Raw genomic sequence first — 449,447 nt, 5'->3', positions numbered from 1 at the left:
ATTTGTAACGATTAGTAAATCACCCCCTTATGAAAGGTGTAAAATCATAAAAGGTAAATTCTAATAATACTGTGATGGCAGTCAAAATTGCAACACCAGGAAGGATAGTAATCAACAAAATTTCAGTTATTGTCTTTACTGTATAATAGGAAGAATACATAATTTCATTTGTTAAAAACAAAGATTCCAAGACTTACCAAGCGGGAAAGCGCCGGCAGACAGGCACATTAACAAAACACACAAACACACACACAGAATTACTAGCTTTCGCAACCGATGGTTGCTTCTTCAGGAAGGAGAGGGAAAGACGAAAGGATGTGGGTTTTAAGGGAGAGGGTAAGGAGTCATTCCAATCCCGGGAGCGGAAAGACTTCCCTTAGGGGAAAAAAAGGACAGGTGTACACTCGCACACACATACACACACATATCCATCCGCACATACACAGACACAAGCAGACAAGCCACATAAAATATGTCTGCTTGTGTCTGTGTATGTGCGGATGGATATGTGTGTGTATGTGTGTGCGAGTGTACACCTGTCCTTTTTTTCCCCTAAGGGAAGTCTTTCCGCTCCCGGGATTGGAATGACTCCTTAACCTCTCCCTTAAAACCCACATCCTTTCGTCTTTCCCTCTCCTTCCTGAAGAAGCAACCATCGGTTGAGAAAGCTAGTAATTCTGTGTGTGTGTTTGTGTGTTTTGTTAATGTGCCTGTCTGCTGGCGCTTTCCCGCTTGGTAAGTCTTGGAATCTTTGTTTTTAATATATTTTTCCCATGTGGAAGTTTCTTTCTATTTTATTTACATAATTTCATTTGTTGGTATACAGGGTGTGAAATTCAGTACATAGTGCTGCCACTTCTGGCAGTAACAACATCCCTAACCCAGCTGGACATCAAGTTGAACTAAGATTGGATGACACACATGCGTACAATATTTCATACTGTTTCAAATGTATACCAGAGTTGGGTGAGATATCTGGATAATTTACTGGCCAGGCAACATTCAAATACCCTTTGTATCAAGGTAAGACATGAGAATATGGGCAAAATGCAGTCTTCTGTTATCTTGTTGAAAGGTAATGTCAGTGTCATGGAAGCCTAAAAGATAGGGCACAAGCACCAGCCTCCACACATAAGAAACATAATGCCTTCAGTCCAATTTACTGGCTGTGTGAATCATAGGTGATTGTGTTTTACTGGGCTCACACAATGATGAAAAATGCAGTATGGCAATGTTCAGACTCCTTGCAGCCTCCACACATGGATAACATCCATTATAATGCTCTACACAGACCCGGAACTCTTCTGAAAAGAAGACATGGTATCACAGCTGTGTAAGTGTTTTCATTGGGCACACCACTGACAGCTTGCCTCTCTTTGCTGCTGTCTCAAAGGAGGTATGTGACATGGCTGTATGGTCCTGCACTACCAGGCAAGCAATACATCTGTCATTTCAGGTATTAGTAATGTAAGACATTCCGAATGACCTGCATGAAAACGTCAGTCCCATATTAGCATGAAAGTCGTGGGAACCTGAACAATGCAAAGAACAATATCACGGAATGATAAACTGAATTTGTAATAGTAGTAATAACAAAAAGAGTCAAGGTAACCATTCACTTTGTAGTTGAGCCAATGAATAGTCAAAAGCCACATCATTAAGACTAAAAATGTTGCTAAGCTTTAGAACATGCCTATCCTGTGGGAAGGGGAGAGGGGGGGAAGGGGGAGGGGTTTAAGACCGTGAGGAAAATCACTGTGTGTACGTATTTGTAATCATCTGGCCTGAGCATGTTAAAATTAGAAATCTCTGAATTGGCACAACTGGCAGCCCCCAGAAAAGTGTTGTGTTAACATTTGTACTCAGACAATAATGTTAAGCATCAACAATCAACAAACACTGGTCTCATTTAAACTGCTGGCAACACATACTGAATGACAAATGAATTATATCCTCTGGCATATTAGCCTGATTAATGGATGTGTTATTATAATGTTTTTATCAGTATTATATCATTCTTCAAGTTTACCTGTTAAATACAGGAGAAAGAGAGAGAGAGAGAGAGAGAGAGAGAAAGTAATATGTATATCTCTGAAAGGAATATAATACAGGTAATGTGTAGTTTCTCTACTTGGATGTCACCAGCAGATACATCAGATGTTCAAATTGGTTTATGAAAGATTTAAGAAACATATTAAACCAATAAACTTGTTTTAGGAGTTGTGAAACTCTCCTTACTATTAAAGGGAATGTGGAATGATGCTAGTCATTTATCTATATAGTTCTCTCACCCAAGGAACCATGCTTATTAAACTCTGTGGAATGGAATTAATGAACACTAATTTTTGACCCAGCACTTGATCAGTGGGTGGCGTAATTACATAGTTTCCTTAATTGTACTCAGGGGTGACTAGCTGTTAAATGAAATTCAAAGTTACAATAAATTCTTGAATTTATTATCACAAACTGATTATATTAAAAATTGTCTAGTAATTCATAAAAGTCATTCCAGATGTAATGACAATAATAATAAACTCAAAAAGGTAAAATTTAAGTGAATTGTGGTTATCAAAGTTCAGGAAAAGAAGCACATGATGGTAAGTTCAACTCTTTAACATATTACATTTTAACTGATTCAGATTCATTATTCAACAACAATGATTACATTCAGGGCTGGAACATAAGTGAAGATGCTGCAGAACTGTGCCAGCCCCAGTGGCCATGTAGAAACTAGTGGTGAAATTATTGAGGGTTGTCAAATCCACCTCTGGTGGCGCCTGTGGGAGCTCCCAGTGTCTCGTGCCACTGCCACATCATCATCTGACGAGGTCAGAACTAGTGTCTGCTGGGTGAAGTCTCACCCCATGTGGAACCCACAGTGTCTCTGCTAAGTGTAGAATGCGAAGTGACTCTGCTGTAAATAGAAGCTGAAGTCTCCTCTGAGCAAGCAGAGCCTGAAGAACGCTGCTCAGCACAGAATACAAAATGAGGTGTTGTAAAAGTGTAAGTGCCTCAGTTCTGTGGATGTTTCCTGTGCCTCAGCAGTGGCTGCCAATCAGAAAGTAACATTTTTGTCCTACCAGTCAAAAATTAAGCAAACAACCCTGTACTCCCATCACTGTAGGAAAATGCGTTCCTCCCAATCAAGTGTACAGAAACCGCATTTCCAGAAACTTGCATTTACAAATTTTAAGTTGTTATACTCCAACCAATATAGATGTCGTATTACTGTTGCCTTTTGCATGATTTTTTCAAGTGTGGGAACATAAGGAGAGAAAACAAAGGGAAAAATGTTGGGCTAGTTGCTGAACAGGTGGCCAAAGCATATCATTGTCATTCCCAAGTACTACCTGTGTCTTTTAGAAAGCTTTCGAGATTGGTATTTCCCCTAGAAAGTTTTCTCGTAAGAATATTTCAAGAAAACTGGTTGTGTTATTTACAAAATCCCCTTTCCACCAGGAGAATGTCTCACAGATGCCTTCGTAGAAAAATGTTTCAGTGTGTGTCTGGCTGGTAATGTCGCTCCAGGAAGTGGGCAGAAGCACAGCATCCATTCTCCCCTACCCGAACCTGGCAAAAGAGGAAAATGCGTTTACTGCCACTTAAACAAGCAGGGGTTGGGATGGTTTCCCTGTTGAACTGCCATGGTCGTTCTGTGGCTGGCACAGCATGCAGTAATTGTCTTGGTCTATACACAGTACATGCAATGGAATACATACAAGTGTCGAGATGGAAGTAAAGGAAGTAGTAACCTATGCAATCACTGTTGTTGAATTACAATTGGAAATAAAAGTGTGTTTCTGCAGTCCCCCAATTTCAACTGGATTAATTTGAAATTTGATCAATTTGAAATGAGATTAATTTGCATGTCAGACTGACTCTAATTTGCATATACAAATGACATACCACAGAATGAAAAGAAATGAGGCCTACTGCTTTGACGCTTTTCACAGTGTCTGTAGGTCTTCTATACACACTGTGTCCCAGCTTGCTACCTGGTTTTCGTTTTACCAGGACATCAAAGAATGGGAGAACACCATCCTGTTCCACCTCCATGGTAAATTATATATCAGGGCGGAATGAATTGAGGTGATTGAGAAATTCATCAAAGCTGTCCTATCCATCTGGTCTAATGACAGATGTCGCATATGTGTCATTCACGTAATTGTGGTTTTAGTTGGGCTTATTCCGAAGCCTTCTCCTTGAAATCTTCCATGAACAAATTTACTAAAAGCAGTGATATAAGGCATACCATGGTGTCGCTGTCCGTCTGTTGGTAATAATTTCCATCAAAAAGGAAGCAAACTGAGGAGAGCACTAACTCAAAAAAAAAAAAAAGCCTCGTTGAGTCAGTCCTGAATTTCTTGCTGATCAGTTCCATTACTTGTAGTAGTAGTAGTACCCTGGTGAAGAGGGACACTACGTCAGAACTCACCAGCAGATCACTGTCACTGAGGTTAAGTTCCTGGAGATGTTGCACAAATTGTATGGAATTATGGGTGTGATGGTGGTATTTCCCCACAGATTGACTCAGAAGATGCCCCCTTTCGGGGCTTTTGGCAGCCCATACAGTCGTGACAGAGCAGCAGCTTGTGGTCAAAATTTCTTGACAGTTTTCACATCGAAGTTACTGTGAACAAGTTAGATGTTTTTCTCTGGAGACGACTTTTCAGATCTCCTATTTTCCAGTACTCTGCTTCATTGAGAAGACAATAAAAATTCTGTTTATGTTATGAGCACAGGAGCTACACTGTAGTGTTCCATTCGTCAACGGGCAGGAGACCAAATCTGGTCATGGTGCAACTCGTGGATGACGACTTTTTCTGACTTTGAAATGTTGCTCTTCAGCGGTGTGGTCTAGATGAGCGTGTGGCACATTTCACGACAATTTCTTCAGCCTTGTTGACTGATAGAACATAGGTAGCCAGTTCCATACGGAAAAAAAGGAGCACAAATCACTAACACGTATCCCGTATGTTGGCAATACCTCTACGAAAATAAGCAGAATCTTGGAGCGACACGATGTCAAATGTACTGTCTCCGTCAAAGCCTACCACACAACTGACATCTTGTTTTATTTCGAGGGTAATGTTGTTTGAATGATGGCTGGTCCATTGATCGTGGCAACTGCAGTGACTACAGTGACAGGAAATTTACGTGAACATCAATAAAATATTTGCAGAATTGTATGAAATATTGAAACGAGCTTTGAAGATGACGCTCGAGATCGATCACAGTATTACGAATGATTCTCCCGATTCAACAGTTGTCGACAATTAGCTGAAGATGACACTCGACCAGGAAGACCTACGACAGCAGCTGGAGGCGCTCATGTTCAGACAATTAAGTCTGGTGTGTGCCAATTTTTGTCTGTTAGAGAACCTCTGGAAACGTTGAAATCTCAGTTAGTTTTTATCGTCAGATTTTTGAGAAAAAGAACTGAAGAGTTCATCGACTTCAATAAAGTTTGTCCGTCTGATAAAAAACAGAAGAAACATCGAATGAACGTTTTCAAGGAGCTTCTTGAAGAGCTGAGGGTGACAAAACATCTGAAGAATCAGTACAGGAGACGATTTCAGAATTTGCATCTACGACATACTCTCATTATCATGCCTGTGTTTCGGTGAGGTTGCGGGAAAAAATTGCTTGAGATTGTCTCCCCAAATTTACCTTCGCGAAAATAAATCGTTGATGGCAGACTAAACGAAGAACGTGTAAGTGACGGGAAGCTTCCGACTCCTGGAATGTCGGTGATGAGCGTATGTATTTCCAACCTATACACGGTTTTCATGCCTCGGTATCGACGAACTTTGGTCATTTTCACTGGGTGGAGATCCATTCAGACAATTCCAGTAGCAAGTGCACACCATTTTGTATAGTTCATGACAAGGCTCAACGCTGACATTCCTGGAATAAGCTCTTTTTTATAGTTCAGATTTACTGTGTAAAAGTAAAGAAGCTTAATCAATCGATGAAGAAAGGAATAGAGCAAGTTTGAGTTTAACGTTCGTTCATTACCGCTACCATTTAGAGATGAACAACAAATTTGATTTGGGCAAGGACGGACAAGGAAATCGAAACATCCTGCATTCGCTGTAACTGGTTAGGGAAAGCCTTGCCTTTAGAGTAAAGTAACGGGCAGAATATCTTTAGCTGAGCTATGAATGAAAATGCGTGCAAGTATGTCGACAAGCCTACGCACTGTAACACGTACGTAAGCGACAGAAAGCATCATTAATACCCTCACCAGTCGAAATGCGTGTCAGTAGTGTGCCAAGTCAGGAGAATAAAGGCGGCGGTAGGTTGATACAAGTGCACTACTGGACTGGAGCAACACCACGTAAGGTGGCACACAGGGAAGTACAAATACATCCATTCACAATCCGGAAAGGCCATTTAAAAGTTTGAAGCCCATTATAAAATTAAAATAGATTTATAAAGTGGTGACTGTCGCACGCGAGTATACGCGCCTTTCTATGGAACGTCACTTAGCTACAAAATCACGCTGGCGATCGGCCCAAGATTGTTACTTCAAGCACATATTTTTCCTGCTGTTTAATGGAGATGGTGCACAGTTTTTAATAAGTAGATTATTCATCGTCGTTGTCTTCGATTCATGCATTAGGCTATTATCTGTTTCGAACTAAAAAACAAAATCACCCTAATCTTTAATGAGGTCTTTCAATATCTCTTTTCTCTGTCGGCTTGTAGTTCAGGATTTAATATTTGTTTCTGTTCTGATATCTTCATTTCTAATCACATCTCTCCTTTTGTAACCATTCTTGCTCCTCAGGAAACTCATATAGCAGAAAAATCACAGCCTACAATGAGAGATTCGAGAGACTTGTTCTAAAACTGAATTATGTACAACAATTTTTGAGCTGACTGGATGTTCTCCTCGGAATGACATTATTTTCGTTTTATTACTAGAAACTTTTAAATTTTATTCCTTGCATATTTCTTTCAGTTGGTACAGTAGTGTTTGGAGCTCATCGTCATTCTTTTGAATAAAAACGATACCATCTGCGAACATAAGCACATTCAGGCACTCATCATTCGCTAAATTGCCTATGTTTAGTATGTGTACTTGAACACTGTGTAGAGTGTTATGCCTGTCACTTGACAGTGATAAATTAGCCTAGTGAAATTGTTAAAGTTAGCACCTCGCCGGTGCCTTGTGGAAGGAACAGAGTATGTGCTGCTCTTAGCTTATACTTCCTTTTTGTTGCCACTTCACTTGGGTACAATATGCGCAACGCTACACACTAGTTCCATATATCAATACCATCTGCCTCACAGAATGATGTGCTACAGCGTAACAACATAGGTTAGAAGCTGGTTAACGTAAATCAAATTGTGATAATTCCTGATCACAAACATAAGCTATTGCATTTAATTTCCGCTTTGCTTGGTATTTTTATTTCGTTAAGATTCCATTTGGCGCACGTTTTCGACATTATGTAATGAATCTTAAACGGTACAACTCCGACGTGGAGCAAAGTGACTGGGAAGACTTTCACCTATCTGTTCACTAAGATGCCGGGATACACGGGGTTAAGCTGTATTCTCACAGCGCAGTAAGCTCGGAAAACGGGCGTGTCTGTTCTCTGTATTTATTTATTTGATTAAGAGTTCCGTTCACACCAAGAACAGTGAAGTTGTTATGATATGGAGCGAGTCAGTGTTTTTCGCAAAATTTACAGTAATGAATATTTACAAAATTTACAATAATGAATACAGATATGGAAAACATGTTAGCTTCACTCTGTAAAACATATCAACAAACAATTTAATACTGGTAACAAACATGGTATGTAATAAAACAAAACAGGAGTATATATTTACGCACACATCAATGAGACATTCATGTTACTACTCACATTGACTGAAACAAATTCTTGATACATAAAAATAAACACGGCAATTTTAACAATAAAATCTAGGGGTTTACGCTTACGCGAACACTAACGATACGTTCCAGAATAAGACTAATAAATGAAAATAAATACAGCATATTTTCATAAAAATACATAAGAATTCGTATTTAGGCATACAACCCTAATAAGGGAGCCCAGTAATAAAACTACAATGAAGCGCCAAAGAAACTGGTATAGGAATGCGTATCCAAATACAGAGATATGTAAACAGCCAGAATACGGTTCCTATATAACACAACACGTGTTTGGCGCAGTTATTAGATCGGTTACGGCTGATGCAATGGCAGATTATCAAGATTTAAGAGTTTGAACGCGGTGTTACAGTCGGCGCACGAGCGACGGGACACAGCATCTCCGAGGCAGCGATGCAGTGGTGATTTTCCAGTACGACCATTTCACGAATGTACGGTGAATATCAGGAATCCAGTGAAACAGCAAATCTCTGACATCGCTGCGGTTGGAATATGATCCTGCAAGGACGGGACCAACGACGACTGAAGAGAAGCGTTCAACGTGACAGAAGTGCAACTCTTCCGCAAATTGCTGCAGATTCCGATGCCGATGTCAGTGTGCAAACCATTCAACGAAGTATCATCGATATGTGCTTCCAGAGACGGAGGCTCACTCATGTACCATTCATGAATGCACGACACAAACCTTTATGCCTCGCCTGGGCCCGTCAACACCGACATTGGACTGTTGATGACTGGAAACATGTTGCCTGGTCGGATGTGTCTCGTTTCAAATTGTATCGAGCTGGTGCATGTGTACGATTATGGAGACGAACTCATGAATCTTTGTACCTTGCATGTCAGCAGGGGACCTTTCAAGCTGGTGGAGACTCTGTAATGGTGTGAGGCATCTGCAGTTGGAGTGATATGGAACCCCTGATACGTCTAGATAGGACTTGGACAGGTTACACGTACGTAAGCATCCTGTCTGATCACCTGCAACCATTCATGTCCATTGTGCATTCCGAAGGACTTGGGCAATTCCAACAGGACAAAGCGACACCTTATACGTTCACAATTGCTACAGAGTGGTTCCAGGAAAACTCTTCTGAGTTTGAGCACTTCCGCTGTTCTTCAGACTCCCAATACATGAACATTATTCAACATATCTTGGATGCCTTGCAACGTACTGTTCAGAAGAGATCTCCATAGCCTCGTACTCTTATGGATTTACGGTCAGCTCTGCAAGATTCATGGTGTCAGTTCCCTCCAGCACTACTTCAGACATAAGTCGAGTTCAAGACACGGTGTGTTGCGGCACTTGTGCTACACGGTATTAGGCAGGTGTACCAGATCCTCTGGCTCTTCAGTGTACATACCGGCATAGTAATTTACAGTAAAAAAATCGCCAATTGAATAACATGATTTTTACAAAGGATTTTCCTTAAATTTGCTCTTGTGTGTTGCTGTTTCACGAGCAATGGTTTTGATATTGTTTGGTAGCGCATTACAGACTTCCATGCCCGATTAATCTTATTTCTGCGTAAACGTGGAATTTGTTCGCGTGCTATGAAATTTCTGCATTCACCGTGTATTGTGATTATGATACGCACTATTGGTTTCGAAGAGAGAGCAGTTATTATTAACGAGGAAGATATACTGTGATGTTACTGTGAAAAATTTGTAGTTCCCGTATAAGATTCTTGCAAAGATGTCTTGGATAGAAACCATTCATTCAATTCTTCTCAGACGACCCAAGCATCTCGATTACGTGGTCGGATGCGTTGGAATCTACTCTGTTGGAATCAGCATGGGTTTCGAAAAAGACGATCGTGTGAAACCCAGCTCGCGCTATTCGTCCACGAGACTCAGAGGGCCATAGACACGGGTTCCCAGGTAGATGCCGTGTTTCTTGACTTCTGCAAGGCGTTTGTTACAGTTCCCCACAGTCGTTTAATGAAAAAAGTAAGAGCATATGGGCTATCAGACCAAATGTACGATTGCATTGAAGAGTTCCTAGATAACAGAACGCAGAATGTCATTCTCAATGAAGAGAAGTCTTCCAAAGTAAGGGTGATTTCAGGTGTGCCGCAGGGTAGTGTCGTAGGACCGTTGCTATTCACAATATATATAAATGACCTTGTGGATAACATCAGAAGTTTACTGATGCTTTTTGCGGATGATGCTGTAATATATCAAAAGGTTGTAACAATGGAACATTGTACTGAAATACAAGAGGATTTGCAACGAATTGACGCATGGTGCAGGGAATGGCAACTTAATCTCAGTGTAGACAAGTGTAATGTGCTGCGAATGTACAGAAAGACAGATCCTTTAAGTTTTAGCTACAATATAGCAGGTCAGCAACTGGAAGCAGTTAATTCCATAAATTATCTGGAAGTAGGCGTCAGGAGTGATTTAAAATGGAATGACCATACAAAATTAATCGTCTGTAAAGCAGATGCCAGCCTGAGATTCATTAGAAGAATCCTAAGGAAATGCAGTCCGAAAACAAAGGAAGTAGGTTACAGTACACTTGTTCGCTCACTGCTTGAATACTGCTCACCGTTGTGGGATCCGTATCAGATAGGGTCGACAGAAGAGATAGAGAAGATCCAACGGAGGGCAGCGCGCTTCGTTACAGGCTCATTTAGTAATCGCGAAAGCGTTACTGAGATGATAGATAAACTCCAACGGAAGACTCTGTAAGAGAGACGCTCAGTGGCTCGGTACGGGCTTTTGTTGAAGTTTCGACAACATATCTTCAACGAGGAGTCAAACAGTATATTGCTCCCTCCTGCGTATATCTTGCGAAGAAACTATGAGGATAAAATCAGAGAGATTAGAGCCCACACAGAGGCGTACCGACAATCTTTATTTGCACGAAAAATACGAGACTGGAATAGAAGGGAGAACCGATAGAGGTACTCAAGGTACCCTCCGCCACACACCGCCAGGTAGCTTGCGGAGTATGGACGTGGATGTAGATGTAGAATAAGTTAAGAACTGGTTGTGTGCTGTGGCCTGTATAAGAAGATTCCTACACTCGTTCCTGTTCATTTGTGGTTTCCATTCAGCCGCAGCTTTTTCTTTCAAGATAGGTAACTCGTCTGAAGACATATAAATTTATTCGATGGGAGTTGGCACCGAATACAAAAGGCATCTTCGCTGCCTCCAAAAGCAGATACTAGTTAGTCAGATTCAAGGGCAGCAGTATTGTATTTTTTCAAATTTGGCGAGTGCAAACTATACAGCGCAACAGAATCAAAGCTCACTTTTTCGAAACCCCATAATTCACACACATTGTGTCACTTAAGTCTGAAATTTGGCTCGATGGTGAGTACAACCTTCCTCTACAATGGTGCAGAAGTGTGGTGCGCTGCGATGTCACCCTAGAGCTCTATGACGCTTCAAACAACAATGTGTCGGCACATGCGAAAAGTCTACAGCTCAGAAGTTCACGTGACATGTAAAGAGGGTTAATTTCCTCACATTTGCACCAAACTTCACCACTGTGGATGTGTCACACGATGAGAAGATCGTCACAGCCCCTCTTACCTGAATTCCACCCCTTCTTTTGATAAAGGTCGGAAACGCGAGGCCCATCGTTGAAATAACGCGGTTTCCTTATAAGTGGGCGAGGAAAACATCCCAGATACACCTCCGCTCAGAATTGGCACGAAAATGCCTCGGGGACTAGCACGAGGGCGTCAATGAAACCACCCATGCTTCTGGGGGGTTGATTACCACACATTTCGTGGTAAAAACGACAGTTCGTAGTGTGATAAGAAACAGAAAGACGTTCTTCACTACTGAAGAACACTCAGTATTGTAGAACACTCAGTTTAAAGTCGTTTATTGAAACTGAACTGCTCTTCTCGAACAATCACTATATACACACAAAAACAAATGACTTGTAGACGACTATTCATCAAGAGCGTCGGTGAGGTTCGTCGAGCTGGTCCTAGCTTGGCGAGGAACTGGCTGTACTGCTGCTGCGCTGGCCTTATAAAGCCGGCGGAGGCCGGCGGGGTACTCCAACTTTCCCTGTATCTGTGAGGCAACCTGTGCAGAAAAAGGTTCGCATTAGTCTCTAGCAAGTTCTGTTTGTTTTGAAAAATTGTTTTCCTCTTGGTTGTGCCTGCAAGTGCTTGTGTATGTTATATGGAAGACAGGGGTGTCTTGAGTGTAGTCTGCCTGGCAGGGGCCGCCTGTGACAGACGTAACAACAACCTTCGGCACTGCTGACTCCCTCAGGCATTTCAACCCTTCTCTAAGGATACAGTGGGGCTGCATTTCGATTTAGCGTGATTGCATCCGTTTGGAGCGCAGCGCGAACGCATTATTTGCTCTCGTGTACACGCTGGAACCACTAGGGACCGTACAGCACCATGAAATTTGAGCGTGATCCGAAGCAGCAAAGGGTGCGAAATTGACACATTTGTGAATGAAACGGCAAACGTTTCTTCTAAGACCCCAGAGTTCGGCAAAAGCCTCAGCAGCACAACCCACCTTTGTTCGGCACCTTTAAAATGTTCATGTACAGTCAGAACCGATGATGAGAGTAGCAGGCACTTGCGGGTGGGCTACACTGCTGCTCTTTCGGTGCTACTCTGCTGCTCGTGCGGTTGATAGTAGACTATCCGGAAATGGTGAGTGTTGAAGCGGGTCTGGACTTTGAGCGGCCGCGTGTCTGGAATGTTTTCCTCGGTCATTCATAAGCAAATCGCGTGATTTTAATGCAGTGCGTCGCTGTTCTAAGCTCCATTGTGGAGTCGTCAAAAGAAAGGGTGAAAGTTAGGTAAAGGGGGGCTGTGACGACCTTCCTCTTGTATAACATGTTGTAATGTGTAATATTTCTGGTTTACTTATTCTAAGATTGAAGACAACTGTGAAGTTGAAATGACATGTTTAATGTCGCAATATTAGCACAAAATATACGCTTTTACAAAGTTTTCAATGTGACAACAAAAAGCAGTTGTCAGGATAACGCATCTTGTCAACATCAAAGAGTGAAATAATCCTAAACATAACACTATTAAACATTAACTCTCAGAAGGTTAAATTATCCTAAACACGACAATATTAAAGTTTAACTAGAAGTTTCTTTACACATTTGTTCCTACTCTTACGTTATGATGCTGGAGAGTACTATGAAAGTCGTTCGATTCCAGTTCAAAGTTCGGTACTATTTTTAGGATGACAATCAAGTCTATGGTGGATGGTTAGTTATGTGACAAATTGAGGAAAAGATTACCCAAGGTCGCTCTAGTTTACAGTGGGCGCAAGCTGGTGGAGCAACAAGTTTACGCCTCTGTATGCGGTATTTATCTTAAGCTGCAATGAGCTGTTGTCTACTAGGCCACTCTTTTCCGCTGAAATTCCTATAAAACTAATTACAACTTTGCTGAATTTTCCAGTAGAAACTTTCCTTATGCTCCTCGTTATGCGAGAGAACAAGTACTCATCCCTAGTCTTAGAATGTGGCGATGTACAAGTGCATGGTTGGAGCAGTGTGCATATTATAATGCCCTCTCAGTTCTCTCGAGAACAATTAACTAATTGGCTGGTTCGTTTCTCCACAGTTGGAGCAAAACGATGCTACAGCTAATTTCTAGCTGGATATCAGCCGCTGTGAACGCAGTGTTCACACAAATTGCTCCTCTGCGTCGTACAGAGCGTTATGCGCTCTGTTGTGCACTTGACGTCAGTTCAGAGAAGAGTCGTCGAAAATTTCCGTCTTGTCTTTCTCATAGCCGAACTGCCTCCCCACCTGGGTTGTTTTGTTCTTGACATCACGGCTCTTTTTGGCCAATAGGAGCATTCCTCTTATTTTGTGGAAACTCTGACTACCAATTTCAGGGACCCTACCATTAAATTGGGTCGAAACTTTGACTCTTTTCTCCTTCCTAGCTCGTTTCCGCCAATTGAACGTTTTGTGCCCATTACAGATCGCTAAATGCGTACATTGACTCTCTAACGTGTATAACACTCTCTGGACACATGATTGAAAATGTGTCACTGGTCTTGTTTCGCCTCCATTTGAAAATCCGAAACGCAGTTTTCTAAAAGCTTATTTTTCTGTCCTCCCTCAGACAGGCCATTATACTCGCTCTCCCCATCTGAGTCACCTGGTTGGTCGTTGACTTTCTACCTGGGATGGCTTCAAATGCCTCTGAGCACAATGGGACTTAACATCTCAGGTCATCAGTCCGCTAGAACTTAGAACTACTTAAACCTAACTAACCTAAGGACATGCCACACATCCATGCCCGAGGCAGGATTCGAACCTGCGATCGTAGCGGTTGCGTGGTTCCAGACTGAAGCGCCTAGAGCCTCTCGGCCACCAGCGGCCGGCTTCTGCCTGGGACATCCCTTTAAGTGGTTTCTGTGATACCCCCTGTAGCGTGGCCTTGCCTCTGCGTCATCCCTCTGAATTCCAAACTAAAACACCTCTCACTGCTTGTTTCACCTTCCACTCAAACATGCATTATGGGAATGGTGTGTTAATTACCGTCGATTGAATGTCATCCTTTATTGCATTACATACTGCTAGGCAAATTTGCTCATTAACGCCATTAACGCCATATTCACCTTCCTGTTGTGATGTATAAAGCTCTCATGTAAGGTGCGAATCTGACTTTCATTTATTCGGCCACCTTACAACGTCCGTGGTAGTGTTGGGCAGACTTGTGGTGAAGTTTGGAGCCAATGTGACATCATTAACGCACTTTATACGTCGCAGGAACTTCTGATCTATGGTCTCGTTTTGGCATGTGTCGACACCACGCTGTCACAAGTGTCGTCGAGTTCGAGGTGACGTCGCTGGATGCCACGTTTTCACACCATTACAGAGGAACGTTGTATGCACCTTTGAGCCAAATTTCACTATTGAGCGATCTAATTGATGGGAATACGGCGTTTCTAAAACGTGATCCTTTAGTTCTGCTGTGCAGTGTAAATGCCACTGTGGTAGAAGATCGCACTGTAATCGGATTGAGGTCGCACCGGTGATCAGTATAGGGTGAGTATTGTGGTGGGGTTTGTGGTTCAGTAAGCATAGGCCAACGCGAGGACAATATCTACCACATATTCTAGCCTCGGAAGCAAATGTCTCATGTTGGCGTACCACGTCAGTCGAAGATTATTACCTGAACATGTGCATTGAGGCTCTATTGGTATCGCATAATCTACGGGGAAAGAGGGTGCACACATTTGCGAGTGAACACCACCACTTGGGATTTATTACGTGATCTGGAATATCACATATAGGCAAATATGGTATGCACATTGAAGTAGTTTGGTAGTAAATGGTGGAGAAGTTTCAGTACATCAGTATGAAGGGCGATTCAAGGTTACTATTAACATGATTCTAAGGGTTGTTAAGGGGATCTAATAGATAAAGTTTTGATAAGGGACCAATGTCCAGATATAAAATAATATTGAAGATCGCATCATTATCAAATCTCATGCGTCACAATACATACCTAAAAGAACAGTGTGTGAGTAGGTCTATTACAACTGTATATGTGGTGCTTAAATTTTATATGTATGCGATGAAGGATATTTGATTAATACCAACTTTACATATGCCAACTTGACATGATTAATGTACTGTATGTACTCAGGTCTGAGAGTGGTTATTACAGACTCAAATTAACTACTTGATGTATAATAAAATTACGCTGAAGGGCCAAAGAAACTGGTTCACCTGGCTAGTATCGTGTAGGGTCCGCGTGAGCACGCAGAAGTGCCGCAACACGACGTGGCATGGACTCGCCTAATGTCAGGAGTAGTGCTCGAGAGAACTGACATGAATCCTGCAGGGCTGTCCATAAATCCGTAAAGATACGAGGGGGTGGAGGTCTCTTCTGAACAGCACGTTGCAAGGCATCCCAGATATGCTCAATAATGTCCATGTCTGGAGAGTTTGGTGGCCTGTGGAAGTGTTCAAACTCAGAATAGTGTCCCTGGAGCCACTCTGTAACAATTGTGGACGTGTGAGGTGTCACTTTGTCCTGCTGGAGTTGCTCAAATGGTTCAAATGGCTCTGAGCACTATGGGACTCAACTGCTGAGGTCATAAGTCCCCTAGAACTTAGAACTACTTAAACCTAACTAACCTAAGGACAACACACACATCCATGCCCGAGGCAGGATTCGAACCTGCGACCGTAGCGGTCGCGCAGTTTCAGACTGCAGCGCCAGAACCGCTCGGCCACCAGCGGCCGGCGGAGTTGCTCAAGTCCTTCGGAATCCACAATGAACATGAATGGATGCAGGTGATCAGACAAGATCCTTACGTACGTGTCGCCTGTCAGAGTCGTATCTAGACGTATCAGGGGTTCCATATCACTCCCACTGTACACTATTACAGAGCCTCCACCAGCTTGAACAATCCCCTACTGATATGCATAGTCCATGGATTCATGAGGTTGTCTCCCTACCCGTACACATCCTTAACCTTGATACAATTTGAATCGAGACTCATCCGGCCTATGTCGGCGTTGACGCCCCTAGGCGAAGCGTAAAGCTTTGTGTCATGCAGTCATCAAGGGTACACGATTGGACCTTCGGCTCCAAAAGCCCACATCAATTATGTTTCGTTGAATGGTTCGCACTTCGACACTTGATGAGGACGCAGCATTGAAATATGCAGCAGTTTGCGGAAGGGTTGCACTTCTGCCACGTTGAACGATTCTCTTCAGTCGTCGTTGGTCCCGTTCTTGTAGGATCTTTCTCCGGCCGCAGCGATGTCGAAGATTGGATGTTTTACCGGATTCCCTATATTCACGGTACACTAGTGAAATGGCCGTACGGGAAAATCTCCACTTCATCGCTACCTCGGAGCAGCTGTCCCGTCGCTCGTGCGCCGACTATAACACCACGTTCAAACTCACTTAACTCTTGATAACCTGCCATTGTATCAGCAGTAAGCGATCTAAGAACTGAGGCAGACACTTGTTGTCTTATATAGGCGTTGCCGACCGCAGCGCCGTATTCTGCCTGTTTATATATCTCTGTATTTGAATGCGTATGCCTATACCAGTTTCTTTGGCGCTTCATTGTATTTTGTTATCTATGATTGGAATAAGAAAATAACTACATATCTTTTTGGACCTTTGGGAAAAATTTGCTGTAACTATGCTGCAAGTCGCGAATCCCGTATGTACGGTACCATATATGTAACAGGAGTGGATACAACGCACCTCTTGAGACGCTTGCAGCTCTTAACATCAAACCAATCGACTTGTCAGTGCTGCGCATGTACAGCTTTCTTGCCGCCTTGACAACGCTGTGTGCGGCACGGCAGTTAGTAGTCAGTCAGTCTCGTACTGAGTAACGTGATTCTCATTCTCTCTGTAGTAGCACTATTAAAGTAAAATTGTGCTTATTTCTAGTACTCCAACACTAACATTATTGTTTAAGAAGCATGCATATAAAGAAGAGAATAGTGTGTTTAATAAGGAATGGGAAGCGGAATACATTTGTATAAAGTTGTTAAACCAATCTGTCCTTTGCGTCGAATGACACACTCACAGGTCAGACCAGTAAGCTGAAACGCATTGTGAAACAGTGGTTTCAGTAAAGACTTTTCTGTGGACCTTCAGTTAAAGGAAACTATATTCACATTGAAGAAATGCTTCAAGATCAGATTAGAGCTATGTCCAAGTTAACAATGGAAACAGATTTAACAATGGAGGTTAGTGTCGTCTTGGCTTTCAAAATGGTTCAAATGGCTCTGAGCACTATGGACTTAACATCTGAGATCATCAGTCCCCTAAAACTTAGAACTACTTAAACCTAATTAACCTAAGGACATCACACACATCTATGCCCGAGGCAGGATTCGAACCTGCGACAGTAACGGTCGCGCGGTTCCAGACTGAAGCGCCTAAAACCGCTCGTCTTGGCTTTCAGTACAGAACAAGCAAAGAGACCTCACAGAAACAGGGAGGTTATAAAGAACAGTATTGCGTAAGTTGCTCAGTTTTCGACCCCAAAAATAAGAAACTGCAAAAAATTGTTGACCAAATGCCTATCGCTAAGCATACAATAGATATGTGGGATTTGGTTTTCACTGGTGATATTGTATGTGATTTGCAAGTATGCAGCAATAAGTGTGACTTTTAACCCCTCCACAATGTTAAAAATCAATCTCAAGTACAATATTTATAGGGTACCAAATAACTTCGAGGTGGAGAAAGAATTCTTGGACTCGAGTAGGAATGCTGTGGTAACTTCGGCACGCTTTGATCTTATTTGACTTTCAAGGTCATCACGTGATTATGTCTGTCACATGACATCATCAGTGATCTTACATATGCACATATTACATCATCAGTTACCTAGACTGTTTGTCATCATCAAGATGAGAAATGGTAGGAAATTAAAAAATTAAAGATGGCAGGTGGTGGGAAATTTAAAAATTAAAGATGATGCGAATTTTAAAAATCAAGGATAACGGATGGAAGGAGATCTAAAAATACCGGGTAGTATGTTGGGAATTAAAAGAAAATTGTTAACATTCATAAAAATGAAACAACCACTTACATCACAAGACAAGATGGTGCTATTCGATTATTTATCAAAACTTTCATAAGATCGCACTCACGCACCACCGCCCCTCCCCCTCACACATACACCTCAATTTTTGTGCGATGTTCAAAATTAATCTCTCTAACAGCATTTCCAACATTATAAAATATGTGTGCAACTAAAATTCTGCCGCATCAGTGAATTCCATCTCCCTCTTTTCAATATGATATAGAGAAGGAGAACTGGGAGGGAAAAAATCACTTTATATACTTTTTATCATTAAAAGATTACGATTTTTTGCACGTTATTCAAAACTGTTTGCCAAAAAAATTAAGTAAAGGGTGTAACTTATTGTACTTTACAGTTCTGTGCAGAGTGCTAAAAGATATCTGAACGCTCTGATTTTTTGTGCTTTATTCAAAACTATTTATCTAAAAAAATACGTACAGAGTGAAACTGCAGTAATTCCAGGTACTTTACAAGGCGCCATACTCAACAAAAAAAAGTACGTAAAGGTTATGACTTGTAGAATTTCAAAGCACTTTAAAGGTGCTAAAAAGTATCCGAACGCTCTGAATAGTTTGCTCCATATTCAAAAGTATTTATGGAAAAAAATAATGTAAATTGTTCAAAATACTTTACAGAGTGCTCAAAAGCATATGAAGGCTCTAAATTGTATGCGCCACATTCAAATGTACACTCCTGGAAATTGAAATAAGAACACCGTGAATTCATTGTCCCAGGAAGGGGAAATTTTATTGTCACATTCCTGGGGTCAGATACATCACATGATCACACTGACAGAACCACAGGCACATAGACACAGGCAACAGAGCATGCACAATGTCGGCACTAGTACAGTGTATATCAACCTTTCGCAGCAATGCAGGCTGCTATTCTCCCATGGAGACAATCGTAGAGATGCTGGATGTAGTCCTGTAGAACGGCTTGCCATGCCATTTCCACCTGGCGCCTCAGTTGGACCAGCGTTCGTGCTGGACGTGCAGACCGCGTGAGACGACGCTTCATCCAGTCCCAAACATGCTCAATCGGTGACAGATCCGGAGATCTTACTGGCCAAGGTAGTTGACTTACACCTTCTAGAGCACGTTGGGTGGCACGGGATACATGCGGACGTGCATTGTCCTGTTGGAACAGCAAGTTCCCTTTCCGGTCTAGGAATGGTAGAACGATGGGTTCGATGACGGTTTGCATGTACCGTGCACTATTCAGTGTCCCCTCGACGATCACCAGAGGTGTACGGCCAGTGTATGAGATCGCTCCCCAAACCATGATGCCGGGTGTTGGCCCTGTGTGCCTCGGTCGTATGCAGTCCTGATTGTGGCGCTCACCTGCACGGCGCCAAACACGCATACGACCATCATTGGCACCAAGGCAGAGGCGACTCTCATCGCTGACGACGGCACGTCTCCATTCGTCCCTCCATTCACGCGTGTCGCAACACCACTGGAGGCGGGCTGCACGATGTTGGGGCGTGAGGGGAAGACGGCCTAACGGTGTGTGCGGGACCGTAGCCCAGCTTCATGGAGACGGTTGCGAATGGTCCTCGCCGATACCCCAGGAGCAACAGTGTCCCTAATTTGCTGGGAAGTGGCGGTGCGGTCCCCTACGGCACTGCGTAGGATCCTACGGTCTTGGCGTGCATCCGTGCGTCGCTGCGGTCCGGTCCCAGGTCGACGGGCACGTGCACCTTCCGCCGACCACTGGCGACAACATCGATGTACTGTGGAGACCTCACGCCCCACGTGTTGAGCAATTCGGCGGTACGTCCACCCGGCCTCCCGCATGCCCACTATACGCCCTCGCTCAAAGTCCGTCAACTGCACATACGGTTCGCGTCCACGCTGTCGCGGCATGCTACCAGTGTTAAAGACTGCAATGGAGCTCCGTATGCCACGGCAAACTGGCTGACACTGACGGCGGCGGTGCACAAATGCTGCACAGCTAGCGCCATTCGACGGCCAACACCGCGGTTCCTGGTGTGTCCGCTGTGCCGTGCGTGTGATCATTGCTTGTACAGCCCTCTCGCAGTGTCCGGAGCAAGTATGGTTGGTCTGACACACCGGTGTCAATGTGTTCTTTTTTCCATTTCCAGGAGTGTATTTACCCAAAAATTGTGTAAAACAGGACTTGCGTACACGCAAAGTCCCCGAAACAGGGATCTCCTACTATTATAGCAGATGCTCTATCCAGCTGAGCCACCGAGGGCACAGACGATAGCGCGACTTCAGGGACTATCCCGCGCACGCATCCCGCGAGACCCACATTCTCACCTTGTATGTCCACAAACTACATTCGTAGTGTCCCACCCCAGCACACTCATTACCCGTGGATGACATTCTTACCAAGTCCCGTAAGAGTTCGGGGAATATGTGTGCATCCGCACAGAAGAAGAAGGTCATGGCAGGTGTTGCCATAACTATATACTTATATGGATATGGTGTTTGTTCTTTCGGACATGTCAGAAATTTAAAACTTTCAGCTTCTACAATAGGAATGTCTTCATATGTTATACACACGCTGGAAGGAAATCTCTTACAGGTTCTGAACTGCATGTAGCGTGCCTTTTCAAAATTTAATGACAATGAATTAGCTTTAAATCATTCATTAATGTTAGTGAAAGTTCGACTAACAGCCATTTCTAAATCTGTACTTTAGGCGATTTGGAGAAAAAGGAGGAAAAACCAGAACTTTTCTGCAAAATATGTTGCAGTACTAAAATCAGTTTATGAGTGCACAACCATCTTATGTCTGAGCTACGAGTTTTCTACCACAATAAAATTCACTTATGCAGCGAACCAGATGCTCCTGTAAGCTGTCAGCAATTTTGTTATCACTGACATCAACAGATCCAAAAACACTTCTCACGCATTTCACCAGTGGATAACATATATCGCAAAACAGTTGGAAGTTCGGGCGCTGATGATGGAGGAGTTGAGCGCCTCACAAACCAAATATCATCATCAGTAAAAGTTGGGAATTGCTTGAAATATCTATCTCTTCATCCATCATAACTGCAACAAACGGCTTTTCTCTCAGTTCTTTCGAAATTTCTGTACGAATGACTTTAGCAATCTATGGGGTCATTCTGTACTTTACTTGAGATATATAGAAAAACATTCGAGGTCTGCATATGATTTGACAAACATTCATGTGTTTGTGCCGTTAAGTGTAACAGTTGAACATTATTGCTCGAACTAACGCTATCCTCTGTTTCATCGTCGTCTCTGAAAGGAAGTTCTTATGTAGCTAGAAAACGTGATATCAGTTAGCTCACATTGTGTCTACTTTTCCTCACTTGTTAGTTATGCTTCTGAACATTTAATATCAAGGCATTGTTCAAACAAAAATCTATGCTTGTACTGCCAAATTTAATGAGTGTCCGTACATATGAAATACGGTTCTTTGAATTTTCGTGCCTTTTCCTTAAGTTGAAATTGTTCATGTCACTCACGTCATTTTTTTATCTACAACGCATCGGAAAAGAACAAACCACATGGCCAGCAGTACACTTTTTGTGTTTCTTCCTACAGCCACGTAACTATTTGCAAGAGAAAATATCTGTCACAATTTTTAGTTACTGTATCTACATGTGAGGATTTGGTGTAGACCACCCCCCTTTCGTATCGTCACTTTCCTCCTCAAAACTAAATCCTCCAACTGGTTGTTTCCGCAAACTTCCCAGCACACATTTACAGTCTGATATGTTTGTATCTTTCGAGGAGACTGCTACTTCGTCCATATTGCTTCGGCAACACAACTTCATACTTAGGCAGTAATTAATTTAAAACCATTATAAAATACATCTGTTCACTAAAATTACACTGAACAAATATTATGTATTAAAACACTACGAATAAATAAAATATATACCTTGATTTATATATGAACACTCTCAGCACTGTAGCGCAGCGAAAGAATAGCATGCGTGTCTTTAGAAGCGCTAGAGAATCGTAGGTTCTACGCGATTATCCAGTGCATTTAACAAATCATCTGCAGAGCCCTGCTCCTCTTTCTCTAAAATGACTTATTGATTATTAGATGGTGTTAGGTACATGGGATACCGAGCATATAGAATGTCCCAGCAGATAAATGTCCTCTTCAAAAATCTGGAAATATTGTGCGGTGTCTTTTATAACAGAACAGAATACAGTCGAAAAAGTCACACTCAGTGACCGGTTTTGTTATAAATGTATATTTTACATGCCATGAAATAGACGGATAAAAGAAAATAACAGATTGTCTTGTTGAGACATGTGGTGTAGTGTAGTGAATGCAAAACAGGATCACGCTTGCAGAGATCGGGCGCCAAGTAAACGTGTCGGAGGTATAGTCCTCTCATGTCCGGGCTATGTACACGGTACGGGGCACGGGAATACACTGACAAGGGAAGATTTAGTGGTAAGATGCCTCAGTCGACAGCCCGTCGAAGACTGAAGACAGATCATGCATGAAAATAGGAAGAAGGTGTTCGAAATCGGGAAAAAAGCAAAATAGAAACAATGAACAGTTCGAGCTCTATATCTGCAACATCGAGTAGATCTGAAGAACCACAACGTCGTAGTTACGTGGTGTCGGTGTTTGACTGCGAAGGAGGAGGATATCCATGTTCGAATCCCCTTCGAGGATTCTTTTCCTCCTAAAATCATGAACTGTCCGTCCGGTCATTGACGGGTATGTTCACTGTATTCAGTTTAGTGTCCACATCGTGGTGTAACGTCTATTCGCAACAGCGAGGTGTAACGGAGGGACCTCCAGACGTACGTACCTACTATTTGTTGTACACAAGTACCACATGTTATTACTCTTGCGTTCCTTATTGGAAGTTTTGACTCTTGAAGTCCTTGGTTGTAACATAGTTCACACCCGTTTATTTGTTGTTTTCATTTCTGTGAGAGGTCTATGCAGCATATTACCTGCTCTCACTATTCATTACATTTAATAGCGACGGTAATATATTCTTCCCACATGACTTATATTCTATAAACAATGTATAGTAAGACAATTGACAAGACTACAAAAGGAGAACAAACACGTCAGCCATCAGACGGACAGTTTATAATTTTGTGATAAACGGGGTCATTAGAGAGAGTTGAACACGAATCTCCCTTTTTTCTGTCCAACACCATGACCACACATCAACACCACGTGTTTCTGCCTTTATGCTCGAGGTTGTGCAGGTTGAATTTGGACAGTTCACCGTTTCAGTTTCGCTTTTTTCTTCACAGTTCAGTGCACCTTCTTCCTGTTTTCATGCTTGATCTGTGTTCAGTTTTTGACGGGCTATCCATTGGACCATCTTACCACTAAATCTGAGGGGTTGCGATGATGAGTTTCCCTTGTGAGGCGTGCGCCAAGTATCCGCATTTCACAGCAGATGGAGTTAGTGAGCTGTGAGTTACTGAGTATTGTTTAGTTGCCAAATATAAGCAAGGGTTAAATAGCAAAATATGAGAGCTATTACAAGTCATGTATAAATCTGATGTAAGAACTAATCGCACTATTTACATATGTGGTCCAAAATAACAAAATAAAATAATGTAAAACTCCATGGTGTAGTGCTCAGACGTAAAAACGTATAAAGGATGCCCATATGGTAGTGACAGTCTGTGGCCTCTTGTGCACCCGCTGACGCCCCTACTCCCACCCCCTCCCCTGCTGCACCTTGCTCTCCCCTCCTTTTCCATCCTCTCAGGCCTCTCCCTCGTCAGGTCCCACCTGGCAGTTTTATTCTTCATCGTGTGTGCTCCAAGTGGTTTAAAAGTGTGTTGTTCTGGAGTGTTTTTAATACTGTGGCCAACTTTAACCTGCGCGTATGACTTCTGTGTCTTTTTAGTGTTCTACGAATCGCCAACTGTGTTTTTTTAACTTTATGTCGACTTTTTCAGTTGTCGCCCCATGAACGTTTCCATGTCAGTGTATTTTTACCTCCATTATCTCCCCTACTCTGTTTTATGTCCCACTTTTTTTATCGCCTTATATTAACGTTTTCTTCTTGTATTAGTTGTCATGTCACTCGGCTGAAGAGCGGCGGATCGTGCTGCTGACAGCCCTCCCCTGCACAGTGGTTGACCTTGTTGGTAAATGTAGTTTTATATTTGTGACGTAGTCTCGATTACTTGATATAGGCCCTGGGAACGTGTAACGCACTTCTTCGTTAACCCCTCTAGCGTATAGACATTTGATGGTATTACACATTGGCCTACACTGTATTGCGGTAACTTACCCACTCGCTTCATTGCTGTTTTCCCAGCAGATTGGTATTTGCTCGTTGTGCTTAGTTACATACTTCCTTTTTTTTCTCACAGATTCTCAGACAGATCTCAGCTTCTGCCCTTCTGCCTAATCATGTCGAATGACAAGTTCATTTTCTTCACATATGCAACCTCGAATGAGGACAATCCGGTGCTAGTGTGAACTTTGGAGTCGTACACACTCACTACAAAGGACAAATATGTGTCCCAGTGTGAATGATGTCTGTACACGTGATAACTAATCATTTTTCCAATTGCCAAATGAATTTGCTCCATTCTTCTGTCAGTTTGAGGATGAAGTGGACTCGTTCTTAAGGTTTTACTTCGAGACAACTCCTTCGTTAGGTCTGACACAAAGCTTGCCCCTTGGTCCACAGTTATTGTCTCCGGTACTCCAAACTTGAACAGGTCCCGCCCTGGCCTCATCTTGATGTAATACGATACGTGATCTATTGCGGTCAGTACATAAAGATTATCTCCCAGTTTCCGGTTGAACGGTCCTAACACGTCTACCCCCATAAAATAAACGGTTCTGTTGCCTCCGGCTATCTTTGTAGAACCATCTGTTTTCGATTCAAATCCTAATGCTGCGCACACTTAATACAATTCCTTACGTACTGATCGACATAATTGTTCCTTCCTTTCCACCAGTATTCTTCCACCACACTTCCCATTCGTCTCTCTATAGCCCCTATGGCCAGAAAACACATGATAGTTCATTTCATTTAACACTTCCTCCTTTAACTTTACTGGCATTATCACATGTAGCCCTAATTACGTGTCTCTACACAAGAGACCAGCATGCAAGCTGAACTGTTGCTGTTTGCCAAACTGTTTACGTTCTTCATCGGCACTCTGTGTTGTCTGCCATTCCTCAAGGTCCTGACCTAGTGTCTGTACTATTGCTACTTTTATGCTCAATCCGTCTGCATTTCAGCGTTTCTTCCCTCATTTGTGAATTACTTTGTACTTAAATTCACTGAGTTTCAATGCCAGCCTCACCAGTCTACTGGATCTGTCCTTCAAATCTAGTAAGCATTTCAAAGCAGTCCGCCCCTGGTAGTTGAGTGGTCAGCACGACTGAATGTCATGCCTAACGGCCCCAGTTCGATTCCCAGCTGGGTCGGAGATTTTCTCCACTCAGGGACTGGGTGTTGTGTTGTCCTTGTCGTCATCATTTCATCCCCATCGACACGCAAATCGCCGAAGAGGCGTCAACTCGAAAGACTTGCACCAGGCGAATGGTCTACCCGACAGGAGGCCCTAGCCACATAGCATTTCCATTTCCATTTCATAGCAGCGTGTACTCCACAAGTTGTTGGAACTCCCCTGCAGAAATATTGATCCATGCTCCCTCTATAGCCGTCTATAGTTGAGAATGTCAGACCAGTGGAGAATTTTGTGCATTAACTGACCTCTCCATTGCGTCCTATGCCAGACGATCAGGGTGGCCGAATCATTCACTTGAAGTGACAATAATGTTCTTCAAACCATTTGTGAACAACAGTAGCCCCCACCGTGGCCCACTGTCATCCATACAAATTCCATTATTGTTTGGGAACATGAAGTCCATAAATGACTCTAGATGGTCTCCAAGTAGCTGAACATAATCATTTCAGGCCAATGATCGATTCAGTTGGACAGAGGGCCAAATCCATTCCCTGTAAACACAGCCCACACCATTATGGAGCCACCACCAGCTTGCACAGTGCCTTGTTGTCAACTTGGATCATGGCTTCGTGGGGTCTGCCTCACGCTCGAACCCAACCATCAGTTCTTACCAACTGAAATCAGAACTCATCTGACGAGGCCACGGTTTTCCATTCATCTAGGGTCGAACCGATATGGTCACGCTTCCAGGACAGGCGCTGCAGGCAATGTCGTGCTGTTACCAAAGGCACTCAAGTCTGTCGTCTGCTACCATAGCCCATCAACGCCGTATTTGTATCCGTCTAGATTAGAGCTTTCCAAACTTTTCCTCACAGCGACAGCCTTCCAATGCACAAAATTTCACGAGACACCGTCTCACTAATATTTAAAAAAAAATTTCTATTATAACAAATGACATTTAAAAGAAATATTAATTTTTATGTTTAATTTCTAGATACAGCACAATTATTCATTAAAACCAAATACAAAACTTTCCAATACTATTATGAATTCAACGACTCACTTGGGCTTGATTAGCGTTACACACCTGATTCTAAGAGTCACGCAACACCTTGACACTCCATGTTGTCGGGACACTGTCTGGAATGATCTGGCTTAAATGTTTAACAGTTTACTGCTATTTGGGCATTTAAACCAGTCACAATATTCTTTATCACATTAACAGTTCTTTGGTGTAAACTCATTTTTTCATTGTTTTGATTAGGAATTGGTGGTTCACACAGTCAAATACTTAATGAAAAATCAATGAACATCAGAGCACATTTGATCCTAGTCACTGAGGTTATAGAGATTATATCCATGTGCTCAGTGATAGTTTGCTGGTTAATCAGTTTGGTAGTCAAGGTGAAAGACTCTTTTTTTATAGTTCTACATACAATGTTGCTTGGATTTCACCGATTAAAGCTCTTCTTCTGTTCTTTGCTTGTCTAAGGAAGTTGTATAAAGGCATTGTTCATTCTCTGATATTAACTTTGCTTTTGAATTGATTTCAAGGCCTTCCATTTGCTGCCTCTTACTGATGAGTGAGTTCGCTATAATTTTATTGATGTTCGGTAGCCGAATGGTGTACACTTTTGCTTGTTCGAACAGGTCTCTTAGCAATTTGTAATAAAATTCCATAGTACTCTTCAGGTGCCTGTCCTTTTGGACACTGTACCTATCAAAACTCTTTGTAAGATTGGTTTGGCATTCTTAATCTGCCAGTCTAACAATGTTGGGTGCTTATCTATCGACCACAGGTTGGTTGAGTACGCTTAAGTTATTTCGTCATTTAAGTCTTGTTCTTTTAAAAGGGAGAAATTTACATTCCATTTGTTTTTAAAAAGATGAGTCGGTTGTGCAGATTAATTGATACAATTCAGCATCCTACAGCGATCATGCAAATTCACTGGAATTATTTGTGCTTTAAGTACAGAGATTCGCGAATTTTGTTAAATATAAATTTTGTGGCGTGTGCTACAGGAACTGGCTGTACTCGTCAACGTGGGATATTTTGTTTACTATGCATCTTTGAGCCTACGGTAGATGGAAAAAGTTCAAAGAAGGGCAGCACTTTTTGTATTATCGCGAAATGGGAGAGGGAGTGTCACTGAAATGATACAGGATTTGTGATGACATCATTAAAACAAAGGCTTTTTTCGTTGCGGAGAAATCTTTTCACGCTCTCCCAATTACCAACTCTCTCCTCCGAATGAAAAAATATTTTGTTGACACCGACCTATATAGGGAGAAACGATCACAATGATAAAATAAGGGAAATCAAAGCTCGCGCGGAAAGATACAGGATGGTCGGAAATTACCGTTACAAACTTCTAGGACATGTAGAGGGTAGTGAATACATAACATTTTGAATAGGAACTCATATCCGGAAACGTATCGTTTCCGTTCTACGACAGTTGCAATGCAGATGATTATCTCATCCAACACACGTGAGGAATGTTCTTAGTCGTGACCCAGTACAATTGCTGTAATCCATTTGAAAAGAATACTGACTCGTTCCGTTATTACTTACGCATTTGCATTACAACTTACACCTTATGGTTTACATTAGTCGACAACAGCAAGAACCCATCATCTACGGCATCAACCGCAACGTACCGATGCAGCGCAACAGCGGCTCGATGTGGCGACCACCAAAGTTATTGCACACATTGTACCTCCGAAGCATGTCTGGTACACTCTCTCCATCCCACCTGGTGTCTCTTCAATGTCTTGTGCAGCGGCCAGAACTCGTGCTGGCAGATCTTCCCCTGTCTCTACAGGTGTCTCATAAATTAGGCTATTCATACGACCCTACAAGAAGTAGCCCATAGGGGTTAAAGCCGGCGATCGTGGCACGGCACAAGAGTCACGCAAAAGTTCTTTGAGAGGTGCTTATTATTTCTGATCGCATTTTATTCCTGTTTATCATTGTAATGGAGTACGCTTGCACCACGAGATTATTACTTAGGATCTGTATCATCAATAACTTTTTCACTACTGGAGGTCAAATGGAATTCGTTTTAAACTGTAATTTAGTGAAGTCTTTATCAAGTTTCCTAACAAGTTGCTAATTTGTTAAGTATTTACACTTTATTTGTTAGTGCGGCGGAGTTGCTGGTCAAGTAGCCGGAAAGCTCATCTGCCCCTCGTTCTACATAATATTGTAGACGTCTCGGACATTGGATTCGCTTGGCTGCCGGAGATGGTAAGCTTTAGTTGTGGTTTGTTCCTACGTCAGCGGAGGTCTTTCGATGCCGTATGTCCTTTCGACTTGCAAACACTCGGTGGCGGTGCTGTTGCATGGCTGGTTGTTTAACATACATTGCCTCTTGTTTTCCTTCGAAGGCAACTTGTGGTGACGCTTCTGGTAGTGATTAGATTTTAGTCAGTTGTTGAATAAACAGCTTCTCATATTTACCCTCTACTACAGCTTGCTGTGATGCACTGGGTTGGGATTGTTATGTGTCAACCACTTCCTCTAACTTCTCGTGACGAATCAGCTGGCATTCGTCGCAAACAGCTGTTCGTGTTGTCCCTTGAAGCGTGACTCCTGTCGTCTCGCTATTATCATTTATCTTTTCTAGTACCGTCAATGACCGGGATATATAATTGCACTCCACAAAATCCAATTGCATTTCATCCATTTGCATTTCATCTGCTTGGTCCAATAAGCCTTCGTCATATGGTTTTGTTTAGGAACAGCAGGCGATTTAGGGGAGGTTTCATTATCCGAATAATCATCAGTGAGTTCAATAGGTCTTTTCTTGTCTAGCACATAACTCTCACAGGAAGAAAATGACCTGATTCACTGCAAGTTGGAGTTGACTGGTACGTATAACATGTGCTTTGCAACCATAGTCCAGTGGCGGATACATATGGGGGGCGTCCGCGTCATCGCATTATATGCGTTTCTGTCTGGCACATAGATAGCTAACACATATATAAGAGAAAATTCGCTGCCATGCTAGTGATCTCGATACGTTATTCCGTCTGGCACTTGTTCGATTGTTCGAGAAAAGTCGCGAATATTTTAGAGTTTTCTTGTACAGAGAACATTCGATACGCAGCGGCGTACAAAAACGTGGCTGAGGTCGACAATGAAGGAGGAGTGACGAAGTGGCTTAGCTCTGTTGAACACTCACCCTGACATAGATTGTTCTATTGTCAATGTAATTAACCAATTTTCCGGGAAGAATAGGCGCATAGAATTCACCATTTAAGGAAGAGAACTACAACTGTAACTTTTTAATATCATAAGATGGCATTGTCTTGTACACACATCACAAAAAGTTTTGCATCACCTCGGTTCCGAGAGTTCCGAAACCTGTACGGAAAATTGGAATAGAGATTAACATAAACATCATTTACACCCTTTTTATTGCCGTGGCATACTATACCACAAGTTCATCAAGGCACTGTTGGTCCAGATTGTCCCACTCCTCAACGGCGATTAGGCGTAGACCCCTCAGAGTGGTTGGTGGGTCACGTCGTCCATAAACAGCCCTTTTCAATATAGCCCAGGCATGTTTGATCGGGCTCATGTCTGGAGAACATGCTGGCCACTCTAGTCGAGCGATGTCGTTATCTTGAAGGAAGTCATTCTCAAGATGTGCACGATGGGGGCGCAAATTGTCGTCCATGAAGACGAATGCCTCGCCAATGTACTGCCGATATGGTTGCACTGTCGGTCGGAAGATGGCAGTCACGTATCTTACAGCCGTTGCGGCGTCTTCCATGACCACCAGCGGCGTACGTCGGCCCTACATAATACCACCCCAAAACAGCAGGGAACCTCCACCTTGCTGCACTCGGTTGACAGTGTGTGTAAGGCGTTCAGCCTGACAGGGTTGCCTCCAAATACGTCTCCGACGATTGTCTGATTGAAGGCATATGCGACACTCATCGGTGAAAAGAACGTGATGCCAATCTTGAGCGGTCCATTCGGCAAGTTGTTGGGCTCATCTATACCGCGCTGCATGGTGTCGTGGTTGCAAAGATGGACCTCTCCATGGACGTCGGGAATGAAGTTGAGTAACACGAAGCCTATTGCGTACAGTTTGAGTAGTAACACGGCGTCCTGTGGCTGCATGAAAAGCATTATAGAACATGTCAGGGTTCATCTGAGCCATAATCCGCAGGTAGCGGTCATCCACTGCAGTACCGTAGGTAGCGGTCATCCACTGCAGTAGTAGCCCTTGGGCGGCATGAGCGAGGCATGTCATCGACAGTCCCTGTCTCTCTTTATCTCCTCAATGTCCGAACAACGTCTCTTTGGTGCACTCCGAGACGCCTGGACACTTCCGTTGTTGAGAACCCTTCCTGGCACAAAGTAATAATGCGAACGCGGTCGAACCGCAGTATTGACCGTACCTCGTTGCTGGTGGAATGACTGGAACTGATCGGCTGTCGGACCCCCTTCGTCTAATAGGCACTGCTCATGTATGGTTGTTCACGTCTTTGGACGAGTTTAGTGACATCTCTCAACAGTCAAAGAGACTGTGTCTGTGATACAATATCCACAGTCAACGTCTATCTTCAGGAATTCTGGGAACCAGGGTGAGGCAAAACTTTTTTTGATGTGTGTATATGTGTATAATCAGTTTAAATAAAACTGTAACTTTGCATGTGACTTGATTATTTTTTATTACGGTGAAAGTAAAGGTAGCTCAAGATATCTTTAGCGCCCCCTCCTTGAGGTTTTTCTCTATCCGCCACTGCCGTAGTCACACATATGTGATTAGATGTTGTCCTTCACTTCCATCTCAACAGAACGAACGCCATAAAAGCACTGCAGCTTGTATTACTTGGGCCTTATTTCATTAAATAATTCTTTAACACCACCGTACTTAGAAAGGGCATATTTATTTTCGCATTGTCTACCCTAGTAGGTATATTTAATACTTGAACAGATCTTGATGTAAAATCAGCACTCCTGATGGACACTTTCCCTTTTGTGCCGTCTCTATGAACAAGTTCAACGTGGTTACCAAATTTCCTGACAATTCTGTCTTCCGTTACAGAATTCAAAAAAATAACCAAAATCCAATACAAGGTTTATCAAAAAGAATAATTTGATTTGGCCCGTCTATATTTCTGAAACTGGTAAACATATACAATGAATTTTGTTTTTTGATGAACGGGAAACTCAATTTTTTTTTCATACCTTTTCATAGGTCTTCAGTATGCCCCCTTAAGATGCACGGCGTATGTCAATGCTGTATTCTAATTGTTCTACTCTGCAGCGAACATGTCTTGAGTTACAGCTTCCACAGCTGTTATGCAGTGTCTCAGTTCATTCATTGTTGTTGGTAACGATGGCACATGAACAGAGTCTTTTAGAAACCCCCACAAGGAATAATCACATACAGTCAAGTCTGGTGACCTTGGAGGTCAATAATGTAAGGCTGAATCATTCGGTCCAGGGCGACAAATTCATCGGAGATAATCGTTTGATTTAAAAATTCCCGCATTTCCAGATGACAGTGTGGCGGTGCCCCATCCTGTTGGAAAAGGAAGTCGTTCGAATCAGTCTCCAACTGTGGGAAAAGAAAATTCTCAAGCATATCGAGATATGTGCTTCCTGTAACAGTGTTCTCAGAAAAAAAAGAGCATGCAACTTTTCCTCTGAGACTGTACAAAACATACTAAGTTTTGGAGAGTCCCTTTACACAAACGACCTGTTTCTCGGAATTGTTCATGCCATCATCTAATGCTCTGTGCTGTTTTTCATATAGGATGGGGCCCCTCCACGCCCGCACCAACGTGGTGACCAAACCAAAAGTTCTACTGTCACCTCCGTATAACACGTTAGTTTTAGAATCAGGAGTCACAGGATGCAGGCTGTGATGTTATCCATGCGTCTGGGTAAGATTACTCATTTACATGGTCCATCAGGAGATAGAAGTGGTCGAAAGCGATTGAAGGGTAGCGGTTTTTAAGGGCAGAGGGAAAAAAGTGCCAAGGCAAGCGCCAAGGGAAAAAAACCTCTGCGATAGTAGGACGGGTAGTAAGGGCAGTAGCGGATTACTAGCTGCGACAGCGCATGCAAGGTGTGGTTATGTTAGTGCGAGGTATCGTGCATCGTTACCGTTGTCGTTGCTGGCGCTCGTTCCAGGATCTGCTGCTGCTGCGTCCCTGAAACATTACATTGTCATCATATATTAGTGGGCGATCGGTCATAGATCAGCTCACAGTGTGGGGTGTGTGTGTGGCTGGTTTGCGTGCTGTGTGCAGTACGGTTTCCCTGCGATTGCCGGTATTTCGGCGGGTTAAGCATCTGGGGTTGCCAGTAGTAGCTGAGTTGCAGGGGCTCGCCAGCACTGTCATGTTAGCGTGCTATGGACCATAGATGTTCAGTTTCGTGCTAATAGTGTTTTTGGTCTATTATGTTTCCATCTATGGTTGTGGTCGTAGTTACCCAGAGAAAGGATAAACGGGTTACGCGAGTGTCTCGTGTTTCTGTATAGTCGTGTGGAGAGTTTTTGGAATACCTGCAAGATGGTATCTAGCCGATATTCCCGGTGAAGGTCCGCGGTGCGCGTGTAGCGCGGAGCGTTGCTTATGATTCTGAGTGCTTTGTTCTGTATGAGCTGCAGACGGCGCACACGTGTGGGCGCAGCGTATCCCCAGACGGGAGCAGCATACGTCATCAGAGGTCTGATAAGTGTGGTGTACATGGACCTGGACACCCTCCTATTCAGTGTGCTACGCCTGTTAAGCATAGGGTAGAGTTGTTTGAGCCTCGCGTTTGCTTTGTTGGTCACGTGTTGGATGTGGTCCCCCCAGAGTAGTTTCCGGTCCAGCCAGACACCGAGGTATTTGACCTTCTCTCGGAAACGTATTGGGCGTGCGTGTAGTGTTATTTGATTGCAGTGTTGATGTTTGCGCAGTAGTTTCTGTCTTCTGGTGAACAGAACGGCATCGCACTTGTCGACGTTTACTCTAACACGCCACTTCACCAACCAGGGCTCTGCCGTTCTGAGTGCGGTCTGTAGTCGTGAGTTAATGTTAGACGGCTTCCAATCTTGCGCTAGGATGGCAGTGTCATCCGCGTAGATTGCCATCGTCGTGTTATGTGTATCTGGGAGGTCGTTAATGTAGAGGTTAAACAGTAAGGGCCCTAGGATGCTTCCTTGGGGTACCCCTGCCTGTATACCATGTCGTGTTGATTGTTTGCCCTGCACGTCAGTGTTGAAACTCCTGTCCGTGAGATATGAGTGTATGAGACGTACGAGCCCGTCGGGGAACCCTGCGTTGTTTAGTTTGCGTATGAGGCCGTTGTGCCATAGACGATCGAAAGCCTTCTCGATGTCCAGGAACACCGCACCAGTTGCTTTGTTCATGTTGTATCCGTGTGTGATGTATTCGACGACGCGGAGGAGTTGTTGTGTTGTCGAGTGGTGATTCCTGAAGCCGAATTGCTCCGGCCTCAGGGTGTCATTTGTAATGCAGTGCCTAGTGAGTCGTTTTAGTATTACCTTCTCAACAATCTTGCTGAGCGCGCTCAGCAGGCTGATGGGTCGGTAATTTTGTGGGAGGGAGTGGTCTTTCCCCGGCTTCCTGAACATCAGGACCTTGGCCGTCTTCCAAAAGGCGGGGAAGTGTTGGTGTTTGAGTATGGCATTCGTGATGTGCGTGAGATAGTCTATTGCTTTATCCGTGAACTCCTGGAGGACACGGTTTTGAATGCCATCGTGACCAGGGGCCTTCCTAGCAGTGGTATGCATGATGGCCCATTTCACTTCAGCTGTGCTAGCCTGGCGGATGTTGTTGCGCGCTGGTTGGGCCAGGATGCGAGTGACCTCCTGGTCTGTTGCAAGTGTGAACGCTAGATCTGACGGATCCATGTTCGGTGTGAATGACGCTGCAAGTGTGAGGGCCATCAGTTCAGCTTTTTCTTCCGCAGAATATGCCGGTCCGTCGGGCCCTTGTAGCGTGGGTGTGTAGTGTTTCTCCCTGGTGAAGTGTCGGGCCATCTGCCACACGCCAGGTCGCGTGGTGTCTAGCCCTGCGAGTTTTTGGTCCCACTGTTGTGTTTTAAATGTTTGTATTTTGTCCCGGATTATTCCCTGGAGCCTGTTAATGTGCCGTTTGAAGTGCTGGCGCCTGGTACGCTGCCAATACCTCCTGAGGTGGTTCCTCATTGAGATAAGGCCCAGGATCTCCTGGGGCAGGGCAGCACTGTATTGTTGTGGTGTGCGGATTGGTATGGTGCCGGCTATTGCGTCTTGGACGGCGTTAGTAAGGGTTTCAACAGCATCATCTATTTGGGCTGTCTCATTAATTGCGTGGGTAGGTGGGATGTGACTGTCGAGCGTTTCCTTGAACAATGTCCAATTCGCGCGCTTGTAGTCGAGCATCCTGCGTTGGTCAATGTGCTGCAGTGTTTCTTCAATGTATAGCATAACAGGTTGGTGATTTGAGGGCAGATCGTTTTCAACAGCAACGTTGAGTGTCGTTGTTATGCCCTTGATGAGGGCCATGTCTAATACGTCTGGCCTGTGTCCCCTCCGGTAGGGAATGTGCGTCGGTTCGGTCGGCGCTAGTGTAATGTAGTTTCGTCCTAGCGCGTGTTCGTATAGTTTTTTGCCGTTGGAGTTTCGTATACGTGAATTCCAGTCTGGGTGTTTCGCGTTAAGATCCCCAGCGGCTATTACGCGCGGTGATATGTTGAGTATAGTGCTGATGTCGCGTGTCACAATGTTCTTAGGACTGTTGTATACTGACACCAGTGTGGTATAGGCTCCGTTGAACTTGACCCTGACGGCGGTTGCCTCTAATTTTTCAAGTTCAGGGAGCACTATGTTTATGTGTTCAATGTCTTTGTGTATAATGATGGCCGTTCCACCGAAACCAGAGCCGTCCGGTCGGTCGGTACGATAGACGCAGTAGCTGATAAAGTTTAGGTGGTTGTGCGGTTTGAGTTTAGTTTCGCTCAGTAGTGCGATAAGGATGCCCTTACGCTCCATGAACGCGGCAAGTTCCGCCCTTTTGTTGTTGATCCCGTCTGCATTCCAGAACAGGATCTGTGATAGTGTCTGGTTGTTTGCGAAGGGGGCCGGGTGTGGCGTATTATCCATGTAGGGATGTGGACAGTGTGGTGAGAGCTGTTTGTATGGCAGTCAAGTACTGTCCGGGTTGGGCAGACATGAGCTGTGTGAACAGTGTGGTGATGACCGAGAAGATCCTGGCGAGGATCTGTTGGGTCGTATGCTGGGGGAATAGTGTTTCCAATATTCCACCTTGTGTTGTGTTTGTGTTGTGCGTGTCGGCCTGTGGCTCGTTTGTGGTGTTAGCGGCCGCTGGTGCGGGTGTTGGCGTTGTGTGCTGTAGAAGAATCAACAAAACACCTAGTATGAAGCGCACGCTGAACAGTTATTACTGACCTGTACTGAACAAAACGACGAACATTAGTCGAATTAACATACCACTACACAAAAAACTAGGTAGAAGGGCACAATTGTATCACGCACAGCACAACAAGGCAGAACAAAAAGCAATAAACAATGGTGTAATTACTGTGTTCTCGGAGCAACAAATACTACTCGTACTTCCGGTCGCGTCAAGAGCTAGAGCCAGAATGAGTATTTTAGATCGTGTGAATTACGAGTTAGTCTGATCTGGGAGGGATTGGTGCCATTAAATAGTTTTAAATAAATATATTTTTCTTAAATACGGATCCCCAAGTTGATGCCGTGTTTCTTGACTTCCGCAATGCGTTTGATACAGTTCCCCACAGTCGTTTAATGAACGTATGAATATATGGACTATCAGACCAACTGCGTGATTGGATTGAAGAGTTCCTAGATAACAGAACGCAGCATGTCACTCTCAATGGAGAGAAGTCTTCAGAAATACCAGTGATTTCAGGTGTGCCGCAGGGGAGTGTCGTAGGACCGTTGCTATTCACAATATATATAAATGACCTTGTGGATAACATCGGAAGTTCACTGAGGCTTTTTGCGGCTGATGCTGTAGTATATCGAGAGGTTGTAACAATGGAAAATTGTACTGAAATGCACGAAGATCTGCAACGAATTAAAGCATGTAAAACAAAGGAAGTAGGTTACAGTACACTTGTTCGTCCACTGCTTGTATGCTGCTTACCGGTGTGCGATCCGTACAAGATAGGGTTGATAGCAGAAATAGAGAAAATCCAACGGAGAGCAGAATGGGAATTGAATCTCAATGTAGACAAGTGTAATGTGCTGCGAATACATAGAGAGAAAGATCCTTTATCATTTAGCTACTATATAGCAGGCCAGCAACTGGAAGCAGTTATTTCCATAAATTATCTGGAAACAGGCATTAGGAGTGATTTAAAATGGAATGACCATATAAAATTTATTGTCGGTAAAGCAGATGCCAGACTGAAATTCATTGGAAGAATCCTAAGGAAAAGCAACCCGAAAACAAAGGAAGTAGGTTACAGTACACTTGTTCGCCCACTGCTTGACTGCTCCTCACCGGTGTGCGATCCGTACCAGATAGGGTTGATAGAAGAGATAGAGAAGATCCAACGGAGAGCAGCGCGCTTCGTTACAGGATAATTTAGTAATCGCGAAAGCGTTACGGAGATGACAGATAAACTCCAGTGGAAGACTCTGCAAGAGAGACGCTCAGTAGCCCGGTACGGTCTTTCGTTGAAGAGTCAAGCAGTATATTGCTCCCTCCTACATATACCTCACGAAGAGACTATGAGGATAAAATCGGAGAGATTAGAGCCCACACAGAAGCATACCGACAATCTTTCTTTCCACGAACAATACGAGACTGGAATAGAAGGGAGAAGCGATAGAGGTTCTCAAGGTACCCTCCGCCACACACCGTCAGGTGGCTTGCGGAGTATGGATGTAGATGTAGATGGTGTATTTCTCTGGGTTACACTTTCCTGAAAATTTTGCTGGATGTACTTACCTATGTAAATAAATTGCATGTAAATGGGGTGGACAAAACATGGAAATACCGCTAGAAATAAATGCTTGAACACAAACGCAGATGCCAGTTAAGGCTGCAGGTGGAGGTGATATATTTTACTACGAACGGCACCTGTGCTATGACCTCAATATGTCAGTTGTCATCACAACATTCTTCCGTGTAGTTGTGAGTGCATTATGTCAGAGCTATGAAGTAAGTGATTTCTAACGTGGGCAAATCGTTGCTGCTCTTATGGTGGGTGCTACCGTAATGTAGGTAGACGAAATGTTTGGAGGTTCAAGGGCACCGGTCGAAGATTTATTATACCGCGAACAGGGAAAGCAGACAAACATCATCCGCTAAGTCGCAGCGCGGACCAAAGTGAGTGTTGAGTGACTGCGACGTACGTTCATTGAAAGGGGAAGGGGAAATAAACGACAGCTACAAAAGTCACTGCAGAACTGAATGTAGCACTCGCGAATCCTGTCGACATAAAAACAACACGAAGGGCGCTCCAGACGCTTGTAAATACAGGGCCGGAAGGCATAAAACCAGGACTGTGGAGCAATGAAACAAAAAACATTTGGTCGGATGAGTTTACGTCCCAAGAATGAAACAAGGTGAGGACTAGGCGATGGTTTGGGCAGCCATATCGTGTTATTCCATGGACCCTGTCGCTACCCCGCAAAATCTCATTACTGCCAAGGATGACTTAACTGTTTTGGCTGATCAAATCTATCCCTTGGTGCAATATTTTTTCCTCGACGGTGACGCTGTATTTCAAGACGTCAGGGACGCTGTTCACACAACTCGCATCGTCCAGGACTGGTTTTGTGAGCACGAGGATGAATTGTCAGATCTTTCCTGGGCACCACAGTCATGAGATCTCAATATTACTGAGTTCTTTGGTCTACTTTGGAGAGAGGGGTGCGTTATCGGTATCCATCTCCCATCATCGTTATCTCAACTTAGCACTATTTTGTAGGAAGAATGATATAAGACTTCCTTGAAAAGCATACTGATCTGTATTTAATCATCCCGAGACGACTAGAAGCTGTTTTAAATTCCAACGAGTTTTCTACACTTTATTAGGCTTGGCAATTTGTTGTGTTCTTGATGATTTCATATTTTTGTCCACCCCATGTATATACACATTCGCCGGCCGCGGTGGCCGAGCGGTTCTAGGCGCTTCAGTCCGGAACCACGCTGCTGCGGTCGCAGGTTCAAATCCTGCCTCGGGCATGGATGTGAGAGATGTACTTAGGTTAGTTAGGCTTAAGTAGTTCTAAGTAAAGGGGACTGATGACCTGAGATGTTAAGTCCCATAGTGCTTAGAGCTATTGGAACCATTTATACACATTCGTTTTGGACCGCTTACAGAACATGTAAACAACTACCTTCCGATGTAATTTCTGTTCTTTCCAATAATGTCATTCGATGAGAGTGTTGTTGTTTCCGAGCGTCTTAGCACTTTGCTTCAGTATTCCTTTTTTTCTTTTGTTCTGGAAAGAGGAATCAAAAACTTTCTTTCGATACATATCTCTGTTCAGAATTTCATCCTCTTTAATATTCAACGCTTTCAGATCGTTTCTCATTTCTTAGAGTCACTTGCACCAGAGAGTTATTTTCGGTTGATCTGTTCAAAATTTCTCTTCCACATATCGTTTTTATTTATTCGAATCAGATGTGCGTAAAACGTCATCATATGTTATCTCATCGCTACATTTAGCTGTTCAGTTTTCTTGTACATATTTTCATTACTTGTTTCTGTATTCACCATTGTGTTTTATTGGTCTCAGTATTTCATTATTATTATTATTTAAATCATAAACGTCTGTGACACGTTAAAAGTGAGCGAGGGGACAGGAACAAATTTTATCAGACCCTCCTCCCAACCCCGCTTCCCCCTCAACCTTGAATGGAATCCTGGATCGGCATCTGCTTGCAACATTCTTAAGAACCCCAGGATAAAAATCACTGTGTCAGACCAGTGTCCTCGTAATTGCTATTAAAGGTTGGTTTTGACGTTTCCATTAATAGAACCTTCAAATGAAGCTATAATAATTATAATAGTAACAACAATAATAATACAGACAATAAGAACGAGGGACCTCCTGCACATTCGGTAAGGTTACAGTATTTGTCTGGAATACCTAGCCGAATACGGAGAATCCTACGGAAGAATGGTTTGACGACTATGTTTGTCAGTCAGCGCCAGATAAAAACATTTATTCCGACCTACAACAGATGTGCCAGGGCGCCTCCACACTACATGAAGTGACGCGCGGCTGTGACTAAGTATGTATCTGCGAAAATGGATGGACAGCATAAAAACACATTGAATACCACGAACAAAATCAGCTGTAGCGGAGCACCAACAATAATGTGGTCAGGATATGTACCGGTTGATCTAAAAGTCAGTGTAAATTATAAAACTTAATTAACCACGGAATAATGTAGATAGAGAGGTAAAAATTGACAAACATGCTTGGAATGACATGGGGTTTTATTAGAACAAAAAAAAAAGTTCACAAAATGTGCGACAGATGCGCATAGTTTGGTGATGATCGTGTGCTCAGCCTCCACTTTCGTCATGCTTGGCCTCACAGGACCCCAGACCTCAGTCCGTGCGATTTTTGGCTTTGGGGTTACCTGAAGTCGCACATATATCGCGGTCGACCGACATCTCTAGGGATGCTGAAAGACAACATCCGACACCAATGCCTCACCATAACTCTGGACATGCTTTACAGTGCTGTTCACAACATTATTCCTCGACTACAGTTCTTGGTGAGGAATGGTGGTGGACATTTGAGCATTTCCTGTAAAGAACATCATCTTTGCTTTGTCTTACCTTGTTATGCTAATTATTGCTATTCTGATCAGATGAATCGCCATCTGTCGGACATTTTGTGAACTTTTGTATTTGTTTGGTTCTAATAAAACCCCATGTCATTCCAAGCACGTGTGTCAATTTGTACCTCTCTATTTACATTATTCCCTGATTTATTCAGTTTTCAAATTTATACTGACTTTTTGATCACCCGGTATTTTAAGAACGTAAATAAATCTAAATCACGAAGTATGAGCACAATTTCAACAGAGATGGCCGCTACGGCTTCTGTCTTCGTGGCTACTTGGTGTCACGCAAGTAAACACCCACCTAGGGCGAGCTAGGAACACAAACAGATACCAGCAAACAACCAATGCGTCACGAAAACAATAATACTTTCATGAAACTTCCTGGTAGAATAAAACTGTGGGCCGGACCGAGACTCGAGCTCGGGACCTTTGCCTTTCGCGGGCAAGTGCTCTACCATCTTCTTCTATTTTTTATTTTGATCGTTAAAGTTCCTTGTATTTGGTCGTAGCGGACGTCACATGACATCCATCGAAGTTCGTTGTCGATCTCGCCACTCAGCTTTTAGCCAGCTCTCTGACCGAACACGCTGAGCTACCAAGCCGACATTATCTGAGCTTCCCAAGCACGACTCACAACCCGCCGTCACAGCTTCAATTCTGCCAGTTGGAACTCGGTCCGCCTCGTAGTTTTAATCTGCCAGGAGGTTTCATATCAGCGTACATTTCGCTGCAGAGTGAAAATCTCATTGTGAATCATACTTTCGATTCTCCCTTTCTTTCAGTACCTGCTTTCAGTATATACCCAATGACAACGAACCAGCAACAGCAGCCGAAAGGCTTTTCACCTAATAATTCCGAGAAAGCGCGGGAAAATAGCCTTTTGAAGTGAACGCGAAAATGTCCAGCCTTAAAGGGCATCAGACAAATCCTGAAGAAGATCCCAGGAGAGGGGTCGAAACATCGACCAGTAAAGAAGTTTGAAAAGGAACGTGACGTGGCCTGACGACCTAGAAGATTTTGTCATGAGTGCCAGAGTAATGGCCTGGCCGTAACTTTCAGTGCGGCGCTGCGCCTTGTAGCTTCGCTCCCGCCACTGGAACAGCGAACAGCGTCTCGCAAGCGCAGCGCAGTAAGAGCGGCTGCAGGTGGGAGGTGGAGGTCAGTGCGAGCGCGACAGCGTCACGCGCGCCGCCTGCAGGTACGTAAGCTGGCTTTCATTCTGCCGCAGTCAGTTAGCGGCTGGCTGCCTGTTGCTCTGCTAGCTGCATGCGCTCTGCCTCCCGCTCCTGTGACCCAATCGTAGAAGGGTATTGTTGTTCTGGAGGGGGGCAGCGACTCCAGCGCCAGCTGCCTTCTCTGCTTGCTGCAGACAAGTCACTGTCGTCGAGTGGTATTTTCGTTTGCTGTGGGAAGCGCCAGTGAAGTTTTGTTTATTACCCGTTTTCTCTATACAGCAAATCAAGTATTACATGCAATATACAATGCTGTAGTCAGATTGTGTGCTGTTATCCTCTACTATTGATAAGACAGAAACATCATCAGAACAACAGATAAGAGTTGTAGTGGGTGTACTAGTAGTATTAATAGCAGAGTCTTTTTATCCGTGTAGCACATAAGGCCGTGCTATGGAAACCGCACCTGTTTTTTTCGAGTGACAATAAATGGTTAATAATTTTGAACCGAAAATAGAAATAATGTTTAGGATTTTGTGCATACACATGCGGAGCATTGGAAACACATTGACATCAAATTGTGTTCGTTTTCCAGTGTTTAAAGAACACCTTGGCCGTATTTTTTTTAAAAAGACTTCATATTCGCAATTTCGACGAAAGGCCATTGTCAGGTTCTGAAAACACAGCAGAAGTAACACTATGAAATGATTAATGTTGACTACTGCTTTGATTACAGTACCTGCAAGCTATAACTTAAGGTCGAAATTGTAGTAACGGATATTATAAATAAATGGTACAGTCTGTAGCGAATATGAAGTCGTTTAAAAAATTCTACGAGATTGTGTTCCCTCAACAAATACAGTTTTGTCGTAATTCTACTTTGTTAACCTACAATTTATGTATTACAAATTAGCACAAAAGTTTTATTTGCATATTACGATCTTGCGTCACAACGTTATCAACAGCAACTGTTTGCTCTCATTGTCAACAGAGCTCGCCCAAAAATAATCTGAAGAATGGAAGTAGGAAAGTTCTAAGTGCCATTTTTTTTTTTTTTTTTTTGACGAATGGTGTTTTCAGTGCTACTTTGTTGCATGTCCCTAGACTTGATCCAGGTGCCAAATCATAAAGTATTTCAAACATGCTTTAGTAGATAGCACATGGTCTTTGTGCCAAGCTGAACTTTTACCTGGAGTTCTAAAATTTAAAAGGTATGAGAAATGGTATATGTTTACTACAGTTCTAGTTAAAAACATAATGCCGTATTTCTGTGCCTCGTATTATCACAGATAAAGCGTAGTGTCTCAGTATTAATGGCACTTAGAACAAAAACTTTGTGTTTGTTATTTTGTCGGAAACTAACATTTTTCTAGCCGTGGTATGTACAAAATACAAACTTATTCTTGCAAAGAAGAAAAAAGCATCCAACCACTGTTAATAGTGCTATTTATTTGCACAAATAACGCTGTTACCAGTTTTGAACCGACAGGTCCATCTTCAGGCGGTTGTTCAAGTTTATATAACATTTGTTCTTGTTTTCATTAGTTATTGGAAAAAACAGCCAACAACTAACGTTAACAACATAAATAACATTTGTAACAGCGGCTGTTTTCTATTTTCTACTTTGCAAGAATCAACTTGTAAGAAGATTCTTATTGGCATTTAGAAGCAGTCAGTTTCCTGATACTACACTGAGAACGTTCATAATCAAGTATTTGTTTTCTAATTTGTCCCATTTTTTTGCGTTGATGCTGTGAGCAGCATAATTCTCTTGGTACCAAAATACCTTCTCAATTTTTCGAATACAAAATCAGTTATGTGCACACATGTACATTGTTTTTTCTTTCTACTGACAAATGTCAGATTTGGCTCTTGGCATGTTTTCCATTTCCATTCTTCATTTATCAGTATACTGTCACACCAAACGACGTAGGCCGCTAAGCGAGGCAGTCAGACTATTAGAATTCGTTTCAATTAAGGTTATTTATAATCTAGTGCACTAAGTGATGCTTTTTCTGTCCTGTTTTACTTTCCTTTACAAATTTTGAGTTCAATCAGTGAACGTTTATGGCAGGTTTGTCTGTCTCGTTTCATCGCAGTTCTGTCAAGTTTACTTTCATACTTACAGTCACTCAAACATGCCCGTGTGCTCATTCTCTCTCGCCGCATGTCGCAGCGGTACGTTTCCTGCTTGCATGACTAAGCACAACGGAGATCAGACTGTCGCAAATGGTGGTTCCCGAGGTATTACAGTGTAGCACACTCCTGTTGAGTGACACGAAATTTTGCTCTGTGCAGAGTTCTAAACTTCATACGTCTACGTTTATTTTTTGAAGCTAGATGTAAGACAATCTGTACAAGTCCACTTTAAAACGGTTCACCGGTGATAAAATCTATGTTTAAAACGTGGTAGACTGTCTGCCTGACTCTCCTCTTTTTTTAAAAAACAAGAACCAAAACCCTTTGGTCACTTAGTCAATTTCAGTGAAGACACGGTCTAAGTAGACAGTGGTCTAAAACTCTTATTTATATTTTATGGTCCAGGCTCTCATTTCGTGTGTGTAAAAGGCAAACTGCTTTGTCGCAGTGGTAACACTAGTCTCCGTCAGGTCAGTGAAGTTAAGCGCTGTCGGGCTTGGGTAGCACTTGGATGAGTGTTCGTTCAGGTCTGCCGAGCGCCGTTGGCAAGCGGGATTCACTCGGCCCTTGTGAGGTGTGAGGCCTATTGAGGAGCTATATGGCTGGGAAGTAGCAACTCCGATCACGAAAAATTACAACGGCCGGGAGAGCAGTGTGCCGACCAGAATGCCCTCGTCTGAGTTTGAAACGGCGGTCGATCGGTACCGTCCTGTCTTCCGTGGCCAGTCCGGATGGAGTGTGGAAGTTTAGTACATGAACATCCATATGGAAGTAAAGTACACTAATGGCCATTAAAATTGCTACACCACGAAGATGAAATGCTACAGACGCGAAATTTAACCAACAGGAAGAGGATGCTGTGATATGCAAATGATTAGCTTTTCAGAGCATTCACACAAGATTGGCGCCGGTGGTGACACCTACAACGTGCTGACATGAGGAAAGTTTCCAAACGATTTCTCTTACACAAACAGCAGTTGACCGGCGTTGCCTGGTGAAACGTTGTTGTGATGCCTCGCGTAAGGCGGGGAAATGCGTACCATCACGCTTCCGACTTTGATAAAGATCGGATTGTAGCCTATCGCTACTGCGGTTTATCGTATCGCGACATTGCTGCTCGCGTAGGTTCAAATGCCTCTGAGCACTATGGGACTTAACTTCTGAGGTCATCAGTCCCCTAGAACTTAGAACTACTTAAACCTAACTAACCTAAGGACACCACACACATCCATGCCCGAGGCAGGATTCGAACCTGCGACAGCAGCGGTCTCGCGGTTCCAGACTGTAGCGCCTAGAACCGCACGGCCACTGCGGCCGGCTGCTCGCGTTGGTCGAGATCCAATGACTGTTAGCAGAATATGGAATCGGTGGGTTCAGGAGGGTAATACGGAACGCCGTGCTGGATCCCAATGGCCTCGTATCACTAGCAGTCGACATGACAGGCATCTCATCCGCATGGCTGTAACGGATCGTGCAGCCACGTCTCGATCCCTGAGTCAACAGATGGGGACGTTTGCAAGACAACAACCATCTGCACGAAAAGGTTGACGTCGTTTGCAGCAGCATGGTCTATCAGCTCGGCTGGCTGGGTAACCATGGCTGCGATTACCCTTGACGCGCATCACAGACAGGAGCGCCTCCGATGGTGTACTCAACGACGAACCTGGGTGCACGAATGAGGAAACGTCATTTTTTCGGATAAATCTAGGTTCTGTTTACAGCATCGTGATGGTCGCATTCGTGTTTGGCGACATCGCGGTGAACGAACATTGGAAGCGTGTATTCGTCATCGCCATACTGGCTTATCACCCGGCGTGATGGTATGGGGTGCCATTGGTTACACGTTTCGGTCACCTCTTGCTCGCATTGACGGCACTTTGATCAGTGGACGATACATCTGAGATGTGTTACGATCCGTGGCTCTATCCTTCATTCGATCCCTGCGAAACTCTACATTTCACCAGGATAATGCACGACCGCATGTTGCAGGTCCTGTACAGGCCTTTCTGGTACAGAAAGTGTTCAACTGCTGCTCTGGCCAGCACATTCTCCAGATCTCTCACTAATAGAAAACGTCTGATCAATGGTGGCCCAGCGACTGGCTCGTCACAATACTCCAGTCTGATGAACTGTGGTATGGTGTTGAAGCTGCATGGTCAGCTGTACTTGTACACGCCATCCAAGCTCTGTTTGACTCAATGCCCAGGCGTATCAAGGCCGTTATTATGGCCAGAGGTGATTGTTCTGGGTACTGATTTCTCAGGATCTATGCACCCAAATTGCGTGAAAATGTAATCACATATCAGTTCTAGTATAATATATTTGTCCAATGAAAGCCCGCTTATCGTCTGCATTTCTTCTTGGTGTAGCAATTTTAGTGGCCAGTAGTTTAATATGTTTAAATAGATGAGTAGATATGTAAGAGGCGGAGCCATGCATTTCATTAGTACTACGGGCCCCTTGCGACTTCAAACCGCAACGTGTTCCCATGCTGGCCACAAGGTTGATAAGGTGTTGTATGATAGGGCGTTCCATTCCTCCACCAGCGCAGTTAACAGCTGCTGGATGGTTGCTGGTGCATGTAGACATGCTGCATTTTTCCCCAGCGCATCCCATACGTGCGCGATGGGATTTATGTGTCTGGCAACAGGTATGCCAGTCCAGTCACCGAATATTCTCTCGTTCCAGGAGCTCGTCCACCTGCGCCATTAGATACGGTCGCCCATTGTCATCCATAAAAATGAAGTGAGGACTGAAGACACCCTTAAAAGATGCACGTGGGGAAGGAGTACAGTGTCACAATAACGTTGACTTGTGCTTGTGTACCGTGTTCAAATATTTGGACATCAGTAAGTCTATCCAACATTATGCCCCCCCCCCCCCCCCCCACACCATAGCACCTAGACAACAGAATCGATCATGCTCGACAATGTTACTGGGTCCATTACGTGTTTCCACCTCTCGCGATATGATGGAATGTAATCTGCCCAAGAACATGATAGCAGAACAAACACTGATTCAAATGGTTCAAATGGCTCTGAGCACAGCACTATGGGACTTAACATCTGTGGTCATCAGTCCCCTAGAACTTAGAACTACTTAAACCTAACTAACCTAAGGACATCACACAACACCCAGTCATCACGAACAAACACTGGTAGCAGTTACTTCTGTAAAATATATGGGGGTATGCGTACAGAACGATTTGAAGTGGAATGATCATATAAAATTACTTGTTGGTAAGGCGGGTGCCAGGTTGAGATTCATTGGGAGAGTCCTTAGAAAATGTAGTCCATCAACAAAGGAGGTGGCTTACGAAACACTCCTTTGTCCTATACTTGAGTATTTCTCATCAGTGTTGGATTCGTGCCAGGTCGGGTTGACAGAGGTGATAGAGAAGATCCAAAGAAGAGCGGCACGTTTCGTCACAGGGTTATTTGGTAAGCGTGATAGCGTTACGGAGATGTTTAGCAAACTCAAAAGAGGGAAGACAATCTGATACCATTATCCCTGCAAAATAGTGGGAAGCTCAGGTATCGATGATGAAGGTGGATAGCGATCACGCCTCCTTCTCTCCAAAGTAGACCACAAAGGCTCAATAATAGCGAGATATGGTGACTGTGCTGGACAGGGGAGACGAGACAATTCATCCTCGTGCTCACAAAACCAGTCCTGGACGATGCGAGTTGTGTGTACAGGGCCCCTGTCTTATTAGAGTACAGCATCCCCATTAGGGAGCAGGTATTGTACCATGGGAGGGACCTGATCGGCTAAAGTGGTCAGATTGTCATTAGTAGTAATGCGACCTTACAGAGGTAACGTGGGGCCCATGGAATACCACAATATGGCTGCAGAAATCATCACCGAACCCCCTTCATGTTTCAATCTTGGGACGTAAACCCGCCCGGAAGTTGGAAACAATATGAAACAAGACTCATCCGGTCAAATGACTTTTCTTCTATTGCTCCACAATTCAAGTTTTATGAGTTGGGCGCCACATTTTCCTGTTACAGGCATTTGAATCACCGATGAATTGCTTTGGAATTCCAGCTCGCCCTGCACTTCCTGAGTTATAGCACTCTCTTAGTGTTGCTTTGGTGATGAGAGGGCTCGTTTGTGAGACATTGATACCTGCAGAGGCTTTAGCACCTGCAGTCCTGTTTATGTCACAATCTTCTTCGATGACCGTCCGTCATGATCACTCGGTATACACTAAATATTCGATTCGGTACCTCCTGATTTACCAGACACTTCGACTCCCTTGGTTGCGGGAGCACTCACTATACAGGCACCAACAATTTGCCCAAGCTCGAATTCATTTAGCTCCAACATAACCCACTCATATCTTTTCAGAACATTCGCGTGTTCCCATATTTCATCAAATCCCTGTAAATGGTACTTTATTTTCTAACATTTCCATTAGTTTAGATTAGCGCGTTTCTATGCAAGGATTTGATCCCCTGCGAGAGCTATATTACTCATCATGTCTACACTGACTCCAGTCTGCCACGAGTCGTTATGGGTGGCATAGTGAATCGCATGCATGACGATGTGTTTAGTATATTGTAGAACATGAGTCCACAACTGCTTATTTAGTCAACGATTCCTTACTGTACTCTTACGCAAGCTATCGTCGCCTGTGTGCCAGCTAGTAAATAAATAAATAGACGCTACTGTTACTATAAGACACATGGCGGTGCCAAAAGCCGTTCCTAGTGAATCTTTGGGCAGTAGCTTTCGTCAAAAAGTTCGACTTCACAGCAGAGCTGTTGCTAAGACTGAGTCTTCATTATCCAGACATCAAACTGTTTATGTACAAAATTTTCTGGTTAACTAATAGCAACAAACCGGTATGATCAATTACCAACCTTTCGGCAATATCCACTGTCTTAGTTAGAAAATCAATTGACTGGCAAAGATATGACAGAAATTCATAGATGTAAATTATATAGTGGTGATCCCTACCGTCGGAGAATACATGGGCGTCAATGATGACATTACGCTTGTAGTGTGATTGTGATGCGAAGTATGATTCGTACATATAGGTGCCCGCTTCCTCGCACTAATGAGTACATAGCGTTACGTGGCAGTTTTTTCCCAAAATGTTCTGTAACATGTTTGAGAAAATCATTTCACACTCTTGTAATGTGCTGCAACCTGGGGCTTTTAGCTGGCTGGCAAAAGGCGAGAGTCACATGGTGAACTGTACGGGTCTTAAAAAATGTGTCTACTTAAAGCCTAGTCGTAGTCAGGTAAACATTGAGAAGTGTGCTCTACTGTCGAACACAGCAGAGGCAACAGGCGAAGGTGGCCCAGCCTGTTACAAAGTTTCATTGCACACTAAGGACATGGAAGGCCTTTTAGCAAAGATAAGACCTGATGAAGAGGAGAAGACAGTGACACCGGTAGTGTGTGATACAGGAGCCTGAAGGAGGCCAGCTGAAATTTTTGTTCAAAATTTGCTAAAGAGATCTTGATTGCCTCACAGTAGTTATTTTGGTAGAAGGGAAGAGAACTCATGCATGTGTACATGCACCGTTTTTCAATGGACATAAATAGAAACCTGTCAAAAGATGGGGCAGACTTTCAGCATTCATTTGTTCATCATGCCAGAATCCCTAAGAATAGGGAATTTTGTAGCATGCTTATTAAATTATCATTGGTCGGAACTCACAAGGTCTGCTGGAACTCACGAGTGAGATTCTGGTGGTGGCAGAAACAGCTAAGTATTTTAGAGGAGAGAGAGAGCACTTGCTCCTGGGCCACCATAACGAACACTTCTCCTTAGGTTGTTATAGGGAAGACTTCTCCACGGGTCTTGAGGCATTTGAAACACTTGTGCATTACTAAGAGTGGTGAGCATGGGCCATATTTGCGTTTATCAAAATGGTTCAAATGGTTCTAAGCACTATGGGACTTAAAATCTGAGGTCATCAGTCCGCTGTACTTAGAACTAATTAAATCTAACTAACCTAAGGACATCACACACATCCATGCCCGAGGCAGGATTCTAACCTGCGACCGTAGCAGCAGCGCGGTTCCGGACTGAAGCTCCTAAAACCGCTCGGCCACAGCAGCCGGCTTTGCGTTTATCAAGTCGAAGCAAGCACAAAGTCATTTATCTTGCTTCAAACTTTCATTTTGCTGATTTGATTTTCACAACTGACTAGTTGAACCAACGATGCACTTAGGCGAGGGTATTAGTGGCTGTTTATGCTTTTCCGGGATTTTTCTGTAGTTCATTAATTTATTCAGTGATCGTTGGTCATATTCGTGAACACTGTTTTTATATCGTTTCTATCACGCATCCATCCCCCTGTGCCAACGCTATTGTACATGTTTTCAATCACTTGTTCTCTCAATAATTAATTACGTTCTTGATTCAGTAGATAAAACATTTTTGGTGTCTATCACGTATCCATCCCCCTTTGCCAACGCTATTGTACATGTTTTCAATGATTTGTTCTCTCAATAATTAATTACGTTCTTGATTCAGTAGATAAAACATTTTTGGTGTCTTCTAACAATGAATCAGACTGTTATAGTGACCCATAGTTTCTTTTCCTAGTTTGTTGGGTCCCATTATCAGTATGTCTATGTGAGATGCGGAAACTACATTTCATGCTTACCTGGGCCACCCATAGTAATTTAATAAGACATACTGTTTTCCGTTGTGTAACTTCGATTTCTTTTTAATTTGCGTGGTCTTTTGGGAAGCTGTCTACCACTGTGGGCCACTGGGATACTCAAATGACACCTCACAATAGGCCATATATCTATTAAAGTTGTTGATACATGTTTCAACTTCAATGGCTTCCGGAATATGTACTATATATTGTTAAAGGCTTTGCGCTTATATGAGATGGGTGTTCAGCCAGCTCATCGATAATCACTGCGGAGATGTGGCATATTCTTTTAGTTTTCTGATAAATATAAAAGAATTACAGAATTAGGCTAATGGAAAATAAACGTATCTAAAGCCTTGGCGTAAAAACACTTTAATGTATGGGAGTTGTTAACAGAAAGCAGTATAGTAAAAGACACAATGTACTGTTTCCTGACTGGTGGGGGTACCATGTACTCAGCCGGATCAGATAACTTGATTAATACTATAGTATCCGGCTCAGCCGAGTGCGCCAGATGCGAAGAAAGACCACACACAATCGTGAGTGGAACCAAAAACCCTTAAACCGTTGTTCATCAAAAATTTGCTTATACCCTACTGATAGGAAGCCAATGCCAAAAAACTGTAATATAGAAACATGTTCAAAACAATATTGTCATTTATATAATATATAAATACATGGTCCAGTTACATTAATGTTACTACCTGTCAAAAGCATGACTAACCATCTTTTGCCTCACGGACGTGCAGGAAGAGAGTCGTTGAGGTTCTGGAAGTTACCGACAGGGATGTACAAACAAGCCAACTCCAGTTCCGAGACCAGTTGCGCTATGTTTCACTGCTGAGCATCCATGACGCGAACAGCCAGATCGAGGTGATCCTACAGATTCTCGATTTGGTTTAAATCCAGGTTGAAAGGGAGAGAGGGGGTTGGCGGACAGTGGAGTACGGTAAACTCATCCTGAAGCTGTTGAAACCACGCACGTACACTGTGAGCTGTGTGGTGCGTTGCATTGTCCTGCTGGTAGATGCCATGGTGCCGAGGAAAAATAAGCTGCATGTAGGGGTGGACATGGTCCCCAAGGATAGACGAATACTTGTGTTGACCCACTGTGTCTTCCAGAACGACGAGATCACCTATGGAATGCCAAGAAACATTCCCCAGACCATAATGCTCCCTCTTGTGGCCTGGGCGCTTCCGAGAACTGTTGCAGGGCCGTACATGCCGAAGGCCATCTGTCTGATGGAGCATTAAACACAATTAATCTGAAAAGACCACCTGCCGCCACCCAGTGAACGTCGAGTTGCGGTATAGGCGTGCAAATTCCAGCCTTCTTCGCCTATGAAAAGCAGTCAGAATGGGTACATGAACCAGGCGGCTGCTGCGGAGGCCCATACGCAATAACATTAGCTGAACGGTCGTTCAGGAGACGCTGTTGGTAGCCCCTTGATTCATCTGGGCGGTCAGTTGCTCAACAGTTACACGTCTATTTGCCCGTATACATCTTTGCAGCCGCCGTTCACACCTGTCATCCATGGCCCGTGTTGCACCACAGTTGGAAAAAAAAAAAAAAAATAGAAAAAGTTCAAATGTGTGTGAAATCTCATGGGACTTAGCTGCTAAGGGCATCAGTCCCTAAGCTTACACACACCCATGCCCGAGGGAGGACTCGAACCTCCGCCGGGACCACAGTTGCCTCGACGCCGTTTTTGGATAGCGCGATTTTGCCATGTTCGGTTTACTTTAACCAGGCGGCAAGGGAAAAATTGAGCCTTTACGGGAATGCTTCCACTCTTGGTCTGAAAGCGAATGAGCATGCCCCTTTGGACGTCAGATACATCACTCCGCTTTCTCATTACAACAGCGACTGTATTGTTATCCACATCCCCAGATTAGCTTTATATGTCCTCCACTGTTAGTGCTGCCACCTGTCGTCTGTGAGTGGTTATTGCTCGTTGAACTCGAACATAGGCAGTGGTCACATTAATGTGACTGGACCATACCTAATAAGAAGCAAAAATAAAAGAACTGAAGCGCATATGGCAGACAAACAAACAGCTTTTATTTTGTAATCGAGGGGGACCTTACATACTAAGAAGATAGTAAGGAACTTTACTTCATTTGCTGAAAGAGTATGGTAGGACAGATGTTGATTGTTGGGGTACAAATGTGTTTCCATTGTGAGTGCCTCTCAGGTCCTGTTCAGTCGACGATTTACTGTGTAACAAATTCAAATGATACTATGATGACTTGGCAGTAAGTTTGAAATCGATGACGGCCGTGGTGGTCGAGCGGTTCTAGGCGTTTCAGCCCGGAACCGCGCGACTCCTACGGTCGCAGGTTCGAATCCTGCCTCGGGCATGGATGTGTGTGATGTCCTTAGGTTAGTTAGGTTTACGCAGTTCTAAGTTCTAGGGGACTGATAACCTCAGCTGTTAAGTCCCATAGTGCTCAGAGCCATTTGAACCATTTTTGAAACCGATAACGATACAATTGGAATGGCCTGAGACCTGCCTATGTAGCAGAGTGGTCGCAGTCTGCCTTCGGCAGGGCAGCAGCTCGGACGTTCTCTGCCGCTAAGAGTGCGCGCGGTGTTGTTGTGATTTACAGTCTTTTCCGTGCAGCTTACTTCCTTCGATGCACCGTGACACACTCAAAAGAAAATTCGACATATAAATTCAGTTTTGCGATCGAGTATGCGCGACCGAAAGCATTGGAAACTGAACAGTTTTTACGAGATGACGTTCACATTGATTTCACGAACTAATAGGGATTCATGTGCCCTTTTTGAGCAGCGTGGTCTATGTGAAACTGGTGGACGACGCGGCTTTTGAACGGATTCTGAAAGGGACCAGCGACCTTTCATTCAGACATTCAAATGGAAACATTGGCCCTGTGAAACTGGTTCCAAAAAATGGCTCTGAGCACAACGGGACTTAACTTCTGACGCCATGTTTCTGGATGATGGACAGTGGATGGATTCAGTATCTGATCCTATCACAGACGTACTGCAACCTTCAGCCATCCTGTTACTGTTAATTCTGGAGGATGATCGCAGCACAAGCCTGACTGTGTGGGCCGACAATGTCGAGGACGCGACGTCTGCTGCCATAGCTAAAGCAGTTGAAGTTGCTTCACATCACGACAGTTCAGTGCCAGTGGGCATATGAGGGAACCCGTTGTTGATGGTGAGGCCTTCTTCAGGTCTCCCATCTCCACCCCTCACAACAGGTGCCAACAATACCACCTCTCCATGCCAGGCCTAATAGATAGGTTCCACCAACCACAATACCATGAGTTCTGAGGTCAATCTATAGATGTATCATGACTTGTTGTGGGCAGCACATCTCAACGTCGCACTCCTCCAGGAAGTGGGCCTAGACCAGCTGCCATCTGTTTATGGACACGACTTTTATAAGGTGTCACGCACGGATAATGTCAGTGGTGCTGCCATTGTTGTGAAGGAAGGCATCATGATCGATGGTGTGAATTACCGCCTATCAGTATGAGTACTTGCTACCACATATGAGGGCGTCAGTATTGTGGATGTGTATGCCCCTTACAATAAGGACAAGAGGACAGACTATTCGAGATTTTATGCAGAGGAGGTCGCTCTCTTATTCGAGGGATGCTGTGGCGATATCATCATCCCAGGTGTCAGCCCCCGGTAGCTGAGTGGTCATCGCGACAGAATGTCAATCCTAAGGGCCCGGGTGCGATTCCCGGCTGGGTCGGGGTTTCCCCCGCTCAGGGACTGGGTGTTGTGTTGTCCTAATCATCATTTCATCCCCATGGACGTGCAAGTCGCTGAAGTGGCGTCAGATCGAAAGACTTGCACCCGGCGAACGGTCTACCTGACGGGAGGCCCTAGTCACACGACATTTTATCATCCTAGGTGTCGACTTCAATTGTGTCTTGTCACTACAGGATCAAATACCACACTTCAGCACATGCAGGGAACTGCAACGCCTGTTGCAAGACCTTCGCCTCGTCGACACCTGGTGGAGTATCCATGGCAACAGACAGCAATGCACATATGTCACTGGGCATTCATTGAGTCGTCTTGACGAGGTCTATGTCTCCCAGGGCCTTAAGACAGCGCCGCTTGATGCTAAGATATGATCGCCAGCCTTTACGGATCATGAAGCCTACCTCTGCACCAACTCCCTCCCACGACAGATGGTGTGTCGTTGCATGAGCACATGGAAAATGAATGTTGCGCTTCTTGAGAATCCAGAGTGTCAGCAGAGGAGAGTGCAGACCTGGAGGAACTGTGTCATCAGGACGTCAGGCTGAAGCCCATTGATTGTAAGCAAGGATCACAATGCTTACACGACGTTGTCTTGAGGGCATGCTTGTGCGCGCGTGTAATCAAGACGAGATCAGGGATGAACCGCCGGCCATGCATCACATTATCCGTGAACATCGCAGATGTCGAAGTGCATTGATCCCCGTGCTGGATATGGTGGATGGATGGCGCCTGACGGTGCAAAAGGATATCACCAATGTCTTCTTGGACCATTACCAGTGGTTCTGTACCACAAATGACCAGGATGCTATGGCAATGGATAAAGTTCTCTGCTTGCTGCCTCAGATCCACGATGGAAACGCAGTGGTGACCCTCACAGACTGCATAACGGCAGAGGACGTCACCGATGCCCTCAGGAAAGGGGCGACCAACAAATCGCTGGGCCAGATGATCTCCCAATAGAGTTTTATCATATGTTTTGTGATGTTGTGATGCCTCAGTGGATTACAACGTAGCAAGAACTGATGAAACCTGCGGTGCAGATGCCACCTGCCTTTGTCGACAGCATATCGGCCCCAAGCCAGCTGCTGAAATGGGGGTTGACCATTACCAGCCTCATATGCTGCTCAACAGCAATTTCAAGGTATTTACGAGACTTCTGGCTGGCCGCATTCGGAGTGTCCTGCACCAAGTCATCTCTACAGACCAAACGTGTCTCAATGGTAACAACAACATACAGGTTACTGTGATGTCATCCTACTGGCAGAGGCGTGTCGAATACGTGAAGCCTTAGTGTCACTCGACTTCGACTATGCAGCGATTATCTTGAGAAGCTGCTGCGGCACCTGGCCTTCCTCCAGTCCTTCATAAACTCCGTCATGCACATTCTGCGTAGCGCAACTCCACAGGTTAAGATCAACATATGTTGATCTGTGAGGCAAGGTTGCCCGCTGTTGGTGGTTAGGTATGCCATCGGCATGGAGCCACAGTTACACAGGCTGCAGGAACTTATGTTGAGAGTCATACCTTTGCCTGCTGTGCATACAGGGACTACCTGGTGTTCTTACTGCATTAAACCAAGTGAAGTCCAAAGATAACTGGACTGGATTGTCCAATATGGAACCATAGCCTGCAGTCGCTTGGACGAACTGCACACCTTGCCTATAGTCATCTCCTACAAGACATATGTTCAGACGCCTGTAGAAATTTGCTGGGATCTTTGAACATGGTCCACTGTGTGGCTTATGTCAATATCCATCTGGCGTCCATGGTACCCCATCTGACCACGGTTCTCCCAATGCTGAAGATGACAGCACGCAGTTTAGAGGCAGTCTTTCGTTACTTTGCCAGGGTGGGAATGATATCAAAGTGTGATAAGACATACTCACCCCCTGTGCCACAAAGGGCGATCTTGAAATGGTCAATGTGTGGGTTAGAGCAGCTGCTTCATATGTCACCACTATAATGAAGATGTGTAACCACTTCCAGCACAGCTTCACAGGGACTCTAATTGAAGAATTGGCCAGCACCTCTCATGATCCACGCATTGCAGTGGCTCATATTTCGCCAACGCTCTCTCACCTAAAGGTGTTTTTTGTAGACTTCATTTATGTCAACATTGATCTGCCGAATGAGCGGATGCCGAAGGGCCATGATGTTTATTTCCATATGACGCAAGACCATCTCATCAATCCGATTGAAAGCCGTCTACTCTCGGTTACTTGGCCGGTGGTCTGGCATTCAGTGCATGGTGCTCTTCTCGATTCTGACGCCAAAGCGGCCTAATATTTGGTGACTGACCTCAAATATATAAATGGCCAGAGACTCCATTCCACACATATGGCCGACTCTTTGCTATGCCCCCAGTGCCCTCTACCTGATACAGGTAAACACTGTCTGCAATGTGGGTCTGCTGTGGAGGTTAACGAGACTGATGTTGGCCTTCACTCAGCTAACGACCCCTACAGCAGTGACTCTGACATCCATTCTTACCCCAGATATGACATTTTCTCAACATACTAAGATGAATGCAGTGATGTAGATCAAGGGTTTGACCATATTGTAGCTTTACCGTGATGATGAGAAACATTTTTTCGATTTTTGGACCTCACTATTGGAACGATTCACTTGTTTACGGCGCCACCCGCACTACCTCCAATGTTTTGCTAATTGTCTGGGTAGTGTCTTCTAGAGCCCTCCCCACATTTGGGGTGTGCTGGGTATAAGAAATTAACTTTATGTGCATGTTAATTTTATGGAACGAACCGGAACAAGTGACAGAATCATATGAACCCTTTCTTCATGAAAACGTGCCTGGCCCTAATGCCGGATTAGAAGGATCCGTTGACATGTTGATCGATAATAGCAGCGGGTGTAGTGTCAAATGTTGGTAAGGGCGGCTTTTAAGTTCTATTTATGCTTTAACTTTTTTGTTAGTTACTTTCTTTGCTCCTAAAAGGACACCATTGTAGAAATAAAGATGTTTGGTTAACCTGACTTCTAGCTCAACACAAAAACAAAAAAAATCGGAGGGGAGTAGTTCGGGGATACACGGGGGAGGCATTGTGGCCAGGCCTCGGGTTTCATCCCCTGTCCACCCTGCCTCCACCGGTCTGAAGATTACTGTTCTACTTCATTAAACAAAAAATAAAGAAAAAGGGAAAAAAATGGTAAGACGACCGCTAAAAAAGAATGAAAAATAAGAAATAAAGAAACGGTTAAGGCGACCGCTCGCGCAAAAAAAGTGAAAAAAGTGACCAGCGTGGTATCGCTATGTGGAGTACCCGGGTTCGATTCTCGATCCTCTCAGAGATTTTTTTTGTTGGTGCCAGAGCTGGAACTCGGTGCACTCAGCTCGTGATGTCAATTGAGAAGCTGCTTGATCGAGCAATAACGGCACTAGGTCACGAAAAGTGACAACAGCCGGGAGAACGGTGTACTGGCCCCATGCACCTCCATACCACATCCAGTTACCCCTTTGACGGAGGATGACACGGCGGTCGGTCGGTGCCGATGGGCCCAGCAGGACTTGTAGACAGAGTTCACGTCTGCGAGTTACCAGAGGATGAGATATGTAATTTAAAAAAAATCATTGCACCCATGCTGCAAGCGTTGGATCTTAGTTGTTCTTGCAAATGTAGAATATTTCTGAGCACTATGGGACTTAACTGCTGAGGTCATCAGTCCCCTAGAACTTAGAACTGCTTAAACCTAACTAACCTAAGGACATCACAAACATACAAGGCCGAGGCAGTATTCGAACTGCGAGCGTAGCGGTCGCGCGGTTCCAGACTGTGGCGGCTAGACCTGCTCGGCCACCCCAGCCGGCCAAATGTAGAAGCTTTAAGCAGTTGCATCTATGTACTATACACTTGTGAAGGTTTTCGAGTAGATAAGAACTTTACCGACCCGGTAGCTTAAACAATGTGGCGAAAAAGGACAATGTAATGATCAACTCCTCTTCACTAGAATGTTTCCACTCAGTAGCCGCTGTACACGTTTACTAGGCGTGCACGGAGGATAGTTAACCAATGGGTTTTGTGAAACGGACGTTAGTTTGTTAGGTATAACATAGGTCACTTTAACGATTTATTTTATCGAAGTGAAGTGGAACGAGTCAGTTCATATGATATGTATACATGTTTAGTTTCTGTAGATGACTTCATTCTTGCCGTTTAAGAGTTCCTAGAAGGCACACTGGCCTAAGTTTAACGTTGATGAACAGATGTTTCAGTCCTACTCATGCAACTACACTTAAATCTATGTTTTATTTTTCTTACAGGCTACCAGTTTTCAAATAAAATTACGCTGCAATTTTGCAATGTGAATATAAAATGACTCGTTTCACATCATTACGATTTATCGTGAGGATGACCCATGAAACATAAAGCTAACCGACTAAATAACTAACTAATCTATGGAATACAAGGAGTTATCCAAAAAAAATGTTTATAGGCTAGTTTAAAACTTGCTTTACTACCTGTTAGACGTTTTATGTTAGTGAACAAAAAATTAAAAAATGCTGTTCAAGGACGTTGAACTCCTTTCTTAGCCACCGACAGCTTTAATAATAAGTTTTAAAGTTCTATTTTCTTCTAGAGTTGCACGCGAAGACATTGCTAGTCTTCTGAAATTCTGATCGATTGTTTATGATAAATGTAAATAGCGAATATATTTAACTCTTGAAGAGGTACCTACAAGATGACTGCGGGTGAACACCACATGTTATCCTTACTACTCGCTTTGTACAATCAATGCCTTTGTCCTAATAACGAGTCACCCCAGAAAATTATTCCAGAAGACATTATCGAGCTGAAATACGCAAGTCACGGTGCAAAGATTATGCTCAACTGTGACTTCTCGTCTAAACTGCACTTAGACTAGATCCTCCGTGTACATCCATTGGTTTACCCCAGGGAAATGTGCAAACGGCTTAACCTAGGCTGTCACTGAAATAATGCCGAAGCGGCGGAGCGGTTCTAGGCGCTTCAGCCTGGAGCCGCGCGACCGCTGCGGTCGCAGGTTCGAATGTCTGTGATGTCCTTAGATTAGTTAGGTTTAAGTAGTTCTAAGTTCCCGGGGACTAACGACCTCAGATGTTAAGTCCCATAGTGCTCAGAGGCATTTGAACCAATGCTGGCAACACTGAGTTGTAACACTGGCCAGAATGAGTATGGAAGGTGCCTGAAGTAACATCATAAAAGGTCCTCAATATGTAGGTAAAGATGACCTTATCTGGAAGTCTCTGTTGCCAGGGAGGAGACGGGATACTAATACAATGAAACTCAAAAGATAATAATGTAATGGAATGTGCAAATTAGTCACGTAAATCATTAAGAAAAGAGATGTACATAGGATTTTAGGGTAGGTGAGCTGTGAGTCTTAGGGGATGTCTTGCGAACTTGGAAGAATGTCACTTAGGAACGGTGCAGGAGGACTGACTAATATGAAACCACAAATTGCCACAGCCTGGCCAAGGAAGAGGACTTATTTTGTTTCCAGCAGTATTGCAATGGGCGCTACATGATTAACGTGATCATTAATGTTTCTGTATAGTTTTGGTGGATTGAGTTCTCACACGTGCAGTAAGACCCAGCTTCATGACTTACAGACATTGATAACTTAGAGTGAATCAAGGGAAGATCAGGTGGGGAAACTTTTTAAACAATTGTGCTTAAGATGCAGCTATACGACAGTGGCTTGCCCCTGATGGTTAAAATTTTTGTGGAACTTACTGATGATGATTAAAAGTCTATAGTAACTAAATATCTTGGCATCAGTTCTCCCCCACCCCCCCTCTCTACACCCCCCTCCCCCTCACGTCCCACCCAGGACTGAAGTAAATCTCATGGGCAAATGTAAGAACGTTTTGAAATGTTTGCGTAGCCTGTATCTGAGGCGCGACATGGGTACCAGCACAGTATTTACGTAGTAGACTGTGGGAAATGGTCTACAGACCACATGCAGGCTGACCGGTCACCAGTCCTAGTTTTTGATTCCCTGCCGCCGTTGGATAAGCAGCTGCAGCAGCAAGTCGTATAACCCTAGCTTACTTATTTGTTAGATAGTTTAATTAATTTCTTTGCGTGTTTTTGGGTACTTGCATTGTTTAATTCGTATATTTCGGGCGTATTATAGTATTTGAGGGTTGTAGCATCGCGCCTTAGTACCTGAATAGTGCAAATTTGCGTAGTCGTCTGTCTTCTGTTTTTGTTGTGAACGGCCAGTGTCGGTTGGCCAGTCAGTGTGCTCCCTGCCGCCGTTGGATAAGCAGCTGCAGCAGCAAGTCGTATAACCCTAGCTTACTTATTTGTTAGATAGTTTAATTAATTTCTTTGCGTGTTTTTGGGTACTTGCATTGTTTAATTCATATATTTCGGGCGTATTATAGTATTTGACAGTTGTAGCATCGCGCTTTAGTGTTTACTTCGTAGATTCTTATTTAAATTGCGTGTGAGTTTCGTATAGGAGGTGCAATTTCGAGTTTTAGTTACTGTAATCGTAAATTCAGCAGATTGTAGCGCAGTCGTTAGGCATTTGTACAGGTTAGTTGATACATTCTTTGCGTGTTCCGCTTGCGTTATCTAGGCACCGACTCGTGTTTCAGTAACTGTTGTTAAACATCGATTAGAATGGACAGGGACTGCGATTGCTGTGTTCGGATGAGGGCTGACTTGGCATCCCTTCGCTCACAGCTGCAATCGGCGCTGACTTCGGTCGCACAGCTTGAGGCTGTTGCCAATGGGCACCACTGTGGGGAGCCGGACTCGGGTATCACGGGGATGTCAACCTCGTCCCGTCTGTCCCCAGATCGGTCTGCCGCTGTGGTTGCCCCGGTTGCTGCCCGCAGTGGGGCTGAGCCCTCGCCTGTGATTGATTGGGAGGTCGTTCCAAGGCGTGGCAGGCAGCGAAAGGCGTCCCCGGAAGCTGATCAGAAAGCCTCCCCGGTGCATCTGACAAACCGGTTTCAGGCACTGTCTCTGGCTGAGCCAGATGCAGCTGCCTGCCCTGTTTCAGAGGATCATTCTCAGCCTTCAAGGTCCGGGCAATCGCAGAGGTTGGGCTTACTGGTAGTTGGGAGCTCCAATGTTAGGCGCGTAATGGAGCCCCTTAGGGATATGGCGGCTAAGGAGGGGAAGAAATCCAGTGTGCACTCCGTGTGCATTCCGGGAGGAGTCATTCCTGATGTGGAAAGGATCCTTCCGGATGCCATGAAGAGCACAGGGTGCAGCCAGCTGCAGGTGGTGGCACATGTCGGCACTAATGACGTGTGTCGCTTTGGATCTGAGGAAATTCTCTCTGGATTCCAGCGGCTATCTGATTTGGTGAAGGCTGCCGGTCTTGCTTACGAGATGAAGGCAGAGCTCACCATCTGCAGCAACGTTGACAGAACCGACTGCGGACCTTTGGTGCAGAGCCGGGTGGAGGGTCTGAATCAGAGGCTCAGACGGTTTTGCGACCGTATTGGCTGCAGATTCCTTGACTTGCGCCATAGGGTGGTGGGGTTTCGGGTTCCGCTGAATAGGTCAGGAGTTCACTACACTCAGCTGGCGGCTACACGGGTAGCGGAGGCTGTGTGGCGTGGACTGGGCGGTTTTTTAGGTTAGAAGGCCTCGGGAAAGTGCGGGATGGGCTGCAATGTCAAAGGGTGCTTGGCAATTACAGGACGTGCTTGGATCAAGGAACAGTCGGAATTATAGTTATAAACTGTTGTAGTTGCGCTGGAAAAGTCCCCGAGCTTCAAGCGCTAATAGAAAGCACAGAAGCTGATATCGTTATAGGTACAGAAAGCTGGCTAAAGCCTGAAATAAGTTCTGCAGAAATTTTTACGAAGTCTCAGACGGTGTTCAGGAAAGATAGATTAGGCAGAATTGGTGGTGGAGTGTTGGTGTCAGTCAGTAGTGGTTTATCTTGTAGTGAAGTCGAAGTAGATACTCTGTGCGAATTGGTGTGGGTGGAGGTTATACTTAACAGCCGAATTAAGTTAATAATTGGCTCCTTCTACCGACCCCCAGACTCCGATGATACAGTTGCGGAACAGTTCAGAGAAAGTTTGAGTTTCGTAACAAATAAATACCCCACTCATACGGTTATAGTTGGTGGGGACTTCAACCTACCCTCAGTATGTTGGCAAAAATACTTGTTCAAAACCGGTGGTAGGCACAAAACGTCTTCCGAGATTGTCCTAAATGCATTCTCCGAAAATTATTTAGAGCAGTTAGTCCACGAACCCACGCGAATTGTAAATGGTTGCGAAAACACACTTGACCTCTTAGCCACAAACAATCCAGAGCTGATAGAGAGCATCATGACTGATACAGGGATTAGTGATCACAAGGTCATTGTAGCTAGGCTCAATACCATTTCTTCCAAATCCATCAGAAACAAACGCAAAATAATTTTATTTAAAAAAGTGGATAAAGTGCCACTAGAAGCCTTCCTAAAAGACAATTTCCATTCCTTCCGAACTGACTATGCGAATGTAGACGAGATGTGGCTCAAATTCAAAGATATAGTAGCAACAGCAATTGAGATATTCATACCTCATAAATTGGTAAGAGATGGAACGGATCCCCCGTGGTACACAAAAAAGGTCCGAACGCTGTTGCAGAGGCAACGGAAAAAGCATGCGAAGTTCAGAAGAACGCGAAATCCTGAAGATGGGCTAAAATTTACAGACGCGCGAAATTTGGCACGTACTTCGATGCGAGATGCCTTTAATAGGTTCCACAACGAAACATTGTCTCGAAATTTGGTAGAAAATCCGAAGAAATTCTGGTCGTATGTAAAGTACACAAGCGGCAAGACGCAGTCAATACCTTCGCTGCGCAGTGCCGATGGTACTGTTATCGACGACTGCGCCGCTAAAGCGGAGTTATTGAACGCAGTTTTCCGAAATTCCTTCACCAGGGAAGACGAATGGAATATTCCAGAATTTGAAACACGAACATCTGCTAGCATGAGTTTCTTAGAAGTAGATACCTTAGGGGTTGCGAAGCAACTCAAATCGCTTGATACGGGCAAGTCTTCAGGTCCAGATTGTATACCGATTAGGTTCCTTTCAGATTACGCTGATACTATAGCTCCCTACTTAGCACTCATATACAACCGCTCGCTCACCGATAGATCTGTACCTACAGATTGGAAAATTGCGCAGGTCGCACCAGTGTTCAAGAAGGGTAGTAGGAGTAATCCATTTAACTACAGACCTATATCATTGACGTCGGTTTGCAGTAGGGTTTTGGAGCATATACTGTATTCAAACATTATGAATCACCTCGAAGGGAACGATCTATTGACACGTAATCAGCATGGCTTCAGAAAACATCGCTCTTGTGCAACGCAGCTAGCTCTTTATTCGCACGAAGTAATGGCCGCTATCGACAGGGGATCTCAAGTTGATTCCGTATTTCTAGATTTCCGGAAAGCTTTTGACACCGTTCCTCACAAGCGACTTCTAATCAAGCTGCGGAGCTATGGGGTATCGTCTCAGTTGTGCGACTGGATTCGTGATTTCCTGTCAGGAAGGTCGCAGTTCGTAGTAATAGACGGCAAATCATCGAGTAAAACTGAAGTGATATCAGGTGTTCCCCAGGGAAGCGTCCTGGGACCTCTACTGTTCCTGATCTATATAAATGACCTGGGTGACAATCTGAGCAGTTCTCTTAGACTGTTCGCAGATGATGCTGTAATTTACCGTCTAGTAAGGTCATCCGAAGACCAGTATCAGCTGCAAAGCGATTTAGAAAAGATTGCTGTATGGTGTGTCAGGTGGCAGTTGACGCTAAATAACGAAAAGTGTGAGATGATCCACATGAGTTCCAAAAGAAATCCGTTGGAATTCGATTACTCGATAAATAGTACAATTCTCAAGGCTGTCAATTCAACTAAGTACCTGGGTGTTAAAATTACAAACAACTTCAGTTGGAAGGACCACATAGATAATATTGTCGGGAAGGCGAGCCAAAGGTTGCGTTTCATTGGCAGGACACTTAGAAGATGCAACAAGTCCACTAAAGAGACAGCTTACACTACACTCGTTCGTCCTCTGTTAGAATATTGCTGCGCGGTGTGGAATCCTTACCAGGTGGGATTGACGGAGGACATCGAGAGGGTGCAAAGAAGGGCAGCTCGTTTTGTATTATCGCGTTATAGGGGAGAGAGTGTGACAGATATGATACACGAGTTGGGATGGAAGTCATTACAGCATAGACGTTTTTCGTCGCGGCGAGACCTTTTTACGAAATTTCAGTCACCAACTTTCTCTTCCGAATGCGAAAATATTTTGTTGAGCCCAACCTACATAGGTAGGAATGATCATCAAAATAAAATAAGAGAAATCAGAGCTCGAACAGAAAGGTTTAGGTGTTCGTTTTTCCCGCTCGCTGTTCGGGAGTGGAATAGTAGAGAGATAGTATGATTGTGGTTCGATGAACCCTCTGCCAAGCACTTAAATGTGAATTGCAGAGTAGTCATGTAGATGTAGATCAGGGGCTGGCTACTTTAGAATTTAGCAATTATATTCAACCACTCGCTCACAGAAAGATCCGTATCTAAAGACTAGAAAATTGCTCAAGCCGCACCAATACCCAAAAAGGGAAGTAGGAGTAATCTGCTGAATTACAGGCCTATATCACCAACGTCAATTTGCAGTAAGGGTTTGGAACATATACTGTATTCGAACATTACGAAGTACCTCGAAGAAAACGTTTTATTGACACATAGTCAGCACAGATTCATAAAATATCGTTCTTGTGAAACACAACTAGCTCTTTATACTCATGAAGTAATAAGCGCTATCGACAGGGGATGTCAAATTGATTCCATATTTTTAGATTTCCAGAAGGGTTTCGACACCGTTCCTCACAAGCGTCTTCTAACCAAACTGCGTGCCTACAGAGTATCGTCTCATATGTGCGACTGGATTCGCGATTTCCTGTCAGGGAGGTCACAGTTCGTAGTAATAGACGGGAAGTCATTGAGTAAAACAGAAATAATATCCGGCGTTCCCCAAGGAAGTGTTATAGGCCCTCTATTGTTCCTGGTCTATATTAACGACATAGGGGACAATCTAAGTAGCTGTCTTATATTGTTTGCAGATGATGCTGCCATTTAACGTCTTGTAAAGTCATCAGATGATCAAAACGACTTGCAAAATGATTTAGATAAGATATCTGTATGGTGCGAAAAGTGGCAGTTGACCATGAATAAAGAAAAGTGTGAAGTTATTCACATGAGTACTAAAAGAGATCAGCTAAATTTCGATTACGCGATAAGTCACGTAAATCTGAAGGCTGTAAATTCAGCTAAGTACGTAGGGATTACAATTACAAATAACCTAAATTGGAACGATCACATAGATAATATTGTGGGTAGAGCTAACCAAAGACTGCGATTCATTGGCAGAACACTTAGAAGGTACAACAGGTCTCCTAAAGAGACTGCCTACACCACGCTTGTCCGCCCTATTCTGGAGTATTGCTGTGCGATGTAGGATCCGCATCAGGTGGGACTGACGGATGACATCGAAAAAGTACAAAGAAGGGCAGCACGTTTTGTATTATCGCGAAATAGGGGAGATAGTGTCACAGACATGATACGTGAATTGGAGTGGCAATCATTAAAACAAAGGAGTTTTTCGTCATGAAATTTCAATCACCAGTTTTCTCCTCCGATTGCGAAAACATTCTGTTGGCACCCACCTACATAGGAAGAAATGATCATCACGATAAAATAAGAGGAATCAGGGCCTGCACAGAAAAATTTAAGTGCTCGTTTTTCCCGCGTGCCGTTCGAGAGTGGAACGGAAGACAGACAGCTTGGAGGTGGTTCATTGAACCCTCTGCCAGGTAGTTTATTGTGAATAGCAGAGTAATCATGTAGATGTAGATGTACTCCCCGTGTCCCGGAAGCGGTGGATTATCGCGCTCGGCTGTCCGGGCGGGGTCAGTCTTATTAACCGGTGTAAACATAGGATTACGAATTATGATGACTATGCGAAACACCTAGGCAGTGTAGCAGATTCTTCTTCTGAGCACTTGTGATTTTGGGCTACCTGTATGTGTTGGTATAAATAGGTTGCCTTGTTTGCAGAAAATTCGTAATTTACCAATGATGCTTTTGTTAGTAGAAAATAATATTAAAATGTAAACCAGGGACATTCTGAAAGCCATTGTTACGAAACTATATATGAAACTCAGATAAGTATCTCAGGGTGAGCAGCACGTGAGCAACGGGCAGGCTTCAGACTGTTCTCTGATGTAACCGGACAGAAGGTCAAGCCTTCAGAACTGCTCGTAAGGAATAATACAAGTTACAGGAGCAACTAATTATGTTAGATCGATGGTTTGATAGTATATGCGACGGTGACGATATGAGCAACGACGAGATAGCCGTGCGTACCGTAAGACACTACGTGACTGAGCGAACAGTCGTGGTTAACTCACTAGTAGTGATAATACCTGTTAGCCAAGGTCGTCTGACATCTTTCCTCTGATGGCGAGGCCTTCAGGAAGTATGTGTTATTTGCGTTGGATTTTCGCTATCTTTACACTTGGCATTTCGAAATGACGGTGTGATAACTTCGCCGTTAGCTCTTTGTTGGCGTATTAACGCTTGCCGTGAAGTTAGCGGACGGCATACCACGTTTATTGTGAAGCTATCAAAGAATACAGCAGACTAACGATGCGTAACATGTTGACAACGGAAAGAGAGACTATAAACAGTACACATGAAATGGCACTTTACCTTATTTCGCTATCATCCGAGTTATTTGTGTTGGAAATCTAAATACGAGTGCTATTTCGCTCATTTATTGGATGGTACTGTGGTGCTGCCGTTTAGAAGTAACCTTGTGTAGTTTTGCGCGTAAAACCACGACAGCACAGTGGCTCAGTTGCGAGACCTCACACGTCTCCCGTATATTACGTATAACATGTAGGTGGTCTCTGTGTCCCAGAGTGAACAGTCACTGATGGAATCCTGGTGGTCTGCTGCAGACGTTTACGCTGTAATAAACAGGAATGTTGTGCAACTCGACCGACAAAATTTCGGAGATTGTTCAAGGATATTTTCTGAGTATTGTGGCATATGAATTCCCTAGTCTCTAGTTGCTCATTTCAGAGTAATAATGTGGCTACTATTTATTTGGTTTGTTACCCCGCTTACCTTTGTTTTATCCTGAAAATGCCTCCACACCACTAAAAAAGATTATGTAATATGCGATTGTTCTGTCATGAAAGATTCGGCTTCTCCAGGCGCCTATGGGCAGATTAAGTTTGTGATGTGGTTGCTGTCGCAGCGGCAACAGCTCAGCACAGAATCGTCGTGCCGCTCTTCTGCAACAAAGATTCGGCTTCTCCAGGCGCCTATGGGCAGATTAAGTTTGTGATGTGGTTGCTGTCGCAGCGGCAACAGCTCAGCACAGAATCGTCGTGCCGCTCTTCTGCAACATAACGTGTACCCAAAAATGAGGTGAACATCAGTCAACGCTTTGTCATTATACCTATCCGTATTGCTGTGCCTCACTGTTAATACTGCCCCGGAAATACAAAACCGGAATGGAACCGAGCAGTACTGAATGCAAGCTGACGAGCGAAGATTCAGTAGCACGTCCCGTGACTGAATGGAACAAACTTATTTCGAAACATGACACACAGCGCATACTGTCGACTTTTAAACATATGTGCAAAAATTTTCAGTGCAATACAGATGCCAAGATAAAAGGGGATAAGAAATCAAACGAAATGTGATTACTCTGTAACGAGCTACCTGAGACTACGGATCCGTTATAGCAAAGTACTCAGAAAATATCTCGGAAATCTTGTCGACGGATGTACTGTTATCATTGATATATGAAAGGCCCCATGAGGAATGTATTCAGGCAGCACTGACTGCTAAATTTGTTTTTATGAATTGCAGAGAACCAGCTGCATATAACGCGACTACGAGGTAATATTCCATATCCAGACGAGATTCTACGATTCTGAAAACAAAATCAATATATTAACCAAGAACGATGCTAATTAGTGGATACAATGTTTTGGTGGATTTTGCATATCTGAAATAACAGAAACCACTCATTCACATAGGAGTTAAAATGTCGTAGCCTTTGACAGAAAGATCAATAAGTCACAAGTGGAGTCAGTCATGTACTACAAATTTGTACCTCTAATAATGGTAGGATGTTCGCCTATGTAATTTAGTGGTTAGGGTGGCTAATTGCCATGCGGGGGACAGGGGTTGGATTCCTGGTATTGCCAAGGATTTTTCGTTGCTGCGAGGACTAGAATGGGGTGCCCTCAGCGGCGTAATGTCAACTGAAGAGCTACTTAACCGAGTTGTCCGGGATGTTACGAAGACTGACAACGGCCGGAAGTGCGGTGTGCTGATAGCACGCCCCTCCGTACTGCATCGATGATGTCATTGGCGGAGGATGACATGGTGGTCGGTCGCTACCAACGTACCCCCCCCCCCCCCCTTGGTCTTTGACCGAAATCAACGTTAAGTTAATAATGATAGGCTACATTTAATGGGAGTATTTTTATGTTTTAGCGAAAATAAAATACTTGGATACATTCTGGCTAAACTCTAGTTGTCATTAAAAAGAGCAGAGATATCAAATATTTGTTTACTTTAATGTGTGATATGTGAATCTATAACATACAAAGATATTTTAAGCAGTTACATTACAGTATGATACAACTGCTGCTTTCCAGATTGATAATGGAACGGACGGCCGCAGGCAATGTTTTGTGCTGCTTTCTATGCAGTGTTTAATTTGACAGATTTGTTGCTGCCTTCCATTGGTCATGTGCTACTGGAGTATGGTTTTCGCTATCGTCATTCAAATGATGAGAGGTGGATCTCAATCTACACACTATATCACTGGCGTTGAATAGAATGGAATTAGATCGATAAAAACAGATGAACTGAGCACATTTATTGACAAAGAAACGGAAGGGGAAAGTTGACAGACTTTGGAAATATGTTTATGATCTGGTGCTGTGATTAACGGGAATGTATATATTCAAACTACAGGCACTGATGAAAGTCTTGTATGAAACAGACAGGAAACGAAAAAGGAGGAACGTCCCCTACTGATCGATGTTTCACAGGTAACGTCTCCTCACCCGGATATAGAGCAACTCGGCGCTTTTTCTTTCTCGCTTGAATGAAAATTTGTAGCAAAAAATGTATGTTTACACGGGCTCAGCTAAGATTCGATAAATATATCGCTTTCTGACTGTCCTAAATGTCGTGTCTCTCGGTGAGCTAGCATGCGAGTTATGAAACGAATCAATCACTCTGCTATAAAATTAAAGGAACTATGGACTCAGTTAGCAAGATGAAAGTATTGTTTTCAAGCAATTCATGTCTCTCTATGAGTCATTTTGTTGCTCCGCAGCACAACTGGAAGCATATCGCACTTCATAACTTACAATAAAATTTTTAACTGCTGGCACATCATATACTCTTCTAAAAACATGTTCAAATGTGAGTGAAATCTTATGGGACTTAACCGCTAAAGTTATCAGTACCTAAGCTTTCACACTACTTAACCTAAATTATCCTAAGGACAAACACACACACCCATGCCCGAGGGAGGACTCGAACCTCCGCCGGGACCAGCCGCACAGTCCATGACTGCAGCTCCTCAGACAGCTCGGAGAATTCCCTGCTGCCATATCCTTCTAAAAAGGGGACTATGAATCAAAATTTCGTAGACAACAAAATGAGTAGATACAGTAAAATAGCTCAGTCAGCAAAATTTAGTGGAAGGAAAGCCGTCACCTTTTCGAGGAACATATGAGATCTTTATTTCAAGCGATTTTAGTGAAATCACAGTCCGTAGCAGGTGGTTTATTTATTTATTTATTGCTTATTTAGCCTAAGCAGATTAGGACTTTAAAGGCCCTCTCTTACATCTGACCAAGAACAACACATACCAAAGATATTACAAAAACATACACAGGCATATTAACAACAACAATAATAATAATAGACTAATAACGAAGGCAATGGCATACCACCTCCGCTAGGGCCTTGCCTAGTCGGCTGTGCAGGTCTCCCGCATCTTCCCCTACACTCCTGGGAGTATGGGACACATCATCATCAGCAATAAAATTAATACAAATAATAGCTGACACTAATAACAATAACGATAATAATAGTAAAGGACATTAACATTCGTATATATTAGTTTAGCGCATTTGAATACATGTTTAGCATTATAGAAGCGGAAGGGATACAGAAAAAGAAGAAGATTGAAATGACAGTGACAGTGGCATACAGGAAAGAACAGAATTCAAATGAAGAACTCTGCAACATGAGGGATGGGAAACTGACGAGAGTGAGCTGCAGTCTAGTGTATAGGAGAGATGGCTATTGTGATAGAAAGTTGGCAAGGAATCTTATTTCTCCGGTTTTTTGAGGAAGATTGTTCCAAAGTCGGGTTCCGGATACAGAAAATGATTTAGAGTACATGGCAGTGTTATGTAATGGTACAGAGAGGATTTTAATTTGTCGAGAATGAGTGTTTCTGCTGTGCTTTTCGGACTGTAGTGTAGTGGTCAGCGTCGCTGCCTGTAGATCTTTGCGTTCCGGATTCGATACCCGGCCGTCTCGGAGATTCCTTCGCTCAGGTACTGCGCGTTTGTGTTGTCCTAATCATCTCATCTTCATTTTCATCACGAAGACGCGCAAGTCTCCGAAGTGGCGTCTAACAGACTTGCACCAGGTGGACGAACGACCCCAAACAGGTTATTTGGCCAATAACGCCACACGATCATTTCAGAGAAATCAGAGATGAACGAACCTGTTCCTATCGAATAATTTTACAGTGGCTTAAGCTTTGTGCAATCCTGCTTGGTTTCACACTAATTTCGTTTCTGTTTATTTTCCTTCCTCTGGAACTGGGTAATTCTTGGATGTGTGACCATCCGGTCTGCCGAGCTCTGTTGGCAAGCGGGGTGCTCTCAGCCCTTGTGAGTTCTTTTCCTTCTTCTTCCATTCTGACCTTTCAGTACGCACATGTAAAGTTGTTAGTTGGTCTATTTAATTTTGTCTTCTTATCTTCCCAAAATATGTCCATGAATTCACATCATTGTTTCTTCTGTTGTTCTGACTGTTTCTTTTTAGGTTCGTTTTCAATTTCTTTGTGAAACTATACTCAGTTACAAGTGGTCCCAGGGGTATGTGTTTGCTCAATAACTCTCTTGTGATGCTCCCTTCCTGTAAATTATTTTTAGTTTCTCCTAGACGATTTATTTTAGCCTTTGGATTGATTATCGTAAAAAATATTTTGTCGTCGTTTCTGATAGTATGTCCATAGAATTTCAGTCATCTCTTCCGAATTGTATAAATGGAATTTTCTATGGAGTGTAGAGGTCTGCTGCACTACTCTAGATTTCAATTCAATTTTAGCGTTTGGGACCACATATTTTCCTACGTATTTCCAGTTCTGTTTACAATTTCTGATACTTTAATTTGACTGTCTGTATATATGCTTTGTGACGCATATAAAGCTTCTAGTAAAACAACTGCCTTATAATTAAGTACTTCGCATCTCTAGGTATTATTCCTTTGTTGTGGTGGTTCGTCGTTGACCTGGATGCTTTTTAAAACTTGATAGCTCTTTCTAAATTAACCCATTATTCAGTTATGGTGGTAATGAGATCTCTCGAAAGTAAGTGATGACGGATATTTGTGAAGTCACACCGCACTGCATTGCTACCTTTCCTACTACATTGATGTAGATTATTCACGTAATCGATTTTCTACATACTATCGGTGGCCTACAGTCGATGTTATTTTGTGTGTTCTAATTGCTAGATCATAATCGAAGGCTGATGGTTTAAAATTGATTGTACACGCAGATTTTCCAACGTTCATACTAGTGATGACTTTGTGCTATATCTGTAACCTTAGTTCTAGGGAAAGCTAAACGATACTGCGAGGCATTGCTTATGTACTACGTGCATATAATTACAACTTTTAATCGTGGACTGTTTCCGCTGGACAACATACAATCATTTTCCTCATAGTCACTCGTATAGGTGGTAGGAAGCGTGGAGGAAAATAGGGTGGTGTATGTAATAAATATCTCTTCACCTCTTCTTCCACTGTCCACATAAGGAACTCGTCTGGCTCCAAATTCAGGTGATGTCACTAACAGTGTAACAAATCCCGTTATGCCGATTCATTTCTCCATGAATGTGTTCCTCAGATGTGCTCGTACAATCAGTTTATAGCGCGGTGCTACAAGATTTCAAAAGAACCACACATTCCTTTTTCTTATGAGGGATAAATTATTTGTCAGTAGTGGTAGATTTTTCTAAAGATCGTCAGGAGGGGAGCGAATGTTTCATATACAGGGTGTTACAAAAAGGTACGGCCAAACTTTCAGGAGACATTCCTTACACACAAATAAAGAAAAGATGTTATGTGGACATGTGTCCGGAAACGCTTAGTTTCCATGTTAGAGCTCATTTTAGTTTCGTCAGTATGTACTGTACTTCCTCGATTCACCGCCATGATTTCATACGGGATACTCTACCTGTGCTGCTAGAACATGTGCCTTTACAAGTACGACACAACATGTGGTTCATGCACGATGGAGCTCCTGCACATTTCAGCCGAAGTGTTCGTATGCTTCTCAACAACAGATTCGGTGACCGATGGATTGGTAGAGGCTGACCAATTCCATGGAGCTCTCCTGGCCTCAACCCTCTTGACTTTCATTTATGGGGGCATTTGCAAGCTCTTGTCTACGCAACCCCGGTACCAAATGTAGCGACTCTTCGTGCTCGTATTGTGGACGGCTATGATACAATACGCCATTCTCCAGGGCTGCATCAGCGCATCAGGGATTCCATGCGACGGAGAGTGGATGCATGTATCCTCGCTAACGGAGGACATTTTGAACATTTCCTGTAACAAAGTGTTTGAAGTCACGCTGGTACGTTCTGTTGCTGCGTGTTTCCATTCCATGATTAATGTGATTTGAAGAGAAGTAATAAAATGAGCTCTAACACGGAAAATAAGCGTTTTCGGACACGTGTCCAGATAACATCTTTTCTTTCTTTGTGTGTGAGGAATGTTTCCTGAAAGTTTGGCAGTACCTTTTTGTAACACCCTGTATACGGGTGATATAAGTGCTGACAGATGATGAATCGTTTCAGTCAGGATGTCAAACATTCGTTGTTAACGTTAATGAACCACTGAATAAAGAGCGTCATTATTCAAGAAGTAAATATTGTTGCCACTGAAATACCTATCTTCCTTGAAGAAGTCAGCACAACCTCCCCCCCCGTCCCCCCCAACACACACAAGCATACCAAGAACAAAGACATCTAGTTTTCCTTCTCTATCTCTCTCTTTCCCTCTTTTGTTTTCTGCGAGTTATGAAACCGAGACTGGTTAGTGCAACTCAAAGCGCAGAGCGATCCCTTGCAAGGCTGTGGGAGGTGGGATTAAAATCGGACTTGAATTGAATTGAAACTATGTATCGTATCAACGACCGTTATTTTGGTAAATTAGCTACTAAGTGTGTGGTTATCCACGCTAGGCTACGCGCAAATTAGACCGGTTTCAGAGTTTCGTCTGAGAAACAAAATACACAAATAATTAAAATACGAATGCGCACAGAACAAATCTAGGCAGTTAGTGTGCACGTCTTTAGTAGGTTAACTATGGAAAAGTATTTAATGATATCTTTGAAATTGCGTATGGGCCCGCCCGGATAGCTGGGCGTGTTAAAGCGCCACTTCCGGGAAGCGAATCCTCCCACTGGATTAACGACGAGGGTAGCTGGACCTGTCAGCCGGAATGTGGTTTCTGGGCGGTTTCTTACGTCCCGTGTACCCACGATTCGCAAACATTTAGACAACTTTCTCTCACTTTCACAAGAATCACACTTCCCGCAGACAGTTGGGTTAACTTATTCCGTCCCGGGGAGTAGCGAGTTCGGCTGGTACCGGCGGAGGTTCGAGTCTTCCCTCGGGCTTGGGTATGTGTCTGTCCTTAGGATAATTTAGGTTAAGTAGTGTGTACGCTTATGGACTGAAGACCTTAGCAGTTAAGTCCCATTGGCGACAATAAGGGCATCCGACCACTCCTTAAATTAACCGTGCCAGATCCGTCAATAACCATGCCGACTTTGCGCCTATGCGGACAAAGGCGCGAGAAAAAGAAAAAGTTGAAGACTTTTATGGAGAAGTTGTTGCATTTTACAACGATGCGCCAAAGAAACTAGTATAGATATATCTATTCAAATGCGGATATATGTAAACAAGCAGAAAAATGGTTCAAATGGCTCTGAGCACTATGGGACTTAACTTCTGTGCTCATCAGTTCCATAGAACTTAGAACTACTTAAACCTAACTAACCTAAGGACATCACACACATCCATGCCCGAGGCAGGATTCGAACCTGCGACCGTAGCGGTCGCGTGGTTCCAGGCTGTAGCGCCTAGAACCGCTTGGCCACCCCGGCCGGCGTAAACAAGCAGAATACCGCTCTGCGATCGCCAACGTCTTTATAAGACAAAAAGTGTCTGCTGCAGCTGTTGGATCTGTTACTGCTGCTGTGATGGTAAGTTATCAAGATTTAAGTGAGTTTGGACGTGGTATTACAGTTGGCGCACAAGTGATGGGACACAGCATCTCCGATGTAGCAATGAGGTGGGGATTTTCCCGTACGACCATTTCACGAGTGTACCGTGAATATCAGGGATCCGGTAAAACATCAAATCTCCGACATCGCTGAGGCCGGACAATGATTCTGCAAGGACAGGACCAATGACGATTGAAGAGAATCGTTTAACGTAACAGAAGTGCAACCCTTCTGCAAATTGCTGCAGATTTCAATGTTCGACCATCACCAAATGTCAGCATGCAAACCATTCAACGAAACGTCATTGATATGGATTTTCGGAGCCGAAGGCCCACTCGTGTACCGTTGATAACTGCACGACACAAAGTTTTATGCCTCGCCTGGGCCCGTCATCACCGACATTGGACTGTTGATGACTGGAAACATGTTGCCTGGTCGGACGTGTCTCGTATCATATTGTATCGATCGGGTAGATGTGTACGATTATGGAGGCGAACTCATGAATCCTTGTACCTTGCATGTCAGAAAGGGGCCTTTCAAGCTGGTGGGGTCTGTAATGGTGAGGAGCGTCTGCGGCTGGAGTGATATGGAACCCCTGATACGTCTAGATACGACTCTGACAGGCGACACGAACGTAAGTATCCTGTCTGATCACCTGCATCCATTCATGTCCATTGTACATTCCGAAGGACCTGGGCAATTCCGGCAGGACAATGCGACACCTGACACGTCCAGAATGGCTACGGAGTGGCTCCATGAAATCTCTTCCGAATTTAAACACTTCCGCTGGCCACCGTCTCCCCAGACATAAACATTATTGAGCATATATGAGACGCCTTGCAACGTGCTGTTCAGAAGAGATTTCCACCCCCTCGTATCCTTACGGATATATGGAGAGTCTTGCAGGATTTATGGTGTGAATTCCCTCCAGCACTACTACAGACATAAGTCGAGTCCATGCCACGCAGTGTTGCGGCCCTTCGGCGTGTTCGTGTGGGCCTTACACGATATCAGGCAGTGTGCCAGTTTCTTTCGCTCTTCAGGGTAGATCCCATCAGCTTTTTAAATTTTCTAATTTAATTTTAGAATTTTGGAAATGCTCTTTCCACGCCTGTAACCGTAAGTAAAGTCAATTTGACAATACCAAGACGTATTTGCGGGATTTTATTTTTTGAATTTTTGTGTGTGTGTGTGGGGGGGGGGGGGGGGGGGAGGAGGGTTATTAGTGGCATTTTATGTGAGAGTTTGTGTAACTTAAATGGTCTTAGATTTTTCCAATGTGAATAAATTCTCAGAATGCAATTTGTGTCGTAAAAAAAGGGACTTTCATCTCATACGTAGTGTTTAACGGGCGTACTTGTACTGTCACAAAATTGCACCATAATGTGCAGTGTTTTCTTTCTTCCCTTCTTTCTCTTTTCACCCTTACCTCCATCCTAGTTTTTCGCAGCTCGGCTTTACTTTCATTCACCATACTTTCGCGTCTGACGTAGTAATGCGTTTAAAATGTTACGAAAGAAATCAACTGAAGCAGCTTAATGTTCTTTCTGTGATATGCGGTAGGTAGGATTTTCCAAGTCACTCGTGTTTCATTCTTGATTTATTTTTTTTGATTCTCGTATAGCTTTATCATTCAAAGGGACGGACAGGTTGTACTTGAAACACTTGGCGTGCTCTTCGAAATTGAAAAAAAATGTTTTGAAACACCGACTCGGCTGGGAAAGGTAAGCACGTGCTTGCTCATCGCACGCCTACAAAGCTGATAGTAGGGAATTATCTGCTTCGTCGTCAGAGCCACAGAGCTCTCAGTTGAAAGAGAGAAAGGACGGAGCTCTGACTCGCGAATTCCGCGCCGGCAGTCAGTACTCAGGGAACAGCCCCTCGGGCAACACCTGCGTCATCCAGCCGGGTCAGTCACCGTTTTTGAGGTAACGGCAACGCACTCACGCTACCACCGTCCGAAAGAGTCGTGGCTCGAATTCCTCCTCGGGTAGCGTGATATAAATTTGAATATTTTATATTTAAGTACTTTTAGCCAATTGTTTTAGTAGTTTATTAAGGAACGCAGGATTCTCTTCTGAATGGATCACAGTCTGGTACTGTGTCCTCCTTCCCATCCTCTACTCCCATGCCTCAAATGGAAGACGTCGTCAGCCCCACTTTTAAAGTGCCAAAGATGCCTACGATTTTAATAATAATAACAACGCTTTTTGTACCTTTTTCCGAGAATATCTGTCTGTTCTTTATGTCTTGGTCTGTTATTCCCAACTTCTGTGCATCTTTCTTCACTTTTACAACCCATGAAATTTGAGTTTTTTGATTTTTGTCAGGGAAGGTGGATATTTTTTGTCACCTTATTCTTGTCTGTTCTAATTAAATGGCCATAAAATGTAATCCTCCGCTTTGTCATTGTATCTATTTTATTATAAGTCTTTAGTACACCTCGTTGCTTCTCAATTTCCAAATCCTAATTTGATACTTTGGATGCAAAATTTTCCGAATCATTCTTCTTCTTCATTTTTCCTCCACATTATTTAACTATTTGGCTGTGTTTATTGTGAGGCATTCTGAGGTGTCAGGACATCCGGTTTTGACCACACTGGAATGCCACAATTTTTAATTGCAATAAAATAAACAAGATATTATTTATAACTTAGCATGATTTTGCAGAAAAGTTCCTGTTTGAGAAAAAACAAAATCTGAAAGACATTCGCACGAAAATTTATTTACTATTACGCAATTTATTTATGACTATAAAAATAACGAATTCTCCAGTATTTGACAGCGTCACAATTTAAACAGTGCAAAATTGTACGGTGCGCTCACCGTTATCAGTATTTCACTTTGCACTACGGCTGTGAACACAGCGTTGCAGACAATGGTTACGCGAGTGTGTAAATAAACGTAACTAATACAGTGCAATAGTGGTTTAAGTATTCAGTATTATTTCTTGTAATGTCACGAATACAAGGCATGCTTTTGTTCATTGCTAGTGACCGGGCCAAATATCTCACGAAATAAGCATCAAACGAAAAAAACTACAAAGAACGAAACTCGTCTAGCTTGAAGGGGGAAACCAGAATTGTTGCAGGTTATGGTTGGCGTTTCACATGTGGCTGAATACTTCCTGTTTCCTTAAATAACCTAACTCTCCGGCGAACGGTCCGAACACTTGGATGATGTCGTCCAGGATACCGAGCAGGATAAATAGCACACGCCCGTTGTGCATTTTGATCACAATAGTCATACATCAACACGATATTGACCTTTTCCACAATTGGTAAACGGTCCATTTTAACATGGGTAATGTATCATGAAGCAAATATCGTCCACAGTGGCGGAATATTACGTGATACCACGTACGTATGCGTTTCTGACTATTACAGCGCCATCTACCACAAAGCGAAAATAGTGGTCCAACTAAAACATTCATATTTCTTTAAGTACTATACGAATATGTAATAAAATGGGGGTTCCTATTTTAAAAAAGAACACAGTTGATATCCGTTTGACCTATGGCAACGCTATCTGGCGGGCCAACCATAGCGCCATCTGGTTTCCTCCCCCTTCAAGCTAGACAAGTTTCGTTCGTTGTTGTTTTTTCGTTTGACGCTTATTTCGTGAGACATTTGGCCGTTAACGATCAATGGAGCACGATGTGTATATATATTCTTTTATGTCGGCGCTGCCATCAACCCGAATTTGGAATCCGGAGCTGGAGCTGGAGTTTATCTACGTGATCAGCATGATTGTGTTTTCGTCTGTTTAATATGAGGCAATGTAATTAAGCCTGCTAAATATACGTTCTTCTCATTGTTTCAAGGTACCTGAAGTTATATTGCAATTAAAATCTTTTTGCATCACTTGTATAGAAAGAAAAAATGAGGAAAACGATTATAATCGCAGGGGTGCCCATTGGCTACTTAGGATTAATCCTTTGGTAATCTCGGATATCTGATTGGGCTAGTCCCTTTCCTTTGTCCATTCATCGGTCTTTGCATTTTCTTCTGAACTCACTGACGCCTTAAAAAAACGCACAACACTTAATAATAACACAATCTTGTACCTGTTGTGAGAAAACTGACTTTATAGCCTCACAACGGGGAAAAAAAAATTCGTAAGCCACATGACTGGACTACACTCCCCCGTAGACTGGATGCCTTACACGCTTCTAATAACTCTTGTGTTGACTGTCCTGGTTTTTTCACAGCACAGCAAAATTTTCACCACACCCAACCCCTGACCTACTTTTTTATTTGGCCGCTTTGACCACTCGGTAAAAGACACTCCTCAACATGAGCCTAAAGTCGCCACTAATTCAATACGAAGAAAAAACTCACTTACTGCTTCTTTTTCTTACCCTTCTGTTATCTGATTATTATTAACCATACATTTTTCACCGAATTTGTGACGTATTCATTGGTATTCAATCGTTTCTGCCTATGTTCGGAAAGCCTGTCTTTCTGTTATTTTTTTCTTAATGGAGGGTTTCTCCCTTTTTGTCTTGCTTTACTCAGCTTCCTGTGGTTTGCCGTTTCTAGCTGTACACTTACAAACCTTGCCGCATTTGTTGTTGACTGCAGGTACCGTCAGCCTGCGAACAGGAGCCTCACCCATGAGCACAGGCCCTCAAGCGAGCAACTGAGGGGTGGGTGGGGTTGTTTGGGGGAGGAGACCAGACAGCGAGGTCATCGGTCTCATCGGATTAGGGAAGGACGGGGAAGCAAGTCGGCCGCGCCCTTTCAAAGGGACAATCAAAGCACTTGCCTGGAGCGATTTAGGGAAATCACGGAAAATCTAAATCAGGATGGCCGGACACGGGATTGAACCGTCGTCCTCCCGAATGCGAGTCCAGTGACAAGCAACTGAAACACAGCTTTTGCTAGTCATAGTTGCTAACCTCTAGAATTAATTGGCAGTAATGAGACTCTTAGTAGGCTTTCTACTTTATCTTTCGATAGCTAGCCGAGAAGTTTGGAAATTTATGTACCTAAAATTGTAAGCGATTGTACTAAAAATTTGTTATGTGTGGTGGGGGCTTCATGACGCCTGTAACCGCTCCCACCCTTCCAGCTTACCACTTCTATCCGCTCCTGATAGGTACACCCATTGCATATACATTAATTGTGTAACTCAAGCAACGACTAATAATTACTGTTTATGATGGTCTGATTGAAGAGAAGTCAGTGCTGTCTATACTAACCTAAGTGACAACAGAATGCCAAACAAACAAAAGACGTAACGGTAATACCTTTTTCGTACTGCATCAGTGGTGCCTTCTTTTGAGTGGGTATTTTCAGCATACCGTCGATTTCTGGGTAACCACAGGCTGCGGTTTGCATTGTAAATGGCCAAGATCCGTAGAAGGAGACAGTCGTGCACTCTACATCAGTCCTTTGCAAAGCACTGTAAGGTTTTTAGTAGAGAAGAATACATATTGCACCAGCGATCGTTTCAGAAAGCAATCAGCTCTCATGTTTAGAGCTGAGGGGACAATATCCAGAGAGTTGCGATGGAAACTGGACTTGGACCACTGCAAATACTCTCGGTTATTGACACTACGTTCCACACTGTCCAAAGGAAAGTATAACTTTTTCGAAACTCTGTAATTGTCTCCCATTGCGAGACAACCGTTTCGATACCCCTAGGTAGGGTTGCCTGTACTCACGTGCTAGAGCTACTGTGGGGCACTGCACAGCTGAAAAAGTGTCGAACTGTGGGAGCTACATTTTTAACGTGCTGAACAAAGACACGTGGGTAGCACTGAGGGTGTTGTCGAACTCGGGGATCATAGAGGGATTCTTTGCCATGTTATTCACTCACATGTCAGTGTTGCACCCTTCTGTGATCACTCCACAGCAGGGCGCAAAACAAGAGAACTGAAAAAGCATAAACAACCTTTGCTGCTTCGGATCACATTAAAATTTTGTCGAAAGGGTTGTGAACGATCTCTAGTTCAAATGGTTCAAATGGCTCTGAGCACTATGGAACTCAACATCTTAGGTCATCAGTCCCCTAGAACTTAGAACTACTTAAACCTAACTAACCTAAGGACATCACACACACCCATGCCCGAGGCAGGATTCGAATCTGCGACCGTAGCAGCAGCGCGTTTCCCGACTGAAGCGCCTAGAACCGCTCGGTCACAACGGCCGGCTTTACCTTGCATCTCATATGAACTTCTGAGCCGCGATCTTTATTCACGTATGATTACACCTTGCTTTTTGAACTGTCGCCGAGCCCGAAGGTGGCTTTGCAGGACGACACACTTTTGCACCTTTATAGAGGAAGGCAGTAGGCACCTTTTAGCCAAATTTCAAACGTATGCGTCGCAATAGGAGACAGTTACGGGTTTTCCAAAAAGTGATAATTTTTTGTGCATTGTATGTCTACATCTACCAGCTTTCGTAACCGAGGTAGCTGACGCACGCCAGTGCGGTGGCGCTCGACTCTGAGGTAAGCTGTTTCGAATCCTGGTGATGGATGAAATTTTCGCTGCCATTATTTGGCCGCAGAGGGGAGAAGAATTTGTAGTGTGATGCTTCTGGTCACCAGTCTTTGCGTCCGCCCCCTGTAGCTGAGTGGTCAGTGCGACAGAATGTCAATCCTAAGGGCCCGGGTTCGATTACCGCCTGCGTGGAGGTTTTCTCCGCTCAGGGAGTGGGTGTTGTGTTGTCCTAATCATTATCATTTCGTCCCCATCGACGCGCAAGTCGCCAAAGTGGCGTCAAATAGAAATACTTCCAACCGGCGAACGGTCTACCGGACGGGAGACCCTAGCTACACGACATTTACATATTACCATTCTTTGCGCCAGTGTCCTGGATTGAATTCCAAATCTCTCCACAGTGTCTCACGAAGCGAGGGCATGTGACACTGTAGAAGATGATCCGTTCGTTGGGTGGTGGACGTTAAGCTCGGCGTCCCCTTGCTGCTTTTCGAGTGGCGTAGGTTATGTGCCAGCACCGAGTTTCACATTTTATCTTCAGTTCATCCGTGACAACACAAACTCATCACTACGCTGTATACTTCACACTTTACCATAAAGAAGAAGTAATTTTTGGTTGGCACACAACAGTTGAGCGAGTCGCTACGAAGTTTGTATCATTTTAATTAAGTTGGCACAAAATTTTCTTTTGTTACTAAGCCAAGCCAAGGTGCCCCAGGAAAACTAATATTGGCAAAAGCCACAACATGGGAAAATAAATAAAAACAAATTTTTCAAGAAGTGTTTCATTCATTTGGTTTTATTCTGTTTTACGGATACTGGACAGTTTGTTACGAAAAGACGATTTATCTAGTTTTTGTTTCAATTTCAGATAAAAAATAAAAGTAAAAATAAGATGTAAGCTCTGCTTTAAAAAAATGAAAGGACAATTTAAAAAAAAGCACTGTATAATCACTCACCACAGTCATCCACACGACTCAGATACACACTTGACACTCCATAACATGTTGGAAGAAGGCAACGGCAAACCACCTCTATTACGACCTTGCCACGAGCGGCGGTCCACAATTCCTGCATCTGCTCCCCGTATTTTTATTCCTTGAGTATGGCACTTACTATCTACATAAATATTCCGAAAGCCACTGTACAGGGTATGGCTGAAGAGGAAGTCGACCAATATTACACATTTCCTTTCGTATTACATTTGCGTATCGAGCAAGAGAAAGGTGACCGTCTCTATGGCTTTGTACACACACTAACTTCTCTTACATTTTTCTCATGATCCCTACGCGTGATATACGTTAGTGGCAGCACGATGGCAGCACTTCGAATACAGGTCGTCTAAATTTACTGAGCGTGATTTCGCGAGAATTACGTTGTCTTTCTCCCAATGATTTCCATTTAAGTTTTCCAAACACTTCTGTTATACTTTCGTATGGGCTACACCGACCTATTACTTTCCTAGCAGCACGTCTCTGAATTCGTTCGGTGTCTTTTGTCATACCTACTTGATAGAAACGTCAAACACTATAATAATATTCCAGAATTGATCGCACTAGCGTCTTGCAGGTGATTCCCTTACTGGAGAAATACATACTCCATACTTCTTTTTTAATATTCGTTTGTTGGAGAATAAAATCTCATGTTTAGTGACGTCATTAGAGACTGCTTACTGTACAGGGCAGAGTTTCACAACCATTCTGAGACAAAAAACTACTTACAACTTGAAGCAGGCCATTTCTACATCAACATCTACATGGATTCTCTGTAAATCACATTTAAGTGCCTGGCAGAGGGTTCATCGAACCACCTTCACAATTCTCTATTATTCCAATCTCTTATAGCGCGCGGAAAGAATGAACACCTATATCTTCCCGTACGAGCTCTGATTTTCCTTATTTTATCGTGGTGATCGTTCCTGCCTATGTACGTCGGCGTCAACAAAATATTTTCGCATTCGGACGAGAAAGTTGGTGATTGAAATTTCGTGGGAAGATTCTGTCGCAACGAAAAACGCCTTTCTTTTAATGATGTCCAGCCCAAATCCTATATCATTTCTGTGACACTCTCTACCATATTTCGCAATAATACAAAACGTGCTGCCTTTCTTTGAACTTTTTCGATGTACTCCGTCAGTCCTATCTGATAAGGATCCCACACCGCGCAGCAGTATTGCAAAAGAGGATGGACAAGTATAGTGTAGGCAGTCTCCTTAGTAGGTCTGTTACATTTTCTAAGTGTCCTGCCAATAAAACGCAGTCTCTGTTTAGCCTTCCCCACAACATTTTCCATGTGTTCCTTACAATTTAAGTTGCTCGTAATTGTAATACCTGGGTATTTAGTTGAATTTACGGCTTTTAGATTAGACTGATTTATCGTATAACCGAAGTTTAACGAAGTCCTTTTAGCACTCATGTGGATGACCTCACACTTTTCGTTATTTAGGGTCCACTGCCACTTTTCGCACTATTCAGATATCTTTTCTAAATCGTTTTGCAGTTTGTTTTGATCTTCTGATTATTTTATTAGTCGATGAAGGACAGCGTCATCTGCAAACAACCGAAAACGGCTGCTCAAATTGTCTCCCAAATCGTGTATACAGATGAGACATTGAAGCATAAGTGATATATAATCTCAGTTTTATTGGCATGGATGCATGGCACAAAGAATGTGTGTAGTGGGTGGGTTGTGTGAGGAAGACATTCATACATTCGTTTCACACGCTTTAACCTTCACTTCATTGTCTCGTGCGTTAATATTAGTATTTGAAATTAGAAAAATGTAATTGTTGATAAGTTATGTAGTTAGTATTACAGTCTTATCTTATAAAAATGGTTTAGTTTCGTGATCTAAACACAATCGAACCCTGTTCTTTTTACCAGTCGAAAAATTTCTGTCTATCCCTTGGGGGGGGGGGGGGGGGGGTAGCTTGGAACCACTGGTCTACGGAAAGCGCAACAACCTATATAAGGACGATTGGACGGAGTTTTAACTTGACCCTTAGGCATTTCATGTCTGAGCTCAATTCGTTGATAATTTCTGCTGCTGTTTCTGTGTTTCTTGGTGTTGGTGATCTGCGTCGGCTGGCGCCTCATGTTACGATAGGGACCGTCCTCCATCTGTAGCCAAAAGGCACGCTCTGGGGTGCACAGCCACATCAGTTGCTCATTCACTGATGAAGGCTCAGATTTCTCCAAGCGCCTCACCGGTGCTGTCACTTTTCTATTGAAACTTTCAGGTATCTGATTTGTGAAGTGAGTCTTCGGTTGAGAAGAGGACAGTGTGTTTGGTTGTGCACAAAAATGTTTAACATGACGTCTAAAAACAGTATTTCAATTGTACTCTCCAAAATATCGTGCATAGCGAAGTAAATGCAGTTATGTCATGTGAAACCAGATACAAATCTATCACAGCAAGGCATTCGCCTACAGCAAACAAATACAGAAAGCCAATTCACATGTGATGACTGACAATGCCCCAGCGCTGGTTATCCTATACATGCATTACTTCTCAAAATCTAAAGTAACTCGATGTTTTAACAAACAAGATTCTTTGTTTGATACATTGTTAACTGAAGTCTAGGGTACTTTCAGGCAAGTTCAGTGACCTTACATCTAAGTTACCAAAGAGAAACAAAAACTATCAAAGTTCGATGATGATGCTCTCGTAAGTTAAACGTAAATGTCGTGTGACTAGGGCCTCCCGTCGGGTTGACCGTTCGCCGGGTGAAAGTCTTTCGATTTGACGGCACTTCGGGGACTTGCGCGTCGATGGGAATGAAATGATGATGATTAGGACAACACAACACCCAGTCCCTGAGCGGAAAAAATCTCCGACCCAGGCGGGAATCGAATCCGGGCCCTTAAGTTTGACATGCTGTCACGCTGACCACTCAAATACCGTGGACGGACTTGTCGTAAGTTGGAAACCGGCCTTGGTCTATCGAAAGGAAGCGCAGAAAGACTTGTACATAATTTCCACTTCGTGCAATGAGAGGAGCTCTCTTTAAATGTAGAAAAATGCGAGATAATGTCTATAACAAAGAGAGAGGAGAAAAGTAGTAGGCTAATCGGTGTCTTCGATTTGTTGGGAGGTTCTGGGAACGTGGAGTGCATTTGTACAGAATGCAACTTACAAGACACAGTTGCGACCAAGTCTAGAATATTGCTTCAGCTTTTAGAATTCAGAGCCAACGACTTTTCCGCAGTGGTAACACCGGTTTCCTTTAGATCATCGAAGTTAAGCGCCGTCAGCCTTGGTTAGCACTCGGATTGGTGACCGTCCAGGTCTGCTGAGCGTTGTTGGCAAACGTGGTGTACTCTGCTCGTGTGGGGCCGATTGAGGAGTTACTTGATTTAGATGTAGAGGCTCCGGTCACGAAAGCTGATAATGGCTAGAAGAGCGGTCTGACAACATGGCGCACTAAATACGAATCACGCGATGCCTATCGGCTGTGGATGACACGCCGGTCTGTCGGTAGCGATGGGACTTGCGAGGCCTGTTCGAACGGAACTTGGTTTTAGTTTTCAGAATTCAGAGACGCTTTGCTAGTATCGTAACAGGCCAGTATTGTGCGTATTAAGTGTAGCAGAGATGACCATGGAAAATAAACTTGTGAGAAAGGCGACACTGTTTCTGCGAAATCCCGTTGGATAAACATAGGGGACCAGCATTTAAGGATGATTGCGAGACAGTTTTGCTAAGACCACCATACACTATCGTCATAAAAAGAGTTGCAACCAGAAGAACAAGGTGGAATGCGACCATTGTTGGTAAGTAGGTAGATGGCACCACACATGCGAAATGGTTACATTTTTGACATTGAACGAACATTTATATTGCTACACGACCTCAAAATGCACATGCTAGTTCGGCGTCGGACCAGCGTTGTTGTGAATGCAAGGGTAAAGACGTCACGGCATGTAGTTGCATAGGTTGCGTAACGAGAGAAATGAGAGAAGCTTTCAATGATTTTGAAAGTAAGACGTTGTCAACCGATCTGAGTAAAAACTCTAAGAGATTTTGGTCGTATGTGAAATTAGTAAGTGGGTCAAAGTATTTTATTTATTCTCTCTGCGACCAAATCGGCACCGAAACGGAAGATAACAGAGTTGTTGTTGTTGTGGTCTTCAGTCCTGAGACTGGTTTGATACAGCTCTCCATGCTACTCTATCCTGTGCGAGCTTCTTCATCTCTCAGTACTTACTGCAACCGTACTACTGTAGTAGGCATGGGCTTCGTGTCTATCTTGGCCACAATAATGCATTCACTATGCTGTTTGTAGTAGCTTACCCGCACTCCTATTTTTTATTCATTATTAAACCTACTCCTGCATTACCCCTATTTGATTTTGTATTTACAACCCTGTATTCACCTGACCAAAAGTCTTGTTCCTCCTGCCACCGAAATTCCCTAATTCCCACTATATCGAACTTCAATCTATCCATTTCTCTTTTTAAATTTTATAGCCTACCTACCCGATTCCACGCTCCGATCCGTAGAACGTCAGTTAAAGCTGCATGCCCTCGGGAAAAATTACGGCTGTAGTTTCCCCTTGCTTTCAGCCGTTCGCAGTACCAGCATAGCAAGGCTGTTTCGGTTATTGTTACAAGGCCAGATCAGTCAATCATCCAGACTGTTGCCCCTGCAATTACTGAAAAGGCTGCTGCCCCTCTTCAGGAACCACACGTTTGTCTGGCCTCTCAACAGATACCCCTCTGTTGTGGTTGCACCTACGGTGCGGCCATCTGTATTGCTGAGGCACGCAAGCCTCCCCAGCAACGACAAGGTCCATGGTTCATGGGGGGGACGGCCGGAATACTGAATTCGGTTATCCGAAGTTGTTTCACCGCGGTAGGTCGTAACACTGTCTCTCTTTCCAATCGTCGCACGAACATATAAATGGCAGATACTGAGAGAACCGATCTCGGAATCAAAAAGCAGCTTCAATCGATTAGTAGTGGAAAGGCTTCACGACCGGATGAGATACATATAAGATTCTACAAAGATTATGCGAAATAATTTGCTCTCCTTCTAGCAGTAATTTATCGTAGATCTCTTGAGCAACGAAAGGTACCTAACGACTGGAAAAAAACGCAGGTCACTCTCGTTTTTAAGAAAGGCCGTAAGACAGATCCACTCAATTATAGACCTATATCGTTGAAGTCAATCTGTTGTAGAATTATGGAACGTGTTTTATGCTCAAGAATTATGATGTTTTTGTAAAATGCACATCTCCTCTATAAAAATCAGCGTGGATTCCCCAAACAGAGATCCTGCGAAACTCAGCTCGATCTGTTCCTCCATGAGATCCACAGCGCAGTGGATAACAGGGCTGAGGTTGATGCAGTGTTTCTTCATTTCAGTAAGGCATTTGACACCGTCCGGCATTGCCGTTTAATGAAAAAAATAGGAGCTTACGGAGTATCAGAGCAGACTTGCGATTGGATTTAAGACTCTATTGCAGATAGAGCTCAACACGTCGCTCTTAACGGAATTAAATCGACGGATGTAAAGGTAATATCTGGAGTAACACAGGGAAGTGTGATAGGACCGTTGTTGTTAACAATATATATAAATGATCTAGTAGAAAGCGTCGGATGCTCTTTAAGGGTATTCGCAGATGGTGCAGTTGTCTATACCAAAGTAGCAACGCGAGAAGATAGTAAGAATTTGCAGAACGACCTGTAGAGAATTGATAAATGGTGCAGGCTCTGGTAGTTGACCCTGAACGTTCATAAATGTAACATATTGCGCATACATAGGAAAAGAAATCCACTACTGTATAGCTACACTATTGACAGACAGCTGGAGACAGCGTCTACCGTAAAATATCTAGGTGTAACTATCCAGAGCGACCATAAGTGGAAAGACCATATAAAACAGATAGTGGGAAAAGCAGACACCAGACCCAGATTCATCGGAAGAATCTTAAGGAAATGTAACTCATCCACACAAGAAGTGGCATCGTTTAGCTGGTGAGAGAGCGTTAATGAGATGCTAAACGAACTGCACTGGCAGACGTTACAAGAGAGGCTTCCTGCACTACGGCGGGATTTGGTACTGAAATTCCGGACAGCACTTTTCAGGAGGAGTCAGACAACATATTACTTCCCCTCACATACATCTCGCGTATTGACCACGAGGAGAAAATTCGCGACATTAGAGCCAATACAGAGGCTTACCGACAATCATTCTTCACACGCTCTATTCGCGAGTGGAACAGGTTTGGAGGGATCAGATAGTGGTACCGAAAGTACCCTCCACCACACACCATTAGGTGGTTAGCGGAGTATGATGTAGACGTAGAGCTCGAATTTAGTGCTGTGACGTTCCATCCCATGCCGCTTGCAGCTGACCGCACAGATCCCACAGATTGGTGGGTGGAGGTGGAGTCCTGATGACACACTCCATGGCACACCACACATTCGCGATCGGGTGAGATCGGCGATGCGGCTGGCCATGGCAAGGTATCCACAGATGTAAGGCTCGCTGGAGAGTAGGCACCGGTATGAAGACGAGCGTTATCCTGCGGGAATAGGTCTTGGGCGTGGTCGTTCAAGAACAGCAGAGCTACTGGTTGCAGGACGTCATCCATGTATCGTGCGGCTGTCTCGGAGTCCGTTAGGAACACTAACCGTTGTTTGAGCACCGTAGGATATCGCTGCCCACACCGCCACACCAGCTCGTGGGATGGGAGACGACAAACCGTTCTTCGTTGTGCTCTGCACTGTGCCTCCAGATCTGGTGGTCGTTGTCTCCTTCTGCCAGTCTCTTCCTCGTTGCCGACAGCAGGCGCGTCGCACTCGACGCTGCGTTGGTGAAGTTGCCCGCTGAATGGCCGCTATCGTTGCCGTTGGATCTTCTCGCACGTGGCGCGAAATCCGTCGGTACTTCCTCTTTGTGATGCGTGGCGGACGTAGGAATCCTACATATCATGCACGTGTGTCTTTCTGTCTCCATTGCCGCAAACAGTGGGCAATGGTGGTGTCCGTATGACAGGTGTGGCGCGCAATACGGCGATAGGAGCATCCAGTCTTCGCAGCCCCAAGATGCGGCACCTCTCGAACTAGTCTACGTGGGCAACCTTCTGTCGAACGTGTCGTATGGGCATAGTGCAAGTTCATGCGATGCTATAGAAACGCTCCCCACTGTAGTACGTCCGCCTTGGCCGTTTGGAGCCCTTTTATATCAACCGATACGGAAGATGTCAAGGCCCCACCCACGGCGAGTGCGCGACTGATCGTGCGAAAGTAATCACTGGCATAGTTGATGATAACCAACATACCCGCCCAGTTTGCAGTGTATCGGTCGGGTCCTTCTGCGTGGTTTTGTGACAATGAGTGTATATCTCGCGCTGGGATTACGAGAATAAGATAAGGGAGATTAGGGCTCTTGCAGCGTTACAGAGAGAGTTATTTTTCCCTCGCTTAGTGAGTAAATGGAGTAGAACAGGAAACCACGGAATCTGATACGTAGTACCCTTCGGTGCGCACGGTGCCGGCTTGCGGAGTATATACTCTGCCTGATGACAGGTATCTGGGCACTCATATGTAATGACGAATTGCCACGAGATATCATGAGACGCCGACTCGCCAATATAAAGGACGTGGCGAGTATTGTGTTATCAGTAACAGTAGCATGGGTCTATAAGGAGAGCTGAATAACTTTGAACGTGGACGAGTCACTGGATGCCACCTGAGTAACAAATCCATCATGGACATTTCAACACTTCTCAAGCTGCTCACGTCGACTGGTGGTGATGTGACTGTGAAGTTGAAACGCGAAGAAAGTATCACAGCTAAAGCAAGACCAGTGAGACCTCAAGTACTCAAAAAATGGTTCATATGGCTCTAAGCAGCGATTGCTGTGTTCGGATGAGGGCTGACTTGGCATCCCTTCGCTCACAGCTGCAATCGGCGCTGACTTCGGTCGCGCAGCTTGAGGCTGTTGCCAATGGGCACCACTGTGGGGAGCCGGACTCGGGTATCACGGGGATGTCAACCTCATCCCGTCTGTCCCCAGATCGGTCTGCCGCTGTGGTTGCCCCGGTTGCTGCCCGCAGTGGGGCTGAGCCCTCGCCTGTGGTTGATTGGGAGGTCGTTCCAAGGCGTGGCACGCAGCGAAAGGCGTCCCCGGAGGCTGATCAGAAAGCCTCCCCGGTGCGTCTGACAAACCGGTTTCAGGCACTGTCTCTGGCTGAGCCAGATGCAGCTGCCTGCCCTGTTTCAGAGGATCATTCTCAGCCTTCAAGGTCTGGGCAATCGCAGAGGGTGGGCTTATTGGTAGTTGGGAGCTCCAATGTTAGGCGCGTAATGGGGCCCCTTAGGGATATGGCGGCTAAGGAGGGGAAGAAATCCAGTGTGCACTCCGTGTGCATTCCGGGAGGAGTCATTCCTGATGTGGAAAGGGTCCTTCCGGATTCCATGAAGAGCACAGGGTGCAGCCAGCTGCAGGTGGTGGCACATGTCGGCACTAATGACGTGTGTCGCTTTGGATCTGAGGAAATTCTCTCTGGATTCCAGCGGCTATCTGATTTGGTGAAGGCTGCCGGTCTTGCTTACGAGATGAAGGCAGAGCTCACCATCTGCAGCATCGTTGACAGAACCGACTGCGGACCTTTGGTGCAGAGCCGGGTGGAGGGTCTGAATCAGAGGCTCAGACGGTTTTGCGACCGTATTGGCTGCAGATTCCTTGACTTGCGCCATAGGGTGGTGGGGTTTCGGGTTCCGCTGAATAGGTCAGGAGTTCACTACACTCAGCTGGCGGCTACACGGGTAGCGGAGGCTGTGTGGCATGGACTGGGCGGTTTTTTAGGTTAGAAGGCCTCGGGAAAGTGCGGGATGGGCTGCAATGTCAAAGGGTGCTTGGCAATTACAGGACGTCCTTGGATCAAGGAACAGTCGGAATTATAGTTGTAAACTGTTGTAGTTGCGCTGGAAAAGTCCCTGAGCTTCAAGCGCTAATAGAAAGCACAGAAGCTGATATCGTTATAGGTACAGAAAGCTGGCTAAAGCCTGAAATAAGTTCTGCAGAAATTTTTACGAAGTCTCAGACGGTGTTCAGGAAAGATAGATTAGGCAGAATTGGTGGTGGAGTGTTGGTGTCTGTCAGTAGTGGTTTATCTTGTAGTGAAGTCGAAGTAGATACTCCGTGCGAATTGGTGTGGGTGGAGGTTGTACTTAACAGCCGAATTAAGTTAATAATTGGCTCCTTCTACCGTCCCCCAGACTCCGATGATACAGTTGCGGTACAGTTCAGTGAAAGTTTGAGTCTCGTAACAAATAAATACCCCACTCATACGGTTATAGTTGGTGGGGACTTCAGCCTACCCTCGGTATGTTGGCAAAAATACTTGTTCAAAACCGGTGGTAGGCAGAAAACGTCTTCCGAGATTGTCCTAAATGCATTCTCCGAAAATTATTTAGAGCAGTTAGTCCACGAACCCACGCGAATTGTAAATGGTTGCGAAAACACACTTGACCTCTTGGCCACAAACAATCCAGAGCTGATAGAGAGCATCATGACTGATACCGGGATTAGTGATCACAAGGTCATTGTAGCTAGGCTCAATACCATTTCTTCCAAATCCATCAGAAACAAACGCAAAATAATTTTATTTAAAAAAGCGAATAAAGTGCCACTAGAAGCCTTCCTAAAAGACAATTTCCATTCCTTCCGAACTGACTATGCGAATGTAGACGAGATGTGGCTCAAATTCAAAGATATAGTAGCAACAGCAATTGAGATATTCATACCTCATAAATTGGTAAGAGATGGAACGGATCCCCCGTGGTACACAAAAAAGGTCCGAACGCTGTTGCAGAGGCAACGGAAAAAGCATGCGAAGTTCAGAAGAACGCGAAATCCCGAAGATGGGCTAAAATTTACAGACGCGCGAAATTTGGCACGTACTTCGATGCGAGATGCCTTTAATAGGTTCCACAACGAAACATTGTCTCGAAATTTGGTAGAAAATCCGAAGAAATTCTGGTCGTATGTAAAGTACACAAGCGGCAAGACGCAGTCAATACCTTCGCTGCGCAGTGCCGATGGTACTGTTATCGACGACTGTGCCGCTAAAGCGGAGTTATTGAACGCAGTTTTCCGAAATTTCTTCACCAGGGAAGATGAATGGAATATTCCAGAATTTGAAACACGAACATCTGCTAGCATGAGTTTCTTAGAAGTAGATACCTTAGGGGTTGCGAAGCAACTCAAATCGCTTGATACGGGCAAGTCTTCAGGTCCAGATTGTATACCGATTAGGTTCCTTTCAGATTACGCTGATACTATAGCTCCCTACTTAGCACTCATATACAACCGCTCGCTCACCGATAGATCTGTACCTACAGATTGGAAAATTGCGCAGGTTGCACCAGTGTTCAAGAAGGGTAGTAGGAGTAATCCATTTAACTACAGACCTATATCATTGACGTCGGTTTGCAGTAGGGTTTTGGAGCATATACTGTATTCAAACATTATGAATCACCTCGAAGGGAACGATCTATTGACACGTAATCAGCATGGCTTCAGAAAACATCGCTCTTGTGCAACGCAGCTAGCTCTTTATTCGCACGAAGTAATGGCCGCTATCGACAGGGGATCTCAAGTTGATTCCGTATTTCTAGATTTCCGGAAAGCTTTTGACACCGTTCCTCACAAGCGACTTCTAATCAAGCTGCGGAGCTATGGGGTATCGTCTCAGTTGTGCGACTGGATTCGTGATTTCCTGTCAGGAAGGTCGCAGTTCGTAGTAATAGACGGCAAATCATCGAGTAAAACTGAAGTGATATCAGGTGATCCCCAGGGAAGCGTCCTGGGACCTCTACTGTTCCTGATCTATATAAATGACCTGGGTGACAATCTGAGCAGTTCTCTTAGGTTGTTCGCAGATGATGCTGTAATTTACCGTCTAGTAAGGTCATCCGAAGACCAGTATCAGCTGCAAAGCGATTTAGAAAAGATTGCTGTATGGTGTGTCAGGTGGCAGTTGACGCTAAATAACGAAAAGTGTGAGATGATCCACATGAGTTCTAAAAGAAATCCGTTGGAATTCGATTACCCGATAAATAGTACAATTCTCAAGGCTGTCAATTCAACTAAGTACCTGGGTGTTAAAATTACGAACAACTTCAGTTGGAAGGACCACATAGATAATATTGTCGGGAAGGCGAGCCAAAGGTTGCGTTTCATTGGCAGGACACTTAGAAGATGCAACAAGTCCACTAAAGAGACAGCTTACACTACACTCGTTCGTCCTCTGTTAGAATATTGCTGCGCGGTGTGGGATCCTTACCAGGTGGGATTGACGGAGGACATCGAGAGGGTGCAAAGAAGGGCAGCTCGTTTTGTATTATCGCGTTATAGGGGAGAGAGTGTGGCAGATATGATACACGAGTTGGGATGGAAGTCATTACAGCATAGACGTTTTTCGTCGCGGCGAGACCTTTTTACGAAATTTCAGTCACCAACTTTCTCTTCCGAATGCGAAAATATTTTGTTGAGCCCAACCTACGTAGGTAGGAATGATCATCAAAATAAAATAAGAGAAATCAGAGCTCGAACAGAAAGGTTTAGGTGTTCGTTTTTCCCGCTCGCTGTTCGGGAGTGGAATAGTAGAGAGATAGTATGATTGTGGTTCGATGAACCCTCTGCCAAGCACTTAAATGTGAATTGCAGAGTAGTCATGTAGATGTAGAAGCACTATGGGACTTAACATCTGAGGTCATCAGTCCCCTAGACTTAGAACTACTTAAACCTAACTAACCGAAGGACATCACACACATCCCTGCCCCAGGCAGGATTCGAACCTGCGATCGAAGCAGCAGCGCGGTTCCGGACTGAAGCGCTTAGAACCGCTCGGCCACAGCGGTTGGCGACCTCAAATACTGACGGACAGTGACCGTCGCGCATTGTGGAAGATGATTGTAAAAATAATATGAAGTCAGCTGAAGGAATCACTCGCGAGTTCCGAAATGTTGGCAGCCGTCCACCAAGCACATTCACTACACGTAGGGAGTTAAAACGTATGGGGTACAATGGTCGAGCAGCTTCTCATAAGCCACACATTTCTGTAGTCCACCATGGTAAGCTGCGCTTGAGACAGTGTAAAGAGCGACGAAACTGGACAGTGGATGATTGGAAACGAATAATTTGAATCGTATTATGCCCTGTGGGAATCCGAAGAAGCGGTTTGGGTTTGGTGAATGTCTGGAGAACGCCACCGTGTATAGTGCCCACAATGAAATACGGAAGAGGTGGTGTTACGCTAAATGTGTATTTCTCGCAGTAGGCGAGTGGTTACCTTATTGCACATTAGGAATGAGAGGAACACATATTACATCATTGTGTACTGCGTACAGCGGAGCAACAGTTGAAAGACAACATATCCTGTCATAAGGCAAATATTTGTGACTAGTAACAGTCGTGAAATGGACGGGCCTTCCCAGAGTCCTGACCTTAACCCAATGGATCTTGTCTGGGATGAGCTGGAACGTCGACATCGCTCCAGACCCTAGCGTCCAACATCACTACCGTCTCTGTAGTAATGGGCTGTCATTGCTCCAAAGCCATTCAGTCACCCCATTCAAAATGTCCCCTGTAGAGTTCAAGCCGTGATAGAAGTGAAGGGTGGACACACCCCATATTAATTAATTAATTTATTTTATTTATTTATTTATTGTTCCGTGGGACCAAATTAAGGAGAAGTCTCCACGGTCATGGAACGAGTCAATACATGAAACTATAACACGATTGTAGAAACAGATAAAATGAAATATAAGAAACATATTCAGGCGACAAGTCGTAAGTTTAAATAAAGAGAATCAACAATGTAACACTGGAATTTGCTTAATTTGTTAGCTCTTCCAGAAGCTCCTCGACAGAATAGAAGGAGTGAGCCATGAGGAAACTCTTCAGTTTAGACTTGAAAGTGTTTGGGCTACTGCTAAGATTTTTGAGTTCTTGTGGTAGCTTATTGAAAATGGAGGCAGCAGAATACTGCACTCCTTTCTGCACAAGAGTCAAGGAAGTGCATTGCACATGCAGATTTGATTTCTGCCTAGTATTAACAGAGTGAAAGCTGCTAACTCTCGGTAATAACAATGTCCACTAATATATGTCTGGGTACTTTCAAAATGGCTCTGAACACTATGGGACGTAACATCTGAGGTCATCAGTCCCCCATGCTTAGAACTACTTAAACCTAACGACATCACACACATCCATGACCGAGGCAGGATTCGAACCTGCGACCGTAGCAGCAGCGCGGTTCCGGACTGAAGCGCCTAGAACCGCTCGGTCACAACGGCCGGCTGGGTACTTTCGATCAGATACTGTTTGCAGATGTAGAAGTGGTTGTAAGGAAAAATGACACCATAAAACATCCATAGCATCTGCTGCTCTTTTATAAATACGAAACTGTTCTTCACAACACTGATGGAAAAATCCAGTAAAATTATTTGAATGACGTTATTATTATTACTAACAGATTTAGTTGTGTTGTGCAGTCTGGTCAAATATACGGTCATCATCTGTCTAAAATTCAGGACTGTAATTTTTTCCATGTGTTAAAGCCAAGTGTCCACTTTGACGGTTTACACAGATGCTTCCATTTTTTAACATACAAAAGAGGAAGAGAAATAGAAAAGCAGTAAACAGAAGGAAAAAGGAAAGGGAAGAAAAATAATTCTTTGGCTCACCGACATTGCAAAACCTAGGAGCTAATCAGGAAGGGGAAGGAACCTGCCTGTGGCCTTTGATAAGTAACCATTCCCGTACTCTCATCAGGTGATTCGGGAAAATCACAGAAATCCGAAAATTAGTATGGTCGGACCAGGGACTGATAAAAGTCCAGCGCCTGAATCACTGCTTCATCTCGTTCCGTATAGTCGCAGAAAGCCACGAACTACGCTGAACACTACTCGTGCTAGGATAGGTTGCATTTTTCTCTTGACGGAAAAAAGTCATCTTGTTCAGGAAAGTTTGTTTCTATTTTCCCGACAGACTTTAACAAGTGTGTATTAGATGTTGCTTTCAACACGGCGGAAACTTCTTAGATCAGCAGTCATCGTAGGATGTCCACTGACGTCGGTGGACCTCAGTTTCTTTATGAGATAGACCCAAACAAGACTACAGTTTTCGAAATCCCGCAGACGTATAAAGCAGGAATATGTGGGTCTAACAGTATTTTGTATGAAATCTAAGCAGAAAACATCTTGATGATCTCTTGGTACAACTACGTCAGCTCACTAGTAGGGACAATTAACAACTGTTCCTGCGTATATTACTCTCAAGAAAGAGCGGTTTTCGAGGTCTCTTTGTGTAATAGAATCCAGTAACACATACTGAGACTGGTATACGCATAAAGTGCATTATCTCTTGAGCCGAAACATAACCATTACACTAGTGGTATAAGTGAGAAGGTAAAGTGAGGCTCAGGACCTTGTAATGGGACATCCTCCTCTAGCACTGCCTTTTTTATAAATATAGAAATGGGCGATGCCAAAAAGTATTTTAAATCTTGTATGGATTCGAGTTGTCTCAGCTGTTTAAAAAAATAAAAATGGTTCAAATGGCTCTGAGCACTATTGGACTCAATTGCTGTGGTCATTAGTCCCCTAGAACTTAGAACTACTTAAACCTAAATAACCTAAGGACATCACACACATCCATGCCCGAGGCAGGATTCGAACCTGCGACCGTAGCAGTCGCACGGTTCCGGACTGCGCGCCTAGAACCGCGAGACCACCGCGGCCGGCTCAGCTGTTTTACTGAAAGAATTTAATTTGATTTTGTATGCAATGTATTATGTTTCAGGCTGATATGTACAAAAAGAAATTAATTTGTCGCAGTTTGAATTGCTCTTCTTTTAGAAATACTTGAAACTGCGAAATATTTGCCGTGCTTGAAATTTCTATTATTAATTGGCACAATCTGACGATGTTTATTGAATTTGTTTCTGGACTCATTTATAAGATCATAATGTGACGTAGTTCGGATTCTTCTTTTGTCAAGAAAGTTTTTTTTTTTTTTGTTGCTTTGTAAACTCTTCGGAATATAGTGAGTACCGCAGAAAATTAGTAGCAGTCAGCATTCCTCTGTGGAAACAGACACAATTATAATTTTAACAATGTGCATTTGTGTTCTGCAGTGGACATTGTAAAGTCGGTGTGATATTGAAAAATGTCTCAAAAAATAAAATTCAAGAGTAAAACAGGCAACTCTTCAAACATTACTCAGACCAACAGGAACCTACAAAATTTAAATTTCAGCCTCAAGAATGTATCCCAAGACGCGAGAACTGCAGCCAACAACGAGCGAAAATGAAGATAAGTAAAAATCTTTTCTTCTGTATATCTTAAGCCTCTTAGAAGCATTAGAAACCTTTAGAGGCAGAGAAATTTAATGGTGTTGTGTAGGAGGGTAAGATTACAACCTCGATTATGATTTGTAACATCTCGAATGCATTGTTACTCAAGATTGATGTAATAAACAAGGTCCCAGTTTTAGAATTGATCATGCTCAGTAAATGAGCATATCAGAGAAGTAATTATCTGTCATGCCATTTCTGTAGTAAATTTCTTCGGTGACGGACAGAATCGGACGTGTTTTCCGGAATAACAAACCAAAGAAGATATACACAATAACTGAAAAGATAATGAGTTCGTCAGTTAATCCAAAGATAAGTAAGATCAATTGTTATCCGCTGTGTAATGCAGCACTCTGCAGTCTTGTGAAAAAAATATTGATTGATCACTATCACAATCTGTAATCCAAGACAGATTGTGGACCTGCTATCGTGCAATGTTATTCGCAGAGAAACACAGTTAATAGTAAATTCATGATAGAAGTGCTCGATGCGGTGAAATTACGCCTCAGACGCTTAATACACAGAAATAATAAAATCTCGGAAGCATGGCTACAGCTTCAACATGAAGGAAGGGAGTCTCAATACAAACGGTGCTTGGATTAGCTATAATTTAGTACGTTCGTTTGGGGTAATCGCGGCGAACATCACTGCGCTGAAAAGGTACATACAAAAATCCGGAAATGTGTTTCAACAGAGTAATATTCCCACGCATGATCTGTTTCGATCATCGCCACTTATCAGATATTTTGCTGTTTAGGGATAAGATAGAACTTGGTATTGCCGTAGTTACAGAAGACAGCTGGGAAAACGTTCGAAGTCCAGTGACATCAAGACATCGTTTTTCAGAGGGATTGTTAGGGACTCCCGTTGCCAGATTGGAAATATGTCAGACTAACACGTAATTACTCATGCGGTTAAATAGTCGTCCTCACAAAGTACATTAGACAGTGGCAAAAATCTCTAAACGCCATCTCGCGGGATTAGCCGAGCGGTCTTGGGCGATGTAGTCATGGACTGTGCGGCTGGTCCCGGCGGAGGTTCGAGTCCTCCCTCGGGCATGGGTGTGTGTTTTCGTCCTTAGGATGATTTAGGTTAAGTAGTGTGTAAGCTTAGGGACTGATAACATTTGCAGTTCAGTCCCATAGGATTTCACACACATTTGAACATTTTCTAAACGTCGCTACAGAAGATAAAGCCAAGGACGGCCAAACGATGAACGCGCCCGCGGACCGATGTTTATTGTTATTAATTCTAGAGTGAGCCCACGACCCACAGATCAGAGTCTAGCCATAGTAGAGCCATTGAGAGCGTGATACCATCGCGTGCAGTACACAAAGAAATTCAAGAAGGTCATACTTATCCGAGGCTGCCGAACTCGTGTTTACTTCACGGAAGGGGGAGTTAATAGTAAGCACGTCAAAGTGAACACTTCAGTGCAGATCGATGAAGGACATTTCTCTTCACTGATAAATTCCGGTTTAGCGGACAGCAGATGAGCTTTGGTTTGGCGACAAGCTGGAATTCGTTACAGTCTTTCAAATATTCTTGAAAGGAATGTCTTCAGACGAGGTAATTCTGTGCTCTGGATCGTTAGGAGGATATATAGACATATGTATCTTTCCATGTGGAGCCGCAACAGTGTAAGTCTTTAATGATGACAGAATTCATGCTTATGTGTGATAATGTCTGAGAGAGATAAGGAAAACTTCCTAACGAAAGTGTTATAACGGTTTCAGAACAAAGTAAACCTTAATCATTCAGAATACAATTATCCAAAAATGTTCTAAAACTGAAGACAAACTTTTAAATAAAAAATAACAAATTCGGGAAACCACCTCAATAACAAAAGAATTGCTAATGGAAGTTTGCTATATATGCTTGGCAGTAACGGGTAACTCTCTTCTTTTGATGTGATATCACAAACACATGATCATTTTACTTTTTCTGAATTCCTTCACTGTGTTTTGCTTAAGTTTCACCAAATAAATATTTCAAGCGGATTTTGACAAAGATACGTCTGTAATCTACAGCGTAATCTTAAAAATGTGCTTTGGAAAGAAATATATTTTTTCAGTGAAATGTCTTCTTGGAAACGTACCACCTGTGAGTTTTTGTAACAAATCGTCCCAGAATACACCAGTCATGATTTACGTACGGTTGTCTTGAAAATACGAATTTCTTACCAACTTTATCGGTGTTTGTAGGTGGAGAACGAATGTGATAAAAGAGATGCGGAGAACGATCTCTGCTGATTTCAAATTGGCCCCTCCAGTTCTCTGTATTCTAATATTGATACTGAATTATTCAGATTTTACGAAATACGACATTTTTTACTTCGGAATGTGCTTTACTTTTCTTATAGTAACACCGTTATGATCACAGGTTCCTTCTACAATTTTACATTTAGGAGAAAAGGGCTATTTTGATTCTCAGCAATGTAACCACTGTAACATAAAATTCTAAGCGTTTTGAACAATAAGTCACTGTACAAAATGACATTTTCGCTCTACAGCGGTGTGTGTACTAATATTAAACTTTCTGACAGATTAAAACTGTTTGCCGGACCGAGACTCGAGCTCACACTTGCCAGCGAGAGGCAAAGGTTCCGAGTTGGAGTACTCGGTCCAGTACACGTTTGTAATCTGCCAGGAAGTTTCAAGTCACTTTACAGTTTTAAACGTGTTAGGAGGTAGTGAGGTTACTGTCTATGAGAGCAACCCGTCACGTATAGCTACGAGTAGTTGCTACTTCCTCTACTACATACCTCTGACATCAGTTCTAACACAGGTGATTACTCTTACTCTCTGTCTTGTGGCGTGGTGAAGGTGTAAGTCACGACAGTGACTAATTACTGAGGAACTTTTATCTGTAAGATACTATTGCAGTGACTGGTAACACATGTGTACTCTGCTGTAGCCGTATTTCCTGGAGTCACTTGCAGCATGCAGTAAGAGATTTCTGATTACGCACTGTTTTAATGATTTCTTTCAGTTTCGGTGTAGCTTTCTAACATCACGAGTCTCATATTCCTCCTCTCATTTTCTATGGTTCATGTAATTACCTGATACAAACCAAGACAGTTTTGTTTGGAGGTCCATGTAAAAGTTTTTTTCATTTCTGGCAGCAAATTCATGGTCATGGTTGCCTGGACGAAAGACTACCGTTAACAGTGTTAATGAATGCTTGGCAGCCAAGTAAGCAGTTATACGCCAACAAAATATGGAGACAGCATCATTCAGCTTCTGTTGCTCCGTGCGAGGCACTTAAGTATCACTATAGCCTGTACAAGATAAAAATGAAAATACGGACTCCAGTGCTGCTGCGGGAATTGATCACGCGACAATTTGTTGCCTACAATCCACCTTAGTGAGCACAGCCAAGACATCCAGTTCAAGTTTCTCTTTATATGTTATTTGATACTCACTTATCACAGTTTATAGCAAATACACCCCACAATAATGATACTCAGCACACAGTTTAAGACACAGATAGAGAAACTGATATGCGCTATCTGATCAAAAGTATCCGAATACCCCTACTTAATACGGAATTGATAACTAGATGTCACGAGAGGCAAACACACAAGTATAAGAGAAAGCTAGGAGTGTTGTATTGTCAGTAGGGTAGCAGTAACAGCAGAATGGGTCGGTGAGGAAAGCTCAGCTGCGGGCTTTCTATTAAATGAGGTGGTGTGGTGTTGTGTGGCCTTCAGCTACGTACCCTCTGACTCAGAGTTGAAATATTAAAAGTTTTGGCAGGTTTCGTTGTCTATGGGCTGGGATAAGTTGTTGTCGCGTTACAGGCCAAATACTGCTGCGTCTACAGTGTGCAATATTAATATACACATGAATCGAATGGTCGAAGGTTCCTATCGCTGGGAAATCGCAAATGTAACGTAGAAATTTATAAATGAAAGACTGAAATTAAATAAAATCTGCAGGAACTATCTTACCGACTTTAAATGATGAGTACGTTAGTAGAAGTACTTTTGAGAAATATACCGCTATATTTATGCAAAACATTAATTGGTGTCGATGGTCCAGCAATTAAATAAAATATAAGTTGAATAACAGGGAAACAATATATTCCTACTGCATGTAATTAGTTATGAACGACAATATTGCTCGCGAGATATTCACTTCCATACTATGTCTTCACTGTAGAAACCACGGAAATCTCACAAGTTCACAAGTCGGCACTCCGAAGTATTTCCATCTCTCGCAGCCACCCGCAAACCGCCCCACACTCTCTAAGTCTCCCCCGCGACCGTGCGTTCGTCGCGCCATTGCACCCAGCACCTCCTGTGTCCTCTCCCACCCTGTCCAGAACTCCGCTCTCGAAACGATGCTCCTTCCCCCACTCCCATACAGTTTCTCCACGTGTCCTTTTGGAACGATCACTGTGATTGGCTAGAGCACTCCCGCCCTGTCTCCAAGCCAACGCACACAAACATGGTGAAACACATTCGAAATACTGGATTTAAATTTAAATAACTTGAAATTAAATATATATTCCTACGGCTGGACCATAAATACGCTCTAACACACATTATTAAATACATAAACAAATCAAATAAACATGTATCAAAGGAATAGCAAGCAAAAGTAGGCCAGTAGCGTAATGTCTTGTGCTTTCTAAAAAAAAAAAAAAAAAATGGTTCAAATGGCTCTGAGCACTATGGGACTCAACTGCTGTGGTCATTAGTCCCCTAGAACTTAGAACTACTTAAACCTAACTAACCTAAGGACATCACACACATCCATGCCCGAGGCAGGATTCGAACCTGCGACCGTAGCAGTCGCACGGTTCCGGACTGCGCGCCTAGAACCGCGAGACCACCGCGGCCGGCGTGCTTTCTAAAACACAGTAAATAATTGACCTTTTTCTTCATGAATAGCATAAATCGGATATAAACGAAGACATAGACGAATGTATATATTTATAAGCATGCTGCTACCGTTTTCCTGTGTAACTGTGGAGTACTTATGGCCTGACGCAATCGATAGTAATCGGCCACTTTGACCTCCAATAACTCATGTACTATTTAAGTTACATGCCTGTAATTTATACCAATTTAGGTTTGCACTAATAGCTTTCTAAAGACACATAGATCGGCAAAATCGGATGAACCTTATAGATTTTGGAAATAATAAAGACATTGAAAATCTGATTACACCATCAGAATAATCGTGCAAATAATGGTAATGTACATGTTTCTTTTTAAGGTCTCATGATTCCTATGGCTCCTATTAATTTCTATACGAAGTGTAAAATGTCTGCCATTAAGGTTTCACAAAGTCCGCCATCTTTGGCACTCCCGGCTTGTCTGCTTCATCGACACAGCGACGCCATGGAATTCCCAGTCACGCGGCTGGACCATGCGCTGGGACTACCCCTCACGCTCAGCTAACGTTCGTCACCATGTGGTTGCTGCCGGGCCGCGGCCCGCCGAGAGGCCCCCACGCGGCCACGCCAACTCCGAACTTAGAATATTTCCAGGGCGCCACAACTCGCCTGTTGCCTCACAGAACGTGAACTTGTCTTTGGTTGGCACGTTAGTGACATATCCATCAGGGTCATTTCTGCCCTTCTCAGACTGCCCAAGTCGACTGTTGGTGAGATGACTGAAGAGGAAATGCGAAGGGACAACAGCTAAACCAAGACTAGGCATACCTCATGTACGGACCGTCGAACGTGGCGAAAGATGCCTGTAAACATCGCGTGAAATCAGCAGAAGGAAACAGTTGTGAGTTTCATAGTCCTAGCCGGCCGCGGTGGTCTCGCGGTTCTAGGCGCGCAGTCCGGAACCGTGCGACTGCTACGGTCGCAGGTTCGAATCCTGCCTCGGGCATGGATGTGTGTGATGTCCTTAGGTTAGTTCGGTTTAAGTAGTTCTAAGTTCTAGGGGACTAATGACCACAGCAGTTGAGTCCCATAGTGCTCAGAGCCATTTGAACCATTTTTTTCATAGTCCGAACAGCAGTTCAGGCTGCACAATGGCCGTGTGTAGGGAGTTAAAAGGAAAGGTTGACTGTGGTTGTGCAGCTCCTCATAAGCCACACTTCTCTATAGTTAGCGCTAAGCGGCGCTTGAGGTGATGTAAGGAGTGACACTACTGGACAGTGGATGACTGGAAACATGTGACGAATCACACTATACCCTGTGGCAATCCTGTGGAAGGATTTGGGTTTGTCGACTTCATGTGTAGTGCAAGAGTGAAGTATGGAGGATGTCGTGTTAGGTACAAGGATATGGTAGTTTTAGGTACACAAAGTATACGATGGCAGCGCACTGGCGGAGCTCTCATTTGTACTGAGATGATACATGTGAAAAGGTTTTTCCACATTATTATTGCCGCTCGACTAAAATTAATAAATACTGAATACGGAATGGTAGTTGGAGCTAGACGTGTGGGAATTTCCATTCCGGAAATCATTAGGGAATTGATTATTTCGAGATCCACAGTTTCAAGAGTGTGTTGAGAATTCCACATTTCAGGTATTACCTCTCAACACAGACAATGCAGTAGCCGACGGTCTTCACTTAACGACTGAGAGTAGCGGTGTTTGCGTAGAGTTGTAAGTGCTATCAGACAAGCAACTCTACGTGAAAAAACCTCATAAATAAATGTGGAACATACTACTAACGTACCTTGTTAGCACAGTACGGTGAAATTTGACGTTAATGGGCTATGGCAGCAGACGACTAACATGAGTGCCTTGCTAACAGCACGACATCACCTGCAACGCTAGTGACCATATCGGTTGGACACTGTAAGACTGGAAAACCGTGACTTGGTCAGATGAGTCCCGATTTAAATTGGTAAGAGCTGATGGTAAGGTTGAAGTGTGGTGCAGACCCCGTGAGACCATGGCTCTAAGTTGTCAACAAAGCACTGTGCAAGCTGTTGGTGGGTCCATAATGGTGTGGGTTGTGTTTAAATTGAATAGATAGGTCGGCTGGATGTTCAACTACTTTGAGGCCATTTGTAGCCATTCATGGACGTCATGTTCCCACACCGCTTCGGAATTTTTATGGATGACAATGAGCCATTTCCCCGGGCTACAACTGTTAACAATTGGTTTGAAGAACATTCTGGACAATTCGAACGAATGCTATGGCCACCCAGATCGCCCAACATGAATTCCATCGAACATTTACGAAACATAATCGAGAAGGCAGTTTGTGCACAAAATCCTGCCCCGGCAACACTTTCGCATTTATTGGTGGACATAGAGGCAACCTGGATCACTATATCTGCTGGGGAGTCGCAACGACTTATTGAGTCCATGTCATGTCGAGTTGCTGCACTACGCGGAGCAAAAGGTCGTCTGACACGATATTACGAGGTATTCCATGACTTTTGTCATCTCATTGTATGTACAAGAAAGAATAAGCAGTTTCGGTTGCAAAATGGTTTTTTATTTATTTAATCTGTGACGCGTTTCACTCTCACAGTAGCATCATCAGACATAATTTTCTCTCTTTACAACTTTTTAAAATTATGAGCAGTTATCAATCTTCTGTTTCAAGCTTAATGCTGACGAGTCGCACAAGTCGCTTCTCGTCCCATCATATCCCACGCGTGGACTGAAGTTAATTTCGGAGATCATGATGGGCAGGAAGTTGTTGCACGTCTTGCAGAGCATGCTGAGCTTCACGGGCAGTGTGTGGGTGAGCTTTATCCTGTTGGAACAACACCATCTCCCAGTTGCAAGAATGGGTCTAACAACATTCTGCACGTGCCGAGCGCTGGTTAGCGTCCCCTCCAGAAACACCAAAGGTGAACGAGAGTCGCAGCTTATCACACTGCAGACCATAAGGCCTGGGGTGTGGCCAGTGTGTCTTGCATGGATACATTCTATGAGACAGGGCTCACCAGGTCTACATCGTATGCTCAGACGACCATCACTTGGGCAGGCGGAATCTGCTTTCGTGACTGGAGACCACGGCGCGCCATTCCATCTTCCAGGTGAGCCTCTGACGGCACCAGTCGAGCTATGCGCATCGATGCTATGGCGGGAGTGGAACGCAGGCTACAGGTGTGCGTGCCTGTAGTCCCACTAATAATAACAGGTTCGCAACAGTTCGTGTTGACACGTCTGGGATCACAAACCCTCTTATTATCTGTTCTGTGGTAGCTGTATGATCTGCCACCGCTGCCCTTATAATACGACGGTACTGGAGGGTGTCTGTGCTGCATGAACGTCCAGAACTTCGTAAGGGTGTGAGGATGTTCACGTGACGACTGATGCCAACATTGCTGCACAACTTACGCAGCACGTCCTACTTGTTTGGCAATTCTACGAAAGGAAGGCCACGTTTGACCTCTTTAAAACTCGCTCAGTTGGCTGTAGACAGCGCGAGTGCGTATCTGTGGCATAGTTACTTGCTTGCTTCACACGTTTGCACCACCCTGAGCCTTTTGGCTGTGAGCATTCAATATTAAAGAACAGACATATATGACGCTCTGGAAGCTATGCCACTGCGCTATTGGTGGACGACGTTCAAACTATTGTCAGTACTTCTACTATCCACCAGGTGGCATATGCCGTCACCCTATCAAAATCTACGTCGTTTTTCCAGCTTTACTACTTTTTTCCTGTAGTGTATGTGTACAAATATGTGTGAAATATGTTAAATGTATGTGAGATATGTGTATACGAGATCCATTTCAACCAAAGTGCTACACATGCTGCTTACCATCTGAAAAGACATGTTGTGGGAGTAAGAATCACCAACATCCTTCTAGGGTGTGGATAGTGGACAGAGAAATGTGGGGGAGGAGGAGATGGATACACAGAGAGAGAGGAGAGGAGGAGATAGATGCAGATAGGAGAAGGTAGAGAGATGGGGAAGGAGAAGGAGGAGGTGGACAGAGAGAGGGGAGAAAGAGGTGTGCAGAGAGAGGGGAGGAGGAGGTGGGCAGAGAGAGGTAAGGAGGGATTGGGCAGAGAGAGGGTGGAGGGGGAGGTGGGCAGAGATGTGGGAGGAGAGAGTTGTCAGAGAGAAGAGGGAGGAGGGAGGCAGAGAGAGAGGGGGTAGGGGGTGGTGGGGGGGAGAGGGGAAAATGAGGTGGGCAGACAAAGGGGGGAGGAGGAGGTGTACAGAGAGAGGAGAGGAGGAAGTGGGTGGAGAGAGGGGGGAGGAGGAGATGGGCAGAGAGAAGGGAGGAGAGAGTAGTCAGAGGGAGGTGGAAGGAGGAGGTGGGCAGACAGAGAGGGGAGGAGGAGGTGGGCAGAGAGAGAGAGGGTAGGAGCAGGTGGGCGGAGAGAGGGGGACAAGGAGATGGACAGAGGGAGAGAGGGCAGGAACAGATGGACAGAGAAAGGGGAAAAAAGAGATGGGCTAACAGAGGACTTAATTAAATAAATACCTAGGCAATGCTGGGTGCTAAGCCAGTATGAAGATAAATGAAGAGAGGTATAGTGGACTTACTATTCGTGAGTTTGAGCGTATTAATAATATGAAATATTGTGAATCCAAATCTGCTAAAGATATGACTACAGAATTACCCCATATTACAGAGCAAGAGAAGTGGCAAATACGAACTCCACTGGAGTCACTAGGATAGTGTCCTGTTGCTGAAGTACACCACAGTTTAACTTTTAGGAATTAGTCTAACACAAAATGGCGCATATTTTCCTTTTTCTTTGGAGGATTACATAGACTTCGGTTAAATTTGGGTTTGACGTTCCTACATATACTGAAAGCTGTCACTGGCTTGTAAGGATCCGGACTCACATTAGATTCGGTGATTCCCAAATTGTCTTTGTGTTTCCACATGTGGCCTCGTAGATAGTAGAGTCCTGTGAGTAGTTTAATTTTATTTTTCTGCCAGCTACAACCATTGTTAGACTAATTTCATCTTCATATGTTTGATCGTTATTACGCAAGTCATAACTGTTATGACGACTGATTTATCGTTCCTAACTTTTCCTAGTCTGAACTTCTCTTCCGTCTCTAACCACTTCGTGATAAACCTGACATTAAACCGTAATATCCCTCCCTTCCATCTCTGAGCTCTCCCAGAAGATACGCTAGTTCCTCTTTACGTGGAAAAGGTCATCGAAACTCCCACGAGTCACGTTTCAACAGTTAGGCAGTTTCCCGAGCTCGTAATCCACTGTCACGTTATTCTAGCCTCACCCCTGGCAACTAATCTAATTGGCGACGAACGCTAACGTTAAAGTTAAGGTGTAAAATTGTAACATAATAACACAGTGTCTAACATAAGAAATTTTCGCGGTATTAATGTTGTAATTTTGAGTAATGGAGTACTTTTTTATCTAGTGTATACTGTCGCTATTTTGTAAATATTTTATTATGAATGAAAATGATTGTGTAATTTAAATGTGATATCTAAAAAAGAAATATGTAATAGCACATAGTATACACGATGGTATAGTCAGGGCGACTTGCTATTGTGTACAATCAAAGAGTATATTCAACCTGAAGTTCCATTGATTTAAGGAAACCCGAACATGGTCGCTGGCTGCGGACGCGCGCAGTGCTGTGGAGTCTGGAGAGAACTCTTTTTATTTACATGTCAAGCTCCGTAGGGACAAATTGCGGAGCAAATCTCCAAGGTCATGGAACGTGTCAGTACATCAAATTACAACGTAAAAGTAATAACAGATAAAAATAAAATGCTTATGAACCCTGGAAAAGTCAAGCCGTAAGTGTTAGTACACGCAACCATAACGTAACGTAAGAATCAGCTTAAGTTTTCAAGGAACTCCTTAACAGAATAGAAGGTGTGACCCATTACAAAACTCTTCAGTTTCCATTTGAAAGCCCGTGGATAATTGTAAGATTTTTGAATTCTTGTGGTAGCTTATTGATAATGGATTCACAAGAGTTAAGGAAGTTCGATCCAAATGCAGGCTGGGTTCAAATGGCTCTAAGCACTATGGGACTTAACGTCTAAGGTCATCAGTCCCCTAGACTTAGGACTACTTAAGCCTAACTAACCTAATGACAACACACACATCCATGCCTGAGGCAGGATTCGAACCTGCGACCGTAGCAGCAGCGTGGTCCCGGACTGAAGTGCCTAGAACCGCTCGGCCACAATGTTCGGCTGCAAGTTGGGTTTCTGCCGTGTATTAGCTGAGTGAAAGTTGCTTATTCTTGGGAATAAGCTGACATTGTTAACAAGAAACGACAGTAAATAATATATATTTATTTAGAGGCCAATCTCAAAATACCCAGACTAGAGAACAGGGGTCCACAAGAGGTTCGCGAACTTACACCACTTATTCCCCGAACCGCGCGTTTCTGAGCCAAAAATATCATTTTAGAATGAGAAGAGTTACCCCAAAATGTAATATCATACGACATAAGTGAATGAAAATAAGCAAAGTAGACTAATTTTCTTATCGAGCAATCACTGACTTCAGATACCGTTCGAATAGTAAAAATGGCAGCATTAAATCTTTGAACAAGATCCTGAACGTGGGCTTTCCACAACAGTTTCTATCTATCTGAACACCTAGAAATTTGAACTGTTCAGTTTCACTAATTATTAGCGCATTATGTGAAATTAAAACGTCGGGTTTTGTTGAATTGTGTGTTAGACTCTGTAAAAACTGAGACTTACTGTGATTTAGCGTTTGTTTATTTTCTACAAGTCATGAACATATGTCACGAGCTGCACTATTTGAAACCGAGCCAATGTTGCACATAACATCATTTACTGCCAAGCTAGTGTCATCAGGAAACAGAAATATTTTAGAGTTACCCATCATACTAGAAGGCATATCATTTATATAAGTAAGGAACAGGAGTGGCCCCAACACTCATCCCTGCGGCACCTCCCACTTGACAGTACCCCACTCAGACCTCACATCACAGCCATTCTCAATACTGTAAATAATGACCTTTTGCTATATGTTGCTAAAGTAACAGGTGAACCAAATGTGAGCTACTCCACGTATTCTGTAATGGTCCAACTTCGGGACAAATATTTTGTGATCAACACAATCAAACGCCTTAATTAAATAAAAAAATATATGCCTAGTGTTCGAAACCTTTTGTTTAACCCATCCAGTACCTCACAGACAAAAAAGAATATAGCATTTTCAGTTGGTCTTGTGCATCAGAGTTTCACAAAAGCTCTCAGGCGAGTGGTTGCTACAAGCATGTAGTGCGCCACACTGTAAGGTACAAAATGGAAGAATTGTATGTTATGGCGACACATAATTACGGTGTTAACTGGGCACAGAGCAAAACGCATCAAGAGGTACATGAAAGAAGAGCATTGTGGGCCCAAAATTATTTCTTGGCTCTAAGCGCTATGGGACTTAATATCTGAGGCCATCAGTCCCCTAGACTTAGACCTAGTTAAACCTAACTAACCTAAGGACATCACACACATCCATGCCCGAGGCAGGATTCGAACCTGCGACCGTAGCAGCAGCGCGGTTCGGGATTGAAGCGCCCAGAACCGCTCTGCCACAACGTCCGGCAACTATTTATAGCAAAGCGACGTACCCTTTGAAAGGAACCATACCGGCATTTGCCTTAAGCGATTTAGATAAATGACGGAAAACGTAAGTCAAGATGGCCTGATGAGGAGTTGAACCGCCGAGAGTCCAAAACGAATTTACGAAAATTGAAGGTGATGTTCCGTTAATGGAGTGAAAAACGTTGCTGGACCTGCCACACAAGAGCAGCAGTTACTGTCTCACTGCTAAAAACGGAATGAATGTTAAGCTTTAACGTTCTGTCTTTGATGCGGTATTAAGAGACGGAGCACAAGCAAAGACTGGATGGGAAATCAATCAACCCCAAGTTCCCTTGATTTAAGGAAACCGTGGAATTCTAAAATGTAATGTGACGCAAAGCGGAAGACCACTCCGGCTGACAATGGAATGGTCAGACTTGCCTTGTCGAAACCTGCCGTAATTTTTTGCTGCAAGTAGTTAACCCCACCTGAAATAAACATGCTAAATTCCAGCAGTCTTGACACGTCGTAAATTTCTTAAAAATCGCGTTATCCGGCGTTTTCTGCCTTGGCACTAGCGTTAGAACGTGTAACGCGCATGATCAAGGAATTGTAGCCGGCCGGTGCAGTGGTCTATCAAGAGGAACCTCGAAACTTCCTGGCAGAAGTAAAGCTGTGAGTACCGGCCGTGAGTCGTGCTTCGGTAGCTCAGTGGTGCCGGCACGGTAGCTCAGCGTGTTCGGTCAGAGAGCTGGTTGACCTCTGTAATAAAAAAAAAAAAAAAAACTTAGTTAAAGGATCAACAAACGAACATGTGACGTCCGCAACGACCAAACACAAAAAAAAGTGGTAGAGCACTTGCTCGTGAAAGGCAAAGGTCTCGAGTTCGAGTCTCGGTCGGGCACACAGTTTTAACCTGTCAGGAAGTTTCATATCAGCGCACACTCCGCTGCAGAGTAGAAATCTTATTCTGGAAGAGGAATCTCGGTTCAATGCTTCATTAAAAACGGAAGCTGATATTCGTTTTCTTTGTAGTATTTTATGGTAAACGTGAATTTGCGTTTACGTAAATATTAGGAATCACATCGTTCTAATCATACTTTAAACTCCCAAACCTATTTTATATCATCAAACTCGCCGTGTAGGTGACAGAAACTCTCTCAATGTCTTGCAGTTTGCTATGGAAATATTCAAAGTTTTACAGCATATGCCACCTAAAGCTGTCAACAGAAAACGCTTGATGACTGTCTCATGTGCGGAATGGTAGTTAAACGCTTAGACGAATGTTTAAATAGTGTAAATATTTATTTAGGAACGACTGAAGTACTTAATATTACAGAGTGCAAATTGACCAGCGGCGAAGAACCACAAGACCGTTAGATTACTGAAGAATTTTTAAGTGCTATTGCCACATTTAATTATTAAATATCTCTGAACGAAAAGTCGGAAACTAAAATTACTGCGTTAGACTAAGTTAAAGCCGTGGTGTGCTGGATGAACTAATGTAGGTGATACATAGAATACGATCGCTGGTTTTTGTGAATCATGCGTGTACATTGCAGATAAGCCTAATTTTGAAAATGAAATGCTTTCATTCAAAGTCGAAAAACATTTAAAGACGACTGTGCAGCACATGCCTGCACCCACACATTCATACATAATAATAATCGTGATCGGTCTGGGTGGTTCATTGTTACCAATTTATTTGTTTGTATTGAAGAAGCTATGGTAAACTTTGCGCTACGTTTGAAAAGAGCAGTTTTCTGCATGTAAAGATTTATGATGGACACATCGATATCTGGAAAATTGAGATAAGAAAATTTCACATTTTTCAATCGTCGCAGTTTTCTCTCATTTCGTAACAAATTCCTTCTGCTTCTGGATTCCTGGTTAAGTGATAACAGTTCTGAATCATTATCAACCACATTTCGAACTCACATTGACAAATATGTAGAGATACTTCAGATTCCATCTGGTACGATGAATGCACTTAAACCCGTAGATCGAGAATTTTTTCGTCCGTGGAATTCACTTTAAAAAATACTGACGCAGAAAATTATTTTGGGCATATCATTGCAGTTTTCAGTCTTCCACCTAGACGATATTCTTCAGTTACAATCACTAGTACACCTTTTATTGCTCTCCTCTCTTTCGAAATCCTATTAAATACGCAGAACACTCTTCAAAATATACCGATATTAGATAGGAATCATTCCTAACTATGGACCAATTTCCTGCAAAAACATCGAAGTGTGTGTACCACTCGCAGAGCTGTCAGTTGCCCTACATAATTTATGTTCATGGAGTATAAAAAATGTATGTTTAAAGTTTGTATCAATATTTCGCATTTTCGCAATGGTTAGAAGAAATAAAATTAACGTAGACGTGTTGGAAATTTCGTAATTATGTGCTCATACTGACTACCATTTTGAATGGAAGGTATAGATAAAATATAAGTTGTGTTTCTCTACGAACTACACTACTGGCCATAAAAATTACTGCACCACGGAGATGATGTGCTAAAGACGCGAAATTTAACCGACAGGAAAAAGATGCTGTGATATGCAAATGATTAGCTTTTCAGAGCATTCACACAAGGTTGGCGCCGGTGGCGACACCTACAACGTGCTGACATGAGGAAAGTTGCCAACCGATTTCTCATACACAAACAGAAGTTGACCGGCGTTGCCTGGCGAAACGTTGTTGTGATGCCCCGTGTAAGGAGGGGAAATGCGTACCATCACGTTTCCGACTTTGATAAAGGTCGGATTGCAGCCTGTGTCGCGATTGTGGTTTATCGTATCGCGACATTGCTGCTCGCGTTGGTCGAGATCCAATGACTGTTATCAGAATATGGAATCGGTAGGCTCAGGAGGGTAATACGGAACGCCGTGCTGGATCCCAACGGCCTCGTATCACTAGCAGTCGATATGACAGGCATCTTATCCGCATGGCTGTAACGGATCGTGCAGCCACGTCTCGATCCCTGAGTCAACAGATGGGGACGTTTGCAAGACAACAACCATCTGCACGAACAGTTCGACGACGTTTGCAGCAGCATGGACTATCAGCACGGGACCATGGCTGCGGTTACCCTTCACGCTTCATCACAGACAGGAGCGCCTGCGATGGTGTACTCAACGACGAACCTGGGTGCACGAATGGCAAAATGTCCTTTTTTCGTACGAATCCATGTTCTGTTTACAGCATCATAATGGTCGCATCCGTGTTTGGCGACATCGCGGTGAACGCATATGGGAAGCGTGTATTCGTCATCGCCATACTTGCGTAACACCCGGAGGTATGGTATGGGGTGCCATTGGTTACACGTCTCGGTCACCTCTTGTTCGCATTGACGGCACTTTGAACAGTGGACGTTACATTTCAGATGTGTTACGACCCATGGCTCTACCCTTCATTCGATCCCTGCGAAACCCTACATTTCAGCAGGATAATGCACGCCCGCATGTTGCAGGTCCTGTACGGACCTTTCTGGATATAGAAAATGTTCGACTGCTGCCCTGGGCAGTACATTCACCAGGTCTCTCACCAACTGAAAACGTCTGGTCAATGGTGACCGAGCAACTGGCTCGTCACAATACGCCAGTCACTACTCTTGATTAACTGTGGTATCGTGTTGAAGCTGCATGGGCAGCTGTACCTGTACACGCCATCCAAGCTCTGACTCAATGCCCAGGCGTATCAAGGCCGTTATTACGGCCAGAGGTGTACTGATTTCTCATGATCTATGCACCCAAATTGCGCGAAAATGTAATCACAGGTCAATTCTAGTATAATATATTTGTCCAATAAATACCCGTTTATCATCTGCATTTCTTCTTGGAGTAGCAATTGTAATGACCAGTAGTGTGTATTTTGATTGCGAATTAGTGCTCGCATCGCTGTGACAAGAATATGGCTAGTAGCGCTGCCTCAGCGTAGCGAGACAATTCAGGCCTGTACAAGAAGCAGTTTCAGGCGCAGAAACCATGTGAGAAATGTAATATTTCATAATGTACCTTTGACTATCTTCCAGTTTACCTTGTCAGCAAAAATTTTTCATAACGAATTTTCTCGGAGTTGACTAACAGTGAGGAAAAAATCAACACAGATTTCGGCATGACAAGCCTGACCATTCCATTGTGAGTTTGCGTCCGGCGGCTTGTCTACTGTGCCACCTTGCTTTGTTCCCTTTCACTAGTGAGTCGTCATACCGCCGTGACTACAAGCTCTTGTGCTGCCTCACTTCGGTAAACACATTACATCGTGAACTGCAAGATTACGTCAGGCCCTGCTTCAGACACAGTTACTCATCAGCTGGGAATCACCAAACCTTGGAAGGCACGGCTCCCACTGGATGACAAATATAATTTTATAGTAACAGAAGCTTTCTAAAAACGATTGCTGTCTGTCCTTGTGACATGAAGTAGAGACTCTGTTCGATAACGAATTGTACCTAAGCGTTCCTGGGTACAATTACGAGCGCACTGCTGGCTAAAATAATTGCTCACAATAAATAGCGAAGATTTATAATGCACTTGAATATTTCAGATAAAAACGCCATTTTTTGTGATTAATTTGGCGACGTTACTACAAAAAGCTAGTGTTTTGTTACTCGAATTCAAGCCGTAACCGCTGTGGTCGCGCAATTCTAGGGACTTCTGTCCGGCGCCACGCGGCTGCTACGGTCGTAGGTTTGAATCCTGCCTCGGGCATGGATGTGTGTGATGTCCTTAGGTTAGTTAGGTTTAAGTAGTTCTAAGTCTAGAGGACTGATGACCTCAGATGTTAAGTTCCATAGTGCTTAGAGCCATTTGAACCAAGCCGCAACGAGACCGTTATATCATGACGTATCGAGACAGAGAACCGTTCAATACTTTTCAGAGGTGATTGGTGCCATGCTACTTGCATTGGAACCTGAATTTGAATGCTGTTTCGGGAGGAAACTGAAGGTCCACATGTGATTCACGTCATTTTGTATGCTTTTTTATTGACGACAGATGTGCTGTTGCCTACTGCGTATGTGATAGTGTTACCTAATTCTCCGGACTTGTATTCGGGAAGAGTAGTGTTCGAATTCCAGTCCCATGAGCCTGGTTTGCGTTTTACGCAGTTTCGCAAAAGTATTCTGGCGACTGCTGGGACATTTATTTAAACAGGTCACGGAAGCTTTCTCAGTCCGTTCGCTCCGCATCTTATAATCCCAAGGCTGACTAAAACTTAAAATTATAACTCCGTTCCTTCCGACTATGGTTCTAAAAAAGTGAAATTAATCAACAACACTACCAGTCGGCAAACTGGAAATACTACATGCCACCACATCCGACCACGCAGTACCTCTAACATTCAATAGGTACCACACAGAAATCGTGCAGTAGGACATCTTCCAAAGCTCTATGCAAATTTGTTCTTACAGTAATGACACATGCGTCGAAAGCCTAATCTTAGAATGTCATCACCACAGTGACAGCCGCCCAGAGACACAGGAGAATGCGACTTGCTGGACAATGCACCTCAGACAGGCCTCTCCAAACCATTTTATGTGGGGAAAAGACTTTTGGCGTGTTTTATCTGTCGAATTAGTGTTGATGTGCAATGGCTAAGCCTAAGGAGAAGAAGATTTAAGACTAAATAGGACATAGAGTTTGCAAAAACTGGCGAATGAAGCATTACTCGAAAATAGAATTGTTTTAGGATGACCTTCTTTGGCAAGTGTGTTTCTTTTCGTCTGAGAAAAGAGGGTGTAATGCAGGAGGAACGAAATTATTCGAGTGGGGAAACGAATATTCTGGGCTGACCAAGCACATGTTCAAATGGTCCAAATGGCTCTGAGCACTATGGGACTTAACATCTGAGGTCATCAGTTCCCTAGAACTTAGAACTACTTTAACCTAACTAACCTAAGGACATCACACACATCCATGGCCGAGGCAGGACCGTAGCGGTCGCTCGGTTCCAGACTGAAGCGCCTAGAACCGCTCGGTCACACCGGCTGGCCATGCAAATGTAAAGAAAAGATCTGGACGTATTTTTCGGTACGCTGTAGGAGAGAAGAGACCGGGCGAGATACTCGTACTGCGTAACACCTCGCTGATTGGCGTGATATAAGGCACATTCACTTCTCTTGGGATGTGACTGAATACTTTATATCTAAGCATACGGAACGGGTCTTTATCAACCTCATTGCCAGAGGGCGCCTCTTGTAACCTGACTCTGTGACTACTGTGTACTCGTCAGCCTGTGCTAGCAGAGGTTACATTTTTTCTGGGGTGCTGTATGAACATCGCACATCGGTCAACGCTACCAACAATCAGTCGTCGAGTGGTAACGACTTTCGCTAAAGCACTCCCAGTAATGTCCATCCATTCTTCTACGAAGGTCAAGTTATCGATGAAATTGGAATATCGACGTGTTCATTAAAAGTGATTCCGCCAAAGTGTATGCTGTTCTGTGAACCCTACTTCTACTGACGCGTGAAGAATTACAATCGCCCATTACAAAAGCGCCATATTCTAATCACACAGCAAACGGAAGTCACAAACAGAAACGTTGAAGTTGTTAAAATACACCCCTGGATCCGTAATCAACTGCAGGCTCCATTTTACGAGAAAATTATTTGATATTCTTGGTTTGCCGCGAAATTATCGGCAGATTGAGAGATATTTGGAATGTATACGAAGTTGCTTATCCTACCGATAATCACGTGAAAGAATATGACTGTGGCGTAGCTTTTCCCTTCGATATTCGCATGGAAGTATATGACTGTGGCATATGTGCTTTCGCACGTTGCTGGTGGTGCTTCGATTTCTTATGCTACGTTTTTATGATACATATCACCCTGCGGAGTACACTGACTCTCTTGTAGCATAAAAGTAAAAATCAAAGCAAAAACTGGTGAACTAGAATAGATACGTCTTCTGAGTTTTCAATTAGTGTTAGTCACATAAGGTTGTATAATATTTGCGACGATAAAATTTAATTTTAATAATATTTGAAATGCTTGTATATTTTTTAAGCGATTACATTGTATTTCTCGATGTCACAAAAATATTGATGTCACATATTTCCACGACAACAAAAGGAAAAAAAATAATATCCTAAGATTGGATCTGAACACAGAGGGCAAAAATTCGAACCTGTGCTGTTAGCCACCACGTAACCAACTCGCCTACTATAATGGATTGTGTGCGAATTGATGCAGCAGCGTCAAAACTTTGACTATCACTTTCTAGGAAACTATTGAGTATTTTCACCTAAAACAAAACAACTGTCAATTTATTTTCGTTCTTCTTTCACCAAGCGAATTTTCTACGGTGTCAGAGAGCGACCTATTACGATTCCTCCTTGTAAGATACAGTTTCAGGAAACAGCTGATGTAACTCCACGCCCGCACATGGAACATAGTTCGGCCAATTCCTACGGGCCCCAAATGTCGGTCTTGAGAAACTAACACACTTCAGAAATTAGTAACCACACCCTGCAACCCTCAGGATGAGTATGATGTAATTAGGCTTGTTAAAGTAGGATTAAACCATACTGAAGCCGTGGAAACTGACGTGTTTCGTTTCCTGCAATTTGTGGACTCTTTTTATTCTCTCTTTTTGAGTCTCTTCGTGAAACTAAGTAATTGCTGAGCATTCCGACGAAATTGTAGGATGCTAGATGAGATTGCGTCTGCAGCTCGTGCTCTCGCGTTAGCGTTCTCGCTTCCCGAGCACGGGGTCCCGGGTTCGATTCCCGGCGGGGTCGGGGATTTCACCTGCCTCGTGATGAGTTAGTGTTGTTGAGTTGTCTTCATCATCATCATTCATCCCCATTATGGTCGAAGGAAGGCAAAGGCAAACCACCTCCACAAGGACCTTGCCTAGTACGGCGGTGCGGGTCTCCCGCATCGTTCCCCCTACGCTCTGTCAAGGAGCATGGGGCTTCATCATCAGATGAGGATTGCATTATACTGGGATGGGATAACGACAGTATAGAGTGGCGGGCACTCGTCACTGCCACATCGAGTTACCAAATTGTTTAAAACGACTCGAAGAGATCATCAGTTACACGCTTTTCCCGTTTGTGTACTTACGGAAGAAATGATTTATGTTTCGTCTCAAATAGTTTAATTTATTTCATGAACCTTATTTCATCTAAATTAAGTCTTCATGAGAATTTTTCATTCTGGTTTTACCCTATTCATGTAATTCTTAACGTTTTAGTTAAGCAGGAGCCGATGAGCAGCTGTCTCAGGAGACAAGTTAATGTGTGCAGTGAGTATCTTGAAAGCCTTTCCAATAGACTCCAAGATGAAATAAAATTACAATTAGCGTTGTCCACTAAGTCGGATCCGGCCACAAGTGCTGTAATATTTAGAATAGCTTTCTGTTTTGACAATTACACTTCGGTAATTCACATACGAATGTCGTGATAGCCAAGAGGGGTCGTCAGGTGAAACACCCAAGAATAAGCTACGAGAAAAATGCGTTAACTGTTACTGCATAGAAATACCGTACCACGCTCATCTAGGGTAACCTCTTCTTACTACTTTGCTTTCTGTCTGTCTTAAGATGTCTGAAAAGTGAAAAGCTCATTCATCAGCAGGTTTTTGCTGTTAATGACTAAGCATCACAGCAGTTGTATTACAATCTTTACAGTTACACGATACTTTTCCCCTTTTTGGTTCTTATAGAATGAATGACAGTTTTGCTTAAGAATGACATATTTGACACATTAGTGTCGGCACTTTTGTTCCTTGTTTTTCATTCTCATAACAACTGCTCCTCATTTCATGTTATCAGAATATAGAATCGTATTTACACTGCAATGATTCACTTGTTTAATTATCTTCGTGCCTTTTGAGTCCTATTTTTCGGTCACTGCGAAACATTCCCTTGCACGAATTGCTTTTAGGATTTGAAACTACGAATAAATGTTTTTTTGCAGCAAATAAAATTTGATTAAAAAACGCGAACATCCACAGGCGGAGCTATGTTGTCTTTTCATTTGTCTTATCATGTATCAGAGGTGTTGCCAACGCAAGCATTCAAAAGGAAAACGGTATTCAAGTACGTAATATTAAAATGAAAGTTATTTTCCCATAATGTCGATAGAGTCTGGTGATGCTAACTAAGTGAACCGCTTTCAGTGATTGAGTCTTTTAGTTTGCAGTTTGTTTAAGGCAGAAAGACAAAAATACCTACGACAGCTACATCTACATCTACATCTATATGGATGCTCCGCAAATCATATTTAAGTGCCTAGCAGAGGGTTCATCGAACCACCTTCACAATTCTCTGTTATTCCAATCTCGTATACCGCGCGGAAAGAATAAACACATATATCTTTCCACACGAGCTCAGTTTTCCCTTATTTTATCCAGGTGATCGTTCCTTCCTATGTATGTCGGCGTCAACAAAATATTTTCGCATTCGGAGGAGAAAGTTCGTGATCGGAGTTTCGTGAGTAGATTCCGTCGCAACGAAAAACGCCTTTCTTTTAATGATGTCCAGCCCAAATCCTGTATCATTTCTATGACACTCCCATATTTCGCGATAATACAAAACTCGCTGCCTTTCTTTGAACTTTTTCGATGTACTCCGTCAATCCTATCTGGTAAGGAACCGACACCGCGCAGCAGTACTCTAAAAGAGGACGGACAAGCGTAGTGTAGGCAGTCTCCTTACTAGATCTGTTACTATTTCTAAGTGTCCTGCCAATAAAAGGCAGTCTTTAGTTAGTCTTCCCCACAACATTTTCTATGTGTTCCTTCCAATTTAAGTTGTTCATAATTATAATACCTAGGTATTTAGTTGAATTTACGGCTTTTATATTAGGCTGATTTATCGTGTAACCGAAGTTTAACGAAGTCCTTTTAGCACTCATGTGGATGACCTCACACTTTTCGTTATTTAGGGTCAACTGCTACTTTTCGCACCATTCAGATATATTTTCTAAATCGTTTTGCAGTTTGTTTTGATCTTCTGATGAGTTTTTTAGTCGACAAACGACAGCGTCATCTGCAAACAACCGAATACGGCTGCTCACATTGTCTCCCAAATCGTTTACATAGATAAGGAACAGCCAAGGGCCTACAGCACTACCTTGGGGAACGCCAGAAATCACTTCTGTTTTACTCTATGACTTTCCGTTAATTACTACGAACCGTGACCTCTCTGACAGGAAATCACAAATCCAGTCACATAACTGAGACGATATTCCAGAAGCATGCAATTTCACTACGAGCCGCTTGCGTGGTACCGTGTCAAAAGCCTTCCGGAAATCCAGAAATACGGAATCGATCTGAAAACTTTTGTCAATACCACTCAACATTTCATGTGAATAAAGAGCTAGTTGTGTTTCACAGGAACGATGTTTTCCAAACCCATGTTGACTGTGTGTCAATAGACCGTTTTCTTCGAGGTAATTCATAATGTTCGGACACAGTATATGTTCTAAAATCCTGCTGCATATCGACGTTAACGATATGGGCCTATAATTTAGTGGATTACTCCTACTACCTTTCTTGAATATAGGTGTGACCTGCATAACTTTACAGTCTCTGGGTACGGATCAAAAGGAGAGTCACCTAAATAGCTTCTCCTGCTGCTTAGTTATGATGTTCGAGTTGGAGACGGTGTATACGGATATTATTCGTAACTACGTTTTAGACCAAATCATAGTTACAGTCATGCAAATGAAACTCGCTCGCCAATAGCTGTCGGCGACACCGCGTCTGCGAAAGGCGAGCTCAAGATTCACATCGATGGAGCAGCCGAATTCTGTCTGTCGCTAGTTGCAGGAGAATTGGCAACATTGTAAAATACATTATATGTAAGCTAAAGTTGGGGGGGGGGGGGGGGGGGAAGAAAGGAAAGGAATTACTGATATCAGCTGCATCGAGTCATTATGCGGAATCAGCGGTGATGAGTGAAAATGTATACCAGACTGGATGCGAACCCATGCTCGCCTGCCTATTAGACAGGTGCGTTAACCACTGAGCCATCTGGGACACAGTATTATCGCCCCTGCACAGACTATCTCGGCACCCCTCCCGGCCAACCCACATACCCACCGAGCGCCACCTATCCGCAGTCCCTGTACATTTCCTCCATGCTCGCTGCTCTGTGATTCCCGCAGGAGGTTGCATGTACTCGTGCATATGCACTGAAGAAGGTGGATCCATTGCCCATCCAGGCAAATCAATCATATGAATGTGCGGTGTCTGTTCTTTTGGACGTGTTGGACTATATGCCATCGATTTACTTCCTGGTTTGGTTCAGAATTATCCTGGTAAACTCAGTCGTTATTTTCTTGTCATTTAGACTAAGTATTATGAATTATTCTCACTTAAGGACCCTCCAAACCCACCTTGACCAGTTCACCACTTGGTGTAACCAGTGGTTCCTTTGTCTCGACCCCTCCAAAACCCACGCAATCATCATAGGCTGCACCACCCGCTCGTTCCATCTCCATGATTTCTACCTCACCCTTTATGGTCGTCCCATCCGGATCACCCCCCCCCCCCCCCCAAGATAAGCCCATTCTCGCCTAGGCCTCCTGAAACTCCTGTCTGGACGGACATGCCTTCCACCATCTTCCACACTTACAAATCCCTCATCCGTCCTATCCTCTGTTATGCCAGTGTTGCCTGGATCTCCGCACCCACCTGCTTTTACAAAGCCCTTCAAATTCTCGAACTCCATGCACTCCGCCTTGCCTTCCATATCTGCCTTCTTTCCTCCACATGGCTCCTATATGAACTCATCCCCTTCCCCCACCTCCTCCTTCTCTTCCAACATCTCCGCATCCTTTACACTGCCTACAGGCTTGATCCTCCCCACCCTCTGGATTCCTCCGTGCTCTACATCCCCTGCCCATTGCCACTCCTCTATCGCTATATCCCTCCCTCTTTCCACCTCCACACCCTCCATCGCCTTCATCAGAGCAATTTCCAGCACCTCTCCCTCCTGAATGATGAACTTCGCCGTGACATGTACCCTTCGTTCCAACTGTAACCTGGCCTTGTTCCACCCCCTCCCCAGGACCCCCTTTTTCCTCTCCCCTCCTTCTCCCAGAGCGGATTTTCCTCATTCCCTCCCTGAGTCCCTGCTCTCCCTCCTTGGCTCCTTTCCTCTCCCGTCCCTTCCCTTCCGAGTCCTCCTTCAGCATGCCCCCCACCTCATCCTCCTTTCTCTCCCCTACTCTTCGCCTCCTTTCCTCTACTTCCCCATTATCTTGTCCCCCACCCCTCCTTGCAGATCCTCACAGGCTTTTATTCGTTATCAGTGTGATATGTTAGTGTTGTGTTTCGTTGCCATTATACAGTGTCATCTAGTGATGTGGGTTTTAATTGTGTGCTCGACCTGTTTATCGTCCATGACAGTTCCATGCTACGGCGTCTGTCATGTGGTTGTTTTACTCATTCTATAGACTTTTATGCTCCGGCCATACTTTGCCTGACGCCTTCTAATGCAGTGCGCGGTCTTTTTGTGTAACATACTTTCTTAGATTTTTATCTCCCATTTACAGTCAATTTACAGTCACCGCTTTGCATGTGTTCTTTACTTCTGTTCCGCCTTTTTTGTTACTATATTCCACCACGTTATCTCCTTTATATTGTTTTGAAATGTCTTCCTGTCTATTAACGTCTCTTGGCTGAATAGCAGCGCTTATGCTGCTGGCAGCCCACCACTGATGGGCAATAGAAATGAGAATAAAGGAACAAAAAATAAAACTCATTTAAGGGATGACATAGAGGTAGGAAATTTATGGTTTTGAGTCCAGGAAGCTCGTTCCAACAGAAACTGCAGTTTCCTTCGGCATTTTCGTTGCAAATTCTCTGTCTTGGCCGCCATTAGGACAATAATAGATAGCTGTGGGACGCAGTTGTATGCTACCTTAGCGGTGAAGTGCTTGCCCTTCAAGAGGAAGAGTCTGTTATTTATCAGTTCGAATCTCGCTGGAAAGAAGATTTTTATCTAATCTGTCAAAGGGCCACTATCAGGCAGACTGACAACCAGTAAATAAATCCTAAGAAAACTTATTCCTTAACAAGTCTTGTTGCTACCTTGACACTGTACCCTATAGATCTAAGGATGGTAAACTTGCTAAACTGCACACTCATTAGTGCCTGCTTATTCTGCGTCTGTCACTTTTTTTGACGTAACAATGGCATTGAATTATTTGTTAGCTGGATTTGGTTATTGTGTACCCATTCTGTTACGTTTCCATACTTTCGTAGTAGTGCTGTACCGCTACTTCAGTATGACTGTTGACTGATTGTAAAGACAGACCGTTTCGTAGCCGAAAGTGCATATTATCATGCTAATTTGTGATGATTTGGGATACACTGTTTTATTAAAAAAGACTTTTTTGTTATCATGATGTAATTGATTTGTACTAGTACAGTGGACACTAAAATATTTTTCCTGCGTATCTTTGAGCTTGACTATATTTTTACGCCTCTTTTTAATACTACATAGTGACTGGCTGAAGAGTAAGAAGGGGGTGCAAAGCACAACTGTGCTAGTTGGATCATTTTAATTTATTTTGTTTATTTGTTGAAACTACATTCTGATTGGGTACAACATTTTTAATACTTTGCTGTGATTGGCTGGAGAGAGAAAAGCACAACTGGGTGTTTCGAGTCGTATTGGATTTTAAAATTTCATTTAAAATTTCCCATGATCTTGCATTTTTTAAATTCTCCATGAACGCTGTTTTGGTTTTTTGAACTAACCCTCCCCCTAACTTGGTGATGTCATTGCTCCCGGGTGTATGCGAGCTCATTTGTGTCGGCAACCCGACGGGCAAAGGACAAAATGTACCAGAATCTGTATAGTCCATATTGCTTCCAATTTATCTACTAACAAAACAATTCTACTACGTGTATTGGAACACATCTCAGATGAGTGGACTCCATGTACGGTTAGTGTAGTGGCGGACAAAAGCACATACAAAAGGGCGGTGACTGATCACATTAATGTCAACACTCAGTAAGTGGAGGGAGGATGTAATAGAAATGATTAAAAATCAGAAATGACGCACATTCATAGAAAGACTCCTAATTTCAGAAACAGAATTCCAGGGCAGAGTCTGCGAATAGTCTACATAACACACCCAAATTTTCTGAATAGCTTAACGCACACCCTGGTCGGCAAAGGGGAAAAATGAAAGTTGCGACAGTACCTAACGGTTACTGCAAAATGAGGTTGCTCTTCTAAATAGCACTCCATATGAGCAAACTAGTTGCGACTTTGCCTGATAGTGGTCGTACCTTAGGTAGTTGGGTTATGCACGGCTCTATTTAGAAAGAATAGCGCGATCTAATATGGTTGAGCTGTGTTCATCTGCTTTTATGCCCCGTAGCTAACTCGCTGCAAATAACAATCTTAGCTGTAATCCTGCTGTCAAATAGTCTACGCAGCGGCTATAATCGGGAATTAATAAAATACACAGATATATAAAATAAAAGATAAATGAATAATTTAATAAAAGGGTTTATTTTCTAATGCCTGTAATTGATGTAGACGACAGATTATTATGTTGAATAATGTTTCTTCAAGAGAAGACATACCAAATAAATGGAAAGTGGTTCTACAATAATCAAGTATAATACAGACAGATACACTCTTCTAAAATGCAGTGAAGGTACGTTGAGACTGTTACGAGAATGGTAGCAATATCCTCAAACTAACTTGTTATCGAAGGTAACCAAGTCAATTTCGTGATCACAACACACGAAATATTCATCAGCTCGAAACAGTTCAGAGTTCTACATGATGATCTGAAAAATTATCTCACACACACAATAGAAAGCATAGTAATTAAAACTCTGACTATTTGCAGTTCCGTAATCCAAGCAAAAAAAAAATTGGAGCCCTAACCTGGAATACATTCAGACGTCTTGAAATATGAAGTCCCTTCAGAAGTTGAAGTATGGAAGCAGACATTCACCGTGCAGAATCAAACACTCCCACAACTGAATAGCACTCATTACCACAGGCTGATGTGCATCCTTGCAGATCTCAAATAAAAGTGCCCAGAATCGGTGCATTGAGCTCTTCAGTCGAAAAGTCCTAGTCTCCACTTAATTCCCATAGTGTTCTGCTGCTGTCTGCTCTTAAAATGGCTGAAGGCCGTCCAGACCAAAAATGCATCTTTCATATATTCAACAGACATGATCTGAGTTAACTTGACGGCTGCCTGGAGTAAACAAATAATTTGCAACAATGTTTAATTTAAAAAATGTTATAAATACTCAGTCACACTCAAACCAATCACAATAAATATAAATAAAGGTTTGTCTATAAATAAATAAGCCAGTGTTCTTGCACAAGTGTGCTCAAGATAAATGACAACAGATTGTCATTAATGTTGCCCTTGTGAGCAAAACTGCCGGCCAGCTGGATGTGGTTTTTAGGCGGTATTCCACATCCCGCTAGGTGAATACCGGGCTGGTCCCCATGTTCCACCTCAGTTACACGGCTCCCAGACATCTGAACACTTTCGCACTATTCCATGGATTACACTCGACGCTGACAGTTGGAGCATACTAATTACGTCCCGGGGGGTACGGGGTGGCGGCAGGAAGGGGATCCCGCCACCGACTAACGATGGCTGACCCTGCGGGAGAAGGCTCAAGCGACAAGCGATAGTTCGATGTTTCCTGCTGGATTACAGATTGCTGGTCTGATACACCAGAGAGTCTGAGCGAGAGTTTTAGGCGGTTTCCCACACTCTTATACGTAGATACAGTCTACAGGTCACGCATGCAACGCCATTTAAGCGGTGCTTTTGTCTTGCAGCACATGGGTCACCAATCGAGCGATTATAATGGGAGTCTATGGCTCCGCTGTACTGCAGGAACAAAATACCTGAGGACCTCGTCCCTATCCTTTCGAGCCATCAAGAACAGTTTCATATGAGTTTGAGCCACATGCAGGGTGATTGTTATCGACAATTGAAAACACACGAAGCGAAGTAGATGACGCAGACACAAGTAATTTAATATGACACATGGGGACACCAGATTTAGGGAAATACTCCAAAAGTGTATGACAAGTGTTGAACATGCCAAGTCACAAGATGAGGCAACTTGCCGCACGTGCAGCGGTTGGGCTTGTCGATCCTACCCTCTCCGGAGGAGGCAGTGCTGCACACCACTCCGCTAGTCTACTCTGATTTCAAACATTTTATGTAAATGTCGTCTGTTGTAAACGTAGATGTTACAAAATTATCATCCTCGCTTTAACCAAGCAAAATCTGTTCTTATTTTGTGTTTGTTTCCTTTTGTCTCTTCTTTTTTTTATTACAAAGTTTATTTAGTAAAAAAAAAAAAAAAAACACGTAAGTCATTTGCTATTAACGATACAATTCGGAAGCTTATACTTATCTGTTGTTGATGCAGACCGGTAGGTTTTTTTTGTACTGTACTTTGAAGTTAACCGGTGGAGACGGCGAGACCGGTAAATAAAATAATCAATATTACCTCAATGTAAACGCATAACTGCCCAACGCAGTGCAAAGAAACACTGTCTGACAGGCACAAGATTCGAGCCCTAGGCGGTAAAGCCGCGCACGTAGGCCTGGAGCCACACACACGTGAATACTTGGCTTGGGTTGAGATGATCAGGTGCGATAGACCGATAGGCTCTACGTTGAACTTGCTGCGAGGTACGTCATCTGGTGAGGCCACATGTTCAACTTTGTCTTCCTCTTTTGGGGTATTTCCCGACATTTGCAGCCCCGTGTGTCTTAAATTACTTGTCTCAGCATCAACTACTTCGTTTCGGGTTTTTTAAATGTTAGTTAAAATCACCCTGTACGTGCGCCGGTTGTGATTACTGCCCCAACAGAATTAGCTCACCGTAACTCTGATGCTACGTCCACAAACGAGCGAGTGTTTGACGTCGCACTCCTGTTTCAGTCGTAAATACGATGTTGTGAGACTCGTCAAGTCGAACAACGGAATACGACTTCATTACATGTCTTCCCCTCCGTTCCACGTCTTTGTCTATTACTGTCTCCTGAGAACACATATGGCCTAAGTGTATAGGGATCACCTTCACGGAGAAGACTACACACAGTTTGGGTTAATATTGGACTTCGTGTTCTGTTTGCAAGGTCTATAGAAGTTGATTCGCATTCCGATGTCTGTTTCGACGGGTTTGTGATTCCTCGAAAAACAGTCTAACGTGGAGCAGGTCAACTACTGAATGAATTCGACAGAGTAGAAAACTTTCGCCACAAACTTTTGCTGTGTGTCTGGGGAAACTGGGCCAATTTACAACAATATAAAGCAAATATTTTGCCTACAGCGAAATTTTATTAGAATGGTATGGTCATGGAATGGCACAATTCACAATTCTTATTTTATTTTGAGTAAAGGTTCTGAAGTAGCAGGAAATGGAAAAAAGAAATTGCAATACCAAGTAGGAACTGTGCGACATAAACGAAAGTTGGCAGGCGTGTTTGTGCATCTGAAAGATGATGTCTACTCAGGTTTCATGACAGTAGCTTAAGAGTGGCGCTAGTAGTGCCACTATAAGGATGCAAATCAGGTTTGCTCTAAATATACGCTCCGGGTTCGATTCCCGGCGGGGTCAGGGATTTTCTCTGCCTCGTGATGACTAGGTGTTGTGTGATGTCCTTAGGTTAGTTAGGTTTAAGTAGTTCTAAGTTCTAGGGGACTGATGACCATAGATGTTAAGTCCCATAGTGCTCAGAGCCATTTGAACCATTTTTTTAAATATACGCTGTAACGGTCGTGAGCGTTGGTTACCTTTGAGACTGGACGTGGTGAGTTGATGTTAGTCAAGAATGCCTTTAAGGTGACAAAGACACCACTATCAACACCTCAGTGAGTTTGAACGAGGTCGTGTAATACGACTACGAGAAGTCAGATGTTCCTAATGCGATATTGCAGAAAGACTAGGCAGGAATGTAACCGTAGTACCTGATTGCTGACAGTGGTCGTCGAGGTTATGTGCGGTCACAAGAAGACTAGGCTCTGGACGACCACGTGGGACTAACGAGAGGAAAGACAATTGAGTTCGGCCTATGGCTCTGGCGCATCTGCAGCAGTAATTTGAGCAGCAGTTGACGCCACAATGACACAACGGACTGTTACAAATCGGTTACTTCAAGGACAGATACGAGACAGACGCCCTGTAGCGTGCATTGCACTGACCCCAAACCACTGCCATTTGCGACTTCAGAATGGAGATTTGTTGCGTTTGCCGGCCGCGGTGGTCTCGCGGTTCTAGGCGCGCAGTCCGGAACCGTGCGACTGCTACGGTCGCAGGTTCGAAACCTGCCTCGGGCATGGATGTGTGTGATGTCCTTACGTTAGTTAGGTTTAAGTGGTTCTAAGTTCTAGGGGACTGATGACCACAGATGTTAAGTCCCATAGTGCTCAGAGCCATTTGAACCATTTGTTGCGTTTTCTGATCAAAGTTGGTTCTGCCTCGGTTCAAGTGATGGCCATTGTTGGTTAGGAGGAGGCAAGTTTAGGGCCTGCCACCAACCTGTCTCCGTGTTGGTTCTAGGCTCACAGTCCGGAACCGCACGACTGCTACGGTCGCAGGTTCGAAACCTGCCTCGGGCATGGATGTGTGTGATGTCCTTAGGTTAGTTAGGTTTAAGTAGTTCTAAGTTGTAGGGGACTGATGACCACAGTAGTTAAGTCCCATAGTGCTCAGGCCATTTTTTTTGTCTCCGTGTTAGACACACTGGACCTACAACTAGAGTTACGATTTGGGGTGTGATTTTTCATGAGAGCTGGAGCACTCTCGTGGTCATCCCACGCATCTCGATTGCAATTTTATACATCAATCTGGTGATTCCACCTAATGTATTGCCATTGATGAACAGCATTCCAGGGGGTGTTTTACAACAGGATAACGCTCACCCACACACCACTGTTGTAACCCAACATGCTCTACAGGCTGCCGACAAGTTGTCTTGACCGTATGAATCACCGGATCTGTCTCCAGTCGAGTACATGTAGGAAATCATCGGACGGTAACTCCATCGTCTTTCGCAACCGGCATTAACCGTCCCCGTATTGACCAACCAAGAGCAACAGACAAAATACTCCGTCCCACAAACTGATATCCGGCAACTGCACAACACAATGCATGCACGTTTGGATGGTGACTTTCAACATTCTGGCGGTTGCACCGGTTAGTAACGTACCAGCATCTCACATTTGCAATGGCTCATCTCTCACTTAACTTGTGATCTCACATGTTAATCACTTAAATATGTTACCCAGGCAAATGTATTCGTGAAATTTCATTACTATACATTAATTATTTTTTGTGTTGCGATTTTTTCCGTCAGTATACATTTATTAGCTCCACTAGGAAGTAATTTTCTCGGTAGGAAAAATTACTGCACCAAACCAGACCCCCTATTGTGAGGCGTTTGCTCAGTCGTTAGCCGTGACGATAGCGGTGAACGAGTTCTATTTCATTCGTTAGTCTGCTACGGCAAGAAATTTCCTTTTCGATTTCAACTCGACTGAAGGACTGCTGTTTAAGTTACCGTACCTCGGGTGCTGGTATCGGGAAGAGTACATTTCCCTGTTATTGTCGCAATTACTTCAGACACATTAGTGGGCGACACCTACTTGCGAATAACAAAGATACAATTATTAATACTGCAGTTGAAAGGTGAATAATTGTCTTATATGCATGTCTGAAGGAACAGACAATGTTGACGATCCACATCTGTACGAAATAATTGGAAAGTATTCCCTGAATGCGAATTCCTTGATATCAGTTGTATCAGGCATAGATCCACCACTCTATAATAGCATATGAGAATTTGTGCTGACCCAGAGCTCGAGCCAAGATTTCCCGCTTATTGCGAGCAGCCGCCTTGACCACTTCGGCTACCCGTGCACGCTCCCTAGACAGACCCAAGCTTCCATATGTCACACTACTTGGATTCTTGCAACAGGGAGAAAGAGACAACGAGGAATCGAGACCGATATTATTATCATGAGCCCCTCATGGGCTTCAAATACATATAGGCACGTTCGGAAGAAAAGACACTGTTGACAATCCACAGCTGTATTGGTTTTTTACCAGTTGGTTTGTGATATCTGATCAGCTGCTGAAATATTAAACGGTGATACAGGGTATCTTCTTGTACCACTTCCATCTGTGTTCGTTTCAGATATTAGTCGTAAACAATGAAGAATAAAATGTGTCTCCTGAGGGTATAATGCGAGCACTTTTTTCTCGAGTGTCAACAGGATAACCAAACAAAGGAAGTCTATGTGCGATCATGACATTATCGTCGTAGTAAAATTACAGATTTATCAAGCATGAGGTGTGGGGCAGAATAACTACTACAGCCTCCTTGACGATCAAATGGTTCAAATGGTAATGAGCACTATGGGACTTAACATCTGAGGTCATCAGACCCTTACAACTTAGAACTGCTTAAGCCTAACTAACATAAGGACATCAAACACATCCATGGCCGAGGCAGGATTCGAATCTGCGACCGTAGCGGTCGCGCGGTTCCAGACTGAAGCGCCTAGAAACGCTCGGCCACAACTGCCGGCCCTTGACGATAATTTTTTTGTGATATGCGAGGGGGGGGGGGGGGGGGTGGAGGGGGGCAGAGGAAGACTAGGGTTTAATGTCCCGTCGCCATCGAGATCATTAGGGACGGAGCAAAAGCTCGGGTTGTTTTAAGGACGCGGAAGGAAATCTGCCATACCCTTTCTGAGTAACCACCCCGGCATTTACATGGAGAAGTTGAGGGAAACCTCGAAAAGCCTAAATCCGGATGGCCGGACACTGCTGAGTGTACAGTGTGACAGTGCGCAAGCCACTGCACCACCTCACTCGGTTCCTTATTCGAGGCAGTCTCAAACTGAAGTATCTGCTCCATCTATGGATTGCAAAGGGAATCCTGGCTACCAGTCATTCCCCGATATGCCTTGCGGAAAGCCTGTTGCTGTGTAAGTGATGGATTCCGTGTTTAGATTGTAATTACTCTTTTGAAACAAAGAATGGAAGCATCACAGAAGGTCCATTGTATGAATTGTAGTACCCAGATGAAGCGAAAGAAGAGTACCATAGATCTTATGACGACATCCATGCTGTAGATGGTATTGGTACTGTGTAAAATGTCACAAACATTTCGCGAGAGCACATATCGCGAGAGAGAACGTCTGTATACAGATAATTACCTAGTGTATCAAATGAAAAATGTCTTTCTTAACGTAACTGGAGGTAATATTGCTGAACGAAACATTCTGTGACCGGCCGTTGTGGCCGAGCGGTTCTAGGCGCTTCAGACCGGAACCGCGCGACTGCTAAAATCGGAGGTTCGAATCCTGCGTCGGGCATGGATGTGTGCGATGTCCTTATGTTAGTTAGGTGTAATTAGTTCTAAGTCCAGGGGACTGATGACGTCAGATGTTAAGTCCAATAGTGCTTAGAGCCATTTGAAACACTCTGTGTAGTAAAAAGGTTTGCTGGAATGTCTGCCCGACGAGAGGCCCTAGCCATACGATTAAATAAGTGTAATTAAGGCGAGACGGCCAAAGATCTCTTCAGTGTTGATGCATGCCGGGCTCGAACTCTTGCGGGAATCGGCGAAATGCCGAAAGTAATGACGATTATTAGCAATCCGTCGGTAGTGTATGGTAAGTTGAAAATTTGAGTCTGACGGGAGGCGTGTTAGGGTAGTCCATGCAGTTGCGACGACCAATGAGTCAGCGTGGCTTAATGGTCAATACTAAATTGGTGATCCCTTGATGCCTCAGAACATGTCCTACCAACCGATCCTTTCTTCTGGTCAAATTGTGCCACAAACTTCTCTTCTCCCCAATCCTATTCAATACTTCCTCATTAGTTATGTGATCTACCCATCTAATCTTCAGCATTCTTCTGTAGCACCACATTTCGAAAGCTTCTATTCTCTTCTTGACCAAACTATTTATCGTCCATGTTTCACTTCCATACATGGATACACTCCATACTAATACTTTCAGAAATGACTTCCTGACACTTAAATGTATACTCGATGTTAACGAATTTCTCTTCTTCAGAAACGCTTTCCTTGCCATTGCCAGTCTACATTTTATATCCTCTCTACTTCGACCATCATCAGTTATTTTGCTCCCCAAATAGCAAAACTCCTTTACTACTTTAAGAGTCTCATTTCCTAATTTAATTACCTCAGCATATCCCGACTTAATTCGACTATATTCCATTATTCTCGTTTTGCTTTTGTTGATGTTCATCTTACATCCTCCTTTCAAGACACTGTCCATTCCGTTCAACTGCTCTTCCAAGTCCTTTGCTGTCTCTGACAGAATTACAATGTCATCGGCGAACCTCGAAGTTTTTATTTCTTCTCCATGGATTTTAAACCTACTCCGAGTTTTTCTTTTGTTTCCCTTACTGCTTGCTCAACATAAAGATTGAATAACATCGGGGAGAGGCTGCAACCCTGTCTTACTCCCTTCCCAACCACTGCTTCCCTTTCATGTCCCTCGACTCTTATGACTGCCATCTGGTTTCTGTACAAATTGTAAATAGCCTTTCGATCCCTGTATTTTACCCCTGCCACCTTTAGAATTTGAAAGAGAGTATTACAGTCAACATTGTCAAAAGGTTTCTCTAAGTCTACAAATGATAGAAACGTAGGTTTGCCTTTCCTTAATCTTTCTTCTAGGATAAGTCGTAAGGACAGTATTGCCTCACGTGTTCCAGTATTTCTACGGAATCCAAACTGATCTTCCCCGAGGTCGGCTTCTACTAGTTTTTCCATCCGTCTGTAAAAAATGCGAGTTAGTATTTTGCAGCTGTGGCTAATTAAACTGATTGTTCGGTAATTTTCACATCTGTCAACACCTGCTTTCTTTGGGATTGGAATTATTATATTCTTCTTGAAGTCTGAGGGTATTTCGCCTGTGTCATACATCTTGCTCACCAGATTGTACAGTTTCGTCAAGACTGGCTCTCCCAAGGCCGTCAGTAGTTCCAATGGAATGTTGTCTACTCCGGGGGCCTTGTTTCGACTCAGTTCTTTCAGTGCTCTGTCAAACTCTTCACGCAGTATCGTATCTCCCATTTCATCTTCATCTACATCCTCTTCCATTTCCATAATATTGTCCTCAAGTACATCGCCCTTGTATAGACCCTCTATATACTCCTTCCACCTTTCTGCTTTCCCTTCTTTGCTTAGAACTGGGTTTCCATCTTAGCTCTTGATATTCATACAAGTGGTCCTCTTTTCTCCAAAGGTCTCTTTAATTTTCCTGTAGGCAGTATCTATCTTAACCCTAGTGAGATAAGCCTCTACATCCTTACATTTGTCCTCTAGCCATCCCTGCTTAGCCATTTTGCACTTCCTGTCGATCTCATTTTTGAGACGTCTGTATTCCTTTTTGCCTGCTTCATTTAGTGCATTTTTATATTTTCTCCTTTCATCAATTAAATTCAATATTTCTTCCGTTACCCAAGGATTTCTACTAGCCCTCGTCTTTTTACCTACTTGTTGCTCTGCTGCCTTCACTACTTCATCCCTCAAAGCTACCCATTCTTCTTCTACTGTATTTCTTTCCCCTGTTTCTGTCAATTGTTCCCTTATGCTCTCCCTGAAACTCTGTACAACCTCTGGTTCTTTCAGTTTATCCAGGTCTCATCTCCTTAAATTCCTACCAAGTGTACAAATGACAATGGGCATGCTCTCACTTGCATCTGAGACAAGTATTACTCGTACTTTTCTCATATAAATTATTCAGTAATGCTTAAGCAAAACAGATTTTTTGTGAATCACAGATTTTGCAAGAATGTCTGGACTTCCAATGTTATGTGCTATTTCGAATTATTCTTTTGCTCTGAAAGACTTTTTAACCGCCTATTACCCGCCTATGGCTTGGGGTCTGGTTATGCATAAACTAGTTAAAGAACTAATCAGTTAGAAAAATTGCATCAGGTATTCAATGGAAACCTCAACATCAGCAGCGTATCGCTAGTAATTTCATTATATTCGTTATGGCACTTGGATCTATGTGCAAATGAAAGCTAATTTTACGCGTAGATTACAGTTTCTGTTATCCCCCTATGCGTGAACTATTTGCACCCCTCTCTGACTCAGCTCCTACTACAGTAGTGCGACAGTGCTACTTTCAGCGACATCTTGCAAGCAGTGTGCCGTGGCGCTTGTTTCCTGGAGTGATTGCCGCTATAGCCGTAGGTTCAAAGCCTGCTGAAGAGCAGGCATTTTTATGTTAGATTTTTCTCCTCGTTCTCTAATGCAACTGAACACGGCCACAACGAAACTGAGTAATGCGACCTTAAGAATGAACCTGAGATGGTGCTATATTTGTTGTATAATGATTGAGCAACATTTGATAATTACCAGTCCTCTGCTACAATGTCACAGCCACAAATATTTATTCTATTTGTATTATTAAGTGATTTTTATGAGCTTCTCTGTCGTTCATCATGGAACTGGAACAATGGAAGCATTGGCTGTTTATCACATAGAATATATGGAGAAGTATTAGCATTCAGAGGAACGCAAGATGTAGTAATTGATTTCGGTAGTATATTGGTTTCTCATGACAGACATTTTTGATTCCTTAGAGATTGGCCAAGTTGTGTATCTGGCGCGGAGATACTACGAGGGGCTTTCAATTAGTAATGCAAACAATTTTTTTTTCGCGGTCAGTTCCGGTTGAAAAGACAAAATTTTTTGTGGGTCATCGTGGAATATTCCCGCTTCAGCTCCTATAGTTTCATGGAGTTTCGATAGGCGGTGGCGCTATTCGTAGTCTTCGAAATGTCGTCTGTAACGGAGGTAAAGTTTCAAGCAGAGGGCTATCACTGAGTATCTTTGGTGGAAAACCATAGCATCTCACGTATTCATAGGCACTTGCCGAATGTCTACGGCGACCTGGCAGTGAGCAAACGCAGAGTGAGTCGTTGCGCGAGGCGTCTGTCATCATCGCTACAAGGTCCCGCAGACATGTCCTATCTCCCGCGTTCCGGGCGGCCGCATACAGCTGTGGTTCCTGCAGTGCTGGAGCGTGCGTACACCCTCATTCGAGGTGATCGATGGATCACAATCAAACACCTCGCTGCTTAACTGGACATCTCTGTTGGTAGTGCCGACACACTCCTACACCTGTTGGGGCACACAAAGGTATGTGCCTGCTTGGTTCCTCGAAGCCCAACAGAAGACCATAAAGAGCAACGAGAGATCATCTGTGTGGAATTTTTTGCGCTTTGCGAGATTTATAGTGGCATTTTTCTGTCGAAAACCGTCACAGGAGATGAAACATGGGTTCATCACTTCTAAGTGGAAATAAAATAGCAATCCATGGAATTGCGCCACACCACCTCAATCTGATTGATGTCATCCCTCATGGTGCAACGATAAACTGTGAAGAGTACTGTGCTGTTCTCAGGAAACTGAAGAAACGACTTCAGCGTGTTCTTCGCGACAAAAACGCAAACGAACTTCTCCTTCTCCATGACAACGTAAGGCCTCACACAAGTCTGAGCACCTGAGAGGAACTCACAAAACTTCATTGGACTGTTCTTCCTCATCCACACTGCAGCACGGATCTCTCAACTTGCAACTTCAATCTGTTTGGCCCAATGAAGGATGCACTCCGCGGGAAGCAATACGTGGATGATGAGGAGGTTATTGATGCAGCAAGACGTTCGCTCCGATGTCGAGCAGTAGAGTGGTACCATGCGGGCATACAGCCTCTCACAGGAAGGTGGCGTAACGCCGTCGCATTGAACGGAGATTACGTTGAAAAATGGGATTTTGTAGCCAAAAAAGTGGTGAATAATACGGTCTATTGGAATCATGAATACAACCAATCTGCTTCCAGAAAAAAATGTTGCATTACTTATTCAACGCTCCATGTACAAGAACTCCATGTTCGATTCAGAGGCGTGAAGTTTCATTAACAGTTCCCGACTTCCGAAGGCGAGTGTTGTGATAATGCCCAGATGCGTTTCACCCTTCTGTGGCGTCTACCGTTAGTAACAGCTGATAGGTTATTGCAGTTTTCATAGAAGACTGAGTGGAGACAGAAGAAGCTTGTAGAGAAACTAGCTAGTGGTGGGAGGTGTTGGTCACATAAATGGACTCTGCGATGCTCGTTAAAGTAGGATTAACCCTTTCAGACCTGAATTTTTTATGGAGGAACGATAAGTTTTCTTTATGCTCTAATGCTCTTAGATGATTTTTAATGATTTCAGATGCATGATTTATTATAATATATGTATCCGTTCTCAATACAAACGTTGAACATTTGAATTCTTTTTGTGGACTTAAATAATTAATTTTGAAATATTCACTGTTGTAATAAGTAAACTGATAATAGACAAATAGTGCATGTTTCGGCTGTTTACCTGGACGTGATTGGTAAATGTAGCTTCTTCACTAAACGAGATACATGGTACATGTGGAGTACCCTGACTTGTTGCCCATGTACAGAAGTTATCACGATTCTCACAATGGTTTCCATGCAGCTCCTGATGGAGAGAGATGCACCAGGGATGGAACCTATGTCAACGGAGAATGCGTAGGACACTTGCCTGACTCATGCCACTTCCTTGTGTAATTGCGCGGTAGCTATCATAAGGATCCACTGGTTCAAATGGCTCTGAGCACTATGGGACTTAACTTCTGAGGTCATCAGTCCCCTAGAACTTAGAACTACTTAAACCTAACTAACCTAAGGACGTCACACAACACCCAGTCATCACGAGGCAGAGAAATACTGATAGTTTTTTGTAGTCTCTTTCTAAATATTGTCACAAACGGGTGATTGGCTAACAATACGAGCCCCTGACTATCTATCCACCTTGCAAATATCGCATATCAGTAGCACTTCCCATTTCTGCAATATTTTCAGTGAAAATTTTAGGTGATTCACCATATACCAATCACAGCCAAATATTTTGCCAACCATTTAAACGAGCAGCCAATCATAGCCCATTATTTTACTGGCCATTAGAATAAAACAACAAGTCCATATGTATCCCACCTTGTTCCTGAGCCTTCCACTTGGCAAAGAGAAAATTTCGATCTTTGTACTGCAAGACGCAATGTACTCCCACCGCCCACATTAAATATTTTCACATCTAAATTATCAGTAATTTGTTTTTATCTAAGTGCATGAGCCACTACTGATTTGACTTAGAGGTTAAGCTGCATTGTTCCTGAGCATTCCACTTGGCAAAGAGAAAATTTCGATCTTTGTACTGCAAGACGCAATGTACTCCCCCCGCCCATATTAAATATTTCCACATCTAAATTATCAGTAATTTGTTTTTATTTAAGTGCATGAGCCATTACTAATTTGACTTAGAGGTTAAGCTGCATTTGTCAATGAGCAAAGTTTGATCTTTTTATCACACTGGCTGCAAGAGACAATGGGCATCCAAATAAAATACTTCCACATCCACATTGTCTCTACTACTTATCAAAATACATGAGGCACTACTGATCAACTTACAAGTCAAGCTGTGCTTGGCGGCGAGCAAAGTTCGGTCTTTGTACTACATTTGGTGTAAGGCACAATTGATCACGACATTAAATGTTTCCACTTCTAATTGTTCTATCACGCATAAAAAAATACAAATGGCTCGCTGATCTAACTTGTAGGTTAAGCTCTACTTGACAACGAGCAAAGTTTTAATTTTTGTACCACAGTTGGTTCAATTTGCAGTCCACCCAGAAATTAAATATTTCCTTATCTAAACTGTTCTACAAAAGTAAAAATTACGCAAGGCTCACTTATTGGTACTGATGATCTGACTTACAGGTTCTAAATCGTTCTTGCAGTGACTTATTGAATGTTCCACATTTGAGGGTTATGAGGATTATTGCCAAGTTTGACACTTCGTTCTCTTTCGATTTAATAAATCATTGCAGGCAGTGGAGACAGCTCCAAACGATAGTGCCATGTAAGCGGTGACTGCCTAGGAGAAATCACCTCAGAAAATAATTTTCTCGTTTAAAGTAGGACCGTTTCGATGTAAATTATTCATCACATTCAAGGAGACCAACGGGCTTTGATGAATGACGATTTTATGGCGTACCAGTACAGTCCACCCGATTACACGCAAACTGATGAATTGCGGTCTTTTAACTATCGTGAGACACTTGTACTGAATGGGAAATGTTGGGTGAAAAAGAAAGACTGCGAGATCATTAGAGGATAAACTGAAGCTACAATTGGGAAGGACGAGGAAGGAACTCGATTGTGTCTTTTAAAAGGGAAGATCTCAAAAACTGTCTTAATCGATTTAAGGAAATGACGAAATGAAAAATCGTAGATTTGTGTGACTGTAATATCAACGGCTCACAGCTGGAATCTGTTAACTAATACAAATACCTGGGTGTAACACTTTGTAGAGATATGAAATGGAATGATCCTATAGCTTCAGTTGTAGCAGGTGGCAAACTTCCGTGTATTCTGTCTACAGAGGAGATTGCTTACAAATCACTCCTACAATTCATCCTAGAATAGTGCTCAAGTATGTGGCGCCCAAACCACACAGGAACAACAGGGGATATCATACGAATACAGAGAAGGGCAGCACAAATGGCGACAGGTTTTTTCTGACCAGTGGGAGAGTTTCACAAAGATTCTGAAGGAACTGATCTGGCAGAATCTTGAAGATAGACGTAAACTATTCCGAGAAAGCCTGCTTAAAAAATTTACAAAAACTAGCTGTAAATTATGACTCAGGGAATCCATTGCAACACGCTACGTATCACTCGCGTAGAGATGGTTCCGATAAGATTAATTACAGCGCGCACGGAGGCATTTAAACAGTTATTCTTCCCGCGATCCATTCGTCAATGGAATGGGGAAAAAATCTTTGATGACTGGTGCAATGGGAAGTACCGTAATTCAGTGATTTACATAGTGTATATGTGGATATAGGGTGAACATGATTTAACAGCAAACTCAGTCAAGCAGGGGCAGTTTTACCAAGGTCGTCTGCGTCATAGCACTTGGGCGTCTGAAAATAGCAATTTCCATAAACCAAGTGGAGCTGAGACGAGCGGCTGTGCAAACAGTCTATGTGAGATGAATCGTTGGAGTTATTAGCTTACAAGGTATTCACTCACACTCAGAATTACCCCATCTTGATAGTATTTATCGTCCTTATGTTTTTACACACGCCTGTATAAGAGGCAACACAGAGCACACTGAACACTTGGAGACCGAGGAGACCTACTGAGACTGGGTGGTGGTTCACTCGTGTCGCTCGACTTGCTGAAATATGACTCACTCTTTAATCAGAGTAACTCTTTGTCACGTTATACATTTACGGGCATCTTTCTTTATTATCTCTGTCGCTGCAGTCTCTGTGCAGCACCTGCCTCACACCCCTTATTTGTCTGATATATGCGTCTTTTGTTTCCACAGATGGGGGAACAGAATTGTGGAGTAGACGCCAACGCCAGGCCAAACTTGGAGGTAGGTGAACAGCACAGATAATTATCTATGTCATGTTAGTTGCTAAATAAATTAGTCAGTATGTTGTTACTTGCTACACACCGATTAAGATCTACATGGATACTCCGCAATCCACCACAAGGCGCGTGGCGGAGGGTACCCCTTACCACTACTAGTCACTTCCTTTCCTGTTCCACTCGCAAATAGAGGGAGGAAGAAACGACTGTCTATATGCGTCCGTATGAGCCCTGATTTCTCGTGTCTTATCTTCGTGATCCTTACGTGCTTGTATGTTGACGGCAGTAGAATCGTTCGGCAGTCAGCTTCAAATGACGGTTCTCTTCATTTTCTCAATAGCGTTCCTCGAAATGAATGTCGCCTTCCCTCCAGAAATTCCCATTTGAGTTCCTGAAGCATGTCCATAACAGTTGCGTGTAGTCATATCGCTTTGCAGCGTTACGTCCAGATATTTAAACGACATGACTGCGTCAACCAGGACACTACTAATGATGTATCCGAACATTACTGGTTTGTTTTTTCTTCTCATCGGCATTAACTTACTTCTAAATTTAGAGCTAACCGCCATTTATTATACCAACTAGAAATTTTGTCTAAGTCATCTCGTATCTTCCTATAGTCACTTAATTTCGATGCCTCACGGTACATCACAGCTCGTCAGGAAACAACTGCAGATTCCTGCCTGCCCTCTCCGCCAAATCATTTATGTATATAGAGAATAATAGCTGTCCTATCACATCCCCCTGGATCACTCCTGACGATATACAACATATAGGCTACCTAAAGGGGATGTAAAAAAATACGGAAACACCAAAAAGACTACACATTATCATACCTAATAGGTGTAGAAATCCAAATCAGCTTCCAATCGTACCGGAATGGATAAATGCAGGTCTTGTGTGTGTTTTTTAAGGGAATCTTACACCATTATTTCTGCAAAATAATAGCAAGTTGGAGTACTTACGATGGAGGTGGATAGCGATCACTCGTTCTTCTCTCCAAAGTTGACCACAAAGTCTCAATAATATTGAGACCTGCTGACTGTGGTGGCCAGGGGAGACGCGACAGTTAAATGTCGTGCTGACAAAACCAGTCCTGTACGATGCAAGATGTGTGAACAAGTGCCTTGTTGTCTTGGAACACATCACCATCATTGGGGCACAGACATTGTACCACGGTGTGAACCAGCCAAAATGGTCAAATAAGTCTTAGCAGTAAGGCGAATTACAGAGTAACCATGGTACGCATGGAGTGCGACGATACAGCTGTCCAAATCATCGCCAAACACCCGTCATATTTCACTCTTGGAACGTAAATTCAGCCAGAAGTTGGAAACAACGTGAAACAAGGCTCATCCAACCAAATGACGTTCTTCCATCGGCCTTTAGTCCAGGTTTTATGGCTTGGGCACCACGTTTTCCTGTTACGGGCATTTGCATCACTGATGAGCAGTTTTGGAATTACAGCTGGTCCTGCAATTACCTGCTTAGGCAGCTCCCTTCATGTTTCTTTGATGGTGACTGGGTTCGCGAGTGTGACATTCAGTTTTCCTGTGACGCCTCTAGCTGTCGTACTCTTATTGTTCATCACAATCCTCTTCAGTGACCGTCAACACGCATACACTCGTAGGCGTTGTGACTTAGCGGTTGGTGTTTTCCCGTTTTCTCTGTATGCGATATAAATGTTCGATACGGTGCATCTTGAAACACCAGATACTTCGATTATCTTGGTTAGGAAGCACCTACCGTGGGAGAACCAACAATTTGGCCACGTTCGAACCCGCATACCTCCGACATAATGCAGTCACAGCTGCACAGACTTCTATTCTGACCACGACTGATACTTGCCGTGTATTCAGGTAATTCCAAAGGTGCCGTTCGTGATTAAATACAGCAGAGAAATTTGCTGTCTTGGCTAGCGTCCGCACATATGTTCAAGTATGCATTTTTCGTGGTTTTTCCATACTTTTGTTAAAGCTTTGCATGTCGAAACAAAAGAACGTCCCAACCTGGCAGCACATCATTAACAACATATTGTCGTTGCTCTTTAAGGAATTGCAGTGATGTTTGAAATTGAACTAAGTAAGACGATCCACATTTTGAAAATAAAACAATTGCCCAGCTTTAGTTTCATAGACGACTAAATTATGACGCTGACAATCTATTCCACTACTATGATTACAATTAACTGTCTCCATTGCCAGTGCCAATGTCTCATAGCGATTAAGAGATCTCGTTCATAGAGACTGCTAGCTAAACAGCATGGTTAATGCAATTACTGGGAAGCCTGTAAGTGGTATAGTTGCAGTGTACTATCTGAAAGTAGTCCATGAATAGTCTCACATCATTCTTACAGTGTTCCTGCAAGCTGGCTAACACATCGATTTCATAGAACTGTTCAGATATTGTTTTAGATAAGCCATCACTAAATTTACTCTCTGAAATAATTGTTTATCACATCATAAAACAAACATCTGAAACAAATTTATTAAATTCGCAAAATTGGTAGAATGGAATTTGAATCATGTATCTGATGTTCTGACTCAAATTTTCTGTTTAGCTGATTCACATATATCAAAGCATCAATGGATATCTTATTAAGCTTACATCTAACACCAATGTTAGCACATTCCAATCATATACTCCTGTTCAACAATATCAAGAATGAATGTCAAAATAACCGCATCTCGTGGTCGTGCGGTAGCGTTCTCACTTCCCACGCCCGGGTTCCCGGGTTCGATTCCCGTCGGGGTCAGGGATTTTCTCTGCCTCGTGATGGCTGGGAGTTGTGTGATGTCCTTAGGTTAGTTAGGTTTAAGTAGTTCTAAGTTCTAGGGGACTGATGACCATAGATGTTAAGTCCCACAGTGCTCAGAGCCATTTGAACCATTTTTTTGAATGTCAAAAACTGCCAGAAAATCAGACATATAAGTACTTATATCATGATAGTTCTGCATCATTGTTTTCTATTTCAGCCGTCGAGAGCACAGCAATCTCCAGATCACGGATCTTGGCAGAGATTAAATGTTTTGCAACATACCATAACAAAATCGCTTAGAGTGGAAGGCCATCTGACTTGCCTTCGTAGTGGCACTGTCATTGTTCCATAACAAGCTTCTACGTGATGAAGATATGTAAGGAGGAAGGATGCCCTTGGTATCGTGCGTGTGCGTGCGTGTGTGTGTGTGTGTGTGTGTGTGTGTGTGTGTGTGTGGTTTGGGATCTTCTGGGCGCCCAAGGGCGAGGTTGTCAGCGCCCTGACATCGATTAAAACAAACGAATGTGGATAAGAACGGAAACTGTCGTACACGCATGAACAAGAAACGACCACACAATGACTCTATCGCACAGACACTCTCACATGCACTAAAACCAATGAGGAGGCAATATAGCTAATCAAGAAATTAAAACAGAAGGAAAACAAAACACAAAAGAGCTAAAAGAACAGCACAGGGAAATGTGACTGGTTGATCACTTACGCCACCCCGTTGACACATTAAAAATATCTCCCCAAAATCTTGTTAAAAATATGGGACAATTCACAGAACTTTGAAACGCGAACCACAATCGTTTGAGCATTGCATACAATAGACCTCAGATCCGCGGGCAAATCTGTTGCAGTCTGCTGGTCAGCAAATAAAATGCAGTCCAATAAAATGTGGTGCACCGTGATCTGTACGCCACAAGCACCAAACATTGGAGGGTCCTCCCGCCTGAGTAAAAATCCATGCGTGATAGGGCTGTGGCCGCTGCGAAGACGAGTAAGGAGGACCTCGTCCCGTCGACGTGGCTGGAAGGAAGTACGCCACGGCCGAGTTGTGGCCTCGACGACACGGAGCTTGTTGTCGGTCACTTCTATCCACTCATGTTCCCAGCGACACAGGACTTTATACCTCAACAGCGTGGTGAGAACATGCAGTCGGATAGCACACTGAAAGACCTGACGATCACGACACGCCTCCTTGGCTGCTCGATCAGCCCTTTCATTCCCCAGAATTCCCGCGTGCCCTGATACCCTGCAGAAAGACACCTCCCTCCCCAGTCGCTGTAGTAGGAGGAGGGCGTCGTGGATAGTATGGGTTCCTTTATCTGCTGGGTACAAACGCTGGAGAGAGTAAAGGGCGCTCAAAGAATCTGAACAGACGAGAAATCTAACACTGGGAGAAAGTCTCATCTGCTCCAGTGCCTGCAAGATGGCATATAATTCTGCATCAAAGGTGGTAAATTCGGGAGGCAGTCTGACCTTGAGGACACGATCCGGGAAGACGACAGAGCAACCAATAGAGTCACCCTGCTTAGACCCATCGTCGTGGTGCTCCGATAAAACGTCAAAAAAGACCTCATTAAAAACGGAAGCAGGCGTGCTATCTCTCCTGTACCGCACCAAATCTAAAATCACTCTGGGCCTCTCCAGTATCCAGGGTGGCAGGCGGTTAAAACCCTGTATTTGGGGTCGTACAGACTCCACACCGAGGGACTCCAGCACACGTTACACGCATACCAAATGACATCGCAGCCTGGGGACGGTGGGGAAAAAGACGGTCCAGAGGCGGATGAGCAACAATATGGTGAGCAGGCGAGGTTGGAGCTGCAAGAAACTTACAAGCGTGGCGCACCAGTAGGAGCTGATGGGACTGGTCCGATAAGCACCCGTGGCCAGTCGAATCCCCGCATGGTGGACAACGTCAAAGATCCTCAAGTAAGACTGCTTCGCTGACCCATGCACCGTGCACCCGTAGTCCAGCCGCGAACGCACAAAGTCCCCATAAAACTGGAGGAGACGCGCCCTGTCCGCTCCCCAAGACCTGTGGCTGAGGCACTTGAGGATGTTCAGGATTCTGGCTTTCAAGTCTCGTAGGTGTGGCAAGCCATGACAACCTGGAGTCAAAAATTAGGCCCAGAAACGTCACCGTGTCCCTAAAATGTAGGATAGTGTCCCCCATATGCAAGACAGGCAAATTAAAAAGACGACGAGAACGATTAATATAAACGCAAACACACATATCGGCAGAAAACAGAAAACCCGTCTTTGCAACCCACTCCTCTAACCGCCGCACTGTTAGTTGCAACTGACGGCTCACTGTTGCAGCACTGGAGGAGGAACAGAAAACAGCAAAGTCGTCCACAAATAAGGAGCACTGTATTTGATTCCTCACTATAGACATTGTACTGTTGATTGCTATCGTCAAGAGGGTAACACTTAAAACACTGTCCAGGGGGACACCATTCTCCTGCTCAAATCGATCAGACAGTGTGTTACCAACTCGGGTCCGAAAAAACCGCTGAGACAGGAAAGACTGAATGAAAATGGGGAGGTGGCCACGAAAACCCCATTGATGCAGTTGTGCAAGAATACATTGTCTCCAAGTAGTATCATATGCCTTACTGATATCAAAGAATACGCCAATACAGTGATGCAGACGGAGGAAAGCCTGCTGAATAGCTGCCTCTAGGAGGGTCAGGTTGTTGACCATGGACCGAAATTTTCGGAATCCACACTGAGAGCGGCTAAGAAGTTGCCTGGTCTCCAAAAACCAGACCAAACGACGGTTAACCATCCGTTTCAGTGTCTTTCCTATACAGCTCGTTAGGGCGATGCTCCGATAACTACTTGGACACTTGCGGCCCTTTCCTGGTTTGAGCAGAGGGATCAGAATTGCCTCCCTCCACGATTTGGGGAAGTTACCTGTCTGCCATATTAGATTTCCTGGGACGCCGCTGGCAAATGGCGAAGCATGCAATACCGGATGTGGTCGTAACTGGGTGCAGTGTCAGCAGTATCAGCCAGTGCCGATTCGAGCTCCCACATGAGAAAGGGGAGTTGCTAGCCTCAGAACCGTTGGATCTGAAGTCCAACATTTCCCTCTCTGCAGTTGCACGGTAGCGACAAAACGCGGGATCCTGGCTTGCATTGGCAGCTGTTTGCGCAAAATGCTCGGCCAGCGTCTGAGCAATGTCTCTGGGCATTGTTTGGAGGCACCCCTGTTTCAGCACTGCTGCAATCGGTAAACGGTTGCGTGTACCGGAAATCCTCCGGATGGCTTCCCATACTTTTGCGGAACAAGTGGAACGGTTGATGGGATCCAGCAACGCTTGCCATCACCGTTTTTTGCTCTCTTTAATGACACGGTGTGTCCTGGCTCTCGCGATTCAAAAGCCGGTAAGATTGACTGCTATTGGGTGGCATTTAAATCGTGGAAGAGCTGCACGCCTGTCCCGAATGACTGCATGGCACTCTTCTGTCCACCAAGATACAGGTCGCCGCTTAAGAGGGCCGAAAGAATTTGGTATGGACAGGTCAGCAGCATGATGGATCACAAGTGTGAAATGATCCACCCATTCCTGGACGCTGTTACGGTGTTCAAAGACAGCCAACCGATTGAACAGCGGCCAGCTAGCCCTGCCAATCATCCATATTGGCGGCCTCTGTTGCAGCAACACACCAACCAGGAGATGAATGCAGACGGGTAAGTGATCGCTGGAATGAAGGTGGTCAATGACCTCCCAATGAACAGAGTCAGTGAGGGATGGAGAGCAGAAAGATAGGTCAATGGCTGAAAATGACCCAGTAGCAGCAGAGAAATGAGTCAGAGTACCAGTGTTGAGGGTGCACAACACTTGAGATGTCAGGTGGCTCTCCAAAACTCGACCTCGAGTGCAAATACAAAATTGAGCCCCACAGGACATGATGGACAATGAGGTCGCCCAGGAGGAGAAATGGTTGGGGGAGTTGTTCAAAAAGATCTGTGAGAGCCTCTAAGTCCACTGCATCCAGAGGAGGTATATAAAGAGAGCAAACTGTAAACCTCGAACGTGAATGAATATCATCTGCAACTCCTTGTAGGTCAGTATCCAGGCGGAGAGCAGGGGAGTGGTGGCCATTATTGACAAACACAGCGACCCCGCCTTTGGCCCTTTCCCCAGTCAAATCATCCTTGCGATATAACGTATAGCCCCTTAGTACAGGAGCATCACGTGTTTTTAAATGTGTTTCCTGTAAACACAAGCACAGGGGGATTTGCTGCACAAGGAGTTTCAGTTTCGCCACATGTGTCCGGAATCCATTCATGTTCGACTGTATAATGGAAGCCGTCTATCAGGATGGGAGTACCTTCATCCTGACTTTCTGCTGGGGAGAGGAGCCCACAACAGACGGAGGCTTACTTTTGGGGCGAGATGACTGCCCCAGTCTGACATCAACCTCAATCGCGTCTGAAAAGGAGTCGAGAGAGACCTCAGAGAGAATGACATCAACATCATCAGACTGTGTACCTTCAGTCTCCTCCAGCGGGCGAGTCTTTGCCTTTGCCTTTGGTTTTGATATTTTGGTCTGAGGGAGCCACAGCCTCAGAAGTGGTAGGGGATGTAGCAGCTCTGGGCAGTGCACAAGACTTGACCTGTGGAGGGGCAGGAACGTCAATGATGTTAGCCACCACAGCCTTTTTTGAAGTCTGGGGGGAGCGGGGGGTGAGCAAATGTTCAAATGTGTGTGAAATGTTATAGGACTTAACTGCTAAGGTCATCAGTCCATAAGCTTACACACTGCTTAACCTAAATTATCCTAAGGAGAAATACACACACCCATGTCCGAGGGAGGACTCGAACCTCCGCCGGGAACAGCCGCACAGTCCTTGACTGCAGCGCCCTAGACCGCTCGGCTAATCCCGCACGGCACGGGGGGGGGGGGGGGGGGGGGAATTGCAACAGCACATGTGAATTGACATACGCAGGTGCTAGTGCTGACAGTAGCAACCTCCGTTTGTGTAGCGGCAACAGCTTTCAGCACTGGCTGTTTCAGATCGGAAGAAAAGGAGGCAGCTAACGTGGGCGGCTGCATGGACTTGTATATCTTCTTCGCTTCACCATACGGGATGCGTTTTGTGGTTTTAAGTTCCTGAATCTTTCGTTCCTCAAGGAAAACTCTGCAGTCCCTGCTCCACACATGGTGATCCCCAGAGCAGTTGACACACTTTGGAGGAGAGGAGCAACCAACTCCCTCATAGGCGGCTTTACCGCATTTCCCGTAAGTGGCTTCCCCTCTACAGCCGAGAGTAGTGTGCCCAAAGTGCTGGCATTTAAAACACCGCATTGGATTGCGGTAATAAGGCCGTACAATGCGACGTAGGAAACCCGCCTTCACATGCTCCGGTAGTCTGGTGCTGTTAAAAGTAAGAATAAACGAGTCTGACTTCACGAGAGCGGCATCCACTCTTTTCATAACGTGTTGCACGTCGACAATGCCTTCCCGGGACCATTCAGCTTTCAGTTCTTCTTGGGGAATGTCAACGAGATCCCTGCAAGTCACAACACCTTTGCTGTAGTGAAATTCAGTCTCTATCACAAACTCCCCAAGGAATTGTGCCTTCTGAAGGTTCTTGACTTGTTGGAAGATAGATGTTTCAACCAACAAGGTCCCATTTCGCAAGCGCTTAACAGATTTTAAAGTGCCAGCAATGCCTTCTAAGCCTTTCTGTATATAAAATGATGTAACTTTATCAGAACTTCCCTATTTTCTTTAACTATAAGAAACACATTCTGCGAAGCAGCATGCGTTCTGTTACTACTAACTGAATTGGGAGGACTGTCTACACGAGCCCTCTTGTTGGATTGGGTGTTGGAAACTACTAGCGGCCCACCCTTTCCGCTGGTAGGAGAAGAATAAAAGTTCGAGGGTTCCATCTCGGTCCCACGAGCAGCTAGGTAAGTAGAAGCCCACCTAGACGGAGCCCTGTATGCCTAGGTAAGCCTTAAACAACTGAGGTGCGGCAGGTTCCCCAGAGGTTGTCCGCTAACAACTGTTCCACCTCAACAGCCATGCATCGCATCAGCGCGCAGCACACCTTGAGATTGAGGTTTTTTTTATAGAGGTTTATTCCACCCTTGCGATCCAGGCGGTCAGAGACACACAACGTTCCACCGCTGCGCCGCACGGTGGTCGCTGAAGCATGCCCAGAGCTTACGGTGACAGCGGACTGGCGGCGCTTACCAGTCACCAGCTCTGGAACCCCGGGGTCGTCAAGCCCGTACCCAGCAAATGAATGCCGAGCCCCTGGGGGCGCCCTTGGTATCAGTGACAAGGGTATCGTCAGGAGTGCCCCAGGATAGGGTGATAGGACCGCTATTGTTTTATATATTCATAAATGATCTGACCGACTAGGTGAACAGCAATCTGCGGCTGTTTGCTGATGTCGCTGTGGTGTACACTATGGTATTTGTGGAGTGACGGTAGTACGAAACAAAATGACTCAGACAAAATTTATAGTTGATGTAATGAATGGCACCTAGCTCTAAATATAAAAGAATGTAAGTTAATGCCGATGAATAGGAAGAAAATCCGTAATGTTCGGATACAGCATTAGTAGTGTCTTATTTGACACTATCTGGGCGTAACGTTGTAAAGCGATATGAAATGGAACGAGCATTTGAGGATTGTGGTAGGGAAGGCGAACGGTCGACTTAGGTTTATTGGGAGGACTTTGGGAAAGGGTGGTTCGTCTTAAAGGAGACTGCAAAAAATGGTTCAAATGGCTCTGAGCACTATCACTATGGGACTTAACTTCGGTGGTCATCAGTCCCCTAGAACTTAGAACTACTTAAACCTAACTAACCTAAGGACATCACACACATCCATGCCCGAGGCAGGATTCGAACCTGCGATCGTAGCGGTCGCGCGGCTCTAGACTGTAGCGCCTAGAACCGCTCGGCCACTCCGGCCGGCAAAGGAGACTGCATATAGGATACTAGTACGACCCATTCTTGAGTACTGATCTAGTGTTTGATTACAGGAAGACACCGAAGAAGTTCGGAGGCGGGCTGCTGTATTTGTCACCAGTAGGTTCGAACAACACGTAAGTCTTACAGAGGTGCTTCAGGAACTCAAACAGGAATCACTGGTGGGAAGGCGACGTTCTTTTCGAGCAAAATCGTTGAGAAAATGTAGAGAACCGGCATTTTAAGCTGACTGTAGAACAATTCTACTGCCGCCGACATACATTTCGCATAAGGACCACGAAGATAAGACAAGAGAAATTTGGGCTCGTTCGGAGGTACAGAGAGAGTCATTTTTCACTCGCTCTGTTCGCGAGTGGAACAGGAAAGGAATTGACTATTAGTGGTGCAGAACACCCTTCGCCACACACCATACGTTGGCTTGCGGAGTATGTATATAGATGTAGATGTACCATGAGTATGTATATAGATGTACACGAACCATTCTGGCTCCTTTTTCCAGGCATTTATCGAATATCTTCACGGAGTAAACACGTTAATCATCGGATTTTGCCATATTAAACGTGGAGGGTGGCCTTCTATCCTTCCTGATGCTATCCCGCTGCATGTTGTCACCTTACATTTATGCATAGATTTTTAAGACGAAATGCCATGAATGTATGACGGACATTAAATGCCTGTTTTTAGTTGACAACTGTCCGTCCCCGGTAGATGAGTGGTCAGTGCTACAGAATGTCAGTCCTAAGGGCCCGGGTTCAATTCCCTACTGGCTCGGAGATTTTCTCCATTCAGGGACTGGGTGTTGTGTAGTTATCATCATCATTTCATCCCTATCGACGCGCAAGTCGCCGAAGTGGCGTCAAATCGAAAGACTTGCACCCGGCGAACGGTCTACCCGGCGGGAGGACCTAGCCACGCGACATTTCACTTGGAAACTTTTGATTCATTATATTACATTCATGATTATGAGCACTAAATACCCAGTCAAAAAACAATGAGCTGTAAGCTTCAGTGGACATGCTAAGACCTAGAAGAGACAGAACTTGAATATCTTGACATTTTATTCTAGGAGGTGATATGAATTGCTGCGCCTTCCCCCATTCGAATCATCCATTATGACGTGTTCTAGGAGTACATCAGAAAACGTTAGTTGAAACAACAGAAGAAAGGCTTAGCGGTCATTAACTGTCATTCAGTACAATAGTGCCACTGTCAGTACGAAACTTTTGGCATATTAAAGTACATACAGAAATTACCAGCCTATTAGTAAGTGATCTGTCAATGCATTTGAGGGAACTAACGATATAACTGCAGAAAATATTGTAAATCACTTCTGACTGTGTATTATTTCGTAGCACATCATCATCTGTAGTCTGAACATGAGCTGCAGAGCCTTCAAAGAAAAAACTACCTATGAATACTAATGAGGTATCGTGGAACAGACTCCCAACATCGCTTTGAGTCAGAATTATCGTCCATAAAGAGAAGTTACGTTTATTACTAACAGTTACAAAGACATTCAGTTTCGGCGAAAAATAATTCAGCAATAAAGGTACACTTCACAGAAGGAAAAATTACTGTTTAAACACTAAGATTCTTTTCTGGTATCCGTTTAGTGTAAAGCTTAATAGCGTAGATACGTATTTTAAGAAACCGTCATTGTCTGGAGGTAAATGCGAACATGAAGGCTACATAAAACTGACATAAAACTGCAGACATTCCCTTCATTGTAGGATGGGTAAGATTAGAGTTCCGTAGAACTATAATGTGAATAATTTTCACTGACGTGTTACAGAGAACTGCAACTTATGATTCTGGCGTTTATGCTCTACTAACGTGAGTTTCGCAAACACCCTTCGTGAACATGTGAACTGGTTCTAAATGTTCAACATCGCTCTCTTTTCTACACACCAAATACACATGTACGAGATACGTCTAAAGCATTCGGTTAGTTGTATAAATCAATGAAAGCAGAAGATAAAGATACAAAAAAAATTAAAAACATTAGCTGCCAATAGACACTGATATATCTCAATAGCTCAACGTGAACATTTGTACCGGAGCGGGATTCGAACTCGGGTCTTTTACTTAATAGGCAATTGCGCTGACTATTACGCTATCCAAACATAATAGCCGCCAGAACCACATCAACCGTTCTAGCAAACCTCTTGTCAGACCCAAATTCTCAGCTTACACCACACAGTACTGATGCAGTGCCCTGTCCATTAGCCTCATTACGCGCGGCATTCGCTGATTCCCGCTAAAATTCGAGCTTGATGTGCATCTGCACTGAAAGGATCATTGGCCGTATCGCCTTAGTTGTATATGTGATGTCTGTTCTCTCGGACATGTCTGAAAGAACATCTATAATGTGCGATGCACAATTAAGTGCCTGGCAGAGGGTTCATGGAACAAAAGAAATGGCTCTAAGCACTATGGGACTTAACATCTGAGGTCATCAGCCCCTAGACTTAGAACTACTTAAAATTAACTAACCTAAGGACATCACACACATCCATGCCCGAGGCAGGATTCGAACCTGCGGCCGGAGCAGCAGCGCCGTTCCGGACTGAAGCGCCTAGAACCGCTCGGCCACGCGGTCGGCTTTCATCGAACAGCGGGCGGAAAAAAAACATTTAAATATTTCCGTGCCAGATTTGATTTCCTTATGATGATCATTCCTCCCTAGATAGGTGGACGCCAACGAAATATTTTCACACTATGAGGACGAAGTTATTGATGGAAATTTCAAGAGAACATCCTGCCATAACGAGAAACGCCTTTGTTTTAATGATTGACACCCCAATCCGTGGCACTCTCTCCCCAATTTCGCAATGATACAAAACGAGCTGCCCTTCTTTGAACTTTTTTGATGTCGTCCGTCGATTAAGCTGATGCGGATCTTGCACCGTACACCAATACTCCAGACGAGGGCGGACAAGCGTCTCTTTAGTAGACCTGTTGCATTTTCTAAGTGTTCTACAATAAATCGAAGTCTTTGGTTTGCTTTCCCCAAAACATTATCTATGTGATGGTTCCAATTTAAGTTATTCATAATTGCAATCCCTAAGTATTTAGCTGAATTTACAGCCTTTAGATTTGTGTGATTTACGTATAACTGAAATTCAGTGGATTTCTTTTAGTACTGAATGGCAACAGCCTTGCCGCAGTGGATACATCGTTTCCTGTCAGATCACCGAAGTTAAGTGCTGTCGGGCTTGGCCGGCACTTGAATGGGTGACCATCCGGGCCGCCATGTACTGCTGCGAGTTTTCGGGGTGCACTCAGCCTCGTGATGCCAACTGAAGTGCTATCGACCGAATAGCAGCGGCTCCGGTCAAAGAAAACCATCATAACGACCGGGAGAGCTGTTTGCTGACTACACGCCCCTCCTATCCGCATACTCAGCTGAGGTTGACACGGCGGTCGGATGGCCCTTATGGGCCACTTGTGGCCTGAAGACAGGGTGCTTCCTTTTTAGTACTCATGTGGATGGCTTCACATTTTTCATTATTTACAAACAATTGCCCCTTTTGGCTCTATACAAATTACGTGTCTAAATCGTTTTGCAATTTTTTATCATGTGATGACTTTGTATTCTAAATCGTTTATGCAGATTAGAAACAGGAGAGGGCCTATAAGACTTCCTTGGGGAACGACAGATATTACTTCTGTTTTACTCTGTGATTTTACGTCAGTTACTTTCGAACTGTGATCTTTCTGACAGAAAATCACGAATCTAGTTGCACAACAGAGACGATAGTCAGTAGGAAAGCAATTAGATTAGAAGTCGCTTGAGAGGAATGGTGTTAATACTCCTCCGGAAATCTAAAAATATGGTATTAATTTGACATCCCCTGTCGACAGAACACATTACTTCGTGAGAGTAAAGAGCTAGTTCAGTTTCACAAGAACGATGTTTTCTGAGTCCGTGTTTGTCAATAAATCGCTTTCCTCGCGGTAATCCGCAATGTTCAAGCACAGTATATTTTCCAAAGCCCTACTGCAAATCTACGCTAGCAGTATGGGCTTGTAATTTAGCGCCGGCCAGAGTGGCCGAGCGGTTCTGGGCGCTACAGTCTGGAACCACGCGACAGCTACGATGGCAGGTTCAAATCCTGTCTCGGGTATGGATGTGTGTGATGTCCTTAGGTTGGTTAGGTTTAAGTAGTTCTAAGTTCTAGGGGACTGATGACCTCAGCAGTTAAGTCCCATGGTGCTCAGAGCCATTTTAACCATTATGTAATTCAGCGGATTGCTCCTATGTCATTTCTTGGGTGTTAGTGTGATTCCTGCAACTTTCCAATGTTTAGATACAGATCTTTCGACAAGCAAGCGGTTGTATATGATTGCTAAGTACAGAGTTTTTGTATCAGAAAAGATTGAAAGGAACCTGACTGATATACAAACTAGACCGGAGACCTTGTCTTTATTTATTGATTTAAGGTGCATCTCTACACCGAGGATATCTAGTTCTAAGTTACTCATGTTGGCAGTTATTCTTGATTCGAATTCAGGAATATTTACTTCGTCTTCTTTCGTGAAGGAATTTTGGAAAACGGTTTTTTAACAACCCTGCTTTAGTGGAACTGTCATCACTAACATAGTCATCACGCAATGAGGGTATCGATTGTTGCCGGTGGTGTACTTTACATACGACCAGCATCTCTTTGGGCTTTCTGCCAGATTTCGAGACACAGTTTCGTTGTGGAAACTATTAAAACAGTTTCGCATTGCAAACTTTGAGCTTCTGTAATATTTCGCCAGTCTGGGGACTTTACGTTCTTTCAGATTTTGCACGCTTTTTTCTCATATGTTTTGTGTGTCTTTGAACTAACTCACGTCCTTTCTACACTTAAACAGTTAGACAGGGAGGAGTGGAGACTGTTTCTTAGGAAGACGTCAACCGAACTTTTATATGATTTTTGCGGTGTTTACTCTCGCTACAACAACCTTGTAATCACTAATCCTTGTATCCGTCATGATGCTCCCTATGATGGGCTCAGAATTATTTGTTGCAAAGAGATCAAGCATGTTTTCACAACCATTTACATATCGGATGGGTTCCTGAACTAATTATTAAAAATAATTTTCTGAGAATGCATTCAGAATGATTTCGAACGATGTTTTATGGCTACTACCAACTTTAAACAAGCATTTTCGTCAAAAATCGAGGGAAGATTGAAGTGACAACCAAGTATAATTGTATGAGTGGTGTACCTATTTGCAATGAGTCTCATGTTTTCTTTGAACTGTGCAGCAACTGTATCATCCGAGTCGGGAGGGTCGGTAAACGGAACCAATTATCAATTTATTCAGGTTGTCAAGTATAATCTCTACCCATACTAATTCACAGTGCGAGCTAACAGCTCAGAGATGTTCGGGCTCACATGCGGCTCCTCTTCGTCTAAACGTATTGGCTCACTCGTCTAAGGGTTGAACCGCACCTCTCGCATTACACGTCCTATATTAGATACTTGTGACCCTTTGGTTAAATTGTCTGGCTGATGGCGAGTTTGCGAAATACAGAGTTAATACAACATATAACAACAGTAATAATAATATCGGGAACTAAATTAACGACCCTTAAATGATGACCGGCCCGAGTGACCGAGCGGTTCTAGGCGCTACAGTCTGGAACCGCGCGACGGCTACGGTCACGGGTTCAAATCCTGCCTCGGGCATGGATGTGTGTGATGTCCTTAGGTTCGTTAGGTTTAAGTAGTTCTAAGTTCTAGGGAACTCATGACATCAGAAGTTAAGTCCCATAGTGCCCAGAGCCACTTGAACCTTAAATGATGTATGCCACACAGTTGCGAATTGATTAGAATAATGTTTATTCAGAAAGCAAACTAATAGCGAAAGTGGTCGTATTTAGAGTTACTGTTACACTCGAGCGCATATCCATTTGACACAGTTCCATCGTTCATAATCTCATCGCTAAATACAAGCTATCTACGGGAAAAGTTAGAGTTCACACCAGGCGCGCGGCTGCTCACCGCTTAGAGACTAAGTCCAGTGATACCTCACAGCGCGAAATTTTCTAAGTCGTTTCACTTCCTAGCTGCCTAAAGACCGCCCGTCAGCTTTCTCGTCTGCACCCAAAGTGAACCCTTTTGTGTCTCCAGCCGAACTAAACAGTCCACTTTCGCTTCTGCACCAGCACTTCCTCTTCCGAATATCCTCGCTCAACTGATTAGGGCAGTTCCCTTTCCTGAAGCCGTCCATCTGATTGACTACAGCTTATAGTACATTATTTTACATTTTAACATATTTAAATAATCATATCTTGACCACTTTTTAAAAATGGTTGAAATGGCTCTGAGCACTATGGGACTTAACATCTGTGGTCATCAGTCCCTTAGAACTTAGAACTACTTAAACCTAACTAACCTAAGGACATCTCACACATCCATGCCCAAGGCAGGATTAGAACCTGCGACCGTAGTGGTCGCGCGGTTCTAGACTGTAGTGCCTAGAACCGCTCGTCCATCCCGGACGGTACTTTCACATTCTAAATAAAGTAACAATAAAATCCATTACATAATAAACGTTAAATTCTTCTACATAAAACCAATACAACTTCCTTCTTAGATTCGAATGCCACGGCCAGTAGCCTTGCACCAATGTGTCTTCTGATAAATAAATAAAGAACAAAAGTAACTATTATGGACTAAACTTTACAACAAATATTCTATTACCTAATGATTCAATAAGGTGTCATATTGTCATCGTTCGATGTGATTTGTGTGGAGGTAAAGATGATCTTATGCTTAAGTGTAAATACTGATAATTTAAATTTACTATATTTTTTAAACAAATAAAGCTACAGAGTTGATATCTAAAACGTTTTTCATTTTAACTATATGCTTCTATATGAAATGTCGATGGTTAAGATCGATCAAAACTTTCAGATTTTAGCATTCTGGTCTTTGTTACAAAACTTGTTAATTTCACTTTGACAGTAAATCCTAAACTATTATAGATATGATCAATATTCAAGTTTTATTGGGATCACCATGAAAATTTATGGAGGATGACAGATTAAAATTACTGTGGCTTCATTCCGTGCATTAGTACAGAATTAAGTAGTTTCCGTAAATGTTTCCCTTTATAGCCGATCTTAGGACCGCCATATTTAACACTGCTACGTCTCCTCGGCCACAAACGACTTCTACTAGGTTTCCCTATGACGTAGGTTCTCGTCTGTCTCACTCGCACACTACAGCACTTAGGCCTCAATAGACAATAGACGCCTGTGAGTTTCCTCATCTCGTGGTGAATCTGTGCCCTTCGTAGCACGCGGTCCTGGAAGACAGGGTTCGTTTCACAATTCATGTAGTCTGACTCTTTCGGCCATATATTTAAATGAGAGCGCAATGCTCGTTAACACACAATAGCAACTATCTACTTCCATTTCATTACAAGCAAACTATTTCTGATAGCAATAACAGTCCACCACCAGCCGTATTTAACCTACCTTTTCTGAACACAGCAAGTTTCTTTGCAAAAATTTCTTCTGAATTTATTTCCGAATTATCCAGCTTTCCATACCTATGACGATTTGAACTGCAGTGCTTTCTATTAGCTCTTGGAGCTCTGGTTCTTTTGCAACATAGCAACGACAATTTACTGTAACAATACCTATTGTTGCTGGGTCTTTCTTCCTATGCCTGTGCTGTACCCTTTCAGTCTTTGTGTAGTTTCCCGACACACACTAACCTATAAGAGCGCCCAGTACGGAACCTGGTAACCCACCGCCATATGGCGCAAGTCGAGGAATCTGTGGCGTACACGGTCGCAGAACCGTCTGATCCTCTGATTCAGACCCTCTACTCGATTCTGTGCCAAAGGACCACAGTCAGTTCTGTCAACGATGCTACAGATGGTGAGCTCCCTCTTCATCTCGCAAGAAAGCCTGACAGACTTTACCATTTCAGCTAGCCACCCGAAACCAGAGACAATCACTTCCAATCTAAAGCAAAGCATCGTTATTTCCGATATGAGTCACCACCTGCAGTTGGCTGCACCCTTTGCTCTTCATGGTATCCAGAAGCAGCCTTTCCACATTTGGAATGTAAAATGTCGTGTGACTAGGGCCTCCCGTCGGGTAGACCCATTCGCTAGGTGCAAGTCTTTCGATTTGACGCCACTTCTGCGACTTGCGCGTCGATGGGGATGAAATGATGATGATTGGGACAACACAACACCCAGTCCCTGAGCGGAGAAAATCTCCGACCCAGCCGGAAATCGAACCCGGGGGCTTAAGATTGATATTCTGTCGCGCGGACCACTCAGCTACCGGGGGCGGACCATATTTGGAATGACTCCTCTCATTATGTACAAAAAGTGCACATTGGATTTCTTCCCCTTCTTCGCAGCCATATCCCTAAGGGGTCCATTACACGCCTAACGTTGGAGCTCCCAACTGTCAGTAATCACATCCTCTGTGAATGCCCAGACCGATAGGCTTCCTCTGGAACAGGGGAACGATTGCATCTGCTCAGGGACTTCGTCAGCCACAGACAGTGCCCGAAACATGTTCTTTAGACAAACCACAGAGGTCCTCCGATCGAGCTTCCACGTAGTCTTTTGTAGCCTGCCAAACTTTGGAGCGACCTCTCACTCGACCACAGGTGAGGGGACAACTTCCGTGTGGGAAGTACCCGGGACGGTCACAGCAGCGGACCGATCGGAGGGATATGTGGGACAGAAGCGTCACCACCTTAGCTCACCACAGGACCATTTTGATCCTACAGTCACTATGAATCAAGACACAAAGGAATTAAAGACATTAGCTGCCAGTGAGCATTGATTTATATCCACAGGGCACGTCCAAAGAACAGACACCACATACATAATTAAGGCGATGACGCCCAATGATCCCTTCAGTACAGATGCTCATCAAGCTTGAACTCTCACGGGAATCGGCGAGATGCCGCGAATCATGAGGCTATCAAGCAGGGGTATTACATCAGTAGTGTGCGGTGTAAGTTGACAATCTGGGACTGAGGATAAGCGTGCTAGGATTGTTCATGTGATTATGGAGATGTCTGGATGGGGTAGTGGTCAGCGAAACTGGCTGGTAAGCAGGAGACGCGGGTTCGAATTCCGATTCGGCACACATTTTAAGCTTGTCCCATTGATATAAATCAACGCCCAAGAGTAGCAAATGTCTTCAATTCCTTTGCCTATTGATCCATAGTGGCTGCAAGGTCAAAATGCCGTCTCTGAAAGAACAGACACCACATACAGTGGCAGAAAAAATTCGTAACACCAAGAAGGAGTAGTGCCACATAAACGGAAATTGGTAGGTGTGTCTCTACACCCAAAAGACCACGTCTATGCAAATTTCGTTGAATGGTTAGCACGCTGACACTTGTTGATGGCCCAGAACTGGAATCTGCAGCAGTTTGCGGAAGGGCTACACTTCTGTCACGTTGAACGATTCTCTTTTGTCGTCATTGGTCCTGTTCTTGCAGGATCATTTTCCGGCCTCAGCGATGTCGGAGGTTTGATGTTTTACCGGATTCCTGATATTCACCGTACACTCGTGAAATGGTCGTGATGGAAAATCCCCACTGCATCGCTACCTCGGAGATGCTGTGTCCCATCGCTCGTGCACCGACTATAACACCACGTTCAAACTCACTTAAATCTTGACAACGTGCCTTTGCAGTAGCTGTAACCGATGCAATCACTGCGCCAGATACTTGTCCTATATAGGCGTTGCCGACCTCGCGCCGTATTCTGCCTGTTTACATATCTCTGCGGTTGAAGACGCATGCCTATACCAGGTTCTTTGGCGCTTCTGTTTATAACCGATGGATGCTGAGAATTAGTTGCTAAAGACTAGTCGATACTAGTCGATAGAAATTGAAGGGAACTCTCCTTACTGGTAAAAACCAGAGTACGAACACGAATTTGAATCCATATCATATTATTTCGGAACACTAAGCTCTACCAACCAATATAACCAAGAAAGCCTCGTGACATACTCGAAAACAGTCTACTTTTCCAACCTCCTAGTATGTTCCACCGTGTAACTTGCTGGATTAATAACTTCGAGAGAGAGTATGCACGAATCATGTCCTATCAACTGGCTGGTTACAGAAAGGAGTGTTAATACGAAGTGGAGTGTACACTGTAATTAAACGTCTTAACATATTAAAATTTTGTGCTGGACTGTGACTCTAAGCCGCATGTGGACTCAGAGGACCCAATACAGAAGGAATTGCTGTCGCGCACTCTTCGTCCCAAAGTGTGGGCAAATGCTGGCAACATGCGGAACGGATAGGAATCGCGAAGAAACGTGTATGAGAAGACAAAGATTTTAGCACTATGCAACAGATTCAACTGCTAGAAAGAAAGGAAGACTTCTTCGACGCATTGATTGGGTACGGATTCAGAGTGAGTGCAAGGGATGGGAAGTTGAAGCATGAAAAAAATTAAAAATAAATAAGTAAATGCACACTGAACGACGATGTCTAATACATCATATTATGATCTACCTTATTATGTTATCCGAAGTAGTCTCAAACTAAGGATTCTTGCTTTTGCTGTCAGATTAATTAATGCCTGGGTCACCACCAACTACATCGCATACATCGCCAGGTCCGTCAACGCTTACACTAGTCACCCACTCCTGAGATCTGATTTCTGTAGAGTTACGACTATTTTAACTGCAGATTTTAATAACAGAAGAAAAAGGAACATCAAATCCTGTTTGATTGTTTGGTTGAACGAGAGGCAAACTAGGAAGGATATTAACAAAATTTTAATCTTGTGGACTTTCTACTTTGACTCTTTCCATAAGGGCACTAATCGACGCTGTTGAGCAAAGATACGTACAGAGCGCTTATTCGTGTCTCATGTGAGGCGTGGTCGTGCGCTGAACTGGGCTGGAGAAGCCACTGGCCGCCGCCAGGATGATTAGCGCCGTTGATGGACTGCTAGACCTACTAGGCGAGCATTGGCTGAGAGTAGAGGCACGTGATGCAAAGGGCGAGCACATCTACCTCCTGCCATCGGAGAGAGTGCGTCGCCGGGGACACAACGCCGTCGCAACGACTATTGTTAATTGTTCTAATCCGTCCAACATTAGTTCTGCTTCCACTCATTTTATCGTATTAGATTTATGACTTTGTGTAGCTTCAAAAATTTTATGAGTTCCTTCAACGAGTAACCTAACGTGAGTTTATATCTTGCATCTTTCATCATAAGTTTCTCATAACTTTACCATTCAAACAATAGATTAAAGTACCCTTGCTTTTAATGACGAATGACTAAGGATGCAACGTCGGTCTGTCGACTATCGCGTGGTCCTCAGGGCCTGATATCGATGTTCCTTTTCTTCTTTTCTCGTCCTTTGCTTACTACGCATTATTCAAAAAAATGGTTCAAATGGCTCTGAGCACTATGGGACTTAACATCTGTGGTCATCAGTCCCCTAGAACTTAGAACTACTTAAACCTAACTAACCTAAGGACATCACACACATCCATGCCCAAGGCAGGATTCGAAACTGCGACCGTAGCAGACGCGCGGTTCAGGATTGAGCGCCTTAACCGCGAGACCACCGCGGCCGGCGCAATATTCATTCTACAAATGTTCTCCACGACAGATAAACTTTGATTTGATACATTTCATTATATCGTAACATTAAGCAGTTCTTGTACGTATTTTTGGCAGATGGCGAAAGTAATCACACATTATAGGACTCGATACGTGCTGTAACTTCATGATTAATACTATAGTGCAATAGCACTTTCTACGTAGAGCGTCTAGGACAATGTCATTCTTGTACTATTGCAGGTGAATTTAAGTGAGGCAGTACAATGTATCTTCGATCGTTTCAATTTAATTTTTGTGTTGAATAAATCTTTGACACTCCGAAATGGCCTCTCAACACCTACATGCTCTACTAATATGGAGCCCACAAACGCAACCGACATTCTAAAGTTTCCTATAAGCTGACTTCCTCTTGGAAAAGAAACAATCTCACAGCAGCCTACCCGTGATACTCACAACATACATTATTTACTACAAAAATATTGGCATTGTTCCAAGTAAAATCCTCTCCTATTGTTAGTCCCATATTTTTGAACAAAGTCACTCAGTCTACTAGCGACGTAACCATGAAGGCAGAGGCTACCATGTGTTCCAAAGGCGCGCGCAAGGTAGTCCCTCCAGTCGCACTATCCTCTGTCCCCTCGGTGGCTCAGATGGATAGAGCATCTGCCATGCAAGCAGGAGATCCCGCGTTCGAGTCCTGATCGTGGCACACATTTTCATCTGTCCCCGTTGATATACACTCCTGGAAATGGAAAAAAGAACACATTGACACCGGTGTGTCAGACCCACCATACTTGCTCCGGACACTGCGAGAGGGCTGTACAAGCAATGATCACACGCACGGCACAGCGGACACACCAGGAACCGCGGTGTTGGCCGTCGAATGGCGCTAGCTGCGCAGCATTTGTGCACCGTCGCCGTCAGTGTCAGCCAGTTTGCCGTGGCATACGGAGCTCCATCGCAGTCTTTAACACTGGTAGCATGCCGCGACAGCGTGGACGTGAACCGTATGTGCAGTTGACGGACTTTGAGCGAGGGCGTATAGAGGGCATGCGGGAGGCCGGGTGGACGTACCGCCGAATTGCTCAACACGTGGGGCGTGAGGTCTCCACAGTACATCGATGTTGTCGCCAGTGGTCGGCGGAAGGTGCACGTGCCTGTCGACCTGGGACCGGACCGCAGCGACGCACGGATGCACGTCAAGACCGTAGGATCCTACGCAGTGCCGTAGGGGACCGCAACGCCACTTCCCAGCAAATTAGGGACACTATTGCTCCTGGGGTATCGGCGAGGACCATTCGCAACCGTCTCCATGAAGCTGGGCTACGGTCCCGCACACCGTTAGGCCGTCTTCCGCTCACGCCCCAACATCGTGCAGCCCGCCTCCAGTGGTGTCGCGACAGGCGTGAATGGAGGGATGAATGGAGACGTGTCGTCCTCAGCGATGAGAGTCGCTTCTGCCTTGGTGCCAATGATGGTCGTATGCGTGTTTGGCGCCGTGCAGATGAGCGCCACAATCAGGACTGCATACGACCGAGGCACACAGGGCCAACACCCGGCATCATGGTGTGGGGAGCGATCTCATACACTGGCCGTACACCTCTGGAGATCGTCGAGGGGACACTGAATGGTGCAAGGTACATCCAAACCGTCATCGAACCCATCGTTCTACCATTCCTAGACCGGCAAGGGAACTTGCTGTTCCAACAGGACAATGCACGTCCGCATGTATCCCGTGCCACCCAACGTGCTCTAGAAGGTGTAAGTCAACTACCCTGGCCAGCAAGATCTCCGTATCGGTCCCCCATTGAGAATGTTTGAGACTGGATGAAGCGTCGTCTCACGCGGTCTGCACGTCCAGCACGAACGCTGGTCCAACTGAGGCGCCAGGTGGAAATGGCATGGCAAGCCGTTCCACAGGACTACATCCAGCATCTCTACGATCGTCTCCATGGGAGAATAGCAGCCTGCATTGCTGCGAAAGGTGGATATACACTGTACTAGTGCCGACATTGTGCATGCTCTGTTGCCTGTGTCTATGTGCCTGTGGTTCTGTCAGTGTGATCATGTGATGTATCTGACCCCAGGAATGTGTCAATAAAGTTTCCCCTTCCTGGGACAATGAATTCACGGTGTTCTTATTTCAATTTCCAGGAGTGTATATCAATGCCCTTCAGCAGCTGAAGGTATTAATATATAATTCTAATTTCGTTCTAGACGGCTGCAGGTCATCAATGCCGTCTGTTCTTTCGGACATGTCTGAAAGAATAGACACCTCATCCATATAAGTATATATGTCGATACCTACGGTCTGGCTGATGTTGTTTTAGCTGTGGTTCTGCCTTCACATTCCCTCTTAACAATCACGTCACCAAAAACCAGTTTGCACGAGTTGAGAAGGGTTGAAAGGTCTTTAATGGATTTGTTACTCAGGTGACATGCAATGACTGTTCTACGTTCGAAGTCACTGAACTTTCCTGACTGATCCGTTCTACTTTTACTGTGTCTCTGTTGACAACACAATACCCCCCATCTCTTTTTATACTGGCAGATCCGTATCTCGTGACGTCTAGCAATTATATCCGCATTACATACGTGTGCCCAGATACTTTTGATCAGATAGTGTAGATTAGACCTTAACGTGTCATCAACGTGGAAGTCATTGGAGACGAACCAAGGGGAATAGTATGTAGTGTATATTTGTGTTTGTTTATCATAGCCTGTTTGAAAAGTCGAAACGTAGAACAAATATCAGCTTCTGAAAACCGGCCAAAACAGATGGAGAAATTTAATCCAGAACTTCGTCGCAATTCTCCATTGTGCTGGAAAGCAATTCCTCCGAATTTTTTATGTAAAAATTCTTAAAGTTTTTTTTAAATAAAACATACGTTATTAACATCCTACATCTTACTTTTCATGTGTACATATTTATTCCTCAACATAGTCACACTGGCGGCGGACACATTTCCCCCAATGAGCAATAAGTTTATTAATACCGTCACTGTAGAATGTTTGACTTTGTTGATGGAGCTGTAGCCTCAACTCTGCTTGCTCTGCTTCATTACCATCAACGTGAAGGCGTTGAAGTTATTCTTTATGTCCTAGAAAAGATGAAAATCGGATGGGGCCAAATCAGGACTGGGTGAAGGACGATCGATGACAGTGAACCCTCCTCTCTTTGTGATGTTGCTCATAAGTGCTTTCTCCTCTGAAAACTGCACTTCTTCTTTCCTGTTCATGTATGGGATCCTCAATTATTGATATTGGATCTGGCACACGATGCCAGTGTTTCGGGTGAAAGGTTACGATCTACTTGTCGTAGATCTTAGCAACTCTACTTTATTTAGTAGTTTGCTGGTATGTTGCTGCGAACGTTACTAAGGAAGGGCATATTTAGTTCTTCGTGTACATTTAGTGTTCTGGTCCATCGGGACACCTTCAATACTGGCCGTAAACATTCATTCTGATCTCGTGGTCGTGCGGTAGCGTTCTCGCTTCCCACGCCCGGGTTCCCGGGTTCGATTCCCGGCGGGGTTAGGGATTTTCTCTGCCTCGTGATGGCTGGGTGTTGTGTGATGTCCTTAGTTTAGTTAGGTTTAAGTAGTTCTAGGGGACTGATGACCATAGATGTTAAGTCCCATAGTGCTGTGCTCAGAGCCATTTGAACCATTCATTCTGAATTACCTGGACCATCTTTATGTTTGAGTGGCAGGCTGTGACCCATGAGAAACTCCCGTATACAATGGCTTGCAGTATGATCGTCTTGTAAGTTCTAAGTTTTGTTGTGACATTCATGTTATTGGTTGAGAGTAGGAGGTGTAAGGATAACTTTATTATCCAAGATGACACCGACGTACATGACTTGGTTCGTGCATTGAATGGCTGTACTGTTTATCATGAGGCGCTCCCTCAATTCCAGTCTCTTTCTAGTAAACATAACCGCTCTTGTTTTATCAGCACTGAGTTTTATCATGTTGACATTTGCCGACTGTTCCGTGCTGTTTACCTAACGCTGCATGCGGGCCATCACCACGTTTACGCGACTGCTGCTTGTTAGTAAGGCTGTGTCAACTGCGAACTGCGCTATTACTTGTGGCAGTGCCGGTATGTCGTTAACATGCAGAAGGACAGGGTGCTCCATTTGTGGACGAACACTTCGAATTCTAAACTTGATTACAGATCGCTGTTTCTCACGTACCGACGTTGTTACATTACACACCGCCATGTTACAGGCTACTATTCGGAGCCCTCTGGTGGCAGAGGGTTGTAACTTGCACCAGCGAAGCGGGAAAGTCACCGACTAATTTGCATGACATGCAATATCTCAACCGATATTGAGAAGAGAATAAAAAATCGGGAGCACTATTTTTCAGCACGCCCTCTTCTTTCACCTCCTCGTCGGAGCTGAATCGCTGGGACCACAATTAACCCTGAAAGGTACTGTGAGACTCTGAAGAAACTTAAACGGGAAATTCAGAACCGGAGAAGAGGAATGTTGAGCAAGGGCGTACACATTCTCCATGACAACGCTCGCCCACACACCGCTTGGCAAACCGTTGCTCTCCTGGAACAGTTTCAGTGGAACATAATCACCCACCCATCCTACAGTCCTGACTTGGTGCCCAGTAATTATCACCTGTTCCCTTGGTTAAAAGAATATTTGGCCAGAAAGCGATTCAGCTCCGACGACGAGGTGAAAGTAGAGGTTCATAACTTTCCGAACAGCATGGCGGCGAGCTGGTATGACATGGGCATACTAAAACTGCCACAGCGTCTACAAAAATGCATCGACAGAAATGGTGATTATGTCTAAAAATAGCTAAATGTTCAAGCTGTAGACTGATGTAAACCATTGTAGAAATAAACAGGTCTATGTACTTATAAAAAAAATTAGAGACCTTACTTTTGGGATTACCCTCGCACACAGCAATGCCAGTACATTTTACTGTACGGTTTGGGTCTTAACTATGGTTTCAAATACACACCTCAACAAAAGTTTTGCATCACCTCGGTTCCGAGAGTTCCGGAACCTGTACAGAAAATTGGAATAGAGATCAACACAAACAGCATTTCCGCCCTTTTTAGTGGTAATGAAAACAACACATTGCATGTTGTACCACCACGCAGCGAGACCTTCAAAGGTGGTGGTCCAGATTGCTGAACACACTGGTACCTCTAATACCCGGTAGCACGTCCTCTTGCATTGATGCATGCCTGTATTTGTTGTGCATACTATCCACAAGTTCATCAAAACACTGTTGGTCCAGATTGTCCCACTCCTCAATGGCGATTCGTCGTAGATACCTAAGAGTGGTTGGTGGGTCATGTCGTCCATAAACAGCCCTTTTCAATCTACCCCAGGCATGTTCGATAGGGTTCATGTCTGGAAAACATGCTGGTCACTCTAGTGGAGCAATGTCGTTATCCTGAAGGAAGTCATCCACAAGATATCAACGATAGTAGTGGTGTAAGGAGGGCATCACCCCAGGCTGGGCATTACCCCAGAGAGGAAGTCATCCCAGAGGCGGTGTCACCCCAAAGTACCGTTATCCGTAACGCAAGTATCGTTATCGAAAATTGCGGCTTTCGGCAGGAAGATAGGTCAAGTGGGCTGCCTCTACTACCCTAAGAAAATGGCGGGAAAAAAGGGCTACCTCCACTAACCTAATTTACCTCTTCCTAGGAACTGGACGTAAGTCTTTATTTAAACAATTAGAACCAGTACCAGCATCAAGTGTGTTCGCCATCCTCTTGGGAAACGGGTGTGCATTTTGCTCTAAGAGCTTACTCCTGTAGCTGAAGTGAGTTGGTATAGTGTCGCCCCCACTAGAGGCTGCTCATTCAATTCGAATATAATTTTTTATAAATTTGTTTAAGTTTGCTTAAATTACTTAAATTGTTTAAATTTGATTAAATTTGTTTAAATTTATTATCTACCTACAACATGAGTGTCGTGTTACCGCCACAAGAGGCTGAGATATCGGTAGTCGGTGTTTTAATAGCTGTATTACATAAACTCATTCAGCTCTGGACATAAGCCTTTATTTAAGCAGTTAGAACCACTACCACCATCAAGTGTGTTTGCCATCCTCTTGGAAAATGTACGGTAATTTTGCTCTAAGAACTTACTCCTGCAGCTGAGGAAAGTTAATATTGTGTTGACACCATTAGACGCTGCTCATTCAAATAGAATATAATGTGTTTAAATTTGTATAAATTTATTATCTATTTACAGCATTAGTTTCATGTTACCACCACAATAGGCTGAGATATCGGTTGTTGGTGTTTTAATAGCTGTATTACATTCATATAGGTAAGAAAATGGGTTCGCTATGCTTTCCACAGCCTAGTTTCAATAACTTTTTCAAGTTCATCCAACCACATTTCCTACATACATCGAGGGACGTATGTCACCTAGTTTATTTATTACGCTGATACAAAACACTCACCCTGCCAGCGGTCTGGAGAGGGAAAACTGGTGGGAAAAATGAATCAGCCTGTTCTGGGCTGCTGCAGAGAGGAACGAGTGCACTTTATTTATTTTTTGAACGATTTACTTAGCCACGGATTCCACTTAATTTATTTATTTATTACGCTGATACAAAACACACACCCTGACTTGCTTGGAGTCCCAATATACCGTTTACAGACCTGGAAACTAATGGTAAATAATGCATTACGCTGATGTGTAGAGACGCAAACAATTAGAAAAATTACTCAAATAATCCAGTATACACGATTCAGACGTGCAGAGTACTCGTAGATAACCGAAATAATGCATTCAAATAAGCTCACAACACGTAAACACCTGAAAATAATTCAATGCACAAACACTTAGTACAAGTAAAAAAACCAAACTTATCAGCCACTCGAACTCTCGAAGCTGAGGTCAATCGCATCGCCGGGTGAGGTCTAGATTTCTGTGAGAGGCCGTGGATCAGAACGTGTTAATGTCAGTTTAGAACCTGACACATACCTTCAAGTCGTGGCAGAAGAAACAAAATTTTTGGCGGTGTACAAAGCGTGTTAGAGCAGAAAAAAACCATGTTTCAAACAACAAGACAGGGTCACTGAGTGCGTCTCTTGCAACTTACAGTATATAGTCCTCAGGATACGATCATCCTCCTACATTACAGGTGATGAAACTTTAAATTGGTCTGTGCAGTTGATCAAAACCTGTGTATTTAATAGGATTGCCACATGTGCTCGATGCCTGTATGCATGCGGTGTTGTTTTCGATGTATGGGAGGAGAGAGATGCGGTAAAAATCTTATCGAGTTCTCTATCGGATGAAGTTAGTCGCGCTTTTATAGTTTGTAATTTTTCTCTGTTGGATGGTACAGAGTAACGAAGATAGATGTGAATAGACGCGGATCTGTAGTACTTGTATGTAGTTTGGGAACGCACCACAGAGCAGTAGCATAAACTCCTTGTCCATGTCACAGTTCCTGTTTCCATCGAATGGTTAAAACACAGTCCTGTCGCAGTAACACAGCTTCGCCTGTTTCTACATAGGTTGCATAATGTGGTAGATATATTTTCCCCTGTCACCTACTCAGTTCCGACTTAAATTGGTACGATCACATGCGTAAAGCTGGAGAAATGGCAGCAGTTGCAAGATGCATGGGAGCTACCTAAAATGAGGTTCGAATTTTACTGTAGCAGATAGGTTCGAGAAAGGTGACTCGTTTCGAGATGTGAGAGTGCTATAAATGTGATACACTAGTGGCTGTAAGCAATAAAGGACTTCTCCATAGGAACCTATGCAAGTATGTGCTTGAATGGGGGTGGGGGGTGGTGGGTGGGGAAGGGGGGACTTGATTCCAAATCCCAGTATTCTCCAGCGATCACCATCTATATTCAGCGTAATGATATTTGTCTGGGCAAAAAAACACTTCATTCAGAGGTAGTGTTGTACCTCGATTTATAAAGCGAATATAGCTTTTAACATTGATGCTTGTATGCACCTGTAGAAACAAGACCGCTTATGCTTGTAATATGGTTGTGTTTTTTTAACATCTGACGGTTTGTAAGACGATTAGACCTCTCTTTCTAAGAAATAGTGGTATCACTCGCAAAAAAAACTTACGACACATGTCCACCAATCATTGATTTTGGATCAGTATTATTTTGCATCGTCAGCAATCAGTTACTGATGATGTATTGTACTTAGTGGTAGGGGATGCGTGATAGGTTCGCCATGAGCATCAGGTTTCTAAAGTATAGTTTTGTGTTCGGACACGTGTAAAGGGGATGACTACGTCTAGTCATAAGGATGGTATGAATTTGACGTGGAATACTGTGATAGCAAAGGGAAGAGTATGTCAAGTCATAAGAATGGTACTGATATTTCCATTTCCAGAGCCATAGCCGTCAGCAGGGTTTATTTCCGATACTTCGCTCATTGTCTAATGTCATTCAACTAAAACCGTAATCGTAATATTTTAATTGTAAGTATAGCGATGAAATATGTATGTGGTAGATGTCGTAGGATGATTCTGTCTATGCATGGCGTGTGGTGGGAATTATTCACGTTTCCCACTAATGGCAGGGACCGTCCAAATTGAGAGGGCTGTTACAATGTGGGAATGTAGCTGACTTAACTTTGTAGTCCTCCAGACGATCGAATACTGAACCAATACTTAGTATTTGTTGGACAGCTTTGATGATCAAGTGGAAATTTGACAAGATGTAATATGGACGTGTGTTTGCACTGGGCCATTATTCCCGTATCATATAAATTGTTTGGTCAACTGCTTCTTTGCATTTGACTTCTTTATTTAGTTGAGAGGAGACCGATTGTGGTGTGTGCATCTACCAGGTGGAAGACACGTTTGCCGGTTCTCTAGATACGATGAAGACCGTATTTGACTTTGTAGATTATAGGGGGTCATTTGGAATCTGCTAAATCACTGACACCTGTATTCGTGACTGGAAATATCAGTTCCCACGTCTTTGCAGACATGACAAATTTCTCAAAAAAATGGTTCAAATGGCTTTGAGCACTATGGGACTCAACTTCTGAGGTCATCAGTCCCCTACGACTTAGAACTACTTAAATCTAAGTAACCTAGGGACAGCACACACATCCATGCTCGAGGCAGGATTCGAACCTGCGAGCGCAGCGGTGTCGGGGTTCCAGACTGTAGCGCCTAGAACCGCTGGGCCACTCCGGCCGGCGACAAATTTCTCAGTCGAACGTGAAAAAATTACACCGATTTTGCTCATAAAACTAAATAAAACAGGACAGTCTATTTTAGTGGGAAGAGGACATTTATTATGGTGGGAAACATGTTTTTTAATAGTTCCTTTATTATAGGAGTCACGTTGATGTTAAATAAATAATCGAGCGCAGAACGGTGGCTCTCGTCTGGACTGTCTATTTTAGTGGAAAGAGGACATTTATTATGGTGGGAAATGTGTTTTTTAATAGTTCCTTTATTACAGGAGTCAAGTTGATGTTAAATAAATAATCGAGAGCAGAACGGTGGCTCTCGTCTGGTCCCTGCTCGAGCGTACTACAGCGCTTCGAAGCCGTTACGGGCAGCTGCGTCAGTATACTTTTAGGTGAACAGGATGCATCTGGGGGGAAAGCGGGACTTTCGCCTTGGCGAAGCGATGCATTTAGGTGAGGTTTTAAGCTAGGCCCACACGGGCTGCGAGAATGACAGCGCAGTAGCTCCATCTCGTAGTTTGTGATTGCTTATAGATGAGAACACAGTCTTTTAGGAAGGTGATTTCCCTCCAGTGATGCTTTTCTCTTTTCCATCAACTGCGATAGCGTGTATTGGCTTTGGTTACAGCGATTTTTTTGTAGTAGGCATGTGCAGTGAACTTTGACGTCAAATATCGATAGATGCTATATGCTTGCAGATAATACATTTTTTTTTAAAATTCATCTCTGCCCAACACCAAGATCCAGTCAGCTGAAAGTTTTTCCCCCTAGCTTGTAGGTGTATGGTAGAGTTTGAGTGTTTCTGTCACTGGTTTCGAGTGGTTTATTTTTTTTCCCAGCAGTATAAGACTAGTTGTCAGTTATTGTGGAGTATTGCCGTTCTTCTGCAGTGTTATGCATATAGTTGTCTAATTAGGGCTTATCTTTGTGATTAATTACGTAAGTAGGATGGATATTTGGGTAAGTTTGGTGTGGCTTGGGAATTTTTTTTATCCCAGCAGGATAACACGAGTTGTATGGTATAGTTAGTTTTTTGCGATTTTAAGCCATTCTTGTGCAGCGCTATGCATATAGTTGTGAAATTAGGACCGATCTTTGTGATTAATTAATTAATTAGGATGGATAAATAAGTCAGTTACCGAAGCAAAATAAATAAAGTACACTGACTTAACCTTCCTCTACCGCATGTGAAATGTTTCCATGTGTTAAGGGGGTGAACTTAGGCTTTCCATCCAGTAGAATCAGTGTTCGAATGGCTTATAAGTTGGGTTTTCTCACTTGCACTGAGTGTTTGAGCATTGAATTATTATCGGGTGTTTAAGCGTTGTGTTCGTGTTTGAATGCACTATTTCGGTGATCTGTGAATAGTCTGCACGTCTGCATGGTGTGTACTGGATTATTTGGGCCATTTACGAGCTGTTTGCGTATCTGCACATCAGCAAAATGCGTTATTTAGAAGTAGTTTTCAGGTCTGTAAACTGTATATGGTGACTCCAAGCACATCAGGGTGTGTGTTTTGCATCAGCGTAATAAATAAATAAATTAGGTGAAATCCATGGTTAAGTAAATTGTTCAAAAAATATTATAAGTGCAATCCTTCCTATCTCCAGCACAGACCAGGCTGATTCATTTTTCACACCAATTTTTCCCCTCCAGACTGCTGGCAGGGGGAAGTGTTTTGTATCAGGGTAATAAATAAAACTAGGTGACATCCTTCCTTCGATGCATGTAGGAAATGTGATTGGATGACTTAAAAAAGTAGTTGAAACTAGGTAGTTGAAAGCATAGCGAACCCCTTTTTTACCTATATGAACGTAATACAGCTATTAAAACACCGACGACTAATAGCTCAGTCTATTTTGCTGGAAACATAAAACTAATGCTGCAGTTAGATAATAAATTTATATAAATTTGAACAAATTATATTCGAATTGAATGAGCAACGTCTAATGGAGTCAACACAATACTAACTCCCCTCAGCTGCAGGAGCAAGTTCTTAGAGCAAAATTAGCTCACATTTTGCAAAAAAAAAAAAAAAAAAAAAAAAAAAAAAAGAATGGGACTTAATATCTGAGGTCATATCAGTCACCTAGAACTTAGAACTACTTAAACCTAACTAATCTGAGGACATCACACACATCCATGCCCGAGGCAGGATTCGAACCTGCGACCATAGCGGTCGCGCGGTTCCAGACTGCAGCGTCTAGAACGTCTTGGCCACACTGGCCGGCCACATTTTGCAAGAGGATGGTGAACACACTTGATAGTGGTACTGGTTCTACTTGTTTAAATAAAGACTTACATCCAGTTCCTAGGAAGAGGTGACTAAGGTTAGTGGAGGTAGCCCAAGTGCCCTTCTTTCCCACCATTTTCTTAGGTTAGTTTAGGTAGCCCAGCAGACCTACCTTCCTACCAAAAGCCGCCATTTTGGATAATGGTACTTGCATCATCAGCTGACGTCATGTGATGTCACGTACTTGCGTCTCGGCGGCCATCTTGGATAACGGTACTTTGAGGTGACGCCGCCCATGGGATGACGCCCTACCTGAGGTGATGCCCTCCCTGCGCTGAAGCCCTCGTTGCCCCACTACTCACGATGGGAGCGCGAATTGTCGTACATGAAGACGAATGCCTCGCCAATACGCTGACGATATGGTCGCACTATCGGTCGGAGGATGGCAGTCACGTATCGTACAGCCGTTACGCTGCCTGCCGCGACCACCTGGAGCGAACGTTGACCTCACATAATGCCAACCCCAAATCTCCCCGGTGCTGCACTCGGTCGACAGTGCATCTGAGGCGTTCAGCCATGAAACACGTCTCCGACGATTGTCTGGTTGAAGGCATATGCGACAGTCATCGGCGAAAAGAGAGTGCTGTTAATGCTCAGCGGTCCATTCGGCACGTTGGGCCCGTCTTTACCGCGCTCCGTGGTGTTGTGGTTGCAGAGATGAACCTAGCAATGGACGTTGGGAGTGAAGTTGCGCATCATGCAGCCTATTGTGCACAATTTGAGTCGTAACCCAACGTCCTATGGCTGCACGAAAAGAATTATTCAAGATGGTAGCCTTACTTTCAGGGCTCCTCTGAGCCATAAGCCGTAGGTAGCGGTCATCCACTGCAGCAGTAGCCCTTGGGCGGCCTGAGCGAGGCATGTCATCGACAGTTCCTGTCTCTCTGTATCTCCTTCACGTCCGAAAAGCATCGCTTTGGTTCACTGATTCGCCTGGACACTTCCCTTGTTGAGAGCCCTTCCTGGCACAAAGTAACAATGTAGACCCGATCAAAGCGCGGTATTGACTGTTTAGACATGGTTGAACTACAGACAACACGAGTCGTGTACCTCCTTCCTGGTGGAATGACTGGAACTGATCGGCTGTCGGACCCCCTCCGTCTAATAGGCGCTGCTCATGCATGGTTGTTAACATCTTTGGGCAGGTTTAGTGACATTTCTGAACAGTCAAAGGGACTGTGTCTGCGATACAATATCCACAGTCAACGTCTGTCTTCAGGAGTTCTGGGAACCGGGGTGTTAAAAAAATTTATTTGATGTGTGTCTTTAGTGAAAGGTGTGTGGTCGGAGTCCACTGAGTGGTGTCCTCATGGGAAGCCCATCACGCTATGAGACGAACTGGTTGGCAAATGAGAAATAGTTTTGCTCTGTGATTAATTTTAAAATGCTTTTTGTTTCTTGTATGTGAAGTTTGGAAATGTCTTTCTGTTGTTCTAATTGGTACTTGATGATGTTGACCGTTTCTGTGGTTGGAACATTGGTGTACATGGATGTGATATTGACTGACAATTGTGTGCATACCACGGAAACCATCAGCTTCATCAAACAGCAATTAGGACAACAGAAATACATTACAAAACCCTACATGAAAGAAATAACATTCTTAAATTAGTCACATTATTTCTCATTTGACAGTCAGTTGTATGCAAATATTGGCTTCCCATGGGATCTCCAGTTAATGGACTGCTAGCCAACATCTTCTTAATCATACTGAGAACCAAATATCCGAAACCATAATAAGATCTAAACAATACAGGATAATATATTGCCAACGCTTTGTAGGCGATATCAAGCGCCTTATAGATGATACACTCAGTTGCATCCAAGAACTCCACGTTTAAATATATACAGTCCATCCGAAAATGAATTTCACTTTAGAAACGGAAAGCGCCAAAAAAATTCCCATCATCTCATAATTCACAGACAATATAACTAACACCAATTTTCAGTACTCAGAAAAATTTACCACCACCAGTACAATCACAACAGAAACTCATATTGCCCTCCTGTAGACAAATAAGCCGGTTTCCAATATATTCTGCACAGACTGAATAAAACTCCTCTCAGTAAAGACAAGTTCGAAAATGAACTAAACACAATCAAACAAATAGCCGTGGAGAATGGATGCGATACAATCATTATAGACAAACTGAATCACAAAATTAAAACCAAAATGAAAGGGGTACGTAGCACACCTAAACAAATAGATCGTCACCAAAATAAACCGCAGACACAAAGAGCAGAAACACTCATAAGACACACGCAAACAACACTACGGAAGCAGCCATGACCAGAAGCAAATGGTACACTCTCAGTTACATCAACAAAGCAGCTGACAGGATAGGCAACATACAAAACAAGGCTTACAAATAGCCTACAGAACAGATCCTCAATAAAGAGAAAATTAAGGACAACCAATATCAACACACACAAACACATCTGGCATTAATTAAAGAACATGCAAGGACAGCAATTCAGTTTACTTTGGGCACACAGGCAGAAATTACAGTGCTAAGTACACAGAAGAGCACTAAAAAGTAACAGCTGTCATTCTACGTTTGCAGAACACCGTATGGTTATGGACCAGAGACAAACAGATTCAACACCAACCAAAAAATTCCCTAGTGCAGAACAGCCACACACAAACGTAATAATTGAATGAAACCAATTACAGAAAGCCAGGTTGAAAGAAAAGAAATAATATGGAGTACACAGCTGTCCGCAACTGAACTCTGCCCTGGAGGAGCCGCGCGGCGTAGCCGGACGTCTCAGGCACTTTGCCACGGTTTGCGCGGCTGTCCCCGTCGGAGGTCCGAGTCCTCCTTCGGGCATGGGTGTGTATGGTGTCCTTAGCGTAAGTTAGTTTAAATTAGATTAAGTAGGGTGTAAGCCTAAGGACCGATTACCTCAGAAGCTTCGTCCCATAGGAACTTACCACAAATTTCCAAATTCCCTCGAAGAACTGTCAGACTACCTACGTCCACACACACACACACACACACACACACACACACACACCTAAAAGTCTAAGACCAAAACAACATTAAGAACTCCCGATCAGAACACATTCAACTGTCCATCATTTTCTTATTATATTTTGTAAACAGTGACACAGCAGATCCTCTTTTCCCTTCCGTAAGAATTGGTGACTTACAGTATTTACAAAAGAGCGCCCGACACTCCATTGGCAGATGGGTTGCCCAGGGGACCTATAGACTACAGGAGGGCTCTGTTCCAATTGATTTTCCGTAGTATTGTTAAGTGAAAATTGCATATGGTTAAATTTCAGAATCTGTCAAAGAACTGTAAAAAAATTAAGTTTTAAATGAGGCATTTCAAAACTGAAGCAATGTTTCCATTACGCGCTAATAGTAAAAATCTAGCCCTTAGGTATTAATCTATTAGGTATTTACTCTGAAAATAACAACTAACTGTAAATAATTTTGAACGTTCCTTCTTTAATAAACATGTCCGTTAATAAAATTCATATTATATCACATAACGCAAACTCAGTTATGTGCTTAATGTGCAATCACATATAGCCTCTAGAAAGGTATTTTCAATGTTCCAGTCATGTTACACCTAATAACTCACCATTACACGAATCAGAGACAGAGCTGCAGTAAATATTAGGCCTACTCTCTGCATAAAATGTTTTAGCTTGTGAATAATATAGAAACAGTGTGATTCTGGTTTTACTTTTTAAGTTTACAGTAATACTCTCTACAGATACATGAGTTATGTTGTTTGAATTCAACAACAACAAAAAGCGGCAACTTGTGAATAAATTATGTAGGTCCTATGTTAAGGGATGATGTTTCTGTGGTGTGAAATACATCCAGATTGTAAGCTTTAATATTTTAAAAAAAATGGTGCACAATATAAGCCGTAAGGTAAACACCAGAGAAAAGATTAGTCCTAGTGGCAGAGTTTCAGTGGACGCTGCAGCAAGGGAGGCGCCTCATAATTATGGCTGTAAAAGGTGAGATAGGAGAAGAAAGGGCACTCCTGGAAGAGTTTAGCTTAAACTACTCTTGCTCGACAGAAGAAGGAGTAAGCATAGTATCAGTGACACGGCAGGAGGTTAAGAAATAGACCGGGGACAGCGTCAAGTTGGGTAGACACCGATGGTAATACCCACGGTCGGCAAAACGTATAGTTGTTATTTGCCAGCTCCATCTCGTGGTCGTGCGGTAGCGTTCTCGCTTCCCGCGCCCGGGTTCCCGGGTTCGATTCTCGGCGGGGTCAGGGATTTTCTCTGCCTCGTGATGGCTGGGTGTTGTGTGTTGCCCTTAGGTTAGTTAGGTTTAAGTAGTTCTAAGTTCTAGGGGACTGATGACCGTAGATGTTAAGTCCCATAGTGCTCAGAGCCATTTGAACCTTTTTTTTTGTTCTCTCCCCCTTCAGCAATGTGAAAAAAACGTGCCACCAAAAATGTGCCCAAACACCTCCTTGTCTGTAGTAGACGCGATTCAGTCCCTAACAAAAATTTAGAGAGCAATACTGAGCATGAACTTAAATAAATTTTGAAGCAAATACACAATTAAATCGCACATCTAGATCACGGTTAATTAACATTGTAGCTTCAGCTGTAAAAATGGCATTATAAACTAGCCACATCATCTGATGAAATGTCACTGCCAAAAGTACAAAATTCATACAACGAATAAAGAATGGTGCATCATCAAAGCAAATACAATAATCGTTTCAATGATATGTTCAAAACGTGACTCAATGAGGCACCATGGATGTCCACACGCCTATGAAAATATCCGACTAAAAGCGACCACACGTGTGGTGTGGCAGAGCAATCGATAGTATGCGTGACGTCGATAAAAGAATAATCGCTGCTCCTGTATAGGCTGGAAGGGAATTGGTTTTGTTCATGGTGTTTGGTACAGCTAACTCCTGAGGGGAAAGGAGTGGAGGATTATCGCACTACCAGGCACAGGAGATGAAGGAGAGGGGTGAAGATGCAATATTACTGAGACGGGAAGCGGGAGAAGAGGGGAAGTACGTTGTCATGCTACAAGAAAGTTGAATATGAAAGGGGAACGGTGATAGAGGAAGGGTTGGAGGAGAGGGAGAAGGGTTGGAGGCGAGGGAGAAGGGTTGGGAGGGAGGGAGGGATGCAGGGAGGGAGGAAGGGGGGGAGGAGAGAGAGAGAGAGAGAGAGAGAGAGAGAGAGAGAGAGAGGGAGGGAGGGAGAGAGAAACAGAGACAGAGGGTTGGAAAGACGCAAGAGGTGGTGAGGGGAACAGCAATGCAACCAGTCACTAGAGACGATTGTGTACTCGCGAAAACGACCATGAAGAAAGCATTGTTTATTGACGGACGTGACAACGCAAGGTGATACACAATCGACAGAATGGCACTAGTTTTGTACATGAATAAAAGGATCTTAACTTTTATATGACACAACATTAAGGAACAACGTGTTTTGGCGGAGTTTGCTCCGTGTCATTTACAAACTAAATTCTTCAAAATATATGTAGTGTTTGTGTGTGCTCCATAACAACACAAGAGAATGGAGTTGAAAAAAAGATTTGCCAGAAGTAAATAGGACAAGCTACCAGTACACGAAGGTCCAACATAGCCCTATAATGTGAAATTAAGATTCATATCAGGCAAAACCACTGAGGATGTCACCAAAATGCTGAAAAGTGTTTGGTGTATATGGAAAAACAGTGTTTTACAGTAACTGCCGGGCCTTACATCCAGCAATTCTCTTGATGTTAAGCTTCATTAGCAGCTCCTTTAATTCTTTGCAGAATTTTTCAATAATCTTTTTATTGCCGTTGAAGCTCTGTAGCCAACAACATTCTCTAGAAACCTAACACACACGAAAGTGACAAAAAATTAAGGGATAGGGACAGGCACATATACAGATGGCGGTAGTATCGCGTACACAAGGTATAAAAGGACAGTGCATTGGTGGAGCTGTCATTTGTACTCAGGTGATTCATGAGAAAAGATTTCCGACGTGATTATGGCCGCACGACAGGAATAACAGACACTGGATGTGGAGTGGTAGCTAGACGCATCGGACATCCCATTTCGGGAATCATTAGAGAATTCAGTATTCCGAGATCCACAGTTTCAATACTGTGCCGAGAATAACCAGATTTCAGGTATTACCTCTCACCACGGACAACGCCGTGGCCGGCAGCCTTCACTTAACGACCAAGAGCAGCGGCATTTGTTTACAGTTTTCAGTGTTAACAGACATGAAACACTGCGTGAAAAACCGCAGAAATCAGTGTGGGACGTGTGATGAAGGTATCAGTTATGACAGTGCCGCGAAATCTGGCTTTAATGGGATATGGCAACAGGTGACCGACGCGAGTGCCTTCGTTAAAAGCACTAAATCGTCTGCAGCGCCTCTTCGGGCTCGTGAACATTATCGACTGGACCTTCGAAGACTGGAAAACCGTGGCCCCGTCAGATGTGCCCTGATTTCAGTTTGTAAGAGCTGATGGTAGGGTTCGAGTGTGGCGCTGACCCCACGAAGCCATGGACCCAAGTTGTCAACAAGACACTCTGGTAGCTGGTGGTGGCTCCATAGTGGTGTGAGCTGTCTTCGCATGGAATCGAGCTATAACGTACCACCTTCACAAACGCTAAGAAGCTAAGAATTTCAACCGAGAACATAAGCTGTAGCTTTTGTGACGTAAATAACAGTACTAATCGCGGTATATAATAAATGAACAACATTCTTGGTTAGGATAAATTGACTGATTATTTCAGATTTTTAGCAATAGTGCACACATTGCTACAACTTTGGAACTGCGAACAACGACACAGATTTTAACTTTTTATGTCTCTCCACAGAGCTTTTGCTGCTACGATAACAGATGGTTGGTTCAGATGGCTCTGAGCACTATGGGACTTAACATGTGTGGTCATCAGTCCACTAGAACTTAGAACTATTTAAACCTATCTAACCTAAGGGCACCACACACATCCATGCCTGAGGCAGGATTCGAACCTGCGACCGCAGCGGTCACGCGGCTCTAGACTGAAGCGGCCAGAACCGCACGGCCACACCGGCCGGCGCGCTAGGATAACAGTATTTTGTGCTACCAACATTGAAGTCCCAACTAACAACAGGGCGAAAGAGCGCGTTTCCCCTCCAACGGGCGTGGTGGCAGTGGCAGTGAGTTAATAAGAGAATATCACACAGCTGCCTGTATCTCGAAAATACTTCCCTTTACCATAAATTCTGCAAGAATAAACATTAGCGACTAAAATTCTATACATTCTTATTGCTTGTTGCATATTAGTATGATTAGTTAGTGTATGAGCTCCACGATCGAAATGGTGAACAGTCTTTCATTTGTTACTTATTCCTAGTTTCCACATGCTTTTCTCTTTCTGTTTAACAGACAACAAAATTTTGTGTCAAGTGTCACGAAATACAACAAAAATGTAGGACGCAACTGACAGCATAGATAATACGTGAAAACGTTGTCCCAGACATTGAATTTGTTTTGGAACTTAGACTATGTTTACAATGTACGAAACAATATGCCATTTTTCTAAATCTCATGTAATTTGCATACGAAAGGTAGCTAGCCAAAGAAAACATACATCACATATAGCGATATGACATATTGTTACTGGCAATACTTTTCAGCTGCATTGACGACAAATGGCCTAAATCGTGTAAACCAAATGTCGGAATCTTTCCTTTGAAAAGACAAAGCCTGTTTTCGTCCCGAAGCCAAGCATTCACTTCGTCTGTAAGGCTCTCGTCGCTGACGGAACGTCAAGACGTAGTCTTCCTTTTCCCTTGCATCGTAACGTTCCGCGTGCAAGGAGAAATAGCAAGCAGTGTGCGCTGAAGAGTCGTCGTCTTCACGCATGCAGCGCACATTCGTCTACGTGTCAGGCAATAGCGGTACGCAAGGCGCCACTGTGCTTCAGTAGGTTGCGACACGTCAGCTGTTCACCTTCACACGCTACGCCGCCTGGCTAGGGCCTGCTTCGTGCTGTGGCTGTCACTGTGTCGCACAGAACACCAAAATATCATAAGCGCAAGGCCCGTGTTACGACACAGAAGCAGAATGACGGCAGCGCTCCAAGTGGCGTGGAAGTGAACTTCGAATACTAGAAATATGTCGCGGATATCCGTATTGCTTTTGTAAATACGATTACTAAATGATAATATTTTCCATTTAAAGTTCATGGATGGCTCTGGTAGCCTGGCGGTAAAGTGTACTTATTCTGAAAACTCAATACTGCAATGTCGACCGTGTGGCTGTTACCAAATGGAACAAAGAACGTTATTGGCCCTTGAAGTCCGTATTAATAATACTTTCAGATGTTATTGATTGACATTTCATTTAATAATTGTTGTTGCGGTATTTCCGTCGTAGAATGAGACACTTCTTTTACAACTTTCTCAAATTAAACCACTTAATCTACCTATATATAAGACTTCTTAGAACTGAACTGATAGTTTTGTCACCCATAGACGTATGTGGAGTACCTAGCGTTCTCTGACAGAAGCTGGCTGTCAGGTCTATGTTTATTGATATCTCGACGCCACTTAACTTCGATACGGACCTTCAGCTACCTTCGTCTTATCCATTTGTGGTATAATGATTTTTTCAACGTCAAACCTTCTGTCCACAAACACTACATTTCTGATGCTGTTTTATATGCTACTAGACCAGTATTGATTCAAAAATGCTTGCACAAATTTCTTATGTATTTCACATGTGTTACTGATACTTTTTCTCCATGATATTGCTTCTCTTTCTAACCTACTAGCCACAAATCTGAGTTTTTGTTGTTCTGTCATGTTGGCCCTCACACTCTCTAATGAAGGCTATTGGGTTTATTGTTCCCTTACTACACAAATAAAAGAATTTATACGCATTAGCGTGATTTGCTACGTCGATTATATAAACAACACCTTCTTTCTTATTGACACCAAATTTCGATTTCCTGTTTAACTTCATTTTCTATTTTGTCTTAGATCTCAAGGATTTACTTTTTACTCTATTTCTCTCAATTTATCCTGAATCGGAATTGTGTTGCCTTTACAAGAGGATTCTGCATGTGAACTATTACGACTAAGTATTTCATGATCATTTTTGATACTCTCTAAATTATTCCACTGCATCATGTTTATCATTACATGCTTTGATAGCTTTGCTTTGCTCTTGTCTGACATTGCTAATTTCATTAACCGTTGTTACTGTCACCCCTTTTTGATCCTGCAAATCCTTATTTAGCTTTTTGATTTCATGGTCAACCTTTAGATTTACTTCTGACTTACATACTTCTAAGTTTTTACTTCATTCTTTTGTTTCCTAGTCCATTTACCTGCGATATCACTCAGTTTTAGCTTTAAGATTTGTAACCTTTTGTTCCAAAGCATTGAATCTAGCGTTAAGCTGAGCTATTGCTACCTTAACTTCTTTTAATTCTTGCTAACTTTCTTTTCTTGCTTTTCTTAATTCTTCTTTATTCCTTTTCTTGCTACATTTTCTTCCTGAAGAATTAATCTTAGCATATACATTATATCCTGATCATCATCCTGAGTTGGCAAAGTGTCAGCTAATGTTGTACCATGACCTGATGTACGTAACTCATCTATTGGTTCGTTAGTAATGTCGACGTAGAGTCATTTTCTCTAGCATCGTCATTCCAGTCATTCACTTCATTTTCCTGGGTTTACATTATCATATTTTGCCACTAAATATACATTTTCACTGTCTTCGTTATTGGTTAACTCTGCAATCCCAGTTAAATCTTTCTAGGCTATGTCAGAATTCTCAGTGAGATCACTGATTATTGAATTTACTATTTCGGATTCATCATCTACGATTGCATTTAAATTATTTTTGACTAAAATCTACATATCATTAAACCTGTATCTGATTTCGCTACCATTTATTCGTATCCGACTCAATGGATCGTCAGTAGTAGTGTGAGATTCAGCTCCTCTGCTTCTGAGAACGTATCTCAATTCCTTTTCCCCAGGCATTTTACTAATGGTAATGTTCCAATTACAAAACTTAGACTGCGATATACAAGGGCAACACTTACACTGCCTTTCTTTGCTAAGGCTGTGCACAGACAACGGTCGTCTGACGCCGTCTGCCAAAAGTTGCCCGATAACATCAGCCGACAGCTTGGTCATTGTGCGTCCGATCTCTTTCGTCGGTTTTTGAGGGGATCGAGGAGATTAGGTTTGGTTACAATCAGTTCTATGTATGAACTAGGTTAGATTTTAACCTGCAAGGACGGGATGGATACCACGATGCCTCTGAGCTTGGAGACGAGTGCTGCAGTGCGGCGTTTGCTATTAAAAAGGTACCGAATGAATGTAAATAGGCTATATCTGTTTCGAAAAGAACGTGGCGAATACTGTACACTCTGCCAGTGGAATAACACGACAACTTTTATGAATATGAGATAAAGGGGAAAACGGCATGCTACAAAAGTTAAAAATGCGTTAACTTCCTGGCATTTTCCTTCTCCCACCACCGATTAACTTGAGAATGAGCTGCTACCTTTGAATTCAAAATGTATAAAGGTTCTGCCAATGAGGTTATGAGCATATAATCATTAAGTTACGTGGTGAAAGTAGAGGGTGTTTCTATTTATGATACACGGATAAAATTTGTGTGAGAGTAAGCGAGAATTATTTCATTAATTAAAGATAGATTTGTAGTTTTGACAACGGCTCACCTCATTCTAAAACTGGTGAAAATTAATGCAACGATGACAGGATATTCAGATAATCAGATTCTACTACGGGAAATTGCAATGCTCTTTAATACACTTTCTCAATGCGCATTAAACATTTGCTCATTGGATTAGATAAGGGAAGTCACAAGGTTTTTTCAGATTGAGTGTAGCTTTTAATAAAGGAAATCGTTTATAACTTATCACAGTGTCTTTTTAGTGCATTTGCTCAAAGTTTAGCTTCAAAATTCCGTATAGAATAAATTTAACATTTCGTAGTATTTCGCGTGCAAGAGTGGAAATATTAACTTTTAAATTAGTCTTTATGGCATCGTAAATAGCATCAAATATATGAAACAAAAGCTTTGAAATTGTACTTTTCAGAACGTGGTTGCAAAGGTGTGCTTACCAGATGTCAAGTACCGAAGTGTCACGTCTTTTCTTGCGCGAGAACTGTATCTTCAGTATGGGTGCCGGATGTTTTAACTGAGCTCAAATCACTCCTCTGCAAGTACCCTAAATAAGCTTTCTTTGTACGTGTTTCACGTATGAGTCTTCAGCTTTACAGCCTCAGGATGATTAGTTACGTAAAAAGCAAGATTACAAACGCTTTGTTTTGCTGAATTTATTTCAAGTTGTGGAGTCATACGTTAATTAACCTTCAATGACTAATCTATCATTTAGCACACGCGTGAATGGTAAACAAAGCTTGAAGTAAACAAAGCTCAGAATAAGATACTCCGAACACGTATAGAACTGAAAAGTGGATGTACGGAACACCACTTTTGCAAACCACTTCATGTAACAGACGCACCCCCTTACTGGCGTAAAAAGTCAGTAAAACAGTAATAACAACTTGTAGACAGCTAATGTCCACCTACCACAGCACAAAAAAGATCCACTTCAGTACCTTTAAGAAAATATGCCATCCTTCCCATTTGAACAAATAATTTTTGTAGGTTATAATTCACACCTAAAATGTCCTATAGCGGTTTTGCCTACTTGTGGTTTCCAATAAACCTGCGATTTCAGTAGACAGATTCCGAACTATATACCGATAATCATATTTTTATCCTCAGTATTAAACATCAGTTTCTCACAGCCCACATGAGAGAACATCGGTCGATTAGACCGAAGAAAACAAACTGATTTGAATATCATCGATTGTCGTCCGAAGTCTATACGTGCGGGCGAAGAGATCGCCTACTGGGTGACCGAGCTCATAGTGGCGTTCTGATTCGAAAATGTCGGCCAATGGTGGGCGTCGGCTGCATTCACAAATAACGGCGCCACTATGAGCTCAGCTTAATTGTGCCGACTGCTGCTTGCTGCCGCATCATCTGTTGGAAGCGGCTGCCTCACCCTGCTCTGCACGCTACGAGGTCTCGTAGCATGAAGAATCTTTAAGTGATGATTTATAAAATAAACCAATGGACCGCGCACACAACGTTAACTTTTATTCTAGTTGCGCTTCAGCACTTCCCATTCCTGCTTTATAACGTTACTGCTTTCAAAGTAACAAAGAAATTGACTTTTCGGCTTTAATTATTACAGTTCAACTAAAGGCCAAAAATAGTTCAAAGCCTAGTTATCACAGTTCTTATACAGTTCTCACCTCATTTACAGTTCATACGAATCACAGTGATCACATAGCTCGTTGGTCGGTTTCAGTTCACAGATCTCGCTTATAAAATCCCGCCTCATAATTCCAAACCACGTCGACTTCATAGATATCCCCGCAAGGGATGCCACGTACGGCAAATTGAAAGAGAGAGAAAGAGAGTGAGAGAGAGAGAAAGAGGTGGTGGGATTTGAGTGTGTATGATAAAAATCTCTCCCTGGAAAATTTCTTCCCTTCGTACCTCCTGTGGATCACCGCAGATGACGTGGCACTGATCTCACACATACTGAGACTGCAGTACACGCGAATTGCCTAGTTGCTTCCACCGCACTGAGTGGAATGCATAAGTTCTGAATAATGTTCACTAACAAGCAGTCTTCTATAGTTTTTGTCCTTTGAGCAGAAAACCGCTCCTAGATCATGAGTCTGTTATCTTGAGGCCGTAATAACCTGTTAGCGAGGAACTGCTATTGTAAAAATAATTAAATTTTGAAGTGGTTTGTTTAAGTGGGATGTCACTCACTTTTTATTAGCAGAATACAAGAAACTGCATAGTTATCTATATATCACACATAATTTCCCTTCTTCACACTTTCACAGGAAATAAGCAAAATAATGATTTGCGTGTTTTCGTAATTACTATCACACCAGTTCTCAGTTACATGTTCAAAATATACAGAGATTGCTAATTAAGTTCTTAACTGATACCGATCGCGGCAGACAACTACTCTGTTCTCCGAGACTTCCGAACCAGCTCTGATCTTACAGACGTAGCACGTCGCCCGCCATCCAAGTTAGGCGCGATCCGATGAACTCCGAATTGTTTCATCTGTCTTTCCGTTTAGCAATTGTTTATTAATCTGTTGGTAATTAACACTTCAGGAATAATAGAATGATAGCCTACTACTAAGAGATGCTTTTATATGAAATGCAAGTAGACCCACTGTTTAGTTTTTCTAATATTAATAGCAGAAATTCATAATTTTGGTGCGCTACTTCCGAACCTAGCAGTCAATCTCGGAGAAGGACCACTATTTAGGCGGACTTCCTCACGATTCCCGTTCAGAATAAACCATCTACCACAGATACCTGACACTACATTACGTCAGCTGCCTGCTGAACTGCTCTTAGAAGAGCTTCTTGTAGCTGAATATGATGGCTGTAAAGCTAGAAATATTACACCGCCAAAGGTGGGAGCTTTGTGTAGTAAATTCCAGATCCTGTTTATCGCCAAAACATCTATAAATTTAATCGTGTATTCTACCTGCTATATTGTATACACAAAACTTCGCTTTTTTTATCTTTCTCGATGTTACAGTTTTGTGGGCAACAGTGTATAAAAAGACTTACAAAGTGAATCCAGTAAGATTGTATAAAATAATGGTACTACAAATAACTACAATTTGTAGCAATAAGTCTCTGACTGCGTTCCAGTTCACATCAAGAGGATGCTGTACATTCGAATGAAGAAAACCTTAGCGAGAGACAAAAGTTTAAACAATATTAACGGAAACTGCTGTCGTACAATAATTTCAAACTTATGAATGTACTCGGTGTCAAGACATAAGTACGGCAGAAAGAGAACCCCTTACCAGCGAAAGTAGCGGCTGTTACTGAGTTGGTTTGCTTGCACGTAGCAACCATATCGCCTCCTTACAGGACGAGATAGGTTTAGGCAGACTACGTTAAAAGTTCATCTGCACTTATCTAACTTTGAACACTGTTCTTTTCGTGCATCCTGTGAATAATGACCAATGTAACTAGAAAAATGTTCGGGTGGGCTCTTCTGAGTGGCAACTGTAGGTATAAACTGGATGCTGTCTTGAGGTACAGTGTCGATACTATCGAACTAACTGTTGATGCACACTGAGTGCTGCTAACTAATAGAACTGGAAATTCTCGACTTATAGGCGTGGGAGGTGGACAGGCTCGTTGCGCTATTCCTTCAGTCGTAACTACAGCTGTGGAACATTAGGCATAAGCGATACGGCGGCATTAATTGTTAGTCGTTGGCGTCGTCAGTTCCTGCTGGACCTGTCTGAATGTAGCCGTGCGTCTGCTTGTATCCGCTTTTGGCGGATGGATATCCGGGACTATTTGCGTGCCTCTAGGCGGAAGCAGAACATAATCAGAGAAAAACAGCATACATGAAAACTAACAAAAATAAGATACACGTCTCCAGTGTACATCTAAGTAGAAACTGATAACTCTAAAAAAGACGGGACATGGCAGCAAAGACATTACACGCAAAGTAAAAACACCTAACGATGTGTTATAACTTTTCTGACCACAGTTACAGACCATTACATTTAAACCATCACTTACTTATGTATTTCCAGAACACCTAATAATGGCAATATGCCGAAATGGGCTCATCGTGAATAATTTCTAAAGTAAAATCCATTTAAAGAGCAGTGTAGCTGGCGGCAACACATAGTAAAGTAACTGAGATAGTTCAACATTACCGTCATACTCTTGTTGCACCACGATTATCATTTAGATTTTTTCCTTACTTTATGAACACACAGCAGTGATGAACTTTCATTCTGTAGAGTAGGCTGTCTCAAGATGACGTACGGGTAAATGGCGAAACCGACTACAGATGTTGATTTTTTTGTTTACCTAAGTTCTTTTGCAAATTTTATAATTGATTTGGACTCAAAGGTCATCAGAGTTAAAATATCTGACAAAACTGTCGTCTGTACCTGTTCAGAGGTTGAAATGACAACCTGTATCTTCATTTCCCTGTGGAGTGAGACACCTCATGGGCAGTGAATAGCCTACTTTGGATTCCTTATTTGACGCTCGTATATTAAGAACGTCTAAAAATGTCATTTTTCAAATAGTTCAGGTGTTGCAGTATTGCAACGAATACCTGTACAGTCGTTATACTTCCTTCGCATCTCACAATGGAAACGCTGCCAATGTAATTAGCGGACCACTTGTTTTCCCCTGTGACTTGACATACATGTGTGTAACTATTATATAAAGTTATGAGCACAATATCTTAATATTTCCCCATAATGAACGAAGCTAGATTAATTTCAGGCAAAATGGATCTTAAACGGCAGAGAATATTTGAGAAACGGGTGTTTGGAGCCTCGATTGCAGCTTGAGAGGGAGAATTGTTTGAGGTTTTGTTCAGGGTAGACTCTGTGGAATACACTCACGTTTTAAGTGAATATATACTGCCAACCTTTTTATCTCTTTGTCCGGCAGGAGAGATGCCTAACAGCTACATCATGCACGATAACAACAGCATACATCGAACACAACCAAAAATTATCTGAAAATACACACACAAAAATCTGCGTTTCAGTGGCTTGCAATCTTCGTACTTACACCCAGTCGAGCATGTTTGGACATCGGTGGCTTGGGACTGGCAACCCAGTCTGCAACACAATCAAGAGAGGCTTCCGAATCATGTTTGTGCTACGTGGATGACATCATCAGCATATTTGTTCCTCTATCTCTCGTACATTTTAGGAGTGTTGGACAATGAGGGATGTTGAACTTCGTATTAAAATATAAGTAGAACATTTTACACTCCTGGAAATGGAAAAAAGAACACATTGACACCGGTGTGTCAGGCCCACCATACTTGCTCCGGACACTGCGAGAGGGCTGTACAAGCAATGATCACACGCACGGCACAGCGGACACACCAGGAACCGCGGTGTTGGCCGTCGAATGGCGCTAGCTGCGCAGCATTTGTGCACCGCCGCCGTCAGTGTCAGCCAGTTTGCCGTGGCATACGGAGCTCCATCGCAGTCTTTAACACTGGTAGCATGCCGCGACAGCGTGGACGTGAACCGTATGTGCAGTTGACGGACTTTGAGCGAGGGCGTATAGTGGGCATGCGGGAGGCTGGGTGAACGTACCGCCGAATTCCTCAACACGTGGGGAGTGAGGTCTCCACAGTACATCGATGTTGTCGCCAGTGGTCGGCGGAAGGTGCACGTGCCCGTCGACCTGGGACCGGACCGCAGCGACGCACGGATGCACGCCAAGACCGTAGGATCCTACGCAGTGCCGTAGGGGACCGCACCGCCACTTCCCAGCAAATTAGGGACACTGTTGCTCCTGGGGTGTCGGTGAGGACCATTCGCAACCGTCTCCATGCAGCTGAGCTACGGTCCCGCACACCGTTAGGCCGTCTTCCGCTCACGCCCCAACATGGTGCAGCCCGCCTCCAGTGGTGTCGCGACAGGCGTGAATGGAGGGACGAATGGAGACGTGTCGTCTTCAGCGATGAGATTCGCTTCTGCCTTGGTGCCAATGATGGTCGTATGCGTGTTTGGCGCCGTGCAGGTGAGCGCCACAATCAGGACTGCATACGACAGAGGCACACAGGGCCAACACCCGGCATCATGGTGTGGGGAGCGATCTCCTACACTGGCCGTACACCTCTGGTGATTGTCGAGGGGACACTGAATAGTGCACGGTACATCCAAACCGTCATCGAACCCATCGTTCTACCATTCCTAGACCGGCAAGGGAACTTGCTGTTCCAACAGGACAATGCACGTCCGCATGTATCCCGTGCCACCCAACGTGCTCTAGAAGGTGTAAGTCAACTACCCTGGCCAGCAAGATCTCCGGATCTGTCCCCCATTGAGCATGTTTGGGACTGGATGAAGCGTCGTCTCACGCGGTCTGCACATCCAGCACGAACGCTGGTCCAACTGAGGCGCCAGGTGGAAATGGCGTGGCAAGCCGTTCCACAGGACTACATCCAGCATCTCTACGATCGTCTCCATGGCAGAATAGCAACCTGCATTGCCGCGAAAGGTGGATATACACTGTACTAGTGCCGACATTGTGCATGCTCTGTTGCCTGTGTCTATGTGCATGTGGTTCTGTCAGTGTGATCATGTGATGTATCTGACCTCAGGAATGTGTCAATAAAGTTTCCCCTTCCTGGGACAATGAATTCACGGTGTTCTTATTTCAATTTCCAGGAGTGTATTTTAAATTTCGTTGTTTAAATTATTACTTTTAATTTTGGGATCATACAAAAATGCTGTAATTCCTCAATAGCGTGAGTCACGACAGTTCTGGACTATAGGTATTCGTGGTCCTGATACAGGAAAGAGGTTGTAAGTTATTTTCACTTTCTAGTTTTTATTTTTATCATTTTTATAATGAATGTTCATTAAGTCGCATTTCTCGTTGTTTTTATAACATTCTTTTGATAAATTATTTACTTGTAATCGCGTCGATGGTTGTGGGCGAGTGTTTTTCTGGAGGAGTCAGAGTGCAGAAAATGTTATGCAGCCAATGGTTGTCGAAACAATTTATTGATCCTCTAATAAACAGGGGTAGAAACTGCGTGCTCACGAATGACGGAAGTCAGGCGGTGGGCGATGAACCTCAGGCCTTGACGGGCTGGCGTAGATTCGCCAGTGTCAGCGCTTCCCGTCGGACACTGCTGCGGCCGGGCTAAAAGCTGCCTCGCAACGCTGAGTCAGGACAAGCGCCTGGAGCCAACATCGTAAGGGATCCTCAACTACCGAGTAAACAGACAGATGTCGCTGTGGTCAAGTTACCATGACCATTTCCGATTCCAGGGTGCCCATTTACTCATGCTCAGTCTACTGTGAACTTTTGTCGGCTCTAGATGCCCATCTCCCTCGCGTGCTGCAGATTGTGAATACCAGTGTGTTTACTGTTGTTTTGTTTTAGTGTTGAAAACGAGTTCAAAAGAAGACGAAAGATGTTTGGAATGCATCGAAATGTATAAGTAATTTACGGCATTATGAGATGTTAGCACAGTTAAGCGAAAAAAGTTACGATTGGATCATAAGATTTATTGCTCAAAAAATACGGTAAAGTCCCACAAAAGACTATGTTTTCTAAAAGATTAAATTGGTTAGTAGGACATATTCGAAGGCATCAAGGGATCACAAATTTAGTACTGGAGGGAACCGTGGGGAGTAAAAATTATAGAGGGAGACCAAGAGATGGATACAGTAAACAGATTCAGAGAGATGTAGGTTGCAATAGTTACTTGGAGTAGAAGAGGCTTGCACAGGATAGAGTGGCATGGAGAGCTGCATCAGACCAGTCTCTGGAATGGAAGACTGCAAATAAAACAACAACAACCACAGTCCAAAATCATGAACAAAAGTACACATAGATATTTGTGTGTGTGGGGAGGGGGGGTACATTACCTGTCCGAATATAATTGTTTAGTGCATGTATTATTTATTACACGACACGTTTCAATTAGTATGTCTCAAACGCTTTAAGGTAAAACTGCACTTGTAATATGAAAGTTTTCTGAAGGATTACCAGTGGCAAGTTGTTGTAGCATAACAGACAAACGATGACTTTCTAGTATTCTGATCATACGGATATGGGTATCCGCAGAAATTTATCCGGGGAGGGGATGCGAGACTCTGACATTGGCAGTTTCGGTATAACTGGGTTGGTCAGTTTTGAGATGTATCATACCACAAGAACTAAATTTTATAGGTGACACAAAAAGCAATGTATCCGAGAGAACTCAAAGTTATCCACTCAGTATTTGTTATACGTACTTTACTTCGATACATAAAACAAAAAACGATTATACAACTGCTGAAGGCGTAGAGTTGTCTCACAGCGTCAGCCACACAGTGCTACATTTAGCTGAACGAGAGGTTTAGCGGAATAATGAAAAATCAGTTCTAGAAGTGTATATAAATTTTGTAACGAATAAAAACACCAAACTCCGGATTCCTAGGGGAGAGGCAGGGATTTTGGGGTGGGGGCTGCCAGTGCCTATGTGTAGGGACGCCTCAGTATGTTGACAACCATATCCAATAATGTATCATATGTTGAACCATCAACACATAAAAAGTTATGATAATCTTTTTTTCGTTCTGCCTCAATTCTCTCAAGGTGTCGTGAATGAGCTTTGAACCATTTTCCATCCGCCTTTTCTTTCTTGTTGCAACCAAGTTAAACAATTACCACAGCAGCAGCGTCTTTGTCAACAACGTTCCGAATCACAGTGTTATTGCATAATATTACTAAGCAGTCTATGGAGTCGGCAATATTATTGCACAATATTATCGCACAATATTTACACACACACACACACACACACACACACACACACACACACACACACACACACACACACACAGCCGTATTATTAAGATTATGGATTACAACATTCTCATCATATTATTGTATTTGCATCTTAAATACTTACACAGATGCAATTAAGCTATGGCGTGTAGCTCACGTGCGCAAATAGGATACAAACATTTGTTTTCAGCCAGTATTATTTTCTGGGTACAGGTTTTGGCAGATATATATGTAGACTAGCCCGAAGTCTAGGTTACGCTAAGAGGTGACTGTTTGATGGTAAGTTGGTAAAGTCAACGAATATGTTTCCATAAGAATAACTATTATTGTTGTTTTAGTTACGCATGTTGCATTCGAAGAAGAATTTATGGCCACTATTATGATAACGGTGGCCGAATGCTTCAATTAGTTTCGCGAAACGATGAGCATTTAATCTGTGAAAATTACAGTGACAGACACTGATCAGCCAGAACATTATGATCACCTACCTAATAGCCGATATGTGCAACTTCGTCAAAGATAACAGCAGCGATGCGTCGTGGCATGGAAGAAATTAGGCCTTGGTAGGTCGTTGGAGGGAGTTGGAATCATGTCTACACACACAAGTCACCCAGTTCCCTTAAATTCTGGGAAGTGGGGGAGGGGGGAGGGTGATGAGCTGTGTCGCCAGTTCAATCTTATCCCAGAATCATTCGATCGGGTTCAGATCGGGCGAGTTGGGGGCCAGCACATCAACTGGAATTCGCCACTTTGTTCCTCGAACCACTCCATAACACTCCTGGCCTTGTGACATGGCACATTATCTTACTGAAAAATGTCACTGGCGTCGGAAATCACGATCGTCATGATGGCGTGACGTGGTCTGCAACCAATGGTCGATACTCCTTGGCCGCCATGATGCCTTGCACGAATTCCACTGGACCCATGGATGCAACCGTGAATGTTCGTCAGAGCGTAATGGAACCGCCGCCAGCTTGTCTCCGTCCCGCAAGACAGGTGTGAAGGAGCTTATAACACTGCTAAACGGATTTACGTAGCTTGTGCAAACAAATACCAAATTTGGTTTATTACGTACCATGCTCCAACAGAACAAATAGTCCTGTCACGGAAAAGCCACGTATAACACTACCGTCTGCTACTACTATACCATAACGTCAAAGCTGAAGGCAGTTCGTATAATAAAATTATTCTTATTCAAGTAATTATAGTATGAAGAAGCAAAGCAGTGTTACCCTCTGAGAGGAATTTTCTTATGTTGACCGTGTTGTACCCAACGGAGATGGCTTATCGGAAGTGAAAGTCAGAATTACGTAAATATTCAAGCAGTAACAAATAATATTTTACCTACCTACACTGTTTAAAGAATGAAGAAAACGATCGCCAGCTTAATTAGGCAAAAGAATGATTAACATTCTTGTTTAAGAAAGTAGGTATGAGTAACTTTAACGGACAAACACATATGTTAACGTTAAGTCTGGAGTTGACAGAATAGAACAAATTATTTGCATAAATATAACAATACACACTATTACTTTCAGAGCTTATTCAAACTGAATGGTTTTTATAACATTAATATTAATATACACTGTAGAATCAAAAATTGGACATAGGTTCAGTATTACTTTTCAAACATTTTCGTTGCTGACATAAAATGGTATATGTAGTTCATTGCAAAATTATGAAGTGGTTACAGGCTAAGTTTCTCTCAGTTAAATACTTTTTCTATTTAGAATGAAAGTTAAATGGAATTCACTAACAGGTTACTTCTCACTACCTTTTGGATAAAGAAATTATTGTTTTCATAAATAGTGGTCTTTCTATTAATCTTTATCTAGCATGAGCACAATAGACTGTTGATCCTGTTACACCATTAATATGCACTTTTAATACACAAGGGGAGTCCAATATTGTACAGAAGTTCACTTGAATAGGAAGAGTAATTGAAACTTACTACGTATAATTAAGTAACTTTGTGCAGTTGAACTACTTTCAGTGGAGGGGCTCCTTAATCTTGACCACTGTAGCAGACCATACTAAACACTAAAGAAACAAGGTATTAGTTCTCTACTCTTACTGCAGTAGAACACAACTTGACTTATCTGTAAGAAACTGACTCACCTTTTGCGATTTGCAACAAGCAGCAATGTGATCATTTACTAAGCAAAACTTTACCATCCTCAATTTTAAGAACTTTTAATTTTGAAATTGTCTACAATATATTAATAAGCAATTTTAATAGAAAAATTATTTTCAGCAAGCATCATGTACTTTAGCTCACTCTCTTGACACATTAACTTTAACTTTCTTATAATAAAGGACACTCGGTAAGCACTTTAGCGTGAGAGGGTCCCTAAGTGGATATGTGACTGAGGATAAATCACGGTATGTACAAAAGTTCAGTTAAAAATTACCTTGTATTTGAGTACTCTAAACATCCAATGAGCTGATCCTTCATTGTACATTACTATAGTGTTCCATTAACAGTGATTGCGCATTGTGGTGGCGATTGCAAATTGGTAGGTGGATTTGCAGGTAGAACTGCTAGACTCTGTCATTTCTTGGTGGCGATGATAGTCATCAATTCCCGAATAGCTCCAGTTCTTTATCCATTCATCCGAGGCATTGGAAAGTGGCACGGAAAGCCTCTCTCAGCACCAGCACAATATGCAGCTTCTACATGAGCAGCTGACAGTTTGGTAGCTTGTCCCCGACTGGCTCTTTGTTTCACCTTTTCTACCTGGGCCAACCACAATTTGCGCGCGCTACACAGTTCCGTTCCCGAGGGGAACCACAACACCTTTCACATACAAAACAACTAAGAATCCTAAGTGAGGATCAGTAATTACATAACAACAGCCAAACATATTAATTAAAACAGAACATTTGCACACATTGACATTCCTACAAAAAAATTATTTAAACAAAATTATTCAATCTCAAAGATAACCAAAGACATTAAGCGAGAAAGACTAACATATCATTTGCTCATATCGTACATACACTCCTGGAAATTGAAATAAGAACACCGTGAATTCATTGTCCCAGGAAGGGGAAACTTTATTGACACATTCCTGGGGTCAGATACATCACATGATCACACTGACAGAACCTCAGGCAGATAGACACAGGCAACAGAGCATGCACAATGTCGGCACTAGTACAGTGAATATCCACCTTTCGCAGCAATGCAGGCTGCTATTCTCGCATGGAGACGATCGTAGAGATGCTGGATGTAATCCTGTGGAACGGCTTGCCATGCCACTTCCACCTGGCGCCTCAGTTGGACCAGCGTTCGTGCTGGATGTGCAGACCGCGTGAGACGACGCTTCATCCAGTCCCAAACATGCTCAATGGGGGACAGATCCGGAGATCTTGCTGGCCAGGGTAGTTGACTTACACCTTCTAGAGCACGTTGGGTGGCACGGGATACATGCGGACGTGCATTGTCCTGTTGGAATAGCAAGTTCCCTTGCCGGTCTAGAAATGGTAGAACGATGGGTTCGATGACGGTTTGGATGTACTGTGCACTATTCAGTGTCCCCTCGACGATCACCAGAGGTGTACGGCCAGTGTAGGAGATCGCTCCCCACACCATGATGCCGGGTGTTGGCCCTGTGTGCCTCTGTCGTATGCAGTCCTGATTGTGGCGCTCACCTGCACGGCGCCAAACACGCATACGACCATCATTGGCACCAAGGCAGAAGCGACTCTCATCGCTGAAGACGACACGTCTCCATTCGTCGCTCCATTCACGCCTGTCGCGACACCACTGGAGGCGGGCTGCACCATGTTGGGGCGTGAGCGGAAGACGGCCTAACGGTGTGCGGGACCGTAGCCCAGCTTCATGGAGACGGTTGCGAATGGTCCTCGCCGATACCCCAGGAGCAACAGTGTCTCTAATTTGCTGGGAAGTGCCGGTGCGGTCCCCTACGGCACTGCGTAGGATCCTACAGTCTTGGCGTACATCCGTGCGTCGCTGCGGTTCGGTCCCAGGTCGACGGGCACGTGCACCTTCCGCCGACCACTGGCGACAACATCGATGTACTGTGGAGACCTCACGCCCCACGTGTTGAGAAATTCGGCGGTACGTCCACCCGGCCTCCCGCATGCCCACTATACGCCCTCGCTCAAAGTCCGTCAACTGCACATACGGTTCAAGTCCACGCTGCCGCGGCATGCTACCAGTGTTAAAGACTGCGATGGAGCTCCGTATGCAACGGCAAACTGGCTGACACTGACGGCGGCGGTGCACAAATGCTGCACAGCTAGCGCCATTCGACGGCCAACACCGCGGTTCCTGGTGTGTCCGCTGTGCCGTGCGTGTGATCATTGCTTGTACAGCCCTGTCGCAGTGTCCGGAGCAAGTATGGTGGGTCTGACACACCGGTGTCAATGTGCTCTTTTTTTCCATTTCCAGGAGTGTATTACACGGGTCAAACTTCCCACTTTCCAATAGACATCAGGTTTATAACAGAGAAAAGAATAAACACTCTCATGGTATGGATTCAATCCAACAACATTTACAGAAACTCAATGAACAAAAAGGCAAAATAAATCAGTAGAGCAGTAGAGCTGCCCCTGGAAGACGACGAATTCGCGCCGTCCCGTCTGCATAATGAAGAAGGTATCGGCATTCATCAGACCATGCAAAGCTCTGCTACGGCACCAACGTCCAGTGCCGATGGTCACGTACCCATTTCAGTCGTAGTTGCCGATGTTTGGTCTTAACATTGGTACATGTATGGGTCGTCGGTTGCCGACGCCGCTCGTGATGAGTGCTCGGTGCACTGTGTGTTCAGACACACTTGTACTCTGCCCAGCATTAAAGTCTGCTGTTAGTTCCGTCACAGATCACCCCCTGTCCTGTTTTAAGAGTCTGTCCAGTCTACGACGTCCGACATCAGTAATGAGAGTTCGGCCGCCCAACCCACGATGTTTGGACGTGGTTTCACCTTGGCTTCTCCACGTGTTGAAGACACTGACCATGGCACTCCTCGGAACACCCGACAAGTCATGCAGTTTCGGAAATGTTCGCGCCGAGCCTCCGCGGCATTACAGTCTGCCGTCGGTCAAATTCAGACAAAAAGTGCGCCTTCTCCATTCTACACACAGACAGCAAGCTCACTGATACTGCATGCACCGTCCGTGTATCTGACTAGCAGTCATTCCTCGTCAGGTGACGCAGCTGTCGCCTGAACGGGTTAATGTAGAGTAGGTCGGTGCTCATAATGTTCTGACTGATCGGTGTAACTATTCATCCTGCATGTGCAAGGCATCGTCACAGACTACAGCACTGCAATCGTAACAAATTTCTGAGGAGGAATTTAACATTGCAGTAGACCGCCACCAGTTACCTATGATTTTACAGTAAGTGTAGGCACAGAAAACATCGTAGAGGCGCTCGGATTAGAAATTAATCTGAATTACTTTCAGATGGAAATTCATTTACAAATCCTCACATGCACGTCTCGAAAAAAATAAAAGCTTTGTTCTCAAAACATGCCCCTTATTACAGCTGCAAAATACATGAATATTTCCATATACATTACGTTCTTGTGCTTTAACATTTCCTTTTAAGGTAAAAGCCACGTTGTAGATCCCCCGCTCCTTGCATTTCTCATAGTTTATGTAATCTGTTTCAAAATACTCAACTGAAACCTGTCCATGATCTAAAAAAGGTTCTTTGAACTTAGCTTCTCATTTTAGTTTTTACGATGAAAGGTTCGTCAAATGTGGCGAAATGCATTATATACAGAGCGAACATACACATTAGTTTACGCAACAAGTCGATCTGTTATCATAACCTTTATTTAGCATAATTGGGCGAGATTATACATCAAACTGTCATAACAACCAAAACTACAGTAAGACGTCCAATACCACACTCTAGCCCCTTTCAATTCGTCACAGTTTCGTTTAAATCGGGGGAACAGGGTTTTGTATGAATCGCATTCCAACACCTTCCTTTCACTAACGGCATTCATTTGGAGTTACGAGCTTTTCGAGTGAATTTTCAAACTGTATGTCGGCCGGGTTGGCCAATCGGTTCTAGGCGCTACAGTCTGGAACCGCGCGACCGCTCCGGTCGCAGGTTCGAATCCTGCCTCGAACATGGATGTGTGTGATGTCCTTAGGTTAGTTAGCTTTAAGTACTTCTAAGTTCTAGAGGACTGATGACCTCAGAAGTTAAGTCCCATAGCGCTCAGAGCCTTTTGAACCATTTCAAACTGTATGCATATATATTGTACAGAAAGACACATTTCCGAAATCTGAACTGCCTAAACTGTGTTTTTAAGCCGACACTTTAATTAATCAGCAAGAACGGTTCCGACCAAACTATCAAACCGTAGCGTCCCATAGTCATATCTATCGGTTCGCTCGGTAGTACAGGGTTCGGGGGGATAGCCACCACTGCAAGGATCCACGGTAGCGTCACGATAGCGACGTCTTTCGGTTGACTCGTTAGTTAGTGTCCCTTACAATGTTGGCTCCAGATGCCTGTTGAGTCAGGCGGCGGCGCCACAGCTCCGCCGATTGCGGGCGAAGTGAGCCCACATGCAGCGTGAATGATAGTCAGCGGTGTTACCCCGAGGTCAGATCAGGGACCGGTGATTGAAGAGCGACGGCTGGTGTCGAGGGACTCCAATTCCTCAGGGCTGGGAGGTCCTCAGATCGTACCCCGGACCATGAGGCTGCAGAAGGACCTCCTGCACGTGGTCATATAGAGATGGTGGCGGAGGCAGATGGACAGACGACGCAGGACATCCAGCAGCGGTCGTTTGTTCGTTACCTGCTACATGGATGATAGCTGGAGACCGACAAACAGCGACCGCCGATCCGTTATGCTGCAGTACCGATAACCTGCTTGACTGGCCCAGGGATATATATACAGCAAAAGGCGCCTGTTAATGTGGAAGGCACGTACTATTGCATACTCCAGTGCCATTGAAATTTCCTAAAGGCTAGTCATTGCCTAGAAAATTGGGCCTCTATTGTCCGTATGGCGAAATACTGCTTCAGCTGGCCGCAACTGGCACCATGAATACAGCACCGGGCTGCTGTCTCAGCTTATAGCATTACGAACTGTACAAAAAACACTGCGCATTGGACCTTTAATATTACTAGACAATTTAACAACTGATCTCAATAAAACCAAAACGCGAACTGCAGTTTCTTAATAGAATGATAATAATTTCGTCTGGCTCCACAGTCTGGTGCAATTCTTTCAATTTACTGCATGTTCCTAACCTACGCCACTAATCCTACCAGAGAAAGGAGGCCTAAAAGTGATATCCAAACTACCTTTCGTTCATAGCCAGCAAGTCTTCACATCATGGAGGTTGTAGCCATCACTTCCAAATGTAGATGTTGGAGTGTGGTGGAGGAAAGTTAGACGTGGATGGAAACTGTCAGGATGCGCCATATTAAAACTCAACCATGATCTTCAAGTGTTTTATTATTCCCAGCTACAGTGCCGTGTTCCTGTCTGTCTACGTCACAGGGTCCCGTGTTACCGAGGACGCCGCTTTGCAGTGTGCAAAACAGCTTGGCGCAGAAGGGCTACCTCAGCGACCCATGCAACAACTACGGTGTGCCGGCCATGTACAGCCGCGGAGTTTTGCCGACATCAGGATGCCCTGGCAGCCGACTCAGCGGCCACCATCCCCGTTGCTTTAGCGCCGCTTGTGGGGAACCACAGGGTGGCCCGGTGCGTGCTTCTTCAACATCATGGTTATGGTCACGGCGACCCACCGTGGACGGGAATGCTGGCACCCTATCTGCTGCTGCATGTAGCTGGTGGCGTGACACGCCCTGCCACCCAGGAGAGCTGCCATACTTGAATCTCCCTCGTTAGGAACCTGGCACCTATTTATATGCGGCTATGCGCCTCTGTTTTGATAACGCGCCACTCCAAGTCATGTACTCAAAACACCTAGAATGGGCCAGTGGGCTACTCCTGCCTGTAACTTGCGCCATGGAAACCGCTTCGTTTACCCTTTTCAGCGGTTCTACAGCCCTGTGGCCTCCATTCTACTCCGCAGCCACTGGTAAGCGTAACTTACTGTCAACAAGTCTGCGCCTGGCTGTAACTTGTGCGCTCAGAAATATTGCACCAAATCTAACTTTTTCCTATCTCAACAAGGTGAATGGTAGCTTAAAGGTAGATTCAGAATTCAGTGGTCCAGCTGAGTTGCGATCCTGTGACCTTCCTGTTTTCAGGCATGCACTTTACCACGAGATCACGAGACCCAGCCGTTTCTTAGTAAAATCTGCGTAGGTGATTATCAAATATGCCAATATTCCACAACCAATCACTTTCATGAATGACTGGTTGTACGAGAGATGTTCAATAGTTAATGCAACATATTTCTTCTAGGCCACATTTTTGTTGAAAAAATGCGGATTTTGATGCGGGTCATCGTGGAATATTCTCACTTCAGACCCTGTAGTTGCATGAAGTTCTGGTAGGAGGTGACGCTATACGTAGTTTTCAAAATGGCATCTGAGGCAGAGGTTCTTTACAAGCAGAGAGCTTTCATTGACTTTCTTTTGGCGGAAAACAACAGCATTGCAGATCTCCACAGGCACTTGCAGAATGTCTATGGAGACCTGGCAGTGAAGAAAAGCACAGTGGGTCGCAGGGCACGGCGTCTGTCACCATTTCAACAAGGTCGTTCAGACCTGTCCAATCTCACGTGTGCTTGTCGGCTGCACAGAGCTGTGACTCAGGCTTTATCGAAACGTGTAGACACTCTCCTTCGAGGCGATCGATGGATCTCGATCAAACACCTCGCTGCTCAACTGAATGTCTCTTTCGATAGTGCTGACAGAGTCTTTCACCAGTTGGGGTACTCAAAGGTGTGTGTGCGCTGGGTTCCTCGCTGCCTTACAGAAGACCATGAAGAGCAACGAAGGGTCATCTGGCGGAATCACTTGCGCGTTACGAGACTGATCGTGACAGTTTTTTGTCGTACATCAACACAGGTGATCAAACGTGGGTTCATCGCTTCGAACCGAAAAAAAGGTAATCCATGAAGTGGTGCCACACCACGTCTCCTCCTAAGAAAAAGTTCAAAGCCACACCCTCATGACGATGGTGTTCCGTTTGGTGTCCTCCCTCATGGTGCAATGATCAACTCTGAAGTGTAATGTACTATGCCCAGGAAATTGAAGAGATGACTTTAGAGTGTTTGTAAACGATGTCTTTCTCCATGACAACCGAACGCCCAACACAAGTCTGTGCGCCCGCGAGGAGCTCAGAAAACTTCATTGGACTGTTTTTCCTCATCCACCCTGCAGCCCGGATATCGCACATTTGGTCCAATGAAGGATGCGCTTCGAGGGAAGCGGTACGTGGATGAAGGGGAGGCTACTGATCCAGCAAGATGTTGGTTCCGCCGCCGACCATGCAGGCATAGAGCCTCTCACAGTACGGTGACGTAACGTCGTCGTACTGAATGGAGGCGGTTAAGACCGACGCATTCAACGGAAATTATATTGAAAAATAGGCTTTTGCAGCCAAAAGAGTGGGAAACAATATGTTGTATTGGAATCCCAAATAAAAGCAACTTGCTTTCAGAAAAAAACATGTTGCATTGCTTACTGAACGCCCTTCATTAACTGCTTTATATTCCGGGAAACCGCAGCTGTTGAAAGGCATGATGTTAGGAAGATCCGATTGCAACTGTTAAAATTGTTGTTTATTCAAAGACAACCGTTTTCGCAGCTTAAAGCTTCATCATCATGTGCAACCTACATGGTAAAAAGCAAAGTACAGTGTCACCGCATTCTGTGGATATTAAAATTAATAAAGCAATGCCTAAAATATACTCACAACGTTAAAAGATCATGGGCCTACCATCGCGTCTAGTCAAAATTTTCTATTCAGAGAACATCGTCAATAGTATGGCGAGCGCAAGGTAAAGAACACTTGTTCCATTCTTCAATATTTTCCTGTATCAGGGTGACAGCAGGCAGCTCGGTGCAAGGCAAGGCAAAAGCGGCCCATATAAACGACAGAGAGAGACTCAGGGCGGGCCGCTTTTGCCTTCCGCGAAACCAGTTGCGTTTTAATAAACAAGAGTTTTACCGGCTGTAAGCGGAGTTCTTCCTAACATCATTCCCCACATAAACCGTTATCAGTTTCTAGGTCTGATGTCCTCCCATTATCAGATGGCAATAAAACTTTAGAAACAGCTACCTTATGACTTTTCATCTAAGAAACATGTTATACGTGAATATTTCTACCTAGACGTGCCATTTTGCATGGAAGTCTACGAATGTAAAGGAATGATACGTTACAACCTCTGCATATTTTTCCCAGGCATTATAAGAATGGACAATTTGGAAAACGTGACATTTTGATTGTTAATTATTGCTTTGCCTACACCCCCAAAAAGGTCAGAGTGTACGATGTGAAAAGCACTATTAAGTGTGGATCACGCATTAATTACCTGTGCTTTGCTCCTTGCGACAAATACATTTGGAAATTTCTGTCCATGCAAGTACCGTAAAGATTTTTTTTTCATTTGCAACAGTTATGGACATGTTGGGACGTTTCCATTATTATGTGTTACAGGTGCAGGTGGTCCTTGGTATAAAAACAGTAAAAAAAAAAAACTGTTCATGAAATACGATATTACGATGCACTCTCCTTTAAGTAAATAAATTTTTTCCTGTTTTACTATTGCAGTTCAATGAAAGTATGGGTTCTCAATTGCTGTTTTTCGACTAAAGGGAGCCGGCCGCGGTGGTCTCGCGGTTCTAGGCGCGCAGTCCGGAGCCGTGCGACTGCTACCGTCGCAGGTTCGAATCCTGCCTCGGGCATAGATGTGTGTGATGTCGTTAGGTTTAAGTAGTTCTAAGTTCTAGGGGACTAATGACCACAGCAGTTGAGTCCTATAGTGCTCAGAGCCATTTGAACCATTTTTTTTTTTTACTAAAGAGATTCTTGACAACAATGATGGTAGATCATAGGCTTCGAGAAAACTTCACAAGGTTCTTAAGTTCTTTTAATAATGCTTTTGAAGTAGCAATTTTCTCTGTTATACGTGATGTGGTAGATAATCCTTCGTGACAATGCAGGAAGCAAAGACGCACTGCAGTTTATGTTGTTGATTGCGTCATCTAGACCTTAGGGCTATAGACTAAATTCTGTCGCGGTTCACGGCTAATGTATCGTAAAAACTTATTTGAACGCTGGTGTGTCTTTACAGTGAGTAATTTTCACTCATGACATTATGTTCCGACTAATAGTACTTATTTCGTCTTATTATTTGCGTGAAATACGGACAATCATCAGCTATATAATGGAATGAGGACAACTGAACTTTGCGGGGGACTGAGACTCCAATCCAGATTTTTGCATTACCTTAACCGCTCTGCTTCAGTCTGGAACCGCGCGACAGCTACGGTCGCCGGTTCGAATCCTGCCTCGAGCATGGATGTATGTGATGTCCTTAGGTTAGTTAGGTTTAATTCGTTCTGAGTTCTAGGGGACTGATGACCACATATGTTAAGCCCCATAGTGCTCAGAGCCATTTTTTTTAACCGCTTTGGCTTTTCGCACACGACCAACGCCCAGACACAAACTTGCATATGTCGTCGTCGATGCGTCACAAACTGCACTCGTACAAACTGTGTAATTCCCGTACAGGAGAAGGCGGGTAAATACGATACTGCAGTGCGCGGGCTGTTAAGAAGTACCACGCAATGTTCTTTCTGACGTGCATACATGTCCGAAACAACATATTAACTGCAATATCATATTAGCTTCATTGTTTATTTTTACAAATAACGAATGATAAATGTTATTTCTCACATATCAGGTTTAAAATTGGTTATAATATTCGTTGTTAACGACAGCTTAAAATCTGACAGTAAAAGTGCAGGTATAAAACTTCGGGAAGTGCTGTACAAAAACAGAGGCGATCGCCGTTGGAGAGGCGGTTGTGGCGAGAAACGACGCGGTAGTTCGTTGTGGATAACTTCACGACAGTACGTGTACTGCTTAGGCACAACGTTTTCACCCATTGTTGTTGTACAGTGTGTTGCCGAAACGAAGGACAACGACAGGCAATATATACCCAATATATATTACGAGTGATTAATTGTTCTCAAAAAACTGTAACGTAGAAATTTAGACAGCATGTGACGACATGTCAAAATCAGTTTTGCTGATACAGAATTACTTTTCGTGCGATACCGAGCACCTTCACCATACAGTGGACAGGAAATGTTTCGTGTTTACTTGTTAGGAGGAGATGCAGACTAGATACGAACTTCGAGCAGCTGAAACGTCAGGCATTTCAATATTGCCTAAACAAGGGTAGTCAGTAATTCGATGTTCATGGAGATTGCTTTTACACAGTTTTTTTTAAATAGCTTATTAATTACAGATATATTCATAAAGGGAGTTCAGTGTAAACAGTAAGAGTAGACGTTTAGGTTTGATCACCAAAGTTTCCCTGCCGCCTCATGCATCGATTCCTTCTTTGGAGGAACTTCAGGGCGGCAGCCTCAGTTTTTTTTATGTTATGCACGTGGTTAACCTCTTATAGAAGTTTTGCAGCAATAAAGGATGTTCTCGTAAAGGCTTCTTCATTTTGTCAAAGGTAGCTGTTGTAGGTGGTTAAAGAGAATATCAGCAAACAGTTTACTCGAGAGAAGGAGGGCAACAGGAATTCTGGGCCACAACCCTTGTTCCGCTAACTTTGTAGAATAAGAATTCCTTAATGATCTTTGACCTTCTGTTTGCCTACATGCGGGGGCAGGGGTGTGGCGGCAGCATGACGTCATCAAATGGCGAAGGGTGCTTGTTACCGATGTTGCGTAGTAGAGGGTGTTCCTGTCAATGTGTACCACCAGTTTCGCATACTGTAATGATCTGGGCCTCCAGCATCTAGGGGCAGGGCTGTCGCGGCAGAATGATGTTACCAATGGCGGGGGTGTTTCGTACAAGTCTTGTGTGGGAGATGGTGCTTCTGTCGCAGTGTCTGATGCCAGCATTGGAGATAAACAACAGTAACATTCTGGGCTGCCCACATGCACTGATAGGGCTACAGCGGCAGGATGTCATCAGTGGTGGAAGGTGCTTCTTGCCAATGTTGCAGTGTAAAGCTTGCTTTTTATCAACGTTGCATGGTAGAGGGTGATTCTTACTTGTGTTACACGGCAGAGTGTACTTCATACCAGTATTGCATGGCAGAGGGTGCTTCATATTGATGTTGCATGGCAGAGGGTCTTCGTACCAATGTTATATGGCAAAAGGTGCTTTGTACTGATGCTATGTACTGGGGCGTGCTTCATAAAGATGTTACGTTGCGAGGGTGCTTCTTACCAATTTTATATGAGCTAAGGTACTTCATACCGGTTTTGTGTGGCAGAGGATGCATACTACTGAAGGTGTATGGCACAGAGCGCTTCCTACCAATTTTGAATGGTGGTGGGTGTACAGCAATAATCCCAAAACCATTGCTGAGCTGAAAACAGTCATCCAGGATGTCACCGACAGCATCGATGTTCCGAGACTTCAGCGGATCATGCAGAATTTCGGTATTCGTCTACGTCACATCATCGCCAATGATGGCAGGCATATCGAACATGTCATAACTGAAATCCGAATATCTTAAGTGACGTTTACATGTTGAATAAAGTGTGTGCACACTCGAGTTTGTAACTAATTTACGTTTTTTACAGATAGTTCAATAATGGTCTGCATTATTGTTAACACATGTGGCTATAATAAAATGTGAACCTGGCAAGGCAGTAATAGCTGACTGTTCCTCTTAGGCCTAAGTGAGGGTATGAATTGATGGTACAAACATGAACTTCCATCATCTGACCAAGCACCATTTTATGGGGGGAAGACGAAAATGCAGTATGTTCTACGTTAGAAAAATGTAATTGACGTTACTGACCCGCTAAAACAGTTTTTCATTACTTTTGATCCTAGGTTATGTTCCACTGGTGTAACAAACCACCTTTTTTGTTTCAACATTCGCTACTAAATAATAGCAATATCTAAAGTATATTTATGCACTGACGTCATCTTTTCCGACACTTCAGCACACAAAGCATACTGAAAATGGAACGTTTCGCCGTGGTCTTTAATGCAACGTATTACTTAATTTGCATATTTTCTTAACACACAAGTATAACCAAGAAACAAATATGGTAAGTTATCTACATAAACACTTACATTAACATTAACAATTTCGTGCGCTATTTATCAAAATACGTTAAGATTTGTTCTATAACAGCACAAAAAACACGTGGGCCTCCAACTCGTACTACTGATGAAACGTACAGATTAAGATACGTTTGCTAATGACTGAATGACTTACGCCGTCGCACAATGGAAACTACATGACGCTTCTGTGACATAGAATCTCAATTTAATACATACACATATACACTCCTGGAAATGGAAAAAAGAACACTTTGACACCGGTGTGTCAGACCCACCATACTTGCTCCGGACACTGCGACAGGGCTGTACAAGCAATGATCACACGCACGGCACAGCGGACATACCAGGAACCGCGATGTTGGTCGTCGAATGGCGCTAACTGCGCAGCATTTGTGCACCGCCGCCGTCAGTGTCAGCCAGTTTGCCGTGGCATACGGAGCTCCATCGCAGTCTTTAAGACTGGTAGCATGCCGCGTCAGCGTGGACGCGAACCGTATGTGCAGTTGACGGATTTTGAGCGAGGGCGTATAGAGGGCATGCGGGAGGCTGGGTGAACGTACCGCCGAATTGCTCAACACGTGGGGCGTGAGGTCTCCACAGTACATCGATGTTGTCGCCAGTGGTCGGCGGAAGGTGCACGTGCCCGTCGACCTGGGACCGGACCGCAGCGACGCACGGATGCACGCCAAGACCGTAGGATCCTACGCAGTGCAGTAGGGGACCGCACCGCCACTTCCCAGCAAATTAGGGACACTGTTGCTCCTGGGGTATCGGCGAGGACCATTCGCAACCGTCTCCATGAAGCTGGGCTACGGTCCCGCACACCGTTAGGCCGTCTTCCGCTCACGCCCCAACATCGTGCAGCCCGCCTCCAGTGGTGTCGTGACAGGAATGAATGGAGGACGAATGGAGACGTGTCGTCTTCAGCGATGAGAGTCGCTTCTGCCTTGGTGCCAATGATGGTCGTATGCGTGTTTGGCGCCGTGCAGGTGAGCGCCACAATCAGGACTGCATACGACCGAGGCACACAGGGCCAACACCCGGCATCATGGTGTGGGGAGCGATCTCCTACACTGGCCGTACACCTCTGGTGATTGTAGAGGGGACACTGAATAGTGCACGGTACATCCAAACCGTCATCGAACCCATCTTTCTACCATTCCTAGACCGGCAAGGGAACTTGCTGTTCCAACAGGACACTGCACGTCCGCATGTATCCCGTGCCACCCAACGTGCTCTAGAAGGTGTAAGTCAACTACCCTGTCCAGCAAGATCTCCGGATCTGTTCCCCATTGAGCATGTTTGGGACTGGATGAAGCGTCGTCTCACGCGGTCTGCACGTCCAGCACGAACGCTGGTCCAACTGAGGCGCCATGTGGAAATGGCATGGCAAGCCGTTCCACAGGACTACATCCAGCATCTCTACGATCGTCTCCATGGGAGAATAGCAGCCTGCATTGCTGCGAAAGGTGGATATACACTGTACTAGTGCCGACATTGTGCATGCTCTGTTGCCTGTATCTATGTGCCTGTGGTTCTGTCAGTGTGATCATGTGATGTATCTGACCCCAGGAATGTGTCAACAAAGTTTCCCCTTCCTGGGACAATGAATTCACGGTGTTCTTATTTCAATTTCCAGGAGTGTAGGTCAGAAACAAGGGTTACTATGATTTCAACTACTCGTTCTTCCTTTGTGGCAAGTTTTTTTGCCAAGTATTCCAGTTCACACTTTTGTTTAAGAACTTCTGTTATAAGGAATGTTTTAAGTATGTTCGATACATTGCTTCTTTTCTTAAGACTTGCTGAACAAGTTTATTCGAGTGAACCAATCCTATATTTCCAGAATGAGATTTTCACTCTGCAGCGGAGTGTGCGCTGATATGAAACTTCCTTTCAGATTAAAACTGTGTGCCCGACCGAGACTCGAACTCGGGACCTTTGCCTTTCGCGGGCAAGTGCTCTACTATCTGAGCTACCGAAGCACGACTCACGCCCGGTACTCACAGCTTTACTTCTGACAGTATCCGTCTCCTACCTTCCAAACTTTACAGAAGCTCTCCTGCAAAGGTCCCGAGTTCGAGTCTCGGTCGGGCACACAGTTTTAATCTGCCAGGAAGTTTCAATCCTATATTGGCAGTGTCCTGGACTGAGAAAGCAGGGATTGACTTGCACGTGCGTTTACGTAGACTCTGCGATTGTGATACGCTTGGAAATCGAGCAGGTCTCAGCTTGTCTTAGAAACCGCACGTGCGTTTGTGCCGACTTGGTGAAATATCAGACATTGGAGATAGTGTCAATGTGGGTGAACAACACCAGAAGCTGAAGTGTTTATACAAATACTAATAGAGGATTTTAGCTACCAGGTAGTAATTTATTGTATTTTCTAGTAGCTGACACCGTGGGGAACTCAAACAGTGTTCTAACACCACACGTACACATCTTAGCAGAATTCCCCTAATGTTATATGCATGTGAGAGGATGGCTATATGTGTCTAATATATGTGCTAAAATGCGTACATAACGTGTTAGGATACTATTTCAGATCTGAACAACATCGGCCACAAGAATACTAGAGTGAGTTACTACTCTCAGCAACACAACTGTGGTAGGATGCATCCTCTCCCATGCAACATCGTTACAGACCACTTTTTGTCATGAAAAACTGGTAAGAAGCACCCTCCACCATGCAACATTGGTAGCAAGCACTCTCTGCCACGTAATTTCAGTATGATACATCCTCTATTACGCAACAGTGATACGAAGAATCTTCTGTCACACGCAATTGGTAAAATGCACTGTCTACAATTCATGTCATCTAGCTGCTGTATGAATGACTCTGCATGTAGGGAGCCCAGATCATTAGGGAATGTTTTTCTATAAAACTGACAGCACATGCTATGACACGAGCAATCTCTGACACACAAAACTAGAAAGAAGTACCCTTCACTACTGATGAAGTCATCCCACCACTGCAGTGATGCCTCTGAATGTGGGCAACCCAGAGTCAAAGGTCATTAGGGAATTTATTCTTTTATGAAGTTGCCAGAACATGGACTGTGACTCAGAATGCCTATTGTCCTCATACTCTAGAGATTATCCAGTATTTTCTCTTCTGTATGCTAATATTTGAGTACTATACAAAAGCACTATCTCTACTTACTTACCCTCCATGCGCCATCGTTATTCTGCAGATGGTGTTCCTGCACACTGCTCCTCCTTAAAGTCAGTCGAAGAGCAGGATTTCTTTTATATCGCGAAAGCTGTTGAAAATTGTTTTTCATATCCAAGTCACATCTTGATACAGCTCCCGCAATGAGGCATAGTGATAACACTACTGCTCCTGTGGTAACTACAGTTTTCTCACCACAGCTACTTCCCTTATTATGTCATTTGGAGTGCTGCCATCTCACATTACTGTACCAATACAAGGATTTGCCTGAGTATACATACGAGCTGTGAACTTTGTCTCTGCGTCTTCAATCATTGCCCTACCTACTATTCCCTTTCTCTTTCCCGTGCAAATAATGTAGTTGCTTTAAATTATGCTTCATTGATCCAAGAAAATTAGAGGCTACAAAGTCCAGTGGAAGCTATACAACTGCTGTGTTCCATCACACTGACGTAACCGGAAATTTTCGTATAATGACTAATACTGGGGGTGCCCACACGGTTAGTCGAGTGGTCTAAAGCACCGCTTTCTGGGCGGGAAAGGCGTGACGGTACCCGGCACGAATCCTCCCGTCGGATTAATGTCGAGGTCCGGTGTGCCGGCCAGTCTGTGTATGGTTTCCAAGGCGGTTTTCCATTTGCCTCGGCGAATGCGGGCTGGTTCCCCTTATTCCTCCTCAGTTACACTATGTCGACGATTGCTGCGCAAACACTTTCTCCACGTACGCGTACACCATAATTATTCTACCACGGAAACATTGAGTTACACTCGTCTGGTGTGAGACGTTCCCGGGGGGGAGGGGGGTCCACTGGGGGCCGAACAGCACAATAACCCTGGGTTCGGTGTGGGGCGGCGGTGGGGTGAGTGGACTGCTGTGGACGATTGTGGAGTTGTGAACCACTGAGGGCAACGGCGGGACGAAGCCTCTCCGTCTACATCTACATCGATACTCCGCAAGCCACCTGACGGTGTGTGGCGGAGGGCACCTTGAGTATCTCTATCGGTTCTCCCTTCTATTCCAGTCTCGTATTGTTCGTGGAAAGAAGGATTGTCGGTATGCTTCTGTGTGTGCTCTAATCTCTCTGATTTTATCCTCATGGTCTCTTCGCGAGATATACGTAGGATACAGGTCCCCAGTTCCATACAGTACAATACAATACAATACTGGAGGTTCTCAGAGGGAGTGTCTAAATGACAGATGTTTCAAACAAGGTGAGGAATATAGATATTGCCATTTGCTTTGCTACCTCATAAACAATTTTCAGAAACAATTTATATGTAAATTGAACCGCAGAGAGGCACATTTTCGAAGTGATCCATTTTGTCCAGACACAGTGGAGTTTTCATACAGACATATGGAATCGAAGAAAAACTGAGGAGTCTCAGTCACTTGAATGTAAATAGTACTAACAAAGAAAGATAAGGAAGTAAATTTAAGGCTGAAATACTACATATATGCCTCAAACTTGTTACAGGGAAGAAGACGCCGCTATAGACCGACCTTTCGATCTTCGAATGAACGCAAAACCACAGAAAGAGTGTGTATACACGGTGACGCAGCTAATACAGGCCATCCAAAATATATAAAAAACGAGTAAATTTATCAAGCTGTATGTTTTGCTATTTTGTGGAGAATAATGTGGCTAATTTACTAACATAAGTAAGTAATTCTTAACTTTATACAGGGGAAAGACAAAAAAATTGAAACAACAAAACCACAACACATTACCGTGTCCAGTACTGTTTACGAAACCTGTTAACATTCAAAACAGCTTCCAGTCGTGTCGGACTGGATAAACACAGGTCCTGTATAATTTTAAAGGGAATCTTAAACCATTCTTCCTGCAAATTAGTTTCAAGTTCTGGTGACGATGATGGAGGTGTACAGCGATCACGCACCCTTCTCTCCAAAGCAGACCACAGAGGCTCAATGATACTGAGATGTGGTGACTGTGCTGGCCAGGTGAGATGCAACAATTCATTCTCGTGCTCACAAAACCAGTCCTAGGCGATGTGAGCTGTGTGAACAGGGGCCCTCTTTTGGAACACATCATCACCATTCGGGAAAAAAAATTATACTATGGGACGGACCTGATTAGCTAAAATGATCACATGATCCTTGGCAGTAAAGCGACCTTATATAATAACCATGGGTCCCATGGAACGACGATATAGCCTTGGACCTTAAACTCGGTCAGAGGTTAGAAACAGTGCACAACAAGACTCATGCGACCAAATGAGTTTCTGCTATTTCTCCGTAGACCAGTATTAATGGCTTTGGCAACACGTTATCCTCTTACAGATATCTGCATCACTAATATGTGGTTTTGGATTTCCATCTCGCCTTGCATTCCTAGTTTATGGAGCACCCTCCATGTCATTTTTGTGCCACATTCAATTCTGTAGTGATTTTCGCAGCTGTCATCCTATTATTTTTAGTCACACCAATCTTCAATGGCCATCCGTCACGGTCACTCAACACCCATCTTCGTCCGCGTTGTGACTTAGCGGATGAAATTTCCTGCTTTTCCTATATGTATTATGAATCTTCGATAAGACACCTCTTGATACATCAAACACTTCTGCTCCCTTGGTTACGGAAGCATCCACCATACGATGACCAAAAATCTTCATTTATGCTCAGTACATACATTTCTCGTGATGTTTCCTTATTTTTGTCCAAACCCTGCAGCTGCTGATTTATGATATTGAATTTGGTTTTTTATGATACTGTGTACTTTTTGTTGCATTGGAAAGAGTTTTTGAGTGACTTCAGCAACGGAGCATGAGTGGATCGTAATCAAATAATAATAAGACAACAACACCGCAAATTACTTGTCCTACCATCAGAAGAAGAAGTCTCACAAACATTTTCCCTACTGTACCAAATATAAGCAAATATGAAACTAAGGTAAAGTGTGTGTATGTGTGTGGCACTGTGCGCATGAAACCTATCAGTCTGACCCCGTTGTTGTAGCGATCACATAAGTTGCTCATGAAGCTAGCCAGACTTCCGAAGTAGGAGGGAATACTGAAAAGTAACGTCTACGAATTTTTTATGTGAAAACTATTAAAGCTTTTTAAATCAATTTATGTTCTTCATATCTACCTATTTTTTCTCAACATAGTCAACGTGTCAACGAACACGTTTCTTCCAATGAATGACTAGTTTGTTAGTACCGTCACTGCATAAAAATTGACTTTTTGATGGAGCCACAACCTCACCTCCACTTTCATCGCATCACTAGCAAAGTGAAGTCCTCGAAGGTGTTCATTTAAGTTTTGGAAAAGGATGAAAATCGAGTAGGTCTAAGTCGGGACCTTATGGAGGGTGATCTATATATACATCAGTAGTCCGCGAGCCACCATATGGTGCGTGGTGGTGAGTACTCTGTTCAACCATGAGTCATTTACTTTCTTGTTCCACTCGCAAATAGGGCGAGGGAGAAACCACTATCTATATACATCCGTATGAGCCCTATCTTATCTTCGTTGTCCTTACGCGGGATGTATGTTGGCGGCAGTAGAGTCGTTTGGTAGTCAGCTTCAAATACCGGTTCGCTAAATTCTCTCAGTAGTGTTCTGCGAAAGGAACGTCGCCTTCCCTCCAGGGATTGCCATTTAAGTCGCTTGAGTCCCTGAAGCATCTCTGTAACACTGTTGTTCCAACCTATTGGTGACAAATCTAGCAGCCCGCCTCTGAATTGCTTCGATGTCTTCCTTCAATCCGACCTGGTACGGATCCCAAACACTGGAGCAATATTCAAGAATATGTCACACCAGCGTCGTACATGCGGTCTCCTTTATAGATCAACCACACTTTCCTAAAATCTTCCAATAAACCCAAGTCGACCACTCGTTTTCCGTGCCAAACGCCTCACATGCTCGTTCCACTTCATATCGCTTTGTAACGTTACGCCCAGATATTTAAACGGCGTGACAATGTGAAGCAGTACATTGCTTATACTATATCCGAACATTACAGGTTTGTTTTTTCTACTCATCCGCATTATCTTACATTTTACCAATTCTGGAGCTTGCTGCCATTCATCACGTTGTTGTTGTTGTTGTTGTGGTCTTCTGTCCTGAGACTGGTTTGATGCAGCTCTCCATGCTACCCTATCTTGTGCTAGCTTCTTCATCTCCCAGTACTTAATGCAACCTACATGCTTCTGAATCTGCTTGGTGTATTTATCTCTTGGTCTCCCTCTACGATTTTTACTCTCCACGCTGCCCTCCAATGCTAAATCTGTGATCCCTTGATGCCTCAGAACATGTCCTACCAACCGATCCCTTCTTCTTGTCAAGTTGTGCCACAAACTCCTCTTCTCCCCAATTCTGTTCAATACCTCCTCATTAGTTATGTGATCTACCCATCTAATCTTCAGCATTCTTCTGTGGCACTACATCACACCAACCAGAAATATTGTCTATGTCATCTTGCATCTTCCTAAAGTCACTCAACTTCGCCACCTTACCGCATACCAGATCATCATCAACAAACTACCGCAGATTGCTGCACATCCCTTCCGCCAAATCATTAATGTATATAGAGAACAATAGCGGTCCCATCACACTTCCCGGGGGCACTCCTAACGTTACCCTTGTCTCTGACAAACACTCGCCATCGAGGACAACATACTGGGTTCTATTACTTAAGAAGTCTTCGAGCACTTAGATATATGTGAACTCATTCCATATGCTCTTACCTTCGTTAACAGCGAGCAGTGGGGCACCGTATCAAATTCTTTGCGGAAATCTAGTAATACGGACTCCGCCTGTTGCCTTTCACCCATGGTTCGCAGTATGTCATGTGAGAAAAGGGCAAGCTGAGTTTCGCAGGAGCAATGCTATCTAAAAGCATGCTGATTCTCAGTATCAAGAAAATTTATTATATTCAAAGTGAGAATATGTTCAAGGATTCTGCAGCAAACCGAAGTTGGGGATATTGGTCTGTAATTTTGAGGGTTCATTCTTTTACCCTTCTTATATACAGGAGTCACCTGCGCTTTTCTCCAGTCGCTTGGGACTTTGTGCTGGGCGAGAGATTCGCGATAAATGCAAGCTAGGTAATGAGCCAATGCCATAGAAAACCGTTTGTAAAACCGATCTGGGATTCCATCCAAACCTGATGACGTTGAAGACAAGGCGTCAGATTGTTGCAGATGTCGCAGCGCTCGTGTGTGGTCTGCATTGTCATGCTGAAGTAGAGAGTGCTCCATGTGTGGAGGAACTCTTCTGTGGTTAGAAACTCAGTTACAACACTCTGTTTCTCACGCAACGGCACAGTAACGTTACACACATCCATGTTACGCACTACAATCCGGAGCCCTCTAGCGGTAAAGGGTTGCAACTTGTGTCAGCGAAGCAGGAAAGTCGATTGAGCAATATGCATGACACGTAATACCTTAAACGATTTTGAGAACAGAACCAAAAATTCAGAGGCATTACTTTTCAGCACGTCCTCGTATGCACGACATTCGAGAAAGTGTATTATGGTTAACGCCGCCAGACTTACAGCAGCAGTGTGGTTGTTTGCTGTTAAGTATCCTATTGTGTAAATCTCACACGATCTATCGTCTCAAACTTTTTTTTTTAAAGATCACGAAACTGAAAGTGGGAACCCCCTCCCCCGTATGAGTCCTCTCCCTCCGTCGTTCCCCCCCTTTTCGGTTTTCCTCTCCTCCCCCCTTTTTTCCCCCTCATCTCTCCAGGACGGCCCCCATCTGCCCTTGGCTGTGGTGTGTCATTTTATTGCCAACTTTTTAGTGCAGTGTTTCCAGTGATTGTTAAGTGTTGTGCGTCTTTTCCGAAGTGTTGCGAACGGACATCATACTGTCGCACGGTGTGATTTTTTTATATCTCTTGTGAACAGAAACCAGAGAGTCACCGTGTTTTTTAATTGTCTGTCTACTATTTTACCTGTCTGCTTCCTGTGTATTTTATCAGCATCGCCCCCTCCCCCCACCTTTGTTTATGTTTTAATTTTCCACAATTTTCCGTCTTTTTCAATTTAAATCACCGTTTTATCGCCTGCTTTTATTGTTTCTTATCTTTTTATGTTTTAAAAATTCTGTAGGCTGAAGAACATCGTACTAAGCTGCTGCTAGTCTTCCCCCTTCGGGGGAATCGAAATTCAGTAAAGGAAAAAAAGTGGGAAGTATAAAATAAACCAACGAAAATAAACAGCATCTGATGACAGAAATGCAACTAATGCTTTAGAAGTGGTAACAAACAATCCACAAGCTACTACGACGCTGTTTGAATGTGCTTATGGGATCAGGCAAAGTAGTGTTCTGCGAATACAATACGTATTCCGACACTTCGTGGTAATGACTTTCAGAATCGTTTATAGTTCTCAGAATGGTGGCTACGAAAACTGCGAAGTGATGTGGCGTTTCTATACAATATTTTGTTTGTATATGAAGCATCGTTTACAAACCATGCACATATCATCTTCGTAATATGTAGTACCGGTCGGTTGAAAATCCACATTGGCTGAGAGAAGTGGACAAACAACGACATTGGTTTATTAATGTGTAATGTGGGCTTTTCAAGAATGATATCATTTGCACTTTTCTTATTGATGGGACACTAAAAAGTTATAAGTATCTGCAGTTCCACAGAGATATGCTATCACAGTTATCGAAGACATCCTTCTGAACATAAAGCTACTAACATGACAGATCTTCTACCCATTCCGCAAAAATAATTACAGGCCTTCTTAAAGAACAATTTAAAGCAGTTGGATCAGTCGTACGCTGAAAAACAAATGGCTTCTGTGCTCACTAGACGTAGCACCTCTGAACTTTTATCTCTTGGAAAAATAGAAAGAAGAGGTCTACAAAAAAAAAAAAAAAAATACCGACGACTTCCGAAGACATGAAACGCTGTATAATACACTCCTGTGCTGCACTAAGCCGAGATGAAATTCATTGTGCAATGCTGTCTACCCAGAATCACGTTATAGTATGGATCAGTGCTCAAGGTCAACATTTTGAGTAATTCATATAACAATCACAATAATAAACGCACAAACCATGTCTGAGTGACGTGTTTGTTTACGCTTGATACAGCAGGACAGACGTTTATGGGCTCCCTCCTCCGCGAAGTGGACGGCGGTGTTTGGCTCTGTTATCTTGTTATTACAGTGCAATAAAATTTAATGGCCGTTATTTTCAAACCCCGTCATTTTATCCCAGTGTGATAAAGTAACTGCAAAATCTCTCTAATGAATCTAAAACGTTCCTCTGTAACGGTGCAAAAGCGTGGCGCACTGTAACGTCACCCTTAGGCTCGATGGCGCTTCAAAACTGCAAGGTGTCTAATACACATACAAAAAAAAGGCCAGAGCTCAGAAGTTGATTTGATTATGTCACACTGGCACTGCCCAACGCCTCCGTGGTCGTGTCACATACTCACATGATGGAAAGGCTGTTGAGCCTCCACGCCCCTTACCCAAACCACTCCCCTTCTCTTGACTCCTCCGCGATGGGGGTCAGAATCGCGACCCCCATAATTGAAATCTAGTAGTTTTCTTACGACTGGCTAACGAAAAGATTTCGAACACACTGTTGTTCAGAATCGATACGAAAAATCCTCAGTAGGTGTCATAAAGGGCATATTTCACAGTCGAAAATGAAAGTTCGCAGTGCCCTGTGCAACAAGACGACGTTCTTGACCGCTCACAGTTCGGCAACACACTTCCGCACACCTTTGATGGGCACTTTAAAGATGTCTCAGTGCAGAGACACTCATTCACTGAATCCTACCAACCAGCGGGACAGGCAACCCTCTCGACAATAGCCCCTCTGGCACATGCGAAATCTGAAGGGTGTCCAAAGCGTTGCTTATCCCGCCAGTTAGTAGGAACCAGTGGTTGGGATTTTTAAAGTACGCAACAATGATGCACATGTGGCACTGATGGTGTTGTCGAATTGGGGATCTTGGAGGGACACTTTGCTGTTTTACTTACGCAAAAAATGGGGGATGATAAGGAATAAACACAATTTTCTGCCTTGGATCACGTTCAGATTTCGACGACTGGTTTTGACGGCCCATGGTGGTTTCGCCGGATACCAGAGGAAAAAATTGTGTTCACTACACTCCAAAGGGATGAGATCATATTCAATGGGGTTACAGCTCTATAATGTCCTTAGAGAAGTGTTAAATCATATGGGGGGGGGGGGGCGTCAGCAGCGTCGAAGGTTGCCAAGAACGCAGCCCTGTTGCACATTACACGGCCAACTGTTGTTTCCGACTGTGAAATATTCTCCAGGGGAAGGACTGGTTTCAGTGACGCCATTTATGACACCTACTGCGGCTTTTTCGTGTCGATTCTGAATAGCGATGAGTCCAAATTGTTTGCCTCGGACACGCAGAAGAAAACAGTGATTTCAGCGTTGAGGGTCGCGGTTGTCTTCACCATCGCCGAGGCGTCAAGAGAAGGGGTGATATGTGTACAAGAGGAGGTGGGACGACCTTCCCATGCTGTGACACGACCTCTGTGGTGTTGGATGGAACTGTAGTGAAATTTGCTGCCATTGTGATAACGTTAACCCACTTTACATCGCACAATAATTTCTGAGATCTAACCTTATTTCTTCAAGCGTCGACACCTTACTATTTCAAGTGTTTCAGAACCCGAAGGTCGCACTGCAGGGTGCCGGCTTTTGCATCATTGCAGAGGAAGGTTGTACGCATGTTACAGCGAATTTCGAACATCTGTATTGCAGTGTCAGAAAATGACTGGGTTTCAAAAAGTGGTGCTTTAATTTTATTGCGCGGTGTAATTGATAAAGTTCCATAAAAGTTAGGTCGTGGAAGTCCTACTAGAAGGCTGTTTCCAGTGCCACAGACAAAAACATATGGTTCCATTAAAATGTGATATTTCAGTAGAAAATTCGTGACTTTGTCCACTATAGATAAATGTAAATCGCACCTCGATGTACTTATTAGTTGTGGAAATATTTTTGGTAGTCTGTTTTATCTGCATCACCACTTGTAGGGATAACCAGCACAATAACTGAAACTACCTTTCAGATTAAAACTGTGTGCCGAACGGAGATTCGAACTCGAGACCTTTGCCTATTTTGGGCAAGTGCTCTACTAACTGAGCTACCCCTAGCTCTTTCTGAAGAAAGGATATTGTGGAGACATGACTTACTCACACCGTTGTAATCTGCCAGGAAGTTTCATATCAATGCTCACTCCGCTGCAGGGTGGAAAAATTTCGTGACAGTACTATAACCAGTGTTTAAGTAAAATGAAGTGTTTTCTGGGATCGTATGATAAATTAATATTAGTGGTAGGTAAAATGATGGGCTCGTAGTATGTACGACTTGGTCACATATCCAAGTTTAGCTACCGTTTGAAAACGTCGTAGGCAAATGTCTCGCACATGCAGGAATTGCAAGCATTGAAACAGGCGTGAAAAGTAGATCCGACTTTCTTGTTTAGTCGTGGAGTCAGTATAAGTTAGTGAAAAATCCTTCATGGATAACAACTGCCGATCAGTACATTTGCGGGGGAGGTAGATCAGTCAGATGCGCCGCATCGAATCAGCTACCTGCAGATATGGGGGTCACTGACCTAGCTGCCCTGTTAACTGCACGATCAGTTCGCAGAAAAATGTTTGCATTTCGCTAAAGCAACATACGTGTAGGGCTCGTGAGTAAATCTCCAGTTCTTTTCAGTGGTGACATCGACACTTATTCTCATTCTACAAAGATCTTTAGAGAACCACGTGCACGTTGCTGTACATCTAATTTTCCTGAAAGGCTGTTCTGGAGACTGAAACGTTTGATGCGCATTTCCCGCTCGGGACTGCGACCACTCACAGGTAGGGTATGCCGTCTTAAACTAACCTACTAGAGTGACGAAGAGAAATCAGTTTTCAAGACGGCAATGCCTATTCGTACAAAGTATGTCTAGTTGACTAATTATTGTTGTAACACGAAGGAAGTATTGATTAGTTAACGAGATTTGTGACTGTAAATGGAGGAAGAAAGGCCCTATGAACGTATGTCCGGAAATACATCTTTGTCACGGTAGATAGCGTTGATGGATGAAAGTTGCTCTAGCGACGTGCCATGTGTTCCGTTTGTGTGACGCAGGCTGTGTAATTGACGCTGCGTACTGTAAGAAGCAGAATGGTCTGGTATTCATGTCGGAAACAAGCTGAGATGGTGGTTGTGTACGGCCAAACAGACGGAAACAGTCGAGAGGCAGCACGGGTATACCAAACCAAGTACCCTCACAGGTACCAACCACATCACACAACATTTCAACCCTTTCTGGACGTTCGTGTGATCATGGGTCCTTTCACACAGACGAAGGTGCAGTGAGGCGGCGGACTTTGGTACATCAGATTTGTTGGACCGGGTTCTACAAGATGCTGAGGCGAACAATAATGCAAGCTCCAGGCAAGTGGTCCACCAAAATGGTGTAAGCCAAAGTATGATTATTTGTCTCCTGCGTGACAACCGATACTGTCCCTATCACCTGCAATATCTTGGAGGCCGCTTTGGACATCTGTTGTGGTTCAAATGGGTCTGAGCACTATGAGACTGAACATCCGAGGTCATCAGTCCCCTAGAACTTAGAATTACTTAAACCTAACTAACCTAAGGACATCCATGCCCGAGACAGGATTTGAACGTGCCACCGTAGCGGTCGCGCGGTTCCAGACTGAAGCGCCTAGAACCGCTCGGCCACATCGGTCGGCTCATCTGTTGTGACGTGGATGCGATGCAGCTGTGTACTGTGTATACAACTGCTACAAAAATGGCCACCACAAGAAACATTTTATTTGATTTCATATTTTGGAGTAGTGTAGTTGTATGTTGAAATACGAGTAGTTGTATCAGGATCATGGGCACAAATATTTCTTTCGCACTTTGTACACTGCTTTCTGTTCATTAATTCACTTGTGGAAGGCTGTGTAGACGGAGATACGATTAAGAATGCAATGGAAGCCAGCTACATTTGGTAGTCTTATCCCAAAGCCAACAAACCAGTACCTGTAACAATATATGCCGCATACCGAATTGTTGTTGCAGGTGGTGGCCAACTCAGCAGTACCGTCCGAGGCTGCACTAGAGCTTGTGGTGAGTACGGTCGACACGACTACCCCATCATCTTGATCGCCTGGTAGACCTAGTGTGTGGTCCGTAGATTCATAGCACCTGACTACACCTTATGCCAGATGTACTTTTACATTGCTGGCTGCTAAAATTCCAACATAAGGAAAGAAAGTGTAAATAACAAAATTTTACTTAGCGTACGTGTAAAGTATAGTAGGAAGAATACATGATTAATTGTGAAGGTGCTTTGCGACTTATTGGATACGAAATTTGGTACACCTAGCGGCCATCGCCGGCGAAACAACAGTGAAACTAATTCGGCTGTGAATAGTGCTGAGTGGAACTTCCCGCCAGATTAAAAATGTGTGCCGGACCGAGACTCGAACTCGGGGCCTTTGCCTTTCGCGGGCTAGTGCTCTACCATCTGAGCTACCCAAGCACGACTCACGCCCCGTCCTCACAGCTTTACTTCTGCAAGTATTTCGTCTCCTACCTTTCAAACTCTCCTGCGAACCTTGCAGAACTAGCACTCCTGAAAGAAAGGATATTGCGGAGACATGGCTTAGCCACAGCCTGGTGGATGTTTCCAGAATGAGATTTTCACTCTGCAGCGGTGTGTGCTGATATGAAACTTCCTGGCAGATTAAAACTGTGCCGGACCCAGCCTCGAACTCATGACCTTTGCCTTGGTAGAGACGAGGTACTGGTGGCTATACAATTGTGACGACGGTGCTTGGGTAGCTCAGTTGGTAGAGCACTTGCCAGCGAATGGCAAAGGTTCCTAGTTCTAGTCTCGGTCCTGCACACAGTTTTAATCTGCCAAGAAATTTCATATTAGCGCACACTCCGCTGCAGAGTGAAAATCTCATTCAGTGCTGAATGGTGTTTGGACGGCAGATAAGGGTACGTCATTCCATGCAACTTCAGCTTCAAGCCAGAATTCATCAATCGTAATTTTGAAGCGACTGATGACGTGCCAGTCTCTCAACATATTTATTTTATTTGTTTACACATCAAGTTCCGTAGGACCAAATTGAGGAGCAAATGTCCAAGGTCGTGGAACGTGTCAGTACATGAAATTACAACATAAAAGTAATAACAAATAAAAATAAATGTTTATGAACCGAAAAAAAGTCAATCCATAAGTTTAAGTAAACGCAATCAACAATACAACAAATATCAGCTTAATTTTTCAAGGAACTCCTCGACAGAATAGAAGGAGTGACCCATGAGGAAACTCTTCAGTTTCGATTTGAAAGCGCGTGGATTACCGCAAAGAGTTTTGAATTCGAGTGGTAGCTTATTGAAAATGGATGCAGCAGTGTACTGCACACCTTTCTGCAAAAGAGTTAAGGAAGTCCGATCCAAACGCAGGTTTGATTTCTGCCGAGTATTAACCAAGTGAAAGCTATTCTTGAGAATAAGCTAATATTGTTAACAAGAAATCACAGCAAGGAATATGTATATTGAGAGGCCAATGTCAAAATACCCAGACTCGAGATCAGGGGTCGACAAGAGGTTCATGAACTTACACCACTTATTGCCCGAATTGCCCGTTTCTGAGCCAAAAATATCCTTTTAGAATGGGAAGAGTTACCACAGAATACAATACCATACGACATAAGCGAATGAAAATAAGCAAAGTAGACTAATTTTTGTTCCGAACGATCACTCACCTCAGATGCTGTTCGAATAGTTAAAATGGCAGTAATAAGTCTTTGAACAAGATCCTGAACGTGGGATTTCCACGACAGTTTACTATCTATCTGAACACATATAAATTCGGACTTCAGTTTCACTAATCATATGCCCGTTCTGTGTCATGTACTGCACTATTTGAAATCGAGCCAATGTTGCACACAACATGATTTACTACCAAGCTAGTGTCATCGGCAAACCGAAATATTTTAGAGTTACCCGTAATACTAGAGAGCATATCATTTATATAAATAAGGAACTGGAGTGGGCGAACCACTGATCCCTGGGGCACCCCCCCCCCCCCCCCCCCCCCCACTTGACCGTACCACACTCAGACCCCACATCACAGCCATTCTCAACATGGTGAATAATGATCTTTTGCTGTCTGTTGCTAAAGTCAGAGGTGGGCCAATTGTAAGCTGCTCTCTATATTCCGTAATGGTCCAACTTCTGGAGCAACACTTATGTGAGCAACACAATCAAATGTTTTAGTTAAATAAAAAAATGGCAAGCGTTCGAAACCTCTTGTTTCTCGGATCCAGTACCTCACAGAGAAAAGAGAATATAGCATTTTCAGTTGTTAAACGACTCCAAAGCCGATCTGTACATTTGATGGCAAATCGTGTGATATACAGGGTGTTACAAAAAGGCACGGACAAACTTTCAGGGAACGTTCCTCACACACAAATAAAGAAAAGATGATACGTGGACATGTGTCCGGAAACGCTTAATTTCCATGTTAGAGCTCATTTTAGTTTCGTTCTTCCACCTACGCTCAATGGAGCACGTTATCATGATTTCATATGGGATACTCTACCTGTGCTGTTAGAACATGTGCCCTTACAAGTACGACACAACATGTGGTTCATGCACGATGGAGCTCGTGCACATTTCAGTCGAAGTGTTCGTACGCTTCTCAACAGCAGATTCGGTGACCGATGGATTGGTAGAGATGGACCAATTCCATGGCCTCCACGCTCTCCTGATCTCAACCCTCTTGACTTTCATTTATGGGAGCATTTGAAAGCTCTTGTCTACGCAACACCGGTACCAAATGAAGAGACTCTTCGTGCTCGTATTGTGGACGGCTGTGATACAATACGCCATTCTCCAGGGCTGCATCAGCGCATCAGGGATTCCATGCGACGGAGGGTGGATGCATGTATCCTCGCTAACGGAGGACATTTTGAACATTTCCTGTAACGAATTGTTTGAAGTGACGTTGGTACGTTCTGTTGCTGTGTGTTTCCATTCCATGATTAATGTGATTTGAAGAGATGTAATAAAATGAGCTCTAACATGGAAAGTAAGCGTTTCCGGACACATGTCCACATAACATATATTCTTTCTTTGTGTGTGACGAATGTTTCCTGAAAGTTTGGCCGTACCTTTTTGTAACATCTTGTAAAATAAAAAAATTATCCTTATCTACACAGCCTTTTTAATAACTTTTGCAAACATTGATGGCATAGAAATGGGTCTAAAATTATCCACATTATCCCTTTCCCCCTTTTTATAAAGCGGCTTTACTACTGAGTACTTTCATTGTTTAGGAAACCGACCATTCCTAAAGGAAAAATTAAAAATATGGCAAAATACAGTGCAAACATGTGCGGCACAGTACGTTAATATTCTGCTGGACACTCCATCCACCATAACCATGAGAGTTCTTACTCTCCAGTGATTTAATTATTGACTCAATCTTCCTCTTGTCTGTATCACAGAGGAGTATTTCAGACATCAATCTCGGAAAGGCATTTGCCAAGAAAGTTATATGATTCCCTGTAGAAACTAAATTTTTATTTAATTCATCAGCAATGCTCAGAAAATGATTGTTAAATACTGTACATGTATCTGATTGATCAGTAACAGAAATATTTTTACTGAGAACTGACTTTACATCGTCGATCTTGTGCTGCTGCCCAGACACTTCCTTCACAACTGACCACATGATTTTAATTTTATCCTGTGAATTAGTTATTCTATTTGCATACCACATACTCTCTGCCTTCCTAATAACATATTTAAGCACCTTACAATACTGTTTGTAATGGGCTGCTGTAGCTTGATTGTGACTACTTCTGACATTTTGATATGATTCCCGCTTTGTTCTACAAGATATCCTTATCCCAATAGTCAGCCACCAGGGCTGCCTATTACTGCTAGTAACCCGTTTAGAACGCTCGAATGGAAAGCAGCTATCAGATACACTGCCGGAAAAAATAGTACACTGTTTTAGAGGTTTCCAATTCACTCAAGATTTGTTGCTGAAACAATGAGTATGTTGTACATGAAATGATAAAATTTACAGATCTATAGCACAAGCGGTTTTGAGGTACCAGGTATCGCCTTACACTGAAACACCCATATCAGTACGTGGTATAGCCTCCAGGGGCGGCAATGCAAGCGCTGACTCTGGCATCGAGTCGATCGTACAGATGGCGAATACCGGCCTGGGATACGTTATGCTACGCCTGCTCGACCTGTTCACTTAATTGTGTAATAGTTATTGGTTGACTAGTCGCACTAGTGACTTCTCGTCCCATCGTATCCCACAGGTGCTCCGTTGGAGACAAGTACAGAGATTGGTTTGGACAGGGAAGTTGCTACAGGCCTTGCAGAGCACATTGAGTTTCGTTATCCTGATGAAACAACATATCATCTTCCTGTTGCAAGAATGGGAAAAGATCGGGTCTAACAACATTCTGCACGTAACGAGTGCTGGTTAGCATCCTCTCTCGAAACTCCAAAGGTGAACGAGAGTTGTAGCTTGTCGCACCCCTGACCATAAGGCCTGGGCTGGGGCAAGTGTGTCTTGGAAAAATGCATCCTACGAGACAACACTCAACAGGCAGGTCTGCGTCGTGCGCGCAAGCGATCATCACTTGCGTGGAGGCAGAATCTATTTTCATCGCTGAAGACTACGGCGCGCAATTCCGTCTCCTAGGTGTCCTCTGACGTCACCAGTCAAGCCGTGCACGTCGATCCTGTGGTATGAGTGGAAGGCTGCCTAGAGGAGTGCGTGCTCGTAGCCCCACTGCTAATAACCGTTTTGCAACACTTCGTGTTGGGGCTTCTGGTCTCACAAGCCCTCTTATCCGTGCTGTGGTGGCTGTACGATCTGCCTGGCGGGCGTTTGTCCTACGTGGACATCCAGAACCTCGTCTATGGGTGTGAGAATGATCAAGTGACTACTGAAACCAACATCGTTGCACAACTGACGCAGCACATGCAACTTATGAGGTAATTCTCCGAAAGGACCATCCCGCCACTTGGCAGACAACAATGTGACCCCTTTCAAACTCACTCAGTTGGCTGTGGGCATCACGAGTGCATCTCCGTGGCATGGTTGCCTGTTTGCTTCAGACGTTTGCACCATACTGAGCCTTCTGGCTGTGAACATTCCCTAGTAAAGAGTAGACACAGATGGCGCTCTGGTGGCTATGCCACTGCGCTATCTGTTGGCGGACGACATTGAAACCGTTATCAGTACATGCACTATCCCCCAGGTGGCTTATGTCGTCGTCAGATCAGAATCGACCCCGTCTTTCCAGGTGTACAATTTTTTTTCCCGTAGTGTATTTTCAATGGGTGAGAGATATGTTGAACGTGATGGCCAGGACAACGGTCGAACACCCTCTGTATTGGGTTAGGTCAGGCCAGCATGGGCAATGTGCACTTTTGTGTTATCTTGTAGAAAGGTAACGTTATGGAAACCTCGAAATGGGACACAGCCACTGGCGATAACACTTCAGCAACGTGACGTTTGTTGTCGAAATGAACGGCTATGCGAATCAGAGATGGTTGTGCTGTGTACGCAATGGCACTCTATACCTGGGATGGTATGACGATGAAGAATGCAATCCGAAAACCTTCGTTCTCTTCTGAGCCACCATATATGGATACATCTATCGTGTGATACTTTACGCAGAGCTGAGTTTCGCCTCCAAACACGAACTGGTGCCACTCCTGGGTTGGGTGTTGTGTTGGTTGCACAAGTGTAGGGACGCCTGTCTCTGTCGCTACATGCAGTGAAGTCAGGGTCAGTTCGAGATTTGTCCACACAAGAGGCATATCATTTGGCGCCACTGACTTCCATTTTTTCCAAATGAGTGACATATTATTTGCTGCTCGATGGTCTCTGGTGCATGTGAACGTGCTGCAGTACATCTCTCCAACGCATCCCACATGTGCGTGCTGAGATTTGAGTTGGGGAAACGGGCAGCCCGGTCCATTCGCAGAATATCCTCTCTTTCCAAGAGCTCCTCCACCTGTTCGCTGCGGTCTTGTATTGGCATCCATAAAAATAAATTCGGGGCCGAATACATCACTGAAAAGACACACATGGGGATAGAGTCCTGTGTCAAAATACCGTTGACAGGTAATTGGCCATATTCAAAGCTTTGGAGGTCTGGACGATCATGAAAACTTTTGTTAGCCCACACCATAACACCCGGACCACCAAAATGATAAGTTCGATAATGTTCCTGGGTACCTTAGGTACCCTCTTATGGAGAGAGGTGGGAGCACGTAATGCACACAGGAACATTGTCGAACATGTGATTCTTCAGTTTCTCCTGGCGTATTTCTTGCTCGAACAGTTCACGGATGTGCTGCCGGTCTATAGTGTCCATCAGGCACAATATTTCGGCTATCAGATATGTCGACATCGTCAGGTGCGGTGACGAACTGAGCTCCTGAGCTCGCGTGGATCTGCACGGAGATAACTTTTCCTCCGATGTGTGATGGAGTTCGCAGCAGTTAGTGCTTTGCCTCCCATGCATGCCGATGTAATGCGTCTTCACATGTAGATGGTCTTCTTGGGTGTCTCCTCAGCACAGTTCTGCAGTGTTAGCTATGCAGCGAGCAGGTGTGGCGACCGGGTGGTGACGCTGCGTGGCAGTTTGCGGCCCAGCGTCCAGATTTGGGCGTTGTGTAACCGGCCAGCACGTTCATAAAAGGTGCGGGCGGTCGCCTGGAAGAGGTCACAGAGAAGAGGTACTTCCGCGATGTCGTGAAGATGAGCGGTGGGGAAACCGTAAGGCAGGTGCAAGGCCAGCCGAAGGATGCGATTCTGCAGTGTCTCCAGCTTCTTCAGGTTCGTGTCGGCGGCGTTCCCCCAGACGACGGCGGCGTATTGGAGTACAGGGCGGAGCAGCGCCTTGTAGAGAGTGATGCCCAGCCGCGGTGGTAGTCGGGAGCCGAGGTTCAGCACCGGGTAAAGGATGCGGAACCGGTTCCGCACTTTGGCCTTCACTTCGCGGATGTGCGGAACCCACGTGAGTCGGCGGTCGATGGTGACGCCGAGGTAATGCGCCGTGGGACGCCACGGGACAGGGCTGCCACCGGCGGTGAGAGGTTGCATACCTGCAGGAACGAGGCGCCTGGTGACGATCAGGAACTGCGTCTTGGCCCCTTTGAATTGTAGACGCCACATGACGGCCCAGGCTGCCAGGGTGTCAACGGCGAGCTGCACACGGCGGCGCATGACGGCGGCATTGAGGCTCCTCGTATATAGAGCTGTGTCATCCGCGTACAGGGCGAGCCGCACACGGTCGATCTTAGGCGCACCAGAAGTGTACAGCGAATACAGGAGTGGTCCCAAGACCGAGCCCTGTGGCACACCGGCGTTGATGCGGCGGACGAAGGACAAGCCATGCGCGGCCCGCACATGGAAGGTCCTATCGGCAAGGTAGGAATGGATGAGACGGACGTGCGACGTTGGGACCCCAAGTTCAAAAAGTTTGAACAAGAGGCCGCGGTGCCACACACTGTCGAAAGCACGCGACATGTCCAGGAACACCGCGCCGAAGAACTCGCGCTGCTCGAGGGCGACGAACGCATCTTCCACTAGCCGTAGGAGTTGGTGAACTGCCGAGTGGCCCCTGTGAAAGCCGAACTGCTCTTCGGGCAGGAGGCCTTCCTCGTCAACTTGGTGCTGCAGCCGCCTGATGTACACCCTTTCAAAGACCTTGGAGACGGCCGGCAGTAAACTAATAGGTCTGTAGTTCGCGGGCTGACGCAGATCCTTCCCCATCTTCGGAATCGCCACGATCTCTGCATGCTTCCAGGACTGAGGAAAACTGCAGGACCGGGGGATTACATTAAAGACGTCGGCGAGATGAGTGACAGCCACCGGCGGCAACTTCTGGAGTAGGAAACCTCGTCGGGGCCCGCAGCTTTCCTGGGGTTCAGGGCACGCAGAATGGACGACACCTCCTCCGCCGTCGTCTCTTCAATGACGTCATCGTCGTCGCGTGCCTCCAAGTAGCGTGGGAGCCGATCAGCAACCAGGACGTCGTGGACAGCGTCGGTCGGGTCTTCGATCTGCTTAAACGCAGCCTCAAAGACGCCTGCGAGGGCATCAGCCTTCACAGCTGGTTCGCAGACAGCCTGACCATTGACCAGCAGCGGAGGGATACGTTGCGTGCAGGGTAGGAAATGCTTCGTCGTCTGCCAGGCCGTGCCGTCGTCAAGACAGAGGGTGGCGACCTTGTTATTCCAGTCGCGATTGCGATGGTTGTCAATGGCGACCCGGATGTCCAGCCGCATCCTGTTGAGGAGGCGCTTGGTGTCGGCATTTCTTGTGCTCTGCCACTCCCGGTAGACCCGGTTCTTCTCAGTGATGGCCGCAAGGATGTCTGGCGGCAGCTGGCGGGAGTAGTCAGGCGGAGTGCGAGGTAGGGGCGGCGTCGCTATAGTGGCAGCGTCGATCGTGGTTGCCGCAAAGTGCAGAAGTGCTGCGTCCGCTCTAGCTTCAGCAGGAGGCGGCGCGGCGGCGAGTGAGTCCGTCTCGGCTGCTTGAAACCTGCCCCAGTCGATGCCAGCAAGTGAGAGGCCTCGCCTGGGCTGTTGGAGGGCGTCTAAGTCGATATCAAAAACCACTGGGACATGATCAGAAGACAGTGCCGTCCTCGTAGTGGCGGTGATCTGATGAGGGATGCCCTTGACGACCGCGATGTCGATTATATCCAGGAGGCCACGGGCAGGGAAGATTGTCGGGTCGTACCGCCCCACCACAAGCGCATGGTGGCGTTCCGCTACCCGGAGCAGGCAGCGGCCAGCGGCATTGGTGATCCTGGAGTTCCAGGAGACATGTTTACTATTGAAGTCCCCGGCGACGAACACCTGCCCCCTCAAGGAGAGCAGAGCATCGATGTCAGCAAGGTCCAGTGGACGAGACGGCGGTCGATAGGCAGCGACGAACGTGATGGCGCCCGCCGAGGTGTGAACGACGACACCAGTGGCCTCCAGGTTTGCCAGTGGTGGAAGTTGTATCATGTGATGACGAATGCCATTGCGGACGTAAACGGCTGTCCCACCACCCGCCGTCAGTCGATCGGTGCGATAGCTGGAGTAGTTGGCCGCCCTGACGTCGACCCCAGGTTTCAGGTGGGTTTCGTTGATAAGGCAGACGTCGACGGCTTCATTTCGAAGAAATTGGCGAAGTTCACCAGCTTGAGTGCGGACGCCGTTGGCATTCCACGCGACGACCGTGAGCCCTCTAACGCTGCCCATGGTGCAGCTGGTGAGTGTTGACAGCGGTCGGGGCTGGAGAGGCCATCGGCACTGCAGTGGTGAGTGTTGCTGTGAGAGGACTTCAATCAACTTCGTAGCACTGGTTACCAACGCAGTGAGCTGCGCGACGAGATTGGCCAGGTCAGCGGTGGAGGCAGCCTGCGCGGCCCCGTCGCTGGAAGGGGGAGGCTTGGCTGACTCGCTGTGAGAGTCCACCTGGGGCTGCTCGACTGACGGTGCTGAGCGCTGGGTACCCACGGGGCGCTGACGCCCGCGCCGGCGATTGGGGGGGGGGGGGGGGGAGAGGGCGCGGTCCGGCCTTCGTCCCAGGAGAGGCAGTACCCGGGTCCGCCACTAGCAGCTGTGGTGGAGGCGTAAGAGCCTCAGGTGTCGGCACGGCCTCGGACGCGGAAGGAGCAGGAGCAGCCGACGCAGTTCCCAGGAGAGGCAGTACCCGGGTCCGCCACTAGCAGCTGTGGTGGAGGCGTAGGAGCCTCAGGTGTCGGCACGGCCTCGGACGCGGAAGGAGCAGAAGCAGCCGACGCAGCCGGGACGGTGGAGGGCGCCCCTGACGTTGCCGCCGCGAAAGAGACGCCGGGCCGTCTCGTTGCTGGCTTCGTCGGACGCGGCGCTGGTGTTTGGCCACGTTGGCGAGCGATGGCACGCTTCCACACCTCACACCCACGATAGCTGGCCACGTGAGCACCGCCACAGAGTGCACATGTCGGCTTCTCGGTGGGCGGACGGGGGCACGCACGTCCTGCGTGTGCGCCGGCGCATTTAACACATCTGTCCGGCATAGAGCAGTGGCACGCGACGTGATTGATCCCCTGGCAGCGAAAGCACTGCACAAGGCCTCTCCTGGAGCGAAGATCTTTGGTCTGAACCGGAACGTCGGCGACCCGCGTCAATTGGTAGAGTTTGCGGTTCTCCACGGTGTCGGAGCAGAAGACCAAGAAGAGCGGCATATCATCACGCGATTTAGGCGACTTCATCTTGACCACTGCCCGAATGTAGAAGCCCAGGTCAGCGAGTTCGCGATGCAGGTGATCGGCTTCCATGTTGAATGGGAGGTCCCGGATTACAATCTTCAAGACCTTGTCAGGTGCGGAAGCGTGGGTATAGAACGGGATACCACGCTCAGACGCCTCCTGAGTGACCCGGCGATAGTCGTCAGCAGTGCGGAGTGTGACCCTGTACAGGTCTCGTCCGGCAGGTTTCACGGTATACACGGTCATTGTCCAGATGGTCAACAACTTCTGCAGTTCCCCATAGGGCGGCCGAAACTGGAGGACCACCGGCGGAAGATGGGAGTCTTTCTTCGGCGCAGGATCGCGCGGCAGCTGGTCCGGTGCGTCAGCGAGCTCGTCGAATGAGTTGGCGACGGCAGTTGGAAGCATCGTCGATGACTGCATGCGTCTTGCAGTGCGCTGGGCCGGGACACAACCATCAGCGTCAGGGGCGAAATCTTGCTTGGCCCTCTTCTCGATCGGTGAGCTGCGAACAGCGGACGTCGCGGCTGTTGCCCTCTTCTTCTGTTTCCCGCTTCGTCCGCATGGCTGAGGGTCGCTCATCTTCAGAATCTGGGAGCGGAGCAGACAGCGCTGTCTTCAAAGTTTCCGGAGCTGTGTCCATCAAATCCATACCTATAGCACTGGTCGTCATAAGTGGGGGGCCAGATGGGGCCCCCGACAGCGCAAGCGCGGCCGGACGGCGATCTGCCACACCCTTCGCGTCGCTAGCAAGCGCAGGTACGTCCTTCTCGCGGCTGCACATCTCAGCGACTGGTGGTCTAACTGAGCTCCTGGGGTCGGGCGGCCGTATTAAATCCCCTCCCCCTGCTAGGTGTTCTCACCGCGGTCCGCACCCACGCGACAGCGGTCGCTAAGACGCTGGTGTCGGCGTCTGTGGTGGCGTCGGTGTAACTGCCTCGTCCGCCCTAGTCGCCCGTTCGTTTCCTTTGCTGAGCGTCTTTTTAATTAGACTCAATGGTGGTTCCCATGCGCTGCTGAGGCTGATGAGTCCGTCTCTGGTTCGAATTTCGATATCCTCTCTAACGAAGCTGCCCCAGTATTTAGATGTCTGTGCCAAGACCCTGGTATGTTGCTAGTCCATTTCGTGATTTTCGGACAAACAGTGCTCTGCGACCGCCGACTTGTTAGGGTACCTAAGTCGAATGTGCCTCTGATGTTCTCGGCAACGATCTTCGATGGTGCGCAGTGTCTGTCGAATATAAATCTTCTCACATTGACACGGCATCTGGTATAGGCCGAACTTCCGCAAACCAAGGTCGTCTTTGACACTTCCCAATAATGCTCGTGTTTTATTTGCAGGGCAAAAGACAGTTCCTGCTCAGTGTTCCTTAATATTCGTCCTATTTTCCCCGATAGTGCGCCAGTATACGGTATATAGGCACTGGCTATCTCTTTCTCCGTAACTTCTTCCGTCTCCACACGCTGTACTGTAGAGGTGGGGCGGAGAGCGCCTCTGATCTACCATTCCGAATACCCGTTTTTCCGGAATGCAGTTTTGAGTCTAATTAAAAAGACGCTCAGCAAAGGGAACGTATGGGCTACTAGGACGGACGAGGCAATTACACTGACGCCACCACAAACGCCGACGCCAGCGTCTCAGCGCCCGCTGATGCGAGGACGCGGACCGCGGAGAGAACGCCTCGCGAGGGGTGGGGATTTAATACGGCCGCCCGCCCTCAGGTGCTCAGTTCGTCAGCGCACCTGACGATGGCGACATGTCTGATCGCCGAAATATTGTGCCCGTTGGACACTATGGATCGGCAATACACCCGTGGACTGTTCGAGCGATTGTCGAACATGATCGTTTTGGTGGTCGAGTTGTTATGATGTGGGGAAGCATAATGTATGGTCATACTGACCTCCAAATTTTGAACACGGTACACTCACCGGTCAACGTTATTATGACACTGTACTCCTCCCTCATGTGTGTCTTTTCAGGGGTGCATTCTGGCTTGACTTCATTTTAATGGACGAAAATATGTGAACACATCGAACTTGGCAGGTGGACAAGCTCTTGGAACGAGAGGATATTCGGCGGATGGACTGGCTTGGCCAGCTGGTGTGGCCGAGGCGCTTCAGTCTGGAGCCGCGCGACCACTGCGGTCGCAGGTTCGAATCCTGCCTCGGGCCACAGATGTTAAGTCTCATAGTGCTCAGAGCCATTTGAACCATTTGCCATTTGAAGAATGGAACTCCCTAATACAAGAACTCCTGGCCAAACTTGTCTTCAGAGAGGACGTTGCAGGGCATGCCTTGTCGTCTCTGGTGCTCACAGACAATATTAAAAAACTTTTCCCGCCTTTTGTAATGTCAAGGGGACCATCATAATTCACGGTGACTTCAGTGTAATTATTGTATTTGAATAATAGTGACGCTTCTGTTCGTCTCATTGTGTATTCTTTGAGTTACGTTCTGTACTATACTGTAGCATTTCTTTCATGTATGGTCGAAGTCTCAAAGAGCTATGTTGGTACGTTACTTGGCAGTGACACATCATGCTAAAGTTATTTATTATTTATTTATCGTATGGAAATACACATGCAATTTACAGTGATATTTACGCAATACAAAATGAATATTTATACATAAGAAAAGGAATGTACAAGAGTTTTGATCACTAATTATACCACAAACTGATATCCAGAGAGTGTATCCAATCCAGTGCTGTTGGCGAGGCGTTGATTATGTCGTTCCAGTCCCCACTAAAACATTTATTTCCTCTGCAGTACGTTCAACAGATTGTGCTGCTGCTCCACAGTCGCACATCGGGGACCCTGAGGGTCCCAGTTTGTGCGTGAACGACTTAGTTCTTCCATATACTTATATGGATATGGCGTCTGTTCTTTCGGACATGTCCGAAGAATTGACACCATTGATGACCTGCAGCTGTCTGGAACGAAGTTAGAATTATATTAATACCATCAGCTGCTGACGGGCGTTGACAAACATCAACGGGGACAGGTGAAAATGTGTGCCCCGACCGGGACTCGAACCCGGGATCTCCTGCTTACATGTCCACATCGGATTCTGTTGAGCACACACCAGGTTCTTCTAGGTAGCTGGAAGCCTGGTATGCATGTAGGGTCATCGAGGCCACGACAAAGTATGCTGGTGTCGTTTTTCCATGTCTCCTTCCACACATATTCAATCTTGAATGGTTCGCGTTCTCGAGCAGTCCAGAATGGTTTTCTCGATCTGCGACACGCGCGGATTGAGCAGTATTTCCTAGACGGGTAGCCTTTGGGAAAGCTTTAGGTTATTAACCTTTTCCCGTTCGCGGGACGCTGGTTCTCGTCGTCTCAAATGTGGTGGGGCGATGCTACTGAGAGCAGACAGCCGAGGTAGTGAGGTTGATCTCAAGGTGCCCGTTACAACTCTCATGGTGTCATTCGGCTGAACGTCAACCTTAATGGCATGCACACTTCTGTACCAGACAGATGCGCAATATTCAGCCACAGAATATACGAGAGATAAGGCCACTGTACGCAGATTGTCATTTTGTGCAGCCCAGGAAGTTCCAGCTGGTTTCCAGATGATGATGTTCCTGGTCTTTAACTTTTCTGCTAGTGATGTGAGGTGGGTCCTGTACGTAAGTGATCGGTCCAGTGTGATTCCAAGATACTTAGGATGAGGGTTGGTTTAAACTGATTTGTTACAGAAGGTGACGTTTAGTGGCTGGTTTGCTAATCGGATGCTGCGATGGAAAGCTGTCACTTCCGTTTTTGTGGAGTTAGGGCACAATTTCCAATTTCTGTAATAGTCACTCTAAGGTTTTGTGTGAGTACATTTTGTCCCTCCTCTAGGCACTTGCTTTGATATGCAGTGGGAGTATCATCAGAGTAGCAGAACTTAGTAGATATAGTTTGTGGCATGTCACTTATGTACAAGTTGAACAATAGTGCGGCCAGGACGGATCCTAGCCGTAGGCTCGTTTTCTCATGAAGACAGACTCGGAAATATCGGGTTTTCAGCATGTTGGACAGCAGTGTTGCTAGTCTTAAGCATGGGACAGTTCGGTTCAGCTTTAACATTACTCCCTCCAGCCACAGTGTCGTAAGCAGCAGTTAGATCTACAAGTGCTACTAAAGTTTTCAACCGTTTCTGGAAAACAGCTTCGAAATATGAAGTGAGCGCCAATACCTCCTCACAGCAGCTGCGGTTTTGCCTGAAGCCTGCTTGGTAGGAAGGCACTTTGCTGTCAACTGTTTGGCAGATTAGCCGTTCCAGTAGTTTGTAGCAGACACTGAGAAGAGCTATTGGACGGTAGCTTGAGAAATCGTCTTTCGGTTTTCTTGGTTTGAGGATTGCAAAGATTTTTTCTATCTCAAAATATGCCGGCATCTGACCCTTGCACAAGCAGTCTGTAAAGAATCTCTGTAGCCATCTCCTTACACTTTTGCCAAGGTGGATGATAAATTCTGGGAACACTCCATCTAGACCTGCTTCTTTCCTTAGCTTTAGGCATCTTATGGCTTTCTCAATTTTACTGTCAGTAAAAGGAGAGCTGAATGATGACCTTCCGTCGAGGGTGCCATCTATAGTGTTGAACTCTTCTTGCCAGTTTTTTGTGCTGCTGCTGTCCAGGGGCACGTTGTCTGCTCGTGACTTGATGTGTTGGGCAATCCGCGATGGGGTGATCTGTGGTTTCTGGCTGATTCTTGGTGTTGCTGTCCCTAGTCGTCTGAGCAGGGATCTTGCTTTGCGGCTTGAGTGGGAGAAGTCCAGTTCTTTGATAGTTGTAAACCATCTTTTTTTCCTTTGGCTGCGAGAGATTGGACTACCTTGTTGCGTGCCTCTGGGTCACCATGGGCTTCGTATTTCTAGCAGAGATCTTCCGTCTCCTTGCTCCAGCTGGGCACATATTCCTTCCTGAAACCACGTGGTATATTGCGTTTTGCTGCTCCTATAATGACACTAACAAAGCGCGTGTAGTTTTCTAATGTCGCTGGGATCCAGCGGACATGTCAATCAACTTCCTTCGCATAAGGCGTCCAGTTGGCTTTGTTGAAGTTCCACCTTAGTTTTTGGACAGATATGATTAGAGGAGTCTGAATTCCGATGGCTACGAGCACTGGTCTGTGTTGGCTGTGAGGGAAACCTGATAACAACTCCTTTGTGTGGCGTACTGAGGTGTGTTGTTGATCAATTGTTAAAATACAGAGATGTGGGTTTGCGTCAGTCTGCTATCGGACAGAGTAAAAGGTTTTCCAGTCTTTTACATCGTATGAGAGATGGTCGTGGTGGTGATATTCGATCCAAGCTGTAAGAGCTTCTCCGTTCGGATCATTTGTTCTGTAGCACCATATTTCATGGTGGCCGTAAAAGTTACTTTCGTCCTTACGTTTTGCCGGCCGCGGTGGTCTAGCGGTTCAGGCGCTCAGTCCGGAACCGCGCGACTGCTACGGTCGCAGGTTCGAATCCTGCCTCGGGCATGGATGTGTGTGATGTCCTTAGGTTAGTTAGGTTTAAGTAGTTCTAAGTTCTAGGCGACTAATGACCACAGATGTTAAGTCACATAGTGCTCAGAGCCATTTGAACCAATTTGACCCTTACGTTTTGCACACCAATGTATCTTGCTAGCTTTAATATTTGCAACGCGTTGCCTGTGCGTTTTCTTGTGAAAGCCAGAATGGTCGATGCGGGAAATTTAAATGTCACAGCACGATGGAAGTTGTACGTACTTGAGAACTGTCTTGATTTTCTACAGTGCCCTGACTTTAACGTCACGTCAAGTTTCATACGCATCCCGTACTATATCATTATTCTGCAAAGTTCACGACCATCCTTAGAAGGGGCATACAAAAGTCTTTCCAATAATTTTATGTTATCTTTCCGTAATTATCCATAATTTTCTCGGCCACCACGTGGTAGACCGATACGCATCTTATAATTTTCTTTACTTTTGTCTATGGGAAGATGTTTCAGATTGTATCTAATTACTGTGTTAACCTTTCAAACTGACAGTGATCCTGCGCTGCAACGTTTCTGCTGTGACTACATTCTTTTCTGACGTCAATGATGAACTGTACTTGTGAACTTCTGTTTCGGTGTCTCTCTTGTTTTGCAAAATTCATCGTTGTCTTTGTTCTCAGCAAATACGTAGTCGTTTCAGTATTTGCGATATTCCTCTGTTTCATCTAGGAAGCACGTTATTATGTTCTTAGAATCTTCTTTCTCCTCTTCTGAAATTTCACCTGTCGCTTCATGACGAAATTGTTGCATTGATATGTGTTGCAGAAGGGGTATCCAGTGACCGCCATATCGCCGCCAATGCATTTGTTCGGCATCCAATATTATACTCTAGGACACCACCATAATCGTTTGCTGATGTTGCTGTTTTGCTCCTCAGTCCGAATACTGGCTTGATACAGCTCTCCATGCTGCTCCTTCCTGTTCAAGCCTCTTTATCTCATCTACATCCATTTGAACCTGGTTACTGAATCATCCCATGGTCTCGCCCTACAATTTTTACCTACCACACTTCCCTCCAGTACTAAACTGATAATTCCTTGATGTCTCAGACCGTATCTTAACAGCCATCTTTTAGTCGAGTTGTGCTACAAATTTCTTTTCTTCCCGATTCTTTTAAGTACCTCGTCATTAGTTACATCGTCTACCCATGTAATCTTCAGCATACTTCTGCAGCACCATATTTCAATAGCTTCTATTCTCTTCTTGTGTAAATAGCTTACATCTATGTTTCAATTCCGCACAAGGTTACACGCCAGACAATTACTTTCACACTCTTAACAAATTTCTGATATTCATAAATGCTTTCCTTGCTATAGCCAGTATGCATTTTATATCCTTTCGACTTTGTTCATCATCAGTTATTTTGCTGTCCAAATAGCAAAACTCATCTATTCCTTTTAGTGTCTCTTTTCCTAATCTAATTCCCTCAACGTCGTCTGATTTAATTCTACCTCATTCCATTACCCTTGGTTTGCTTTTGTTGATGTTTGTTATCGTTATTTCAAGCGCAGTCCATTCTGTTTAGCTGCTCTTCTTTTGCTGTCTGTGATGGAATTACAATGCCATCGGCAAAGCTTGAAGTTTTTAGTTATTCTCCCTGAACCTTAATTCGTACACCAAATTTTTCTTAGCTTACCTTTACTGCTTCCTCAATGTACGCATTGAATAACATAGGGGATAGGCTACAATCCTATCTCACTCCCTTCTCAATCAGTGCTTCCCTTTCATGCCCTTCACCTCGAAACTGGCTTCTGAACAAGTCGTAAATCACCTTTCGCTCCTTGTATTTTTCCCCTCCAAACTTCAAAAATTCGGAGAGTCTATTCCAGTCAACATTGTCAAAAGCTTTCTCTTTAGTCTACAAATACTGTACGTTCTTAAAGTCTGATGGTATTAATCCTGTCTCATACATCTTGCACACCAGGAATAGTTTTGACGTGAATGGCTCCACCAAGGATGTCAATAGTTCTGAGGGAATGTCTCCACTTTGTTCCGACTTAGGTCTTTCAGTGATGTCAAGTTCTCGGCACAGTATCATAAGTCCCGTCTCATCTTCATCACTCCCTCTTGTCATTCTATAATATTGCCTTCTAATTCATTTCCCTTGCACAGCCTCTCTGTATATTCCTTCCACTTTTCAGCTTTCGCTTCTTGCTTAGTACTGGTTTTCCATCTGAGCTCTTGGTATACGTACAGATACTTCTCTTTTCTCCAAATGTCTCTTTAATTTTCCTATATACCATGTCCGTCTTTTCCCTAGTTACTCAATGCTTTTGTAGTCTTGGATTTGTCCGCTAGCCATTTCTACTTATCCATTCTGCACTTTCTGTCAAACTCGTTTTTTAGACGTCTCTATTCCCTTTTCCCATCTTCATTTGCAGAATTTTTTGCATTTTCTCTTTCTCCTTTCCGCAGTTAAATCCAACGTCTCCTGTGATATCCAAGGATTTCTACTAGGACTTGTATTTCTACCAGTTTGATCCCCTGTGGTCTTCATTATTTCATCCCTCAAAGCTACCCATTCGTCTCCTACTGTATTCCTTTCATCTTTTTCAGTCAATCGTTGCCTAAAGCTCACTCTGAAACTTGAGAAATTTCTGTTTTTTTTCGCATTATCCAGATCTCATCTCAGTAACTTCCTACCTTTTTGCAGTTTCTTCAGTTTAAAATCTAAACTTCATTACGAACAATTTGTGGTCAGAGTCCACATCTATCCCACGAATTTCCTTACAATTTAGACTCTGGTTCTGAAATTATATAATTAATATAATTAATATGGAGATTTCCAGTTTCTCTTCGCCTCTTCTCCGTATACATCCTTCTTTCATGATTCTTATACCAAGTGTTAGCGATGTTTAAATTATGCTCTGGAGCAAAATTCTACCTGGAGGCTTCCTCTTTTATTCCCTTCCCGACCTTATTCTCCGACTATTTTTCCTTCTCTTCTTCTTCTTACTGTCAGAGTCTAGTCCCCAGTTACAATTAAATTTTCCTCTCCCTTAATTAGCTGAATAATTTCTTTTAACTCATCATACATTCTTTCAATCTTTTTATAACATGTGGAGCTAGTTGGCATATAAACTTTACTACTGTAGTAGATGTAGGCTTTGTGTTTATCTTAGCTATAATAATGCGTTCACCACACTGTTCATCGTAGCTACACTGATCAGCCGGAACATTATGACCACCTTCCCAATAGCCAGTGTGTCCACCTCTGGCAGGAATAACAGCGGCTTCATGTCGTGACATGGAAGCAATGAGGCCGCAGCAGGTCGCTGAAGGAAGTCAGCACCACATCTGCACACACAAGTTACCTGATTTACGTCAATTCCGGGGAGGGGTCGATGAGCTCTGACGCCACTTCAGTCACATCCCAGAAGCGTCTGATCGGCTCCAGATCTGGCGAGTTGGGGGCTTGTACGTCAAATGGAATTCGCCACTGTGTTCCTCGAACCACTCCTTATGACATGGTGTATTATCTTGTCGAAAAATGCCACTGCCGTTGGGAACATAATAGTCATGTACATGGTCTGCATCAAGTGTGCGATACTCCTTGCCCTTCATGGTGCCTCGCACGAGCTTCACTGGACCCATGGCTGCCACCCAGAGCGTAATGGAGCCTCCACCAGCTTGTCTCCGTCCCGCAGTACAGGTATCAAGGAGCTGTTCGCCTGGAAGACGACGAATTCGCACCCTGCCATCGATATTATAAAGAAGGTACTTTTTTTTTTTGAAACTTATGAAAAGTTCTATGGGACCAAACTGCTGAGGTCATTGGTCCCTAAGCTTACACACTACTTTGTCGACTCGAACCTCTGGAGGGGAGGGGGGGGGGGGGGGAGCAGCGTGGAACGCCCTGCCACTGCGCCAACGTCCAGTGCCGATGGACACATGCCCATTTCAGTCGTAGTCGCCAATTTCGTGGTCTTAACATTGTCACACACATGGGATGTCCGCTGCGGAGTCACCAGCATTGTGTACAACCCGTTGCCAGCGACGTGGAATTTGTAGGATACTCCTAGCAGTCCCAGTTGTGTTGACAGTTCGAGCGGTGCGGTCTTTTGACCAACTAATTTGTAATAGTTCTGAAGCGAATGCTGTGAAGTGTTTCCTTCAGTTTAGAAATCGAGTTGAACTTACGAGGGCTTAAGTCAGGGGAGTGCAGTAGGTAGTATAGCACTTAGCAGCCCTGTCAGTCAAACAAATCAGTAACAGCTTGCACTGTGCGTGCTTGAACATTGCCCTGCAAAATGATAGTCAGGTCCTACAGAAAGTGTCATCACTTCTGTCTCTATGCTGTTCATTTTTGGAACACAACCTACGACCAGCGTAGAGACAGAAGTGATGACACTTTATGCAGGACCTGACCATCATTTTGCAGGACAATGCTCAAGCACGTACAGTGTTGTTTGGCTGATGAGGCTGCTAAGTACTGTCACTTACTGCACTCCCCTGAATTAAGCCCTCGTGAGGTCAACTCGATTTCCAAACTGAAGGAAACACTTCACGGCATTCGCTCCTGAACTGCAACAAATTCGTCGGGCAATAGACCGCGCCGCTCGAACTATCAACACAAATGCTCGAACTATCAACACAAATGCCAGTGCTAATAGTATCGTACGACTTCCACATCGCTGGCAACGGATTATACACAATGCTGGTGACTACTTTGAAGGTCGCTAAAACTTTGAAACACGTATCTATTTTGTACGAGTTGTAAATAAATAGTTGCCACTACTAAAGTTCCAACCCTCGTATTTATAACCCTATATTGACCTGACCAGTAATCCTGTTCCTCCTGCTATAGAATTTCAGTAATTCCCACTTCAACATATCCATTTCGGTTTTAAATGTAATAACCTACCCCACCGATTAATGGATCTAACATTATGCACTGCGACCAGTAGAATGCAACTTTTATTTTTATTTTTATTATAGTATTATAGTATTCTCCGCCCGGAGATCTGAATGTGGGACTATTTTATCTCCAGAATATATAAGGGGCTATCAGAAGGTTTTCGTTCGAAGGGGTACAGTCGGGTATCGGTATGCCAATCAGCAAACATTCGCCGTGAGCTTGAGGAAATCATCCCATCGATGCATCAGGATGAAGATACCCATTTGCTAGAACACCGTATCCTACTGCGTGAAGAAGTCCGTAACTGCCGACTGCACCTCCTCACCCGACAGGAATCGGCGACTCATCAAACCTTTTTTAAGAGACCTCAAACGTGATAGTAGCGCGGGGAGAAATCAGGACTATTGGGCGGGCGCTCGAATGCCTTCCACTTGAGTTGGCGTAACTTCTGAGTTACAGTATTTGAGCTATGGGGATGAGCGTTATCATGAAACACCATCACGTCTTGTAACTGTTTCCCCGCACGTTTCGCCTTAATCGCATACACGTTCTTCATAGTCTGATGGATGTCTCCGGTGATTGTCCTTCGGAGCCAAGGAAAGAGTACAAGCAAGTTGGTTCTGTTTGGACGCATTTGGTTATAACGTCGCCATAGTTGACGTTTCCCCATTTACCACAAGCACGTCGGAAAGACCAAGAGGATGTCATTATTTAAACATTCAGTACAACTGCGTGCCCTTGGATAAAAACAGTAGCTGTAGTTTGCCCTTGCTTTCAGCCGTTCGTAGCACCAGCTCAAAAAGGCCATGTTGGCTGATGTTACAAGCCTAGAACAGTCAATCATCCAGACTTTTACCCTGCAACTACTCGAAAGACTGCTGTTGAACCTGTTCACCTGTTGCTAAACATCATCGCGCTCTAATCCCACCCATTATGGCTATTAGCAGCACATGGGAGGTAAGCATACACATAGCATTATGGCACGCTTTTCAAGGAATCGTGTTGATTCAGTTATGATAAGTAATTTCTTGAGAGTAGTGAAATCTAGATATCTTGGTTTTGGAACAATTTATGTCTCCTCTCAGCTGCGTTTTTCAATCGACCATACGTGATCCAGACTAAGCTTGAAAATAAAGATCTACTTTCAGTACTAAGCTAAGTTTACTTGCAGAGGGTGTATCTTGTGTGACCAACCGAGTTAACGGTTCTGCTTTTGTGCGCAGTAACTTGACGGCTGACATGATTGCCTTCACTAAAGCGGTGGTGTTTTGCGTACTTGGGATCTGCGCTGTGGTTAGACAGTGAGGTATTTTCTGGTTTCGTCCCACCTACTTATAGCCACAGTCCCTCTACGGACTCTGACGCGCTTTTGCTTTTCAATAGTATTCGGTGAAACGCAAATCCCGTCGTTTTCTGGCTGTAAGTAATAAGATGCCTGGAAGATCTCAAGTGTTTCTCAAAATGAAATGTCTCGTTATGTTTATCATGTTTCCCGTCGTCTTTATTTCGACAGACTACTTAATTATAAAAGAACAGGAACGTGGTGTATGTTCCACAATACTGATCTCTTGGTATGCCAATTCATGATTTTCTCTAGTCAGTTTTTGGCCACAGCTGAGTTTCTTAGCTACTTCAATAAAATGTATCCCTTATGTTCCTTGCACCTCTCCAAGACTGTTCTAATAGGCTACCACATCTGTGGTATCCTGTACATGTTTTTCTTGTAGTCTACAGTCCAGAGACTGTTTTGATGCAGCTCTCCATGCTACTCTATATTGTGCAAACATCTACATCTCCAAGTAACTACTGCAGCCCACATCCTTCTGAATCTGCTTAGTGTATTCATCTCTAGGTCTCCCTCTACGATTTTTACCCTCCACGCTGCCCTCCAGTATTAAATTGGTGATCCCTTGATGCCTCAGGACATGTCCTACCAACCGCTCCCTTCTTATAGTCAAGTTGTGCCACAAATTCCTCTTCTCTCCAATTCTATTTAGTACCCCCTCATTAGTTACGTGATCTACCCATCAAATCCTCAGAATTCTTCTGTAGCACCACATTTCGAAAGTTTCTATTCTCTTCTTATCTAAACTATTTATCGTCCATATTTCACATCCATACATGGCTACACTCCATACAAATGCTTTTAGAGAAGACTTCCTAACACTTAAATCTATACTCGATGTTAACAAATTTCTCTTCTTCAGGAACGCTTTTCTTGCCATTGCCGGTCTACATTTTTATCCTCTCTACTTAGACCGTCGCCAGTTATTTTTCTCCCCAAAAAGCGAAGCTCATCTATTAGTCTAAGTTTCTCCTTTCCTAATCTAATTCCCTCAGCATCACCTGATTTAATTCGACTACATTCCTTTGTCCCCGTTTTGCTTTTGTTGATGTTCATCTTATATCCTCCTTTCAAGACACTGTCCATTCTGTTCTACTGCTCTTCCAAGTCCTTTACTGTCTCTGACAGAATTATAATGTCATCGGAAAACCTCAAAGTTTTTTTTTCTTCTCCATGGATTTTAATTCCTACTCTAAATTTTTCTTTTGTTTCCGTTACTACTTGCTCAGTATACAGATTGAATAACATTGCCGCGTGGAGTGGCCGCGCGGTTAGAGATGCCATCTCATGGTCTGCGCGGCCCCTCCCGCCACAGGTGCGAGTCCTCCTTCTGGTATGAGTGTGTATGTGTGTGTGTGTGTGTGTGTGTGTGTGTGTGTGTGTTGTTTCTAGCATAAGTTAGTTAACGTTAGTTTAATTACTGTGTAAGTCTAGGGAGCGATGACCTCAACTGTTTGGCCCCTTAAAAATTCACACAAATTTGAACATTTTTTAGTAACATCGGGGATAGGCTACAACCCTGTCACACTCGCTTCCCAACCACTGCTTCCATTTCATGCCCCTCGAATCATAACTGCCATCTGGTGGTTTCTGTACAAATTGTAAATAGCCTTTCGCTCCCTGTATTTGACCCCTGCCACCTTCAGAATTTGAAAGATAGTATTTCAGTCAACATTGTCAAAAGCTTTCTCTTAAAGTCTACAAATGCTAGAAACGTAGGTTTGCATTTCCTTAATCTACACTCCTGGAAATGGAAAAAAGAACACATTGACACCGGTGTGTCAGACCCACCATATTTGCTCCGGACACTGCGAGAGGGCTGTACAAGCAATGATCACATGCACGGCACAGCGGACACACCAGAAACCGCGGTGTTGGCTGTCGAATGGCGCTAGCTGCGCAGCATTTGTGCACCGCCGCCGTCAGTGTCAGCCAGTTTGCCGTGGCATACGGAGCTCCAACGCAGTCTTTAACACTGGTAGCATGCCGCGACAGCGTGGACGTGAACCGTATGTGCAGTTGACGGACTTTGAGCGAGGGCGTATAGTGGGCATGCGGGAGGCCGGGTGGACGTACCGCCGAATTGCTGAACATGTGGGGCGTGGGGTCTCCACAGTACATCGATGTTGTCGCCAGTGGTCGGCGGAAGGCGCACGTGCCCGTCGACCTGGGACCGGACCGCAGCGACGCACGGATGCACGCCAAGACCGTAGGATCCTACGCAGTGCCGTAGGGGACCACACCGCCACTTCCCAGCAAATTAGGGACACTGTTGCTCCTGGGGTATCGGCGAGGACCATTCGCAACCGTCTCCATGAAGCTGGGCTACGGTCCCGCACACCGTTAGGCCGTCTTCCGCTCACGCCCCAACATCGTGCAGCCCGCCTCCAGTGGTGTCGCGACAGGCATGAATGGAGGGACGAATGGTGACGTGTCGTCTTCAGCGATGAGAGTCGCGTCTGCCTCGGTGCCAATGATGGTCGTATGCGTGTTTGGCGCCGTGCAGGTGAGCGCCACAATCAGGAATGCATACGACCGAGGCACACAGGGCCAACACCCGGCATCATGGTGTGGAGAGCGATCTCCTACACTGGCCGTACACCTCTGGTGATCGTCGAGGGGACACTGAATAGTGCACGGTACATCCAAACCGTCATCGAACCAATCGTTCTACCATTCCTAGACCGGCAAGGGAACTTGCTCTTCCAACAGAACAATGCACGTCCGCATGTATCCCGTGCCACCCAACGTGCTCTAGAAGGTGTAAGTCAACTACCCTGGTCAGCAAGATCTCCGTATCGGTCCCCCATTGAGCATGTTTGGGACTGGATGAAGCGTCGTCTCACGCGGTCTGCACGTCCAGCACGAACGCTGGTCCAACTGAGGCGCCAGGTGGAAATGGCATGGCAAGCCGTTCCACAGGACTACATCCAGCATCTCTACGATCGTCTCCATGGGAGAACAGCAGCCTGCATTGCTGCGAAAGGTGGATATACACTGTACTAGTGCCGACATTGTGCATGCTCTGTTGCCTGTGTCTATGTGCCTGTGGTTCTGTCAGTGTGATCATGTGATGTATCTGACCCCAGGAATGTGTCAATAAAGTTTCCCCTTCCTGGGACAATGAATTCACGGTGTTCTTATTTCAATTTCCAGGAGTGTATCTTCTAAGATAAGTCGTAGGGTCAGTATTGCCTCACGAGTTCCAACATTTCAGCGGAATCCGAACTGATCTCCCCAAGGTCGGCTTCTACCAGTTTTTCGATTCGTCTGTAAAGAAGTCGTGTCAGTATTTAGCAACTGTGGCTTATTAAGCTGATAGTTCGGTAATTTTCACACCTTTCAACACCTGCTTTCTTTGGGATTGGAATTACTATATTTTTCTTGAAGTCTGAGGTTATTTTGCCCATCTCACATGTCTTGCTCACCAGATGGTAGAGTTTTTTCATGGCTGGGCTCTCCCAAGGCTATCAGATGTCCTAATGGAATGTTGTCTACTGCTGGGGCCTTGTTTCGCCGTTGGTCTTTCAGTGCTCTTTCAAACTCTTCAAGCAGTATCATATCTCTCATTTCATCTTCACCTACATCCTCTTCGATTTTCATAATATTGCCCTCACGAACATCGCCCTCATATAGATCCTCTGTATACTCCTTCCACGTTTCTCCTTTCCATTCTTTGCTTTGAACTGGTTTTCCATCTGAGCTCTTGATATTCATACAAGTGGTTCTCTTTTCTCCAAAGGTCTCTTTGATTTTCCTGTAGGCAGTATCTACTTACCCCTAGAGATACATGCCTCTACATCCTTACATTTGTCCTCAAGCCATCCCTGCTTAGCCATTTTTCACTTCCTGTTGATCTCATTTTTGAGACGTTTGTATTACTTTTTGCGTGCTTCATTTACTGCATTTTTGTTTTTTCTTCTTTTATCAGTTAAATTCAATATCTCTTCTGCTACCCACGGATTTCTACTAGCCCTCTTCTCTTTACCTATTTGGTCCTCTGCTGCCCTCACTATTCATCTCTCAAAGATACCCATTCTCCTTCTAATGTATTTCTTTCCACTGTTCCTGTCAATCGATCCCTAATGATTTCTCTGAAACTCTCTACAACCTCTGGTTCTTTCTGTTTACCCAGGACCCATTTCCTTGGATTCCCACTTTTTTTGCAGTTTCTTCAGCTTTAATCTACAGTTTATAACCAAAAAATTATGGCCAGAGGCCACATCTGTCCCTGGAAATGTCTTACAATTTAAAACCTGGTCCCTAAATCTCTGTCTTACCATTATATAATCTATCTGAAACCTTCCAGTGTCTACAAGCCTCTTCCACGTATAGAACCTTCTTTCATGATTCTTAAACCAAGTGTTAGCTATGATTAAATTATGCACTGTGCAAAATTCTACCCGGAGGCTTCCTCTTTCACTTCGTATCCCCACTCCATATTCACCTACTACTTTTCATTCTCTTCCTTTTCCTACTATCGAATTACAGTCCACCATGACTATTAAATATTCGTCTCCCTTCTCTATCTGAATAATTCCTTTTATCTCATCATACATTTCTTCAATCTCCTCGTCATCTGCGGAGCTAGTTGGCATATAAACTTCTACTACTGTGGTAGGCGTGGGCTTCGTTTCATTTTTGGCCACAATAATGCGTTCGCTATGCTGTTCGTAGTAACTGGCCCGCGCTCCTATTTTTTATTCATTATTAAACCTACTCCTGCATTACCCCTATCTTTTTGTATTTATAACCCTGTACTCACCCGATCAGAAGTCTTGTTCCTCCTGCCACCGAATTTCACTAATCCCCACTATATCTAATTTTAAGCTGTCCATTTCCCTTTTTAAATTTTATAACCTACCTGCCCGATTAAGGGATCTGACATTCCACGCTCAGATCCGTAGAACGCCAGTTTTGTTTCTCCTGATAACGACGTCCTCCTGAGTAGCCCCTTCCGGAGATCCCAATGGGGGACTATTTTACCTCCGGAATATTTTACCCAAGAGGTCGCCATCATCATTTAATCATAGAGTAAAACTGTATGCCTCGGGGAAAATTACGGCTGTAGATTCCCCTTGCTTTCAGCCGTTCGCAATACCAGCCAAGGCCATTTTGGTTAATGTTACGAGGCCAGATCAGTCAATCATCCAGACTGTTGTCGCTTCAACTACTGAAAAGGCTGCTGCCCCTCTTCAGGAACCACACGTTTGTCTGCCCTCTCAACAGATACCCCTCCGTTGTGGTTGCACCTACGATACGGCTATCTGTATCGCTGGGGCACGCAGGCCTCCCCACCAACGGCAAGGTCCTTGGTTCTGTACATTCTGTACCTACAAGCAGAAATATCAGCGTTAAGTTACTCTGTGTGCACCTATAGAAGAGACCGAACTTTTGAACCCATACAGACGTAACAGCATCACACTACGAAAGTTCCACCTAACATTAAAAATGATATATTTATATCGTGAGGTGATACTAGCGGTCATAATGGTTTTTGGAGCAAGCCTTTTGCAACGCGGGATGCAGTTCTATTGGTCTGTGCAATAGCATTTCGTGCTACACTACGGGCTTTCTCTGGGGTTTGCGCAACCTATTTATCTGTATGTCAGAGAAAGTAATGGTGTAAATAAGATCTGAGGATGGTCATTACGGACTGAAACTGGTCATCGTCTAAAGAATTGATATTGTGATCAGAGACAGGAATAAAAAACATTTGAGAGAAGGAGAAGTCATCTACAGGCTGCAGAAGAAGATATTTGTCGGACAGAGTGTTCTGGATTCGTGGCAAGAGAGATGGGAGTCCTGTTATTTTTCCTTCCCTTGTTTCATGGAGAGATCCCAAATGCTTTATCAAAAAATAAGGTTTGGTCTTGTCTGCTATTTGACAGAGGCACGCTTCTTGCCTAGAAAATCTGCGCCCAGTGTAAAGAAGAGAGTCGTGACTGATAATTCTCCTGGAGTGTCTTATTCAGGGTGTTTCACTAAATGTGTTTACCTCTGTAAGTTACGAAGTAATAGGCAACGGAAATATTTATTGCGTTAGGTTACCATAAGAAACGCTACACTGTCTGCGGAGCTATGAACATAGTTTATTGTGTTATTATCCAAAGAGTTACAGCAAAAATATACAATTTTTTAAATAGAACAATAGTTGTATCCGAGGTTCTCGGGTGTCCAGCCGGATCCGATCGTCGAAGTTCCACGATATTTCGGCGAATAACCGTTCCGCCATCATCAGGTGGTGCTGATGGAATGATCTGTCTGTGCTGTGTCCGTGGTATTTATGTCCTCAGGGACCCGAGTCGTACCCTGGCGCGGACGGCCGGGAGAACGCCGCGTGGTGGGATGGGTGAGGGTAGCTGCAGCCACGCCCGGTGGAAGGCGCAATTCATCTCCATCCGCCGTGGCGGAAGGATCTCGCGTCCGCTCGTGCCGTTGCTCTTTAATGGTGTTTAATAATGTTTTCCAGGCCTTGCTAAGTTGAAACCCGGTGTGTGTCCCTGTTAATGAGGTTACCTGTTACGCGAATTTCTATGGCCTCCTTGTAGATACTGTCCCAGTAGGCACTTGTGGCCGTCAGGATTTTTGTCTCTTCGAATTTCGCTGTGTGTCCGGTTTCAATGCAGTGTCCTGCTAGGGCCGATTGGCTTGGTTGGCGTAAGCGGGTGTGACGTTCGTGTTCCTTGCATCGGTCCTTGACCGTGCGAACTGTTTGGCCGATGTAGGATTTGCCACAGCCGCACGGGATTTTCTATACGCCCGCTTTCTTAAGGCCTACGTCATCTTTTGCCGTTCCTAGTAGGTCACGAATCTTTGCTGGTGGTCGGAATACTGTGTCAATCTTGTGTCGCCTTAACAGTCTCCCTATTTATGACGACACGTTGCCAGCAGTCATCAGAAAGGCCAGAGCTTGCTTCTCTTCTTGGGTTGTTTTCATCTCGGTTCTTGCTGCACTTCTGTTGTCGGAAGGCCCTTTGGATTCGGCGGTTGCCATACCCATTCTTGCGGAACACGATCTCCAGGTGTTTGAGTTCCGTTGGCAAGTTCTGTTCATCAGAGATCGAGTGTGCTCTATGTACCAAGGTGTTGAGAATTCCATTAAGCAGCGCCGGATGGTGGCAGCTGGAGGCATGTAGGTACAGGTTAGTGTGTGTAGGCTTGCGGTACACACTGTGAACCATCAGACCTAAGTTCCACTAGGACATTAAGAAAGGGTAGTTTTCCATCTTTCTCAGTCTCCATGATGAGCCGAATATTACTGTGGACTGAATTTAGATGTTGTAGAAAAATCTGTAGCTGTTCCTGTCCATGTGGCCAGATGACGAACGTGTCGTCCACGTAGCGAAAGAAGCATACAGGTTTCAGTTCGGCGGCTTCCAGTGCTTTCTCTTCGAAACTCTCCATGAACAGGTTGGCCACCACTGGGGAGAGCGGGCTTCCCATGACTACTCCGTCGGCCTGCTCGTAGTATTCACCATTGAAGACAAAGTACGTAGATGTTAACACTTGCCTGAACAGTTGTGTCAGTTCAGGCCCGAATTTCTCACTGATTAAGTGGAGAGAATCTTCCAGCGGGACACATGTGAATAATGAGACGACATCGAAGCTGACCATGATGTCGGATTCTTGTACTGTCATCTCCTTCAGTCCGTCGAGTTCCGGAAATGGTGCGCACATTTCCCCACATAAGGTCTTAGCATGCCCGCTAAGTGCTGCGCCAAAAGATACGTCGGTGCCCCTATGTTGCTGACTATGGATCGCAAACCTTCTTTGTGCGTTTTTGGGAAACCATATATCCTAGGAGCTACTGCGAGAGCGCTGGCGAAGTCTTTTGATGTCTTTGTCCTCGAGCGCTCCACTTTTCAGCAAGGTGGCGGTGCTTTGTTGTATCTTCCTGGACGGGTCTGTGTTGATTTTCCGATATGCTGGATCGTCTAGCAATTGGAGCATTTTGTGTTCCTAGTCGCGTCTCTCGAGGATGACTGTGGCATTTCCTTTGTTGGCAGGAAGAACGACTATCTCCTTATTGTCTCTGAGGGCTGGTAGTGCTGCTCTTGCTGCTCTCGAGATGTTACTTCTGGCCGGTGTTGCCCTTGAAACAATCCGGCAAGTTTCTCTTCTGATTTCTTCTGCTTTGTCATCTGGTAAGCCACGGACTGCCTGTTCTACTGAAGAGATTATTTCACTGAACGGCAGAGATGCAGGTGTTGGTGCGAAATTGAGTCCTTTTTCAAGTACAGCTGTAGCTGTGTCGTCGAGTGGTTTACCCGTGCGGTTAATCACGATTCGCCTAGTGGGCACTGTCTCATTTTTCGGTTTGCCAGGTAGTCGTGCAAACTTGGTGATCTGCTTCTCTGTGGATTTCCCGTGGGTCCAGTCTGCCTGGGCCCAGGTAACACCGTCAACCTATTCCTGCAGTGATCTTGGAGTACGGAGGATAATCGTAGGTGAAGATGCAGCAGCTCATTGGCGTTCTTGTCGAGTTGTAGACGGGTGTAGCGAATTCTCTCCCTGACCAGGGCCAGACTGACTCTTCGCTTAATACGATTTGCTGCAGGCGTGCATATGTGATGCATCATTTTGGCGAAAGTAGGTATGGTGTTTTCATCCCTACACCTTAGTAACTGGCGAGAGAACTCAGCAGACGTCCTTTCTGGTTCCGAAGCTTATCTAGTTTCTTGACCAGTTGGTACATATCCTTTCCGTAGAGATTGGTAATATGTGATCTGAGGCTTTTCCGGCGAATGTGCTGTATCCAAGGTTCCCGGGTGTCCAACCGGATCCGATCGTCGGAGTTCCACGATATTTCGCCGAATAACCGTTCCGCCATCATCAGGTGGTGCTGATGGAATGATCTGTCTGCGCTGTGTCCGTGGTATTTATGTCCGTGGGGTCCCGAGTCGTACCCCGGTGAGGATGGCCGGCGGAGCGCCGCGTGGTGGGAGGGGTGGGAGTAACTGCAGCCATGCTCGGTGGTAGGCGCAGTTCATCTCCGTCCGCCGTGGCGGAAGGATCTCGCGTCCGCTCGCGCCGTTGCTCTTTGATGGTGTTTAATAATGGTTTCCAGGCTCAATATACCACAGTTACTGACATCGGATCAAGATGGCATACACGAACAACAAGTACGTTGTCATGTTGTTGATGGTCGGCGAGTGCCGACGCGATACCACTGAAGCAGCCATGGCGTACGTCGTGAGATATCCTAGGCGAAGAGCTCTAAACATTCATGGTGGTTTCTGTTTGTTCTATATCGTGTCTCCCTACCACTTTCGCGCAACGACGCTCTGAGTGTGTTTTTTAGGGAATTAACTAGTTTGATCCTGGGACCTGTTGCTGGTAAGGAGACGCCAGACCACACATGACATGTAGAATTCAGAAGAGTTCAGTGAGACTAGCGATGATATAACCAAATACTTAATGATCTCAGCGTCAGCTCCACTGCACTCCCTGTAAAAGAATCTTACTACTAACTAAATTTAGTGGAAAGGGTTCAAGGCTTTCCTATTTTTAGTTAGCTGGTAAAATAACGTCGAAAAAGCAGTTAAGTTTACCATTGGGAATTTTATTCTACTCTTAAAACATCGTTTATAAATTGCAATATTGATAAAAGGAAATGTTTCAATACAGGATGGTAAAAACCAAATGCGTTCAACAAAAATGTGAACGAATATTCCCTGAATGGGTTTCCAAGTTCTACAATCGATCGAAGGATGACCTATGCCATATCACATCTATAATCTAGGTTTAATTTAAGTTTCACAAAAGAGAAAACTATCAAAATGGTCTACAGTGACCCTAAATTATCTTTAATAACTTATCTAACTTGTCGTAAATTACAGTGGCTGATGTGGCTTCTCAATAACTATGTAAAAGAAAAATCATCGCGTTTCAGATCTGTTCTTCAAGTGGCAAATGTGAACACCATGAGTTTTAATTAACGATCGACACTAGTATTACGCAAAAAGAGGTGTAACAGATGAGTCTTCTGCAGTTCTGAGTGAAGCCTTATGCGCTCAAAAATGCGGCATCGCGTGCGTTCATTACCTTGTCGGTGTTTAGGCAGCGTCAGGGTTACAGCGGCCGGCGCACCAGCCATCCAGCTCGCCGTCTCGGAACTAACTCTTTCCTAACTTCTCCTTACTACAATTTACCGAAGTTAGTTTAAAAAAAACTATCTGGCTGTGTTTTCATCTGACCAATCAGGGTCTCAATGTTAACCTTAAGCTCCGCCTACAAAAATTCTGTCTATCCAATGAGAAACGTTATACTTTTCGTGGTGGGGCAATGTTTTTAAAGTTTGCAACGTAACAGAGACGCTAAAAAGTCTCACGCTAAAACCTGCAGCTGTTGTGGTCCTTTTAGCGTTATCGTAAGATCTATACTGTTCTTCTGGAGAGCTCTATCTTTTAACATGGGCTGGGGGTGGTCCTTGACGTACCTGAGACGCGAAAAAGTCTCACGCTAAAACTTGCTGGTGGTAGTGGCTTTTTTTCTGTTATCGTAAGATCTATACTGTTTTTCTGGAGGGCTCTAGCTTTTAACATGGGCTCGGGGGTGGTCCTTTACGTAACAGAGACGCGAAAAAGCCTCACGCTAAAACGTGCGGGTTGTGTAGTCGTACAGGTAGGCTGGCGGCGTGGTTGTCTACCCCCCCCCCCCCCCCTTATCGTTGGGCCTTCTAGCTTAACACGGTTCTACTCTCGGCTTCTGTTCTCGTTTCTCCCCTCGGAACTGCGTGTGCCTCACGGTGGGAAGGTACGACATGCATTTAGGCATTCTTGTGTTAGTCTGTGGTATTCCATTTGCTCACTCGCTACTCGTATTACTTTGGTTAATTTAATGTCACGATTTATTCGGAGCTGTCTGACATACTACTAAATTTGCTTATTATGTCAGGGTTTTCATGGAAGGTGTTGGATTTGCCTGACACCTTACATATCACCACCCTTCGAACTTAATTTTTGCACAGAATTTGTCTAAGTCAGTCAAAAATTTTCTAATTTATCTAAATTTTGTTGCGTACTGTTCAGTCACGATAATCTGTTCTATGCTAGTTTGTATTACTAATTTATATTTTTATATTCTTCCACATTATAGTTAAAAACGACAAGAGAAGAATATTTTTATACTATTATTAATTTTTAATTATTTTCTTTCTTTATTTAAGTGTGAAGTTTGTTTTTAAGAAGTTTGTTATCGAAAGTGAGGAGTCTTTCACATCGATTTTCTTAGAAATATTGTTTTTATAAATGTAGTAATTAAGTAAAATCTATTCCTAACACATTTTCTAAATATCATGTACAAGAAAACTGCTTTTGTTTCTAGACACTCATTTCAACATTGTTACCCTAACAAATAAGAATTATTTCCAAGTATTGCTTTAACAAAGAAATATCCATACACAAATATTGTATATGAATCTTTGTTGGAAAAAGTAAACAGGAGTGAACAGCGTCAGATACTGAATGATCACCATGACGGACACGTAGATGGCGCGTATTCCTGAGAGATAGAATTATCAGCAACTGACAGAGTTTGAAACGGACCTCATTGTGGGTCGCCATTTGACAGCCTAGTCGAATAGTGCAATATCCAAATTTGTTGGGTATTCGGATGTGACAACGGCCTGCTGTTGACTGCACGGGAATATGTGCGCAGTCATACCCGTCGTCAAGATTCCGGTCAATCACGTCTGACCGCCACAGTGGAGGATTGCTGTATTGTGTACCAAGCATATCGTAACCCCTTCGGATCAGCGCCTGTCATTCGAGAACAAGTAATGGACTCCCTATTACGTGCTGTTGTCATCCCGCACCATTTATTGGAGATGCAGCAGTCGGACTAATGAATTACCATCTTATGCATAGGCTACAGTTAACACCCCAATACAAACGGCTGCGTTTGGACTGGTGCTGCGTTAGACAACTGATGATCGGCATGGTACTGTGTTCAGCAATGAATCATGGTTCGGCACTACCCCGGGTGACTGTCGTAGGCGAGTATGGCGGTGACATTGAGAGGTCCTAGGTCCCGTTCTTCGAATGTTTTGGAGAGGCACAGCGGTATTTTTCCTGGCGTCATGGTGTCAGGAGGCATAGGGTATGACTTCAGGTCACTGCTGGTAGTGATTGAGGGAATTATGACGGCACAGCACTACGTCACGGACATCCTGCGCCCTCCTGTGTTACCTCTCATGCGGCAGTACCGCGGCGCCATTTTTCAACAGGGCAGTGCTCGTCCACACATGTGTCCCTGTGAACTGTTTTGTGTGATGCTGAGGTACTCTCATGGCCAGGAAGATCTCCTGATCTGTCCCAGTGCTGGTATCAAGGATATCAGGGACCACTTACAACAGTGGTGGGCCAGCTCACCTTCGGAGAGAATACAGCGGCTTTGTGGCACCATTCCCAACCGAATTAGGGAATGCATCAAGGCCACAGGTGGTGGAGCATCATACTGATAAGTTTCTTTGTAACTTTGGCTCGATTTTGTATTCACTGAAATAATAACACATACCCTCTCTACCCGTGAAGTGACGTTTAGTTTCCTTCATGTCTTTTGGGTGATTCACTTTTTTGTGTGTTTTTATAGGCAGATAGAACCTAATAAACCAAATTTGAGGAATGAATTGCCTGCTTAGCTAGGTGGTAACGTGCTCACCTCTCATGCATGCAAGCGGGCCCGGGTTGTGTTGTCCTCATCATCACTCCATCCTCATCCCCGGCGCCCAATGTGGCGTCGAATCAAATAAGACTTGCGCTTGGTGGCCGAACTTCTCCAGATAGCCGGCCGCGGTGGTCTCGCGGTTCTAGGCGCGCAGTCCGGAACCGTGCGACTACTACGGTCGCAGGTTCGAATCCTGCCTCGGGCATGGATGTGTGTGATGTCAGTAGGTTAGTTAGGTTTAAGTAGTTCTAAGTTCTAGGGGACTGATGACCACAGCAGTTGAGTCCCATAGTGCTTGAGCCATTAGAACCATTTCTCCAGACAGCGCCTTCCCGGCCAACGATACCATAACCTCATTTCCATTTTTTTTTGTTGAGGTATTAATTCAGAGCGTCTTTATTCAATAACAGAATGTGCGAGAGCTCATGCTGCAATACTTGATACAATAACGAAACTGTGCAAGCATTTGATAGCGTTCACATATTTTCATTATATATTTTGATAGCTGGTTGCCATGTATGTTACAAATTTGATGTTTTGTGGACATTACAAAAATCCCGCTGCTTATCTAAGTGGTAACGTGCTTGCTCTTCTGCGCCCGGGTTCGACTCCCGGCCGAGTTGGAGATTTTCTCCGCTCGTGGACTCGGTGTTGTGCTGTCCTCGTCATCATTTTTATCCTCATCACCGGCACGCGAGTCGTCCAATGTGGCGTCGACTGAAATAAGACTCGCACTCGGCGGCCGATCTTCCCCGGATGGGGCCTCCCGGACAGCAATGTCAAACGATCATTTTGTAAACTTGAATGTATTTGTGAAGTTCATTTACAGCATGTGCCAAAAATTACTGAGTTCTTTTATAACAAAGTGCCAAGGAGTTTATTCTTACTACAGAGTGAATTTTGTTTAAAGTGCTTGACATTAAATAGGGTGTGTCGTGACCAAATTCAGAAAGGCACCGCCTTTGCGTTGTAAATTAGTAAGACAGAAGCAGCTTAGCAGTTTCGTGCCACCCACGATACTGATAATCTTATTTATTCCAGCGACTTCTTCCTGTTTCCAGTAATTTAGCATGCTCTGATTTCATCTCGCAACGCATTTGACTATGTTCTTACCGAAATTAAGTTCGATCGGCGGTTGTGGTGCGGTGTGATAGCAATGGTTAAACATTCCAAAGTAGACTTATTCATATACTTTTCCGAGCTACACGTCTTGGATTCTCGGTTTTTGGTTGATTATCTTCAGTTGCATTAGGCAAATATTCGGATGGTTCTTCCATTAAGTCTGCGGTCAATTCCTTCCTCTATCCTTTTCAATATTGAACAAGCAATACGTTTCTAATGTTTTTATTGTTGACGACATGTTAAACTCTTGGTCGTATTTGGATGCGTTAGCATCCAGAAGCGTGTATATAACACTATCGGTGGTATCTTATATACCACGGGGGCTACTTAGACCATCTATGTGATAAGACATCGCTCTTCGCTGCTCGCAAAGTATTTATGTCCCAAAATGGCGTAGGTACTATATTTCAGCTCATGCTATAAGAGACTGCGTTACGTCACTCAACAACACGTCGTTCAACAAAACAGTTCACGTTATATTTCCTACAGAAATGTATCAGGGCACATAACTTCCATACCAAACTGACATCTATTAATACCGTAGACTATAGGAGCAAGAAGTCAGTGGAAACTTCTAGGTGCTGCATTTTACATTAACAATGTGATATAAAAGTGCACTTCTGATGACTTCAAGGAAACGGACATAACACGTATGTGCTCTCAGATAAGCATCTCACATGTGTTCAAGATTACTCAGTAAAGACAGAGCTCGCTATCACTCACTTGTCATTGATTTAGACTCAGGCACGCCGGTCATCAGTCAGTCACTACCACCCACTTATCGTGTAACTATTGATATTATATTTTTCTGAACTGATAAGCCACCTAAGCACGGAGGCAAAGCAATTTCCGTAATCAGTGCTCTCGTCAGGCCGGATCGGGCTAGTTACCTGGTAAGTAGTCAACAGCTGAGCTCACTACCCACCTTTAAGACATCGTCCTCAGTAGTTATGCAGCAGAATTACCAGGGGCCTTTAACAGATTTCTCTGTTTTCGTTCAAGCTAGCAGACCAAATATTTGTAATTTTTTGATTACGCGAGTCTTTGTCATTTTAAAATATCAATATATCTCCATGTGTTTACGTCTCCCGTGAGGAAAAACTGGGAACGAAACCCCTACTCAGTCTTTAGAGACATGGGTGAAAGATGCTTTTGCGATCTTGTCTATGAAGCTGACGCCATGTCTTCATGAAGAATTCAATCAAGGACTACTCCTGGTGGTAAACAGACCATGCTTCTCTATTCAACATTGCTACAACTAAGTTATATTACTTTCGTAACTGTCACCAAGTTTCTATCTTTAACTCCACCACACGTTACCTTGACCTACTAGCATATATTTTGCTGCTTACCGTTCCTAGAAACTCACTGAGTGAAGTGGCGCTGTAGTTAAGGAACTAGGCTCGCACTCCTAAGTACTGAGGTTGCAGTTACCGTTGCTTTCCAGCTTTCATTTTTGCGTGGCTTCCCTACGTCGCTAAAAGTGAGTGTAGTGATGGTCCCCTTGGGGCGTACATGGCCAATTTACTCTCCACGCTGTGCTTATGCTCCATATCAGACGACTGAGTTTACCTGACTTCAAACCCACCCTGTCTTCGTTCACATAGCTGAACCACGGTAACAATGGTCTCACTATTTTGCTTTAAAGGGACCTTTTTGGTATGGTATTCCTTGTCAGACGTTCCCTACCGATCATGGGTCTATGTTAAATTCTAAACAGACGCTCTCAACCCACAGAGTTTAACCATACCGATTTTTTTCTTTATTTTCCTCATATTACTTCAAAATCAAGGTAGCGTTACTGACATGTTGTGTAAGATTGATGGTACTATAGCTGGGATGTCCCCCTGGTATTAGATCATTGAAGCAGGATTGATCAGACTTTCCATCCTTAGATTTGTTGAAATAATGACCATTTAGTTTAAGGTAGCTGACACTTACTCAGCATCATTATCCAGAACATAATATTGACAAGTGTTTTATATTGTTTCTTTGCCGTTTACTTTCGACTCACACTCACATTACAGGCATGTAGAATTAATTGAGAAAGCAAATAACATCAAAACTAATAACACTGAATATGCAGTCAAGCAGTCAGCTCAGGGAACATATTATTTCATCTACCAAAGAAACCTCATCATGCCTGCTCGCATTTTATGATAGCTATAAGTAAAAAACAGTAGCTTACAGTAAGCTGTCCCATCTTAAACGTACTCTGTAGAGTTTCTTCCAGGTTAGGCTGTTACAGTGTCAAGCCAGTTAAGCAGGTTGATTCGTTTGCTGCTTGTGGAGTGCAATAGGACGCGTCTGTCATTCGAACAAAAATACCAGATAGTATGTTCTTTCATTGGACAAGTATCTGTAAGTATTAGCAAGTAAATTTACTAAGCATAAACAACAGTTACTGTTGCACCTGCTGTACTTCACGCTTTCACTAAAAACCTTAACGTCATCTTTATCACACGTGTATTCATTAATAGGTCCAATTGTGACTTCTTAATCTTTCCATACGCAAAACATGTTTTTGTACAGTTGGCAACTCTTAACTGGTAATAACGCACACTGAAGTTCGTACGCTTACTGGTGATGAACAAAGTTGCTTTAAGGCGATTCGATCAATGACCTTCATATTGGAAGGCCAAGATCTCATCAGATAGCCTTCCCGATCAGTAGGTTACCTGCAGCTCGTTATCTGGGACAAATATTCCGATTAAGGCGTACAGCCAGTGATAAGCGCACATAAACCCACCCACAAGCGCCTCTTGTTGGAATTCAGATAACAAAATACTGACGTTTTGGGAGATGTGTTCACATAATCCACATTTTATATCCGCTTGACGTATTCGGTTACGTCCTTGATCCAAAATACTGCGTCACGATTGTACAGGGTATCAAGCGAAACCGGGCGGAGTGGCCGCGTGGTTTGAGGCGCCATTCATGGATGTCGGGGCCCCTCCCACCGTAGGTTCGAGTCCTTCCTCGGGCATGGGTGTGTGTTATCCTTAGCATAAGTTTGTTTAAATAGTGTGTAAGTCTAGGGACCTATAACCTCAGCAGTTTGGCCCCTTAGGAATTTACACATATTAGAACATTTTTATCAAGCTAAATTTGTGACTAGACTGAGGATACATCTTGGTACTGCCTTGTTCACTTGTTTCATGAGCTAAATATTCTAGTACGGATCCCAGATTGATGAAAAGTACTCAAGAATCGGTCGTACAAGGTAAGCCACTTCCTACACGGATCAGTTACGTTTCCTTTACATTTTGCCAGTGAATCTCAGCCTAGCATCTGATTTTCCTACTATTCGTTTAACGTGATCGTTCCACTTTAGGTCGCTCTCGATCCTTACTCTTATGCATTTTACAGTATGTACTGTAGTGGTGTGGCAAGAGGGATACTGGGGTTCTTTTGATATCAAATTGACATGCTAAATAATTAAATTGATAAATTAAACCACCTCTCCCCCTCCCCTTAACCTACTGTTCTGCTAAGTGGTTTATGACTTCCAGCGGTTAATTTATGACCGCCTGGGGACATCCGTCCTTCTGAGAATCCCCTCTCCCCCACTCCTCCCCTCCCTCACCTCCTCCCTCTCCACTCGGGGAAAACTTACACTACTTTTTGTCACCCACCCCAGTTCAGTTCTGAGCCACTTTTCCTCCTCCTGGAAATCACCCATCCCTCGCCTCCCTTCCCACATTTCCCATCTCCCCTCCCCTACCTCCCCTCATCCCCCACAAGTGAAATGGCTGAGTTGTTGGAGAGGAATGATTTCATGACACGAAATTCAAAAAATGGTTCAAATGGCTCTCAGCACTATGGGACTTAACTTCTGAGGTCATCAGTCCCCTAACACTTAGAACTACTTAAACCTAACTAACCTAAGGACATCACACACACCCATGCCCGAGGCAGGATTCGAACCTGCGGCCGTAGCAACAGCGCGGTTCCGGAGTGGAGCGCCTAGAACCGCTCGGCCACAACGGCCGGCACACGAAATTCAAATCAGTGTCAGTTACACTGCAGAGGATATACTGATTTTTTTATATAAAATTCAATTTGCCTGTTATTTATATAATCAGTCTGCAAGAGAAATGGCTCCTCCCATTCCCTACTCCACTTCTGAACAGGCAGCAAAAAGGCTGGAGAGCAAGGTGCTGTCTATTTTTGGCGCGAAATGTGTTCAATTGATGAGATGTTGGTGTTGGACATAGAAGAGTTTAATGTGTATCACCGATATGAATACAGCTGAAGATTACCTCCATAGCCTCCTACAAGAGGAATGAGATGTGATAATGGACGATCATATGGGAGGGGGGGGGGATAATTTCAGCAAATAATGGTGATGGAGTGGGACGGGTTGAGGATGCATTTCACAACTCATACAGATAACTGCATGTACCGCAGCTGTTCGTGTTTTTTGAAATGACTGATCAATCCTTAAAAACATCGATGAAATGGTCAAAAAACAAAACCGGGCATCGTGAGAAAAATATCGATGAAAACTGCCCTAATCACACGGTGCTAAAACAATAGTGAAACAGAACACATCGAAAAACACTTTTTAAATTGTCTGATCATAAAAGCAAATCACGGAAAAAAAACTTCGAACTACATACAGAAATGTTTCGAAGAGAAAAACGCTTGTTAATAGTGGGAAATAGTCCATTTGCACTAGCCTATCTACTAAGTGTTCAACAACTTACAAGAGTTAAACAGATTGCTTAAAACACTGACCACCATCTCACAATGATTCTCCTTTATAATAAATATATGAGATCTTCAGTGTTTGATAATTATACACACATTTAGGAAATCAAGTAATTAAATTTCCTCCACAAATAGACTGTAGCGCTAAACGTATTAGGGGTCTTGTATGCACCAACGTTTGAGAACACAAGCACATTCCTCCACGCACTTTCTGTAACCCATGCAGCATTGACTATAATAGCTGACTGTCCATTTCTGTCACCGCTCAAACGGCATACTGGTTAGATCGCTATTAAGCCATCCAGAGGGTGCCACGATCGCCGCCGCCCGGTCAGCTGTTTGGTTGATTGGTTGTTTTGTTTGGGGAGTGAATGGACCAGACTATGGGTTCATCAACCCATTTTTCCACGCTCAAACAGTTCTCGGGGTAAAAATAAGTCCCAAAAGGAGTCAGAGAGAGTAAAGGCGTAAAACTAACTTCGAACCACACTGAAAGACCAAATGAAAGAAGCTAACAAAAAGGGGAAAACGTACACAAAGAGGTAGAGTGGTGGAAGGTATTAAAATAATATAGCAGGTAGCCTGAGCTGGTTGATCGCAAAATTAGAAATGGATGAGCCAGCCACTCTGTAACACACTAAAGTCTCCAACCTAAAACACGAATCTAGTGGAACACAGCTAGGGAAAAGACGAACACCAAGGCGAACAAACTGCAAAGAAAGAGTGAGGAAGAGTTAAAATTGAGGGGGGGGGGGGGTGGAGGCCTGGGAGACAAGGCTAGACGCCCACCCTTAGATTGTGTGATAAAAGCCCTCCTCAAGAGTAAAACTTAAAAAAAAATATCGGCCATTGAGGCATTGTCTCCCAACACCGTTGGCAGTGTGGTGGGAAGGTTAAACGTCCGCCACAGAGTGGATAAAATTGAGATGTGGACGACAGTCATGTGGGAACTACAGCAAAACTGAGGCCAGTCTCGTGATGGAGGATGTGACCATGAGTTAGCCAAGTATGGCTGATGCGGAGCCAGCAAAAGACTACAAAGTCCCTGCGAGCAGCTCTCATGGATAACTGCCACACATTCGTTATCTCCTTGATAACACATAGTTTATTTGGTGTATTGAGGGTGCACAGTTCACAAAAACTTTAGAGCAGAAGGCCGATTGGAGATAGGAGATCTGGCAGACAGATCTCCAGAGTTAGTTTATCGGTAGCCTGTTTGGTGTTTGGCCAGCCTGTCAGCAAGTTCATTGCCCAGGATCCCGACTTGTCCTGGGTTCCAAACGAAGGACCCTGAACATACACCGTTTCCAAGGGTATAAAGTGAATCCTGGATAGTCATTACCAAAGGATGGTGAGGAAAACACTGGTGGAGAGCTTGTAGGCTACTGTAGGAGTCACTGCAGGTGACGAAAGACTCACTTGTACAGGAGCGGATATGCTGAAGAGCGCGAGAGATGGTTACTAACTCTGCAGTGAAAACACTGCAGCCATCCTTCAAGGAGCACTGTTCAGTATGGCCAACATGAGTGTAAGCGAAGCCAACGAGCCATTGGTGTAGACTATTTATGAGCCCTGGAACTCGCCGAGAATAAATAAAAATTGCCGGCGGGGGGCCTCAGGTGGAACTGAGCTTCTTGAGCCTTGCAGTAGGTCCAGACAAAGCTTTGGACGAGATATGGACCATGGAAGCATTCGTGAGTGGATCTGCAGGGAGGTTGGTAGAGAGAAACTGTCGAGTGCAATAAGAAGGAACCAGACATGGACTGCAATTTAAATCCCTGATCTGGGTTGCCATTACAGGACATAGATCATCACATTAAGGAAAAGGAGACGGTAATTTGGATGGTGAGGCGCACTGTGAATGTGGGCAGTATAATTCGAAAGCACTTGCTGTCGTCAAATCCGCAATGGACGAATGCCAGCTTCTATGTGGAGGCTGTTCACTGGGCTCATCTGGAAAGCTCCTGTTGCAAGCTGAACTTCACAGTGGTGTATAGGGTCGAGCAGCTGCAACGCTGAGGGTGATGCTGAACCATACTCAATGCTCACAAAGTCAAGACGGGAATATACAGAAGGGCTGTGTACAGCTGCAGCAGTGTAGGGCAAGCAGTGCCCCAGTTGGTGTGGCTCAGGCATCGAATAATATTAAGATGGTGCCAGCACTATTCCTTAAGTTGATGAAGATGGGGAAGCCAAGTTAATTGGCATCGAAGATCAGTCCAAAAAGTGTTAAGTCTCTACTACATTAAGTAGTTGGTCATCGACGTAAAGTTCTGGATGGGTCTGTCAGGACGACGATGACGGAACGTGCATAACACAAGTCTTGGCAGCTGAAAACAGAAAGCCATGAGTGAGGGCTCACGACTGCACCTTTTGTATAGCTGCTTGCAGTCGACATTCAGCCACAGCAATAGAAGTGGTCCAGAAGGAAATAAAAAAATCGTCAGTATATAAGAGGAGAGGTACAGAGGACCCCACTACTAGTGCAAGACTATTAATGGCAGTTAAAAAGAGGGGGACACTCAGGACAGAGCCCTGTCGGATCCCTTTCATTTGGACATGGGGCGAACTGTAGGAAGCACTGACCTGAACTCTGAAAGTGTCGAGCGACAAAAAGTTCCATACAAAAATCGGGAGTGGGCCCCAGAGGCACCACTTGTGCAGAGCACTGAGGATGTGGTGTCGCCAAGTGGTATGGTATGCTTTCGTCAAGTCAAAAAAGACAGCTGTAGGGTGTTTTCGCTGGGAAAAGGCCGATCAGATGCCACACTCCAGGTGGACCAAGTTGTCGATGGAGGAGCGCCCTTGGTGAAACCCACCTTGGGATGGACTAAGAAGGCTCTGAAACTCAAGGAACCAACACAACCATATGTTTGGGCAGCTTGTACAGAACGCTGGTGAGGCTGCTAGGGTGATAGCTGTCCACATCTAGCGGGTTCTTAACAGGCCTTAGCACTGGAACGAGTAAGATTTCCCACCATTGCTGCTGAAATTCGCCATCGCTACAGATACAGTAGAAGATGGCAAGTTTAAATGTTTAAATGTGCGTGAAATCTTATGGGACTTAACTGCTAAGGTCATCAGTCCCTAAGCTTACACAATACTTAACCTAAATTACCCTAAGAACAAACACACACACCCATGCCCGAGGGAGGACTCGAACCTCCGCCGGGATCAGCCGCACAGTCCATGACTGCAGCGCCCGAGACCACTCGGCTAATCCCACACGGCAGATGGCAGGAGGTGGTGCTGGTAATCAGCTGACAGATGTTTAATCATTAGGGAATGTATGCAGTCTGGGCCAGGGGATCTGTCAGGCCAGTCGGCAAGGGCACTGAGAAATTGCCATTCACTGAAGGGAGCACTATATGGCTCAGGGTGGCGTGGAAAAAAAGAAAGGTTTTGTCGTTCCACCCTCTGTTTGATTAGATTCATCTAGGCGGGGCGGTAATTGTCAGACACCAAAGTGGAAGCACAGAGGTCTGATAGCCATACAGACGCCTGAGCTTGGTCCAAACCTGTGGAAGGTGATGTTCATGATCCAGTGGTGGAGACATATTTTTCCCAGCACTCCTGCTTCCACCGTTTGATGAGTTGATGGACCTGGGCACGGAGCCATTTGAAGGAAACGGGGTGATCCAGGAATGGATGGCGCTTATTATCTTGGCGAGCCCGTCTATGGTCTCTAATTGCCGTAGTGATTTCTGGCAACCACCAAGGCACTGTCTTCTACCAGGGGCAACTGAAGGAACAAGGGATTGCCGATTCAGCTGTGGCAACAATGGTAATAGTGATAGTTTGGATCACCTCATCGATGCTGCCATGCAATGGACATTCAACGGTGGTAGCAGAGGTAAAAGCAACCCTGTCAGCCTTTGCTAAGAGCCCATCTGGACAAGAGTCCAGGTGAGTGACGCTGGGGGAGGGACAGGAAGGTTGGAGAGTGGTCAGTGCAACGCAAGTTGTCAAGAGATCTCTAGTGGATAGACGGGAGAAGGCCAGGACTGCAAACCGATAGATCGATGGCCGAGTATGTGCCATTTGCCACACTGAAATGTGTATGGCCCCCTGTATTGAGGAGACAAAGGTCGACTTCACTTCACCCCACAAAAGGAAAAGATCATTAAAATCACCCAAAAGTAGAAAAGGTGGGGGAGTTGGGAAATAAGTGCAGCCAACAGATAGTGTGGCACTTCACCATCTGCAGGAAGGTAAGTGGTACAGATGGTAATTTCCTGCATTGTACTCACCTGGACAGCCACAGATTCTAAAGAGGTTTGAAGGGCTGCAGGGTCGCTACAGACAGAGTTAAGGACATAGGTACAGACTCGACCTGACTTTCTGCCACAGTCAACACGGTTTTTGTAGTATCCCTGATAGCTACGAAGGGCGTGGGTCAGCATTGCTGGAAACCAGGTTTCATGAAGGGCAACACAGAAAGCAGATGTAACTCTTAAGAGTTGTTGTAACTCAGCCAGGTAGGGGAAAAATCTGCTGAAGTTCCACTGGAGAATCACGCTGTCAGTTATCTGGGAAGGCATGAAGCGACTAAGGAGGCATTTTACGCCTCAGGGTCACTTGCCACCATTGGTTGAGTGCTGGTAGCCAGGACACTAGCGTCTGAAGCATCGGCGAGATCCAGGTCCCTGGGGGATCTCCACCTTGTCAGACGCAGTACTGGTAGGGAGTGATGATGTTGGGACCACCATAGTCTCACATTTCTTAACCGATTTCTTCTTCATTGGTTTGCCCTCTCAATGCTCTTTAGGGACGTGCTGGGAGGGCTTCCCTGAGGTAGTGTGAGGGACAGAGGAAGAGCGTGAAGTCCTACGACAAACTGCACGTAGTTCCTTCAGCCACTGGCTAGTTCCCACTTTTGCAGCTGTGGAGATCTTGGAAGGGAGAGTTCTGAGGGACGCCTTCCATGCTAGAGGAGCTGGAGGAGGCCGTTGCTTCTCTGGATAGGATGTGAGGACCGATGTTCTCGGTGTCTGGGGAAGCTTTACCGCCGGCTGGAGTGGCCGTGCGGTTCTAGGCGCTACAGTCTGGAACGGCGTGACTACTACGGTCGCAGGTTCGAATCGTGCCTTGGGCATAGATGTGTGTGATGTCCTTAGGTTAGTTAGGTTTAAGTAGTTCTAAGTTCTAGGGGACTGATGACCACAGCAGTTAAGTCCCATAGTGCTCAAAGCCATTTTTGACGTTTTACCCCCAAAGTAGAAGTTGGGAGAGCCATGGAAGAAGAATTGCCCCCAAGCACCATGGGGAGGGGGTGTAATTGGGCAGCCCTGAGGTCCCACTGTACAGGGCTTAGACGAGGAGATTGTCATCGCTAATGACGAAAATGTCGTAGTAGCGGCAGCTTAAATCAACCTTTAATATTTCAATTTAGCCTCTCTGTAAGTCACCCTGTCCACAGTCTTGTACCCCATAATTTTCCTCTCCTTTTGGAGTACTGTGCAGTCTGGCGAGCATGGGGAGTGGTGCTCTCCACAGCTGACACAGGGTGGAGGAGGTGCACATGGAACATTCAGATGCAGGAACTTACTGTTTGATGTCACATTGGTAGACCATCACCTTGACCTTCTCAGGTAATGAATCACTCTCGAAGACCAAGATGAAAGCACCAGTAGGAACCCTGTTGTCTTTAGGTTCCCTGTAGACATGCTGGATGAAGTGAATGCCCCGTCATTCTAAACTAGTGCATAGCTTGTTGTCGGACTGCAACAGGAGGTTGTGATAAAAAATAATTCCCTGGACCATGTTGAAGCTTTTATAGGCAGTGACCAAAACAGGAATATCACGCAGCTTATCACAGGCGAGTAGTGCCTGTGTCTGGGCTGGGGATGCCATCTGAATCAGGACTGACCCATTGCGCATTTTGGACAGCACTATCACTTCTGCAAACTTATTCTCCGGGTGCTCAACAAAAAATGGAGGCTTCGTATCCAGAAAGGAGTTCAAATCGATTCTGCTGCACACTAAATAATGAGGTGAATATGGTTCTCTTCTTTCCATAGCCCTATGTTCCTCCCATGGTGTAGCCAGGAATGGGAACAATTTGGGGTCGTATGTTGCAGCATTGTACTCTACCTTCCCTTTCTTAGAGACTGCTGGGACCATTCAGTCCCCTGCAAAAGATGACTTTGTCCACTTTATTGCGGGCCATCTGCCCTGATCCACCACTCCATTCAGTGGCTCTCCCCACGGGCGCCACTCAGCCACAGCCAAGGCCACCTAGCGCTATGACCATTGCCAGGAGTCCCGATGCCCCAAGAAAAAATATGTTCAAATGTGTGTGAAATCTTATGGGACTTAACTGCTAAGGTCATCAGTCCCTAAGCTTACGCACTACTTAACCTGAATTATCCTATGGACAAACACACACACCTATGCCCCAGGGAGGGCTCAGACCTCCGCCAGGACCAGCCGCACAGTCCATGACTGCAGCGCCTTAGACCGATCAGCTAATCCCGTGCGGCGGTGCCCCAAGACAATGGGCATCTACTCCTTGGCATACACGGGGAGGGTGCATATCAGGTGTCAGTAGTGCAATCTCTGAGTATTTAGGGGGCTACGACTAAGAGGGTACATGACGACCCCTCACAATGGACTGGCTACTGTGCTGGATACTGGGGGCTGAGAAATCCAAAATTGTCATGGGGGCGAAAGAGAGCAGCGGACTGTGGAAGAAGTTGATGTACCCTGCAAGGGTCCTATCCCAGATAGGTGGACTGCAGATGGAGTTGAAGATCTATGACAATAAGAGGTGCAGAACGTCTAATCATATACTGGCACACGCAAGGCATATTTCCCAGATGACCCCCACTTTGGATAATTTTGAAAGATGTATAGATCAAACCGTAAAAGGGGACCATAAATGATTAGGCCGAAAAGTGGGAGACTCCTTTTAGTCACCTCTTACGACAATCAGGAATAGCTTGGGCCTATTCCAACCCTCGAACCCTATTGGGGATCGATCATCCAGTAGCCACAAGGTGGCAGCTCACTTTCATTTCACAGTCCAGCAACTACGGACCAGCAGTCACTGTCCTTTGATATTCGATACCCAAGAAACTACCTCCGCTCTCTCTCAAGTAGTTATTCCCCATTGTAACACCAGCGCCTCGAATCCATGGACCCCTCCCCCAGTTCCTCTGCCCTCCATTACTTATGAATTGGCTGGAAAAAGACTGTGCTGAGCTGCTGCTGAGTGCTAAGACCATGCTCTACGTCTGTCACAGAATGCCTCCTCACTTTCGAACTCTCTTAAGGATGTCAACGACCTCATCACCCACGAAGTATCTTGAGGTACCAAGAGAGCAGCACAGGAGCCGTAAATATCAGTTTAATATTACATATAACTGCATAAAGTCTGTAATATAGATGATTTTATTACGGTGGCCATCTCCCCCTATGTGGCTGGGAGACTGAAAATTTGTTAAAAGGTCTCACCATAACGAAAGAACGTCTGATTGTCACTCCCACTTGCGAATCATATTCTTGGCATTCTCGGCCTTGCTTCCACCCGCCTGGCGGCATGTAATTGATATAAAATTGATTGACTAATGAATTAAACTCATCACTAGAGTCCCATTTCATGGTAAGTAATTTTTTCCTGCAGTCGGATTACACTCGTCAGGTTACAATTACAGACGCTTTTGCGAGAGGTCACCTCTCTGGGAGCTTCCCACAGTAAAGATAGTCACATCGTCTGGTACCAAAATGGGTGGTAACCGTCGTCTAAGAGCTGAAGTCTTTCAAAGGTAATTACATTCTGTCTGTTAGTTGCCTTGTCATGCTGGTTAAAGTAAGTCACTTAGAATTCTGATATACCGCTCCCAAACTAATCCTGCTGTGACCTGTTGATCTATGGGGACAGACGGGTCCAACCACCCTTCTCGCCTATACGCCGTCACTGGGTTGCATGTGAACAGCAGCCACAGCCACCACCGGGTCGTGAACCTCCACACCGCCACCCACTTGTCAGGGCGGTACCACTCACGCCAACTGTTGTGGTTGGCTGGAGAGCCAACCGTGTTCCTAAAGGAGGCCGAAATGCACGCGGTTTAGCTCACGCAGGTTGGCGTGAGGTCTGGAACATGACAAGGGAATTAGAATTGAGAAAAACGGACGTAGCTGGTGGAATACTTAACTTTAATCCATTAATGACGAACGTCGCTCTTTATGGTACATGATTCACAATATCAATAGTACGGATACTGGCGCCTTGCTAGGTCGTAGCAAATGAGTAGCTGAAGGCTATGCTAACTATCGTCTCGGCAAATGAGAGCGTAGAAGTCAGTGACCCATCGCTAGCAAAGTCGGCTGTACAACTGGGGCGAGTGCTAGGAAGTCTCTCTAGACCTGCCGTGTGGCGGCGCTCGGTCTGCAATCACTGATAGTGGCGACACGCTGTTCCGACGTCTACTAACGGACCGCGGCCGATTTAAAGGCTACCACCTAGCAAGTGTGGTGTCTGGCGGTGACACCACAGCAACAAGCTACACTCTCCATACCAGGCAGGTTTTAATAGTTCCAGACTCTCAAAAGTCGTCCTATCCTTCTCAGAAGGGCAGGGTGCTTAAATGTCGCTGGGGTAAATACCAGTATGTTGAACAATAAGTTTCCCACCTGCAAACCGAAACGTTTTGAGATGTCGTTTCGAAATATCCTGGAAAGGCTGACCCAGTGAGCAATAGCGAAACACTCGTCTGATGAACGCCCCGTTCCAAATGCGTATAAGACTGCAGACCTCGGTTCCCTCAGAATACAGCCCAGTAGAAGCGTTCCTGTTGGCTCCCTACAAATCAGTGGGTGGATGCTGAGTGAACTCAAGTCACCAGCGGCTAGACGATGTTCCTTGTGAGGAATACTATTGAGGGCCGACATTTGAAGATCACTGCAGAATGTTTCTACTGCCACCAACATACTTTTCGCCTAAGGACCACAAAGATAAAATATGAGAAATAAGCGTTCATATGAAGGCATATAGATTGTCTTTTTCTCCCTCGCTGTATTTGCGAGTAGAATAAGAAAGGATATGACTAGTAGTGCTACAGGATACCATCCGCCACACACCGTACGATGGCTTGTGAGGTATGCAATCGATGTAGATATAAATTTAATCTACTTATTAACATCTCAGTTCATCCATTTATAGACACAGAAAACTAACAGAATAATGTTGTCCTTTATTTATTGAAAAAACAAGAAAAAATACGGGGCCGCAGCTGGTGAAAACCTTCGTATTACTCCCTAACTTTCTCATTGCAGTCACTTTACAAGACGAATATGAGGGGCTAAGAGACTGTATTGAGCCCAACTCTCAACTTCCTTTTCGTCAGGGTATCGCTTACCTACCCTATTCCCACGAACCCTCCAGTCTTTGATGTATAGCATTTTAATCCACCTGATTTCGACGGGTAAGAGATGTGCCCCGCCAAATCACAGACCCCTGCTAATTCGCTTGAAATCCCACCACGTCCCAACAGCACGGTTCCATAGTTAGAAGGCTGTCCAGTCCTCCATCCATCACTGACTAGGTAGGGAGCTATCACAACGAGAAAAATAGCACACTACCACACAGGAGAAAATTCACAACCGCGCAGACTATACATTGATTACACAAAGAAATTCAGAAGCGTAACACCTACAATTCATCAATCTCACATGATTACCTATAAATATCCCCATTACTTGAATTAATCTTTTTTGTCGAATTCCTATGATTACTACGCTAGAAATAAGACATTGTAATCGTATCACTTTTTGTTGGAAGTACAGCCTCTCTCCCTCACTCTTCCTCTCCCCCCTCCCACCCTCCCTCCCTCCCTCCCTCTTCCTCTCTCTCTCTCTCTCTCTCTCTCTCTCTCTCTCTCTCTCTCTCTCTGTGTGTGTGTGTGTGTGTGTGTGTATGTGTCTCGATCTCTCTCTCTCCCTCCTTGTTATTTTATAACATCCAATGGAATAAAACTAGGAACTATAAAACTTTGCTAACGTCACCTGGTAGAGAACTCGAGAAGACCATACCCCACAGACTGCCAATCAGAATATAAGGTTCCTGTTTTGTTTCTCACTGAAAGCTGTACACTGCATGGTGTAAGGTAAGCTGCTCCCTCAACACATAGGATGACTGTAATAAAAGGCAGAGACGGTGTTTCTTATTGACAAAAATATGGAAGACATCACAACATAAGTATACTGGAAGAGTTTGCAGCATTTTGAAGCTGCTGTCCGAAGGTCATGACCTCTTAATTTGCCGTGTGGGATTAGCCGAGCGGTCTAAGGCGCTGCAGTCATGGACTGTGCGGCTGGTTTGGGCGGAGGTTCGAGTCCTCCCTCGGGCATGGGTGTGTGTGTTTGTCCTTAGGATAATTTAGGTTAAGTAGTGTGTAAGCTTAGGAACTGATGACCTTAGCAGTTACGTCCCATAAGATTTCACACACATTTTAACCTATTCATTTAATTTAATGTTCCACAGTGATGGTGTAGCACATGCCTCAGTGTTACGTTTCCAAAGGTACCAAGAGCATTGATTCCTCATATTGGTGGTGCACATTGCAGCCAGGTATACGACCAGCGTGTTTTGGTGTCTAGGTGGTGGTCATCCTGACACCGCAATCTTTGGACACCGCATCTTCCATTTTTACGGCTTACAATGCATAACCACATTTCGAATAAGGGAGTATTCTGCAGGACGTAAACCCCAAGAGCACGTTTTGTGTGCACCATCAGTTATCAGTCGCTCCAGTGGTGGAATGGAAAGATTTTCATATATGCATGGGGTAATGTAAGTACCCTCTTTCCTCCGCATTTTTGGCGTGTTTCAGTCAACTTTATGTATTTTAGATCAATTTTCTTAGTTTTACCAGGTTTCCATAATTAGCCAATTATTCAAGTTCCAAACCACCTCTCTTGTCAACAGAACACTTCATCGTGTTGATCTCATGATGCTATCAGCCAATAACATCGCAGCATGGTTCTCAGTTTCTGTATCATCGCTAAAACACCCCCTCTATTACTTTGCGAGTGCTGTATACAGGGTGTTACAAAAAGGTACGGCCAGACTTTCAGGAAACATTCCTCACACACAAAGAAAGAAAATATGTTATGTGGACATGTGTCCGGAAACGCTTACTTTCCATGTTAGAGCTCATTTTATTACATCTCTTCAAATCACATTAATCATGGAATGGAAACACACAGCAACAGAACGTACCAGCGTGACTTCAAACACTTTGTTACAGGAAATCTTCAAAATGTCCTCCGTTAGTGAGGATGCATGTATCCGCCCTCCGTCGCATGGAATCCCTGATGCGCTGCTGCAGCCGTGGAGAATGGCGTATTGTATCACAGCCGTCCACAATACGAGCACGAAGAGTCTCTACATTTGGTACCGGTGTTGCGTAGACAAGAGCTTTCAAATGCCCCCATAAATGAAAGTCAAGGGGGTTGAGATCAGGAGAGCGTGGAGGCCATGGAATTGGTCCGCCTCTACCAATCCATCGGTACCGAATGTTGTTGAGAAGCGTACGAACACTTCGACTGAAGTGTGCAGGAGCTCTATCGTGCATGAACCACATGTTCTAGCAGCACAGGTAGAGTATCCCGTATGAAATCATGATAACGTGCTACATTGAGCGTAGGTGGAAGAACATGGGCCCAATCAAGACATCACCAACAATGCCTGCCCAAACGTTCACAGAAAATCTGTGTTGACGACGTGATTGCACAATTGCGTGCGGATTCTTGTCAGCCCACACATGTTGATTGTGAAACTTTACAATTTGATCACGTTGGAATGAAGCCTCATCCGTAAAGAAAACATTTGCACTGAAATGAAGATTGACACATTGTTGGATGAACCATTCGCAGAAGTGTACCCGTGGAGGCCAATCAGCTGCTGATAATGCCTGCACACGCTGTACATGGTACGGAAACAACTGGTTCTCCCGTAGCACTCTCCATACAGTGACGTGGTCAACGTTACCTTGTGCAGCAGAAACTTCTCTGACGCTGACATTAGGGTTATCGTCAACTGCACGAAGAATTTCCTCGTCCATTGCAGGTATCCTCGTCGTTCTAGGTCTTCCCCAGTCGCGAGTCATAAGCTGGAATGTTCCGTGCTCCCTAAGACGCCGATCAATTGCTTCGAACGTCTTCCTGTCGGGACACCTTCGTTCTGGAAATCTGTCTCGATACAAAAGTACCGCGCCACGGCTATTGCCTCGTGGTAATCCATACATCAAATGGGCATCTGCCAACTCCGCATTTGTAAACATTGCACTGACTGCAAAACCACGTTCGTGATGAACACTAACCTGTTGGTGCTACGTAGTGATGTGCTTGATGCTAGTACTGCAGAACAATGCATCGCATGTCAACACAAGCACCGAAGTCAACATTACCTTCCTTCAATTGGGCCAACTTGCGGTGAATCGAGGAAGTACAGTACATACTGACGAAACTAAAATGAGCTCTAACATGGAAATTAAGCGTTTCAGGACACATGTCCACAGAACATCTTTTCTTTATTTGTGTGTGAGGAATGTTTCCTGAAAGTTTGGCTGTACCTCTTTATAACACATGTGGACATACGCAGGCCTCTTACACTGCCTACATTACATGACAAAAATAGTGTTTCTTAGTGTGGGAAATAGCCATCAGTGGAGAGGAGTTGCAAAAACTACGTTCCTTAGCCGAAACACTTGATAAATTCGGTAAGATTTAATTACGATTGGTCATCTCTCTCTAGATGGATGGGAGTCACAAAGTATTCACGCATTCGTGGGATAAAGTCAGAAATTTAACGCTCTCGCCAACACCTTTGAGGGTTACCACCCAAAGAAAAGAATCATATCTACAGCAGCACTCTGCCCTCTGTTTCAAAACTAGCAGCCCTTCGTTGAAACTATCGGCTAAAGATCGTGAGCAAAACTCTAGATGGTCTGTCTATGCATCTTGTAACTGTTCCCCTGTCTTTAACCAACCGTCCCTATAACATTGTCTTCGATTTAATTTGGAACTGACCAGAAGTAGGAGGGCACTGTACCCACTACAATCCATGTCTTGTGAAGAAACAGATCGAGATGAGTTCCATGTAATCAGTACATTTAGATATTTTGCTTTCGGAAGGAGCGTAACATGTGTTCGTAACATGCGCAACTGATCGACACTAGTAGTGTAGACTGGCATTCACATTCCAATACCGTCAATGGCATTTTGCGAAGGCTGTTGTGAACCAGTCCTACTCATGTCACCCATCCAACTGCACACAATCTCTTTAGATGCATGCATGCAGGTTAGGACTCCTTATTGGTATATAGTACGTACTAGCCTGATACATGTTGTGGTGATATAACAGATGGTTTATGCATGATGGAGCTCCAGGTGGAAGAACTTGAAAATTTTTACGTAAATAACTTGTGTTATCAAACTGTAGTATTGTTTTAGTGCTTGGATTCCATTCCAAGCAGTTATTGGAAAGAGAGAAAGGATGATAGAACATTAACACACACTCCTAAGGCTGCACAACTCCGCACATAAACATGTTATAATGTTAAAATAGTTTGGTTTCCGATATATTATTTGTGTGGAATGCAACAGCGTTAATATTCCAATGCAGTAAATATACTTCTAACACTTGTCATACATTTACCCCACAAAATTTCTGTCCCACTCATTATGGTGAGAAACTACCTCCTTCTACGCCAAAAAGAAAAAAAACATGGATTCTTTGTGATACGTGTATTATATAGGTTTCCAGAGGTGTATAGCACCGACTGTTCACATACGACTATGGTCCAGAAATTATTCCATGCTAGCATCAATTGCATAAAATGATGGTCAGCAACGGAAAATACATGATACAACCACATCTTATGAAGAAATAAATAAATGAAAAACAGCAGTGAAATTACATTCCATGGTGCACTAAATCCATGAACGGAACACAGTCTTTTCCGCATACAACAACAGTCAAGCAGTCGTATAGACAGGGGTTAGAATACCTCACAAACTGACTTAGAAGCACTGCAGTTTTGAAACTGAAGTCTCGATTTATGTCGAAGATGTGGCAGGGAAATGAAGTACTTCACATACATCTTAGTTTGTCTAGAGGATGGTGCCGAAATGGTTTTCCATCGATTTGGTAGACATGATTCATCACACATGCGTTGGAAGTCCTTTTCTGACTGTTGTATGAGGAGGTTTGCTATTAACTATTGCAGGTAGAGAGCTCTCTAAGTCACACCCAGAACACAATTGTATACGAGTCAAATGCAGGTTATGTAACATAACTAACATAGCCCAAGAGAACATCAGAAAAGAGTGGTTAAATGTGTAGTAACTGACTTGTCACAATATGTCCCTCTGTCTAGAATGCATCATCAGTTTACCATAAAATCCTACCTTGCTACAACCCTCCCTCAGCCAATTATTCCATCTACTTTCTTTCATCTTTTAACGCAGATCCATGTCAATTTAGAGGGAGATGATTCTCTTTTCTAGGAAAGCATTCAAGACACAGTCAACATGCATATATTCATATTACCTCGACTGTCACACTGCACAATGATTTTAAAAGGCCTGCAGCAATTGTCCTGTAAGGTATCTGCTAGCTTATACCACATGGTTGTGATTGGTAGACAATACATAGAAGCACATGGTGAATACTGTTTTTTACAGTTTAAAATATTTAAACAGTCTTGCACAGGCTCAAACATTCGATGCATTCTGTAGTTGTATATTTCAGTTCCCAGGCTGGTAGGCGTTAAGGAAGACATAAAGTTTATCGTAGTCACATTTCTGGACACTTCATAAGAATCTGTAAGGTAGTTACTGATAACACTGGGGCTACAACTGGGCTTGTGATGTGACATACACTCCTGGAAATTGAAATAAGAACACCGTGAATTCATTGTCCCAGGAAGGGGAAACTTTATTGACACATTCCTGGGGTCAGATACATCACATGATCACACTGACAGAACCACAGGCACATAGACATAGGCAACAGAGCATGCACAATGTCGGCACTAGTACAGTGTATATTCACCTTTCGCAGCAATGCAGGCTGCTATTCTCCCATGGAGACGATCGTAGAGATGCTGGATGTAGTCCTGTGGAACGGCTTGCCATGCCATTTCCACCTGGCGCCTCAGTTGGACCAGCGTTCGTGCTGGACGTGCAGACCGCGTGAGACGACACTTCATCCAGTCCCAAACATGCTCAATGGGGGACAGATCCGGAGATCTTGCTGGCCAGGGTAGTTGACTTACACCTTCTAGAGCACGTTGGGTGGCACGGGATACATGCGGACGTGCATTGTCCTGTTGGAAGAGCAAGTTCCCTTGCCGGTCTAGGAATGGTAAAACGATGGGTTCGATGACGGTTTGGATGTACCGTGCACTATTCAGTGTCCCCTCGACGATCACCAGAGGTGTACTGCCAGTGTAGGAGATCGCTCCCCATAGTATGATGCCGGGTGCTGGCCCTGTGTGCCTCTGTCGTATGCAGTCCTGATTGCGGCACTCACCTGCACGGCGCCAAACACGCATACGACCATCATTGGCACCAAGGCAGAAGCGACTCTCATCGCTGAAGACGACACGTCTCCATTCGTCCCTCCATTCACGCCTGTCGCGACACCACTGGAGGCGGGCTGCACGATGTTGGGGCGTGAGCGGAAGACGGCCTAACGGTGTGCGGGACCGTAGCCCAGCTTCATGGAGACGGTTGCGAATAGTCCTCGCCGATACCCCAGGAGCAATTGTGTCCCTAATTTGCTGGGATGTGGAGGTGCGGTCCCCTACGGCACTGCGTAGGATCCTACGGTCTTGGCGTGCATCCGTGCGTCGCTGCGGTCCGGTCCCAGGTCGACGGGCACGTGCACCTTCCGCCGACCACTGGCGACAACATCGATGTACTGTGGAGACCTCACGCCCCACGTGTTGAGCAATTCGGCGGTACGTCCACCCGGCCACCCGCATGCCCACTATACGCCCTCGCTCAAAGTCCGCCAACTGCACATACGGTTCACGTCCACGCTGTCGCGGCATGCTACCAGTGTTAAAGACTGCGATGGAGCTCCGTATGCCACGGCAAACTGGCTGACACTGACGGCGGCGGTGCACAAATGCTGCGCGGCTAGCGCCATTCGACGGCCAACACCGCGGTTCCTGGTGTGTCCGCTGTGCCGTGCGTGTGATCATTGCTTGTACAGCCCTCTCGCAGTGTCCGGAGCAAGTATGGTGGGTCTGACACACCGGTGTCAATGTGTTCTTTTTTCCATTTCCAGGAGTGTATATAGATTTATTACTCTACATTTGCTGGTCATCTACGTTAAAAATCTGTTCCAGGCGCCTAATTACTGTCCAAGATCTTTTACTGTTTCCCTAGTTTCCTGTGCTTCCATGTCGACTTTTCCTAGCATTCTTCTTCGTATCACATACTCATTTCCATTTATAAGAAATTTCCTACACAAAGCAGACACTCTCAGTCTCCCTCAAATTTTCCACATTTGAGAGGGGTTGCAACGAGGCAGAATTTAACGGTAGGCAGATGATGTATTCTAGATACAGAGAGATGTTGTGGCAGATCACTTATCACACATTCAACTTTTTTTTCTAATGCTCTCTCGGTCTATAGCAGCTGTGTGGATAATTTGCGTGCGACTTTTATGCAATTGTGTGTTATTGGTGTGATTTAGAAGGCTATATATCTGCAACGTTAGCATCAAACATCCCCATACAACAGTCAGCAAAGGACTTCCAACGCATGTATGACGAATCATGTCCTTCAAACCTATGAAAAATCTATTTAGACACCCTCCTCTAAACAAACTAAGATGTAAGCGAGGTACCCCATTTCCCAGCCACATCTAGGACATAAATTGAGTCTTCAGTTTCATAACGGCAGTGATTCTAAGTCAGTGACTGGGGTTTGTGAAGTACTCCAATCTCTGTCCATACATCTGCACGACAGTTGTCGTATGTAGAAGAGACTGAGCTCTGTTCACAGAGCTAATGCAGCAAGGCGCGTAATTCCACATTTCAAACAATACTCCTATGCATTTATCTATTTACTCATAAGATGTTGTTTCATGTATTTTCCGTTGCTGACGATCGTTTTATGAGACTGATGGGAGTATAGCATAATTTCTGAACTATAATAGGATGTGAGTAGTGGGTGCTATACACCTCCAGAAACCTATATAGTGCATACATCACAAAGAATCTATGCTTTTTCCCCTTTGGTATAGAAGGTAGTGGTTTTATCATCTTAAAGTTTCTCACCACAGTGAGTGGGATTGAAAACTTGCAGGGTGAAGTATGTCAAGTGTTGTAAATACATTTACAGCATTGGCATATTAAGAGCATTGAATTCCGCATGACTAATCTGTTGGAAACCGAACTGCTTTAACATTATAGCATGTTTAATTGCAGAACGGTGTAGCCTTAGGAGTGTGTGTTTATGTTATATAATAATTTATGTCTTCCCAATACCTTCTTGGTATGGAATCCAAACACTACAACAATATTACAGTTTGATAGCACATGTGAACTCCATCTTCTTCTTCTCAACTGTCAGTTGTATCATCAACACACTATCAGATATCAGACTCGTATCTACTATATACCAATAAGGAGTGCTAACCTCCCCAGCATGCATGCGTGCTTCTAGAGAGATAGTCTGTAATTGTATGGGTGACGTGAGTGAGATTGGTACAGAAGAGTCTTCGCAGAATGGCACTTACGGTATTGGAATGAGAATACCAGCCTATAGTATAGTGACGATCGGCTGTGTAAGTTAGGAACACATGTTATGCTCTTACTGACAGCCAAATATCTAAGTGTATTGATTATGTGGAAATCAGCTGTTCCTTCACAAGACGTCGAATGTAGCAGTTATAGTGCCCTCCTACTTCTGGTCAGTTCCACATTAAATCGAAGACAATGTTGCAGGGAAGGAATACTGAGGAATAGTTACAAGATACATAGAGAGACCTCTATACTTTTTCCCACGATCCTTAGCTGATAGTTTCAACGAAGGGCTGCTCGTTTTGAAACAGAGGGCAGAGTGCTGCTATGGATGTGATTCGTTTGTTGGGTTGGTAACCATCAAAGGTGTTGGTGAGATCGTTAAATCTCTGGCTTTATTCTACGAATGCGGGTATACTTTGTGACTCCCATCTATATAGGGAAAGATGACCAATCATAATTAAATCTTACAGAATTTATCAAGTGTTTCGGCTAAGGAACGTAGTTTTTGCACCTCCTCTCTACTGATGGCTATTTCCCACACTAAGAAACACTATTTGTGTCACGTAATATAGGCAGGGTAAAACAAAAAGTGTGTAACTTCCTAAGGGACCAATCTGCTGAGGTCATCGGTGCCTAGTCTTACACTTACTTACACACACACACATACACACACACACACACACACACACACACACACACACACACACACACACACACACGAGGGAGGACTCGAACATCCGGCAGGAAAGGCCGCGCAGTCTGTGACATGGCGTCTCAAACCGCACGGCCACTCCGCGCGGCGCAGTAGAGGTTTGCGATTTGTCCATATGTATATAGCACTCGCAGAGTAATAGAAGGGGTGTTTTAGCGGTGAAATAAAAACTGAGAACCAAGCTGCAATGTCATTATTTGATAGCATCATGAAGCGTTTTGTTGAGAGAGAGGTGCTTTGGAACTTGAGTAATTGGGTAATTATGAAAAACCTGGTAAAATTAAGAATATTTGTGTAAAATAAATAAAATTGACGGAAACACGCCAAAAATGCGGTGGAAAGAGGGTACTTACATGGCCCCATGCGTGTATGAAAATCTTTGTATTCTTCCACTGGTGCGACTGACAACTGAGGGTTGCGGCGGGGTGGGGTCGGTCGTCTGCATTCTCTCTATCGCTTATCGAAAGTCCACCTATCTCGATATGCTGCTTCCGACGTCCCTTCAATCTGTAGTAACAGACATGTGCGAGGCAGTGTAAAGCTTCATTGATGAAACGACTACCTGATATGTCAGAGAGATCACAGTTCGTAGTAATTGACGGAAAGTCATCGAGTAAAACAGAAGTGATTTCTGGCGTTCCCCAGATTTGTGTAATAGGCCCTTTGCTGTACCTTATCTATATAAACAATTTAGGAGACAATCTGAGCAGCCGTCTTCGGTTGTTTGCAGATGACGCTGTCGTTTATCGACTAATAAAGTCATCAGAAGATCAAAACAAACTGCAAAACGATTTAGAAAAGATATCTGAATGGCGTGAAAATTGGCAGTTGACCATAAATAACGAAAAGTGTGAGGTAATCGACATGTGTGCTAAAAGGAACTCTTTAATCTTCGGTTACACGATAAATGAGTCTAATCTAAAAGCCGTAAATTCAACTAAATATCTAGGTATTACAATTACGAACAGTCCGCCCCGGTAGCTGAGTGGTCAGCGCGACATAATGTCAATCCTAAGGACCCCGGCTGGGTCGGAGATTTTCTCCGCTCAGGGACTGGGTGTTGTGATGTCCTAATCATCATCATTTCATCTCCATCGACGCACAAGTCACCGAAGTGGCGTCAAATCGAAAGACTTGCACCCGGCGAACGGTCTACCCGACGGGAGGCCTTAGTCGCACGACATTTCTAATTACGAACAACTTAAATTGGAGGGAACACATAGAAAATGTGCGGAAGGCTGACCAAAGACTGTGTTTTATTGGCAAGATACGTAGAAAATGTAACAGACCTACTAAGGAGGCTGCCTACGCCACGCTTGTCCGTCCTCTTTTAGAATACTCCTGCGCCGTGTGAGATCGTTACCAGATAGAACTGACGGAGTACATCGAAAAAGTTCAGAGAAAGGCAGCACGTTTTGTATTATCGCGAAATATGGGAGAGAGTGTCACAGAAATGATACAGGATTTGGGCTGGACATCATTAAAAGAAAGGCGTTTCTCGTTGCGACGGAATCTTCTCACGAAATTCCAATCACCAACTTTCTCCTCCGACTGCGAAAATATTTTGTTGACACCGATAAAATAAGGGAAATCAGAGTTCGTACGGAAAGATATAGGTGCTCATTCTTTCCGCGCACTATACGAGATTGAAATAATAGAGAATTGTGAAGGTGGTTCGATGAACCCTCTGCAGACACTTAAATGTGATTTGCAGAGTATCCATATAGATGTAGATGTAGATGTATAAGTTACATTGACATCCGACTATGTTGTCTGGGTGCTTAATTTTTTTGTCAATGCGTGTATTTTAAAATACGCACACAAAAACAATTTTTGCATCACGCGAGTTCCCAGAACTCCTGAAGATAGACGTTGACCGTGGATATTGTATCACAAACACAGTTTCTTTGAATGTTCAGAGCTGTCGCTAAACCCACCCAAAGATGTAAACAACTATGCATAAGCAGTACCTATTAGACGGAGGTGGTCCGACAGCCCATCAGTTCCAGTCATTTCACCAGGGAGAACGTACACGGCTCGTGTTGCCTGCAGTTCAACCATGCCTAGACTTTCAATACCGCGGTTCGATCCCGTATGCATTGTTACTTTGTGCTAGGAAAGGGTTGGAAGTGTCCAGGCTTCTCGGAGTGAATCAAGGAGATACAGAGAGGCAGGAGCTGTCGACGACATGCCTCGCTCAGGCCGCCGAAGGGCTACTGCTGCAGTGGATGACCTCTACCTACGGTTTATGGATCGGAGGAACCCTGACAGCAACGGCAACATGCTTTTCGTGCAGCCCCATGACGTCGTGTTACGACTCAAACTGTGCGCAACAGGCTGCATGATGCGCAGCTTCACTCCCGACGTCCATGGCGAGGTCCATCTTTGCAACTACGGCAACCACGACACCATTCAGCGCGGTACAAATGGGCCCAACAACATGCCGAATGGACCACTCGGGATTCGCATCACTTTCCTTTCACCGATGAGTGTCGCATATGCTTTCAACCAGTCTTCGTCGGAGACGTGTTTGCAGGCAAGCCGGTAAGGCTGAACGCCTTAGACACACTGTCCAGCGAGTGCAACAAGGTGGAGCTTCCCTGCCTTTTTGGGGTGGCATTATGTGGGGCCGACGTACGCCGCTGGTGGCCATGTAAGCCGTCGTAACGGCTGTACGATACGCGAATGCCATCCTCCGATATATAGCACAACCATAACGGCAGCATATTGGCGAGGCATTCGTCTTCGTGGACTACAATTCGTGCCCCCATCGTGCACATTTTGTGAATGACTTCCTTCAGGATAACGACATCGTTCGACTAGAGTGGCCAGCAAATTTTCCAGAAATGAACCATATCGAACATGCCTGGGATAGATTGAAAAGAGCTGTTTATGGACGACGTGACCTACCAACCACTTTGATGGATCAACACCGACTTGCCGTTGAGGAGTGGGACAATCAGGACCAACTTGTGGATAGTATGCCACGACGAATACAGGCATGCATCAATGAAGAGAACGTGCTACTGGGTATTAGAGATAGCGGTGTCTACAGTAATCTGCACCACCACCTCTGAAAGTGTCGCTGTATAGTGGTACAACATGCAATACATAGTTTTCAGGAGCAATAAAAAGGGCAGACATGATGTTTATGTTGATCTCTATTCCAGTTTTCTGTACAGGTTCCGGAACTCTCAGAACCGAGATGATGCAAAACTTTTTTGATGTTTGTAAGGAAAGCTGATGTGAGGAGCTTCATGTTATCTGTGTTCAAAATATGCAGAGAACATGTTGAAGAGTGCCATAGGATCTCAAGCTGAAACTGTGGTTTCTTTTTACAGGACATGGCAACCACTGGGAGCACTGCAGAGTTGATGGGCGATGGTCATAGGCTTGACAACTCACATTCAGTACCGGTAAGCATCAGCTGTTTCCCACGCCTCGTTTATGAAGCAGTAGTACTAGTAATGACATGCAACCAGAGCTATTGTTACTGTTGAGTTTATCTCAACGGTCTTAAAAATGAGGTAAGTCCTTTTACTGCACGTTAAACGATCATATGCAGATTTTTTCATGTGATGACTTTTAGTAGAAACGCTGGAACGGCTAGCAAGGTTCTTCAGGTGCGGTGGGGATGAAATAACTATGGAAAAATTATCTCTTTGTCTCAGAATAATACACTCCTCGAAATTGAAATAAGAACACCGTGAATTCATTGTCTCAGGAAGGGGAAACTTTATTGACACATTCCTGGGGTCAGATACATCACATGATCACACTGACAGAACCACAGGCACATAGACACAGGCAACAGAGCATGCACAATGTCGGCACTAGTACAGTGTATATCCACCTTTCGTAGCAATGCAGGCTGCTATTCTCCCATGGAGACGATGGTAGAGATGCTGGATGTAGTCCTGTGGAACGGCTTGCCATGCCATTTCCACCTGGCGCCTCAGTTGGACCAGCGTTCGTGCTGGACGTGCAGACCGCGTGAGACGACGCTTCATCCAGTCCCAAACATGCTCAATGGGGGACAGATCCGGAGATCTTGCTGGCCAGGGTAGTTGACTTACACCTTCTAGAGCACGTTGTGTGGCACGGGATACATGCGGACGTGCATTGTCCTGTTGGAACAGCAAGTTCCCTTGCCGGTCTAGGAATGGTAGAACGATGGGTTCGATGACGGTTTGGATGTACCGTGCACTATTCAGTGTCCCCTCGACGATCACCAGAGGTGTACGGCCAGTGTAGGAGATCGCTCCCCACACCATGATGCCGGGTGTTGGCCCTGTGTGCCTCGGTCGTATGCAGTCCTGATTGTGGCACTCACCTGCACGGCGCCAAACACGCATACGACCATCATTGGCACCGAGGCAGACGCGACTCTCATCGCTGAAGACGACACGTCTCCATTCGTCCCTCCATTCACGCCTGTCGCGACCCCACTGGAGGCGGGCTGCACGATGTTGGGGCGTGAGCGGAAGACGGCCTAACGGTGTGCGGGGCCGTAGCCCAGCTTCATGGAGACGGTTGCGAATGGTCCTCGCCGATACCCCAGGAGCAACAGTGTCCCTAATTTGCTGGGAAGTGGCGGTGTGGTCCCCTACGGCACTGCGTAGGATCCTACGGTCTTGGCGTGCATCCGTGCGTCGCTGCGGTCCGGTCCCAGGTCGACGGGCACGTGCACCTTCCGCCGACCACTGGCGAAAACATCGATGTACTGTGGAGACCTCACGCCCCACGTGTTGAGCAATTCGGCGGTACGTCCACCCGGCCTCCCGCATGCCCACTATACGCCCTCGCTCAAAGTCCGTCAACTGCACATAGGGTTCGCGTCCACGCTGTCGCGGCATGCTACCAGTGTTAAAGACTGCGATGGAGCTCCGTATGCCACGGCAAACTGGCTGACACTGACGGCGGCGGTGCACAAATGCTGCGCAGCTAGCGCCATTCGACGTCCAACACCGCGGTTCCTGGTGTGTCCGCTGTGCCGTGCGTGTGATCATTGCTTGTACAGCCCTATCGCAGTGTCCGGAGCAAGTATGGTGGGTCTGACACACCGGTGTCAATGTGTTCTTTTTTCCATTTCCAGGAGTGTATATCTAAGTCACTGCACTCTAGAAACAGGTTTTCTCCAAGTCCAACATATGTCTGTGACTCAAGTGCTGCCCAGAACGACAGCCTGTTTCTCATAACACTGCCCTGCCCTGTCTTGTCAGTCTCCACACAACCCTTGCATTGGTGTTATCCCCACTTTTGTATCTGGGCACAGCATACTCAGATTACACCAGCAAGAAATATATTGAACAGCATTTAAACTACACGAACTAAATAATCTAAACACATCAGTATGATATCGCTGATGCACTAGACAAAATGGTACCTATGACGTAATTCTTTTCATATCGGGTACTACAGGGTTGCCCATTGATCGTGACCAGGCCAAATATCTCACGAAATAAGCGTCAATCGAAGAAACTACAAAGAACGAAACTTATCTAGCTTGAAGGGGGAAACCAGATGGCGCTATGGTTGGCCCGCTAGATGGCACTGCGTTTTTAAAAATAGGAACCACCATTTTTATTACGTATTTGTGTAGTACGTAAAGAAATATGAATGTTTTAGTTGGTCCACTTTCTTTGCTTTGTGATAGATGGTGATGTAATAGTCACAAACGTATGGCTCACAATTTTAGACGAACAGTTGGTAACAGGTATGTTCTTTAAATTAAAATACAGAACGTAGGTACGTTTGAACATTTTATTTCGGTTGTCCCAATGTGATACATGTACCTTTGTGAACTTATCATTTCTGAGAACGCATGCTGTTGCAGCGTGATCACCTGCAAATACCACGTTAATGCAACAAATGCTCAAAATGATGTTCGTCAACCTGAATGTATTTGGCAATACGTATAACGACATTGCTCTCAACAGCATGTTGTCAGACGTTGTCGGTGGATCACGATAGCAAATATCCTTCATTTCCCCACAGAAAAAAATCCGGGGACATCAGATCCGGTAAACGTGCGGGCCATGGTATGGTGCATGGACGACCAATCCACCTGTCATGAAATATGCTGTTCAAACCGCACGCGAGCTATGTGCCGGACATCCATCATGTTGAAAGTACGTCGCCATTCTGTCATGCAGTGAAACATCTTGTACTAATATAGGTAGAGCATTACGTAGGAAATCAGCATACACTGAACCATTTAGATTGCCATCGATAAAATGGGGGCCAATATCCTTCCTTCCATAATGCCGCACCATACATTAACCCGCCAAGGTCGCTGATGCTCCACTTGTGGCAGCCATCGTGGATTTTCCTTTGGCCAATAGTGCACATTATGCCAGTTTACGTTACCGCTGTTGGTGGATAACGCTTCATAGCTAAATAGAACGCGTGCAAAAAATCTGTCATCGTCCCGTAATTTCTCTTGTACCTAGTAGCAGAACTGTACACGACGTTCAAAGTCGTCGCCATGCAATCCTGGTGCATAGAAATATGGTATGGGTGCAATCGATGTAGATGTAGCATTCTTAACACCGACGTTTTTGAGATTCCCGATTCTCGCGCAATTTGTCTGCTACTGATGTGCGGATTAGCCGCGACAGCAGCTAAAACACCTACTTGGGCATCATCATTTGTTGCAGGTCGTGGTTGACATTTCACATGTGGCTGAACACTTCCTGTTTCCTTAGATAAAGTAACTATCCGGCGAACGGTGCGGACACTTGGATGATGTCGTCCAGGATACCGAGCACCATGCATAGCACACGCCCGTTGGGCATTTTGATCACAATAGCCATACATCAACACGATATCGACCTTTTCCGCAATTGGTAAACGGTCCTTTTTAACACGGGTAATGTATCACGAAGCAAATACCGTCCACACTGGCGGAATGTTACGTGATACCTCGTGCTTATACGTTTGTGACTATTACAGCGCCATCTATCACAAAGCGAAAAAAGTGGTACAACTAAAGCATTCATATTTCTTTACGTACTACACGAATATTTGATAAAAAATGGGGGTTCCGATTTTTAAAAAAACGCAGTTGATATCCGTTTGACCTATGGCAGCACCATCTGGCGGGCCAACTATAGCGCCATCTGGTTTCCCCCTTCAAGCTAGCCAAGTTTCGTTCTTTGTAGTTTTTTCGTTTGACGCTTATTGTGTGAGATATTTGGCCCGGTCACGATCAGTGGACCACCCTGTATAGTACATGGATGTTTGCTAGTTCTAATTTAGCATGAATCTTTTGTACAGTAAAATAAGTTAATAGTAGACTACCATATGAATTTATTTAAAATCAACTACAGATTCTGAAAGACTTTTTTTTTTTTAGCCATCTTGAGAGATGTTAAGAATTTAACTACCTCAGACCGTTCGCCCCTAATTAAGATAGTTATTATACAAAGTTTCCAGAGTCAGTAATAATAGCAAAACGACATAAAACTAAAACTTTAATCTTATTACTATTTACTGCTACCACGCGATCTATTTCACTTTTTTGTGTAGCTATTTTTAATTCTTACTAGCGAACCGAACAATGATTCACAGTTGCTAAACATGTGTGGGAGTTGGATATACGTTCTAATCTCCTTCTCCTCCTCCTCTCCACATCATCCCACTCTATCCCTCCTCCTCCCTCTCTCTCTCCATCTCCTTCTTCTCTCTCCTCCACTTCTTCCATCCCCCCCCCCCTCTATCTCATCCTCTCCCCTTAGCCTGTCCATCTACTACTTACTCCCGCTCTTTCTGACTTCAAGCCTTGTTTACTGTTACCGCAAATTCAGATTCCACAGTAGTATTCTAATCATAAGCTAATAAGCCATGAATGAAAATGTTCTGTTTTCCGTGAAAACCGTCGTGAGGGAGAAACCAAAGCAAAACATTGTTATATACATTATACCATTTTCTTTTAAAAAATGTATAGTGATAAAGATTATGTATGGGACAAACAATTTTTCTAATGGTTTAAATGCCCTACTATGGTGGTTGAAACTAAATGCGAGAAAGAAAACAAAACCGTACATATTCAAAATAGAGCAAAGAAGAGCGTTTTATTTCTCACAGTCGGTTGAACAGGAGACCTGTACGTTGTTGTTTAAAAAATATGTATCGCCTGTGTCAACATGAAATGTTATTAGTCTCCTGTAAAAATTTAAAATACCGTGCACTGGTCAAGAAGTTTTTGCTATCAACGTTCCCCTATTATGTATGATGTGTAAACTGATATACGGGGTGATCAAAAAGTCAGTATAAATTTGAAAACTGAATAAACCACGGAATAATGTAGATAGAGAAGTGCAAATTGACACACATGCTTGGAATGACATGGGGTTTTATTAGAACCAAAAAAATACAAACGTTCAAAAAATGTCTGACAGATGTCGCTTCATCTGATCAGAATAGCAATAATTAGCATAACAAAGTAAGACAAAGCAAAAATGATGTTCTTTACAGGAAGTGCTCAATATGTCCCCATCATTCCTCAACAATAGCTGTAGTAGAGGAATAATGTTGTGAACAGCACTGTAAAGCATGTCCGGGGTTATGGTGAGGCATTGGCGTCGGATGTTGTCTTTCAGCATCCCTAGAGATGTCGGTCGATCACGATACACTTGCGACTTCAGGTAACCCCAAAGCCAATAATCGCACGGACTGAGGTCTGGGGACATGGGAGGCCAATCATGACGAAAGTAGCGGCTGAGCACACGATCATCACCAAACGACACGCGCAAGAGATCTTTCACGCGTCTAGCAATATGGGGTGTTTTGTTTTGGTTCTAATAAAACCCCATGTCATTCCAAGCATGTGTGTCAATTTTTACCTCTCTATCTACATTATTCCGTGGTTTATTAAGTTTTCAGATTTATACTGCCTTTTTGATCACCCGGTGTTATATGTATTAAGAGTATATATGCTGTGCCCATCCTAACTTTTATTCGAGTAGCGTGTAAGAATTTGAAGTAAATAGGTCAAGAAATTTTCGACATTTTTCGTAACAACGTTTCCCTTTTATATATATTAAACATACGTATCCTATGCCCATCCGAATGTTCATTAGAGTATCTTGTAAAAATATGAAGTAATCATTCAAGACATTTTCGATGTTTTTGGTTACATCGTTCCCATTTTATAAATTAAACATGTATTTATACGGTATAAGGTGGTGCTACAGTAGGTATATAAAAACACGGGCGTATTCGAACACAACGTAAGGTCAAGTTTTCATAGTAGCCGGTGAAGAACTTTCAGAGATTTAAGCTTTTTAACAAACGACGAGCATTTACAGTTTTATTTGTATAGCTAAACTAATGACTAAACTTCATAAGTGATACGTTAACTGTTTAAGATAGTGTATTGCAGGTATGTGTACACCATTCGATAGTGTTTGGGAAGCACGATCCATTGACACCTTCCTCGTCACTAATTGCTTGTTTCAAAACAAGACTAGCTTTCAACATGTTCGTCATATCAATAACCGTTAATGCCAGAAGTACGTGCTTGAAATTTACCTACCACTGGTGTACTTGGTTCTATCGCAGCTCCGCTGGTACTGGTTGTGTTACCAAAACAAATTCTGGGTATTGCGATTTTCCGCCGTTTTCATTGTTCAATATGAGGCTACATTACTTCGCTTTCGCTTAGCATTGAGCCCACGAAATCCCATTGTTATCACGCCACCACCTCTATGTCTGTTCTGTTCATCTGACTCTGTGGTCTCTCTGAATACAGAGTGAAGATGAAGAACCTGATAATATCACAACAAGGTAGATGACGTCGAATCCAGCAACATTTTCCAAATAACCACAGACCAGAAATGCACCCTTGCGGAGAAATTTCCACAAAACTACAAATAGTCAGCGACAAGCGCACGGAAGTTTGCACATTTAAACGAACTTGCCATAGACAATACTTTTTATACTAAATAGGGCAGTAAATAAAAACGTTGTGTGACTAGTGCCTCCCGTCGGGTAGACCGTTCGCCGGGTGCAAGTCTTTGACGCCACTTCGGCGACTTGCGCGTCGAGGAAGATGAAATGATGATGATTAGGACAATACAATACCCAGTCCCTGAGTGGGGAAAATCTCCGATCCAGCCGGGAATCGAACCCTGGCCCTTAGGGTTGACATTCTGTCACGCTGACCACTTTTTTTTATGAACTTCGGATTGCCTCATCTCGCTTTGCTTTTTTTCTGAGCTACCGTGCCGGCAGTGAAGGTCTTAAATGCTGACGAATGAGGCAGAAAGGGACCACTCAGCTACCGAGGGCGGATAAGAGGGCAGTTGTTAATTAGATTAACTGAAGATAATGGCTTCTGATGAACAGGCAAATCTAGGCAAACTAGAAATTCCTGTCCATGGCGAATGGATGCGAATTCTCTGTGATGTTTACTGTCTAAAACTTGACTGTTACATCAACCGCGCTGTAAGTACTGAGCAGCTATCATGTTGGATGATAATTTATACCATACTGTAAAAACAACATTACTTTAAAATAAAAGATATTTCGTATTCTCCGATGCAATACTAATAATAATGAAATCTGGAGGTCTCATACTTTAACTTTTGCTGATGTACAGAGAGCATAAATCAACAGTTTATTCTCTTAAGTACAGTAGATGTAAGGGTGAAACTAGGGAAATAGCGAAAAAGAAAAGAGATATCACAATTTAAACATTTTCTTTTTTTTTAAATAAATTTTTTGCCGCAAATGTTTTCGTAGTGTACCCTTCCATTTGCCTCCTGAGTGACTATAAATGTGATCTCGCCAGGGAGCTCAACTATAGATGACTGGATTCATGTTATGCCAACCCTTCCTGCCTCATTCGTCAGCATTTCAAACCTTCATTACTATAAGCGCTGTTTGTGCGTCAGCGATCATCGTTATGAATGACAGTGCGCTGTCGTTCAAGTTTGGATCAAAAATATTGGCATAATCAGCCATATGGTGAAGATCGTCCTTACCTCTCTTTAGAAAATCTCCCAGCGGTTCATCAGGAGGATACTCCTGATCAGATATCTCGCCAGATCATATCACAGTCCACTCTACACCAGGAAGAATAGCGAATAATGAATTTTTACTTATCATGAGTTCAGTATAGTAAGAACAGTACATGATTCAATATGCAGCAGATCTGAAGATACAAAGAGTGCGGAATTTAAGAAGGGTAGAGGGACGGATCCTCAAAATTACAGACCAATATCCTTAACATCAGTTTGTTGCAGGATTGTCGAACATATTCTCAGTTCGAATGTAATGAATTTCCTTGAGACAGAGAAGTTGCTGTCCATGCATCAGCACGGCTTTAGAAAGCATCGCTCCTGCGAAACGCAACCCGCCCTTCTTTCACATGATATCTTGCGAACCATGGATGCAGGGTATCAGACGGATGCTATATTCCTGCAGACTCCTAACTAAGGTACGAGCATATGGGACTGGTTCCCAAGTATGTGAGTGGCTAGAAGACTTCTTAAGTAATAGATCCCAGTACGTCGTCCTCGATGGTGAGTTTCATCGGAGGTGAGGGTATCATCTGGAATGCCCCAGGGAAGTGTGGTAGGTCCGCTCTTGTTTTCTATCTACATAAATGGTCTTTTGGATAGGGTGGATAGCAATGTGCGGCTGTTTGCTGATGATGCTGTGGTGTACGGGAAGGTGTCGTCGTTGAGTGACTGTAGGAGGATACAAGATGACTTGGACAGAATTTGTGATTGGTGTAAAGAATCGCAGCTAACTCTAAAAATAGATAAATGTCAATTAATGCAGATGAACAGGAAAAAGAATCCTGTAATGTTTGAATACTCCATTAGTAGTGTAGCGCTTGACACAGTCAAGTCGATTAAATATTTGGGCGTAACATTGGAGAGCGATAAGAAGTGGGACAAGCATGTAATGGCAATTATGGGGAAGGCGGATAGTCGTCTTCGGCTCATTGGTAGAATTTTGGGAAGATGTGGTTCATCTGTAAAGGAGACCGCTTATAAAACACTAATACGACCTATTCTTGAGTACTGCTCGAGCGTTTGGGATCCCTATCAGGTCGGATTGAGGGAGGGCATAGAAGCAATTCAGAGACGGGCTGATAGATTTGTTATTGGTAGGTTTGATCATCACGCGAGTGTTACGGAAATGCTTCAGGAAATCGGGTGGGAGTCTCTATAGGAAAGGAGCGTTCTTTTCGTGAATCGCTACTGAGGAAACTTAGAGAACCAGCATTTGAGGCTGACTGCAGTACAGTTTTACTGCCGCCAACTTACATTTCGCGGAAAGACCACAAAGATAAGATAAGAGAGATAAGGGCTCGTACAGAGGCATATAGGCAGTCATTTTTCCCTCGTTCTGTTTGGGAGTGGAACAAGGTGAGACGATGCTAGTTGTGGTACGAGGTACCCTCGGCCACGCACCATATGGTGGATTGCGGAGTATGTATATAGATGTAGATGTAGATGTAGTACCCAGAGCTGACATCTCTGGCAGCAACAATAGCTCTAATGCACCCATAGAGTCGAACAAAGCTTGGACGACAAACATGATGAGTCAGTCAGTGCTGCTTAAGCCCTATACAAAAGTCTGATGATGCCTTGTAGTCCAAAAACAGTTCACAGGATAAAATAATACTGTAGAACATACACAACATTGTGCTTTCCATTTACGACACATTTTTTGTTCATGATATCCAGTTTCCTCCTCTACACTATCTCTGTAATACACCTCATTAAATTTTATTTTTTATTTTTGACTTCTTACCATTACTGTTGTTGACTGACTTGTAAACATCATTGCGCCCTATTCTGCCACTGCACCAGTCATGACTGCAACCTGCATATTGCCTGTGCTGCAGTGCTATCTATTGTTACCAAATAAAATTATCTAATGCTTCCACATAAAAAAATCTCATATCCTTAATAGTTTCAATAGGCCCAAAGCATTTATCAGTCCAGTCACAATTCAGATACCATGTTTAATGGGGGTTAATAAAATTAAAACCAAGCGTGATGTTGTGACGTGAAAAGTATTGTCTTAAAACACTACAAACACAAATGCTTTATTAACCACTAAGCATATTTACATGCAGCAGACCCTGCTGACATGAACGGTCCATAAATTCATGAGGTTGCCCCCATACCCGTCTACATCCATCCGCTCGATACAATTTGAAACGAGACCCGTCCGCCAGGCAACATGTTTCCAGTCATCAACAGTCCAATGTAGGTGTTGACGGGCTGAGGTGAGGCTAAAACTTTGGATCATGCAGTCATCAAGGGTACATGAGTGGGCTTTCGGTTCTGAAAGCCCTTATTGCTGATGTTTCGCTGAATGGTTCGCACGCTGACACTTGTTGATGGTCCAGTATTGAAATCTGCAGCAATTTGCGGAAGGGCTGCACTTCTGTCACGTTGAACTATTCTATTCAGTTGTCCTTTGTCCCGTACTTGCAGGATCTTTTTTCGGCCGCAGCGATATCGGAGATTTGATGTTTCACCTTATTCCTGCTATTCACGGTACACTCGTGAAATGGTCGTGCGGGAAAATCCTCACTTCATCGCTACCTCGGACATGCTCTGTTCCATCGCTCGTGCGTCTACTATAGCACCACGTTCTAGCTCACTTAAATCTGGATAACCTGCCATTGTAGCAGCAGTAACCGATCTAAGAACTGCACCAGACACTTGTTGTCTTATGAATTGATTTGCCAACCACAGCGCCGTATTCTGTCTGTTTACATATCTCTGTATTTGAATACGCATGCCTATACCAGTTTCGTTTGCACTTCAGTGTAGTACACAACACTCAGACCGGCCGTTCTGGCCGAGCGGTTCTAGGCGCTTCAGTCTGGAACCGCGCGACCGCTATGGTCACAGTTTCGAATCCTGCCTCGGGCATGGATATGTGTGATGTCCTTAGGTTAGTTAGGTTTAAGTAGTTCTAAGTTCTAGGGGACTGATGACCTCAGATTTTAAGTCCCATAGTGCTCAGAGCCATTTGAACACAACACTCAACAGCATGGATAAATTGAACAAAGCCCTCATCATGTGAAATTTGAAGTGCTTCTACATGCATTGTTAATAGGCACACATACTAGAATACAATAGAAATAGGAAGTACAGATAGTAATGCTGATTTTAAACAAATTACTTATAAACACATAAGAACAATTGAGCAAAATAAACTCATCCACACACTTACATTCACTTCTGTGATATCATACTCCATTCACACACACGAGAACAAGTTATCTTGTAAATGCAGTGAGATACTCTTTAATTATAGTGAGACTCAGAAGTTCACTTAAACTCATGCATTAACAAGTAGTCACAGTAATATCCCAGCCTTACATTTAGAAGCTGCTGTTCCAGTGCAATGCAGCGTGGAGTAAATGAATGTAGCTATATAGTAAATGAATTTAAATGCTATTAGTTACAATTATAAGAATAGCATATAATTAATAATTATCTGATGCTCCTACAGCTAAATAATGATCAGAATAATTAGGATTAATCTCATGAAAAGAAAAATAACTACACAACATTCTTTCCAATTAATCAGTTTACAATGGCAACATACTGAATAAAAGAACAACTTCCTTTTCAGTGCTGTAACATGAAAGAACCACGATTTAGGCATTCAGAATCTATTATCGTAACTGAACTGAAGCTTGAGCATCTCAGTGCTTCTTGATGAATCCTACAGACTCATGGTCTCGTTTAATATTAGGCGGTAATTAGCATATCCCTCTTTCATATGTGTGCACTTAACGGATTGAGTGATTAGTAGCGCATCAACAGTGCCTTCACTCTACTTGTTGTAGACATTTTCAATAAATGGGAGTGTCGGCTACGGGAGAATTATTTCACTTTGCATTTTATCTAGTATTGCTCTCTCTGTGAAACTCACTATGTTTGACTATCTTAAATTATTGCTTTACACGCTGCTCATTGCTAACTACAAACAGTGTGTAACTGCCAACAGTCGCAACACCTGAAACCTTAGGTATTAGCAATTTATTGATTGCTTTATTACAACTGAATTAATTATCAGCTTCCAGTAACAGTCACTGAAATTGTTAAGCTGATCGGCTGTTCTAGTGCTACTGTCATGAGCATCTATGGAATCTGGTTGAAGAATGCTGAAACAATGTGTAGGTGACAAGAATTTGGACGTTCTTACCTCATCACAGAATGTAGGAATTGGAGGTTTTTGTGCTCTCTAAAGCAGGGTCGGCAGTGATCTGTGGCAGATCTGTTGACAGAGTACAGTGCTGGCACAGGCACAAGTGTTTTGGAGCACACCATTCAGCGCAGTATTGAAAATGGTGTTCTGCAACAGAGAACCCCTATGTGTTCCCATGTCGACCCAACAACGTTGTCAGATATGATTACAGTGGGGATGGAGTCATTGAGATGGGACCACAGACAATGGAACCATGTTGCCTGGTCAGATGAATCCCATTTATCGTTCAACCAGGTCGATGGTCATGCCTAGATACGCTGTCATCTAGGCGAGCAGCTGCTCGAAACACACAGCACACCACAGACACAGACTGGTGGAACATTCACCTGGGCTTCTGTGGGACCTACGGTAGTAATTGAAGGCACCACGACAGCTGTTGACTATGTGAACGTTATTAGGGACTACCTGTAACTCCTTATACTTGATGTCTTCCCCAACAGTGAGGGTATCTTCCAGCAGGATAACTGTCCATGTTTCAAGACCAGAATCGTACGCAATGGTTTGAGGAGCATGATAGTGAACTCACATTGATATCTTGGCCACCAGGTTAGGCTTATCTGAATCTGATGAAACCCAACTGCGGTGCTATCAGGTGCCAGCTCCATGCTCGAAAGCCACCCATCTGTAAATTACCTGTGCATAGGCATCTGGTGCCACCAATCTCTGGAAACCTATCAAGTCGTTGTTGAATCCATGGAACGCAGAATCACTGTTGAATTGTGTTTCAGAGATAGACGCACACACTTTTAAGTGGGTGGTCGTAATGTTTTGGTTCATCATTACATTTTGAGAAATACTGATCCAAGTAAGTATCATATGGTACAATTAGAGGTTGGTATTGGTCTCTCAGGATTATAAAATGGCCTGTTTACAACTGTTTCTGGGCGAAGCATCCTTAAAATATTGTACTATTCCTTCCTTCTCGGTACCTGCAGTGTTTAATTCATAAATTTCGGGCGTATTATAGTACTTGAGAGTTGTAGCATCGCGTTTTAGTACCTGAACAGTGTAAATTAGCGTAGTCGTATGTCTTCTGTTTTGTTTTGAACGGCCAGTGTCGGTTGGTCACAGTCAGTGTGCTCCCTGCCGCCGTTGGATAAGTAGCTGCAGCAGCAAGTCGTATACTCCCAGCTCACTCATTTGTTACATAGTTCAATTCTTAATTTATTTGCGTATTTTCGGTACCTGCATTGTTTAATTCATAAATTTCGGGCGTATTATAGTACTTGAGAGTTGTAGCATCGCGTTTTAGTACCTGAGTAGTGTAAATTCGTGTAGTCGTCTGTCTTCTGTTTTGTTTTGAACGGCCAGTGTCGGTTGGTCAGTCAGTGTGCTCCCTGCGGCCGTTGGATAAGCAGCTGCAGCAGCAAGTCGTATACTCCTAGCTCACTCATTTGTTACAAAGTTTAATTCTTAATTTCTTTGCGTGTTTTTGGTACTTGCATTGTTTAATTCATAAATTTCGGGCGTATTATAGTACTTGAGTTGTAGCTTCGCGTTTTTAGTACCTGAATAGTGTAAAATCGCGTAGTCTCCTTCCGCCGCCAAGCAGTGTGTCAGCAGTGCGCAAGTAGCAGCTTTACTGCATTTACTAGGCACTCTTGTATTTTAATAACCGTTTAAATTTTGTGTCGAATTGTTTGTGCTCTCTGTAGATTAATTCAGACGTTCTTTGCACAACAGTTTTTAGCATGGATAGGGACTGCAACTGCCGTGTTCGGATGCAGGCTGAGTTGGCATCCCTTCGTTCCCAGCTTCAGGCAGTGTTGGCTTCGGTCACACAGCTTGAGGCTGTTGTCAATGGGCATCACTGTGGGGGTCCGGATGGGGGTTTGTCGGGGACGGCCAGCTCGTCCCACGCATCCCCCGATCGGACTACGACTGTGGCTACCCGGGATACTGCCCACATTGAGGCTGATCCCTCACCTGTGGTAGAGTGGGAGGTCGTCTCGAGGTGTGGCAGGGGGCGAAAGACATTCCGGAGGGCTGAACGGAAGGCCTCTCCAGTTTGTCTGACGAACCGGTTTCAGGCTCTGTCTCCGGCTGATACTGATGTTCGGCCGGAGATGTCTGCTTGTCCTGTTCCAGAGGTTGCCCCTCAGTCTGCAAGATCCGGGCAGTCGCAGAGGTTGGGCTTACTGGTAGTTGGGAGCTCCAATGTCAGGCGCGTAATGGGGCCCCTTAGGGGTATGGCAGCAAGAGAGGGGAAGAAAACCAATGTGCACTCCGTGTGCATACTGGGGGGGGGGGAGTCATTCCAGATGTGGAAAGGGTACTTCCGGTTGCCATGAAGGGTACAGGGTGCACCCATCTGCAGGTGGTCGCTCATGTCGGCACCAATGATGTGTGTCGCTATGGATCGGAGGAAATCCTATCTGGCTTCCGACGGCTATCTGATTTGGTGAAGACTGCCAGTCTCGCTAGCGAGATGAAAGCAGAATTCACCATCTGCAGCATCGTCGACAGGACTGACTGCGGACCTTTGGTAAGGAGCCGAGTGGAGGGTCTGAATCAGAGGCTGAGACGGTTCTGCGACCGTGTGGGCTGCAGATTCCTCGACTTGCGCCATAGGGTGGTGGGGTTTCGGGTTTCGCTGGATAGGTCAGGAGTCCACTACACGCAGCAAGCTGCTACACGGGTAACAGGGGCTGTGTGGCGTGGACTGGGCGGTTTTTTAGGTTAGATGGCCTCGGGCAAGTACAGAAAGGGCAACAGCCTCAAAGGGTGCGGGGCAAAGTCAGGACATGCGGGGACCAAGCAGCAATCGGTATTGTAATTGTAAACTGTCGAAGCTGCATTGGTAAAGTACCGGAACCTTAAGCGCTGATAGAAAGCACCGAAGGTGAAATCGTTATAGGTACAAAAAGCTGGCTGAAGCCAGAGATATATTCAGCCGAAATTTTTACAAACGCACAGACGGTGTTTAGAAAGGATAGATCGCATGCAACCGACGGTGGCGTATTTGTCGCTGTTAGTAGTAGATTATCCAGTAGTGAAGTAGAAGTGGATAGTCCCTGTGAAATATTATGGGTGGAGGTTACCCTCAACAACCCAGCTAGGTTAATAATTGGCTACTTTTACCGACCTCCCAACTCAGCAGCATTAGTGGCAGAACAGCTGCGAGAAAATTTGGAATATATTTCACATAAATTTTCTCAGCATATTATAGTCTTAGGTGGAGATTTCAATTTACCAGATATAGACTGGGATACTCAGATGTTTAGGACGGATGGTAGGAACCGAGCATTGAGTGACATTATACTGAGTTTACTATCCGAAAATTACCTCGAGTAATTAAACAGAGAACCGACTCGTGGAGATATCATCTTGGACCAACTGATAACAAACAGACCCGAACTTTTCGACTCTGTAAGTGCAGAACAGGGAATCAGTGATCATAAGGCGGTTGCAGCATCCCTGAATATGGGGGTTAATAGGAATATAAAAAAAGGGAGAAAGGTTTATCTGTTTAGCAAGAGTAATAGAAGGCAGATTTCAGACTACCTAACACGTCAAAACGAAAATTTCTGTTCCGACACTGACAATGTTGAGTGTTTATGGAAAAAGTTTAAGGCAATTGTAAAATGCGATTTAGACAGGTACGTGCCGAGTAAAACTGTGAGGGACGGGAAAAACCCACTGTGGTTCAACAACAAAGTTAGGAAACTACTGCGGAAGCAAAGAGAGCTTCACTCCAAGTTTAAACGCAGCCAAAACCTCTCAGACAAACAGAACCTAAACGATGTCAAAGTTAGCGTAAGGAGGGCTATGCGTGAAGCGTTCAGTGAATTCGAAAGTAAAATTCTATGTACCGACTTGAAAGAAATTCCTAGGAAGTTCTGGTCTTACGTTAAATCAGTAAGTGGCTCGAAACAGCATATCCAGACACTCCGGAATGATGATGACTTAGAAACAGAGGATGACACGCGTAAAGCTGAAATACTAAACACCTTTTTCCAAAGCTGTTTCACAGAGGAAGACCGCACTACAGTTCCTTCTCTAAATCCTCGCACAAACGAAAAAATGTCTGACATCGAAATAAGTGTCCAAGGAATAGAAAAGCAACTCAAATCACTCAACAGAGGAAAGTCCACTGGACCTGACTGAATACCAATTCGATTCGACACAGAGTACGCGAAAGAACTTGCCCCCCTTCTAACAGCCGTGTACCGCAAGTCTCGTCGAGCAGATGCGCAAAACTATAGACCTATATCTCTGACGTCGTTCTGTTGTAGAATTTTAGAACATGTTTTTTGCTCGAGTATCATGTAGTTTTTGGAAACCCAGAATCTACTCTGTAGGAATCAACATGGATTCCGGAAACAGCGATCGTGTGAGACCCAACTCGCTTTATTTGTTCATGAGACCCAGAAATTATGAGATACAGGCTCCCAGGTAGATGCCATTTTCCTAGACTTCCGGAAGGCGTTCGATACAGTTCCGCACTGTCACCTGATAAACAAAGTAAGAGCCTACGGAATATCAGACCAGCTGTGTGGCTGGATTGAAGAGTTTTTAGCGAACAGAACACAGCATGTTGTTATCAATGGAGAGACGTCTACAGACGTTAAAGTAACCTCTGGCGTGCCACAGGGGAGTGTTATGGGACCATTGCTTTTAACTATATATAAATGACCTAGTAGATAGTGTCGGAAGTTCCATGCGGCTTTTCGCGGATGATGCTGTAGTATACATAGAATTTGCAGCATTAGAAAATCGCAGCGAAATGCAGGAAGATCTGCAGTGGATAGGCACTTGGTGTAGGGAGTGGCAACTGACCCTTAACATAGACAAATGTAATGTATTGCGAATACATAGAAAGAAGGATCCTTTATTGTATGATTATATAATAGCGGAACAAACACTGGTAGCAGTTACTTCTGTTAAATATCTGGGAGTATGCGTGCGGAACGATTTGAAATGGAATGATCATATAAAATTAATTGTTGGTAAGGCGGGTGCCAGGTTGAAATTCATTGGGAGAGTCCTTAGAAAATGTAGTCCATCAACAAAGGAGGTGACTTACAAAACACTCGTTCGACCTATACTTGAGTATCGCTCATCAGTGTGGGATCCGTACCAGATCGGGTTCACTGAGGAGATAGAGAAGATCCAAAGAAGAGCGGCGCGTTTCGTCACAGGGTTATTTGGTAACCGTGATAGCGTTACTGAGATGTTTAGCCAACTCAAGTGGCAGACTCTGCAAGAGAGGCGCTCTGCATCGCGGTGTAGCTTGCTCGCCAGGTTTCGAGAGGGTGCGTTTCTAGATGAGGTATCGAATATATTGCTTCCCCCTACTTATACCTCCCGTGGAGATCACGAATGTGAAATTAGAGAGATTCGAGCGCGCACGGAGGCTTTCAGACAGTCGTTCTTCCCGCGAACCATACGAGACTGGAACAGAAAAGGGGGGTAATGACTGTGGCACGTAAAGTGCCCTCCGCCACACACCGTTGGGTGGCTTGCGGAGTATGAATGTAGATGTAGATGTATACTGCTTCTTTCACAATTTTGAAAGGTTTACGCTGCCACATATATTTATTGATGTAGTCATCTATATTTTTAGCTTCCAACATATCTATTATAAGTGAATACTGTTAATAAATTTGTTTTCTTTTTGTTATTCAGGAGAACAAGGAACATGAGGGAGGAAGAAGCTGTGGATGCTGCTCAAAATGCAATGGATCAGTCTGTGATCTAACATCACGATTATATCAGAAAAATAAAAGTCTGCTCAAAAATGTGCTGCTTTTTTGTTTAAATGTTGTATTTATTGGATATTTTGCATGGGCCCTGGCATATTTTCGGACGAAGACATGTTATGAAGGTACTAAACTGTTTAATTTTTAGTCAAATTTAAATAGTGCACAATTTCTTAGTTTTAGCTGTTACTCAGCCATTGTGTACAGGGTGATTATAATTAAAGTTAAACTTTAAAAACGCTGTAGAAATAACAGTACTGGTCAGAATGACGTCAAATTGCAATGGAATATTATCGGAAAAGGGGGAAAACGTATAGCAGAAGGAAAAAAATGTGAAAATTGATAAATAAAGGGCGCTGTATGTGTCAGACTACACCTGTCAAGCGTACGACCAATTGAAGTTGGTATAAACACATCGGGTACACGGCTTTTCCTCCTTTCGCATCTGTGACGTTCGCCATGACTGTCTCAATGCAGGATCACGCTCTGCTTTTAAAGCTGTATTACAAGAATGATGGCTCTGCACATGTCTCTCTGCAGAAGTTCCGGACACTGAAAGGTTTTAAAGAAGGCGTTGGTCCGATGACTGCCATTGGTCTGGAGAAAATGATTCGGAAATTCGAAAAGACGTGGTCTCGCTGGTAAAGGGAGAAAACGAATTGATTCGACGTCAGTGGAAGCAGTGGCCACAGCAATTCAAGAGGAGACGAGTGGTGGTGTGCAAACGTGTAGTGCACGGAGAATTGCCCGAACATTGGATATACCGGTGAGCACAGTTCATAAAAACCTACGAAACATTCTTCTTTGCTATTCATTCAAAATTACCCATGCGCACGAGTTGCTTCTACATCTACATCATACTCCGCAAGCCACCTGACGGTGTGTGGTGGAGGGTACCTGTAGTACCTCTATCGGTTCTCCCTTCTATTCCAGTCCCTTATTGTTCGTGGAAAGAAAGATTGTCGGTATGCCTCTGTGTTGGCTCTAATCTCTCTGATTTTATCCTTGTGGTCTCTTCGCGAGATATGCGTAGGAGGGAGCAATATACTGCTTGACTCCTCGGTGAAGGTATGGTTCAAGTGACTCTGGGACTTAACATATGAGGCCATCAGTCCCCTAGATTTAGAACTACTTAAACCTAACTAACCTAAGGACAGCACGCACATCCATGCTCGAGGCAGGATTCGAACCTGCGACCGTAGCAGCAGCGCGGTTCCGGACTGAAGCGCCTAGAACCGGGTGAAGGTATGTTCTCGAAACTTCAACAAAAGCACGTACCGAGCTACTGAGCGTCTCTCTTGCAGAATCTTCCACTAGAGTTTACCTATCATCTCCGTAGCGCTATCACCATTACTAAATGATACTGTAACGAAGCGCGCTGCTCTCCATTGGATCTTCTCTATCTCTTCTATCAACCCTATCTGGTGCGGATCCCACACTGCTGAGCAGTATTCAAGCAGAGGGTGAACAAGTGTACTGTAACTTACTTCCTTTGTTTTCGGACTGCATTTCCTTAGGATGCTTACAGTGAATCCAGTCTGGCATCTGCTTTACCGACGATTAATTTTATATGGTCATTCCATTTTAAATCACTCCTAATGCCTACTCCCAGATAATTTATGGAATTAACTGCTTCCAGTATCTGACCTGCTATATTGTAGCTAAATGATAAAGGATCTTTCTTTCTGGGCATTCGCAGCACATTACACTTGTCTACATAGAGATTCAATTGCCATTCCCTGCGCCATGCGTCAATCGTTGCAGATCCTCCTGCATTTCAGTACAATTTTCCTTTGTTACAACCTCTCGACATACTACAGCATCATCCGCAAAAAGCCTCAGTGAACTTCCGATGTTATCCACAAGGTCATTTATATATATTGTGAATAGCAACGGCCCTACGTCACTCCCCTGCGGCACACCTGAAATCACTCTTACTTCGGAAGACTTCTCTCCATTGAGAATGACATACTGCGTTCTGTTATCTAGGAACTCTTCAATCCAATCACACAGTCGGTCCGATAGTCCATATGCTCTTACTTTGTTCATTAAACGACTGTGGGGAAATGTATAAAACACCTTGCGGCTGTCAAGAAACACGGCATCAACCTGGGGTGTCTATGGCACTCTGAGTCTCGTGGACGAATAGCGCAAGCTGGGTTTCACATGATCGTCTTTTCCGAAATCCATGCTAATTCCTACAGAGTAGATTTCTAGTCTCCAGAAAAGTCATTATACTTTAACATTCTACTCGAACATTATACTCGAGCTTCCTGTTGACCTGCCAGCAAAGAGGGGCCTTTGATTTAGAATTTCTTTCTCGCATATAAGTGGACAATGATTGGTCACAGAAGATTTTGTGGACAGACGAAACCCACTTCCATCAGTCAGGATTTGAAAATACGCAGAATTGTCGAATATGGGCAACGGAAAATCCACACGAAAATTAATCAGTGCCACTTCATCCTGAAAAGGTCATTGTGTGGTGTGGTTTACGACATCATTTATCATAGGGCCATATTTTTTTCGAAAGACAGGTGCTTCCGGTCCAGTTACTTGTACCGTAACTGGTAAGCGCTATGAGTGTCTTTTGCGCAACCACGATGTCATTCCAGCTCTCCAACAGCGTGCATGTGAGCGTGGGATCAATTTTATGCAAGATGGCGCACCTCCGCGTGAATCCAGTTAAGCATCTGCTGAAGCGCCAATTCGGAAATGCTAGAATTATCAGTCACCATTTCCCTACAACCGGGCCATCGCGATCACCTGATCTTCATCCGTGTGGCATCTGGCTGTGGGGCTATCTGAATGATGTTGCGTTCAGTGTTCCGACTGCAAAATTAGCTGCATTGAAGGCACGCATGGCGCAACACATTCTGAACGTGACCCCAGCAACACTTCGAACAGTTGTGGCACATACTGTTTCTCGATTTAAACTTGCTGCAGAAAACGATGGACAGCATATTGAGCATGTTTTGCGGCAGTCACACGGAATTTAATAATCCGATTATGTTTTGATTGATGCTTTTTATGTGGTTTTTGGCCTCAGGGCAATTAAAAATCAATGTGACAGATGCTTTTTGCAGTTTTTGGCCTCAGGAAAATTAAAAACCGATTTCTCCTATACGATGGGCCGCGCAGGATAAGCCGAGCGGTCTAAGGCGCTGCACTGTGCGGCTGGTCCCGGCGGAGGTTCGAGTCCACCCTCAGGCATGGGTGTGTGTGTTTGTCCTTAGGATAATTTAGGTTAAGTAGTGTGTAAGCTTAGGGACTGATGACCTTAGCAGTTAAGTCCCATAAGATTTCACTCACATTTGAACATTTTTTTTCCCTATACGATGTGATATGGCCTCGCCGTGGTCTTACTTAACTAACAGTGTCACAACTGTACACCCATGCACACTGAGTAGTACAGTTTTTTTAACGTCAAACATACACCTTAGGCATTGTTGTACGATTCATTTGTCATTTGTAGTCGACCACTAATAAATTATAATGCTTACAGCACCATCTATTGGTACATTTTGTAAATATTTATTTTCCTGCTGCCATACGTTTTCTGCCTTCTCCAATAATATTCCGTTGCAATTTGACGTCATTCTGACCAGTAGTGTTATTTATACAGCGGTTTGAATGTTTAACTTTAATGATAATCACACTGTACATTGGGTTGCAAGAAAATTCGGTATATATATATAATAATATGACACAATAAAAATGAGTGTCCTTAGGAAAGACAGTATATCAAAATATGGTTATTCATAAGGCTGAACAATAACAATTCTTATGTACAACCTGTTCATCAGTAAATGTGAAATCCTTTTTAAGTTTAGCCTCCCGGAGTGGCCGAGCGGTTCTGAGCGCTACAGTCTGGAACCGCGCGACCTCTACGGTCACAGGTTCGAATCCTGCCTCGGGCATGGATGTGTGTGATGTCCTTGGGTTAATTAAGTTTAAGTAGTTCTAAGTTCTAGGGGACTGATGACCTTAGATGTTAAGTCCCATAGTACTCAGAGTTCGTCTGTAGCGGGTTGCTCTTTTTTATATGAATAAGTTAATAATGATTACTGCCTGCTATGAGAATAATATGTGGTGCTCACCCACGATTGTAATGTAGACATCTGGTTAAGGAGTTGGGCAAGGAAAAAAGCCCTTAGGAATTTTCATAATGTAACTGTATGTATATATGAATTTGCGAAATGAATATAAAATGACTCACTCCACTTCATTATGATCTGTCGTGTAAAATGATCTAGGAAACATGTAACTAACTAACTGCCTAACTAACTGAGGATGCTAGAAATAGTCACTATACCAAGTTTTGGGAATAGTGCTCTCAATTACATCTTAATTGAGATTAAAATTCCCACCCAAGTTAGATATTTAAGTCCCATCAAGGCATTCTTGCTGTGCTAAAAATGCCTATAACATTCTTGTTATGCAGCTTTGTTGGAAACAGATATGAGTGGGCTGCTCACCAAACCACACTGCAGATGGTGTGTGAGTGAATGTTTGCAACCCCTGGGACCTTAAGAGTATGTTATTCACCTAAGTACTGACTAAAGTCGAAATAAGTGCCTTGAAACTTGAGAGTTATGCTGGCACACAGTCAGAATGTGATACAGTCATGTTGATCTCAGGCTCTGAAATTTGAGAAGCTACAATGTAAATTGATGGTGGAGGGGGGGGGGGGGAGGCAAAAGGAAAGGAAGTGGAAGGATACATGTAACTACGAAGCTTTCAGGTCCGGGCCGAAACTATTGCCCAAATATCTTAGCAAAAGGCATAGTACTGTTCACTGTCTTCCTAATCTCTTCAAGCTGTCACAGGCAACCATGTGTAGACTTACTGAACACTCTAGTTCTATGTGCAAGTGTAACAAATATCTGTATTCCAGTTTGGATGAAATAACATTGTTGTGACGTCGCGTGTGCTGGACTGCTGTTCAAATTGCTCGTCAATATTTTATAAAGTTTTATACCTCAGCCGGCCAGTGTGGCCGTGCGGTTCTAGGCGCTGCAGTCTGGAACCGCGATACCGCTACGGTTGCAGGTTCGAATCCTGCCTCGGGCATGGATGTGTGTGATGTCCTTAGGTTAGTTAGGTTTAAGTAGTTCTACGTTCTAGGGGACTGATGACCTCAGAAGTTCAGTCCCATAGTGCTCAGAGCCATTTGAACCATTTGAATGCAGTGGGAAAGCCAGTGGCCATTCTAGCGAGAAATAAGTCGATAGAGGAGCAGGAGCGTAAGATTTGTGCCCTTCAGGTGCAGTTACAAGACGCAAAGGAGGAACTACATAGGTTGAGGAGGGCGAAGGATGCTGGGGAGAGGGAACTGGCAGTTTGCAAGAAAGCAGCTAGGAGGAGAAGGAGGAGGAGATATTCAGACAGTTGTACTTTGTGTATAAGCAATAGATTTGACCAGAGTTGAGTGGAGAGGAACCTCTTGTAACTGTAGATGTAGGAAACATGTATCAGTGCTCAGCAGTTAGGAAGCCTAAGTGAGTTGCAAATTCTAACAGAAGGGTGGAGGTTCTGGTGCTGGGTAGTTTGCACTGTAGAGGTGTGGGCCAGCAGTTGCAGGAAGTGTTGGAGAGTGAGTACCAGGTCACCAGCATTGTGAAGCCTAGTGAAGCCAGGTGACTGACAGTATAGGGGATTTATCTAGAAATTTTACGAAAGGGGATCAGGTAGTGACTGTGGGTGGAGCACGGAATAATCTTTATAGCGATGGGAATATGGTGTAGGTGGCGACCTGGTAAATATAGCAACTCAACCCAGTGGCACTAATATGCACTGTTTTTCAGTGTCATGGTCGGCCTCATCTTAATGTTGCTGTTAGGGATGTTAACATGGGGCTGGAGAAGACACTGATGGTGGAGGACATGACTAACATTACAGTGGCTCCAATTGAGTCGATCAGTAGTTGAGGTTTTACTAGGTACGGCATGCACCTCAACAGGCATGGGAAGGGGAGTCTGGCAATGCTCATAGGTGACAGTAAGGTGGGTGGTGGTGGTGGGATCACTCATGGATAGAGTTCATGTAATATTTGGTGTTAGAGTTGTCCCTTTTTTAGATTGAAGTCAGCTGATAGGTACACCTGCATAAAGGGATTCCCTCTAACAAAGGAATCGCCTTAAGTGGAGATCAGGTATTCAACTAGAGAATGAATTAGTATATTTCATCAAAATATAAGAGGTATTAGAGATGAAGTTAGTGGACTGCTTATAGATGTTGACTCTGACGTTATTGGAGTATTATACTTAAATAATTTGAAATTGAGACTTCCTTCACAAGGGTTGAGATTAGCTGACTGTTTTTCAAGGAGTTCTTTGTGGAGTGGGGAAGTGGCCATGTACATAAAAAATCAATATTCCGTTTAAATCCGTAGACATACCACGGCGCTGCGCTGAACAGATATTTGAATGTTGTACAGGGGCAGTTGAATTTAGTGAAATAAACTTCTGATTGTTGTTGTTTATTTCAGAGCATTTATGCTCAAGCTAGAGAGGGTTCCTGGTTCAATTTATAGGAAGTACTAAAAGTTAGTTATATGTGGGGAATTTGATATTAACTTTGTATGTGATTATGCAAGGAAATGATGTTGATGCAGATTGTTTTTTTTTTTCAATCAGTGTGCAAGGGAACAGTAACACATCATAGACAATATTTTTATTAATTCTTCATTGCTAGATGCGCATTCTGTTAGTAAAAGGGTAAATGGCTTTTCGGACCATGACGCACAAATTTTAACATTGTAAGGATATGTACTCAAACAAATGTTATATATAAATACAAACTAATCAGAAAAGCTAATCCAATGGAAATAGAGTGCTTTTTAAACTTCGTCAAGGAACAAGAGTGGCATGATGTTTATAGTACCGATAACATAGATGACAAATATAACGCTTCCTTGACACATTACTCATGCTCTTTGAGAGCTGCTTTCCATTAGAACGTTCTAAATGGGGCACTAGCAGTAAAAGGCAGCCTGGGTGACTGACTAGTGGGATAAGGATATCATGTAGAACAAAGCTGGAATTATATCAAAATTTTAGAAGTAGCCACAATTAAGCTACAGTAGCCCATTACAAGAACAATATTGTGAAGTGGTTAAAAATGTTATTAGGAATGCAAAAAGTGTGTGGTATGCTAACAGAATAGGTAATTCACAGGATAAAATTAAAACCATATGCTCAATTGTGAAGAAAGTGTCTGGTCAGCAGCACACGGTCGCCGATGTGAAGTCAGTTCATAGAAAAAATGCTTCTGTTACTGATACGTCAGATATATGTACAGCATTTAACAATTGTTATCTGAACATTGCTGTTGAATTAAATAAAAACTTAGTTTCCAAAGGGAATCATATAGCTCTTTCTTGGAAAACGCCTTTCCAGGATTGACGTTTGAAATATTCCTCTGTGATATTAACAAGGAGAAGACTGAGTCAGTAATTAAATCACTGAAGACTAAGGACTCTCATGGATATGCTGGAGTGCCTAGCATAATATTAAACTACTGTGGTGCACATGTTAGCCCTGTACTTAAACATATTTTTAATTTTTCCCTTAAGAATGGTCAGTTTCCTGAACGATTACAGTACTCAGTAGTAAAGCCATTCTATAAAAAGAGGGCATGCAGCTTTACTGTATGGTTAAATGATGATGGCGTCCTCTTGGGTAAAATATCCCGGAGGTAAAATAGTCCTCCATTCGGATCTCCGGGCGGGCACTACTCAAGAGGACGTCGTCATCAGGAGAAAGAAAACTGGCGTTCTACGGATCGGAGCGTGGAATGTCAGATCCCTTAGTCGGGCAGGTAGGTTAGAAAATTTAAAAAGGGAAATGGATAGGTTAAAGTTAGATATAGTGGGAATTAGTGAAGTTCGGTGGCAGGAGGAACAAGACTTTTGGTCAGGCGAATACAGGATTATAAGTACAAAATCATATAGAGGTAATGCAGTAGTAGGTTTAATAATGAATAAAAAAAAAAATAGGAGTGCGGATAAGCTACTACGAACAGCATAGGTAACGCATTATTGTGGCCAAGATAGACACGAAGCCCACGCCTACTACAGTAGTACAAGTTTATATGCCAACTAGTTCTGCAGGTGACGAAGAAATTGAAGAAATGTATGATGAAATCGAAGAAATTATTCAGGTAGTGAAAGGAACGAAAATTTAATAGTCATGGGTGACTGGAATTCGGTAGTAGGAAATGGGAGAGAAGGAAACATAGTAGGTGAATATGGACTGGGGCTAAGAAATGAGAGAGGATGCCGCCTGGTAGAATTTTGCACAGAGCACAACTTAATCATAGGTAACACTTGGTTCAAGAATCATAAAAGAAGGCTGTATACATGGAAGAAGCCTGGAGATACTAACAGGTTTCAGATAAATTATATAATGGTAAGACAGAGATTTAGGAACCAGGTTTTAAATTGTAGGACACTTCCAGGGGCAGATGTGGACTCTGATTACAGTCTATTGGTTATGAACTGTAGACTAAAACTGAAGAAACTGCAAAAACGTAGGAATTTAAGGAGATGGGACTTGGATAAACCGACTAAACCAGAGGTTGTACAGAGTTTCAGGGCGAGCATAAGGGAACAATTGACAGGAATGGGGGAAAGAAATACAGTAGAAGAAGAATGGGTAGCTTTGAGGGATGAAGTAGTGAAGGCAGCAGAGGATCAAGTGGGTAAAAAGACGAGGATTGGTAGAAATCGTTGGGTAACAGAAGAAATATTGAATTTAACTGATGAAAGGAGAAAATATAAAAACACAGTAAATGAAGCAGGCAAAAAGGAATACAAACGTCTCAAAAATGAGATCGACACGGAGTGCAAAGTGACTAAGCAGGGATGGCTAGAGGACAAATGTAAGGATGTAGAGGCTTATCTCTCAAGGGGTAAGATAGATACAGCCTACAGGAAAATTAAAGAGACCTTTGGAGAAAAGAGAACCACTTGTATGAATATCAAAAGCTCAGATGGAAACCCAGTTCTAAGCAAAGAAGGGAATGCAGAAAGGTGGAAGGAGTGTATAGAGGGTCTATACAAGGGCGATGTACATGAGGACAATATCATGGAAATAGGAGAGGGTGTAGATGAAGATGAAATGGGAGATATGATACTGCGTGAAGAGTTTGACAGAGCACTGAAAGACCTGAGTCGAAACAAGGCCCCAGGAGTAGACAACATTCCATTAGAACTGCTGACAGCCTTGGGAGAGCCAGTCCTGACAAAACTCTACCATCTGGTGAGCAAGATGTACGAGACAGGCGAAATACCCTCAGACTTCAAGAAGGAGTAATAATTCCAATCCCAAAGAAAGCAGGTGTTGACGGATGTGAAAATTACCGAACAATCAGTTTAATAAGCCACAGCTGCAAAAATACTAACGCGAATTCTTTACAGAGGACTGGAAAAACTAGTAGAAGCCGACCTCGGGGAAGATCAGTTTGGATTCCGTAGAAATATTGGAACACGTGAGGCAATACTGACCCTACGACTTATCTTAGAGGCTAGATTAAAGAAAGGCAAACCTACGTTTCTAGCATTTGTAGACTTAGAGAAAGCTTTTGACAATGTTGACTGGAATACTCTCTTTCAAATTCTGAAGGTGGGCAGGGGTAAAATACAGGGAGCGAAAGGCTATTTACAATTTGTTCAGAAACCAGATGGCAGTTATAAGAGTCGAGGGACATGAAAGGGAAGTAGTGGTTGGGAAGTGAGTGAGACAGGGTTGTAGCCTTTCCCCGATGTTATTCAATCTATATATTGAGCAAGCAGTGAAGGAAACAAAAGAAAAATTTGGAGTAGGTATTAAAATCCATGGAGAAGAAATAAAAACTTTGAGGTTCGCCGATGACATTGTAATTCTGTCAGAGACAGCAAAGGACTTGGAAGAGCAGCTGAATGGAATGGATAGTGTTTTGAAGGGAGGATATAAGATGAGCATCAACAAAAGCAAAACGAGGATAATGGAATGTAGTCGAATTAAGTCGGGTGATGCTGAGGGAATTACATTAGGAAATGAAACACTTAAAGTAGTAAAGGACTTTTGCTATTTGGGGAGCAAAATAACTGATGATGGTCGAAGTAGAGAGGATATAAAATGTAGACTGGCAATGGCAAGGAAAGCGTTTCTGAAGAAGAGAAATTTGTTAACATCGAGTATAGACTTAAGTGTCAGGAAGTCTTTTCTGAAAGTATTTGTATGGAGTGTAGCCATGTATGGATGTGAAACATTGACGATAACTAGTTTGGACAAGAAGAGAATAGAAGCTTTCGAAATGTGGTGTTACAGAAGAATGTTGCAGGTTAGATGGGTAGATCACATAACTAATGAGGAGGTACTGAATAGGACTAGGGAGAAGAGAAGTTTGTGGCACAACTTGACTAGAAGAAGGGATCGGTTGGTAGGACATGTTCTGAGGCATCAAGGAATCACCAATTTAGTATTGGAGGGCAGCGTGGAGGGTAAAAATCGTAGAGGGAGAGCAAGAGATGAATACACTAAGCAGATTCAGAAGGATGTAGGTTGCATTAGATACTGGGAGATGAAGAAGCTTGCTCAGGATAGAGTAGCATGGAGAGCTGCATGAAACCAGTCTCAGGACTGAAGACCACAACAACAACAACAACAACAACAACAATTTGCTATTAAATGTGCAGTTCAGCTTTAGATGTGGTTTAACAACTGAAAATGCTATATTCTCCTTTGTCTGTGCGTTACTGGATGGATTAAACAAAAGGTTTCAAATGCTAGGCACCTTTTTTGGTTTAAGTAAGGCATTTGATAGCGTTGATCACAAAATATTGTATTGTTCCAGAAGTTGGGTCATTATGGAATATGGGGAGTAGCTCACAATTGGTTCACCTCCTATGTTAACAACAGACAGCTAAAGGTCGTTATTCACAGTGTTCAGAATGGCTGTGGTGTTGGGTCTGAGTGAGGCGAAGTCAGTCAGGTTCCTGGGAATAAACTTAGACAGAAATTTTAGTTGAAATTCTCATATAGAATGTCTAGCAAATAAATTAAACAACCTTGCATTTGCAATAGAAATTTTAGCCTGTGCCACTGATATGCCCACTATGAAAATAGCATATTGTAGCTACTTTGAATCAGTTATTCGATGTGACATAATTTTTTGGGGAAACGCGGGAAATATTACATGAATTTTGAAGTTGCAAAAAGCCGAGGCCATCATGTTGTTATTTAAAGACCTAAAAATATGAACTGTCTTCCCTTTATACATCTTGAGGTGTTTCTTTTCCTATATACATCATTCAGATCTATGATCCAAGAGGGTGAATTTCTCGAGAGGAGATGGAAGACCTCAGCTAACAGTCACAGAAACTTATAAACGACAACAATCTTGCTGAAAATTAATATTGAGAAATATGATACAGAAGTAAGATCAAAAGTAAAGTAGGATTGTTTGGCAGAAACTTTGAACATGATATTCAAAAGGAGAAAGATCATACCTTTGCCAATGTGGATAACATGTTTTTCATTAATACACACTTCCAGAAGAAAATGCGACGGTAAGTCAATTATTATTCGCAATTTAGTTATATTTTTGTTTATTTTGGTATTACAGTTGTTTTACGGTGATGACGCATGCTTTGTTTATTTGTTGTTACATCTTTGCAATGTTCAAGCTGCTAGGTTAGTTTCGTTATCGCTGCCGTGCTGTTAATCACCGCTGCTCCTCTGTGTATTTGCATCAAAGAAGAGCAATGTTCAGTGATCCAATTTTTGTGGTCAGACTGAGTATCAGGGGCCGAAATTCATTGAAGACTTTCGGTACAGTACGGGAATAGTGTTTTGCCACAACGGAGTGTCTACAGATTGAAAAATTCCGAAACGGTCAAACAAGTGTTACGCACGATGGAGGAGCCAGACGACTGTTTATCACCACAAATGAGGAAACCATTGAGAGTTCACGCGAAACGATTCTCTTAGACAGACGATTAATTATTGACAAAGTGGCACATCGTCTGCAAATTAGTCACCGTTCTACCTACAAAATCATCCGCAACAGACTTGGGTTTCATACAGTTTCTGCAAGATGGGTCCCGAAATAACTCACATAGTTGCATAAACAAACGCACTTGGGCATCAGCAAAAAACTTTTGAATCACTATGCTAATGAAGGGTACAACTTCTTACTTTCTTAGACAGTGTCATTACTGGTGACGACACATGGATCCATCATGATGAGCTGGAGAGTAAACGACAGAGTATGGAATGGAAACATCTAAATTCACCTTGCAAGAAAAAGTTCAAGACCCAACCGTCCGCAGGGAAACTGATGCTTACGCCTTTTTGGGAAGCACAAGGTCCAGTACTGGAACTTTATGGGGAAAGGGGCACAGCAATAAACAGTGCATGTTACAGTGAGACGCTTACTGCCAGGCTAAAGCCTGCAATTCGAAGAAGATGCCGAGGATTGCTGATAAAATGTGTTGTGTCGTTGCACAACGCCTCTCTGCATACTGCTGCCCACACTGCTGAAACGCAACAGGGAATAACAATATTAATGTGGTAATAGTAAACTGCAGGAGCGTCTACAGAAAGGCCCCAGAACTGCTCTCATTAATAAATAGTCACAATGCCCACATAGTACTAGGGACAGAAAGTTGGCTGAAACCAGATGTAAACAGTAATGCAATTATAAACTCAGTTTGGAGTGTATACCGCAGAGACAGGCTGGACAGTGAAGGGGGAAGCGTGTTTATAGCGATACAAAGTGCAATAGTATGGAAGGAAATTGACGGAGATCCGAAATGTAAAATAATTTGGGTGAAGGTCACGGTTAAAGCAGGCTCAAACATGGTAATTGGATGTCTCTATAGGCCCCCTGGCTCAGCAGCTGTTGTGACAGAGCACCTGAAGGAAAATTTGGAAAATACTTCGAGTAGAATCTAGTGAAATTTTTTTAAGTGCATTATCTGAAAACTACCTTGAGCAGAGAACCGACTCGTGGCGATAACATATTAGACCTTTTGGTGACAAACAGAGCCGAACTATTTGAAACAGTTAACGCAGAACAGGGAATCAGCGATCATCAAGAGGTTACTGCATCAATGATTTCAGCCGTAAATAGAAATATTAAAAAAGGTAGGAAGATTTTTCTGTTTAGCAAAAGTGACAAAAAGCAGATTTCAGAGTACTTGACGGCTCAACACAAAAGTTTTGTCTCAAGTACAGATAGTGTTGAGAATCAGTGGACAAAGTTTAAAACCATCGTACAATATCCATTGGAGGAGTATGTGCCAAGCAAGATCGTAAGAGATGGAAAAGAGCCACCGTGGTACAACAACCGAGTTAGAAAACTGCTGCGGAAGCAAAGGGAACTTCACAGCAAACATAAACATAGCCAAAGCCTTACAGACAAACAAAAATTACACGAAGCGAAATGTGTGAGGAGGGCTATGCGAGAGGCGTTCAATGAATTCGAAAGTAAAGTTCTATGTAGTGACTTGGCAGAAAATCCTAAGAAATTTTAGTCTTATGTCAAAGCGGTAGGTGGATCAAAACAAAATGTCCAGACACTCTGTGCCCAAAATGGTACTGAAACAGAGGATGACAGACTAAAGGCCGAAATACTAAATGTCTTTTTCCAAAGTTGTTTCACAGAGGAAGACTGCACTGTAGTTCCTCCTCTAGATTGTCCCACAGATATCAAAATGGTAAATATCGAAATAGATGACAGAGGGATAGAAAAACAATTAAAATCGCTCAAAAGAGGGAAGGCCGCTGGACCTGATGGGATACCAGTTCGATTTTACACAGAGTACGCGAAGGAATGTGGCCCCCTTCTTGCAGCGGTGTGCCGTAAGTCTCTAGAAGAGCGTGGCGTTCCAAAGGATTGGAAAATGGCACAGGTCATCCCCGTTTTCAAGAAGGGACGTCGAACAGATGTGCAGAACTATAGACCTATATCTCTCACATCGATAAGTTGTAGAATTTTGGAACACGTATTATGTTCGAGTACAGTGACTTTTCTGGAGGCTAGAAATCTACTCTCTAGGAATTGGCATGGGTTTCGAAAAAGACGATCGTGTGAAACTCAGCTCGCGCTATCCGTCGACGAGACTCAGAGGGCCATAGACACGGGTTCCCAGGTAGATGCCGTGTTTCTTGACTTCCACAAGGCGTTTGATACAGTTCCCCATAATCGTTTAATGAACAAAGTAAGAGCATATAGACTATCAGACCAATTGTGTGATTCGATTGAAGAGGTCCTAGATAACAGAACGCAGCATGTCATTCTCCATGGAGAGAAGTCTTCCGAAGTAAGAGCGATTTCAGGTGTGCCGCAGGGGAATGTCGTAGGACCATTGCTGTTCACAATGTATATAAATGACCTTGTGGATAAAATCAGAAGTTCACTGAGGCTTTTTGCAAATGATGCTGTAGTATGTCGAGAGGTTGTAACAAAGGAAAATTCTACTGAAATGCAGGAGGATCTGCAACGAATTGACGCATGGCGCAGGGAATGGCAATTAAATCTCAATGTAGACAAGTGGAATGCGCTGCGAATGCGCATAAAGAAAGATCCTATATAATTTAGCTACAATATAGCAGGTCAGCAAATGGAAGCAGTTAATTCCATAAATTATCTGGGAGTAGGCATTAGGAGTGATTTAAAATGGCATGACCATAAAAAATTAATCGTCGGTAAAGCAGATGCCAGACTGAGATTCATTGGAAGAATCCTAAGGAAATGCAGTCCGAAAACAAAGGAAGTAGGTTACAGTACACTTGTTCGCCCACTGCTTGAATACTGTTCACCAATGTGGGATCCGTACCAGATATGGTTCATAGAAGAGATAGAGAAGATCCAATGGAGAGCAGCGCGCTTCGTTACAGTATCATTTAGTAATGGCGAAAGCGTTACGGAGATGATAGGTAAACTCTAGTGGAAGACTTTGCAAGAGAGACGCTCAGTGGCTCGGTACGTGCTTTTATTGAAGTTTGGAGAACATACCTTCACCGAGGAGCCAACCAGTATATTGCTCCCTCTTACGTATATCTCTGCAATATCCTTTCTTCCAGTAGTGCTAGTCCTGCAGGTTTCGCAGGAGAACTTCTGTGAAGTTTGGAAGGTAGGAGACGAGGTTCTGGTGGAAGTAAAATTGTGAGGACGGGTCGTGAGTCGTGCTTGGGTAGCTCAGTTGGTAGAGCACTTGCCCGCGAAAGGCAAAGGTTCCGAGTTTGAGTCTCATTCTGGCACACTGTTTTAATATGCCAGGAAGTTTCAAAATCAGTGCACACTCCGCTGCAGAGTGGAAATTTCATTCTAGTGCCAAAGGTCTGTCACATGCCATGGCATTATGGACATGGATACAAAAGAACTGCAACAGAAATGGGAAAGTGCACATGTTACTGAAGTCCAAAACATTATGAAAAGGGTTGATGGGGAACTCCAGAAATCAGCATAATCTATTTTGACATCCAATCTGCCAAATTTGCCAGAGTATGTTACCTATAGCAACGTTGTTAAGTCAAGCATGTTTCCAAACAACACCTGGAGACATTGCAAAGACAATGTATGGTGGAGCACTTTGCACTGACTACTGCGACTGCCAGCCAGGATCGAGTGTTCCATCGTTACTGTGCTACCATGGAAAGGGGTGAGTGGGATTTCAGGTCTAACAATTAAGAGTCCTATAACTGCGCATTTTCTGTGTGGGAGCTGGATTTGGTACTGTCTGCAGCTCACAATACTGCACCCAGTCACAACCAAATCGGATACAGCATTCTTCAATATTTGTCAGCAGCATCAAATAAAATCCTCCTTAAATGTTTTAATCTTGTATGGCAGATGGGCAGCTTTCACAACTCGTAGCGAGAGGTAATTCTGATACCTCTCCTTGAACCAAGAAAGGACTGCACATGTCCCAGTAGTTACTGGAGTGCCACCTTAATGATATGTGTAGGAAAGACCTTGGAGCAAATGATTAACCATCATCTGGTTTGAATGTTGGAATCCAGGCAGCTCAAAGTCACTCTCAGTGTGGATTCTGGAGATTCTGATCCACTGTCAACAATCTGACCTTGCTAGAAGTGGCTATTCAGTAGGATTTCCTATGTAAACAGCATTATGTAAGTATAGTTTCTTACATCAATAAGGCATATGATGTTACACCTTGTTCTGGGAAAGCTTCACGAATGGGGCTTCCGTGGCCATCTCCCCATCTTTACTTGGTTCTTTTTATCAAAGAACAGCTCCGTACTGAGGTGGTGATGTACTGTTGAATGGTTTCGAGCAGGAGAATAGTTTTCCTCAGGGCAGTGTTTTAAGTGCTACCCCCTTTGCCACAGCCATAAACAGTATCGTGTCTACAGTAAGCAGTCCTGTAGAGTGCTCCTTATTTGTGAAAGATTTTGCAGTTTTTCCTCCAGTATTGCAACAGCAACTTGTCAGTTGCAGCTTACATTGATGATGCTGGAGGGGTGGGCTGCAAAGACTGGTTTTATGTTTTTTGCAGAAAAATGTGTTCATTTTAATTCTTCATGTCATTTTTAATTTACCTGACTTTCATATGTAGAACATCAGTCTCCCTTTTAAAGACTGCTGGCCGCTGTGGCCGAGCAGTTCTAGGCACTTCAGTCTGGAACCGTGTGACTGCTACAGTTGCAGGTTCGAATCCTGCCCTGGGCATGGATGTGTGTGATGTTCTTAGGTTAGTTAGGTTTAAGAAGTCCTAAGTTCTAGGGGACTGATGACCTCAGATGTTAAGTCCCATAGTGCTAAGAGCCATTTGAACCATTCTTTTAGACTCTGTGCAGTTTTTGGACCTCATTTTTTACTCCAAGCTGTTGTGGTTACAACACATGAAGGCACGGGCCCAGATAGCACTGAACATTTTGAAGCGTCTTAGCCACAGGTCTTGGGGAGCAGACAGGGTGTTTCTGCTCTGCTTTGATAGGGCTTTCATTCGATTGTGGCTGGACTATGGATGCACAGTGTATGGGTCAGCAAGGGTACCTGAAAATCATTGATGCAGTCCACCATGAAGGTATCAAGCTGTCCACGTGCACTTAAAGGATCATTCCCATACTCAGTGTTTGTGCTGAGGCTGGTGAGTCTCCACTTACCATCCAGTGGCAGCTTCTCATGGTGCACCAGGCATGTCAGCTCCTAGCAACTTCTAGTCCCCCAGCATAATATTGCTCATCCAGCTGTGGAATGCCTTTTTATGAACTGTCTACAGAAAATGAGACCATTTGGAATCTGTGAAAATTATATGCCAGAGTCCCTTGGTGTGGGGAATATACAAGTTCAAATCTGGGATTTTAACTGATTCCAAGAAGCTTGTGGCAAAATTCAACTAATTTTAAAACCATGAAAGTAGCAAGGGAATGAAGTTAAAAACTACAAGAAAGGGAAGCTGCCTTATGTAGCTAACTGGCAGTATGTTGTATGTAAAAGATAGATCATATGTGAGACATTACAGGATCCCTTGTAAACAAATGCCCAAGTAAAAGATGCAAATTAATTATAAAGGAATCAGTAATATGTAGGAATGTTTACTAGTCTAGAGAAAGAAAACAAATGGACCAATGGAATGAGAATATTGGTTAATGTCATATTGCACAAGAAGTGTGCATGTGTGGAAATTTATCAATAGAAAAGGAAAAACTCTAGCTCCATACTGAACAAAAGAAGAATATTATTTTACTTCCTGTACCTGTAATCTGATAAATAAATATTTTGTGTGAAGCAAAGTTTCACAGATATGAGAAAAGGCTTATGTCATAAGTCTAATTGTAGTCAAGTAAATCTACATCAACTAAGTTCCAAAATAATGGCTTGTGAGTATTTACAAAAACATTTTATCTTCGAGAAATAATATGCTGTGATATCATCAAAATTACATGTGTGTTTCTGTGGGTACTTTGTATCAAGTTATGGACTACCATTTCATTATTTCATTGTTATTCTTGTCAAAAGTACATGTAAACAGTAATTTCAGAAAGAGCTGGGCAGTATGGAAGTACACTTTCAAAGGAGCCCTGTCCTCAATAGTCTAAGTCTGTGTCTAGTGTGTTAAGTATGTTCATTAAATTAGTTCAATATTATGAACACATTATTTAAATAATTTCTACTCCAGTACTCTATTTACACTCCTGGAAATGGAAAAAAGAACACATTGACACCGGTGTGTCAGACCCACCATACTTGCTCTGGACACTGTGAGAGGGCTGTACAAGCAATGATCACACGCACGGCACAGTGGACACACCAGGAACCGCGGTGTTGGCCGTCGAATGGCGCTAGCTGCGCAGCATTTGTGCACCGTCGCCGTCAGTGTCAGCCAGTTTGCCGTGGCATACGGAGCTCCATCGCAGTCTTTAACACTGGTAGCATGCCGCGACAGCGTGGACATGAACCGTATGTGTAGTTGACGGACTTTGAGCGAGGGCGTATAGTGGGCATGCGGGAGGCCGGGTGGACGTACCGCCGAATTGCTCAACACGTGGGGCGTGAGGTCTCCACAGTACATCGATGTTGTCGCCAGTGGTCGGCGGAAGGTGCACGTGCCCGTCGACCTGGGACCAGACCGCAGCGACGCAAGGATACACGCCAAGACCGTAGGATCCTACGCAGTGCCGTAGGGGACCGCACCGCCACTTCCCAGCAAATTAGGGACACTGTTGCTCCTGGGGTATCAGCGAGGACCATTCGCAACCGTCTCCATGAAGCTAGGCTACACCGTTAGGCCGTCTTCCGCTCACGCCCCAACATCGTGCAGCCCGCCTCCAGTGGTGTCGCGACAGGCGTGAATGCAGGGACGAATGGAGACGTGTCGTCTTCAGCGATGAGAGTCGCTTCTGCCTTGGTGCCAATGATGGTCGTATGCATGTTTGGCGGCGTGCAGGTGAGCGCCACAATCAGGACTGCATACGACCGAGGCACACAGGGCCAACACCTGGCATCATGGTGTGGGGAGCGATCTCCTACACTGGCCGTACACCTCTGGTGATTGTCAAGGGGACACTGAATAGTGTACGGTACATCCAAACCGTCATCGAACCCATCGTTCTACCATTCCTAGACCGGCAAGGGAACTTGCTGTTCCAACAGGACAATGCACGAAGGTGTAAGTCAACTACCCTGGCCAGCAAGATCTCTGGATCTGTCCCCCATTGAGCATGTTTGGGACTGGATGAAGTATCGTCTCACGCGGTCTGCACGTCCAGCACGAACACTGGTCCAACTGAGGTGCCAGGTGGAAATGGCATGGCAAGCCATTCCACAGGACTACATCCAGCATCTCTACGATCGTCTCCATGGGAGAATATCAGCCTGCATTGCTGCGAAAGGTGGATATACACTGTACTAGTGCCGACATTGTGCATGCTCTGTTGCCTGTGTCTATGTGCCTGTGGTTCTGTCAGTGTGATCATGTGATGTATCTGACCCCAGGAATGTGTCAATAAAGTTTCCCCTTCCTGGGAAAATGAATTCACGGTGTTCTTATTTCAATTTCGAGGAGTGTATTTGCAGAAAAATTGTCCATATGTTTACTTTGCTGATACAGAGTAAGGTACACATTTTCTATTACCGTATTTATGCTGTGCAATTTAATCCACAATGCATGGTAAATGATTGCCACAATTTGACCACATCCTTGCAATATTCATTCATCATATAAATAGTCAAAGAATACCCTATTTAATTGGAAAATATTATGTGAATCTTTGTGTAAATCATTTTATTAAGTCTTGGTAAGTGGTTTTCTTCCTTGAATTCCTTTTTTAATGCCCTTGAAACTTTTCCATCATGTGACTGCAAGCTTAAAAATGTTATAAAGTTTCCCATCTTCCAGCACATTCAATATGGTCTTCATTTTCACTACGCAGAAGCCACTGCAATGTTTTAACAATTTTTACAAAATTGTTAATGTGCTGGGCTATTAACATGTGTTATCATTATGTGGCTGTATTTCATAATGTTGTAAGGGTTCTGTAACATTGCACATGAAAGGCAAGGTGTCTGTGAAACATGGAAAGATATAGCACTTAGCTCTCTCTGAACAACCAGACCCCCAATGCAATCTGTTTTTTAGTTAAAAAAATTGGAAACAACTGTGGAATATAGCTCTTTCAGTGATGATTTCACTTGGCTTGTACATCCTTCAGGTGTGAAACATATTTACTAAAAACTGCATTTGGCTGTTTTAAATTTTGTCAGCTGAAATTTAAGGCCTGCCCTGTGTACTATGTAAATGCACTTGCAAAAGCATGAGAACCAACTGCTAATTTAGTCATGTTCTGCAAAATGTGTAGATGGTGCTAACTTTTAAAACAGGTAACAATATTCTGCTTAATTTGTGTATTTTATGAGATCCAGTGTATGTAGAGGTTTGTACAGTAACATTTAAAAATTGTTATTGTTAATTTTTTGCACTCTTTACAACAGTGTTACTGATAATTACACATTACAATATAGTTTTGGTCCTCATCAGTGGCTTACAAAATGACGTCCTTCACCATACTATATTTGTGCCTATCTTTCTGATTACTTGTATTGTTTCTCTCTGTTTGCTTTCTCATCTGTATTTCTGTATTGATACAAAAATTTTCTTCATACGCTGACATCACATTTTTACATAATTTGTATCATACAAAACTGTCATTGTATCCAAACACATTAAATAATATGTCCCAGTGACTGCCAAGTGTGTCAGGTGTAACTTTCTGGATGTTCACCTTTTAAACAAATTTTTAGCATTCAATAGGTATACAGCTGATTTTGTTAACTTAGTCATATTGTGGCATGTAGGATACAAGTTTTTGCTTTGTGTGAATGTAGAATCCTTGAAAATCACTTAGCTTATAAGTACTCTATGAGATACTGAAAAATACTGGGTATAATACAAAATATGAAATGTCAAAAGGTTACCACTCAATTTATAGTGGACATGTTGATAGGTATATGTGCACACAAGCAAGAACTGGAACATTACTCCCCTCACCCAAAACTTGGTACACAAACTGATCTCCAGTACCGTAACCTCCCATACTCCTAATATTCCAACCACATCCATTGACCAAATCCAAAGAAACTTCCCCCTTTGTTACTCATTATCATCCTGGACTGAAACAGCTGAATCACATCCTCCGTTAGGACTCTGATTCTGTTTCTGTTTCACTAAGCCCTGAAATAAGGATTAGCATTAGTACCTGTGCCAAAGTAGTATTCTATGTACAAAATATCCTGTTCTGGCCTTAAATCTCTCTTACCACTAACTCCCTTCCAAAATCTCTCATATCCAAGTGCTGCAAGTGCAAGATATGTCCCATGCTTTTGTGCAGCACAACTTATTCCAGTCTTGTCATGAGAATGTCCAGTTTCATTAGAGCCCCTGACACACATGACATCAGCTAAGTAATAAACCAATTCTCCTGCAACCGCTGCACAGCATTCTGTATGGGCATGCTCACCAATCAGCCCAACTTGAATTAATTACTACTGCCAGATTTTGAGTAAAGACAATGTTAACCATCTAGAAGCAGAGCATGCCACTGAACACAACGTGTTTGACTTGAGTGAGGGCTTCACAGACTGTTCCTTCTGAATTCCAGAATCTGACTCCCTCACAACATAGCTTTTTCAACTGCACAGGTGGGAACTGTCTCTGCATCACAGTCTTTAACTCCAGTAACCCCTGGCCATGACCTCTACTACCGTCCGTCTTACATGTGCTTATTCTCATCCCATGGATCCCCTACCTCACAAAACTTTTGGCCATGCCATTACAGGCAGGATGGAACAACTGTGCTGTAAGATGCCTGAATCCATTGTGGGTGGGAAAATGTTGAAAATCAGCAGAGGGAAACTGCAGTCTATTATGAGTAACTGAGAGATTGTGGTTCTCCTTCAGTAGAAAAAACAATGGCCTGGAACTTGGTGATATTCTCTGTCTAGGTCTGCTACATTTTTTGTGATGGGGAAAAGAGCTTATGTATCCAGTAAAATGAACCACATGGTGCCACAGAATGGATCCCCAAAATCTACATGCACCCTATTTGGACAGTGCTGATTGCTGCATCTGACTAGCTTGGCAGCATTGAGTAATGCACACAGTATCCTCAACAACTCATGGTCAATACGCATGTTGCTGGGCCAGATTCTTCATTCTGGAAATGTCACAGTGGGACTGATACAGAAGTCTTAATACACGGGAGTGCAGAAACTCCAGGATCACCACTCAACACAGACATTCATCTTGATTCAGTAATAGGACACCTTTGAAAAGATGAAGGGCATTGTATAATGTAAGGAAACAACAAAGCTCTGCAAAGGCTGTCAAAGGAAAGGCCAATTGTCAGCCAGTTTCTATGAGGGGCATTCAAAAAGAAATGAGCCGGAGGCATAATTACAGAAGCCACTACCCTGGCTGTTGAGACACTTGTCCCACTGTGACACAAGGTGGTGAATTGCTGTCTCATAAAATTCCCAGGGATGCAATGTTAACCAGTTCCGCACATACAGCTGGACATCGTCATCTGAGGTGAATCGTTTGCCCCTCAGAGCCTTTTTAAGGGGACCAAAAATGTTGTAATCACAGGGAGAGAGGTCCAGACTGTATGGAGGGTAGCCAAGAACATTCCATTTGAATTTTTGCAGCAGTGTGGTGACTGTGTTGGCCATATGAGGTTTTACATTGTTGTGGAGCAGAATGACCCGAAGACTGAGATTGCCTGGTCATTTTCATTTGATCACTTGGTGAAGGGTGGTCAAGGTTTGTGAGTAACTCTGGGCATTCACTGTTGTCCCGTGCTGCAGGAAGTGAATCAGAAGGGAGCCATCTTGATCAAAGAAGAACAAGAACATAAACTTTCCTGCACTCGTGTGGGTGGCCTTGGCCTTTTTTGGTGGTGGTGACCCTGGATGCTTCCACTGGAGACTTTGTTGTTTTGATTCTGGTTTAAAGTGATAACACCATGACTCATCTCCAGCCACCACTTGTGCCAGGAGAGCATTCCCTTCCCAAGCACAGTGCTGTAGATGAGCAAGACAGTGGGTCATTCGACATGCTTACTGGTATGGTTGATGACTTTGGGGCACCCATTGGTCACTCACTTTGCACATGTGCAGCCATTCCTTCATGATGGTGTGGACACTTCTGAATGTCAATCCGACCATGGTGGCTATGGCTTGCACTGTTACTCGGCGGTCCTGGGTAATGAGTGCATCCACCAGCTGGATGATGTCATCGGTAAGGCAGTGTAGTGCTCCACATCATGCATCATAGTCTAATGACACCCATTCTTCCCTGAAGCACTTGTGCCATGCCTTGACCCTTGCAAGGGACATGCAGTGTTCACTGTACACATTCATCGATGAATGGCCATTCCTCCTACTCCTTCTGCTGTCAGAAAACAAACAACACCTCTTTGTTCTTCATTTGATGCCTCCATCTCACTGTTTGAAATGTGACTGGCAGCATTGGACAATTGATGTATGCTGCTGCTAGCTCTGTATAGTCAAATGACGTGTACACATGCCCTCTTGCAATGGGCTGTGAACTTTCACACTCTGGTTTGAACCACACCTCGTTATGCACACCACAATATTACCCTCCTGTCACCAGTTTGTGCCTTGCAGACGCTGGCTCATTTCTTGTTGAATGTCCCTTATATAAACTGAAAAACTGTCTGAACAGTGGATTTTTATGAGTGGCTGCTGTGACATCTCTGTAAATGATCAGAGAAGCTCTTTCACCAACTATTCTGATTGTATGTGCCAGGCTTATATATGATAATTAATGGAATAGTGGTAATTTGATAAAAAAAGGAGCCCACCACTGTAACTTATAAGATCTTCATTTAGGCAACTTTGATTTAGAGTCAAATATGGACAACAATGTCTTTCAGTCTGTGACCAGATGAAATGGACTGACCTACAGGGCAATTAGGAACTTCTGGATTCTGATGATAATTGGAAATGCCGTCTAATCTATTTGGGAATAATTCTCTTGTGCTGTGCTGAGTGTCTTAGAAGTGAATGCAATAGGCCATTCTGAACCATTTACAATAGAATGACCCCTTTGCTCTATGGTGACACATCCATTGCCAAAATGAGAGGTAAATGAGTCTGATAGAAGATCAGCTAAGAATAGGTTTGGAGTGACAGTCCACAGACTACTGTAAATAAGTCCCCTTTCTCTACAAAAAATTCAGTGGATGGACTACAGTTGCAATTTGGGGGTAAACCAGGCACAATACATAACCTTACCCATAAACACCTGCAGGTCCTGTATAATATTTAGTGTATGAATATGGATATGGCTGCCACATTCTCTCACACTGGTTCAAGGCTGAAAGAAGGGGCATTCTGACAAGTAACACTTTAATTTGGGTTACAAAACAGTGGAAAATACTCACCAGAGATTCAACGTATGCTCCTACGTAGTCTTTCCTGTGACCACAGTATCATCCAGATAATTGATGCATTGTGGAATACTGACAATAGTTTATTCTAAAAAATTTTGAAAAATCACTGATTTGCTAGGAATCACAAAAGTTAAGTTATTACATTGATAGAGGTAATAAAGAGTATTTAACACCAGAATGGCTTTGGAAGCTTAATCTAAACGAAGTTGAAAAAATGCTTTTGAAAGGCCAACTTTAGAGAAATACTGACACCTGCTAATTTTAAATACAATTCATCAGGACACAGAAAGCAGTATGGATATGAGTCAACACTCAATTTAATGTTTAACATATTTTTGAACCCCTTACAAAGCCATAATTCACCATCTCGTTTGCAAGAAATGACTAAAGCTGATGCCCATCTGTTATAAGGAATCTGGGACAGCACTTGTGACTCCTCCAAGCAATCCATATCTACTTTAACCTCATCCCACAAAATTAAAGGTATCAGGTAGGCTTTGGAAACTTCTAGTACTGCTGATTCTTTTAATATAATGTGGGGGAAAAACATTAAAAGTCATACCCAGGCTTGGAGAAAACAAAGGAGCATATTGAAAACACAAAGAATCTACTTATGCATATGGAACACTATTCTGGATTGTCTTCTATTCTACTCTGCATAGGTAGATAACAGTTTATGATAACTTGTTCTGGTGGTAATTTAGAGACTGGGAGAACAAAACAGGTGTTTCTCGATATAAATGACAGCAGAGTTCAATAAGTGAATGAACAACCAAAACAAGTCCAAAGCACGGCAGAGTCATCTTAAGCATATACAACAATCCAGAGAGCAATCCAAATAACACACAAAGATCAGGAAATGTAAAGATCCTAGTATTCATTGATGCATAAATAAAGGATTCAGGGGCTAGGGAAAGATTAACTAGCAATAATGGGGCGATGGTATTTAGTGGTAAACACTTGACACTTGTTGGAGAATGGCACCGCCTCACAATCTTGCTGCAGCTGCTTTGTATTGTGCAAGTGCAAGCTACTGCTGTTGTCTGGAGTATTTCTGAATTTTTCTATTGGGGTAGGCAGGAAATCCAAATTACAACATATGTTAAATGCTTCGCTCTCTCTAATAGGCATGTAGGACCAAAAATGGCTCAGCCTGTGCTGACTTTGCTGAGGAGCTGGTGAGGAAGGTGCAGAAATTCCCATCAAAGGCGACTGTGGTAGGTCCTGAATGTTATCAGCTGAGTTAGAAGGCAGCACCGTCCATGGGCATTCTGGCCACTCAACAATGTCTGGGGCACAGCTTGGGCCAGCCTGCAGCACGTGGGTGCCAGAATGTGGTGGGGGTGGGACCAACAGTTCAGCCTCCAAAACTGTTGCCACAGGCTGAAAATGCTCAACCTCTGTTCATGGTGAAGATGGGAGGCGGTGTGGGTGTTAGAAATGGCATAGGGGGAGGAAGTGGTTCTACTTCCATCACCAGTCATTGTTAGCTTTCTGTCAACACCAAGGGGGTGGCAAGGGACAGGCTTGTACCTGGAGTGGTTTTGGATGTCATGCCCAGTTGACATTGGAGGGAAAAGGTAAAGCTGTACATCACAATGTGCTCAGAGCTGATTCGTATGACAGACCAGCTGCTATTGACTGCCTGCAACATCAAACATCTATCAACCTCTGTTGCTAATGATGATTTCTTGGGTGCAGTCAGAGCATGATTCCAGATGTGGAAGCTCATATGGTAATATGGCTGTGCACAGTGGCAGTGGGCACACTGAGCTGGGTGCAGTGGATTGAACAGGGTGAAGAGTCTGTGCCGTGTAAAATTTTCACTACATTATGTCCAATTGTGGTAGGTGGTCAGGAAGCTAGTGAGTGGTTCCCTGTAGTCAGCTGCCACCATTATTTTGTGCATCTGCTTATTGTATGTCCTGATGACCATCCTTCAGGCTTCTGAATTGGATGCAGAATGAAAAGGGCCAGTTATCAGGTGCTCAATGCCACTGTGCTGACAAAAAGCCTAAAATGTGATGGAGAATGTGCACAGAGTAGCTGCTGTAGTAATTGTAGCTATATGAGAAACATATGGAAAATATGAGAGGGCATTGCCAACTATCCAAATTGCCCCTCGGAAGAGACTGGCAAAATCAACATGCACTCTTTGCCGTGGGTGATCATGACATGACCAAGGGTTGAAATGCTGCACTGGAGTTGACTGGTGTGTTCAGTGGTGGCATCAAACCGAGGCCAATACACATGACACCATGTTGTTGCCTTCATTTTGGACATTTGCTAATGTGCAGTGTGGAGGAACTTCAGTATGCAACAGAGGAGCATGGGAGGAACTAGCACTCTGGATTTAACAGCATGTGTAGCTAACAAAATGCCCCCCTCAGTGATGTTTGGTCTGTGCCATTAAGGAAAAATAGGTCCACCATTCCAGGTCAGTGTCCTCAACCAAGTGCTCTGGCAAACCCCACCATACAGCAGACAGCATTCTATAAAGGACTGGATCATGGGCCATTTCTGCTTCTACTTCAAATGCTGCAGTCAGTAATTCATCAAGGAAATGTCGCTGATTTGTGTCGAAGGCAAAATGCAGTATCTCATGTCTATCAAATTCTACATCTCAGCCACACAACAAGTGGGAAAGTGTGTCAGCACTGGAGTGCTGCATGGTGGATTGATAAAGGATCTAATACATGTAGCTAGTTAAGAACAATGCCCTTTCTTGCAGCTAATGTGCCATTTTATCAGGAAGTTTTGAATGGGTGACAAACAGCAAAATAAGGTGTTTGTGACTGTTGAAACATAGTAAGACAGAGATACATATGAAACTTCTGGATGCCAGCACTTCCTTCTCAATTTGCAAATTATTTCCCTGTACCAGTTTTTTTCTCTTAGATGCAAATGCAGTCGGCTCTTCTGTGCTGTCAGTGTACTTGTAGGATAGTACAGCACCAACACCACAATCGAATGCATCAATGGCAAGCATTAAAGATGTGCTGGGATGGAATGTTGCTAAACATGAAGCTGACTGGAGGCACTTTTTGAGTTGCATGAAAGCCTTCTGACATGTCTCTGACCACACAAATTACACAACTATTTTATACAGTTGATGAGCGTATGGGAAATGTAGGCCACATTGGGAATAAACTTAGCATAATAATTTACTTTGCCCAGGAACAACTGTAGTTATTCCTGGTTCTTAGAAGCCAGTAAGTTAGTGATTGTATTCACATGATCTTATGTGGATGTGGGCTCATCTTTACGTAATGTATTGTCCCAAGTACTTGATACTCAGCTCAAAGAAACTTAATTGATCAAGGCAACAATGCAGACAATGGGCTTGGAGCCACACAGACAACACATATAGGTTGCACAGGTGCTACTCTCATGGTCCCAACACCTATAAAGTCATATAAATAATAAACACAGTTGTAGATACCTTGGATGAGTTTCTCAAGAGATATCTAAAATATCATGGGAGTACTTGTAACCTCAAAGGTACCCTGTTATTATTATAAATGCTAAAGTACATATTAGTCACTAAAAGCTGTTCCATCTGATCATCTACAGGCAATTGAAAGTACGAGGGTGAGTCAAATGAAAACCTTAAATTTGTAATAACAAATCGAAATTTCGCCCCGTTATGCTGTAAGTTGGTAAGCATGCTACAATCAGAGTGCAGAATGGCCTGTAGGTGGCAGCATAGTGCAGATGCACACATACCATCACAGTATCAGTATAAAAATGGCCGCCTCACTTGCGGCTTGCACCAGGGAAGAACAGCATTCTGTTATTTGATTTTTCTGCAGTGAAGGTGTAAAATGTATTGAAATTCAGCAGGGAAGGTTATGCTGACTCTCTTTTGGGACGAAAAAGGCATGATTTTGGAGTATTACATGCCTAAAGGGACCACTGTCACCAGTGCATCATACACAGATCTCTTAAAAAAACATCTTCAGCCTGCAATCAAATCAAAGTAACGTGGATTGCTGTCAGCAGGTGTCCTTTTGCAACATGACAATGCAAGGCCCTACACTGTGTGTACAACAGTTGCAACAATCACAGACCTGCATTTTGAGTGTCTTCCTCATCCACCATACTCACCAGACCTTGCCCCAAGTAATTTCCATATGTTTGGACCATTCAAAGACGCAATGGGAGGCAAGAAGTTCCGTTCTGATGAAGAGGTACGCCACATGGTGCACGAGTGGCTGCACGGACTACCAAAAGAATTTTTTTCTAAAGGAATGTATGCACTTTGTAAGCACTGGAGCACTTTCGTTGAGTGTGGGGGAGATTATGTTGAAAAGTGATACAGCTTTGTACCACTTCTGCACAATAAATAATATATAAAAAAAATTTAAGGTTTTCATTTGACTCACCCTCGTATGTGTCAATGAGATCTATTTTAGAAAAATGAAGGACCCCAGCAAATATAGCCAATAATTTCTCTGGCAAGGAAGTAGATACAAGCCAATGTTTGCTTGAGAATTAATGGTAGTTTTAAAATCACCACAAGTACAGAGTCATCCATTAGATTTCTTAAGTATGATCATGTGCATAATCTGCTTGTTAGTTGATACTGGAGATATAACACCCACACTTTACCTGTCTAGTTCTGCTTTAACTTGCTCATTCATGGCAAAAGCCACTGTACACTTAGGCAGTGCCAATTTCTTTAAGGATACTTGGGCCAAGAACCCTGCTGCATATCATAATATAGGTTCAAAAAGCTATTTAAATTCTGCACACGATGTATCAAGTTCAATGAATGGGATCACAGCTGAAAATAGATTTACCTGGCCCTGAATTTGAGAACCACAAAGCACAAAAGCATCTAAACCAAAAATGTTAGTTGTAGTCCAAGAGAAGGTTACAGTTTGTGATATGCAAAACAGATGTCACAGAAAGGGCAGTGGTGCCATTGATGCTGTGGGCTGTAATTGGAACATGATTTTGGGTTCTTTTGACAATGACCGGGAGGAAAATGTTACATCAATCTCCACTCACCTTAGGACATGTTGAGGACAAACAAAGTGCTTTTGCTTGTGCACATGTACTGAGGATGAAGGTAGCTGTTCACCAATTAATGTACTAACTACTAAATCTAATATCACGAGGCTACTGGACACATGGGACCTTGGTAAATTGGATGATGGCATTGACTGCAAGTCATCATTTGATCATGGAGCACAAAGTCGACAGACACTATTAACATTGACACCAGCGCGGTAATGAAACATAGCTTGTGCTCATGTAGTTACTTCATGACCTTTGGCAACTCTGTTTTTACATTCTGTAATAATAATAATAATAATAATAATAATAATAATAATAATAATGTAGTGAGGGAGGTAGCTTATGCCTGGTGAAAATGGAAAAGAAATAACAATAAGTGATGCTGATTATGATGATAAATAGAAGAATTTTAGAAACACTATGGTTCTAGATGTTAGTTAACCATAAAATAGTTAGCACCTGCAGAGTATAAGAGGGAAAAAGAGAGGTGCCCAAGTATTCCACTTAATCATTAACATATTTTGCAAACAATTTGTCTGGTTTGTGTAAATGAATTACCAGTATATGTTGGCTATCAGTGCCCATACAGATTATGTTAAGAAGAAATTAAAAAACTCAAGTTTTCTGTACATAGTAACATAAGCATTAGCTTTAGAGATGGCAGCTAATACTTTTATTTTTAGTTGTTCTGCTGATTCTTCTGTACTGCAGCTCCAAACTAAGTTGCTATTTAAAATTTAAAAAAAAAATGACATATATGGCATGTTAATACTTAGCAGCAGCCATAGGCACATGGTATACAAAAACTCAGTGCACTCATTATGTTATTATGTACCTGATAGTTGAGAAAATTATCATTTATTCATGATCTGATGTTATTGTTTAGGTTCATGTGATATGGATTGGTGCTCTGGTGTAGGAATGTTGATAATAATTTTTGTGATTGGCTATACAATTGCCATTTACTATCCTCTTAAAAGGATACTGAAGAAACATTTCAGAAAATATTTTGAGGGAGAACATTCACCTCTTATTCCTTGTTTCACTAAGCAGTGGCAAAGAAGGTAAATTTTTTTTAATAATTACATTATGTTCAAAATATTTAGTTTGTGCAGAACATTTTTCAGAATTTTATATGACTCAAACAACAACCACTGTGTCATCCTACTAATTATTTGTACCAAAAGGAGAATTGTAAAATTGTGAGGAGCAAGAATGACTGACCAGTAGGCCCTGCCTTCCTTCAATACACAAAATTCCAGTACCACTTAGGAACAGAGAAAGATTTAACACAGCTTTCAGAACTATTACTTCATCTTGAAACCTATGAATTTTTGAGGAAGGAGCTAATATTTCTGAAAGATAGAAACATTTTTTTAATCTGCTTTTTAGTAACTCCTTCATATCACATAATTCAAATGAAATAAAGATATTTGTGAGAAACTCTATCATAGAATTACATAAATCCATGGATTATTCATGTACATGTAGACACATGAGGAAATTGTCAAATAAACAAATTTTTTTGGAAAATGATTTGAAAAAGATCCACATTAGCTAAAATTCTTTTCACTCAACTGTTAAAATTTTCTTACTATCACCTAACACAGTAACTTTCTTAAGAATTGCTCACTACAGCTTTCCACTTCCCTGGTTTGTGATTAATAACTTTGTGTGTTTCCCTGTTGTAAATATGTATTAATCTACTCCTATGACAACTACTTCAAGAGCCCCATCATAGGTTAAGTTCAATTTCATGAAGGTTAGAGCTATTTGTGTGAACACTACTGTAATTTGTTAATTCATGTGCAAGTGATGTGCTAGAATTCTTATGATGAAAAGATTTCCATAGATGTAGTCACAGACAGACAGGACTATTGGCCATATGGAATCTCCTTTTGCAGACCTAATCTGTTTTGCTGTAAGAGAACTTAATTTTATGTATGTTAATTTATTTGGCTTTCATAGCACCAAAACCATCTAACTTCAATACTGGTTTTTCAAATGATTACCTATACTTTAAATATTTCTCAGCTGAAACGTGCTTAGGTAAACTTTTTGGCATTTTCTTTAATGGTTTTCCATATTTTGTGCTACAGTCCCTGTTAAATGCTGTTTCAACTTCTTTTTTGTTTCCCTTGGCCATAGATTAGGAATTATTTGTCCAACTTATCCTTATTTTATGTCTTTTCAACTACTTAAGCTCTCTTTATATTTTACTTTCCAACTCTACAATAAAAATCTCATACTTTCAGAAGCTTTTTTTGAGCTCATTATGCAATCACTGAACATGATTATAAGTTTACAGTTAGTGAACTTCGTAGCAGTTATGTCACACATCTTTCTTGTATAATTTGCTTGAAACATGCTTTAATTTGTGGTTTTTTATTATTCCTAGATTATTACTAGTTTTACAAGCTATTTAAATTTTCTAGTAACCCAAGATTATACATAAAATTTAATTTCTATTCTCCACTTGTCCCTATCTGTCCATAAAACTTCTTCAGTATTTCCTCTTTTAATTGATGTCTGAATTCCTTATATCCATGTGCTTAGTGGTTCCCTGTTTCCTCCCTTTCTCCTCCCATTTCATAATCTGTCATGGCAATCTCTCCTCCAAATTCATATGTCCATGACATATGAGATTTTTTTTCACATGAACTCAATAACCACACTTGTCACATTCATTTACCTTCTCATGACTTCGATTCTGTCTGTTTCTCATCTTGATATTCCTGAAGACTGTCTGCAATAGTCCATCTCAGATTTAGTTTTGAGTTTTGTGAATAAATAATGGTGTTTTTGTGCGAGAGTGATGGCAAATTGCAAACCAGACAGGATTTCAGAACTATTTTTCTAGTTACTTATTTCATACATGGTGCTGTCAGCCATTACATTAAGAAACATGAAACTTACAGAAAAGTTATGTGGATATGATTAAAATTAATATCTAACTGCAGTTTGGGCATTAGAGAAAGATTATTACCTGAATCATGCCATATCTTAATGTTAGGTTTCAAAGATTTTAGCTCTCTCTCTCTCTCTCTCTCTCTCTCTCTCTTTTTCTTCCTTACTTCTACATGTGTTTTTTGCTAACTGCTTGTTGGATATTCTCAAGAGGTATGTACTAGGCATTCAGACACTGCTTGTTTCTACTCCACAATTCATCTATAATGTCAAAGAAGTTATCAGAAAACTTTAATTTACTTTAGACACATACTTTTCTCTGTCAAACATTTTTCTTACAATCTCAAAAACAATACTGACATCTAGTTAGCAATTATTACGCTTTTTGAAAGATATTTGTGATTTTAATTACTGATTTTCATTCATTATTATTCAGTTTAATTACATTTTGTTTAATAATATTTTCTGTAATTATGAAGTTTTGCAAGTAAATGGCTTGTTCTTCAGATGTCTTTCCATGAATAAAGCTCTAATACTTCTAATTTCTTACAATTTTTGGCAGGCAATTTTCCTATGTAGTTTCATGTTTAAGCAGACAGGCAGCTTAACCTGTAAGTGCAAATATTTGGGTAGGATGAAAATAGCTTTTAGAATGGCTTCTGTCTCGTCTAGAACTTTATTGTTTTACTTTGCAGAGCAGTCAGGTGGACAGTGGACATTGTTCCAATGGTAGCCTTGCTAATATTTGTATTTATTGACACAAAAAATGACAGCAACAGATTAATGTCACTGGCAGGCCTTGCTGTCTATGTAGTGCTTGGCTTCATATTCTCCAGACATCCTGGAAAGGTGAGATAACTAGAACTATAATAAATTATGGTTTTTTGACTGATTAAATACATTTTTGATGTATTTTCTCATTAGTATCTAGCGATTTTCCAAAAGAATGTCTAAAATTTTCATTTAATGTTCTTATTTGTATGGAAAAATAATAGATGCATTCTAAATTAATTTAAAGAAGCAGAATACAAAAAATACTGTAATCCCTTTTTAGAAAAGAGGCCCAAAATAAGAAGAAAAGTTTACCAAAGCTGTTTACTCTGTGTTTTTTGTAATACATGGCTAAAAAATGCAACATAAATCATTTAAATGCACACAATGGTTAACAGTCATAAACAGATTCATTGACTATTAATTCCATATAACACCATAAACTTTTCCTGAAAAAGTGTGTAATCTATATACTAAGACCTTTGAGATGATAACTAAAATTATAGTGACAAGTGACTGGGAAAAGTACACTAGAATAATCATCAAAATAAAGAACTCAGCTGTAAATTAATAATAATAATACTAATAATCACACAGAACACCAGTTTTCTGAAGATAAAGAGAGCCTTATACAAAACACAGGTTATCTACAACAAAAAATATCTGTCCACCTCCATAAAAATTTGTCACTACAGTACTGTAATCAAACCTGAGGTGCTATACGCCTGCGAGACACTGATACAACACACAAAGGGTGACTGAGAGAAGATCCTCACAGATTAAAGAAATATTATCAGGAAAATTATTGGACCAAAACTCACAGATGAAGGATACACGCTTCACTCCAGAGACACCACAGAGAAGTTGTCCAACCTCGTGGCAGACATCAGAAAAAGGTGACAAAAATTTTCCAGCCACATCAGCAGACTCCCACAGACAAGATGCACCAACAGAATACTCAGATACACACAGAGGCTCAAAACTACTACACCTTGGATGGCACAAGTCAAAATTTATCTTGAAAAAGCACAGGTTGATTCAGTGGACATCACAGACAAAAGTGTCTGTAGACACAATATACACAAGTGGGAAGTAATGTCAGATGACACAGCATCTAAAGCCCAGAGACCAAAGTGGACCAAAGAAAGGAAAAGGGCCTTTAGCAAACAAATGAAAGAGTACTGGAAAACTGGAAGAACAAGTAATCATAAATGCTTCATGTGGTCTAATAAAGGCCTGTAATGTGTGTAATAATAATAATAATAATAATAATAATTCTGCTACTGAAGCAGTACAGTAAGCTTTTTAAAAATAGAATGTAACTGATGTAAACATAATAATCACACTGCCAGAGACACATAAAAACTGTAAAGAACACTGTGGCTTTTGAAACTGGAGTAGGAATGCATAAGCAGGGTCAGCTCCAACAGCTGCAGACACAATAACAGATGTTGCACACACAAAGGCCTTGGAGGGTAGTGGAAAAGAGAGGAGAAATATTATTTAAATTTAGTGTGGAGGAGAGTAGAGGGCACAGAGGGAAGAAATGAACTGAGAAATTTTCTGAGATATAATTAAATTAAATATTAGGGAAAATTACAGTAGGGACATGGAGGAAGGAAGTAATGAGGTACAAACACAGGTGTAGAAAAGGGACTGTGAATGGAGTAGAGGCATTTGGAAGTCTAGGACTAGAGAAAATTCAGGCTAGGATGATTGAAGAACTGAAGAATGGATGGGAGGGACTGTTACTAACACTGCAGTTCAGACAAAATACTGTTGCATAGGGGACAAGGGGTAGATCAGAATGAGATGGATTGTTATGCAACTATTGAAGTTGAGACACCTTAATGATAAGAGTGCTCTGAAATTGAATGGTCAGATTTGGCCTTGGCCATTGTGCAGTAGTAGTTATTGATATGGGTGGACAGATGTTTTGTAATCAGGCCTGTATAGATCACAGCACAGTTACTGTAGGAAAACTGTATTCAATATTTGACATTTTTGATAGCATTTTTATGTTATTTGGGAGGAGAAGGAAATGTGCCAAACACTGGGTTTCAAAATATACCTTTTGTTTCATCACTCCACCTATTATCAAAAACACAAACACAGAATTATATTTCACACAGACACACAATATGCATCTACAGTAAGATGATGAGGATGATGATGATGATGATGATGATGATGATGATAAACAGTTCACTTAATAAATTGTTGTGCAAGCTATTAAAATGTCAGCAACCAGAAAAACCTGCACCATGCCATGAGCCACACAAATCATTAGGGAACTAAGGGTGGTAAAGTTCATGATATGAACCATAAGAGCAGAGAGACTGGTAGTAAAGTGAGAGAACTTGTAGAAAGGTGGTGGAGGAGGGTAGAAGAGCATGTAATATAGGAAAACAGACTATACTTACTGCAATGAAAGTGATGGTCAGTTGGATCGAAAAGTTGTCAGTGGGAGCATAACAATCAGACAAAATTATGTGAATGGCTTGACTGGGACTGTATATTCTGAGGACCATGCACAAAATGGGTGTTTAGATGACGGTGAGCAGACACAAAATTTATCACAATGTCTTAAAAAGCATTTTTGGAAATAAAATGCTGCCTTAGAACCAGAATACCAATGTTGGTGAGTGTAGACTGTGACATGAACAGTGAAAACAACAATTAATCTACAAGAACCTGGTGGTTTTATATTTGATCTGTTTTTCATTTATTTACAGAGTCACAACATTTAATGTAAGATTTTCTTTTTGATATCATTCTGCCAAGAATTTAGAATATTTTAAATACTACAGTAAGTCTCCTGGATTTATGAGCTTCGTGTCTGCCAGTTGTTGTAGCATGTAACCACACAGATGGTGGGCATATGAATTAGTGGATGAATGCAAGACATTCTACAGAAGGAGAGTAAAAAAGTGAATTGATAAAGACAAATGGGTAAAAGTGTGAATGAAGAATGATCGAAGACTGATCTGTTTCTGAGACTGAATGATTTGTTGTCAGGTTGAAAATATAAGCAACAGTATTGAAATTGGTAGAAATTTAATTTGATGGTCTCCCATAGCAGCGAGATATGATTCAGGGGTGTGTGCTTCCATTGAGCAGCCTGCATAATATTAATGACCAAAAGGCTGCCGGAAAGAAATAATATGATGTACAGATGTACTAGTTGAACAGGTACATAATTATATTGGTGCAGAGAGTGCATAGTTATTTGTGGAAGCAGTAGATTCATGGCAATTGAGTAGACAGTTACTGACCTGTGGAGAGAGAGTTGATCCTGTTGCCACACTGTCATACAGATTTGTCTGATCAGATTGATACTGGAAGCAACATAGTTAGTAGCAGGTAAAAATGGTTCACATTACTATTGATTGCAGGATATAATGGGATGATAGTCAAGTGTGGATTGCACAGACATTTAAGCTATGATTATTCATGTGGATGACTAATCAAGAACATGTTCCACATAATACTCTACCACATTAATGGAAATGCAAATAACTGTTTTAATGCATAGTTAATTACAAAAGTTTGGCATTTAGTCATCTAAATTTTAAGATCAAGCAGATAAATAGCTGACTGAGCATTCTGAGCCAATGCAGTAAGTGAAATGTGACTACAGTAAGTGAAGTTTGTTTTTTTAGCACTGTGTTGATTGATTCTACATAGCAAATTACTATTTATTGGTATTTGAAACATAGCTGGCTGGTTTAAAAGCCAACAACATAGTTTTAGAAGTGACCATCTTGGCTATGGCACTCTGTAGACAAAAGCTGGTAACTGCACTGCCCATACAATATTACTGGTTCGGTGTTTCAGGTGAGCATTTGTCAGAGGCTTTGGCATATGGTAGAGACATGAAAAATTGATTAGATTAGTAATTACTCAACAAAAACTTAAATTCTATAAGCATGATTACAAAACAAAAACAAAACATTACCACAAGTGATAACTTTTCAAAAGAGTCCATCATTTCTGACATGTGGCAAAAGCATCCCATTTGGATTCTAGATTGTGTGTAACATCTTGCTATAGATGAGTTGAAATGCCTTGGAAATACAAATCAGACACAAAGCTTGCAACATAAATTCTTTCATACAAACTGGAAAGTGGGACAGCTGAGCAGAGCTCTTCATGAAAATAATATTTCTCTAATATTTTTGAAACATATCTATTTCAAACATGAAGAAACTTCTGAATCAGACAGTTGTCATACCTTCAAGTACAAAGCATGGACGATAGGAATTCAAAACTCCTGTTTCTGGTATAGCTTGTGCAATTAGCAAAAAGCTTCATATATATGTTTCAAATTTTGAACCTGTAAATGGTAGGATTTTCTTTCCATCCATGTGCTGTGCAAATAAAATATATACGTATGTTAACCAGTGATATGCACTAAATAACAGCCAAAACCACAAAGACTTTGCGAATACAGGTAAATTTTGTAGCACCTACATTTCCAGAATATCTCAAGCACCATGTCATGATTCTAATGGTTGACTTCAATCCAAATGCAGGTAAAGACCAGAAATAAAAGAAGGTTGTCCGATATTGCATTGCACACAAAAAGCCAATAATTTAAAATGTCTCCCTTAGTTATGTGGGAACCATAGTCACCGTCTAATGTTGACACAGTTCCGCTACCTGCATAGAAAAAAATATGCAGCGATCCCCAAACACAAGTCTCTGAGTGTTTCAAATAAATTATGTCACAATACATGGAAGAGTGGATGCCGAGTCCAAAAAGTAAATGAAATCTGACTCATACCATCACATGTCAGTTGTTAAGTTCAGATCTATTCCTTCTAACAGAAAAATGAACAAGCCAATCATGTGTCACTTTGATACAAAAATAGTTAGAGACAAAGAGACTGAATTCAAACAATTAATTCAACTGGTAAAACTGACTTTATCAGCACAATAAAAGAAATTACAAAAGCTGAAAAAATGGTGGAATCTTGATAGTGAATAAGCGGTGAAGGATAATTTAAACACCATTGTGTGGAAACCATATTCATTGGAAGGCTGGAAAAATATAAAACCAAATTAGCTCAAACAGCAAGGTTAATTTGTTAATTTGACTTGATTAATGCAAGGGTGAAAGGGAACAGTTAGCCCTGTGAAAACTAAAGAAATTTCAGAATGTAGATTCAAGGACATAAGCTGCTCCCATTTGCTTCCAAGGGAAAGACATGACTCTAGCAGTCTCAAATATACAAACCTGTGAAAAACTAGCAAAATACTTTGAAGATTAAACTGTAAAAAATCATTAAACTCTACCATAAGCAACAAACCCATGGAATAAAACCTACTGACATGTGCCCCAAATTACAATGAGGTCAAGCAAAATATTAAGACTGAAGAATAATAAGGCATCTAGTAAAGAATCCACAGTAATTGCACACTACAAAAATACTTCAGAAGAAATGGTACATATCCAGCATAAGACCATTTTCAGCACTAAAATGGACATAGATGAAAATTTGTTAGTGATGATAAGGCCAACCTTGACCTCTATGAAGTCAAAAGTTAAATTACAAGGATGATTCTCTGAACTCTTTGAGATTAATGTAACAGTTAAATTGTCACCACACTTGTTGAAACTGCATCCTAGAGAGCTATACAGGAGTGGCATAATACATTGTAAATAAGGGGCTTGTTCATACCATTGAGAACTGATTAGAAATAAACTTCCTAGCATTTACATGACTGTGATTACAGATAATTTTGAAGCTGCAACAGAGCACATTAGTGTTCTGAATAAAGTAGTTGAATAAACAGGATTACACTTATCCTCTGAAAAGAGAGAAGTAATGTCAAGCTTCAAACATATATGAGTCAATCAATTATGTTACCAAATTTCAGTATCTGTGTGAAAGAACTCAGTTATAATGATGTTGATAGAGATACCTTAACACCATGAGACATGAAAGTAGATTGCATTCCAGATCATCCAAGAAAAAGAAACACACTTCAATAAAGGCAAAAATTCATCATAGTAACACATGCATCAAGTCAATACCTCTGTATGAGTCCAGATGTCTTGCTTTGCCCAAAATTTGTTTATTCGATAAATTAGAATGAAAAGTGAGACAGATTTTACCAAAAATATTTGATTTAGATAACAAAAATGAGATCTATAAAGACACACCCAAGAATAGAAAGCACCATAAATGGAATGTATAAATGCAGAGTTTGCTTATATGGTCATATAAAACAGATGGACAGCTAGCAGTGCACTAAGAGAATATGTAACATCTTTGATACAAAACCAAAAACAGCAGTTCCTCGCTAGATGAATGATAAGAAAGATTTTAAAAAAGTTCTAATAATGTTTACTGCAGTGCATTTTTTGAATTCTTGGTGTTAATTTTGTAAGAAATGAGTGTTCAACCAGAAGACACATATAAGTGACACTTCCTAAGAACACTATATTGACTTTTTCAACCCATCAAGAGGGCAAATGGTGTGAAGTGGACAGAATAAGACCACGTAAGCCACAGTGTGTTGTGGGAAAGATTCTGGTTCAAGAGGAAGATGGACAGATGTGAGAATGCCAAGGAAGGCTTATTGTGGTTCCTAACTGGCTGATTAGAACAGTAATAATAATAATAATAATAATAATAATAATAATAATGGCACAGGGAAAGACATCATTATTCCTAAGTTTTACAACTTTTTAGACTGCTGGCCATTAAAACAGCAGCACCATGAAGTCAGCATGCAGCAAACATCAAATTGGCATGAAGTATATTACATGCTTGGATATGAAAATGTTTAATATGCTGCCTGAGAGGAAAAAGCAAATCTCCCAGATGTGTAGGATGAAATGAAATGAAACTTCACAGTTTATTTCAGTGATTACAAAACTGAGTCAGATTTACAAAGAATTTGGCAGTCTGAGCCTCTTTATTAGTCAAACATTGTATCCTCTCTGTCCTGGATGCAATCTGGCACTGACAGTTGTAACTGGTTCTTGATATTTTGGATACAGGCAGCAGGACAGAGTTCACATTTGAGCTGGTCTCACACATGTTCTACAGGTGACAGACCTGGGAATCTTGCCAGCCACTAGAGTCCTCAGCATTATGCAGAAATTTTGTAGATACATGTGCAAAGTGTGGAATAGCATTGTCCTACTGAAAAACAGCACCACAAAGTGTTGCACAAGATGTAACACACGAGGATGCAGGACATCCATGACATATTCGTGTGCCGTTAGAGTTCCCTCAATCATTGCCACTCATAACCTAAAGTCAGACACAGTGGCTCCGACACCCTGACACTAGGACTAACGTTACTGTGTTTCTCCAAAACGCTGTAAGAATGAAAAAATTCCACATATCTCTTCCCTTCTCACCAATGGTGGTCATCTTGGGAAGCACAGAACTGCGATTCATTGCTGTACCCTATGTGATGCCATTCATCAGTATTCCATGCCTCCCAGTCATGACACCAATCCAAACATACACTCCTGGAAATTAAAATAAGAACACCGTGAATTCATTGTCCCAGGAAGGGGAAACTTTATTGACACATTTCTGGGGTCAGATACATCACATGATCACACTGACAGAACCACAGGCACGTAGACACAGGCAACAGAGCATGCACAATGTTGGCACTAGTACAGTGTATATCCACCTTTCGCAGCAATGCAGGCTGCTATTCTCCCATGGAGATGATCATAGAGATGCTGGATGTAGTCCTGTGGAACAGCTTGCCATGCCATTTCCACCTGGCACCTCAGTTGGACCAGCGTTTGTGCTGGACGTGCAGACCGCGTGAGACGACGCTTCATCCAGTCCCAAACATGCTCAATGGGGGACAGATCCGGAGATCTTGCTGGCCAGGGTAGTTGACTTACACCTTCTAGAGCACGTTGGGTGGCACGGGATACATGCGGACATGCATTGTCCTGTTGGAACAGCAAGTTCCCTTGCCGGTCTAGGAATGGTAGAACGATGGGTTCGATGACAGTTTGGATGTACCGTGCACTATTCAGTGTCCCCTCGACGATCACCAGAGGTGTACGGCCAGTGTAGGAGATCGCTCCCCACACCAAGATGCCGGGTGTTGGCCCTGTGTGCCTCGGTCGTATGCAGTCCTGATTGTGGCGCTCACCTGCACGGCGCCAAACACACATACAACCATCATTGGCACCAAGGCACAAGTGACTCTCATCGCTGAAGACGACCCGTCTCCATTTGCCCTCCATTCACACCTGTCGTGACACCACTGGAGGCGGGCTGCACGATGTTGGGGCATGAGTGGAAGACGGCCTAACGGTGTGCGGGACCGTAGCCCAGCTTCATGGAGACGGTTGCGAATGGTCCTCACCGATACCCCAGAAGCAACAGCGTCCCTAATTTGCTGGGAAGTGGCGGTGCGGTCCCGTACGGCACTGCGTAGGATCCTACGGTCTTGGCATGCATCCGTGCGTCGCTGCGGTCCGGTCGCAGGTCGACGGGCACGTGCACCTTCCGCCGACCATTGGCGACAACATCAATGTACTGTGGAGACCTCACGCCCCATGTGTTGAGCAATTCGGCGGTACGTTCACCCGGCCTCCCACATGCCCATTATACGCCCTCCCTCAAAGTCTGTCAACTGCACATTCAGTTCACGTCCACGCTGTTGTGGCATGCTACCAGTTTTAAAGACTTCGATGGAGCTCCGTATGCCACGGCAAACTGGCTGCACTGACGGCGGCGGTGCACAAATGCTGCGCAGCTAGCGCCATTCGACGGCCAACACCGCGGTTCCTGGTGTGTCTGCCGTGCCGTGCGTGTGATCATTGCTTGTACAGCCCTCTCGCAGTGTCCAGAGCAAGTATGGTGGTCTGACACACCGGTGTCAGTGTGTTCTTTTTTCCATTTCCAGGAGTGTAGCTGTTTGTGTTGTGGTGTTAATGGAAGCCTATATATGGGATGATAGTTCCTTATTCCAGTTGCTGCTAGTCTCTGACCAATGGTGTGGGATGACATAGAATGTTGCAGGAAATCCATTACATGTTCTCACATAACAGGCGTAGATGTCGAGGGGTTACAGTGTGCTTGATGCATAGTTCAGTGATTGTCCCTCATGGTAGTAACACATTGTCAACCAGAACTTTGATGATCTTGCCCTCGTATTCCCATGCAGTGCAAAATTTGACCACTGTTGCATCCGAATGCCCCATACATCTGGATTTGCATGTTTCTACCAGCCAGCTAAATGGTGACCCATAGTGAGCCGCCTTTCAAATTCTGTCAGGTGCTGACAGTGCTGTCTGAAATGGGTCTGTGGCACCTAAATGTCCTTCACACTGATTACTCATCATCTTCCACTGTTTATGCCCCTTATATATACTACCAGGCCTGTAACAACACTAAACATGATCAAGAGTACTGCACTCTGATGGGCATTCTACTTGTCACAGAGAAACTGCATTTATAAAGATTTACATCCGCACAGATGGTGTATTTCAGCACAAAAACACAAACTATACAGGGATAATGCCATCTTTCTTTTTCTTTCCATTGGCATTTAATCCATCTAATGTGGGCTCTACTGAACTGAAGTTTTGACAAATTTATTTTGTTTAACTTTACAGCTAAATTCCCTTCCTGTTGCTATAATTGTCAGTTACCTAGTTAGAGGAAAGTCTTGTGTGCCATCAGAGTGTGAACTGCGTGAACTTAGCCCTGAGTGAGATTGTATTTTAAGTGTTTGTATATTGTATTTTCTGAGGTGGAATGTGGGAACCAGCCCAACACTTGCCTAAAGGTGTATGGGAAACCACCCAAAAACCACACTCTGGCTGGCCAGTGCACCAGCCACAGCCATTAATCCACCACGAGTATCTAATCCAGATCTGGCAAACCGTCCTGGCTTAATAGCCTGTTGCAAATCTTTCACTTGAATACCACTTCAGCAGGTGCGTGTCCCTGACATACTCCAGCTATCCATCCACAGTTTAACATGAAATCCAAAACGTGTTGCTTCCATGGAATTTCCACATAATTGATAAGGGAATGCTGGGTTAAAATGTAGACTCAAAAATCCATGGTGAGACCAGATGTGATTTATTTTTGGGAGTACTAATAAACCACGCAGAGCAGTTTAATAGATGAGATTAAGCAATTTCAGTACTTAAATATCTGTAAAATATGGTGTTTATATTTCATACTGTCTGTGATATTCAGCATCTTTCCTTTTCATGCAGTGTGTCCCAGATGGACTGGACATATTCAGAGAAATGACAGGAATGCTCATTTGAAGCAAGAAACCCCAGATGGATATATGTTCTATTGCAGTGGCTCCTCAGATAAAACACATTTAATGTACATTTATTTTTGGGGTAGTGACGTGGACATATGTGTCTTTCCCACTCACCTTCTTTAAAGTTATATTGTAATTCTTCTTTTCTTTTGGTGAACACCATGAGGACATTCCTTTGTCCACATGGACTGCAGTGTTCTTCCAGCATGATGGAGCCCCTCTGCATTTTACCAGATATGTCAGGGCACATCTCAATGCACTTACTCTAATTGCTGGGTTGGTCAAAGTAGTGCACCTTACTGACAACCAAGATCACCAGACCTTACATCATTAGAGTTTTGTTTATGGATTTGGATGAAGGTTGAGATGCACAAAGGGATGAACTCTCTGGTCAAAGCCAGCCGCGGTGGCCGTGCAGTTCTAGGCGCTTCAGTCTGGATCCGCACGACTGCTACGGTCGCAGGTTCGAATCGTGCCTTAGGCATGGATGTGTGTGATGTCCTTAGGTTAGTTAGGTTTAAGTAGTTCTAAGTTCTAGGGGACTGATGATCTCAGCTGTTAAGTCCCATAGTGCTCAGAGCCATTTGAACCATTTGAATCTTTGGTCAAACCATGGATTCTGCTGCTTTCATTAGGGGACATGCAGAGACATTCGGAAAAAAAACAACATGTTTCCACAAGAGTGCAAGTATGTGCTGATATTGGTGGTGGGATATTTGAACTTTCATTGTGAACTGTACAATAACTGTAATATGATGTGTACAATAATGCTAATAGGCGCATCTGTTAAAAGTACATATTTTTCAATTGATACTTTATAATACACATATTAATAACTGTTGTACATTTGTTATCTGACAGTGTATTGAATAACGCAAAAAAGTAAATAACAATGTACATTAAATGTGTTCTGGCTTGGTAATCATTCAGAATAGGAAATGTGTCTATAAGAAGCTTTTTGCTTGAAATGATTGTTCTTGTGATATATCTGAATATTGGCCACTCCTCCCGGGACACCCCCATAATACTAGTAAAATTGTCAAAAATGAAATTTAAAAAACATTGACACAAACACTAGCATTTTTAAAAATTTCTCAGGCAGTGAATAGGGATCTCTGATGTGAATGATGTTAGTGTTATGCTGTCCTGTTACTTATAACATAGAACCATTGTAATAGAGGGTACAAAAGTAGTTTATAGGCCACTCAATAGGAGGAAATGGCCAACTACAAATATTTCATAGTTTATGCTTAATGATAAATACTTGTCAGCTTACAGGAATAACATCATTGTTAACTGAGCAAAGCAAATTACTCATTGGGAGATAATATAGCTCCTGTTTAAAGTAAAATATTCATGAAGATCATGATGAAGACCAGTTTCATCTTGTGTGTTAGCATATCTCATATAAGAAAAGTACTACTGTTGATTTGAACTAGCCTGCATTGTTACGAAGATTAGATTAGATTTACTTTCATTCCAGTTGATCCATAGTGAGGAGGTCCTCCAGGATGTAGGCCTAGAACATATCAGAAAAACAATAATACATGACAAATATTTACAACTAAAACAAATAAGCTAATCTACCTTCCACAGGTCCCAAGCGGAATAATTTCTCCGTTTTTTTTTTTTTTTTTTTTTTTTTTTTTTTTAAATAAGCACTACATGAAAGGACAATTTTACAACATTTGTTTACTAAAATTGCAATAATGCACTGAATTTAAAGTTTAAAAAAAGTTTTTATAATATACTTTTTATTTACAATGAACACATTAGTGTACTGAAATGGTGCAGAAGTTAGACTATATGGTTCTACTGAGTAATTCATTAATGGAATACTAGTTGGCCACCAATAAATCCTTTAGGCTTCTCTTAAACTGAATTTCATTGGTTGTTAAGCTTTTTATGGCTGTTACTGAAAGTGTGTGTTCCTGAATGATGCACACCTTTTCGTATAAGAGTAAGTGACTTTAAATCTTTGTGAAGATTATTCTTATTTCTAGTATTGATTCCATGAACTGAACTATTGGTTTGAAAAAAAAATGATGTACTTTTAATGACAAATTTCATTAAGGAATAAATATATTGGGAAGCAGTAGTTAGTATCCCTAGTTCCCTAAACAGGCCTCTGCAGGATGTTCTTGAGTTCACACCAACATTTTTGTGCCTGGAAAACTTTAGCTGGGCTTGATGAATAACCCCAAAAAATAATGCCATATGGCATTATGGAGTGAAAATAAGCATAATATGCCAGCTTTTTAATTTTTATTAACCCTATGTCTGACACAATTTGCATTGCAAATAGAGATTTGTTTAGATTCTTCAGCAGTTCTGTGGTGGGCTCCTCCCAGATGAATTTATTATCAAGCTGAAATCCCAAAAATTCAACACTGCCTGCTTCTTCTGTCTGCTTGTCATCATATGTCAGGCATATACTCGTGGGACACCCCTTACAAGTTCTGAACTGCAAGTAGTGTTTTTTTGAAAGTGTAGTGACAAAGAATTGGTTAGGAACCAGTGATCAATGTCCACAAATATTTTATAAGCTGATCTTTCTAAGACTACTCTTGATTTGCTATTTATTGAACTGTTTCTATCTTCTTCAAACGAAACAAATTTGGCATATGGTTGTGTTACTGATGAAAGGTCATTGATATACATGAGAAAAAGTAAGGGCCCTAAGATGGAACCATGTGGGACCCCACAAGTTGTTAGTTCCCAGCTGGGTGATGCGTGATAGCTTAATACATGTGTCTTTCCTAATAACACACTTTGTTTCCTGCCAGAGATATAAGATTTGAACCATTTTGCAGCATTTCCTGTTACACCATAATATTCGAATTTACTTAAAAGGATATTGTGATTTACACCTAGTCAAACAGCTTTGACAGACCACAAAATATTCCAGTTGCCTGTAATTTTCTGTCTAATTAATTAAGTACATTTTCACTGTAAGTGTAGATAGCCTTCTCAATATCAGACCTCTTTAGAAATATGAACTGTGACTTTGACAGTATGTTATTTGTGATAAGGTGTTGTAAAGCAAATTGTACATTACCTTTTCTAAAATGTTTGAGAATTCTGGCAAAAGTGAAATTGGGCAGAAATTTTGACACTATTCTTAAACAGTGACTTAACTTCAGCATATTTCAATTATTCAGGAAATATTCCACTGATAAATGACTGGTTACACAGATAGCTTATATGTTACTTAACTCAGAATCACATTCTTTAGTTAACTTTGTTGATATTTCATCATACCCAGTAGGTGCTTTTGATTTTAAAGATTGTATGATGGACATTACTTCTACTGCAGTAGTGAGGGTCAAATTCATATTATGGAAGTTACTTGAAATGTCTGGTATGAGGTATCCCATGGCAGCAGCTACAGAAGCTGACAACCACATCTTTTCAGTAACAGTTATAAAATGTTTGTTAAGAAGTTCTGCAACACTATACACATCTGACACTAATGTATTACTTACTTTTAATGCTGTTTGGCCCTCTTCGTGTCTGGCTCTACCGGTTTCCTCCACCACTGTATCCAATACTCTCTTTAATTTGTTATCTGATATGATTATCTTCTTCTTGTAATATATGTGCTTTGATGTCCATATTGCAGTCTTTAATATTTTGCAGTGTTTCTTGTAATGTGCTATAGCATCAGCATCAGAACAGTTTTGGATTGACAGATACAGTTTTCTTTTGTTTTACAAGATACCTCTATTCCCTGAGTAATTCATGGTGTCTTTGTAGATTTTGCTCTGACCTTGGTTAGTTTTGGGGGAAAACAGTGTTCAAATAAGGTAAGCACCTTATTAGCAAATGTGTTATATTTTTCATTCTTGCCATGAGCACTGTAAACATCACTCCAGTGAATGTCTCTAAGGAGTGTCTTAAAATAATCAATTTTTGGCTTATTGATTACCCTCTTAAGTTCAGATTTAACAGATTTTATATCCTGTTCAGTATTAACATTTAACAGAAGGAACTGCATGTCATGGTCTGAGAGACCATTGAGCATTGGTTTTGCGATATAATTTTGTTCATTGGACTTTTCTGTAAAGATATTATCAATGGCTGTTTGCGAGCAATTGGCTACCCTAGTTGGGGACTTTACAGTGGGAATTACATCGAATGATAGTGTTATTAACTCAAATAAGTTCTTATTGGGAGAGTGTTTAAGAAACTCTTCATTGAAGTAATCAACAACCACTATTTCTTTGTTTTTGGTTGTTAAATGGGCCAGTACAGCTTCAAGATGGTTTATGAACAGATTAAAGTTACCTGCAAGTGCTTGATATACACTTAAAATCATGAATGATTTTTTATGACATACTACTTCTGTTGCACATGCTACCATATGCTGTTCTGGGCAAAATTTATGAATGTCTGTGTTCTTAAATTTATGATGGTTCCTAATGAATGTGGCAACTCCTCCTTTCTTCATTTCTGCCCTACAAAAGTGAGATGCTAACCTAAATCCCATAACACTTAAAAGTTGTATACCTGTGGTTGCATGGTGTTCAGAGAGGCAAATTATGACAGCTGTGTTTGAGGACTCTAATTTATCTACACAGATAATTAATTTATTAATTTTATTTCACAGTCCTTGAATATTTTGATGCAATAAAGATAGCTGACATTTCACATTGGCTGAATTAAAAGTGGGTAGAGTTGAAATTTCTGCTGATTGTTGGAAATTCTTAACCAACAGCTGTTTATACTGATGTAATAATCTAGAATTATATTTTTTGGTTTCTTTCTCAAACTGAAGATTTGTCTCCATCCTAACCTCTCTTAAAACTTGGTTTCTTTCTGTCCTCCCTACTCTAAAAAAGGTCTTTTCTGAACCCCATAACCACTGGTATTTTGTCACTCATGGTAGTTCCCTTTAACTTTCCTGCCATGTTTCCTGCCAGTTTACCCTTCCCTTTCCTGTTGAGGTGAAGGCCATGCATAGTATAATCCCACCTATTGAGAGAATCAACAGTAACCACACCAATGTGTGACCCTGCACCCAACATAAGCATCAGTTCCAACTCTAAATTAACCCTCCTGACAGAAGAGTTCAAATGAGTTCGGTCATGGTGCCCAAGAACAGATACAAACTCAACACTTGCATGCTTCAGTGCTGATGCAATCTTTGCCAGGTCACACTCTATACTGTGCCCAGGATCTCTGTCAATACTAGTCAATACTATTACCTGGCCCACCCACTGTAATTATGGTGTCTTCCTTAGTGAAATTTTTGCAAAGTGACCCTAAAACTAACTAATAACAACACTTTCTTTCTCTTTACTCATTTCCCTACATTCTTACTTTTCAATTTACTGGTGAAAGTTTGTTGTGCCCTGTCTACACCTGCAACTGCTTGAGGCTCACAAACTTCTAACTGAAGCAAGAGGTCAAATCTATTTTCCACATTCACAACGAAGTTGTCAGACAAAGTTCTAGCGCTTTTCCTACTGTTGCCTGTCACCACTTCCCACCTCTCTTTACCCTTCTCCCTACTTAACCTGTCAAGATCTCCCCTGGCCTTGTCTAGCTCAGCCTGAAGGGTAGCAATTTTCCCTCCAGTTCTAGTATCTTCCTATCTCTCCTACATATCCTACAAAACCACTGATGAGTCGCATTTACTTCCCCTTCTCCCATGCCACTACAGTCACCCACATGGAAAAAACTACAGCACCCGTCACACCTAAGCCCCAACCTAACAATTCTATGACAGGTCAAGCAATTTTTACTCAAGATAAATGTAATACTTTATTAAGAATAAGGCATTTAAATTACAGATAAACATGATAATATGATTCGACAAATCTGACCTGTACACAACTGTATGTAAACAAAAACAACAGTGCAAAGTCTATGAAACAACAACTTAAACTTTACACTACATTCCGGAAATGTGAGTTATCTAAGAAGCGTCCACCTAATCATCAACTCTCAGAGATTTGTGTGAGCCTATGTGCTGGAAACTTGCAGTTGACATGAAATCATCAGAAAGGTAATCTCCCTATACTAAGATGATTTAAAAGTGCAGAAAACTCAAAGCCATGGAGCTCTTCACTTCGAGCTTCATACTACATTTCACTTTCAAGATGACAAGTGGATTACAAATCAATCATTTCTGGTGATACTGACTATACTCATTAGCACAACATGCATTTGTCTCAGAAACTGCTGCTTGTGATGCTCTTCTTGTCAGGAATTATTACTTTTTTATTGCTGTTCAATCTAGAGTCCATATTTGAGTGTGACTTTTTTTCCTTTAACTGTATTTATCTTTCCATTTGTATAGTCCATCTGTAAAGACCTAAACTTTTCTCCAGGTACACTATTTGTAACATAAAGTCAAGTTTGGAAATGTATTAACATGCCTCCTTCATTCCATGCTCCAGTCATTTCCATCAGTACTAGTATCCTCTGATTACAATTGATTGCTCCACCAACATGTTTGAACTGCAGTTATCATATTTGTTATAATCTATGAGTATATGTAAGGGCAGTGGGACCATTTAAATCTACATTTTGTTTTTCAGATAGATTGGCACCCAGTGTTGTGGGGCTTATACCTACAATTTGTATTTGGCTTGATTACCTTGCGTTGGGATGTTGGAAGAAATATCTTCAAATGCATAGGTGATAAAGTTACTACTTTCCTTCAATATTCTTATGACGGTTCAATATTTGTTTATGGTGACTTCCTTGTTATTGAGAAAGCAGTATTTGCTTTTCAGGTAAATGCATTTGTTAGTTATTATTTTACGTAAAGGCATCTGATTCACATATAATAATCATGAGAAACAACACTACATTTTTCACTATTAATTATCACTGCTCAGATAATAATATTAATGAAATAAAAGAGATTTGTGCTACTGAAAAAGGATTATTAGTTTTTTTCGTATTTTGTTTTAGGTTCTTTCTGTTATATATTTCTTCAGCTTCATGGTATCAATTTTTTACCATCTTGGAGTAATGCAATGGATAGTTCTAAAATTAGGTTGGCTGTTGCAATTAAGTATGGGAACAACTGTCTGTGAGTCCGTAAATGCTGCCGCTAGCATATTTCTAGGTCAGGTGAGTAACTTCATTGACTTTAAGCATGTATGTCTACTCTACTAAAGGAAAAATACCTCATCTTCATTTTATTTTGTTTGTTATGTTACAATGATGTAAGTAATAAAAAGAATAGATGTTCTACTCTAAGATGTCAAATTTATTGTTCTTGTATGGCTTACATGTGACATATTTTTCAGTCTGAGTCTCCACTGCTCATCAAGCCATATATTAAAGATCTTACCAAATCAGAAATTCATACTATCATGGCATCTGGATTTGCAACAGTTGCAGGTATATAGAATTACTTTAATCCTAATACTTTATGTCTATACACTGCCTCTACATAAAAACAATGACATCTATATTCATATTTATTTCGAAAATGAATTAATATCATCAATTTTGAAAAACAGGCATATTAAATAACATTTTTAGTTGTTTATCATTAATACTTCCATGCAGCATTTGCTGTTGTGATGGTGATGGACACCTCTCATTTCCTCATTTGATCTTATGCCTCTCATATTTTGATATCTGAACTTTCATTTAACTTGCCAAATGCTACAAGGGATTTTAATGTGGACTTCCTCTTTTATTTTTCTTGAAAATACCTCATTAGTATTTGCTTTCAGTAATTGAATTTAGGCCATTTCTATTTTTAAAACTTAAACTTTGGCTTCTGAAAATGAAGAGCTGATAACATTCAAACTGCAATATATGGTTTTAATGAGTAGACAAATTACTGCAGACAGGATGAACATACATCAACTACTACAACTGACTTTATGAATTACTGTATATGCAGTGGTTGGTGAGATAAGAACTATAAAATGAAACTGACTGATCTCTATTACTATTTTTATCATCATCATCTCATTTGGTGACTGACCTCTGCATATTGCCTTTTTTTGTTTGGTTAACTGAAAAAGGAAAATCAGTGCTACCTGACTTGATTACAGTAATGGCACCCAGCTGGATGTTCCTTGATATCATTATACTTGACATCACATTTTATTTGTGATGAAAATATTTTAATTTGTTGACTCATGTAGAATAGGTGGTATATTCTCCTCATGTAAATGTGGAATACTACACTGCTAAAGGCCTCCTGAAATCAGTTAAGTAAAATTCTGGTTATTTATTCAACATTTCAATGATTCAAGGTGTCTTTGCTGGTAACAGCTCACTGAATAATAGAGGCATTGCCAGTTGCAAACGACGCACACGCCAAGAGAAGCAGCACCATAGTATAGTACAGTTCGCAAACTTACGCGCAGTTTATGAAGTAAAGCCACCATGGCCCCATTAACCCTTTCGCTGCTACAGAGTTGTGCTCCTTGCATTCCGCGCTGTGCGTGATTTTGTCATCACTGCACTGCTCCCCTGTGCAGACATATGGTGTTCCAACTGCTTTGACACACTTATCATTCATTTCACAAAAACTATTTGGCCCAAAAATTTGATTTTTACACATCTTCTTGACTGATACCTTCCCCCCATAAATGATTTTGTTTCAATGTTCAGGACAGTTATTGTGCAGCATTAAATGTAGTAAACCATTGCACGAAATTTTAAAGAGTTTGCAGAGGTAAAAGTCCATAGCGTATACTTTCCGTATGGTCGATTTTAGTTGCCACAATGTTGAGAATGAAATGTGGAGAAGGTACCTAAGTTTCATATAAAATTTCCTGTATAACAATATCTCATTTAATATAAGTACCAGATAGGTGTCATATGTAATATTGAGAAATATTCCGTCTTTCGCGACTGTAATAAAACTTTTATTTATACCAGTCATTTTGCTTTTTTCTAAAATGTTCTGATTAAAAAAAAGTTGGCAAAGCACACAAAACTGAATTGTGCACATAATAAAACATAGAAACTAAAATATATTGTGAGTGAGGTGCAGTGCGCAAACAATTTGTGTTTGGCACAATGGACAGCAAATACTTACCAAAACATAGGTAGACGAAAACATTGAATGTGATGTTGCCAAAGCAGCAAAGCAAAGAATTGTGTCAGACAATCAAGTAGGTCGGCAATGTTCGAGCTGAAATTCTGCTCTAAATAATACTTTTAATACTCTTGCAAAAGAATTTATGTCAATGTGAATAGTAAAACAGCGACTGCAGAAGAGAAGATATACAAACAAAACAGATAACATGAATATTGTATGTGTGCCTTTTCATTGTTTTTAATTGCTGTGAAAAGAAATACTGGAGGACAAAATTAGAAAAACCAAAACTTATTATGATTATAATGAAGAGACAAAGCATTAGAAATTTCAAAAAATTACATTCAAACGAATAAAATTCATGACATAAGACACTTCAATACTGTTTTTAAATAAAGAAAATATTAAGAACAGGGTTTGAACTCTGACCCTTGCACTTAGCAGCAAACACCTTAATCATTACGCTAATGCAGCTCGTCATTCAACTGAAATCCTGGAGGACTAGAAAACAACACGCAAAATACCGACAAACACTGTTGGTAGGACTATGAATTACTGACGTTTTGTCAAAGTACAATAGGAAATAAACAATTATTGCTGTTCTTTATTGTAAAAAACTGGTTTGTGAGAATGATACAAAAACCTTTCCTTGCTGTCACCTGAACTAGGAGGCTTATTGCTTGTTTGGTTTAATTAATTAATAGAATATGAAGCAACTGGTATAAAAAATGCTTTTTTCCAAACTTTATATAAAAAAAGTCTGCTATCAAGACATTGCTTTTGTTCAATTACTTTATTTATGACTGAACGTTTCTAAAACTGAAGACACTCATACGTGCTCTGCACTGCAATTGAGCTCTGGAAACATCATTCTCTGTTCATTGTCTGACTGTGTTTTGTGATGCACAGAACAAACCTAAACTTGGCCGCCATCGTAAATGATGCCCACGATAGTGGAGATTGAGGTCATGAGGATTACTATATCGAAGGATATGTTGTGAGGACAACTTCAGTCTATGTAGTTCAGTGTAGCTGGTGCTAAGGGGAAGAGCAGCTTTTGAAATTGAGTATGTTGTGTTCAGCAGCACATTTTGCCACTAGGTAGTAAACTCTGCACTCTACCACAATGTGACACTGGCCATTCATACACGTGGACAGCTCATTGATGGATATGCCTGCATAAAAATCAAAGCTGTTATATGAGGTGACTGCTGTTGCAGGTGGCATTGCCTGTGGTAGGATAGAATAAGCCTGTGATGGGACTGGAGTAGGATGTGCTAGACAGGTACATCAGATGTGTTCCATCTTGCTCAACAGGTAGTGGGTTGGGAGAAGGTATGGTGTAAGTATGGATTAGGATAGTGCATATCAGGGATGCAAAGGAAGGTGTTCAGAAAATGCCTCACTTAGAAGTAAATGACTAAATGGAAGAGACTGAAGAGAAAATGTTTGCTTTGTAGGCTTGAGAACAAATTGTCTATGCTACGAGTCACGATTGCAGAGGTAATGTCAGTTAATATGAACCACACATGACTGGCTACAAAATTATGTAAAACTTACCTCTTTAGATGCCACTTTTAATATTTCAGTAGCATGGGCAGAGCATCTCCATACCAGTTTCTACATGAACATCGTCATAGAAAATCTAGATTACTTTTTCCTATCATTCCAATGTTGGATAAAAGATTCTCAGTTAACTTACCATGTCAGATTCAAACTAAATCCACAGCTTTTAATGACTACCTCCATCATCATCATCATCATCATCATCATCATCATCATCATCTTAAGGCACTAAGTCAGACTGTTATAAAGCTTGTGAGAAGCCCACTTTTGTGCTGAGACAATGACATCTGACTGGTTCAATTACATAACAGAGATGGTGCATCTGCATGCTGAGGTGGCACCCTATGAGGCAATAGAAATTGTTCAAATGGCTCTAAGCACTATGGGACTTAACATCTGAGGTCATCAGTCCCCTAAACTTAGAACTACTTAAACCTAACTAACCTAAGGACATCACACACATCCATGCCCAATGCAGGATTTGAACCTGCGACTGTAGCAGCAGCGCAGTTCCATACTGAAGCGCCTAGAACTGCTCGGTCACAGTGGTTGGCATGGTAATAGATTATATTTGTACTTGCTGTTTCATGTCACATGCAGTACCACAACTCTTAGCAGTCAATTAGCTATGTTAAGTTTTCCTCTGTGATCTTTATTTATCATATGCACACTTTCATGCAATGTGAAGTGTATAGCAATCCTCCACTAAAGTTATTATCACATAGTCTAATTTCCAACATCTCTCTAATCACAGTGTCCCAATACTTGGAGCATGAACCAGAATTCTTGTGTGTTGAAACAATCTCCTGTTTATTTATTAGACTGTGCTTAGCCACAGCTAATTTTTCAAAACCCCTGTAGTTACTGTGATGCTGATGTTCAACACAGGGGCCAGCTGGGGTGGCCGAGTGGTTCTGGGCGCTGTAGTAAGGAACCGTGTGACCACTACACTCACAGGTTCGAATCCTGCCTTAGGTGTGGATGTGTGTGATGTCCTTAGGTTAGTTAGGTTTAAGTAGTTCTAAGTTCTAGGGGACTCATGACCTCAGAAGTTAAGTCCTATAGTGCTCAGAGCCATTTTTTTTCAACACACTGATCAGCAATGGTTTGTATAGACAGCCCCATGTAGCCATTACCACACTCGCAAGGAATTTTATAGGCCCCTCATACTCTCAAGCTGAGATTACCTTTAATAGGTCACAATATTTCTTTAATTTTTCTGTGTGGCTAGAAGAAAGCTCTGATTCTTTGTTGTTTGGTACTCTATCTTACCTTTGTTGGTGTTGCACTGCAGAATAGTAGCCATGTTCTGTGATGGTTTTCCTCTCTTGGTTTAATGCCATGGTATCATGGGTATGAATGTCAATTTATTTTGATTATCATCATCAAATTGTTAATTTCAGAGCCAAAGCGGCCATTGTTGAAGTGTTCTTGGCTTACCAGCCGAATCAAGGTGCTGTTCTGTAGCAATGTTTCAACAAGTTTTCTACTTGTCATCTTCAGGCGAAGTGTTGGATTTGTGTCCTGCCCAGTTCTTTATAACCTCTGGACAGCAGGCTCCTCTGCCTTGTCAACACCAATTGTGTGCCTCTGGAGGGGTGGCGCGGTGCGTGGTGGTGGGGTGGGGTGGGATGGGGGAGGGTGGGGGGGGGAGGCACGACATGTGGGGGAGGGGGGGCTCCCTGAGTTGACAGGTCCGGGTGTAATGTCCTGGTGAGGCCTTTCCATTCCATCTGCTGTCATCGCTGGTTTCACATTGGAGCATTCTTGTCATATTTTTGTTATTTATACATCCCATGTGATGCTAAGTTGGAAACTGCTATCTTGATTGACTAGGTTGTCAATGACCTGTATCTCCACAGTCTCTTTAAAGATCAAATCCCAGAACCCATATGCCCTGCACAGCAGCTTTGTTTCTTCAAAATCAAACATATGGTTTTCCTTAAGACTATGTTATGCTACTGTGGATTTCTCCATTTGGCCTAAGCAAATGTGCCTACATGTTGTGAGCAATGCTGTAATAAAAAAATCTGGCCAATGTACCATTTGCTGCACTCACAGCTGATGCTGTAGACTCCAGGTGTCTGCATTCCTAGCTCATCCTTCACTGGGCCAAGCAAATTCTTGATTTTTGGACAATGAACAGAAGATGGTTTTAATGTTGTTCTCTTCTAATATCCTGGCAATATTTGCTGTGGACAGCCCAGAATACGGAAGGAACACCAAGTGCTTAGTGTGTTCTTCACATACATCTTGTCTCTGCTTCTTGCTTTGTTGAAAAGCCTATCTTATCTGCATTTCAGAATAGCCATTGTCATGAAAGGTTTTTCTCATGCTGCAGTTCGACAGGTGGACTTCCCTTGTTGCATATGTCATGTGCTCTGTTACCCAAAGTGGTGAACACAGATTTGCATTGTGCTGGATGGCAGCAGCTACTTTCTTTAAGGTACAGGTCACTGTGTGTCTTCTTCCTGTAAACAGAATGACCTAATGTGTCATCAGTCTTCTTCTTAATCACTATGTTGAGGAAATGCAGGCATCCATTTTCTTCCACCTCCATTGTGAATTTAATATTGTTATGGATGCTGTTGAGGTAGTTAAGAAATACTATAGTAGATTTTCTTCCTCATCTGGCCAAATCATGAATGTGTCATCTACGTAGCACTAGAACACCTTGAGTTTCAGGTGCGTTGTTTTGAGAGCTGTTTCTTTGAAGTGTTCCATGTATAAGTTTGTGATACATGGCACCAAGAGGGAACCCATGGTCACTCCATCTATCTGTTGGTAGAATTTACCACCACATTGGAGTGCGTAGCAAAACAGTTCCACTGTGTCTCTGTGGAAGTGGCCCCCTAGTAATTCAAGGAGTTCTCAAGAGGTGCTGTTGTGAAGAAGTACATGAGATCAAAGCTGACCAGGGTGTCTCTCATGGGTCATTGTCCTCACCGTGTCAAAAATTCAATGGAGTTTGTGAAGATACTTTAAGAGACACATCTGGACAAAGGAGATATCCTGGTCAGCTTTGATGTCACGTCCCTCTTCACAATGGTGCCTCCTGAAGACTCCTTGACATTACTAAGGGATCACTTTGACAAAGACATAGGGGGACTGTTCCACTTCCAATGAGGCAGTAAATTCTACCAAAAGATAGATGGAGTGGCCATTGGATTCTCCTTGGTGCCATGTTTTGCAAACCAATATGTGGAACACTTTGAAGTAACAGATCTTGAAACGCCACACCTTAAACTGAAGGTGTTTTACCACATACGTGATTTGGTCACATGGAGAAGAAAATCTACAAGAATTTCTTAACCATCTGAATGACATCCACAACAATATTAAATTCACCATGGAGATGGAAGAAAATGGATGTCTGCTTTTCCTCAACATAATGATAAGGAAGAAGAGTTATGGCACATTAGGTAATTCTGTTAATACACTCCTGGAAATGGAAAAAAGAACACATTGACACCGGTGTGTCAGACCCACCATACTTGCCCCGGACACTGCGAGAGGGCTGTACAAGCAATGATCACACGCACGGCACAGCGGACACACCAGGAACCGCGGTGTTGGCCGTCGAATGGCGCTAGCTGCGCAGCATTTGTGCACCGCCGCCGTCAGTGTCAGCCAGTTTGCCATGGCATACGGAGCTCCATCGTAGTCTTTAACACTGGTAGCATGCCGCGACAGCGTGGACGTAAACCGTATGTGCAGTTGACAGACTTTGAGCGAGGGCGTATAGTGGGCATGCGGGAGGCCAGGTGGACGTACCACTGAATTGCTCAACACGTGGGGCGTTAGGTCTCCACAGTACATCGATGTTGTCGCCAGTGGTCGGCGGAAGGTGCACGTGCCCGTCGACCTGGGACCGGACCGCAGCGACGCACAGATGCACGCCAAGACAGTAGGATCCTACGCAGTGCCGTAGGGGACCGCACCGCCACTTCCCAGCAAATTAGGGACACTGTTGCTCCTGGGGTATCGGCGAGGACCATTCGCAACCGTCTCCATGAAGCTGGGCTACGGTCCCGCACACCGTTATGCCGTCTTCCGCTCACGCCCCAACATCGTGCGCAGCCCGCCTCCAGTGGTGTCGCGACAGGCATAAATGGAGGGAAGAATGGAGACGTGTCGTCTTCAGCGATGAGAGTCGCTTCTGCCTTGGTGCCAATGATGGTCGTATGCGTGTTTGGCGCCGTGCAGGTGAGCGCCACAATCAGGACTGCATACGACCGAGGCACACAGGGCCGACACCCAGCATCATGGTGTGGGGAACGATCTCCTACACTGGCCGTACACCTCTGGTGATTGTCGAGGGGACACTGAATAGTGCACGGTACATCCAAACCGTAATCGAACCCATCGTTCTACCATTCCTAGACCGGCAAGGGAACTTGCTGTTCCAACAGGACAATGCACGTCCGCATGTATCCCGTGCCACCCAACGTGCTCTAGAAGGTGTAAGTCAACTACCCTGGCCAGCAAGATCTCCGGATCTGTCCCCCATTGAGCACGTTTGGGACTGGATGAAGCGTCGTCTCACGCAGTCTGCACGTCCAGTACGAACGCTGATCCAACTGAGGCGCCAGGTGGAAATGGCATGGCAAGCCATTCCACAGGACTACATCCAGCATCTCTACGATCGTCTCCATGGGAGAATAGCAGCCTGCATTGCTGCGAAAGGTGGATATACACTGTACTAGTGCCGACATTGTGCATGCTCTGTTGCCTGTGTCTATGTGCCTGTGGTTCTGTCAGTGTGGTCATGTGATGTATCTGACCCCAGGAATGTGTCAATAAAGTTTTCCCTTCCTGGGACAAAGAATTCATGGTGTTCTTATTTCAATTTCCAGGAGTGTAGCTAGAAGACACACACCGACCTGTACCTTAATGCAAGTAGCTGTTATCATCCAGCACAACACAAATCCATGCTCTCCACCTTGGTGCACAGAGCACGAGACATATGTGACAAGGAGAGTCTACCTGCCAAACTGCAGCACTTGAGAGAAACCTTTCACAAGAATGCTTGTTCTGAGATATAGATAAGATGTGCTTTGCAACTGAGAAAGAAGGAGAGAGAATGCATATGTAAAGAAGACACTAAGCCCATCAGCTGCGAGTGTGGCAAACAGTACAGTGGCCAGGCTGGGCAATGTATATCACAACACAGCTGAGAATGTGTAAGGATCGTTCGCCTAGGCGAAATGGAGATCTCTGCAGTGGTGGAACACAGTCTCAAGGAAAACCATATGTCTGATTTTGAACAAACAAAGCTGTTGAGCAGGGAAAATAAGTTCTGGGATTCAATCTTCAACAAGGCTGTAGAGATACAGGTCCATGAGAACCTTGTCAACTGAGATAGTGGTTTCCAACTTAGAACCACATGGGATGCAGTGATAATTAAAATATGGCAAGAATGTTCTGATGAAAAACCAGTGCAGGCAGCAGATGGAATGGACAGGCCTTACCTGGAAGAGACACCCACAACTACGAGCACACAGGGAGCCCCCACCGCCACTGGCCACAACTCCCCCAACACAAACGATGAGACCCCTTCCAGAGATGCACAATTTGTGCTGCCAATGCAGACAAGGCATAGGAGCCTGCAGTCCATCAGCTATAAAGAACTGGACATTACAAGAATACAACACTTTGCCCGAAGGTGACAAGTAGGACACTTGTTGGGATGTTTGCCGCAGAACAACACCTTGACTCAACTGATAACCCAAGAATACTTCATAATCGAGATTCACCAAGAAAGTCTAAATTTGCATAACGTGGTCATTGTCCAAAACAGTCTGGGTGTTGGGGTGATCAGTATAGCTCCCCTCTGAGCTGGATAATGAAAGCTATGCACATTGAGATATGTTGTGGTTTTTGATATGCGGAATGGTCAATCATCTATCTGCTTTCCATTTGACCAACACATCTCAGGAAGACAACTTCCTTTCCTTCTCCATTTATGCTGCAAATATTATATTTGTGTGTACAATGTTAATATCCTTAATGAACAGTTGTAGCACATCACTGTCTTATGGCCAGATAAAAAATGTATTGTTGACATATTAGAAGAAGAAAGGTGGATGGGAGGGGAGGGAAGGGGAACAATTTTCATGGCTCATTCTTTAAAGCCCTCAATGAAAAAAATTAGCTGTGGCTGGCTACGAAGTTGAGCCCATGGTTGTTCTGTCAGTCATTTCATAATAATGTATACCATACAAAAAAAAAAGCATGTTTATCAAGGTGTGTTGGCACGGTTTTAAAATTTCTGGGGAGAAATGTGTGCCCAATAATTTCAGCATGTCTTCTACTGGTACATTCATAAAAAGAAAAATCATGAGACTGATCATGATTCCTCTTGGGCCTATCCTCATTTGCTTCACAGTGGCCAACTATAAAAGCCAATAATTTAGATAAATACTATCCTGTATGTAGGAGAGCTGATAGACGTTCTTAGTGGTACATCTTCGTTATGTATTTTAGGCAGACCATACTACCTGGGAGGCCTTGGTGCTCATGACCATAAATTATTCAATGATTCATCAGGTAGGCCAGAGCTCTTTAGTAGCTCCCCTGCCTCCTGGCTAAATACTGATGTGGCATCTCATTTAAGAATCTGGTATGTGCCGTTCTCCAATAGGTAGACATACTTTTCAAAGTTCCCTCCTTACAACCTTGCTATATGTGAATATCACATCCTCAGCTGCAAGTACAGCCCCTTCAAATATGCTGGTCAGTTCATCATGTCCTTTACAGATAAGCACGAAACACTCCCCACCACAATTTCTTATGTATCCCCTTTCCCACAACTTGGTCCACAAACAGGTTTCTCTTACTGAATCATCCCATGAATATTATAAACTGAACATACTTATGTATCAGGTAGAAAACAAGGATAAAAAACAACACTATGTCAAACACAAACTTAAATATCCAGCTAACCAGCATGCTATTCTACACAATGTGGTTGTCTTTGACAGCACCTTTACAACATGTATTCATCTGGAACCCTATAACCTTTTCAAGCAATTGTTTTGGTGAATTGCACAGGGGGAATCTGTCTGTTTAACAGCTTCTACCTGCAACCATCTTCAATGTCAAGAAACTCCTATTTTTAACATGTTTATCACAACTTTTTGAGTAGATGGCAGAGGTTTCTGCACAACTGTCTGCCACACTGCTGTTAGTGGTACTATCTTGAAAAATAATTAACAATGGTTTGTGATGATTCTGCATTGGAGTTTGCCACTGTTTGCTGACTGATTGTTGGAGGAGATGGTGTGGGATTGTGTTGGAAGGGATTCTCCAATGATGATGTGAACTTGCCAATGAACTGCACACTTTGAAGAATATGGTGTAGAAAGTTTTGGTGGAACTGTTTGTATTGTTCATGGATGAGAGCTCTGTCAACTATATTGCAGTCTAAATATTAAAAAAAGTTAAACAAATTCGCTTTCAGCTACTATCATCTAGCATTTCTTTAAATTTGACTCTGATGTTTAGGAACAACTGAATTGTGTGGTTCTTGCAATGAACTCTCTTGTGCATGTGTGCAAGATGATTCATACTATCTTCAGAACACTGTGCCTCTCCTAAAAATATGTGTGGAATTTGGATTGGTTAAATTTATCAAAAATACTCCAGAGTAAGATCTCCCACACACTATGTTTGAAAAACCAGAAAATTCTTGAAGTCACATGTTACCAAAAAATAAATTCTAATATACTGTCTCACATTGTAGTGCTACTTTATATGCTCAGAATCAATACATTTTTAAAAGATCCACTGTAAGAATAAACTCACATTATCAAAATAATATTGTTGTTAGAGATGTTCAGGATACACATCATCTCCTCATTTTATGGCTGCTGTACATGGTTTGCTTCTTGGTGTGATGAACATGAACCAAAAGTTTGTGACTTTGCATTCTGAAAATGTCTTGTGTACCCTGAGAAACTTCCTACACTGGTGCTAATCTAGTTAGCATATCAGAATATTCATGTGTACAGGACTAAAACATAAGAGGATTTGTATTAAAACTGCACTCCACCTATCCATCCTTGTTTTTTTCTGTTAATCAACTTGTGAATACTAGGACATTTTCTTTAACATAATTACATTTTTTTATTCCTAATACTTATTCATTTGAACTATTGCTCACTTCTACTAAGCTTTGTATTCACGTGATGTCAAGCTCTTACAACCAAAATGAGATACTGCCCATTTTTTGTATTTCATTCTGAAAGGCTCTATAGTTTCACTGTACATGCCTTTCCCATCACTGTGTCCCCTGGATACTGTCCTCAAATGTATTTATGAGGCAATGAAAGCAATACTAACACAACTCATTGTGTACCAGAACTAAGATAAATCATGTAGTGTGGAATATACTTGTCAAGAATTTTTTGTTCTGTTATAGTGTATGATAATTGTTAATTTCCTTTCTCGTGTGCTCTTAAATGTTGTTCAGTGCATTTTAATTGTACACGTGCTCCAATGAAGACATCTGGGCTAGGTCACTGTCTGGTGAAATACATCAGTTTGCTATGGATATTAGACACAAATTATGTTCTTTAGACCATCCATTTCTGTTGTTTCTGACTATTAGACTGTATAGTTACAAATAAATGAAGTTTCTGCAACATATTTTATAAACTATTAATGAATTGTTTATCATGGTAAAATAAGTACATATGAAACATCAGTCTTTGATATATAATAATATCCTAGTCCATAGACATAATAAAATTTGCAATTTTGTCTAGTGGAGAAAATAAAGCATGGAGGATGGGTAGGAAACATGTAGTATTTCCATAAAGTTTCTCTCACAAACACACAATTAAGTTTCCTTGCCAGTAGTCATTCATTTCTTTTGTGCAAGAAGAAGTATACAGTAGTTTATTTGGGTAACTGAAGGTCATTTAGAAATGTAGTTTGGCAATGAAGTTCCACACTTACGGAGGACCTTGTATATGTAATATTTATATTATATGTTTATTGTCTTTTTCTTGTACATAATAAATTATATTGTAGTGTAATAAACAAAACTCATTTACAGTTCTCACATAGTCTGTGCTATGGATACACAAAGCACACTGTAGTTTTTCAGAGGCCAAGACTGATGTGAATTACATAGTTTAGTTTAGTTATGTCATGTTCTGTAGATCATTTTCATATTAATATTACTGAAATTTTTTGTTCTACATATGCAACTACATTTAGAGGTACAAATTTTTAGCAGTTCTGAAACAGAAACTTGTCCATGGAATAGAAGGAGTTGTTCAAAATAAATGATTTTAAGCTAGATTTGAAACTTGATCTGCTATCTGTCAGACACTTTATGTTGTTGGGCAAATGATCAAATATTTTGTTGCTGAATAGTGTAATCCTTTTTGAGCAACTGCCTGTTTCAATAATAGATGTACAAAAAAATCTTAGTTTATGACTTGCTATGTGCAGTAGTGTTTATCATCCTGCCTGCATCTCATGCACATTACCATAGAACTGTGAGATAGGTGGCTGTTGTAAACATAGAGACAGGGGCTATTTTTTCTTGCTACCATTTACTGGCTTTTATGGGTACTTAAAATAAATCTTGCCTTCTTGCAAGGGATCACAATACATTTGTAGAGAATGAAGAAACACACAGTTTGCTAAGATTGTTGATTTCATAGTCTCAAATGTGCATTGCATAACAGCATATCTTTTTTAATCACACGAGGCTTTGCCATGCTTATTTCAGAACAATTAATATTATTTCTGCAACAAGCAGTTTTCACATGCAGTAATTTCTAGTAGTCTACTACTGACAGGAACTGTGTTGACAAAACTCATGGGATACCTACTAATATCATGTCAAACCTTCTTTTGTCCAATCTATTGCAGCAACTCGATGTGGCATAGATTCAACAAATCACTGGAAATCCCTTGGAAAAATATTGAGCCATGCTGTCTCAATAGCCATCCATAACTTTGAAAGTGTTGCTGGTGCAGGATTTTGTGCACGAACTGACATCTCAGTTATGTCCCATAAATGTTCAGTGAGATTCATGTCATTTGATCTGGGTGGCCAAACCATTCTCAAATTGTCCACAATACTCTTCAAACCAAACATGAATAATTGTGGCCCAAAGAAATGGTGCATTGTCATCCATAAAAATGCAAGCAATTTTTAGGAATATGGCATCCATGAATGGGTGAAAATGTTCCCCAAGCACCTGAGCATATTAAGGGAGACCACACCATTATGGAGCCACTGCCAGCTTGCACAGTGCCTTGGTGACAACTTGGGTCCATGGCTTTGTGAACTGGAATGGTCATGACCCCAGGAGAGATGTTGCTATTAGCAAAGGCACTCTCAATAGTCATCTGCTACCATAGTCCATTAACTCCAAAGTTTGCTGCCTTTTGCTAATGGATATGTTTGTTATATGTCCCACACTGATTTATACAGTTGTTTCATGCAGTGTCACTTGTGTGTTAGCACTGACAGCTCGACCCAAATGATGCTGGTCATTAAATGAAGGCCATTGGCCACTGTGTCATTTGTGGTGAGAAGTAATGCCTGAAATTTGGTATTCTCAGCACATGTTTGACACTGGATCTTGGAACATTTAATTCCATAATGATTTCTGAAATTGATGTCCCTTGCATCTAGCTCCAATTACCATTCCATGTTCAAAGTCTGTTAATTCCTGTAGCACTTCCATAATCACGTTGTAAAACTTTTCACATGAATCACCTGATTGCAAAAGACAGCTCTGCCAATGCACTACCCATTTATATGTTCTGTACCTGATACAACCACCATCTGTATAAGTGCATATTGCTATCCCATGACTTGTGTCACCTCAGTGTACTGACTGATTGCTGTAACATTCTTCACTCACATTAAGTAGCTAATCACTTACAATGGCACATTGTATATTATCTTAAATAGCACAATCAAGTTACAGCAATATGACCACCATGTTTGTTTAAAGTTAACATGTAATACCTAGTCACAGATGGCAGGTGGCAGCACTAGCAGTGGAAGGTACATAAAGCATGCCAGAGAGAGACAGAAAAAAAAAATGCAGTCATTGTCACATTGTGCAAATGGAGTGATTTATCTGACATACTAAAGAACAAGAATGAAAGCATTTCCAAAATGGCTAAATTTGTAATCCATTTGCATGCCACCATGGTGAAAGTATACTGTGCACGGCAAATTGGCACTGAAAACCAGCATAAAGGCAACTGTGCTGCACCATAGGCCATTGATGACAGTAGTGAATGACAGTTGCAGAGATGTGAGTGGGTGAATAGATGTGTAACTGTTGACCAACTGACCACCTAGATGAACCAAGGGGCTACCAACTGTATCTCCTCAATGACCAGTCAGCAAACATTGCTGTGTATGGGCCTCTGTAACAGGTACCTGGTTCGTGTGCCCATGCTGACTGCTGTTCATTGGCAACAAAGGCTGGAATTTGCATGCCAGTAGTGCAACTGGACATCCACCGAGTGGCAACAGGTGGTCTTTTCAGATGACAGCATGAAACATTTGAAAGCAAATACCCTACAACAATCATCCAAAGAGTCCAGACTGGGGGAGGAAGTATTACGATCTGGGGAATGTTTCTGTGGCATCCTCTGGGTGATCTTGTCATTCTGGAAAGCAGAATGTATGAACACAAGTAAGCATATATCCTTGGAAACCATCTCCACTCATACATGCAGTTTTGTTTTCCTCAGCACAGTAGCATCTACCAGCAGTGCAATGTGTCACACAGCTCACTGTATATGTGCATGGTTTGAAGAGCACCAGGTTGAGTTTACCTTAATCTCCTGACCACCAAACCCACTGAATTTAAACTCAATTGAATCTCTGTGGGACCGCTTTGATCAGGCTGCATGCGTGATGGATCCTAAATGGAGGAACCTAGCACAGTTGCCCATGGTATTGGAGTCAGCAAGGCTCCACATCCCTGGTGGTACCTTCCAGAATCTCACTGACTCTCTTCCTGCATGTCACAGCAGTCCTCACTGCAAAAGGTGGTTATTCAGGTGTACATATTAATGTAATTGGACAGTGTATAAGCTCTGTGAATACAAGATTCTGTTTTTTCAGGTTCTGATCTCATTGCCACCTCCCTTTCATCTGCCCATATGCTCTTAAAATCTGAGCCACTTTTGTGTCACCTAATGAAGTTCTATATTGTAAATCTCTTGTACTCTTACACTGTAATTGAACACTAGAAAGGCAACCTCAGCTGTAATAGATGTATCACCATTGCAAATATATCAGAACTCAGCTACAAACTGTAATTATATTGCACTGAATTAATGAATTATGAGACAGAATTGCCAGCCAGTATTCACTTGCAGGTGGTAAAATGTATAGGACTGATGATATACACATAGAAATGTAAAAGAGATTTACAATCTAGCTTTCAGAACTTACAGCTCCTTCATGCACAAACTGTCCTTCCATGCAGGAATTAAAAGCTTACATTACCATCTCTATTACTAAATATCAATGAGCATGCAAAAATTAATAGTGATAACATATTTTACCTAACACTAGTTGTACACAATAAAAACTGTATGTATAAATATTTTGTACTGTTGCTCACTGTATCTCTTGATTTATTTTAGGAACAGTATTAGCTGCATATGTTAGCTTCGGTGTTCAAGCGTCCCATGTGATAACAGCATCTGTTATGTCAGCCCCTGCTGCTCTGTGCTACTCTAAGCTTTTCTACCCAGAAACAGAAGAATCCAAGACCAGTATTAAAAACATCAAAGTTGACAAAGGGTAATGTGTTTCAGCATTTCTGTATCAGAAAATGTGTTTCTTTTTTTCCTTTCATATGCATTTACATTTGCCCTGTGCTTGGAAATAATAAATTACATCATTAGAATTGGCATACATTGTATACATTTTTGCTATATACTGTCATTCAAATTACAAATATTCATACACTCATCAGCCAGAGCATTATGACCACTGACCTACTATCAGTAGAAACCCATTCAGGCGATAGCAGCATCACCTGGCTAGAAATGACTACCAGTCAGACACAAACACAGTGCATATAGTATCATTGAGTGTGCTGTCTGTGTATGGAATGGGGAAGACACATGATTTGTCTTAGTTTGATCGAGGGCAGACTGTGATGGCCCAGAGGCTCAGCATGAGCATGTCAGAAACTGCATGACATGTCAGGTGTTTGAGGAGTGCTGTGGTAAGTGTCTCCAGCAAGTGTCAAATACAAGGTGAAGCCACATCCAAAAATCATGGGGTTGGGCAGCCACCCCTCATTACTGATGTTGGTCAACATAGACTGGGCAGACTGGTAAAACAGGACAGGCAGCAAACTACAATGGAACTAACATCAGACTTTAATGATGGGCAGACTACAAATGTGTCCGAATATGCAGGGCACTGAACACTCCTAATGAGGGGCCTTCACAGCTGATGACCGATGCATGTACCAATGTTAACACCACATCATCAGCAACTATGGCTGAAATTGGCACATGACCATTGGCACTGGACATTGACACAGTGGTGGAGCATTGAGTGGTCTGATGAATCCTGGTACCTTCTTTATCATGCCAATGAGAAGGTGCAAATCCATCATCTTCCAGGGGAACAGCTCCTTGCACCTCTATACTGCAGGATGGAGTCAAACTGGTGGTGGCTCCATTATCTGCAAGGGAACATATGCTCATGCAGTGGTGCTCATGCAAGGCACCATGAGTCTTCCACTGGTTGCAGACCATGTACATCCCTTCACGATGATCATGTTTCCCAATGGAAGTGGAATTTTGCAACAAGATAATGTGCCATGTTAAAACACCATGCGTGTGATTGAGTGGTTCAACAAACACAGTGCTGAGTTCCAATGGATGTGTTTGCCCCCAGCTCACCATATCTAAACTCAGTCGAATACATCTGGGATGTGATTGAAGATGACATCAGAACTCATCAACCCCCTTTCCCAGAATTTATTGTATTGTATTGTATTGTATTGACTTGTGTGTGCAGCTGTCGAACCAACTCCCTTCAGTGACCCACCAAGGCCTCAGGGCTTTCATGCCATGAAGTGTTGCCACTGTTATCTGTGCCAACTGGCTATTAGGTAATGTTCTGGCTAATCAGTGTACTGTTCCAAAATCATTAGTTTCACTTTCATATTCATAACACATCAAATATGCAATGTGTTTTGAAATGGTAAAAAGTTATTGAATGAAGTCATTTTCACTGAATATCTGCTTTTATTCAACATAAAAAGAAATTAGTCATATGGCTAGGTGTAACACATTACTTCTTTGTTGAGTGAAAACATGCTTTCAGGAAATTTATTTTAGTTTGTAAATTCATCATCTACAAAGAAAATTTTGATGATACTGGAAGACATTGATGTTTTCTGGATGTTGAATAAGGATTTAACCCATGTCCAGAAATCTTATGCAATAATGCTACCTAGCATCAAATAAATGCAGACTTTGTCATACCATTAGGCCACATAAACCACTGTTTTTTTCTGAGAATATTAGCTGAATCTTCTTTATGAATCCAATTGTTGTCACACAAATTTGCATAATACATGCAAAGAGTGGAAATATCAGCACTAAGCTAGGCACTTTTGAGCAGTTTCAATTGTTGATGATTTGTAACTGTCAGGCATGAATAAGTTCTGAAGGTGTGCACTTAAACTGCGTGGGCTGCTGTAATGAATTTTAGCTTTAACTTGTATGGTAGTGCCTAGTCTAGAAGCTTAGCACACACAATAGCCAAATATTTTTCTCATGCCCTCACCATGATGCAGCAGTCCTTCCTCTTCATCAAGTTGCTATAGAGTGGGAGGGTTTTGTCGGATGTTTCATCCACAGACATTCAGCTCGTAACAGTTCCTTGACAAGACAGGAACTACAGTCAACAGTGTATAAGATTTGATGGGCACTAAGCCTTGACAATTATTTTTAGTATATTTTATAGCACCTAACAAATGCAATCCTTCCAGATATTTTTCATGATATTCTGTCTGACAGTAAGCTTTTTTAGACCTCATTAAGATGAAGATTTAATAACTATCTTGAAACTGGGATAACCCATACAATTGCAGTAGTTACACTAGTGTCACATTGATGTTAAAGGGTGATCATGTGATAGATGAGCAACCAGTGCAGTATCTGATATCTGAATTTTGAGGAGCTTTATATACACTTTCAGTGTGAATTCAGGGGCATGCAGGACTCTCAAAGGTGAAAGCCAATAAAGGACCTATGTATTAAGGGAAAAACAAAAAAAGCCTAAAGGAAGGAGGAGATAGAATAACAGTACTGTGCCACCTTCATGCACGTCCATGGCATAAGTGAATGTATGACAAAAGTCCTTAACAGTGTTGGAATCAAGCTGATGAACTGATAACACATCAGAATCAGAGCTATACTTCATGCAGTATGCTGTACAATCCGTCTTGATATCTCTGTCAGTAAGAGCATTGCCTGCAAAATGAGGGTTCTCAGTTTCTCCCAGTTTGCCACAGAGACTTAATTTATCAGGAACTTTCAAGCTGAATAGTATACGTTGGTGGGATGGGATGACCTACAGTACATACCTAACACAACATGAGAGACACATATGGCTCATATAACACACGAAGTCAGAAATGTCAAAACACCATAATAAATGTGACAAAACTATACAGTTCTCGGATGCACACCTATCAGCTATGCAGCCACTTACCTTCAAGAGAGGAATACAAAATGTGTTTGAGATTGGTGAACAGATTACTAAAATATGTGTCTGTGGTGGATACCAGCTCCCATTACCTTGGTTGTGAGCAGAAACCCATGCACATGCTAACCATACTCACAAGACTACCTCTCTGGGAGCTGTGGTAAAGATAGTGGCTGACAGCTCATAACGCACTGTGTTGTCTTATTCACCACTTGGCACAGCAGGAGCACATCTACATTATCGTACTGGCCTCCCAGTAATTCATCAATACCAGCCAGCAGTAACTAAAGTAAAAGTAACTGTCAAGTAACATTATCAATCTCACCTTCCAACTTCTGTCATTCAATAAAAATTGATATTTGTTTTCAACTGCTACTAGAAGTAAGGTAAGATAATAGTACAAACTATCAGAACTTGGCATGACCACTTGTTACAAAGGAAAAAAAGTCAGCATGATGTACCCAGAAAAATTTCATTGAAGATGATGATGGCCACAGAAGCCTTCATTTGCACATAGAGCACATTGTCTGTACCATCTGTTTTTGGGCGTGCAACTGTTATAGGAGTATTTTATTTCTTCTTCTGATATTTTCTGATGGAAACCTACTCCCATTGTTTAGGTGAGTCAATGACTGACTTATGAGTGTGATTTTGCACTTACTATATTTTTCCTTGAGATGTGAAACATACATGAGACAATCCTTAGCCTTCCACACTCCTGCACGCTCACCAGGGGGATGAACTTCATAAATCAGTGTGGAGATGTGTGATCATATAGAATTCTTCAATGAATTTTATTTATGGAAAATATATTTGCAGTTAGAATAACTGCACTTAATTATAATTATTGGGACTTGCACTTAATTATAACAGACAAAAAGATAAGTTTTGAACCCCTCTATCACGCCTTACATTTCTCTGGTTTGGTAGATATGAAAGTTCAACAATGTAGGAAAAGACAGATTGGAAACTTACCGTAAAGAAGAGAAGTCAAGTTGCAGACAGGCACAATTAAAAGACACATAGCCTTTGTTAGTAAAACACACACATACACACACACACACACACACACACACACACACATAGAGCAAGCACATCTCACGTGCTCATGACCGCTAACTCCAGCATCTCAGCCGGAATGCAACATCATGTGGGATGCAAGCAGCAATCTGGAGGGGATGGAGATGGGGAAGGAGAAGGGGAAGGGGAAGGGGAAACAGAAGGGGAAGGGGAAGGAGAACAGGGATGGATAGTATTGTACAGGCAGGGGGAGAAACCAATGATGTCTGGTGGAACATGCATGGACTAGACTGCCAACAGGCACAGCGTCAGGAGGTTGTGGGGCAGGGAGGCGAGGGAAAAAAGTAGAAAAGGAGAGGATAGGGGAAAGATGGGCAGATGCAGTAGCAAAAGGCTGCAAATAAACACGGTCAGAGATGAGAATGGGGAGGAAATGATAGGACAGAAGGGGTGAAAACTGTTGGGTGGAGGGTGTGGTGACATTATGTTACCATAGGTTGAGGCTGGGATAATTATGAGAGGGGGGAATGTGTTGTAAGGTTAACTCCCATCTGCACAGTTCAGAAAAGCTGGTGGTAGAGGAAATGATCCATATGGCTCGAGTAGTCTACTTTGCTTTTGGCCACAGTTTGGCAGTGGCTGTCCATTCTGGTGGACAGCTGATTGGTAGTCATACCAATATAAAAAGCTGTGCAGTGATTGGAGCAGAGCTGATAAATGACATGGTTGCTTTCACAGGTGGCCTGGCCCCTGATGGGGTAGTATAAACCTGTGACAGGACTGGAATTGGAAGTGCTGGATGGAAGGACTGGGCAGATTGTGCACCTGGGTCTTCCATAGCGGTATGATCCTTGTGGCAAGGAGTTGGGGTTGGGAGTGGCATAGGGATGGACTAGGATGTTGTTGAGGTCGGGTGGGTGATGGGACACCAGTTTAGGAGGGATGGGAAGTATCTCGGGTAGGATGTCCCTCATTTCAGAGCATGATGATAGGTAATCAAAGTCCCAGTGAAGTATGTGGTCCCAGTGTTCCAGTCTGGGATGGTACTGGGTGATGAAGCAGACACTCTTTTGTGCCTGGTTTTTAGGTGTGGTGAGAGTATTTGGGGTGTGAGGGGAAATGGCATGGGAGGTCTGGTTCTCTGCAGATATGCTGTCCCCAGGTAGCCAGGATATATGGGAAGGATTTTCTGGTGTTAAAGGGATGACAGCTGTCAAAATGCGGGTACTGTTGGTGGTTGGTGGGTTTAATGTGGTCAGAGGTGCAGATGGAGCCATCAGAGAGGAGGAGGTCAACATCTAGCAAAGTGACACACAGGGTTGAGGAGGACCAGGTGCAGTGGGTGGGAGAGAAGGTATTGAGACTGTGAAGTAACAAACATAGGGTGTCTTGGCCTCAGGTCCAGTCACAAAAATATGATCAGTGAATCTGAACCAGACTAGGAATTTCCTAAGTCCATACCTACACCACTCCCAGTCCCAACCCCTTGCCATAAGGATCATACCCCTGTGGAAGAACCAGGTGCACTGCCTGCCCAATCCTCCCACCCAGCACTTCCTATTCCATTCCTATCACAGATTTATCCTATGCCATCAGTGACTGGCTCACCTGTGAAAGCAGCCATGTCATTTACCAGCTCTGCTGCAATAATTACACAGCTTTTCATATTGGTATGACTACCAATCAGCTATCCACCAGGATGAAAGGCCACTGCCAAAGTGTGGCTGAGAGCAAAGTAGATCACCCTGTGGCAAAACATTCAGCTGAACATAACACACTTGATTTCAGTGGCTGCTTCACTACCTGAGCCATCTGGATCCTTCCACATGACACACACATATAGCCAAAAACTATACGTGTGTGTCATTTAATTGTGCCTGTCTGCAACTTGACATGTCTTCTTTACAGTAAGTAGTAATCTGCCTTTTCCTACATTGTTGATATTCTTACCTGGAGTTTCCATTATTTGACATATCAAAGTTCAATATACACTCCTGGAAATGGAAAAAAGAACACATTGACACCGGTGTGTCAGACCCACCATACTTGCTCCGGACACTGCGACAGGGCTGTACAAGCAATGATCACACGCACGGCACAGCGGACACACCAGGAACCGCCGTGTTGGCCGTCGAATGGCGCTAGCTGCGCAGCATTTGTGCACCGTCACCGTCAGTGTCAGCCAGTTTGCCGTGGCATACGGAGCTCCATCACAGTCTTTAACACTGGTAGCATGCCGCGACAGCGTGGACATGAACCGTATGTGCAATTGACGGACTTTGAGCGAGGGCGTATAGTGGGCATGCGGGAGGCCGGGTGGACATACCGCCGAATTGCTCAACACGTGGGGCATGAGGTCACCACAGTACATCGATGTTGTTGCCAGTGGTTAGCGGAAGGTGCATGTGCCCGTCGACCTGGGACCGGACCGCAGCGACGCACGGATGCACGCCAAGACCGTAGGATCCTACGCAGTGCCGTAGGGGACCGCACCGCCACTTCCCAGCAAATTAGGGACACTGTTGCTCCTGGGGTATCAGCGAGGACCATTCGCAACCGTCTCCATGAAGCTGGGCTATGGTCCCGCACACCGTTAGGCCATCTTCCGCTCACGCCCCAACATCGTGCAGCCCGCCTCCAGTGGTGTCGCGACAGGCGTGAATGGAGGGACGAATGGAGACGTGTCGTCTTTAGCGATGAGAGTCGCTTCTGCCTTGGTGCCAATGATGGTCGTATGCGTGTTTGGCGCAGTGCAGGTGAGCGCCACAATCAGGACTGCATACGACAGAGGCACACAGGGCCAACAACCGGCATCATGGTGTGGGGAGCGATCTCCTACACTGGCCGTACACCTCTGGTGATCATCGAGGGGACACTGAATAGTGCACGGTACATCCAAACCGTCATCGAACCCATCGTTCTACCATTCCTAGACCGGCAAGGGAACTTGCTGTTCCAACAGGACAATGCACGTCCGCATGTATCCCGTGCCACCCAACGTGCTCTAGAAGGTGTATGTCAACTACCCTGGCCAGCAAGATCTCCGGATCTGTCCCCCATTGAGCATGTTTGGGACTGGATGAAGTGTCGTCTCACGCGGTCTGCACGTCTAGCATGAACGCTGGTCCAACTGAGGCGCCAGGTGGAAATGGCATGGCAAGCCGTTGCACAGGACTACATCCGGCATCTCTACGATCGTCTCCATGGGAGAATAGCAGCCTGCATTGCTGCGAAAGGTGGATATACCCTGTACTAGTGCCGACATTGTGCATGCTCTGTTGCCTGTGTCTATGTGCCTGTGGTTCTGTCAGTGTGATCATGTGATGTATCTGACCCCAGGAATGTGTCAATAAAGTTTCCCCTTCCTGGGACAATGAATTCACGGTTTTCTTATTTCAATTTCCAGGAGTGTATTATCAGAGTGATGAACTCTTACTGTTTTATCTGGTAGTAATTAAAGGCCACAGCAATCTATGCAACAGTCTGGTTCCCTCTTCTGTCTAATTCCTACATTTAACATTTGAAACTCAGTGTGTTTAGAAATGAATGTTGTCCAAGTGTAAGGGAAACGGAAAGTCTGAGTGAAATTTGTTAAGAAATTAGCATTTTATTATATAATCACATGAAATATTTTCTCAATCTTTTATTTTGTTCACTGGCAAACATTCTCCCAGGATGCCAAACAACACACTTCTCCAAGAAAAAAAGCAATATTTCCGTCTAATACAATCACTGTGATAGGAACAGCAGAGAAATTTGTGGCCATATTAAGGCTTATAGACAGTTGTTCTTCCTACATAGATGTGTTGGAACAGGGTAGAGGGTAAATTATATTGTTATCAGAATAACTTCTGCCACATATCAAAAGGTCATTTGTGGATTGCATATGTAGATATGGATGCTGTGTGTGGAATTGTTTCTGAAAATGGCATTTTTAGGTTCAATAGTAGTATATTTTATATTTAAAAACATTCTTATGGGTAAATTTATGATTATTTCACAGGGAAGCAACTGGTGTTTTAGATGCAGCCACACAGGGAGCAATGACAGCTACAAATCTTGTACTTGGTATCATTGCAAATATCATAGCATTTGTGGCCTGTGTGGCCTTCTTGGATGGCCTTATCTCCTGGCTTGGAGGCCTAGTTGGTCACCCAGAAGTCACTTTCCAGGTTAGAACATGAGTAACATAGTTTAACCTTCATTAAAATGGAACATACCATTACATAATAGTTATTTATAACAATAACAATGACTTTACAGTGCTAGCTAGTAACATATGTTAATTATTAATGTTTGTTTAATTTCTGAAGATTCCCATATGTCCATAGATTCCCAAACACATCACAGAGTAACCAAAGTTTCAAAAACAATTAAAGTGTGATGTGTATAATACTGAAATTGTATGCAACAGTGACTAGACCAACTAAAACAGTGATAAATTGTTACTTATGTAAATGTTAATCAACAGAAGTACAACCGAAGCTTCCTAACAAATGACTTTGGCCCTAAAAGTACAGAGTTACTGACAGTTTTTCCCTCTCTATAGCAGAAATTCACATTATCTAGGAAATTTTGACATGAATTTCAATGGATGCGATGTCCTACAGGCATACATTCTTATTATAAGAAAATCTGAACTAAAATCACATATGTTTTTAATCACAAAGTTTCTGTTTGGGCAAGCTAAAGAGAAGAAAAAACAAAAGTACTTGTAATTCAGATAAGATAGTAGGAAACTTAAACAAAAAAAATCATACAACATTAAATACAAACAACACAGTTACAATCAATTTTCTAATGTCAAAAATGAATGATAAAAGGATAGAGAGATTAAATAACAATCAAATAAACAATACTACTTAAATTTCTGAATACTTGGATCCAATGCCCTCTTTACACACAATCTGTTGTATTTCCAGAGAAATAAAGTCTTGACACCCTGTCTATCACCTTCAGAGCTGTCTGTGAGAATTATTGGAGCTACTACTGAATATGGTTCTTATTCTTGTTTACAGTACTAGATCTTATATTATACATATTTCCATCCTGTTACCTTCATGCACACCTTTTTGTTAATTTTCTCACTCTTCTTAAGAATAATGTCTTGTGGATTGAGTAATAGCACTGTTTTACAAAAGATAGATTTTTGTTTGAGAATATCTCTGTTGTAAATCTCTGATTCCTGTATTGCCATTTCTTCCAAATACCTTGGTATCTGTTGGATCCATTATACTTTGAGCCCTTTTTCTGAAGAAATGATCTTATTTGATGTCAGCCTCCCCTGGTCCATTCTAAGGATGTGTCTGAAGAACATGCTCCTCCATTTCATTATGATGTCTGAGATTCTCTATGTCTGAGTATATAGTTCTTGGTTCACTCACTTTCTATATTAGTTGTCTCCTGTTCTTTGAGGAAAAACTCTTTTTCCATATGTTCTAGTCCAGTGAGTGCTACTGTTCTCACTAGGTTCAGGTTTTCTGCTGCCTATAATGCTTCAGGGTGGATCATTATCTGGTAGTGTTGCAGTTTTGCATTGACTGAAATATTCTTCTTATTTTAAATGCTTATAGTCAGTTTTTATGCTAAATTCACTTTGTTTACTCATGTTACCATTGGTTCTAAATCTGAGATATCCATTCTTCAAGGTATTTAAATCTCTCAATCTTATGAATTTTCCTATCTTCTGTTGTTATCCATCTAGGAGCTACTTTCATGTTTATCATATACTGTTTTGTCTCAATAGAGATCTGCAGGACTGCTTGAGCTGTTTGTCTTTGTAGTTGTGTGTTATGATTAACTGCTGTTTAAAATGTTTCTGACAATATAACAATATCACCTGTAAATGCCCAAAAATCTACCCAGATTCCATTTTTTCTTGCACCCCAGTCATATCCCACCCAGTTCTTTCATTTCTCTGACAACCTTATCAAGTATACAATAAAGGCAAATGGGGGAGTTGGTCTCATTGCCCGACTCCAGTTTCAATCTCAAACGCCTCTGAAAGCTTTTCTCTGAATTGACCTTGGATGATGTGGTGATCTTGAAGCATGTAAGATGCAGAATGAAATTGGGTTCCTCTAATATTGAGCTTTAATACAAATAACAAAAGGCAAAGGTGTTCATATTCACTGGTGACACATTTATTCCTTATTTTCCTAATGATGATCCTTTAAACAAACAGTGACAGATGATGTGCAACATGGGCATTATAGAAAACCAACTTTCGCATCTTACTTCCCATCAACATGTGACCCAAAAAGTACAAGGATAATACATAGATTCTTTCACATAACATGTGTTGCTTATCAACAATAATTTCTAAACTTGTTTTGAAAGTATGTAATTAACAATTTTAATGTTAATGACTTCAAATGCAATTAAAAGATGGATAACAAAATTCTAAAATAAATCCATATCTGAAAAACGTTTGTTTTTTGAAAAACAATAAAATCAATATTATTTATATTACATTCATGTTTGAACACACATTCTGTATATAAGGGTTCAAAACTGTTTTATTTATATCATTAGAACTATTCAAAGTATGAGATTACAATTTTAAACTTATACTATAGCAAATTTATCGAGTTTGAGTAATCCAGTAAGAAATGAAAGCTGAGACACTGGCGAGTTCCACTGCACTGGCCAAAAATGCCATATGATCATTTCAGTTCAGTTCTGTCCAACTCTTCTCCTCCAAAATTTGGAACAGTTTTGTCTGTCTACTGAATTTAATGAAGTCTATGAATGTGAGCACAAAATTCTTGCCTGTCTGTTTTCGATATGCAGTTTCCAGTTTCGGATTCAAAATTTGGTTTGTGCAAGACCTGCAATTTCTGAAGCCATCTTTTTACTTAGCTATTTGCAGATATAGTTCTTTTTCTACTCTGTTCAGAAATGCTTTTGGGAATAGTTTATAGGTCACTGGTAATTAATGATATTCTTATGCAGTTGTCAGGCTCCAACTTGTCTCCTTTATGTATGTAGGATGTATTAGTGCCACTGTCCACACTTCTGTAAGCATCTCTTCTTTCAAAATTTTATTTATATTGTGTGTGAGTTTGATCATATTATTGTTTGCATACTTCCAGAGTTCTGGTATGGTGCTGTCTAACCAAGCAGCTTTATTACTCAATAGGATATTTATGATGCTCCTAACCCCTTCTACTGTAGATGGCTCTGAGTTAGGATTTGGTTCTTTCTGCTTATAGATGAATGTCTCAGATAGAGCTTCTCCATTTAGGAGCTCTTTGAAGTACTTTGCCAAGACCTGACTGTTTACATTTTACCAAATACCACCTTTCCTTCTTTGTTCTTAAAATTGAGGTTGGGGGATCATACGAAGACATGTGTGAAAAAACAGGCTAATCCTCAAATGTAAAAGCTTAAGTGTTGACATCTGTTGCTGGGTACAGGAACTATCAAAATTAGGGGGTAATACTATGCAGAGAATTTCTTGCATTTCACTACATATTGTTTCTGTAGTTTCAAAAATGGGCTAATCTTCTGCTAACTTCAGCTTCCCACCAGTGGAAAGATACCGAATACCTGATAAGCAGGAAAGTCAATAATGTTACACATGATAAACAGACAACAGATAATTAACTGTAACTTGAAAAGGTTTAGGGGCTGAGGTAGATTATATTGGAATTAATAAAAGTATAAATACAAAGATTAATCCTTGTATAATATGTAATATTAGTCACTTTATAAATGTCATTTAGAGTGTTTGAAGTGTTCAGTTGACATATTACAGAATATAAATAATGAACATGATGGATTTAGAAATGGGAAACAGTGACTAAAGTGTGAAAAATCAGTGGAAATTATTGAAAGAGGAAACATAATCCACAGAATTGGTGCAAAGAAGTTGAGAAGAAGCAAAACAGTGGTAAAGGGTACAGTAATTATAAGAGTGTAGTGAAAAAGGCAAAATCAGAAGAGTCAGATTGAACTTATGTGAGAAAATGCTTCGTATTATACCTGCAGCTACATGGGAGAAGTTGTTGCATGATTTCTGAAATCTACGTAGCAATGGTCTTCAAAATGCTTATACACTCCTGGAAATTGAAATAAGAACACCGTGAATTCGTTGTCCCAGGAAGGGGAAACTTTATTGACACATTCCTGGGGTCAGATACATCACATGATCACACTGACAGAACCACAGGCACATAGACACAGACAACAGAACATGCACAATGTCGGCACTAGTACAGTGTATATCCACCTTTCGCAGCAATGCAGGCTGCTATTCTCCCATAGAGACGATTGTAGAGATGCTGGATGTAGTCCTGTGGAATGGCTTGCCATGCCATTTCCACCTGGCGCCTCAGTTGGACCAGCATTCGAGCTGGACGTGCAGACCACGTGAGACGACGCTTCATCCAGTCCCAAACATGCTCAATGGGGGACAGATCCGGAGATCTTGCTGGCCAGGGTAGTTGACTTACACCTTCTAGAGCACGTTGGGAGGCACGGGATACATGCGGACATGCATTGTCCTGTTGGAACAGCAAGTTCCTTTGCCGGTCTACGAATGGTAGAACGATGGGTTCGATGACGGTTTGGATCGCTCCCCACACCATGATGTTGGGTGTTGGCCCTGTGTGCCTCGGTCGTATGCAGTCCTGATTGTGGCGCTCACCTGCATGGTGCCAAACACGCATACGACCATCATTGGCACCAAGGCAGAAGCGACTCTCATCGCTGAAGACGACACGTCTCCATTCGTCCCTCCATTCACGCCTGTCGCGACACCACTGGAGGCGGGCTGCACGATGTTGGGGCGTGAGCGGAATATGGCCTAACGGTGTGCGGAACCGTAGCCCAGCTTCATGGAGATGGTTGCGAATGGTCCTCGCCGATACCCCAGGAGCAACAGTGTCCCTAATTTGCTGGGAAGTGGCGGTGCGGTCCCCTACGGCACTGCGTAGGATCCTACGGTCTTGGCGTGCATCCGTGCATCGCTGCGGTCCGGTCCCAGGTCGACGGGCACATGCACCTTCCGCTAACCACTGGCAACAACATCGATGTACTGTGGAGACCTCACGCCCCACGTGTTGAGCAATTCGGCGGTACATCCTCACGGCCTCCCGCATGCCCATTATACGCCCTCGCTCAAAGTTCGTCAACTGCACATACCGTTCACGTCCACGCTGTCACGGCATGCTACCAGTGTTAAAGACTGTGATGGAGCTCCGTATGCCACGGCAAACTGGCTGACACTGACGGCGGCGGTGCACAAATGCTGCACAGCTAGCGCCATTCGACGGACAACACCGCGGTTCCTGGTGTGTCCGCTGTGCCGTGCGTGTGATCATTGCTTGTACAGCCCTCTCGCAGTGTCTGGAGCAAGTATGGTGGGTCTGACACACCGGTGTCAATGTGTTCTTTTTTCCATTTCCAGGAGTGTATATTTCGAGCAGTGAATACAAATTCTGTCGAGCGGAGGTATGCTGATGATCCAGAGAAGAGCAGTCAACAGACAACCAACATCTATAAGGTTACTGTAAGGAAGTAGATGTTCGGATTTGTAAGAACGGTTGTCTAGCAATCTTTGGTATAAGCAGTGAATGGCTATCCCATGTGATTGAACAAAAGAAACCATCTGAGACTCTTGAAGTTGGTTTTGGTGTTTCATTAGGCGACAAGAACTAGATGTGCATTCACAATGATAGATTATGCACAAAATGACATTAAAAGCTAAATATTTTATTTAAGGAGGATAAGCGGGGGAGACATATCAAACGCCCAAATAAATGCAGTGAAGAGGACTAGGAATTTGCATGGACTCAGGAAAAAGGATCCCAACATGACTATCTGTGTATAGATCAAAACATCAGCAAGATGAACAGTCTTTATCAAGATAAGTCCAAAGACAGCAACAAGGTACCTCTTAGCATTGGCTTGTATTGATTAGAGATTGGATTAGATTAGATTAATACTTGTTCCATAGATCATGAATACGACACTTTCTAATGATGTGGAACGTGTCAGGTTAATAAAAGATGTCTGTACAAGATATTATATTACTCAAAATATTGCATGACACTAATGTTTAAGTTGTTGTTGTTTTTTTCCCTTAATTTATATCTAAAAATTCAGCCAATGAGTAAAAGGAGTTGTCATCTAGAAATTCTTTTAATTTATTTTTAAATGTTGGTTGACTATCTGTCAGGCTTTTGATGCTGTTTAGTAGGTGACCAAAGACTTTTGTGGCAGCATAATTTACCCCTTTTTGTGCCAAAGTCAGATTTAACCCTGCATAGTGAAGATCATCCTTTTTCCTGGTGTTATAGCTATGCACACTGCTATTACTTTTGAACTGGGTTGGATTATTAACAACAAATTTCTTAAGTGAATATATATAGTGTGAGGATCCCTAGATCCTTAAATAGATGTCTGCAGGATGACCGTGGATGGGCTCCAGAAATTATTCTGATTACACGTTTTTGAGCAATGAATACTTTTCTACTCAACGATGAATTACCCCAGAATAAGATGCCATTTGAAAGCAGTGAATGAAAGTAGGCATAGTAAGCTAATTTACTGAGATTCTTATCACCAAAACTTGCAATAACCCTAATAGCATACGTAGCTGAACTCAGACGTTTCAGCAGACCATCAATGTGTTGCTTCCAGTTTAGCCTCTCATCAATGGACACACCTAAAAATTTTGAAAATTCTACCTTAGCTACAGACTTCTGTTCAAAGTCTATATTTATTACTGGAGTTGTGCCATTTACTGTACGGAACTGTATATTGTGTTTTATCAAAATTTAAAGAGAGTCCATTTGCTGAGAACCACTTAATAATTTTGTGAAAAGCATCATTTACAATTACATCACTTAGTTCTTGGTTTTTGGATTTTATTACTATACTTGTATCATCAGCAAAAAGAACTAACTTTGCATCTCCATCAATGTGGAATGGTAAGTCATTAATGTATATCAAGAACAGTAAAGGACCTAAGACCAAATCCTGTGGGACCCCGTCTTTGATAGCCCAGTTTGAGGAATCAGCTGTTGTTTTAACATTACATGAACCACTTACTTCATCTTTCTGCATTCTTCCAGTTAAGTATGAATTAAACCATTTGTGCACTGCCCCACTCAAAGCATAATGATTTAGCTTATCTAAAAGAATTCCATGCTTTATACAATCAAAAGCCTTTGAGAGATCACAAAAAATACCAATGGGTGATGTCCGGTTATTCAGAGCATTTAATATTTGATCAGTGAAAGTTTATATAGCATTTTCTGTTGAAAAACCTTTCTGTAAACCAAAACTGACATTTTGTTAGTACTTTATTTTTACAAATATGGGAGGCTACTCTTGAATACATTACTTTCTCAAAAATTTTTGATAGAGCTGTCAGAAGAGAGATTGGGTGGTAGTTGTTAACATCCGATGATCCCCCTTTTTATGCAATGGTTTTACAATGGCATATTTCAGTCTATCGGGGAAAACACCCTGCTCCAAAGAGCTATTACATATGTGGCTGAGAATCCTACTTATCTGTGGGGAACAAGCTTTAAGCACCTTGCTGGAAATGCCATCAATTCCATAAGAGCTTTTACTTTTCAGTGAGTTTATTATTTTACTGATTTCAGAGGGAGAGGTTGGTGGAATTACAGTTGTTTCAAACTGCACAGGTATGGCCTCTTCTACCAGTAGCCTTGCCTCTTCTAGTGAAGATCTAGATCCTATTTTCTCCATAACATTTAAAAATGGTTATTGAAAATATTTTCAGTTTCTGATTGTTTGTTAGTACACTATTTTCTTGGGAAAACAATTTTCAATACCCTTAAAAATATATCGTGAAATAAGTTATATTTCAAGTTTGCATCGGGTTCCTTATACACTTCATCCCAGCCCAGTCTAGCTGCTGTAGGCGTTCCCTAAAGTTTGCAATATTAATATTGTTAATTGAATGCACTGCTTTGAAAGTCAGATTTGATATACAGCATGGAGCTATGTCATGTACTGTAACTAGCTGTGCACCATGATCTGAAAGATCATTGTCAACAGGATAAGCATTTATGTCCTTAAACTTTTCAACTCCAAATTAACTCTCCTGACAGAAGAGCTCAAATGAGGTCAGTCATGGTGCTCCAGAACCGACACAAACCCAACACTGGTATGACTCGATGTTGATGCAATCTTTGCCAGGTCACAGTCTATGCTGTACCTCGGATCTCTGTCAATACTGTTGCCCGGCCCACCCACAATAACCACGGTATCTTCCTCAGTAAAGCTCTACATAGTGAACCTAAATCCCCTGTAACCTGCCACAGTCGAGCACTAGGTTTGAAAAAACTTGTGACCTGGTTTTCTGACCCTAATTCAACCTGCAGAAGTTGGCCCACACCCCTAGCATGCGAACTACCTAGCAACAAGACTTTCTTTCTCTTTGCAGACTTCCCTACATTCTTATTCAATTTGCTGCTGAAAGCTTGTTGAGCCCTGTCTACATCTACTTCTGTGAGAGGCTCATCAGTTTCTGACTGAGGCAACAGATCAAACCTTGTTTGTACATTAATAACAAAGCTGTCAGAAGAATTTCTTGGCCTGTTCCTCATGCCTGTTGCCACTTCCCACCTCTGTTTACCCTTCTCCCCCCTTAACCTGTCCAGTTCTCGCCTAGCCTCATCTAGCTCAGCCTGAAAGGCAGCAATTTTCCCCTCCTGTTCCACAATCTTTCTATCTCTACTGCATAGCCTACAGAACCACTGATGAGTCTCACTCATTTTTCCCATGCCACCACAATCGCCCCAATGAAAAAAGTTATTACATCCATCACACCAGACCCCGGAGCTAACGATTCTACGGCATGTCAGGCACTTTACACTAGTGGTACAAATTGATTTTAGTGAGAAGTTGAGCACTGAAGTCTCCAATATATATGATAATAGTCTTGGTTGGAATCATTGATAATGTTCACTCCAGGGCTTCACAAAATTCTTCTACTTTCTCTGGAACTGTTCCACTAGTATCATTTGTGGATGCATTTCCTTTGGCTATAGTGTGTATTTTATTGGTCCCCTAAACATAAATGTAGAGAGCTTACTGTTCTTAGAGCTGAAATCAGTGATAGCTCACAGGATTTGTTTATTGATTGTAATACCTGTGCCAAGGTGAGGTACAGTCTTAGATGTAAAACCTGGCCACCAGCCAGCCCCTGCAGTGACAAAGGCCAAATTGTTCATTTAAGTTGCCAATAAAACTCATCACAACACAGAAATCAAAGTCTGGCCACCACCATGATCTGCCAACACAGTTTGGATTTCTAAAGCCTTCTGATATTGAGAAGGCTATCTACACTTACAGTGAAAATGTGCTTAATTCATTTGATAAAGAATTGCAGGCAACTGGTATATTTTGTGATCTGTCCAAGGCATTTGACTGTGAAAATCACAATATCGTTTTAAATAAATTAGAATATTATAGTGTAACAGTAAATGCTGCAAAATGGTTCAAATCTTATATCTCTGGCAGGAAACAAAGCGTGTTGTTAGGAAAGAGACATGTATTAAGCTACCAGGCATCATCCAACTGGGAACTAATTACATGTGGGGTCCCACAAGGTTCCATTTTGGGGCCCTTACTTTTTATTGTGTATATCAATGACCTTTCATCAGTAACATTACCAGATGCCAACTTCGTTTTGTTTGCCAATCATACAAACATTGCAATAAATAGCAAATCAAGTGTAGTCTTAGAAAGATCAGCTAATAAAATATTTGTGTACATTAATCACTGGTTCCCAGTCAATTCTATGTCACTAAACTTTGAAAAAACACACTGCATACAGTTCAGAACTTGTAAGGGGTGTCCCATGAGTATATGCCTAACATACGATGACAAGCACAGAGAAGAAGTGGACAGTGTTAAATTCTGGGGTTTACAGCTTGATAATAAATTCAACTGGGAGGAGCACACCACAGAACTGCTGAAGCAGCTTAACAAATCTCCATTTGCAGTGCAAATTGTGTCAGACATAGGGGATATAAAAATAAAGAAGCTGGCGTACTATGCTTACTTTCATTCCATAATGTCATATGGGATTATTTTTTTGGGGTAATTGACCAAGCCAAGCTAAAGTTTTCTGGGCAAGAAAATGTGCAGTAAGAGTTATTTGTGGTGTGAACTCAAGAACATTCTGCAGAAGCCTGTTTAGGGAACTATCAATACTAACTACTGCTTCCCAATATATTTATTCCTTAATGAAATTTGTCATTAAAAACATGTAACTTTTTCAAACCAATAGCTCAATTCATGGAATCAATACTAGAAATAAGAATAATCTTCACAAGGATTTAAAGTCACTTAGTCTTGTACAAAAAGGCATGCATCATTCAGGAACACACGTTTTCAATAACTTGCCAGCAGCCATAAAAACTTTTGCACAATTTCAGTGCAGTAATTTGTTCATTGTAAATAAGTATTATAGTAGTTGTATTACACGTTTATTACCTTATAAATAAGTAAAAAACTTTTTTATTTTAAATTCAGTGCATTAGTTTTTGTAAAATGACTCTTTCGTATAGTATTCATTAAAAAATGACGATCATTCCACTTGGGACCTGTGGAATAGTACACAGTCGTATTTGTTTTAGTTGTAAATATTTGTCATGTATTGTTGTTTTTGTGACATGTTCTACATCCTAGAGGACCTCCTCACTATGGATCAAATGGAATGAAAGTAAATCTAATCTAATCTGTAGGATGCAGAACTGTCTGGATGAAGTTTTATCCTCTGCTCAAGGTCTTACAATGCTGTATCTACTTGTGGTCTAGTGGTAAATGTTGCACCGTGTAAACACACAGTCATGAGTTCCGGTCCACCCCTTCCTCAAATTTTTAAACCAAGTTTTTCTGTCTGCTAAAGGCGTCAGTCTGATGGATCTCAAAAATAATTTTCTATACTTTCTAACCCACCTGTAATAGCAACCCCTCCAGAAACATTTCTGCAACACAGATTGTGTCCATGTCAAGATCAGAACGGCTTATGCTTGAGAGTTTCCTCATCCAGTAGTGACTAGCAACCACCAGCTGCCTGACCACAGCCACTATCTGACAAGGTGACAGTGGAGTGATCCACTTTGGGTACATATCTACTCTCATATTGGGAGGCATAAAATTGATTCTTATTGCAGTTTAATTTCCTGTGTGACATAACTTTGATAAACATGAACAATGTGCAATAACACAACATGAGTAGTATGCAATGAGTGTATTTACCATGCTTCAGTTTCTGAATTTAAGTTCTAGTATTTAAAAATTATTAAGTTAAAAAGGTATTTAAAAGTTATTAACAGGGGCATTCAGGTAGTGAAGGCAGCCTGAAAACATTTATCTTGAATGGAATGAGTATTATCAGACATGTGGCATCACAAAAGGATGTTCTTGCTCCAAGACAGATCATTCTGGCATAACTGATTTTTGATACTTAAAAAATCTCAATAATTGACATACATAATGAACTGCAACCATTTAATGTTTGTGTGAAATTTGCATCCCATAGACATGTTTCAGAATTCAGGTGCAGGAGTACTGAGTGATCTAGTTCAAAGCAACAAAAATCAAAGGGATGACTAGTTATACATTTTTGCTTGAACATCATCAGGTCACTCATTGAGGATTCCTATGCTACATTATTACTGGTGACAGGTTAGGATGTCTTTATGTTAACTTCTTAAGAAGAAATTAATGGCTGAGCCCTAATAAAATAGGCTGTTTTAAACAGTGTTAGAGAAATTATTGTTGATGATTAATTTCTCTCTCATTTTAATATTGTGTTCAATAAGCAATAACCTTATGATGAAACTCTATCTTGATAAAATGTAAACTGACTGTAGTATGATCATGTCTAAATCAACATGAATTAGTAACATATTGCTCTGTGAAATGATCTGTGTTTATATATGAAGACAGTAACTGTTCTCGAAAGAACAGAATACTGTTGATGACCATGCAGCTTTTCCCTGGAATAAATGATGACTAACTGAAGCCCTCAGCTGCCAACAGGTGTTGTTGATATACCTCGATGTGGACAGCTGAAAATGTGTGCCCCGACCGGGACTCGAACCCGGGATCTCCTGTTTACATGGCAGACGCTCTATCCATCTGAGTCACCGAGGACACAGATGAAGAGCGCGACTCCAGGGACTTATCACTTCCCGTGAGACTCACATTCCCAACTGTCCACAATTCTACATATGTAATGTATCTTATAGACATTTGCCAATTCACTCATTACTCGTGCACGCTTTGGCGATTCTTATAAGAGTTTGGAAAACCTGTGCGCATTTGCACAGATGAAGGTCAATAGCTGGGTAGCCTTTAACTATACATATGAAGACAGTAACTGTTCTCGAAAGAACAGAATACTGTTGATGACCGTACAGCTTTTCCCTGGAATAAATGATGACTAACTGAAACCCTCAGCTGCCAACAGGTGTTGTTGATATACCTCGATGTGGACAACTGAAAATGTGTGCCCCGACCGGGACTCGAACCCGGGATCTCCTGCTTACATGGCAGACGCTCTATCCATCTGAGTCTTTAATGTAAAGTCGTCCGCAATTATCCGGGTTGTTCCCGGACAGCATGTAGCATTGGGGGGTGACTGTCAGGTAGGCAGTGGCTGGCGAAATAGAGCTGTGATGCATCGTGTAACTTGTCAGCAATTGTCACTGTTTGCTCGACAGGTTCGGGAGACCTATGAGCCAGAGCAAAGCAGATGTGAGGAGATAGTTTATCTAACCAGATGGCGAGGAGAGCTGTGTCAGAGAGTAGATCGGCGCTGACCAGGGCACATAGCCATCTCCAGAGCTGGGAAGGTTTGTCATTGCCTAGTTGCTTGACGTGGAGCACTTTCCGTATTGCTGCCTCAGTTGAGCATGCAAGACGATGTAGAACAGTCTTTTTGGCTAGAGTGTACCGGGTAGATGAGTACGGGGCATCGACCAGGTCAGCAATCAAGTCCTCCTGGTCGTGCAGGTGGGTGATGAGGCACAGAAACCTTGCTGACTCGTCGAGTTTGTAATGGTCAAACACTTTGTCCACAATTTTGAACCAGGTTGTTGCCCTGTCGGGATTAAACGGCGGCAGTGTCAGTGAGCATTGTAGAATGTTTGGAAGAACAGGTTGAGTTGAATTCGTCAGGGCACTGCCTGAAACAAGCTGTTGTTGCTGTAGTATTCCAGGAGAGTGTGGCGACAACGTGAATGTGACGCGTTGTGGTTTAGCGCGATCTGTCGCGACAAGGAAGGCCGTCGCGGGTGAGACACCATTATGTGTCGATTGCGGTTGCGGAAGCTCAACATATTGCGGGTGTGTTCGGATTGATATGTCGCAGAAGACCGACGTGGATGAGGCACCGAGATGTGCCGAGAACGGTAGCTGAAGCTCGACTGGAGCCGGCACAGGGGCGACATATGAGAAAAAGTTCAAAGTTTGAAAACGCATGTTAGTCCATAGAAAGCTCGACGTGTGATCACAGCCAGGGCCACCTTTGTTGCAGGGAGGCTGCGGAGGTGCGGGCTGTCCAGAAGCACAGTGTGGGAAATGATGTCGAACGTGGGATGGAATGTGTGAATGTTCACTGTTCATAGTCACTCCAGTGCGGATAAGGTGATTGTCGTGACACAAAACACTGAGGCATAGCAGTGGGATGGAGGTGGAGGTCAGGCACAGATAACAAGTTATTGTTCATGTTGCAGGCCAAGGTATCGAAGTAGGAAGGCATGTGCTGATGCTGAACCGAGGCAAGTGTGGGCGTGCCTGGATGCTGAGGAGGTTGACCTGTGAACGAAGCAGTTCCGGCCATGTGGCAGGTATCCACATGGTACGGCATGGATTGTGGCGTAGCAAATTGTTGTCCTGGCAGTGGTAGGTTGTCCAACAAAGCATTTGCAGAAATCGGCATTGGTCGCACACTGCATGGAGATCAGTAAGAGGTAACTGCACCGTCAATGAGGGAGGGCACATGTGGTGGGAACAAAGGCGTCTGATAGCCGGAGTCATGCACACTCCTAACCTCACTTATTGTTGCAGGCTAGAAAACGTCCAGCGAAATCGGCGTAATCGTCGAGTGAGAGGCATCGTGTTGCAGTCCTGGTGGGTGTACATCGCCCGCAACATGATGCATGTCGATCACAAAATCCGGCGTTAGACATTGGGCCAAAGTCATTGTTTGAATGCTGTGTCAATGTAATACATGCGAAAATAACCAATGAGGAGGCCATGGACATAGTAAAACGGCGAAAACAGAAGACGTTACAACTCGGGGTCACCAGTGAGTAGGATGTTTGGGTCGGTTACACCAAATACACTCCCATTTTGCAGTAGTTCGTTTATTAACCTAAACACATTAAAGGCTTAGAAAGAACTGACATGGCAGAACTGCATAAAGATAATGTTTAGCTTAGTTCAAAGATGATACTCAGATCGATGCTGGTGTCAACCTCATCGGCGCCACAGAATGAACTGATGATGTACAAGCAAACTGTATTAATAGTTACCCTTTTGACATATCTTGTTTCAAATTGCAACATGCAATATTCCTACACTTGACGTCTGAACCTTGCCTATTGAATGCAAATATCACACAAATATTAAAATGTCACAGTTCACTACATGTGTCAGTTATTAAGAGTTCCTGAATATGAACCGTCATTCATACAAGAATGGTGTACTTTGAAGCAGGAACATCCATTTCCCGAAGTCAGATTGCCGTATCATGTGTCACATGACTCAGTTTGAATCAGGTGACTGTCGACTACAGGAATCCCATAGTCAATGTACCGGCAGATGCTGTTCCATGCAGACATATCAGCAATGGTGGTGGTAGCAGCAGCATTTGCGTGATACAGAGCAATCTAGTTTATTTTCTGGTTTTTTCATGTGCTTCTACAAATTAGTGAACTGTACCTGTGTATTTTATAGTTTAGACGAGGGTCTCCAAAATTTTAACTCCTTCACGAAGTCATAAGGGCCAAGATCTACCTAGTGAGATTAAAGCACCCCATGATCACCGTAATGTAAGGCTAAAGGAAAGATGAAATCGCAAAAATCTAAGGTTGTGGGAATAGCTAGCACTGAAACGGATTACGATTTTTATTTAATTACATAATTTTGATTGGTGGATGTACCTGACCGAAATTCTGGCGTATTTTATTCTGGCGAATGTCACCAACAAGAAAGTATGTCACTGCACATTCTTCACGAAAGCGTCCTGCAAAGTTAACGAAATCTCAAAATCATTGTTAGTAACACTATTACTGCAAGACGTGACAGAGGTAGAGTATGTCAACGCATTGTTATTTCAAGTGGCGCAACAATAAGTTCAATTTTGTAGTCTTGTAGCGAGTAGCAGAGCCAGAGCATATATTTGATAGTTCTGTTGCGTGATTGTGTCTATGTTGCGAGTGTCTCACGAGTTTTTTAGTGTTTTATGCGCTGTACTAGTAGGTGAGACGACGAAGTGTGGGACAATTAAAAGTTTGAATTCGAAGAGACAAGGAAAATCTGATAATCGAAATACGTATAGCACGACTTGAGTATTTTTCCACTGTATTTTTTAGTGGAACTACAGTGTAATTGTGAGTATTTAATTTAGTAATTGAAGTACCTTAAAAATAAATTCATTGGATTTTGTTTAGGCAGACTACTCCTTAGTTTTATTAGTATTAAATAGCACAATTTTATTTTCAGGTTACAATCTTTTGTGAAGTTCTGTACGAATATGGAAAAGAATCGAAAGGTTGACAGCGAATGTAGAATGTTTAAAGAGCAGTGGGGATGTCAATATTTCGTGCTGGAGTCAAGCAACAAATCAATGTGTATTATTTGCAACGAAGCAATATCAGTCTTCAAAGAATACAATATAAAACGTCATTATGAGCCTAAGCACTCTCAGAATTGCTCCAAGTTTACAAGATGCGAACGATTAGAAATGTATGAGTCTCTGAAACGCCAGCTAAAAACCCAGCAGTCGCTGTTTAAGAAAGTAAATGGCGAACAACATGCAGCAACTCGTGCTAGTTTTCGTGTGACTCATTTAGAAGCGAAACAGTGTAAGCCATTTACCGACGGTGAATTAATTAAGAACTGCATTATTGCAACAACAGAAGAAATTTAAAAAAAAGAAGTTAATTTATTTAAAAACATAAGTTTGTCAGCAAACTCTGTGGCTCGAAGAATAAATGACATTGCACAAAATATATCAGCACAACTGCGTGACAAAAATCCAGACTTAGACTGGTTCTCTTTGGCCGTGGATGAGTTAACAGATGTATCAGATACTGCTCAAGTACTACTTTTTATTCGAGAGATTGACAAAAATTATGAAGTGTATGAAGAGCTCCTTGATATTCACAGTATTCACGGGACGACCACTGGAGAAGATATTTTTAAAGGAGTTGAAAGGGCAGTTCAGAAAAACAATCTTCAGTGGAAGAATTTAAAATGTATTACAACTGATGGTGGCAAAAACATGTGTGGGAAGAATAAAGGTGTTGTTGCTCTCCTTTCTAAGGCCGTAGAAAATGACAGTGGCTCAAAACCATTAGTATTATTCATCAACAGTCTTTGTATGGAAAACATTTAGATATGTTAGAAGTTTGAAAGCCAGTTATTTCAGTTGTTAATTATATCAGATCCCATGCACTCAGTCATCTCCAGTTCCGCGAGTTTCTTGAAGATATTGAGGAAAGTGTCTTGCCACATTATACTGCGAAGTGTCTTGGCACATTATACTGCAGTGCGCTGGCTCAACTGCGGTAAAGTTCTGACCCGTTTTTTTGAACTCCGAACAGTAATTGAAATTTTTTTGAACGAAAGGAATCACCGTGTGGCTGATTTATGGAATGGTGAGTGGTTATGGAAGCTAGCATTTTATACAGACTTAACTAAACATATAAATGACCTTAATTTAAAATTGCAAGGTGAAAACCATCTTCTGCCTGATTTATACACGCATGTTAAGTCCTTTCGACAAAAGATTGCTTTGTTTCAATCTCAGATGAACAAAGTAAGCTTCACGAATTTTAATACATGCCAAACATTCAGTCTGCAAACTGAGGTTCCGTTGCCTGTAACTTTCGCAATTGAAACTTTGGGCGCTTTAAAAATTAATTTTGAATCACATTTTTCAGATGTCGATGCAAATTCAAACTATATCAAGATATTTAAAAATCCCTTTGAGGTCGACATAGGAGCGTTACCCGCAGAACTTCAATTTGAAATTATTGATTTGCAATGTAGCGACTTTGTTTAAAGAAAAACATTCAAAATCAACATAACTGGAATTTTATACTTGTCTTCCATCCAGATAGTTTCCAAATTTACATAAATTTTCCCGTGGCTTTTTTTCGGCTTTTGGCACTACGTATCTGTGTAAAAAAACTTTCTCCAAAATGAAACATGCAAAAAGTATTTACAGATCAAAATTAAGTGATGAGCATTTGAAGTAGCTGATGATTATCTCTACCACTAAACTTGATCCACAACTGATCAAAATTAAGTGATGAGCATTTGAAGTAGCTGATGATTATCTCTACCACTAAACTTGATCCACAACTGGAGGAAATTATGAAAGGAAAGTTACAGCTACATAAATGTCACTAATTATCACTAAGATGTTAAATTTCTTTACGTGAATACTCTAACACTATGAGTTTTCAAGATATAACTTAATTACAGTTATTTTTATACATCAGTTACAACTAGAATATCCAAAATCATTATGTACACCAGCTATTGTATTTTCTTTAAATTGCCTTTAAATAAAAGTATTTTATACGATTTACTTGCTGTGTGTATTTTACAACGTAATCTAAAGAAAGTGAAACCTCGCTTAAGAAGCATCTTCCATAATGATTAATTACTAAGGCTAGTCGCCGAGGTGACGCCCGTTTGAAAGACTTGCACTAGACTCGTGAGTAGAATACAGTTCAAAGAATTGTTTTACTTAAAATGTTTTCGCCAATCTAGTCTGTTAACCCTTTCTTTTTTTTTCACTATCGCACGGACAATAGTCTGTCTGTTTATTGTGGATAGCCACAAGTTTAACCATGACCTTGCGCTTTGTAAAGATAGAGCTCCGACAATGTCGCGGTGTACTGGTCGCGATAGGCCCCGAAACTCAATTGTTGGCGGTATAGGTACCATCTCCAATATTTGGCGGGCCGGATACCGGGGATGTCCGGCCAGCTAACGTGGGCCAGTTTGCCGGCCCTCGTGGACCGGTTTCGGCCCGCGGGTCGTAGTTTGGAGACCTTTGGTTTAGACTAAGGGTTAAAAAACTACTGTAAGTATTTGTTTTTACATACGTATACTTGTGTAAGGTGGCTTCCAAGTGTAATTTTCCTACCAACAGACTTCCATGTTACGCCACCAAGTTTAAATCTTATGCTGATGCACAGCGTATAGTTTAGACCACTGTATTCTAGTTTGCATACTTATCTTATGCCGTAGCTTTCAGGTAAGCAGAGTAACAGGTAACTGCAGATACCGACACTTCAGTAGAGAAATTTGGTTATGTTTAAGAGTTTGCCATCACAGAGCACAGTGAGAAATCTGCAGAGCAGTTTTTAGTGTTTCTTTATTCTCCTCATTATATTTTGTGTACATTATAAACTCAGTAGCGCCATTTTAGGTCTCATATCTATTTTTACACACTGCAATATGGCTAGGAACTGTGCTTGTTGTGAGTGGACACAAAGAAAGTTGGCTGCTGTCCATAAACAGCTGGGAGCAGTGTTGGATAACTTTAACATGCTTCTGGCATCACTTCCTGGAGGGCATAGGGTATGGATACGCTTATCATCTGTTGAAGGAAGGTGAAACAAAACTGCCCATGCAATATTTCTCATGTCTTGTATGCTACTAATATTTTACCTGGTGCCCATGCCACAACAATTTTGAATTTTAACAGCGACAGGTTTTGTGAGTCTGTTCTTACCATATAATCCTCTACCATCTTCCAATTTCAGTGGCACTGGGGTACTGGGGATGAGACCTCTTGATATCTTTGGTGCCTTTGGAATCCTCTGGTGACCCAGATGTTGCTGCATCTTCTGATTTGCAACATCTGACATGTATATCCTCATTTGAGATTGGGTGGCTGACAGTGATGAGTTCACGTGTCCCTGAATGGAAGGCAAAAGAGGGAGCAGGTCTTGTGGCTGGCTCCTTACACCATAGCAACATGTACAAAGTGCTACCCAGCGTTGATGATAACTCTGAGCTAGCACGAGATGCCCCTCCTGTTGTTCCACTGACTAATTTTCCTGCCCAGTCCAGTCAAGTGCAAAGGGTAGGTATGCTTGTCATTGGGAACTCCAATGGTAGGTGGGTGATAGAGACCCTCAGGGAAATAGCAACCAAGGTGGGAAAGAATGCCAGCGTGCACTCGGTACATTTTCCAGGGGGTCTCGTCGATTATGTGGAAGAGGCCCTGCTGGCAGCTATTGAGCACACTGGGTGCATGCAACCAGCTGCATATAATGGCATATGTTGCCACGAATGATGCCGGCTGCTTGGGTTATGAGGACATCCTCAGTTCCTTCTGGTGGGTGGCTGATTGGGTGAAGGCAACTAGCATCCCACGTGGGGTGCAGGCTAAGCTGCCTATGTGTAGCATTGTTCCCAGGGCTGATTGCAGTCCTTTGGTTTGGAGCCGAGTGGAAGGTCTAAACCAGTGGCTCAGATGATTTTGTGATGATATCAGATGCAAATTTCTCGACCTCCACTATTGGATACGGAATTGCAGGGCTCCTCTTAATAGGTCAGGTATTAACTTCTAGGATAGCGGAATGTGTGCAGCATACACATGGGGATTTTTTAAGTTAGAGAAACCCTCCCTTGCAATCAAAAATAATTTGCCTGCTAAATTAGCGACAATGTCTTCAGAGAAAATTTGTCATCACATATCAGTGACAGAAAAGGTTAATATGATTTTAGCAAACTGCAGGAGCATCCAAGGAAAGGTCCCAGGCTTAGTATCACTTACTGAAGTTTATAAAACACAGATAGTATTAGGAACAGAAAGTTGATTGAAACTGGATGTTAATGACAAGGAAATCTTAAGTTCAGTTTTGAATATTTATTGTAATGATAGTTTAGTTGCCAATGGTGGCAGTGTGTTTATTGCAGTAAGTAATTTGATAAAATAGAGTGAGATTATCATGGATTCTGATTGTGAATTAATGTGGCTGAAGTTAAGCATCAAAGATAGGTAAAAAATGGTAATCAGGTGCTTTTATAGACTGTCTGGGTGAGGAGCTCTAGTGGTAGAGTGCTTCAGACAGAACTTGCAGAATATTGTTAGTAATTTTCCTGACCATGCCCCTATAATAGGGGGTGACTTCAACTTGCCAGGTATAGATTGGGAGTGTCATGCTATCAAAACTGGTGGCATAGACAGGGATTCATGTGACATTTTCTGGAGTCATGTCCAAAAATTATTAAGTGCAGGTAGGTAGAAAACTGACTTGTGAGGGTAATCTCTTAGACCTCCTGGCAATAAACAGACCTGAACTTGTTGAATCAGTTAATGTAGAGGAAGATATCAGTGATCATAAGGGTCTGATAGCATCTATGACAACTGGTTTGACAAAGAATGTTAAGAAAGGTAGGAAGGTATTTTTGCTTAGCAAGAGTGACAGGAAACAAATTTCAGAGTATCTGAGCAGTCAACATCAAAAATTCAGTGTTACGGATGAAGATGTGGAAACAAATAGAAATTTTTTTTTTTTAAAGGAATCATCCAATATGCATAGATAAATATATTCTCAGTAAGGTCTTAAGGGATGGAAAAGACCCATCATTGTATAATAGCTATGTTAGAAAACTTCTACATAAACAAAGAGAACTTCACCTCAGATTCAAGAGAAGTAAAATCCTATCTGACAAACAAAAGCTGAATGAAGTGAAAATGAGTGTAAGGAGAGCAATGAGAGAAGTGTTCAATGACACTGAAAGTAAAACTTTGTCAGTCGACCTGAGTAAAAACCCTAAGAGGTTTTGGTCGTATGTAAACTTGATAAGCAAGTGAAAATCATCTATTCATTCACTCAGTGACTGTACTGGCACCAAAATGGAAGATGACAGAGAAGGTGAAAATACTGAATTCAGTCTTCCAAAAATGTTTCACCATGGAAGATCATAACATGGTCCCTTCTTTCAAACACCTTACAAATATCAAAATGGCAGATGTCGAGATAACCAATCTCAGAATAGAAAAGCAACTACAATCACTTAGTATCGGAAATGGATCAGGACCAGATGAGATACCTATAAGATTCTACAAAGACTAAGTGAAAGAACTTGCTCCCATTCTAGCAGTTATTTATCATATATCACTTGAGCAATGAAGGGTACCTAGCAACTGGAAGAATGTGCAGGTTATTTCCATTTTTAAGGAGGGCCATAGGACAGATGCACACAATTACATACCTATATCATTGATCCAGAATGAGATTTTCACTCTGCAGCGGAGTGTGCGCTGATATGAAACTTTCTGGCAGATTAAAAGTGTGTGCCCGACCAAGACTCGAACTCGGGACCTTTGCCTTTCGCGGGCAAGTGCTCTACCATCTGAGTTACCGAAGCATGACTCACGCCCGGTACTCACAGCAATTTGAGAAATTAGAGCCAATACAGAGGCTTACCGACAGTCATTAATCCCTCACTCTATTCGCAAGAGGAGCAATGTTGGAGTGCTCAGTTAGTGGTACAAAAGGTAACTCGTCTCTCCTCCATCCCCACCCACCTCCACCACATACCATTAGGTGGCTTCCGGAGTGTGATGTAGATGTAGACCTGCTCCACACACAATACAAAATCAGATGATAATAAGAATTATTTTTATGCATACCAGTGTGAGAGCTGACACATTCCCAAGGTGTGCTGTGGTGCACTGCACAATGGCCACCTGGTCCAGCACTGACTGGCACCAGGTCTCCAGAGGTAGATGGCCGATGTAGGGTGAGGAAACTCTCAAGTATATAGTGTTCTGATCTAGATGCAGGCACAAGCTGTTCCAGAGAAACATTTCTGTAAGGTTTTGCTGTTACTGGTGAGTTAGAAAAGTGAAGCAATTTATGTTTGAATTTCCATCAGACTGATAGCTTTAGCAGGCAGGCACAGTGCAGTTTAAAAAATTAAGGAAGTAGTGGATGCAAACTCACAACCACTGGATCATGAACAGATGCATGTCAAGTGCTAAAGTTGAGATCAGGGCTAATGGCAGTCACGGCAGTGCTTATCTAGTGCTCAGAGACTGGCACCACCTCAGCTCTTGTAGCCACTGGGATGGTTCATTGACAACCAATGAGGACGAGAAGACAAGCAATTTATTGCTAATGCTAAAATTGAAACCATTGTCTTATCTGGTGTATTAGTGAGTTTCAAGAAAAATATTGAGTGATTATGGCAGCGAGAGCTATGAAGTGGACTGGTTTAAGTGCCTGGTGACATCATCCATCGGTGAATGTCTCATGGATTAATTGCAGAGACACAAAAATGTATGAAATGTGGTGGTGAAATGACTACACAATTGATCTGTTTGAGCACACAAAGTAAGTGGATCAGTGTTTTTTAAAAACTAAATCATGGGGATGGTAGGTTGATTAATGTGTATTAATAATAGAGTTGCACATTTGATTGCACATTAATAAACACTTATCCCACCTCCTCCCATCATTTAATTAGAAAACATTGATCCACCTACCTTCTTTCCTGATTTAATTAAGAAACATTAAGCCACTTACTCAGCGTGCTTGCACAGACTGATTTCATAGCAACACAGAGCAGAGAAATATTTCACTACTTTTTTGAATATATCACAGGTTGTGATTCTGCCTTTTGTTTGCAGAGATGAGCACACTTTAAATTTCTGTGACCATTAGGAGCAATTTATAATCCTGATTTACAGCAATGTTTCACCTTTTATTCTGAGTGTATCACTTCAAAACGTGTCGTATACTTACTGCTCTCTCAAAGGCTGTGTAACGCGAACAGCTGACACACCTTCTTTTGGTCCCATCATGCCTCACGGCAAGTACTGATGACATTCCTGCATGAAATATGTTAAGTGCACCACTGATCCTATTCTAGGCTTTTACCCACATCGAGGAGAAGACATTACTTCCTATACTTACTTACTTCGTATACTTACTGCTCTATCAAAGGCTGTGTAACGCGAACAGCTGACACACCTTCTTTTGGTCCCATCATGCCTCACGGCAAGTGCTGATGACATTCCTGCATGAAATATGTTAAGTGCACCACTGATCCTATTCTAGGCTTTTACCCACATCAAGGAGAAGACATTACTTCCTCCAGACACTTCCACATCATACATTGTTGCCAGATCTTGAAGCTGGCGGGACTTTGAACACTGAGAGGTGGCCTGTTTTATTGGCGCCTATTGAGAATGACTCAAACTTGAGTTTGCTGTAGTGAGCTGGCAGCCAAGTTTTATGTCTAAGAGTGTACATTCTTGATTATACTCTTGCCTGACTTTCTTTTAGAATCTGATATCCTTCTGATTTGAATGCTGCTACATCAGTATATTTAGTCTCTTGTAATGCTGTTAGATTGGTTTTCTATTTAGCCAGGCTGCTTGTAAGGCATTTCTATATTTTAGAAATGAGTTTGTCAAAAGTAGCAAAGTATGAAACTTTCTTACTTTTCTCCATCCTGCATGTTGGTGTGAATCTGTTGGTTAACTGACATTGTGTTTCATAATTTTGTCATGTTGTTTCCCATCTGAAAACCTTTCTTATTTACTGAAATTCTCCTTTGTAAAATGTAGTAGTTAATGCATGTATTGGCATGAGAGGGGTAATATAATTAGTTTATTAATCAGAAGTTTAAACATTTCTTTTGGCTGTTAGAATAATACTTTTTGACTGCTTTCTTTTAGAGTTGTACAGCTTGATAAATTATGCACATTATTTGCAAAATATAACTCTGTAATGAGTATCAAATGGAAGAGAGCAAAGTATATTAGTGTCAGGATCCTGATATTTTTTACATTTGTTACTCATCTAATCATAACAAATACTTTACCCAGTTTGGTATTGTTTATATCAATTTGCATTACATGCAAGTGTGTCAGTGATGGAAATGTCTATGAAGTTGGTTTCACTGATAATTTCAACAAGGTTATCATTCATTGCATGGCCAGTTTGACCTAAGCGACACAGGATTTACCACAATTATTAGCATCCATTTGAGGCACCAAGCTTAGTGAGGCATCCAAGTGCAAGATTAGAGTTGCTAGCGGTACCTGATGTGGGTGAAACTATAGGAGCAAAAGGGTGAAGTTGAGCAATGGGGGAAAATGATAAGTCATTTGTGTGGGAAAATGTTCTCAAACTACACCTGACTTGTTGATACAGTGGGTGCAGTGGATATTCTACCAGAGAAGTGCAAACAGTAAGGTTCACTATCTGGTTTACATCAAGGAGCAGTCTGATTATTTAAAGGAACAGTTTAATGGGGCTGTGCTTTATTGCCACTGCATGGGCTGGTTCTTTTCTGTCAGATATAATAACCATGGTGCCATCAGCAAAGAAAAAGGTTCTTTTGGTGGCTAACCTTAACCAAAGATCATTGACATAAAGCAAGGCTGGCCATGACATGCCAAACTTCATGCATGCAGCATGTGCAGGCTGCATGGGGGCCAAGGCCCAGCCTGCCACCTGACTTTGCTCAGTCCTTCTTAGAAGTACCTGGAAAAGCATGACATTTCATTTAGCATTGTAGTGGAGTATTTTTCTGTCAGCACAACTCTCTTCAGTTTTGCAGAATCATGGTGTGAGCATTGTGTACCTTTCACTATTTGTTCATGGTGTGAATGACATTCATAGACCCAGTGGCTGCTTGCACAAGAAGAGGCAGTATAGCATTCTGTCATCACAATCCTTTAAATTGAATGTTAATGACAGATGAGAGGGATGAGAATTCCTTATCCACATAAGTGATGGCTACTATTTATTTGGAACAAAATGACAGGTGTAGCAACATGAAGAAAGAATCTAAACTTTTAGATGACAGTGAAAGAGCAAGCAGTTGCAACAATCAACAGACATCAGTCATTGTTCTGTACATCAAGAAGCACTCTGTGCTAAACTTTCAGGTATGGAGCACTTGAAAAGATCAGTGGTATGAAAAATTTCTGAAGTCGCACCCATTATTCCACTTTCAGTTACAACAGTTTTCAAGGGAAATGAACAAAGAGTATGGGGACTTTATAAATTACTGCAAAGTCCATTAGTTAATTCAATGGGCATGTGTTGAGTTTTCAATTTAAAACTCACTATTGTTGAATTTAGGAAGCAGAAAGGAGTGCAGCAACAAAAATTAGAACATTGTATATGGACTGCAGATGCCTACAGTAAGACATTGCAAGGTAACTTCTTCCTGATTTGATGGGGATGTATTTAGAAAGAAAGTCATGCTGTAGAAGGGACTCATTCTGACAAAGACAATCCAGTTTCTTGTGGCTTTGCAAGAATTACGATGATAGTTTTTGTAAAGGTTTTGAAGACACTGTCAATCTTACATCTGTTTTCGAACTGTTTTCAAGACTACTTTCCATTTCAGTTGTAAGTAACTTTGTGCATGTTCAGCTGTAACTTATTCCAATTTTAATTGCAAATATTTTTCATTAAAACTGTCCAGGATGTCTACATTGTTTTTCCTAGCTAGATTTTCCAAGTCTCTATAATGAGGTTGCCAAAGTTCCACAATGTTTCAATCAACGTATTTGTGTGAAAGACTTTTTTTGATTATGGAACTAAATAAGTCATGATTATGTGGCACACTGAGGGTGAAACTCTATGTGTCTGTCCATATGCCAACAGTTGGTACCAGATAAAAATTATATTATGCTATCAGTACACCAAAAACAATTAATTAGTACTGAAAGCTTATGGTGTTTGTGATCTATGTCATTAAGAAATATACAACCAAGTGATATGCAGTGCCAGTGTACTGCCAGTTAAATATCAGGTGTTTGCTATTTTCCCATCTTCCCCTTCCTCACGCACAGACAGCATGATGTGGCGGTGAAAGAAGTGATGCTGTGTGCTTCGGTACTCAGGCCTGGGCAAAGCCCATGAGTCAAAATCTTTGTCACACCTGATGTAAAGCAAGAAAATAAGGCTACCCTCAAATACCTTGGCCTCACAGTCGACCACCACCTCACCTGGACTCCCCATCTCCTTACCATCCAAAACAAAGCTCACAACCGCCTCCGCCTCCTGAAACTCCTGTCTGGCCGGACGTGGGGTCTGCATCCTTCCACTATTGTTTACACCTACAAATGCCAGCATAGCTTGGGCCCTCCCTGGTTCTATAAAGCCCTCCAAATTCTCGAACGCCATGCGCTCCGCCTCGCCTTCCGCATCCGCCTTCCGTCCCCCACGCACATCCTCTACAACCTTATCCTCTTCCCCTACCTTCTCCTTTTCCTTGAACACATCCGCACATTATATATTGTCTGCCGCCTTGATCCCTCTCACCCCTTGGTGTCTCCCTTCCTCTCCACCCTCAACCAGTTGCCGCACCTTTACTGTTGTATCTCACCCTCTTTCCATCTCCACACCCTCCATCTCCTCTCCCAACGAAACTTCCACCATCTAACCCTCCCGGATGATGAGCTTCGCCCTGACATCTACCCTTCCTACCAACTCTAACCCCATCTTCCTGCCTCCTCCTCAGGGCTTCCTCTCCTCCCCCTCTCTCCTTCTGAGTGGCTTCCCCCTCCTACTCCCCCTCCCTCTCCTGTGCCCCCTTTCAGTGTCTCTGCACTCCCTCCTGCCCTGTCTTCCCTCTTCAGCTCCCACCCCACGTGTCTCCTGCCTCTCCGTGTACCTGCTGACGCCCCTACTGTCTTCATCCCACCGCTTCCCCTGCTGCCCCTTGCTCTCCCCTCCTTTTCCATCCTCCCTGATCTTTCCCTTGGCAGGTCCCACCTGCCAGTTTTATTCTTCATCGTGTGTGCTACAAGTGGGTTTTAAGTGTGTTGTTATGGAGTGTTTGTAATACTGTGGCTGACTTTTCACCTGTACATGTCCATTCAGTGTCTCCTCTGTGTTCTAAGAATCACCAACTGTGTTTTTTTAACTTTCTGGTGACTTTTTTAACTATCCCCCATGAACGTCTCCATGTCAGTCTATTTTTACCTCCATTTTCTCCCTTTACTCTGTTTTATGTTCCCCTTTTTTATCGCCTTATGTATGTAACATTTTATTCTTATTTTAGTTGCCATGTCACTCGGCTGACGAGTGGCAGATTGTGCCACTGACAGCCCTCCCCTGCCCATATGGGCAGGGGAATGAGATCACAATTAGGGGGAAAAAATAAGGATTCTCAGACTGAGCCTTGTGGAAACTCATGTATTATAGTTACTCTAGATGAACATGCAGTACTGGCAATTTCTGAAGACTTGACCTCATTTATTAGAAATACTGTCCTTGGGTGTTGAGATGATTTTTAAGCAAGTCATGGCCAGACGCTCTTATACCATAGGAATAAATCTTTTCAACAAGATGGTGTGATTAAATGTGTCAAAGACCTTTGTGAGATAAAAAAAGTACCTATGGCTGGTAGCTTCTTTTCAAAAAGACGTAGAGTGTAACATAGGAATTCCTAAATTGCATCAGTTGTAGTTTTCTCTTCCTGGAAACCAAACTGAGCAGATAAAAAGTTTTTCTTTTTCTCAGAAATGAATTTAGTCTGATGGCCATGATGTATTCAAACATTTTGCTGAATACTAATAATTTTGGCCTGTAGTTACTAGTGTCTTGTTTACTTCTATTGTTGTATGTTGTTATGACTTTCATACTTGTGAGTTTATTCCCTCCAGGGGGCTCGCCACTCCATGGTGGGTTCATGCTTGGCTGCAATGGGGCCCCAGCCTTTGCAGCATCTTTTCCCTTCTGTGCTGCATGTCTATCCTCTTGCTGTTCCTTTTTCCCACTCCTGGGGAACATATCTGTGGTGTTTTTATGAATGTGTTATGCTTTTTCAGTGTCTGACATTGGAATAGTCTCACCACTGTTTTTTTGTTACCTTTTCTTTCTTTGATCGCCTTCTCCTATCCTTCCTCCACTTTGGCATTGAAGGTTCCTCTTTTTCTTCTTCCTCCCTGTGCACTCCTGAAGGCTGGCCCATGCATCTGACTTGTAACAGGTGACTGGGTAATGCACAATTCCCAGCCCCGGTTCAACAGGTAGGGTTCACACGTACCCCCTGGTACTGGCCAGACCCAGGGAAAGGTGATTGCCTGAACTGCTACCTTCCAAACTGCCAATTGATCCCTCTGTCGGATGTGAATGATCACCTAAGTTGGGTGCACCCTCTTTGGAAGGGAGCCCCCAGTTGGAAGGAGTGTTCCATCGGAGACACTGGCAATCACGGGGGATTTTCTTGCAATGAGCCAATCATCACCACAGTCAATGGCTATGAAACAGAAACTGAATGAGGCTAATGATTCAAAGACTCTCCCAGCTGCATTAAGGTTCACCATGGTTTCCCGTACTGAAGACGGCCAGTCCTTCACAAAGGTAAATCTTTTTATTATTGAGAAAGGTGGTGATGCAATTGCAGGCCCTGTGAAATCGTGCTCTCATTTATGCAGTGGTACTTTGCCTTTGGAGACTACTTTTGCTTCTCAAGCACAACAACTGCTTGCAGCTTCACTCCTCCACAGTTCTCATGCTCTTGTCAAGGCCAATCAAACACTGAATTCTTCCCATGGTGTTATTTACACTAGGCTGCTTGATGGCCTGACACAGGCAGAAATCCAAACATACCTCTCTGATCAGGGAGTCTTTGCTGTCCATCGGGTGAAGAAGAAAAGCAGATGCCTCCTTACTGCCCACACACACTCTCTTTCTCACTTGTGATTGGGTGGTTCTTCTGTCAAAGATCAAAGCAAGTTATGAAGTTATCACAGTCAGACCGTATATTATGAAGCTGATGTACTGCTATCAGTGTCATCATTATGACAGCACTCAAGAATCTTTTCAACACCCAGCCAAATGTGTAACCTGTGGCAGGAATGCTCACAAGGGCAATTATCTGCCACATTCTCCCTGCTGTATCAACTGCAATGGCAACCATGCCACCATCTTCCGCTATTGTCCCATGTATCTTGATGAGCGGCCTGTCCAGGTAACCCAGTAAGGAAAAAGTGCTTTATGCGGTTGCTTGCAAGTTGTTGGGTTGTCAGAAACCATGCGTTCTACAGTCTGGCACCTACAGTACTGTCCTTGCTACCTCTTGCTCCACGAAAGATGTGGCCACACAGACATTCAACATCAGATTTAGTACCACGATTATGAAATCACCCAGAATCATGGTAGTGTCCCTGTCTCCTCCTCCAGCTGTGCAACATGCCACCAAACGTTTGCCTCACAGGATGAAGTCACCAGCTACACAACCAGCAGCTTGTAAAGGACAGAAGGAATACTCTCATGAAGACTTCCTACATCCTTACAGCCATCCAACATCTGAGTCTTCCTCTGCTAATTGGAAATGCTCAAAGAAGTCAAACAAAGGCAAACGGTCTTCTCCTTCACCAATTCACCAACTCAAAGATCCTATTTAATGGTGGCACCACCTGATACCTTCAACCAAGTGACTTCCGTGTCACCGGTGCACACCACCAACCATTTTGCTGCACTGGGCTCCATAGGTCAACAGCAGAAGAATGTTGACACTCCTGTAGACCTCATGGAGCAGGATCGTTTTGCCTCTGTGCCATGTAGCAGCAAGTCTTTGAAGGCTGGCACTCGGCAGCCACTGATGGGGCACCCCTTCATGTTTTCCTTGACATGACTCTACTTTAGTCAAATGTTCATGGCCTTTGATCCGACAAATAGGATTTACGGCTGCTTTTAGAATCACACCATCCACTTGTTCTCTGCCTTCAGGGAATGAAATTGTGCCCTCATGATCTCTTTAAGCTCTCACAGTTCTTGGCATTCCATCTCATGGGTGAGTCATGCTGCTCATACAGGATGATGTTTATAGTCAACACATCACCCTGATTACCCACCTTCAAGCTGTTACAGTTCGTCTTTTCCTTCCTCACTTGCCCTTTTTCCTTTGTACTGTTTACATCCCTCCATCATTCGATGCCACCTTGGCAGACTTCCTCCAGCTTACTGGGCAAACTCACCCCTTTCTGCTGTTCAGTGAATTTGATGTGCACCATCCCCTTTGGGATTCTCCCAGAACCTGTCTGAGAGGTGCCCTCTTGGCTGACCTACTCAATCAACTTAAACTTCTCTGCCTTAACACAGGAGCACCCTCATTCCTTTCAGACTCCATGCACACCTATTCCCATTTGGACCTATCCTTCTGCACTGCCAGTCTTGCCCATTGCCTCAAGTGGTCCATTCTCCCTGACACATAATCGAGTGACCATTCCCCATGTGATATCTGTTTGCTGACTCTCACCCCACCTACGTGCACTCCCAAATGGCAGCTTACTAAGGCTGGCTGCAGGCTTTACTCATTCCTGGTGACCTTCGACGAAATCATTTCCCCAGTTCTGATGACCAGGTGGAATATATTGCAAACATTATCCTTACCACGGCGGAATGTTCCATTCCTTGCACTTCCTCTTTACCACGCTGTGTCTTGGTTGTTTGGTGGATTGAGATATGCTGTGATGCAATTCATGGGCTGGGACATGATCTCCGTGTTTCTAACCATCATCCTACGATGGCAAACTGCATTAATAGTAAACAGATGCATGCACAGTTTCATCACGTTCTTTGGGATAACAAAAAAGCTAGCTGGATTTCATTCACTAGTTCTTTCAACAGTTCCACTCCCTCATCCATCATGTGAGCCAACCTCCGACGGCTATCTGGGACCAAGATCCATTCCCCAACTTTCAGGCTGACAGTAGCAGACAATATCATCATTGGCTCTATTGCTATCTCCTACACCTTGGGCCACCATTTTGTGGAGATTTTGAGCTGCTCCCAATATCACCCTGCCGTCTTGCATTGGAAACGAGTGGAGGGAGCTCAGGCGATGCCCTCCTCTTCTCAGAATCGTGAGTGTTACTTTACTATGAGGGAGCTAGATCATGCTCTCACTTCACCAGATCCTCTGCCCCAGGGCCAGACGCTGTTCACATTCAGATGTTGCAGTACCTTTCTCTTGTGGGCAAGCATTTTCTGTTTAATACATACAACCGCATCTGAGCAGAGGGCATGTTTCCCAGACTCTGGTGTGAAGCCACTGTCGTACTCATACTGAAGTCCAGTAAGAACAAACACCTTCCTTCTATCTGCCACCCCATTTTGCTCATCAGCTGTGTTTGCAATGTGATGGAATGTATGATACATAGCCAGCTGATATAGTGACTTGAGTCTTGCTTACTAATGCACTGCACAGTGTAGATTTTGAGCATGGAATTCTGCACTTGACCATCTTGTCACTTTGTACACTCACATCATGAATGGTTTTTTGCAGAAATCCCAGTCTATGGTTGTGTTTTTCGATTTGTGTAAAGCCTGTGACACCTGCTGGAGAACTGGTATCCTTCATACTCTGTACATGTGGAGCTTCCGTGGCTGCGTGCCCTGTTTCCTTGAGGAATTTTGAAAAGACCGAGCTTTCAAGGTACAAGTTTGTTCTGCCTTGTCAAACACTTTTATTCAAGAACACAGTATCACTCAGTGTTCCACCCTGAGTGTTGTCCTCTTTGCTGTTGCTATTAATTCTGTAATGGCCTGTCTCCCACCGGTCATCTTCAGCTCCCTTTTCGTTGATGATTTTGCCATTTCTCCATGGACCTATCCCATTGCGCGGCATCTTCAGCAATATCTTGATCATCTTTACTCCTGGAGCATCGACAATGGCTTTCATTTTTCCACTGACAAAACCATTTGTATGAATATCTGGTGGGGCAGTTGGTTTCTCCCACCATCTTTACATCTTGGTCCTGTTACTCTTCCATTCATTGAAACTATGAAATTCCTGGAGCTCATGCTTAATAGGAAACTCTCTTGGTCCTCCCATGTGTCTTATCTGGGAGCCTGCTGCATGTGATCCCTCAATGTGCTGTGTATTATCAGTGGTACGTCCTGGGATGCAGATCGAACCACAATCCTTCGTTTGTACTTGTTTCTTGCCTGTACAAAACTAGACTATGAATGCTTCTTTTAGGCATCTGCATGTCTGTTCCTCTTATGCTGTCTCAATAATGTTCACCTTTGTGGGGTCCGTTTGGTCACTGGTGCCTTTTACACTAATCCAGTCGAGAGCCTGTATGCAGAAGCTTCTGAACTGCCACTGTCCTACTGCCATGACTTTCTTCTCAGCAGATATGCATGCCATGTGTGGTCACCCATCCTATGCCTCTTTCTTTGATGACTCCATTGCTCGCCAGTATGGGGTGCATCCCTCTTCTCTGTTACCTCCTGGAGTTTGCTTTCTGCACCTGCTCAGGTGGCTTAACTTCACACTATGTGCAACTTTCCTGGTGGGTGTGAACCCTTCACCACTCTGCCTTCATGCAGCAGCCCATTTTCCCTTTGGCCTTCATCTGCTTCCCAACGACACTACTCTAGCCTCATTCTATTGCCCTCACTTTCACAACCTTCACATGGAATTTCATGGTAGTACCTTTGTATACACTTATGGCTCTCGGACTGACTGTGGTGTCAGGTGTGCTTCCATCACTGGTGCCAACATGTTTCGTTATCAGCTTCTGGAACAGTGCTCAGTATTTACAGCAGAGCTCTTCACCCTGTATCAGGCCATGCAGTATATCCAGCAACACAGGCTTTTCAATTCTGTCATCTGCTCCGACTGTCTCAGCGCCCTTCAAAGCCTCCGTGTGCTGTACACCATCCATCCCTTACTGAAACAGGTCCAGGAAAGCTGTCACTTGCTTATTCTTGATGGAGGCACTGTGATGTTTATGTGAGTTCCTGGTCACATCAGTCTGGCAGGAAATTAGGCTGCTGAAGTTGCTGCCAGGGCTGCAGTCCTTGCACCTCAGTCCGCTAATTCTTATATTCCCTTCAATGATCTCTGTGTTGCCGTCTGTTGACAGGTGGTGCCTGTTTGGCACCACTACTGGTACTCTCTTCATGGGAACAAGCTCCGGGCTGTTAGGTCTCCCCCAGCACCTGGGATGACCTCCTCTCGGCCCTCTCGCTGTGAGGAGATCGTCGCAACAAGGTTGCATATTGAGCATTGTCTCTTCAGTCATTGCCATTTGTTATGTCGTACTCCGCACCACTTTGTGTCCAACTTTTGACTGTCAACCATTTCCTAATGGAATGCCCTTTTTTAACTGCTTTTATTCCCATTTGTGTTTGCTGTCTGAGTTATCGGAGGTTTTAGCAAACGATGTACAGGCTGTTGACTGTGTTTTACTTTTTATCCTTTATAGCAGTATGGCAAAGGAAATTTAGTTTTTAGTTCTGGATCTCTGTTTCTCTATGATGTATTTTATAGACTTTTCTCCACATCCCTGTTTTTAGCTGTCTTCTCTTTTGTTGTTTGCGATTAATGTGTAGTCATTTTTAACTCATCTCTTTGTCTTTGTGTTGTACAGTTTTGACATGGGCATGTATGACCCTAGTTGTTTTTGTACCCTAAAACAAAACATACTTTTGAGGTTACTTGAAAATGTGTCACTCAGGAGGAAATATGTGATAACATCTTGCCCTGTTGGTGGCTTTTTCATCATTTTGGTTTGAATTACTTTTTAAATCTCTGCTTCTGATATTAATGGTAACAGTAGTGTGCCATTGCAGATATTGGGAAGCAGTTTTAGGAGATGGTTTTTGAGATGCTCTGTGAGACTTTCAGCAGTTCTAGTGAAGTAATTTTTTTTATTGTAACTAGTTCCCTATTACTTTTAGGTTAATTTAACTTTGCAGTTGTTTGTTTCTACCTGTACTGTCTTTCTTATATGTTTGAATTTACACTGAAGAGCCTAAGAAGCTAGTATACCTGCCTAATATCATGTAGGATCCCTGCGAGCATGCAGAAGTGCCACAACTCAATGTAACATGGACTCAACTAATGTCTGAAGTAGTGCTGGAGGGAATTGATACCATGAAACCTGCAGGGCTGTCCATAAATCCATAAGAGTACGAGAGGGCCGGGATCTCTTTGGAACATCACGTAGCAAGCCATCCCAGATATGCTCAATAATGTTCATGTCTGGGGAGTTTGGTGGCCAACGGAAGTATTTAAACTCAGAAGAGTGTTCCTGGAGCCACTCTGTAGCAATTATGGACATGTAGGTTGTTGCATTGTCCTGTTGGCATTGCCCAAGTTCATCGGAATGCAGAATGAACATGGATGGATGTAGGTGATCAGACAGGATGCTTATGTACATGTTACCTGCTGAAGTTGTATCTAGACATATCAGCAGTACCGTGTCACTCCAACTGCATGTCTCTGTGTTTGAATACACATGCTTATACCAGTTTCTTTGACTCTTCAGTGTTTAAGATTCTCCATTGTTTTTGTTCAATGATGACTCAAGCAGTTTAAAATTTTGTTGCTCTTTGACTGCACTAACTACATTCCTCGAGACCTTTTTGTTTGTGATGGTACTGTGATGGTCCACATGAAATATTTCGCATTGGTACATACAATTTTTAAACAGAAGTGGTAGTTGAAGTACAAGCAAAAAGTATTTAAATAGCTTCAAATTACTGTCTACAGTTTGGAACTGATATACAGGCTACTTGCTTTGTCTCTTCATGTTGGTCAGAAAAGCATGCTCATTGCTTTCATAGAAGGTTAATCATCATGTTATAATTTTTTGTGTTTGGATGTGCTCATCGGCAAATTTATCAGCATATGTAACACACTATGGTCAAAGAACCCTAAATGTACAAAACATATAGTGTGCCCTATTCCACCAGCTACTTGGACAAGACATCTTATACTTGTAGATGACACTCTTTGTGTGTCGAATGATATTACAGAAACAATGGAATCTGAATTCTGTTCCAGACACTTTTCTATGTCTTTTCCAGTGCTGGGGTAGTTGCATATCTCCCATAGTGGAGCAGTTGTGTTGACTTTTATAAATGTGTGGCTCCTCCTTCCATCCTTGAATTTTTCTCAAAAAGTGATGTGCCAATCTGAACTTCAGTATCACAACACAGTCTATTTCAGGAGATCTCATGCAATTCCCAGTAATATATAATATGTGTACATATAAGAATTCACTGTTACTGTTAATTAAGATATCTATTTCACTCAGTTTTTTCTTGAACCCTGAAAGTTAGTATTTTTGTTTCTTTTCTATTTCTTTGGTGATGTACCTTGGTGTCTCTTTTAAAAGTCATCAGGGGCATTATCTCAGGTGTTTCAGCAGGTACTTGCAATTTTCTTTTTGCATTGTGTAGCTGGAGTCAGCCCAAAGAAACAGTGCTCATCACGTCTTTCGTGCAATGCCCAGTGTCAACAGAAATTGTTGGTATGTTTCTCATTACAAACAAAATAATTTTTAAAGCAGAAATCAAACAGTGGAAAATCCAGGATGGAATGTATTAATATTATGAAAAGGGAAGTTGCCACTTACCATATATGCTGAGGCGCAGATACGGACAACAAAAAAGACTATCACAAAGAAGCTTTTAGCCAGCAAAGCTTTTATCAAAAATAGATGACACACACACTCACACATGTACGCACTCATATGGCTGCAGTCTCTGGCAACTAAAGCCACACTGCGAGCAGCAGCACCATTGCATGATGGGATTGGCGACTGGGTGGGTGCCAGAGATTGCAGTCGTGAGTGTGTGTGTGTGTGTGTTTTTTCTGTTTCTGATGAAAGTCTTGCTGGCCGAAAGCTTATTTGTGACAGTCTTTTTGTTGTGCCTATTGTGCCTATCTGCGACTCAGCATTTCAAAGAGTGGCAACTTTCCTTTTCATAATATTTTTAAAGCAGAATTTTACATGTCCTTTCGATAGAGTGGTTCCAGAGTAGTCTAGTGTAATATTTGTTTTACTGATATGTATTAAGAAGAATAAACAGCAATGGAGCAGCTACTCAGTAGCTCTGTATGCTTGGTGGTTGCAATTAGTGAGGGCCAGGGAAGTGCTGTTTCTGCTGGAGTACTGGTTATTCTTAGAGTTTTACTGTCCCTGTTAGTAAATACCATTATAACAAATGTCACACCAGACTAATCTGAGACCACTTTATCAAATGAGTGTGTAAAATTCTACTTTTAAAATCATTTTGTTTGTGATGGGAAACAAACCAATGCTTCCTGTTGACACAGGGCATCACATGGAATACATGAGGAGCGCTATTTGTTTGGGCAGACTCAGTTACACAATGCAAAAACAAAACTGTAAATATTTGCTAAAACACCAAAGAACATGTGCCTGATGACTGTTAGGAGAGACACCCTTTATACATGTACGCATGGAAAATATCCTGAAAGGCAAATAGATAGAACAGTTGGCTGTTGAGAGTTAAAAACCTCATCCTCTGCTGTATTCCACCTTGGCTTTAATTGGACAATTTAAAGCAGCTGGATTTCTTGAAGCTGATGGTAGAAATTCTGCAAGTGATGTTACAGTTAAAGCTGCTGGATTTCTTGAAGCTGCTGGTTGAATTTCTACAAGTGATGTTACAGCTGCTGTTCTCAATATTTTTGCTGCTGCCAGTTGTGTTACTAGTGGTGTTGAGTCTTCAGTTACATTTCTATTTGCTGATGTATTTGTTTTGAGTCAACCGGTTTTCTCTGTTCCTTTGCCATAGTTGATATGCCTGTATCTAAAATTGGTGGTTCCTTATCTGAATCTGTTCACTGTAATTATTCTAGAACTGTTACTCTTGGCACTCTGTTGTTCACCTGTTACAAAAATTATTTTGACCATTAATTCTTTGTCTTCTGCATTCAGATTGAGCCCATGAGCTGTGTGCAAGTGTCTATCTCCAGTAACATCAACAAAACATACACCTCCTGGAAATGGAAAAAAGAACACATTGACACCGGTGTGTCAGACCCACCATACTTGCTCCAGACACTGCGAGAGGGCTGTACAAGCAATGATCACACACACAGCACAGCAGACACACCAGGAACCGCGGTGTTGGCCGTCGAATGGCGCTAGCTGCGCAGCATTTGTGCACCACCGCCGTCAGTGTCAGCCAGTTTGCCGTGGCATACGGAGCTCCATCACAGTCTTTAACACTGGTAGCATACCGCTACAGCGTGGATGTGAACCGTATGTGCAGTTGACGGACTTTGAGCGAGGGCGTATAGTGGGCATGCGGGAGGCCGGGTGGACGTACCGCCGAATTGCTCAACACGTGGAGCGTGAGGTCTCCACAGTACATCGATGTTGTCGCCAGTGGTCGGCGAAAGGTGCACGTGCCCGTCGACCTGGGACCAGACCGCAGCGTCGCACGGTTGCACGCCAAGACCGTAGGATCCTACGCAGTGCCGTAGGGGACCGCACCGCCACTTCCCAGCAAATTAGGGACACTGTTGCTCCTGGGGTAACGGCGAGGACCATTCGCAACCATCTCCATGAAGCTGGGCTACGGTCCCACACACCGTTAGGCCGTCTTCCGCTCACGCCCCAACATCGTGCAGCCCGCCTCCAGTGGTGTCGCGACAGGCATGAATGGAGGGACAAATGGAGACTTGTCGTCTTCAGCGATAAGAGTCGCTTCTACCTTGGTGCCAATGATGGTCGTATGAGTGTTTGGCGCCGTGCAGGTGAGTGCCACAATCAGGACTGTATACGACCGAGGCACACAGGGCCAACACCCGGCATCATGGTGTGGGGAGCGATCTCCTACACTGGCCGTACACCTCTGGTGATCGTCGAGGGGACACTGAATAGTGCACGGTACATCCAAAGCGTCATTGAACCCATCGTTCTACCATTCCTAGACCGGCAAGGGAACTTGCTGTTCCAACAGGACAATGCACGTCCGCATGTATCCCGTGCCACCCAACGTGCTCTAGAAGGTGTAAGTCAACTACCCTGGCCAGCAAGATCTCCGGATCTGTCCCCCATTGAGCATGTTTGGGACTGGATGAAGCATCGTCTCACGTGGTCTGCACGTCCAGCACAAACGCTGGTCCAACTGAGGCGCCAGGTGGAAATGGCATGGCAAGCCATTCCACAGGACTACATCCAGCATCTCTACGATTGTCTCCATGGGAGAATAGCAGCCTGCATTACTGCGAAAGGTGGATAGACACTGTACTAGTGCCGACATTGTGCATGCTCTGTTGCCTGTGTCTATGTGCCTGTGGTTCTGTCAGTGTGATCATGTGATGTATCTGACCCCAGGAATGTGTCAATAAAGTTTCCCCTTCCTGGGACAATGAATTCACGGTGTTGTTATTTCAATTTCCAGGAGTGTATATTATAATGCTCTTTTGCTTTTATACTTAGCTTTACACAGGATTTTGTGCCTAATTTCTTGGGTCACTCATAACCATTGATATAAGCCACACCTATATTGCATATCTGCAACAAGGACATCAGTAGCAGAATTTTGTTCTTTTTGTTGCAATGCTGTGTGCATCTGCCCAAAGAAAACATGGACTTTGTTGTGCAAGAAGATCATTTGCAGTTATGTACCATTGTAATCATGGGGGATCCTGACAGTAGTGTGCTCTGGATTGTATTGCCAATTATTTATGCTTAAATTTTTCATGTAAGCTGCATAATTCCTGACATGATTGTCTGATTAAATGAATATTTTAATTTTTCACAATAGAGGCTGTCTGCATGCACTCTTGTCTTTTTACATAGTTGTAATACTCACTGCCTAATTTGCCTTCCAAATATGTCATACTTGTGCATGATAACCACTGTTCTTGGCTGTCCAGTATTGTTTATGTTGTTTGAAGTATTATGATTGCTTTAGATGCAAAGACGCTGCCCAACACATTTCATACATTTGTGACATTTTTGTAAATCATTATTACTGTTTCCTTCTTATTTAGTTCAGTCTTTACACTTATAAGTTCAGCTTTTAATTTTTTACACACTCACACAACTTGTACCAGTTCTGTCTGAGATATAAACAGCTGTGTTCACTGTTTCTGCCCACAAAAGCTTAGGCAAACCCTGATCTAACAACATATTTTTAGCTAGTTCCACAACACTTTTATTGGTATACTCAACACATGTGTTCTGCCCTGGAATATAATGATTTGGGACACTGAATTGTACAACATTTAATTTCACCGAATCTTTCTCATCAGTATTCTCAAATTCCCATCCACCATCACAGTCAAATGCTTTTGGTGATCAGCTACAAAAATTCTTCACAATGCTCAGCATTTCTGCAATCTTCTCTACAGTCTCAGACTTCTGCTTGAGGAAATATACCCTATGTAGTTTTGAAAAATCATTTGTAAAGCACAGATAATGTTCAGCTTCTCTCAGTAATTTATTCCCACACAGATCACCATGAATCATTTCTCTAGACTTTGTAACACACTGCTGTCATGACTGAAAACCGCTCTGATGATGCTTCCCCTTAGCACATGCCTCACAAAATTCTTCATCAAACTCTAGAACTTCAACACTTAAACATGACATTTGCTCTGATGAAAAAAGTGTTCATTAAAAAATTTTCAGAGATTCCTTTGATGCAAGATTTACCTTAGGATCACAAGGATCTACATCTACAATGACACTGTGCAAGCCACCATACAGTGTGTTGTGGAAGGTATGCTCTACCACTATTAGTCATTTTCTTCCTTGTTCCACTCAAAAATATAGCAAGAGAAAAACAACTGTCTATATGCCTCTGTACAAGCCCTAATTTCTCATATCTTATCTTCATGGTCCTTATGTGCAATGTATACACATCAAAAAAAGTTTTGCATCACCCCGGTTTCCAGAACTCCTGAAGATAGACAGTGACTGTGGATATTGTATCACAGACACAGTCCCTTAGACTGTTCAGAGATGTCACTAAACCTGCCCAAAGATGTAAACAACCATGCATGAGCAGTGCCTATTGGATGGAGGGGTTCCAACAGCCGATCAGTTCCAGTCACTCCACCAGCAAGGAAGTACATGGCTTGTGTCGTCTGCAGTTCAACTATGCTCATATAGTCAATACAGCAGTTCAATCATGTCCACATTATCACTTTGTGCCAGGAAGGGCTCTCAACAAGGGAAGTGTCCAGACATCTCGGAGTGAACCAAAGTGATGTTGCTCGGACATGGAGCAGATACAGAGAGACAGGAACTGCCTCGCTGAGGCAGCCAAAGAGCTGCTACTGTAGTGGATAACTGTTGCCTATGGATTATGGCTCACAGGAACCCTGACAGCAATGCCACCATGTTGAATAATGCTTTCCGTGCAGCCACATTATGTCATGTTATGGTTCAAACTATGCGCAATAGGCTGCATGATGCGCAACTTCACTCCCGACATTCATGGCGATGTCCATCTTTGCAACCATGACACCATGCAATGCAGTACAAATGGACTCAGCAACATGCCGAATGGACTGCTCAGGATTGGCATCATGTTCTCCTCACCAATGAGTGTCGCATATGACTTCAACCAGACAATTGTCAGAGACGTGTTTGGAGGCAAGCCAGTCAGGCTGAACACCTTAGACACACTGTCCAGTGAGTGCAGCAAGGGGAAAGTTCCCTGCTGTTTTGGGGTGGCATTATGTGGGGCAATGTATGCCAGTGGCGGTCATGGAAGGCACTGTAAAGGTTGTACGATTTGTGAATGCCATCCTTCGACTGATAGAGCATCCATATTGGCAGCATATTGGCGAGACATTTGTCTTCATGGATGAAAATTTGCGTCGCCATCATGCATTTCTTGAGAATGACTTCCTTTAGGCTAATGCCATCTCTCAATTAGAGTGGCCAGCATGTTCTCCAGACAAGAACCCTACCAAACATGCCTGTGATAGACTGAAAAAGGCTGTTTATGGATAACGTGACCCACATACCACTCTGAGGGATCTACGCCGAATCGCCGTTGAAGAGTGGGACAATGTGGACTAACAGTGCCTTTATGAACTTGTGGATAGTATGCCATGATGAATACAGGCATTCATCAATACAAACAAATGTGCTACTGGGTATTAGAGGTAACGGTGTGTACAACAGTCTGGACCACCACATCTGAAGGTTTCACTGTATGATGATACAACATGCAATGTATGGTTTTCATGAGCAATAAAAAGGGTGGAAATGCTGTTTATGTTGATCTCCATTCCAATTTTCTGTACAGGTTCCAAAACTGTTGGAACCGAAGTGATGCAAAACTTTTTTTGATGTGTGTATGTTGGCAGTAGTAGAATCATTTGGCAGTCGGCTTCAAATTCCGGTTCTCTAAATTTCCTCAATCTGGTTCTCTAAATTTTCTCAATAGTTCCTCCTGAAAAGAATGTTGCCTTACCTCAGGGATTTCCATTTGAGTTTCCTAAGCATCTCCTTAACACTTATGTGCTGTCCGAACCTACTGGTAACAAATCTAGCAGCCTGCTAGAATTAGTTCTGTCATTCAAATCAACAGCTTCAATAAATTGCCACTACATATACCACATGCTTGAACAATGACATTGTTTCAGAAATTGCACTAAGTAAAAGTCTAATCCCTTGTCCATAGCAGACGACAGAGAGGAAGAGATTTCTTTTTTATCCTCTGGAGTATACAAAATATAATTCATGTGGCATTACATACACTCTCCATTGACAAAAGCTTCAAAGTAAATAGTCCCTTTTCCTAGCATGTTCATAGCCGAATCATTGCTCATGCATATCTACAGAGATTTTGCAAATTTGGTAACAAATATGTACCACTTAGTATTCTTAGCCATGTGATTCATCACTCCACAATCAGCAGTCATTTAGTTCTTGTCTAATTCTGCACTCAATACTTCAATAATGAAAGCCTGGTCAGGCATTTCGCTTTTATTTTGGCTATGAACATGTTTTTGTTTTTGTTTGACACTTCTACCCTTCTTTTGAATATGACCAAATCCACCACACACAGCTTCATTTTGTATGTCAACATTTGCACTTATTTCACAAAATAACATTCAATCCAGTGGTACCATCTGCATTTATTTTAAAATTTGCATTGATAGTGAATAGTGTCACTGGCATGTCTTGTTTAACTGCGAGCAGTGTGTCAAGTACTCATACGATTAATAACGATTCATTATGTTTCACACTGAGTTTGTGCATGAGAAGGACAAAGTTTTCAAAATGAGTGAGGTGTTTTACCATGTCCTCATCTGAAATCTTATAAAAACTGAAAACTACTGAACAAACAGAATGTGCAGTTTGCTTTGTTTTCTGTTCAAACATAGCATGTAGCTTGTTCCACATATCTCGCACAATCTCACGTCCGACTGACAATACCATGAGTTTTGCTTCAACAGTTCTAATAATGATCTGACTAACTGCATGATCAGCCTTTTCTTATGTTTTTAGTGTATATTTTATTGTTGTAGCATCCACAGACAATGCTTCTGGTTTTTTCACATCAATAATACACACCTTGTACACACTGTGTGATGCACATAGTATGTTTCATTCTGATAACTTCCATATGGTCTCATTTTGAGCCCCACATTGTTTCTCAGTGACTGGAAATCCATTGTAGCCATGTAAAATAGTACAGATGTACAGCTGCAATATTTACTTGGAAATTGGCCACATACAATGTGAACTGTAAAAATCGCACAACATATGCAAACTTGAAACTTCCTGGCAGATTAAATCTGTGTGCCGGACCGAGACTCGAACTCGGGACCTTTGCCTTTTGCGGGCAAGTGCTCATTCTGGAAACATCCAGCAGGCTGTGGCTAAGCCATGTCTCCGCAATATCCTTTCTTTCAGGAGTGCTAGTTCTGCAGGGTTCGCAGGAGAGCTTCTGCAAAGTTTGGAAAGTAGGAGACGAGATACTGGCAGAAGTAAAGCTGTGAGGATGGGGAGTGAGTCATGCTTGAGTAGCTCAGTTGGTAGAGCACTTGCCCGCGAAAGCAAAGGTCCTGAGTTCAAGTCTTAGTCCGGCACATAGTTTTAGTCTGCCAGGAAGTTTCATATCACCGCACACTCGACTGCAGAGTGAAAATCTCATTATGTGCAAACATGTTTCTGCTGTCACAAGATGTACAATAACAGTACCCATCTTTTTTCTTGAACTGTGGACTGCGTCCATAACCTTTTGTAGAAGATTAAAGAAAAGAGGGCAGCATGAAGCACATGCACAATGTTATTACTATATCAAGACACATGTACAATGAGGTGATAGGGGTCATGGGATAGCGATATGCACGTATACAGATGGCAGTAGCATCAAGCACACAAGGTATAAAAGGATAGTTTGTTAGCAGAGTTCTCATTTGTACTCAGGTGATTCATGTGGAAAGGTTTTCAACATGATAATGGCCACATAATGGGAATCAACAAACTTTGAATATGGAATGGCAGTTGGAACTAGACGCATGGGTCACTCCATTTTGGAAATCATTTGGGAATTCAATATTCCAAGATGCACAGTGTCAGGAGTGTGCTGAGAATACCAAATGTCAGGCATTATATCTCACCATGGACAATGTAGTTACCAATGGCCTTAACTTGATGACTGAGAGCAATGGTGTTTGCATCGAGTTGTCTGTGCTTAAAGTCAAGCAACCTTGTGTGAAATAAGTACAGAAATTAATGTGGGACATACAATGGACATATCTGTCAGAAGGCTGTGGTGAAATTTGGCATTAATGGGCTGTGGCAGCAGATGACTGATGCAAGTGCCTTTGCTAACAGCATGACATTACTTGCAGCACCTCTCCTGGGCTCATGACCACATCTGGACAACTGGAAAACTGAGGTCTGGTCAGATGAGTCCTAATTTCAGTTGTTAGGAGGTGATGGTAGGGTTCAAGTGTGGTTCACACCCCAAGAAGCCCTAGACCCAAGTTGTCAACAAGGTACTGTGCAAGCTGGTGGTGGTTTCGTAATGGTGTGGGCTGTGTTTACATGGTATGGACTCAGTCCTCTAGTCCAGCTAAACTGACCATTTGCTGGGAATGGTTATGTATGACTACTTGGAGGCCATTTGTAGCTATTCATGGACTTGATGTTCCCAAATAATAATGGAATTTTTATGGCTGACAATGTGCTATGCCCCTGGGCCACATTTGTTCACAACTGCTTTTAAGAATATTGTGGTCAATTAAAATGAATGATTTTGCCATCTAGATCACACTACATAAATCACATCAAACATACACTCCTGGAAATGGAAAAAAAGAACACATTGACACCGGTGTGTCAGACCCACCATACTTGCTCCAGACACTGCGAGAGGGCTGTACAAGCAATGATCACATGCACGGCACAGCAGACACACCAGGAACCACGGTGTTGGCCATCGAATGGCGCTAGCTGCACAGCATTTGTGCACCACCGCCGTCAGTGTCAGCCAGTTTGCCGTGGCATACGGAGCTCCATCGCAGTCTTTAACACTGGTAGCATGCCGCGACAACGTGGATGTGAACCGTATGTGCAGTTGACGGACTTTGAGCGAGGGCGTATAGTGGGCATGCGGGAGGCCGGGTGGACGTACCGCCGAATTGCTCAACACGTGGGGCGTGAGGTCTCCACAGTACATCGATGTTGTCACCAGTGGTCGGAGGAAGGTGCACGTGCCCGTCGACCTGGGACCGGACCGCAGCGACGCACGGATGCACGCCAAGACCGTAGGATCCTACGCAGTGCCGTAGGGGACCGCACCGCCACTTCCCAGCAAATTAGGGACACTGTTGCTCCTGGGGTATCGGCAAGGACCATTCGCAACCATCTCCATGAAGCTGGGCTACGGTCCCGCACACCGTTAGGCCGTCTTCCGCTCACGCCCCAACATCGTGCAGCCCGCTTCCAGTGGTGTCGCGACAGGCGTGAATGGAGGGACAAATGGAGACGTGTCGTCTTCAGCGATGAGAGTCGCTTCTGCCTTGGTGCCAATGATGGTCGTATGTGCGTTTGCCCGCGTGCAGGTGAGCGCCACAATCAGGACTGTATACGACCGAGGCACACAGGGCCAACACCCGGCATCATGGTGTGGGGAGCAATCTCCTACACTGGCTGTACACCTCTGGTGATCGTCGAGGGGACACTGAATAGTGCACGGTACATCCAAACCGTCATTGAACCCATCGTTCTACCATTCCTAGACCGGCAAGGTAACTTCCAACAGGACAATGCACGTCCGCATATATCCCGTGCCACCCAACGTGCTCTAGAAGGTGTAAGTCAACTATCTTGGCCAGCAAGATCTCCGGATCTGTCCCCCATTGAGCATGTTTGGGACTGGATGAAGCGTCGTCTCACGCAGTCTGCACGTCCAGCACGAACACTGGTCCAACTGAGGCGCCAGGTGGTAATGGCATGGCAAGCCGTTCCAGATTACTACATCCAGCATCTCTACGATTGTCTCCATAGGAGAATAGCAGCCTGCATTGCTGCGAAAGGTGGATATACACTGTACTAGTGCCGACATTGTGCATGCTCTGTTGCCTGTGTCTATGTGCCTGTGGTTCTGTCAGTGTGATCATGTGATGTATCTGACCCCAGGAATGTGTCAATAAAGTTTCCCCTTCCTGGGACAATGAATTCACGGTGTTGTTATTTCAATTTCCAGGAGTGTGTATGGGACATAAATCAGAAGTTAGTTTGTGCACAAAATCCTGGACCAGCGACTCTTACACAAATAAGAACAACTATAGCTACAGGATGGGTCAATATTCCTGCAGGGGATTTCCATCAACTAGTTGAGTTCATACCATTCTTCAATATGCCTGACAAAAGTAGGTCCAACATGATATTAGGAAGCATCTCATCACTTTTGTCACCTCTGTGTATTTAGATGGGGCGGGGGGGGGGGGGGGGAGGGGGCGGGGAAATAGAGAGAGAAATGTAGAGATGTGCTCCATAGCAAAGAGGTTAATGTCAACATTTCACTTCAACAGTTTAATGATTTTTTTAACCATCACGGACTACCAATGTTGCCTCTGCCCTATTTTTCTATGATCAAAGACTGTTGATCATAGTGACATCTGTATAAATAATAGTGGAGCAGTGGGGGAGATGGGATTTAGTTGTCATTCATTTCGATTTTGGTGGACAGTTTCAACAGAAGGTGCTTTTTGTCATTAATGATCATTGTCCTATCCTGCATAACAACACTAATAGTAGGATGGTAGAAAATACTATATCAGCAACCAAATACGATATTCATTTTGACAACATCTTGGTCATATGATCTTAGGTAATGAAAGAAAAGTATTGAATAATGGAATCAGCAATAATGACACGGTAACAATATTTAGAGAGAATTTACACAAAAATAAGAGTAAAATATTTAGTAATCAGACACTACAGCGATGAATTTAATTCCTTCTTAGATATATTAAAAAAAAACTATTTTTGATCCTGTTTCCAATAAATCAGATAAGGAAAATTTCAAAAGAAGATTTGGAGGAAAAACTGTGGTCTAAATTTGAGATAAAATAACTGTGTGCAAAGCAAAAGATCAAGACAAGTTATTCTGTTAATTTTAGGCTTTGCCAGTATATGATGTTGTTGAAATGTTCAAAGTAATAACAGATGCAGATCCAGGGTTTGATTCTGGGAGATCACTGGACCACTGGTGATTGCTCTCTCTCTCTCTCTCTCTCTCTCTCTCTCTCTCTCTCTCTCTCTCTCACTCACTCACTCACTCACACACACACACACACACACACACACACACACACACACACACACACACACAAACACACAAACACACACATATGACATCCACGTTTAGCATGCCACAGAGGTGTAGGAGTTTCATAATAATAACAATAATAATAAAAGCAAATTGCATATTTTTAAAAATTTATTTTTAATAATTTGTTTGCATTAGTGGTTAGTACAATAGAGTGCAGTTCCCATGCTTTTGGGTGACCCCCATGACATTCCCCCCAGTCATTTATTCCCATTTATACTTGGGTGTTCAGCCATGTGGAAATGTCCAAATGGAGAAATATTTTGACAAGCTGACTTGTTGCCATCTACTATTGACATTTCATGTAACTTTGCCACTTTCTTAGTTTGTGCCCAACATAAAACTTCCCCTTGGGTGTGTGCTTTAGGGAAATGGTTATAATAAAAAATTATAATGCAAAGTGAAATTTATCATTCTCAATTTTAAGAACATAAAACCAGGGAAAATGAAAGACCTTTTAGAATTACACAAAATCTATCAGGAGAATTATTCAAAAGGAAAGAAGCAAATGCACAGTGGCAAAAAATTAGTACTGGACTCTATGTTAGGAAGATATAATTTCCATAGATGGACGGTGTGTGTTCCATGAAGTGACATCAGCTCGTATAACAACACCATCAATGAAACTACAGTAATCGTAATGTTTTGTCATTGACAGTGGAATATAGTAGTCAGTCAGTGAGTCCGAAATGTGTATTTATGAAAGACTTAAATAGTGAGTCTCAGAACCAGGCTTATGTAAATCACACATGCTTTAAATGTTATCTTCTTCCTCTCAATGTTTTCACCTACCTTTGAGGAATGGTTCTACAGTGGAACACATGTTAAAGTTGTTGATGATAAGGCATCAGTAGCCTATCTGCTACAAAGGCTTATTTACACAAACCCATATTTGGGTCAGCAATTAAATTTTATCAAGAACACAGAAAAAGAATTCAGATGTCACTTCTATTAGTTTGTAAGAGTTTTAACTGTGCAGACTAAAACATTTTACTGTGTCAAACTTTATTGTATTGACGACTTCTTCTCCAGGCTAAGCTAGTCCTTAATCAATTCCATATAACTGAAATCTATGGAAGATGATGTATGAATTAACATTTTCAGTCATTTAACTATATTTCTGTAGTTTTAGTATTTTTCAGTAAGTGCATGTAACTTGTGCTAGAATGAACACTGTATTAAATGTATCATGATATTTAATAGTAGTTTTATTCACATTGCGATTTATTTTAATTTACAGTTCATTCTCTCAAAAGTATTTATTCCATTTACATACGTCATGGGGGTAGAAGCTGATCAAGTTGAATATGTGTCCCAGCTGATAGGCATAAAGACACTTGTAAATGAATTTGTGGCATATCAGAAACTTGGTGAAATGCTGGACCAGAATCTTCTCACAGTAAGCAGAATATTTTAAAAATATTTTTCTAATGAAAAAACTATATAGCTGCCTAAAGAAGTTTATCTAGTATGTATTTTATCCATGGTTATACAGTTTTGTAGTATCTGTTCTCTGCAAAGTTTGTGTATCACCCACCAGTTGCTCACTTATGATATTGTGCTGTTAGTCACAGTAAAATAGATTCAACAATACTAATCACAGTGAGACATTTCATTGCATCTTCCAGAGCATAATATTAAAATAGCTGTGGAAAATTACAGCATGAACATTATCATAGAGTTTGTTATATTAACAACAAATCCAGTGCTGTAAATATTTGTATAATATTTATCAAGTGGAAGTCAAAGAGTAGTGTCAAAAATATTTTAGGCAAGACATCATCATACAGTATCCCTTGAATAAAAGCATGAACACCTGTAACAGTTCTGACACATAATTTAAAAAAGAGAATTTCAAACTATCACTTAGAAATGATCAGTAGAAAGAGAAAGTACTGTAGAAATGGCATCATATCACACCTTAACCTGGTGTTCAGTTTTTTCTGTATTGTGCAATAAATAATAAACTGAGCAGCATAATGCCATTTCTAAAATTTATAAAAGCTGTGGAACACAGTTACCATAAAACATTGCCGGCCGCGGTGGCCATGCGGTTCTAGGCGCTGTAGTCCGGAACCGCGCGACTGCTATGGTCGCAGGTTCAAATCCTGCCTCGGGCATGAATGTGTGTGATGTCCTTAGGTTAGTTAGGTTTAAGTAGTTCTAAGTTCTAGGGGACTGATGACCTCATATGTTAAGTCCCATAGTTTATCAGAACCTTATATAGCTGATAACTTGGATTTCACAGAATGTTAGTGTTATCTGACAATAAACTGCTACTGCAGCAGGCCTTTCCCCTTCAATAATAGTGTATGGCACTGTTTAATGTTCAAAATTTTTTGAATATTTTCACTGATTTGAAATTGTGACAGTTGAATGGGGGTAGTCACTGCAATGACCATCTATACTGTTTCTCAGTCTGTCGATGTGCAATTAAAACAGAATTAAGTTACTCTTAAGTTACATTTTATACAGTTTATGGGAGCATGCTGTTTCTCTGATTTCTTATAACAATGTCTTCTTGAGCTCCACCTGTAACCTAAGAGAGATAACACTATTGACAAGAGTGACGGTCCCCTCCCATACTCTTCCTTCACATAAACAGACAATGTTACTTACATTACGTAGTAACTGCTCATTGCAGCACATTAGTGTGTGACTACACATGAAATTCTCAGCAGCTGACCTCCCAACTATCATCAATGGAAGCTACATATGCTGTGACAAATTAGTCAACACAGTAGCAGAAGTAACAGTAAATGGACAATTTAGTGTTCTATATAGTGTCATAAAACGATACATAGAACAACTGATACGTAAGACACAGGACTGATGCTGAAAATCAGTGTGTTTATCAGTTATGTTCAGTGAGTGATGAGAGTCCTAAAAACAGGACTTATTTATGTCTACACATATGTCCATATTCTGAAGTTCTACCATATTTTACTTCTTGCATAGTGTAATAGTACATTTTAGTGAACTGCTGAGCTTTGATACAACTGAAGGGTTCAATATTGGTTCATTTCTTTTGTATTGATGTTACATTCACCATAAAAAGCCCCAGGACCTCCTCGTCTTCATCTAAATCTGTATCTACAGCTACATTCACTTCTATACCCTGAAAACTGCTGTGAAGGATATAGCGAAAGATAATTTCCATTGTATCGCAAATTAGGGTGTCTTTCACTTCATACATTTATGGAAGCATGGAAAAAAGATTGCTCGAATAACTCTGTGTATGTTGTTGTCTTCATTGTACTTAAGGGAGTGATACATAAAGTGTTGAAGTATATTCCTATATCCCTCACACTACACTGGTTTTTGAAACTTTTTAAGTATGCTTTTGTGGTCAATTGACATATATCTTGAAGTGTACTGACAAAGACTTCCATGACCAAAATATTAAACCACTAATGTTATCATATTGGGAATGATTGAGTGAGAATCATCTTATTATAAATGTACAAAAAAGAACTCGCATCAATTTCAGCATTTCATCTCAAAAACGAGAAATCTCCAGTATATTCCTAAACAACCAAGAGCCATACAGTGTAAGTTCTATAAAGCTTTTTGGTATATGGCTTGAAGAAAATCTTAAGCTGAATACCTGTGTCAATTATATATAAAATAAACTGCCAACAGTATGTTATGTTCTAAAGGTGCTCAGCATATCAGTCAAATTTAGTTATACAACAAATATATTATTCTTACTTTTAATTCAAATTACAATATCGAATTACTTCTGGGGAAACTCAGCCTTGGAAAAAAGGCAATTCATATAATATGCAATCTGAGACAGAATGAATCATGTAGACATCATTTCAAGAGACTTGTCATTGTGATGCTACTACATGTTTACATTTACAATACTATGTCATGAGTTTAGAACTACCTATTAAACAAAGACAGCTCATTGACATTAAATGAACAGTTTCTTAGTTATGAAATGAGAGAGCAGTCGGACCTTCACATGATTCAGTCCAGAACAACTTGTTACCAAAAAAGTGTGCCTCGTGTTGGGATGCAGGTGTATGATAATTTACCAGATGAAGTTTAATGAGCAGAAATGCTAAGAGCTTGTATGTGAGCAAAGCTTTTAAATGGTAAATGATTTTCTGAAAAACATTATACATGTTAGCTCATCACTTAATAAATGTTCATTTATGCCTGATAATTATGTGTAGTGTGAGTTTCCTTAATGTGCGTAGTATATTAGCCTATATTTATCACTGGTTTTGCTCCCATCATATTCCATTACATCACATATTATTTTATCTTATTGTGAAAAAAGAAAAAAAATTACAACCCACCTAACTTGGTTTTTGTATGACATATGACTTCAGAATACATAATAGTTGGCATGGAGGAGGTCATTCTGTTAAAGATATTTGTTTTTTCATGTAGTCCACCTGTTGTATACCCTCACCTCAAAACTACTAAAACATGCATAATACTAATACCAAATTTTGTTTCAGTCAGCAGTATTCTACTCAGTTCTTTGTTTACATTGCTTTCAGGTGTGTTTACATATGATAATTTGGGTTGTTGCAACACCTCTATCAACCCTACAATTACATGTGCAGTTGCTGCTGCTTCTGCTATTCCATTTACCCTTAATGTTGTACTTTCTGTCTGTACTGAAGCATCAACCTTTTGTTCCTAATATAATAACCTAATTATCTCCATCTAACTGTTAACCAATGGCCTTATGTTCACATTACACATTACAAATGCACTCAATCGTATGTGGCCTCTCTATCCATCCCCCACTCCCTCCCTCTCTGATACACATATCCACACTTTGTGTCCACTTAACTTTGTAGAGAACAGTAATTTTCCTTCAACAGTATAGTGATTATGTGCAATAGGGGACAGTGAATAAGTGATTCCAGCAGTAATTTTGTTATTATGATATCCTTTTTTACAAAATTATTTTTATACCTAGCAAAAAATGCACACAAAACAGTACCAGTACATGTATGTTATTCTGTTTTTATATGTTCACGAAAATTAATTCTAAGTAACACTTTGCTTCATTTAATTATTAAAGATGAGTCTTGCAAATTGGTGTGCATACTAATTAGTTAGTGTTTTACTTTCAGCCCAGATCTGAAATAATAGCCACATATGCACTGTGTGGGTTTTCTAACCCTAGCTCTGTTGGTATAATGATTGGTGCATTATCTGCCTTGGCTCCTAACCGAAGGGCAGCAATAACAGAAGTAGCATTCAGAGCACTTATAGCTGGATCTGCAGTTTGTTTCATGACAGCATGTATTGCAGGTTTGTAGATGCAATTTGCAAAATTTTTGAAATAGACTTATTTGTTAAGCTTAAGTGTAGCTGCCACTACACAAAATTTATTCCATTCAGACGTTACCGGCCAATAAGAAGAGCGTACTGAAAAAAAAAAATGAAAAAAAACTTTCTTTTCTTGCTCCATGAGCTCTATGGACTTGTAACTAACACAGAGTGTGAGTCAGATCCAAACTCTACTCCCACAATTATTACTAATTTCTCTTACATCTCCTTTATGAACATTACATTGTTGAACAGTCCTATTAAAAAAAAAGACAAAGTCATGTTATGATAGGAGGAGCAGACAGAATTTTAAAATAATTATCTCATATAATTAGCTCCATGCTATTTTTTGGCAAGAGATGTGGGAACTTCTACAAAGTAAGGAATGGAATGAAGCATTGAATTTTGTGTAACATTATTATATACACACTGATGAGCCAAAATGTTATGTCCACTTCCCACCACAAGGCTGAATGCCTCCTGGTGGTGTTGTGGGCATGTGACACAGTATGGAAAGAATGTAAGTGGAAGAGAGACAAATTGGCAATCATTATAGTGAAGATGCAGGCCACAAATGCAGAAATCCACTTATATAAGCAGTGATGCTGTGGCTGGAAATGGGAATCTCTGGCCGGCTGTGTGGCTGAGCAGTTCTAGGCACTTCAGTCTGGCACCGTGCGACCGCTCCGGTTGCAGGTTCGAATCCTGCCTCAGGTATGGATGTGTGTGATGTCCTTAGGTTAGTTAGGTTTAAGTAGTTCTAAGTCTAGGGGCCTGATGACCTCAGATGTTAAGTCCCATAGTGCTCAGAGCCATTTGAGAATCTCTGAAATGGTAAAGCTGGTACACTTGTTGGTGTACTACTGTTGTAAGCATCTATGGAAAATTGTTGAAGGATGGTGAAATAATGACTAGGCCATATAGTATTGGAGGACCATGTCTCATCACGAAACATCAGGATCCCCCACTGTGTACTCCAGGATAGGTAGCGATCTATGGTAGATCTGATGACAGAGTACAGTGCTGGTGCAGGCACAAGTGCTTCAGAGCAAGCTGTTCAAAGATTATTGTTGAAAATGGAACTCCATATCACATGACCCCTCCATATTTCTGTGTTGACCCAATGACATAAGCTATGATTGCAGTGGGCACAGTATCACTGAGTTTTCGTCATGGATCAATAGAAATGTGCCACCTGTCAAATGAATCTCATTTCATGTTACACTAGGTCAATAGTTGGGTCCTTAAGCCCTGTAATTCAGGCAAATGGCCGCACAAAACATGCACCACACCACAGATGAAGAGTGGTTAGGGCATAATTATGCTATGGGGTACACTGAGTTGGACTTCCATGGGCTCTGTGGGGATATTTGAAGGCATCATGACAGTAGTGAATTATGTGCACATTATTGGGGTCTATCCGAATCACTTCATGCTTGAAGACTCCCATTAGGGTTGGGTTGTTTGGGGGAAGAGACCAAATAGTGAGGTCATCAGCCTCACTGGATTAGGGAAGGACAGGGAAGGAAGTCGGCCGTGCCCTTTCAAAGGAACCATCCCAGCATTTGCCTGGAGTGATTTAGGGAAATCACGGAAAACTTAAATCAGGATGTGGGATTGAACAGTCGTCCTCCCGAATAGACTCCCATTAAGATGATGACATCTTCTAGCAGGGTAATGATCCTTGTCATAGGGTCATAATCATGCTACAGTGGTTCTAGGGACAGTATAGTTAACTCACATTGATGTTTTGGCCAGCAAATGTGCCTGATCTGTGTCCATTGGAACACATATGAGTCACCAGCTGTGTAGACATTTGGTGCGTAGACATCTGGTGTCCCACACTTCTGGAATCCTGTCAAGGACTTGTAGAATCCATGCCAGGCACAATCTCTGTTGTACTCTGTTTGAAAAGTGGGAAAAGATGCTATTAAACAGGTAGTCAGAATGTTTTGGTCATCAGTGTATATTCTCAACATAGGTTGACAAGGAGTCTGCATCAGAATTGTCATAGAGAAACAGGAACTTTTGTGTGCACAGCATTACCCTTAGGGCCAAAAAGATTCTTGAATAACAGATACATTATTGCCATCAGTACATTTACAAATTTATGATTGTAAATTGAATGTTCACATTATTCTCAGTACAAAAAATTCTCTGTACAAAGAAAGGAAAAAAAAATAGGTAAAATTTTTTTGTTATACTTTTCTTTTCCTACTCTAAAGTTCATATAACTCTTTATCTGAACTATCAAATATGCCAAATATTTACATATTCGATGAGCAGTCATTTTGTTTTATGGTATTTGCCAGAAAATTCCATAATATAAATTTACAAACTGCAACCACAAAACTGTATCAAATTATAGAACTGATATTAAAATGAATAAAGACACTGAATTGAAACATATTTACTCAAATTTTTGATCTCAGCATTTTTGCAATTGACTCACATGAAATGAGAAGATGAACTTTACAGTCTACATTCATTAAATTACTCTAAATGATGTCAGATAATACTTTATCCTGTGAAAGTAAGAAACATGAACACAATATGCAGGTAAACATAATAAAAGATGTTGTATCAAATATTTGCCAAGTCATAGGTATCATACAGCACAATTGAGAAATATATCACCTGCTTCCATATAGGACCAGTTTTGGGTATTGCATTATGTAGATGTCCTAATCTGGGATTTATATCTCAAGCTGTGGATGATTTCTGAGACAAAGAGGAAAATTCCTTGATCTAGCATAGAGAAGGTACTGACAGCTTTTTTTAATTTTTTTTTAATTTTTTTTTTGGAATGATCTGTCACATTTCTGTCTTCTCATGACTGACATGAAAAACATAGATGCATTTTTCGACAAGACTGAAAGATCAGTTATCTTGGAAACTGTTTATTTCATTCTGGGAGTGATAAGAATGTCTTGTACATTTGGTGCTCTGCAGCTTGAAGAAACTATGAATATGTCATATTAATGATTATGTATTTGACATAATCTGTTCCTTGACAGTGGTTTATTTTATCAGACTAATTTCATGCCTTTACCCACTATTAGTAATGTCTGTTATGGAAGATAAGTATTCCTTATATGTTATTTATAGCATATACTGTTTCAAGAAAAAATATACATAGGATAGGCTGGACAAAATTTCAAAGTAAGATTTAAAGAACATCTGACTCAAAATGCCATTAAATTATTTTCATATAGTTCACACTTAAAAGAACAAAAGCATATTGTGACATGACACGATACCTGTAAGTCCTGCACATTGCAAAAAAGATTGCTTACTAAATATTTTGAAAAAATAGAAATACACACACATGTATTTAAAAACATCCTAACATTAATTTAAATGAACAGAATGATGCATAAAAATGTAAACATTTCACAAGTTTTATTTGGTATACAACAAAATTTTGCACTGTTAACAGACATCATACAAATTAGCAGTAAAATTATTTATAGCCTATGATATAAAGCAAATAATTATCTTTTCCTGTACAACAATTGCCACTTAAAACTACGTAGTCTCACAAAAATTTCTTATGCTTATTGCATATACATGCTCACACTGGCATATGCTAAAAAGCAGTACAGATATGGCAAGTCACATTATGAGAACCGTACAATAAATAATATACAACCATCAAAAAATGTTTTTCATCACCCCGGTTCCCACAACTCCTGAAGACAGACATTGGCTGTGGATGTATCACAGATACAGTCCCTTTGAATGTTCAGAGATGTCACTAAACCCGCCCAAAGATGTAAACAACCATGCATGAGCAGCGCCTATTAGATGGAGGGGGTCCAACAGCCAATCAGTTCCAGTCACTCGACCAGCAAGGAAGTACATGGCTTGTGTCGTCTGCAGTTCAACCATGCTCAGATAGTCACTACAGCAGTTCAATCATGTCCACATTGTTACTTTGTGCCAGGAAGGGCTCTCAACAAGAGATGTGTCCAGGCGTCACAGAGTGAACCAAAGTGATTTTGTTTGGACCTGGAGGAGATACAGGAAGACAGGAACTGTCAATGACATGCCTCGCTCAAGCCCCCCAAAGACTACTACTGCAGTGGATGACTGCTACCTACGGATTATTGCTTGGAGGAGCCCTGACAGCTACACCACCATGTAGAATAATGCTTTCTGTGCAGCCACTGGACGCTGTGTTAAGATTCAAACTGTGTGCAATAGGCTGCATGATCCCAAACTTCACTCCCAATGTCCATGGCAAGGTCCATCTTTGCACCCAAGACACCATGCAGTGTGGTAGAGATGGGCCCAACAACATGCTGAATGGACTGCTCAGGATTGGCATCACGTTCTCTTCACTAATTAGTGTTGCATATGGCTTCAACCACATGACTGTTGGAGACGTGTTTGGAGGCAACCCCATCAGGCTGGATGCCTTAGATACACTGTCCAGTGAGTGCAGCAAGGTGGAGGTCCCCTGCTGTTTTGGGGTAGCATTGTGTGAGCCCGACTATGCTGCTTGTTTTCACGGAAGGCGCCGTAATGGCTGCACGATACGTGAATATCATCTTCCGACCGACAGTACAACCATATCGGCAGCATATTGGTGAGGAGTTCACCTTCATGGATGACAATTCATGCCCCCTCCTGCACATCTTGTGAATCATTTCCTTCAGGATAATGACATCATTCGACTAGAGTGGCCAGTATGTTCTCCAGACATGAACCCTGTTGAACATGCAAGGGATAGATTGAAAGGGGCTGTTTATGTACAACGTGACCCACCACCCACTCTGAGGGATCTACGCTGAATCACCATTGAGGTGTAAGACAATGTGGACCAACAGTGCCTTGATGAAGTTGTGGATAGTATGCCACGATGAATAGAGGCATGCATCAGTGCAAGCGAACATGCTACTGGGTTTTAGAGGTACTAGTCTAATTTTGTTTTATGTTTTGAAATGGTAGCAGCTATTTCTTTCTATAGAAAGCTATTTTGCCTAGTGTAATTCTTGCTACTGTGTATTTACTGCAAATACCTTCTTTTTTTGTTATACCTCTATAGTAGCAGAATTTGTTTACTTCTTTAAGACTTGCTTATCCCAGATTATTATTTACCCATTCAGCATTTCTACCCATTATGCACACATTTACCTTACTTTTCTTCTTCTTTATGATGATATTATAGCTGTAAATTAATACATTTTCCATTTTATCAAGCACCTGACTCAGTCCCTGTTCTTCAGTTTTGATGAATTAGAAAACCACATAATTCTGATTTTCTTTTCATGAAAACTTGTACGCCAAGATAGTTCTTATTTTCCTCACTGACCCTTCATTATATAAATTTATTATGAGTGGTCCTTTCCTGAATTTGACCTTCTTTAAAAATCTGTCAATGTCTAATACACAATTCTGCTTTGTGTAGAAGGGTTTCCCCTTCTGTCCCTGTAAATGGCTGCAAATTGCATAAGAATTAAGAAATAAATCTTCCATTCCTGATAAGCAAAAACCTTCTCAGAATCTGTGAATGAAATGTACAATTTCCTTTTTTTTTATCCAAGCATGCTCTTTATTATTCATCACAGTTATAAAATTGCTTCTCGAGTGCTCCTACTTCTTCAAAAACCTAAATGGTCCTCTTGTAATCTACAAAAAATTTTCATTCCATTCTTCACCAGAGTACTCTTGTAAATGTTTTTGATGCTTGTGTTACTAAAATGATTGTGTAGTAATTTGCACATATATTGACTCCTGATTTCTTCATAAACATAACAATTACATTATTTTCATAACATGAAGAAGCTTCTCCACTTACATAAATTTCATTCAAAAGCTCGGACAACTGTTCTTCTGTTCTTTGGTTTCATGCCTACTATAATTCTGCTGTTATTTCACCTATACCTGTACATCTGTGTCTTCCAAATTCATGTAAATCTTTCTGAAATTGTAGAAATAATATTATGTCTCCTCTACATTATTTAAAAATTGTTTTCATTTTCAATTATCTTAATTTCTTCTGTCAAACTATGAAGTTTCTTCAAGTACTATTCCCTTCCTATCACTCTATTTTGTGCCCTCATCACCCAATTACCTTGTCTGGGTTCCATTTCCAACATTTCAGTTGTTTTCTCTTTGACTGCTTGAATTTGAACAGGTATTTAATTAATAATAGCACATGTTCCTGTTTCAGTCCGTGAGCTATACTCATATGGTTTTAACTGGGTGGAGTGTAAAATTACTCTATGTGCACAGTGGAGAGCGACAGTGGTAACTGGGTTGGGTAAGAGGTGATGTCAGTATACGGTCTGTGTTGTTTGGACAGGGTCACAAGTGTGGAAACAATTCTGTGGTTCCAAAGAATTACTCTGACCTAACTAAATGTGGCATGGGAGTGGACAGGATTGAATGATCAAGGAAATATGCAATGCATAACTACCAAATGTGCATCACAAATAATATTTTTATTCAATAAAAGAAGAGAAAACAAGAAACAGGTTATAATTATCAAATAGGTGTGACCATCTACACTCTGTGCTAAAGAATAAAGGGTTCCCATCATTTCATTTCTGCCTTTTCCACTTTTCATGAATATTTTTCTAGTCTAATTTTGTTTTATGTTTTGAAAAGGTAGCAGCTGTTTGTTTTTATAGAAAGCTATTTTGCCTAGTGTAATTCTTGCTACTGTGCATTTACTGCAAATACCTTCTTTTTTTTGTTATACCTCTATAGTAGCAGAATTTGTTTACTTCTTTAAGACTTGCTTATCCCAGATTGTTATTTACCCATTAAGAATTTCTGCCCATTATGCACACATTTACCTTACTTTTCTTCTTCTTTATGATGGTATTATAGCTGTAAATTAATACACTTTCCATTTTATCAAGCACCTGACTCAGTCCCAGTTCTTCAGTTTTGATGAATTAGAAAAGTACATAATTCTGATTTTCTTTCCATGAAAACTTGTACACCAAGATAGTTCTTATTTCCCTCATTGATCCTTCATTATATAAATTAATTATGAGTGGTCCTTCCCTGAATTTGACCTTCTTTAAAAGTCTGTCAATCCTTAATACACAATTCTGCTTTGTGTAGAAGGGTTTCCCCTTCTGTCCCTGTAAATGACTGCACATTGCATAAGAATTATGAAATAAATCTTCCATTACTGATAAGCAAAAACCTTCTCAGAATCTGTGAATGAAAAGTATATTTTCCCTTTATTTAATCCAAGCATGCCCTTTATTATTCATCACAGTTATAAAATTGCTTCTCGAGTGCTCCTACTTCTCCAAAAACCTAAATGGTCCTCATGTAATCTATTTTTAATTTTTCATTCCATTCTTCACCAGAGTACTCTTGTAAATGTTTTTGATGCTTGTGTTACCAAACTGATTGTGTAGTAATTTGCACATATATTGACTCCTACTTTCTTCATAAACATAGCAATTACATTATTGTCATAACATGATGAAGCTTCTCCACTTAACATAAATTTCATTCAAAAGCTCGGACAACTGTTCTTCTGTCCTTTGGTTTCATGCCTACTATAATTCTGCTGTTATTTCACCTGGGTTTCATTGGATTTAGATAAGCCAAATTTGATGACTGTGACATCAATTTGAGTTCACATATGATGTCAGTTCATTCATAGCTCTTAGAGTCTTTAATTTGACTCCTTAATTATTTTTTTTCAATGTATAGTCAATCTGGTATTTTAGTTGATCCCCTGGCATCTTGCATACATACTGTCCTCCATAGATTTTCTCAAAAAGTGTATTTATAATGGCTAACCTGTGCCTGCCACACAATACTATTAATCTCTCTTCCCTCTCATTTAATTTATGAGGACAGAACGTTCACATTAAGTTTTTTCTTCCTTAAAATTTGACTGTATTACAGCCATCCAGTATGACTAAATTTTTCTCCTGCCTATATATGAGTTTTTCAGTATTATAATACAGTTCTTCAGTTTTGCTTTTACAATTACAATATCTGTTGGATATCAATTCAGTTGCATCATCACTGGTTTTTCTACATTGTTTTTATTTTCAGTCACAGTTTTGTTCCCACTCACATTTATTGGTTGCTAGTTTCTAACACAATGTTCATTTTCACCCCTTCATGTCAATTCTTGACCTCCAGAGCCAGAGTGTAGTCCTCTACCTGTTATGGTAGCACCGTGAATACAGGTGCAGAAGTCCCAACTTCTGTTATAAATAGAGAAGAAACAACACCAGCAGCAGTGTCCATTGAACAGAGCAGAAGGAAAAGAATATTGCCTTCTCACCTGAATGATATTTTAGTAGCAAACATAGCAAAGAAGAACAACACAATATATTCAAGGTCAAGACTTTATTTGAGGTCAGTGCTTCATCAGAAATGACTAAAAGCAGTAGCTTCAGTAAGCAAATTAAATCCAACTGTCTGCCATTTAATATACTGTATCATAATGTTCAGTCTCTGGCTAACAAACTGCAAGAACTAGAAATAATACTGTCTTCTGACCTAAATGTTGATGTTATCTGCATAACAGAACATTGGCTAGAAGAAATGCAAATAGAAACACTAAAGATCCCTGATTTTCCCCTAGTCACTTCATTCTCCAGATCTTATTATAAACATGGAGGGATAGCTATCTTTGCAAAGCAGGATTTAAGGTAGAAAGCAACCCAAACATATCCTGAACAGAATAAAGAAAAAGTATTTGAAATGGTGAGTCAAACATACTGACATTCAAGTAGTTGACAGAATGAGATTTTCACTCTGCAGTGGAGTGTGCGCTGATATGAAACTTCCTGGCAGATTAAAACTGTGTGCCTGACCGAGACTAGAACTCGGGAAATTTGCCTTTCACAGGAGTGCTAGTTCTGCAAGGTTCGCAGGAGAGCTTCTGTAAAGTTTGGAAGGTAGGAGAAGGATACTGGCAGAAGTGAAGCTGTGAGTACTGGTGGTGAGTTGTGCTTCAGTAGCTCTGTTGGTAGAGCACTTGCCCGCGAACGTCAAAGGTCCTGAGTTCGAGTCTCAGTCGGGCACACAGTTTTAATCTGCCAGGAAGTTTCATTCAAGTAGTTATCATAACTATATGCAGGTCCCCTGATGCTGACATAGAAGAATTCCTGTGTAAATTTGAAATGATGTTAAATATTGTAGAACCAAAGAAAAGGTAAATCATTTGTGGAAACTTCAACATGGACTTTTTGAAACCCTCAAACTACGAAGACAAATTACGATATATGACAAAGAGTTTCAACTTAATCCCCAACACTAAATACACCAACAAGAATCACTAGGCATAGAAAAACTGTACCAGACCAAATTTTTATTGAAGAAACCTTTTCTCCATACAGTGGTGAAGAAGTTAAGATGGGATACAGTGATCATGAGGCTGTGTTGTTATCACTGGAATTATGTTCAGAGAAAATATCTCACATTAAAATAACTGAATGCAGGGATTTCAGTGATACCAATATAGCAAACTTTTGCAACATATTAAGACGAGATACATGGGATGAAGTGTTCAATGAAACAGAGGTAAATAGAATGTTTGAAAGCTTTCATGGATCATATAAGTACCATTTTGACATAGTCTTCCCACTAAAGCAACATGGATTAAAACCAACCAGAGACAAAAGTTGTATTACTAAGGGCATAAAAATCTCCAGTGCAAGGAAAAGATTTCTACATTAATATGAAAAACAAGATAATATATCATTAGAAATGCAAAATTATATCAAAGAATACAGTAAGATCTACTACAAAGTTATTAAAGAGGCAAAGAAAAAGGGAAATGATGAATATATCCGCAGATCAACAAACAAAACATGGGCCACATGGAACATCATCATGTCTGAACCACACACAAAACCAGTGGCAAAAAATATTAACTTAAATCTGTAAAACAAACAAGTATCTGATGCTACCTCTGTAGGTGATATCTTCAGTGAGTACTTTGGCAAAGCTGCAAATGATCTTATCCAAAGCAACTTTCAGAATACTAATACGCACTACATTGAGAACTGTAAACCACCCATGGGGTCTATGTTTCTCAAGCAGGTCACATAAAGTGATCTCATACTAGCAATTAGCTCATTAAAGAACCTTTATGTGGTTTTGATGAAATTCCAGATTGTATTATTAACCAAACAAGAACCTCTGAAGCATATTGTTAATCACTCCTTTCCCACAGGTACCTTTCCAGATCTTCTAAAGATTGCAAAAGAAACCCACAAAAAGGGAGCCACAGACAATGTTAACAATTACAGACCTGTAGCACAGCTTATTGGCTTCATAAAGATCTTTGAGAAGCTCTTTTATAATAGGTTGCTAGAGTTTGTTAACAAAAACTCATTGCTGTCAAATCATCAGCATGGCTTCAGGCAATCTAGATCCACAACCACAGCAGTGTCTGAATATTTGCACTCCATTCTAAAAGCTGTAGATGAAAAGGAAATGGCTACTGGAATATTCTTGGACCTATCCAGAGCATTTGACATTTTAGATCATGGTATCCTACTATGTAAGTTGGAAAGAATGAGAATTAGAGGTATTCCAAATGAATGGATTAGATCATATCTTACTAGTCGGCAACAAAAAGTTGTTCTCATTCAAGACACAATAACTGAAAACATTTAAATAAGAATAAGATACACATCAGAAATACTACCATCAACTATGGTGTGCCACAAGGATCAACATTAGGACCCATCCTCTTTCTTTTGTATGTTGATGACCTGAATGACAAACAGAAAACTTTATTTGCAGATGATACCAGTATTTTGATTACAGGGTCAGAGCAAAAAGAGCTTCAATTAACTACAGATGCATCATTGATGGAGCTAACACACTGGTTCGAAAAAAATAAACTTATAATTAACACTGGGAAAATGGTGGCCGTGAATTTTCGTACATCTTACTATAAACACCAAAATGAACACCCATTGAAAATGAACAACAAAATTGTAAAATTAGTTGATGGTGTTAAGTTCCTAGGAATATATCAGCAGGGTGATCTCAAGTGGAATACAGACATTAAAGCCTTTACAACCAAGCTATCATCAATCTGTTACATGCTAAAGATACTAAGCGCAAGCTGTAATAGAGAAATAGTAATACTGGCATATCACGCACATTTCCAGTCAGCAATCTGATGTGGAATAATATTTTGGGGGAATGCATTTTATAATCAATCTGTTTTCAAAACCCAGAAATGAGCTGTCAGATTCATCTGCAACATAAAGAGGCAAGGTTCATGTCACTCTCTTTTTCCTACTCTGAAGATTCTGAACCTTCCATGCCTATATATATTTGAAACAATAGTCTTTGTAAGAGAATATTTAAGAACCTCCAATGCCTATGAGCTGAACGGCTCTGTGCACAATTACACAACAAGAAATGGCAATAACATTCATGTCTCATATGCCAGACATCTGCCTACCAGAAGAGTGCCCTTCATAGAGGCACACAATTATATAACAAAGTGTACTAGTTGTACATGTAACATTGTATTACTGTAGATATTTGTAGTCCACATCATTGTATTGATCTCCTGGAAATTGAAATAAGAACACCGTGAATTCATTGTCCCAGGAAGGGGAAACTTTATTGACACATTCCTGGGGTCAGATACATCACATGATCACACTGACAGAACCACAGGCACATAGACACAGGCAACAGAGCATGTACAATGTCGGCACTAGTACAGTGTATATCCACCTTTCGCAGCAATGCAGGCTGCTATTCTCCCATGGAGACGATAGTAGAGATGCTGGATGTAGTCCTGTGGAACGGCTTGCCATGCCATTTCCACCTGGCGCCTCAGTTGGACTAGCGTTCGTGCTGGACGTGCAGACCGTGTGAGACGACGCTTCATCCAGTCCCAAACATGCTCAATGGGGGACAGATCCGGAGATCTTGCTGGCCAGGGTAGTTGACTTACACCTTCTAGAGCACGTTGGGTGGCACGGGATACATGCGGACGTGCATTGTCCTGTTGGAACAGCAAGTTCCCTTGCCGGTCTAGGAGTGGTAGAACGATGGGTTCGATGACGGTTTCGATGTACCGTGCACTATTCAGTGTCCCCTCGACGATCACCAGAGGGGTACGGCCAGTGTAGGAGATCGCTCCCCACACCATGATGCCGGGTGTTGGCCCTGTGTGCCTCGGTCGTATACAGTCCTGATTGTGGCGCTCACCTGCAAGGCGCCAAACACGCATACGACCATCATTGGCACCAAGGCAGAAGCGACTCTCATCGCTGAAGACGACACGTCTCCATTTGTCCCTCCATTCACGCCTGTCGCGACACCACTGGAGGCGGGCTGCACGATGTTGGGGCGTGAGCGGAAGACGGCCCAATGGTGTGCGGGACCATAGCCCAGCTTCATGGAGACGGTTGCAAATGGTCCTCGCCGATGCCCCAGGAGCAGCAGGGTCCCTAATTTGCTGGGAAGTGGCGGTGCGGTCCCCTACGGCACTGCGTAGGATCCTACGGTCTTGGCGTCCATCCGTGCGTCGCTGCGGTCCGGTCCCAGGTCGACGGGCACGTGCACCTTCCGCCGACCACTGGCGACAACATCGATGTACTGTGGAGACCTCACGCCCCACGTGTTGAGCAATTTGGCGGTACGTCCACCCGGTCTCCCGCATGCCCACTATACGCCCTCGCTCAAAGTCTATCAACTGCACATACGGTTCACTTCCACGCTGTCGCGGCATGCTACCAGTGTTAAAGACTGCAATGGAGCTCCGTATGCCATGGCAAACTGGCTGACACTGACGGCGGCGGTGCACAAATGCTGCGCAGCTAGCGCCATTCAACGGCCAACACCGCAGTTCTTGGTGTGTCCGCTGTACCGTGCGTGTGATCATTGCTTGTACAGCCCTCTCGCAGTGTCCGGAGCAAGTATGGTTGGTCTGACACACCGGTGTCAATGTGTTCTTTTTTCCATTTCCAGGAGTGTATATATGTGTGTGTGTGTGTAATTTTTATCTTTCTTTATCATTTAATGACCTTTCCTATATCTGTACAAGATGTCACAGGACCAAAACTAAATAAATAAATAAATAAATAGACCACCACTGCCACAACCACAATAGTGGTGTGGATTTTTTCTCCTTCCAGTTTCTCCAGGATGGCCGCAGGTCTACTGAGCCTGCTATCCAATGGGTGTTAGTGATCTTTCCCAGGGGTAGAAGGTGACTGGGCTGATGTGCCTGCCATTGACCCATTCTTTGTACCATGCCTGCAGTCAGGCCCATAGTGCAGTCATTTAACTTAGTCTTGACCATATGAATGATCATGAAGGAACTTAATGAAACAGTTATTTAGTTACATGGTAGACATGAGTTATTGGTAGTCTAATGGCCTATTACAGTTTGTCACCAAAGAGAGAGGCTACAGTTCCTAAGGAATACTGTTCGAGAGTAAGGGAACCATATCCAATCTGACCCGCAGGGGACATTGAGTTTGCACATAGAAGAATGACTTCCAGAATACTTGTTCAGTAACATATGCAGGAGAATGTAGATTTCAGAAAATAGGAGAGGCATATTGTTGTAAGAGCACTGTTCACAAAAGGAAAGTGTCCAGGCTTGAATCTTGACAAAATTTGGCAGCCTCTTTTACATTAGTATACAGTAGACTGCATTGAGGGGCACTGATCTCCTTAATGAAATTAGAAGAAGGCACGTAATACCAACCAGACATACTTACAAAAACTTCAGGAACTTATTTTCATCGATTGCAGTAAATAAGAAAGCTGGAGGTACTAAAAGGCAGTGGTTTGCATAATATATCAGCAGAGGTGAATTATTCTTTACTTGTTGAAACCTAACACGAGTGTATAAACTGCAATTCTGGCCACAGCCTCATTTACCTGGATCATGTGGCCTTGACTGAAAGTGAACAGGGGGAGGACAGATTATCCTCAGACACTGTTCTTTATTCATTATTTTCTCTGTGGACTGTAAATGGTATAATCATGTTCATCCCATATTTTGTGAAAACTGATGCTGGAAACATTTGAACCTATATAATGACTTGAAGTTTTTCCTGAAAAAATGCTGGACTGTTCCTTGTGTAAAGATGTTAAGGTACTCAAATTGATTCCATTAGTTTTATATCTGCATGCAAAATTGTTTAATTTTCTTCTAGGTGTGAATATAATCTGACTGGGGGAATGGGGCTAAGATGATTCATTGTACTGATCAGTGTCTTCTTCTTATGGAACATATAGTTGTATATTTTGTAGCAGTACTGTATCCACATGGTTAATCCAGTTTCAGGTATAGTATTTTCCTAAGTAAATATGGTGAAAGAAAAGCCTTGACAGTTAAAGTCAGCTTGTTGCAACAGCTTTTTGAGTCCACCACTTCCAATCACTTAGTGAAATTAGGTACATGTCTATGGCAATACCTCCATCTCACTGCAGCTCATAGACAACTATTGTTTCCAGTCACATAGCTTTGGTACCTCTATAGCCTATACAGTCAAAGAAGAGCCCTGCTTGTCCCAATTCATACCACCATCCAACTGTGACCATCCCACACTTCTGCCTAACCATTGCCTGGTCACCTTCCAGGAATTCCTAACTTCGAACCTGGCCTCACCATCCTTCCTCAGATCCCTCCCTAAGAACAACAACATTTCAGCAGAAGGAAGGGCTGCCTAAACCTAAAAACTGATCCTGACCTGGTCATGCTTCCAGCAGACAAAGGTTCCACCACTGTTTCAATGAACTAGAATGACTACCTGGCGGAGGGCCTCTGCCAGCTATCCGACACCTCCACTGACAAGCTCTGCCGAAGTGACCCCATCCCAGCAGTCAAACATAACCTCCAATCCCTGTTGAAATCCCTAGGCCCTTTCCAGAACCTCATCCCTGAATCCATCTCCCTGCTCAACCCAACAACAGTCAGCGCACCCACCTTCTACATGCTCCTCAAAATCCACAAACCTAACAATCCTGGGCACCACATTGTGGCTGGTTACAGTGCCCCCACCAAAAGACTCTCAGCCTTCATTGACTAACATCTGTAACTAATTGTCCCAAACGTAGCCTCCCACATTAAAGATGCCAACCATTTCCTTCACTGGCTATCCACCATCCCCACACTCTTACCTCCCAGGTCCCTACCCGTCACTGTAGCTGCAACCTGCTTATACACCAACATCCCTCATGCCCATGGCCTTGCTGTGATTGAACAGTAGCTCTTCAAATTCCCTGCAGATTCCAAACCCATCTCTTCATTCCTGGTACAGCTAACCAGCTACATCCTAACCCATAATTATTTCACCTATGAAGAGAAGGTACACAGACAGATTCATGGCACAGCTATGGGCAGCCACATTCCACTGTGCTATCCCGACCTCTTTATGGGCTACCTAGAGGAAATATTCCTAGCTTCCCAAAACCCCAAACCCTTAGTCTGGTTCAGGTTTATTGATGATATCTTGATAATGTGGACTCCAGGCCAGGAAACTTTCTCCTAATTCCTCCACAATCTCAACACTACCTCTCCCATCCACTTCACCTGGTCCTCCTCCACCCATCATGCCACTTTCCTAGATGTCAATCTCCTCCTCTCATATGGCTCCATACACACCTCAGTCCACATCAAACCCACCGATCACCAACAGTACCTGCACTCTGACAGCTGTCACCCCTTTCACACCAAAAAATCCCTCCCATAAAGCCTATCCACTCGTGGCAGTGATGATACAATCTGAGTCATTTCAAATAGGTATCCTCCTCATACAATCATAGTCAGTGGTGGCTTTAATCTACCCTCAATATGCTGGAAAAATTATACATTTAAAGCCGGTGGCGGGCATAAAACGTCATCTGAAATTGAACTGAATGCTTTCTCAGAAAATTATTTTGAACAATTAGTTCATGAGCCCACTGGAAGCTTAAATGGTTGCGAAAGCAAACTTGACCTCTTAGCAACAAATAATGCTGGACAAATAGTGAATGTTGTGACGAATACAGGGATTATTGACCACAAGGCAGTAGCTGCTAGGCTGGATACTGTAACTCCTACAACCATCAAAAAGAAATGCAATGTATGTCTATTTTTTTTAAAAAAAAAAAATCTCATAAAAATGCTCTTAACGCCTTTTTAAAGAGATAGTCTGCACTCCTTCCGATCTGATCATGTAAGCATAGAAAAGTTGTGGAATGATTTTAAAGTGATAGTATCAACAGCAATTGAGAGATATAGAGCACATAAATTAATAAATGATGGCACTGATCCCAATGATATGCAAAATGAGTCAGACTGCTGTTGCAGAAGCAGTAAAAAACACATGCCAAATTTAAAAGAATGCAAAATCTCAAAGACTGGCAAAGTTTTGCTGAATTTAGAAATGTAAAGCATACTTCATTGTGAGATGCTTTCAGTGATTTCCACAATGAAACTCTGTCTCAAAATCTGGCAGAAAATCCAAAGAGATTCTGGTCATACATAAAGCACACCAGTAGCAAGACGCAATTAATACCTTCACTGCGTGATAACAATGGTGAAGTCACTGATGACAGTGCCTCTAAAGAGGAGTTATTAAACACGATTTCCCAAAACTCCTTCACCAAAGAAGATGAAGTAAATATTCCCGAATTCCAACCAAGAACAACTGACAAGATGAGAAACGTAGATATCTTTGGTGTCGCAAAGTAGCTTAAATCACTTAATAAAAGCAGGGCTTCTGGTCCAGATTGCATACCAGTCAGGTTCCTCTCAGAGTATGCTGATACAATAGCCCCATATTTAGCAATTATATGCAACTGCTCATTCACAGAAAGATCTGTACCTAAAGACTAGAAAATTCCTCAAGTCACACCAACACCCAAAAAGGGAAGTAGGAGTAATCCATTGAATTACAGGCCCATATCACTAACATCAATTTGCAGTACGGTTTTGGAATATACATTGTATTCAAACCATATGAAGTACCTTGAAGAAGACAATTTATTGTCATGCAGTCAGCACGGATCCAGAAAATATCGTTCTTGCAAAATGTAACTAGCTCTTTATACTCATGAAGTAATGAGTGCTGTCGGCAGGGGATGTTAAATTGATTCCATATTTTTAGATTTCCAGAAGGCTTTCAACACAGTTCCTCACAAACATCTTCTAACCAAACTGTGTGCCTATGGAATATCACATCAATTGTACGACTGGATTCATGATTTCCTGTGAGAAAGGTCACAGTTTATAGTAATAGATGGAAAGTCATTGAGTAAAACAGAAATAATATCTGGCGTTCCCCAAGGAAGTGTTATAGGCCCTCTATTGTTCCTTATCTATACTAATGACGTAGGAGACAATCTGAGTAGCCCTCTTAGATTCTTTGCAGATGATGCTGTCATTTACCATTTTGTAAAGTCATGAGATGAGCAAAATAAATTGCAAAATGTTTTAGATAAGATATCTGTATGGTGTGAAAAGTGACAATTGACCCTAAGTAAAGAAACGTGTGAAGTTATTCACATGAGTACTAAAAGAAATCTGCTAAATTTCGATTATGTGTTAAGTCACACAAATCTGAAGGCTGTAAATTCAACTAAATACTTAGGGATTACAATTACAAATACCCTAAATTGGAATGATCACATAGATAATGTTGTGGGTAGATCAAACCAAAGACTGCAATTCATTGGCAGAACACGTAGGTATAACAAATCTACTAAAGAGACTGCTTACACCACGACATCTGCCCTGTTCTGGAGTATTGCTGTGCGGTGTGGGATCTGCATCAGATGGGACTGATGGATGACATCAAGAAAGTAAAAAGAAGGGCAGCTCGTTTTGTATCATCACTAAGTAGAGGAGATAGTGCCACGGATGTGATACATGAATTGGAGTGGCAATCATTAAAACAATGGAATTTTTCGTTGCTGTGGGATCTTCTCATGAAATTTCGATTATCAGTTCTCTCCTCCAATTGTGAAAACATTCTATTGGCACTCACCTACATAGATAAAATGATTATCATGATAAAATAAGAGAAATGAGGGCTTGCACAGAAAAATTTAAATGCTCATTTTTCCCACGCACCGTTAGGGAGTGGAATGTTAGTGAGACAGCTTGAAGGTGGTTCATTGAACCCTCTGTGAGGCACTTTATTGTGAATAGCAGAGTAATCACATTGATTTAGACGTAGATGTAAATGACAACTTCCTCACCCAGCATTCTGAAGGCCACACGAAGGCCTCCACAGACAGGCAATACCCTCCAGATGTTATAGATAAACAGATCTCCCATGCCATATCCACACACACCTGATCCTCACATCATTTCCAAGAATGAACCACAAAGAAGCACTCCCCATGTCACCCAATACCATATGGCATTGCAATGACTTAACCACATCCTTTGTCAGGGCTTTGATTACCTATCATCATGCCCTAGTCCTTGCAAGATGCTGCACACTAGTTTTAAAACTAAGAACAAGAAAGTCTACACTCATGGACCATCAGTGTAGAAGTGGAAAATATTCCCATTTGTGGAGAAAAATATACGAGCAGAATAGTGAAGACAATGAAGAGGTTAAAATAGGCTTGATGCAGCTGCTTTGTATGTCTATGACAACTGATCACTTAACGCAGTGTGGCAGTGCCTCTATGTTGCCATAGCTCATAGGCAACAGTGGTTTCCAGTCATGTAGCTTTGGTACCAGCATCAGCCTTTTGCACTTCAGAGTTTAAAGCTGACAACAATACTTCCAGCTGTATGAACTCTTCTTGAGCTACATGCTATATAATAATTTCATTATTGTCTGATGCATGAACAAGAAGAAATAAAATGGTTTACATATTCAAAATTTTGTACATGGCTGCACATGCAGAGACCATGAATAGTTACAATTGAAAGAAAACAGCCCTCTGTCACTATTTATTAACGAATATTCATTAATAAATCATGACGGAGGACTGTTTTCTTTCAATTGGTTTACATTTTGTCTTTATCACACTAACTTTTGTTTTGATCCAGTGTTATCAACTCTGCAGCTGGATGAAAGACAAAAATCTACAGTGTGTAGTATATGTTTATAATAGACAGTGTTTATGTAGTATTTTATGCTGAGATTTGAAAGATTTGTGATAGGACTTGGATCAAATTTATGTGGCAGCTTTTGTCCTAGTCATTTTTAAAGCTACATATATTCCATTTAACACCTGCTAGTTTGTAAACATGTATTTTAAGACTGTTGCATGTTAAAGTCTATTCATTATAAAGTAACCTTAGAAATTGGCTTCACTGGAAACTCCATACCACCTAACTGATGAAAAAGTAGTTCCACAAGTCAGGTAGTGGTTAAGTAAAATCTCTATCATCCCATTGTAGCTGAAATACTTGTTAGTGAAATAGGTTTTTCTATGAAGTTTTCATTTATACCAATTGTGTAGTATGTTGGTTGGCTGAAATAATTTACAACAATATTTTTAGGTGGCCTTTAACACAAGCCAAATGATTTTTGCCTGTAGCATAAGTACTTACATCAAATACAATAAAAATAGGAATTTTGTTCCACAACATATTAAAAATATTTTCTGACATCATCTTCTACTATCATCCAGATTTTGTTAGTGCACAATAGATGATTTATGACATTTTCAGTAAAGCTTTTAATGTTAGAAGTTCTACAGTTGATAAGAAAATGTTACCTGCTATAATGAACAGAATCAGTTTCAAGAATATAAAAACTGCTGGACTATAGAACAACATAAAGCATAATAATAGGGTGCTTAACTTGCTGTAAACTGCTACAAGAGGAACTGTGAGTGAAAATGTATTTTAAAAGCACACAAAATTGAGTGTCTGGGATATATTGAAAGAACTGGACTTGCAGACTCTTGAAGATAAATAGAAACTATCCCAAGAAAGTCTACTTAAAAGTTTCAGGGAATAGCTTTAAAAGATGACTCTACGGATATACTACATATTTCTCCTTTAGGGACTGTGAGGACAAGATTAGATTAATTTCTTCATGCACAGAGGCGTTCAAACATTCTTTCCTCTCTCCCTATGTGAATGGAACAGAATAAAGCTGTAATAACTGGTATTGCAGATTGTAGTCTCTGCCATCCATTTCACAGTGGTTCACAACATATAGATGTAGATGCAGAATAGGTTACTGTATGATTTTGATGATAATCCAGTCTTTGGGGCAGCTCCATAGATGGTAGAAATTTATGCAGACATAAATGCCCATGTTGAAATTAGTCATAATGAACATATATTGGCACATGTTTGTAATTGTCCTTTCAGAATGTATGTTTCATTGAAAAAATGCATTTAATTACTGTACATTTTTTGTCCTCAGGTATTTTGGTTGATGAAAATTCATATTATTTAGATTCTGGAACTAATTCTACAATGTTCTGAGGGGCAGCAAGATACAATTATGACTTCCTTTTGAGCAAAATTAATGGATGAAACAATGCTGGACAAAGATTATTCAAGATGGCAGCAGAATTAAATTAAATGTGCAACACTGACTGTCAAAATTTCTACACCATAAGGAGTGACATTCACAAAATGACTATGAAATTGGGATACAGAGAGTATCATTCTGTCACAAGATCACTTACTTAATTTTTTAAAATTGTGAAGTAGTAGTATTAAATGTGCACACTGGATGTACCAGTAACATAGCTACAACTGTGTACAACTAAAATGTGTTCACTGTAATACCTGCAATTATTGTAAACCATATGATATTTTTGAATCCCCTGCATGCATATAGATGTTCACTGACTGAAAACTTGTTTCAGTTACCTGCCATTCATGGTATTGATTTTACATACAAACACCAATACATTGTGCTTTCAGGCAATAATAATATAGTATGTTCTTCATCAAATCACACATATTATTAACAGAGAGCCAACACCATTGCCCAATACCCAACTAATATATTTCCCAGTAGAATGGGGAAATGTTATGTTTGAATGTGTTTAGTTGTGTGGTAGGAGATTACAGAAGTGAAGAAACCATACTCCTATTTCCATTTTCTATATTTATTGAGAATTTTAAATCACCTTTTAAATAGAATTCTAACCAGGGTACAGGCTTTCTTCAGTTTGCAGAGTGAGTTGACTAGAGGGAACTATTATTAATGTGTCGTAATTGTTCCCAAGTATAGGCCACTGTGTCCTCCTACTTTACAAGCTATAGCAACAAGTCTCCAAAGACTTTTCTATGTCAACTTTGTTCATAATAAATATGATGAGAATTATTAAATGAATGTCCAAACACTTTTATGATCTTAAAAACACTTATGAATTATAGGAATAGGATTACTGTAGCAGAGGTCTAAAAGTTTTATCGCTGAAAATAATTATTACACAGGATGTCATTACATATATTACTGGCTACCAATTTTTTAGATGAGCTATTTAAAAATAACTGGTTTCTTGACTAAAAAGTTCCAAATTCAGTACAGTTTGTATTCAGAGATTTACATAATATGTAGAGATTAAAACTGCTGAGAGAACCATGTCACACATATTAGATTTTGTATGACAGAAATTAATCACTGGTGTTCATGAACAAAAGTTTAGCTGCAAAATGGTACAAGTTATATAAAACAATGTATTCCTATCAGTGAAATGATAGCTGTCACAAGAAGCTCCCATGTATCAAATCTCAGAGGATTATCTGCTCACAAGTACAAGGTAAATGCATATATAATGCTAAAAAGTTGAACTGAAAAGGAAAATGTACTAAACATTCTGTTAACAGTTCTGAAGGTTAGCTTGTAATAGAGCTGCATTTGATTTGTATGTGTGTACCAGTGAACAAACTTGTTACTACTTCCTTGAATGAGAAGCAGAAATTTGACATAACTTTTTTGCATAAGAAACCTTTTTTAGAAATATTTCATAATACATCTATTGACACTTGCTATCCTGTCAAAAACGAGAAAAATCTGTCAGTTCAAGCCATAAACTGTGTACTTTTAATGATTACTTGTACCTGAATGTCTGTAAATACAAGCATGTCAACAAATGTGAATGGAATTCACACATAATAAACATAACTTTAAAGAATGTATACTAGTCTCTCTCTCTCTCTCTCTCTCTCTCTCTCTCTCTCTCTCTCTCTCTCTCTCTCTCTCACACACACACACACACACACACACACACGCACACACACACACACACACACACACACACAAACCCTCACTCTCACATAGCACGCACAAAATTGAAGTTGTTGCCATGTACTATAGCAAGTAGTGTGGATACCATAGTAGTACACATATTATAGTGTACATTTTAGCAGTAGAAATATACTAACATGTACTTTCATTTCAGAGTACATATGATAAATTAACATCGGTGACTTTGAGACTGACACTATAATATTGGTGCACAGCAGCTCCAATTCCTGGGTCTGTATACACTACTGGCCATTAAAA

At 42.9% G+C, this 449,447-nt stretch overlaps 1 protein-coding gene across 1 annotated transcript; it reads left to right on the top strand.

Annotated features, from left to right (window-relative positions):
• The first annotated feature begins 41,768 nt into the window (after positions 1-41,768).
• Positions 41,769-449,076, top strand: LOC126299163 (solute carrier family 28 member 3-like). The gene is made up of 15 exons (XM_049990926.1): positions 41,769-41,829; positions 139,630-139,680; positions 220,267-220,314; positions 282,538-282,612; positions 300,080-300,278; positions 330,490-330,667; positions 333,206-333,359; positions 350,108-350,305; positions 350,487-350,648; positions 350,828-350,921; positions 366,793-366,952; positions 374,910-375,078; positions 422,975-423,133; positions 426,837-427,017; positions 447,348-449,076. The coding sequence occupies exons 2-15, from the start codon at positions 139,630-139,632 to the stop codon at positions 447,407-447,409; spliced, it is 1,890 nt and encodes a 629-aa protein (XP_049846883.1). The 5' UTR covers positions 41,769-41,829; the 3' UTR covers positions 447,410-449,076.
• The last annotated feature ends 371 nt before the right edge of the window (positions 449,077-449,447 follow it).

This window comes from Schistocerca gregaria, chromosome X (genome assembly GCF_023897955.1).
Source record: "Schistocerca gregaria isolate iqSchGreg1 chromosome X, iqSchGreg1.2, whole genome shotgun sequence".
In the NCBI taxonomy this organism is placed as follows: domain Eukaryota; kingdom Metazoa; phylum Arthropoda; class Insecta; order Orthoptera; family Acrididae; genus Schistocerca; species Schistocerca gregaria.
Note: the sequence above shows the minus strand (reverse complement) of the source record. Positions and strands in the feature narration are given on the sequence as shown.

Excerpts from the sequence above, each read along its gene's own strand:
- LOC126299163 (XM_049990926.1), top strand. The coding sequence starts at position 139,630 with ATGGGGGAACAGAATTGTGGAGTAGACGCCAACGCCAGGCCAAACTTG. Across the intron at positions 350,649-350,827 it reads CTAGCATATTTCTAGGTCAG|TCTGAGTCTCCACTGCTCAT; the intron begins GTGAGTAACTTC and ends CATATTTTTCAG. Across the intron at positions 366,953-374,909 it reads AACATCAAAGTTGACAAAGG|GGAAGCAACTGGTGTTTTAG; the intron begins GTAATGTGTTTC and ends ATTATTTCACAG.